This window comes from Ambystoma mexicanum, chromosome 4p, assembly GCF_040938575.1.
Source record: "Ambystoma mexicanum isolate Mex_15411 chromosome 4p, UKY_AmexF1_1, whole genome shotgun sequence".
NCBI lineage: Eukaryota > Metazoa > Chordata > Amphibia > Caudata > Ambystomatidae > Ambystoma > Ambystoma mexicanum.
In genome coordinates, this window is record NC_090927.1 from 655,928,375 (window position 1) to 656,505,090 (window position 576,716).

Here is a 576,716-nt window from a genome sequence, read left to right on the forward strand (position 1 = left end):
ATTTTAATGTTCTTTAACCCTACAACCAGACTAAGCATGTACCACAGTAATGTACACTTTGTATATGTAGAACTATGCTCCTCAGTTTTTCACACAAACAAACACATAAGAGGTTAAGATGAGCTTCCCTAATAGCATAGGTCACAATAGGCTTCATTAGAACAATATTTACCCAAATATATTAGGAACTGAATTGGACTCATTAGAGCAAGTTTGAATAAATAGTGCACATTAACATGGCCAGTAGAGATACATGTTTCTATCACTAATATAACAGTATGGAATACAGTATTGTAAGGTCCTCACTCACAGAAGAAGTCACTATTGCCCTTACAATTAAGATATTCTATGAAGTGGAACAGAGCCCTGCAACCTGTATTGGTGTAGTGTAACTTTCCCTCTACTCACTTTCTGTAAGCATAAGCCACAGTTGTTGAATCATTGGTCCTAGCAGTTAAACCTGTACATATAAAGAACATAGGATTAGGCTCAGTAATGGAGTCTTCCTTTATGTAAAAGAGTCACCATATGGTTTTCCAAGTGTGAATTGCTGCATTATAAATAGGCACACTGCAGGCCTCAACAGTGCAATCTCAGTACACATTCAACAGATGCAGTACGGCCTTGGTTCTGCCTTCTCTCTTTATATAGAATATGCTAACTGCTTTAAGATCTTACCTCAAATAGAAAACAACTGTGTGGGGTACACTGGTGTAAGGTAACCTTATGTCAAGATACACTTTGTAAGGATTAGCCATTTAAATGGAAGTATTTATCATATACAAGAGATTGAATGAGCATGGTATGCTTATGTGAAATAGAAGGGTTGTAGGAAGGCTCTAAGCAGTTTTAAAGATGGCATTTTAGTTAGGGGTGAAAAAGGTGTTGCGGACTACATCCAACGTTCCCAACGTGCATGAAAATATAATCTTCAATAGTCCCTTTGAAGAAATGCACATCATAATGAAAGCAGCCCCATGCATGCAGAAGTCCCAGTATAGACCCAACATGTGCTAATAACTGTGCTTCAATAAGCAGTATCCCAGAGGGCCAAGTAAGCCATAAAGTGCAAACCTTATACTTGAGCATAGCCACATATCCTTATAAGTATAGTAGTATTTAACATTAGTCAGGAAACCATTAGGGGCACTCACAATGATAGCAAATAATAGTGAACTTTTACACAAATTGTATGAATAAATCAAGTAGGCCTCAAGACAGATTCAGCCATCCTAGAAGCATAAAAATCATGATCTCTTCAACAGAGAATATCAGCCAAGCCCTCACAAAGAAGCACACATACACAAAGCTGTAACTTTACACAGCAAGATTGAATGCCGTGCAGTGATTGGTCAAGGCACGTGGGCGAGCGCAATCTCAAGCCTGCATTTCGGTAGTGAGGTCATGCAAAAGCAACAAAGAAGTCACAAACCCCAAAAACGAAGTGACAAATATTGCAAAAGGATTGGCTGAGACACCACAGCTCACCCAAGTTCCCAAGCCTGTGTCTAAAAGATATATAGCAATTTATGTTCCTAGTCAGTACATCAAACTATATCACAATGAAGGTCACAATTGGGCAAGGATGAAACAATGAGCAGAGCAGAGTGTACATGTCCAGGAAGAATGACCAAGGAGCAACACTGCCCTCTGTAGGAACCACCTCACTGAAAGTGAGCCAATTGCTAAGATAGGAAGGAAACATACAAAATATCATTGAACATAGAGTGCAATTGATTAGGTACCAATGACTTTCCCGGAAACCTATGAACAACTCCAAAAGCACATACACAACATTAGTGAGGAGTATATTTATAATATTGGAAGCTGTATACATATATTCATATCATTGCAAGAGAATGAAGTTTGCACGCACCAAAGCCCCCAGATCATAAGGTCAATGACAGAGCACATGAAATCATACACAAACAATGAGAAAGGAAGGAGAAGTGAGAAATGTTTCCAATGACGAGTCACAATATTGAACTGGCTATAAACAGTGTACAATGATGTGAACGGTAAGATGGTAGCAACCGATGAGGTCTTTGGGAAGAAGATGTAAATTATGATGTTGTTGTCACCCCATCACATCTCACACAGGGTTTGATTGAATTGTATTAAGTCAATCACTCCAGAAATACTCCTGGAACAACCATTGAAATATTACGTCTAGAGGATACAGAGTATAAAACATAGCATCCAATCAGCATCATGGGAAGTAGGATGAGCTCAATGTCAATTACTTAATAAACTGTTCTCTTGCCATGGTCACAAGGCTAGAATCAGCCATTAAGGCTAGGTATTGTATAATAATAATAATAATTTGGCATTTATATAGCGCTACAAACCCTCAGGTATCTGAGCGCTGCTTATTATTACTCACGGTGTGTGGCGCTCATATATTGATCTCAGAAGGATGAAAGGCTGAGTTTGGCCCCACCGGGATTCGAACCTGCATTAGCAGGCTCTGCACGGATGTCAAAGCGAGCACTCTACTCGCTGTGCCACTTGATCGGTATAGATTCACCTATAGTACGAATTATGATGTTCAATCACAGGCTGGGGATTTGTGAATAACCTGTAACATTTGCTGTCATTTCTCTGGTTCAATGTCATTTTACTGACGTTCATATTTTCGATGGATTTTTTGCAGACATAAATCCATTGAAAAAACAAATTGAAATGCATTTTTTTTAATTTGGGGGGTCCCCAAAAACCCTCCACTTCTCTATGTTATTACCCCAACCACAACCCCACCCATTTTATACCATTGCCCACCCCATATACACTTAAATGAGTTTTTTTGCCAAAACAAATCCATCGTAACAACAAATGTCAGCAAAAGGACAGTATAAATAAAAAATATCATATCATATCATATAAGCATTTCTCTTCTGATACTTATTATAAATGCAACAATTTTCTGAAGCTATGTTTAATGCATTTATAATAATTCCCCAGTCTAAGCTGTGTGTGTGATAAACCTTTGTTTTTCTCACTTTTGGTGCATTATTTTTTGGCTCAGTGGATTGATTTTTATTATTCGATTTAGGGATTTGCCTTACAAAGGAGTTCAATACCTTTTATGTAGGAATCTTGTAAGTTTTGTGCAGGGTTAGAGCAACATTTTTCATCACTCAGACAACAGTAACATTTGGGGTAGCAGCACTAAAACTTACATTAAAGGAATAGTGCGCTCAAAAGTGTTATTGTCCCAAGTGTTCGAGCATGTGGTTTAAAGCAATCTGTGATCGATCGTAAAAACATTTCCTATGCACCTTACCATAGTTTTTCTCACTTTTACACATGCGAAATCAAGCAGTGGGTGCAGCCATCTTGTGCTAATCTCATCCATTGCCTCATCGCCCTAAATTGAACTGCCCTTGCAGCACCAAATCATATCCCCCACCCCTGAAGCTGACATCACTAGACGCGTACAGCCCATTTCACAATGCAAATCCACGTCTCGTATCAAGGTTCTCTGTGCGCCAGCTAATGACGTGTCTCCATGGAAATGGCAGGACGCCACTTTATTCAATAAGTATACACAGACCGCTTCTCATCAGACAACATCAGAGTTGCTTTTTCAATCGTTTCACTGTCTTTTATTGTATATCCTGTGACATGTTCTGCTCTGTTCAGCTATCTTCGTTGCTCGTAGCCTGCGAACAGATACTAGTACTAGCATTACTTTCAATTTTGTCATATAATGGCACCAATACAGCCCTACCAGTAGGAGCCAGAGTATTCCGAGGCAGAATTAGTTGAAAGAGAAAGATGTGGAAACTATGGGGCAGTTGGGAGGACGAATCACTGTATCCTGAGCCAGAGCCTTGTCACATGGAAGACGTCTCCACCTGGTGTACCTGCAATTGGTGCTAGGTTATGCCAACTGAGGAGGAGAACTGTTGCTGCAAATAAAACTGTATATGCTTGGCCTACATATTGGAAGACGAGGCACGGCTGCTATGCATTACCGAGCTGCATGACTTCAGGGCAGCTTGCCTCACAAGGTCTGTGTTGAGGATTATGATGGTGCTTATGCACGAACTTCGTGCAACAGTTCGCCCTCGCAATCCAAGTAACGAGTAAGTGTACTTTAGATGTGATGTCACTTAGGCCACTAACATTTCATGTTTGTCTCCTATATTGTCATACTTTGATCTATCACTGCCAAATGAATGTAGTCTGACAATTCAATACATCTCTCGCGATTTGGGGAATGCCTGCTTGTATGGTTTTCGGTTGCCGATCTAGGAGCCATGTCAAATGTATGGGCACTAACTATTATGCATAAATTCCTGATGAATATTGAATTAATAAAAGAATGGGTTTGACATTGTGGATTTCCAATGGACGAGCTTGAAAGTAGAGTCCAGGGTGTCTTGGGAGACTCGAGGGCCAATCGATTCTGTATCTGCAGCCTGCACTTTATCCCAGATATGTACGAACAATCGCAGTACACAAAAATGCATTGACTCAGAAAGTCTCATAAATTGCTTGGAAATGCAATTCTAAACTCATTAATGCGCACGCTGCCTCAGGTGAATCCCAGATGATGAATTGCATATTTATCAGATTGTATTACTTTTTAACTATCCCACTTTTACTACACATCTGTCCCTGATTTTTGGAGCATCATAAAAAGTAATTATGACCATAGCAAACAATGCTATAGTGCCCTTCAAAAGAAGCATAATATTTTCGTAATTGTGTGCTTGACATGTCCTTATTTTTTGGAGAGCATACTGGGGGGGCACAGACCCTTGCAAGTGACGACACCACTGACACGTCCAGTATACCTACGGTGAGCCCTACAGACTTGCAGAAGTTTATATTATCAAGAATTGGATCTTCCCAAACATCTAATGCAAATCTAATTTTCCCTTTTACCAATTCATGACAATGCACTGAAAATGACGGAGCAAGATTCTGCGTCCATTTCTCTTCCGGAGTCAACAACAACTTCTAGCGCCTATAAGGTAATTTTATTTCACTTTTCAATTACGAGAATGTATTATGCTTGGAATTCCAATTAATATGAAATTGTTTATGTATCCTGTCGGTTTTTTACCCTTTGTGTCATTTAAGAGTTTCTCTTTATATGTACCATTGTCATTGTTATAGGGGGTTTGCTGGTACTTCAACTACAATTACATCATCCTTTGGAGCTGGTCCAGAGTATGAGATATGCGTACTGAGAGTTCCCTTGAATGAAAGAAAGTAAATCCTACATAGGATACTATTAGACAGTGACATTCTTATAAATGCGCAGTGTTTCAAAATTTTATAATTTCAGTTCTAATGCTACAATTTCTCCGTAATGCAGAATACATTGCTAAATGTTTGAGGGCAACATTACAATCAGTATGTTTTGCACGGTGATCCCTGATCGAGTACTCTTGCCATCAATCAGGTGAAATTCAAAATGTAAAAATGTATATTTTGACTAAATGACGTACACTGTTTACGAGGGTATGTAACCGATGTGTGCGATGAAAGATTTAAATTTCAAAAACGTTTGACTTATTTTTAATCAATGTTCTATTCAAAGAAAGTATCCAAGGTCGGGAATTAGAAGAGGAGGTACATGGATCAGAGGTGGTGGACCAGCTTGCTGGTGCGGTCATTACAGAGAAGACCATGGTTTCACAGAAAATCAAGAAAACAAGGGTAAATACAAAATAAATACATTGTTTTCTAGAAGTGTTTTGGGCTGGTGTTTTCTTCATAACATGTTTTTTTATTTAAAGTGCTATCTTCTGTATGTGTGATTTACATTGAAAATGTTTTTACAACCCATCTCCTAGAGGCCCAGCAGGAAAAGTAGTATAAAGACACAGACAACAAAAAAACCCAAATATGCTGCTTGCCAAACAGATTTCACCATGGAGCAACTACTTTTTGAGGCGTAGCGTGGTGCAGTCAATAAGCCGACTTGATTTGCTAATGTCCAATGGCAAGAAAATTTACTGAATGTGACTGGGGAAGCCAGCAAAGTGTTGTTGGACCATTGCTACAATGTGAGAACTCGACAAGATGAAGATGAAACTGAATATAATGAAGATGATTTTGAATTCATCGCTGACCACATGACACAATCTACACCCGCAGAAAAAGGTCCACCCAATAAACAAACGAAGTGGATGGTTTCTCCAATTTGTGTGCAAATAACTCGACTTCAGTTTGTCTAGTTTGACCGATTTGATTTGTAACTGGCGATGGACAGTGACAGTATGACAGCCCAAGATTTTCAGCAAAGTACTGCAAATACCTCTTTCAGGACATGGAAACTAAACAAATTGTGAGCCTGGAGTTCGTGCAGGTGCCCAAATGTAAATCCTCAGTGGCCATGGAGAAACATGGTTTCATAAAATCCCTCGAACATCTTCAATCTAGGGGAATGCAAATAGACCTCATAGCCACTGACAAACATGTTTCAGTAGCCAAGACCATGTGAGAGCAGTTTCCAAACATTTGCCATCAATTTGATGTATGGCACGTTGCCAAATCAATCAATAAAAAAATCACAGCCGCAGGTAAAAAAGGCTTCTGTAAATATTATACAGTGGTCCCAGTCTTTCAGCAACCATATTTGGTGGAACTCCAAAACTTGTGATGGGTCTGTGGAAATTCTGCTTGAAAAATGACACTCATTGATGCACCACTGTTCCAACATTCACTCATGGACAGAAAACCAACATTTTCTGGACCATGGACCTTTATCGGAGGAACAGGAATGCAAGAAGAAGTGGTTGGTTCCATCTTCACCTCCACACAAAGCTCTTGAGAAGAATTCTGTCACACCAGAGATTTGGAGGTGTTCCACAATATGTGCCTATAGTACAGGCCCAAGAGGTTGCATTTCGGCATAGATGGTATGCAATATCGAACATTACTAGCCGTATTACCGCATAATGAGGATGTAGGCAGAGAACAATCGAGAACTGCAGGAAACTTTGGAATGCTTCGTTACACAATGGCCTTTGCAAAACAAAGCAAAAAATGGGTTGCCAAGCTGATATACCTGGAAATGGAATTAAATGGAATTTGATTTTGTGAAAGATCTCATTTTGATTGTGTTGGCCATGCATCCCGTTTGTCAGACGTGGGTTTGGGGGGCCAGGTGCTAAACTGGTTCACAGATTTTCTGACTGATCAGTCTCAATCCATTTTCCTGCCTCCCTAATGCTCACAATCAGTCACACTGTTCTGTGGAGTTCCACAAGGGTCTGCTCTGTCTCCCATTCTTTTTAATATCTACATCCGTCCACTTCTTCTTCTCATCCTATCTCACGGTTTTCGATTATATTCCTATGCAGATGACATGCAGATCCTTGTATGTCTGGATCTCACCTGGTCTGACACTGCAGCCGGTTTTAGGAACTGCCTTGAAGGCTTAGGTGCTTGGATGGCTAGCAATTCTCTCAAGCTTAATGGTAGTAAAACAGAAGTCCTGGTGGTAGGGACGAATACCCCCTTAACTACTGGATCCCGGACTTCTGGCCCACGTCTCTTGGCACGTTCCCCCTACCTTCTCTTAAGGTGAGAAATCTGGCAGTTAAGTTTTCATCCTCTCTGATGATGACTGAGCAAGTGGGCGCCATCTTCAAAGCCAGCCAATTCAAACTGTGCACTCTGAGAAAGGTTCTTCCCTTCACCCTGGGCCATCTTCATGCCCCAGTGGTTGGAGCACTGGTTCTTAGTACAGTGGATGATTGCAACTCTGTACTACGGCCAACCGCACTATTTGCTCAATCAGATCCAAATTCTTCAAAATGCTGTGGCGCATGCAATACTGTGCCTGCCTGGCATGCTCGCATATGGCCCCCCTCCTGTGACAACTACACTGGCTCCCTATTTAACAACGGATCTTATTTAAATCTATGTGCCTTGTTCACCGGGCCTTTTATAAGGCTGGAGCAGAGTATTTGTTGGAGAAATGTGTCCACTATGTGCCTACCCGCTCCCTGCGCTCCCAGACTGCGCTACTTCTTCTGGTTCCCCGCTTCAAATGCGCTCGAACTGGTGGCCGTTCTTTCTCGGTGGCCGCAGCCAAAGTATGCAACCATCTTCCTTTGGCTCTCTGTGCTACTGTTATCATCTGGCCTTCAGACGCACTCAGAAGACAGTTCTCCTCTAGTACTATTTTATCACCTGCTACCCCAGAGCGCCAAGATGCCTTTGGTGTATGCCATAACATACCATAACATAACATACTCACGGAATCGATCCTGATTTTGTTCCTAGGACACACATATTGCCACAATACATTGCAAACGAGCCCTATCAACCAAAATCGAACCTCGTTGAATAGTTGATTTCCCGGTATAAATGATTAGCAGCAGTGTGTATGTTCCACAATGTTTGTACATTGTACATGACAAATGGAAATCTATTTAACTTGAAAGTATTAAGAAGTATTAAGCGTCCAAATTATCTTTTCCAATGTATCCTCTTTTTAAATTATTTTTTTCAAGAAGTGCCTGCTGGAGGATGCCATACAGTGTAACTCTGTGTTTTCCCCTTCCACCTTTCGGCCAGCTCTTGTAGGTCCTTCACTGAGCAGGGCACGGGAGGGTCAGAAGGATATCAGCATGCAAGCAACTGGGGGGTCTGCAGTTGCCTTAGCATGCATGTGTCCAAATAGACAGAATAAACACGCGTGCCACTAAGGAATGAGCCCTAAGCTAAATAACAAACTTGGCATGCAAGAAATAATGAATGTAAGCAAAACACTGATTGAAAGGGGGCTGTTGGTGTGAAATAGGTGCATGCTGACCTATATTTTTATGGGGGCATGTGTTAGGGGTTGTTTCTTTCGGTTGCCTTATCAGAAGGACTGATCTTTGATTATCGGCCTTTGGAGTCTTACGATGTCAAACACAGTGGCGATAGGTGTTAGTGTTGCTGAAATATATGACCACTCTAGATTAGGAATATGGTAGGTGAATTGGAGGTGTTGCGGGGGTAGGGTCTGGGGACCAGATGTGTTCAAAGTGACTAGGGGGCATGAGTTCAGGGGACCGTGGCCTGGCAGGAAGGGGTTCGAGATGGCATGAGTCGGTCAGCAGAGATGGATGGGGCACTAAGGTTGGAACAGGCCTTGGTCTCGCATTCTAGGATGAGCACATTTTGTCTGGGCTCGATACTCGCTACTTGCAAAAATTAATAGCTGCATTTCTGTGAGAACAGGAGAGGCGCTGAACAGACAACGGACAGAGGTGGCAGGGGCTGGCTGTGTGAGTCGCTGGGAGAGGGAGAGTGAACATTTTGCCAGAGCGGCAGAGGGCCTAGAAAAAAATGGCGTTTGGAAGGACACACAATGGATTTCAAAGTATACACATTAGTACAGCATTAATACACTTATATGAAACATCGGTGATGCAAATAGGTACAGGAGGGGTGGAGATTAGCTTATACGTCATTTGCCCGGTACGAGAATGGTGTAGGGGGGCGGGATATACCGCCACTCCTCCAACATTTGTTAGTGCATGGGAAGTTCAGTGGAGATGGAAGGGCACTTGGATTAATGACTTGTCAGTGTCTCACGTTATCTGCAGATCACATTCCTCTGCAAAAACAGATTGCATGCAGACGTGACAATGGGGAGGACTCTAACCGGAACTGTTGTCCTAAAATAACTAAATCGCTATCAATATAGATGAGTAAAAAAGTATTCACAATAGAGCGTCATTGGTGGATGCCAGCAAACAATTTGTTTATTTTTGGGCTGTTCACACCGACGCATCCTGTACAGTATGTTTTTGATTTGTGGCTTTCCTTCACCAAAAGGAAACTTAACATATGCGCTCCTAAGAAGGTTCTATTATTGTTCGTCCTTGGAAGAAAGGGAGGATTTGCTATGGATTGAATGACAGAAGGTGTTTAATACCTGCAAAAATGATAAGGTTCACCATTTCAAAACTGGCCAAAGGAACATGTAATTTCATTTTATGAAGCAGACACTCTGCGTTACATCCCAGGCACATGGGCAGTCCAGCACGGAAATACATGGAGTCCACGTTCGAGTTCCCCCAGGTTCCACAAACGCCAAGTTTGTTGGTAATATTCTGTTATAATTCTGTGTATGTGTTGTTCTTCCATCAGCTTCCGCATCCACATCCCATTGCAAGCTAAACGTACTCCACAGCACTAACCTCTGAAGCACATCCTAGACTCCAACTCTCCACATTGTTTTCTCTGTGTTTCCATTGTTTCTGGTTTGTGTTCATTATTAGGTTTCACCCAGTGCAAAATTAAAGGGTAAATGGATACATTTGAATAAAGACGACTACTGAAATATATATATGTTATTTTTTCTACACAGCTACATCCTTCCTTTCTGGGAATGTCATTGATTCCAGATACCCAGTGCAGGCTTCTTCAACAGGCACTGGCAGATAAACCTAAATGGCTGGAACCCAATTAATCTTTTGTGGGACGATCGCCCGGGACCGATATGCCGTTTGGCGGTACCAGCCACTTGGAGCAACCTGACATCATTTACGGTGGTCTAGCAAGAAGCTGATGCCAAAGCCTTGCGATTCCAGGTGTGTCTAATGCGCTTCTTCTACCAAAAGAAACACCTTGTGCCTCATGATAAAGATGTGATGTCTGAACACAACGAAATAAAATATTTGGTTGAAAATGGAAATTGGCGGATGTCCTCACAGCATTTATTGTGTAATAAAAGCACATTATAAATTGCACAGTATTGGTGTTTCCTTTATAAATAGTGTATTCTATTCTGATTTGGGACCCGCTGTGCTGTGAGAGGATGTGTGTGTTGATATTCTGGGTTCTGCATCAAATAACGTTAAGACAAAGGTGATGATTGGGTGTGTTTGGCTATGCTGCACACTAACGTCATGAAAATAGGTGGACAATATCGCTAGGAATAGTGATGTCAGCCTGAGGGGCGGGGGATATGATTTAGTGCTGCGAGGGCAGTTCACCTTAGGGCAATGCGGCAACGGATAAGATTAGTACAAGATGGCCACGCCTGCTGCCTGATTTTGCATGTGTAAAAGTGAGAAAAACTAAGGTATGGTGCATAGGAAATGTTTTTACGATCGATCACAGTTGCCTTAAAACAAAATGCCCGAATGCTCAGGACAATAATATTTTTGAGCACACTATTCCTTTAACATAACTGTTAGGAAAGATTTCATATTTGAATGTAATTTTCCCTCCATGTGTCAAACCCCAAACTTTTTGCTGCTGTTTTACACCCTGATCTAAACTTTGCCAGAGAAGCACAGCCCTCAGCCGCACTCCTCTGGCCTTTCGCTCAATTCTTATGGGGAAACTGACATGCCTTTTAGACAGTCAGTACTGGGAGACTTTGTTTCCCTTAGTCCTTTCACTCGTGCTGCAGCTTTTGTGCAACAGGTAACAAAAGTGCAATGTAACTTACTTTACCGTACTCTTGGGCCCGAGAAACTCTCGCTGGACTTATTATGAACTGTGCAGGTGTGTCACGGACGGGACTGGTGGCAGCTATCGTTTATCTTATGTTTTGAACCCTTTTTTGCCATGTCATCCGCGCTTACCACGTTTGGCACGAATAGGTGGCCTGGCTCCAAAATGTCCATGCCACGCGGTTCTTTGTCCTGCCCTTTGGCCATTTTGCCCCTTCACCTTCCCCAGGTCGAGCCGACATGGGTCAGTCCTCATTTGGTCATGCATTTTCCTGCAAAACCCAAAGCTTTTGCTGGCTTCTGCATGCCTTGTGTGTGTGCCTCCAGGATGTGGGCTGGGATGTCTGTTCCCAATACACATCCTGGGTGCCAGAGAGTCTGGAGTGTCCTGAATGCCTGGGACCACCGTGTTCCGTGATTGGTCCACGTATGGAGTGAGTTTTGGTGAGCAGATCTCCCATTGGGTCCTCTCCGTTTTGGCGCGAAGGGAACTTTGGATAAGAGGAGGCCGAAACCACCACTACCATGTCGATCTACTGAGTTCACACCGAACAAGGGATAAGGAGCCAAGTATCCTGCAACAAGAAGCCGAGTCAAGGAACCGCTGGTGACCCACTGGAAAGTATGACACCCTGAGCCCGCTGTCGTCCTGCAAGACCCCTCTGCATCTGATCGTCCTAGAAGGTCTGCAAAGGCGCTTCAACCCATTGGAATAGTGGGACCAACTATTCACGGCACCTTCATCAAACCCTGCAAGTAAGCCTCTTCGGAAGTGTCCATGGGCCAACCAGTGGGCTTACTAGATTATACGGGACGTTTGCTCTGTCACCGCCACTGTTTTGGGGAAGCCCTCGAAACTTGGCTTACTGCTAGCTCTGTCTCCACGGCACCCTCACACCGAATTTCGTACACTTGGCATTCCCAGGTCTGAAGTGAGACGAGTGCACCCAGACCAGAGTAAAGGCGGTTGCCGGGTTGCCCTGCTGTGGTAACAACCTGTGCACGTTCACTGCATTTGTGACTCCCTCGACCCTGAATCCTGCTACCGCGGAATCTACACGGTGTCGAGACGTCCTGATTGTCGCATCCGAACCTGCCAGCAACGTGAACTGAACTGGCGAAGTCTGGGTCTGCCTGCGTCAGGGACCGGTGAGTAGTCCATACCCCAACCGGTGGCCCCTAGTGCAGGAACCCATTTCTTTTCTACCGCTGTTGCAAAATGGCTGATCCATCCCACAGTCTCACCCTGCCTCTTCCTGCAAACGGAGGTCTTGCTTGAGTAGTGGGGACTTGTTCTTCATCGCTTCATCCACCTTCCTGAACTGTCAGAGACCCTTGAAGAGACCCTATTTTGTCCATTGGCACAAGCACGTGCTTGTAGTATTGAGCATAAGGCTCCTCTCTTCGTAGGGCTTGGACTGCCTCTTAGTTAGGTGTATTTCTGATGTCGAACTGGGTCTAATGATTACTTGAACTGCCTGTTTTCCTCCCCATCTAGGTGGTTTACATATTTCGTGCTCCTAACTCCTTAGACCCCTCGGTCTTGTATATATATTGTATTGATTGTGATGTGTTGGTTTACTTTAGTATTATTGTGATTCTTTGCTATGTCGATGTTACAAAGGCCTTGTAATAAATGTGTCTATATTTTTTATATATCACCTGTCTGGAGTAATTTGTAAGTGTCCCTGCTTTGTGAGCTCATTGAGGTCTTTCAGTCATGCACACCCCTCTTGAGACTTAGTTTTTGACCACCGCCATCGCTACCCTGATTGGTCTGGCTTGTCCAGAGGTTACCCTGTTCCAAGAAACTAGGCTGGCCTTCTGAACCTCTGCCCCTCCAGGTCAGAGTTCAGAAATCCATCTTAACAACCAGATAAAGCATGTAGGAATTGTCTGTATACCCACCCAAAAACCCTACTTCCACTGTTATTATCCTCAGCATGTATTCTATCTGCATGTGCGTTCCTTTCTATGCACCCATGCTATCTTTTTTCCTTGTACTGTTATGTATTTACGGAATGTTAAACTTGTTTTTATGTTTTCTTTTTTATTTTAGAATATTAATTGTGTATGTAGGAATTATATTTGTTTATTTACAGCATTGCTGAACTATGCCTACTTAGAGGCTTGAAGATTGAAGATTGTGCCAGGAGAAAGGATTGTTTGCAGGCAAGTCATGTTTTAATATACAATTCTTAAAGGTCATGTTACAAATTCTGTACAAATTGATATCAGTGACAATACATCCATGCCTGTAAGTGATATTAGTTTTGAAAATGTCCAAATTCAGACGGGACATATGCCTACTAAACAAATCAATGGAACCCAGCATATTCCAAGTGAAAGTGATAACATGAAAAATGTATCAATAACGTTTACAGTTAATAAAAAACAAAAGGTTTTTACTAGAAAAGAAAGAAAAGCGAGGTATAAAGATATATGTAGAAAAATGTTGCACTCTCGAGTCTTTGCAAATCTTTGGAGAAGTCTGAAATCAAAATCTAGATATGATGTGAAGTAATTTTTGGAAAAGAAAAAAGTAGAAGGAACAATTAGAAAAGCTTTCCTTATGAAAAGAAAATTGTTCATTTTGTATTGAACAAACGTAACAAGTTAATTAATGTAACTACGACATTCTACAGAAAGATACAACCAGTTCATGTACTTACAAGTGACAACTTTTGTGAAGCGTATGGCAGAGAGGGGAAACACACTTCTCAAACAGAAAGAGTTTTAAATTAGGAGAGTTACATTCAACAAAGGAATGTAAACCTTGCCATTGGTGAGAGTGGACGTAGCTATGAAGTACAAAATGGTGTGATTTCTGACAAAGAAGAAATCCCCAAAGACAGTCAGTATAGAAGTAGAACGTTTAAGACAGTCTGCAATAAAACCTACAAAACAAAGTGAGGCATGGACATGTAATTATTAGTGCAATCGTGATAAGTTTTCTTGTAAAATCTTAAAGTCTTAAAGAGATTTTTGCAAGTTTTGCACACAAATTATAATATTCAAAGACAGATGAATATGTTGCTGAGAATAGATGACTGTACAGCTCATGAGAAAACATGTCTTCTGGGCATTCTCTAGCTTGTCTTGATAAAAGCAGATATAAGAGACAGTTTCATCATATACAGATGCAAGCTGCACATCATACTAAATTGAGATACCTTCTGGATGAATTGTATCAGTGCTAAACACCATATATGTCCCTTGCACTTTTAAATCAGACACTTGTGGCTGGAACTCTAGAAAGTGTACTTTCTAAACTTCAAATGATAAAAACAATGCATTTAAAAGATTATGGGCCTCATTACAAGTAGGGCGCAAAGGGATACCGGGCACCGGTAATGACACCGGTGCCGGTAATCCCTTTGCGCCCTACTACGAGTTCCCTTTGTGGGTCCTTCCTGAATGCCTGCTTTTAGCAGGCGTTAAGGACTGGACCCGCTAAGGGACACCGGGGTCAATAACGGTACCGCAATTTGCGGTACCGTTATTGCCGCCTTCCCATTGAGCCCTATGGGGGCTCAAATGGGGAATGGTTCCCGGAATGGGGACTTACCGGTCCTGCAAAGGTCGGAATGACCTGGTAAGTCCCCATTCCGGGAACACGGACCCGGAATGCGGTAAGGGGGTAGCCATGGCACTAGCTACCTCCAACCTCGTAATGACCCCCTATGTGTATGTAGATGAAACTCTGACAGGAAAGTGGAAATAATGATCCTATGCTTCATAACAGAGAAAGCATTCCTCCTAGAAGGGTTTTGAATTACATGTTAGGGCCCAATATGCCTTTTGTGCTTCAAAATGTGAGCATGTTTGAAGTGATTGCATTGCAAACTATTCATCCTTTGCATGTTATTCTTAGATTGCAAACAAAGATGCCTAAACTGCCTAAACAATAATTATTGCAAGGTGTGAGATGCAACCTTGTGTACCTGTCAATTTGCAAGAAAATATGAACACTCTACGACTGAAGCGTGATATTGCAGATTCTTTATTTGTTTTAGTAAATGGTGTTGCCACAAAAGATAAGAACGTTTGGCAACTGCTTATAGATATTGGAACGGTGAAAGACACTTAATTTATTTTTACTGGAGCACAATGATTTGTACAAAGCCAGTCTGACTGTACCAGACTAATGTATGCTTGATGTTGAGTCTACAAGCAAAAGCAATGAAGGTCAGTTCCAACATCTAACTGTTACAGAAGGGAATAGTTTCTATTTTTTTTTTTTTTCCAAACTTTATTTATATTTTACAATAACCGGTAGGCATGGCTCCAACAGGGAGCTGCTGAATGCAATATCCCACAACAATTCCCCCACCCCACCGCCCCCCATCCCCCGTATCCACAGTATCTTTGAGAGTTTCTACTCATTGCCTTAGTCGCATGGACGTTTTCTCTCCTTGTCTTCCCGCTCCTCCCTCTTACGGACCTGAGTTCTGGGTGTTTGGATTATCAGGGTCCGAAGTAACAGATTTGTTCATCAGGTAGGTGATATATGGTCCCCAGATATCAGGAGGGCGTGCGTGTAAAGGTAGTGTACGAATAAATTCAGTGTCCATATCTTGGCAATAAGTTATATCCTTTTCCCAGTCAGCTACCCTAGGGAGTGGGCCCCTGCCCCACGACATGGCTATTCTCCTTCGTGCTAGCACCATGAGGAGTGCCGCCAGCTTGCGTGACGATGGCTGCAGATGTCTTGTGAGGCCAAGAAGCGGGCCCAGCGGCAGGGGGGTCATCTGCTCTCCTATAATCTCGGATGTTGTTTGTATAACGGTGGACCAGAATTGCTGGATACCGGGGCAGACCCATGCCAGATGAAGAAAGTCGGCGTTGGGACAAACGCATCTCTCACACTGGGCCGACGCCTCTGGGTGGTGCCTGTGTTTTTTGGCGGGTGTGTAATATGTTTGGTGTACAAAATTGAAATGGATCAGTTTGTAGCGAGAATTTAGCGCCACTTTTTGAGTTTGTCGCAGAATGTAGGCCCAGTCTTCCTCACTGATTGGTTCCTGCAAAACCGATTCCCACCTGTGTTGCACTTTAGGTAGGAGCTTCCTCGTGTCACTCACCAGGGTTTTGTACAGAGTTGACACCAGTCTGCCCTCTCCCTGTGCTAATATTGTGTTATGTAGCAGCTCCCACGTGGGGGGTTGTTTAGGGAATGAGGGGAATAGCTCCTGCAGGGCGTGACGGAGTCTGAAATAGAGAAAGACGTCCAAGGATGTGTTCCCTCCCTTGTCCTTGGCCATTTGGGTGGTCAGAAAGGTGCCCTCTGGGAAGAGGTCTCCTAGCGTTTTTACTCCTATTTTGTCTACCCATAGCAGGAATACCTTTTCGTTCGTGAGAGGGATACCGGGGATAAATTTTATAGGTAGTATGGGGGAGAATCGTACAGCCACTCCACACGCACTGGCGATCTTCTTCCATATCGCATATGTAGACAGGACCGTGTTCAGTGTCTTATGCGGCACAGGGATGTGGCTGATTATGACTGCGGATAGTAAATCGGGGGAGGCCAGGGCTCTTTCCACTTGCACATGTGGTCTTACATAGTGGATTGAGTACCAGTGGCTCAGGAATTGAGCCTGAGCCTCCCAGTAATATTTCTCTATATCTGGGAGCGCCAGACCTCCCTTCGCTATAGGTAAAGTGAGTGTGTCGTAAGCCACCCGAGCAGGTTTCCCCGCCCATATTAACTCTAGGATCGTGCTCTTGATCTTTGACAGAAAGGACTTGGGGAGAAGTAGCGGGATATTTGTGAAGAGATATAAGAGTTTGGGGAGAATAACCATTTTCGTCAGTGAGGTCCTGCCCCACAGCGTCAATGGGAGTGATTTCCATCTCTGAATACGTTCAAGTAATAGCTGCAGTGCGGTTCCGTAATTATCTCTAAATATCTCGTGATGGTTACGTGACATCTTGATCCCCAAGTAGCGCACTTTCGAGGTTTCCCATTGGAACCCATGGTCGTCGGCGAACTCTGAGGTGCACGGAGTCAGGGGGAATACTATCGATTTGGAGTGGTTGGTTTTGAGCCCTGACATTAACCCGAATTTTATCACCTCTCGCATTACGGGGTTGAGGTTGACTTGGGGGTCGCTAATGAACAGCATGACATCGTCCGCGTATAGGGAGACGATTAGCCTGTGAGGACCCAGTTTTAACCCTCGCTCTAACTGCTCGGCCCGTAGCCTCGAGGCTAGGGGTTCCATCACCAGGGCGAAGATAAGGGCCGAAAGAGGGCAACCCTGTCTCGTCCCGCGTTCCAATGTGATCCCCGATGATTTAGTGTTCCCGAGTGTGATGTACGAGCGTGGATTATTGTAAAGCAGAGCTACTAGCTTCAGGAAGAAGTTGCCCAGACCCATCTGCTTCAGTGTCGCGAACATGAAAGGCCACTCTACAGAGTCAAACGCCTTCTCGGCGTCCAGCAGTACTGCTATCGCCTGCTGTGTCGAGTCTAGGGCCTCGATGACGCCAAACAGCCTCCTTATGCCGAACGTTGTGCTACGCCCCGGGATGAACCCGGCCTGGTCACCCAGCACTAGTGCTGGCATCAGAGGGAGCAGTCTGGCCGCCAGGATTTTGGCCAGGATTTTGTTGTCCAGGTTGATCAGAGAGATCGGTCTATACGAGGCGCAGCTCTCTGTAGGTTTTCCGGGTTTATGCAGCATCATCACGTTGGCTTCACGCGTCGTGGGGGGAAGTGCTCCTCGACCCACCGCCTCTTCGTAGACCTGCAAGAGGAGGGGGGCCACTATGTCCATGTGCGCCTTGTAGAACTCGCCGTTGAGCCCATCGGGGCCGGGTGCTTTGATATTAGGTAGGGATTTGATTGCCATCCGGATTTCTTCCAGTGAGATGGGCGCGTTCAGGGGTTCGCGCAAGTCTTGGCTTACCCAATACAGTTCTGTGTCATTCAGGTATTCTTGTATCGCTTCGGGGTCTGATGTTCCTTTTGAGCTGTACAGGTCTTGATAGAATTCCCGGAAGGTGTTGGAGATCCCCTCCTCCGTGTAGACTATCTGTCCTTGCGCATCTGTGACATATTCAATATGAGGTGGGACTCTGTCTATCGATAGTAGTCGGGCCAGCAGTGCACCTGGTTTTTGCCCCTCACCGTACTGCCTGATCTGCTGTCTACGACCCATGAACTTCAGTTCGCGGTCCGCTGTCTCCTTAAATTTCAAGAGTTCTTGCTTAAGCTTGGCTTGCGTGCATGGATCGGGGGTGTTGAGGAGATTCTGTTCCAATTCCTTTAAACGGTCCTCTATGTTGGACAGTTCCCTTCGGATCATTTTTAGTGTCCCGTTTTCTTTGGTCAGGCAGATTCCTCTGACAAAGCACTTGAATGTTTCCCAAATGGTGCCTGCGGAGTCAACCGAGTTTTGGTTGGTGTCTATGAAGGAGAGTATTTCTTGCCGCAGTTCTGCTGCAAACACTGCGTCTGTGAGTGAACCGGGTTTAAACCTCCAGTTGAGGCCTGGCACTGCTGTGCCCGCTAGGGTGGCCTCCAATACCACCATCGAATGGTCGGAATAGGACCTTGGTAGGATCTGGCACGCGTCCCACCTGAAAGGGCTGTGGGAGGACGCCAGGATATAATCGATTCTAGAACTGGTGTTGTGCACAGCTGATCGGAAGGTATAGTCTCTCCTGTCTCGGTTGTGTCTTCTCCACATGTCGGAAAGATTGAAGGCCTGACAAATCTCTCGAACCTGAGTACTTGCTTTGGACGGGTTTCCTGAAGTGTTGTGGGACCTGTCGAGCCTGGGGTCGAGCGCGGTGTTGAGGTCGCCCCCCCACACCACAGTCGACGCGTCGGTCGTGGCTAGATGGGACATTATCCAGTTAAAGTTATCGTGTCCATCTGTGTTTGGAGCGTAAGAGTTGACCACCACCACTTCCTTTCCAGCGATTATTCCTTTCACCAGTAGGGCCCTTCCTTCGGTGTCCTTCTTTGACTCGATGAGGCTGAAATTGGTCCTCTTATCGATCAGGATCGCCACGCCTCTGGCGAACGATGAGTAGGACGAGAAGTACCGGTGGCATCCCCATGATCTGGCCCAGCGCTGTTCCGACGAGGGTAGTAGATGAGTCTCCTGGAGTATCGCTATGTTGATTTTGTGTCTCCGCAGATATTGAAGGATTCTCCTCATTTTCGTAGGCTGGTTGCCGCCGCGTATATTCCAGGTGGCGATTCTCAACGTTGTCGCTGCCATCTGAACGGATCAGTGTAATCCTGTCGGGCCGGGGCCCGCGGAGTTAGCTGGAGTCGCTTTCGGAGAAGGAGCCAGGAAGACTTGGCGATTTGTAGGTACATAGTTCCTCGCGTGGCTGTCGTGGATCGGGGGTATGTGGGTTGAGGCGGTATTACTGAATTAACTTCCCTCCCATGCACGGGCAACCCCCAACAGGCCCGTGGTAAACAGTCCCATAGTAACGAAACAACTTGCATTGCTGTGCTCGGGGCGCAAGTGGCCCTCCAAGAGAGGGCTAGCTCCCTTCCCCGGATACAATAGTGGTCTGCGGTGGTCTCTCCTTGTCAGCCATGCAGACACTAGCCCTCCCATTAGGTACCTTGTAGGCAAAATTTATGGTGGATTTCTTCTCGGTCTCTCTCCCCTTTGAGGCCTTCCGTTGGAGGAGGCGGGTCTGCAGCCCGAGCGGTCCAGATAATCGCTCGTCTCTTCCGGAGAGTTGAAAAACTGGGTCGTCCCCTCATGTTGGATTCGGAGTTTGGCAGGGTAGAGCATGGCGTATTGTATCTGGTTCTCTTGAAGCCTGCGCTTTACTGCCGTGTACGATCTTCTTTGCGCTTGGACCGCCTGGGAGAAATCCGGGAAAAATTGGATTTTATCACCGTCGTACTGAAGATCGCCTTTCTCCCTGGCCGCCCGTAGGATGGCGTCCCGGTCTTTGTAGTTGAGCACTCTCGCTATGATTGGGCGAGGATTAGCCCCCGGGATCGGTCTGGTGTTGGGAATTCGGTGGGCTCTCTCCACAACAAACAGTTTGGACAGGATGTCTGTGCCGAAAAGGTCTACGCATAACTTCTCAATGTAGTCCTCCATCTTTGTGTTGAGTTGTTGTTCCCTAGCTCCAACGATCCTGATGTTGTTGCGTCGGGAGCGGCCCTCCAAGTCTTCATTCTTTGCGTTTACCGCTTTCATTTGCCCTTCTAGGGAGGCCACTCTGGAAGTCAGGGCCGCTGCTCCGTCGTCGAGGTCCGACACCCTCTGCTCGACTGTGTCAAGTCTATCGGCGTGTTTGTCTAACCGGTGCTGGAGCAGATCAACCTTAGAGGAGAGGGTGTCGAGTTTGCTCCCAAGACCGCCAATTCCGGCTTTCAGTTCTAGGAGAATTTCCCTGATGTCGAACCCGTGGGCCTCCTCCTCGTCTTGGATGGGAGATAGCGCTCTGCCATTTGAGGTGGTTGGTTTGGTCACGGAGCTGCCCTCAAAGTTTAGCTTCTTTTGAGCTCTGTCCATTTTCTTTGAGGCCGCCATTGGCGCTTGTGTAGCGGGGGTCCTACAGGGCACCGGAGGTAGGTCCGGGGTCCCGGTTGATCCGCGCCTCCGTTGCGCTATCTCGGATGGGGTTTCTCTCCTGATGTTTCCCTTTGTGATAGGGTATAGTGGAAGCGGGAGTGACGCCGGGTCCAAGCGCTATCTACTGCTGGTTCTCGGCTGGCCCGTACGTTGGGGGTTCACGCGGACCCCGGCTTGCGGTTTCCCGCGCCCCGCGCCTTCACACAGGCTGAAATTCACCCCGGGGAGTATGGACGGGGGCGCACGGGGGCGCGCGTACCTGATCTTCGGGGTTCGTTCAGGACGGCTCCTCCGAGATTCTGCCGGATGTCCCACCGCTTTCGGCCGCTCAGGCCGTCCCCCTCCGGGCCCGCTCTGTCTCCGACTGCCTCGCGTCTAGCCCGCGCCGGCGCTCCACTCGGACCGGGGAGGGGGAGGGTTTCTCGTCGCTGAGGAATCTGGACCCAGCATCCGAATTACGACGAAAGAAGTACTTCGTTTTGTTCAGAATCGCTTTGGCTACAAACTGGGGGTGGCTGCATACACAATGCCCAGCGCAGATGCCTCGATTCGTCAGGATTTCTGAGGGAGCTCCGTGGAGCTCACAGGGAGGCCGCCATCTTGGACGGCTCTCTAGCGCCCTCTGAGAAGGGAATAGTTTCTATGAACATTGCATTATTCATCCTGTACACTCATGTGAAGTCATTATTTCATTTATTACATTTTTATAGCGCACACAAACCGTCAGGCATCAGGGCACTTGTGGAAACCAGTTACATGTGGCCCATGGAAGGAGCATAGAGTATAAATAAGCTCAGTCATAGTCATCATAGACATTTACATTGCTGAGAGATAGGGTTCTGTTGCATTCTCTGGCTGCAGAGTTGTTACCTAGTTTCAGCGGTGGTGCACTATAGTAGGTCTAGGCAAACAACAGGTTTTGAGGGCTCTGTGGAAGGGCCACAGTTAAGAATTATACCAATTGAAAGCAACAAAAGATGCAACAGTGGCTGGCAAAAAACTTTAGACGCTTGTTGTTTCCCTATGCTTTTTCCTACTGGAGAAGGAGGCGGATTGGATAATTGGAAGGTTCCAGTTTCTTCTTCAGAATATAATTCTACACGAATGTATTCCGAAGATTCCCGATTCTGCGCTAATGTTGAATATATTTTTCACTTATTGTATGAAGGTGAATTTTCAACACGATGCTATGCTGTTGCTCATAAATTTCAGACCGGAACTAGATTTCAAAATGTCTATGCATGTGAGATGCTGCAACAGGTAAAAGAAAACAATGACATTTCAGTAGACACTATTACTAATATCCTTCTCACAATGAGAGAAACAAAGGAATATTGGTTTAGAAGATACTCAGTGGTTAGGTGCATGATCAGAAATGTGGGTACTCCAACTTGGTTTGTAATTTTAAGTTGTGCTGAGTACGGTGAATTCATGAAATTAATCCACAAAAAGAAAACATAGAACACATGACACCCGGGGAATTGTGTTCTATGGACCATGTAAGTGTATCAGGATTGCTTCATGGCCGATTTCTAAGCTACGTTACCCTTTACATGTAATAAAACCATGGTCCACTAGCCAATGTTGAACACTTATTTTGGAGGAAAGAATACCAGGCATGTGGGAGCTTCCCATATACATATGCTGCTGTGGATTAAAGATGCTCCCCTTTTTGGTAAGTAAGTGCAATAATTGTTAGTCAAGCAAGTGATGGCTGTGTGATGGATTTTAAAGAGAAATATGTTACCTGCTCCATTCTTGCTCAGCATGTGAATGCTGATCTACATAACAAGGTGAAAAGATGTCAAAGGCACTCATGTGGCAAGTACTTAGTAACATATGTTGTTGGTGTAAAATCAGTAATATGTAAAATGTTAAAATTAATAATTGACCTATTACAAGATTATGTTCAATTACTGCATATAGTAGTTTAATCAAACAGTTTTACAAGCTGTACGTTAATTAAGTTCTATGTACTGTTTAACATACACACAAGGCTGATTTACTAAGCTAAATAAGTAGTAAATTTAGTTTTACTCACACTATTTTTGGAGCATAGTAAATCATCCCCATACAAATATATATGTGGAATTTATTTACTAAGCTAAATAAGTAGCTTAAGTAAGAGCATAAGTATTTGTTTTCTTTTTACACTATATTTAGCTTAGTAATTTTACTCTTCTTTAAGCTACTTATTTAGCTTAGTAAATCCACCCTTCAAATGTTTAAATGGGTACTACAAAGGTTATGAATTTAACAAGATATTAAAGTAAAGTAGACACACAAGTGTAATGTTTTTTATGTTAGTTGAGGATGTTATATGTTATATGTACCATTTCCGAATGGTTGGTCCTGGTCCACAGCACTGGCCACTCCCGATGTTGCCTGGGAGTTGATAAGGGACATATCTTCCGTCTACCTTGGACAGCTTCTTTTTCACCTCAGTCTGAGGGCTCTAGGCAGTACAAACTGTCCCAAAAGAAGTCTAAATGAGAATCTTCAGAATGTCTCTTCGGCCTTAAAGGATCTTTGAGGAACTGAGGGAATCCACTGAACGGGTGTATGACTCCTTCTTTTAAAGGCACAAGTGCTGCTCCACCCACTAACTCCCTCACGGTCAGTCATTTTTCAAAAAAACAAGTTGGGGGTAGATCTCTTTCTTCGGCTGGGGCCTCCATCTGCAACAGCTTCCCTGCCACTCTGAAACTTGAGCAGAACCATCTCCAGTTCCGGAAGCACCTCAAGACCTTCCTCTTTGCTTCTGTCTTCGCTCGTCTTCTACCCTGCTGATCTGTTCTGTCTCGGCATCGTGCACCTTGTTACCCTTTGACTTTCGGGCCCAGGTACCTCCCCACCCTGCCACCCACCCACATTGCCTCCTGGCAATTCCCTTTCAATGGGGGCTGTATCTGTAACCCTACAGCTCCCCCCCATTTTTCTGCATTTATCAGACACACCTTGTTTGTTGCCTTAAACCCAGCATTCACCACTTGCTGGCTGCAATACCACTGTGTGTTGCCTTTATTATTATTTATGTATTATTTATTCATTTTTATTTCTTTGCTCAGCACATTCCACTTTCTCCCCACCTCCTTGCACTTTCCCCTTTCCCTCTCCCATGCAATTGCACATTCTCAATGTTACTGGGCCTAGTAAGATCATTGTTTTCTCCATTGTTCCCCTCACTTGCCTTGTTGTGCTTTGAAACAATTGTGCATGAGTGCAATACAAATAAAATATCAATATCAAAGTACTCAGGTGATTGGTCTGAAGCTAGCATGTTTTAGGGGACAAATCCCTGCTCCTGGCTGGAGTGGACTTTGCCCTGTTGATCTTGCCCCTAAAGTGCTATGCTCCAGAGGAAGTGGAGGATAAAGGAAAGGGAAAGGGAGACAGTGAGAAACAAGATGGTAGAAGGATTCTTTCATTGTGCAGAGAACTCCTGACTAAGCTACTCGCACCCCTTACCTCCTATTGACAACACAGACCTTTAGATATGCAGCACCTGAGTGCTCCTTTGATACTTGGTCCGAGGACAGCTGCATGCTATGCAGCTGTCTCTGGGGATGCGTTTTCCAGCCCTCAGAAAGAGGCTGTGTCCTCTGGGTTTCTATCCTTTCTTATGCGCAGTATCGGTCCATCTCACCTGAATACACATCCCCTTCCACAGAAGAGCTGACACACAGGCGTCAACACATGTGCAATATCATTTGGAATGTGGTGGCCATGATCATATGTATTGCCATGCATCATGCCTAAACTCAGGCATAGCTCATTCTTAGAGATGACCATCTCCTCATCGACACACCTGCTTCCTCCTTTCCTGTCACTCTCTGGGGACCTCTATTGGCCCTCTTCCTGCTCCCACCTGCGTCATCTTCGACTCCAAACTCTCCTTCTCTCCTCACATCTTTGACGTCTCTAAGAAGTCACGCTACCAACTCCACCTCCTCAGAGGTATTCTTCCTTTCCTCTCCTTCCTCCAGAAGCTCACTGTCTCCAGAGCTCTGGTTGTCTCTAGGCTGGACTACTGCAACAGCCTCTTTCTAAATCTGCTTGCCTCTACTCTCCGCCCTCTGCAACTCATCCAAAACAGGACTGCGAGACTTGTCCTTGGCCTCAAGCCCAGGGATCATATCTCTCAAGGACTGTAATCTCTGCACTGGCTCCCAGTGGCTGCGAGGATAAATTTCAAAACCCTTTGCTTTGTCCACAAGGCCTTCTGGGGCCTGGGGCCTCAATATCTTCAACTCTCTCTTCGGCAATATCTTCCTTCTCGATCTCTTGGTTCATCTGTCTCCTACTCTCTCAGGGTCAGTCGCTTCTCCAAGCAATGAGTTGGTGGTAGATCTCTTTCTTCGGCTGGGGCCTCCCTCTGGAACAGCCTCCCACCTCCCTGAAACTTGAGGAGAACCATCTCTGGTTCCGGAAGCACCTCAAAACCTTTCTCTTTGCTTCTGCTTTCTTACTTCCTCTCCCCTGCTGACCTCCTGGTTGAAACAGTAACTGCACTGGTTACCTGGCCACTCTCTGATCTCGGGCCCAGGTCCCTCCCTCACCAGTCGCACACCACAGCACTGCCTGCCTGGCAGCCCATGCACTCAGAGACTGTTTCTGTATCCCTACAGTCCCACTACCAGCACTTGACACCTGATGTTTGCACTTAACTTGCACTAGCCACCACTGGCCATTACTTTACTTATTGTTATTATTCTATTCCCATGTACTGCACTGCCCCCCACACCTTTTCCCCTTCCCGATCCCATGCACTTGCACAATCTGAATGACAACTGGCCTAGTAGGATCGTTGTCTGTCCTCCCTTTGTTCCCCCTCCCTTGCCTCGTCATGCCTTGATACACTTGTGTATAGGCACGTTATAAATGCCATATCATATAATATCATATCATACCATGCCACCAGCTTGGGGTACTCCTGATCATAGGGCATGTCTTAAATGTGCCCCTGTGTGGCAGTGACTTTGCTGCCACTGCGGCAGTTGAGTAGGCATTTTGTGACCTTTGAACCTGGTCTGTGCTTTGAGCAGAGCTGGTGCTGCGCAGCATGCTACTGATGCAGCAGGGCAGAAGTTCACTATGCTTTCACTATGCTTTCACTATGCTTTGGAATGGAGTTTCGATAAAGGGGGATCTTGTTAGCAGATTACACCTTCGGAAAAGGAATCACGCCAAATCATTTTGCGTAATAAAAATAAAACAAGCCAGGGCTTTGCACCCTTGCCAGATGGCAATGCCTCACAAAATCTACAATGATAAGCAGTGGCAAAGCCAATAGTTCTGGCTTGGCAAACGTAGTGGGTGGTGGTGCTTTCTTCCCTGGGGGGTTTTACAAAAACATTGCACCATCTACACTTTCCAGGCCACTCCTATTGACCCTGCAAGTGCTTGTTTGCATTATTGTTTATTTTTTGTGCTTCAGTTCATACAACTTTTTCACACATTTAGATTTTTACATATAAAACATAATTTAAAAAAGCTTCACCTGATGATACCAATGTGTTCTAAAATTAGTATATACCTCGTAATATAAAAATGTATCCTCCAATCTCAACACATTCAACCATAAAATCTAAGTTAAACTTTAGAAATCATTTATATGCAGCTTCTAATAACATATACACTTTAAAAATGATTGATGTCGTGTTACTCTAGTTGTTGCTAAAGCATTTCCTCAATGATTTATGCTGTGGTGCACGAACAATAGTGTGCTATATATACCGCAATGATTTCTCTATTAACTTCACTTCTCATTCAAGAGCTTCTCAATTCTATACCACAAAATGGTTATGGCTAGAGTCAATGAAACGTTCGTTAATACCAGACAGGCTCCAGGACCAAAAGGTCTCTGTGCTCATACCCTCCGGATTCTGTTCCAACTTGCATAATCTTTGAATATACCACGGTGTTAATACATAACAAGATGTTAACACATGCTTGTTGGTTTCAAGTGCTGATTCACTTTTACATGAACTACAAGCTATTTTTTCTTTCTTAATGCCCTTCCACGCTCCAGTAACCATTAGGGTAGGAAGTGTGCCCAGTCTTAATAAGAAAAATATTCTTCTGTGTTTAGGAGGAGGGGACTGAGTACGGTACTTCTGCATGTATAGGTACTTCTGTTCTAGTCTACCAAAGTTTCATAATATTTTAAATAAACCAATTATAATGTGAGGTCACAAATGGCCCTTTTCACTATTTGTGCATTCACGTAATTTGCCCCAGCCACAGTTTGTTCATTTTCCCTGCTGCAAATTCCCTTGCTATCTCAAAATGTTTGTTGAATCGGGCTGCCAAAACACGTGGAATGTGCATTCATTACGCAATAATCCCCAAGCCGCAGGGCCATTATCGAGTCAGGTAATGCCCCGGGGCCCATAGTTAATGAAGACCCCAGAGCCCATAGTTAACCAAGGCCCCGGGGCCTTACCTGACTCAGTAATGGCCTGCGACTCAGGGTTTATTGCTATTAGTACCCCGGCCCGCAAGACCGGGGTACTAATAGCATTCTTTTTCTGTTCCGAAATGCTGCAGCATTTCAGAACAGAAAAAGAAAAAGAAAATGTTTTAAAAAATGGCCACCGGGAAAGGGAAAACAGAGCCCATTTTCCCTTTCCATGGCGGCCAGAGGGAGCGGATTACCAGGTGACAGATATGTTCCCAGCATGTTTGCTCTTGAAAACCGAAGAAAAAGAAGATGAGTGGGGTTGTGAGGGCGGGGAGGGTATTGTTTGGGTGTTTGGGGGGACGGGCGTAAAAAACACTTACCTGAATCCCCGGCAGGGGAGGATGGCAGCCTCCAGCCCTGCGGAGGATCAAAACGGGGATTACACTGTTCCGAGCTTCCTCATTGGCTGAGGAGCTGCCACTCCCCCTGCTGGGGATGTGAAGAAGCTAAAGGTTTGAGGGATTCTGCGTGGGGTATGGACCGGGCGAGGGACAATCAGATTGTCTGTAACATTCTGATTGACCCTCGCCGGGTACTCATTTGTTTTACTCCCCAAGGCAAGATCTAATTCACTTTTACATATCTCTGTGGAAAGGTCAGGCATCTGTGTGTGGACGTTTTAAAGCTCAATTTTTAAAATGGGATGTAAATGGATTGAGCTGTACACTAAACTGCTGGTTCCCTCTGTTTTAAGCGGAAATGCAAAAGATCGGGGGCTTCCTCCTTATGGTAAGTTACAAAATTCTTTATTGTCCTTGGTCGAGTACTCATTCAGGGTTCATGAGACAGCAGGATAGGTAGATAGACAGAGACACAAGTACAAACGTAGGACACTCGATTCCCCAGAGCACTCCAGCCAGCCTCTCTCACTGAAGTCCCAACCATCCCTTCAGAACTTGGAAACCCCTACATTCCAGACACCAGAAGCTCTGACATCACCCCATCAACAGGCATGTGTCATTACAACACTTCTCCCTAAACTACAGCTTACACAAACCACAACACATGCAATGAAGCGAGGACCCACAGAGCTAAAATTACCTAAAGCACATACAACACACATCTCAACCTTTCCCACAAAGTGGCGAACTGTATGGGCAAAACAAAAGTACAATGGAAAACAAATGGGGCAACCTTTCACCAAGCCAAGTCCCAGACCCTATGAAAATGGCCGGATACTGCACAATGCTCAGCTATCACTCTGCTATCACGCCGCACACTACTCAGCTATCACTCTGCTATCAATCAGCTATAACTCCACTCTGTCCTCACACACATGCAAAATCTTGAAAACAAACACCCACCAACATAAAAAAAGGGCACAAAAGCTTCCCATCAAAACCAACTAAGAACCGACAAGAAAACCACAAAGAGCAACAAAAGAAAAATGCACAGCCACCTGCCCTGAGCTGCCCCTGAGGACTTCAGGACTGCCACACACAAGCATACCCTTGCCCGTAACGAGCAACAACTAACTAACCCACGTAAATTACAATATTGTTTATTGTCCTTGGTCCAGTATTAATTGAGGGTTCATGAGACAGCAGGATAGGAAGATAGACAGAGACACAAGTACAAAAGTAGGACACAGGATTCCACACACCCATCCAGCCAGCCTCTCACACTCAAGGCCCAACCGTCCCTTTAGAACTTGGAAACCCCAAAATTCCAGACACCAGAAGCTCTGACATCACCCCATCAACATGCACATGTTATTACAACAAAACGCTTGTGTGGACTGTGTTATTCTCACCTTTTATATAAACGAGTATTTGGTACATCCCACCTACATTTGCTATGTTCCACAAAAAGGCTGGATGGTATTACTGAGTCCCGGGACTCATTTTCTCTCACAAGTAACTGCCAAAATACCTTCCACCAGAGTGGTCAGCAGATTAAAAGTTTACCAGCTTCCCGCAGAGGCGCCACCAAGAGGGCAAGCCTCCCTTATAAAAACGCTGTCACCCCACCCCCCACTGGCCCGCCTGCCGGTTATGTGTTTGTTTTGATGTGGCACCCCAGTTACCTCATCAGGCCACGCCTATGAAAATTGTCTGGGGGCACCACTGGCTACCATCAGGATATCTCAGTAAACAGTGCAGGTCAAGCGTCTCTGATCTCTCTGCAGTGCATAATAATGAATGTATCGCTGTAACTTTCGTATCCAAGGGGATGTGCAGAGTTTTCAATCACTGAACATGTTAACAATAGGAGCCATTGAGCACTCTACAAAACAATGGCGTGGCAGCTACACATATATCCTAAATAGGAGGAAAATTCCTACAGAGGCCCAATCTGCTGTGAAAACTCAAATGAACTACAATTACAAAAGAAGCCGCGCGGGTTGGTAATTTCTGTGAGGCATCTACCCGTCTTATTTGACAGTGTACTGAGTTCGTGATCATGTCAGCAGCTTTATATTTCTCAATACTATTTTACTGAAAAGGTTTTAATGAAAGGACCGAGCTCCTTCTTTAGTCAAACGAGCAATACAAATGGTAAAGAGAAATGTGTCCACGCACGGAGACGAGGAACAATGGAAGTAAAAGCACCCTGGCAAACACTGAGATAATGAATACGCAATTGATCCACGTGGAATGGGCTGAGAGCCTCAGCGGATGTGAAGGATTCATTCAAAACTCATTAATCACATGTGATGTTCCCAGTTTCTTGAATGGATTAAGCTAAAACAAATATTGTCCTCTGTTGTGTGAGAATCGCACGCTGCCATCAGCTTATAACGTGTAAATGTATTACTTTTAAAGTTTGCAACTCTTTTTGTGAAAGCCATTTTTTAAACCATGTCAAAATAATAAAAGTGTGTTCTTCAATAAGTAGAAACAGGAATTAAAGATATCAATTTTATACCATACATTTGTGAATGAAAATGTCATGAAAATTGATAGACTTTTGATAGTAAGATTGTTAACAAATGTACATGTTTTCATGAATTAGGAGGGACAGTGGAAGCTATTAAGACCGCATGCTGTTTTGCTCTTTGTTAAAACATCTTACTCACACCAGGTGAATCCGCCGGGATAGTTTTATGTGTCAATCAGGTCTCCTGTGCAAACAAAATACCTTATGTTAAAATTTGGTGTCCAATAAACAGTGTCACAATTTAAAAAGAACTGGCACTGGAGTCTGTGAAACATACAATGCGTGAACAAATATAATATATCATGCTTAGCAAATCTGACTTCTTATTTCCTTTGAATGACCCCTCCCCCCACTATGCTAGTGCTACATCTCACGACATAAATACTGAACTAAAACAACAAATAATTCTTATAAGTACTTAACAAGCAAATGCAATGAGAGTGTTTCGAAGTGAATTCTGCCCTGCTGGAGAACAAGGATGATTAGAGGCTAAAGCGTCCACTCAGCCCTCACACTTCTACAAACCAAGCGCCAACACAATAATAAAGGTATAACAGGCACAGTTAAGAGATATAATGTCTTCAACCTTTGTGGAAACATGGGCCGAGGGACGGCTATACTCTCAGGAGGGGTGTGAAAGTGGTTCAGCAGCTCCACATAACAGCAAAGTATAACAGTCCCAAATGAAGGAATGTCCAATCGAGGTGCTATAAAAATATATACACTTTCATTAAACACACCATGTACATTAATAACTAAATGGAAAACACTACAAAAACCTGCCCCTGTAGAAATAACAGAATATGCACAATAACAAGATGAAGCCTGCTGGGTAATGAGACAGGGAGAGAAAAGGTGATAAAAACACGATGTTCAAAAAGGATATGTTCGTCATTTGCAAAAAGGGATTTGTGTGACCTAGACAATGGGCCAGGGTGGCAGTTAGCAGGCAATAATAACTCTTGCAATGTCTTGTCCGTTCAACTACGGTGAACAAGGCTTCTCAATTCTGTTCAGAGGTTGGATGCGGTTTGAAATGCAGCAATCGCTTTGCTCCAGACACAAGAAGTTGTCAAAGCGGGTCAAAACGAAGATGGCTGTGGGTTAAACATTATTCAAGCAATGTGGATCGTGGAGATCAGCAGTGTTGGTTCAGTGTGTGAGGTTCAAGGGCAGATGGGCTGGTGACAAGATGCACAGGCAAATTCGATGTTGGTGCTCAAAGGACGCAGGTCAGGAAGAACAGCAAGGTCAGTTTCATCAGTGACACGTTGTCGACAAAGAAGCTGGAGGTTTGAACAGCGGTTCGAGCAGTGCAGATGGATGCTTGAGCTGAGGAAACAACATGCTTTCAGATGGCACAGTGCAGCTGCAAATAGGATTGAACGTACAAGACAGCGGTTCGAAGATCAGTGAGTGCCAAAGGTAGCTCTGGAGAGGCCTGCTGGTTCGAACTGTCGAGCATGATTGAATCACAGCTTGCAGCAGCGCAACAGCAAAATTGCAATAATCATAACTGCCCTATCTCTCCAGAGCTGTGAGTCACATTCCAGGGTCTCAGGGACAAGATGGGTCCTATGTTTGGTCTCCAAAAGCCGGGGGAGTCTGTCACACACCTTCATTGGTTCTTCAACACAATGAGGCCCTGGGCAACTGTGTGGCTGGCAGAGATGTAGGTCTTGTTTTAGCAAGGGCAACCCCTTCTTTCCAAGTTAAAAGTAACCAGCTGATTGGAGCAAGTGGACTTTGCCTTCTAATATCACAACAGAATTAAAGGTCACACCCATTCAAAACAAGAGTGGCCTAACACCAGTGTGCTGCTTATCTATATCCTATGATTCTATAGAGAAGGCAAGGTGGCAGGGTTAGTGTACACATAATGAGCTCTTTACAGCTGGAGGAGGGTTCCACCATCTTGTTTCTTTCAGCGTCTATCTTTCCTACCTCCTCTTCCTATAGCAAAAAGCATTTTGGGTGTGATGTTAGATGGCAAAGTCCAGTTATTCTAAGAACAGGGAATGGACCCTTAATGTATGGTGGTTTTAGTGAAATCACCTGTTGGCTTTTGCTTTTAAAAGGCAGGGTCTCACACTCCTTCTTGGATTCACTTTTTGACAAATAAGGAATAATTCAGTGGACCTCTGTTGGACGAGCTGAACTTTCTGAAATCCTCCATCAGGGAGGTGATGACTGAGTGTCTAAGACAGAGGGAAGTTCTGTCCCATAAACATCCATCCCCAGTGACCTGTGGGGGGGAACTGCGGTTGGTTGAAGACCTGCCTCTCTGCCAGCCATAATGGTATCCAGGAACTAAACATGTTGAAGGAACCCTGCAGATGAGTGCCAGCCTCCCCATGTTTGTAGCCAAAGGACCAATCTGCTCCTGTAATCCCTGCATTGGTATTCCCAACACCTTTAGAGCCAAGGCAGCCAGGGTATCTGTTTTCATCGTATTGGATCAGTCAAACTGCTTTGAACAGAGTTTGCATCGCAAACCACAGGACACACCGGTGGTGTCTTTGGCACGCCCCAAACTCTTTGAAACAGTATGCTTGCATCTGGAATCAGTCTGATGCTGCATCATGCCTTGCAGACCACATCACCTGCTTGACTTGAATCAACTGATTATTGCTGGACCCAGACTCAAACGGCTGGAGTGTCATTCGCTGACTAGAACTAGTAGTTATACTAATGACACAACCTGGTTCAACCTCAAACTGCCACTTGGTCAAACTGCACACCAGAGCATCAGGATCACTGCTTTGAAATGTTGCTGACACTCGATTCAAACCATGGGCATGTAACTCAATCCCCTTACTCAGAATGTGCAACTAGGACTCGAACCAGCTTGACCCTGAACTGATCCTGATGTGCCTTTATTGCTATAATGTTGCTTTCAAAATGCTCTAAGCTCCCGGATTTGCCCCCAACTCAATGCTAGCTCACCACTTGGTTCAACATGATTAGCAGCACCCAGACCTGGCCGGAACAGTTCACGCAACAGCTCAAAGCCTAGTTTAATGCTGTAGAGCCACCAAGAACATGAAACAAGGTATTATTGACTGCTAACTGCCTCCTTGGTCCATTTGTGGGCTCTAGAGACTAGTAAGGTCATGTTGATCCTTTTAGCACCCTAGAAATATCCTTATAAAGTATATTGTGGCTTTCACTTGCATTTCACCCCTGATTCCTTACTCAGAGTGCTGAATACATCTTGCTATCTTTGCTGATTCTGTGTTCTTTCTACAGGGGTGTGTTTTTGTAGTATTTTCTATTTGGTTACTATTGTATATTTTGTAATTAAAGTATACATATTTTCATAGAACCTTGATTGGACAGTCCTTTATTTTAAATAGTTATATGTCACTGCTTGAGTCGCTACTAAATCACATTCACACCCCTCTTGGATTTATAGCCTTCCCTCCACCCTGGTTACCACAAAAGGGCAAAGGAGGTACATCTCTTAGGTTTGCCTGTTTTTCCTTCATGATTGTGTTGGCTTTTGGTTTGTAGAAGTGTGAGGGTGGAGTAGGTACTTTTGCATCCCTCTACTCATCCTTGTACTCCTGCTTAGCCAAAGTCAATTCATCACAGGGAAATTGTTACCTGCTGTGAGAAACCAGAAGATGTCTCACCCACCAGTCGCCGAGGATCTGTCATCCAGGTCGCCAGGACACGGAAATTGCTTTTGGATCCATTTCCTGGGGTTGGACCAGTGCGGGAGGAACACCTGGGTGAGGGGTCTTCGGGGAGTGGGATTGTGAGAGACGGTATCGCCTTCTTGTAACACCTTTACCCCATCCTACCTATTACGATATTTAGGAACATTCACAACACAAACACTTTCTCACGGACAGACTGCAATGAGAGAAGTATACCTGACGTGTCCCAATACAATGGTCAGGGGATGTCAGGCAATTACTGACCATCACACACACCTGACTTCCATTACCCTTCCCCACACGGATAAAACACGGAGCACGAGAGCACACTCTTAGCGAGGCAATGCACACGAGGAAACAGCAATTCCAAGATGGCAGTTTAACGAGGGGCGAAAAATGACAAAACAGAAGGGGGTCACAAAGGGGAATTTTCCCTTACCTTTTTTGACAACGAACTGTTACTTTCACAAGACCTCAAGAGCAGAAAGCGTAAAACCAGGAAACCAGGCTGAAGAATTATGTATTGTGTGTCGGAGGTACCCAGGGCCCTCCTGCATTAATAATCAAGGCGGGAAAAGGCACCAGCTGCTGTGGTACTGTGCTGTGGTACTGTTCTTGGCTCCAAGAACCAAACAGTGTCATCAAAATCAACACAGCCAGTGAGTTGGGGAGGCCAATACAAGACAGGTCTGTGTTGAAGCCAAGGTTGCAAGCAGCAACATTGTATGGTGAGCACTGGAACAAACATTGTTAACAATGCAGGTGATAAGAAGTGAAAGTGAAGTTGAACTGCTGATGAGTGATTGAACTTTAAAGCAAGCTACAATACCTTTGACAAAGTGGTCCAGCAACGCTTGGGTGCTCAATTGAAGGTCTCTGTAAGATACCCAGCTGAGAAGTGATAAAGGTAGTTAAAGTTGGTCTGAGCCCAGCAGAGGGAGCTCAATTGAAAGAGAATGAATGTGAATTGAAGTGGTCCTGTGACAAGTCAAGTCAAATCCTGCGCACAGTCAAAAGTCTTCAATGTCAATGAAGTAGCGAAAGTTTAGAAAAGTACATGGATTTGGTCCAAGCCCGACAGAGGGAGATCAATTGAAATATTTTTGTTAAAGTGGGTCTGAATCCAGCAGAGGCGGGACCGGGGTCAATCGAAAATCACCCAAGAAGTTGTACATGAGAATCCTGAGGAGAAAAGAACATTTGAATGTTTGTCGCATCAGGACCTCTGAAGTAAGAGACTTTGAATGGCAAAGAGTCTTTGATACAGAATGCCCTGATACTGAGATTTGAAGTGCATAATCATGCTAAAGAAGCCAGAGATTATACTAAGCTCCAGTGCGCCACCTTGTTCCATGCTGAAAACGTGGTGAAGGGTAGTCAACGTCTCAGAGATCCTGACATATCATTTCTTGAACACTTTTTCTTTTGCATAACATTATTTCCTGCACTATATGAATTTAGAGGTAAGGATTGGCAATAGGTTTATTAGTATAGGCTATTTTATTTTGACAAGACACTACTAGGAATGCATTATTATTATTTGATGGTCGTTGCTTGCTCTCATCTTTAGATTTAGGATTAGGTAAGCATTTTTCAAACCCAATTGGATTTCAATAAACACCCTTGAGCTGTGATCACTTGTGTCTGTCTTACTGTTTAATACCATGCCTTCCTTATATATGGTGTCAGGAGTGGATACGACTCAATTGAGAAAAATTGGGGAACCCTAAAATTCCAAAAGCTTAGTCATAGAGCCTCAGAGCCCTCTATCACCATGAAATAATCTATAGGATTTGGTATCTGTAACAGCAGAGAAGCTACTATCCCATCAGGGAAAAGAGGAATAATTCCCACAGACTTAGTCCTAATACTCCCTCCTGGGTGTTATATATGATTGGCTCCAAAATGTGGCCTGGAAGTTCAGTCTGGATGTCTTAGCTGGTGTCATAGATCCCAATTTGTGGGGAGACATACAGGTTCTCCGACACAGTACATCATGGGGACAACATTGCACATGGAATTCTCGAAAGGGCTCTATTTCCCTGTTTTATAGAGAATTAATTCGATAAAACTGAGCAAGGTATCATAGGCTTTGGGGAATCTGATGAACTATCTACCACTGAGGCGAAGAGGAGAAAAGAACCTACCATCCTTCCTGATCTAGCCTTCACTAAGCAAAATGATCCAGCAATCACAGAGTTTGTCCTGCAGGTAATTGCTGAAGGGGACGGATTAGAGAAGGGAAGTCCCTTTTTCTTCCTAAAGCAGAGATTACTGTACAGAAAGGAGACCTCCACAGAAGGTTTAGGTAAAACTCAGTAATCCCCAAAACTCATCGTAATATCGTGCTAGAGATTGCACGCTCTCATTTGACAGGGGGACACTTAGGACAATCTAAGACCTAGGCACATATCAGTCGGAGGTTTTTCTTCCCAGGTATCCCTGGTGCTATAAAGAACTTCATTCAGACATGTGATATATGTCAGAAAACCAATACGCATATTCCCTTGCCTGCCCCTCTGAACCCTTTACAGGTAAACACACAGTGGAGCAAATGATGAGATAGCTCTGAGCATCTCTGGTTTATACCAGGGCCACAAAGCCAAAACTGGAGAAAATATGGTGATTCATGAAGCATCTTTAAGATCATTTGAGCAAATCTTTGTGGACTGCATTTGCACAGGAGCAATTTGAAGTTACTCCAATGTTAGGCTTCTTTGTAAATCAGGTACCATGAATGTAACAGTTTATAATCTGGGATGCTCACAAACATCTCCTGAGAATCTTCATTGGAAACATGTGTGCATTTTTCATATTTGTAACGTGCACCACTGCAAACTAAATTGTCACTTTGCCTGAGGGGAAAAGGCCACCTAGCATTAGAGCAAAAGAGCAGAACCATGAAGATGAAACCATAAAGGTAAATAATAGAGCTACTTGAAAAAATAAAAAAGTCATTACTTCCTAAATAAGACAAAAACCTTGATTTACAAAAGTGTTTTACAATGGGTAAACCCAATTGAAAAAAGCTTTACAAATTAGGCCCAAAGAATCAATTTCCAAGGGAAAGGAACTCCAAAATAGGTGACCCTGTGCTACAAAACCTTTATCCCCTCCACTTAAATTTGGAACAGGGTATTTCTCAAATGTGGTTGTCAGCTGATCGGAAGACTGGGTCATTGTAAGTTTGCCGGATGGGGAAAAGTGCTGGTAATTTTGTGACCGGCACTTTTCACAGACCAGCAAACCACACGTTTGCTGGTGGGGGGTCACTAATTTACCTCCAACCAGGATCTGCAGGTAAATCAGGCCCCCACCGGCAAAATACCAGCAATCCCTTCCATGGGGTCCTATGGGACTCCATTGAATGGGGATTTACTGCCCTTTCCACTGACAGTAGGGAGTTTGCTGGTTTCCCCCCAGGAATCAAGGGCTGGATACCTACAACCTTATGATGACCCCAGGTTTGGACTGTAGAGTGACATTTTCTCTGCAACATAGGACAGAGCGAGCCCATTTCTGCATTTCAAGTCAAGGCAGAAGACCTTAAAATTCGCTCTGCAATCCACAGAATGTAAAGCACGGCAAAGCAAACGATCACCAGCTGGCACAGCGAGTAGTGCCATACTGCAAAGCAAAAGGAATCAGGGCTGCCACAATCACATTTTGGCAATCAGTTGGAGAGAAGGAAGGATAATTGGATGAATGAAGGGTGGGTGATGGATGATCTGAGTGCGTGTTTGAGACAGATGGGTGGAGATATGGATGGAAGGGTGCGTGGGTGGGGGATGCCTAGTATGGGTTGGAGGACAAAAGGGAGAAGGATGCATGCAAGGATTGAAGGGTGCTAGGCACGGGATGGCAGATGGCGGACATTTAAAGGAGGTGAGGGGTAGAGTGTATAGGATCGCAATATAGGTAGGTACAGTCTTCAACTTCAAATGTCACAGCTTTTTGAAGTACTGGATATTTTAGTAGCGAACAAAGCAAGGAACATACTTTTAGACATAAAATGTTATATATTTTGAAACCATACAGTACTTTTTAAAGTCATTAAATTAATAAAGGCATTGGTCTGAGGGAAATAATTGGTGAACGTTATGTAATCATTAAATGCACGCATTGTGCTTAGCTGAGCTTCAAAGCTTTCAATCACGTTTCTTCCACAGCAAGAAACAGAGAGACTGAGGGGCCAGTCGCCGAATACGCTGCCTATTAATATCCTGTTATTTGGCTGGTGTTACTCACTGGACCTGCCAGCTCGCTGGGTGATTTGTCTGATAAAGAAGAAGTTATTATTGACAGTCGGATGACGTTCACCGATCCACAGCCCTGAGTGATGAAAGAGAATGGTTCATTTCAAAGACCTGTGAAATGCACGCTTTATGAAAGAGGGATTTTAATTGCTGCGACGCTGAATGCGCTGCATTGCAGAAGTGCTTGCTCTCTGCATCCGAGCGCGCCACTCAGAAACACTTTCTGCAAACTGGGTCTATTCTAGGAAATCGTGGAAAGGAAACACATGGTGCAGAAAGCAGGCCTCAGAATCGTGCCACTCCAGTATTAAGAGCAATATGTACCATGTTGAATTGCACCTAAGAAATTTGAACTCATCAGCATGCTTTTTGTCTGGCGTGAAAAGCAAACATTGCATACTACTGATGTTTTGTCATTTAAAGAAAACAGTCCTTTTTTTTATTTACCGTTCTAAGACATGTAAGTCATTTCAGATTCGGTCAGCACATTAATATGTTATTGTCAATCTTGGCAACCTTAAGACACTTATCTTCCAATAACATTTGACCACGCTTGTGCCAGTGGAAGGAGATCAGGGGCGCAACTAAACTGACACTTTGTAGCGGAAGTCATGGGGGATAAGGCATTACGTTTTAGAGGAGGGGCTACCTTCAGAGACTTTGTTTATGGGGGAGGGTGAGGTTTAATTTTATGATGGCCCATTCCCGTTGTGAGAAAGGAATATTTATATTAACTAGTGTCAAATTAGCAACCAATGCTGCAATTTAATGACCATTGGGCAGTGTCATTGCCCAAAAACATATTAAGTTTTAATTATAGAATGCACATTTTGATGGAAATTGCCAACGTGATAATGCAATGGTCGTGCTGTGGTGAATGGTTGGGTTTTTTACTTGGTAGTATATGATGAATACCCAGCTGCATTTTACCATACTCCAATGTGAAGCTGAGGGGCAGTACAGTTGCAGTGTCTTTGTGGTGACAATGGGCAGTCAGAATGGAGGTCCTGGAAAACAGAAAACTGACTACATAATGTGGTCCCTGATTCTGTGTCTTGGCACAGTGTCACGTGATACAGTGCCACAATACATTATGCAGCACCTGCTCTCAACGTGGCGCACAATATAACAATTTTATTTATTACAACCACATTCTTTTTTTAAGGAGGCCTCCAACCTGTCTCGCACACAACCTCCACCAGCACCCCTTATCACAATAAACCAGGAACCAGGCCGGTGTGTTCTCAATGAATACTTTATTCATTTATTATTTTAATATTGAATCAGAACAAATAGATGACAGCAGCCACTAAAGTTCTGGCAACACAAATGCACACACTTCTAGAAAGTAACCAGGTTAAGGGATGCCACTCCTATTTTGTTTTATGAAAAGCAAGACAAAACAATTCTTCTCAAATGATTGCATGAAGGTTAAGCACTCCCCCCTGTGATACTCCACCCCTCAAACAACAATTGGATTGAATCACTTCGAATAGAAGGCGGTGGCAGGGGTAAGAAAATATTGAACACATTGATTTTGCAGTGGTGCCCACAGACACAAGATGGGGAACCAGTAAAGAGGGGGGACATTTTGTTTTGGAGTACAATGAAAAATGGGTTTTCAATGATTTAATACTACTGGTACGGGACAGCACACAAGGGCACTTCGGCTGCTTACACTAGAAGAAAAATAGGGCTTCAAAACAGACTAGCTAGCACACATAGGAAATTCAATTTGAATACATGCAAAACATGAAAAAATGAAAACAGTAAAAGGGACTGCAATTCAAAATCCGTGATCAGGGTGCAGTAGGGAAAGAGACATAAACTAGGAAAAATGGGTTTAAACAGGCAAAGTGAAATGTTTAGAAAAACGAAAATGGCAATCACACTAGTTTTGCTGGGGCTAGGCATGAAAGGTATTCACTGTTCAATGAAAAACGAAAGAAATGCAATTCAAAATCTGCATTGAGAATATGATAGGGGAAGGGGACTACTCTGGAAAAACGACTTTTCAAAGGTTAAAAGACATTTTTAGAAAAACGAAAATGGAAATCACCCTTGTTTTGCTGAGGCTGCAAAGCACACCCACGCTTAAGACAATGGGGAATTCACATAGTTAAATTGTTTTTTAGTTAAACTGACAGGGGCCAAAGGGATTACTCAAAATAGGAACAACGGGTTGAGTTTAATACTAAAGAGGCAAATTTTTTTGTAAACACCCTTTAACACATGGAAGAATTGGTTTTTCAGCTCTGAATGGAATGGCTTCTTGGGGAATATTTTATACTTGTAAAGACTTGCAAGACACAGGGAAGGGATAGCTAGTTTTGAATGCTAACTGTCCCTATCCCCTGAAATAATGTGGGAATTAATTGATTTATTAAGCAAAATACTAGGGATCTACACAGATACTGGAAATTCTTAAATGGGAAATGGCGAAATGCACAGACATACAAATGATTTTTCCACAGGAAAATGACTTCAATATGCAGGCAAACAAAGGGCTTTTCAAGTGGAAAAAGGACTACAATCAGCAGGCAAATGCGAGATGATTTTTGTTAAACAGGAAAAATGACTTAAATGCACTGGTGAATAAAAGATTTGTCAATGGGAGAGTTACCACAATGCACAGACAAAAAAAATACTTTTCAATAGGAAAATGACTGACTTTCACAAATAATGGGATAGGGGGTTTACCATGGGGAATCTCTATGTAAATGCTGAAATATATATGTTGTACTGAATCTATTGCTGAGGAAGTGTATACTTAATAGAAAAGGGCCTGATGGACTTCAAGGGGTGCCTGGGCTTCGCTGCAGGGACCATCAAGGGGTCAGTCAAGGCCTCTGTCTCTCCTCTAAAAAAGTCCTTCTGCAGGTCCTGGCTTTTACGCCCAAATTAGGCACAATTCTGCAAAGATGGTTCAAAATTTGGCAGCTGCAAAGCTCAAGATTTTCAGGGAGAGTCCTCATTTGATATGGAGTAGCCTATTTATAAGACAAGTTACATCACTGAAGTGTCATCCTTCTCACACAACTGATAGGTCAGTGGTCAAGGGTTCCCTACTCCTCTGCAAGCTGGTAGGTCCAGAGAATGGGGGATTGATTTGAGAAGCCAGGGGAGGATACCCCATCAATCATCTAATGGAGACAGTGGGCTAGGTCTGGGTTTTGCACATGGAAATTCTGCTGCATGACAAATGCCATTCCTCATCATCTTTTGACACACATGACAACCTTTTTAGATATTATATTGTTTTGTGAATCAAATGATCCTATCTAGAAGTTTGTAGGTTATTCAATGGCAAAGGTATGGGTTTTCGCTCATTTCTGCCCCAACTATATTTGTTAAAAAAAATTGGTGCTTGGTGGGCAGAAGATTGATTACCTTTTTAATGTTTTCTCAATTTTTCATATTTCTCAGTCACACCAAGAATGTCCTATAATATTTTCCTAAATAACTTGGGTTGTGTAGGTGTCACAAAAATCGTTTTTGTCTCACAAGATGTGACTTGCGGACAGCTTTTCCAAAAATCTGCACATGAATATTTTGGGATGATATTATGGATATTACATGATGAAAAGCATGTATCCCAATTTATACAAAGGCATATTAGCTCCGTCCTTAAACCTACCCCCCATGCCATGTGTTGGTGTGATGTCAAGAGGGACCTTGTTTGAGATTAGATCACATTCCACGAGCCTCAAAGTCTAGATGTTAGATCAGGCATGTTTTTTGTTATGGCTCTGAGTCATAAACTGCTGGAGAGCACCCATGCTTGAAGGGAACCAGACTTGCATTACCATGACAATGGTCATTGAAGCCTCAATTTCAATTTGTGAGAAATGCCACTAGAAACCATGATTTGGGCCTACCTCTGTTGAAAGCAGTTGTTAACCGACCTTGGCAAATGCACAAAATCTGAACATGGAAATCCTTGCAACAGTAATTTTCAAATTGCAGTGATCACAGAAGGTCAGCATAAATATATATATATTACATGGCCTACGGTAGTGGCCATCTAGTTATGGTTAAGTTGCTAAACCCATAGGAAGAGCACTTTTTGGGCTGCTTATAATTTCGATCCCTGTGGACGTATCCTCACCAAACTTTGCAAAAAAAGTATATGGCCCACTCTGCAAATTTTGGTGCAAAGTTTGCTGAGGTTTGGTCCAGGGGTCAAAGTTATAGGGGGGGTTTCAAACTGTCTTTTTTTGCATAGACTAAATGGAGAAAACATTTCTGTCGTGCCTACAGCCCAAACTGCTGAATGGATTTTCACCAAATTTGTAGCAGGAGCAGCGGCTTGGTCACAAAAGCGTGCTTTTGTAAATTTGGTGAAAATCCGTCCAGTAGTTTTTTTTTTAAATTACCAAAAACTAGGTCTCAAAAGATTGGTGATATCCATGTCCGCTCCACGGACATACTTCCCTGTTTTCTCCACGGACAGGACATCGATTGGTTGATCGGCTTGCATCATGTCTGCGAACACGCAACATGTTCTCTGATTGGTTGGGATGAGCTGTAAGGGGCGTCACATTGTTTCGATGCGTCCGCTATATTGGATCTGCGGACATCCGCAGACAGCATGGCGTGGAAGTGAGCATAAATCCAATTTTGGTGAGTTTGTTGGTGTGTATGAGTGCTTGGAGAGGGTGGGGGAGTAAGAGATCGGTCAAATGCTGTATTTGTTTAGGTGGGAGAAGGTTGTGATGTGCTTGCGGTGTCCGCGGTCACTGCGGATGTCCGGGGACATACTAAACACTGGGTGGACTACTGGCTATTTTACTTTAGTATGATGTTGGTTTCGGGTTGGTAGAAGAGCATTGGGTGAAGAGGGTATGTATTGAAGAGTTTGTGCGTTGGTTGTAATTATTTTTTAGAATGTTAATTGAAATGGATAGGTTTTAAGGTGGATGTATTATGTTTTTGGATTGTGGTCATTTGCTAGGTGTTTGCGTCTATGGGTGTGTTATGCTGCGGTCTTTACAGACCTTGTGATTTGTGAATGGTGACTGCGTATGCTACAGTTAGAGAAAATTGTTCTCTGTGTACATACATGTATTTGAAAAGAATTTGAAAAGAAGGAAGCGGGCTGTTGAGCATCCTATCCTTTTAACTTCGGATAGTTTGTCAAAGAGGATATTGACAAATTGAATGTTGTTGTCTAGTGGGTATGTTCGAAAGCCAACAACTGCACCAAGTGCTCCATTAACTAGTCCTTGGTCCATGTCAAGGTTACGTTTAAGATTTACTCTACAGTTTAAAGATAATTTTAATATTTTCTCCAAACCAGCTGTGTTAGAGATATACTTTTTCCAAGGTGTTTAGCCTTGTTGTAGCTTGTTGACACATCGGTAGTGTCATACCATGTACGTCCAGTTTATCTGTGGAGCCAATTCGAATTATTGGTTGCATTTCTTTTTTTAACATTGTTTTATTAAATTTTGAACAGCTTGTAAGAGTTGCCATCAAGAACATGCAATTGACATTTGTGTGTGCTAATTGTTCCATGACATCAGTAGCACATGAGTTATGGTCATAGAGTGCATGGATGTGCCTGGTTTTTAATATAGATTGTGCTTCTTGAGATAGTACACCAACTCTAATATTTTTTTTAAATGTTGGCGTATGTGAGGTCTGCAGACTGTTGCATATTTTCAGTTCATTCTCTGTATTGGAAATGTTGCCAAAGGTTGACATTTCATATGCTGCCAAGAGTTCTATGACACAGTTTGTGCCCTAAGGTTTTAAAAATAGGCTCACTTTTTACTGGTGTTAATTGAAGAAGATCTCTGAAAACAATAATGTGTTTTCCTCCAAAAAGCATTTCCTAGTTTGTTTTGAGGACCTCTTGTAATCTGAGGTGAATCAAAACCAACATTAGGTTGGAGACCATGCTCACCTCATCTATTAGCAGCATTTTCATTTGTTTGAAAACTCTGCATAGTTCCATTGGAGCTTCTGTAGAAAGTTGTAATAGTCTAATTTGTTTTGCTGTTCTACTGGAAGATGTAGTAATCGGTGTAAAGTGACACTGCCTATGTTGTAGGCAGATAAACCTGTGGGGGCAGTTACAACAGCTGAGAGTTTGTTGTTTGTCAATTGTTGGAGGAACTTGCTGATGATTTTGATTAAGAATGTTTTGCCTGAACCAGCTTGACCACTCACGTATAGCAATATAGGTTTGCAGTCTTGGCAGGTACAGTTTTTATTTTCATGTTGCACACCATGTTCAATTTGTTTTGTAACTTCTTGGAAAATGCTACGCTGCTCATTGTTTAGTTGTGATTTCAGTACAGCAAAGTCTTCTGTAGATTGCTCATACTGACACATGGTGTTTTCTACTTCTGTTATGGCTAATTCTGCCTCATTTGCTATTAGTGGCTGTCCAAGTGGTTCTTGGCTTCCTGTTACAGAAGGTTGACTACTGTCAGGAGTGTCCACATCTAGTTGGGCCAGGTGTTCTTCTTCGTGTTGCTGTTCATTGTTTAACATTTTTTGGTACTGTGAAAAGTTTACATCTGTTATAGTGCTTTCATTTGCTTTGAAAGTGTCTTCATACGAGTCATAGGTATCTAGTAATTCTTCTTACTTTCTCCATGGTTTAAAAAGTTGTAGCAGGGACATGTAATACAGTTCTTTAAGTTGAGGAGTTTTTAATGACAATTGATTATGATTAATTAAGCTTTGTTTAATAAGTTTCACTAACCTGCCTTCACAATTTGCTACTCTGTATCTACCTTTCTTTTCATCTGGTTTAATATTATTTTTGCATGTGAAGTTTTGGGCTACGTGGTATAGACACATAGTTTCCAAAGTGGTTCTCCTGTTTGGATAGTATGTGTTTAGTAAATTGTTTTTCAAAATGTCTTGGCTGTTGGGATCATGTTTGGCTATTGTTTCTATGTCCTCATATAATTTGAGAACTCTTTTTCTAGATTTAGCAGGACCAAGACTTAGCCATACTATATTTTCAGATTTTCCATTCAAGGCAGTATGACAATCGCATAGCAATGACATAGCAGCCACATTCTGTAATAGAGAGCATTTTTTATGTCTAAACTGTACAATTTCTGTGATAGTGTTTTGTCAGATGATATGTCATCCCAGAGGTCCCAAAGCTCTGTTTTCTCTGCTTTGGTTAAGTAGGCTGTGACATATTGTGCAACTGCAGTGGAATTGTCTGCAATGTACTGCACATCTTTGTTTACATTCCATAGGAGGGCAATGATTGCATTGTAATCATTTATGTATTTTGATTCTTCTGTTATTTTTATGTAATTTGTGTTCTTAGGTGATTTACCTTTGACACTGTGTTTAACTGAAGACATGAAGTTGTTTACTTGTTGTTGGAACTGGTCTAGGGAAACCAAAGAGGCATTTGGTGTAGTATTTCCCTTTGTTTTAATGGTTGCGGCGATAATATTTCCCTCATATGTGTCTTTGAAATTGTACAATTTGTGCATGAAGATCACCATGTGTTGTTTGTGAAGGGATTCCACAAGTGACATATTTTTGGATGAAATGCAAAATGTCCTGCAAGATGTCCTGACCAAATTTAGGAGCATCTTTAATCCACAAAAGCATGTGGATGTGTGGTGCTCCTCTGGCTTGGTATTCTTTTCTCCAAAAGAAGTGTTGCACTTCTCTGAGGGGAGTAACGGTTGTATTACAAATGAAGTGTAGCATAGCAATGAAGCGATGATGCAAACATCTTGATACATTTACAGGATCTACAGAGCAAAGTTTCCTGGTGTTTTTATATCTATGTTTGTTTTGCATTTTTGTTTGCTATGCGTAGGAAATCGTGCAAATCTTTCCATGCATATTCTGCACAACTTAATGTCACAAACCAAGTGGGTGGCCAAGGTTTTTTATCATAAGGGTACATCTCTGTGATGTCAGAACCAGTATTCTTTTGTACCACGCATGTTTGCTAAAAGATTTGTAATGCTTGACTGTAAAATCTCATCTTTTTCTTGCACTTTTTGTATTAATTCCGTAGCTGACATATTTTGAAAATGAGTACCTGATTTCAATGTGTGTGCAACTCCGTAGCATAGTGTTGCTAGTTTACTTTCAAAGAGAAGGTGGAATATGTATTCCATGTTTTGTCTGAATCTGGGGTCTTCAGAATACATTCGTATAGAGCGGTATTCTGATGCTGTTTTTTGTGTGGGTCTATCATCGTACCTTCCTCCTTTTCCAGTAGGAAAGAGTAGAGGAAAGTCATGTGCTTCTATACTTTTTTCCCATATGCTGATTGGAAATCCTTTCGCTTGTCGCATTTGGTACATTTCCAGTGCATCATCTATGGTATCTTTAGAGTGTAATGGATGAATTGCATCATGGTCTAAAATATTGGATTCTGTAGCAAGATCTAGAAGTTGAAATTGACCAGTTTCTGATGACTATTGAATTATTTCAGTGGTTTCCCGCAGGTTTTCTTCAATATTAATTTCTTTGTAGTATTCATTGTTGTCTTTTAGATATTGCAGGACTTGTCTAACTTTATGTAAGTCCTCGAGTTGTTGCCGAATTCTTTTGTCTTTTGTAGGTAAGCCATTTACTAAGATAATTAAAGATTGATCTATTGGACGTTGCACTCCCAGAGTGTGTACATTTTCTTTGAGATCTAATGGCAAATAAACTACTTTGCCACGAATGCCTTTCAGAGGGAGGTAGTGTTGCTGTTTTTGGTTGAAGGTGCATTCTTGCTTTAAATGGGTGCACTGTTTGAATTATGATGCTCTCATATAAGTTGAGTTGTTGCAGGGGTTTTGGGAATGGGAATAATTCCAAGTTATTTGTGATAGCACGTGAAGGTGTTTGGTTGTTGTCAAGGTTTTCAGTGCAGTAACTGCAAATTATTAAGGGGTCAGTAATTTCATATTTTTTTCTGCTATAAGATAGTGAGCTAATTGGAACCATTTTGATCTTCATTGTCTTCCATTTTGTACGTTATGTCTACAGTTTGTGTGTTTTTTAAAAAAAAAAAAAGTCCTGCGGCAACACACATACAAATGGTTTGGTACTTCAGCAGATGTACTTGTGAAGGTTAGTATTACTTTTTTGTATTTGCATAATAGAAGGTTGCCATCTGTACAGTTGTTGCTAGTCTGTTGTAAACCTTGCATTTTGTAAGTGGCTTTCAGTTCCAAAATATGGATATGCTCTATTCTTTGAGTAGTTGCTTGGCTGTACCATGTAGAAGATTGTTATTTAAATTGGCTAGTGCTAAAGCATGAATTTTGGCATAGTACAGTTTATGGACCAGCTTTATTATAGTTGAATGATGTGTTCATATCATTTTGATATGATGGAAAGTGCTTTTGCAAATAGGTCCAGAAATGCAGGCTAATGAATGTCCTTGTAGTCCTGTGTATTTGCGCACTGGACAGGAGTCCATATTTTGTAGTAGTTTCATTTTAAATTTGTCTTTGCCTTTCACATACTGATTGAGGAACTGGTGTAAAGATTTGAAAGATTTTTTGGCAATGTTACACATTGATGTGCACGGCCATTTGTAGACTGGACGTATTGGTTCAGTGGAATGTATAGTTGATACTGAGTTTTCTGGGGATATTTGTGTGAGCAGCGTTTCTTGTTCCATAATGGTACTATTATGTTTTTCATACCCTCATCCACTGCTATCTATGGCAATTGCATTTATTTGATTTTGTTTGTATGCTTCTTCATTGAAATATGGTTCTGTGCTCTGGTGGGACTCGATTCACCTCCACAAATGTTTGTGAAGCTATTTTTGTTGATATTCCGTTCATTGAGAAGTCTTTTTTGTAGTTTAGTACTTAGTTTTGTTAGTGGTTTCATTCTGTTTAAAACTAAAATAAATCATTTTCTTTTGAGAAGGATTACACTGTCTATGAGAGCTTGTAAGATTATTTTTCTAAGGTAGGTTTTAAGAGTTGTGTGTGATTTCTTTCCTGTTTTTATAAGGTTCTGAAGGACTCTGTGATTTAACATTATTTGTAAAATTATTTCTTTGGTATGCTTACTTGCCACTACATCAAGAATTATAGGTGCAGTGTTAGCACTAGTGGGAGCTGCAGTCTTGTTAATCACTTTCTGTTTTGTTTAACATTTTGAAAGCAGAGGCAAGGTTTCTGTACTGGAAGCTTGTTTTGTTTCCCTTAATGACTGTATTAGCTGTTCTGTTTGAACTTTTTGTACAATTCTACTACAGGTGGATGCTTATTTTGGAGAGCTTTAGTTTGATTTTGTTTACTTTTGCATTGCTTTCTACCAAGTTGCTTTTTGGTAGGCATTCTTTGGGGTCTGTTGGAGAAAAAAAGAAAGTGTTAGTTGGTGTCTTGTGCAGTGCATGTGTGGTTTGTGCATGAGTGTCTGAATATGATGGTAAAGATGTATGTAGAGGTGAGTGATTGTGCAATGGGCTGCTACATCAGGTTGGGAAGGTTATTCTTGTATTTGTGTGTTACTATACTGGTTTCAGATTACAATACAAAGTATGGAGCTGGTGCCTGGAAGCACTAATACTGAATCTAATGTTGCATGGTTAATACAATTGTTTGCTATAGAATTCAAGAATTCTACAGTGTTTGAGTAACAGTTAGAACATTATGGCAGTAATGCACTTACTTTTTTGGATGGAAAGATTAGGTTTCTTCTGCGTTCTCGTTCGTACTTCAGATGCTGCTGATTTTTCGGGCAGTGGTCTTCACTTCAATTGTGTGTTAATAGCACTGTTGTTAATGTAGGCATGGATTTCTTTGATTTTGCAGTAATACCATGTACATGCACTTTCCTTTACCTATGTGCATTATGTATATTTTATTTACAATCTGTTAGTTGAATGTGCTTTAGAAATGCTTTAGAAATTAGTACAATAGTAAGCGCACAGAGCACACTCGCTTCTTATGGCGGTGTTATTCAATGTTAGGAGATAGAAGAAGTAATTGTATGGTTTGTTTGCTATTTTTACAGGGTACATGGCAGGAACTATATGGAAAAGTATGCAATGTATGCATTTGTGAAGGTGTGGGAAATAAAGCGGAAGGATTTGATGGGGTCAGCAGCTTATTACTCAGTAAGTGATTACCAAAGTACTGGGCGCTTGGGGATGGGAGAGTCTGAAATAAAGTTAGAGTTGCAAGGAAGGATCTGGTGCTTGCGTTGCAGACTGAAGGGAAGGGGGAGATGTTGTATGTCTTGCTTTAAAACACTGTACATATTTGTAGATGATGTGATAGAGATGACTACATCTGTGCACAGTTGAATGTTGTTGTAAATTCTAGAATGGAATCGGCAACCAGCTGGAATGAGAGAGCTGTCTAGATTGGAAGAACAGTTGTAGAGTCATTTGTGTTGTTTCAGCTGGGAGCCTTTCAAATGATATTGGCTATCTGTGTGCATAAATAAAGATGCATGCACTCATCCTGGTTGTGCGTCATTTTATAACACACTAGAAAGCCTTTTTCCACAATTATACTGTTATTTCTCCCATCTATTAACATGAAATGACACTTTGTAAGATAGATGTGTGTGTTGTGTCTGATTACTATTAGAATTATTTGTAAAGGAGGTTGAAATGTTAGAATGTATGTCACATATGCAGACTGTATAGAAAGGAAATTGTATGCACAGCCTATGCACTATGCTACATTAAATGCTATTTTGGTTGAAATGTGCATAAATAGGTGGCTGTGGTTACACAAATGATAGAATGAATGAAGAAAATGACAGTTTGCATATTGCAGTTAATGATATGGGTAAATAAAAATTTGGTGAGCAGACAACTTTGCAAGTGACACTTGATCATAGCAGATGGGAGAAACAACAGTAAGCTTGTTTTACAGGTTACACAGCGTAAGCAGCAGTTACTCTGTTTATATGCATTTATACAAGAGTTGTACATGCACTGTGCAGAAAATATTCATACCTGTATTTTGTGTTCATGCACGTGGATGTACATGAATCTGCAAGTAGAAACATTGAAGAGTTTACTAGTACTTGTTGTAGGTGCTTTGCAGTCACAGCCCAATTGTACTCAGAGCGATCATACATCTAAAGTGCTGAATTGTGATGATGGAGTTAGATGTAGAGTTCTTGGATGTGATTGGTGGATGGTTGTGTGACTGCTTAACAGTAGCCAATAAGGGAATGGTGCAGAGAGAGAAGTGGAAATGGTAGAAGGGCTGTCCTAGTGTTAGGCGCTCCGCGAACACCGAAGCTGTCCGTGGACAGAGCATGCCACATCCGGGGCTTCCGAGCATGAAATAGGGGTGTAGGAATCTGTGAAACTATGTTGATGTAAAAGGAGTGGAGGTCGTGTGGAGCACTGTGCCTGGTTTCAATTTGCAGGCAATGGTAGAAGTTTGTCAAGATATGGCTAGGGTTAACAGTCCACATGTGGTTGTCCTGTACCCTGGTGCCTTGCATTTGGGTTATGTTAGTGTTCCTACTTTGGTGGAAGATCTGCAAAACTTGGTTCAAGCAGTAATGAAACTACTTCCAAATGGCAAGATAATTTTTTCTGGTTTGATAACAAGGGCAATATGGGACAATATTTCTGTTTTTTGTCTTCAGCAAAATGGTGCTAGGTGGTTAATCAACCGAGGCATGTTTGCTTTTATGACTAGAGCTGGCATGTTCTTTTGCAACAATGACAACATTGACTCTGGTAATGTTGATTACTTTAAAGAAGATGGCATGTCTGTTATCTTTTATGGGAAATACCATGCTGTTTTGGAACCTAAGGATTGCTTTGGAGAAGCTATGTGGAGATGTTTGCAGGAAAATAAGGAAAAAAAAATAAAAAAATAAAAATAAAAGGTGTTTCTGAAGCAGCTGCAAACCCCCCCCCCCCAAAAAAGTTTCTTTATAGAGCCAACCTCGAAGGGGAAATGGGGCACACTATTTAAATTTTAATTCCACATGCTCAGATTTTCCGATTTGTCCACGGACACTGTTGTTGTCCACAGACAGCGTATATTAGATTACATACGGGAATTTTCAGGTTGAGAGGCATGCAAATGAGATTTAGCAGTGCAAGGGATTGGTCAAGAAGGTTTACTGGGTGTGATGTGTGAGCAGAGATTTTGTCAGTTTTACATAGGAAATTAGTAGTTTTGAAGCAGAGCAATCATTTCTGTGCATGAAGATAATCAGTTAGGTTATGAAGATTGTCTCGTAATACTGCTGTTTGTTTGTTTACTTCATTTTCCCTGTATATGTTCATATTTGTATGTGTTGTTGTCTGTTTGTGTTTTGTTTGCAATAATGCAATTATCTAGTAAGTGAGTTTTATTAGCTACTTATTAAATGTTTCACTGTCCGCAAAACTGCAATAAGAAAGCATTTATCATTTTACTAATCAACATGGCAAGATTATTAATATTGCACCTCCATCATGTATGCTGCACACAATGCCTATGTTTCTACATGAATAGCTTAGTATACTGGAAAGAACTTCATAACAAAATGCTATTTGTATCAATGCATTGCTTAATGCACTACGTACCTCATAATAATAATTTAATTAATTTGGCAGTTATATAGCGCTACGAATCCTCAGGTATCTGAGCGCTGCTTATTATTACCCACGGTGTGTGGTGCTCATTTATCGACCTCAGAAGGATGAAAGGCTGAGTTTGGCCTTGCCGGGATTCGTACCTGCGTTAGCAGGCTCTGCATGGATGTCAAAGCGAGCGCTCTACTCGCTGTGCCACTTGACCGGCTTATGATATTTATTCCAATGATCCTTGACACTTTTTTATCAACATTACAATAAGAATCCCTGTTTCAATGCACAAAAATAAGTGAGGCAGACATGTGATGTCATGAGTGATGTCATCAATGATGTTTGTGATGTCATCTTTGATGTCCTGGGAGTTAGTCTTAGCAATGTGCGTAGATGGTGCAAGTTATGGTTGCTTAGCTTACCATAATGGGGGAATGAGCAGTGTTTTTTGGTTCCGCTGTGAAGTATAACATTCCTTTAACAAAGTTTTTTTACTGAATGTACCTATATATATACAGCAGGGAAAGAAAACAAAGGGACTAAACATGTGATGTTGTCAGTGATGTCATCAGTGACATTTGAGATGACATCTTTCATGGTCTGGGTGTTAGTGGTAGCAGTGCACAGGGGCAGTGGCAGGCTTGGGGGCTTAGGTTACCATAACTGTCGAATTTCAGGGGGTTTTAGGTTTTAATTTGAACCAGAAAGGGGAGGTTGACATTATTTTTTTGTGAACTGCACAGGTTTTTGGTAGGGCAACTTAACCATAACGTCCCCTCAACAAAGTTTTTTTTGTAGTGAATTTTACAGGTTTTTGGGAGGGAAACTTAACCATAACGTCCCCTCAACAAAGTTTTTTTTGTAGTGAATTTTACAGGTTTTTGGGAGGGCAACTTAACCATAACGTCCCCTCAACAAAGTTTTTTTTGTAGTGAATTGTACAGGATTGTGGAATGGAAACTTAATCATGACAGTGTGTCAAAGAAGGTGTTGTGTGGAATGTACACTGTGATGATGTGATTTTGGGAGATATGTAGTATAATGTACGTACTTGATATACATTTAACATCGAACATACAGAACCCTCTCCCTATTGATGATAGAAAGGGATGGACTGAGCAACTGTTTGTGGACGGGACGGACAGGATCAACATTACCCAAAGAGGCGGGGGGTATCTGAAAATGTACTAGTGTCTTACACAAAAAGTGTACAACATAGAAGAAGGACATACAGATATTGTAAGTAGTAATAAGTAAATATGGAAACCTGCAGATGTGAAAAGAAAAGGACACATTTAATAAGCATGTAGAATGAAATGGATGGTACCATAAAAATAAAAGGATGCCTCCATCCTAATCACTTCACAGAAAGTTGGCATCCTGGAACAACAGTGGACGGACGCAGTAGGAAGAAGGGACATTACATCAAAAGAGTGAGTGGAGGCCATTTTTTTTGTTTGGGTATGTGGTGCAGAAATAATAATTTATTTCTGTTCTTTTAACTCAGAAATGGCTAGTACTTTGGAGTGGCTGGAGGAGTATTTTCCGCATGGGGAAATGTCTGAAGACAGCGACATTAATGGTACGCATTGCTCTGCATATGCAAAATAATGACCAGTATTTTATAGGCATTTAACATATGTATATTTTTTTGTAACAGACCAGGAAAGAAAAGAAGAAAGGGCAACAAATGAAACAGAAGAAGATAGGATAAAAAGGATTGAGCAAAAATTGACATATTGAACGAGAATTTTAAAAAGTTTATGGGAGTTTGTGGAGGACTGTGTGAGAGGAAAAGTTTGTTACCATTGCCCCACCTGTACTTGCCCCGCCTCTCCATTCCCTAGTGAACCATCCCCAAACCTTGAAGATGAAAATAGACGTTTTGACGAAATATCAATCCCTTCTTGCTCTCACAAATCTTCTCCTCATAACTAGCCCGTGTTGAATCCTAATTCCCCCATATTTGTGTCAGTGTCCGCTTCCCCCGCTATTTCTCCGGAATGAAGTGTGTGTGTGTGTGTGTGTTTGGAATGTTTTTGTACAGTAGTTGTAGTGAAAGAGAGTGAGTAAAAACATTATTTTTTTTTAAAAGAGGTAAAATGTTCGCGAACAGCGCGCCTGTTCGACCTATCCATAAGGAATGGAATGTGGGTGCTGTAAAGGCAGTGCACCTACACTTACTAATGTGAAGTAAGATGGACTTGAAGTTTGACCGCACCATCTGTTGAAGTTGTGTGTACATAAACAGAAAGGGGCATCCTAAGGACATTATACCTCACTGTACCGCTTGTAAACAAGATGAAACATGTTCGTAGAACACACCAGATGTCCGGGATGGCTGTAAATAAGCAAAATGGGAGTGTGTGAAGGACAGTATACCTGTACTTATCGGGCGCAGCCAAAATGGTGCCGTCCGTAGAACAGGCGCGGTGGCCGGCAAGTTCGTAGGCAAACAAAATGGAGTTGTCCTAAGGACACTGGAACTGTCCGTACAGTGAACATATCATGTATGCACATGCGCAGTACAACCGTAAGTATAGCGGACATCGCGCATGTCCCTAACTGACCGTCTCACTTGTGTCGCACTTTGAAACTGTTTGAGAACCTAAACACTGTCCGTAGGACACTTGCACGCATGCGCACATTTGGTACTCTACATTTGCTATCCAGCGGACTCCCATTTCTGGAGCGGAGGTGTTCAGGACGTCATCATGTGTCCGCACCCACGCTGAGCGTGTGGACTAATTTGCGCAGTTTGTGTGCTTCCGCAACAGTCCAAAAGAAATTGTAGACACAAGGCAAAGTATTGTAGAGTGTAAAAATATAATTTCAATAGCTGACCAGAGGACTTGATGTGTAAAATTTTTGTACTGCTTTGCAGTGATGAAGATAGTCACGAGGCACACCCTTCCATCCCTACAAATGGCCACACCCCTGAGCGCATCTTAATTTTCCTTCTAGCTGAAGCAGATTGAGGTGTACTGCCTTTACTGCTGTAGTGACCAAAAGGAAACTAATCGGTATGGTTTCCATGGCTGCTGTTGGTTCATTAGCCTCTGCACCACGCCCAAACCCGCCACCACCACCACCACCTCCCCAAGAGCCTGCAGAGAGATATATGGGTGAGGATGTAGAGAGCGAGGAAGAAGAAGAGGAACAGAATGAAGTGGATGAACTCAGCAGTAGGAGCACTCGCCGGGAGTCGTGGGTGTGGCGGTTGTTTTCCATTTATGGGAACGTACCAAAAGCATGTGCGAACCTGGTGAAGTGTAACCAGTGAGAGGTGATGCTGAGTCGCGGGAGAGTTGGTTCGTATAGCTTTGGTACGGCAACCATGAAGCGACACCTCACTTCGTTCCACAATGCGGACATACGCAAGGTGGTGCCATGTGAAGAGCGTAGTCGTGAGTTCCTCCGCAGCATCCTCCTTGTCCGATCCTCCCACCACAAGAGACACTCCTGTGGGGGAGCGCCTCCCTCCAGCTGCCTCACAAGCCATTCGCAATGCTGTTGACTCTTAACTTTCAAAGGTGACAATAGTGTGTAATTATTGTGACGCAGTACTCTGCAGGGGGAAGAGTTTTCGAAGTGCTTTTGAGGCTACGGTCGCAGAGCACCAGAAGATCTGCTCCTTACCTAAATAAAGCTCACCCTATATCTTTCTCTGTTACCTTGCCCTTTCTTATTCCCGTGGCTGGTGTCCCTTCATTACCCCCCGTTGGCCTCTTCTCCTAGTGTGTCGTGTGCTGTGAAGCAATAAACGTGAAAACAACAAAAATGACTGCAAAGGCTCTCTTCAGAGCCGCCTTTCTCAGTTTAAAGATAGAACTATGAAGTGATGGTCATAGACCCCCGCGGAGTGGTGGAAAAGTTTGTGGACAGTCGTGGGAGAAAAAAGGGAGGGTGCAAGCGGAGCAAACACAATGAAGTGGACGCTGAGAGTAAGTGGTGGCTCTGAAAAGAGCCTTTCGGTGGTGTGTTGTGTGGGTCAAAAACTGTGGATTGGAAAAAACGGATTGTCAGATAGGTTAGTGTGAATTCAAAAGAGGTTGCAATGCATTTTGTACATTGTGAAGAAAAATCTGATTGCCAGCATATGTGAGGTGGACTCAATCTCTGCGCAAAATGAAAGAGCTGCGAAACAAAATATTTTCATTTTGGAAGGAGGACATGCCAACATCTCTTAGAAAGGCACAGACAGCCTTATTCACATTGTGTCTCGCTATCTCCATTTGTGGACCAAAAGCAGAAGAATGCAGCCATATTTGTCTTTGTGCAATACGGGAAAAAAGTAGATGACAATTTGGAAACATGTCCATGAGCTTCGCAAGTCCTTCCTTCATTGCAAATTGCAAAGAAATTCCAGAGACATGGCCCAAACTGTTTCCTCCGCAGTGAATGATAAATATATCTGGAGGACGCTCTGTCAGTAAAGTAACACAGAGAGGTACCAAGTCCAGCCACCTCATGCCACGCACGCCATGCCAGTGCACCTCCACATGAGGAAATCCGAGATTTGCAGATAAACTGCAGCTTTCTGCATGCACCTTCAACAAATGTATCCATGAGTCTCCCAAAATCCAGATAATCTGTTTTCAAGCATGGAAAGCCATGGCTGTGTGGTGCCCTGTCAGGGAGAAGACAGTCTTGCTAAAGTGCGCCGTTCAGAACACACCTACTGAACTTTATGGACCAATCCCTAGTTCCACTCATTCTCATTTGCATGCGTCTCCACCCCTGAATCCCCGTTGGTGATATGCGCTTGCTGCGAAGTACCGCCATGTTCGCGGACATGTATAGGATCAGAGCGTGACGACGGTACATTAAAGTGTCATTCCCCTTTTTCCCCTTTAAGATGGGCCCTGAAAAGAGCCATTTCTTTTATTTTTGGCCAGATACCGAACAGACATCTGTTATTGTATTTATTATTTTGTATTTTTTTGTCCTTGATTTACTCCTACAACCATTACAGAACCTTCTCTAAAGCAAGCCTTACGTTCCAAAAGAACATCGCATTTCCCAAAGAAGATAGCGCAACACCATCTGCTTTGAAAGAATCTGCATTGCTTGAATCAATGTTATTGTGGCACAATTAATGTGTGCAGTATCATCACTGCTGTAAAAACACTAAGTAATTGATTTTGTTTTTTTGCACCGCAGTGAAGACTCTCCTGAGAATCAACAGCATCAACACTGCAGACGACATACCCGAAGAAACCTGGTTATTTTGCGAAAAAAAGTAAGTACAGTACTACCTTTATATTGTAACTACTCCTCAAAGAGGATGTGTGGGTTATTTGTGTATTTTGGGCACCAAAGCAAACATTGATTTCTATAACATTCTACGTACAAATATGCATTTATTGAACAACGAATAACAGGCAGAATGGCTCACAAATCCCTGTGTGTTTGGAACTCAAATAACATACGTAATCCTTAGAAGGTTAGATTTAGAAAAGAAGTTGCTGTTGCAAGTTTATGGCATTTTGTTAATTAATAATGGTTTTCATCACAAGTAGGCCACATTGTACTCTCATCTGAAGCACATTGTAGTAGTATAGAAACAATAAAGTAGCCTTGCAAGAGTCCAATGCACATCGACACGTCATGACAAAGACCTTCCCCATCAGACTCATGCACACATGCACACAGCACACAGACATTGGACAACAGACCAAAGTATACCTTTTTTTCAACAGACACCAAAGAATGCCTACCAAAAAGCAACTCCGTAGAAAGGAACGCAAAAGTAGAGCAAATAAAAATAAAAGTGCCCATTGGAAGCATCCACCTGTTGTAGAGTTTGTAAAGAATGTTGGAACAAACCAGCAAAACAAAGGTAGTCTCAACTACTGAAACTTTACCTCCTCCATCAAAATGTGTCACAAAACACAAAAATGTTGTCAAAAAAATTACTACCAGTACAGATAACAATGCTCCGAATAATCTTGATAGTGTAACAGGAACGCATAGTAAAAAAAGTATTTTATCAAAAATGTTTTGTCACAGTGTCCTTCAGAATCTACTAAGAAGAGGACCGAAATCATCCTCACCCCGTAGAAAGTTAATACTAGAAGGTCTCATGGACAGTGCAATCCTTCTCAAAAGGAAGTTGTTTATATTCGTGTTAAATAGGATGACAGCACTAACAAAACTAAACTACAAAAGAAACTGAGCAATAAACGGAATGTGAACAAAAATAATTTCTTACATGTTTGTGGTGGTGAATGGAGTCACACAACAACCACAGAGCCATATTTTAATGAAGAAGCATACAAACAAAATCAAACAAACACAATTGCCATCCATAGCAGTGGACGAGGGTATGAGAAAATCAAAACTACCATCATAGAACAAGAAACACTGCTTACAAATGTATTCCCTGAAAACTCGGAATTACCTCTCGATTCAGCAGAACCACACCGTGCATTATACAAATGGCCGTGCACACCAATGTGTACCATTCCAAACAAAGCGTTCAAATCTTTACGTCAGTTCCTTGAACAATATGTAAAAGGTAAAGAGAAAAGTAAAATGAAAGTGCTGCAAAATATGGATATTTGTCCATTGCGGAAATACACAGGACTAAAAGGACATTCATTAGCCGGCATTTCTGGGCCTATTTGCAAAAGCACCTTCCATGATATCAAAAGGATATCAACATATCATTCCAGTGAACAGAATCTAGTGTATAAAATATACTATGCAAAAAGTCCAGCTTCAGAATTAGGCAACTTAAATACCACTCTTGTGCATGGTACACCCAAATACTTACACAAAGAAATTGACCGTATTCAGAGAAAGTATTTTGGGAGTTAGAGCCACTTAGTTTTAGAATATAGTAGCAACAATTCTGCACATAGCAACCTTCTATTACACACATACAGAAAAGAAATAGTAAAATTCAAAAGGTCATCGGCTGAAGTACCAAACCATGTAGGTGTGTGTTGCTGCAGAACGTTTTACAAAAGGAACAGAAAAAATGTGGACATAGCATACAAAATAGAAGAGAATGAAGATTCTAAATGGTTTGAATTAGCTCTCTACCTTTTAGCAGAAAACAAATATGAACTAACTGAATGCCTATTATGTTGGAGTTACTGTACTACAAAATTAGACAACAACCACACTCCTTCACGTGCTATTACAAATAACGTGGAATTGTTTCCATTACCAAAAATCCTGCAGCAGCTCAATTTGTATGAGAGGATAATAATTCAAACAGTTCACCCATTTCAGGCAATTATACGCCTTCATCCAAAAACAGCAAAATTACCTGAATTGGTGAAAGGCATTTGTGGCAAAGTAGTTTATTTTGCCATTTGATCTAACGGAAAATGTACACACTCTAGGAGTGGAACGTTCAATAGAGCATTCTTTAATAGTCTTGGTAAATGGAGTACCAACAAAGGACAAAATAAATTGGCAACAATTAGTGGATTTACACAAAGTTAGACAAGCATTGCAATATCTAAAAGACAATAATGAATACTACAAGGAAATAAATAGTGATGAAAGCTTAAGGGAAACAACTGAAATAATTCAAGAGCCATCAGAAACTGGACAATATGAACTTCTGGATCCTGCTACAGTATCCACTCTTTTGGACCATTACACAATTCATCCATTGCATTCCAATGAAAGCATAGATCATGCACTAGAAACTTACCAAATGCTCCAAACCAAAGGGTCACCAATGAGTATATGGGAAAAAAGTATAGAAGCACTTGCTTTTCCACTGCTATTTTCTACTGGCAAAGGTGGAAGATACGATGATAGACCCACTCAGATTGGGGCATCAGAATACCGTTCATTACAAATGTATTCGCAAGATCCCAGATTAAGACAAAATGTGGAATACATATTCCACCTACTCTATGAAAGTGAATTAGCAACACTATGTTACTGAGTTGCACACATTCTTAAATCTGATACCCACTTTCAAAATATGTCAGCTACGCAGTTAATACAAAAAGTACAGGAAAAAGATGAGGTTTTACAATCAAGTATAAAAAATGTGTTTGCAAACATGCGTGGTACAAAGGAATACTGGTTCCGATGGCACGGAGACGTGCGTTGTAGGATCAGAAACCTAGGACCACCAACTTGGTTTGTTACGCTAAGTTGTGCCGAATATGCATGGGAAGATTTACATGAGTTCTTATGCATAGCAAACAGCAACAAAAACAACATATATATATTAACACCTGGAGAACTTTGCTCTCTAGATCCAGTTAATGGATCAAGATATTTCCATCATCGTTTTATTGCCATGCTACACTTTATTTGCAATAAAATTGTTTCTCCCCTTGGAGAAGTGCAGCACTTCTTTTGAAGAAAAGAATATCAAGCGAGAGGAGCACCAGATATTCACATGCTGTTATGGATCAAAGGTGCACCGAAAGTTTATCCAAAAATATGTCACTTGTGAAATCCCTTCTCAACAGACACATAGTGAGCTGCATGGGCAGATTTTACAATTTCAAAGACACAAAGGTGGCAAATATTGTCACCGCAAATACAAAAACAAAGGTAAATACTACACTAAATGTTGCTTTGGTTTCCCTAGACCAGTTACAGAAACAGGTGAAGTAAACAACTTCATGTCTTCAGTTCGACATAGTGTTAAAGGTAAATCACCTAAGAACATGTATTACATAAAAAGAAGGGAAGAATCAAAATGTATCAATGATTACAATGCAATCATTGCCCACTTATGGAATGCAAACATAGATGTGTAGTACATTGCAGACAATTCCACTGCTGTTGCACGATATGTTACAGCCTACTTAACAAAAGCAGAAAAAACAGAGCTTCAAGACCTCTGGGATGACCTAGCATCAGACAAAACATTATCACAGAAATTGTACAGCCTAGACATAAAAATGATCTCTCATAGAGAATGTGGCACCTATGAAGCAGCAGATCGTTTAACCGGTACTGTTTTGTATGGAAAATCAGACAACATAGTATGGTTCAGTCTTGGTCCTGCAAAATCTAGAAAAAGAGTGCTAAAATCATATGAGGACAAAGGAACAATTGCCAGAAATGATCCCAACAGCCAAGACATTCTGAAAAACAATTTACTGGACACATACTATCCAAACAGGAGTAGCACTATGGAAAGCATGTGTCTATACCACATAGCTCAAAACTTTGCATACAAAAATAATGTAAAACCCGATGAAAGTAAACGTAGATATAGTGTGACCGATTGTGAAGGGAGATTAGTGAAACTAACCAAACGAAGCTTAATTAATCATGTAAAATTGTCATAAAAAAATTCTCAACAGAAAGAACTATATTACATGTCTCTGTTTCAACTTTTCAAACCATGGAGAAAAGAGGAAGACATACTAGATAACTATGACTGCTATGAAGATGCTTTCAAAGCAAATGAAAGCGCTATCACCAATGTGAACTTTACACAGTACAAAACAATGTTACACAATGAGCAGCAACAGGAAGAAGAACTTCAGGCCCAACTAGATAAGGACTCTTCCGACAGTAGTCAACCTTCTGTAACAGGAAGTCAAGAACCACTAGGACAACCACTAATAGCAAATGAGGCTGAAGTAGCTATGGCAGAAATAGAAAACACCATGTATCAGTATCAAGAAGATACAGAAGACTTAACTGTACAACAAGCAAAACTTAGCAACCATCAGCGCAACATTTTTGAAGATGTAACAAAACAAATTGTACATGGTGTACAACACGAAAATAAAGAATGTACCTGCCAAAATTACAAACCTATACTGCTGTACGTCAGTGGTGAAGCTGGATCAGGGAAAACATTCTTAATCAAAATCATCAGCATGTTCCTTCAACAATTGACAAACAACAAACTGCCAGCTGTTGTAACAGCCCCCACAGGTCTAGCTGCCTACAACATAGGCGGTGTCACTTTACACCGATTACTCCTGCTTCCAGTAGAGCATCAAAATAAATTAGATTACTACAAACTTTCTGCAGAAGCTGCAATGGAATTACACAGAGTATTGAAACAAATGAAAATATGACTAATAGATGAAGTGAGCATGGTCTCCAACCTAATGTTGGCTTTGATTCATCTCAGATTGCAAGAAGTACTTAAAAGTAACAATGAAGAACTCTTTGCAGGGAAACACATTATTGTTTTCGGAGATCTTCTACAATTGACACCAGTGAAAGGTGAACCGGTTTTTAAACCTTAGACCACAAACTCTGCCGGAAAACTGTTGGTAGCATAGGTAATGTTAACCTTTGGCAACATTTTGAATATAGAGAATTAACTGAGAACATGCGGCAATCTGCAAATCTGACTTATGCCAACATCTTTAAAAGAATTTGTGTTTGTGTATTATCGCAAGAAGCACAAGTTGTATTGAAAAACCGGCACATACATGCACTTTATGGTGACAATGCAGGTGCAACTGATGTTATGGAACAATTAGCCCACAAAAATGTCAATTGTATGGCCTTAATGCCAACTCTTGCAAGCTGTTTCAAATTCAATGAAATCATGCTAAGTAAAGAAATGCAACCAAACATTGGAAATTAGCGCCACAGACAAACTAGATGTACATGGTATGACACTACCCATGTGTGACCAAGCCACAACAAGACTAAATAGTTTAGAAAAATCAATCTCAAACACAGCAAGCTTAGAAAAGATATTAAAATTATCCTTAAATTGCAGAGTAATGCCTAAACGTAACCTTGACGTGGACCAAGGACTAGTTAATGGAGCACTGGGTACAGTTGTTGGCTTTCAAACATACCCACGTGACAACAAAATTCAGTTTGTCAATATACTCTTTGACAAACTTTCAGAAGTAAAAAGGATAGGACTCTCAACAGCTAGATTCCTTCTATTCAAAGATATGTATGTACGCAGAGAACAATTTTCTCTAACTCTTGCATACACAGTCACGATTCATAAATCACAAGGTCTTACCCTAGACAAAGCAATGATAGATATGGGTAACACAGTCTTTAAAGAAGGCATGAGCTACGTAGCACTATCACGCTTATGTACACTTGACAGTCTATTTCCAATCAACTTTGATGCAAATAAAATAAACGCTGATATTCCTTGCATTTTAGAATACAATAGACTTCGCTCACTATACACCCCCACCTAAACACATATTCTGTTCCACAAAAAGTAAAACGTTATAAAAGAAAAACAAATCAAACAGAAATGCAACAGGATGTCACTGCAAATCCTCCAAAGAGAGTAAAAGAAACTAATACTTCATCAAGTACCACAAGCAAAAAAGAATCAATTAGGGAAAGTAAACCAGGTACTTCTTTAAAGAAGGAAGACAAACTCCAAAAAAAGCAGTTAGATACAGAACTACCTGGACCATTTAAATTCTCAAATATAGTTGGTGTAAGTTGCTACACAAATGTAGCAATGAATATTCTATTTCAATTACCACCAATTGTTGACAACATTTACTTACACAGTACAGACCCATTGTGTTTTCAAATGTTAGTACTTCACAGAAATGCAGCAAACAAACCTGACAACACGTATAGTGTTTATGGAATAAGACAACAAATGGACTACTGTGCTGGAATGGTGAAATTCACTATAAACTCACAGGAAGATCCACAATAATTTCTAATGTACTTACTAAAAGTACTGGAAAACAAAAACATACCTATAAATGAAATCTTTCAGATTTCATACATATGGAAACATACATGCACTCTCTGCAACAATGTGACACAAGAAGAAATCCCCAATGAACGCTTCATATATATATCAATACCAAATTGTGAATGCATTCCATTTCAGCACTTGTACAAAATGCAAACCATGGTAGATTATGCTCTACCTGCAATTCAGATAATCGCTCCACGTTAATAATACAAACACATAGTAAATACATAATACTAATGCTTTTACGTTACAATGCAGATGGTACCAAAAACAACTGCAAGCTGACTGGATTCACACATGGTCAAATATCACTTGGTAAGAAAACCTTCACAACAATAAGTATAATCTACCACGCAGGAGCCACAACCAATTCAGGACACTACACTGCATATATAAAAAAGAAATGTGGATGGTTTGAATGTAATGATAGTACCATTACTCTAAAGCAGATATTACCAGGAATCTTACAAACGCTTATTTGATGTCTTAAAACCAAAATTCGATAACTAAACTGTATTTAAACCCTAAGTAAACTTGTGTTAGAAAAATATAAACTGTTAGAATACTCCAAAAGCTATCTAACTGCTCAAAGATTCTACAACAACTAATCAGATAAATTAATACCACTAAATTAGACCAGAAAATACACAGTTAGAATATGCCAATTGGTATCTAACTGCTCCAAAATTGTATAATATCCAAACAAATAAATAATATGTTACTGCTCCAAAAAAATGCAACAAGCCAAAGTATAAAGCATTAGCCAGAAACAACAAGTGAACTCTGAAAACAAACAAACAAATAAACTGTAGCATAACAGAAAAAGATTTTTTATTAATCCAACATGGATTTTTTTTTTCTCCCACAGACCCAATGATTTTAGCAACAAATACAGAAACTGAGCAAATTGCACAGTACTCTGATTTGTAATCTACTAAATATGAGGGTCCAAAAAAAAAAAGTATGTTGATACTACAATGTAATAAGTCATTACAAAATGCTAATACCAACATGCTATTATCTTTTATCACAGAAATTAACAAGAAATACATGTACTCCGGTTACTAGACCAAACAGTAAGTATACAATAATAAGGAGAACCATAGCAGCATATCACATCCAAAGTATCTAATACCTTTGTTCCTTATACATTTGATTTTCACCCAAAGTTATAAGCAAATATGAATGTGATATGCTGCGGTGGTTGTTGCCAGGGCATAGAGTCTTGGGTGCATCGCCAAATGGACACATCCATAGAGTCAAACATTTCAACTATGGTCTAAGGAAACATTTAATGTCTGTGGACATTATGAGTGTTCTTAGAACACTTTCAACTTGCCAGTGAACAATATGGCAGCGTTTTCAGGACACCCCCTACGAACATTTCAGAACAACGCGATAGTTCTTAGAACACTTTCAACTTGACAACAAACAATACGGACAGTGGCCTCAGAATACCCCCATTTCGTTTATTTGCGAACATTTCAGGACACCATGAGTGTTCTAAGAACACATTCAACTTGCCATCGAACAATACGAACGGCATCTTCAGGACACCCCCTACGAACATTTCAGAACAACGCGAGAGTTCTTAGAACACATTCAACTTGACAAAGAGCAATACGGACAGCGTCCTCAGGACACCCCCATTTTGTTTATTTGCGAACATTTCAGGACACTGCAAGTGTTCTTAGAACACATTCAGCTTGCCAGCGAACAATACGGACTACGCCTTCAGGACACCCCCTACGAACATTCCAGGACACCGCGAGTGTTCTTAGAAACGTCTTCAGAACACCCCCATTTGTTTATTTGCGAACATTTCAGGACACCGCGAGTGTTCTTAGAACACATTCAACTTGACAGAGAACAATACGGACAGCGTCCTCAGGACACCCCCATTTGTTTATTTGCGAACATTTCAGGACACCGCAAGTGTTCTTAGAAGCGTCTTCAGAACACCACCATATTGTTTATTTGCGAACATTTCAGGACACCGCCAGTGTTCTTAGAACACATTCAACTTGACAGAGAACAATACGGACAGCGTCCTCAGGACACCCCCATTTTGTTTATTTGCGAACATTTCAGAACACCGCAAGAGTTCTTAGAACATATTCAACTTGCCAGCCACAACCCTCATTCATATTTGCCAATATTTCAGGACACAGCGAGTGTTCGACAACGTCTTCAGAACACCCCCATTTTGTGTATTTGCGAACATTTCAGGACACGGCAAGTGTTCTTAGAACACATTCAACTTGACAGAGAACAATACGGACAGCGTCCTCAGGACACCCCCTACGAACATTCCCCGGACACGGCGAGTGTTCTTAGAAGCGTCTTCAGAACACCACCATCTTGTTTATTTGCGAACATTTCCGGACACCGCGAGTGTTCTTAGAACACATTCAACTTGACAGAGAACAATACGGACAGCGTCCTCAGGACACCCCCAACGAACATTCCCCGGACACCGCGAGTGTTCTTAGAAACGTCTTCAGAACACCCCCATTTTGTTTATTTGTGAACATTTCAGGACACCACAAGTGTTCTTAGAACACATTCAACTTGCCAGCCACAACCCCCATTCATATTTGCGAACATTTCAGGACACAGCGAGTGTTCGACCACGTCTTCAGAACACCCCTATTTTGTGTATTTGCGAACATTTCAGGACACGGCGAGTGTTCTTAGAACACATTCAACTTGACAGAGAACAATACGGACAGCGCCCTCAGGACACCCCCTATGAACATTCCCCGGACACCGCGAGTGTTCTTAGAAGCGTCTTCAGAACACCCCCATTTTGTTTATTTGTGAACATTTCAGGACACCGCAAGTGTTCTTAGAACACATTCAACTTGCCAGCCACAACCCCCATTCATATTTGCGAACATTTCAGGACACAGCAAGTGTTCGACCACGTCTTCAGAACACCCCTATTTTGTGTATTTGCGAACATTTCAGGACACGGCGAGTGTTCTTAGAACACATTCAACTTGACAGAGAACAATACGGACAGCGCCCTCAGGACACCCCCTACGAACATTCCCCGGACACCGCGAGTGTTCTTAGAAGCGTCTTCAGAACACCACCATCTTGTTTATTTGCGAACATTTCAGGACACCGCGAGTGTTCTTAGAACACATTCAACTTGACAGAGAACAATACGGACAGCGTCCTCAGGACACCCCCATTTTGTTTATTTGTGAACATTTCAGGACACCGCAAGTGTTCTTAGAACACATTCAACTTGCCAGCCACAACCCCCCATTCATATTTGCGAACATTTCAGGACACAGCGAGTGTTCCACAACGTCTTCAGAACACCCCCATTTTGTGTATTTGCGAACATTTCAGGACACAGCGAGTGTTCTTAAAACACATTCAACTTGACAACAAACAATACGGACAGCGTCCTCAGGGCACCCCCTACGAACATTCCCCGGACTGTTGGGGATGGGCGTGTCCTGAGGACGCTGTCCAAATTGTATCTAACTGTTTTTTTTGGAGTTTGTCTTCCTTCTTTAAAGAAGTACCTGGTTTACTTTCCCTAATTCATTATTTTTTGCTTGAGGTACTTGATGAAGTATTAGTTTCTTTTACTCTCTTTGGAGGATTTGCAGTGACATCCTGTTGCATTTCTGTTTGATTTATTTTTCTTTTATAACGTTTTACTTTTTGTGGAACAGAATATGTGTTTAGGTGGGGGGTGTATAGTGAGCGAAGTCTATTGTATTCTAAAATGCAAGGAATATCAGCGTTTATTTTACTTGCATCAAAGTTGATTAGAAATAGACCGTCAAGTGTACGTAAGCGTGATAGTGCTACATAGCTCATGCCTTCTTTAAAGACTGTGTTACCAATATCTATCATTGCTTGTCTAGAGTAAGACCTTGTGATTTATGAATCGTGACTGCGTATGCAAGAGTTAGAGAAAATTGTTCTCTGCCTACATACATATCTTTGAAGAGAAGGAATCTAGCTGTTGAGCGTCCTATCCTTTTTACTTCTGAAAGTTTGTCAAAGAGTATATTGACAAACTGAATTTTGTTGTTGCGTGGGTATGTTTGAAAGCCAACAACTGTACCCAGTGCTCCATTAACTAGTCCTTGGTCCACGTCAAGGTTGCGTTTAAGCATTACTCTGCAATTTAAGGATAATTTTAATATCTTTTCTAAGCCTGCTGTATTTGAGATTGATTTTTCTAAACTATTTAGTCTTGCTGTGGCTTGGTCACACATGGGTAGTGTCATACCATGTACATCTAGTTTGTTTGTGGTGCTAATTTCCATGATTGGTTGCATGATTTCATTGAATTTGAAACAGCTTGCAAGAGTTGGCATTAAGGCCATACAATTGACATTTTTGTGGGCTAATTGTTCCATAACATCTGTAGCACATGCATTATCACCATAAAGTGCATTAATGTGCCGGGTTTTCAATATTGCTTCTGCTTCTTTAGAAAGTATACCAACTCTGATACTTTTTTAAATGTTGGCATAAGTGAGATCTGCAGATTGCCGCATATTTTCTGTTAATTCTCTGCATTGGAAATGTTGCCAAAGATTGACATTTCCAATGCTGCCAACAGTTTTACGGCAGAGTTTGTGTCCTAATGTTTTAAAAATAGGCTCACCTTTTACTGGTGTTAATTGAAGCAGATCTCCAAAAACAATAATGTGTTTTCCTGCAAAGAGCTCTTCATAGTCTGTTTTTTGAGTACTTCTTGTAATCTGAGGTGAATGAAAGCTAACATCAGGTTGGAGACCAGGCTCACTTCATCTATTAGTAGCATTTTCATTTGTTTCAATACTCTGTGTAATTCCATTGCAGCTTCTGCAGAAAGTTTATAATAGTCCAATTTAAATAGTAGTAATCGGTGTAATGTAACACCACCTATGTTGTTGGCAGCTAAACCTGTGGGGGCAGTGACAACAGCTGACAGTTTGTTGTTTGTCAATTGTTGAAGGAACTTACTAATGATTTTGATTAGGAATGTTTTGCCAGAACCAGCTTCACCACTGACGTACAGTAGTATAGGTTTATAATTATGGCAGGAACATTCTATATTTTCATGTTTTACACCATGTGCAATTTGTTTTGTTACTTCTTGAAAAATGCTACTTGTTTAGTTTTGATTGTAGTATAGTTAAGTCTTCCTTATCTTCATACTGACACATGGTGTTTTCTACTTCTATCATAGCTAATTCTGCCTCATTTATTATTAGTGGTTCTCCCAGTGGTTCTTGGCTTCCTGTTACAGAAGGTTGACTACTGTCAGGAGTGTCCTTATCTAGTTGGGCTTGGAGTTCTTCTTCGTGTTGCTGTTCATTGTGCAACATTGTTTTGCACTGTGTAAAGTTTACATCAGTTATAGTGCTTTCATTTGCTTTGAAAGCATCCTCATATGAGTCATAGTTATCTAGTGATTGTTCTTCTTTTCTCCATGGTTTGAGGAGTTGTAGCAGGGACATGTAATATACTTCTTTATGTTGAGGATTCTTTAATGACAATTTGATATGATTAATTAAATTTGGTTTTGTGAGTTTAACTAAGCTGCCTTCACAGTTTGTCACTCTATATTTACCTTTTGTTTTCATCAGGTTTCATATTATTTTTGTATGTGTAGTTTTGGGCTATGTGGTATAGACACATGTTTTCCAAAGTATTACTTCTGTTTGGGTAGTATGTGTCCAATAAACAGTTTTTTAAAATGTCTTGTCTTTTGGGATCATGTTTGGCTATTGTTCTATATCTTCATATGATTTTAGAACTCTTTTTCTAGATTTAGCTGGACCAAGACTTAGCCATGCTATATTTTCAGATTTACCATACAATGCAGTACCAGTTAAACGATCAGCTGCTTCATATGATCCACATTCTCTATGGGTGAGCATTTTTATGCCCAAGCTGTATAATTTCTGAGATACTGTTTTATCTGATGACAGGTCATTCCAGAGGTCTTGGAGCTCTGTCTTTTCTGCTTTAGTTAAGTATGTTGTGACATATCGTGCAACTGCAGTAGAATTGTCTGCAATGTACTGCACATCTATGTTTGCATTCCATAAGTGGGCAATAATTGCATTATAATCATTGAAATATTTTTCTTCTTCTTTTGTTTTTATGTAATATGTATTTTTAGGTGACTTACCTTTAACACTATGTCTAACTGAAGATATGAGGTTGTTCGCTTGACCTGTATTTGTAACTGGGCTAGGGAAACCAAATCGGTATTTCCCTTTGTTTTTGTATTTGCGACGACAATATTTTCCACATTTGTGTCTTTGAAATTGTAAAATTTGTGCATGAAGATCACTATTTGTGGCTTCTGATGGAATTTCACAAGTGACATATTTTCAATAAACTGTAAAACAGTGGCATCACTGTGTTGACCAAATTTAGGAGCATCTTTAATCCATAAAAGCATGTGGATATGTGGTGCTCCTCTTGCTTGGTATTCTTTTCTCCAAAAGAAGTGTTGCACTTCTCCAAGGGGAGGAACAGTTTTATTACAAATAAAATGTAGCATAGCAATGAAGCGATGGTGAAAATATCTTGAAACATTAACAGGATCCAAAGAACAAAGTTCTCCAGGTGTTAGTATATCTATGTTTGTTTTGTTTTTATTTGATATGCGTAGGAAATCATGTAAATCTCCCCATGCATATTTTGCACAACTTAATGTTACAAACCAAGTGGGTGGGCCAAGGTTTCTGATCATACAACGTACATCTCCATGACGTCGAAACCAGTACCCTTTAGTACCACGCATATTTTCTAAGAGATTTGTAATATTTGATTGTAAAACCTCATCCTTGTGTTGCACTTTTTCTAATAATTGTGTAGCTGTCATATTTTGAAAGTGTGATCCTGATTTTAATATGTGTGCAACTCCGTAACATAAAGTTGCTAGTTCACTTTCAAAGAGTAGGTGGAATATGTATTCCACATTTTGTCTAAATCTGGGATCTTCAGAATACATCGTAATGAGCGGTATTCTGAAGCTGATATTTGAATAGGTCTATCATCATACCTTCCTCCTTTGCCAGTAGCAAAGAGTAGAGGAAAAGCACGTGCTTCTATACTTTTTTCCCATATGCTGATTGGCGATCCTTTTGTTTGACGCATTTGGTAAGTTTCCAGTACATCTTCTGCAGTGTCATTACAGTGCAAAGGATGAATTGTATAATGGTCTAAAGTATTTGATATTGTAGCAGGATCTAGTAGCTCAAATTGACCAGCTTCTTGTGTTTCTTGAATTATTTCAGTTGTATCTTTCAAGTTTTCTTCAATATTAATTTCTTTGTAATATTCATTATTCTCTTTAAGATATTGGAAGGCTTGTCTAACTTTATATAAATCTACCAGCTGTTGCCATATTGTCTTTTGTAGGTACTCCGTTTACTAAGATAATTAAAGATTGCTGCATTGGACGTTGCACTCCTAGAGTATGCACATTTTCTTGTAGATCTAATGGTAAATAAACTACTTTTCCACGAATGCCTTTTACCAATTCAGAGGGAGGTAATTTTGCTGTTTTTGGTTGAAGGCGTATTATTGCTTGAAATGGGTGTACTGTTTGAATTATGATGCTCTCATATAAATTAAGTTGTTGTAGGGTTTTTGGTACTGTGTATAATTTCAAATTATTTGTGATAGCACGTGAAGGAGTTTGGTTATTGTCAAGTTTTGTAGTGCAGTAACTGCAAAGTATTAAGGGCTCAGTTATTTCGTATTTGTTTTCTGCTACAAGGTATAGAGCTAATTCAAACCATTTAGAATCTTCATTGTCTTCTATTTTGTATGATAGGTCTACAGTTTTTGTGTTACTTTTATAAAAAGTTCTGCGGCAACATACAAACACATGGTTTGGTACTTCAGCTGATGTACTTTTAAATTTTAGTATTTCTTTTTTGTATGTGTTTAGCAAAAGGTTGCCATGTGTAGAATTGTTGCTTAATTGGTTTAAAGCTATTTCATTCTGTAAGTGGCTTTCACTTCCAAAATATTTTTTCTGGATATGGTGAATTTCTTCAAGTAGGTCTTTTGCTGTACCATGTAGAAGGATGTTATTTAACTTTGCTAGCGCTAAAGCAGGACTTTTAGCATAGTACAGTTTATAGACTAGATTTCTTATACTTGAATGATGTGTTGATATCCTTTTGATATCATGGAAAGTGGTTTTACACGTAGGTCCTGTAATGCAGGCCAATGAATGTTCTTGTAGTCCTGTGTACTTGAGCACTGGACAGGTATCCATATTTTGCAGTAATTTAATTTTGATTTTGTCTTTGCTTTTTACTTATTTATTGAGGAATTGGCATAAAGATTTGAAACATTGTTTGGGAATGTTACACATTGACGTGCATGGCCATTTGTACACTAGACGTTCTGATTCAGTTGAATGGAGGGGTAATTCTAAGTTTTCAGGGCATATTTTTGTAAGGATTACTTCTTGTTCCATTATGGTATTATTCACATTTTCATAACCTAGACCACTGCTACGTATGGCAATTGTATTTGTTTGCTTTTGTTTGTACGCTTCTTCATTAAAATATGGTTCTGTGCTCGTAGTGTGATTCCATTCACCTCCACAGATACTTAAGAAGTTCTTTCTGTTCACATTTCGCTTATTGAGAAGTCTTTTTTGTAATTTAGTTATTAGTTTTGTTAGTGGTTTCATTTTGCTTAACAGTAAAATATAAAACTTTCTTTTGAGAAGAATTGCACTGTCCATCAACGCTTCTAAGATTAATTTCCTACGATAGGTTTTAAGCATTGAGCCTGATTTCTCTCCTGTTTTTATAAGATTTTGAAGGACTTTGTGACGGTACATTTTGGCTAAAATACTTTTCTTGGTATGCTTACTTTGCACTATATTAAAATTTGAAGAAGTAGTTTTATCTTTAGTGATAGCTGATTTTCTGTTAATTGTTTTTTGGTTTGTTTTACATTTTGATAGAGGAGGTAAAGTTTTTGTAATTGTAACTTCTTGTGTTTCACTAAATGACTATATTAGCTGTTTTGTTTCAACTTTTTTTACAAATTCTGCTAGAGATGGATGCTTATGTTGGACACTTTTATTTTCATTTGCTCTACTTTTGCATTGCTTTCTATGGACTTGACTTTTGGTAGGCATTCTTTAGGGTCTGTTGAAAAAAATAAAGAAGATATGGGTTGGGGTGTTCTGGAATGTATGTGTGCTGTGTGCATGAGTGTTTGAGTAAGATGATAAAGATGTATGTAATGGTGTGTGATTGTGCATTGGGCACTACAACTAGTAGGGATAGGTATTCTTGAACTTATGTGTTACTAAACTGGGGTTTAGATGACAAAAAAAAGTAAGCTAGAGGTGTGGAAAAGTACAAATAGTAAATCTAATGTATACAATTAAAACAGTTGTTTGTTCTATAATATGAAAATTGTAGCGGTTCAGTTGGGTAATTTGTGTGTCCAAAAATAGGACTTTGTGGGCCCTTCTGGCTGTAAATCGCTGTTTAAGAAATGGAGATTTTTTGACAAAATGGTACACAATCTCTATTTTTAGGCACCGAAATAGCTTATATTAACGTTATAGTATGTTTGATTAATAATACAAATATTATGGTGATATTCTACTTACTTTTTTTCTTAAATTAACAGGTAACTTCTTAGTTCTTCTTTGTTCTTTGAATTCGGCTGCTTCCTTTCAGGAGACTGGTCTTCACTGCAATTGTTTTTAATTTAGATATTGTTTTTTTTAAATTGAAATCCTCAGTGCCTTCTTTAAAACCATTAAACTAATTTATTTACATAAGATACATTGCATCAGTTCAGTACATATGATATGTTCTTAATAAACAATTTGTATTGAATGACTAACTGTAGCAAAAAAAAAATAGCTTTACTATGTCTTGTGAAATTTATAATATACCAGTGAATACCACTATTTCTGTAAGTCAGCTGTTCTAGGTAATAGTGCCTCAATGTCATGTCTAAATTAAAGTAATTAAGTAAATAAATAAATTAAAAAAAAATATATGAAATTGTATAAGTATTTTTTTAAAGATTTAAACATAGATTGTGCTTGCATGCAATTTGGTTTGAATATATGTAGTCTATATATTTCATTTAAAAAATTTTAGTTTAAGATGATTTGAGTGTGTGTGTATAAAGAAAGTAAATAGTATAAAGGTTTATAAGTGATAGTTGATTTTAAGAAATTGAAAAAATACAGTAAATTAATTTTACAGATTACACAAGCTAAAAGTCTGTTTGAAAATGTGTTTATCTACTGTACAGAAAATATGCATACCTGAAGTTTGTGTTCATGCATATGGATATGCATGGAGCTGCAAGTAGAAATCTTGGAGACTTGTACAGTATTTCTGGTAGATGGTGCTTGCCAATGATATGACACTTGTACTCAGAGAGATTCACAGTACATTTGCAGTGCTGATCTATGATGGTGCAGTTAGATGTAGAGGTCTTGAATGTGATTGGTGCATGGTCATGTGATTTCTTAGCTACATCCAATGAGGGAATGGCAGAGAGAGTGAAGTGGAAATGGTAGAAGGGCTGTTCATGTTACGTTATGTCCACGGACATGGCGGTAGTTCGCGGACATCGGGAGTTACATCCGGGGATTTTTGGGTTCAGAAGTCATGTAAATGAGAATAAGCACTGAAAGGGATTGGTCAGGAAAGTTTAGTGGGTGTGTTGTGCCAGGAGAGAGTTTCTCAGATACTCTTTTTGCTGAGAGAACAAAAGATAGCTATGGCTGTGTGTTTCAGAAAACAGATTGTTTGGATTTTGGAAGATTCGTGGATACCTTGGTTGAAGGTGCATGCAGAAACCTGTGGAGTAGCTGTAGATCTTGGATTCCAACATGTGGAAGTACACTGGCATGGAGTATGTGGAATGAAGTGGTTGGACTTGCTACCTCTCTGTGCTACTTTGGAGACAGAGCAACATCCAGACATAATTGTAATTTATTGTGGAGGGAACAGTTTAGGACATGTGACTGGAATTCTTTTGCAATTTGCTATGAAAGAAGGACTTGGGAAAGTCATGGACATGTTGCCTAATTCTCAAATAATATTTTCACGGATTGCGCAGAGACAAATGTGGCTTTGTTCTTCTTCATTTGGTCCACAAATGGAAAAAGCAAGGCGCAATGTTAATAAGGCTGTTTTTGCCTTTCTAAGAGATTTTGGCATGTCCTCTTTTCACAATGAAAATATTATGTTTCGTAGTACATACATTTTTCGCAGAGATGGAGTCCATCTTACTTATGCTGGCAATCAGATTTTTCTGAGAAATGTACAAAATGCATTGCAACCTTTTTTGGAATTACAACAACCATTTTGAAGTAGGTGTTAAGCATTTATAATTTTTGACTTACAAACACCTCCCAAAGGCTCTTTTCAGAGCCACCACTTCCTCGCAGAGAAAATTGCAATGTTTGTGATGGGGTAGCAACCCAATTTTTTTAAATGTTCGCAAACTGTCCGCGAACTTCTAAAAAATACAAAGGTCCCTGCTTCATTTATTTTCACTTCTATTTTTTAACTGTGAAAGGCAGCTCTGAAAAGAGCCTTATTTTTTTTTGGGATTTGGTTTTTTATACATGACACACTAGGAGAGGAGGGGAAAGGAAGGTAAAGGGGGGGCCACCAACCACAGGGATAAGAAAGGGCGAGCTGAGAGAGGGAGATGTAGAGTGGGTTTTATTTGGGTAGTGAGCAGATTTTCTCGTGCTCTGAGACGATAGTCTCAAAAGCACTACGAAGTACTCCCCCCTGCAGAGTACTGTGTCACAGTACATACATACAACTGTGACCCTCGAAAGGTAAGGGTCATCAGCATTCTGGATGGCCTGTGAGGCAGATTTAGGAAGACGCTGTCCCACAGAGGTGGTCCTTGTGGTGATAGGATCAGAAACAGGATGAAGTAGAGGAAATCAACCTGCTACGTTCTTCACAAGTTACAACCCTGCGAATAGCCCCAGAGTGAAATGACCTCATGTGTTGCTTCATAGTAGTGGTCCCAAAGCTTTACTTACCGTGCTTTCCGTGACTGAGTATCATTTGCACTCATTGCAGGTAACACGGTTCGCACGAGCCTTAGGAACATTCCCATGAATGGTAAATAACCGCCACACCCAAGACTCACGCCTAATGCGGGTAGTAGGGTTTTCCTCTACCTCATTCTCATCATCCTCTTCTTCCTCCTCCGCATCCTCACTCCTGTTCCCTTCTTCGGGCCCTTGGGGAGGTGGTGGTGGTGGAGGGGGTGGGGGTGGTGCTGAAGCAGGTGCAGCACCAGGTGGCAGTTCAGCAGCCAGGGATGCCATCTCGATGATGGTGTAATCTGCAGGTGGCAGCAAAAATTGCTATGTTTCGAAGAATAGCCAGAAACACAATGAGAATAATCTCTAGGGCGTGGTCTTTTATAGGGGTGCTTGTGCGCGGTCCGCGGACATGCTCGCTGTCCGCGGACAGATCGAACACAAACAAAAGTTTGAAAAGTTTCAAAAGGTATGTACAAACTCAGGATTACTATGTGGGACTTGTGCCATGGTGAGATTTTATTGAAAAATATTATGGATTAATTGAAAATGTACTTTTGAATTGTTCGGGGACCCGAACAATGTCTGCATTCAGAACACGCGATCAGCGTGGGCGCGGTCATATGATCCGTTCGCGAACAAATTCGCAAAGGAAGCGCATGTCCGCAGGACACCAAATGCACGGAGATTGGCTAGCGCATGCGCGTTGATGTTCTTCGGACACTGTTCGGGTCCTGAACTAATTAAAATTGTGTCACACGTGAAACGAACATTTCAGGACACTGCGTGTGTTCTTAGAACAGTTTAAATTTTCTAGCGAACAGTAAGGACAGATATAGTGTTCTTCAGGACATGTTCAATTTTGTTTATGTACGAACATTTCAGGACACCAATTGTGTTCTTAGAACATTTTCAACTTGCTAGCGAACAGTACAGACAGGTATAGTGTTCTTTAAGACACCTGCATTTTTGTTTAATTACGAACAATTCAGGACACCGCGTGTGTTCTTACAACAGTTTGAACTTGCTAGCGAACACTATGGACAGATATAGTGTTCTTTAGGACACTTTAATTTATTTTTTTGTTTACGAACATTTCAGGACACCGCGTGTGTTCTTAGAATAGTTTCATCTTGCTAGCGAACAGTACGAACAGGTATAGTCTTCTTCAGGGCACCTCCATTTTCATTTATTTACGAACATTTCAGAACACCTGCACTGTCCGCGGACACCTACATTGTTTTAAAAAAAAAAAATGAACCTATTTACAACACAATATAAAAATTAAACTTTATTTAACATATATTAATAATTTATGACAGAGAAGGTGAGGCAGAAACAGAAACAAAAACAGGAGAATTAGGGGTTTCATCATGATTGTTATTAGGTGAAGAAGGGATGGAAGTCTCATCAAAACGTTTTGGGTTATGGAGAGGGTTTGGGGATAATTGACTGGGATATGGTGAGGAGGGACAAGTACATGTGGGGCAATGGTACGAGGTTTTTGGTTTAAAACGATCTTCCACAAAAGTTTTCAAATTATTAAAATTAGTCAACAATCGGTCCAGTGGTTTGGGCTGTAGGCACGAGCAACGTTTTTGCCCCATTCAGTCTATGGGAAAAAAAAATTTTTGAGACCCCCGGACGAATCCTCAACAAACTGAATGGGAAACAAATTTTGCTCATGCCTACAGCCCAAACCGCTGGACGGATTTTCTCCAAATATGGACCAGGAGCAGCGGCTTGGTCCCGAAAGCGTGCTTTTGCAAATTTGGTGAAAATCCGTCCAGTAGTTTTTTTTTAAATGACCAAAAAGTAGGTAAAAAATAATTAATGATATCTGTGATCGCTTCGCGGACACACTTCCCTGTTCGCTCCGCGGACAGTGTCCTGATTGGCCGATCGGCTTGCGTGATGTCTGCGGACATGCGACGTGTTCGCTGATCGGATGGTGCAGAGCATGGAGGGCGTCATATTTTTGGTAGCGCCCGCCATCTTGGATTCGCGGACGTCCGCGGACAGCGTGGTGAAACTTGGTTTAAAATTTGTATTTAGTAGAGTGTGTTTGAGTGTAAGAGTGTTTGGGGAGGGTGGGAGAGTATGAGATAGGTTAAATGTTGTGTTTTTTTATATGGTAGACGCTCTTGTTGTGTTCGATTTGTATGCGGACAAAACAGCTGTTCTGAAATGTTCTAAATAAACTAAATGGGGGTGTGTTCTGAGGATGCAATATGTGCCCGTTTTGTTCGCAAGCAAGCTGAAACTCTTGTAAGAACACCTTCGGTGTCCTGAAATGTTCGCAGGGGGTGTCCTGAAGACGCTGTCCGTATTGTTCTCTGGCAAGTTGAATGTTTTCTAAGAACACTGGTGGTGTTCTGAAATGTTCGTAAATAAACAAAATGGGGGTGTCCTGAGGACGCTGTCCATATTGTTCGATGGGAAGTTGAATGTGTTCTAAGAACACTCGTGGTGTCCTGAAATGTTTGTAAATAAACAAAATGGGGGTGTCCTTAGGACACTGTCCGTATTGTTCGATGGGAAGTTGAATATGTTCTAAGAACACTCGCGGTGCCCTGAAATGTTCGTAAATAAACAAAATTGGGGTGTCCTGAGGACGCTCTCTGTATTGTTCGTGGTCAAGTTTAAAGTGTTCTAAGAACACTTGCGGTGTCCTGAAATGTTCGTAGGAGGTGTCCTGAAGACGCTGTCTGTATTGTTCGTTGTCAAGTTTAAAGTGTTCTAAGAAGACTCGCGGTGTCCTGAAATGTTCGTAGGGGGTGTCCTGAAGACACTGTCCGTATTGTTCTGTGGCAAGTTGAATGTGTTCTAAGAACACTCGCAGTGTCCTGAAATGTTCGTAAATAAACAAAATGGGGGTTTCCTGAGGACACTGTCCGTATTGTTCGCTGGCAAGTTGAATGTGTTCTAAGAACACTGGCGGTGTCCTGAAATGTTTGAAAAAAAACAAAATGGGGGTGTCCTGAGGACGCTGTCCGTATTGTTCGTTGTCAAGTTTAAAGTGTTCTAAGAACACTTGCGGTGTCCTGAAATGTTCGTAGGGGGTGTCCTAAAGACGCTGTCCGTATTGTTCTCTGGCAAGTTGAATGTCCTCTAAGAACACTGGCGGTGTCCTGAAATGTTCGTAAATAAACAAAATGGGGGTGTCCTGAGGACGCTGTCCGTATTGTTCGCTGGCAAGTTGAATGTGTTCCAAGAAAACTGGCGGTGTCCTGAAATGTTCGCAAATAAGCAAAATGGGGGTGTTCTGAGGATGCTGTCCGTATTGTTCGTTGTCAAGTTGAAAGTGTTCTAAGAACTGTCGCGGTGTCTTGAAATGTTCGTAGGGGGTGTCCTGAAGACGCTGTCTGTATTGTTCGCTGGCAAGTTGAATATGTTCTAAGAACACTCGCGGGTCCTGAAATGTTCGCAAATAAAAAAATGGGGACGTTCGAGGACGTTGTCCATATTGTTCGCTGGCAAGTTGATAGTGTTCTAAGAACACTCATAATGTCCGCGGACATTAAAAGTTTCCATACGCCATAGTTGAAATGTTTGACTCTATGGGTGTGATATGCTGAGGTGGTTGTGGCCAGGGCATAGAGTCTTGGGTGCATGGCCATTTGGCCATGCACCCAAGACTCTATGCCCTGGCCACAACCACCGCAGCATATCACACTTATATTTGCTTATAACTTTGAGTCAAAAAGTAATTTATAAGGAACAAAGTTATAAGCCAACATGGGTCTGATATGCTGGGATGGTTGTACTTATTATAATATACTTACTGTTTGCTTTAGTAACTTGAGTACATGTATTTTTTGTTCATTTCTGTGATAAAAGAAAATAATATGTTAGTATTAGTATTTTGTAATGACTTATTACATTGTATAATCAACATGTTTTTTTTATGGACCCTCATATTTAGTAGATTACAAACCAGAGTACTGTGCAATTTGCTCAATTTCTGTGGTTTTTGATAAAATCATTGGGTCTGTGGGAGAAAATAAAATCCATGTTGGATTAAAAAAAAAACTTTTTCTGTTATGCTACAGTTTATTTGTTTGTTTGTTTTCAGTGTTCACTTGCTGTTTCTGGCTAATGCTTTATAGATTGGCTTGTTGCAGTTTTTTGGAGCAGTAACATATTATTTATTTGTTTGGATATTGTAAAATTTTGGGACAGTTAGATACCAATTGGTGTATTCTAACTGTATATTTTTTTTGCTCTAATTATGTGGTATTCATTTATCTGATTAGTTGTTGTGGAATCTTTGGGCAGTTAGATAGCTTTTGGAATAATTTAACAGTTTATATTTTTTTACTACAAATTTACTTAAGGTTTAAGTACAGTTTAGTTATCAATTTTTGGTTTTAAGAACATTAAATAAGCGTTTGTAAGATTTGCTGGTAATCTCTGCTTTAGAGTAATGGTACTATCATTACATTCAAACCATCCACATTTCTTTTTTATATATGCAGTGTAGTGCCCTAAATTGGTTGTGGCTCCTGCGTGGTAGATTATACCTATTGTTGTGAAGGTTTTCTTACCAAGTGATATTTGACCATGTGTGAATCCAGTCAGCTTGCAGTAGTTTTTGGTACCATCTGTATTGTAACGTAGAAGCATTAGTATTACGTATTTACTATGTGTTTGTATTACTAACGTGGAGCGATCATCCAAATTGCAGGTAGTACATAATCTACCATGGTTTGCATTTTGTACAAGTTGCTGAAATGGAATGGATTCACAATTAGGTATTGATATATATATGAAGCGTTTATTTGGGATTTCTTCTGGTGTCACATTGTTGCAGAGAGTGCATGTATGTTTCCAAATGTATAAAATCTGGAAGATTTCATTTATAGGTATGTTTTTATTTTCCAGTACTTGTAGTAAGTACATTAGAAATTCTTGTGGATCTTCCTGTGAGTTTATAGTGAATTTAACCATTCCAGCACAGTAGTCCAATTGCTGTCTTATTCCATAAACACTATACGTGTTATCATGATTGTTTGTTGCATTTCTGTGAAGTACTAACATTTGCAAACACAATTGGTCTGTACTGTGTAAGTAAATGCTGTCAACAATTGGTGGCAATTGAAATAGAATATTCATTGCTACGTTTGCGTAGCAACTTACTCCAACTATATTGTTTAAATGGACCAGATAGTTCTGTATCTGATTGATTTTTTTTTTAGTTTGTCTTCCTTCTTGATGAAGTACCTGGTTTACTTTCCCTAATGGGTTCTTTTATGTTTGTGGTACTTGATGAAGTTTTAGTTTCTTTTACTCTCTTTGGAGGATTTGCAGTGACATCCTGTTGCATTTCTATTTGATTTAGTTTTCTTTTAGAACGTTTTATTTTTTGTGGTACAGAATATGTGTTTAGATGGGGGGTGTATAGTGAGCGAAGTCTATTGTATTCTAAAATGCAAGGAATATCAGCGTTTACTTTACTTCCATCAAAGTTGATTAGAAATTGACTGTCAAGTGTACGTAAGCGTGATAATGCTACGTAGCTTATGCCTTCTTTAAAGACTGTGTTACCAATGTCTATCATTGCTTTGTCTAGGGTAAGACCTTGTGATTTATGAATGGTGACTCCATATGCAAGAGTTAGAGAAAATTGTTCTCTGCACACATACATGTCTTTGAAGAGAAGGAATCGAGCTGTTGAGCGTCCTATCCTTTTTACTTCTGAAAGTTTGTCAAAAGAATATTGACAAACTGAATTTTGTTGTCACGTGGGTATGTTTGAAAGCCAACAACTGTACCCAGTGCTCCATTAACTAGTCTTTGGTCTGCATCAAGGTTATTTTTAAGCATTACTCTGCAATTTAAGGATAATTTTTATATCTTTTCCAAGCCTGCTGTGTTTGAGATTGATTTTTCTAAACTATTTAGTCTTGTTGTGGCTTGCTCACACATGGGTAGTGTCATACCATGTACATCTAGTTTGTCTGTGGCGCTAATTTCCATTATTGGTTGCATTTCTTTACTTAACATTATTTCATTGAATTTTAAACAGCTTGCAAGAGTTGGCATTAAGGCCATACAATTGACATTTTTGTGGGCTAATTGTTCCATAACATCTGTAGCACATGAATTATCACCATAAAGTGCATGAATGTGTCGGGTTTTCAATATTGCTTCTGCTTCTTTAGAAAGTATACCAACTCTTAAGATGTTGGCATAAGTCAGATCTGTAGATTGCCGCATGTTTTCTGTTAATTCTCTGTATTGGAAATGTTGCCAAAGGTTGACATTTCCAATGCTGCCAACAGTTTTACGGCAGAGTTTGTGTCCTAATGTTTTAAAAATAGGCTCACCTTTTACTGGTGTCAATTGAAGAAGATCTCCAAAAACAATAATGTGTTTTCCTGCAAAGAGCTCTTCATAGTTTGTTTTGAATACTTCTTGTAATCTGAGGTGAATCAAAGCCAGCATTAGGTTGGACACCATGCTCACTTCAACTATTACTAGCATTTTCGTTTGTTTCAATACTCTGCATAGTTCCATTGCAGCTTCTGTAGAAAGTTTGTAATAGTCTCATTTGTTTTGGTGTTCTACTGGCAGGAGTAGTAATCGGTGTAAAGTGACACCACCTATGTTGTAGGCAGCTAAACCTGTGGGGGCAGTGACAACAGCTGACAGTTTGTTGTTTGTCAATTGTTGAAGGAACTTACTGATGATTTTGATTAGGAATGTTTTGCAAGAACCAGCTTCACCACTGACATACAATAGTATAGGTTTGTAATTTTGGCAGGTGCATTCTTTGTTTTCATGTTGTACACCATGTGCAATTTGTTTTGTTACTTCTTCAAAAATGCTACGTTGCTCATTGTTTAGTTTTGATTGTAGTATAGTTAAGTCTTCTTTATCTTCATATTGACACAAGGTGTTTTCTACTTCTGTCATAGCTAATTCTGCCTCATTTGCTATTAGTGGCTCTCCCAGTGGTTCTTGGCTTCCTGTTACAGAAGGTTGACTGCTGTCAGGAGTTTCCTTATCTAGTTGGGCTTGGAGTTTTTTTTCGTGTTGCTGTTCATTGTGCAGCATTGTTTTGTACTGTGTAAAGTTTACATCAGTTATAGTGCTTTAATTTGCTTTGAAAGCGTCTTCATATGAGTCATAGTTATCTAGTATCTCTTCTTCTTTTCTCCATGGTTTAAAGAGTTGTAGCAGGGACATGTAATATACTTCTTTATGTTGAGGGGTCTTTAATGAGAATTTGATATGATTAATTAAATTTGGTTTGGTGAGTTTTACTAAGCTGCCTTCACAGTTTGTCACTCTGTATTTACCGTTTTTTTCACCAGGTTTTATATTATTTTTGTATGTGTAGTTTTGGGCTATGTGTTATAGACACATGGTTTCCAAAGTGGTACTCATGTTTGGGTAGTATATGTCCAATATATTGTTTTTTAAAATGTCTTGGCTGTTGGGATCATCTTTGGCTATTGTTTCTATATCTTCGTATGATTTTAGAAATCTTTTTCTATATTTAGCTGGTCCAAGATTTAGCCATACTATATTTTCAGATTTACCATACAGTGCAGTACCAGTTAAACGATCAGCTGCTTCATAGGATCAACATTCTCTATGGGACAGCATTTTTATGACCAAGCTGTATCATTTTTGAGATACTGTTTTATCTGATGACAGTTCATTCCAGAGGTCTTTCAGCTCTGTGTTTTCTGCTTTGGTTGATTATGCTGTGACATATCGCGCAACTGCAGTAGAATTGTCTGCAATGTACTGCACATCTATGTTTGCATTCCAATAGTGGGCAATGATTGCATTGTAATCATTGATACATTTTTCTTCTTTTCTTTTTATGTAATATGTATTTTTAGGTGACTTACCTTTAACACTATGTCTAACTGAAGACATGAGGTTCTTCACTTGACCTGTATTCGTAACTGGTCTAGGGAAACCAAATCACCATTTGGTGTAGTATTTACCTCTGTTTTTGTATTTTCGACGACAATATTTGCCACATTTGTGTCTTTGAAATTGTTAAATTTGTGCATGAATATCACTATTTTGGATTCCGATGGAATTTCACAAGTGACATATTTTTCAATAAACTGTAAAACAGTGGCATCACTGTCTTGACCAAATTTAGGAGAATCTTTAATCCATAAAAGCATGTGGATATGTGGTGCTCCTCTGGCTTGGTATTCTTTTCTCCAATAGAATGTAGCATAGCAATGAAGAGATTGTGAAAATATCTTGAAACATTAACAGGATCCAGAGAACAAAGTTCTCCAGGTGTTAGTATATCTATGTTTGTTTTGTTTTTGTTTGATATGCGTAGGAAATCATGTAAATCTTCCCATGCATATTCTGCACAATTTAATGTAACAAACCAAGTGGGTGGCCTAAGGTTTCTGATCATACAACGTACATCTCCATGATTTCGAAACCAGTACTCTTTAGTACCATGCATATTTGCTAATAGATTTGTAATATTTGATTGTAAACCTCATCCTTTTGTTGCACTTTTTGTAATAATTGTGTAGCTGGCATATTTTGAAAGTGTGATCCTGATTTTAATATGTGTGCAACTCCGTAACATAAAGTTGCTAGTTCACTTTCAAAGAGTAGGTGGAACATGTATTCCACATTTTGTCTAAATCTGGGATCTTCAGAATGCATCCGTAATGAGTGGTATTCTGATGCTGATATTTGAATAGGTCTATCATTGTACCTTCCTCCTTTGCCAGTAGGAAAGAGTAGAGGAAAAGAACGTGCCTCTATACTTTTTTCCCATATGCTGATTGGTGATCCTTTTGTTTGGCGCATTTTGTATGTTGCCAGTGCATCATCTATGGTGTCTTTAGAGTGTAATGGATGAATTGTATAATGGTCTAAATTGTTTGATATTGTAGCAGGATCTAGTAGCTCAAATTGACCAGTTGTATCCTTCAAGTTTTCTTCAATATTAATTTCTTTGTAATATTCATTATTCTCTTTAAGATATTGCAAGGCTTCTCTAACTTTATGTAAATGTATCAACTGTTGCCAAATTATTTCGTCTTTTGTAGGTACTCCATTTACCAAGATAATTAAAGATTGTTGAATTGGACATTGCACTCCTAGAGTGTGCACATTTTATTTTAGATCTAATGGTAAATACACTATTTTTCCACGAATACCTTTCACTAATTCAGAGGGAGGTAATTTTGCAGTTTTTGATTGAAGGCATATTATTGCTTGAAATGGGTGTACTGTTTGAATTATGATGCTCTCATATAAATTAAGATGTTGAAGGGGTTTTGGCAGTTGATATAATTCCAAAATTATTTGAGATAGCACGTGAAGGAGTTTGGTTGTTGTCAAGTTTTGCAGTGTAGTAACTACAAAGTATTACGGGGTCAGTTATTTCGTGCTTGTTTTCTGCTATAAGGTAGAGAGCTATTTCAAACCATTTAGAATCTTCATTGTCTTCTATTTTGTATGATAGGTCTACAGTTTTTGTGTTACTTTTATAAAAAGTTCTGCGGCAACATACAAACACATGGTTTGGTACTTCAGCTGATGTACTTTTAAATTTTAGTATTTCTTTTTTGTATGTGTTTAGCAAAAGGTTGCCATGTGTAGAATTGTTACTGATTTGGTTTAAAGCTATTTCATTCTTTAAGTGGATTTCACTTCCAAAATATGTTTTCTGAATATAGTCGATTTCTTCTAGTAGGTCTTTTGTTGTACCATGTAGAAGAATGTTATTTAAATTGGCTAGTGCTAAAGCAGGACTTTTAGCATAGTACAGTTTATAAACTAGATTTCTTATAGTTGAATGATCTGTTGATATCCTTTTGATATCATGGAAGGTGGTTTTGCAGGTAGGTCCTGTAATGCAGGCCAATGAATCTCCTTGTAGTCCTGTGTACTTGCGTACTGGACAGGTATCCATATTTTGCAGTAGTTTAATTTTGATTTCGTGTTTGCTTTTCACATATTGATTAAGGAATTGGCGTAAAGACTTGAAAAAGTGTTTGGGAATGTTACACATTGACGTGCATGGCCATTTGTACACTAGACGTTTTGATTCAGTTGAATGGAGAGGTAATTCTAAGTTTTTAGGGCATATTTTTGTAAGGAGTACTTCTTGTTCCATTATGGTATTATTAACTTTTTCATAACCTCGACCACTGCTATGTATGGCAATTGTATTTGTTTGCTTTTGTTTTTACGCTTCTTCATTAAAGTATGGTTCTGTGCTCGTAGTGTGAAGTTTTGTAATTTAGTAATTAGTTTTGTTAGTGGTTTCATTTTGTTTAACCCTAAAATAAATAACTTTCTTTTGAGAAGAATTGCACTGTCTATCAACGCTTCTAAGATTAATTTCCTACGATAGATTTTAAATGTTGAACCTGGTTTCTCTCCTGTTTTTATAAGATTTTGAAGGACTTTGTGATGGAACATTTTGGCTAAAATACTTTTCTTGGTATGATTACTTTGAACTATATCAAGATTTAAAGAAGCAGTTTTATCTGTAGTGATAGCTGATTTTCTGTTAATTGTTTTTTGGTTTGGTTTACATTTGATAGAGGAGGCAAAGTTTTTGTACTTGAAACTTCTTTTGTTTCACTAATTGACTGTATTAGCTGTTTTATTTACAAATTGTGCTAGAGATGGATGCTTATGTTGGACACTTTTATTTTCATTTGCTCTACTTCTGTGTTGCTTTCTACAGACTTTATTTTTGGTAGGCATTCTTTAGGGTCTGTTGAAAAAAATAAAAAAGGTATTGGTTGGGTGTTCTGCAATGTATGTGTGCTGTGTGCATGAGTGTTTGAATAAGATGATAAAGATGTATGTAATGGTGTGTGATTGTGCATTGGGAACTACAACTAGTAGGGATGGGTATTATTGAATTAATGTGTTACTAAACTGGGGTTCGGAGGACAGAAAAAAGTAAGCTAGTGGTGTAGAGAATTATAAATAGTATATCTAATGCTATACAATTAAAACAGTTGTTTGTTCTATAACTTCTAAATTCTAGCGGTTGAGTTGGATAATTTGTGTGTCGAAAAATCGGAATTTGTGGGCCATTCTGACTGTAAATCACTGTTTAAGAGATGGGGATTTGTTGACAGAATGGTGCAGAATCTCTATTTCGAGGCACAGAAATAGCATGAATTAGCCTTACAGTGTGTTTGAGTAATAATACAAATATTATGGTGATATTCTACTTATATTTTTTCTAAAATGAGCAGGTTACTTCTTAGTTCTTCTTTGTACTTCAGATTCGGCTGCTTCTTTTCAGGAGAATGGTCTTCACTGCAATTGTAAAAGAAACAAATTAGTAATTGTGTTTGTATATAGCACTGTTTTTAATTTTTAATTGGCATCCTCAGCGCCTTTCTCAAAACCATTAAAACTATCTTATTTACCTAAGATACGTCGCACTTGTTGAATACATATGATATGTTCTTAATGAACAAATTGTATTGCAATTACTAACTGTAGCAAACAAAATATCTTTACTATGTCTTGTGAAATTTATAATGTAGCACTGAATACCATTATTCCTGTAACTAAGCTCTTCCAAGTAATAGTGCCTCAATGTAATGGGCTGCTTGTCCTATATAAATTTAAGTAATTAAATAAATAAAAAATATGTAATTGTACAAGTATTATTATTTGAGATTTGAATATAGAGTGTGCATGCAATTTTGTTTGACTATATAGTCTATATATTTCATTAAAAATGGTAGTTTAACATGATTTGAGTGTGTGTGTATAAAGAAATTAAATAGTATAAAGGTTTGTAAGTGACAGTTGATTCTAGGAGATTGAAAAAAAGACAGTAGATTCATTTTACAGATTATACAAGCTAAAAGTCAGTTAGAAAATGTGTTCATGTACTGTACAGAAAATATGCATACCTGTAGTTTGTGTTCATGCATATGGATATGCATGGGGCTGCAAGTAGAAATCTTGGAGACTTGTACAGTATTTCTTGTAGATGGTGCTTGTCAATGATATGACACTTGTACTCAAAGAGATTCACAGTACATTTGCAGTGCTGATCGAAGATGATGCAGTTAGATGAAGAGGTCTTGAATGTGATTGGTGGATGGTCATGTTACTTCTTAACTACATCCAATGAGGGAATGGCATAGAGAGTGAAGTGGAAATGGTAGAAGGGCTGTTCATGTTACGATATGTCAGTGGACATGGCGGTAGTTCGCGGACATCGGGTGTTACATCTGGGGATTTTTGGGTTCAGAGCTCATGCAAATGAGAATGAGCACTGAAAGGGATTGGTCAGGAAAGTTTAGTGGGTGTGTTGTGCCAGGAGAGAGTTTCTCAGATACTCTTTTTGCTGAGAGAAGAACAGATAGCTATGGCTGTGTGTTTCAGAAAACAGATTGTTTGGATTTTGGGAGACTCGTGGATACATTGGTTGAAGGTGCATGCAGAAACCTGTGGAGTAGCTGTAGATCTTGGATTCCCACATGTGGAAGTACACTGGCATGGAGTACGTGGGATGAAGTGGTTGGACTTGTTACCTCTGTGCTACTTTGGAGACAGAGCAACATCCAGATATAATTATAATTAATTGTGGAGGGAACAGTTTAGGACATGTGTCTGGAATTTCTTTGCAATTTGCAATGAAAGAAGGACTTGGGAAGGTCATTGACATGTTTCCAAATTCTCAAGTAATTTTTTCACGGATTGCGCAGAGACAAATGTGGCTTTGTTCTGCTTCATTTGATCCACAAATGGAGAAAGCAAGGCGCAATGTAGTACATACATTTTTCGCAGAGATGGAGTACATCTAATTTATGCTGGCAATTAGATTTTTCTAAGAAACATACAAAATGCATATTGCAACCTTTTTTAGAATTACAGCATCCGTTTTGAAGTAGGTGTTGAGTATTTATAATTTTTGAAACGCAAACACCTCCCACAGGCTCTTTTCAGAGCCACCACTTCCTCCAAGAGAAAATTGCAATGCTTATGATAGGGTAACACCCCAAATTTTTAGATGTCCGCGGACTTCTAAAAAATAGAAAGGGCTCTGCTTCATTTATTTTCACTTCTATTTTTCAACTGTGAAAGGCGGCTCTGAAAAGAGCATTATTTTTTTTTATTTTTGTTATTTTATATTTTTATGGTTTTTTATACACGACACACTAGGAGAGGAGGGGAAAGGAGGGTAAAGGGGGGACACCAACCACGGCGATAAGAAAGGGCGAGCTGAGAGAGGAAGATGTAGAGTGGGTTTTATTTGGGTAGCGAGCAGGTCTTCTCGTGCTCTGAGACGATAGTCTCAAAAGCACTACGAAGTCGCTCCCCCCTGCAGAGTACTGTGTTGCAGTACATACACACAACTGTGACCCTCGAAAGGTAAGGGTCATCAGCATCATGTATGGCCTGTGAGTCAGCTTGAGGAAGACGCTGTCCCAAAGAGGTGTTCCTTGTGGTGACAGGATCGGAAACGGAGGATGAAGTAGAGGAAATCAACCTACTACGCTCCTCGCAAGGTACAACCCTGCAAATGGCCCCAGAGTGAAATGACCTGAGGTGTCGCTTCATGGTTGTGGTCCCAAAGCTGTACGAACCATGCCTCCCGCGACTGAGTAGCATTTTGCACTCATTGCAGGTGACCCGGTTTGCACAAGCCTTAGGACCATTCCCATGAATGGTAAATAACCGCCACACCCAAGATTCACGCTTATAGCGGGAAGTAGGGATATCCACTATCTCATTCTCATCATCCTCTTCTTCCTCCTCTGCATCCTAACTCCTGTTCCCCTCTTCAGGCCCTTGGGAAGGTGGGGGTGGTGGAGGGGGTGGGGGTGGTGCTGAAGCAGGTGCAGCACCAGGTGGCAGTAGTTCAGCCATGGATGCCATCTCGATGATGGTGTAATCTGCAGGTGGCGGCAAAAATCGCTGTGTTCTGAAGAATAGCCAGAAACACAATGAGAATAAGCTCTAGGGCGTGGTCTTTTATAGGGGTGCTTGTACACGGTTCGCGGACATGCGCGCTGTCCATGGACAGATCGTTCACAATGAAAGGGTCAAAAGGTTTCAAAAAGTATGTAGAAACTCAGGATTAGTATGTGGGACTTGTGCTATGGTGAGTTTCTATTGAGAAATATTGTGGATTACTTGAAAATGTACTTTTAAAATGTTCGGGGACACAAACAGTGTCCGCATTCAGAACACGTGATCAACGTGGGTGCGGTCATATGATCGCTCCGCGAATATGCTCGCGAAGGAAGCGGCTGTCCGCAGGACACCAAATGCCCGGACATTGGTTTGCGCATGCGTGTTGATATTCTACGGACACGGTTAGGGTCCTGAAATAATTAAAAGTGCGTCACACGTCAAACGAACAGTTACGGGCAACTGTTTGTTCTTAGAACAGTTTAACTTCCTTGCGAACAATACGGATAGACAGAGCGTCCTCAGGACACCTCCATTTTCGTTTATTTACGAACATTTCAGGACAACGCTTGTGTTCTTAGAACACTTTCAACTTGTTAGCGAACACTACGGACAGGTATAGTGTTCTTCAGGACACCTCCATTTTCATTTATTTACCAACATTTCAGGACACCACATGTGTTCTAAGAACATCTTCAACTTGCTAGCGAACAATACGGACAGGCATAGTGTTCTTCAGGACGCCCTCATTTTGTTTATTTAAGAACATTTCAGGACATTGCGTGTGTTCTAGAACAGTTTCAACTTGCTAGCGAACACTACGGACAGGTATAGTGTTCTTTTGGACACTTCCATTCTCGTTTCTTGAAGAACCTTTCAGGATACTGCGTGTGTTCTAGAACAGTTTCAACTTGCTAGCGAACATTACGGACAGGTATAGTATTCTTCAGGACACCTCCATTTTCATTTATTTACGAACATTTCAGGACACCTTGTGTTCTTAGAACAGTTTTAACTTGCTAGCGAACACTACGGACAGGTATAGTGTTCTTCAGGACACCTCCATGTTCATTTATTTACGAACATTTCAGAACAACCGCGCTGTCCGCGGACACCTAAATTCAGTAAAACAAACTGAAACTAATTACAACACAATATACAAATTTAAGTTTATTTAACATATATTAACTATTTATGACAGAGAAGGTGAGGCAGAAACGGAAACAAAAACAGGAGAATTAGGGGTTTCAACATGATTGGTATCAGGTGAAGAAGGGATGGAAGTCTCATCAAAACGTTTTGGGTTATGGAGAGGGTTTGGGGATAATTGACTGCTGGGATATGGTGAGGGGGGACAAGTAGATGTGGGACAATGGTATGAGGTTTTTGTTTTAAAATGATCCTCAACAAAAGTTTTCAAATTATTAAAATCGGTCAACAATAAATCAATTTTTTCTTTTATGCTTACAAGAGTGTTATCCATAACAGTTTCTTCAGAGGTATTTTCTATTTTGGTATGTTCTGTACAAAAATATATACATATGTTAAATATATATAAAATTATAATAATTAAATGGTATATATTGTAAAGTGTGTACCATTAGCTTCACTCTAAGGGAATTACTGTAAGAACCGACTTGAAGTATATGTCTACAAATAAAATAAAATGTTTAGTTTCTGACAGTTATGAAGAAAACCATGTGGCCTAGATATGTCAGCAAAAGAAAAAAGAGTGAGCCAGACATGTGATGTCATCAGTGATGTCATCAATTACATTTGTGATGTCATCTTTGATGTCGTGGGTGTTAGTCTTAGCAGTGCACGGTGGTGGCGCGAGTTATGGTTGCTTAGCTTACCATAACTGGCGAATTTCAGGGGTTTTTCAGTTTTACTTGGAACCATAACGTCCCTTTAAAAAGTTTTTTTCACTGAATTTCATAGGTTTTTAGTAGCACAACTTGACCCTAACATCCCTTTAACAAAGTTTCTTTCACCGAATTTCATAGGTTTTCAGTAACGCAACTTAACCATAACCTCCCTTTAACAAAGTTTTTTCACTGAATATATATATATATATATATATATATATATATATATATATATATATATATATATATATATATATATATATGAAGACGTTAGCTGTGCATGTGTATACTTAAAGTGTTAATGTTAAAACCCCAAATTTCCAGTCGTACAAACCTTTCATTCTGAGGGCCATGATTTTGGTCAAAGTGAAAGCTCCTATTCTGCCGTACAAGCTTGCACACATTTTGATAATTTCTATTTGCATGCTGGATGCTGCCGTTTCTGACGACAGTACTTTAGCTAATTGAGACTTTTTGCAACTGTAGTTTTTTGTCTTTCCCTTCTGTGAGGCAATGCCTATTTTCATTCATCTCCTGGCTTTGATGCCTAAATCCGCTCTTTCTCATTTAGGCATTGCAGGGCCTTATTTCCAGGTGCATTCACAATAGGACTTTCATCATGGGGAGCTCTCACACTGACTCCAGCCTTTAGTTATGGTATTCAGGGCTATTTCAGCCCATAATGTCCCCCTCCTACCTCTTTGGTACATTATTTAGAGAGTAGAGCTAGGAGAGAGTGGGATGTTCATTTGATGAGGGTCTGGGTGCATCCCAGGGAACCACTTTAGAGCGTTTTGTTTGTTTGTTTTCTTTGTTTTATTATTTATAATGCACGAGCGTACCCAGAGGTATCAGGGCGCAGCCTTTACAAGAATTTTCAAAGCTTAATTACAATACACATAGAATATACATAATAACAATGCGGTACACCAATGTTATATACATAGCAACAGTGAAGCCAACAGGCCGTTATATACAAGTAAGCAAGAAGGCACACGTGGTTACAGTGTGTGCAGGTAGCGCAGGGCAATTAGTTGTCTTAGTGGGTCTCCAATTTCAGCCATGAGACTACCTTGGAACGGAAGTTCTGAAAGGGCAGGTCCACTCTAAGATTTGGAGGCAGGGAATTCCACAGTTTGGCTGCTTTCACCAGGAAGCTATTGCCCCCTATGGTGGCATGTTTGTAATGAGGAACGGATAAGCAGTCTTTGTATGCAGTTTTGACGGGTCTTAATGAGGACTGTCTGTGGAATCTATTAATCAGGTACGTTGGGGCAGCATTATTAAGAGACTTGTGGGTGAGTGATGCCGTTTTTAAGAGAATTTTATCTCTGATGGTGTGCCTGCTCCAGGGTTCATTCCAGGGCTCTCATTCAGAGCGCATCTGTCCTATTACTGGTCCTGATGGAGTGGTGCACTGGTATGCACCCACTCTCTTTAGACTTTGGTTTTCTGTTAGATTTTGGGTCCTGGGCCTCTCCACCTGTGGCGGCTCTCCTCCGGACTGTAGAGGCAAGGAGTTAATAAATGTGCCAAGAAGAATGGAGATCTACATACATATATTTCCCAAACAATGGTTCCTTAACTTTTTAATTTTCAGCATCTTTTCAAAATACAAATAATTGTTCTACTCCCTGTTAATGTTGATCTTCTTCATCCAGGTTCCAGTTCCTTACGTTTACTCCTCAGAGGATTCCTGGGCACTACCCTCACTTGGTTCTTCAATCAGTTGCAAGTTCTGCCTGGGATGGCAGCACCTCAGCTGATTGATTTGCACCCATTTCTCTTCCGTGTGTTCTCCTTTGGGGATGCAGATCTTATAAGCGACAAGTGAGATTTTGTCTACAATTTCAAAGGGGCCATGCCAGGAGGGAAGGAATGTCCGCTCCTTGGTCTGGCTCGTCTGAAAATTGTATAAGTAGACCCTGTCTCCTACTTGATATTCTTTTTTAGTGGTCTTTAAATCATAGTAGGTTTTCATCCCTTGGCCGATAAGCATGATGAAGGTGTTTTCTCAGATTCTCAATATATTCATGTGTCATTGACACGTTGATCAGGGTCTGCTCTTGCATTCTGTAGAGCAGATGCTGTGTTAGTACCATTTTCTGTCCAGTCATCAGCTTGAATGGAGACATTTTAGTCGCAGAAGAGGGTGTAGACCTGATGGCCACCAGTACAAGCGGTAGTCGGATATCCCAACTAGAGTCTGACACAAACATCTTTAGGATGCCCACAATCGTTTTGTTGTACCTCTCTATTCTACCACTAGAGGCTAGGAAGTAGGCAATATGGAGTTTTCTCTTTACCCCAAGTATCTCCCACATCTTCGTCATCACCTCGCTGGTGAAGTGACTTCCTCGGTGTTAGGCGGAAACCTGTGCAGTTCCCTCTGGGACCACTGCAAAAGATTTAGGACTACAGGTGTTTGGCAGTAAACCCACTTGGTAGCAGTCTGTACCACACAGATTCACTTGGTAGCTGTGGCTGAGCAGTCAGACTTCCCTCAAGAAGAGTTGGACAGTATGTGGTGTATACAACATAGGGCAATTCTTCACAGTAAGACAAGCAAACACGCAACAAGGCTTCAGTGTAAAGATATAAAGGTATTTATTTATAACGACACATCTATAGAAACCACTCTGGCACTATTACGGCAAACACTTCAATTACAATTACTCTACGAAGAAAAAGATCAATCCCCCTAACAATAGTTTGACAAGTCTAGGTTTTACCAGCATCACTTATTTGCAGACAGAGGTGTATGCCTCAACCTAGATGGCACTCTAGTATTCGTTAGGAAGGGAGAGAAAAATAAGCAGGTTACGAAATCAACACGGTTCCAATACTTAACGGACAAATGCAAGACAAGAAGACAAGAACCACGGTAGATCATAAAGTTCAGAGGCCAGGTCCACTCGGGGAGAGGCGAGGCGATATGTCCCAAAAAGTATCTTAGTGGAAATGCGTTCGAGTCTTTGTAGCAAATTGTTATCGGCAGATTGGACCAGTTCAGAACAACACGCTAGAGAAAGCTTGGAGGCGACCCTATGGAGAGACGAGGATTAAGACACCTCACTCTATCCGGCAACAAGGGAAGCCAGGCGGACACAGTACCTTGATTGTGGAGAGACAGCTCCGGCGGGGGCAGTTGTTCCTGGTGGTGGGTGCACGTCCGGTCTTTGCCAAGAGAAGAGAGGGTCTCGTCGTTGAAGGAAAGTTGAAGATCGTTGCACCACCAGGGAAGAGACCAGCCGCGGAGTGCTCCATCACAAGGCACCACCTTTTGGTCGCGGTACAGGGGTAGTGGCTATCCAGTTGCCGAGGTGCTCTGCATGGGCAATTCGACCACTGCGTCGTGAGGCGAAGAAAAAGCAAAAGGGACTGGTTGTTCCCACCAGTCAGGGGAAGAGACTCTCTGGCAGGGAGATCTCCTCTGTCATCGGGAAGTGGTGAGTCGGTTCAGCAGGGCTCCACCGGAGGTGTCGTCGTTGCAGGTCAGCTCAGCTTTACCCTCGTCGGATTCTTAGGTCCTGTGGCGACTTCTGAAGATCCAGTCCCAAAAGCCCTGCTTTTATGCAGAAAACCCCCATTCATTCAGCCTAGCTGTCAATCAACACACGCTAAGTGGTGAGCGGGGAGGCTCACCACTTGGGCCAATCACACCAGAGTGCGACCGGAGTTGGCAAGGCAACTCGGTCCAGGGTGCCTAAACCCCCTCCCACACCCCATTGGTAACCCAGACAGAATGGCACCACTTTGGAGGGTCTATGTACAGAAGCCCGCCAAAAGTGGAACAAAGGGCTCGACCTTTGGTTTAGGAGTCACAGAGACGAACACAGACGCCATTTTAAAAACCGAGTTCTGGCAGAAAATACCATCCGATAGACTTATTTAAGATAAGTAGACCGGTGGTATGTTAGAGACTAACGAGAAAAAGTATCAATCTCCAACAATGGGAAGAATCCCATAGGGTTATATTCGGGGTCGAACATAACAAGTAGTTTCCACTGCCACCAGCCAAAACTCGACGAGGGGGGACGGGACAGTGCCCCCTCGAATAACAGACCCAGGAGTAATCGAATTACCCCTACTAGTACGTCCACAATAGGATGGTTTGTACTAGTTCTGTTAGTCAATTTAGGTCTAGTAAAGCCAATGGTGACTTTACATGCCCGGGGAGACAGTAGTCAGTCCCCGGGTATGGAGTCTATGGTGGAGGTCCGCTAGGACGCCCCAGTGTTACGGCACGTAGGGTGCGGTGTAACACACATAGAAAAACATATGAGACCCTATGGAGTAAAGGACCCCATAGCCCATAGAACACATTGACATTCAAAGGAATTACACACATTCATGTCCAAGAGTGGGAGAAAAAGAGTCTCACTCTTGGCAGGATGGAAAAAACAAACTCCAGAAATCCAGCAAAGCTGCTGGGGGACTCACTAGGTTAGGAAATTCAGCCTAAACAGAGAATTCTCCCTAACACTCGGTCCAAGTCAATCTTTTGGGGCAGGCCAAACCGTGAGAAGATGTAGTTGATCATCATGGCAGCTACTATTTCTGCCTTGCAATTTGGTTCCGGGAGACATTCCACCCATTTGGTGAAAAAGCATGTTACTGTTAACATGTACTTGTTCCCCCTAGAGGAGTGAATCACGGGCCCGATGAAATCTACTTTAAAATCTGACCAAGGCAGTGTCATCCCCCTCTTCCGGAGGGGAGCTCGGTTTGTGAGTGAACTTGGTTAAAATTGCACACACACAAGACACCGCTCAAGTATTGGTCAAGGTCCTGGCCCATGTGTGGCCAGTATGCGACCTCTCGCAAGATTTCCAGTAGTAGTATGAAACCCCTGATGACCAGCTGTGGCCGCGTTATGGCTGGGACTTAGCATCAGACTTCGGAACAAGGTAGGTACCACCCACTGGTTGCATCCAGATATGGATCTCTGTACCAACAGACCGTCTTGGATTTCGGAACATTTTGGGAAACTTCATCAACAACCGGAGATCCTCTTTCCCAATGTAATTGGTTTCAGTCAGAGGAAAATTCACAAGGTCTTCAATGTGTTGATAACATTTCCCAATTATTGGATCCCCTCTTTGTGCTGTGATCAAATTAGTATCTGTATCTCCTTACTTCACTGGGAAGTTGAGACTTCCTTTTGGGCAAGTGTTTGGGACCTGGTGACAGCAGCTACCTGTATTTCACCCAACAGGAACTCAATCTCAATGAGATCCCCATGGATGGCTCTGGTTTTGGCCAACTGCTCAGTCAGGTCATTTCTGGTCTGGTCAGGTCCCTCTCTTCTGGAATGACACTTGATCTTCTTCCAGTAGATGGTCATCCCATTACAGGTGACCAGATCATCAATAGATTGTATTAGCTTGCCGTGCTTGAGTGGTTTATTATTTGCACACAGCATACCTCTGGATTTCCAATTTATCAGGTGCTCCACAAACTCGTTCCAGACATAATCTGAATCAGTGATTCTGACCAGTTCGTGCAGTCGGTGTTGCAAGGCAGTGAGGATGGCCTGATGATCCGCCATCAACTCCACCACCTGACTACTTCAGGGACCGATCTTGTACCCAGCGGACGGCTCCTGGGAATCATTCACCCAGGCATTCCCAACACCAGCCACCCGTTCCTTTTCCCCATTGTAATCAACATGGTAGGAGCAGCAGTCCACATAAACTGTGGGCATCCCCTGGCACGTGTCTTCCTCATAGACTTTGTGCGGGGAAGTCAGGTACGCCTCCATGTTGTCTTGTGTTTGCAGACTTTTTTCCTCGGGACAGTTTTCTCGAGCACAATCATGCAAGTTAGCCAAACCTTGCACAAGGGGACTCTTCTTCTTGATTTGGCCATATCTGACCTCCACAGGAAAGCCTTACATAGGATCCAGGAAGTAATTCGGGAATTACTCAGATTGCCTCCCCAGATTCTTTCACTTTGGAGGCATTGCAAAGGCTGATGAGGAGTCTCGATGATGATGTGCTCCTCCTGGATGAGCGGGCGGTAATCTTTCAATGCCCACACCGTTGCCAGGAGTGCCTTCTCACAATCGTTGAATTTTTCCTCCACAGAGGACAAAGTCTTGCTTGGATACGAGATGACCTTGTTGGCCTTGTCATGCTTCTGGTTTAATACTGCTGTCAAGCAAGTATTTGAGAACCCGTCTCAAAGAAGAACTCCTTGTTTTTGACAGGGTAAGCTAGACAAGGTGCTTGTGAAAGGATTCTCATAAGTTGTTTCACTGCCTTGACTTGCTGTGAACCCCACTCCCACTTGAGCCCGGCCTTTAATAAATGCACCAGGCATCTCGTGACCTCTGCGTAGTCCTCTATGAACTTTCTACTATAATTAGCCAATCCAAGAAGGCTTCTTGGTTCATGCAGAGTCATGAGGTCTTTCAGTTTTAGTAATGCTTCCACCTTTTTTGCCTGGTGACAGAGACCCTCAGGGGTGACTTCATGCCCTAGGAAGTACATGCGGGTCTTACACCACTGCTCCTTCTAGAAGGACAGTTTCTCTCTGGCTTCCTTCAACTGGGTCAGACTATAGCAGATTTCCGCTATATGTTCCTCCACGGTTGAGCTTTTAATTAGAACATCATCCACATAGGCCAGGTTTACCCTTTCACCAAAGTCGGGCATGGCCTTGTGCAGAAAAATGTTAAATTCATTGCCGGAGTTGATGTGGAGTAACCTACAAGTTCTCCACCTCTTACCATCCCCAGACCAATGGTCTGGTTGAGATATTTAATAAAACTATCAAAGGCATGCTCAGTTTTTTTGAGAGCCCGTAAGGAAGAAATGGGATCTCCTCCTGCCATGCCTGAGGTTCGCTTACAGAGAGGTACCTCAAGAGGGTGTTGCTTTCAGCCCCTTTGATTTACTCTTTGGACATCCTGTGAGGGGGCCCCTTGCCTTGATCATAGAACATTTGGAAGCCACCCCCCCAGGTCCTGCAAAGCAAGTGGGGGACTATGTGTTAGGCCTCAGACGGAGGATGGCACTGATGATGGGTCAGGCAACAGCAAATCTGAAGGCCAATTAGGATTTGAACAAGTACTGGCATGACCGTAAAGCCTTGCAAGTGGATTGGACTCCAGGACAGAAGATCCTTGTGATGGAGCCTACCAAGCCTCGAGCTTTGGCAAATAAGTGGACTGGACCCTTCAGGATAATCTCCAAGATTGGCAAAGTCAATTATATGGTTGATATGGGAGTCCCTGCGGTAGCCCCTCAGGTATTCCATGTTAAGAGGTTCAAGCCTTTCCATAGGTGTGCTGAAGTCTCATGTCTATTGCTGGCTTTAGAGCAAGAAGAGGATGAGAGTGAGCCCCTTCCTGATTTGCTGCATAGCTCTGCTGAGCCCTCAACATACAACTCAGGTATTTCGTCAAGCTCTGGACCTGGTGCTACAGTTGTGACACCCTCTCTGGCTTATACAGCGCTCTAGAGTCAAATATTTGCTGCTCTTGGGAAAGGTAACTGTCCCTTCTCCCACAGTAGCTTGGATTTCCCTGGTAGCCATCCATCCTTGGTCTCCCTTCTCCCTGATTTGGGGGTCTAGACACCTGAAAGCGGGGAGAGAGAGAAGAATTGTTCTGAATGTTGGGTTTTGGAGGGTACCTGGGGAAGAAACTTAAACTGGAGGCTGGAAGATTGCTGCCCTCCTGAGGGAAGTTTGGCGGCAGGTTTGGAGGGAAGTTTGGAGGAAAGTTTCTTGGGGCCATACTTACCTGATTGGATCCCCCTTGATCCAGGGGAGTCCATACGTACCCCAAGATTGGTCTGTTCCCCTTATACCTTTGCCTAATGTAGTTGGCAGAGTCAGGTTACAAATGTGTGGGGTACTCTGGTTGGGACTGGTTATGTTATGTTATGTTATTTTGCATTTATATAGCGCCTTATATACCATTGGTATGGTCTGAAGGTGCTGGTAGGTTGAACGCCCTTGGGAACCGAAGTTCAGATCAGTAGAGAGAGCCAAAAGTTGCATTTGACCACCGGGTGTGTGTGCAGCTTGTGCGATATCCGTGTAGTAGCTGCTTCTTAGCGGTAGGTGTGGTGATTGAGAGATCAGGAGAATGTGTTAGTTCAGGCAGGATTTATCCAGAACGGCTGCGGCTGCGTTAGGCCTGAGGAGAACGCCTGGCTGGGCGTGTGAGACCAGCAGTGTCAATTTAGAATGATGTGGAGTGAGCGGCGGATGTTGCTATGAGAACAGTTATACCGAATGGTGTCATAGTATCTCTGTGTTCTAGTTGAGTGGTGATGTAAGGGAGAGGGTAAGCGTGGTGGTGTGATATGATGAGTTATATGCTCTTTTGAGCGTTCTTTGCATTCTAAACCATAATATATACATCACGCAATTCTATGCGTTCCAGTCTGTACCGTGGATGGACACCTATCCATTCTATGTACTCCAGTCTGGTCTAATGCACTCTGGTTCGCCGTCTAGTCAACTCTATGCATTTGGTCTTGTCCGCCACACGACTGTCCGCTTTTCCACCCCATGCATGCACTCTTAATAGCGCCAGGCATGCACTCTTGACAGCACCAGGCATGCACTCTTGACAGCACCAGGCATGCACTCTTGACAGCGCCAGGCATGCACTCTTGACAGCGCCAGGCATGCACTCTTGACAGCGCCAGGCATGCACTCTTGACTGCGCCAGGCATGCACTCTTGGCATTCATCCACTCCGGGCACTCATCCGCTCCAGGCACTCATCCACTCCAGGCACTCATCCGCTCCACGCATTCATTCGCTCCATGAGCTTATCCGCTCCATACACCCATGTGCTCCACACATCCATCCACTCCATACACTCATCCACTCCCTACACTCATCCACTCCCTACACCCATCCACTCCCTACACCCATCCACTCCCTACACTCATCCACTCCCTACACTCGTCCACTCCCTACATTCATCCACTCCCTACATTCGTCCACTCCCTACATTCGTCCACTCCCTACACTCATCCACTTCCTACCCTCATCCCGTCCATACCCTCATCCGGACCATGCCCTCATCCGGTTCCTACACTCCTTTACACCATACATTCGCCGGGTCTATACAATCGTCCGCTCAGGCGATAAACACACTCTCTGCACTTCCGCATTCATCAGTTATCCAGACTTGTTGGCTCTACTTACTCATCTGCTCAACATACTCATCTGTTTTACACACTTATGTTTTCGCTTATCTGTTGTGCACATTCATCCGGTTTGCGCATTGTTTCATTCTTTTCGCTTCTCTGAAATGTACATGCTCATCCGCGTTACGCACTCATCCCTTCTACGCACTCACCTCTCTATGCACTCACCCACTCTGCGCACACCCCCATCTGCGCACATTCGCCAGGTCTGTAGAATCGTCCGTTCAGGCAATAAACACACTCTCTGTATTTCCGCATTCATCAGCTATCCAGACTTTTTGGCTCTACTTTACTCATCTGGGATTTACGCGCTCATCCGTGTTACGCACTCACCCCATCTACGCACTCAACCCTCTATGTACTCACCCCCCCTGCACACGCACCCTCTCTCTGCGCGCAACCCCCTCCGCGCACACACCCCCTCCGCGCACACACACCCTCTGCGCACACACCCCCTCCGCGCACACCCCCCCTCTGTGCACACCCCCCCCTCTGTGCACACACCCCCTCTGCGCACACACCCCATCTGCGCACACGCCCCCTCCAACGTACTCATCCGTTCTATGAACTCATCCCTTCTCCGCACTCATCCGCTTTCATTGGGCTGTTGTTAGTCTGTTTTGGGATAGTATGGTGCGTGGTGGTTTTATGGGAAGAGCCAGGTTTTCAGCAGTTTGTGGAAAGACGTAAAGTCCTCAGTTAGGCGGATGTGGGGTGGGAGTGAATTCCATAGCGTGGGGGCCAAGGCTGAGAATGATGCTCCGCCTGGCCTGAGTTTGTCTTTGGTATGATTAGGAGGCCTGCTGAACTCGATCTTAGGGTGCGTGGGGGGTGATAGGGTTTTAGTTTGTCTTGAAGATATTCAGGTCCGGTTTTATGCAGTGCTCGATGGGAGATGCATAAGGTTTAGAAAGTCACCCTTCGGGCTACTGGCTGCCGCGTTTTGTGTCCTTTGGAGTTTATTCAGTGATTCCGAGGTATAGGGGGTTTGCGTAGTCCAGTCTTGATATAACGATTGATTGGACGGCGGAGAGTCTGTTGGGAAAGGAGAGATATGGAAAGATGCGTCTAAGGGTTTTAAGGTGGTAGTGGCAGGACTTTGAGACATTGTTGACTTGGCGCGAGAGAGTTAGGTCAGAGTCAAGGGTGCACCCAAGATTTTTCACTGATTTGGAAATGGTCGGAGAGTTGCCCATGGCGGATGGTCATGGTAGTGGGTGCGGAAGAAGTTCGGAGTTGCCACATACCATGATTTCCGTTTTGGAGGGGTTTAATAGGAGGTGGCTTTGGGTCATCCAGAGTTCTATGTCGAGGAGGCAGGAAACAAGGTCAGGTCGGAGATTGAGATTTGAGTTCATGAGTTTTAGAATTAGCTGGGTGTCGTCGACGTAGTTGTAGCACAGGATGTTGTGCGAACGGATTATCAGGGGGAGGGTGGTCAGGTAGAGGATGAACAGGAGGGCGGATATGCATGATCCTTGTGGGACTCCTGTGTCGACTGGTCGGGCTTGGGACGTATAGGTGGAGAGTATCGTTATTTGGTACCTATCTTTGAGGAATGAAGCAATCCATTTAAGGGCGTTTCCACGAATTCCTAGGGAGTGGAGGCGGTCAAGGAGGATTGAGAGATTGATTGTGTCAAAGACGGCAGATAGGTCGAGAAGGATTAGCACGGCGCATCCCGCGGAGTCTGCCGTCATTTTAAGGACTTCCCAGATTGAGGTTAGGGTGGTTTGGGTTCCATGACGGGCTCTGAAACCTGATTGGGCGGGGTCTAGGAGATTGTTGGCTTCGACAAAGGCATTTACTTGGGAGTAGGCGGTTTGGTCAATCAGTTTGCCAAGAAACCTGGTGTTTCAGATGGGGCGATAGTTTTTGGGCTTGAGGGGGTCGAGCGAGGGCTTTTTAATTAGAGGTTTGACGTGAACCATTTTGAATGCGTCGGGAAAGATACCAGAGGAAAGGGAGGCTTTATGATGGATCTTGCGTGTTCCCCTGCGCAGGTGGATGCGAAAATTTCTTTGAGGGTTGTGGCTGGGCAAGGGTCGAGCGGCGATCCAGATGGTTTGCGGGCAGATAGAAATTTGAGAACTTGCTCTGGTGATATTGGGCTAAAGGATTCAAATGTTGGTTGTGTGGAGGTCGCAGCTGGTGGGCTGGCTGTTACAGGCAGGGAAATGCCTGGTGGATGTAAGAGAGCCAGTTTGGTGGTTAGGGTTTTTGTTCTTTCGAGAGCCGTGGTGTAAAAGTGGAGGAAGAGTGAGTTGCACAGTGATTGTGAGGTGGTCGGCACGGTCGTGGAGCAGGCAGGATTGGTGAATTCGGAGATGATTTTGTGGAGTTCTTTGCTTGGGTTTTTGCAGTTTAGGATTTGTGCATTGTAGTGGGCTTTTTTTGCTTTTTGGATTTCGGCCTTGTACAGATAGAGGTGGCGGGCCAAGGTGGCCCTGTTCTCCTGGGTTTTGTCTTTCTGCCATTTGCGTTCTAGGTATTTATATAGTTGTTTAGTGATCTTCAACTCAGGAGTGAACCATTTGGGGAAGAGGCCATGGCGGGCTGATGGTTTGCACGGAGGTATGAGGCACATTAGAGATGCGTTGAGCCATGAGTCAAAGACGTCAGGAGTTAGTTGTTTGATGAGATGGTTGGTAGGTGGTGGAGACTGGAGGAGTGCCTCGGCTAGGTCCGGGGTGATTATTAGTTTTTTCCAGCATTTGCCTAGAGTCGGAGGTTCAGATTTGAGTACAGGAAGGGGGTCGGGTGAGCGAAAGGTGAACGAGAGAATAAAGTGATCTGACCAGATGATAGGGGTGGGTGGTTTTAAATGAATCAGAGTGTTGGAGGTAAAGATGGCATCAAGAGTGTGTCCTTTATACTGAGTTGGGCCATTTATGCAGGGTTGGAGGTTAATTGCGTCTAAACCGTCAACCAGAGAATGTGTCATAGGGTTCGTGGGGATGCCAAGCCATATGTTGAAGTCTCCAAGAAGGGTGAGGTTGGGATGGTTTAGTTGAAGGTTTGCAATAGAGTCGCAGAGGTTGTTTGCGAATTGTCCATCGTAGCCAGGAGGCCTGTAGATTATTAGGAAGCTGTGTGAGAGCGATGGGGAGATGGATAGTTTAACAAGGAGAGATTTGCAGGCAGGAATGGAAGGTTGGTTGTCTATGATTGAGGTGTGGAAGAGAGACTTGAAGACGAATGCTATTCCCCCTCCTCTGGAGGGACGGTTCAGTTGGATGAGGGAGTAGTCAGGGGGAAAGGCTTAATTAGCGATTGGGGCGTAGTCGTCAGAGTACCAAGTTTCAGTGATGAAGACAAGGTCTGGTTTGACAGAGGTGAGGAGGTTGAAGATCAGTGTCTGTTTTTTGCAATGGATCGGGCATTAAATAGGATGCAGTTCACATCGGCAGGCGAGGTTGGTCTCGGTGCTGGGGTGGGAGGGGGTGGTGGTGGAGAGAGTGCAGGAGGGAGGGGGGTAGGGTGGGTGATGCTCGATGGGAATAGTGGGCAAGCAGGAAAATTCAGGTGGGGTTGTGTGGCTGCATGTGTTGGGATGATTGGGTTTCATTCGGGGGATTTGAACGTGCTGTGTGGGCGGTTAGAAGTTTCAGTTGCGGTTGATGAGAAATCGAGGGAGAGGAGTTTCAGGAAGGGTGAAGCTGCGGGTGAAGGATGTGATTGCGGGAATGAGGTGGTGGGTCGAGACAGGTGAGGCGAAGAGTGCTGAAGATTGAAAGGGACCAGGAACATTTCCTCTTTAGTTTTCTTGTTGCAATTGGGGTGTGAGAGAGAGTAGGGGGATCAGAGGGGGAGAGGGATGCAGCTTTGGTTCTAGCAAGGGCTAGGCGTGCAGTTTTTAGGGAGGGGAAAGGGTGCGGGCAGGAGGGAATGGTGACAGGGGTGTGAGGACAAGGCGGGGGGTGGGTGATTGCCGGGCGGGGTGTGCCTGGCATGATAGTGAGGGGAGCGGGCATGGTTAACGATGGTTGGTCGGTGGTGGTGTTCAGGGGAGGAGAGGTCTTAGGGTGGTTTGCTCACCATCGAGCCCCTCTGGCCTGGTGTTTGGAGAGGGGGATGACAGGGAGTGCAAAGGAGGGTGGGGTGGTTTGGGAAGGGGGGACGGGAGGGAAGGCAGATCGGGAAGTGGGGGCGGTCCACGGCGGTTGCTTCCGACAAGCTCTGGTGAAGTGGGTGCACTCATGCTTGGAACCGGATTTTCGGAGGGCTTTCGAATTGTGGCTCTTAGGTGCACTTCAAGGTTGAATTGTACACAGATGATATTATGCTATTAGGTTTTAATTAGGTGCACTTCTAAGTTCACCTGTACATATAGAGGATATTAAGTCTTCCTCTATATTCAATTTTGCATAGTGGGGATCTTAGATTTTTAGGGACAGTTCTAAATTTTAGCTTACACACTTCAAAATGCAGCTTTCACAGAGAAGCTATTGGGAACGGATTTAAATGAAGCCTTCACAGAGAGGCTATTGGGAACACTTCTATGTACCACTTTCAAAGGGAGGTTATTGGGCGGGCTTCTACCTTCACAGAAAGGCTAATGGGAACACTTCTAAAAGCAGCTTTCACAGGGAGGGTAGTGGGAGCACTTCTAAATCCACAGCGGTGTTATTGGGCACGCTTCTAAATGTAACTTTCAGAGAGGCTATTGGGAGCACTTTCTAAATGCAACTTGCAGGGAGGCTATTGGGAACACTTCTAAAACCACAGAGGTGCTATTGGGCATACTTCTAAAATGCAACTTTCACAGAGAGGCTATTGGGGATACTTCTAAATTCACAGAGAGGCTTCTGGGAACACTTCTAAATGCGACTTTCACAGAGAGGCTATTGGGGATACTTCTAAATTCACAGAGAGGCTTCTGGGAACACTTCTAAATGTAACTTTTACAGAGAGGCAATTGGGAACACTTCTAAAAGCAACTTGCACAGATCACTTTCCAGATGCAACTTTCACTTCTGAATTCAACTTTCAGAGTAGCATGTTGGGAACACTTCTGAAACCACAGAGGTGCTTTTGGGCACACATCTGAAATGCAACTTTCACTGAGAGGCTATTGGGAACACTTCTGAAATCACAGAGAGGCTACTGGGAACACTTCTAAAAGCAACTTGCACAGAACACTTTCTAAATGCAACTTTCACAGAGATTCTATTTGAACACTTCTAAATGCAACTTGCAGGGAGGCTATTGGGCACACTTCTCAATTCAACTTTCAGCGTGGCTAATTGGAACACTTCTAAATGCAACTTTCACTGAGGGCTATTGGGAACACTTCTAAATTTACAGAGAGGCTACTGGGAACACTTCTAAAAGCAACTTGCACAGAACATTTTCTAAATGCAACTTTCACAGAGAGGCTATTGGGAACAGTTCTAACTTTAATTTCAGAGTGGCTATTGGGAACACTTCTAAATGTAACTTTCACAGAGCGGCTATTGGGAACACTTCTAAATGCAACTTTCAGAGAGAGGTTGTTGGGAATACTTCTAGGTGCAACTTTCACAGAGAGGCTATTGGGAACACTTCTAAATGCAACTTGCAGGGAGGCTATTGGGCACACTTCTAAATTCAGCTTTTCAGAGAGGGTATTGGCAACTTTCACTGAGAGGTTATTGGGCACACTTCTGAAATCACAGAGGCTACTGGGAACACTTCTAAAAGTAATTACACAGAACACTTTCAAAATGCAACTTTCACTTCTGAATTCAACTTTCAGGGAGGCTATTGGGAACACTTCTAAATGCAACTTGCGGGGAGGCTATTGGGAACACTTCTAAATTTACAGAGAGGCTAATGGGAACACTTCTAAAAGCAACTTGTACAGAACACTTCTAAATGCAACTTTCACAGAGAGGCTATTGGGACCAGTTCTAACTTTAACTTTCAGAGTGGCTATTGGGAACACTTCTAAAACCACAGAGGTGCTATTGGGCACACTTCTAAAATGCAACTTTCACAGAGAGGCTATTGCGAACACTTCTAAATGTAACTTTCACAGAGAGGCAACTGGGAACACTTCTAAAAGCAACTTGCACAGATCACTTTCCAAATGCAACTTTCACTTCTAAATTCAACTTTCAGAAAAGCTTGTTGGGAACACTTCTAAAACCACAGAGGTGCTATTGGGCACACTTCTGAAATGCAACTTTCACTGAGAGGCTATTGGGAACACTTCTAAAAGCAACTTGCACAGATCACTTTCCAAATGCAACTTTGACTTCTGAATTCAACTTTCAGAGTAGCTTGTTGGGAACACTTCTAAAACCACAGAGGTGCTATTGGGCACACTTCTGAAATGCAACTTTCACTGAGAGGCTATTGGGAACACTTCTAAAAGCAACTTGCACAGAACACTTTCTAAATGCAACGTTCACAGAGAGGCTATTGGAACACTTCTAAATGCAACTTGCAGGGAGGCTATTGGGCACACTTCTCAATTCAACTTTCAGAGTGGCTAATTGGAACACTTCTAAATGCAACTTTCACTGAGGGGCTATTGGGAACACTTCTAAATGCAACTTGCAGGGAGGCTATTGGGCACACTTCTAAATTCAACTTTTAGAGTGGCTAATTGGAACACTTCTAAATGCAACCTTCACAAGAGGCTACTGGGAACACTTCTAATTGCAACTTTTATAGGGAGGCTATTGGGCACATTTCTAAATGCTAAATGCAACCTTCCATGTATGGAATACAGTTTCTGAATGTAAATATATTACAGATATAACGAGTTTACAGTGGCAATGTTTTGTCCCGCCTTTCCCACCCTTACTTATTGTTGGCTTCTTGCTTCTCCTGCGGATACCTGCAGATACTGTTTGGAGCGTCTCTGTAGGAGCAGTCCTTTGCATCAGGTCCTTAGCCGATGGGCTGCCGGGCAGAGGGCTGCCCTGGGAGCACTGGCAATGGAGTGGAGTCCTCTCGACTTGGACCAATCGGAGCAAGGGGTGGGCGGGATGGTTCGGCGGGAACAAGGGAGGGAAGGCCCGGTACAATCAGGAAGTGGGGAGCAGGTATCTGGCGCTTTCTAGCGTGTGCACGGGGAGGCCCTGAATGCTAAGTTGAAATTAAGTCAGACCTGGGTCTGCAGAGAATCAAAAGTGCAGCTGCGCCACTCACCTCGAGCAGGTTGAAAGAGCCGAGGGCGAGCGGTGCAGCTGACTAGGATGGGAGGGCCTGGGCGGATTAACCAATCGGAGCGGGGGGTGGGCGGGATGAGAGGCGGGAACAAGGGAGGGAAGGCCCGGTACAATCAGGAAGTGGGGAGCAGGTATCTGACGCTTTCTAGCGTGGGCATGGGGAGGCCCTGAACGCTAAGTTGAAATTAAGTCAACCCAGGGTCTGCAGAGAATCAAAAATGCAGCTGCGCCACTCACCTCGAGCAGGTTGAAAGAGCCGAGGGCGAGCGGTGCAGCTGACTAGGATGGGAGGGCCTGGGCGGATTAACCAATCGGAGTGGGGGTGGGCGGGATGGGAGGCGGGAACAAGGGAGGGAAGGCCCGGTACAATCAGGAAGTGGAGAGCAGGTATATGGCGCTTTCTAGCGTGGGCACGGGAAGACCCTGAACGCTCATTTGAAATTAAGTCAACCCTGGGTCTGCAGAGAATCAAAAGTGCAGCTGCACCACTCACCTCGAGCAGGTTGAAAGAGCCGAGGGCGAGCGGTGCAGCTGACTAGGATGGGAGGGCCTGGGCGGATTAACCAATCGGAGTGGGGGGTGGGCGGGATGGGAGGCGGGAACAAGGGAGGGAAGGCCCGGTACAATCAGGAAGTGGGGAGCAGGTATATGGCGCTTTCTAGCGTGGGCACGGGGAGGCCCTGAACGCTAGGTTGAAATTAAGTCAGCCCTGGGTCTGCAGAGAATCAAAAGTGCAGCTGCTCCACTCACCTCGAGCAGGTTGAAAGGGGGTCTCCTCTGCCTCTCTTTCGGTTTGTTAGCGGCAGGTGTATTTTTAGGGCCCTCCATTTCTAGGTCCAAAATGCGGGTATTCTTCACCTCCGCCATCTTGGCAGCAGCAGGGTTGCTGGTTGGTTTGAGATTTTTGGGGTCATTCTTATTTTCCACAGGCTTTTGGAGTTCATAGATATCCAGTCCAGGGTCCTTTCTTTGTGGAGGTCCCTAAACAGTTGTGGCATTATGTACTTAGTGAGGGCATGAAAATAGGTATTAATGAACTCCCTACTGTTTGTGCTCACTCATCTAGCAGTTTGGGCAAATGCCCGCTTCAATTCTTGTACAAATTCCCTCTGTGCCTGATCCTCTGCGCACTACCGGTTTTAGGCCACCTTGCGAGCCTCCTGGGGGTTCCGGTGCATGGAATAGTGCTTCAAGATGGTAGACCACCTTGAATGATCCTCCAACCCAGCAAAGAAACTGGAGTATTCTGGGGACAATGTCAACTTGGCAAACTCCATAGAATTATGGTCATTTTTGATGCCAAATTATGTCATCATCTGTCATCATCTGGTCATACAGCTCCAGATGCTTCCCGACTGAGTACTTGGCATTTTTGTGGTAAAGGGTCATGAAGTTTCTAATGGCTTTTATTTGTTGAATGCGGTCTTTTACCAGAGTTCTCTTTTGTTTGGCAGCCTTCTTTTTCCGTTGCACTCGAGTCCATTAGCCCTCAGACTCAGAGCTGCGACAATTGGTGGTCCCGTTTCTATCGTCTAGGCACTCCCTGATTCTTTGAGACTGGGAGACTCTCCCAGAATGACAGGGCATAGTCTCTTCTCCCCTGTTATATTGTGGGCTCTCTGGGTCACCTTCCTTGGACTCACTCTTTCGCACAGGGGAGTACTCATCTAACTTCTCCCTTCTTCCGGGGTTGGTGGAGAAATCCCCCCACCTCCCTGAACGGGTGGAGGCTGCTTTAGGTTGCCTCAAAATCATCTTGAAATGTATCATTCTGTCCTATTAATTCTTGTTTCTTTGCTGATGCTTGAATAGCTATAGCATGGCAATGTATTAGAATAGTTTCCAGTCTCAAATCAGATAGATTGCTATACAATATTCAATGTACTTTCTCAATGTAAAACTCTATGTCTGCCATCTGTTTCAATTGGAGAGGCATTTCTGTCTGTATAATGCTGTGCTATTTCATACAAACAGATGCTTCCATACTTCTCCTTGGACAGTATATGTGTATGAGAATATTGTTTATAATGTCTTGTCTGTTGAGATCTTTTTCAAATGAACTTCCAATTTCTGGAAGGATTTTAGAACTCTTTTTCAATATGAAGCTGGACGGTATCAGGTAATATTATCCCCATATATATGGTTGCCGTAAATAATATCACCGGGAAAAGGTTGTGGCGATATTATTTGGATGACCATGGGGACAGGGGCAAAAAAAATAAAAAAATTAAACAAAAAAAAAATAAGAAAAAAAAAAGTTTGGGGGTTGCGGGGGTGTCCATGCAATAATGTCGCCACAAAAAACGGCCATTTTTCGGCGATATTTTTGCATGGCGAGATTTTTGTGGTGACATTATTACATGGAACCAGCTGGACCATGGTTAAACCAGAGTATGTTTTCAGGTTTTCCATAAAAAGACGTGCTTGTTAAGTGGTCTGTTTTATATAAACTGCATAATCTTTGGGAGAGAGATTTTATGCAGAATCCCACTATTGTTTGAGAAAGTGTATTTTTGGGATGGAATGGCATCAAAGTGATCTTTTCACTTGGTCTTCTGAGCTTTGGTGCGACATATCTTGTGACCGCAGTTGAATTGTCTGCTCTGAATTGAACTTATACACCAGCATTAAACATGGATGAAGTGATGGGGCTGTAATCCTTAATGTACTTGAAGGCTTCATCTCTTTTGATACGATTTGCAATTTTGGGAGACTGTCCTTTGACACTGTGTCTAAGAGGAGACATGAAACTATTTTCCTGACCATTGGGAATAAAAAGCAACGTGTGGTGAAGTGTTTGCTTTTGTGTTTATATCAGTGTCTTCAGTGTTTTCCACACTAATCTATTTGGAAATGCAGGTTTGTAGGTCTTTATTTATGTCCTCCATTGGATTACATACGCAATGTATTTTTCAATAAACTGTAAGTAAGTCTGACCACTGTTTTTTTACACTAAAGCATTTTAATATGTGGTGGTCCTCTTGACTGGCATTCTTTTTGCCCAAAAAATACATGTAACCAGCCTTAAAGATAAGGGGTGTATTGGCCACTTTCACTCCCTAAAAATAGGCAAATACTCTCCAAAAATAAATATAAGGAGTAAAAATAATCCCAAGTAAAAATAGGGAACAGACACGTAGGACCTTGTGCTCCTACTTTCACCCACCCAGCTCCAAGGATATGTTTGGACCAGTAGCGCACATAGTACCACAGAAAGAAACTACTATTATTACTGTCTGATTAGAAGAAGTAAACATGCATCTTTATTAATGTATATGAATAACTAGGTTCAAGGGAATCATTATTAAAAAGCACTTCCATTTTCCAGTTAAAACATTTTTTCTCACTTATAAAATATTCCCATTGGGAATTGGACTTACATTTTTACTCCCTAAAAGTCCTTTTACTCCCAACCTTAAAAAATTCAGAGTATAATACTCCCACTTATCTGGAGCACTGCCTGTAACAGTGGAGGGTAGTCTTCGTTGCAGACGAAATGTAACATGGCAATGAAAAGGTTTTGAAAGCAGCTTGAAAAGTTTGCTCGATCTAGTGAAACACGTTCTTCTGTGCTTTCTAAATCTATCCATTTTATATTTTCATTTGCAATGTGAATGATGTCATTTAAATGATTAGTTATGTATTCTGCACAACTGAGGGCAAACAGACATGTGGGATGTCCTAGGTTCCTTATCAAACAATGAACCGCAGTGTGATGTTTGAAGTATTACTTTGTATCATGTTTTTTTTAAGTGGCTCAGCCTCGAGAACACACCAACTCTCAAAGATAGTTGAAGGGTATTTATTTTGAAAATGGTCAAAGGGCTCACTAAGGATCATCCCTCTCTTGTCTTGTGCAGGTATTCCCTCCCATAACTGGGTGTCTCTCAACCAAGGAATTGCCACTAGAGATCGGTAGCCCCTAATATCTAAGACGCTTTCTATCTAGTTGTGATGACCTTAAGACATACAACTTCTCTCTAAAAATCTTTCTGAAAATAATCTAGGTGGTCCCTCTGAGCTAAGTTCCACAATGCTGTATAATGTAAGTATTGGTGACTTCAGACACTAGGGCCATCACTTGATCTTTGACATCCACACCCTTTTATTATTCTGCCTGTGTCTCACTGTCACTCCCCCTTTTTTATTCTACTCTCCATACACTATTCCACCCATCTCTCTCCTCCCTCTACTATTTCTCCAGTGTTCCTCTCTCTACTACCTACCGTACACCTTCTGTTCTTATTCTGTTCTATGTGTCCTCCCTCTTCCACTCCAATACTACTTTCCCCTCTCTACACTACTACTACTCTCCCCTCCACTACTCTCCCCTCATCACACTACTGCTACTACTACTCTGCTCTCCACTACTCTCCCCACTATTAGTTCCACTCACACAACTTGCATGCATACTCAAACCACTTCCTCCCACCAACCAAATCCTCACCTTGCACACTACTTCAGCAGTCCTCCTCAACATCCATATTTCCTGATCTTCTTCTGCTTGATCTGTTGGTCCTCATTCTCCTCCATTGACCTCACCCAAATAACCCACACCTGATTCCTGTCCCCCATTTTATCCTCTGCCTTCCCCTTTCATTGACCCTCTCCCTCACCTGGTGCATCAGGCCAACCGCTCTGTCTTCTTTCCCCAAGGGAGGTATTACATGACACCAAAGCATAAAAGGGTTTTATGCCCCAAACCTTTCTTCTAACCGGACACACCAGCAGCAGTCAATGACCGCTCAATACTGTGAAGATCAGTTTCAATATCCCAGTTCATGTGAATGCATTCCAAATATGTGGGATCCTGGTTTGACAGCAAAACTGCTCTGCGGCCCTGCCACACGCAAGCAAGAATATTGCCCTTCTGGGTAATGGAATTGATATTGCTGGAAAATTGCATGGTGCTCGCCATGGTCTTGCGCTGGGTGACCTTATTCTGGGTTATGTGGGGTGCGGGTATTGCTCGATCTGTGAATGTATTTATTTATTCATTGTTTGCTTGTTAGGCACTTATACAGCAAGTAACATACTGTTTACCCCACTTGTTACACAATATGGAACTTTCTCACTCTCTCTCTCTTGGTTTCTGGCAGACAGGATTGGCAGCCCGCAATGCCCTCTGCCACCCCACCCCTCCCTGAGGCATAGAAAGTATTTTCTGACCTGAGCGCTGCCTCCATTTGTCCTTTTGTTCATCGCTTCTGAGGGACAGCGTCATTTGTAATGGGATGGTGATCTCTGCCTCAATGCTTGTACAATGGAGATCCTTCCCATTGGGACCCCTAACCCCTCCTTCTTCCTTCTCTCTGGCCTTCCTCCTTGGGCTCTCCCCCTGTGCCTTCAACTGAAGCTAGAGACCTTGAACTCATCTTTGACTTCTCTCTTTCCTTCCTCCCTCACACTCAGGACATTGCCAAGAAGTCCAACTATCAGCTCTTCCTTCTAAAAGGAATTGTACCTTTTCTCACTTTCCCTCAGAGGCTCAATATGACTCAAGCCCTGGTCCTCTCTGGGCTTGACTACTGTAACAACTTTCTCCTGAATCTTCCTTCTTCCACTCTGCGACCCCTCAAGCTTATCCAGAATAGGGCAGCTGGGCTTATCCTTGGCCTTAAGCCCAGCGACTGCATCTCTCCTGCACTAAAATGTCTTCACTGGCTCCCGGTTGCTGCACGGATTAGATTCAAATCCCTCTGCATCATCCACAAGGCTGTCTGGGCCCAGGCACCACAATATATTCAACTTTATCTCACTAAATACTCTCCCTCTAGAACACTTCGCTCCTCTGGCACCAACTCTTTGTGTGTGTAAAGCAGTTTGCTAAACAATGGGGAGGGCGCTCTTACTTTACTCTGTGGGCTCCCTCCTTTGGAATAGCCTTCCCCTCCCCTGCATCTTGAGCTGGATCTTCAAAAATGTTGGAAGTTCCTTAAGATGTTCCTCTTTTCCTCCTCCTTCTCTCCTCTCCTCTGCTAATCTCACAGTTGCTGAATCGGTGTCCTTGGCCCTTATGCATCTTTGGGGCCTTGACCCCAACACCAATTCTAACCAGCTCCTGTCTTTCCACAGCACTTTCCATCTGCACACCCTCCGGTCTGGAGACTCGCACTTACACAGAGACTTCTTCATCACATGGTGGTCACACAGAAATTGGACAACAGAGAAAATCATTCACAGATCTGGATATTGCTTTTACATAGAAACAAAAAAAAGAAAAGAGACAAGGAATGCTTCCACTTTGAACTCCATTGGCTGCATGAATAAGTATGGAAATCATTCAGTCTTACATGACCCTTTATCTAATTAGCCATACAGCTACAAAGAAACAGTTCCACAGAGAACTCACAGAGACTTCAGCGAAATTCAAAGGGTTTTTTATTTAAGTACATTGTAAGATCTATTACTGCTCAATGAATGTCCTTCCCATTAGGGACAGGCAGTTGGTTCAATCTCAGGCACTGGCTGGAGAAAGGGATTTAGAAGTGGCACTACGGCCGTCCTTTGCACTCTCATCTACCTTGGAATGCCCACCCTAGCCCAAATGTCGGCAACCCCTTTTTAGTACTACAAATAGGTATTAATCCTATGGTGTTTGTGGTGTAGCAGTATGGTGCAATTTTTATTTTGCTTATGATATGCCTCGGATGAGCTTGATGCAGTCACCTGACCAATGTCTTTATCACAGTGCGATCATGTTGTGTTGGTCTACACCATCTTGGAGTGTAGTCACTGATTATTTCTACTATTACCTAGCTATAATAAAGATCTGAAGTATAGATCCACAAAGCAAAATGAAAATTACGCTGATCGCTATGCCACAAATGCCATAGAATGATGGCAAAAGATTTGAAGTAGAACAAATAAAAATGTAAGAACCCAAAGTAATGTTCAGAGTTGTTTAGAGAATGTTATATTAGTATAGAATAAATAAATGTTTTCAGAATATGGAGAGTATTTTAAAATGATTATGTCCAGAACCACACAAAGGGCATTTCAGAGTGAAGGGCCAGTAATAATACAGTTCTTCCACTAATTACATGAATTTGGAATCAGATGTGGGTCTCCTTTTGGATTTCATGATTATAGGTATTATAGGTATTACAGGTAAACCCAAAACTTTATTATTAAAGGTAAACCCAATAAATCTCCTTTGCATACCACTAGACAAAGACTCTACAACATAAAAGTAGTCAAAATATAGCTAGTTCTGTTTACTTTATAAATACTCCTAACTGTGATTCACACAAATCACATGCGTTGTTCACAGCATCAACATTTCAACCTACAAATGGAATAGAAATAATTTGAAGTAATGGAAAAGATACTCTTATATGAAAGGTAAACAAGAAGCCAACATCCTCACACTTTATAATTTTATAATTGAAAATACACCACTGATCAGTGAGGGTGAGTACCTAATAAAGGAATAATGGATCTTGTCCTGTTAATTGAAGATCCAGGTGGCAACATTAACATGCATGGAGGGATAAGAAAATAACAGTTTTAAAATAAAAGATAAGAAATTAAACCTTCACAAATAAGAACTCAATTAAAATATGCTCCTGAGTTAAGTTCTACAATGAGAGAAGACAAATGGAAACATGTTGACCTTTATTTTTGTACATTATGTAGTGGAAAACAATGATAAACATGTGAATTGACTGACAATATGATATACGTATACATAAGATTCAGTGACAAAAACTTTGTTAAAGGGACATTATGGTTCCAAGTAAAAGCAAAAAACCCCTGAAATTTGCCAGTTATGGTAAGCTAAGCAACCAAATCTCACGCCACCACCGTGCACTGCTAAGACTAACACCCAGGACATCAAAGATGACATCACATGTCTTGCTCCCTCTTTTTTCCATTACTGACATATCTAGGCCAGTAACAGTCAGGAACAAAAAATTCAGTAGTATATTTGTAGACTTATACTTTAATATGTTCTTACAGTAATTCACTTCGGGTTCACGCACAGCACATGAAACATATACAGAGGGGAAAACACAGACTTGGAAAACAACAATGCTTTCTATGTATGAATATGATCAGTAAGGTTATCAACACTTTATTATAGATCTGTTGTTTTTTTATTACTGTACTTTCCCTGGATATGCTCATATTTGTATACATTGTACTCACACTACTTTCCTTAGGGTCCAGTCACATAATGTGATAGTTATACATAGGGAAGTAGTAGCTTTGAAGCAGAGCAATCATTTCTGTGCATGAAGATAATCAGTTAGATTATGAAGATTGTCTGGTAATACTGCTGTTTTTTTGTTTATTTCATTTTCCCTGTATATGCTCATATTTGTATGTGTTATTGTCTGTTTGTGTTTTGTTTACAATAATGCAATTATGTAGTAAGTGGGTTTTATTAGCTACTTATTAAATGTTTCACAATATGCAAAACTGTAATAAGAAAGCATTTATCATTGTACTATTCAACATGGCAAGATTATTAATATTGCACCTCCATCATGTATGCTGCACACAATGTCTATGTTTCTACATGAGTAGCTTAGTATACTGGAAAGAACTTCATAATAGAATGCTATTTGTATTAATACATTGCTTAATGCACTACGTACCTCATGATATTTATTCCAATGATCCTTGACACTTTTTTTATCACCATTACAATAATAATCCCTTGTACAGACTTTTCATGAAAAGTAAATGCACATGTGATGTCATCAGTGATGTCATCAATGACATTTGTGATGTCAACTTTGATGTCCTGGGTGTTAGTCTTAGCAGTGCACAGTGGTGGTACAAGTTTTGGTTGCTTAGCTTACCATAACTGACAAATTTCAGGGGGGTTTCGGTTTTACTTGGAACCATAACATTCCTTTAACAAAGTTTTTTTCACTGAATTTCATAGGTTTTTAGTAGCGCAACTTAATCATAATGTCCCTTTAACCAAGTTTTTTTTTACTGAATTTAGATATAGACAATATGAATTGGATAAATGTTTCCTAGGATTCCCTTAGTTTATATACATATAACATAGAACATACTGAACCCCCTACCAGCGCTAGTGGGTCTGATTTTTGCAGACCATGCATATGTTCGCAGACGGACTCGGTCAACATCAACACTGTCCAAAAACTCAGGGTGTATTTCACATTGTTGTATCATGCAATAAAAACACTGAACATGCCAAAAAAGCAGCACATAAATACATTACATTCAATAGTAAATAAGAAGTGGAAACTGTATGTGTAAGACACCAACCCTCCAGTTACATAACATATGCAGCATAATGCAATATACCAAAACAAAATAAATATGCCTCCAACAGAATTACCTCACGCAAACTCCATTGCAAAAATCAGCAGCACACCTACGCAGCAGTAACAGCAAAACTTAGCAAGAAACTAGTGAGTACACTTTTTACACATAAATGTCTAGTACTTTGGAATGCCTAGATGAAAATGTTCCTCAAGATGAAATGTGTGAAAACAGTGATTCTAATGGCAAACACTACACTGCTCTATATAAACCAATTATTACCCATTACTTTATGTGTACTTACCAATTTTATTTTTAAACACACCATACAGACATTAATAATAATACAGAAACAGAGACCTTAGAACATCATCTGCAGCGAATGGAGCAAAAATTGTATCTATTAAAGGAATAGTGCGCTCAGAAATATTATTGTCCCGAGGGTTCGGGCATGTGTTTCTAAGCATACGTTGATCGATCGTACACACATTTCCTATGCACCTTAACTTAGTTTTCCTCTTTTTTACACATGCAAAATCAGGCAGCAGGGCGCTGCCATCTTGTGATAATCTTATCTGTTGCCGCATCGGCCAAGTTGGACTGCCCTGGAGGCACTAATTCATATGCCGCTCCCCTGAGGCTGACATCACCAAACCTAGTGATATTCTCTGCCTATCTCCAGGACATTACTGGGCAGCATAGCCAAACGCACCCAGTCATCACCTATGTGATAACTTTAGTTGACGCATAACCCGGAATATCAACACACATCATCTCACAACACAGCACATCCCAATTTTGAATATACAACCATACTTTTAAAGGAAATAGCAAAACTGTACAATTTTTAAAGTACTTTTATTTCAGAATAAATACTCGAGAACATCCGGCGATTGCCATATTCAAGCAAATGGGTAATTTTTTTCTTCATCCTCGATCCATGCGGTGTTCCTTTTGGGTATAAAAAGGCATTGGATGCATTGTGAATTGCAAGGCTTTGGCATCAGCTTGGCGCTCGGCCACCGTAAACGATGTCAGGTTGCTCCTTATCACTGGTACCACGTAAGGGCATATCGGCCCGTGGGGATCGTCCCAAAAAAGAGACATTGTTATCCAACCATTCACGAGTATCTGCAGCTGCCGGTTAAAAAACCTGTCAGTTGGTATCTGGAATCGATGACAATTGCAGAAAGGCAGGATGTCGATGTTTAAAACGATAACAGAAATGTGTCTCAGTAGCCGATCTTTAGTATAGTTTATCATTTTATCCATTAATTCCGCCCATGTTAAAACTAATGATGGACACGGACACGAAACAATGGGAACACAGAGAAAACAAAGTGGAGAGTAGTCTTCAATTTACTTCAAAGGTTAGTGCTATGCACTATGTTCAGCTCGAAATGGGATGCGGACGCTGATGCTACAATCAGGGAGCAAGCTAAGGGCAAGAAGAACACATAGACAGAATTTTAATTAAATATTTGCGTTGAATTACGCGCTTGTGGACCCTGGGGGAACCCACTAGTGGACTACACGCATCTCGATGCTGAACTGCCCACGTGCCCGGGACAAAGGCAAGTACACACACAGATTGTATTTGCGTGTCGTTGCAATATGACACAAACAACAACAGAGTACAATGTAAGCCAGCAATAGCAATAACAGTCGGCGACTGATAAGTTGGCTCGTTGGTCTATAAAATAGTCGAAATATTAATAGTAATAGTAAAAACATAATAGTTAGCATTTCCATTCCCTCGGCGTAACGCAGACACTCCGTTCAGGTCAACAAATTTTCATAAAATGAAATTACATGTTCCTTTGTCCAGTTTTGGAATGGTGAACCTTATCATATTTGACAGTGTTACATCCCTCCCTTCATGCATTCCTTTTGGAATCCTCCCTTTGTTTCAAGTCTGAAAAACAATTGAACCTTATACTTTGTACGATGTGTGGGTTTGCTTAGATCGGAAGAAAAATTCAACGGCGCTGACCTTCACTCACAATGGGAGCCAATAGCCCTTCAGAACACAGTGCCATTGGAAATAGTTCTTAAAAAGATATGAATTGTTTGCTACCATTCACTAATGCGGGCGACATTTCTATGGATTTACTTTGTTCCTCTGGAGAACTTCGCTCCCTCCCAGCGACTCCCACAGCCAGGCCGCACCACCTGTCAGCTCAGCCCATCTCCTCTTCACATGGCAAATCACAAAGACATTTTCTGCAAGGAGCAAGTCTCAAGCCCTGACAAAATGTGCTTGTACGAGAATGTTAGAGCAAGCCCTGCTGCAACCCCCTCCAGCCAGGCCGTGGTCCTCTGACCCCATGATCACAGTTATATATTAGAGGCCTATAATTTGCACACGTGTGTTTGTAATATCCCACTTTGGGTCACTAGTGAGGTGAACGTGCCACCTTACAAATACAGACAAATAGTAAATACGTAATAGTAATGCTTTTACGTTACAATGCAGATGGTACCAAAACAACTGCAAGCTAAGTGAATTCACACATGGTAAAGTATCACTTGGTAAGGAAATCTTCCCAACAATGGGTATAATCTAGCACGCAGGAGCCACAACCAATGCAGGTCACAACACTGCATATATAAAATAGAATTGTGGATGGGTCAAATATAATGATAGTAACATTACTGTAAAACAGAGATTACCAGCAAATCTTGTTAACACATACTTAATATTCTTAAAACCAAAATTTTATAACTAATCTGTGTATGAACTTAAACAAAACTTGAACTTCAAAACCATGACCAGTTAGAAAACGCCAACAGGTACCTAAATGCCCCAAGATTCTGCAACATGCAAACAAATAAATGAATACCATTAAAATGAAAAAAGAAATAAACAGTTACAATATGCCAACAGGTATCTAACTGCCCCAAAAATCTGCAACAAGCCAACAGATAGATGAATACCACTAAAATGAGAAAAGAAATAAACAAATAAAATACAGCAACTGCTATCTAATTGCAACAATACTACCACCATTTCCAAATAAAAAAACATACACATATTCAATTCCTCCTACTGAACACAATGAAAGAAATGTATTGTACCACAACGTAGAAAGTTTTTTTTTAATCCAGCATGGATTTTCTTCCCAGACACCCAAAGATTTCATCAACAAACACAGGAACTGAGAAAATTGCACAGTACACTGGTTTGAACTATAGTACTTCTAAAGTGCTAACTATGAGGGGCTACGAAATACAGAAATGGCTACTATGCAATGCAATACTCATTATAAACTACATACACTAACATGTGTTTTTTTCATTTATCACAGTGATTGAAAAAAAAATGTCTGCTCCAACTACCCATGTAATGAAAAAACTGCAAAAAACAAGGGGGGTCCTGGGAGTCTCTCTGCCAGACATTAGTCCTGGGTACGAGAGCCTTACCCAGATTCTTTAGCTCACTGTCTTTTACAGAGGAGAAATATCCCAATCATATCAGTCTTTGTCCTGCCCAGGGGCTGTCCAGCACCGAAATGCTAGGCAATTCTCCTCTAAACAAGAGTACCATGAGCAACCCCAGATACGTGTTTCAGTCTGGTTGGACCTCATTAGTAGCGTGGAGCTGTGCCTTTCTAAGAATAGTGAGCAAGGGGTCCACGTCTGGATTCCCCTAGTAATTTAGGGTAAGACCCAAAGTTACTTAAATATGCAAAAAACAAGGGGGGGTCCTGTAAGTCTCTCTGTCAGATATTAGTCCTGTGTGTGAGAGCTTAATCCAGAATCTTTAGCTCACTATCTTTCACAGAGAAGAAATATCCCAATCATATCAGTATTTGTCCTGCCCTGGGGCAGTCCAGCACCAAAATGTTAGTCAATTTTCCTCTGAACAAGAGTACCAACAGCAACCCCAGACACGTGTTTTGGTTTGGTTAGACGTCATCAGTAGGGTGGACCTGTGCCTCTCTAAGAATAGTGAGTAAGGGATCCATGTCTGGATTCCCCTAGTAACTTAGGGTAGGACCCAAAGTTACTTAAATATGCAAAAAACAAGGGGGTTCCTGGGAGTCTCTCTGCCAGATATTAGACCTGGGTGCAACAGCCTTACCCAGATTCTTTAGATCACTACCTTTCATACAGGAGAAATATCCCAATCATATCAGTCTTTGTCCTGCCCAGGGGCAGTCCAGCACCGAAAAGCTAGGCAATTGTACTCTGAACAAGAGTACCAAGAGCAACCCCAGACACATGTTTCGATCTGGTTGGACCTCATCAGTAGGGTGGAGCTGTGCCTCTCTAAGAATAGTGAGAAAGGGATCCACGTCTGGATTCCCCAAATAACTTAAGGTGAGACTCAAAGTTACTTAAATATGCAAAAAACAAGGGGTGTCCTGGGATTGCTATTGGTACTCTTCTTCAGAGGAGAATTGCCTAGCATTTTGTTGCTGGACTGCCCCAGGGAAGGATAAAGACTGATATGTTTGGGATACTTCTTCACTGTGGAAGAGAGGGAGATGAAGACTCTGGGTAAGTCTCTCATAACCAGGACTAATGTCTAGCAGAGGGACTCCCAGGACCCCTCTTGGTAATCTGCATGAAAAAACTGCATACAACCACAAAATGTCAAACAGTAAATACATAATGATTGGACTCACAAACCCCACAGCATAACACACCCATTCAAGCAAACACCTGACCATACTCAACAATCCAAAATGTTTTGTTTCCATGGGTATCTTATGCTGCAGCGCTTGTTACCGAACACTACAATATTGACCGCATGGCCTAGCCAAAACTCTTCATGCAGCCTCACCAAAAGAAACACTAAGTATATAATAATTAAACTCACAACCACCACATCATAACACAGCCATGCAAGCGAACACCTCAGCAATAAATACAACTCAAAATGCCTAGAGTCTTCAATAACAACATTCTGAACACAATCCAACAAACAAACTAAGACACATCATCTCACTGTCCTATAAAGACTATTACACAACTACCAATCAGTGCACACATTATTAAAAATATATCCCCTAAGCAGCCCACATACCACAGTCAAAATCTTTGATAACATGGGTGTGTTATGCTGCGGTGGTTGTAGCTAGGGCCTAGAGTCTAGACCACAACCACCACAGCATAACACACCCATAGAAACAAACAAAGTAACCACTACCCAAAAACATAATACATCCACATCAAAACCTACACACTTTAATTAACATTCTAAAAGATAATTACAACCAACGTAGAAATTCTTCAATACATACCCTCTTCACCCAATGCTCTTCTAACGACCCAAAATCAAAATCATCATACAAAACTAAAATAGCCAGTAGTGCGCCCAGTGTTTATTATGTCCGCGGACACCGCAAACACATCACAACCTTCAACCCATATACTAATACAGCATTTAACCCATCTCTTACTCCCGCACCCTGTCCAAGCACTCATACACACAACACACTCTCCAAAATTGGATTTATGCTCATTTGCACTGTCCGCGGACGTCCGTGGATCCAATATGGCAGACACATCAAAACAATGCACGCACCTCATGCCTCAACCCAGCCAATCAGAGAACACGTTGCGTGTCCGCGGACATTAAGGAAGCTGATTATCCAATCGGGGTCCTGCCCGCGGAGCGAACAGGGAAGTGTGTCCGCAGAGCGGACATAGATATCACTAATTTCTTTAGACCTACTTTTTGGTCATTTTAAAAAAACTACCGGATGTATTTTCACCAAATTTACAAAAGCACACTTTCGGGACCAAGCCGCTGCTCCTGCCACACATTGGGTGAAAATGTGTCCCGCGGTTTGGGCTGTAGGTGCGACAGGCATTTTTTCTCCATTCAATCTATGGGAAACATTTTGGGACCCCCCATAACTTTGCCTCCCCTGGACCAAACATCACCAACAAAGTTATAATCACAAGGCAAAAAATAATGTATTGCTGAATGTATTAAGAATATAAAGGAAGTCATATTAAACATGAATTATTGAGCATGTTGAGATTGTGTCTGGATGGTTTAAGACTAATTGGTGTTTTTTCAAGAATTGGTAATTTAGAGAAAAGTGTATAATCATAAGAAGATAAATAAAAAAGAGTTGTTTACTTTTGTACAACTATGAGTTATTCTACTTATATATTATCATTGCATTTATTGACTGCACATTTTTAAAGCAAACCAGACGTTATTGTAACATATAGATTTTTGAGTCCAAGGTGAGTGGTTGTTACATATGTCAGGGGTTCTCCCTTGATTTAATAGAAAACCCTTTGTTAAGTCCATTTGATTTTGGTGTTGGTGCCCTTTCAGTTTAGTTCGTGATGGTCTAAGGGCTGTACCTCCAATAAGACTAAAGGGATGCCATTGGAGCAATGTTCTGTACAGTGGTGGCTGCCAGACGAGCAATGAATGTTCTACCATACGTTTCTATTTCTCTGTCTCCTTTTACCGGTTGAGGACACCAGTGCCATAGTGCTCAGAGGGCTGCTGTAGCTTGTGCGGGTATGGGTCACACCAAGACTCACTGATGAAGATGGTGCTAGTGGACTTTGTAATTTATTCTCACTGGCTCTGCAAGAAAAGGAAAGAGTCTGGCAAGGACTTTGGAATTGAGGCATGGCATGAGACACATTTACTGCACCACATTACTCTGGGGAATGCATAATGATTGGGTCCCCAACAGTTGCCCCCTGCCTCAGAGCCAGAGGTTGGCTCTGGTTTATCTTGTGGCAGACCTCCCCTCCCTCTCTTGACAAAGCCAGAGTACTGGCCTTGTCACATACCTCCATCATTTTCTCGAAGTCCGTCTCTTCTTTTCTGTGTCCCTGATTTCTAGCTGACTCTGTAAGTGATTTGGTCTCTTTCCTTCTCCTGGATTTCTTGGTTCCTGATTGGGATGTGAAACCTGATCTGCATATTTTGGTTTGAAAGTTTTAGGAAAGATGTCCCTGAGCCCTACATGCATAGCACTTAGTTTCTACATTCACACGTTTTTTTTCGGGGAGTTGGTAGTTTGACAACTGGTCTCTGATGACATAAGGTTTCCCCCAACCATTAAATTAATAGGAATGTATGGCCCAGTATCTAGTCCTCCGGTAGGTTTGTGTTAATCAAACCCTTGGTTTTCGAGATCATTTCACCAACTTCAATGAAGTCTCTAGTTGGCAGCTAAGAAACGCAGTCCCTGTGGATGGTGTCCCTAAGGTTCCAGTATTGTTGGCTGTGCGGTGGTAGAAATTCCAGATGGATACTTATATAGGCACAACCAGAGTCTAGCAGGCCCAGATTGTCTTCCTGTGGACACTCACCTGAACCCTGAAGGTTTCTTCCAGGAGGTCACCCTCGATGGATAACTGTTGATGGGGAGAGTGAGGTCCAAGTACTGTGGTCTCAGAATGTGACGCAATTCTTCAACCGGCTCCCACCGTTCTCAGGTTAGATACCTCATCTCCTCTGTCTGTTCCTCACACCTCTCTAGATCCTCATTTACTTGCCATTGCTGTAATGTGCAGTTAGTCTATGTCCATGTGAGAGGGGCCTTCATCCATCACTGAAAAAATCTCCTGTAACAGAGAACAATGCCTGTGTTCTGTGTGGGGGGGTCTCTGGTTTTGAAGTCTCTGCCCCTCCACCTGTCCCTTGGTCCCTGGATTTGGACAGGTGTGGTTTCTGGCCCTTCCTCTTGGTTTTTACATGCTCCTTGCTCTCTCCCACCTGTGGTCTCAGCTGAGACAACAGGTGGGTTCTCTGTATCCCTTTCTCCCTCCTCCCAGGTTATTTGCAGCATTGGGTCCTTTGGGGAAACATTCAGGATCTGGCCTTCTTTGTCAATAACACCCTCATGCCTGGGACTGGGTTCCTCTCATGGTGGCCATCGGATTGCAAATGAGTCTCTTCTCTTTAGGTCTGATTTGGTGTCCCACAGTGCATCCCAGAAGAACTGGCTAAACGCCTCTCATTTATGGAGACAAATGGGTTTGGAGGATTGATTGACCAAGATGGCCCAGATATTGCTAAGGTGCTGGGTGTGACTGATCACAGTGAACAATGTGTATAGTGGGATTGCATGGGTTTGGTGTTAAGGAAAGAAATACCCAATGCAGTCCCTGGGCAGGTCCAATCAGAGACCTCCCCCCACCAACACTTTCTCGGTTGCTGGGATCCAGTAAGTATGTGTGCTCCATTTCCCATAAGCATTCTCCCAAGAGGGACGTTATGTATGCCTGCTCAGTAAGAGTCTGGAGGGCCTGTTCTGTAACTCGAGTTTTGCCATTGTCTTCTGCTCTCAGGCTCCCATGTCATTGGGGCTATGGGCAAGCTCTATATTTGGGTGTAGATGAATTCTACTTTCAGCACCACTTGTCACTGATGGCCTTATGAACTCACAGAGACTTCAGGGAAGTTGCAAGGGACTAGCTGGAGAAAGGATTTTGGAAGTGGCACTAGGGCTGTCCCTCTCTCTCATCTCCCTTGGGATGCCCACCCTATCATAGGTGTCTGTAAGCCCTGGTTAGTATTACGGATTGGCACACCCTACTATCTATTCTCTGGTCCTATGCTGAGGTAAATTCCCCAAAAGCAGTCTCATTGATTGCCTCAGGGATATCCTAGCTGTCCCTACTCTAGCCCCACTTAGTGCTCTACAAGCGGATGGGAATAGTGCCTGTTTGACCCAAATAAAACCAGTCATTCTCACTTGCACCTCACCTTTCTACTCTCCCTCTTTTCTCTTCTCTCATATCCGCACCAACAACAATCTGTTCCTAAGATCTTTCACTCTGCCTTCCTGCTGCCTCCACCCTTTGATGTTAACTGTTCTCCTTCTCCCACTCTACTACTACTCTCCTCTCTCTGCTATCACTACTCTCCTCTTGCTGCTACTACTGTTTTCCTCCCACTACTCTCCTCCTCCGCGTATGCCTGCCCTCCTTTCTCACCTACCCCTACTTTCCTCCTCATACTACTACTCTCCTTTTCCATTTAACATTTAATTCACATTCACTCCATACACTAACTTCTAAACATTTGGCATAAAAACATCCATACTCACATTGCATTACCCATGCCCTCACTTAGCCAATAACTCACTTTTTTCTAATAGATGCATGCACTGCTCCTGCCTTCCTTCTGCTGGTATCTTGATCCTTCTCTACCACTGATCTCACCTGGATAACCCACACTTTCTGTTTCTTGCTTAAATCTTCCTTTCCTTTAGTGGGAAGGGCCAGCTCTCACTGGCCAATCTGGTTTTTTATTCCCCCAGTTGGTTGTGCATGTGTAACAAAAATCCATGAGAAGTTGCTAAGCCCTGCCCACTCTCACCTCATGGGACTGTGAAGGGTTATACATTACCAAGAGACCAATCTTACTCAACTCAGTATATTTGCATATTGGAAAGAGAGGGAATGTTCCCAAGGGACCTATCATACTCGACCCAGTATATGTGAATATTGGAAAGAGAGTGAACATTGTCAAGGGACCCAACATACTCATCCCAGTACACAGTAATGTTGTAAAGAGGGTAAAGATTACCAAGGGACCAATCATACTCGTCCTGATGTGTGTCAATATTGGCAAGAGCATAGAGACTGCCAAGAGACCAGTCAGACACATTTCAGAAAAGAGGAATGCAACAAACCAAGTGAAGAAACCCCGAAAGCCATCCAGGGTACTTTCAAGAAAATATGGAGACACTGCAAGGATTTAAGAGGATCAAGAAACAAATCTTTTTTTGTGGAATCAAGTAACATTTTGTGCAGCAAACAAGGCTGAGCCCAGGAGGTGTAAAAGCCACCTTGAAGAATTAAAAGAACTTATAAATAATATTCTCAGAAACCATCATAAGACACAACTGTTAAGGCTACAGAAGCCTGTCCAGGAGAAGGGAGTTGCCTCTTTTCTTTGACGAAGGGCAGACTGTTGATTTGGACAACCTCACTGATGAGGAGCACCCGAGTTAGTTTTGTGTTAGGTAGGGCAAACACCTTATTGTTAGGTATAGCTAGGACTTTTATGTATTATTTGAATAAGTGCACCTGTATAAATGCCACCTATTGGTCCATCTCCTTCTTCTGGCCTACCACAGGAGTTAGTACAGCTGATTTGGTGCAGATGTGTTGGCAGGTTTGGCATCTCCAAACGTTGGGTGGGGATGTTCCTTTTCTTAGTTGTTCTTGTAGAAATGTGTTGTCGGTGAGGGACCATGCTAGATTATTTGACTGTATGCAACTAAAGGGGTTTCCACACTCAAAACAGAACCAACACTAAAAACCCAATGAGCGACCCTACCAACAATCAACTATCAGTTATCAAACTGTCTGGGCACAAGCATATACATGCTGCAGAATTTGTACTTTCCAATTGACTGACATTCTGTCCCAGCCAGGAACTTGACAGAATTCAGCCTTGTGGGAAAATCGAAGGCCAGAGATGTTTTGCCAAACTTCTTCTGTAAGTCTGTGTTGTTGATGCATATTGATGCTGTAATTGTTGTTACACAATCAGGTTTATTTAACAACAAAAAGAGTAATTGTATGCCATGTGCCACCAACATTAGCACTTTAAATGTTCACGAGTCGGAGTGGACAAGGAAAGAGTAAAAGGTAAGCAAACTCTCTCTTACACTTTCACTTTCCACCCCATCTCATGGAAATGGAAAGGCAGCCTGCAAATACACTTCAGAGTCAGCGTTTACTAATGGATTCCTATGGAATACAACTGGTCTTGACCAGGTGCAAAACTGAGATGGATTTCTTCATGAACATGGGCCTCATTACGACCTGGGCGGAAAGTACTGGTCATTACCGGCATGGCGCAATTACCGTGTCTGTGCTGGCAACAGACCGCTAAAAGCGGCCCATTACGAGTTTGCGGGCACAAGCTTTGCGCCATTCCGGTAATGACCTCACCGCCATAAAAGTCCGAAAAATCCCCCTTTCCGGCATCGTCTGTAGTGGAAATAGCTCCTCTGGCATCCAAGCCATCGGCATTAGCGGTAACCGCTATTAGCGGTGACCGTAAATACGCGGAACTGGAAGTAGCGTCATCGCACAGGAATGGGAAAGAGCACGGCGGCCATCTTTAAAAACACAATCAATTGCCATCCACCAGAACCAGGAGCCATTTGACCCCCAGAACTCCAACCCACCTCCACCATTACCTGTTGCAATTTAGGATGCCAAAAGCAGTGAAAAAAACGGGAGATCGCCTGTGCAAAGAGCGCTTCTCCAGAGAGGAGCTCACCATGTTAGCAGAGACACTGCAGGAACATGCAGATGTGGTGTTCTCAAACGACATGTCCTGTTCAGCACTGCAGCATAAAAAGCAGTTTGGGCAGAGGTCGCCCAGAAAGTCAGTGCCGTTGGCACCACACCCCACACACCCAAACAATGCTGTAAGCGCTGGGATGACCTACGTCTATGTGTGCGAAGTATACTCTCCGCCAACCGCAACCTTGGGATGGCAACAGGCAGAGTCGCCCATAAAACTACAACCATGGGAGGAGATATGCGCCACCACCATAGGCACTGAGGCAATAGAGGGAGTCGGGGACATGGAGCGAGGAGCCCCATCATCAGCCGATGCAGGTAGGTGTCTCAAATTAAAGAATGCTAATACCACCACGATTATGTCCACCTGAACTGACAGTGCAATGATGTAGAGCAGGGTTCACCAGACACATAAGTACAAGACTGCCTACAGGCAGTGCAGAGCATCACCTTGTACACATGCATAATGCACCCCATTTGTGTTGCAACCCAGACGCCTCCATGCATCATCCACCCAAGAGTGAGGCAACCCGTATGTCACTCCCCCCAATGTTAATCATCTACCATTCCATATCAATGCAGCCACCCCAATGCATGCCCAATGCCCGTAGACCCAAGACTAACCCTCTCCCTCCTTTGGTCCCCCACAGGCACACATTCTGGCAGCAGTGATGAGGACACCGGTGCCACACCACAGAAGAAGGCCAGGGCTGAGGAGGGTGAACACCGCCCCTCAACCTCAAGAGGCAGAGGCCAACCTGCACCACCTCGGAAGGCCAAGAAAACCACAGAGGCCACAGCATCAATGTGCACCACGGCCCCCACAACAGCACCCACACCAGCCACCATCACCCAGGAGGCAATGGCAGAGGGCACACCATCGGCTGGCAGCAGCACAGTCGGTGAGACAGCTGCCACAGTAGCCATATCGGACAACGAGGGCGACGTACAGCTGCATGGCCCAACACCCGCCACAGGCCCCCTCCACTCACCACACCTATCCGCATGCAGCGTGGTGGACGGCAGCATGCACGGGCTGTCACCTGGAGAATCATGTCCGGCAAGTTTCAGCCCTACGCCAACTGTGCCCGATGACCAAATCATGGTGGAAACGCCTCACACTTCCACCCCAGTGACAACCACCCAAGAGGGGATCATGGCTATATAGAGGCGCCAGGAGGAACTCACAGGGCTGTTGACCCAGCATATTACCGAATGTACCCGTGCAAGGGATGACATCAGGGATTGTGCTGCATCCATAAAAACAGCCATCGAGTCGACCTCAAAGGACATTTGCGCTGAACTTGCAGCAGTGCGCCATGTCCTCTAGGAAATGGTGGCAGCAATGTGGGACATGCATCCACCGCAGTTCCCAGGACAATCTGAACCATCATCAAATGCCAGCTCTACTCGGACCAGCCCTGTGCGTCGGTCTAGCAGGAACCTGCGCAGATTGGACAGGGGGGCACCTGGTGCTGGAGGAGGGGGGGGGCAGTAGGCACAGCCTTGCATACTGGTGCGCGCTACTGCACACCATGTGTTGGGAAGTCAAGGGGGGAGGGGGGAGAGGGTGTTTGGGGGAGTTGAGGGGGCAGGGGGAGAGGGTGTGTGGGAGAGTTGAGGGGGGAGGGGGGAGAGAGTGTGTGGGGGAGTTGAGGGGGGAGGGGGGAGAGGGTGTGTGGGGGAGTTGAGGGGGTGGGGGAGAGGGTGTGTGGGGGAGTTGAGGGGGAGGGGGGAAGGGGTGTGTGGGGTGGAGGGCTTGTTCACTTTGTTATGGTTCATTAATACACATTTTGGTGACTCATGATTCACATGTGTGGACATTGCTTATTGCGTACGTGTGCTTTATTGGTGAACAGTCTACAGTGTCCATGTCTCTGACACACCCAGTGCCCGGAGTGCCACATCCATGTCACACTCCACGTCCATGTGTGCTAGAAACATTGGTTGATCAGAGTCTGATGCATGCCACGCCCCTCCTGTGCATTGCTGCCTCCCTGAGGTGCTGCCCCATCCCCACCCTCCTCATCCTCATCGTCATCGTCAGGTGGTTGCAGTTCTGCATCACAGGGCAGGGGCACATTCCGTCTGATGCACATATTGTGTAGCATGACACATGCCATGACGCTCTTGGCCACCTTCTCATGGTGGTACAGGAGTGCCCCACCAGACCTGCTGGGGCAGCGAAACCGTGCCTTCAAGAGGCCAAATGTCTGCTCAATCACCACACGGGTACGTGTATGTGCACGATTGTAGTCCTCCTCGTGCCTGTTCTGTGGGTTCCGGACAGGGGTAAGGAGCCACCTCCTCAAGAGATAGCCTGCATCACCTGCATGTGGGCAACAATGTATAAGTGTAAGTCATCACATCATATGTGACCTTGATCAATGACACCATAGCATGCATTGATTTCCTGATTGCAACCACATTCCCATACATGAATGGGGACACACGATGTGACTGCTATGTGTGTATTCCTCTTATGGACTAGTGTGCGTGCCATTGACTAGTGGCCGCAGGGGGGTCCAGTTCCTTGTAAGTGCTCATGCACTGTGTTAGTCCATGCCGGTTGTTTCCATGATCTGGCTGATGTATAGTAATTTGTATGCTTTCATCCTGCCACCGTTGATGTCAGCCTCATGATGATGTCACTATGGAAAACAAATGGTGTAATGCACTTTTGTTGGACCTCTGTGTCAGTGTAGTGGTGCATTAATGTGTTTGGGCCTCACGTGACTCCTATGTACGCAGTAATGGGGGACTGTCCTTTCAGTTGATGGTATTTGGTGCTGTGTATTGGCCATAGTAGTTGCTTGTAGCTGCATTGTGTTGAGGGGGTTACGGTCTGATTAGGTACAGTGCACATGTTGATGGCTATGGAATGGTTGTGACACTGCATCATTTACATGTCAGGGCAGCTTTCATCTTTCATTATGTGGCCAGGTGTCAGGTCCAGTCTGGGCTGCTTTGGGGTATGAGCATGGTCCATTCTCTCAGGCACTCGCAGCCTGGTGAAGTATGCATCTCTACCCCCCATCTCAGCCAGGTGAAGTATGCATCTCTACCCCCCCATCTCAGCCAGGTGAAGTATGCATCTCTACCCCCCCCATCTCAGCCAGGTGAAGTATGCATCTCTACCCCCCATCTCAGCCAGGTGAAGTATGCATCTCTACCCCAACACCTACCCACATCACATTTCCATGGGCCTAACATGCGACTCACCGAGAAGCCAGGATCTCGGCCCTGCATGTCGCTCCATGTAGCGTGGTATCGTGGAGTTCCGCAGGACCATTGAATCATGGGTTGATCCGGGGTATCGGGCACAGCAATGTGTGATGATCTTGTCGGAGTCACATACCATTTGCACGTTGATTGAGTGGTATAGCTTACGGTTGCGGTACGCTACCTCCATGGCATGTGGGACCACCAATTCCACATGGGTGCAGTCGATGGCGCCAATGCAACCAGGGATGCCGGCCAGTGAATGGAAACCAACTTTGGTGTTTGAGATCTCCTGGGCAGACCATGGTAAGTAAATGTGGTTGCCTGTGTGCTTCAGGAGGGCATCAAGCACTTGGTTCAGCGTACGTGAGAATAATGGTTGTGATATGCCATGCATGTGCCCCACTGTGTGCTGGTAGGTGCCTGTGGCCAGGAAGTGGAGCACAGACACTACCTTCAGTAGGGGTGGGATGGCGGTGCGTGATTCAATCAGGCTGACAATGTCATCATGTATCATATCCACAATGGTGGTGATGGTGTCCCGGTCCAGACGGTACAGGGTGTGAATCTGCTCATGGGTTAGGTTGAATGGACTGGCTCAGATGCGAGGGATTGGGGGCTGCCTGCGTGGTGGCACTGGCTGCACTGGTGGGGCATGCTGGCCCTGCCTCACCCTCCTTCTCCTCCTGCATCTCCTATGTGCTGCCAGTTGTTGTTGTTGTTGTTGTTGTTGCAGCAGTTCCACAGCAATCATATCCTCCAGCCCCAGCATTGCTAGTAGTATTGGAATCATTGTGGAGTGTGACTGGGTGTGGGAAGGAGTGGGGTGTGCTCCTTTTGTGCTGGCCCAGTCTGTATTGCCTCCACCTGTGCTGATTGTGTGCACCTGTGGCAGTTGGGAACACTACACATGGCTGTTAACGGGTGGTCCGCGATGCCGGATGTTAGGAAAGATTTCTTAATTGTGGGTAATTTTCCTTCCATGTGGCAACCCCTAAACTTTTTGCTGTTGTTTTCACCATGATCTAGACTTTGCCAGAGAAGTGCAGCCTTCTGCCGCACTCCTCTGAGCTTTCGCTCCATTCTTACGGGGAAACTGACATGCCCTTAAGACAGTCAGTACCGGGAAACGTTGTTTTCCGTAGTTTCTTTAACATGTTGCAGCTTTCGCGCAACATGGCAAAAGAGGGCACTGTAAGCTAAGTTACTGCTCTCTTGGGTCTCTAGTCTTCTATAGGCCCTATATGCTTTCTTTGGATTGTAAATGAACGGTGCAAGTGAATCACGGATGGGATTGGTGGCAGCGATCGTTTCTTGTGTTTTTGAGCTCTTTTTGGCGTTTAAGCGCGTTTCTCGCGCTTGGCCCAAAATGGTGGCCTGGCTTCCAAAATGGCCAGACCACGAGGCTCTTTGTCCTGTCCGCTGTCTGTCTTGCCCCCTTCACCTCCCCCAGGTCGAGCCGACCCGGGGCCTTCCTTATTTGGGCATGTACTTTCCCGCGAAACACAGATGCTTTCGCGGGCTTCTACAGGCCTGGTGTGTGCCTCCAGGATGGGAGCTGGGATGTCTGGTCCCAATACACATCCTGGGCGCCAGAGAGTCTAGGGTGGTGTGAATGCCTGGGACCCCCGTGGTTCGTGATAGGTCCACATATGGTGTGAGTGTTTTATGAGCGGATCTCCCATTGGGTCCCCTCCGTTTTGGCACACCGTGGATAAGAGGGGGCTGGAAACACCACTACCAGGTCAATCTCCTGAGTTCTCACAAACAAAGGAATACAGGAGCCAAGTATCCTGCAACCACGAGGCTGAACCGAGGAATCGCTGGTGACCCGCTGAAGGACTGCTCCTCTGCACTGCTGTCACCTTGTGAAACCCTTTCTACCCCGGATCGAACGAGAAGGCCTGTACTGGTACTTCGACCCTTGATATAGTGGGAACAACTATTCTCGGCATCTTCACCATCTCCTGCACGTAAGCCTTCGGAAGTGTCTCTGGGCCATCCAGCAGACTGACCAGCCTACTCAGGAGTCTTGCTCTGTAACCGCCGTCAGGTTGTATTACAAGTCCTTGTTACTCTCACACGATTCGTACACTTGGCATTCCCAGGTCTGAAGTGAGTAGTGTACCTTGGGCTGAAATACACACGGCCGCTCCGTTGCCTTGCTGTGGTAACAAACTGTGCGGGTTCACTGCGTTTGGGACATCCTCAACTCAACTTCTGCTGCTGCGGAATCTACACGATGCCGAGACGTCCCTTGCTCGTATCTGTTAAATTACTCCAATCAAGCAATCCCACTAAGTCAGTGCCTGGTCTGGGATGCCCAAGGGAAGCCCTTATTTATATATTTTTATATCCAGTTCGTGTAACCTGGATGACAACCCTTATATAACACCCCTCTCTTAGAATCCCCCTGACCCCACTGAGCCAAGAAGTAAGTTTGTTTTGCAAATTTAAAAGGTTTATTTGAGAGTTAAACAATATACATATATATCACACTTTTATAATAAATTAATAATTTATATCACACTTATGAATATGAGCAGTAATCAGCAATAGGTAATCCTACAATAGCACAGTTCTGGTGACTTATGACTAAGAACAGGGGAATAAGATATCAGAGAATGCTTTATGGTTTCAAGGAGATGCAAAGATGAATAAAAGGCAGTACAGAAATAAACTTGATATGATTTCAGCAAAAGATAATGTGATCACTTTTTCTTTGACAATTCACTCCCCCCCTATGCAATGTAAGGAGATGTAAGTAACACACAATTCTCAGGAATACACACAAATGCAATACAAAGTTCCAGTTCCCCCCAGCGAGCTTAGAGGAAAACAGGTATGATTTTAAACACAGGCAAAATCCTTTTAAATGTGGTGGCAATGAAGTGAAAAATATACTCAGATTGCATTTAATTCCCTATAGGAGGTTCAGGGTGAGTGAGAGATACTTTAAATCAGTTCAGGCCAGCCCTATCAATGATTCAGGGATGGTTACCAGGTTGAAAACGGAATTCCGTAATGGAAGCAAAAAACAAATATTTTTACACGTGGCTGGAATGAAGCAAAATGTCAAATCGCAGCAATTTAGTCGGGTGCGTCGAGCGCAATTACGGAGGAAGTATAAGGAGTAGAAAGATGGTTTTAGGCTCGTTGGAAATCTTAGAATCTTAGCTGCAGAAAGTAAAATTTCGTTCCTAGGACAAACGGTTCCGGAGATACGGACGATTTTGTGACAGTAGATTCTCAAAATAAAAGTAAAGCTCAAAATGACAGATGACAATTTTTCAGCTTTGAATCAAAAGGACACACAATGCTATGGTGTAGTTCTAGATAGTTTAAAATAATCTCATTCAAACTATTTTAACCTAAGAGATTTGTTTTGCACAGTTCTGGCTGAGTACTCACACTATATTTTGGACATGAATGCGACTTCGTCATGGTTCGGGTCAGGATGGGCTGCGGTTCTCTCGCCACTGGGTACTAGTTCTCTGGTTCTGCTCACAGCGATCTGGGTCAGCTCTCAGCACTGCACAGGGATCTGGTCTGAGTCTGGTTTCTCTGGATCTCTGGTCTCTCTGGATAATTCTGCCTTCTGGGTCAGCTACCGGTTCTGCCAAAGGTTCTTGGCAAAAATTCAAACAGCTCGGCCGGCTGTTGAATAGTTTGCAAATGATTTGGAGGCCTGCTGAAAAAGGATTCAGCTTGTGGATTCAGGCCTTTCTGCTACAAGTTCTGGAGTTAAGTTCTGGTCTCTGGAGATTGATGGATTTGAAGTCTGGAGTCTCTTCGGCAAAGCGTCCCGCAAGAAAGTGGAAAGTGAATGTCCCTACCTGTCCTGCACAGTCTCCTTTCATGTGTTTAGAAAGTGGGTGGGTCGGCTCGTTCTGTATGCCCAACCCTCTCAACTTATCATTGGCCAGTTCCTCGGCTCTCCCTTGATTGGGGGAACTGAGTTGTGAGTCAGAGTGACGCTGCCCTTTACAATCTATTGAAGAAATGCCCCTTTGCTTTTGCTTTAGAAAATCATTCTCATAACTAAACACATTTCCCAGATACACAAGTGGTTGACATTACATGTACAGATTGCAGATGACTTAAGGTACATTCTTGTTCAACTCTGATATTCCTAAGAGCTTGCATTCAAAAATGACAACTTATTTTCGTTTTTAGTTGGTTTACCAATATCGGACGTTTACCAAAAATGGCACAAATGTACACCGCCTTTCTACACATATTCCAGTAAATTTTCATTTTTCTAGCGTGAACCCCATGTCTGCAATCTCCATAATTCATGGGGTTTCGCCTCAGAACATCGTACGGAATTGAGTTTAGAATCAAATTGTAGGACATATTCCATTTTAAGAAGGATCTCCAAATTGTGCATTCCTGTCATCTGGTTGCAATTAGTTATCAGTGTTTTTATAAAACATATATTTGCCTTCAATTCAATTCACAAAAAGTGTCTGGCCCGCCCCTAGGAACTGGGGGAGTCAGGGATCACATGTCTCTTCTGCCAGGCAGAGCTCTGTTTACAGTCCACACCCAAATCAGCATACTCCATTCAATTGAAAGAGTCTAATGTGTCGGCTGAGGTCAGCAGGCCAGGGGGCCACTCTGCATTTGGTTAGCATGTCCATGTGATCTCCTGGCTTCTTGTGTGGAGTTCTGAGGTGAGAAGGTTTCCCAGCCTCTTGGACTTAATTGAATCAGCCTGTCTTCTGTGAACAGCAGGTGTTTATGAATTTTAATTAACCAAAAGGCTTTGAAGTTTCCTGCTGGCTCAGGATCCTTTGGCAACTCCTGAAGTACAGTTCTACTGTCAGAGTTTAGACCGCTAGCGCCGGCTTGTGTCCAAAGCTGGTACTGCACCCATTGTTTAGGAGTTGTCTTGAATTTGACAGGAGGATTTTGCTTGATAGTATATGATCCTTGCTTAACATTGTTTTGATGGGAATCCTTATAGTAGAATAAAGTAGAACACTCAAGCAGGGTTGAATTTTTGTTTGGTGGTTTCGTGCCCATGATTTTAGCAAATTTTTGACATCAAGAAAATGAATTCCCAACTGTTCTGGGTTGCTTTTGGCAATCAACATAGCCATTCCCAATGGTTCAGGCTACTGTGTGTGTAGCCCAATGGTGGTTTTAGGCAGTGCCCTCCTGTGCTCATAAACATAGGCAAAAATGGGTGGCAGCCTTTTCTTCATGTTTTCCCTGTGCACTTTCTGGGGAGTTCTGGCCATAATGATGTTTTCAATGCCAGTACTGCACAGTTTTGTGGTAGGGCTTGGATGCATGGGTAAAAACATCCCACATATCTGAACCTGCCAGCACTGAACTGACGCGCAGAAGCCTGGGTCTGCCTGCATCCCGGACCGGTGAGTAGCATCGCTAGGAACAGGTCGCCCTCCTGCAGTAGCCCATCGCTTTTCCCGCTGGGTCTAACAGCATGCCTTTCTGTACTCGTGCTCTGCTTCTGCCCCCAGTGGAGGCTGCTCTTGAGTCGAGGAGCTCTGTTCATCTTCATTTGTTCATCGAACTAAACTGCCCGATTCCCTCAAAGAGACTCCCTTTTTGCCCGTTGGCACCAGCGTGTGCAGGTACTTTTGAGCACCAGGCTCCACTCTTCGTAGGGCTTGGACTTCCTTTTCGTTAGGTGCCTCTGAAGGCGGACTGGGTCTAATTATTATTCGCACTGCCTGTTTTCCTCCCCATCTAGGTGATCTACACATTTTGTGCGTCTAACTCGTTAGACTCGTTTGTATTTGTATATATATTGTATTGGTTTGGTATGTGTTGGTTTACTTGAATTTTATTGTGATTTCTCGCTATGGTCAATGTTACAAAGGCCTAAATGTGTATATATTTTTAATATAACACCTGCTTGGAGTAATTTGCAAGTGTCCTTGTTTTGTGTGCTCATTGCAGGCTTTCAGTCACCCTCACCCTTCTTGAGACCTAGTCTTGACCGCTGCGATCGCTACCCTGATTGGTCTGGCTTGTCCAGAGGTTACCCTGTTCCAAGAAACTATGCTGGCCTTCTGAACCTCTGCCCCTCCAGGACAGAGTTCAGAAATCCGTCTTAACAAATTGGTGTACAGCGGTGGGATACGAATGAAGGTATCCAGTGTTGCGCACGAGCGAAGGCATTTCAAGTGATTCCTACCAGGACACGTAGTGAATTGTCGTAGTATAACTTTTAAAAGGCCATAGTCCTATCTAACAGTATGGAAACAAATACCTTGTTAACTTTAAATGCTTCTAAATCCGAAACATTGAAAAAGATATGTGCGGAGAGAGGTGTCTCCTCTCAAGGCACCAAATTGGATATGATCCAAAGAATCGTGGCGTGGCAAGAAGCGCAGTTTGACGCTATAACTTCTGAGAACAGTGCAGAAGGAGGTGGGGCTGCTCTCACTGGTAGAACTGACGGTTCTGCCGCTGCACTGGCCCACCGCGACCACGAGGAAAGGGAGGATGAGATGTCTAATGTTTCCTCTGCCAGTGTTGATGGGGAGGCCATGCTTGAATTCAAGAAGCAAGAGCTGCTGTTTAGGCAGAAGGAGCTTGAGTTCAACATAACCAAACTAAGAATCGAACAGGCCGAAAAACAGAAAGACAGGGAACACCAGTTGGAACTGGCCAAGCTTCAGGTTGCAAATGGATCCACGGGTCCTGGACATGGGTCTGGGGCCTCCTCTCATCCACGGTTTCCAAAAGATCTGATCAGTGTGTATGAGGAAAAGAATGACATTATGGACTGGCTGAATACGTTTGAGTATGCATGTGAAGTTCAAGTTGACAATGCTGATAAGATTTCCTGGTTACTCAGCAGACTGCCCCATTCTGGCTGCAGTGCCATTATGGAAATGTCGAAGGCTGAGCGAGCGGATTTCACAATGTTAAAGCAAACTCTCATTTTAAAGTTTGGAAAGACTCCTGCCCAATATTTAAAACGATTCCGAGAGTATAAGAAAAAAGAAGGTGGTACTGAGGTATCTTATGTAACCGAATCCTTAAAAAACTTGACTGGCTGGGTCGAAGTTTATAAGGTTTCTACCTTTGAAGGCATGATAAGTCTTGTCATGCTGGAACATATTTTTGCATCTTCTTCCCCGGAGCTTAAGCAGCATTTGGCCGATTCGAAGGAGATAGATCCTAAGAAGCTTGCCATTGCCGCAGATTTATGGGTGTCACATCGAGTGTCCCATAAGGACAAAACTCATCCTGGTAAGCAGGAGGAAGGGAAAAAGTCCAAAGATAAGGAGGGTGGAGAATCTGATAAATCTTCTTCTCAAAAGGGCCACAAAAAGAAAAATAAGGGTAAGACACAAGAGAACTCACAGGGTAGTGGAGGTCAGCCTCCGAAACAGAACTCTGGTTACAATAAGCCTCCCTATGTAAACAGACCCAATGGATCTTGTTTTGCTTGTGGAGCAACTGACCACGTGAAGGGGGATCCCCGGTGTAAGGTTAAACCTTTGGGGGTCCACTCCGCTAATCTGGCCTTCTCCTCCTACGAGGAAGAAGAGATTATAGGAGCATCCTTCTCCTCAGACTCCTTCTCCAGCGGGATAGAAGCTGAGGTAGTTTTAGTTTTCCTGGGTTCCTGGGAGCCTAAAGTCGCAGAGGCTTATGCTAGGATTCCAGATAATACCAAGCACTACTTTAAAGACAGTGTGCTGATCAATGGAGTGGATACTCCAGCTCTTAGGGATAGTGGGTGCAGTCGAACTGTAGTGGATTCTACCTTGCTAGACTCAGAGGAAATTGCCAGAGCTACTCTGATGCCCACTAAGTTGGCTGACGGCCCACCTGGCATGTTTCCAGTAATACCTGTAAATCTTACTTTAAATGGTACAGCAGTCAGGATTCCAGTGAACATTCAGAGAAACGTCCCGGGAAAGGTCTTGTTAGGCAATGATCTCAGAGCTTTAGGGCTCGTAGGAGACACTGCCGACAGACCCTGCACATGGTCTCAAACACGGGCAGCATTGGCCAAGGCCAATACGCCGCCCCAGCTGAAGGGGAAACCCAAGGCGAAAGGAAAAAGCAAGTCAAGACGAGGGAAAGAGAACATTCCCCCAAACTTGCCTACCACCGCGGTGGAGGAAGTTGGTCAATCGCCCGGGCCTGACGAGGAGGTGGCGATGCCTGAAGTATTTGACCCCAGCGACTATCCGGAACTAAAAGACTTGTTAGTAGAAGGTGGTCCTGACTGGGAAGAATTCAGTAAAGGCCAACGTGAGTGCCCATCTCTGGAAGGCCTGAGGAGACAGGCCTTCTCCCAGCTTGAGGGTGAACCTCCTGGGAAGCATCGGATTTATTGGGAAGGTGGACTCCTGTATAGTGAGCCCACAGAGTCTACAGAAGGAGACCATAGGAGGTTGGTGGTTCCCCTTGCTGTAAGACCCTTCCTCCTGCAGCTGGCGCATGAAGTGCCCCTTGCTGGTCACCTTGGTATTAAGAGAACCAAGCAAAGGTTATCCATGCACTTCTACTGGCCCAAGATGGGGGTGCAAGTAGAAAGTCACTGCAGGAGTTGTGCCTCCTGACAGTTATCTGGTAAGAGTGGCTCAACAATCCGAGCTCCATTGGTACCACTCCCAGTTGTGGGAATACCAGGAATACCATTCAAAAGGGTAGGGATCGACATCGTTGGTCCCCTCGACCCGCAGACATACTCAGGCAATAGGTTAATCTTGGTGCTAGTCGACTATGATACCAGATATCCTGAGGCAATCCCAATGAAAACTGTAACTGCCAAGTCAGTTGCAAAAGCGTTACTTGGCATCTTTACTAGGGTTGGCTTCCCTAAAGAAGTTGTGTCTGACAGAGGCAGCAACTTTATGTCAAAGTATATGCAGGCTATGTGGAAAGAATGTGGGGTCACCTACAAGTTCTCTTCTGCATACCACCCCCAGAACAATGGTCTGGTGGAACGTGTTAACAGAACGTTAAAGAGCACGATTGGGCCTCTGGAAGAGCCTCAGAGAAGAAAATGGGATCTTCTTTTACCATGCTTTTTGTTTGCCTACCGAGAGGTACCACAGGAGGGAGTTGGCTTCAGCCCCTTCGAACTTCTGTTTGGTCATCTTGTATGGGCACCCTTAGCCATAGTCAAAGAGGGATGGGAGATGCCCACTCCCCCGGTTACTTCCAACGTAGTAGATTATGTGCTGGGGCTTAGAAAACGGTTGGTACTTCGGATGGGCTTGGCTAGTTATAAATTGAAGGCAGGACAAGCGCTGGTGAAACATTGGTACGACCAGAAAGCTTCCCTCATCAACTTTACACCTGGTCAGCAAGTCATGATCATGAATCCCATTAGGCCTCGAGCTTTACAGGACAAATGGTCAGGCCCTTACACAGTGGTGGAGCCCCTGGGTGAGGTTAACTATTTAGTGGACCTTGGAAGGCCTGGACAGGCTCCAAAAGTTTTCCACGTAAATAGGCTGAAGGCTTTCGTCCCAAGAGTCGAAATCGCAGCACTGCTACTGGCTTCAGATGTTGAGGAAGAGGAGTCTGAACCTTTCCCCAACCTGTTCCAAAGCGGTCCTTCAGATAGCTCCTTTGAGGGTGTCTGAGTGGCCCCTCACCTGACTTCTAATCAGCAGGCTGAGGTGAAAAGTTTGCTTAGGCAGTTTTCCCCCCTGTTTTCACAGTCGCCTGGTTTGACACCTTGGTGCAAACATAACATAGACACAGGAGACAGTGTACCTACCAAAAGTAGGGGATACAGGATGTCAGACAAAGTACGGTCTTACATTAAGGCCGAGGTCAACAAGATGTTAGACCTTGAGGTGATTGAACCCTCTAGTAGTCCTTGGTCCAGCCCTGTGGTTTTGGTTCCAAAGGCAGGCACTTCTGACTTGAGGTTCTGCATGGATTACAGGGCTCTGAATGCTGTCACCAAGACAGATGCACACCCCTTGCCTCGAACAGATGAGCTGGTGGATACTTAGGGTGCCTCCAAGTACCTCAGCACGTTTGACCTCACTGCTGGCTATTGGCAAATAGCTTTAGCAGAACATGCCAAGGAGAAGACAGCGTTTTCTACTCCAGACGGCCTTTCCCAATTCAGGGTAATGCCATTCGGGTTGAAAAATGCACCTGCCACTTTCCAGATGCTTGTGAATCATGTGTTGAATGGGTTGGACGAATTCTGTCTTGCAAATCTGGATGATGTAGCAGTTTTCAGTGCCACCTGGGAAGACCATGTGAAACACCTCGGGATTGTGCTGCAGGCTCTTCAGAAAGCACACTTGACCATAAAGGCTAGTAAATGCCAGATTGGACAAAGCTCAGTGGTTTACCTTGGACATGAAGTAGGTGGAGGGAGGATACAGCCTCTTCCCAGTAAATTACAAGCAGTACAAGACTGGCCTACCCCCACTACACAGACCCAAGTGAGAGCCTTCTTAGGACTCACGGGGTATTACCGCAATTTCATGGCAGACTATGGCACCATAGCTGCCCCTCTGATTGCCCTCACTACTCCGAAGAAACCCAAGAAGGTAACTTGGTCCGACGAGTGTGAGAAGGCCTTCAATGGCTTAAAAGACTACTTGTGCCAGGCCCCTGTCCTCGGGGCCCCTGATTATCAAAGACCTTTTATTGTGCAGAAGGACGCCTCTGACACTGGGATGGGAGCTGTACTATCGCAAGTAGACGAGAAGGGTAAGGAACACCCTATTGGTTTTATTAGTCGCCAGGTTAAGGACAGAGAGCTCAGATGGTCCACAGTGGAGAAAGAATGTTTCTCTGTTTTGTGGGCCCTACGGAAGCTGAGGCCCTTCCTCTATGGGACCCACTTCACTGTGCAAACTGACCATAAGCCCTTAAAGTGGCTAATGAACATGAAGGGAGAGAATCCAAAGTTGCTTAGGTGGTCCATAATTCTACAAGGCTTCGACTTCACTATTGAGCATAGGCCAGGTGTCCAACATAGCAATGCTGATGGGTTGTCCAGAATGTTTAACCGACCTGAACACGAGATTCATCCAGGGGTGGATTAGTTCCCCCTGTCCATAGTCTGGGAGGGGCGAGTGTTAGGAAAGATTTCTTAATTGTGGGTAATTTTCCTTCCATATGGCAACCCCTAAACTTTTTGCTGTTGTTTTCACCACGATCTAGACTTTGCCAGAGAAGTGCAGCCTTCTGCCGCACTCCTCTGGGCTTTCGCTCCATTCTTACGGGGAAACTGACATGCCCTTAAGACAGTCAGTACCGGGAAACGTTGTTTTCTGTAGTTTCTTTATCATGTTGCAGCTTTCGCGCAACATGGCACAAGAGGGCACTGTAAGATAAGTTACTGCTCTCTTGGGTCTCTAGTCTTCTACAGGCCCTAGATGCTCTCTTTGGATTGTAAATGAACGGTGCAAGTGAATCACGGACGGAATTGGTGGCAGCAATCGTTTCTTGTGTTTTTGAGCTCCTTTTGGCGTTTAAGCGCGTTTCCCGCTCTTAGCCCAAAATGGTGGCCTGGCTTCCAAAATGGGCAGACCACGAGGCTCTTTGTCCTGTCCGCTGACCGTCTTGCCCCCTTCACCTCCCCCAGGTCGAGCCGACCCGGGGCCTTCCTTATTTGGGCATGTACTTTCCCGCGAAACACAGATGCTTTCGCAGGCTTCTACAGGCCTGGTGTGTGCCTCCAGGATGGGGGCTGGGATGTCTGGTCCCAATACACATCCTGGGTGCCAGAGAGTCTAGGGTGGTGTGAATGCCTGGGACCCCCATGGTCCGTGATAGGTCCACATATGGTGTGAGTGTTTTATGAGCGGATCTCCCATTGGGTCCCCTCCGTTTTGGCGCGAAGGGAACCGTGGATAAGAGGGGGCTGGAAACACCACTACCAGGTCGATCTCCTGAGTTCTTACGAACAAAGGAATGCAGGAGCCAAGTATCCTGCAACCACGAGGCTGAACCGAGGAATCGCTGGTGACCCGCTGAAGGACTGCTCCTCTGCACTGCTGTCGCCTTGTGAAACCCTTTCTACCCCAAATCGAACGAGAAGGCCTGTACTGGTACTTCGGCCCTTGGAATAGTGGGAACAACTATTCTCGGCATCTTCACCATCTCCTGCACGTAAGCCTTCGGAAGTGTCTCTGGGCCATCCAGCAGACTGACCAGCCTACCCAGGAGTCTTGCTCTGTAACCGCCGTTAGGTTGTGTTGTATTACAGGTCCTTGTCACTCTCACACGATTCGTACACTTGGCATTCCCAGGTCTGAAGTGAGTAGTGTACCTTGGGCTGAAATACACACGGCCGCTCCGTTGCCTTGCTGTGGTAACAAACTGTGCGGGTTCACTGCGTTTGGGACATCCTCAACTCAACTTCTGCTGCTGCGGAATCTACACGACGCCGAGACGTCCCCTGCTAGTATCTGAACCTGCCAGCACTGAAACTGATGCGGAGAAGCCTGGGTCTGCCTGCATCGGGGACCGGTGAATAGCATCGCTAGGAACTGGTCATCCTCCTGCAGTAACCTATCGCTTTTCCCCGCTGTGTCTAACAGCACGCCATTCCGTACTCGCGCTCTGCTTCTGCCCCCAGTGGAGGCTGCGCTTGAGTTGCGGAGCTCTGTTCATCTTCATTTGTTCATCGAACTAAACTGCCCGATTCCCTTGAAGAGACTCCCCTTTTGTCTGTTTACACCAGCGTGTGCAGGTACTTTTGAGCACCAGGCTCCACTCTTTGTAGGGCTTGGACTTCCTTTTAGTTAGGTGCCTCTGAAGGTGGACTGGGTCTAATTATTATTCGCACTGCCTGTTTTCCTCCCCATCTAGGTGGTCTACACATTTTGTGCGTCTAACTCATTAGACTCGTTTGTATTTGTATATATATTGTATTGGTTTGGTATGTGTTGGTTTACTTGAGTTTTATTGTGATTTCTCGTTACGGTCAATGTTACAAAGGCCTTGTAATAATTGTGTATATATTTTTAATATAACACCTGCTTGGAGTAATTTGTAAGTGTCCTTGCTTTGTGTGCTCATTGCGGGCTTTCAGTAACCCTCACCAATCTTGAGACCTAGTCTTGACCGCCGCGATCGCTACCCTGATTGGTCTGGCTTGTCCAGAGGTTACCCTGTTCTAAGAAACTAGGCTGGCCTTCTGAACCTCTGCCCCTCCAGGACAGAGTTCAGAAATCCGTCTTAACACCGGAATTAGCTCCATGCCGGTAAGGTACTTTTCGGGCTTCAGTAGTGCGTTGTTTGACTTGTGATGTTCCCCTGTTTGCGCCATGCCGGTATTTGCGCCATGGTTGGTCGCGTGCCCGCGCTCCTGGCGCTATTAACGGCACTGTTAATTACGGTGCCGCTAATAGCAGATAATCGTGTTATAATCGGCCGAAGCGGTAAGCGATGCCGGTAATCCTTTACCGGCATCGTTGTTCACTTACCGCACGGGTCGTAATGAGGCCCCATCTCATGTAGACGTAAAATGAAACAGACTGGAGCTTATTTTCAAAGAACTTGTAATTTGGTGGCAGAGACCTGTTACGTCAACACTACAACTTAAACGGGTCCCCACCACCAGATATTTGTCATTTGCACAGTGGGGTTCAAATGGGAGGGCAAAAGGTGGCATACAAGAATGTACCCTGCCTTTTGTCCTCCCCTTTTGCACTCTGCCTGCCATAAACGCATGTCAGGCAGCCTTTAAAATGTCACCCTATGTGGTCCGTCAGCGTTTTGCTGGTGAAATAAACGTGTGTACCCCCAGAATATGCACCCGTAGGAAAGTGCAAGTGGACGCTGAAGGATTTTAATGGTGGAGAGGAAGGGAGCAGAGGGAAAGCAAGCTGCTTTCCACCCCTCCTCTCCGCGCTACAATTGAACAACAATGGTGCACTCCATTCATTGAAAGCGTAAAAGTCCTACGCACGAAGATTATACTTTGAATTGATGGTGCACTGGGCCAAAAATGAGCCCCACCAATAGGATAGAAGGTGAATACATGGCAGAGATCTTGTCTCCTTCCCATGCCCCTCCTCTGCTCCTCACCTCAAGGAAAGGAAGTGAGGGATGTGGCCCTTATTCACAGAGCGATTTCCAATGGGGTTTTGCCATTATACAAAGCTTCTGTGAATTAGGCCCTGAATGCCATGTTTTAAAACAAAAAGACAATCTTGCGTTCATACATATATTGTGCTGTCAAACGGCAATTGGATTGTTTTATACATCATCAGTTGATGAGCTTCTGATTGCACGCTCACTTCTCTGCCGTTGTGTGCATTTAATAAATGCTTAGATACGGTGTATCACATACTTCTGCATAAAGCATTAGAATTACACATTCATTTATGCGATCATCTCAAATGCCTACGGATTGAAACTATCTGATACAGTTAGTTATCTCCTTCAATGCATTATTCCGGCAATATGCACACAAAATAGGAACTCTCTTCTGTGTGGAGCAAACGTTTAATTTGATTATTTCCTTTCAATTTATAGTTCACAAAATTCCTTTCTCATCAATCTCAATGTACTCAATTCCGTTTTCGTTTCTTTCTTTCTTTCTTTCTACCTCAATTTATCAATACGCTGTAAAATATGCCATATTACTGCGCCTACCGGCCTTATGATTTGCATGGCAAGCTGTGTTATTAGGCACAAATCGCATTCTGAAAGACACGTGTTAGTACTATATTTTTTTGTAGCGAGGTGAGACTCTCTGAGACATATTGCACAGAAAAATACTGCGACCATTTTTCAAGCAGATCGCTGTGGTTGTCCCGTATTCTACTGATAGCCACAATCTGCTAGATGCCATGTCACTTATTCTAATGATAGGATCAGATATCTTGCAGCTCTTAAATGTTCTCCTTTGTCATCCAGAAATGTTGTTTTACCCCTGGCAGTACACGTTTGACCTCTCAGGGGTGATCAAACAAGCAGTTAGAGCTGTTTATCTTCTGTGTAGCACACTGCTAGGCTACAGCTGAAGCAGGCAGTTTCTTTGATAATCACTCATACTATTTCAAAGACAATATCACTGAATAAATTGCACCATAAGGAATACATGTTTTGAAATATTTTGCCCACAGTATAGATTTTGCATTACAATAAGGACTGTCTCTCACACCTCCTGCGGGCTCAGTTAGAGATAAATGAATTTCTAATATTGTTTACCTAAAGAATATACCATTGTAAACCATGTGATATATACTCGACTTCTCCCCTGGATGAGAGACAAGTATTATAGCACACAAGCGCAAATAAAAATATGGTAAGTTGCAAATGTATCATTAAAGCAAGAAAAACATGTTGCTTTGTTATATTTTGTTGGCATGGATGCGAGAGACTAAGCAAATATTCAAAGATTTTAGGCGACAGGGTCAGGGTCTGATTTACAAAAGCGTTTTTTAATGGTGACATCACATTGAAAGATGCTTTGTAAAACAACAGCACCATAGGATCATAGCATATAGTTGTGTTTCCAAGTTATATCTCTATGTGCGTTTATTTTCATTTGATATTTAACATAAGTAGTGGCAGGATTATATTTTTTTTTAATCAATCGTAAGTTTGACATGTGCCTGGAAAACGTAGACTTTGGGCCTCATTACACGGATGGCGGAGAACCATGGCGCTATAAGCGCCATGGTTCATGCCGGTAAAATACCGGCACCGCCTTGGTGGAAAGGGGAATTACGGCCCCATTCCAAGGTTGGCGGGGCGGTAATTCCCCCTTCCACCATTGCCCTTCCCCATTCCCATTTTTGGCCCATAGGGCTCTATGGGAATGGGGAAGGCGCTAATTACGGTACCGCAAATTGCGGTACCGTAATTAGCTCCCTGGGTCCCTTTGCATGTTGGTTTTTAACATCTGCAAAAAGCAGGTGTTAAATCCCCCAACCCGCAAAGGGACCTCGTAGTAAGGCGGTAAGGATTTACCGGTACCGGTATTTTACCGGCACCGGTAAATCCTTACCGCCATCCGTGTAATGAGGCCCATTTACTCATAGTGTTCACAAAGGGGGGATTTGTAATGCATATGTGCAACTTTCAAGTGCATTCTGTGTGTACAAAAGAGTACACTGCAAACATGGTGGTGATCGTCAGGTTCTAAATGGGGATTCTCATAGCCCTGGGTCAGGATAAGGTCAGGATGAAGTGACCTTATCAAACATACACAAACTAGATTTCCTTAAGCTTTCTTTGAATCACATATTCATATCTTTGGTCCAGAAGTCATGATCAGCTCCCAGGAGGGGGTATTCTTGGTGAAACAAACAGGATAACAGACTATTACATTGTATGAGGAATAATGCCCACACACAGAAAATAAAAACTTTATATATTGTTAAAGTAAGCAACACAGTGGGTGAAAATTGCGAGTATAGTCAGAACGACGTTGGACTCTTCATTCATCGCCAACCACAAAGTTATTTCTCTTTCTCGAGGCAGGGCAGGCAACTTGCTTTTGACCCAAAAGATGTCCATGGAGACAAAGCTGTGTGTGAGGAATTCGACACTCTACAGGGTGGGTGTGCACTCGCCTGGGCTTTTCTGATATTTTGTAAGGAATTGAATGATGGGAGATGAACCTCGGAAAATGTGTGGGCCTAAACCTCGTGCATTTTCCTATGCTCCCCACACAGACACAGCCTGCAGGCGCAGTCACCCTGTCATGTTCAGCTGGAATGTGACTGCCACAGTTACATCAAAGCATCTCAGGAAGGGGGAAGGCAACTACTGGTACCATCCCAAGCAACTTAAAGGAGTTCTGCGTCCTCCCACTCCTCACGAAACAATCGCTAGACCCTTCCAAACTCACCAATTATAGGCCCATCACAACTGTGCCATTCCTTCTAAAGATCTTAGACAGGGTGGCTTACCTCCTAATTCAGAAATTCCTTGAACAGAATCAACTCCTCAGTGTCAGGCAATCATTATTCAGGCCTCTACATGGCACGGAAACTGCCCTCATCGACCTTAAGGCTCAGGTCGACGAGTTGAGAGACAAAGGTAAATCAGCCCTACTACTCCTCCTAGATCTCTCAGCAGTGTTCGGCCTGGTGGACCACAAAGTCCTCTGCAACCATCTAGATTCAGCAGCTCACTTTTCTAAACAAGCTATAGCCTGGATCCAATCATTTTTGAGTAGTAGAACAATGAGACTCCTCTCTTCCACAGCAGCAGCAGACCCTACTCCCATTACCTGTGGAGTTCCCCAGGGGTTATGCATTTCCCCACTATGTATAGCATATTTACTCAGCCCCTTTTCGATGATCTGGACTGTCTTGGTGTCACCTACACTAACTATGCAGATGACACTCAGATTCTCTTACCACTTACAGGGGATTATGATAAGGATTTGGCCTTGGTAAATAGGGTATACCTCATCATTCAGGCATGGATGGCCCTCCATGGTCTATGCCTGAATGATGACAAAACAGAACTCATCATTTTGGGCACCACAACTCACATAAGTAAACTTGGCCACAAATACAACTCCTTCGACATAGATGGCCAGACGATAAAGGTTGTCAAGGAGGTAAAAACCCTAGGCTTCTACCTAGACTCTAGCCTTACCGTGGCAAAAAAGGTGAGCGCAATGGCATCCTCCACAGCCTACACATGTAAGCTGATTAGATCGGCCAGACCCTTTCTCTCAACAAGTAAGATATGATATGATTGATATGATATGATATGGCATTTATAACATGCCTGTACACAAGTGTTTCAAGGCACGATGAGGCAAGGGAGGGGGAACAGAGGGAAGACAGACAATGATCTTACTAGGCCAGGTGTCATTCTGATCGTGCAAGTGCAAGGGAAGGGGGGAAAAGGAAAAGTGCAGGGGGGAAGGGTGAGGGGAAAGTGCAGTACATGGGATAATAAATAACACGATAAATAAAAGAACGAACAGCTGGTGGCAAGTGCAGAGTGATTGCAGGCATAAGTGTTCGTGGGGGACTGTAGCTGCACCACATTAGCCAGAGCACTTGTGTTGTCCAAATTGCACTATTTCAATGCCCTATACCTTGGCTCAAATAAATACATTATCAGAACATTTCAAATTCTGCAAAATAACACATTGAGAGCAGCTCTATGTATTCCAAAAAAAGACCATATCTCTGAGGTAAGTAGGCAGACCAACTGGCTCACTACCATTGACATAATTAGACTAAAAACTGCCATATTAACCTTCAAGTGTCTAAACGACACAGCACCTCAATACTTAATAGACAGGATCAATAGAAAGCCTACCCTCTGACCTACCAGAACTGCCTACACCAACTGCCTGAAAGTCCCTACCTTTAAAATGACCAAAGTTGGTGGCAACAGCTTTCCAGTTAAAGCTGCCCAACTTTGGAACTCCCTTCTCCCCTCTCTAAGAGCAGACCAAACCTATTCCAATTTTAGACTGAACATTATCAACTGGTTCAAAGAAAATTATCACTAACACCTAGATGGACCTTCCCCTACTTTACTGCCTTGTTATTGACGCACTGTATATATCTACGCCACTGCTGTAATATACTGTCTCTATAACTATGCATTTGTTAACTTATATCCTGTATCATATACACTGTATACTTTACTTCTCTGCCTGCCAATACTATCTAACTGTACTTCTCATTGTATCTTTGTCACTACTATATAACTGCACTTCTCATTGTACTTGTACTGCATTTTTGTAACCTTGTAAACTGAAAATATTCTTGTTCCTGTGCCCTGATACCTTCGGGTCTGGTGTGCATTATAAATAAACAATCAAACAAACAAACCTTCCTCCTGACATGGCCAGCCTAATAAAATATCAAAAGCTCCATGGATCCACCCTGTCATTTGTCAAAGTTCTGTTGGTGGCAGTGCATACTGATGACAGTAAATTCAAACATGCCTGCGAGACGCCTGATCACACAACTGACAAAGGAACAGGAAACCAACACCTCTTTGATATGCAAAGTGTTATCTTGAAACTAATTCCCACTCCTCTGTATGAAGGGCAGTGAACGACATGTCATGGGACAACTGTTTACAGTCGGCAACCCCTGCAGGGGGGCCAATTTCAGAGGGAAGTAGTATGTTATTTGATGGAGACAGAATGTCTGTTCTCACCACAAACTTCAAGGGCGACCTGTGCTTTGATCAGGAGCCACAGAGAGCTCAAATAAACAGGGGCACTTTGATCCACATCAGACAGGAAGATGGGTGGGACTTAAGTAGAACATGTTGTCATGCCTTTCCTGTTGCAAAGCACTCAGGTTATGACCTCACACATAACAGAAGATTGCTGCTGGGGACCTAGGATTGGTTCATTAAGGTAGGCTTAGCCTGCACCAATCACTGGGGCTCATTTGGCTTTAAAAGAGGGTTGAGCACCTCTTCTGGCAGATCATCCAATGACTTTGAAAGGAGTAAAAAAGAAGGACTCATTTGGACACTGGCTGAAGGTACAGACTGCCTTACAGCTTCCACCAGTGAAGGAAGGACAAGATTTCCAAGAGGGAAGCAAGATTCCTCCCCTAAAGATCTCCCAGGGAACAGAGGGAGATACCAAACTCAGAGGGCCCATAGAGCAGCTCCAAAACCGGTACCCAGCCAGCACACAGCATGCCCTGCTAGGTTCTGCCAGCAAGCTTCCTAGGTGGGAAGTGCCAGAGAGTATCTGACTAAAGGACAAGGCCGTTGCCTGAAAGCACTCTCCTCAGCTTTGGACCATGCACCTTAAAGGACGGCATGTGCTCAACGAAGTAGCTATGAGGAGTGCGACAACAAGCATCAATGAGCGTCAATCTTTTAAGGACATTTTCGAGGCAGTCGAGCACTCGAACCGTGACCGGCTGCATCACTGACTGTTGTCATGCTGCAGACACTAAAGCCGTCTGAGACGCCTCGACCAGCATTCCAGATGCGCCAACCAGCACAGAGAGACCGATTCTTGACCCTGAGCTGCCGTGTAGGCCAGCCTGCAGCCGTCTGTCCCGCCTTGTTTGCCGATACCCACAGCTGTCTCCCACCTTGAATTCTGTTGCAGGAGCTGCAAAGTGTCCTGGGATAGACTCGACGCTGTCGAGCATCAAGATCATCTCAAGCACCAAGTACATTATGGTTCCGTCCCCCTGGTCCTTCTCCAAAGGCCCCTACTGACATTTATTAACTCTTGCTCCCTTGGTGCTGAAACCGAAATAACCTTGAACAGTTAAGACTGATTGCTTTACCGACTACCCTCCTGTCACTGTCAGTATCCAGAGTGCATCCCTTTCCTTTGTGAAACTGTCTGTCCTCTGTGTTCCTTTACAGTGTAGGTTGTATTTATTTTATAGTGCGCTAGAACTGTCTGTTATAATAATAATAATAAAAGTAGATATGTTTACACAATCTTGACTGGAAAGTCCCTTTTATCATTGGGTAATAATTGTATTTTTGCTGCGCTGCAACTAACCAACGATCCACAACCTTGCGAAGATAAGCCTGCCGATCCGTCCAGTTTACCAAAATTGAACAAGGAAATGTATAATGTACTTGTGTTTCCAATCTGTTCGGATCCCTTCTGGTGTACTAGAGGTGTGGGGCAGATTGATGGTTTAGAAACTGATATTCATCCCTGGACCACTGCTGCCCAGGAAGTTGATTCGTCACACTGTGATGGTATGTTTCCTTCCTAGCGGTAACATGGGTGCAAGGAGTTGTGGTGATGAAAAAGTCACATGAGAGTGTTGCCCAATGATTTATTTTATAAAGCGCCAAGCGGCCCAAAGGCATTGTGGCGCTGTTACAGAATGTTTACTTACAGGTGGGTTAGGCATGTTACGGAATAGGCAACTTTAAGCAGTGTACAACAGAACGCTGTTCCGCGGTTACATTGGAACAGTGTCCAAGCTAAGCACAATGAAGTCTGTCTAGTTGAATAGTTTGGTTTTTAGTGCGTTTCTGAATACCGTAAAGGATTCTTCTTTTCTGAGATTCAGGGGGAGTTTGTTCCAGGCTTTAGGAGCTGGTACTTCAAAACTGGTGCCACCTGCTTTCGCTCTGATGAAGGCTGGGACTGCAAGAACATGAGTGTATTGGGCACATTTTGGTCTGTGGGCTGGGGCTTAGTGTATTCTTTCTGATAGGTATGCTGGTGCGGTCTGGGCAAGGAATTTATGGGTGATGGCAAGTGCTTTGAATGTTATGCGTTCTTTGATGGAGAGCCAGTGGGCATCTTTTCGTGCCTGAGAGATGTGTTCTTTCTTAGGGATGCTAAGGGCAGCTCTAAGAACATTGTTTTGTGCTGTTTGGAGTCTGTTGATGTTGGTGGTGGAGGTGTCTAAGAGTAGGATGTTGCAATAGTCGAGCTTAGCTCCAATGGTGGCTCTGGCAATATTGAGGCAGTTACTTGGTGATATGTAGGGTTTCACAGCATTTATGATTTTAGTGTTCAGAGCCGCCGATGAGGATATGGCACTGACTTATCTGTCCATAGATAGTGTGGCATCAAAGTAGGCATCCAGGGTTTTCACTGCAGAGGAGGCTGTGATAACAGTGTCCTCGATGGTGAATGAGTTGTATTTGTTGTCCAGTTTTTGTAGAGATTCCTTGGGGCCTACGAGTGGGATCTCGTTTTTTTCCCCATTTAGACATAAGCCGTTGGCTGCCATCCAAGCTTGGATGCATGCATATATCTTCTGGAGATTGCCAAGGTCCTGCTCATAGTCACCTGTTAGACGGATGAGAATTTGTGTGTCGTCAGCATAGTTTGTGAAGGCTATGTTGAAGTCTACTAAGTCACTGAAAAGGGGGACGGTAAATAGGTTGTACAAGGTGGGGATGTACAGGACCCTTGTGGGACACCATAGTCAATGGGAGATGGGGAGGCTGCGGGTTGGTCTGAGAAGTCCGTCATTTCTCGGCCTTCTAGAAAGGAGGTGATCCAAGTGGTGGCTTCTTGGGAGAAGTGAGCGGTGTCTGTAAGATGTTGGCACAAGGTCTTGTGGTTGACCAGGTCAAAGGCTGCTGAGAGATCAAGGAATAGGAGGAGTGAACATTGCCTTTGTTCATGGCTTCAAGTAGTTGTTTTTAAGGTCAAGTAGGGTAGTCTCGGTACCGTGGCGGAGGCAGAAGCCAGATTGTCTTTTACCAAGGATGTTGTGGGCTTCCAGATATGAATGAATCTGGAGATATGCGGCTTTGTCCAGGATTTTTAGCAGGAATGGCATGGTGGTGTTTGGGCAGTAGTTGTTGGGGGAGTCTGAGTCGAGGGTAGGTTTCTTCAGTAGGAGTCACACCCAAGCTTCTTTGAGTGATGGTGGGACAGTGCAGTTGGCGAAGGAAGCATTTATAAAGGTGGTGATGAATGGAGCCAGGGCTGTTGCACAATCTTCGACTAGATTGGCTGGGCACGTGTCTCCTTTACATAGTGATGGTTTGATACTTTTCATAATAAGTAGAACTTCTGGAGTGGTTACTTCCCTGAATGCAAAGGGCTTGGGAGTGTTGATCGAGTGTGCATTGTTTGCAGTAGGAATGGTCCTGTGCGCTTGTGGTGGCAGTGCAGTGGTCATGGGCATTTTGTCACATTGGGATTTTATTTTGATTTGGAGAGTTTTGATTTTATCTAAAATGGCATGTTGGATGTTATCACACCATATTTTGTCTTTTTCGGAAGATTGGGTAGAGGTGGGAGGTATAGTTAGCTCCTTGTAGATAGCGAATAGCTCTTTGGATTGGGGGTTGGGTTTCTCAATTCTGTTGTTAGAGGTAGCGGCTTTAGCTTTCGCAATGGCCTTTTTGTAGTGTTTGGCTGCTATGAGAGTAGTATCAGAAGTGTTGGTTTGCCATTTCGTCAGTGCTGCTCGCTTGGTAGTCCCGGCATTCAGGAGTTTGTGTGGAGGTTTTTCTTAGCTTGTTTCTTTTCTAGTGGGGCTATGGTGTCTAGTACCTCTTGAGAGTGGTGTTGTAGAACTCCACTAGTTCATTGGGATCATTAGATGTGGGGTGGGCTGTAAATCATTTCTTTGATCTTGCCATGGTGGCTGGTGCTGGTTTGTTTGGGTTACCGGCTATTTTGGAGGGTATGAAGAAATGTAGTAAGTGGTGGTCAGTCCATGGGCGTGGGGTGTTGGAGCTGATGTCGGCTGCACAATTATGTTCAGCAATCCAGTTGAGTATCCGCCCTTTGGCATGGGTTGGGTCATTGACTCGTTGAATGAAGCTTAAATCCTGGCGAGCTTTGGTGAGGGCTTTGCCTTTTCTGTCTTTAGGGTCCTTGAAATCTAGATTGAGGTCACCTAGGATGATCACTCTTGAGTTGGTTTTGAGATTTTCACCTAGAGTGTGAATGATCTTAGATTGGAAGTCCAGCGTTGGGCCGGGTGGACGGTAAACAATGTGTAGGGTTAGTGTGTCATTGGGTGAGGGAGATATTTTCACTGATAGAATGATGGCCTCAGAGGTCTTTAATTGTCTGGTGTTGAGATTTTCTCTAATGATTAGGGTGACCCCTCCACCTTTACCAGTGGCTCTGTCTTGGTGGAGAATAGAGTACCCGGATTGTAGGGTTTGGCAGATTGCTGGGCCCGAGGCTTCAAGGAGCCATGTTTCAGTGATTGCTAATATGTCCAGGTCAGTGTCTGTAATAAGGTTATGGATTTCTGTGGCATGGGCCGGTAGGGAGCTTGAATTGATAAGTGCACATTGGAGTTGTGTGATATGATTGTTTCCAGAAAGAGACTGTGAGGAGGTGACATGCAGACCTTTTCGGTCTGATGGATCCTTTTAGAGATTCTTAGCAGTGACAAACACAGGTGTGGGTGCACTAAGCAGAGGGGTAGCACCAAAGCAGGGTCAGAAAATGTCAGGTACATTTTATGTTGCAGACGAGGTGAGAGCACAAGTCTTGATGTCTTTGCTGGTTCTTGTCTGTCAGTTGCTGGGTGTCTTGGTATGTGTCCTTTCACTTTTTCATTTCCAGCTTCGGTGAAAGGTCAAGCAATGTTTGGGATACCCCACTTAGCTGTAGCTGTAGCTTATATCTATGTCTTAGATGTCAGCCTTTGGTTCAATCAGTATCCAGTGTGTCTGCCTCTTCATGTCATGTCCACTAAGGAACTGGGCTGGGGAAAGCCGCTTTCCTCGGAGCAGCGCATCTTTGAAAGCTGAAGACACAGCTGGTCCCATTAAAATATGAGAAACAGAACACCCTGCCTTGGTCTCTCTCACAGATACAGGGCAGACCTGTATAAAGTCATTAATTGAATATTCACCACAACGAGCGTAGAGACATACATGTTTTATGAATTGAAGCTTTCGCAACAAAGACCTTGTTCTGCATTCTAGTATGATGGTGACATTGTTATTATAAGTTTTTTCACCATCAAATGACCTATTTTGTTGTTTACTGTATGTTATTTTCACGTTCATGCCATGTCGCTCCATACATGTCACAATGTTTTCATTGATCACATATGCACTATTTTATTTATTTATTTTTTGGTCTAAATACAGACCCTCTCTCTTTTTGTAACATGACACTCATTAAAATACATGTTGTTCATCTGTTTCGCCTCAATATTATCTTGATTGCTTTTAAAGTTTGATCTAGCCAATCAAATTATCTTTTTGAGTATTGGTATACTCAGTATCTAAATCATTATTTTCTTTAGCATTCAAAAATGTTTTATCAGAAGATTGGACATTATTGTGTTTGAGACCAGGCCAAGTATCACCATCACAACTCATGCATGAAGGAGTGCAGGCACCACAAGCATCACCTCAAAATGTATCTAGTGATTGGTGTTTTTTTTTGTTCTGTGATTCAAGACTGCCCACCTATTTTTTTTAGGTTACATTGGAAATTGGGGGTGAGTATTGAAACACAGATCCTAATCACAGGCTTTTATTACTTTAAAGAATTAATGGTCACCCAATCATTGGGGTCTGCTACACTAAACTCTGCATTGGTATTTTTGGGGTTTCCTCTCACAAGCAGATTCGGACCTTCAATCACATCATTCACAACTGGGAGCAAATTAAACATCTGATAAGCAGGAGCTAAAAGAAGCTTCTGGGTATCAGACACCACCCAGTAAGAAGAAGCTGTTGCGGAGGAATTCAATCTATAACATTGATTCCTTCTGAGAGACTCCATCTGCATTACATGTCTGCTGAATGTGTTAGGAAGGATATATCTTTAAGGCAACTTTTCCTCCATATACTATGGACCCCCACAATGTTTGCTTTTGTTTGTTTAACCTGTCCTGACTTTGCACATAGACATGAAGCCTTCAGCTTCAATTCCCTGTTCTTTTGCTCATGCTGTCATTAGGATACGGATCAGTCCTTCAGACTCTCAGTACTGGAAACGTATGCTTGCTTTTGGTCTTTTACCTTTGACCTGTTTTGGTAACATTTCTAACAGTGCATACAGCATCTTACAATGCAGTGCATGGGGATGTGTTTGTATCACCCTACACTTTTAAAGTGGGGATTTCTGGTTACTTTTATATGTGTCTAAAGAATAGCTGGTGGCAGCAGTTACATTTCTATCATTTTAGTAGTATTTTTAGTGTGCACTTTTGCATTTACCACGTATGGCTACTAAACGTGGCTAGTGCACTAAAAATGTCCATTTCACAAGTTTTTTCACTTGTTATTTGGCTATATTGTTTCTAGGCCTTTTTACGGCCTTCTCAAGTCAGGAAATCCATAACATCATCATGCATTTGCCCGGGAAAGCTGCTGTTTTCAGGGGCTAGTGCATGCCAGTTGTGTGTGGACACAGGACGTGAATGGGAATGTCTGGCTCTAATCCACAACCATGGTGCCTGAAAGTCTGGTGTGCATGCATAAGTGAAACCCACAGTGGTCCCTGATTGGACCACTGTTGGCTGAGTGAGTGGCACACATACTTACCATTGGTGGGCTGGTTCTTGGCCTGAGCCAGGATTTGGGATAAGAAAAGGACTCTTGCAGCAATTCCAGTAGATCAGTTGTGGGGCCAAGTATATTGTGTAGCTGTGCAGCTAACGGAAGACCTGTGGGTGACTCCTGAAGAGGCTTGGCTACATTTCCTGCAATTTCCCGAGTGAAGCCTTGCTGGACTACCTGATCTAAGAAGACCCTCTGAGGTACTTCAACCCTTGGACTGGTGGAACCAAATAGTCTCAACGTCTTTCATGCTCCTGAAGTCCTGAGACCTCGGAATCATCAGTGGACCCCCCGATGGACCAGCCAGCTCTGAATTGGTCTACCACGCCAGAAGCATCGCTTTTCTGCGTTTCCATCTGGAGCTCTGGTGATCGCCAGCTGGTGCAACAAGTTACTTTCCGGCAAGTTTGAGCATTCCAGCATCAAAGGGTCCTGCATGGGAAGGACTTCTTCAAGCGTAGCTGGTCAGATACCTGCTGTCACCCATGTGCAGTGACTGTCACTGGAACCAGCTTTCTTTTACCTGGTAGAGTGTCTTCAAGAGGCCTGCATCAGTGCTGGTTGCATTTCTTCTTCAGAAAGATTTGCACTCAGCTCCTGGACCTGACCAGAATCTTCATTGTACCTGCAGCTCCCAGGCATTCTCTACTGGATCCAATGGTTTAAATACCTACCTTCAGTGACTCCCAGTCTACCTGCCAAGTCACTTGGGGAAATCAGAGTAAGGGTGGTGATAAATTGCCATACTTCCAGCTATCCAGCTCTCCCCTATAATAAACTTAGTTTTGCTTTTTAAATGCTTGTTTTAAAAGCTGTTTAAGAGATAGAACAAGCATCTTGCTTTCCTGTAAAATCCTTGAGAAGTCTTTTGGAACATTTTTCACACAACACATCAGCTCTTCCCACCCTTGTCTGCTTTCCTGGAAGGAACTTTGTGACTTCTGGGCACAAGACCACATTCAACACAGGAAGTGGACTTAAAAAGTTAGAGTCTTCATTCTTGTGAACTGGTTTTCCTTACTGTATCATTACTTACTTTCCTTTAAGTGAATTGTATGTATTCCTACAAACCTATGGTGACTGTATATATGTTTGATAACTGAGTGTTGTGTGATAATATTAGCTTCTTGATTCATTTTTCTAGTGTGTTTTGGGCCTATAATATATAGAGTATTATTGTACGTACCCGTCTAAGCAGAATTGTGTATTTCACTGTATTTCACTGTGTGGATTCATTGTGGGCCCCTGACCACACTCATTCACTCCTGAGACAAAGCCTTGACCACTCACCATACTTACCTTGATACCAAGAAACCCCTTATATACATTCAGATTTGATCTACACATTTCACTCTATTGAATCATTCAATCCCTTTGTATGGCTTTTGTATTATGAATATAAGGTTTTTTTCCATCTTATTCATGAGTTGTTCTGCTCTTTTCCTGTCACTGTGATGAATGTTCTTTATCATGGTCCACCTAATGCCACCCTCAGTGTTCACTTCTAGCATTTATTTTTGGAGTAAGGGGGCGTGATGATGTGGCCCCATAAGCAGCTATGATTTTCATTGATCTTAATCTTTCTCTTGAAGGCAAGTCCCTGTTACTCTTACGCCACAAAGAATACAACCCTCTAGGGACAAAGGCCAAGAGATTGCTTGCAAGGATAACAAGGTTTAATTGTACACATGTTAAATGGGTCAGCAGAGGCCTCTGCTGCTCGAGAATGTTCGGGTCCAGTCATCAGTGTGTTATAAAAGTGCACAGTATCACTAATGACTTCATCCAAAGGTCTAATCCCACACAGCTGATTTGTAAGATAGTATACATGGTCCTGCTCCATAGGGAATGTCAGGCTATGATTGGTTCTCATCTCCACCATCTGTCTTTCCCCCTGTGGGTCAGCTGGGCTCATCTCTTCAGGGACTGAAGGTCAGACGCTTCACATGTTGCTGTTCTAAGGCTACTCTTGTGAGCTAATGGGACTAATACATCATTACAGCATGCACCTAGGAGGCTTATGAACTGGCACCAGCGGGGAGGGAAGAAATACAATCATGCTGACCCACACATTCTGTGCTCTGGCTATATCGCAATCCTTGCACCCAAGGTTTCTACCCTCGTTTTGATCTATAATTTATCCCTCTCTGTACCTCATACTACAAAGGGTGTTTTTATGGGACAAGGCGAAATGGTTGCATATGTTCAGTTCTTTTATGACCATTGGTTGTATGGCTGATGAGCTTGGGTCACTCACTATCGTGGAATGCAGGGGCTCTGGTGGGTGCCATTACTCATGGTGGGCTAGGTGGGAGTTAAAGGACTGTTGTTGGCCTGGCTGTGATAAATGGGCTCTGTGAGGAGCCTGTTGCAGTCTCATGGCCCCGCAGGGTGCATTCCTTTCTGCTATACTAAGTAATTGTAACAGTTAAAGGACAAGGGGAAGTTTCTGTGAGAACTAGTCGCGCGGGCAAGTCTCTCCTCAGTGTTTTGGGCCTGTTCAGGTTTCTCCATCAAGCTTATGATTTACTGTGTGGCCATGCAGGTTTGCTGCCATAACTACAAAATGGTGTCTCTTTACATGTGCACAGTAAAGCTATGCATCTATAATTCCTGTAATATTGTATCCGTGTCAGGGTTCTTAACACAGTCCTTTCCTACTAGCACTTTCCACAGCTAGCTTTGGGATTCACCTTACTCTAAAGCGGCTAGGAGGGTGTGACAAATTAATTTATATCCCAACATTCCCCCCTTTCATTACTTCTACATAAACACATTCTTCCCCATGTTTGCGCTTAGTTTCCCTTCTCATTGCAGCTTCATAAGGGGTGTTCCATTTACTGGCACCCATGACCTACACACATGTCGGAAGATTTCCCCTGCTCACACATACTCTTCAAGTTTACATGTCATGTAAATGCAGCCCCCATACCTTGCCAAATCTACCCATACTTCCTTATAGTGTTCGGGGGCTGGGGAAGGGACAATGGTCGTGTGGTACAATAGGTCAACTTCATCTACATAGGGGATAGGGACCATGTGGGGAATGTGGTGGTAGCTTTGTACTTCTATGTCACTTGTACTATGAGGTACTTTTAGAACACCAATCGAGACATTATCATTGTGCTATTAGGCTCTACTTTGGCACAACGCCAGACACGCAATTGGCACATGCAAAATATGACCAAAACAAACACGATGATGGGCACCAGCATCTTCACTAATGTTCTGAGCCAAGATGGCGCCCAACTAAAAGCTAGTGCAAACCAGTCTTCTTCCTGGACCCCAGCTTCCTTTTTCATCTTGGCCACTAGATCATGTACTGCAGAAATGACATGCGACAAATTCCCATTCTTAGCATCTTCGGAAGGTACGAATGTGTATAAAGAACTCCCTATCTTTTTTCACACACTTTCTATCGCCGTCAGCATATCTAGAAAGTATCTGTTCTGCATCATCATCAGCCTTAAGGTGCATAGTTTGACCCTTATGACGTTGAACCCCTGCTCGGTGTCGTTTGCCAACTGGACCAGTTCCCAGCATACAATATGGAGCCATTTGGCATTAGCTCATGCTTGTACACCGGGTAGAAATAGGTATGAGACAAATGTATATGCTGATTTACACAACTTATATTCTTCAGGTATTTGTTCAAGCAATTCTGATGAGTCTTTGGACAGATAGCTTGATGCTCTCTTTTTCCTCTGCAGCTGCCAATATGGTTCTTTCTCAGGGAAAATGTGAAGGTCTGGCGGTGGCAGCATTGTTCTGCTGCAATCGTTGTGGGCACTGTGGGTGCTTCGTCAGGCAGTGCCCCCCTTTCAGGTGTTCTTCTGGGACTACTAACAGGGCTGAATGTAGCATAGCTATTGAACAATAGCCCCTCCATGAGGGCAGGATGTGCAAATACACTTGTTGGCCACACACCCATTAGTAGTGCATCAGTGCTTCTGTGCCCTTCTTCAGATATGGAATCAACACTGTTCTATTGCATTGTTCATTTGAGCTAACAAAGCCAGTTCCTTCACTGAAAAAGCTCAGTTCATAAGGCTTTTCTTGGTGCACTTTCACTGGCTTCTCCATGGCTGCAATCCATGTCAGTTTCCCAACGTGCTCTGTCCATGTTTGTGCACATGTTCGTTCCATGAGGGCCAAAGGTTTTTTCTGGAAACCCTAGAAGTTCTTCGGCTCTGCAAGTGAGGCACATTTCTTGCCACTTGTTGAAATGTTTTGCTCATTCGATCACCAAATAGGGTTGTTTATACAGTTGGTGTTGATCAGACGGGTTTTGCATTTCTGGGAATCTGAATCAACAAGTTGTAGATGTAAATTGCATCCCTTGAAAGTGCCTTTGAGCCTACATAGTGCAAGATGAATCAGGCATTGTGCCTCTATAATGGTACTTCTTGTGGTACATGACCCTTGGGTTCCCCGGATGCATGTGGTATTAACTAGCAAACATAGCAACAGCTATTGGCTGTTCGTCTACCCACTGCACTCAAGTCGGAGCACCAACTCTTCGAGTGCTCAGGATGACAGATATCTTCAACTGCACCCAGGCCTAGGCCATGGTATGCATCATATTTGAGCCTGCACGCTTGTCTTTTCATTCTGTTATGGTGCAATATATATTGGGCCTCATTACGAGCATGGAGGTAGCCATGCTGCTTTTAGCGGCATGGCTACCCCCATACCGGGTACCGCGTCCGGGTTCCATGAATAGTTAATTACCGGGCCATTCTGACCTTGGAGGGCCCGGTAATTCCCTTTCATGAGACCCGGACCTGGAACATCCCCATTCCCATTTGAGCTCTCATAGGGCTCAATGGGAATGGGGAGGATGCTAACAATGGGTCTGTTAATGACGTGCCCGTTGTAAGCATCCTGGTCTGCTAGTGGGTCCCGCTAAGGACACCTGGTCTGACCAGGCGTTCCAGAGCGGGACCCACTGCAGACCTCATAATAGGGCGGCCCAGAATGAATGGTGCCGGTCCGTTACCGGCACAGTTCATTCTGTGGCCACCTTAGTTGTAATGAGGCCCATTGTCTTGGTACTCTATTCCTGCTAATCGTGGTATTACCACTAGTATTTGTGCTGCAAAATAGGTTTTTGGAAGTAATATCTCAAACATTCTACTTGTGTATACGGTCATACGGCACTGTGGCTATTTTCTTGGGATGTACTATGCATACATACAGTTGTATTTACAGGTTCAATTAAATTAAAGGGTATGCTTTCATTCAGGCTTTCATTCAGGCTCGGGGTCGGGTACCCCCTCCCGCCCTCTTATAGATGGCTCGAGAAGATAAAAGATGACCCACAAAATATTCCTAACAAAAACATAAGAAAGGTAAAGAAAATCGCTGTAAAATGTAGGCCACACTGATATGAATACATCTTAGTAGAACTAATAACATGTCTATCACTATTCAGTGAACAATTAGACGTTGAACTCTTCATTTTTTTTAACCTGTAAAAGGAACAATAATGGGTTGGGCAAGGGAAGGGAGGAGGAGAGGGGGACGAGGGATGGAATGAAAGAGAGAGATACAGAGACAGAGAGAGAGGGTTATGCTTAGTTCACAGAGCTTATGCTTCTTCCAGAAGTGCATGTTTAACTCTCTCTTTTACATGCACTTATATTGTCAGCATTAACCTAACTGGCATGAGGTACACTGGATGTGTCCGTTTTTAAGGTGGTGGTGTTGAATTCGGTTGGTTCCTGTGAATGTCTGAGAGATGTATATAATATCAGAGCCCTTTCACCTTTACTGTGTGAGGGGTGGAAAACACAACTTCGTAGGGCTCATTTTCACACAAAACTCCTGACATATCGCAACAATGGTTTGGTGGGAGCTGTGTCAGCCAGTGGAACCATAGTATTTTGGGTGTCATCTGGGTGAGTTGGTGCGATTTGTCATGACAAGCATTTGATTGCATTTGTTAGGTTCGTTAAGTATGCATTGAATCCCCCAGAATTGCTGCGCCCTATGGGCATCTGATGACTGCTTCACAGTGGAGATGGGCATCTGCATGCATCTGCCAGTCAATATCTCCTTTGGTGAGAACTGAGAGGTGATGGCCTTTGCTGGGCTGAGTGCACAAATGGTACAGGGCCAGTTGCAGGCAGTGTACGCAGTTCTTTTTCAGGATGTTACACAACTTAGAGAGCCTACTCTTGAGGAGGCTGTTTATTTGTTCCACAACACCATTCACTTGAGGGTGATAAATGGATTAGATGCAGTGTTTAATGCCCAATAGTGCTGTGATTTCCTTAAAGAGTTCATTGAAAATGTCAGTGCCACAGTCTGATCTCAGAACGTCACATAACCCCCATCAGGGGAATAAGTCACGTATGAGGAATTTTGCTGCAGACTTGGCAATTGGGTGGGCACATGGACCGGCCTCAACCCATCACGAGAATGGACACACAACCACAATGAGGTATCAAGCACCATTGCATCTCTCACCCATGTCTGCATAGTCAATATGGAGCTCCTGGAATGAACCGATGGAGCGGGGCAGGGTGTCTCACAATGTACGGAGTGTCATCCCTGTACTGAGCACTTGACAGGTGGTGCATTGCATGACCATCGTTGAGAGATGTTCCTGGAGATTAGGTATAAGCCAATCTTCCTGTATGTTCCTGTATGTCTGCTGCAATATGCTAGCTGTGAGAGGGGCAGTGCAACTGCTCATAAGCCATTGCAGCACTAGCTTCCCAGTGCATTGTTGCCTCCATGAGATGTAATTTTAGACTGCAGCCACATTTCTCATTCTTCCTGTGGTGCCCTACACTGAAGCTCTATTATCTGTGCTATGGGCAAGGCTGTGTATAGGTCTGTGTCTGGCCTTGTCGTGATGGCTGTGATGAAATTCTCAGCAGGTGTGGGCACTGGGAGTTATGCTGCTTCCTTTGTCGCCACGTCAGAAACTGCATTTCCCAATGAGATTTTGTCTGTGTTATTTGTGTAGGGCTGCGCATTTGATGACTGCCATTACAGATGGCTCTGCAAGGGCGGAAATCAGGGTATTAAGTAGCATGGCATGTTGCACTGGTGATCTGTCTGCCCGCTTGAAACCCCTCCTTCTCTGGTGTGAAAGTCCTGCATGCACCGTTGTGGTGACATAGACAGAGTCTGAATAAATGGTGGTATAACATCCCTTTGACACCCGAAGTGCTTCGGTAAGTGCAATGAGCTCTGCCACTTGTGGTGAGTGATACATGGGCAATTTTTCATTGATAGTGTCTCATAGTCACCTGTTTCTAGGCACACTACTGCTGCTTAAACATGTTTCTGCCCTGTGTCCTGGTCAATTGTTGCAGACCCATCAAGCTGTCTTTGGGGATATCATCTTCCTCGCCCTCATAAGTGGCAGAGTCAAGCTGCTTCAAGTCTTCGTCAGTGCACAGTTCTGTCAGGAACGTGGCAGGGTTCACTGTTTTACACCTTACAACATGGATATGTGGGCATGAGAGGATAATCTCATACGCTGATGCCTGCTTGATGGTAAGGGTGGACATGGATCGTTCTATGATGGCAAATATGTAGTGTTCCACATACAAATTACTCAGCACCCCATCACAATTGTGGAACTCTTCTCAATTGCAAAGGCAGCTGCAGCAAGAGCTTTCTCACATGCAAACTGTCACAGTTACACTGAGTCTAGTGTACCGCTGAAGTAGGCCAATGGATTGTGGCTCATTGTGCTCTTCTGCATTAGTACCGCTGTCATGAGTGTCCCGTCTGAGTGTGAGAATATGTAAAACTCCTGCATGTATTCTGGGATGGCAAGAACAGCAGCTGTTGAAATCACTTCCTTTAGATCATTGAAACTCTGAATCATGTTTGCAGTCCACTCTATTTTACTGTTTTCTTTGTGTGCTTCCTTGAGGCCCTGTAAGCGTGGCCTTGTGTCTGCTGCATTATCCAGGATCCAAGCCATGCAATAGTTACACAACCCCAAGAATGGTTGCATGTCTTTTAATGTGACTGGTCTGGGTGTGGCAGTCACTGTTGCTGCCCTGTCAGGGATAATTCTTTTGCCATCTGCAATAATGAGCTGCTCTAGATGACGCACTTCATGCTGGCAATACTGGTGTTTGGCCTTGTGAACTTTATAGCCCTTCCAGGCTAACAGTTGTAATAGGTCAATGGAGTCTCTGCGACAGTTCTGTTCACTGTTGCTGTACCAATAAATTGTCTACATACTGAATTACTGTGCTGGATACCTGAATGTTGCTTAAGTCTTCTTGCAGTATCCTGTTAAAAATGCTAGCCATGGAGAAGCCAGTGAACTATAAAGTTCACAAGGCCAAACACCAGTATTGCCAGCATGAAGTGCGTCATCTAGAGCAGCTCATTATTGCGGATGGCAAAAGAATTATCCCTGACAGGGCAGCAACAGTGCCTGCCACACCCAGACCAGTCACATTAAAAGACATGCAACCATTCTTGGGGTTGTGTAACTATTGCATGGCTTGGATCCTGGATAATGCAGCAGACACAAGGCCACGCTTACAGGGCCTCAAGGAAGCACACAAAGAAAACAGTAAAATAGAGTGGACTGCAAACATGATTCAGAGTTTCAATGATCTAAAGGAAGTGATTTCAACAGCTGCTGTTCTTGCCATCCCAGAATACATGCAGGAGTTTTACATATTCTCACACTCAGACGGGACACTCATGACAGCGGTACTAATGCAGAAGAGCACAATGAGCCACAATCCATTGGCCTACTTCAGCGGTACACTAGACTCAGTGTAACTGGGACAGTTTGCATGTGAGAAAGCTCTTGCTGCAGCTGCCTTTGCAATTGAGAAGAGTTCCACAATTGTGATGGGGTGCTGAGTAATTTGTATGTGGAACACTACATATTTGCCATCATAGAACGATCCATGTCCACCCTTACAATCAAGCAGGCATCAGCGTATGAGATTATCCTCTCATGCCCACATATCCATGTTGTAAGGTGTAAAACAGTGAACCCTGCCACGTTCCTGACAGAACTGTGCACTGACGAAGACTTGAAGCAGCTTGACTCTGCCACTTATGAGGGCGAGGAAGATGATATCCCCAAAGACAGCTTGATGGGTCTGCAAAAATTGACCAGGACACAGGGCAGAAACATGTTTAAGCAGCAGTAGTGTGCCTAGAAACAGGTGACTATGAGACACTATCAATGAAAAATTGCCCATATATCACTCACCACAAGTGGCAGAGCTCATTGCACTTACCGAAGCACTTCGGGTGTCAAAGGGATGTTATACCACCATTTATTCAGTTCAGACTCTGTCTATGTCACCACAACGGTGCATGCAGGACTTTCACACCAGAGAAGGAGGGGTTTCAAGCGGGCAGACAGATCACCAGTGCAACATGCCATGCTACTTAATACACTGATTTCCGCCCTTGCAGAGCCATCTGTAATGGCAGTCATCAAATGCGCAGCCCTACACAAATAACACAGACAAAATCTCATTGGGAAATGCAGCTTCTGACGTGGCGACAAAGGAAGCAGCATAACTCCCAGTGCCCACACCTGCTGAGAATGTCATCACAGCCATCACGACAAGGCCAGACACAGACCTATACACAGCCTTGCCCATAGCACAGATAATAGAGCTTCAGTGTAGGGCACCACAGGAAGAATGAGAAATGTGGCTGCAGTCTAAAATTACATCTCATGGAGGCAACAATGCACTGGGAAGCTAGTGCTGCAATGGCTTATGAGCAGTTGCACTGCCCCTCTCACAGCTAGCATATTGCAGCAGACATACAGGAACATGCAGGAAGATTGGCTTATACCTAATCTCCAGGAACAGGAACATCTCTCAACGATGGTCATGCAATGCACCACCTGTCAAGTGCTCAGTACAGGGATGACACTCCGTACATTGTGAGGCACCCTGCCCCGCTCCATCGGTTCATTCCAGGAGCTCCATATTGACTATGCAGACATGGGTGAGAGATGCAATGGTGCTTGATATCTCATTGTGGTTGTGTGTCCATTCTCGTGATGGGTTGAGGCCGGTCCATGTGCCCACCCAATTGCCAAGACTGCAGCAAAATTCCTCATACGTGATTTATTCCCCTGATGGCGGTTATGTGACGTTCTGAGATCAGACAGTGGCACTGACATTTTCAATGAACTCTTTAAGGAAATCACAGCACTATTGGGCATTAAACACTGCATCTAATCCATTTATCACCCTCAAGTGAATGGTGTTGTGGAACAAATAAACAGCCTCCTCAAGAGTAGGCTCTCTAAGTTGTGTAACATCCTGAAAAAGAACTGCGTACACTGCCTGCAACTGGCCCTGTACCATTTGTGCACTCAGCCCAGCAAAGGCCATCACCTCTCAGTTCTCACCAAAGGAGATATTGACTGGCAGATGCATGTAGATGCCCATCTCCACTGTGAAGCAGTCATCAGATGCCCATAGGGCGCAGCAATTCTGGGGGATTCAATGCATACTTAACGAACCTAACAAATGCAATCAAATGCTTGTCATGACAAATCGCACCAACTCACCCAGATGACACCCAATATACTATGGTTCCACTGGCTGACACAGCTCCCACCAAACCATTGTTGCGATATGTCAGGAGTTTTGTGTGAAAATGAGCCCTACGAAGTTGTGTTTTCCACCCCTCACACAGTAAAGGTGAAAGGGCTCTGATATTATATACATCTCTCAGACATTCACAGGAACCAACCGAATTCAACACCACCACCTTAAAAACGGACACATCCAGTGTACCTCATGCCAGTTAGGTTAATGCTGACAATATAAGTGCATGTAAAAGAGAGAGTTAAACATGCACTTCTGGAAGAAGCATAAGCTCTGTGAACTAAGCATAACCCTCTCTCTCTGTCTCTGTATCTCTCTCTTTCATTCCATCCCTCGTCCCCCTCTCCTCCTCCCTTCCCTTGCCCAACCCATTATTGTTCCTTTTACAGGTTAAAAAAAATGAAGAGTTCAACGTCTAATTGTTCACTGAATAGTGATAGACATGTTATTAGTTCTACTAAGATGTATTCATATCAGTGTGGCCTACATTTTACAGCGATTTTCTTTACCTTTCTTATGTTTTTGTTAGGAATATTTTGTGGGTCATCTTTTATCTTCTCGAGCCATCTATAAGAGGGCGGGAGGGGGTACCCGACCCCGAGCCTGAATGAAAGCCTGAATGAAAGCACACCCTTTAATTTAATTGAACCTGTAAATACAACTGTATGTATGCATAGTACATCCCAAGAAAATAGCCACAGTGCCCGTATGACCGTATACACAAGTAGAATGTTTGAGATATTACTTCCAAAAACCTATTTTGCAGCACAAATACTAGTGGTAATACCACGATTAGCAGGAATAGAGTACCAAGACAATGGGCCTCATTACAACGAAGGTGGCCACAGAATGAACTGTGCCGGTAACGGACCGGCACCATTCATTCTGGGCCGCCCTATTATGAGGTCTGCAGTGGGTCCCGCTCTGGAACGCCTGGTCTGACCAGGTGTCCTTAGCGGGACCCACTAGCAGACCAGGATGCTTACAACGGGCACGTCATTAACAGGCCCATTGTTAGCATCCTCCCCATTCCCATTGAGCCCTATGAGAGCTCAAATGGGAATGGGGATGTTCCAGGTCCGGGTCTCATGAAAGGGAATTACCGGGCCCTCCAAGGTCAGAATGGCCCGGTAATTAACTATTCCTGGAACCCGGACGCGGTACCCGGTATGGGGGTAGCCATGCCGCTAAAAGCAGCATGGCTACCACCATGCTCGTAATGAGGCCCAATATATATTGCACCATAACAGAATGAAAAGACAAGCGTGCAGGCTCAAATATGACGCATACCATGGCCTAGGCCTGGGTGCAGTTGAAGATATCTGTCATCCTGAGCACTCGAAGAGTTGGTGCTCCGACTTGAGTGCAGTGGGTAGACGAACAGCCAATAGCTGTTGCTATGTTTGCTAGTTAATACCACATGCATCCGGGGAACCCAAGGGTCATGTACGAAAAGAAGTACCATTATAGAGGCACAATGCCTGATTCATCTTGCACTATGTAGGCTCAAAGGCACTTTCAAGGGATGCAATTTACATCTACAACTTGTTGATTCAGATTCCCAGAAATGCAAAACCCGTCTGATCAACACCAACTGTATAAACAACCCTATTTGGTGATCGAATGAGCAAAACATTTCAACAAGTGGCAAGAAATGTGCCTCACTTGCAGAGCCGAAGAACTTCTAGGGTTTCCAGAAAAAACCTTTGGCCCTCATGGAACGAACATGTGCACAAACATGGACAGAGCACGTTGGGAAACTGACATGGATTGCAGCCATGGAGAAGCCAGTGAACACTGCGAGCACTGTGATCCCATAATTGAACATGTCGGGGTTGACAGGGATGCCTTGTACCACCACCTCATATGCCATGGCATGTATCACAAACATTGAGCTCATTGAGCACATGCCGGGAGTTGCACAGATGAAACTGTTGTCTGTTAATGAGATTGTCATGTTCAGTTTGCTAAGCGGATCCCTGCCAAGCAAGTTGACAGGTGAACTCTCAGAATACAAGAGGGGAGCACTCTTGACCTTCCCCCCTACCTCTACATCTAAATAATTTGTTTATGGAACTGCTAAAACAGCCCCAGCCCTGCGTGTCGAGAGTTTGCCTGACAATGGGAAGTCAACTTCACTAATGCATGACTTCTCGGCTCCTGAGACCACCATTAAGAGGAATTATTTGTTTGCTCTCTCTGCCCCCACCAACGGTTCCTCTTCTGGGTTTAGGGTCATTGACAGGACTGGACATGCAAGTGTTCTCTGTGGGCTGTCCTAGTCAGGTTATATGTTGGTTCCAGTGAATAAGAAAGAGTTTCCCCCTACCACTGTAGCGCCTTGACACTGGGCCACTGTGCCATTAGGCATGCTACCGAAGGAGTTGGGGCTGATGATGTACTGCCCGGTCAACCGGATATCCATAGGGGTAGCTGCATGTAGACATGATGGAATTCATACAGTGTTGAGGATATCCTGGGGGGCTGACCCTCAGGGGTCCCTTTTGGCAGGGGGCATAATTTTATGGCTGTAGTTATATCCCACACCTTGCCTGTTCCTGCACTCTCTTGAAAAATGTCCCCACTTCCTGCATGTCAAACACTGCCCCATACCTCCACCTCTCAGCCCCATTCCCACCAACCCACCTCCTCTCAGTCCTTGAAAACCACCATGGCCTCATTGTTGTCCTCATTGCCATTGTGGACCATAGGATTGCGGGTTTCTGCCCCACTGTCCTTGCCCTCCCTCAGCCCGCATTGCGGCTATTCTGGCATTGGTAATATTAGAGGCGTACCCTCCCTCTTCCGTCTGTGTCGGTGTTGGTCCTTACACCACTACAGCTACTTCAACTAATTTGTTTTGCACTCATTTTGCTTTTACTGCCTTTCGCCTCTGACTGTTTTCTTCTTGCGCTCCTTTATCCTGCTACAATGGTGAACTATAATGCTTTGAATCTCAGGCCACACCTTTGCTTTGATCCCTTCTATTTTATCGAGCACTTTCTGCACTTCATTGGGTAGGCCCTGTTTCACTATAAAATAGAAAATGGGGATTGATTGGTACCAGGCGTTGCCTGTTTCTGCTCTCCACATCACTTGGATCCTGAGGATAAACTGTGTTTGGCGTCTTCATCATCCCCCATTGTACATTGCATAATGGACTGTAAATCTGGAGTGTCTGCGAACGGTTTGTGCAGCGCATCTCATACCCTAGGTCTGATCTTGCTGAACGAGGCTCCATCATGAGCGTAATTACTCACTGTTACTCCCAGGTACCCTGCCTTCACCCACACATCTTCAGCTTGGTCCACAACTGCGGCCACCAATAAGCTTTTAATGTCTCCAATTGCCAAGGTCACCTCTGCGGTTTTCTTTTCAAAAGCATATATCCACTTCCCTGCATCGGCTGTAAGTGGCGGGAGTGCCTTAAGGAGATTATTGTTGTCCATCTGTGCCCATGGTACATATTTCTGTCTCCCTTCTCCTGTGTGTATCAGTGGTATTTGCATTCTCATCTTGCTTTTTCTCTGCCTTAGTCACACTTCCCCTTTTCCTTGCTAAAGATACGCTGCTGAACCTCTCCCTCAATCTTCTGTCCCAAATACTTTCCACCGTTGGGGTGCGTTTAGGCACTTGCTCAGCTTATCTTTCCTCATCGTCTTCAACCTCATCAAATTCACTCCACTCTTCATCATCCCCTCTCCGTGACCCTACATTTTCATAACCCAAGGTGCCTGTTTCTCCGTCACGTTCTATGTGGACGGTTCTTATCTGTGTGTTGTCTATTCTAAATAAGAAGTCTCCTGACTTCCATTCATCCCCTGCTGGTTGCAATGGTGTGTCTGTTTTTGTTAAATCACATGCCGGCCGTAGTCTTGCTAATTCTATGTGTTTTGATGCCAGTGCGTCTTCTAGGTCCCTTGCGCTCACCCCAGTCTGTATGGTTACCTCTGGAGGAGAGATATAAGGTGGAAGTGGGGCTGTGGCTGGTGTCGCTACAGTTGTGCTAACCAATATATATGTTGGGTTTGTCTAACCCTCTGCAGGGTGTGTTGCTATTGGATATATTCCCGTTCTCCCCATCAAGTTCTTCCTGTCTTCTGTCAGGCCTGTATCTTTACTACCATCATGTTTCACTCATTGTGATCCTTTGTATCCTCAAACATTTCCAGGTGTTCAATCCTTCTATTCTATTCTGCAATGGTCTCCCCATATATTTTGCTGTCAAGAAGTAGACATGTGTTCTAATTAGGGGTGTACCAAACTTCAGGATCGAGTAAGTATTCGGCTGAATTCTGACTGAAAAAAAGCTATTCGGCTAAAGCCGAATAGTTTCTTGATATTCAGCTCTTGCCGAAGACGTCATTCTCATTTGAATGTAATGCAACAAGAACTCAGAAAGGCAAATATAGACTTCAGTTTACAAAACTGAATAGAATTAGATCAGACACAGCCACAAGACCAGACAAAATTGCTATCACACAGCTGTAAATTATCTTATATTACAATCTGCTCTTTAGGGAATGTTTTGTTACAGATTCTTAGACATAAAAGGTGCTCACCTTTTATACTTAGCCAGCAACAACCCACGAAAATCTTTTGGAGAATGTTTATATGAAATGTGCAATTTCTTCAGTTTGAAAAGACAAACTGAAAGAAATGTGCATATTTCACTTTCGGATACATTCAGTTGCCATAGTCCCCCATTTTCTTTTTTTAAGGACTGTAGTCCTGAGTTAAACATTATCTGATATTTTATCAGGAATGATAGGGTGCATAGTCTGCATATTGGCGAGAAGGAGTGACAAGGATAAGTGAAAAATGAGCAGCATTTGTTCCTATGGGCTATGCCCATGGAGAAACATTAAGACTTCACAATAGGTAGTGGATACTAGCAGAGTTTGGTTATGTCAGGCAAAGTAATATGCCCCCACCTAACAGGCCTCTCAGAAGAATTTATGTTGGGCAATCTCTCCAGTTCTAAAGTGGGTTAGTGTGTGACAGCGGGTAAAGATAGGTTTGAGGACTCTGTATGAGAAATTTAGAGAGCTGTGCTCTGTTGGTGGAATGTGTAGGATGTAGAGTCCGGAGAGCCAGAGATGGGCCAATTCAGGGCTGAGCCCTAGAGTTCGCCTTGGCTCCAAGCCGAAAACGTGGTCTGAACTGGCAAAATGAGCATGTAAGTCTTGAAAACAAAGACACCATTGCTGACACTCTGCCGACATACAGTGCAACCCCCCATTGCAGGCATCCTGCCACCCCAACAACCCCACAAACTTCCCACTTGGGACCTGCCACCCCCTAATACAAATACCATACATGGCATTCCACCTCCCATCCCAGCAACACAAATCCCCTACCTGGAATTCTACTTGCCCATTCCTACTAAACATAAATCCCTGCATGGCCTGCCACCTGCCCAGACCATGCCGAGAGACAAACCTCTAGAACTACTTGATGCAATCAGACAATGGAGGAAACCAGAGCCAGAGCATGATTCGGCTTTAACAAGGAATACAAAGATAAACTATCAGGTAGTAGTGATTAAATTGTCTTTTTGCTCTGCAAAACATAGGACTGTTCCTCTGAAATGTTTCCTTTAAAGTGTTTTTAATTTGGTTTGGCTAGTGGCAGTGGGTTCAACTCTGACATGAAGCAATTATCTAATGGGAATGTGCATTTAGGGCCTTTCTGTCTAGTTAAAATATGAAAGGGATTTTGATATGTACTGTGGCTCCCCTAAATGTTAAACCCCTTCACACTGTTTTTTTCTCAAAATGAGCATTTTGCTCTTTTGAGAAACATAGTAACAGCTGGTCTAGGTACTGCCAAGGTGACAAAGGAACAGACCAGGCTGAGACACAACACCTTTCCATCAGCACAAGTGATTGCGGACCATAGTTTACTCAGAAATGGGTGAACGTCATAATTGCTGTTTAATCACTTCTATCAACATTTTAATAAAAGGGTAAGAAGGGTACCAGCAACAGTCGGCAGACGGGGGCAGGTCAGACTAGCCTTTTCAAAGAAATTGGTGTAAACTCTACAAGAGAGCTTTCAGCATGAAGACAACTGGACGAGGCAGTGGAGACAAGACGATCTTGCAAAGCTCACTCTCAAAGCCACCAGAGGGCTGCAGTTCATAATATGTGGCAGATGTCCTTGTACGTTTGCATTTTGCACACCTGTCTATGTTTATATATATTGCTTTGTAGTAAAAATGTGATGCTTGTGAAATTACCCTTTGAAGAATGAAAGGCTGAATCGTGTGAGACCTGCAAGCCACTCAGATTAATTCAGCGTTGCCACTGCTTTAACACACCAGACTATCCAAGCAGTTTTCTTTATTGCCCGAAGAAATCAAATGACAACAAATAAACCTACACAGCAACAAGACGAAATTGACAAAAGCAACAGCAAATTTGGTGGCAAACTGCATCAACATTGCATAATATTGAATATATTGGTTAGAATAGGACTATATTTGTTAAAGTATATTTTATTTCTGCTATAATTTGTTTAATTGTTTTGGTGGCCATCAGAGTTACATTAACAAACATCCCCTATGTATGATCCAGAATTGTTATATATATATTTTTTTAATACAATGAATAGTTAGACCTGATGTGCAAAATCAATTGTAATAAATGAACGGGTGCTTACCCATTCACCAAACACCAAAAGCCTCTCTGGGAGAGTCCTCTCTTTTGTTTGGCCTATGAGGGTATGGGGTGAATAGTTGTGAAATGGAGTTCACACATTTCAGATTTCCTCTTGACTTGTGTCCTGCATGACCCAACATGAACCATTTTATATATTTCTATGTGAGCTGCAAAGAAATTTCAAAACTCCACCACAATGACTTCGCAACTGGATAGAGAATGCAATGCGTCTGATTCACAAAGGCAGTTGCATATTGCAATAATCATTTTGTTCATTGAAACCTAGTCCTTTTGCATTTGTGAAGCCTACTTTGACTGGCACCAGTTTTGAATACGCAATAACCTTCTGTACATGTGGTCCCTTCTTTTTGGTTAAATCTGTTTTTTATTCTGACTTTTATACTTTAAATAAAGATACTGCATTGATTATAATGAAGGGAAATAAAAGTACAGAATGCATTTAAAATGGTCCTTCATTTTCTTTTTTTATAAGTGTGTTTTTTCAAGTTCGGAACATGATTTATAATACTTTGGCCAAATTGGAAAACTATTTGGTAGTCAGCCAAATACTAAATATGCTATTTGGCACAACCATAGTTCTAACATGGTTCTGTCAAAGGAGCCCTCGTCTGGCCAGGAGCGGGGCATACCACGTCCTCTAGTCTTGGTAACCCACTGGTTGTGATACTTCTTAATATTCTCACAATACAAAGGCAGGAACTTGTACCTGTGCTCTATTGGCATTTCTACTCCGTTCCACGCCGCACCCTCTGTCCTCATTTTTCTTGAACTCTCCTCTGCCCTCAACACGGTAAACCACAACATCCTGATCACACATCTCCGTGACACCCTGGGAATCACTGGTCAGGCTCTGGCATGGTTAACCTCCTTGCTGTCCGACCGCCCATCAAAAAAGTGGAACTTGGGCCCTTTCTCTCTACTATCACTTTTTCAACATGCGGCGTCCCCCAGGGCTTTAACCTTTCCATCTAGTTCTTCAATGTCTACATGCCTTCCCTGGCATGCGAGAGTGCCAGTTTCACCTCTAATTTCCAGTGTTATGCGGATGATACACAACTCTTCTTCAGGCTACACTCAGCCACCTCCTCTACCTCACTCATATTGGACTGTCTGTCCGCAATTCAGTCAGGGTGTGCTGCAAACAACCTCTACCTCAATGTCAATAAGACTGAGATCATTCGCATTGGGATTCCTGCTCCAGCTTTCCCACTCTCACTCTGGCCATACTCCCTTGGCCCTGCGCACAAACCCACATGCAAAGCAAAAAAACATTGGGGTCATCTTCGACTCCACTCTCTCCTTCTCCACTCACATTTCGGACATCTCTAATACTCTTCCTTTTCTCACCTTCCCCCAGAGGCTCACTGTCTCCAGAGCCCTGGTACTCTCAAGGCTTGACCACTGCAAAATCCTCGTTCTCAACCTCCCTGCCTCTGCTCTGCACCCTCTGCAACTCATCCAGAACAGAACCGCAAGACTTATCCTTGGCCTCATACCCAGGGACCGCATCTCTCCAGCACTGAAATCCCTTCACTGGTTCCCTGTGGCTGCAAGGATCAATTTCAAGACCCTTTGGATTGTCCACAAGGCTTTCTGGGGCCCGAGCCCCATCTATATTCACTGATGCCTTCCTAAATACTGTCCCTCTTGAGCCCTCTGCTCATCTACCACCAACCTTCTGTGAGTGAGCCGGTTCTCTAAGCAGAGATTTGGAGGGAGATATTTATCTTCACCAGGGCCTCCCTCTGGAATAGACTCCCTAACGCTCTCTGTCTTGAGCCTGATCTCCTTAGGTTCTGGAAACTCCTTAAGACATTCCACTTCTCTTCTTCCTTCTCTCTCTCCCTCTACCCTCCTAACCCCTGTCTCCCCTCTATCCCTCTCTCCCTCCCTTTCCACACAGTATGCTGACTGGCTGCCGGGAGTACCTCAGAGTCTCACAAGTCCCTGGTACCCTCACCAGTCCTCTAGCACTTGCCTCAGGGCCTGCACTTGCCTCATTGCTACTTCACTCGCTCAATTACACATTGAGAACAGCATCTCTTAGCACTTACCCAGTATCTAACCAACCGGGTTATCAGGAGTCCCCCCCTTGTACTTGTCCTCCCCCCTCTCCTCTCCTCTCATGTACTGTCTGTGCACTTGCATGTTCTGAACGTACCATGCCTGAAGATCGTCTATCTTTTCCTCCCTGTCTCCCCTCCTTCATGGTGGCACCTCCATGCTCTTGGAAAAACTTGCGAATCATCATCATACCTATTTTTGTTATCTACACTGTTAATTGTATTACATGCACTTAATCTGCCTGGGTAGACTGGTTATCGTTCAGAAACTCAACGGCTCTGAATGACTGTTGTTTTTCTCCTCTGTTCCCTCCCTCTGTGAGCACCTTGAAACACTTGCCTTGTGTATAGGCACTTTATTTATTTATTTATTTACTTATTTATGTATTTATTTATTTATTCATTCATTTATTTACAAGTGTTGTAACACACTTTTTGCCCAAAGGCCTTATGGCGCAATAAAGAATTTCCATGCAAAAATAATACAAAGAAACATAGAAACAAAAAAAATAAGAACAAAGTGAGCACCAAATAAAGCCAGGAAATCAAAGAATTCGACAGTTCGAGCCACATGTGTGGCTCAGACTATGAGTCCAAGGTTCAAAGAACCCCTAGGTAGACATTTACATTGTCTCAGGTAAAGGGGCAAGGTAGTGACACCACACCCCACGAGTATACCGTTCCTGTCCCCTTGGGTACACCAGTCATTCAGTTCTCTCCTGCGCAGAAACTTCAGGTCAGAACAACGAACAGCCCAGGGCCCGGATCTTGCACGAACCCAGGGAAAAACTTTGTTTCTGAGGACATCTCTAGGTTCACTCTGGGAGGGTTTCCTGACATTCGTGATGATACAATTTCTGTGGTCCAAAACCAGGGATTTAATGGAGTCATCTTTTGGTATTGGCATATTGGCCTTCCTTAAACAAAAACTTCTCAGGTTGGCCCGACTAGGATTCATCGATTCGCCAGTACCATCCAAACGTGCTTTCCCTGACACCACCAAGGGCTCAAGGGGGACAGGATGAAATTTCTGTGGTTGTTTGTTACCTGAGAGAGACTGAGGTGGACAGGTGTTTTTTGCCGTTGCCATGTTCTTAGGGGAAGGGACAGCACCAGCAGCCCCATGCAATGTGTGACTGATTATCAGCTTCCTTAAAGGGCAGATCTGTTTAAGAAGAAAAGTCTACTTTATTGGTGAGCAAATGACTCGCAGATGAAGCGTGAATGGGTTGAAGGCTTTTATCAAAAGTAAGATAGTGATATTTCTCAGCAGAGATGTCTAAAGATACTAGCCAGGCATCAAAATTCGGAGAGGTAACACAGTTATTCAGCTCATTAATGAGAGTGACCTTCCTATCCCACCAAGGCTCAGTGGTCATAGTACTCTCAGTACCTACCGAGGAGTCTGACAGGGGTTTAGGGTCAGATATTACAGCCCCACTCAACCAAGGGGGAGTGCAAAAGAGGTAGAGGTTGACAAATCCCTGCTACTATATGGAATGAATAGGGAAACATGGTTGGATTGAGCAGCTCCCCTCCCCCTGAAAAGAACAAGACAGAGATGTGGGAGTCGACATTTCCATGCTGTTTTCAGTCAAAAGGGAAGTAGAAGGCTTTTTAAATACAGAGCTCGTTGAATGTTGGTCCGGCTCTGACATTTTGAAGGGAGTTAAATGGGACTTGGCAAAAGAACTCTTAAGATCAAAAGGTGCTTCATTGCGTTTAGCACCAATGCGCTGCCTCCTACGGGCACTTAGTGCCAGAACTTCTGCCAGCTTATCCCCTGTATCGGGCACAGGGTTAAGCAACAAGAGTGACATTGCAGGAGCAAGTGCAAGGGCAAGGGAGTAATTAAATAGAGGAACAGGACTGCTGTGACAAAAACACACTGTACAGAAATGGAGAGAAGGAAAGAGCATGCAGGGTCGGAGCCTAGCGAGAGCGTACCTGCTACTCCATGTGCTCCGTAACACTGTGCTCAAGCCAAATCAGTGCCTGCCCGCTGAGGTCCACACGACCAAGTAAACAGGAGAAGGATGGTCAGAAACTATGGTAGAGCGAAGTTTCAACCGCCGCTCTGCAACACCATTCTGAGGTTGTGGACAATTACTGCCTTTACTGTAGCTCCAGCCTCCGATGGTCTGAGCAGCAAAGCGAACGCAGCCGCATGCCGGCAGTATTAGAGGAAGGCACCTTATGGAATAGCAGGAAGGCAAGAAGGACAGAAGCCCAGCAGTATAAACATTATTGTAACATAACATAGTGTGTGTCCCGTGTTTGTGGTAGTGGAGCTACGCATATGCTGCTGCACCCCAGTTATACAGGAGTCTGTTGAAAAAATATCCTGTTCAGTTTCGTCAACAATGCAACTTAATATCATCAAAAAAAGAAAAACGTCAGTTCAATTCCCCCACCCCTCTATTCCCAGTTAGAGCTTTTTGTATACACACACAAAAACAACCACTATTCCTGAGCTCTCTACTTATATGGCTCTCTTATGTATTTTCCTCTTTCCCCTTATTGTTTAAACAATTATTGTGGCACCACCTTTTCCCACACTCTGGGAGGTTCCCTCTCTTCTGGTTTCCTTTTCCTTAATATCCTTTAAAAAGTTATTAAAAAAACAAAAAATCAACACACTCCACAGACATGCCACACTCCCAATTATAAACCCTGTGTGGTCACACTGTTCACACTGCTCTATACATTGAACCCTACTTTGTTATCCCTTACAGGCTGTACTCATGTGCGTGTGTTCACCCAAACTCCTCCGTTCACGGAGGTTCCAACACCAGCCTGCTGGAGAGTATGCATTTTGGGGCTGGTCAATGTAGGTGGGTGCGGCCCTTCCAGAAGGATCGCCTGAATACCTCTGCAGGTACAGGGGGTGCTGGGAACATGGTGGCAGGGTCACCAAATGAAGGCAAGTCCCTATTACGCTCACACCAGAAATAATACAACCCTGTAGTGAAAAAGACCAAGAGATTGCTTGCAAGGATAAACAGGTTTAATTATACAAATAGTAAAAGGGTCAGCAGAGGACTCCACTGCTCGAGAACGTTCTGGTCCAGTCATCATGTACAGTGTATTATAAAAGTTCACAGCATCACTAATGATGTCATCCATAGGGTCTAAACATGCACAGCTGATTAGTAAGACAATATATATGGTCCTGCTCCATAGGGGATGTCAGGCTATGATTGGTTCTCATCTCCGCCGTCTGCCTTTCCCCACTAGGGCCAGCTGGCCTCTCTTCAGGGACTGAATCTCAGGCACTTCACATGTTGCTGTTCCAAGGCTACTCTTGTGTGCTAATGCTACTACTACATCATTGTTGGACTGCACCTGGGGAGCTTATGAACTGGCACCAGGGGGAGGGGAGAAATACAATCATGCTGACCCACACATTCTGTGCTCTGGCTATATTGCACTCCTTGCACCCAAGGCTTCCACCCTCGTTTTGATCTATAATTTATCCCTATTTGTACCTCGTACTACAAAGGGTATTTTAATGGCACAAGGTGAAATGGACGCACATGTTCACTTCTTTTATGACCATTGCTTCTGCATATACAATGGACAAAAGCCTACACAATTCCTGTCACAAAGCCAAGTCTGGCCCTTAGCATCTACGGACATGAGAGATACAAGAATGCATTAATTGCTAAGACTAATAGTGGTCCATATTGTACGATGAGAGCCTTGCGCATGCATACACTTGAGTAAATCATGGCCTATCTTGGTGTGAGAACTTTTCGCACGTACCTATTAATGAAAAATGTAATGTCTCAGAAGCGCTTGAGACAAAGGGTGCATGGATGGGCCTTAGTCCCGATCAACGCTGTTGTCGCCTGTGTGGTATCATGTGATGGAATCACTTGAACACCTGATTATAACTTGTGAACGCCTGAAGTCTCTTCATTTTAAATATATTAAGTCTTATTGTAATAGAGTAGATGTGAACAATCTAGCTGGTTTATGGGAGACCTTTTTTTTTATAGGCGATGATATCAATTTGATATATTTTATAGTCTCATTTTATTTGAAAATTGTTGAGATTTTTAAATGTCTCGCATAGTGTATTATTAATCCTTTTAATGTATGGTACATTTGTTAATTGATATGAATTATTAACTTGTATGATGTTATCAGATGTAATTTGTACTATGTTATACAAAGCCAATGTGGCTATAAGTATATCAATAAAAACTTACTTTATGATCATTGCTTTTATGGTTGATGGGCTGGGGCCACTCACTATCGTGGAATGCAGGGGCTCATGGGCACGTGGACTCGGTCAATGATGTGTGCCATTATTCCTAGTGGGCTGGATGGGGGTTAGAGGCCAGTTATTCGCCTGGCTGTGATGAATGGGCGCCGCATGGTGCACATTAGTTTCTGCAATACTAAGTAATTACAACATTCAAGGGACAAGCGGAAGATTCTGTAAGAACTAGTCAGGCAGGCTTGTCTCTCATCAGCGTTTTGAGCCTGTCCAGGTTTCTCCATCAAGCTTATGTTTTACAGCACGGCCATGCAGGGTTGCTGCCATACTAAAAAATTGCATTGCATCTCTGTACATGCGCACACTAAATCTATGCATCTATAATTCCTGAAATATTGCATCCGTGTCGGGGTTCTTAACACAGTCCTTTCCCCCTTAGCACCTTGCACGGCTACCTATGGGATTAGCCTTACTCTAAAGCACCTGGGGGGTGGGACGGACTCATTTCCATCCCAACACTCTTTATCTTGCTGATATGTACTCTGTCAAATGGGCACTAAATACCATGGGACTGATTCACAAAAGTGCTTTATAATGGCGCAACCTCACTGGAAAACGCTCTGTGAATCAGGCCCCAGATATCACCACCCTGCTGTTGCAATTGGTAATGTCTTTCTGCACGCAGGATCCAGACAGACAAATTCGCTTTTCCTGAGGGGTTTTTGGTCTACCTACAGGCTAAACATGTCATATGAATGGTGGCTAATTATTCTAGATACTTTCCACATCTATACTATGGTGTTTAGGGATTTGCTAGACTCATTAACCCTGATGTGGCGGTGAGTGGTTTTATTACTGTTCTTACTAGCTATCTTTTAAAATGTAAAAACACTTTTGACCTCATGAGTTACAGACTGCAAACCATTTCTCAAACATCACAATACATTACATAAAAAAATTATGAATGAGGTTATGCAGTAAATTAGCATTGTTTGATGAAAGCACTCTGGAGGTAATATTGAAACGTGTCTCCTTTCATATGCATAAGCAGAAATATGTGATTCAGATTCCTTTTGGAGAAATTTGGCGGGCATTTAGGTTATTTCTTGCTAGAGGTTTGCAATGTTTAGAAGGGTTGTGCCAAACATACGGTTTAAGTATCAAAAATGGTACGTCTATTTTGTGAAAGGGTATAGGCTCCCTTAAAACATTAAGGCAAGTATTTATTGAGTGCAATAACACAAAGGATACTAAAAGGGTTGTCTAGATGCTTTGAACGTGGTCCTGAAATATTTTCTTCCGAATCATTTTGGTTCGGCCTGATGAATGGAAATCTGATTTCTTTATTAATAAAACTGGCGCATGTTTTGGGAGACGGCATTGTCCCCTTCTAATGTAGTCAGCCTCAAATGAGCAACAATTTGCAGTTTTGTATTTCCCTTTGGATTGTTGCATTGACTACTTTTTTATGTTTTTGTATTCTATATAAAATGAGTATATCCTCTTTTGTCAGATGGATAAAATGTACATTAGGAATTAATTGGGAAAAGTTTATTTTAAAACGAATTAAAAAAAATGGTTTCGACCTATGTAGTCACCTCTTGTTTTTGTCTCAATACTTTCCTCCTTCCACCATGATGCTCCCCGCACCCAGCTTGATCGCCTTCACTGGAGACATGTACACTACTAATCCCTGGGCCACAAATCAATGATTTCTAGTGCTGATAGAATTTGAAAATCGATAGTCATTTTGTGCCACTGCATTACTCACATCATAACTTGTTTGCAGTTTTTTTTATTTTTTATTGTATCTCCTTTCATTAACTCAACGATGTCTACTATAAATTCTCTGCCAGATTCCATCCAAATCAGATTTAATATGATTCTGGCAGGAAGAGTATTGCCTGTTATTAAAACAAAAGGGCACTTAAGGCTTGGTACCAAGGCACATATCTGGGTATCCACAAACCGGTTTACCCTCTGACCACAGTCCATTCTATGTTCAAGTTTGAGGGGTTAATTCTGGGTACAACTTCTTATGTCTATGACCTCATGTCACTTCCGTAAGGACGTGTCGCATTGGTGTGGGAGGTTGTGGGGGAACCAAAACCCCTACCTCAGTGGTTAGTTGCATAAAGAATGTTTTCCCACACAATAACTGCGCCACACTTGGGATTTCTTTTTCAGAGATATTGTATTTGACAGAAAATTGTGGCAAAAGAAGAAATGTTGTAGTGCCCTGAAATTTACACGTGTTTCAGCTTCACAAAAGCCTTTTTCAAAACAAATAGGGCATGCATTCAAGTCGCATATTCTGGTCACATATCCTAAACGTGGTAATTATTCTCTTGTGTAAAAAATTCCACCATGCCTTGATGAAAAATCACAGGTTATAATCCCACCTAACGAGAGCTTGTTGCAATCTCTGTGTGTCGGCTGTGCAATTTTTGAACGCAAGAGCGCGGTTGGTACAGCGGTGAACAGAGTCAAAGAGGCAAACAACTGTTCGAAGAATAATGAACACCAAAGGTAGCATCGAAAGTTCCCGGTGTTTCGCTCGGCACTGAACATGCTCAAATCCCAGCCCGTAGTGCGCTGCTGTAGAAAACACAGAGATCTTGGCTGTTCTGGTTTTCAGGAGCTGTGAGTCCCACTCCAGGGTCTCAAAGGCCAATGCCAGTCCTTTGGCACACACCCTCAGGGGTCCTGCAACATGGTGAGGCCCTGGGCAACAATGTGGCTGTCAGAGATGCAGGTGTTGATCTAGCAGCGGAGTTCACCACCAATAGTCCATGGGAATGGTTAGGGGACAGTGCTCACATCTGCCTTGGAACACCTGCCTTCAACTCACAACTGGAGGACGTTCAACAGGACTGCTCTCCCAGAAGGGTCCAACAAAATATTCTTCAAGGGTTTAAGTCCAATAGATGATTTAAAGAATCTTTTAACGGTAAATGTCCACAGATGATTGTACTAAAGTTAGACTGCTCAAAGTGCTTTGCTCCAGAAGAAGTAGAGGGTAGAGGAATGGGAGAGAGACAGAAAGAAACAAGATAGTGGATGTCTTCCTCCACTGTAAGAGATTTCTTCTCTACACTAACCCTGCCCCCTCCCAACTCACTAGGATCAAAGGCCTTTAGAAATGCAGTACCCTGGTGTAGAGGAGCATCCGAATGCCTCTGCAGGAAGTCCTGCACCACTACTACCTGTATGCTGGCAGCCTGAAATTGTGCCATGATTGACACCAGTGGTTATGACTATTCCATGGCTGTATTCCCGAAGAGATGACAATCTTATGGAGGAAGTACCTGAAGAAATATGAAAAGAGCAAGAAAAGGAGTTGGTTACATCATAAGACACAAGCATGATGCACAGAGAAGACTGGCTGAAGAAAAGAGTTTATGGACCTTATAGAAACTGATGACGAAGTAAAGAATTGAGTAAACTTTCACTAGCTGGGAGGCTCTTCTAAAACTTCGAGAAATCAAACACAATTGATGTGTTTCTGTGATGAAAAGATGAAAAGAAAACAAATTATGAAATGCCCAGGATGCTGCAACTGCGCTGCCTCTATTAACGCTGATCAAAACAGAGGAAAATGAAGCAGAAATGCAGCGGTAGTTTAAGACAATTTTCATTTTACACAATACTACATGTGTCCTAAAGCAATGTGAAAAGCATGATCATGATTCAACATGCTTAAATAACACTTCAACCTACAAATTGCAGGCAGTTGAACAAAGTGAACAAAGTGAACAAAACACAAATTCCTTTGTAAATTACTCAGAAAGTATTATCTTGTTAGAATTATTAACAGAGAGTGTTAAGAAAAAATAGACCAGGACTCATCCCAGTTGCTTCTTTAAAGGAACTGTGTGGATTGCTAAAGTAAAGAGTGGTTTTGCAAGCTGCTGCTGGCCAGCCTGTCAATAGTGACCTCCAAGGTGCTGCTATAAATAGCATGTGTAAGCTGTATGCAAGGAAGAATTAAAAGGGCCACATTGACAAGATTTCTGTGTGTCAAAAAGCCTAAAACGCACCGTATGTGGAGGGCTGCAATGAACCTACAAAACGGGTTTCTATAATCCAATTTCAACTGGACCTCACTCCACCAGCACATGCTCAAGCTCTTCATGGCACATTGAAATATGCTCTTTCTAAATATATTCACTGTTCCTTGAATGAAAGTTTGTGATAGACTAAAAATATAAAAATACCAATATGCAGTCAAGGTTTTTTTACTAAAAGTGGGAAATGCATGGAAGCGAATGCCAACGTTAACAGTTATGTGCTGTTGTTTCTGCTCCATGCTATTTTCATTATTTGCAAAACGAAATGTAAATCCAAATCATAACAACAGGAAAAAACAGTAAAGTCTTGTTTTTATACTTGGTTTTGCCTGCCTTTTACACTTAGCTGTCACCATTTACAATGGACTCCGTTGGAATCAGTCCTTTTTGGTTTTGTTGCATGTTGGTGGTTCAGCCAAACAAATATCACCAACAAAACTACTACAGAAAACAAACATAGACTAAAAGGGAGCCAGAAATCCGACTTTGTGGTTGGCCTGGGAATTCAGTGGTATAATCCGCCAACACACTACATGTTTCCTTACACCACTGCAATCCAATAATGGCTTGTTTAACTCTTCTCCCAATCAGGAGTACTGTAACATGTCATGTGTTATGTGTCAGTTTCAAAGTTGGGGCTCCATAGTGATCTTTCTTCTCGGGGAAGCCAGAGGGAGTTGGGCTACATTGTGTCTACTCTCCTGGCCCTGTTGGGTTATAGGTAGGTTTCCCTAACTGGATACTGTTACAATCCAAGCATTATTTTTTTGCAGAGGTGCAGTACCAATGACCACAGAATTTCTTATGAGGACCTCTATATGTTGTCAGTGGTACTGCACCTCTCCAGAAAATGCGTGTAATTCAATGTAATGCTCAGATACCAGGTTTTTTTTATAGCTGCCTTATGCCTTAATCTTTGTAAAAACATGTGCGCTCTGAGTGTGTTGTGTACATTGTTCAAGCATCCCTAGCCCCGTTGGAGGGATAACATTCAAAAGTAGCACCACAGAGTCCTGAATCACCTGCATAGGCACTGTGCATTCCTCTGCTCCTGATTGAAACATCATTTATGTGCATTTCAAAGCACATCCCATTTCTGAATTCGGGATACCCCTTGAAATGTCAATTTCAAAGTGGTGCCCCATAGTGATGTTTCTTTTCTGAGGAGCCGTAGGGAGTTGGGATATATTTGGACTACTTTCCTGGCCCCTTTTGGCTACAGGTAGATTTCCTTTTTGTATACTGTTACAATACAATAGCATCACAGCGTCATGAATTACCTGCATGTGCATTGTGTATTCCCCTGCTCTGGAGCAAAACATGGCTTAATCAAATTTCAAAGCATATCCTGTTCCTGAATTTGGGATGCACCTGAAATGGGTAGAAATGCCCTTTGTCCTAATGTTTTGTGCAATTGCATAAAGCGTGGTGTGGGGTGAAATAATCCTGAATACCATAACGAAAGGCCGTAGTCAGTATGAGGGCTCCCCACAATGAAATGCCCAATGTGCATTCACATGGAAACAAGGCCCTGCAATGCCTAAATGAAAATGAGCAAATTTAGGCATCTAAGCCTGGGGATGCCTGAAAATGTTCCTTGTCACACATGAGGGAGATCTGGAAAAGCTGAGAACATATTGGCAAAAACAGTGGCATCCAGCGTGTAAATCTGTGTGCAAACCTGCACAGCAGAATGGAGTTTTTTCACTTTGACCAAAATCATTGCCTTCAAAAGCTGTTTTTCCTTTTCAGTTAAAGACATGCTCCTCAAAACTTTCAACATAAGAGTTAGTTTCTGTCATGTTGGGAGCCTGAACTGGGTTAAAAAGCTGCCAGTCAAAGGAAAGCCTTTTCCACGGCTGGGACTACAAAAGACATTTTGAATTTGCTTTAAGTAACACTTTGCAAAACCAGATGTGTATCAAAGTCTTGAAAAGTGTAATCATGCTGCTCGCATGTAACCACTGTATGCAGGGAACAACGTTGCAGTGATATTTCAATATACTAATGGGTTGCATTTCAGAGTTCATGTCAAATTAAAATTCAAGCTAAAAAGGCAATTTCAGCTGAAGGAAAGGTTAAGGGGAATTCATTTCCAGTTAGTTTCAATTCCTGGCCGTGAATCCCCCAAGAGTGTAACTGGATTTCAAAGCTGTGTTGCCAACGAATGCGTTGAGAAATTCTCTGGATCACCAAGTGTTATGACCAAAAGCACTTAGGCCACTAAAAACATGGTAATTTAGGGCCTGATTCATGGAACGTTTTCCTATGGGATTTCGCCATTATAAAACACTTCCATGAATCAGGTCCCTTAGCCTTTGAAGCTTTGGGGTGTTCTAAACAAATGTCTCCCTCTTCACGTCAGAGCACAGAAACCAGATCCCCAAAAGGAAGGGGCAGGATAATGAGTGGTTTCACAAACACAGAATGGGAGATATGCCGTTTAGGCTATAACTTGGGAAATATTAATTGTACACTATCCATGTTCGGATTTATGAAAAGCTGTTAGTGAGCCGCTTCTGGGGGTGAGAGGGGTGTTTTTTTGTGGCACCTACACAACCCAAGTTATTTAGGAAAATATTATGGGGCATTCCTGGTGTAACTGAGAAATATGAAGAAACAAAATCATGAATATAGTTGGGGGGTAAAGGAGGAAAAACCATAACTCGGCCATAGAATAACCTACACACTTCTAGGTCGGATCATTTGATTCACAAAAAAATATAGGGCCTCATTACGACCCTGGGGGTATGGGGTTAACAGCGCCGGTAGAGCTGCCGGCACGTTAACCCTATACCGCCTCATTACGAGTTCCGCTCGCTGGAACCGCTCAGGATGCCTGGTTTTACCAGACATCCTTAGCGGGTCCCGCGAGTCGCGCAGCATGCTAACAACAGGCCCGTCATTGACCGGCCCTTTGTTAGCATGCTCCCCATTCCCATTGAGCCCTATTGGGGCTAAAATGGGAATGGGGATGTACCGGGTCCGGGTTCCTTGAATGGGGAAATACCGGGCCCTCCTAGGTCGGAATGGCCCTCGATTTCCCCATTCAGGGAACCCGGACTCGGACCCGAGTTTGGGGGTAGCCATGCCCTTCTTAAGGGCATGGCTATCTCCAAACTCGTAACGAGGCCCATAGTGTCTGAAAATGCCGGTATATGTGGCGGAATATGTTGAAAAAGGGCATTTGTCAAAATGTGAGATTTCCATGTACCAAATCCATATCCAACCCCCTGTCTCAGTCAGATGATGAATGGGGTATCCTCCCCAGGCTTCTCACTTCCACATTCTCTGGACCTACCGGCTCGCAGAGGGGGAGGGAACCCTTGACCACTGCCCTATGTAATGTATCATTATTGTATGTCATATTGGTATTTTTTGTCTCTGTAACTTGTACGAATAGCGCCCAGATGCCTCAGGGATTGGTTGTGCTCTACAACTAAACTAAGCTAAACTAAACTAAATTATGAGATGTGCGAGAAGGATGACATATCATAGAGGTCATGTATTTTATAACTAGGTTAATCCACCTTAAATGAGGATTCTCTCTACAAAATCTGAGGTGTGCAGCTGACCGAAATCTAGAGCTATTTTTGCAGAAGTGGGTCTAGTCTTGGAGTAAAGCAGCGAGCTGGAGTAGCTGATTTGGAAGACAGAGAGAGGCCTTGACTGATCCCCTGATGGTCCCTGCAGCGAAGCCCTGGCGCCCCTTGATGACCATAAACCCCTTTTTCTCTTGTAAGTATAGACCTCCCCAGCTAAAGATTAAACAAGTCCTATCTTCTTAAGCACTACCCTAGAGATTGCCCATGGAAAAAAAAATCCCCTATTTTATCTGTTTGTGAAATTCAGTCATATTTTCTATTGAAAAGTATTTTATTTGTCTATGCATTGTGATAAATCGGAACCAAACCATTCCTTGTTTGCCTGTTGATTATAGCCCTTTTACCCCTGAAAAGTTCTATGTGTGTATGTATACTTAATGTTTTTTTCGTGTGGAAGAATCTGTTATATGACGTGCATTTTCGCCATAATAATTTCCTGTGTGTGTGTAGATTCTTAGTATATTTGGCTTATTAAATCAATTGATTCCCACATTACTTCATGGGATAGGGAAAGGTAGCATATGAAACTACCTTTCCCTTCTCTGTGTCTTGTGAGTCATTATAAATATAAAGTATTCCCCGATCAGCCCTTTCATTAAGAGCTGAAAACCCAATTTTTTTTATGTGTTAAAGGGTGTTTCAAAACTAATTCCCATTTGCATCTGGCATTTTGAACCCAAACTGATTTTGTTATTGTGAGTAATCCCTTTGCCCAAGGTCTCCCTGTTATGTGCCTCTGTCATTTTAACTAAAATCCAAGCTCCTATGTGAGTTTCCCATTGTTTGGAGCGTGTGTGACATTTGCAGCCTCAGAAAGAATTAGGGTGATTTCCATATTCGTCTTTCTAAAAATGTCTTTTATCCTTGGAAAACTTGTTTTTCCTACTTAATCCTTCTTCCCCTATCATATTCGGAACGCGGATTTTGAATTGCATTTCCTTTGTTTTAGATTGTTGGGAACTTGTCTGACCTTCCCAGCTAGAAATAGTGTGACTTCCATTTTCGTTTTTCTAAAAATGTCACTGCACCTGTATAAACACGTTTTTACGTTCCCTTTCATTTTTTTGATTTGTTCCATATTTTGCCTGTATTAAAACCGAATTTCCTATGTGTGATAGCTAGTCTGTTTTGAAGCCCGATTTGCCTCCTAGTGTAAGCAGTATGAAGTACCCTTGTGTGCTGTCTTGTAGCAGTGGTACTAAATCATTGAAAACCCATGTTTCCATTGGTGCAGGGGGGAATGCTTAACCTTCCTGCAATCTGAGTGAAATTGTTTTGCATTACTTTTCACGAAACAAAATAGGAGTGACCTCACAGTATCTCTTATCCTGGTTACTTTCTAGACGTCTATGAATTTGTGTTGCGACAATCATAGTGGCTGCTGTCATCTATTTCTGATTTGATATCACAATGATAAATTAATAAAGTATTCATTGACAACACACTGTCCTGGTTCCTGGTCTATTGGGACAAAGGGTGCTGGTGGACGTTGGGTGCGAGATGGGTTGGAGGCCTCCTTAAAAACCATTTGGGGATTGTAAAAATAAAAAGCAGTGTCATTGTGCGCACACCCATCACAGGGGAATAATTGTACTTGACTTGCTTGTGCTGCATAATATATCATGATAGTTGGAAATAGGGTATCAGAATGTGTTCATCTATGACTATGGAGAAATGTCAGATTTCTTTTGAGGGCATCTGCAGCGTGCCAGAAATGAGCTCCATTGAGAGCAAAACTACAATATAGTACAACTATGACCAGGTTACAATTATGCATACAAGAGACAAATGCACTCCCCATTTGCACTCTTGCTCTCCCCCTTGTGTTGTCCCACCCCTCTTTGTTCTTCCCTTCTACCCATTTACGCTGTCCCCTTCCCCCTTTATGCTATCCCTCCCCCCTTTGCGCTGTCCCTCATCCCCTATAGTACTGTCCCTTCTTACCCCTTTTGTGCTGTTAGTCTGTCCCTTTTACGCTGGCACTCTTTCCCCCTGTTTGCTGTCACTCCTTCCACGTGCATTGTTGCTCCTTCCCCATGCACTGTCGCTATTTCCCCCAATTGACCTGGTGCTCCAACCTCCCTTTGCACGGTTGTTCCTTCACACAATTGTGCTATTGCTTTTCTCCCTTACACTGTCACCCCTTCCCCTTTGCTCTGTTCTTCCTTCTCCCCTTGCTCTGTCACTCTTTCCCTCATTGCACTGTTGTTTCTTTCCCCCTTGTGCTGTTGATTCTTCACCCTTGTGCAGTAACACCTCACCCTCTATTTGTGCTGTGACTACTTTCCCCTCATTTTCACTGCCACTACTGCCTTCAAGTGTTGTACAATGCTCGTGTGTACTGTTGTGGGCAGAGCTGTCTTTGATTGGACTTATTTATTCTTTCTCGTGTTGCCATTTCTTTCCTATTCCTACCCTCAAATTGCTTCCATCACAGGCTGGCACTGCCCTTCATTCCCTCCCATGCTGTAATTTCTTCTTGTGCTGTCGCTCATTCCCCTCTTGTGCTCCTTCACCCCCTATTTGCGCTGTCACTCTTTCCCGCTCATTTGCACTCCCACTACTTCATTAAAATGGTGTACAATGCTCCTGTGTACTATTGTTGGCCTAGCTTTCATTGATTGCATTTATTCTCCCTCGTGTTACCATTTCTTTCCTATTCCTCCCCTCACATTACCTCCAACACCACCCAGCACTACCCTGAATTCCCTCCCATGTAGTCATTTCTTCTCCCCTTTGCTGTCATTCCTCATTCCGTCCCTTCATGCTAAATGTAAAATGCGATAAACAGCTACAAACGCCCAAACTATTGACATTGCCAATGCTTGTTTAAGCAGCTTCTAAAAGCAGCTTGACTTCATAGGAAGCCATCCATTGTAAGCAAGCATGAAATCAGATTTTGCAGGTGAATTGGGAAGGTGGGAAAGTATATTACCTTCCCACTCCCACTGCAAAGTCAATTAAAAATCACCTGGAAGGTAGAACAAGTGCAAACACTGGCATAACCCTTTTTAGGCCACATTTTATATACTACTCAAACAAGCATAAATTAACCCTCATTGAAAGCGCCAGGAACATCTGCCTGTTGCCCTATAGGATATGTTTAGTATAGAGCAGTGAATTCGGGGCTGAATAGCAGTAATCTCCAATGAAAAAAGGACGGATTATAAAAAAGTAATTTGAGGAAAATAATGGGACAAAACCATTCTTTAATAGTCCCCAATTTGGCACACAGCTCAAAATTAGATCTAGAGTTTGTGTTTTCTGTCTTGTCTGCCTGTATCTAATTATTATGTAACTGTGGATAAAGAAACCCAGCCATGCAAACAGTTAGCCTTAGGCAAAAGGCAATGCAATTATTTTTTTAATCCCTTTACAGAATCGTGTAAGGGTTGTTTGGCTGGAAATAAGGCATTATACCTTGTTTAAGGTCGTAACATGCAATATAGAATATTTACTTGTTAATCTGCTTTATCAGTTACACAAACAGGCAAGTACAATGCCAATACAATGAGAAATATGTATTAAACCGTGACATATTTTGCAGATTACAGAATGCATTTCTGTGAACAGCTGCTGCTGGTGCATTCGCATTAGTTTTCGCATCTGCATGCTCTCGGAATGGCATTGTTTTTGATATGGAAGCACTAAATGAATGAATATCAAATTAAAAACGAATGTTCACTAGTTTTCCACGCAAGATTTTAAAATACTGCTGTATCAAGTGTCTTGGCCACTTTGGAAAATAATCTCATTCGGCTCATTAATCAAGGCTTGGCGCCCATTGCGAGGCACTCAATCTGGCAGCAATTTGAATGATAACAATGAGATTACTTCGTATTTCAAATTCTGCCAATCCTCACCTCACAGAAGGACACGCATACTATTAACTGTTATGAAAGGAAGACGACAGCCTCGTGTGTGCCATTAAATAGAGGTGTAACAGCGAGGTGCAATGCATTTATGCCCCATTTTAACGGGCTGCCTAATTTTGCAGCACTGAGGAGATGGACGAGGAGAGTGGAGGCATTATCTCTGGCTTGCAGTGCTCCATCAGCAAAATTAACATCAATAGGAGCACACCAGGTAAAAGGTAAATTACACGTGACATATATTAGTTAAACACTTGGGGTGCTGGGGAGGAATACAGACCCTGACACGGAGTCTGGGAAATACATATAGAGAGAAAAGTGTCTGACTCTAGAGACATTCCCATCCCAAGTACACCATTAAAGCTGAATACATCAGTCAAAGAAATGTGTATGAGTGCAACAACATATATTTATATTTCTGAATCCAAAAAGATTCACAAACAAGTATTGATCATACATATCATGCTTAAAACAAAGAAAATATCATCAACAATGGCTGTCTTGAAGATAACAAGTTGAAATTAGATCGAGCAAAATTCTAAGCTCGATGCGTTTCGGGTTAACAACCCCTTCTCAGGAGCAAGAAAATCTGAAAGAACATATAAAAAAAACTATTAGCATTCTATACAGTACAAAGATTTTACAGTATAATTCTAGTTTTCAGAAGGACATACACATTCAATATATCATCAGTACAGTCTCCAAACAGAGACAAAAAGATTGACCGAGAGACAACATAAAGTGGTGTTACAACTACATAATTCAAAAGGAAGACCTACTTAGCTGCGGGTATTGAGAAAATCACAATCCCTCTATACCATCACATTGCCTACAATATCAATGTAATAATGTGGGTAGATTCTCGAGGCGAGGCTCCAAAATAAAACTGCAAGTGTTCAAGTGATGTAAACTGTTTAAATAACAGTAAATACAAATTTTACCTGAACTCTAATGTAATGTACGAAAGGCATTCATCTACTTGGGATGTCCGGAATCCATTCATTAGGGGGAGAAAGGAATTCATGCAAGAAGTGCATACAGCGAATACCAACAAGCTATTGTTCAGGGTAATCCCCTAGCCTTTAAATTAAAGCCATGTTGAATCTACAGATAGGTATGGATAGGTTAGACCAAATATCTCTCCCGTTTGGTGTTATAGCCAAAGCAAGGTTCAGTAAGGTAATAGAGCTTACCTAATGTTTTAAGTAACAGGCGAGACCACCATACGAATAGATTTCACCTTAGGAGTAGATTAGAGAGAAGATTCCACGTCCACAAGGAGGAGGGATCTGGAAGCAACATGCATCTGTATGCTGTATGAGAAGTAAATATTGATAGATAGTAGGGACTGACCCCAATGAAAACAAGAAAGTGATACCACAACACTCACAATGGTAATACTGTCTAGCTGGTCTCTGATGGAGAACCAGTGTCAGGACAGTAAAAACAGTGTATATATGGGTAGAGTCAAAGGTGAGGAAGAATAATCAGAAAGCCTTCCAATCGTGCTCAAGGTGTGGCTGGATAAAGATGCCCTGACACTATATGATAAATAATGGTACTTGAGAAATAGGCATAACATCCTCTCAACACATGGAGTAATTACAATACTCAGTACAGCTCACGATGTACTGCAAGGTAAGAGAAAATAACATGAATGAGATCAGAGTAAGTCTGTATCTCGAGAGTAATGCAACAAAAAAAGTAACAGTCCAAAGGCGTAGACGAGTAAAAACTAAAGTCCATAAGTGGACATAGACCCGTAGTTAGTAATTTACCTGATCTAAATGTGTGAGCCACGATGAGGAGAAGACTTCTGGTGGAAAGTATTCAAACTTGGCGTGAAGTACGAGTAACAAACCAGCGTTGTGAACGGCGATTCAGCCAGGGCTTTCTTAATCTAGTGACGAGTGACGTGGGACGCTATGTGATCTCCGAGATTTAAATAATACATGAAATACGCATAGCGCGCTACTAGAAAGATACTGTAGACTTCTATGAGTAGGATGCTACAAGTAAATACTTTGTGTGAAACAAATATTAAAACTAAAATATGTGATAAGTATAAAAAAAACCATCCAAATTGCTGAACCAAGCAGCGATAGGTCTTATGAAACAAGCAAACTCCGAGCACTTGGACGGAAAACATCACACGGTGGAGCGTCCCGTTAGCATGGAAACCGTAAATGTATGCAGCAAGAGGATGTGGATGCCGTTACTCAATGTGAACAAGTAAAAACATATCTAAACCAGTTGAAAGGAAAAGAGAGAAAAGTCTGAAGACTACACATGGATGAACATCACGCTAGGAAACATATTCCCGAACATGAACTATCAAACCAAAGCATTCAATGTGACAAACTATAGTAAATGAAAGAGTGCCTCTCAAGAACATTACAAATAGTGCAAAGCCTATTAGATTGTTGAAGGGTAAAACTTACAAGAATGGATGTACCCAACCTTCAAATAAGTGTTCTATGAAATTTGATTATATAATAAAACCAGGAAAAATTGGAAACAGAATATCTAACAGTAGAAAAGACCACTAAAATGTTGATCTGTGGCAATCGTGAGGGATATCAAGGACTGTGTGATGGGAGTATAGGGTATACCTCCCTGCCCCATAGGTGGGTAAGCCTGACTCAAAGTGTAGATTAACTCAATTCTTAGGCCATAATGTTAGAATAAAGTCTTCTGACTAAAGGTCTAAATAAAGCAGTTAAGGGAAACATCTTCATTGAGACCCTTTGGATGGATGTTGTCTAGACAATCATTCCAAGACATCTTTCTTTGTGAGAGTAACCCATTAAAATCCACCCCTCCTCTGGGGCATCTCTTTACAACTTCCAAGATCTTAAACCGTATTGGAGCTTTGGTATGTCGTGATGAAACAAAATATCTAGCAACTGGAGATTTGTCATTTTTACAACGAATGTTAGATTTATGCTCAGTCCATCTTTCACGTGCAGATCGTCCTGTTGACCTACAAGTGGCAAAGTCTTTCAATTGGATTTTCTTACCCGTATGCGGATGAACAATATGGTCACCTTTGACTATATTATTACAATGGCTGCATGTCAAACAAGGGAATGTTCCCTTTCTCTTAGAGGTCGATACTGCTTGATCCTGTCTAGGAACCCTTTCTGCTTTAGCAAGTTTATCTCTGAGATTAGTACTGCGCTTATAGACCATCATTGGTGGTTGTGGGAAAAGCTTCAAAAGAATAGGATCATGGTGCAAAATAGAGCATTGTTTTTGATAAATTCTTTTGATATGGAAACTTTCCCTGGAGTATTTCGAAATGTGTAGAATTGAACAAGACTCTTGTGTAGGTAATCTTTTTGAATCATGTAGTTGTAACACCACTTTATGTTGTCTATGGGTCAATATTTTTGTCTCTGTTTAGAGACTGTACTGATGATATATTGAATTTGTATGTCCTTCTGAAAACTAGAATTGTACTGTGAAATCTTTGCACTGTATAGAATGCTGATAGGTTTTCTTTTTATATGTTCTTTCAGATTATGTTTCTCCTGAAGAAGGGGTTGTTACCCCGAAACACATTGAGCTTAGAATTTTGCTCCATCTAATTTCAACTTGTTATTTTCAAGACAGCCATTGTTGATAATATTTTGTTTGCTTTAAGCATGATATGTATGATCAATACTTAAACTTGTTTGCAAATCTTTTTGGATTCAGAAAAATAAATATATGTTTTTGCACTCCTACAAATTTCTTTTACTGATTTAATCAGCTTTAACGGTGTGCCGGGGATGGAAGTGTCTCTAGAGTCGGACACTTTTCTCTCTATTTGCAGGGCTTCATCTGCAGAGTGTCTCTCTTTGCATGCAGGCATGAGATTTCCATGCATGCACACAATGAACGAACGCCAATACAATTGGCCTCGGATTTGTACCAGGTCAAAACTGGTCAATTGTCATAGGAATTCATAAGTAAACCCAGTAAACCATTTTTAATTCCTAAATCTACAAAGAAATATGACACGCTCGTTCAAACACTAAACTCTAGCCTTAGAACTGTTATAATCTGTATTCTAATCAAGCTAAACTAGCCAGCTTGCAGAGGCCATAGATTAGGGAAAGGACAGGAAAATAGGCATGTGACAGGGGTTCAGGGGACGCTGAAAGGTTCCAGCATAATGGGCAGGAGGAAGGCCCTACGGAGGAAATGGTGCAGGGAATATGACTGAGAGAAACCGGCAATAGCACAGACCGGAGCCAGTGGCATCTCCAGGAATCAAATTTAGGGTTGGGCACAGAGGGGGCCAGAGACAAAGTAGGGGGACCGCCTATAAAAGGGCAATGTGTATTTTTTTCCCAAATTGATAGGTGCAAAGTAGTTCAAAGTGGCTCGGGGAGGTAAAAATCATGCATTTATACAGCAAGCAATTCTGTTGTATATGATATGATATGTGATGTGGCATTTATAACACACCTGTACAAAAGTGTTTCTAGGCATGATAAGACAAAGAGGAGTAAACAAAAGGAGGACAAAAATAATGATCATACTAGGCCTTGTGTCATTCAAATTGTGCAAGTGCGATAAGAGGGAAGGGGAGAAGTGCCAGACGGGAGGGGAAGGGGGAAGTGCAGTTAACTCACAAGTGCAGCCAGTGGGTGGCTCATAAGTGCAGAGAGAAGGGACTGTAGGGTTGCAGATACAGACCCTTAAGCGCAGGGGATCCCGGAGGCAGTGCGAGGGCAACTGTACATGCAGGAGCCTGGGCCCCGAGTTCAGAGGGTGACCAGTGTAGCAGGGAAGAGGAAGAGAGAAATCAGTAGCAAAAAGGAAGGTCTTGAGTTGCTTCCGGAACTGGAGATGGTTCTGCTGAAGTTTGAGAGAGGCAGGGAGTCTGTTCCAGATGGAGACCCCAGCCAAGGAGATAGATCTGCCCCGCAACTCTACTTGGTGAAGCATCTGACCGTCAGAGAGTTGAAGGTTAATGAGCAGAGAGCTCAAGAAGGAAGATGTTTTGGAATAGAAAGTTAGAGTGAGAGTGGTCCCAGAAAGCCTTGTAGATGGTGCTAAGTGTAGAAGAATAATGGCACATCTATACAGGAGACCACACCCCCTTCCTCCCATATGTTGGAGACATGAGACTGTTCAGTTTTTGACACCAGTCGTTGTGGCAATACTGCAGTGTGTGTTTGAAAAATGATACCCGTTGAGACAACCATGCCGAATGTATCGCCGAAGTGATGACAACCTAAGGGAGGAACTCCCTGAATGATTATGAGAAAGAACAAAGAAAAGAAGTTAGTGATGTCATGAAAAGTATGTACGACGTCTGAAATACTGACTGAAGAGAATGTATGCATTTTGAAGAAACTAATGACGAAGAATCAAGTGAGCTTTTAAATACAAAGAAGATTACTTGTGCACAAAGTGCTGCAGAAAATTAACCGTTCAATAAATGTACAGACACTAAAACGCAAGGTAGAATAAGTCATCATAGAAGCTGGATATACGTATTAAATAGAACGCAGACAAAGCCACCATTAAATAGAATCTGGACATCAGTATCATGAATATAGTAAGCCAGGAACCATGAAGCGGGAAGGGAAAATTGTTTTGCAGCAAGAATACGCAGAATCATGGAGCTGCAAGATGAAGTTGTCTGGCCTGGAGTCAAGACTGAAGCAGCCAAGGTCAGCTATCTATTCCGGAAATGTGCGAATGTGCGGACGATGAATCATCCCTTGTTAAGGTGCAAAGAAAGAACAACAAGAGTGCCAAGTTTAATTCATTTAGAGAATTTAAAACCTGTAAAATAGACCAAATCGTGGTCTACTGTCATGTGAGCCAAAGCTGAAAATAGAGTTCAAACTTGTAGTCTTAGACACAATAGTGAGTGCCCTCACTCCAGTGCATTCTCAAAGACAAGGATACTTTGCAAGGCCAAGTACAAAGACAATCTTCATGGCAGGAGGCATGGCCGATGAGAGTTGCTGGGCTAATTTGGTGTGGAGGTAGTGTCATCCCCCATCTCCTTGCACCCGTGTATGGGCTTACCTGATGCTAAATGACCAGAATGTTCCAGACAAGATACAAGTGTGCCAACCAATAATATTAGTCCAAATAACGAAGGACCTTATAGTTTGAAGACCAATGAGAAACTGTGTATCTAGTGTTTCTGAAGATGACATGTTTAGAGGTAGGCATATGCTGTCCACCTGATAGTGGGCAGCCAATCACAATCCTAGTTCCTATAGAAAGTATACTAAGATGTTCCCCTTAGCCAATCCCGGCCCTTTGTAGGTTTTTCATTATTGCCACGTAGTATGATGTCACTTGTGGCGTATTTATATATAAAAACCATGTTTTGTGTAAAGATCACTGAGAGACTGAGCCTACATCCGTTGATGTTTGTTGTAAACTCCCTGTTTTAGATAATTTTTAATAAAACAGTGCTTTGCCATCTTCCTGAGTTGGTTTGGTTATTTGGACTCAGAATTAATCTGTGTGATCCCATCCATTACATATGCACATTCCTAAAGGGCCCTAACCTCATGTGGTAGTGGTGCAGATGGTTTAAAGATCCAAACTAGTTCTGCTCCAGAGTTTCAGGCGATTGGGCATCCTTCACCATTAGCTGGAAGATTGTGGATTTTCATGTGGAGAGCGGGCAAATAGAAAAAAACTTGCAAGAAGAACCGAGACGGTTTCCACAGGTGCCCTGTGGATGGAAGGTGAAGTGGTCGTGTAGAAGGGGAGCCAAGTACTCCCCCTCCAACTGCCCCACCCATATTGCCTATAGAATTGGAACCAAAGTATGTGACGTATGCAGAACAGGTGAACCAGCAAAGAGCAGAGCGTGGACTCTGTGCAGTATCCATAAGAGTGCCAATACCTAAGAGAGTTTGGGAAGTAAAATGCCCATTGATGAAACCGTACCTGCAGGCAAGACAACATGATGGTCATCTGAATGAAATTCCTGAGGAAGCAGAGAAACTGAAAGACAAGGATGAATGGTGACATCACACGGAAAGAGATGCCGCACACAGAAGAGATACAGAGACCTGACAATGCAGATATTCCATAAGGCATCAAGAAAGCAACAAGGATAAGTGACATCTTGGGCTAAAGGTGAAGAAGCTTATACCTCAGAAACAGATGAAGATATAAAGTAATTTTACACGTGTACAGATGCTGAAGAAACACAAGCAGCAAAATGGTTGTGAAGCTAGCTCTAAGCTTATAATAGATAGACTGTCGCAAGCGCCAAAATACAAATATATATATATATATATATCTCTATAGATGCATATGGACAAAGAACAAATGGATGTTTCTAGTATACGTTATAAAGCAGTACTGAATATAACCTTGGGCAAAAAAGGCCTCCCTCCAGTGTGTTGCAGTCATAAGCAATTTTAATTATAAATGAATCCCAGCAGAAGGAGGTAGATGAGCCATGATGCCAAAAGACGTTTCAGCAAAACAAAATGCATCAGAGGACTATTAAAAAGAATGTTAAATACACAAAAAGCTCAATTTCATGGTGTCCAGTCACATGATAAGAAGAAATTGGATGATCAAGGTGGTCACACCTACGCACGAAGGCCGGCTGTGCCCACACTCCCTTAAAATTCTCAGAGCAAAAGAACAAACCCGAGGCCAAACTTCAAAGCACTAATTGACACTGGACTGTTGAGGTGATGATGGATTGATATAATAATCGGTGGGAAGCTAGTTTCGAAATTAGCCCATTAGCACCTGGATGTTCAGTCTGCGTGCTGTTAAACGTGGATGGAAAAGTACTGAGGAAGGTTAGAAGCCAACCAATTGTAGAGGGCCATGGAAACCAGGGTCCTATAGTTTATGTAACCAATGGAACGTCGTGTATTTAGTGACGTTCATAGTGGCCATGTTTAGAGAGGGCTTAGTTGCCCCACCTGATGTTAAGCACCCTATCACTTTCTTCCACGGTTCTGGTTTAGACATTCACTTAGAATCAATCACTCCCGCCGATAGGTTTGTGTAGTTTGCCACGTAGATAGTGACACAGGTCAATGCCAATGATGACATTTTTAGGCAATATAACCTCAGTTTCTACTAAGATGTTTAGAGTAAGAGGATCGTACGACTGCTGATGTTTGTTCTACTCTCCGTGTTATGTACTTGTAATAAAACAGACTTTCCTTTTGCCAAACTACCTGAGTCGTCTTGATTATTGATGTATGAATAAAATCTGCAATCACATCCATCTCTGGGGTATTGCTACTCATCTTAAAGATCTGGAAAAACCCAGTGCAGTCGGATTGAAGGAGGAGTCAATACGAAGGCCTCGAGTCGATTAACAAATGGTAATGTCACGCTTACCTGAGTCTCTGCAGGAGCAATGGAGTCTTCCAGTTCCTTCTCTGGTTCTACACCACCCCTCCATTAGTAGGAAGTCTGACCTGCCAAAAGAGGGAATGTTTAGGGTTGAATTAAAGGGATAGCCTACCCTCCTTCTCCCTCCCAACCCACCTAGATACCTAATTCACTACAGTGCGTGTCTCACATGTGTGTTTAATTTGGTGCGCACTCCATCCTGCTCATGCATGGGTGCTATTTCTTGGCAGCGGCTCTGGAGTTGCTGTCCTTGAGAACTGCCTCCATCAGTTCACTGCTTTAGTTCCACAAGTTTGTGTAACCCAGTTAATGCACTGGGATTTCAGTTCAGGTAAGTTCTCAGGTAAGTTCAGGTAAGTAGAGTCACCAAACCCGTGACTGCCCAGTTACCTCACTGGGGTTATTCAAATATGATGTTTCTGATCTGTCTTGGCGCTTGCTGATTTGCATGCCAGTTCACAGCACTGGACTGCAGCAATAATGGTGAGCCGAGATGGCGGAAGAGATCTAATTACTTTTCTCTTTCCTAGCAGGGTACCCGAGTCGGGTGAAAGGTGCACGAGATATGTTTGACAGCGGGTTCCTGCTGCAAGGGGTGTGCTAAGTTTTATAGTTCTGCCTTAAAGCATGCTTCACGGAGAGTTGCAGGCACGTGAAACTCACTGTCCACTAACTGCTTTTTCTCTCTTCTTCCTCTCGTTGGGGAGATTACAGCCTCTATGATGAATGGACTCAGGTATTTAGGGTGAAAAGTTCTAGGGCCCTTTAACGAGATGTATTTTGACGCCAACCATACTGAATCCCCTGATTGGTAACTTGGGGCCTGTTTTCGATGGCAATCGGCATACTTCTTCTGTGTGTCCTTGGCTGCTTGTAAATGTACTGCTGCATCCTTAGCGGCTTGCGTAATACGTTCATGCATGGTTTTAACCGCTGGCATTTCAATTGTTTATGGTGGGTCATAAAAAGATGTCAGAGGGTTTCATCCAAATAATGTGTAGAAGGGAGTTTGTTGTGTGGAAGAGTGCGTTGCATTATTATATGCAAATTCTGCCATCCATAAGACCTCCACCCAGTTGTGGTCCATTTGGTGTAGCAGACAACAAAGGTACTGTTCCATGGTTTGGTTTGTGCGTTCTGTTTGTCGATCTGTTTGTGGATGGTGACTAGTGGACAGACAAACTTCTACTCCAGCCAGACAGCAACATTTTTTCCAGAACTGCGATACAAATTAACTGCCTCTATCTGAGATAATCACAATGGAAATCCATGTAGTTTCACGATGCGATCAGGAAGACCTGGGCTAGTTTTTGAGCAGAAGGAAGTCCTTTTAAAGCGATGAAATGAGCCATTTTAGAGAAAAGGTACACCACTACTAAAATTGTAGTATAGCCTGAACTGAATGGTAAATCTGTGACAAAGTCTATTGATATGGTGTGCCACAGAACGGGTGGTATTTTTAAGGGTTGAAGTAAACCAGCTGGTTTCTGTCGCAATGTTTTATTTTGAGCGCAAGTACCACATGCATTAACAAACTCTGCAGTGTCTTTTCGCCAAGTTGGCCACCAATAGAATCTGTAGATTTTCTTGAGTGTCTTAACTATGCCAGGATGGACTTCTACAGGTAAATTGTGATTACTGATGAGCATTCTTTCTTGTAGAGCATGTGTCGGAAGGTATAGGCGTTTTCGATAGAATGGAAGGTCGTCTTGAATGGAATGTGATCCTTTCATGTCCCAGGTTCTTAACTCTTTCGCAAGTAATTCTTGTCTAATTTCTTCTTTGAGTGTGTCCATTTGTGAAGGGTTATTCCCGCAGAGGCCTAACATTTTGTCTCCTGGGATGATGTCTACTGGATCGGGTTGCTTAAAAGCTTCTTCACCCTTGCCTATATGGGAAAGAGCATCGGCTTTACCGCTTTTATCTCCGGGTCGATAGGTCACTACAAAGTAATATTCCATCACGAACAGAGCCCAACTGAGCTGTCGGGATGACTGGGCCTTAGCTGACCTTAGGTATTGTAGATTTTGATGGTCTGTTATGACCGTAATGGTATGCTTGGCTCCCAGCAAGTAATGCCTCCACTCTTGGAGTTCATTTTTTATTGCCAGCAGCTCCTTTTCTGTTATTGCGTAGTTTAGTTGTGCTGGAGAACATTTTCTTGACCAAAATGCCACCGGATGTAAATGACCTGTGTTTAGATTTTTCTGGGACAAGACAGCTCCCATGGCCACACTTGAGTTATCTGTTTCTACGATATAAGGGAGATCTGTTTGTGGATGTTGGAGTACCGGAGCTGCATTGAAACTGTCCTTCAGGGCCCGGAATACTTCTTCTGCTGCGGATGTCCATTCAAACCTTCGTTTTTTGCATAAAAAAGATGTAATTGGGTGCACCAGATGCGAAAAGCCAGGTATAAAATGCTGGAAAAAGTTTGTAAACCGAGACAGCTTTGTACTCCCTTGAGTGATGTGGGAGATGGCCAGTTGAGAAGAGCATCTACTTTTCAATTGTCCATTCTTAGACCTTGCGACTACAATATGTACCCTAAAAATTCCACTTCGGTAATATGGAAAAAAAAATGTTTGTAGCTTAGCATATAGGTGGTTCTCATGCAGCTTGTGGAGCACTGTCTGCACGTGTGACACATGTTCTTGGATATTTGCAGAGTAAATAAGGATATCGTCAATGTAAACGATCGCACATACGTCAAGTAATTCCATTAGTACGTCATTCATGAAGTGTTGAAATGCCGTCGGAGCATTGCAAAGCCCGAACGGCATTATTTGATATTCGTACAGGCCGTATCTGGTGCGGAAGGCCGTCTTTTATTTGTCACCCTCTTTGACACTCACTAGGTGATAGGCCCCTCGTAGGTCTAACTTCGTGAAAACTTGTGCTTGTCGTACCTGATCCAGCAGTACCGGGATTAATGGTAGTGGATATTTGTTTTTCACAGTAATCTTGTTTAAGGCTCTTTGATTGATACATGTTCTGAGATCCCCCTCTTTCTTGGGTACGGAGAAGAGGGGAGAGGCGGCGGACAATTTTGAGGGACGGATAAAACCGTTTGCAATATATAGTTCCAGGTATTTTTTTAGATGAGCGTTTTCCCCGTCCGTTAAAGCGTATATATGATTACAAGGTACTTGCACCCCAGGTATTAGATCAATTTGGCAGTCATATGAGCGATGCGAGGGAAGTGTGTTGGCTTGCTTTTTAGCAAATACATCAAGAAACTCTTGATATTCAGCGGGCAAAACTCCTATTACGTTTGACATTGGTACTGACTGTTAGGGAGAATTCTCTTCTAAGGCTAATTTCCCTTACCTATAGAGTCCCCCTGCAGCTTTGCTGGATTTGAGAGGTTTATTTTCTTTTCTCCTGCTAAGAGTGAGACTCTTTTTCCCACTCTTAGACATATTGCTGAAGTGTGTTCTAGGCTATTTTTGTGCTTATGGCCTATGGGGTTTTTCTCACCCTCATAGGTATCATCTTTTTACATGTGAGTTACACAGCACCCTCAGTGCAGTTACACAGGGGTGTCACAGTGACCCCCAACCATAGACTCCATACCCTGGGACTGACTACTGTCTCCCAGGGCATGTAAAGTCCCCATTGACTTTACTAGTCAATAATTATGAACAAAACCAGTACAACCCATCTTACTATGGAAGTACTGGAAGGGTTAATAGTTTTTCCCTAGTGTTCATTTTTTCGAGAGGGTACTGTCCAGTCCCTCTCTCCAAAGTTTCTGGCTGGCTGGTGGCAAATATTTCCCTATGGGATTTTCCCATTGTTCGAGGCTACCACTTTTACTGGCAGCCTCTACCAAACAGCTGGTTAATTTTATTATTAACTTTACTCTGGTAGGTTTTTATTGCCAGATCTTTGATATTATTTCCTTCTCTTGTCTTTCTCTGAAATCCTAACCCGGATCAGGGATCCTTTGTTCGTCCTTTTGGCAGGCTTCCGCACAGAAGCCCTCCTCTCGGTGCCACTGAGTCTGGGGTAGACAGGATGTGTGGGAGGGGGAATAGGCACCCTGGACAGGGTTACCTAGGCAACCCAAGTCGATCTCTGCCCTGATAGGCTGAGGGGTTATCCCGCCAGCATAGCCACCCCACTGTGTGAGTGACAGCTAGGCTGTATGAATGGGGGTCTTTCTGCATAAAAGCAGGGCTCTTAGGACTGTAGAGCAAGACGTTGCCACTGCAACTAAGAAACCCAAAGAGGAGAGAAGCTGAAGACATCTGCAACGACTGAACCACCGGTGAAGCCCTGCTGCAGATTCTCACCATTTTTCTCCGACTCGAGAAGATCTTCACCTGCAAGAGTCTTCTTCCCTTGAGATGGTGGGGCCAACCAGTTCACCAATTGCCTTCCAGGACCTGCCTTGGTCGAATCGCCAGTCTCCTGCACTAGGAGGCCGGATAGCCAGGCACCCGTCCACCACGACCGCAATTTAAAGGAGCATACCTTTTATTTCATTTTGGCAGCACTGCAGCATGCTTCATCCCTGGGCTGTGCAGTGACTCGAACCTTCCTCCACAATGAGAGCCTCTCTTCCTCTGCTGGATCTCCCGAACTGCAGGAACTGCCAGGAACCACCACCACCGCAGGAGCCCCTTCCACCTTAAAGGTACATTGTTCCGCCAGACCTCCCGTTTCGTTGGATACTGCTAAAGGTGTTTTAAATCCTTTATTTACCTTCTGGGTTGGCCACCCCTATCATCTAACATTGTCTTTTACCTTCTGCAACCGCCTTTTCAAATCGTTAAACAAAGACTTGACTGCAGCTACTAGAACCATTTGATCCTGGCCACTTTGCCTTGTACCACTGACTCTGGCACAGGCCTATTGACTACATATGTTACAACTGCATTCTCTAGATTGCTTTTCATCAGGAAATGTGTTGGTGCACCTAAAACTCTTATAACCACCTTTTCTTCCATTTTTAAATATTGTCCAGTGCCATTTTGCTCGGTTTTCACCAAGTATTTTGTATGCTAAAAGTACTGCCTTGTCTAACTTGTTCACAATCCACTTGGGAAGTGTTGCTGGTGTGTTTTAGAGTCTGAATCTCTATAACTGTCCTTTACTTCCCTTTTGAGAAATTGTTAGAGTGCCATTTCTGCTTGGTTTACACTGTGCCGTTTTGTTCAGTTTTCACCCTTGCTCAAACTTGTCTACAATTTAAACAGGGAGTTGTGTATAACTTTCTTGACTGTTTTAACTTCCTTTAAGGATAGTGATTTGTGTGTTGACCTTAAGAGTGTGTAAAAAAAATATATATTCTTTTTGATACAAATCTTTGGTCAGTGTTTCCTTGTTCCATAGTACTGTAGTCCTATTGTGTAAACCCTGAATACTGCTCATCTCCCTCTTGAGATAAGTCTGACTGCTCAGCCACAGCTACCAACTAAATCTGTGTGGTACAGGCTGATACTAAAGGGGATTTATTGCATATACCTGTAGTCCTAATCTTCTGTGGTGCTCCCTAATGGAACTGCATAGGATTCTGCCTAACACTGGTGTACAGCGGTGAGGATAAAATTATTGGATTTACATTTTAGAGTGCTGCTAGTACCTTGGTTCAATTAACCATAAGGCTTAACAATCACTAAAAGTTAATTTTAAAAAGTCAAAGATGGAAAGCTATAGCCAGGAGACCCTCCTTAAAAATACTGCTGATCATTTAAGGGATCTGTCTAGACAGAAAGGTCTTCTTGTCAAAGGCAAGAAATCAGAAATGATTGAAAGATTGTTAGAAAAACAAAGTCTGGAGAATGGGGTGTAAAGATACTGGTGGGGGGTGCCTGTACTTCCGCTCTCTATATGGTAGAGGAGAGGCACAGAGGACCCCAGACAAGATTCTCTATAAGGTAGCAATGGACGAGCAATCAAGGCCTAGCTTCTCAGGAGGTGATGCGGGCTGGTTCTTAAGTACAGTGTAGTCCCCGAACCCCCCACAAAGGAATGTCCACACACTGTATTACTGAAAACACAGTCTTTATATAATTAATATTCAAAGGTATGTACACGATCACCATAACGCACTTTGTACTCGGAAATCAGCAATGATAAATATATACAATTCTAAAGTGGTACCACCAATGTTATCAAATCTCATTAAAGTGCATCAACTGTACGGTTAAAGATGTCACACAGATCAATAACGAGGAAACCAGCAATAGAGATAGGAGGGAAAGCAAGAGGGTTGAAACAATAGGCAGAATACTGGCCACTACCGATAGACACCGTTCTGTGTGGAGATCCCCCCACCTGGGAAACCTGTAAAATAAAGATATATAGCACAAGCCCAGTCCATATATTGTTCACTAGTCTTATTTCCTCCTATTAAGGTTTTACCCCCCCAATGTACCTGGTGGAGTAGAGTTCTTCGAAGATGCGTCGAAGGATCCTTCTTGAGTGATTCCCTTTAAAGCAGAAGCCACGGATCGTCGAGAGGCGTCGAAGATGGTGAACTTGTCATCGACGGCGGTGATGAGAAGTTCGAGGGTGCCGAGACCATGGCGTCGATCCAGGCGGTGCTCGTCAGCGACGTCCTGCGAGGATGAGGTGTGCGGGGCACCTCGGCGATTGATTGTTCAGGACCGCAAAGAGTTTCAGAAGAACTGTGGCCCAACAAGGGCTTGAGTCGTCAAAGTCTTTGTGGACTTCAGGTGGCGGGAAACCCACCGGCGGATTCTCCTCAGCGCGTTGGTCGTCCTCGACTTTCTCCAGGGGGACAAAGAGGTCAACGTTGTGGACAAGGGAGTCCTTGGATTCAAGTGTTCTTAGGCAAAGGAGCGGGCGGCTCCGGTCGTCGGCAGCACGGCGTCAAGTGGTTCCCACGGCTGTGCAACACAACTTCGACGGGCCTCCAGCGGTTACACAAACCTGCGAACCCTGGTTGACGGCAATAGACTTCAACAGCAGCGAAGTCCGGGTGCTTTGCTTCGTTCTCCTCGGCAGTCCCGTCTCGGGTCGGCAGCCTTTCGAGGGTCTGACTTCCAAGGAGCTTCGGCGAAGGTTAGCGGTGCTCGATGGTCCCTCGGAGCACGGGAAGAGGGCGCCTTACCAGGTCCTCTCTTGGATCAGTCCTTGACGCATTCGGCAGCTTTCAGATCAGGTCAAAGCAAATGCAACAGCAAGTCTTCTTCTTCCAGCTGGGTGTCGAGGATCAGCAGTTCCAGTTACTCTTCAAGTGTAGACACAGCTTCTGAACAATTTCCAGTGGTGAGAGGTCCCCAGATATACTATTCTGTCTCTTATCCACACTGCTGGGTCACTCTCAGCAGCCAATCATACAGAAGGGCATTCATGCAGTCAATCAGCCAATCAGGCACACAGTGCATTCAGGCCATCCTCCTCCCTCTCAGACACTCACAACAAGGAATGTGGATTGGGACAAATACCCAGCCATTCAACACTACACACTGCATTCAGGCCCGTTTCGGGCAGGGCTGTCTCAGTCTCTGTCTCTCATGCCAGAAACCAGACAGCCACAACAAGAAGTGCATATTGGTCACACACTCCATTCACCCAGGTCCCACCCACAGGGTGTACCCACAACATACAGTCACTGGGAAGGCTCCAGCCAGTCTGGACTGGACTTCACAACAACACCTTATATGGAACTTCCACCCAAAAGCCAGTCAGGGGGAAGGGACAGAGTCAGGGCTTCCCAGGACTTTGGGAAAACAAGGTAACAGGCAATAGAAAGCAAGAGGCCACAGGGGCCATCTTGTTTTCTATCAGGAATCAACTGATTCCAATGGCAGGGCCTGGGTATCCCAAAAGGGAGGATACTTAGAGCGCATGTCAAATTCAGCATGGGGCTGCCACCAGTCCATACCCTGCTCTGCGGGCCACCCACAGGTGCCCAAAAACATACACTAGGGGCACAGGGTTGTACCCCCACCCATGGATGCCATAAGGGTATCCCATGGTTTTGTACACCAACCCAAAAACAGGAAGAGCTGCACTGCCAGGATTCCCACATGGACTCCTGGGCAGAAAACAACACAGAACACAATGAAAAAGGACTACAGGACAAGGACAGGGAGGCCCTGTCCCTCCAATGCATTTCCAGCATCACATTGGGCTGTAGTGCCTACTCCTCCAGCAACTGTAGCAAATCTTGAGGATGATAATGTTGAAAATGTTATTGTTGAAGGAGATGAGGAAGAGGAGGCTGACAATGTAGCCCCCTCTGGCCCTCTGCCTGCTCAAAAGCCTCAAGCCATGTCTACTGGGCCTATGTCAGGTCCCACATTAAGTCCTGAATGTATCTCACTAGAAAAAATTAGGCTTGATCTTGAATTGAAACAATTAAGGCCCAATCTGAACGGAAATACCAAGAACTAAGGCTCAGAGAAATGGAGCTTAATCATGAGCTAGAGATGAAGAAATTGTCTTTGGAAAATGTTTCTCTCTCCGGATCCTCTAGATCTTCCGGTCCAAAGAGACCCCGGATGCCTAAAGAGATTGTGGGTATGTATGAACCTAAGTTGGATGTGTTAGATTGGTTAGCTATGTTTGAATACAATCATGGGCTCCAGGAAATCACAGGGAATCAGTTGCTTCCCTGGTTATTCACTAGGCTCCCCCCTGTTGCATCTGATGTGGTAATGGAGTTGGGGGAGGTGGATAGGATGGATTATGAATGTGTGAAGCTAGCTTTAATTGCTAGATTTGGGAAGACCCCTTCCCAGAACCTTAAGAGGTTTAGAACCCTCAAAAAGCATGATGGTACCCCTTGGGCTACCTGGGCGAGTGAGTGTTTGAAAAACTTAGAGGGATGGATTAAGGATTACAGAGTGAACACATATTAAGGAATGAAAAATCTTGTCATGTTGGAGTCTATCTATGATGCCTGCTCTCCTGAGCTCAGAGAGCACTTGGCTGATTCAAAGGAAATACATTCCAAGAAACTAGCTAAGGCTGCTGACTTGTTGGTTGCCAACAGGGCCACTCACAGATTCTGGGGCCACTCAGAAAAAGGATGAGGGAAAACAGCCTAAGAAAGACAACAAAGAGAATTCAAATAATTCCAATGCCAAAGATGGCCAAAAACAAAACTCTAAGGGTAAGCCACCAGGGAAACCTAATCAGGCTAGTGTACCTTCTGGTCCCAGACCAGAAGGAGGTCAGAACAAGCCACCATTCATAAAGACATTTGGAAAATGTAATGTTTGTGGTTCTACTGACCAAGTAAAAGGGGATCCCAGATGTAAGGGTCAACATTCAGGAGTCCACACTGTCTCCTTAGCCTTCACTCCAGATGAGGAAATACCAATGACCAGTGGAAACTTTCAACTACTAGCTGAAAACTCCATCCGAGTCTCAGCTATTGTATCTTTAGTATCCTTGGGGTTGTGGGAACAACAGAATTTAGATGTATATAATTCTATCCCAAATAATACTAAAGAGTATTATAAGGACAGTGTCCTAGTGAAGGACAGGAGAGCCCTGCCATTAGGGACACTGGATCCAGCATAACTGTGGTGGATGAATCTTATTTCAAGGTGGAGGATGTTGCTAAGGCGCCCAAACGCCTCACCAGGTTAGCTGGAGGGCCTGTGCATATGCTTCCCCAGTTACCAGCTCTCATCCAGTGCAATGACATGACTGTCAGGATACCTGTTAGTGTGCAATCTGAAGTACCTGGAAGGGTGCTGTTGGGCAATGATCTTAAATATCTTGTAGTAGTGTCAAGTACTCACAGACCTCCTAGTAAGAGATTACAGGAGCTCACCACTCCTGCAAGGGAGAGGACCTTGAGAGGCTCTCCTGAAGAGATGATTGAAAAAGAAATCACCTCTACTCCACTGGAGTTACTAACTGCAATTTCTAAGCAACCAGAAGCAAAGGGGAAACCCAAGACTTCTAAGAAGAAACCAGGAGCGAGCACTCCTGTGCTTCCAACAAGGACATCCCCTAGGTTGTCCAAAATCACATCTGTGATTCCTCCTCCAGCTCAGGCTGAGAGTGAGGTACAACCCTGTGTGGAAGAACAAGAGCCTGAGGATTCAGATCTAGTAGAAGGCCAGGATCATATTGTAGATCTGGACCCTTTGGACCATCCTGAACTGCAGTCTTTACTGGCAGAAGGTGGACCCAACAGGGCAGACTTCAGTAGGGGGCAAAGAGAATGTCCAACTCTGGAAGGTCTTCACCACCAGGCAGTTCTCAGCTTGAAGGGCAAGAGCCTGGGAAGTATAGGTTGCACTGGGAAGATGGCCTCTTCTACAGTGAACCAGCTGAGTGAGCCTCTGGAGACTACAAAAGACTTGTAGTGCCCCAAGAGAACAGACTCCAATTCTTGCAACTAGCCCATGAAATACCTTTGGCTGGTCACTTGAGTTTCAAGAAGACCAAGGAAAGGCTCTCTCTCTACCTTTATTGGCCTAAAATGGGGGCGCAGGTAGATAAGTATTGCAGGAGTTGCCACACCTGCAAAACTTCTGGTAAAAGTGGCTCCAAGAACGTGGCACCCTTAGTGCCTCTCCCTGTGGTGGGAGTACCATTTGAGAGGGTGGGAATTGACATTGTCGGCCCTCTTGACCATCCAACCTCTTCAGGCAACAGGTTTATACTTGATGTAGTAGACCATGCTACTAGGTACCCTGAAGCAATTCCTATGAGGACTGTTACAGCTCAGGCTGTGGCTAAGGCCCTCCTTGGTATTTTTACCAGGGTTGGGTTTCCTAAAGAGATAATATCCGACAGGAGGTCAAATTTTATGTCCCACTACATGAAGGTCATGTGGAAAAACTGTGCAGTTACCTACAAGTTCTCTACCGCATACCACCCTCAAACAAATGGGTTGGTAGAAAGGTTTAACAGAACCACGAGGAGCATGGTAGGAGCTTTAGAAGACCCCCTTAAAAGAAAGTGGGATCTTCTACTGCCATGCCTTCTCTTTGCATATAGAGAAGTCCCCCAGGAGGGAGTGGATTAGAGTCCCTTTACACTTCCCTGTGGCCATCCAGTCAGAGGTCCATTGGCCCTGATTATGGACGGGTTGGAGAGTGCTTCTTCCCCCAAGCCAGTCAGAGTGACTGACTATGTGATAGGGCTCCAGAGGAGAATGTCACACATGACGGCTGAGGCAAGTGATAACTTGAAAGCAGGTCAGGCTGTGGTTAAGCATTGGCATGACCAGAAGACCAACATGGTTGAGTTCGCTCAAGACCAGCTAGTTCTTGTTATGGTGCCAACAAGGCAGAGGGCCTTGCAAGACAAGTGGATAGGACCCTTCAAGATTGTGGGAAAACTTGGAGAGGTGAACTATCTGGTGGATTTAGGCAATCCTAAGTAGGCTCCCAGAGTCTTTCAAGCCAACCGTCTAAAAGCTTATGTCTCGAGACCAGAAATGGGAGCTTTGCTTCTAGCTTCAGCTCAAGAAGAGGAGGAGAGTGAACCTCTGGCTGACCTTCTCAGAGGCAAACCTTTAGATGAATGAGAAAATAGAAGGAGTTAATCTCTCTTCTAATGTGACTTCTGAACAACAGGAGGAGTGCAAAGTTGTGTTGAATCAATTTGCCCCCTTGTTTTCACTTTCACCAGGCTTAACCCCTTGGGGCCAGCATGACATCAACACTGGTGACTGTTTACCTGTCAAAAGCAGGGGTTACAGAATGTCAGAGAATGTAAGAACCCACATCAAAGGAGAGGTCAACACGATGCTTGATCTCGAGGTAATAGAACCCTCTGCTAGTCCATGGTCTAGCCCAGTTGTGTTAGTACCAAAGGCAGGATCCAAGGAGTTGGGATTCTGCATAGATTATAGAGCTCTAAATGCAGTCACTAAGACTGATGCCCATCCTTTGCCAAGGACAGATGAGCTGGTGGATAGACTTGGTTCAGCCAAGTTCCTTAGCAAATTTGATTGCATGTCATGCTATTGGCAAATAGCACTGACAGACCATGCCAAGGAGAAAACTGCATTTTCCACCCCAGTTGGCTTATACCAATTTAAGGTTATCCTTTTTGGATTAAAGAATGCACCTGCTACATTCTAAAAGATGGTTAATCAGGTTCTGAATGGGATGGAGGACTTCTGTATGGCATACTTGGATGACATTGCAGTGTTCAGCAATACTTGGAAAGAACATGTTGACCACCTAGGATATGTTTTGCAGGCTCTTGAAGAGGCCCAACTGACCATAAAGGCAAGCAAATGTCAAATTGGTCAGAGTAAAGTGGTCTACCTTGGTCATGAGGGAGGAGGTGTTGAAATAAGGCCATTGCCCAGCAAGATAGAAGCTGTGCAAAATTGGACAACACCTACTACTCAAACCCAGGTGAGAGCCTTCTGGGTATTACAGGAATTTCATTGAGAACTATGGGACCATAGCTTCTCCATTGAATGTAATTTCCTCTCCAAAATTCCCTAAAAAGCTTAAATGGAATGAGGAGTGCAATCAGGCATTTGAAAGCCTGAAAAGAACCCTTTGTCAAGCTCCAGTTCTAAGAGCTCCTGACTACCACCAACCCTTCATTGTGCAAACAGATGCTTCCAATACAGGTAAAGGTGCAGTCCTTAGTCAACTGGATGAGAAAGGTAGGGAACACCCCATTTGCTTCATCAGTAGGAAACTGAAGGAACCTGAGACAGGTGGGCAACTGTTGAGATGTTTTGCCACTGTGTGGTCTCTGAAGAAGGTTAGGCCATACTTGTATGGTTCTACTTTAGTTATTCAGACTGACCACCAACCCTTGAGATGGTTGATACAAATGAAAGGGGACAACCCAAAACTGTTAAGATGGTCAATCTGCCTCCAAGGGTTTGATTTTACCATTGAGCACAGGTCAGGATGTCACCACCAAAATTCTGATGGTCTCTCTAGGATGATTTTAACTGACTAGAGGTAAGAGACTCATCCAGGAGTGGATTAGATCCTCCTGTCCCTTAGTCTGGGGCTGGGGGGTGAGTGTTAGGGAGAATTCTCTTCTAAAGCTAATTTCCCTTACCTATAGGGTCCCCCAGCAGCTTTGCTGGATTTGAGAGGTTTATTTTTTTTTCTCCTGCTAAGAGTGAGACTCTTTTTCCCACTCTTAGACATATTGCTGATGTGTGTTCTAGGCTATTTTTGTGCTTATGGTCCATGGGGTGTTTCTCACCCTTATAGGTATCGTCTTTTTACATGTGTATTACACAGCACCCTCAGTGCAGTAACACAGGGTTGTCAATGTGACCCCCAACCATAGACTGCATACCTTGGGACTGACTACTGTCTCACAGGGCATGTAAAGTCCCCATTGACTTTACTAGTCAATAATTATGAATAAAACCAGTACAACTCATCTTACTATGGAAGTACTGGAAAGGGTTAATAGTGTTCATTTTCAAGAGGATACTGTCCAGTCCCTCTCTCCAAAGTTTCTGGCTGGTGGCAGTGGTTACTACCATAAATATTCAACTGCGAATATTTCCCTATGGGATTTTCACATTGTTCGAGGCTACCACTTTTACTGGCAGCCTCTACCAAACCGCCGGTTTATTTTATTATTAACTTCACTCTGGTAGGTTTTTATTGCCAGATCTTTGATAATATTTCTTTCTCGTGGCTTTCTCTGAAATCCTAACCCGGGTCGGGATCCTTTGTTCGTCCTTTTGGCAGGCATCTGCACAGAAGCCTTCCTCTCAGCGCCACTGAGTCTGGGGTAGACAGGATGTGTGGGAGGGGGAATAGGCACCCTGGACAGGGTTACCTTGGCAACCCAAGTAACACTCTGCCCTGATAGGCTGAGGGTTATCCCGCCAGGATAGCCACCCCACTGCATGAGTGACAGCTAGGCTGTATGAATGGGGGTCTTTCTGCATAAAAGCAGGGCTCTGAGGACTGGAGAGCAAGACTTCACCACTGAAACTAAGCAACCCGAAGAGCAATGACTGAACCACCAGTGAAGCCCTGCTAAAGATCCTTACCACTTTTCTCCAACGACTCGAGAAGAGCTTCACCTGCAAGAGACTTCTTCCCTTGAGCTGGTGGGGCCAACCAGTTCACCAATCGCCTTCCAGGACCTGCCTTGGTCGAATCGCCAGTGCCCCACACTAGGATACCAGATAGCCAGGCACCCGTCCACCACGACCGCGATTTAAGGGAGCGTACCTTTTATTTCATTTTGGCAGCACCACAGCTGGCTTCTTCCCTGGGCAGTGCAGTGACTCGAACCTTCCTCCATGACGAGAGCCTCTCTTCCTCTGCTGGATCACCCGGACTGCAAGAACTGCCAGGAACCACTGCCAACACAGGAGCCTCTTCCACTTTAAAGGTACATTGTTCCACCAGGCCTCTACTTACCTTTATTTACCTTCTGGGTTGGCCGCCCCTATCATCTAACATTGTCTTTTACCTTCTGCAACCGTCTTTTCAAATCGTTAACCAAAGACTTGACTGCAGCCACTAGAACCATTTGATCCTGGGCACTTTTGCCTTGTACCACTGTCTCTGGTACAGGCCTATTGACTCTGGCTAAATATGTTAAAACTGCCTTCTCTAGATTGCTTTTCATCAAGAAATGTGTTGGTGCACCTAAAACTCTTATAACCACCTTTCCTTCCCTTTTTAAATATTATGAAGTTCCACTTTGCTCGGTTTTCTCCAAGTATTTTGTATGCTAAAAGTACTGCCTTGCCTAACTTGTTCACATTCCATTTGGGAAGTGTTGCTGGTGTGTTTTAAAGTCTGAATCTGTATAACTTGTCCTTTCCCTCCCTTTTGAGAAATAGTTAGAGTGCCATTTCTGCTTGGTTTACACTGTGCCGTTTTGTTCAGTTTTGACTCTTGCTCAAACTTGTCTACAAATTAAACAGGGAGTTGTGTATACTTCTCTTGACTGTTTTAGCTTGCTTTAAGGATAGTGATTTGTGTGTTGAACTTAAGAGTGTGTAAAATAAATATATATTCTTTTTGATACAAAGCTTTGGTCAGTGGTTCCTTGTTCCATAGTACTGTAGTCCTATTGTGTAAACCCTGAATACCGTTCATCTCCCTCTTGAGATAAGTCTGACTGCTCAGCCACAGCTACCAACTACATCTGTGTGGTACAGGCTGATACCAAAGGGTATTTATGCATATACCTGTAGTCCTAATCTTCTGTTGTGCTCCCTAAGGGAACTGCATAGGATTCTGCCTAACGCTGACTTCAAGTAGCTGGTGTACTGGAACTTGGTCTTTGGCATAACAGCGATTGCATCGCTCGAGAAGGTCAATGGGCCTCATTACACGGATGGCGGTAAGGGTTTACCGGTACCGGTATTTTACTGGTACCGGTAAATCCTTACTGCCTTACTACGAGGTCCTTTGCGGGGTGGGGACCCGACCTGCAAAGGGACCAGTGGAGCTAATTATGGTACCGCAATTTGCGGTACCGTAATTAGCGCCTTCCCCATTCCCATAGAGCCCTATGGGGCAAAAATGGGAATGGGGAAGGGCAATGGTAGAAGGGGGAATTGCCGCCCCGCCAACCTTGGAATAGGGTGGTAATTCCCCTTTCCACCAAGGCGGTGCCAGTATTTTACTGGTATGAACCATGGCGCTAATAGCGCCATGGTTCACCGCCATTCGTGTAATGAGGCCCAATGTCTGGTACGCCAGTCTATCAGTGGGTTATGTGTCTCCAACCAAGGCATGCTGAGTATCAACTGGAACTGTGGAGCGGTGATGAGATCAAAAGTGATTTCCTCCCTATGACCATCTCGGCATATCAACATAACCTCTGCTGTGCGTTGAGTAACTGGACCAGAGAGTAGCTGCGTGCCATCCACTCTGGTTACGTTATCCGCAGTGGTCTTGGAGCATACTGGTAACCCCATCCTGCCAGCAATTCCCAAGTCCATGTAGTTACCTACGGCCCCACTATCAATGAAGGCTTTAACTGCATGCATCCTGGAAGGATCTTCTGGACCGCTGATGACTACTGGGGTAGCAAAATGTGAAGTCAAATGAGGTTTTTCCACGCTCAACAGGTCGACCTCTAGATCTACCGGCCGTTGGAGTTTTCCGATTTGGCTGCCTCTTTACCCCCATCCATTGCTCCAACTGTCTTCCGCGAGGGTTTGGCAGAGCAACTACAAAGGTAGTGACCAGATTGCCCACAGTATAGACATAGCTGTTTTTGACGCCTTCTGTCTCACTCTGCCTTTGTCAGTGGAACCCGAACTACGCCCAATTGGATGGGCTCGGTATGTGTTTCAGTGGATTGACGTGCAGACATTTCCGTAGGTCGCACATAAAATGCTCTATTTTCAGGATGGGCGCAATCAGTTTTTTGGTTTTGTAGTTGATGAAAAGCTGGATGGTTAAATCTATGTAATCTGCACAGTTGTTTGGAGGATTTACTACCTGTGTTAACATGTCCTTAAGCTCCCCTCGCAGGCCTCCATAAAACAACGTGGTTTGTTTTTCTTCTGGCCAATTCGCCTCTGCCACTAGGAGATTGAACGTAGCTACATAAGCCAGGAGATCTTGACTTCCTTGTCTGAGAGATAAGAGTTTGTCGTCTAAAGCCTGTCCCTGTGTGCAACGAGCTAAGAGTTTTTCTAATTCATGTTGGAAGCCTGCAAAATTATGCAGTAATGGGTCATCCCTATTCACCAAAGGAACCGGCCAGTCTGCTGCATGTCCCCCTAGGTACGATAATACAAAGCACAGCAAGTGCTGATCCCAGAGTATCTGGTTGAGAAGCCAGATAACAATGGCGAAAAATTAAAAAAGATTTTTTTGTGTTCAAAAATTGTGTGGAAAGTGAAGATATTAATTCTTCATAACTCCCAAGGGTTCCGATTGAACCATAAATAATATGGATAACGAATTAAGTTTCCTTGCAACAATCCCTTTGTTTTTCTTTTGAAAAGGGAGTGTGGGTCTGGGTTATCTTCCAGGCCTTTTCTATGGTCAACCGGTTTCAGCGGGATTCTTGAGTTGCCGCTTTCTTCAGGACGAATACTTCAAGTTGAGGTATCCTCAACAGTGTCTTCAACACTGTTTAGATGATAGAGGGTGTCCAGGGTTTGGTAGGGTAATTACTTCCTAGTCCTGTATGGACAACAAAAACAAGAAAAAATGGGGACTATGATCAGTCTCTTGTACCAACAGTTTCTACTTAAAAAAGATTTTTCTCGAAAAGGAGATTTCTAAGGTACTTCTATCAGTACCACCTCTATAGTGGAATCATACCTCTGTGTTGTAATTCCAGGGTAGCTGTTTGGTTTTTCAGCGGTATCCACGTTGCAGCCAAAATACTCGCAGGGTAGGTCTTATTTCGTCCTTACTTCTGGATATTGTCCCTCTGGGTACCGAGTTGTTCCTTCCCGAATCGAGTCGTATCCAATACTAAGTTTCCCTGTGTCTGTTGTGCTTTTGTAGCAGTGTGCGTGGTCACGTGACCGTAATGTCAGATCACGTGATCATGCACACGCAATCGCGTCTAAAGCGCGAGATCAGGCAAACATGCCCGATGTGGAACCGTGACTCTTAAAGGGGACTCCGTCAAAAGCAGATTGTACGGAGTAAGGGCTTGAATGCAAGGTGGAAATTGCAAAAATCTGTGCCCTAAAATGGGTCTTAGTTAGCTAAGCTCTGTTCATCCAAGGGTCGCCAGAGCCTGCCAGCAGATCTCATCATTAAGGCCAATCACGTGACTGCGTGTTCTGTATATCCACTGTTGTTCCCTCTTTAATAGGAGTGCTGTGATGTTTCCACCTCTTGCTGGTGCTTTCACTTTTTCTATTACGGTCCACATAATATCATCTGCAGTGGTTCTCGATAAAATGTTCTACTAGAGGAGCCGTCCTTTTGCATGTCCTAATGTTGGAACGGTGCTCTCCTATCCGTAGTTTTATTGTTCGAGTCGTCATCCCAATATATTTTTTGTTGCAGGGGCATTGTATGAGGTACACAACATTGGTGGAATTGCAGTTGGTCAGAGTTCTTTGTTCCCAGGGATATTTCCAGCCTATATCTATTACTGTAGTACGTTTTGTATATTTGCAAATGGTGCAGTTTCCACAAGGTGTATGACCCTGAGCTTTAGGTGTATCCCATAGTGTGTTCGTGTCCATAGCGGGCAGTGATTCTTTGTAAGTGTGCACTAAAGAATCTCTTAAGTTTTTTCTCCTCCTTATGGCGAACAGTGGTTCCGGCAGTTGTTTCTCATTCACATTGAGTATGTGCCATGCTTGTCGAATTTCCTTCTTAAGGCGGTTAATGATCGGGGAATGGCTGAATACTGCAGTGATGGTCGTATCATCCCTTGGTCTTTTCTCATGTTGGTTAAGAGTAGTTTCTCTTTGTATGTTCCTTGCCCGTTTTCTTGCCTGTTTGACAATCCTGTACGGATAATTCCTCTCTAGTAAGTTGTTCGAGAGCCTGGTTGCTTGAATGTCATATTCGGCTCCAGAGGTACAATTCCTCCTGAATCGGAGGAACTGCCCAAAGGGTAGATTTTCTTTCAAGGACCTTTGGTGGAAACTATTATAGTCCAGCAAGGAATTCCTATCTGTGGATTTTTGAAAGACCGTTGTTTCTAATGTATTACCTCTCCTGGTGATCGACAAATCGAGAAACGTTGCAGTCGTTTTACTGGCCTCATGGGTGAACTTGAGAAAGGGATTCAATCCGTTAATCCATTCCATGAAGTTATTCAAAGTTGATTCATCCCCACTGAACAGTAGAAAAATATCGTCAATGTATCGTCGCCAGCTGATTATATTGGCGGAAAAAGGATTTGTTTCCGTGTAGATATGGGTTTCTTCAAAGTTGGCCACATACAGGTTGGCCAAAGTTGGTGCGAATGTTGCACCCATGGCAGTTCCTGCAATCTGTTCATAGAAGGTGTCTCCAATAATGAAATAATTTTTTGTTAGCGCTATTTTCGCCAGTTGCATGATTAGCGTAACAGGCATATCCAGAGATTTTGCTCGTAGTATGCTTTCGATGACCCTTAGTGTTTCTTCTTGTGGGATTTTCGAATATAATGACTCTATGTCCATGGTTATAATGTAGATCTCATCGTTATTTAGGACCAACTCGCTTAAATACACTAGAATGGCAGTGGTATCTTTCACATAAGACTGCATTTTGCTGACCTCTTCTTTTAGAAAAAAGTCAGCAAATTGTGAGAGGGGTTCCAAGATTGAGCCAATCCCTGACACAATAGGGCGACCAGGAGTTGGAAGGACGCCTTTATGTATTTTAGGTAATGCGTAAAAGGCCGGGCATCTCGGAAATTTAGGCGCTAGGAAAGCTGCTTCCTTGCTGCTTATGTATCCCTCTGCTTCGGCCTCTTCAATGATCGGATTAATGAGGCTCCTGAGTCTGGTGGTCGGATCACTGCCAAGTCTTTTATATGTAGTCCGGTCATTTATTAATGTGTTCACCATCCTGTCATAATCAGTTCTGTCCATGATAACAATCGCACCCCCCTTATCAGCCGGTTTGATGATAATGTCTTCGTTCTTCTTCAATTCTTTTAGGGCTATATCTTCCTGTCTGGTCATGTTATGGTAAGTACCCAAGTTGTCTTCTGTTTCTATTTTTTCAAGTTTCTTGAGAATAAGTTTCTCGAAGGTCTGGGACTCTACACTTATGCTGTGTGGAGGTGGATAGTATGTAGATTTGTTATGTAGTCCAGTCACATCTCGGGGTCCATTGTTTTTATCCTCCGCAAAAAACTGTTTGAGTCTGATCTTCCTCATCAGTTGTGTAATTTCTATTCTGGTCTGGAACGGATCATGAGGAGAAGTAGGGACGAATGAGAGCCCCTTCTGTAATACATCTAGTTGAATTCGTGTGGGAATGAAAGTGGAGAGATTGACTACCAGGGATTGGTTAGTAGGTATTAAGGGTTGTACTGTGGGGTGCTGTTCTGCTGGTACCATCCTTTCCCTCTGTTCCTGGTGACCCTGGGTGATTGATTCGGCCACCATCCTCTGGCTCTGCCTCGTCCTCTCGGGGCCTGAAAACCCCGGGTGCTGCCACCTCTATTTTGTTGGTTACCAAAGGTGACATTGCCTCCTGTTTTGCTGGCATCTTCGTCTGAGCTTCCACTTGAAAAATTCCAGTTACCCGGTCTTGGTCTATTCCTCTGTTGCCTACCTCTCGTAGGCCCCATATTTGGGACATTAGTATTTTTTTCTTGCTCTTCATAATATACATCTGTCGTGTATGGATATTTCTTCTCATGCGAAAAGGCTGCAATATCTTTCTTGAGTTTAATAACCTTTTTGTTGAGATTGAGGTCCTTGAACTCCTTAATTGTGGCGTCCAGAGTTGCCATGCTTTTTAAATAGTCACCTACAATCATTTTAGTTGTTATTGCATCTTGCTTGGTGATGATTTCATTCATCAATCTTACAGACACCGTTTTGGCTGTATTGATTATTAATATAATCCAGTCTCTGGTGCATTTATTAGAGATGAAACTCCAGTCTTTCCTGAATTGAAGTTCTTCAAGGAAAATTCTGGGTTCTATCCTAATAATGAGGCCGTTGGGCGCTATATGTGCCCGAAGATATTCCGTCATTATGGCCCCATGCAGCTCTGTTCTAATCAGCTTTTTCCGTAGTGCTTCCAATTCATTCCAGTCATCTCCTTTGGAGGCTATTGCGGCCTGTTGTTCTACACCTAATATTGAGGAGTTCGCTAGGATCCCTTCTATTAGTTCCTCCGCGAAAGCCAAATATGTTGCTTCTGCCATTTTTGTCAATGTCTTGTCGGATTTTTTTAAAAATTAGTACTTGAAACTGTATGCCGCATCTTTTCTTGTCCACAATTTATATTTTAGAGTGACCTACTGGTGCACTAACTCGCGGTTTGTGACGCCGCCAGAAGAATAAGTAACCACAAAAAGGAGTTATAGGGCGGTTCCCTCCTGTTTATGCCAATCGTTTATAACACTCAAAACAACAGAAGGTAAAGTTATTGTAAGTTATTCCTGTAGCTAGATCCCTAGCCAACAAATAAATCTCCCTATCTGTGAATGATCTCAAACCAATAAGAGGGGTCCCTAGTTAGTGCTGTTGGGCCGACTACAAATGGTGTTGAGATCTTCTCCCTGGTCTCTCTAAAACACTTTCCTGGTGTCTAGTATGTGCACACAGGTTGGGGGTCGATTCCTAAATTTTAATGTGTCGCCCCCAATTTGTGTGTCTTATCGTTAAAAAACACAGCAAGTGCTGATCCCAGAGTATCTGGTTGAGAAGCCAGATAACAATGGCGAAAAATTAAAAAAGATTTTTTTGTGTTCAAAAATTGTGTGGAAAGTGAAGATATTAATTCTTCATAACTCCCAAGGGTTCAGATTGAACCATAAATAATATGGATAACGAATTAAGTTTCCTTGCAACAATCCCTTTGTTTTTCTTTTGAAAAGGGAGTGTGGGTCTGGGTTATCTTCCAGGCCTTTTCTATGGTCAACCGGTTTCAGCGGGATTCTTGAGTTGCCGCTTTCTTCAGGACGAATACTTCAAGTTGAGGTATCCTCAACAGTGTCTTCAACACTGTTTAGATGATAGAGGGTGTCCAGGGTTTGGTAGGGTAATTACTTCCTAGTCCTGTATGGACAACAAAAACAAGAAAAAATGGGGACTATGATCAGTCTCTTGTACCAACAGTTTCTACTTAAAAAAGATTTTTCTCGAAAAGGAGATTTCTAAGGTACTTCTATCAGTACCACCTCTATAGTGGAATCATACCTCTGTGTTGTAATTCCAGGGTAGCTGTTTGGTTTTTCAGCGGTATCCACTTTGCAGCCAAAATACTCGCAGGGTAGGTCTTATTTCGTCCTTACTTCTGGATATTGTCCCTCTGGGTACCGAGTTGTTCCTTCCCGAATCGAGTCGTATCCAATACTAAGTTTCCCTGTGTCTGTTGTGCTTTTGTAGCAGTGTGCGTGGTCACGTGACCGTAATGTCAGATCACGTGATCATGCACACGCAATCGCGTCTAAAGCGCGAGATCAGGCAAATTACCCTACCAAACCCTGGACACCCTCTATCATCTAAACAGTGTTGAAGACACTGTTGAGGATACCTCAACTTACCTCAACTTGAAGTATTCGTCCTGAAGAAAGCGGCAACTCAAGAATCCCGCTGAAACCGGTTGACCATAGAAAAGGCCTGGAAGATAACCCAGACCAGAATTAATATCTTCACTTTCCACACAATTTTTGAACACAAAAAAATCTTTTTTAATTTTTCGCCATTGTTATCTGGCTTCTCAACCAGATACTCTGGGATCAGCACTTGCTGTGTTTTTTAACGATAAGACACACAAATTGGGGGCGACACATTAAAATTTAGGAATCGACCCCCAACCTGTGTGCACATACTAGACACCAGGAAAGTGTTTTAGAGAGACCAGGGAGAAGATCTCAACACCATTTGTAGTCGGCCCAGCAGCACTAACTAGGGACCCCTCTTATTGGTTTGAGATCATTCACAGATAGGGAGATTTATTTGTTGGCTAGGGATCTAGCTACAGGAATAACTTACAATAACTTTACCTTCTGTTGTTTTGAGTGTTATAAACGATTGGCATAAACAGGAGGGAACCGCCCTATAACTCCTTTTTGTGGTTACTTATTCTTCTGGCGGCGTCACAAACCGCGAGTTAGTGCACCAGTAGGTCACTCTAAAATATAAATTGTGGACAAGAAAAGATGCGGCATACAGTTTCAAGTACTAATTTTTAAAAAAATCCGACAAGACATTGACAAAAATGGCAGAAGCAACATATTTGGCTTTCGCGGAGGAACTAATAGAAGGGATCCTAGCGAACCCCTCAATATTAGGTGTAGAACAACAGGCCGCAATAGCCTCCAAAGGAGATGACTGGAACGAATTGGAAGCACTACGGAAAAAGCTGATTAGAACAGAGCTGCATGGGGCCATAATGACGGAATATCTTCGGGCACATATAGCGCCCAACGGCCTCATTATTAGGATAGAACCCAGAATTTTCCTTGAAGAACTTCAATTCAGGAAAGACTGGAGTTTCATCTCTAATAAATGCACCAGAGACTGGATTATATTAATAATCAATACAGCCAAAACGGTGTCTGTAAGATTGATGAATGAAATCATCACCAAGCAAGATGCAATAACAACTAAAATGATTGTAGGTGACTATTTAAAAAGCATGGCAACTCTGGACGCCACAATTAAGGAGTTCAAGGACCTCAATCTCAACAAAAAGGTTATTAAACTCAAGAAAGATATTGCAGCCTTTTCGCATGAGAAGAAATATCCATACACGACAGATGTATATTATGAAGAGCAAGAAAAAAATACTAATGTCCCAAATATGGGGCCTACGAGAGGTAGGCAACAGAGGAATAGACCAAGACCGGGTAACTGGAATTTTTCAAGTGGAAGCTCAGACGAAGATGCCAGCAAAACAGGAGGCAATTCACCTTTGGTAACCAACAAAATAGAGGTGGCAGCACCCGGGGTTTTCAGGCCCCGAGAGGACGAGGCAGAGCCAGAGGATGGTGGCCGAATCAATCACCCAGGGTCACCAGGAACAGAGGGAAAGGATGGTACCAGCAGAACAGCACCCCACAGTACAACCCTTAATACCTACTAACCAATCCCTGGTAGTCAATCTCTCCACTTTCATTCCCACACGAATTCAACTAGATGTATTACAGAAGGGGCTCTCATTCGTCCCTACTTCTCCTCATGATCCGTTCCAGACCAGAATAGAAATTACACAACTGATGAGGAAGATCAGACTCAAACAGTTTTTTGCGGAGGATAAAAACAATGGACCCCGAGATGTGACTGGACTACATAACAAATCTACATACTATCCACCTCCACACAGCATAAGTGTAGAGTCCCAGACCTTCGAGAAACTTATTCTCAAGAAACTTGAAAAAATAGAAACAGAAGACAACTTGGGTACTTACCATAACATGACCAGACAGGAAGATATAGCCCTAAAAGAATTGAAGAAGAACGAAGACATTATCATCAAACCGGCTGATAAGGGGGGTGCGATTGTTATCATGGACAGAACTGATTATGACAGGATGGTGAACACATTAATAAATGACCGGACTACATATAAAAGACTTGGCAGTGATCCGACCACCAGACTCAGGAGCCTCATTAATCCGATCATTGAAGAGGCCGAAGCAGAGGGATACATAAGCAGCAAGGAAGCAGCTTTCCTAGCGCCTAAATTTCCGAGATGCCCGGCCTTTTACGCATTACCTAAAATACATAAAGGCGTCCTTCCAACTCCTGGTCGCCCTATTGTGTCAGGGATTGGCTCAATCTTGGAACCCCTCTCACAATTTGCTGACTTTTTTCTAAAAGAAGAGGTCAGCAAAATGCGGTCTTATGTGAAAGATACCACTGCCATTCTAGTGTATTTAAGCGAGTTGGTCCTAAATAACGATGAGATCTACATTATAACCATGGACATAGAGTCATTATATTCGAAAATCCCACAAGAAGAAACACTAAGGGTCATCGAAAGCATACTACGAGCAAAATCTCTGGATATGCCTGTTACGCTAATCATGCAACTGGCGGAAATAGCGCTAACAAAAAATTATTTCATTATTGGAGACACCTTCTATGAACAGATTGCAGGAACTGCCATGGGTGCAACATTCGCACCAACTTTGGCCAACCTGTATGTGGCCAACTTTGAAGAAACCCATATCTACACGGAAACAAATCCTTTTTCCGCCAATATAATCAGCTGGCGACGATACATTGACGATATTTTTCTACTGTTCAGTGGGGATGAATCAACTTTGAATAACTTCATGGAATGGATTAACGGATTGAATCCCTTTCTCAAGTTCACCCATGAGGCCAGTAAAACGACTGCAACGTTTCTCGATTTGTCGATCACCAGGAGAGGTAATACATTAGAAACAACGGTCTTTCAAAAATCCACAGATAGGAATTCCTTGCTGGACTATAATAGTTTCCACCAAAGGTCCTTGAAAGAAAATCTACCCTTTGGGCAGTTCCTCCGATTCAGGAGGAATTGTACCTCTGGAGCCGAATATGACATTCAAGCAACCAGGCTCTCGAACAACTTACTAGAGAGGAATTATCCGTACAGGATTGTCAAACAGGCAAGAAAACGGGCAAGGAACATACAAAGAGAAACTACTCTTAACCAACATGAGAAAAGACCAAGGGATGATACGACCATCACTGCAGTATTCAGCCATTCCCCGATCATTAACCGCCTTAAGAAGGAAATTCGACAAGCATGGCACATACTCAATGTGAATGAGAAACAACTGCCGGAACCACTGTTCGCCATAAGGAGGAGAAAAAACTTAAGAGATTCTTTAGTGCACACTTACAAAGAATCACTGCCCGCTATGGACACGAACACACTATGGGATACACCTAAAGCTCAGGGTCATACACCTTGTGGAAACTGCACCATTTGCAAATATACAAAACGTACTACAGTAATAGATATAGGCTGGAAATATCCCTGGGAACAAAGAACTCTGACCAACTGCAATTCCACCAATGTTGTGTACCTCATACAATGCCCCTGCAACAAAAAATATATTGGGATGACGACTCAAACAATAAAACTACGGATAGGAGAGCACCGTTCCAACATTAGGACATGCAAAAGGACGGCTCCTCTAGTAGTACATTTTATCGAGAACCATCACACTGCAGATGATATTATGTGGACCGTAATGGAAAAAGTGAAAGCACCAGCAAGAGGTGGAAACATCACAGCACTCCTATTAAAGAGGGAACAACAGTGGATATACAGAACACGCAGTCACGTGATTGGCCTTAATGATGAGATCTGCTGGCAGGCTCTGGCGACCCTTGGATGAACAGAGCTTAGCTAACTAAGACCCATTTTAGGGCACAGATTTTTGCAATTTCCACCTTGCATTCAAGCCCTTACTCCGTACAATCTGCTTTTGACGGAGTCCCCTTTAAGAGTCACGGTTCCACATCGGGCATGTTTGCCTGATCTCGCGCTTTAGACGCGATTGCGTGTGCATGATCACGTGATCTGACATTACGGTCACGTGACCACGCACACTGCTACAAAAGCACAACAGACACAGGGAAACTTAGTATTGGATACGACTCGATTCGGGAAGGAACAACTCGGTACCCAGAGGGACAATATCCAGAAGTAAGGACGAAATAAGACCTACCCTGCGAGTATTTTGGCTGCAAAGTGGATACCGCTGAAAAACCAAACAGCTACCCTGGAATTACAACACAGAGGTATGATTCCACTATAGAGGTGGTACTGATAGAAGTACCTTAGAAATCTCCTTTTCGAGAAAAATCTTTTTTAAGTAGAAACTGTTGGTACAAGAGACTGATCATAGTCCCCATTTTTTCTTGTTTTTGTTGTCCATACAGGACTAGGAAGTAATTACCCTACCAAACCCTGGACACCCTCTATCATCTAAACAGTGTTGAAGACACTGTTGAGGATACCTCAACTTGAAGTATTCGTCCTGAAGAAAGCGGCAACTCAAGAATCCCGCTGAAACCGGTTGACCATAGAAAAGGCCTGGAAGATAACCCAGACCCACACTCCCTTTTCAAAAGAAAAACAAAGGGATTGTTGCAAGGAAACTTAATTCGTTATCCATATTATTTATGGTTCAATCTGAACCCTTGGGAGTTATGAAGAATTAATATCTTCACTTTCCACACAATTTTTGAACACAAAAAAATCTTTTTTTATTTTTCGCCATTGTTATCTGGCTTCTCAACCAGATACTCTGGGATCAGCACTTGCTGTGTTTTTTAACGATAAGACACACAAATTGGGGGCGACACATTAAAATTTAGGAATCGACCCCCAACCTGTGTGCACATACTAGACACCAGGAAAGTGTTTTAGAGAGACCAGGGAGAAGATCTCAACACCATTTGTAGTCGGCCCAGCAGCACTAACTAGGGACCCCTCTTATTGGTTTGAGATCATTCACAGATAGGGAGATTTATTTGTTGGCTAGGGATCTAGCTACAGGAATAACTTACAATAACTTTAACTTCTGTTGTTTTGAGTGTTATAAACGATTGGCATAAACAGGAGGGAACCGCCCTATAACTCCTTTTTGTGGTTACTTATTCTTCTGGCGGCGTCACAAACCGCGAGTTAGTGCACCAGTAGGTCACTCTAAAATATAAATTGTGGACAAGAAAAGATGCGGCATACAGTTTCAAGTACTAATTTTTAAAAAAATCCGACAAGACATTGACAAAAATGGCAGAAGCAACATATTTGGCTTTCGCGGAGGAACTAATAGAAGGGATCCTAGCGAACCCCTCAATATTAGGTGTAGAACAACAGGCCGCAATAGCCTCCAAAGGAGATGACTGGAACGAATTGGAAGCACTACGGAAAAAGCTGATTAGAACAGAGCTGCATGGGGCCATAATGACGGAATATCTTCGGGCACATATAGCGCCCAACGGCCTCATTATTAGGATAGAACCCAGAATTTTCCTTGAAGAACTTCAATTCAGGAAAGACTGGAGTTTCATCTCTAATAAATGCACCAGAGACTGGATTATATTAATAATCAATACAGCCAAAACGGTGTCTGTAAGATTGATGAATGAAATCATCACCAAGCAAGATGCAATAACAACTAAAATGATTGTAGGTGACTATTTAAAAAGCATGGCAACTCTGGACGCCACAATTAAGGAGTTCAAGGACCTCAATCTCAACAAAAAGGTTATTAAACTCAAGAAAGATATTGCAGCCTTTTCGCATGAGAAGAAATATCCATACACGACAGATGTATATTATGAAGAGCAAGAAAAAAATACTAATGTCCCAAATATGGGGCCTACGAGAGGTAGGCAACAGAGGAATAGACCAAGACCGGGTAACTGGAATTTTTCAAGTGGAAGCTCAGACGAAGATGCCAGCAAAACAGGAGGCAATGTCACCTTTGGTAACCAACAAAATAGAGGTGGCAGCACCCGGGGTTTTCAGGCCCCGAGAGGACGAGGCAGAGCCAGAGGATGGTGGCCGAATCAATCACCCAGGGTCACCAGGAACAGAGGGAAAGGATGGTACCAGCAGAACAGCACCCCACAGTACAACCCTTAATACCTACTAACCAATCCCTGGTAGTCAATCTCTCCACTTTCATTCCCACACGAATTCAACTAGATGTATTACAGAAGGGGCTCTCATTCGTCCCTACTTCTCCTCATGATCCGTTCCAGACCAGAATAGAAATTACACAACTGATGAGGAAGATCAGACTCAAACAGTTTTTTGCGGAGGATAAAAACAATGGACCCCGAGATGTGACTGGACTACATAACAAATCTACATACTATCCACCTCCACACAGCATAAGTGTAGAGTCCCAGACCTTCGAGAAACTTATTCTCAAGAAACTTGAAAAAATAGAAACAGAAGACAACTTGGGTACTTACCATAACATGACCAGACAGGAAGATATAGCCCTAAAAGAATTGAAGAAGAACGAAGACATTATCATCAAACCGGCTGATAAGGGGGGTGCGATTGTTATCATGGACAGAACTGATTATGACAGGATGGTGAACACATTAATAAATGACCGGACTACATATAAAAGACTTGGCAGTGATCCGACCACCAGACTCAGGAGCCTCATTAATCCGATCATTGAAGAGGCCGAAGCAGAGGGATACATAAGCAGCAAGGAAGCAGCTTTCCTAGCGCCTAAATTTCCGAGATGCCCGGCCTTTTACGCATTACCTAAAATACATAAAGGCGTCCTTCCAACTCCTGGTCGCCCTATTGTGTCAGGGATTGGCTCAATCTTGGAACCCCTCTCACAATTTGCTGACTTTTTTCTAAAAGAAGAGGTCAGCAAAATGCGGTCTTATGTGAAAGATACCACTGCCATTCTAGTGTATTTAAGCGAGTTGGTCCTAAATAACGATGAGATCTACATTATAACCATGGACATAGAGTCATTATATTCGAAAATCCCACAAGAAGAAACACTAAGGGTCATCGAAAGCATACTACGAGCAAAATCTCTGGATATGCCTGTTACGCTAATCATGCAACTGGCGGAAATAGCGCTAACAAAAAATTATTTCATTATTGGAGACACCTTCTATGAACAGATTGCAGGAACTGCCATGGGTGCAACATTCGCACCAACTTTGGCCAACCTGTATGTGGCCAACTTTGAAGAAACCCATATCTACACGGAAACAAATCCTTTTTCCGCCAATATAATCAGCTGGCGACGATACATTGACGATATTTTTCTACTGTTCAGTGGGGATGAATCAACTTTGAATAACTTCATGGAATGGATTAACGGATTGAATCCCTTTCTCAAGTTCACCCATGAGGCCAGTAAAACGACTGCAACGTTTCTCGATTTGTCGATCACCAGGAGAGGTAATACATTAGAAACAACGGTCTTTCAAAAATCCACAGATAGGAATTCCTTGCTGGACTATAATAGTTTCCACCAAAGGCCCTTGAAAGAAAATCTACCCTTTGGGCAGTTCCTCCGATTCAGGAGGAATTGTACCTCTGGAGCCGAATATGACATTCAAGCAACCAGGCTCTCGAACAACTTACTAGAGAGGAATTATCCGTACAGGATTGTCAAACAGGCAAGAAAACGGGCAAGGAACATACAAAGAGAAACTACTCTTAACCAACATGAGAAAAGACCAAGGGATGATACGACCATCACTGCAGTATTCAGCCATTCCCCGATCATTAACCGCCTTAAGAAGGAAATTCGACAAGCATGGCACATACTCAATGTGAATGAGAAACAACTGCCGGAACCACTGTTCGCCATAAGGAGGAGAAAAAACTTAAGAGATTCTTTAGTGCACACTTACAAAGAATCACTGCCCGCTATGGACACGAACACACTATGGGATACACCTAAAGCTCAGGGTCATACACCTTGTGGAAACTGCACCATTTGCAAATATACAAAACGTACTACAGTAATAGATATAGGCTGGAAATATCCCTGGGAACAAAGAACTCTGACCAACTGCAATTCCACCAATGTTGTGTACCTCATACAATGCCCCTGCAACAAAAAATATATTGGGATGACGACTCGAACAATAAAACTACGGATAGGAGAGCACCGTTCCAACATTAGGACATGCAAAAGGACGGCTCCTCTAGTAGAACATTTTATCGAGAACCATCACACTGCAGATGATATTATGTGGACCGTAATAGAAAAAGTGAAAGCACCAGCAAGAGGTGGAAACATCACAGCACTCCTATTAAAGAGGGAACAACAGTGGATATACAGAACACGCAGTCACGTGATTGGCCTTAATGATGAGATCTGCTGGCAGGCTATGGCGACCCTTGGATGAACAGAGCTTAGCTAACTAAGACCCATTTTAGGGCACAGATTTTTGCAATTTCCACCTTGCATTCAAGCCCTTACTCCGTACAATCTGCTTTTGACGGAGTCCCCTTTAAGAGTCACGGTTCCACATCGGGCATGTTTGCCTGATCTCGCGCTTTAGACGCGATTGCGTGTGCATGATCACGTGATCTGACATTACGGTCACGTGACCACGCACACTGCTACAAAAGCACAACAGACACAGGGAAACTTAGTATTGGATACGACTCGATTCGGGAAGGAACAACTCGGTACCCAGAGGGACAATATCCAGAAGTAAGGACGAAATAAGACCTACCCTGCGAGTATTTTGGCTGCAAAGTGGATACCGCTGAAAAACCAAACAGCTACCCTGGAATTACAACACAGAGGTATGATTCCACTATAGAGGTGGTACTGATAGAAGTACCTTAGAAATCTCCTTTTTGAGAAAAATCTTTTTTAAGTAGAAACTGTTGGTACAAGAGACTGATCATAGTCCCCATTTTTTCTTGTTTTTGTTGTCCATACAGGACTAGGAAGTAATTACCCTACCAAACCCTGGACACCCTCTATCATCTAAACAGTGTTGAAGACACTGTTGAGGATACCTCAACTTGAAGTATTCGTCCTGAAGAAAGCGGCAACTCAAGAATCCCGCTGAAACCGGTTGACCATAGAAAAGGCCTGGAAGATAACCCAGACCCACACTCCCTTTTCAAAAGAAAAACAAAGGGATTGTTGCAAGGAAACTTAATTCGTTATCCATATTATTTATGGTTCAATCTGAACCCTTGGGAGTTATGAAGAATTAATATCTTCACTTTCCACACAATTTTTGAACACAAAAAAATCTTTTTTAATTTTTCGCCATTGTTATCTGGCTTCTCAACCAGATACTCTGGGATCAGCACTTGCTGTGTTTTTTAACGATAAGACACACAAATTGGGGGCGACACATTAAAATTTAGGAATCGACCCCCAACCTGTGTGCACATACTAGACACCAGGAAAGTGTTTTAGAGAGACCAGGGAGAAGATCTCAACACCATTTGTAGTCGGCCCAGCAGCACTAACTAGGGACCCCTCTTATTGGTTTGAGATCATTCACAGATAGGGAGATTTATTTGTTGGCTAGGGATCTAGCTACAGGAATAACTTACAATAACTTTACCTTCTGTTGTTTTGAGTGTTATAAACGATTGGCATAAACAGGAGGGAACCGCCCTATAACTCCTTTTTGTGGTTACGATAATACAAAGGCCACTTTTGACTGATCAGTAGGAAACAAACTAGGTTTGCACAAGAAGTGCAAACAACACTGATTCATAAATGTCCCAAACCTTTTAGGGTCTCCTAAGAATCTCTCTGGTGACGCTAATGGGATATTCCCCAGGATCACCACCTGTACAGGGGTAACGGGTGGAGACTGTGGTGTCGGTGCTGAAGTAGCTCCACTAGGTAAGGGGGCTAGCCCTGCTTGTGTTTGCAGTAGCTGTCAGGCTATTTCGTAAGTTTTGTCCCTGTTAACTATCAGCTCACACCACAACACATTAGTCTCAGCGCGGGCTACATGGGCCTCTGCTCTCAAATCCCCCAGTAACTGGGATAACTGATCCACCTCCGAAGTCTCCATTGCTCAGGCAGAGTAGTTTAACAACAGCTTTGTGTTCTATCACGCTTACCTGAGTCTCTGCAGGAGCAATGCAGTCTTCCAGTTCCTTCTCTGGTTCTACACCACCCCTCTGTTAGAGGGAAGTCTGACCTGGCAAAAAAGTGAATGGTTAGGGTTGAATTAAAGGGATAGCCTACCCTCCTTCTCCCTCCCAACCCACCTAGATACCTAATTCACTGCAGTGCGTGTCTCACCTGTATATTTAATTTGGTGCGCACTCCATCTTGCTCATGCAGGGGCGCTATTTCTTGGGAGCTGCTCCGGAGTTGCTGTCCTTGAGAACTACCTCCAGCAGTTTGCTGCTTTAGTTCCACGAGATCAAGTAACCCAGTTACTGCACTGGGGTTTCAGCTCAGGTAAGTAGAGTCACCAAGTCTGTGACTGCCCAGTTACCTCACTGGGGTTATTCAAATGTGATTTTTCTGATCTACTATAGCGCTTGCTGATTTGCGTGCCAGTGCACAGCACTGGACTGCAGCAATAACAGTGAGAGGAGATGGCGGAAGAGTTCTAATGACCTTTCTCTTTCCTTGCAGGGTACCCGAGTTGGGTGAAAGGTACGTGAGAAATGATGGACAGCGGGTTCCTGCTGCAAGCGGTGCGTGAGGTAAGTTTTACAGTTCTGCCTTAAAGCATGCTGCACAGAGATTTGCAGGCGCTTGACACTCACTGTCCACTAAATGCTTTCTCTCTCTTCTTCTTCTTGTTGCAGGACCAATGAAGCAAGCGCTGCCTCCGGCTTTCGGAAGAAGCCGGATTGGGAAAAAACTGGAGACTGAAGACCAGGCGGTGGTAAGCATGTGCACTCGAGCTTACAGGAAGCACACGAAGCACGGACTGATCTCTGGGCGTGGCTTTTAAAGGCAGCCACGCCCAAACACTAGAATTCACTGTAGCTTTCAGGATTCCAGGATGTTCCACAATGTCCATATTGGATTATCAGGAAGTGATGTAAAACCAGGAAACAAGTGTGCTACTTCCTACGTAATGGGAGTGTTTGTTCTGAGTGACTGCTGTGAGTGTTTTGAATGCCAGGCTTTTACCCACTTGGCCCCTACCTGATTTCCCCACCTGCATCCACTTGCCAGAGCTAAAGGGGGTAAAGGTTATATGAGAGCCCGAGTTTAGTAATCATGACAGGTAAGTAGACTAAGAGGAATGGCAATATGAAGAGACAATTTTGTGGAACAGGAAATATTGTGAAGATAAGAAAGACCACCTAGGAGTCCTAATTCAGGGGAATTAGAAGGAGACATTTCAAACTCCAACAGGAGTAGAAATAGAGAAAAACGCACAAGTGAGGACCGTGTAAGATTATGTCTCAAATGCTGTATAGGGTAAAATAAAAGCGAGAGAATAGTGCCCCTTATAATAGATGAGAAATATTAGAGGGAAGTGATTATGGTGTTTTATAATGTATAATGTGTGACTAGTTTAAATGTTGCTTGTTGAATAAAATATCGAGAAGCAATACAATTGTGAAAAGTTGAAAAGTAACAGTGACTAAAGATAAAGAGTAGCAAAATGATTGGTGCCAATCAAAAGCATAGATAGGTCATTGAAATAAGAGGATTGAGCAGCAATTGATGGTGCTTGCTCATATGTATTGTTTTAAAAGGTTAATAGTGGTCATTTAAGTTAAAAGAAAAGGTTTATTTAATGATCTGGTAAGTACTGACAATCAATTGAGACTTGTCATTATGGCGGACACTCCTCTCATGCACCTATACAAGACACTGCCAAAACACATGTCCAAGCTCAAACAAAACAGAGCAGAATGGCTTATCGACAGAGCAGATAATATGTTTATGCCAGTACCACAAGGGGGATCATTGTCCAAAGCAGTACTGCAACACTTGACCACATACTTGCACCCAGCGTACACAGGGAAGAAATTAGACAAAAGTTTAGCAATTTTAGAACTTTAGAAGATGTACAAAGAGGAAAAAGAAGATATGCCACCTGATGAATGGATGCTTAATCAGCATAAGGGGGGTGGCATTGAGCCGTCAGCCCCCCTTATCTTGTCTGAAATAAAGAGTGTTATTACAGAAGAGACAGCAGTATTGACTTTGAAGGAATTGAAAGCAGCGACGTGGTAAAGTAATCCGATGTATGAACCCCTCCGCTTACATTAGTCATGATAGTTCTGAAGAGAATAAAAATAAGGAAAATATTTATAAGTACATACAAGACAAGGAAGAAAGAATCGAACAGTCAAATTTGTTGACAGATATAGACAGAGAAATCATGAGATGGAAAGCAGATAGAGATAAGGCTGATAAGGCAGCACTTGTACAAAACAAATGGATGGGAGGACAGATATTACTCTGGATAGATGGGAAACGTATTGAGGACGTTAGGCAAAGAGAAGGTAAGGATGAACAAGAAAGGAAGAATAAGGAATGGGAGAGGACATTAAAGGAGGATGAGCAAAGAAGGAAAAGTAGGGAGCGGCGAGAACAGATATATCAGGAGGAGCAAGAGAAAGATGAAAAACAGACAGAAGAACAAAGAAAGTATGACAATAGACAAAGAGAAAGGAAAGAAAGAGAAGAGTAAGAAGCACAAAGGGTGAGGGACAAAAGATTACAGAGGCAAAAGAAAGAAGAAGAAAAAGGGAAGGAGTAAGGAGGGAAGAACAAGGTAAGAGGAAGAAAGAGTTAGAAGGGATGCGAGAAAGAGAAGGCAAGTAGATGAAGAAATATAACAAAACAGAAGGCAGCAAGGTTTAATTCATAAACAACAAATGAGGCCGAGCCCAGAAATACGATGGGTGAGAGAAATATTCTCCCAATAAAGGAGATGACACTAGAAGCACCTAGAGCAATGGTAGACGAAGGAAGGTATGATAAGGAAAGCATTGGAGAAAAGATTGATAACGTCTATCAGCAATTAAGACAAAATAGCAAGTCTGGAATTCGAGGGAATGATGATCGATCCCCAGTACCTCAATCAAGAAGTTAGGAGGGAAATCTGTTTAGTGATCAACGCAGATCATTGTCCTTAAGTATATTAGATATAGAGAGAGAAAGGGAAAATAGTCTCACTAGCTGGGGTTTAGCAATGTCGGACGAGGAAAGAGAGTACTGCCATGGATAGACTAATAGTGGGATCCGACTATGGGATGGGGTTCACGCAGTTCCCCTCATTAGAGAAGGGGGAGCAAGAATGCAATATATCCCATGGCCACAGATGGATAAGGACAAGCTCCCTAGTTTGACTTCGGGGGCTGAGAAATGGATATATGAATTAGAGAAAATTACAGGAGGAAAGACGCTAGCCATAGGGGACATAAAAGGTCTCCTGGCAGCCATTCCTGGAGAGAGGGCTGATGGCATATGGATAAGAATAGGGTATTGAAGTGTGATTGCACAAAACACAGTGCAAGATGGAGCGCCATTTTATATGGTTGGAGGGCTCCCAGGGTACAGTATCCTGATACATTGGATATGGGTGCAATTATGACACAAAAAATTAACGGAGATGAAGACCCTATTGCTTACATTTACGATATTCAGGAGAAATGGCATCTTGAAACTCGCAAGCCGTGGGAAAAGACAGTGGCATTATTTTATCATATTTTATGTCAGGGGTTGTCTGTACCAGTACCGAATCAGATGAAAAAACAAGTGGAAGCGAAGCCATGGGCTGCGATACAGGAGACAATAGTACACCATTGTCAGTTATTGCAAGAGAAAAACAGATGAAAATAGAAAAATTAAGGAAGCCAAGTTAGTTCAGAAAAAGTTGTCAAAAATTGCCATTGAAGGGGCAATGTTGACAAGTGGAGAAGGATTGGTAATGCAGGAAGCAATAGGTACATCACAGGCAAATAATCTATGCCCGATGGACCAAGGTGCGTATGGGTTTATGCCACGAGGCAGAGTTATGGGTTATAGGGGAAGAGGAGGTGGATTTCAGAATAACCAAGGTGGGTTTCAAAACACAAAGAACATGAGCCAGAGTGCTCAGGGAGGATATAACCAAGGAGGGTTTACCATAAGGTCTCCTCCAGTATGTTGAAATTGTGGAATGAAAGGACATATTGCACGCATATGCGAGAACCGAGAAAGTGTACAAAACGGCCAGTTTTCCAGAGAGGTGACAGCGTATCAACCTCCACCAAAGAGACTAGAGAGGGCTTTGCCCAAGATCACACATCCTGTTAGGTACAAGCACTGCAAGTACAGCAGGTGCCACAACAGGGACAAGCACAAATGAATCCACCCCAGGGGCAGTCGCAACAGGCCCCTATGCAGACACAGCAGTATGCAAATACAGGACAAGTACTAACACCTAGAATGGGAGGTGTCACTGTGGTAGGAGGAAATCTTTTCACAGGGACTGGGTGAGCTTGTACACACAATAGGACAGCTCACAGGGTGACTTGATGTGTTCAGTTCTATCTGTGACACCAGGGGTAGGTGTGACGATAGGAGGCAAATCTTTTTATTTTCTTGTAGACACTGGGGCAACTCATTTGTGTATAAGGGAGCAAAAGTATCCAATGTCAGGTATTGCCATGAATGCTCAAGGGTTCTCTGGAACTACGAGTGTAGTTTCATTTACTGATAAATTACCGGTCTCCATAGGAGAATGTGACATGTCCGCCCCCTTGTTATATTTCCAACAGACACCAGTCAACATTTTAGGAAGCAATCTAACGCCAAAACTTAAATGTGACGATTTCATCTATTGATCAAGGAATAGTGTGCTCCATTCTAGGAATACACTATTTAAATGTGAGAGAGTTCAAACTGGCATTCACAGGGCAAGTGGCTCTATGAGACGTTCCAGCAGATCCCGATATTTTTCTATATGGAGTAAGCATTTTGCTGACATGGCTACCTGATCTGGTAAGGTGATTGTGAGGATACCTGATGTGTTTATATTTAGACCACAAATACCTATGGATGAGGAAGGTGGACAAACTAGTCCTATTAAGTTGGAAGCAGCTATAGTACCAAGAAAGATGCCAAAGACTGAAGGGACAGACAATGAGGGTAGACCATGGGGAACAGTGATAGCTCTTAAGGAGGGGTACAGACTGACTGACAAAGCCGATGATGATATGTTTAGGGAAGACCAAAGCGATGATTAAGTGGTGTACTTCATGAGCATTACATATTGGATAAGTATGGAAAAAAGAGAAGTCCCACAGAGAATGGCGATAGTGCGACAATGACCAGCATTTTCTCAGGAGGATCCTGAAAAGGTGGTGAGTGCCCTATGGACCACAGGCCCTTATGAGGTAGGTTTATAGAAAGTGATAGGGGGGTTAAAATAAGTGTAAAGCCAGGGGCAATTTTACTCTGAGCAAAACTGTACCCCATGCCTTGAGAAGCTGATTCTGGTGTATTTCAGACTATTTCAGCACTGATGCATCAGGGGTTTCTGATGCCATCAGAGTCATTGTGCAATACCACAATGTATCCGATTAAAAAATATAAATGAGGGTCGTGGAGATTTATCCAGGATTTGAGACCTCTTAACCAGATTGTAGATGCTGAGTTTCCTTTAGTTCCTAATCCTGCAGCAATAGTGTCCAGTATCTCAGTAGAAGCTCAATACTTCACAGTGATCGATTTGAAAAATGCATTTTTCTCAAACCCGCTGCACAAAGCCTCACAAGACCTGCCTTGCAGTGAGACAAATGCAGCTGTTGCTGGGTTTGTGCAATTATATTAGAGCTTTGATTACAGCATGTATACAAAGCCACTTCTACAAGCATTAAAGAAATCACAAGTTGGTAAGACAAAAATAGAATAGACCGAAGAAATGGTCGAAGGATTTGAGGAGTTGAAAAAAGCAATTTGCACGGCTCCAGTTTTAGGGATTCCCAATTATGGTGAGACATTTTATTTGTTCTCACACTCAAAGGGACAGTCATGACAGCAGTACTTGCACAAAGAACCACATATGAGTATGAACCTTTGGCATATTACAGTGCGATTTTAGACCAGGTTATAGGAGGACACTTCCCTTGGAAACAATCTTTGCCAGCTGCTGCGTTTCCAATTGAGAAGTCCACAAGTATTGTCATGGGCTGTTCTATGACCATTTACATGGAACATGCCTTGTTTGCCATTTTTAGAGAAACCTGAGGGCATGTTTACATCCCAAAGAGCTTCAGCTTACAAGATAATGTATTGTACTCCATTGATTGAAATTTTAAGATGTTAAATAGTGAACACTGCCACGTTTATGGCTGAACCCGTAGAAGAAGGTGATCATGTGCATGCCTGTGCCAATTATGTTGAATTCTATGATCATGTACCCCGTTTGAAAGAGAATGCTTTGGCAGGATGGGATATTATTTTTATTGATGGTTCTTTGAAAATTGACCAAACTAATGGAGAAAGGCATTCAGGCGCTGCAGTAGTAAGACACAGATTAAATGGAGAATTTGAAGTGGTGGCGAGCGCAGGCTACCGTCTCATTTTTCAGCGCAAGCAGCAGAATTTGTAGCGCTTATTGTTGCACTTGAGAAACATGAATGGCAGGAAGTGACGGTGTACAGTGACTCTGCCTATTTGGCGTCAACCGTACATGCAGGATTATCATGTTGGAAGAGGAGGGGCTAGCTTCGTGCAGACAGCTCTTCAGTGCAACATGCATACTTATTGGATAGACTCATTAAGGTACTACAACTCCCATTGGCCATAGCGGTCGTAAAATGCACAGCACTTACTAAACGAACAGACTTTATCTCTTGCGGGAATGAAGCTGCAGACATAGATGCCAAAAGGGTTGCATAGTCTCCAGAAATTATGAATTTTGACACTGTGAATATTAGAGAAAATCTGATTACAACCACGTTAGTGCAGGAGGGGTTTAATATGCTGTTAATAACCCAATTAATAGAGATTCAGGGAAGTGCACCACGGGAAGAGCAAGAACTATGGAAGCAAAGGGAGTGTTCTTTATTCCCCATGGAAGCTTTATGGTGAGAGGAAAGCACTGGAAAGCCAGTGATGCCAGTAACTTTATTAAAGATCGCTCTTGAACAGCTGCATTACCCCACGAATATAACTAAAGAAAGTCTTGCTGCCAATATTGCAGAAGACTGGTTCATTCCTAATTTGTTGGGACATGTTGCACTGTTTATGGTGAATTGCATTGTGTGTCAAAAGTTTACTGTTGAGCATCCACTGAGAAAGATTAGAGGAGTAATTCCTCGACCGAATGGTCTGTTTCAGCATTTACATATCGACTATGTCGATATGCTGCAGACATGTAATGGATATAGGTATATATTAGTGGTGGTGTGCCCCTTCTCTAGGTGGATCGAAGCAGGTCCATTTGCACACCCTGATGCCACTTGCATAGCAAAGTTTTTAATACGCAAAGTTTTCCCGAGGTGTAGTATGTGCGAAGTTGTGGGATCCGATCACGGGCCACATTTTGTCAATGAGCTATTCAAAGAAATAGGGCTTTTATTAAGTATAAAGCACAAGTTCTCTTCTGCGTATCACCCACAAGCGAATGGGAAATGTGAGAGATTCAACGGCCTCATCCTGTATGAGCTAGTAACAGGGTGTCGAATGAGAACACCCCTTACACCTCCATCTAGGATCAGGAGTGATGCCCATAGTGTAGCCAAAACTCAAGGTGATGAAATGCATAATTATTTGACATGTATGACTGCCAGTATTTCTTCCATTCCAGATCAAGTCAAGCATCATGGGGGAATGTCTAGGGACACAGAGGAAAATAATTTGGTGACCAACCTGAGTGAACTATTACCACCACCTAAATTATATATTGGGGTCCTGATTCTGATTAATAACTTCACCCAGAAATGGCAGGAGCCTCGATTTAATGGCCCATTCCTTTTTGAGGAAGTTTCTCCTTCTGCTGTTAAGGTTTCAGGAAGATGAGCTTGGTTGCATCTGAACAACGTGAAGATTTATAAAGGTGAGACCCGCCCTGCCACCGTTGCTGATCAAAAAAGCAAGACAAGAAGACTTTCCATGTGTTCAGAACCGATCGATGACTAAGAAGAAGGACGATAAAGCAACAAGTAACTACCACATACTTTATTTAGACTGGAATTCAATAGACACTCCTTATATATATTAGCAGGGAGTGCAAGGAATTGCAGAGAAATTCCAGAGTTTGAAATTAACTTTTAGAAATATATTGAAACAGTGAATGATGCATCAGAATCATGTCTAACGGTTATTTATTGATCCAGATTCATTTTGTGGAGAATATCTGTTTTAAGTGATAAAAATACATGATACATGCCAATAGTGACATTCATCAGTTTATGGTTGATGTCTTTGTGTTCATACTTCAATCTTACCCTGCTCTTGTTAGAAGAGACATTAATAGTCACACTTTTTTACAGGATTCTAAAAACGGCCCAGTGATAAGAAGATTCCTTCTTGCTATAATATATAACAACAAATGGAATAAATAAAATAAATAAATATAATTGAACTAATTGTACAGTTACAAATGTAAGCGAAACTCAATGATTGTATTGAAAATTATTATTGAAGAAGACAACACGATTTTAGAGACATCACAAGTTCAGCAAGCAGTGAGATGGCACAAGAAATGGTTGTCCAGATTTCTATGCTTAATATATATTTGCAGGATTGCTCCCATTATCTTTTTGTTCCTTATTTTCCACAGTCTCTATTTTCTTAATGGTTCTACTGAAGAAAGAGTTCCTATGATTTTCCCCACTATGAGTACGAATGATGACAATTTCTTTGATCTCTATAAGTACGTTAGGAGACATGAAAGAGACGAAGAGGAAGATAATGAAGGGATAAATGCCTATCTAGATAATTCACCTGGGGAATAACATGTGGTATCAACACATGAGAAAGGTGGGGACAGAGCATCCAATGAGAGTTGCTATTTCTGCTCTCTCTTCCCTATGCCATGAATACAGTAAGGACTTTCATTTCTAAAAAAGGTACCAGAATACGATGCGAAATGCATCAGCCATCTTAAAGCATGTACTACTTGAGGACAGTTCCAAAGAAGCTGGGCGATCTTGCAATGGAGATCAAGATGGTCGTTTCCATACCAGGATTACTATATTAAGAGCAACAAATGGAGAAGGAGCATGGATGGACATATACACAATGCTTGTGTATCCTGCTGCATGACAAGAAGAGGTGATCGTTGAAGAAATTAAGAGAATTAACTGTTCTGATGTGACGGAACTAGCATGATTGCCTGCATGTTGGGAACAAACACAACTATTGGTCTATGGATGAGTGCACACTAAGAAGGGATGGGAAGAAGGAATTATGTCCTGTGCAGCTCATCTGCTGAAAACGGACTACGTACAAGAAGTGCAGAGAGTGAATGATGGATGCTTAAAATCATTGCCCAAGCACTCCAAGTTACTGACATGGGTAGAAGCCAAATCAGGCACAGTCGTTGTAATCCCATTGGTTAATGTGACATTTACAAAGCCATGAAAAGAAACATGTGGGACATAACAAAAGATGCAAAACCACAATTTACATTCCCAGAATGAGAAAAGGGACATCTGTCCTTAAGGACCGATATTGGGCTCGTGGATCTAGAGCCTACATGAAGTTGCCCAGGAATTGGGGCAGAGTTATTTTAACTGGTGCTCATCCATGTTAAAGCATTAGTTATTCCTCAAAGCGATCTAAACAATGGTGAATTTCCAAAAGTGGATGACCATTTGAGAAAAAGAAGGTCACTTGAACTCCGACGGATGAAAAGAGAAAATTATTTCTCCACCAAATCAATAACAGCGTATGAAACAATTCCACAGGAGCACAAGTTGTTTAGCAAGACTGCTTGTTAATGACAGCTATATTTATGCCTGAAATTCAAACAGTGGCAAACACCAAATGGTTGTAAATTACCAGATAAGAGCTTCTGCAGACAATCAATGCTACCTTAAAGGGATTCGACACCATTAAAGAAGAGCTGAGGGCCATTCGATTAATGACTCTCCAGAATAGATATGTCCTTGATATGATCACAGCGATGGAAGGAGAAGTTTGCGCCCTAATCAGGCCATCATGTTTCACATTTATACCTTCTCACAATGGCCAGAATCGGACCTTAGCAGAGGCCATATCGATGTTGAGACACTTGTATACCAAGATGGAAGAAGAAACAGAGGACATTGAAGATGACGGTTGGTTTACCTCCTTATTTTTATGGATTCCTCATTGGTTGGCAAATCTATTCAAGGTTCTTGGAGTAATACTGGTGCTAGTAATGTTTGGATTCTGTATAGTCAGGATGGTGATTGCCCAATGCAATAAAGCAGCAAAGAAGGTAGTAGGAATGAATATCATGATTGATGACAAAGATTAACCATACGCCAAGGAGCTGACTGATGTCGCTATCAGAAAATATATAAAGTCTAGCATTGTAGCACCTGAGGGAACAAAGTTTCTGTATCCAAAGAATCATAAGACATACGTGGGACAATGGGTCTATTGTACCTCGAATGGACAATGTAACTACATGACATGGAATGTGGATGAACATGTCAAATCAGCAGGCACCCTGAGGGGGTGATGAAAATATGGACACCTAAAAAACACTTCTTCAAGAGAAAGCACCAAGATGAAGAAACACTCGAGAAGGTGGTTGAGGACTCGACCAGAGGGGGGAATGAAGAGGCGCAGTGGTACACTTCTATAGGAGACCCCGTCCCCTTCCTTCCCTATGCTGGAGACATGAGACTGTTCGTGATTGACACCAGCCGTTGTGCCAATGCTGCAGTGTGTTTTTGTAAAATTATACCCTTTGAGACACCTTACCGAATATATCCCAAAGTGATGACAACCTAAGGGATGAACTCCCTGAAGGAATATGAGAAAGAACAAAGAAAAGAAGTTAGCAACATCATAAAAAGTTTGTATTACATCCCGAGATACTGACTGAAGAGAATGTATAGATCCTAAAGAAACTAATGATGAAGTAAAGAATCAATTGAGCTTTTAAATACAAAGAAGAAGATTACTCATGCACTAAGTGCTGCAGAAAATCAACCGTTCCATAAATGTACAGGCGCTGAAATGCAAGGTAGATTATGTCATCGTAGAAGCTGGCTATACGTAGTGAATAGAGCGCAGGCGAAGCCGCCATTATATAGAAGCTGGACATCAGTATCATGAATTTAGTAAGCCAGGACCCATGAACCAAAAAGGGAAAACTGTGTAGCAGCAAGAATAAGCAGAATCGTGACGCTGCAAAATGAGGTTGTCTGGCCTGAAGCCAAGACTGAAACAGCCAAGGTCAGCTATCTATTCTGGAAATGAGTCAACATGCAGAGGATGAATCATCCTTTGTTAAGGTGCAAAGAAAGAAGACCAAGAGTGCCAAGTTTAAATCATTTAGAGAATTTAAAACCTGTAAAATGGACCAAATTGTGGTCTCCTGTCACGTGAGCCAAGGATGTAAATATAGTTCGAACTTGGAGTCATAGACACAATAGCGAGTGCCCTCACTCCTGTGCATTCTCAAAGACAAGGATACTTTGCAGGGCCAAGTACAAAGACAATCTTCATGGCAGAATGCATGGGCAATGGGAGCTGCTGGGCTAATTGGGTGGGGAGGTACTATCATGCCCCATCTCCTTGCACCTGGGTCTGGGATTACATGCTGCAAAATGAATCAAATGTTCCAGACATGGTACTAGCGTGCCAACATATTATATCAGTCCATATAATGTAGGACCTTATAGTTTGAAGACCAATGGGAAACTGTGTATCTAATGTTTGTGAAGATGACATGTTTTAGATGTAGGCATATGCTGTCCACCTGATAGTGGGCAGCCAATCACAATCCTAGTTCCTATAGAAAGTATACTTAGAAGTTCCCCTTGGCCAATCCCGACCCTTGATAGGTTTTTCATTATTGCCACGTAGTATGACGTCACTTCTGATGTATTTTTGATATAAAAACCTTGTTTTGTGTAAAGATCACTGAGCATACATCCGTTGATGTTCATTGTAAACTCCCTGTTTTAGATAATTGCTAATGAAACAGTACTTGCCATCTTCCGGAGATGGATCGGTTATTTGGACTCAGAATTAATCTGTGTGATCCCATCCATTACATATGCACGTTCCTAAAGTGTCCTAAGCTCAAGAGGGTCTTGAACGTGCAGCCACGGAAGCCAGTGAAGAGATTTCTGAGCTGGAGTGATAAGATCCCTGGGCTTGAGGCCAAGGACAAGTCTCGAAGTCCTATTCTGGATACGTTGTAAAGGTCGAAGAGTAGAGGCAGGAAGATTTAGAAAGAGACTGTTGCAATCGTACAGCCTAGAAAGTGTCAGTGCTCTGGAGACAGTGAGCTTCTGGGGGAAAGTGAGTAAATGAAGGATACCTCTGAGGAGGTTCAGCTGATAGTTTGACTTTTTAGGGCAGTCAAAGATGTGAGATGAGAAGGAGAGGGTGGAGTGGAAGATGACACCAATGTTTTTAGCCTCCAGGAAATAGCCGGAATAGGGCCAAGAGTGGGTGGTCAGAGAGAGAGAGGAAAGGAGGGAGTGGGTGTCCCAATGAGGAGGATCTCAGTCTTACTGGCATTAAGGCAGAGACCATTTGTGGCACACCATTCCTGAATTGTGGCTAGACAGTCTGGGATGAGAGAAGAAGCAGAGGTGGCTGAAGGGAGCCTGAAAGAGACCTGAGTGTCATCTGCATGACATTGAAAATTGGAGCAGAAAGTAGCGATGCAGTGGGCAAGAGGTGCCAGGTAGTGGTTGAAGAGTCAGGGAGAGAGGTTAGACCCCTGGGGAACACCGTAAGTACAGAGAGATAGAAGAGAGGAAAGACCCCATTTGCACCTGAGAGGGTCGGTTGGTGAGAAAAGAGGTCAACCAGGCCAGGGCCTGATCCGATTAAGCAGGATGGCATGGTTGACTGTGTCAAAAGTAGAGGATAGATTGAGGAGAATGAGGACAGAAGGGAGATTATAGTCAAGATTGGAGAGCAAGTCTTCACAGGTGTTCAGGAGAGCAGTTCCGTGCTTCTGGCAGCTCTGAAACCAGACTAGTGGCCATGGAGGCAACCAATAGATTCAGTATGTAGAATAAACTGGGAGATGGGCAGCTTTTCTGAGAGTTGGCCCAAAAAAAGAGAGGAAGGATCGGCCCAGGGTTCTTTGAAAGAGGGCGCACAAGAGAGTGCTTAAGGGGGAGGGGAATGTTCCAGTGGTAAAGCAGTGATTGCAGAAATAGGCCAAGGCTGGAGCAAGGGTGTCGATGTGGGCATTGATGTTTCTGGATGAGCAGGGGAGAACCTGCTTTGACAAGACTTTCATATATCAGACTTTTCTAGAAACATTGTCAGGGGTGTACAGGAGAAAGGAGGAGGTGAGACGGCCTCAGACAGGCCAGGAGGGGTAGAGGATGAGGAAGAGGTGGTAGAGGAAGAGAGGGTGGACAGGATGTCCTGAGTTTTAGCAGTGAAAGGAGAGGCCAAGGTCATGCAGAGGGCCTCAGAGGGAACAGGAGAGGTAGAGACTGCAGCAGGATTGGCCAGCTGCTTGCAGATACTGAAAAGTTCGGCCGAGTTGTTGAATGCTGCAGAGATGTTGTATATGTGTATATATCTTGATATCTTGATGTTACAGATATTGTCTCATCCTATATCGATATTGAACATGTATATCAGTATATCTCCATAATTCGGAATATCATCCAGCACTGGTTAAGTTCACTCCTGGTTTCGGGCCTTCATGGGCAATTTGTTCAGATGTTGCATTTGGTCATTGGCTGGTAATGGACACCTGCCATTTTATGCACTTTGAAATGATACAGTGTCCATATTGTGTTCCAATCGCATCTAGTGTAGGGGCCTTATGCAAGTTTGCCATTAATACCCACAGTTCACAATGCCTTTTTGGGCATCTCGCATGCGGCTACGGGTGCTTTACTGGAAGTTCTGCGCAGACTGCAATTGGGGCTGTGGCTCTTCTGCAGAGATGTAGCCACTCTGATGTCTCGAGGGCAGTGTGCCCCATTCAGGCTAGAAGAAAGAAACAGGCTAAGCAAAATACTGGCAAATGTGCAAGTAATGGCTGGGGAAAGGAGGACAGCAGATACGATCACGAGGTGCCTGCTTCCCTCATCGAAGCTATGGGCTTGGCCGGGAAACCCCTGTCAGGTGCTAGCTACCCACCAAGACCCCAATTTGAATGTCTACAATCGCTGGCCTGGCCGGCCCGATTGTTGAAATTCAAATTGGGGTATTTTTTCACTGTGCCCTCACTCCCTCAAGCAGGGCAGGGCATGCCTTTTCACCTAGCTGCGCAAGCATGCACACGCATGGAGTAGCAATGGCAATCCATGGACTCCAACTGCTGACCATCACCCCTGTGCCGCTGTTCTGTGTGCACCTTTATGGTACATTCTTCACTGCATTTGCCGTGCCCGTGGCCAGCCCCAGTGGCATTAAGTGCTTAAATAATACTTCATTTATAGCAATGTCTTGGAAGCAAACCACATTACATAATAAACTATCCTTTCATAGTACACTAACTATAAACTATATACATTGTCATACAATAATGTTGAGTAATAAGAGCATGGCTTTAGTTTTATTCTCCCCATCTGCATGCAAAGTCACACTAGCATTGTAAGTGATTTCAATCCGGCACACACACAAGTCAACGCCTAGCATGTAGTGTACAACTGAAATTCTTATTTATTTTTGTCTAAAAGTTCTTTATTCTGAACGATATAACACTCATATCACACCCCTCTCCTGGAACCCCCCCCCCCCCCCGGTCACACTGAACCAGGAATCAGGCTGGTTTGCGAAGATAAAATATTTATTTATGTATTTACAATTTAATCACACTATATTTTAATGGGTACACAATAATCACAAATGGGGTGATGTAACACAGAATAATCTCTTTAATACACAAGGCGTAGAATTGAGCAAAGCAATTCAGGACAGAAATAATACTATTGTGTGTGTGCGTTCAGATCAGATAGCACTGCACACCCCTCAACCGCCAATAGGCAATGTAACTAGATAAGAGGAGAGAGCAGGTATTCAGGAAAGGCAAAAATCAACAGAAGATCAATCCCACTTTCCCCCAGCAAGCACAAGAGAAACACGGAATTGACTGTCAAGCTGTCAGAATGGCTTTTAAAGTTGTCTTAGAATGGACTGGGCAAAAACACCAAATATGGTCAACATTGCTGAAATTGTTATACATTCTTGTGGGAGCTGCTTTGGCTAGTTGCACACAAACACAAGCAATGATTTAATACCAAGAAACAATTTGAAATCTTAAAATTCGAGTTGGAAGCAATCAAAAGCTATTTTACCCGTGTAAGAATTTCCCTTAACGAAAATGTGCGGCAAACTTTTCACTGCGTGATAATCCCGATAACGGGAGAACCGTATCAAATTGGATGCAATTTAAAGCTGTGGGAGTTGGCTACAAGCAGAAGTTGAAATTGTGTTTCTAGCACAAAAACTGAGGAAGCTATAGGCGTTTTAGTGGAGGTCATTTTTTCGAGATAGGCGTGAGAATGGAATACAGGAATGAACTTTTAAAAAGACAAAAAGATTTCTTACACTAGAGGCTGACTATGAACAAAACGAATGCCTCACAGGAACACAGCCCCTTGATCAGAATGACTGCCTGCTAAGGACTCGCCTTCTTCAGATGGGAAAAGATCAGTGCAAAGATAGTTTTAGCAATGCTATTACAGGAGGAAGATAAGATGGATTGGAATAGCGAGTTCAGACAATTCAAAAATACTCCTAACAATACGGTTCTGAATACAAGATAGGATGGGTTAACGATAGGGATTAACTAAGCAAGGTACATATGCTTGTGACACAGTTCTTTCTATAGATACTCACTAGATATGTTTTTAAATGGAACCGTCAGGATTCTGGTCCGTCAAGATTCTGGTCAGGGAATGGGATCTAGTTCTAGGATAGACAGCTGGGCACATCGGATTGGATCTGCAATCAGCAAGGCGCTCTGGTCACAGAACGGCACAGGCAGGACTGGATCTGCAATGCATTCTGGTCACATCACGGCACAGGACTGAATTGGATCAACCCTTCTTGGTTCTGATGATAATTCCTTCAGCTGGCAAGCAGTACAATGCAACCTGGCTGTATTTTGATGCTTCCCCTTAGGTTTGGGGGGTTCTGGATCTGGAATTGGAGGCCTAGCTGAAAATAGTTCAGCTATGCAATGGGTTTCTGCTTTGCCAACTTTCTGGAGTCTGGAGCAAGGAAGATATAGAGTTCAGCAGCAGGGTGCTCCGCCAGCATCGGGATGGTGAGTGAATATGTCTGTCTTTTTTTAGTGGTAAGCTGTCTCTATTTATGCTATGATAAAGGGGTGTGTGTGCTGGTTTATCCTAGGCTCGCCCCTTTGACAGGTGATTGGGTCAGAGTCTCCTCTCTGCCTTGATAGGAGGAGAGCAACAGGGTGTCACCTTTATGGTGTAATTTTATGAGGCAGATAATCCACCCCTAGCCCCTTGAACACAAAATCTACTTTTGGCACCATACATATTTACACATGTGCAACCTCTATAACAATCACATATACAGAGAACATATTTTACATGGCATCTATCCCTCAAAACCCCATAGCTGTGGGATCTTGTCTCGGCTTTTCACAGAACTTTGCCCTTTTCATCAGGAACATAATGTCCAATTTATAAGCACATTTCTACAAGTGTGCGCGTTTAAGATGGGCATAAGTGTATAAAGTTTCAGACTTCTAGCGAAAATACATTTTGTGTAAAATCACATTTTCTGCCATTTCTTTCCAGAACATGTCACACGATTGTGCCGCCTCTTGAAACGTGCAGCCAAAATGTAGATTCAAAAATCTGTTATTTTTATATTTTGTACAATTTTCACTGGCAAATTATAACTCTTTGAAGAAAATGTTCTTTGTGAAGGTTCAGCCACAGATGGTTGTTCGGATCCACCTCTTTCTGTCTCCCTGCAGTCCAGAAGCAGTCTCCTCCCTGTTTGCTCTTGGCAGAGGCCATTTGTGACTGTCCTCACACCCCGTATTTCCTTAGTAGCAGCTGTTCATTGTTCCCTTTTGCCTCTGTCGACCAAGTCCTTTCCAAAACCTATAATTACCGCTTGGTTGTGATTTCCTGGTGGGGGGAAAGGCCATCCTTCTGTAGAGAAACCTGATATTCCAGTTTGGTAGCTTTTAGCGAGGCTTGATTTAATTGTTCTGTTGCATTTTTCCTTAGCTTAAAACAAACTGTGATTTCAAAATAGCAGCTAGAATACTTATTCAAAATTTTAAACCATGGGATCAAAACAATTACAACATAGGTTAGATTGCAAACATTTGATTTCAGTTTATCTATGTTTAAAGTTTAATCAGGCAGGCTCCTGACAGCTGACATTCCAGCAGCCCTCTGCTGCACAGAGATTTTTTTTTGACATCCACAGACAGGCCACTTTTGCTGTGGAAATCCCTTTATGCTTTCAGCTTTTCAGGACCTTGCAAGTTCACAATGATTTTTTAGACTAAATAAATTGTAGAACCCAGCAAGAATTGTGGATGTTTGAGGGTGTTTTGTCCCGGCATTCTGCAGTTTCAGCATCAAAGAAAAAAGGAATTTAAAGCAAGATTTTGGGTTTTCATTTAGCAACACTGCTTTATCCTTCTGTATTCCATTTTCACATGTTGTGGAGCCCAGTGACATATTCCAGGAGTGAGATCTCTGTTCCACCACTGACAACATGCGTGGCAGATTGGGCAGCCATCTTTTTGTGCATTGCAAAGCGCGATTTTCAGGGGTTTTGGTGCGCACAAGGGTTTCACAGCCATTTTGCTATTTCTGGCACCCTCATAACACAGTGCTGCAGCATAGCAGAGCAGAAGTGGGTTAAAACATCCCACAGCATCATGTAAATTAATGTACCCTAACCAATCCCCTTTGGGTTTTAAAGCCATAGTAATTTCATAAAGCATGCAGCATTATGCACCCTTCTAATTTTTGATCACTTCATCCCATTCACATTCTAAAGGAACAAAAGTCCCTGCTAACAACCCCCCTCTCATCAGTGCCTAATGACTCACATTGAAATGCTATGTTGACGCAGTGCAAGTGACAGCCCCTCTTCTGCTCAGCGTTCTTTGGGACACTGTCCTGGCAGCGGGACACCTCTCCTGTTGGGCACCTAACAATAGCCTATCCAAAACCCTTACATCAACACCTGTTTTTTCCTATTACAAACTGCTCTCATTTCATTATTTTCTCACCCTCCACAAACTATTTGCAATGCCCAATAGTCTGCTTTATTCAATACTCCACATCACAGGTTTCTTAATCTACTCCTTTATTCATTTATCAGACTAACCTTCAGATGAAAAAGTGCACTTACATCTGAGTATCTCGTCCTAGTGTGCAATTTTTGCTTGCTATTCTCTTTATGACTAAACAGCAAAAATTGGATTTTGATAAAAAAATTGCTTCTCCATCTAGAGTATTGTATAAATATTGTGTTTTACACTAATGCCTCACAACCTTGTTGTTTGCGCATAGTATTCATCATATTAACAAACTTAATGCAAATGCAACTTTTTATCATATTTACACTTTTTTTTAATACTATCTGCATGACACCCCTATGGTTCTGGGCTCAGTTTCTACCATTATAAATCCAAATACAAATTCTATGAATCTGCCCATTCATACCGTTCATCACTGATGGACTAAAAGGCACAATGTGAACCATGAACATTAGCATTACCTCAAGCCAAACTGCCTTCAACAATTATTTGTCATTTAACAGGTTAAACATTCCTTCATGTTACCCCCCTTGATTCTTGCAGATGTCGTGTAAACTTTAACACAATAGCTTTAGTAATAAATTAAACACCACTTAGCTGTGGGTTGTTTTCTCTGCTGCTTGCAACCGTCTGGGAGTCCGTTTCCAGCGTGAAAGGCTTTGCTAGAAAAATAAGCCAGATAACTGTGAGAGTGCGCAGCAGAGTTGTACTAACATCTTATAAGCGGCAAAGCCATTTGCCACTTCAATCATTCATACAACACAGCCGCTAAACTCTGCGACCGTATGAGTTCACAGTATAAAGCAGCCGATAGGTTTTCACAGTACTATCGTATGGCCGTAATTTCTCCTGGGTTCATACTCATGCGGCCAATAAGTTTCCCAGTCTAATGTGTGACCATAACATTTCCCTGGTTCACATTGCGGCCGCTATGCCTTTCCCTTTCCCAAGGGCCGAGTTGTTGCACGCATACTCACCTTCTGTAACTAAAACAAACACTGGAGCGCTTAATCAAGGCAGCGTTCATTTATCCGAATCATGGATCGGGGCCTGCAGCTGGTACAGGCGGGGGTCGGCCCAGCGTTGGTTTGCCTGCAGGAGTTCACAAAGGTACGCCCGTTCAGCTTGAAAGGCTGTAGCGCGAGCGAGATCTCGTGGTCGTGCCGTGTGAATGCGCACGTTCCTAGGTGTGTCTCTGGCTGTGCTGGAAAGCCCGTGCTCACATGGGCCTTCTGGGAAATGCAGTCCAGAAGTGATTTTCTTGTTACCCAGCCCTCGCTGCCAATAAAACAAATTAGCCTCCTAGTGTATCTGAATCTAGTCCCCCACCTACTAGCCCCCTCCGACTATCACACAGAGTCTTTCCTTTGCTTATGCCACCCTCCACATGTCTTTTCCTGACAGTACTCCCCCTCCCTCCAGCAGGCCCATGTTTAGCAGGAAGATCATGATGAAAAATGTGGAGGAGTTGAGGTGCATGGACATGTTGTGCGGTTTCCCAGGAGCAAACTTTGGGCCCATACCATACCCAGTCTATTAGGTACCAAAATTGTCACTTCTACAATCATGAATGTAGGACTGCTTTGACTTCAGAGTCCAGAATCCCTTCAACCAAGACTGGTGGAGCCTTCTTCTGATGAATGGAAGCCAAGGCTGGTTTAAGTAATGCCACATTGGTATTTGTATTTTATTGGGATTTATATAGCACTTTTAGCCAAAGCTCTTCACATAGAGACACTCATCGGTACATTAAAATCAGCATAATCAATAGTGTTCTTGATCAACCAGTAGCAAACAGACAGGAGACTGAAGTAAGTGTATTTTAGGGAGGATTCCAGTGAAGAGGGGCCAGCAGTTGAAAAGATCGAAAGCAAGATTGTCCACAGGAGGCACGTGGCACAGTAAGTAAAAAGAGTCCGGCAGAGCGAATAGAGCGAGAAGGAGAGTATAATGACAGAAGAGAGGCGAGGTAATGAGGGGCAAGACCATGTAAAGATTTGAATACTAGACAGAGGATATAGAATTTCAGAGGGGAGTGAAAGGAGAGCCAGCCAAGAGAATCAAGAGAAGAGGAGATGGAGTCCTGATAGGATAATGAGCAAAGAGAATGGATGGAGAAATAATACATTGATTTCAGTGGGGCTAGCCGAGAACGAGACCAAACAGTAGAACAGAGCAGTAGAAGAGTCGAGAAAAGATTAGAGAGGAGACCAAGAGCTTAGTAGCATGAGAAGTGAGAAAGGTACGTATTTTACAAATATTAAAGAGGTGATAACGACTGGCGTGTGAAGTAAGTGAGATATGATGACTGAAAGAGAAACTAGAGTCAAGATAGAGAATGAGATTATGAGCAGTAGGAGAAGTCAGCAGGGTCGAGGGGGGAAAGAGAATGGAAGGAGGAGGAGAAGGAGGTGGATGAGTAGTGGCAGGAAAGAAAACAACTTCCATCTTCCGGCGTTTAGACTAGAAAATGAGAGGTCACCCATGACTTAATGGCAGTAAGACAGGAAGAAAGAGTGGCGTGAATGTCTGGTGTGAAGGATGAGAAAGAGAGAAAGAGTTGAGTGTCATCATCATAGAAGTGATGTGACACTCCAAAAGAAGAGATGATAGGAGCAAGAAAAGAAGGGTATAGAGAAAATAGAAAAGGACCGAGAACAGAGCCTCGTGGACCTCTGTGATCAAGAGGAAAAGGAGGAGAAATGTTGCCACCCCAGGATACGGCAAATGTGCAGTTGGCTCGATAAGAAGAGAACCAAGAAATGATGGAACCATGGAACCCAAAAGTGTAAAGGGTGTCAAGAAGCAAGGAATGGTCCACCGTGTCAAAACCTGCAGCGAAATCAAGAAGAACACATGTATTCGAATCTGTGGAGGATGTGTCAAGCGTACTGCCACTGGATTGACAACTGCTTCTACGAGGAAGGGTCCTATGAAGCGGGGCTGGACTTTCCATGGCCATAACAGGTGGAGGTTACGTGTTGCTAGCCATACCTTATCCCCAATGAAATGGTCCACCGTGTCAAAACCTGCAGCGAGATCAAGAAGAACACATGGAACACTGGGGGTATTCGAATCTGTGGAGGATGTGTCAAGCATACTGCCACTGGATTGACAACTGCTTCTACGAGGAAGGGTCCTATGAAGCGGGGCTGGACTTTCTATGGCCATAACAGGTGGAGGTTACGTGTTGCTAGCCATACCTTATCCCCAATGAAATGGTCCACCGTGTCAAAACCTGCAGCGAGATCAAGAAGAACACATGGAACACTGGGGGTATTCGAATCTGTGGAGGATGTGTCAAGCATACTGCCACTGGATTGACAACTGCTTCTACGAGGAAGGGTCCTATGAAGCGGGGCTGGAATTTCCATGGCCATAACAGGTGGAGGTTACGTGTTGCTAGCCATACCTTATCCCCAACATTATATTCAGAACACTGTCTAATTTTCCTGTCTGCGTACTGTTTATACTTGCTCTTGGCCTCCACTAGATTAGTGCGAATGCCTTGCCATACTTCCATGAATTGTTCTTTGCATGCTAATGCAGCTGGGACAGTAGTTATTTTGGGGTGTGGAACTGGTTGAATATGGGGTTGATAGCCGTAAGTGCTGAAGAAAGGGGTCAGTTTAGTGGAGGAGTGTACAGCGTTGTTGTAGTCCAGTTTGGCCAACCAAATAGTGTATGCCCAAGAGGTCTCATTGTCATTTGTCATGAAGCTTAACTATTGTTCCAAATTTTGGTTCACATGTTTGGTTTGCACTTCAGCTTTGGGGTAGTAACTGGTGGGCAATCATATGTTTGTTTCTACTCTTTTACAGAAGGCTTGCCAAAAACGCGATGTGAATTGTGAACCCCTGTCTGATACGATATGTTGAGGTATTCCATGGAGACCTAACACATTCTGTAAGAAAAAATTCACTAAGGTGTTTGCTGATGGTGTTCCCTTACAAGGAATCAAGTGTGCCAGCTTAGGTAAAGTAATCTACCACCACTAGGATTGTGGTGAAGCCTTGATTTTCGGGAAGCTCCACTGTCAGATCTAGCGAAGTGGTGTGCCGGGGCATGGGTGGGGTAGGCAGTGGTTGCAACTTTCCTGCGGGTTTCTGGTGATCAGATTTATTTCATAAACAATTTTCAAAGGTAGACACATATTGTTCTATGTCTTGTTTCATGTGGGGCCACCAGATCTGACAACTTACTAACTCTTGGGTCTTAGTTATTCCGAGATGCCCTACAAAGGGTGAGTCATGGCACCATTTGATGGCCTGTTGTCGGACAGGTTTAATTGGGAGAAACAGAGCCGATCTATGAAATGGCAATCCATTCTTGATTGTTTGCTGTTTGCTTGGGACATTCCATTGGGCAAGTTCTTGTGCCGTCATGGCCTTTCGAATGTTTTCAAACATGTCATCCACCAGAATGCTGTTGCTGATGCATGTGGGAGGCACTGTAGGTTTGGGTTCATCTATTTCCTTTATTGGCTTTGTAAGGGGCTCTGTATAACGAGACAGGAAAATTAAAACACGCATTATCGAACACCGCAGCAGTCTACGCAACAAGGTAGAAAAAGCGCCACTGGTGAAATATTTCAGCATGAAAAATCATGGCCACGAAGAATTTACATAGACGGTACTCCAAGCCCTGAAGGGCCACAACTCAACCCAAATAGAAGACAGGCTATTGAGATGGGAGCAAGAAATTATACATACTATGAAAAGCGATACCAGGGGGCTCAATTAATGTATTGAAGGGCACAAAATCAAACGGTAAACCCTACATAGCCTATACAATGAAGATAGTGGACACAAACATCATCTCACAGCAGTAGCATCTATGCCTCGGTTTGCCCATACTGGAGGTTCCCACCTTACTCAATACTTAAGACACTGATGTCGCAGGATTTTCAACCATAATGAGTCTCACCAACAAATCACCCACAGCTCAGAGTCCGGAATTGATAATCCGGAATTGATAATCCATATTCTATAGACGACCCACATTTTTCTATCCTCTGATTGGACACAAGGTTAAGACCTCCATTAATTATACTCCTTGGTTGACATGCTTAACTGTCACTAGCTGGGACTTTTGAACACCTGGGATCCGGGTCTGCGACTTTTACAGCAATTTTTTACAGTGGGTTGTCGGCTTACTAAACTCGATTCCAAGATGGCGCCCACCGTTCTCTTGAACGTGCTGTCAGTGACAACGGACTGTGAAACAGAGCGTGTTAGCATTACCTAGGTGACAAGGTTACTAGTGTCTAGTTCAGCATGAGACCACGACCCAAAATGAACAGACTTTGATCAAGACACGCCACACACAGGACTGCTGATCAAGACTGCTGCCTGAACTGCGATACCCACACGTCTGAGACATCCAAGGTAACAAATCAGCTATCAACATGATAACACTATCACTAGCTCGGAACCTATCCTTACCGGCCAGACTGACCAGCCTCCCTCACTATTGTTACAGCGCGTCTACTGAAATGTCTTCATAATACTTGACTTAGTGTTATCTCCACACGGACCTACCTTCCCACCTAACTTTATCTAATGTGTTACAACAGGGGACACATGCATTGAACGAGGTGATGCAAGTCCAGCAGACCATTATAGCAACACAAGACGCTATACCACAGAACTTTGGGGCAAGAGACTGATACTTCTGAAGTCCACATCCACAGGACAGGTGGGTGTTTTTGCTCCACAATGATGGCTTACCTATGCAAGTTACTCTCCGGCAAAGCACGGCAAAGGACAGTAGCACTATATTATCAATTGAAAGGCATCTGTTTATGCTTTTCTTGCAGCAGGCAAACACAGGACCACGACGCAGTCCTACCATGACAAATCTTTGAGTCGTACGCCCACAAGAGCCAGCCAAGGTATATTAACCATGGTCATTGGTTCTATGTTCAGTAATAGAGCTAGAAGAAAATGCAAGCGTTTTTAGCTTACCGTTTGTTTCTTTTCACTTTGACAGGCCAAGCACAATTTAATAAGCATGCCATGTTGGCTCATACAATAGGAAACCAACTTGGTGATCTCTCCTGAAGAATGTTCAATATTTGATATTACAGAAAATAAACAGGTTGGGACTGTAACCTATGTATTAACACACAGGTGTCACTACTTACAGAGTACATCCTATTTACCTGACGATTGTGTTCACAGATATTGTGTTCATCAAATGCACTTTGTTTTTTAATGAAGCAACAACCGAGTGTCTGTATTTTCCTATTTCCATCAAAGCATTTAGTTGCACATTACAAGTTTACAGGAATGGGTGACAAATTTAATTGTTTATTTCATAGTGTTTTTTGAAACTTAATAAAATAGTTTTTACACATTTCACTAAGTTTAGCTAATCCTGTCACAACCCTCCCTCTCTCGCATTGTTTCTATGATTGTTACCCCCACGGAAAAAGATAGAAACTGACTGCACCTTAGATTTGATTTTACGAGTGCAGATCTAGATTCCTACTTTAACTTTAATAACCGTGCATCCCCTACCTGGAACCCATCATATGGAGATCGACCCCGCCTTCAACTGATGTCAGCGGCCTTCCCACCTTTTCCCATTGATTGCAGAGGTAGGCTGTCTATTTTAAATGAAGAATTCACCATATTTGGAAAAAAAAAGAAAAGTGTGTTTTTCGCATTGGCGTACGCCAGAATGCGCCCTTCCCTTTCTGCAGCTACACTGCTGCCCTTCCTACACCCTGGGGCGGCTGGCGCAAAGGTTAGTCTGCGGCTGCTTACTAGGGCCATTCTGCTGTGTTGTTAGTGTGGATTTTCAAGATGGCCAATATTTTTGCCTAGTATTGTGGAATAGACCCAGGAGCCCTCCTCCTCCTCCTGCCTGCACTGGGATTGGGCTGGCTGTCCTACAAGCTGGCCTATGGACAACAGCAGGCTTTAGCCAGCCCCCTCTCCAAAGGCCCATTCCTAAGGCCCATGTCTGCTCCCTGTCCGTTACCAGGCCAGGGTGTCAGCTCTTACCCCCCCTTGTTCTCATTAATGCTGCTCCCCTACGTTAGTTCCCTCGACTGACACCTCCTTTCCTCTTCCACTCCAACATGTCTCTCACTATTTTGTATTTAGCTGTCCCCCCTTGCTGTATGAATGTGTCTGCATGCCTGAATTTTGTATTTAGCTGTCTCCCCCCTGCTGCATGGATGTGACTGCATGCCTGAATTTTGTAATTTAGTCATCCCCCTTTGATGTATGGATGTGCCTGCATGCCTGAATTTCGTATTTAACTGTCCCCCTTGCTGTATGGATGTGCCTGCATGCCTGAGTTTCGTATTTAGCATCCCCCCGTTTGCTGTATGAATGTGCCTGCATGCCTGACCTTTGTATTTTTCTGTCCCCCCTTGCTGTATGAATGTGTCTGCATGCCTGAATTTTGTATTTAGCTGTCCCCCCTTGCTGTATGGATGTGTCTACATGCCTGATTTTCGTATTAGGCTTCCCCCCTTGCTGTATGGATGTGCCTGCATGCCTGAATTCCATATTTAGCTGTCCCCCTTGCTGTATGGATGTGTCTGTCTGCCTGAATTTTGTATTTGGCTGCCCCCCCTTGCTGTATGGATGTGCCTGCATGCATTGAAAAACCTTAAATTGCTGCCCCCTACCCGGCATGGACGGTGTCCCATGGAACACCCTCCCAGGCCTCTCCCTCTTCCCATTTCACTACCTACACTTCCTCCTCCCCCTGCCCACCCTTTGGCACTGCCGTCCTGTCTCCTTAGCAACACTGCCATCACTTGATTAATTCCCCTTCCTCAGCATACCGCAGTTGCAATGCCTCCTCTGCTTCTACAAACCCGCCTTGGCCTAATGTTTGAATCTGATGGCCACATTATGGAGGTTCCATCACCACCAGGTTGCCGATGCTTTGATTGGACATTTTGATTCATGGTACTTCATCCATTTGAATCTTGACATTCTCATGCTGGACCTTTTTAATATCCATTTAATCATAGTGGTCCTGAATCATGTTGTGCCTATTAATGACTTTGCATCATGTAATGCACATGCTGGGCTCTTGCATCATAATGTGTTCAGTTTTTGACTCTTGTATCATGGTGATGTTCATTCCATCTGTTTGTTTTTGCTCCTTACTGAATTTTGTCGGCTTGCATCTGTTCTCCTTACTCACTGTTTCTCTGTTTTCTTCTTCCTCTTCCTTGACTTACCTTCTCTCCTCTCCCCCCTTCCCTCAACTTAATATATGTACTTGCACTATCACAATTGCTGTCAGGCCTAGTATGATAGTCACTGTTCCTTCCTTTCCTTGCTCTCCCTCCTTTCCCTTCCTATTGTCAATATTCTTGTATTATCAGAAATGTCGTCAGGTCACTGCCCCCCCTCCTTCCCTCAATCATTATTCAATGTTCTTGCATTATCAGAAATGTCATCAGGCCTACTACGATAGTCACTGTCTGTTCCTCTCCCTTCGCCCCACTCCCTCCCTTCCCTCAATTATTGTCAAATATCCTTTGTACTATTAGAAATGTCATCAGGCATAGTACGATAGTCACTGTTTGTCCCTCGCCTCCTCCCCCCCTTCCCTCAATCATTGTTCAATGCTCTTGCACTATCAGAAATGTCATCAGGCCTAGTACGATAGTAAATTACCCATTCTTAATGTCTCAAGGTCTGGTAAAAATGTTACTGTATTTTTCTTTGCTCCCTCCCCTGCCTTGAAGCGCTTTGAAACACATGTGTATAGGCGCTATACAAATAAACTATCACATCATGTCATATCATGAATTGCCAGTAAAAATGTGTGAATCCCAACACAGTTTGCACATCTTTCATTAAAGTGGGCGACAGCCAGTCCACAATTGCTTGTACCTTTTTATTATCCATGGTTTCCCCTTCGGGAAATTCCACAGTGGACTGGTAGAACTCACATTTCTCGAGCTTGGCATACAGTTGCTGTTCCTGCAAACACCAGAGAACCGCTTTTACTTGGCCTCGATGTTCCTCCATGTTCCGAGAGTAGAAGAGTACATCATCTATGTAGACTACCGCAAAGACGTCTAGGTAACCTCGCAAGACTTTATCCAAAAAGGGCTGGAAGATGGCAGGTGCGTTGCAGAGTCTTAACGGCATGACCTGATATTCAAACAGTCCAACCTTGGTACTGAAAGCTGTCTTCCATTTTTCCCACTCCTGCACCCGCACCAGATGGTATGCACCACATAAGTCGAGTATGGTGTAGACTGTAGAACCCTGTACCTGATCTAATAAGATGGGAATCAGTGGTAAAGGGTAATGGTTCTTTACCATAATGCAATTGACCGCTCTATAGTCAAATAACAAATAACAAGGGGGGTCCTGGGAGACTCTCAGCCAGACATGAGTCCTGGTTACAAGAGCCTTACCCAGAGTCTTTAGCTCACTATCTTTCACAGGAAAATATTTACACCAACTTTGTGGATGATATGCAAATTCTCATCCCCATCACTAGTAATCACGTCCAGGATACCGTTACTATCAATTCTGTGTATAATACAATTAAAAACTGGATGGCCACCCACAACTTGTGTTTAAATGACAATAAAATGGAGCTCTTCATTGTTAGCTCCCCGTAACACCTTACACACCTGAATGCTATGTTCTCGTCCTTCTGCATAGATGACACGACCATCCCCATCTTGAATCACATCAACATGTCGGGGGTCCACCTGGAAGCAGACTTATCCATGGATAGGGACATCAAGGCCCTTGCTTCTTTCACTGCATATACTGCAAGACTCATCTCGCTAAGTAGGCAATTCCTATTCCCAGATAATTGCCTCACACTTGCTCAAGCATTGATCAACTAAAAACTAGACTGCTACAACGTCCTGTTAACGGGCACTACTGCTGCTAAAATGCCCAAACATTGATATGGAGAGAAGGGAGTCTGACTTTCAGGGATTGACTGGCATAAAAGAAGAATGCAAAAAAATAATGGGACATAGGAGACGAATGGAACTTGAGTTAGAGCAAGCCGTAGAGGCTCAAAATATGCAGAGAAAGGAGGTTCACCTCCTGCAACAGAAAATGTCTTTGTGTTCCCAGGCAATACAGGCAGCACAAAAAGACAATGAGGCCCTCTGTGAGGAGAACAATGGACTTCATAAGCAGGTGGCATCTCAAGAGCAGGTAATAGAGGCCAGTCAAGCCTTGATAACAGAGCAAAAGGCTCAGACCTTTGCCTACTATAAAGAGGTAGGGGCTGAGAAGGAGAAACTAGGGAAGTTAGAAAAAGAGTGTGCTAGATTAAATCAAAACTTGAGGGACCCCGAACAAGTAGAGAAGGACAGGGCTACCCCTGATCACAGTGTGATGCTCTCTGTACTAAGGGCCAAAAACCCATTGACCCCCATGTATACTCAAGACTCTTCTCACTTCACGTTTAAAAGTTCACTTGAGTCCGAAACCGCGAGGCAGTCAGATTTTAATAGGCCTAGCATGATTGAACAGGCAGGCCACCGCCCATCAGAGATTGATGTACAGGCATCCCTGTACCGATTCAAAAATATTATGGCTTATGTCTCTGACCAGGAAGCCTCCTATGAGGAGAAACTCGGGGAGTTAGACCTGTAGAAGCATCATCTCCAAAGGGACCATTTGGTTCACTTTGCAGAACAAAAAGAGCGTGAATTGAGGTCCCAAAAGAGCATTTTAAATAACCTCCACCCAATCAGGTCAGTGGGGGGGGGCGGGGGAACCGCCACTAATCCTAGAAGCAGAGAGGAGTCAGAAGACTACTCCCCTCTGCACCACAGGGGAGAAGAAACTAGGCCCCACCATTTTGAGGGCTACTTACCAGCTCAAAGAATAAGGGAGCATCTAGAAGATAACAAGGGAACCTCAACCAGTAGCAGCTGTAAGTCTGAGGGCAAATGGACTCAGGTGAAGCGGCAAAGGAAGGCCAATAAACAAATGAGAGCTCCAGTGAAAGACCCCATTAGGCAGATTAAGGCTATTAGGAATTTCATGACCCTATATCGTAAAAATGCAAAATGTTCTGTCTGTGAGCATCTGGAGCTATATGAACAAATGATGGACTCTTTTAACATAAAAAATAGCCAGAATTGCATAGACTATGACAAATGGTACGTTCTCTACGGAGTACTCCAGCTTCTGTTCTGGACTGAAAGACCAAAACCATTCAAGGTAGTCCACCTATGAGGCAGCCATCTTGAAGCTCTCTTCTGCCCACAGAAACCCCCTGGAGGCTCGCAAAGCAGCCTACAATCTGCAGTGCGGAGAGGAGCAGGCCCCAAGAGAATTTGTGCAGGAACTAAAATGCGCCTTTGCGCAAACTACCAGGCGGGTGTGCACGAGTAGTATAGAATTTATAACCACCTATTTTCATGCACTCCCAAAATACATAATGCACCAGCTGGTGAGAGAATTTCACAACAACAGAACCCTGGACTGGGTTGTAGAGCAAGCTACCCAGATCTATGAGGTCCAAAAACCTGCAGAAAGTAAACATCAAACAAAAAACCCAGAACCAACCAACACTCCCACTGCTGCTAAGGTGGCGGAGGTGACAGTTGCCCCCATTTTGGACCTAGAAATGGGGGGCCTAAAAATACACCTTCTAAAAACCAGCCAAATCAGAGGCATAGAAGGCCATCTGATCAATCAGCAGAAGGTGGTAGTCAGGTAGGTAACCCCACCAATATGACCTCTAAATCTGCAAATGATATCAGTCCTAGATACAAGGGCAATAGACCTATCTTGAGGTACGTGTGGACTCCCCCAGCACAAGGGGGCATCCAACCAGGTGAGTACTGCCCCAGGATACTTCCCTCGCAACGTACCTCCCGAGGGCGGTAATCCTCCAAATTCTGGGTTAAGTTTCTTCCCAAGTACCTTCCAAACCCCAACCTGCAGGACAACCTTCCTTTCTCTCCCTGTTTTTAGGAGTCCACAGCACCCAATCCGGGAGAGGGGAGCCCAAGGGGGAGGGTTATAAAGGAAATCCCCAGTACCCAGGGTACTCTGGGAGAAGGGATAGTTACCCCTCCTGAGAACAACCTAGGTATGAGCAAAGACCCCCGTACCAGCCGGAGCGGATGTCGCAACTGGAGCGCCAGGTGCAGAACCTCACTCAGGATCTGAGTCGCATGTTGAGGGCTCAGCAGAACCCTCAGATGAACATGGTGGCTCAGAATCCCTAAAACCAAGGGACTGGCACCCCACAATAATGACAGGGAGAGAACCCAGACAACCCACCAGTTCCAAAGGAGGAGGCACGGGAGGAAGGGGGTGGCAAAGCCCTGGCAGAATCTTCCTTCCTCACCTGTGAAAGCCCCTGGACACCCCAGAACAAAACTAAAATCTCTTGCCCCCGGAAATCTGCAACCCAGGGAACAGAGGGTGGGTAGGAGAAACCCAGAAATCAAAAAGACCCATTTTGTGGAGGAAGTCAGTGTCCTCCAGTTTGAAGGGGAAGAATTCTTGGAGGATTCTGGGAAGGTGTGGGGACTGATTCAGAATCTCCCATCCCTGAACCCCAGAATTGTCATCCAGAAAACAAAATATTGATTGAGGAATCCTCCCCACCAACTGGTTCTAGTGACTGCTACCAGGTAAGAGGGGGCAGCACAGAGCTAAGGGAAAAAGGGGATTATGAAATCCCACATATTTCAGGATGGCATTTTTTTTCTTCCAGATTCCCAAACTGCGGACCAGAAAGCTGTCCAAAATTCCAGTGTCAGAGTCCAAAATCAAGAAATTAACCACCCAGCTTGCCAGCTTGCCCAAAATGCCCATTACCTTTGCCCATGGGAGGAGAAAGAAGGTAGATTTTATGCCCTGTCCGAGTGCAAGGGCAATGTGCATTTTCAGCACTGGTGGACACTGGATCCCAAGCCACTCTTCTGTCAAAAAGGGCCTTTGAGCAGCTAAATTCAGGAAGGGGGAGAGATACCAAATCCCTCTCACCCCTCTTCCTAGACAACTGCAGAACTTCAACAGGAATGAAATTCCCGTCGAGGGGACTGCGGATCTGAAAATTAAAATTGGGCGACATAAGGTGAAGCACCCGGTCATAGTCGTGTCTCCAGAGGGAACTCCATATCTATTAGGGAATAGCCTACTCCGGAGGTTGTATCCTCTGATAGACTGTGTAAATAAGGTCTTCTGGACTCAGACTAACCAACCAATAAAATTAAAACAAAGTGTCAAGCATGTTAGTTTAAATGGCACATGCCACATGGTTGAACAAAAATCTGATCAAATTGAGTTTCATTTCAAAAATAATCAAATACCTGGCATTACAGTAATTGCTGTAGGACAACAAACTGGTGATGGGAACTCCTCTACATTCCTGAAAATCAACCTTCCTTCCAGTTTCAAGTGGCATTCCTCACTGGAAGGAAATACTTTGCAATTGTATACCAATTCCCAATCTTAAAATCCAAATTCTATAGTCAAAAGTGATGAAAAACTAGCTCACAATTTTGCTGACATTCAGAAAATAAGAGAACAGTTGTTCCTCCCTATTTGGTTAAATGAGGAGAAAGAGTCTGTTCTCGCCAGAGTGTGCTTGAACAATGGAAAGAGCTTCATCAGCGAAGCCATGTTCAGGAAACTCCCAAAAGATCCAACCATTCCTACATTTAAATTGATTGATAAGTGGGAAATGGACCTGGAAACTCCCAATTCCAAACCATTTCTATAGGCAACAAAAGCATAGAGCATAATTGATGGGTTGTGCGCAATGTCCCTGCTGCATTCTATTTAGGCAATGATATTCTCAATCAGTGTGCAATTGATTTGGACCTTATAAATGACAAGGCATGGTCTCGACTGGGGGGAAATCCAATGGGCTTTGATGATTTTGAAAATGCATTTTGGTCAGCTCAATTGCTGCCGTATGCGGTTGAAGTTCAAATTGGAGAGGAGGTCACCATCCCAAGATGGATATGATAATTCCCACTTGACTTAAAAATTAAAAGAGGACAGAAACTATAAAATCCAGACGCATATGCACACCTCAATGCCCATCTTCAACAGCAAGGTTTGGCGTTAAACCCAACATCATTAGTCAATGTAGAACATAACACCATTCCAATAGTGGTGGATAACAGCGACCTCTGGAGTATCACTCTGGGCGCAGGCACCATTATTGGAATGGCGAAGACCAACATTTTTCCATGGATCTAGGAAATGAACTGATAGGACCAATCCCCTGTGACTACTATGAAAATGACAATGACATGCCACCGGACAGAATCTTCACCTGGCAATGGGGGAATTGCCTGGTGCACTCTTCTTGCCCTTACGGGGGAAGAGGTGACCTGTGAAATCAGGAAGGATGAGGTGAACTTCTAGGTCCACAATGACACCCTCTCCTACCTGAAGCCCTCTGTCCAGGTCAACACCCTAACCAGAGACCTCCCCACCGAGCTGGAGGAGGCTGCTGAGATAGCGAAACCTGAAGTCTTTCCAGGCTTCAGGCAGAAGGTTGAAGAGCGGGTCCACCTCGCTGATGCCTGTGAGACTGAGGAGCAAAAGCAAAAGTTGAAACAGGTATTCTTAGACTTCCAAGATATATTTGCTGTGGACTTGTACGACTGTGGTCATACTGAGATACATACTTCCTCAATTTCCACGGACCCTGGAATGACACCTGTGTTTGTGAAGCAATATTGCATGCCTCTCGCATCTATGGAGTCCCTGATGGAAATAATCAAAAACCTAGAATCCGTGGGATAATTTGTCCAATCCACAGCACCTTTAATAATCCAGTGCTGGGGATTTTAAAACCAAATTGCAAATGGATATTCTGCACAGACTTTAAAAGCTGAACAAACGAGTCCACTTGTCCCGATGGCCTCTTTCCTATATTGACCAAGGGCTGGCCCAGATCCAGGGGTCAAAGGTGTACACCGCCATTGACCTGACAAATGGATACTGGACCATGCCCTTCAGTAGGGAGGACCAGTACAAGCCGGCCTTTACCTTCGGAGGGCAGCAGTACACATGGACCCGGACTACGTTCAGGTACATAAACTCTGGCAAAGAATTCAACATCTTCCTACACAAGCCCATGCCCGACTTGGGTGAAAGGGGTAACCTGGCCTATGTGGATGATGTCCTGATTAAAAGCTCAACTGTGGAGAAACCCAGTTGAGGGTTGTCGGAGCAAAACTGTCCTTCCAGAAGGCACAGTGGTGCAGGACCTATGTCAACTTCTTGGGACATGAAATAACCCCTCATGGTCTCTGTCCCCAGGCAAAGAAAGTGGAAGCACTACTAAAATTGAAAGACCCCACAACTCTGCGTGAGCTAAGAAGCCTCCTTGGACTGACTAACTACAGTAGGTCACAAGACCCCTGGTCCGTATGTTGAAGGGGGGGTCAAGTGGGAGTGGGGTCCAGAACAAGTCGAGGCAGTAAAACAACTCAAAAGAAGTCCCTCACAAGCGCCTTGTCTAGCTTGCCCTGTCAAAAACAAGGAGTTCTTCTTGGAGACGGGGTTCTCGAATACATGATTGACAGTAGTGTTATACCAAAAGCATAACAAGGTCAATAAAGTCGTCTCCTATGCAAGTAAGACTTTATCCTCTGTGGAGGAAAAATTCATCGATTGTGAGAAGTCACTCCTGGCAATGGTGTGGGCATTGAAAAATGACCACCTGTTCATCCAGGGGGAGCAGATCATAGTAGAGTCTCCACACCAGCTTTTGCAACACCTCCAAAGTGACAGAATCAGGGCCAGAAATGTAAGTAATTCGATAATTACCTCATGGATTCTGTCCATACAAGGCTTTCCTGTGGAGGTCAGATATGGCCAAAACAATAAGATTCCCCTCGTGCAAGGTCTGGCTGGCTTGCATGATTGTGCCAGAGAAAATCTCGAGGACGAAAGTCTCAAAATCCAGGACAACATGGAGGCGTACCTGAATTCCCTGCACAAAGTCTATGAAGAAGACAAGTGCGAGGGGATGCCCACAGTTTATGTGGATGTGTGCTCCTACCATGCTGACAACAATGGCAAAAAGGGACTGGTGGCCGGCGTTGGGAATGCCTGGGTGAATGATGCCCCGGAACCCTCCACTGGGTACAAAATTGGTCCCCGCAGTAGTCAGGTGGCAGAGTTGATGGCAGTTCACCAGGCCATCCTCACTGCCATCCTCACTGCCATGCAATACTGACTCCATGAACTGGTCATAATCACTGATTCAGATTATGTCCAGAACGAGTTTGTGGAGCACCTGATCAATTGGAGAACCAGAGGCCTGCTGTGTGCAAATAACAAACCACACAAGCTCATACAAAATATTGATGATCTGGTCATCTCTAATGGGATCACCATTTATTAGAAAAATATTAAGGTACATTCCAGATTAGAGGGGCCAGACAATCCTGGAAATGACCTGGCTGATCAGTTGGCCAAAGCCGGGGCCATCCAGGGGGATCTCCTTGAGATCGAGTCCCTGTTGGGGGAAATCCAGGTCACTACTGTCACCAGCTTCCAGACAAATGCTCACAATTAACTCTCGGGGTAACTGAAGGGACTGCTCGGTTAAGTGGGAGGACTTTCAGAGCTAATAACTTTGGAAACAAAAAGGTGGCGTCCTGCCACTAACATTTATATCTTTACACAAGCATTCTCAATAAAGACTTTCCATTTTTCATGCTACCATGGACGCCACCTTTTTGTTTCCACAATGAACTCTCAACTGCCCGGTGGAGTAAGGAGACCCCAGATGCTGATTTAATCACGGCACACAAAGGAGATCCGATTATTGGGAAATGTTACCAACACATTGAGGACCCTGAGAACTTTCCTCTGATGGAAACCAATTACATTGGGAAAGAGGACCTCACGGTGTTTATGAAGTGTCCCAAAATGTTCCGAATCCAAGACAATTTGTTGGTAAGGAGATCTATCTCTGGATGCCACCAGTGGGTGGTTCCTAACTCATTCCAAAAGCCTGATGCTAAGTCACACCCATGACGCAGCCACAGTCGGTCATCAGGGGTTTCATATTACTCTGGAAATCTTGCGGGAGGTTGCATACTAGCCACATATGGGGTGGGACCTCGACCAATATTTGAAGGGGTGTCTTGTCTGTGCACAATTTCAACCATGTTCACTCACACACCGCGCTCCCCGCCAGAAGAGGGGGATGACACTGCCTTGGTCAGATTTAAAAGTAGATTTCATCGGGCCCGTGATTCGCTCCTCTAGGGGGAACAAGTACATGTTAACAGTAACATACTTTTTCACCAAATGGGTGGAATGTCTCCCAGCCCCAAATTGCAAGGTAGAAACAACAGCAGCTGCCCTGATGATCAACCACATCTTCTCGTGTTTTGGCCTACCCCAAAGGATTGAGTCAGGCCGAGGAAGTTACTACACCAGCAAAGTGATGACAAAGATGTGGGAGATACTTGGGTTAAAAAGGAAACTTTATATTGCATACCACCAACCTCTAGTGGGGGAGTTAAGAGGTACAATAAACCATTGTGAACATTCTAAAAAAGTTTTGTGGCAGATTCTGGGCCAAGCTGGGACATCCGATTACCGCTTGTCCTGATGACCATCAGATCTATACTCTTCTGCGCTCAAAATGTCTCCATTCAAGCTAATGACTGGACAACAATTGGTGCTACCTCAGCATCTGTTCTATAGAGCACAAGAGAAGACACTGATGAACGCCTCAACAACTCATGAATATGTTGAGAATCTAAGGAAACACCTTCAGGATGCTTTGCGTATGCTCAGCGGAATCTGGAGAAATCGGCAGAGGGGATGAAAACTCAATATGGTTTAAAAACAACCAAAAAGGAATACCAAGTAGGAGACAGGGTCTACTTGTACAATTTTCAAAGGAACCAGACTAAGGAGAGAGAAATTATCCCCTCCTGACGCAGTCCCTTTGAAATTGTAGACAAAATATCACCTGTCGCCTACCGAATCCGCATCCCCAAAGGAGAGTTGTCAGAAGACAAATGGGTCCACATTAACCAGTTACAAAGTTGTCACCCCAGACACACTTTGCAGCTGATTGAGGAGCCCAAGGAAAGTCAAATAGAGGAGACATCTGGAGAATAAGAAGCAAGAAAAAGAGAAAGAATAAGGGAATAGGTAGGTCCACATGTATATCTATGTAACAGGGAGTCATTTTCGTTATTGTTATTGATCACAAAATCATGGTGTAAAAGTTCAATCATGTCCTTGCATTGTTAAGTAATTGTTTGCTGATATGGTTCAAGTACTTTAATAAATGTAATGTATGCTTGCCCACTGATGTCAACCTTCCAGGAAGACTGTCAGTTAAAGATTCTAAAACTTGTCTTTATCGATCTCCTATTAGAGTACTAATTCCATTCCCTCTCAGACCGATGATGACCTCCCCGGGGACCTGGAAAGGGAAGGAAGGAAAGGGGGTGTCGATCCACACTCGCCAACGAAAGACGAAGGGAGGATCGTGGCGTACTGCTCTCTGATGAATGAAAAACTCCATTATATGAACCCCACTTTGCCCAACTCTCCCTCAACAAGAAGTCTCAGGAAAGCAGGGGGGATCTGTGGGGTACATTTACCAGCCAAGCAGGACTTCCCCTACATCACCAAACTGTATTTCCAGCAGTTACAAGTAGAATGGCTGTGCTGGTTCTGCAGAGCACATATGTGGCGAGATGGAACTCGGAACACCCCGAGAATGACTGCAAGTGTTTTCTTCATGTGCACCAAAGAAAATAATTCAAAGACAGCACTGCTATGCTGCCAGCTCAAAACTTCCCACTGAAAAAGAAAATATTCTGTGTTTAAAATGACTGCGCACTGATGCCATTTCCATTTTTCAACATTACACAGTTTGGTTCCAGTAAGACACATCTATGTTCATCCATATTCAGGTTGTACACCAGCAAAAGTGGGCAGTCTTCCCTGAAAGGGATTATGTGTCAAGTAAAATCTTTGAAATAGCAGAGAAATTCACTCCAGGCCGTATGACGAGCGTTTTACATTTGCAGCAAAGTGACACTGGCAAAATTCCTCACAAGAAGCTCTCTCTCTCCCATTGCTTATGTCTTTTTTTATTATTGATATAGCTGATAAAATCAACTTCACAATATAATGCATTCATTAAAACAAAATATTTAAGATTCATATATCATATCACACAATACATTTAACAAATTGTTAATTTTCCAAAAATACTGTAAAAACAAGAGACAAAAATCAATAATAAATTCCATTTTAGCAAATAAATAAGAGATAAAGAAGGAAAACAATAATATTCTGGAATAGCCATATATGATTATCTACAATTATTCTGAGGCATTTTGGAATTTGACTCCTGAAATTTTAAAAGTATAAAAGAGCCAGGGCCCTGAGTCGTACAGTTGTGGAGTGTCCAGAATAAATCATTTCCCACAGTGTATCTGAAGTGAGGACTCCATACAACTCCACTATTGATTCGAAGTGGGTACTACGTTGCTTGACCAGTGCCACACATTCTGTTTGAAGATGTTTTACATTTTCTACAGCATCTTTTTGCTGACAAAAACAACAATACTTCACTGCATCTTTCTGAATGTTACGCCATGCCAAAATCTGTCTGGTAGGCCAAAGATTCAGCCTCAAACGCATAAAGTCATGTATATGAATTACTGACGGTGCTTTGATCAAGTATGTTTCTGGAATACTATGTTTTTTTTTCCTGGGAAATAGTTGTGCATCAAAATCACAATATTTGGAACAATCAGCACTATTGCTTTCCCAATCAAACGCAAACAGTCTAGTTTCAACCTGTGTCAGGTTTTGAAGAAGAGTGGTTAATGAAACATCTACCCATGTCAGTGCCTGAACCACCTGTGATCACCATTTGGTGATGAAGGCATTGTTTGATGAAAAAATATGGTCCGCCAGAAAGCCCAAAAAGGATGTTGTGTGATAAACTAGAAGGCATTTCCTGAACAATGCCACCATTTGCCAAATGTATCTCATATAGAGAGATAAAAGCCCAAGCTCATTTCGTATGAGAGGGAGGGGTGTGAAAGAAGGAAGCCTAAGTACCCCATCCCAACATTTTCCCTCCAGAATTGACCAAAATATTTTAGGCAGTACAGGTCTAGTTTCTGCTGCATAAAGCAATATTGGAGTTGTCTTTTGATGATAGTATGTCAAGGCAGGTGTAACTGAAAACTTGCCATATTTGCGTAGCAGAATCTTAGTCTGCTGTATGGCAGTGATGACTTTGTGAGTTAACAGTTGACCATAGAGAGAAATACCACCATGACTTACTATAAGTACTCCCAAATACGTGTAGGTTTGTACTACCTGTAATTTGTTCCCCTTGAGAGTCCAAGCACATGACTTATAATCACGTGTTCTGGATGAATTAAACAACATAACCTTAGTCTTGTCAAGATTGATGGACAGGTAATTTGACTGGCTATAGTCTGCAAGTGCATTCAAGGCTCTCTGGTGCCCCTTTGGAGTCTTAGACATTATCACCAAATCATCAGCGTACATTAGAAAGGGTATTGGTTTGTTGGTCAGCTTAGGAGGGTCAGTCAAGATGTTATCAAATGCACTCCCCACATCAGAAATAAATAAATTAAATATAGCCAAGGCCAAAGTGCACCTTTGTCTAACCCCTCTATGTGTTGGTATCGCAGATGATAATTTACCGTCTAGCGAGAGTCTTAGTTGTATTGAGTTGTTTGTATGAAGATCTTTAATTAAAGAAATGAAATAAAGTGGACAACTCTGATCAATTAGCTTATGAATCAGTAATTTTCTTGAAATGGAGTCGAAAGCATCAAGTAGATCTATAAAGGTACTATATAGGGCTTGTTTTCTGGATTGGTGAAATGAGATTATGGCTGCCAATGTCATAAAATTCACACCAGTGCCCATACCGGCCATAAACCCTGTTTGCAGAGGATCGCTTTGTCCCGCTTCCAAGGTCCACCTGTTAAAGTCCCAAAGTATAAATTTAGAGAACAATTTACCAGGGGCGTCCAGTAAGGAGATTGGCCTGTCAGTTTCAATGAACCCTTGTGTTGAACAGATTCCTGTGTATTAGATATTGACTAGGGCTATGGAAATGTTCAGAATAAAGATGCGAGGAAAAACAGCATTTGTAAAGTGACATCCAAGAAAAATGAACGCACGTGTAAAATGGTGCTTTTGCCAGGGAAATGCCTTTTGAAAGTGAAATGTTAAAATTATGCCCTGTGCTTTCACAGAAATGTGATGGGAGATGGGGGTCTGCTCTAAAATATGCATGATATGTAGTCCCAAAAAGACTTGGTTTCTGTTTAAAGAAAGGAAAAACAAAGATTAATTTAAGACCAGCATAACAGGTTTGGCTGGCACTGGCTTAAAAGGGCCCTGCCTCCCCTGGGAACATAATTACCTTCCCCAAATGGACCAGCCCCTGGGCACATGAAGGGGGCCAAGGTGTGGGATGTGGCGACCTTGTCAGACTTCCTGGCATTTCTCCAGCCAGGAACAATGGATCAGGGGAACGGGTCTTGTCATGGGCAAGTGTGAATTCCTGGTGACACCTCTCTTCAGCTGCATCTGCCAGAATGAAAAGTTGCTATGGTAGCCCTGCTGCCTAGAGCTGACAAAGTGGGGGTAGGATGACTAAGGACTGCCCTCCAGTGACAGATGCCATCCATTTGATTTACAGGACTTTTTATACCAAAGTATTTAAAGAAACAGTAATGTGAAATTATGACATGTTGTGGGTGCAAAAACCAGTAGAATGTCATTTCTGTGGAAAGCGTACATGGTGCAGTTTTGAAAATTAAGGATAATATGCCTAGTGATAATATGTATATATGTAGACAATTGTAGAATTTTAGGTGAGATGCTTTCCATGTAAATAACGAAAGATTGCCAGAATGACTAAACAACATCGACCAAACTTGGCATTTGGACAGAAATGTCCCTTGTGAAATATGGAATCTGCCTATCTAATTTTCCTGAAGAGTTTTGCTCCATAACTGATTTTGGCAAAAGTAACTTTGGTGGAACAAGGCACATTGTAAAAACACACACAATAAAACTGAGTCACGTCTTTCAGTCCAATCTGCTGACAGGGAGGCAGCAACATCCCCAGGCTGACATATCCAATTCTTAGAGGTAGGTCTAGCTTAGTTCTGCCCACATCGTAAAAGTCCTCTGATGTCATCCGGCCTTTATAAGGAGGAAGCTTAGGGGGAATATGGACATTCCAAAATCCACGATTCAAAAATCCAACTCAATATCCAGAGATCCAGACATCCAATAGCCACCCTGCAAGATTTCAGATTCCAGTGCCAGGCCAGGGGTAGCTGATAGCCGATCCAGGCACAACCTCTAATCCAGAATTAAACCCTACAAAAATCCCAATAATTCAGGGAAAAAGGGCAGAAGGCTGCTGAACCCTTTTGGGATTATCCTGCTTTGCCCAGCTACCGGCTTTGCCCAGCTGATGCACCCTGCTGTCTACAGAGACTCGACTCCGGTCGCCCTGCTGTGTCCCTAGAGGAGAGCCCAGCTGTTGCCCAAGTGGCCAGATCTTTTTCCCGTGTCCCGAGGCCTGGCTGGCTGTCTAAACTATTCCATTCAAGTGCTTGTCGTAAGTATTTCCCTTCCCCAGTAACCAAAAACTGCATCTCTTGCTTTGTTACCTGGTATTATGCCCAATCACGTAGAAATCATATAAATACCATAGTAAATTCTTAAATTGTAGAAATCTTTGTGTGTTTATCTCCATGTGTTAGTGCCATTCTTTCCAGATCATTTCAGTCAGTTGTATAAGTCCTTAGTATTATTTTGAATACATTAATGAATTCTCATATGGAGCTGAACGCGGCGTGGATAGGTTAACCTTGCAAGTAACCTCCTAGCGTACCGTGTCTTTCTTTAACAATCTAGCCATTAAAAATATAGTTGCAGTAGAATAAATCCCTTTGCTAACAAAACCGAGTTGCCTGTGAAAGTGTTTCCCTTTTTAAAACCCGATTTCCTTTCCTTTAAATAATCCCATCCTGTAACCCATCAAAAGTCATCCTTTCACTGTCATATAATACCTGCTATGTGCCTTTGTAATTTAGCATTAAAACCACATTCCAATTTTGTCTGTTTAGCTCATTTTACAAGCCAATTTGCTATTTTAAACCTGTGAAATGTAGCAATTGCAATTTTGTCACATGTGATTCTTGCTGCACTGTCTTTCATTCCAAAGTCAATTTTCTATACTGTTTGCCCAATGTTTAGTACATTGCCTTGTGGCTTGCAAGTATTCTTGCTTCTTTGATACAGCCTCACACATTCTTGCCTTATACATTTAACCGCATATGTAAAACAACTGTTTAGTAATTCCGAGTGACATTTTGCTCATTTTTCAAGGGAGCTCAATCTGATTTTTGCCTCCCATTCAGGGGTGGTAGGTTGAATTTTCAATCCGATTTTTGCAGAGTATACCTGACTCCTTGCTACTCCTGTTCATCCACACAAAATGTGGTTAACAGAGGTTTGCTGGAGTGTTGAGGGGGAATGCTTAACTATGGTGTGATATGATATGATATGATATGATATGGCATTTGTAACACGCCTATACACAAGTGTGTCATTTTAAAACACTACTCTAAAAAGTAATTTTGCTTTCTTTCAAATGTGCATTGTATATCTTATGCTAGAAGGTTAAACTAAGTGCATTCTATCATTTTCCTGTGTAATTATCACCACACTGGTGATTGCTGCCCTATTTTGAATGTGTTTGATTTTTATTCATAATTAAAAATAAATACATATTTCATTATTACACACTGGCCTGGTTCATGGTCCATTGTGACACGGGGTGTACATTAAGGGGGGCGTGAGACGAGTTGGCTGCCTTCTCAAAGCTGAATCCAGATTCATAAATTTAAAGCGTTTTGATAGTGCGCTGCATCCCTGGCCAGTATAAAGAGTACTGGTCTGGAGTGTGATGCCTCTTTAAAGTCCTTGACAGTAAGACCCACTCGAAAGCTGAGATCAGGCACTGTTCCTTGTCACCCCCCACCTTCAAATCAAACAGAATAGGGGGGCCCTCCTTTTCTGTACAGGCTCCCACAATATGGAACATGATTCTCTTCAGCATCTGCCGCTTAGAGGATCACCTGGCCTTCCGGAATGTCCTCAAGACCTGGCACTGCCCCCAGCATCCTGATAAATCCTTACAGCCTCCCATGCTAATTATTGTTATCTAAGCTGAAGCAGCAAAGAGAACCTCAAACAAAGTACTGAGCAACTCGGAGATAGGACTCCAGCAGAACGCAGGCAGGAACAAACGAAACAAGAATCCTTCCAAGAAAACTCAGGTGAGTATCACACTCCATGTCAATGGAAAATAGCCATAAACATGGACACCCACCAGCACTCATTGGCAATCACATGCTACTTGAAGACACATCACACAACATCTCTGCCATTTGAATGCAGCTAAGTCCCACAACACAAATTCGGTCTAGCTAGACACATAACCTTTCTCCTGGGCTCACATACGCTACCCTATAACCTAAGAGCATCCATCCACAAGCGTGCTTCATATGGGTCAAAAACAGGGACTTGACCACCACTCCCGTCCTTCCTATTGGCTAAAATGCACACACGCATTGTATACTCCTCTGATGAATTATCCCATTCCACAGACTTCGGTCAGCCGAGGACATTCAGCTACAGCACTTTGACGCCATGCCAATGGAATAGGCACAATACAAATGCCATATTACAGGATATTACCTACTTCATGAGGCAGGACTTGAAGATTGTGCCCCGATCAGTTAGGATTCCTTTTGAGAATTCCACTCAGGAGAGGAAAGGAATGATATGCTTGAGAATGTGCTAGCTGGCATCGTTTCTCATGGGGAAAGAATTTGGTTAGCAGGTGGCATAATCGAAAATTACAACAATATGCTTGTTACCAAGTTAGAGTTCAAGTGGCCCCACAATATCCACGGCAATCCTGCAAAAGGGTATTTCAATAATGGGTAAGAGTTTTCAAAGGAGCCCCTGTGACCAGGGTGGCTGGGGTTTTCTGGCAAATTTCAAAATTAGAAACATAGGTCTTAATATCGCTGTAAACATCAGGCCAATCTGAAAAGAAAGTTGAATAACTGGTGCTCTTCAGTAAGTGTAACAAACCTAACACAGTCCTCTGTCCCCAAAGTCAACCCTAAAATAAGTACTTTTACTACCACTAATACAACGGACTAAAAACAAGTTGGCCAGAACAGGTAGTCAAAATGGTGGCTGGCTTCTGACCCCGACCCAAATATCTCACTGTAAATTTCCAGGCCATTTCCCTGACAAAACAGTTCAGAATTTCAATACAAATGTCTTTCAAGTTTTTTTTTCTTTTTCTTGTAGAGACGTCTTTGACTTTTCTAATTAAATATGGATTTTTCCAATCTGGAGTATGGTGGGTTTCCATCAGCCCAGAGGTCACCTGTCACTCTTGACACCTTCTTGTTGCACTTATTCAACCCCTTTTTGGGGTTGTTTGGCTTTAATCCTACTGAGGGTCTTCCGGCTTCTCACCCTTCCATAGATTATTCAGACTCTTACCCCTGCTTGGGGTGGTTTGGCTTTCTCCCTGCCAAGGATTTTCCTGTTTCCCATTCCACAGTGGGGATTTGTATTGTTTACCCTTCCTGGTGTTGTGTGGCGTTCACCCTGCTAAGAGTATCTTGTTCCTCAACCAATTTGGGGGAGCAATCTCTTAAACCTTCTTGGGGTTGAGGGCCTTCCTGTTTCTCACCTTGCCATAAATCTTTGTTTCTCTTACCCCTGCTTGGAATGGTTTGGCTTTCTCTCTGCCAGGGTTTGTCACCCTGTCATGGGGTACTTATTATTATACCCCTTCATGGGGTTGTGTGGAAGATTTGCATCTCTTACCTCTTCTTGTAGATGTGGAGCTTTCATCGCGCTAAAGGACACTTGTTTCCTTGCCTTACTCTGGGGTTTTGCTGCTCTTTCCACACTCCTTCATGCTCCCAGGAACTGCTGCGTACCTTCTGTGATGTGGTGGTGTTTGACGGGGGAGGCTGTCTATTCTGTTGGTGCAGAACTGCGGTTCATTGTGTTCCTTGTAGCCGAAGGATCATCTGTTAATTAGAACAGTGGACTGCAGGTGTTGGTTAACACCTTTTGGTCCACATGGCATTCCTTTGTTCCCTCAGTCGAGTCCGACTGTTACAGGCTGCTCTTCTGTGGACAGTGTTCAGTAGGCTCCTTGGTTCTTTGTTAAGCCCTCACGTGTCTCTGCCCTCCAGGAGGAGGACAACTCTTGTGGCACACTCTGTGGGACTTACATTGCCTTGTGCTTCTTCTTTGGTGTTGTTCCTGGGGCATATTAAACTCCCATTCTGAATAGAAATGGGTTGATCTATTGATTCTGTGTTTCTCATAACGGTCATCTGATAAGAAGGTGAGAAGCCACACCAGCCATTTGTAAAGGGTCATAAGTACAAGTGTATGTGTCAATCCCTATATGACCAACAAACACTTGAGACCTTTCACATGAGGGAGGATGAACAAAATCCCTTTCTCAGGATTCCTTGTCCACCAGGAGGGAGTAATTCCCAGTGGGATCCCGCTTGTTCTTTCCCCATAGGGGGTGCTAAGCGGGCTCAACTCCCTAGTCCCAACAGGAGTGGCTCCCCCTTGGGGAGAAATTACATATTCCCTGGATTTGTCACACAACCCTGTATTTCACCCATTCCTAGGTATTGTCACAATCGAAAACCTTTCCACCCGAACCCACACACTTCGCTCTATCAACAATCTTATTTATTCCCAAATCTCTCAAACGTAGCACAGATCACAGGCTAGAAATATTCCCAATAAAGCACTTGCATCCATTGCAATATTCCCAATATAGCACTGTGTTTGCAACTCTGCCACAGAAATCCCACTATGGCCAGGGCAGGACCTTCGACCCTGACCCACCTACTTCACACATAAATACTCAAATTGCTAATGTCTGGCTGGCACCTCCTGTTTCAAAGTGTTCTACTGCTCTTGAGAAAGCAATACAAAAATATCAAACCTGGGTTTCATCTTTCCACACAGTATATATCATAACTTTGATACCTTAACATATTACCCAAAAACTTCCCTGTAGATGGGTCAACACCAAAGTATGACTGTTATTTGGCTCTGCAGTGATTGTTTTCCCAGTTGTCATTCAGCTCTAGGTGTTGTGGCGATTCACAGGATTTCATCATTTCTCCCCAGGGGGGAGCCTTTTCTTGTGAGGCTAGGGAGGTGAGCCTGCAGAGGTGAGCCTGCTATGCGATACCCTTGCTAGGGGTAGAGGCAAACTGGAACTCACCAGGTGAGACACCCCACAGGTGGACAATGACTCCCATTCTGGTGAGGAACTCGCTGCCCACCTCACTCAACAACCCAACTTGATAAATGCTGTTGTGAGAAGACAGGAAGAATTATTATACATCTGCTACTGTGATGTGCCATATGAAGAAAAGTAGCTCTCTAATACTGCGAGGAAAAACATCAAGGGAAAAATAATGAGCACCAGTCCAACACAGAAGAAGGACTGCAACGTTACGCAGGGAAAGCCCCAGTGTAACGTCATAAGCGTTGAAGGAGGAGACTCAGAGGAGTAATAATTCTGGGAAGTTCAAAGCTGTGCTGACAGAAGCAGAGAAGGTGACCCAGCTTCTTATGAGCAGAGGATTAGGCCTAATGCTGCCTGAGCTGTAGCAAAAGGGAGAACGGTCCTGGAAAGCCAAGCAAGCGAGTCCAGGCCATGAGGAAGAGATGCCCAGACCGGACAAGCCGAGAGAAGGCATTGGTGAAAACTCCCCAGGCAGGGAAGCCAAACACAAAGTCACACCACAGAGGGTATCAAGGAGAAAGGAAGAGAATATTGAAGTTGCCATCTTGACCCAGGGAGAAGACTCTGGGAAACGGACTTACGACACAGTGATGCAGTCACAAGACCACAAAGGTAAAGCGAAAAGCGGTGACCGGGGGAGTGTAGTGAGTATAATGAATGAGATACTCATCTCAGTAAGATGAAGAATAACAAGAAGAGTCGGAATCACTAATGGGCACACAATATTCATCCCCATGGGATGAAAAGTAATCAAGAGAGTGAGAATCAATACTGGGCCCATCATACTCGGCCCCGTGGGAAACAAAGTAAAGAGAAGAGTGAGAAACATTATTGGGACAATCATACAAGTTGCAGTGGGAGGCCAAATAACCAAGAGAGTTAGAAGCAATACTGGCCCATCATACTGATCCCAGTGAGAGCAAAATAATGAGAAGACTGAGAAGCATTCTGTGAATGCTCATACTCTCCCCAGTGGGAGGCCAAGTAACCAAGAGAGTGAGAATCAGGCCCATCATGTTTGTCCCAGTGAGAGACAAAATAACGAGAAGAGTGAGAAGCACTATTGGTTCAATCATACTCGTCCCAGTGAGAGACAAAGCAACTAGAGGAGTGACATTAATTACTGGTTACTTCATACTCATCCCAGTGGGTGACCAACCCCTGAGAAGAATGGGAATCAGCACAGGGATCATCATACTGATCGCAGTGAAAAGCAAAGTGATAACAGGATTGAATAGAGTGACCATAAGAAGATTGTTTATAATTCTCAAGGAATAAATTGGGTATCAGAGCAAGACATACTTTCAAGTATACGTGAGAAAGACAGATTGAAAGAACCTCCAGGAAAAGGAGCCCCTGCAAAGAGAATATTACAAAGTCACAGGAAGGGGAAGCCAGGGAAGTGGAAAAGTCCCCCAAGTGAACTGAACAAACAGTTGCAGTTGATCACTAAGTTCTATTTAAAAATCTTATAATGAGCAAAACTTGCTTACAAAGCAGCACACTGGAGAAGGGAGTCATTCTTCTGGTTTTTAGTTGTTTTGCAATAGTGGTAGGGTCAGAATAACTTAGTTTTGGACTGAGGACAGAATACTATTCAGACTTCACAACTAACAACTAGCACCCCAGTTAGTTGTGTTAGCTATGGAAACCCATAGCTTAGGGAAAGTGTGCCATTTTTCTTATGATTTGAATATATCATTGTTGAAGATGGAAAAACATAGTCTGTCTCCTTCTTCTGACCCTCCACAGTGTCCTTATGGAGATTTTCCCCCTTGACTCCACTGTTGATTGTGTACTTTGAGGAAGTCACCTGCCTAACTCTTTGGGTAGGGTGTGGGGAACGCGTAGGACCCAGGTGCTGCTACTGTCTCTATTATGCTGGACCAAGTTGCATTGTAGAAAGGATTCCTTCATCTACCCCTACTTTCCTCAGTCTGTTAGAAGGAGATTGTCAGTTTAGCCAGAACAGTTCTCAGTCCCTTCAAGGGGTGTTCCAACCTCAAATCCTCATGGGGTATACACAATTACAGAAGTTGTACCCTATAGCAGATGTAGAACCCCTATCTCCAGTGGCAGGGAGGTGGTAGATTGCACACTTTCTACCACCCCCTGTTAATAGAGCACTATGATAAGGGGGAGGAAAGGTTTGCCAAGTGTTGAGCATCAGTATAAGGCCACATATACTGCCTACAAGGATGAAACATGTTTGGGGATGCTTGCAGTCTTGTGCAGAAGGGATATGACCGAACAGTTTGGACTGGATTGCCCCTTTTGGGGTTGGAACAAGCCTGATTTGCATACAGTCATTCCCCTTTTGTAATGGCTTGCCAAACAAAGAACAATGGCCTGGAGGGTTATCCAGAGCAATGCCAGAGGTTTAGATTCATTCTAAACCTTGCAGCCATCACCTCTTTTGTTTTACTTAGTTACCCTGAGTGGTGCGGGTATGCCTAGAGGTGGGTCCCATGCCTGCTGGGCCTAGAGACCCAAGCTACTCCTCAATGAACAAGCCCAACAAGGCTGAAACATGTTTGGGGATGCTTGTGGTCTCGTGCAGAAGGAATGCTACCAAGCATCTCAGGCTGGTCTGCCCCTTTTGGGTGGGACAAAGCCTGATTTGCATACAGTCTTTCCCCTTTTGCAATAGCTTGGCAGGCAAAGAACGATGGCCTGAAGGGGTTGCCCATAGCACTGCCAGAGGTTAAGAATAATTCTAAACCTTCCAGCCATCACATCTTTTGTTTTGCTCACATATAATGCTTACCACTGACAAATAGTATGTGTGGGTACTCACACTTTAAGTGACCGTTGTTGTGTTTATCCGTGCATGTGGCTGATCAATACAGCTTTGTGACATGCTCGCCTGTTGGTACCCAACTCCAGGAGTTCAAAAATTGGGATTTTAAAATGGCAGCAGTGTTTCTTCAAGGGTGGGTACACATTCCTACACCAAGAGCAGCAAAACAACTAACAAGATGTGAACAAGTATCACTTAGCCAATCCAATTACTAGCCTGGAAAAGGGAGACAGCCAAACATGATTAAGCTTGGGTGGCCACCATAGGTTGAGCCAGCCTACTGTATAAGCTCACTCTTATACATGCAGTTATTTGAAGTTGGAAGAATAGATCTGGAGAAAGCTGTTTATGAAAGAATATTGAAGAGTAACAGGCGGAGCAGTGGCGGCTGGTGAGTTTGAAAGCTGGTGGGGCGTCATTTTCCTAGGGCGAATTTGAGAGCATTCATGCGCAGCGCTTGAGCCCACACCACACAAAAGGGTGTGGGGGGGTTCTCCCCCACAAACAATTTGAAAAATGGCCTCCAAAATGTGCAATTTACTGCCCAAACCCACCGAAATATCACATAAAAAGCATTAGGTTTTACAAACTAATGGTGGTACATAAGTGTACAAGTGTGGTGTATTTTACAGCAGCTTGTATTAAAGATGGCTGGTGCTATGATGTATGCATAACATTTAGAGTACAATTAATAAACCATCAGCAGTGCACAAATGCTTTGGCCCAGTGCTTTATTGACCGCACATAACACTAACACCACTGTCACTTTCCCAAATCTGGAGTTGCTCAGACTGCCCCCATGCCTGTCACTAAGGGGCTCTGTGGGGTCCCATGCCACACCACCACCTCTTTCTGTTGAAAGGATATGTGCCTACTGTTAAGGGAGCAACTTGGGTATGAGCAGGGGGCGGGGATGGCACCAGGGCCTTTCAAAATTTTTCAATTGAAAGAGGCCTCAAGGCCCAGCACCATGTGCCAGTCATTAGTCGTATAACATGGCAATAGATCATTTTCTATAATGTTTTCATTCTGGGGCATTAAATGTGCACTTTGCAGAGCTCGCATTACAGCATTCATTTGCTGCAGCCCTTCAGGCTGTCACTTGGCCTGGCCTATAGGGCATTAGGCCCATGGCTCAAACATAAACACAAAATGCTGGTGTGGGTCAGTTTTTTGGATCAAAGTGGGTCACTTTGTTGGCCAATGTGAGCTAGGTTGATGTTATTTCACCACACAGCTATTAGTTTTGCCCAGAGTTGCTGAATAAATATTCTTTGAAATGCACAATTTGCACCACATTTTATCAAACAAACGCCACCTTGGGTAATATTCAAACAGTGTCATAAAAAGAATGAATTTCCATTTGCAACTGTGGTGGGCAACTTTTTCAATGGTGTGCGAGACAACTGTATGGCCCAGTTGTGTGCAGAAGCCTCTCAAAGTAAAAGGGCCTCTGGGAATACAGCACAGACAACGCTGCATTCAAGACCAAATGCCTTTTCTTGCGTTTATATTTTCGCTGAACATTTGTATTGTTTCTAACTTAGAAACAACATGAATGTTCACTGAAAAGATAAACGCAAGACTCGAGAAGGCATTTGTCACATCACACAAGCGCTAGTCTCGCACTTGGGTGAGAGCGCAGCCCTCCACCACCACCACACAGCCTCAATACAGTCACAGGGGCCTAACCGGCCTGTCGACCAGTGCAGTCCAACAACGTTTCCCCAGTGTTGCATGGCACCCCTGCAAGGGGCCATGGTAGATTCCACGGTGTTGTTGTGTGGTCACATGGGCAACCATGTGACCAACCTAATAAAAGGTCCGAGCCGCTTCCGGCACGGCAGTCGAGACCAGCGAGACTCCGTGGTGTGTGTGTTCTTTGTGTCAGCGCCATGGCGGCGCCCCACCACGTGTGCTGGGCCCAAGGAAGGGGCCCAGCTCCAGGACGGTGCCCCTGCCGGGCAACGCCGTCCGGACGGTGCCCCTGCTGGGCAACGCCGTCCATGTGTGTCTCCCTGGCCCTGTGAGTCGGGCCAGGGTGGCGACCCCGGCCTGGATGCCCCCAGAGCCGGGGCCGCGGTAAGCCGGTTGCCAGCCGGCCATGCGTGGAGCTCCGGTGTCCCGGAGCGGGTGGGATGAGCCCCCACCCCAACCGAGGCGGCGTGACCGCCGCACCTGTGTGTCCCTCGTCGGGTGCCACCCGACCCGAGCATGGGGCTGCCCGGTGGTCCGGGGCAGCCCCCAACAATGGCGACGAGGCGAGGGGCCCCGCGTGCCCCCAAGAAGTTTTGGTGCGGGCCCATTTCCAACGGGGCCCGCGCAGGAGAAATAGCGTGGCGGGCCCAACACCAGCTGGGCCCGCAAAAAAGGAGGATGGCGTGCTGCCTGCCCGTCCCCTGAGGTTGTCGGGTGAAGCCCGCGGCATCGCCGCGTGGAGGAAGCGGCTGCAGGGAGGAGGCGATCCCCCGCCCCCCCCGAGGAAGGATGGCGAACTACCCGCCCGTCCCCCGCGGGAGACGGAACAAGTCGGCAGCTGCGCCGCAAAAGAAAGAAGGAAATGTGGCCCCGGGAGAGATGTGGCGGCTGCGGCAGGAGTAAGGAGGTGAGTCGCCGCCCCCCCCCGCCGGGAAAGAGCGGCGAGGTTCGCTGTAAGGAAACAACGGAGGCCCGTGGTGGGTTTCCCATTGCGGAGGAGGGGGGGCGGTGCCTGAACGACCCGGGCCCGCAGCGGTGAAAAATGGAACAAAAAATGTGATGAGGCGGGCCCACCACAACTGGGCCCGCAAGGACATGCTCCAGAATGTTCCTGGAGCCAGTGGCGTTGCTAGGGGGGGTGGGCTGAAGGGGCTATAGCCCCGGATCTTTTGGCTGTAGCCCCAGATAGAAGCTCAGGAGCTACAGCCAAAAGGCTAGCTAGCCCCAAGTCCTTACAGCCTGGACATTAGCGTGTAGGCATGTAGGCACGCACCCACTGTTGATGAAATAGATGATTTTTATTCAGTTAAGTAACTTAATTTAAAGGTTGAAAGTTAAGTTACTTAACTGAACCAAATCATCCATTTCATCAACAGTAGACGTCACACGCCGACTTGTTCATTTTACATCCAGTCAACGTTAGTTTAAGAACTGGCCTCGTTATATAGAAAACATCCTATTTTGGCATGCTGCACTATTCATAAGACTCCTTAACATCCCAATGTGCTGGTGGCTCGTGCTGACCCGCTGCATGAGTTACTCACAAGGTTGCTGTGTGACTGTAACTGTTATGGTATTAGGAACCTCACTGCAGTGCTTAGTGTGAGGAATCGAAGCATGCCGCTTACCAACCTTGTATGGATTATCAGACAGCATACTGTAAATATATAGACAGTGCCAGAAAGACCCTCATCCTGAGTAACCCTTACTATTAACTCTGTTTTGGTGGAGGCTGAGCGATTCATTCTGCAGAATTCGAGATGAAGCCACGCACGTCAAGTACACGGCTATTTCAAGTAAGTGACATATATAATAAGAAGTAATGCTTGAATGCGCATCCACACCGTGCTGATATTCCTTCTTTCTGGCACTGTCTAGATATTTACAGTATGCTGTCTGATAATCCATACAAGGTTGGTAAGCGGCATGCTTTGATTCCTCACATTAAGCACCACAGTGAGGTTCCTAATACCATTACAGTTACACAGTAACGCCACGTTGGAACAAACCATTGAGTACAACCCCAACCATGTTGGCTTATCGGACTGTCTCGGAGGGAGATGGAGAGAGTAGAAATCGAGGTCACCTCAGAGACAAACAAAAAGCAGGCAAGAAGAAACAAGAAGCCTCTGGTAAAGACAACCACGTTGAATCCTCTAAAGCTACAGTTGAGACTAACTCCCCACTACAGCACGGGAAAGGAGCACTTTGCATTACAATAGGGCGCTGATGCTAAAGCAGCATGGGGCAGCCTTTGAAAGACTGCCCCATGCTGCTTTAGCATCTGCGCCCTAATGAAGTGATTAACTCCAGCATGGGAGCAGGGAGTTAATCACTTAAAGAGCCGTTGCCAGGCGACCTCGCCACCACCCACTAAACCCCCGATTGGCCTTGACATGGGAGGGTGCCACCTTTCTTTTTCCTCACCCCACAGCTTCTGACAGAGCCATGGCCGGCCCTGGTAGCAACATGGTGTTATTGCTTTGTAAAGAAAAGGACAAGCCCAGTAACCTGGCATTTAGTTTATCAGCATCATTTGTAACATGTAGAGGTTGCAAAGGTAAACATAGATGAATGGGGAAACATGTCTGAGTATTAAAAAAAAGTGTGGCTTTGCCAATGTGTGTTAGGGTATTGGGCCATTTCATCCAACGTCCTCTTTTCTCCCACTCTCTGCTTTCGCTACCCGTCCTCCTTCGCCGTGCTCCCCCTCTGTCTCGTGTAGGTCTGCCTACGCAGTTATTTATTTGCATTTTTAACATGCTCACACAGCCCGGGGTCATGGAGGCGCTGTTAAAGGAGAGGTTTCTAAGCGATGGAACCTGTGTTGTTTCGTGATGTCGCTTGCAATGTGAGCACGTTGACGCTGAGCTACCCTCCCGGGACGTTTTATGTCATGCTCTCATATCACTCAGCAGGCAGAGCATTTTTCTGTGTGCACGTGGATTCCCTCTTGCAACCAGCGCCCATCTGTGAATGCAAACAGCACTTGCATTTCCTCAAAGCCTTCGCAGGGTCCTGCTAATGGGGGCACTCGATGACCAGACGATTGGAGAACACAGATCAAACATTGATTGATGGCTGGGCAGCTGTGCCCCCTCGGGAGTTAAAGTTGTCAGACCCAATAATATAAGCTGTCGCCCTTGGCCATCACAGACCCCTGTCATCATGACTCCTGCATTCCCCAGTGCAGGGCTCCAGGACCGCCTACCCTGGGGAATGAAGGCTGTACTGCAGCCAGCACACTTGACCGTGTTCCTTACATCAAACTTCAAACTTACTGGAGTTGGCAAGGCCAGGCCGTGCATGTGGGCCCTCTGCTTTCAGCTTCTCTTGGTGCTGACCTCGCACTGGCTCTTCCACACGGCAAACTCCAACACGAAGTGAGAAGGTTGCACGTGATGGCAGTTGACACATGCGCCCATCACCCAACCCCACCCACACTCATGAAAGTCATTGGCTGGCACACAGCCAATGAACATTCAGTTACATTTTGTTGCTATGCTAGTGAGATCAGAGCCTACAGTAACACTGCGCTGTTTGCGCACAGATTAATGCTGGCGTGGCCACCCTCCAGCGCCCTGCCAGCCTCCCAGATTATCTACTAGATAATCTGTTCCACAAAGTGCGTGGAGCTAGTAGCTCCATGCAGCATACACTATAAAAAACTACGTAAAATGGGACGCGCCCCTCTGCAGGCCCAGCCACGAGTTGAAGCAAAGCAGATTATTTATTTTGCTGCTGTGCTGCTCCTAATAAAACAAACAATGTAGAACAGAAAAGAACACACAGTTTTCTCTGCACACTCCCTGGGCCCTGGGTTGGAGGGGTGGCGCCCCCCCACCCTAAGTAAGCATCCGCCTCTGAGGAGGAGGGAGGGTGGCTTGAGATGGCCAGAGGGCAGTGGAGCAGAAGAGAGGTGGTGAAGAGTGAGGAAAAGGTGATGGAGAGGCAGTGATAGGAAGAATATCAGAAGGTATGAGCTGGCCACAGGGCAGGAGTGGTGAAGACAGGAGACAATAGATGTGGTGAAGAGGTGGCTTTGAAGAGGAAAATCAGGGGGAGAGCAGTGACCAGAGGGTAGAAGAATTGTAGCTAGGTAGTGAACAGTAAGGAGGATGTAGTGAGGAGGACACCAGAGGAAGTGGGTCAACCCAGAGCAGGAAATGATGAGCGAGGTGGTGAAAAGCAAGGAGGTGAAGACTGGGGAGTGGGTGGGGAGGAACATAAGAAGTAACATGACAGATCAAGCACAAGACCATACAATCTGGCTTAGAGATGAATGTTGAAAACCATTTAAGGGAGGGATATAGGTCCCCCATGCAGGATATGAGAGCCATTCTATTGTCTATGCACTAACACTGGAAAAGGGGAACATTGAAGGAAAAGCAAGTTAACTAAATGTATCCACTGGATTAGACAGACAAATACTGTCTACCCATTGTAGGAGAGGATAGAGTTGATGTCCATCGATACCAGACTCCCCCAACAATATTAAGATTCTCCTTGGCAAAGGCCATTTAAAATCCGGCCTATTGTCAATTGAAGTTTCGTACATTCCCCGCCCGCCCCAGCCCTCCACTCCAGATTGAATTAAGAAGTAGTCCTCCGGACTCCTCTACGATCAGAGACTAATCAGACAATACAAAAGCACACAGTCCTGCGATGGGACTCCTGCAGTAGAACTCCCCTCAGGAGCACAACCAGGTTGACAAATGTTCCCGCACTTATCTAGCCCAGCAAAGCCTGAAACACAATGTGTACAGGACCCATTAAAATGAGATCTTAAAATAGCTTGTTTGAATAAAGCCAGCTTAAAAAAACAGCTAAATAATGAACACTGGCTAAATTTAATTAAAACTTTCAAAATTGTTTCCAAGAAACATGGGCATAGAAACCCTGCATTTTTTTATTGGGATATGCAAACTTCATAGTATCAGCATCCTGTCCAAAAAGGAAAATGTGGCGACCCTCAGGGATTTATGCATTTGAATAAAATAACACCTCTTTCTAGTAACATAGCCGACCTCCAAGGGTTGACCTACCTGGGGTTGAAATCTGGTTGCAATGCAATATTTATAATATGACTTACGGTGCCAATGCAATGGATATCTTAAACAGTCTGGACTGATTGGCAGACTGGTAGCAAAAAGAAAACTGGTAGTAATAATTAAAGGGATAAACACTTACAACTTGTACCCAGGCTGGATTGATGGATTTAATGGAGGAAGAGGATATTATATGGATCATTCCCAAGTTTAAAATGCCACACCATAAACACACTATTAATATGCCTTATAGTCAGCACAGCTGTACTCTAGAATGGGGTTACGCGCCTGCAAGGGCAGCATACAACTGGACATTCCACCAATAATGCAGATCGATGCCACCACCAATAACACCGTCACGCCGGTATTACCATTTCCGGCAAGGGGGTGTGTGTGCACGCCAGAGGACCTGTAATGCCCCGGTATTTCCAGCCAGAGACGGTAATACTGGCGTGATGGTGTTACCAGCATTTTGCCTGCAAACATGTAATGAGGCCCAAAGGATGATGGAAGGCCATTAACCTCTATGTGGTGGTCAGCAGATGACTGGTGTTGTACCAACTAAAAGCTATTTTTGTAGTATACCACTGAAGTTGGATATTGTGTCTGAATTTGTTGCAAATTAAATGATGAGCATGTGATTTATAATGTAGTGTGCTATTTCTGCATTAGATGAGAAAACAATAAATGTAAAAAGCCACAGAAAATCATTGTTTTATTTTTGGTGTTAACCTAAAATGACAGCATTTGTACTTACTGTTGCACTAAGAAGCAACAGACTGAAAATAATGTCTTTCCCTGCTCCCTGTGTGAAGCCCCTGCTGGGAGAGCTGCCTCGATACTTTATATTGGCGTTGGTTCTAGCAACTGAAAGGTAATGGGAAGCTATTTTGTAACTAATAGACTATCGGAGAGACAGAAGTGGGAGGCAACAGGAGGTGAAGCGTCTCTATTTTAGTCATCAAACTGGGATTGGCAGATTTCTATTTCAAAGCCAAACACCCAACACACTCCCTAGTTAACCGCAAGATGCATACCTTGTCAAACAATACCGTTAAGAAGGTGGCTTCTCAATTAATATTATTGAATAACTTCATGTCTGTAAATTACTTTGCCAATACTCTCAGAATATTTTACTGTGGTTTCCACTTGCTCTGAATCAAGAGCCAGATAATTATGCAGCCCGGGCATTTTGGAACGCACTTGAAGTCATGAATTTGTGATAGGAAACGAGACTAAAGAAAGTGCATAGGAACACAAAATACATGATATTAAAAAAGGAGAGGCTTGCAAAATGTGACTTGCCTATTTTTTAGGAATGCGCGAGTGTTAGTTGAAATAAATAGCCAATTGGTGTTCACATTACTAGATGTAAGGGTCTTCAGGATGTACCTATCCAACACTCCCAGTTCATCCCAAGTACTATGTTCTGAGATAAGAGAAGAATATACTATTGGCATTTAAATTCATCCCAATGAGGCCAAGTATTACGTGTACCTGTCCAACAATCTGGACAACACGCGCAAATACATGTAGTAAGTGTGCTATGGTCAACGTAGCTCATCACTCTTTTAAGGTGAATATAATTAGTACCACTGACGAGTAATAACTGTTATTTACAGCAACGTCTGGGTACCTTTCAGCCATACTTGTTCATTTATTTCACTTGTACAGTGATAGGCAGTGCATTGCTCTGCATCTATTGGGTTCCCTTTTCTAGTCACATTTTTCAGCTGCATGCATCTGCTCCGAATTCCCTCCATGCATCAAAGTTGACAGTCTCAGGCGGCAAAGTGCAGGGTTGGATTGGCCCCTCGGCCTTTCGGCCCGTTGCCGGTCCGAAATCGTCCCTGGGGAGTGGGGGCCGGTTTCTGGCCATGCCTGGGCCGGTTTGAAAGAAAAAAAAATGAAAAAAATAATGTTTTTTTTCAAAAAATGTTTTTCTTTTTCAAAAATCCTTTCATCCTTCTTAGGTCGACAAATGAGTACCAACACAGGTTGGGTGATATTATATGCATATTTGTTCTATAAAAAAGAGCTTAAGCATAAGTGCTATACAATCAAATATTACTATTTGGCCTTGGACGTCTGCTTGGATTCACAGTGATTTAGTGTACTTAGGAACAATGCTATTTGATGCCACTTCCTGTTTTGTCAAGGGGTAAAAGGTCGTTTTTCTTCGGTTCCCGGGATGTCACTTTGGGGTGGGGTCAAATTACATCACTTCCGGCGATGTCATCAGAGGTCAAGGGTCGTGAGGCCAGGGGTGGGCCACTTTTTTGAGGTGAGGGGTGGGCCACTTTTTTTTGGGTGACCGGGCCTATTTCTTGTCCCAGTCCGACCCTGGCAAAGTTTGTTGCACTTTCAATCAGAAATGTTGCTTTTTGTTCCTGCACAGGATTACCATGACTGTCAATCTTCTACCAGGCTTACCTTTCCTCTAAACAAGGAGCGCATTCTCGTAGTTGTGGTTTTGGTTCTCGTTTTCAGAAGCAATGCAACTATCCTAAGGTGTATTGGTGATTTGAAGAAGGAAAAGCAAGATTGGATGTTGTGTTTGTTGGACATACAGACTTTCCCCAGTATCATTGTCTGGATCTTTTGGTGGTCATCACGCCATTGTTACTTAACCCAAGTGATTTAAGCCTGTTTTGTCAAGGGGTAAAAGGTCGTTTTTCATCGGTTCCTGGGATGTCACTTTGGGGTGGGGTCAAATGACATCACTTCCGGCGATGTCATCAGAGGTCAAGGGTCGTGAGGCCAGGGGAGGGCCACTTTTTTGAGGTGAGGGGTGGGCCACTTTTTCTTGGGTGACCGGGCCTATTTCTTGTCCCAGTCCGACCCTGGCAAAGTTTGTTGCACTTTCAATCAGAAATGTTGCTTTTTGTTCCTGCACAGGATTACCATGACTGTCAATCTTCTACCAGGCTTACCTTTCCTCTAAACAAGGAGCGCATTCTCGTAGTTGTAGTTTTGGTTCTCGTTTTCAGAAGCGATGCAACTATCATAAGGTGTATTGGTGATTTGAAGAAGGAAAAGCAAGATTGGATGTTGTGTTTGTTGGACATACAGACTTTCCCCAGTATCATTGTCTGGATCTTTTGGTGGTCAACACGCCGTTGTTACTTAACCCAAATGATTTAAGCATGTAAAAAAGTTGTTTTGGATCTTCATGTATATCCCATCCCGGTGTGACATCCATGTTGGTCAGAACGTGTTGCCAGATTTCTGATAGCTCAAGAAAACCCAAAGGAAAGTGATATGTTAGTATCTGGCCTTATACATCGGAAAACATGTGCATCTTTTAAAGGCCACCTGCCTATAATTTAACTGGTCCAGTGGCAACATCCTTAAGCACTTTTATTTACTCTGAAAAGGTGCACATAATTCACTCACCTGCTGATCCCGTTTGACCCAACGATGAGTTTATGAGAAACATATTTGAACCCTGGTGTGTTTTAAGGCTTTCTGGTGCTTTATTTTGGATTTCCTCCTGCTTCGAGCCTCTGTGAACCGGCACTGGTAGGCTTCCCTTTGCCCCACCGCTCCCCATCCCACCACCGGCTCAGTCTGGTCAGGATTTAGCAGAGCCTCTCCCAAATGACCCAAAAGATGAAGGAGGCGGCAGAGCCTATACTGGTGTTTCTGTGGCCTCCTGTCTCATTTGCCTGCAGCATCCGATGTTGCTAAGAACCCTGGTGAGATGTAACGCTTTCTGGTGCCTTATTTTGAATGTCCTCCTGCTTCAAGCCTCGATGCAACGGCACTCGTAGGCTACCCTTTGTCCCACCTCTCCCCCTCCCACTGCCCGTCCAGACTGGTCAGGATTAGCCAGGGTCTTTCTCACGTGACCGGGAAGACGAAGGAGGCAGCAGAGCCTTTACCCGTACTTCCACAGCTCCTGACTCATTTGCCAGCACCCTCACTAGTTTAATGTCTCTATGATATTGAGCGACCTGTGGAAACTATGACTGAAGCACTTGGCTCTCTCAATTTGTTAATCTTTCTTCTACATGTCACCCTGTTCTCAGTCTGTTGCCCGTAGAATTATGCATGTCAGATATGTGGTTTAGGAAAATAAAAGTAACAGATAGGCCTGTAATATGATCCGAGAGATTTCCTAATAATCAAGTTTGACTAGGAGGTCAATATGGTTTCTGAAACGTTGGCAACATCTTGCAAATAGTGGCATGTAACTGACTTGACGCCAGCCCTGTTGACCTAAAAGAGGGAGGCCATCTGTTGGGAAGTCTTCTTATTTCTAAACATCCTCCACTCCTACCAATTTCACCTACAGAAAATAGCCCCAGACTATGCCCCATAAAAAAAGACAGAGTCCTTGCTCCTATCTCTCCATACTCTGTCTCACAGAATGGCCAACAGTGGAACTGGGTCAATTTACCATCTTGATGTTCCCCTGAGAGTCCTCTAATGCGGTGGCATACCACTCTGCCTTGACACAAAGGGCACCTTGCTTTTTGCTGTTCGCTTCAGGAATCGATATGTTATAACACATAATTGAACAGGGGGAATCCCGATATATGCAAAACCTTACGGCTCCTCTTTATATAACTTGTATTACATTTATTTTACATAATACATGTGTCAGAAAGTCGACAATTATAAATGATCCGTTCCAAACACAAAACTAAAAATTGTGACACAGGTGTAAAAGTGCAGTACATTGCATGTGTGATCAACTCTGATTACTTGTTGTCAGTGTACTCAAAGCTTCTTCTCGCAAATATTCTATTAGGTTCTGGTGTCGGCAGGAAGTTGTGACACACTAACTCACACAATGCTTCATTTCTGGAGGTTTCTCATGGGATAACATTGAACTAAGTAGTGTGCACGTCAGCCACTAGATAGAGATGACCATCACTACTGTACATACAAAATACATAGTTTGTACTGGATTTATTTACAAACTGTCGGCTGCCAGAAGATGAGCTTTAAAGAGACAAACTATTATGTGAAGCTGATGTCTCTGGTTTATGTAGTGAAGGCACACCCCTAAACGCTCACCCAGAGAGAATACAACCTGCTAGGAAGAAAGGCCCAAGTCGATCTTGTAAGGATAACAAGTTTTAATCTCACATGCAGTTGAGAGCAACAGCAAAGAACCCTGCTGCTTAGAACGTTCTGCCGGAAAGTTGTACAAGCAGAATCTTATAAAAGAAAACATTGTCATAGATGACTCAATAGATACAGTAAAAACATGCACAGCTGGTTGCTGTGCGCCTATACATGATCCGCCTGCTCCGTAAAAGATGCCAGGTCATTGGTTCCAGCCCAGTCCGTCCGTATTCCATCACACGGTTGCTGCAGTGATCATCTTCTTCTCACATCCAAGGTCAAAGAACAAATTAACTACACTTCTGCCAGTATACTTTTTTATCACTATACTGTGCACCTAGCAGGCCTTAAGATGGACACAAAGGAGGTTCTGGACACTCTAACCATCACACACACATTTCACCACTCCCTTCCACGCCATCCGGCTTCAAGGTCTCCACCCTATCCCTACCAGCACTTTGCAATACAAATCATATGATTGTTGCTCAACAATGGGCCCTGTCGGTCCTCTTTGAACAATTCAGGACGTGTTGCTTTGGGGTTGATGGTCAAAGGGCACCTGGAGCCATGGAATTCTGGAATCTCAAGGTTTAGTCAGTTATATGGGCTATAACTCGTGGTCTCCTGGGGATGGGCTGGGTCATGCTTTGGCCAGTGTGAGATAACAGGTTAATGTTTAATGTTAATGTTAAAGGATATTTGTACCGTGCACTATCACCAACAGAGTGGTCCCCATGCGCTCTGGCTGATCTGAAAAGGAAAGGGTGTGGGGGTGAGTTAGTGGGAACGAGCGGGATAAGTGCAAGAGAGCAGTGATGTGCAGTTGGCAGCTTCAGTTCAGTTAACACAATTCGCTGAGCTATGGGGTGCTTTCCGGTCGGTAGCCATTGTGTGCTGTTGTGCGAAGCTATGTGTGGTTTGTTTTGTTGTTGCTGTGTAGTGAGGTTTGTGCGGTTTGTTGTGCTTTAGGGTTGTGGTTGTGTTTTGTTAGAGTTTGAGAGGTGTATGCAGAGGACTGGAACTATTAGTGAGCTGTTTTTTGGCCTCGCTATCTAGAAATGATATGTGCTAAATATCCACATTCTTTCTAATTGTGCCACGTGAATATCTCTGCATTTCTTTCTAGATCTGGCACTGGCTAATATTCACAATCCTGTCTATACATGAAACACGCCAATATTCCCAATTGTATCCAAATGTGGCACTGGCCCACCTTCAAAATCCTGTCTAGATGTGAAGCAAGCTAGCATTCACAATTATATCTAAATGTGGCATTGCTAATATTCACAATGCAGTCTGGATGTGGCAATGGCTAATATTCGCTATTCTATCTAGATGTGGCACTGGCCAACATTCACAATCCTGTCTAGATGTGATGCAGGCTAATGTTCACAATTCTATCCAAGTGTGACACTTGCTAACATTCACAATTCTATTCAAGTGTGGCACTTGCTAACATTTGCAATTCTATCCAAGTGTGGCACTTGCTAAGATTCACAATCCTATCCAGATACGACGCAGGTTAATGTTCACAATTCTAACTAAATGTGGTACTTGCTATCTTTCACAATTCTGTCTGTGTCCGGCGCAGACTAATGTTCACAATTCTATCTAAGTGTGGCACTTGCTAACATTCACAATTCTATCTAAGTGTGGCGCTTGCTAACCTTCACAATCCTATCCAGATGCGATGCAGTCTAATGTTCACAATTTTATATAAATGTGGCACATACTAATATTCACAGTTCTAAGTGTGGCACTTGATAAACTTCACAATCCTATCTAGATGTGGTGCAGGCTAATGTTCACAATTTTATCTAAGTGTGGCAGTTGCTAACATTCACAGTTCTAAGTGTGGCATTTGCTACCATTCACAGTTATAAGTGTGGCACTTGCGCTAACATTCACAGTTCTAAGTGTGGCACTTGCTAACATTTACAGTTCTAAGTGTGGCACTTGCTAACATTCACAGTTCTGTGTGGCACTTGCTAACATTTACAATCCTATCTAGATGTGATGCAGGCTAGTGTTCACAATTTTATCTAGTTGTTAAGCAGGTTAGTGTTAATATCCTGGTCTGCTATGGTCTGAGGGCAGGTAGAATGGCAGGGTTTCTGGAGTAGAGTGTTTGCTCTACACCTCACCCAGATCAGACCTACCTTGATGGTTGATGCTGGTTGACAGCTGGCCACTGGCCTCCCTTGCTGACACCTGCAGACCCAATCTGGGGCCACCTCTGTGGGAGCTGCCCTTTGCCTTGGAGCCCTTAACCGCAGGGGCTGCATGGGCAGAGGGCTGCCCTGGGAAGGTCAATTATGACCAGGTGGACATACCAATCAGCGGAGGTGGATGGGACTGGGAGAAAGCCAAGCACAAACAAAGGACTACACCCCAGGGACTGCACACTCTAGATGCAGGCCAGCACACAAAATAGAAAAACAAGGTCAGAAGCATAAAAACATGAGAGAAACCCACCAGAATAGCACAAACTGGTCAACAAAAATGATTGGAAAAAAACACTCAAACCCCTCCATTAGAGTACATGAAACAGCCCAAAAATGGATTAGAATAAATGTATGACTACTCACTGAGCATCAACCAGCCCCTAAAGCTGCTTCCCAAGTTGTTTCTCTACTATATCGTTCGAGATTGCAGTCCAGAAGGCAAGTGGAAATGGCTGCAGGACACAAGGCAGAGACACACTTGACTATTCCAACCAATTACAAGAGGGGAGGGCGAGACTGGGGGAAATCCAGCCACAAACAAAGGAATACATCCCAGGGGCTGCATACTCTAGATGCAGGCCAACACAGAAAAACAGCACCAGCAGCCACAAAAACATAAGAGAAACCCACCAGAAAAGCACAAACTGGACAACAAAAATGATTGGAAAAAACGCTCATACCCCTCCACTAGAGTACATGAAACAGGACAAAAACAGATTAGAATCAATGTACAACTACTCACTGATCATCAACCTTCCCCTAAAGCTGCTTCCCAAGTTGTTTCTTTACCAGATCCTTCGAGATTTTAGTCCACAAGGCAAATGGAAATGGCTGCAGGGCGCAAGGCAGAGACACAACTAACTATTCCAACCAATTTCAAGAGGGAGGGCGGTACTGGGGGAAAGCCAGACATAAACAAAGGACTACACCCCAGGGACAGCACACTCTAGATGCAGGCCAGCATAGAAATACAGGGTCAGAAGCCACTAAAACATAAGAGAAATCCACCAGAGTGGCACAAACTGGTCAACAAAACGAGTGAAAAAAACACTCAAACCCCTCCACTAGAGTGCATGAAACAAGCCAAAAACAGATTATAATCAATGCACAACTACCCACTAAACATCAACTTGCCCATAAAGCTGCTTCCCAAGTGGTTTCCCTACCATATCCTTTGAGATTGCAGTCCTGAAGGCAAGTAGAAATGGCTGCAGGCAGCAAGACAGAGACACACCTGACAATTCCAACTAATTGCAAGAGGGGAAGACGGGACTGGGGGAAAGCCAGACACAAACAAAGCACTACACCCCAGGGACTGCACACACCAGCTGCAGGCCAGCAAAGTAAAACAGGGTCAGAAGCCACTATTGGGAGGTGGTCTTTTCACCATGCCCCCTGGCCCATCATAGTGCTTCAAATGCATATAGTCTTACTGTAAAGTGCTAAGGGGATGAGACGGGGCTGCCCCCTTCTCAACATTCCTCATTTTCATTAATTCTACAGTAATTAACTCTGTTATACCTCTGCACTCCCTTCCCCTCCTCTCTGCTTCCACATATGGCTGATTTACCTTTATTGGCACCCAGGACCTACACACTGACCACAAACTCTCCCCCTATGCTCATACTCTTCGGGTGAGCAAGTCATATAGAAGCATCCCTCTCCCCTGCCAGGTCCACCCAAATCTCTGTGTAATTTTCTAGATCAGGGGGTGGAGAAATCATAGTGTGGCATAGATGATCAACTTCATCTCCATACGGGATTGGGGGTATTTCCTACATAGGGCCAATTTGTGGGATATTATTTAGCACTTCAATATCTTTTGTCTCGCAAGCTGCTTTTGAAATCCCAATTGATACCATCATTCTTGTGTTATTGGGTGCTGCAGTCGCACAACATTGAAGGCCCAGTTGACAGGTACACAAAATAACAAGGATGAACACGATGATGGGCAGCAACATCTTCACGATCGCTCTGAGCCACGACGGGGACCATTTGAATGCCAAGGTAAACCAGTCACTGTCCTGTACTCCTCCCTCCTTCTTCATGCAAAAACCCAAACCATGAACAGCTGCAATGCTGTGGGATAATGATGCATTTTCTGCATCCTCTGGATGTACAAATGTGCAGCAGGAATCACCACATTTTTTGCAAACCCCTCCTTCCATTGCTGTTAACATGTCCACCACATATCAGTTTTGAATTATCAAAAGTCTCAATGCACGCAACTCAAACTTGGTCACATTTAACAAGCTCCCATTTCACGATCTGCAACCAGTTGGCACTTGCTATGCCCTGCATGCCCTGCAAAAGTAAAGATGCAAAACAGGATTCTGCTGAGCTGAAGAGCCTGTATTCTTCTAGCATTTCAGCAAGCAATGCAGAAGAGTCTTTGTATATGTAATTCGATCTTTTCATCCTCTTTGATTGTTTGAACTGTCCTTTTCCTGGCAGGATGTGGAGCTCTTCTGTGGACCACGGGCCATTATCTTCCTTTTTGACTCTGAGGACACTAGTTGACTCCTTGACAGGCAGTGCTCCCCTTTAGATGTTCTTCTGGGATCACTAATAGCGCTGAGTGCAATTTGGCCACCGAACATCAGCCACTCCATGATGGTGGGAGGTAGAAGTAAGTTTGTTGGCCACAGAACTAGTAGTAATCCATCATCGCTGCTGTTCTCTTCTTCATTTCTGAGATCAGGAGAGTCTTCTTGCAACGGTCACTCGAGCCGACAAAGACTGTACCCTTGCTGCAGAAACAGGTCTATATTCTTCTTCCTTGTGCACCCGCACCAATCCACGTCAGCTTTGTGATATGCTCTGTCAAGATTTGTGCAGAGGGTGACTGAACGTAGTATAAACACTACAAATAAATTCGTAATTCATATGACATATGACATTCTCTAAGGTTGGGAAAATTAATTTAGTTTTTTGCCAAATGCTTTAATGCATACATAAGATTTGAAACAGATTTGTAACAGGACATACATTAATGAAAAAAACAGTATCTTAACATGATGCAATTATATTTTTCCCAGCATTTTGGTCTGGGCCTACATTTAAAAAAAAAAAACATGAACTGTCCCTTATAGCATGCCGGGATCATGGTGATCAGTTTTGAGCATAACAAATGTACATCACATTACAACCAATGTATGTCCTATTATAAATCTGTTTTGAAACGTATGTTTGCATCAAAGCATTTGCCGAACACCAAAATTCATTTTACCCAACCTTAGAGAATGTCATATGTCATATGAATGAAGAAATTATTTGGAGTGTGTATACTAGGTTCGGGCACCCTGATCACTTGCTATTGCTAACCCACCTGGTTAGATCAGGGTTTAGCTAGGAGCCCTATTTATCAAAGGATTTGTGCACAGAAATTGTCCATCTGTGTTATTTTTTCCTTGCTGTAAGTTACCAGTCCTTCTGCCAAGCAAGGTAATGTCTTGTCCTGCCATTTGTTATTAACATGTTTATGCCCTGTCACCATCAGATAGGGAGCTCCACCTACTTGATATTTTTTTAATCAAAGCTGCACTGTACAAGATCTGGACCCATCATTTGCAGTTGCACATTATGTGCCTGGAACGTTCCTTAGACCCTACATAGCACACAACAAACTAGGCACTGTGCCTCTATAATTAGGACTGCTTGTAGCACTAACACCCTGGGAGCCCCTGACATGTGCGGAATGAGTGAACACACATAAGAGCTTCCATTCACAACCTTTTTTCATACACCACTCATGTCAGACTACCATGAGTTGGTTAACTTGGGATGACGGATATCCTTAATCACATTCAAACCCAGCCCTGATATGTATCATACTTTCTTTGTGCTTCTCTTTTCATTATTCTATACATGCTCTCAGGGATGGCAGCTTTAACAGTGTTATTGAAATAACATCATCACTAACACTTGTATCGGCACTATTGCCACTCCTATATTCATTTAGATTATTATTATTGGTATTCATACTATTACTAATATATGTAACTCAGCCAATATTATTAACATGTAAATATACTGTCCCATTTGAATAATATACAATCCCATTCCTCCCCTTTATAGGACCTGCCCCTATGACAGCCTCCCCCCAATACAGTCCAAATAGTACCTTCCATATCACACAGAGAACTGTGATAATGGTCAACCCACAATAATAAACATAGGTCCTTATTTTCTCATTTGTGCATCTTGGGGTCCTACTTAAAAAAATTATTTACATCGGTCAAGTCCATCACCTTCTCTCCTGAAATGAGAACACAAACACACAAGATAATGCTAATTGCCCTAGTTAGTGTGGTCAAATAATCTTTGAACTCATCGCCTAGCACCACTGCTGCCCTATGTGTTTCTGAAGCCCTTCTTATAGGGGATATAGGAGTGTGTATACGCCGACCAGTGACCACTTCATGAGATGACAAATGGTGGTCTTTACTGTGCTCTGTACATAAACTGAAGAGGGCCTTGATATGGTACACAGTTTGGATAATTTACTTCGATGAGCCCATTGATCCTATCCACAACACTGTTGGCCTGTGGGTGGTAAATTGAACACATTCAGTGATTAATGCTGGGTAGTGCTGTGGCATTCTGGAATAGTGCATTGAAAAAATGGATGCTATTGTCTGACCTTAAAACCTTGCACACACCCCACCAAGGGAAAACCTCATGTACCAAAAGTTTAGCAGCTCATTTGGCATCCGGATGTGTGCACAGCCCTGCCTCCAACCACCTTGAAAAAGGGCAAACCACTACCATGAGAAACATAGAGCCATTACACTGCTCACCCATATTAGTGTAATCAATGTGTAATTCACAGGCCGGCCCAGTAGGAAAGGGTAAGGTGCCCTGTAATTTTCGTAGTGTCATCCCTGTACTGAAACACCGAAACTCTGACATGTGGTGCAATGTATACACATTTCTGTAATGCTCTCCTGGATGTTTAGTATAAACCAATCCTCCTGTATATCTGCTGCTATGTGTTGCTTTGAAATGTGGGATGGGTAATGTAACTGTTCAAAGGCCACTGCTAGCAGCTCCTGGGGCATTACTATCTTCCCAGTGCTCTCTTGCCTACATAACAGATCTGTTGGGGATTGCTTGCAACCTCTCCGCAACCACAACTCTTTCACTCTTTCACGTGCCCTTCCTTATAACTCAATAATCTGGTAGATGGCAATGCTGTGTAAGGTGCTGAATGTTCGCCTGCTGGTGAGGCAGTCACAACATACTCAGTGGGTGTTTTGTTTGGCAGATACGCTGTCACTTTTGCTGCCACATCGGCGGCTGCTTTCCCCATTGATATTTCGTCTGTCCCGTTAGTGTGGGCAGTGCACTTGAAAACCGCACCAACAGATGGCTAGGATCATGCTTCTATTAGTATTTCTGGGAGTGCTGCATGCTGCACTGGAGATCCATCCGCCTGGCGAAATCCCCTTCTCTTCAAGTGGGATACATCGGTGTGCACAGTTGTTGTGACTTACACTGAGTCTGAATATATTGTGGCATGGCACACTTTAGATGCTCTCAATGCTTCAATGAGTTCTATGAGTTCTGGCGCATGTGCAGAATAGTGCATGGGCAATCTTTTCAAGGCCACTGTCTCATACTTCCCTTCCTCAAGTCGTACCACTGCTGCCCCTGTATGTCTTTGCCCATCCTCCTGATCAATTGTGGACGGCCCATCAATGAAGAGTACCTCACCATTCATCAATGCACAATCTTTTGCTTTGGGGATATCATCCTCCTCTCTTTGTATTGGGTACAGCCATGCATTGTTGGATCTTCAGCAATGGGCATAACTGTTAAAAAGGTAGCTGGATTCACTGTTTTACATCTAACCATATGAATATGGGGCTTTGAAATAATAATCTCGTACACCGAAGATCTCTGTGTAGTCAGAGTAGATTTTGACCTTTCTAGAATGGCAAACATAGAGTGCTCCACATACAATGTAACTGAGCACCCCATCACAATTGTAGAATCTTTCTCTATTGCAAAAGCAGCAGTTGCTAAAGCTTGTTCTCACATGAACTATCCTTACATTACTGCATCCAGAGTGTCACTATAATAGGGCAATGGCTTACGGCCGAGTAATATACGATCCATTCCCTACAGTAGTTACAAAGCCCCAGAACCATCTGCTTTTCTTTAACTGAGGCAGGTCTGTGGGTGGTGCATACTGACACTGCCCTATGTGGTAATATCCTTTATTCCATTCACTGATATGAACTGCCATAGAGAAAGCACCTTTGGTTGGCAATATTGTAACTTGGCATTATCAACTTTGTACCCCTTGTAGGCCAGCAATCAGAAGAGCGTAATGGAATCCTTGCAGCAGTGTTGCTCACTGTCGCTACACACTAACAAATTGTCCATGTACTGTATAATCATACTGGGCACCTGAATGTTCCCTAAATCAGCATGCAATATCCTGTTTAAAATACACAGGCTCTCACAGTACCCCTGAGGTAACCTAGTATGTTCAATCCGCATCTATTCCTATGTAAATATTGTGAGGTACTATGACTCATTATGGAGTGGAATTGAGAAGAATACATTATAAATCCACTTCCACGAAGTATGTGGCTTCTTTGGGGATACTGCATAATATTGTCACAGGATTCGGTACGACTGGAAATTCTTTCTGTACCACGTCATTGAGGGGATGTAAGTCCTGAATCATTCTCCAATTGCCCCCTGTTGAATTCTTGGCACGGTATATCGCTGTGTTACATGGAGACGTCGATGGCACAATGATCCCTTGGTCCAGTAAGGCCTGCATTGTCTTTCTAATGCCCTCCTCCGCCTCCTTCGATAATGGATATTTTGTTACCTTGGGCAGCACTGCAAAGTGTTATAGGCACAGGGGTCACATCTTTCAGTAATCCTACATCACGTGGATTTGTAGTCCACAACTATGAAGGCATGTGTTGTAAATCTTCATCAAGAAATGGGGGTGGTGTTAATACTTCCTTCAGGGGGCATCTCACCCTTCGGTACTGTATCATTATGTCACATGGGATACAAATCTCTAACATTATCTCCCCATCTTTACCATTATTCTCAAACAACTCGTCATCCGTCACTTCCTTTAGCTGTACTGTTGGATCAATACAGAGCACTGTGCGCCACTCACACCCGTCCCTGTCGATTCCTAACTCACAACCCTCTTGCCAGAGACAAACAATCCCTGTAAATCCAGCAACAATATCATTCCCGCCACCACCTCAGGTGACACTGCTGGACGAAAGATGAAATCTGTGGGCACTTGCCAACACTGTTTAGCAATCTGAGGATCGGCTCCACGAGTACAATGATAACATAAATGAACATGTCATGGTTCACTGGGGCCCTGCGGACCACCACCTCCCTTGGCATTGTATCTATTATCAACATCACTCTTATAGCGCACATCCCAGACTTGGAGCAAACTAGAACATGATCTGTAAATTATATTGTCATGTTTAATTTGTTGAGCAGGTCCGTGGCCAGAAAATTAAAAGGGGAACTTCCAGAATATAGTATGAGCACCTGCACTGCCCTCCCTCCAACCTTTACATCAAGCTCCTCAGTGTATGGAACCTTGGAATATCCCCAGAGAATAACCTGCACGTCAAGATATTTTCCTGATAAGGGAAACTTTCCCTCCATGATACTTGATTTAGTTGCACCCGAGTCCACCATACATATGAACTATTTGTTTCCTATCTCCACCCCACCAAAGGATCCTCTATGACAAAAACAGAAACACAAGTGTTCTCTGTGAGCTGTACTAATCAGGATATGTGCTTTCTCTAAGGAACGAGAAGGGGTTACCCCCATCACTGCTGTTCCTCCACAAGGAGTGGTAGCCCCATTTGGTAGCCTGCTCACAAGAGCAGCACCAACCTAATGCTGCTGTGGTGTATGCTGCACATGCATGTCAGCTACTTAAGGCTGCTGATTATATGTTTGGTGTTGCCCCTGTGGATACCCTTGGTTTTGATACCCTAGACCTTGTTGCAGATAAAATAGCCCTTGGGGCCCATGGCCCTTCTGCTGTGACCCATAAATATATCTCATTGCAGGCCTGCTCCTGCATTCCATTAGAAAATGCCCCACCTTAAACAATGCCAACATTGTGATGGTCCAAACCCACCCCCTCTGGGTCCATATCCTCCCCCTCTTGCTCCTCAGAATCCCCCTCTTCCTCGCTGTGGTCCTTATTGTTGCCTCTGTGGGCCAGGATTCTGTTGCCCCCACCCTACTGTTGTTGTCCTCCTTCGGCCCAAAGCATAACAATAGTGGTACTCACGGCCTGCTGGGTGCTCTCTATCCCCTCCACCTGTACTAGCATCGACACAGGTGCCTGCAGGAGAACTTTTGTCAATTTCTTTTTTACCAGTTTGGCTTCCTTCGATTGGCACCTTTGGGCTGCTTCCCTATCACGCTCCTTTATTCTTTTGTAATGGTGCACTATTATACTCTGTATCTCCGGCCACCCCTTTGACTCAAAACCCACAATCTTATCTAAAGCCTTCTGCACTTCCTTTGGCAAGCCTCTCTTTACAATAAAACAGAAGAACAATATTGAACGATCTCACCGTCATCCCGTTTCAGGTCTCCACATATCTTGTAATTTGAGAATGAATTTAGCTGGATCCTCATCATCACCCATTGTACACTGCATCAGGAAATGTATATCGGGGTATGCCGGAAAGCCCCCTGTAATGCATCCTCCACTTGTGCTCTGATTCTGTTAAATAATGCTCCATCATGTTCATCACCCCCAGGGTTATCCCTGGATACCCAGCTTTAACCCACACATCCCCAGCTGGTCCCCAATTATAGCAACCATCAAGTGCTTGATAATCTCTATTACCAGGGGCACCCCTGCTGTTTGCTTTTCAAATTTGTATATCCATTTGCTTGCTCTTGCTGTGAGCTGTGGGAGGGCCTCAAATTATTCTTATCCATCTGGGGCCAGGGCACATACTGTGTACTCCACGTCCCTTATGAATCAGGGGCATCTGCATCTTTGCCCCACTTCCCATACCCTTCTTTGCACTTCCCTTTTTCATGCTAACACCATCTAGCCGGTCTGACCCCTCAATCTGCCCCTCCCCCACGTGCCTACTTCTTGGGGGGAACTCTCAGTCGCCTCTTAACCCTATCACAGTTTTATTACACGGCACACTCCAGTCAGGCACTCCTTCCCCGACACTGAATGTGATGTTCAATAAAGCGCTTTTTATTTTTAATAAACCACAGGTTATTTTATTTGAGTAGGCCAACCCATCTCGCCCCAACCTTCACAAACACCCCTTGTCACAATGGACTAGGAACCAGGCTGGTGTGTATCAATAAGATATTTATTAATTTATTATTTAATGAAAAAGGAAAAAATATTCAAAATACAACAGTCAGTAATATGTGAAAACACAAATTCAATGCTTCCTACAGAGTTGGTTCAGATATCCTAGCACAGTTTACATGGATATTTAATGGCACAACAGGAAAAAGAGTGCTTTTTAATCAAGTGATAGCATCAAGGTTTAGCACCCCCCCTGCAACACTCACCCACAAACCTCAGCTAACTTAATTCCTTTGAATGGAAGGTAGTGGCATGGAGTAAGGATAGAGAGAAAAAAATAGTTTTGGAATAAAGCCAACCACCCCAAGATGGGAAGTGAGAAAAAGAAATGAAAACCTGTTTTTGGAGCAAAACGGCCGAATCAGATTTTGCTTATTACTCGCACAGCTACTCACAACTGCTAGGGGCCAGAATAAAGGGACATTTGTGTTGCTACACTTGAGGAGATATGGAAGCTTAGAGACTGCTAATCAGTAGACAGAACAACTTGGAAATGAGGTAGGAAAATCGATTTTGGGGAGAAAGCAAATGCAAACGGAAAAAATACAAACGGCAAATAGAAATTCGTTTTACACAGGTTTTACAATGACAGGTAGGTAAGGAAAGGGTTTAGCTTTCAAAATCGGAAACTGGGTTTCAAAGACAAAGACAGACGCACATGGCAGATGGATTCTAGGCAAAAGGGATTGCTCTCAATGGGATTACGGTTTGGGGTTTTCAATAGTATCGATGCAGATAGGAATTCATGGGGATTTCACACAATACACAGAAAAAATCGGTTTTCAGTGACAAGGAGACTAATCCTATTGAAGCAATACTTTAATGACTATAATTAATAAAAACATTCCACAAGATTGTTGATTTCGAATGGCAACAATTCTGAACGCAAATTTCAATGGGGGAATTAAACGAGTTATTTCAAACATGATTCTTAGGACTTAAACAGACAACCTGAAGATTTATCAAAGGAATACACTAACATACACAGGCTAATACAGATTCTCCTATGGGAAGGTAAATGAATTATACTGGCAATTTGGGACTTTCAATGGGATTTTCAATTTAGGGCTGGGGTTAATTGCTTTGCTACTTACAGAGTTAGCCTTGGTTTAGGATTCTGGAAAGCCAGCTGGATCTCAGGACACTCTGGAGAGATAGGACAGGGGATATGGTCTCTGCACTCTCCTGGATCGGATTCTGGGCGGCCAGCTGAATCTCAGGTCACTCTGGACTGCTAGGCTAGGGGTCTGGTCTCTGCACTCTCCTTTGGATGGTTCATCTGCCTCCTCTCATCCTCCTTCTCCTGTCTCCCCAAATTCTTGTGTGTGTTTGTCCCTCTGTCTAGTACAGTCGCCCCTTATCTAGCCCAAATGACATAATTCACTTTGCAATCTAGGGGGAGTATTAGGAACGATTTCATAATTGTAGGTAATTTTCCTTCCATGTGGCAACCCCAAACGTTTTGCTGTTGTTTTACACCCTGATCTAGACTTTGCCAGAGAAGCGCAGCCTTCCGCCGCACTCATCTGGGCTTTCACTCTATTCTTACGGGGAAACTGACATGCCCTTAAGACAGTCGGTACCGGGAGATTTTGTTTCCCTTAGTCCTTTCCTCATGTTGCAGCTTTTGAGCAACATGAAACAAGAGTGCACCGTAACTTACATTATCGCGCTCTTGGGTCTCTAGTCATTCCAATGGCCCTAGAAACTCTCGCTGGACTTATCATGAAATGTGCAAGTGTGTCACGGACGGGACTGATGGCAGCTATCGTTTCTTTGTGTTTTGAACCCCTTTTTGCCATGTTAACCGCGCTTCCCGTGTTTGGCCCAAATGGGTGGGCCACGAGGTTTTTTGTCCTGTCCACTGACTGTCTTGCCCCTTCACCTTCCCCCAGGTCGAGCCGACATGGGGCAGTCCTTAGTTGGTCATGCACTTTCCCGCGAAACACAATGCTTTCTAGGACTTCTGCATGCCTTGCGTGTGCCTCCAGGATGTGGGCTGGGATGTCTGTTCCCTATGCACATCCTGGGTGCCAGAGAGTCTAGAGTGTCTTGAATGCCTAGGACCATTGTGGTCCATGATAGGTCCACGTATGGTGTGAGTGTTTTGTGAGCAGATCTCCCATTGGGTCCTCTCCGTTTTGGCACGAAGGGAACTCTGGATAAGAGGAGGCTGGAAACACCACTACCATGGCGATCTCCTGAGTTCTCACGAACAAAGGATAAGGAGGCAAGTATCCTGCAACAAAGAAGCTGAGTCAAGGAATCGCTGGTGACCTGCTGAAGGTTTGGCACCCTGCACTGCTGCCGTCCTGTGAGACCCCTCTGCCTCTGATCGAACGAGAAGGCCTGTACTGGCGCTTCGACCCTTTACAATAGTGGGAACAACTATTCTTGGCATCTTCACCAAATCCTGTACGTAAGCCTTCAGAAGCGTCCCTGGGCCATCCAGTGGACTGACCAGCCTACACAGGAACCTTGCTCTGTCACTGCCATCTGCTTACTGCTAATCCCGAGTCCTCGGCACTCTCACACGATTTGTACACTTGGCATTCCCAGGTCTGAAGTGAGACGTGTGCTTTGGGACCGGAATACATGCGGTTGCCGAGTTGCCCTGCTGTGGTAACAAACCTGTGCGTGTTTGCTGCATTTTTGGACACCCTCGACCCTGACTCCCGCTGTCGCGGAATCTACACGGCGTTGAGACATCCTGCTGATCGCATCTGAACCTGCCAGTACCGAAATGGAACTGGAGAAGCCTGGGTCTGCCTGCATCGGGGAACGGTGAGTAGTCAATACCCTAAACGGTCGCCCTCCCGCAGGAGCCTGTGGCGCTCCACCACTGTCGTAAACAGCAACCCTTTTCCGCACTCGCGCCCTGCTTCTGCCCATAAGTGGAGGCCGCGCTTGAGTAGCGGGGAACTGTTTTTCATCGTTTTGTTCACCTCTCTGAATTGCCTGATCTCCCTGAAGAGACTCTCCTTTGCCTGTTTGCACCCGCGTGTACAGGTACTTTTGAGCACAAGGCTCCACTCTTCGTAGGGCTCAGACTTCCTTCTAGTTAGGTGGCCTCTGATGTCGAACTGGGTGTAACGATTACTTGCACTGCCTGTTTTCCTCCCCATCTAGGTGGTCTGCATATTTCATGCTTCTGACTGTTTAGACCCCTTGGTCTTGTATATATATTGTATTGCTTGTGATGTGTTGGTTTATTGGAGTTTTACTGTGATTCTTTACTATGGTCGATGTTACAAAGGCCTTGTAATAAATGTGTCTATATTTTTAATATAATACCTGTCTGGAGTAATTTGTAAGTGTCCTTGCTTTGTGTGCTCCTTGCGGGCTTTCAGTCACCCTCACCCCTCTTGAGACCTAGTCTTAACCACCGTCATCACTACCCTGATTGGTCTGGCTTGTCCATAGGTTCCATAGGCTTACCCTGTTCCAAGAAACTAGGCTGGCCTTCTGAACCTATGCCCCTCCAGGACAGAGTTCAGAAATCCATCTTAACAAATTGGTGTACAGCGGTGGGATACGAATGAAGTTATCAGTGTTGCGCAAGAGTAAGGGAATTTCAAGTTATTCCTAACAGGACACGTAGTGAATTGTCATAGTACAACTCTTTAAAGGCCATAGTCCTATCAAACAGTATGGAAACAGGTACCTTGTTAACTTTAAATGCTTCTAAATCTGAAACATTGAAAAAGATGTGTGCTGAAAGAGGTGTCTCCTCGCAAGGCACAAAAATGGAAATGATCCAAAGAATCATGGCGTGGCAAGAAGCTCAGCTTACCGCTATAGCTTCCGAGGACAGTGCAGAAGGAGGTGGGGCTGCTCTCGATGGTAGAACTGACAGTTCTGCCGCTGCACTAGTTTACTGCGACCATGAGGACAGGGAGGATGAAATGTCCAATGTTTCCTCTGCCAGTGCTGATGGGGAGGCCATCCTTGAATTCAAGAAGCAAGAACTGCTGTTTAGGCAGAAGGAGCTTGAGTTCAATATGGCCAAACTAAAAATCGAACAGACAGAAAAACAGAAAGACAGGGATCACCAATTGGAACTGGCCAAGCTTCAAGTTGCCAATGGATCCAAGGGTCCTGGACATGGGTCTGGGGCCTCCTCTCATCCACGGTTTCCAAAAGATCTGCTCAGTGCGTATGAGGAAAAGAATGACATTATGGACTGGCTGAATACATTTGAGTATGCATGTGAAGTTCAACAAGTTGACAGTGCTGATAAAATTGCCTGGTTACTCAGCAAACTGCCCCATTGTGGCTGCAGTGCCATTATGGAAATGGCGAAGGCTGAGCGAGCCGATCTTGCTATGTTGAAGCAAACTCTCATTTTAAAGTTTGGAAAGGCTCCTGCCCAATATTTAAAATGATTCTGAGAGTATAAGAAAAAATAAGGTGGTACTTGAGTATCTTATGTAACCGAATCCTTAAAAGCTTGACTGGCTGGGTCGAAGGTTATAAGGTTTCTACCCTTTTAGGTGTGATAAGTCTTGTCATGCTGGAACATATTTTTGCGTCTTCTTCCCCTGAGCTTAAGCAGCATTTGGCAGATTCTAAGGAGATAGATCCAAAGAAGCTTGCCATTGCAGCAGATTTGTGGGTGTCACATCGAGTGTCCCATAAGGACAAGACTCAGCCTGGTAAGCAGGAGGAAGGGAAAAAGCCCAAAGATAAGGAGGGTGGGGAAACTGATAAATCTTCTTCCCAAAAGGTCCACAAAAAGAAAAATAAGGGTAAGCCACAAGAGAACTCACAGGGTAGTGGAGGTCAGCCTCCAAAACAGAACTCTAGTTATAATAAGCCTCCCTATGTAAACCGACCCTATGGATCTTGTTTTGCTTGTGGAGCAACTTACCATGTGAAGGGGGATCCCCGGTGTAAGGTTAAACCTTTGGGGGTCCACTCCGCTAATCTGGCCTTCTCCTCCTACGAGGAAGAAGAGATTACAGGAGCATCCTTCTCCTCAGAGTCCTTCCCCAGTGGCATAGAAGCTGAGGTAGTTTTAGTTTACCTGGGTTCTTGGTAGCCTAAAGTCGCAGAGGCTTATGCTAGGATTCCAGATAATACCAAGCACTACTTTAAAGACAGTGTGCTGATCAATGGAGTAGATACTTCAGCTCTTAGGGATAGTGGGTGCAGTCGAACTGTAGTGGATTCTACCTTGGCAGACTCAGAGGAAGTTGCCAGAGCTACTCTGATGCCCACTAAGTTGGCTGACGGCCCACCTCGCATGTTTCCAGTAATACCTGTAAATCTTACTATCAATGGTACAGCAGTCAGGATTCCAGTGAGCATTCAGAGGAACGTCCCAGGAAAGGTCTTGTTGGGCAACGATCTCTGAGCGTTAGGGCTCGTGGGAGACACTGCCGACAGACCCTGCACAAGGTATCAAACCAGGGCAGCACTGACCAAGCTCAGTGAGCTGCCCCAGCCAAAGGGGAAACCCAAGGCTAAACGAGTCAGAAAACCAAAACGAGGGAAAGAAAATATTCCCCCGAACTCACCTACCACTGCGGTGGAGGAAGTTGGTCAATCGCCCGGAACTGACGATGAGGCGGCGATACCTGAAGTATTTGACCCTAATGACCATCCTGAACTAAATGACTTGTTAGTAGAAGATGGTCCTGACCGGGAAGAACTCAGTAAAGGCCAATGTGAGTGCCCATCTCTGGAAGGCCTAAGGAGGCAGGCCTGCTCCCAGCTTGAGGGTGAACCTCCTGGGAAGCATCGGATTTATTGGGAAGGTGGACTCCTGTATAGTGAGCCCACAGAGTCTACAGAAGGAGACCATAGGAGGATGGTGGTTTCCCTTGCTGTAAGACCCTTCCTCCTGACGTTGGCGCATGAAGTGCCCCTTGCTGGTCACCTTGGTATTAAGAGGACCAAGCAAAGGTTATCTATGCACTTCTACTGGCCCAAGATGGGGGTGCAAGTAGAAAGTCACTGCAGGAGTTGTGCCTCCTTCCAGTTATCTGGTAAGAGTGGCTCAACAATCCAAGCTCCATTGTTACCACTCCCAGTTGTGGGAATACCATTCGAAAGGGTAGGCATCGACATTGTTGGTCCCCTTGACCCGCAAACATCCTCAGGCAATAGGTTTATCCTGGTGATGGTCGACCATGCTACCAGGTATCCTGAGGACATCCCATTATAAACTGTAACTGCCAAGTCAGTTGCAAAAGCGTTACATCTTTACTAGGGTTGGCTTCCCTAAAGAAGTTGTGTCTGACCGAGGCAGCAACTTTATGACGAAGTACATGCAGGCTATGTGGAAAGAATGTGGGGTCACCTACAAGTTCTCTTCCGCATACCACCCCCAGACCAATGGTCTGGTGGAACAGTTCAACAGAACGTTAAATAGTATGATTGGGGCTCTGGAAGAACCCCAAAGAAGAAAATGGGATCTTCTTTTAACATGCTTACTGTTTGCCTACCGAGAGGTACCACAGGAGGGTGTTGGCTTCAGCCCCTTTGAACTGCTGTTCGGTCACCCTGTGCAGGGACCCTTAGCCATAGTCAAGGAGGGATGGGAGATGCCCACTCCCCCTATCACTACCAACGTAGTAGACTATGTGTTAGGGCTCAGAAAACGGATGGTACTTCTGATGGGTCTGGCTAGTGACAAGTTGAAGGCAGGGCAAGCCCTGGTGAAACATTGGTATGACCAGAAAGCTTCCCTCATCAAGGACCTTGGAAGGCCTGGACAGGCTCCAAAAGTGTTCCATGTAAATAGGCTGAAGGCTTTCGTCCCAAGAGTCGAAATCGCAGCACTGCTACTGGCTTCAGATGTTGAGGAAGAGGAGTCTGAACCTCTCTCCGACCTGTTCCAAAGCGGTCCTTCAGATAGCTCCTTTGAGGGTGTCCGAGTGGCCCCTCACCTGACTTCTGATCAGCAGGCTGAGGTGAAAAGTTTGCTTAGGCAATTTTCGCCCCTGTTTTCGCAGTCCCCTGGTTTGACACCTTCGTGCAAACATAACATAGACACAGGAGACAGCGTACCTACCAAATGTAGAGGATACAGAATTTTGGACAAAGTACGGTCTTACATTAAGACAGAGGTCAACAAAATGTCAGATCTTGGGGTGATTGAACCCTCTAGTAGACCTTGGTCCAGCCCTGTGGGTTTGGTTCCAAAGGCAGGTACTTCTGAATTGAGGATCTGCGTGGATTACAGGGCTCTGAATGCTGTCACCAAGACAGATGCACACCCCTTGCCTCGAACAGATGAGCTGGTAGATACCTTGGGTGCCTCCAAGTATCTCAGCACATTTGACCTCACTGCAGACTATTGGCAAATAGCCCTAACATAACATGCCAAGGAGAAGACAGCGTTCTCAACTCCAGACGGTCTTTACCAGTTCAGGGTAATGCCGTTTGGGTTGAAGAATGCACCTGTCACTTTTCAGAGGCTAGTGAATCATGTGTTAAACGGGTTGGATGAATTCTGTCTTGCATATCTGGATGATATTGCAGTTTTCAGCGCCACCTGGGAAGACCATGTGAAACACCTCGGAATTGTACTACAGGCCCTTCAGAAAGCACACTTGACCATAAAGGCTAGTAAATGCCAGATTGGACAAGTCTCCGTGGTTTACCTTGGACATGACATAGGTGGAGGGAGGATACAGCCTCTACCCAGTAAAGTACTTGCAGTACAAGACTGGCCTACCCCCACTACACAGACCCAAGTGAGAGCCTTCTTAGGACACACAGGGTATTACCGCAACTTCATGGCAGACTATGGTACCATAGCTACCCCTCTGACTGCTCTCACCACTCCGAAGAAACCCAAGAAGGTAACTTGAACCGACGAGTGTGAGAAGGCCTTCAACGGCTTAAAAGACTCCTTGTGCCAGGCCCCTGTTCTCAGGGCCCCTGATTACCAAAGACCTTTTATTGTGCAGACAGATGCCTCTGACACTGGGATAGGAGCTGTACTATCGTAAGTAGATGAGAATGGTAAGGAACACCCTATTGGTTTCATTAGACGCCAGCTTAAGGACAGAGAGCTTAGATGGTCCACAGTAGAGAAAGAATGTTTCTCTGTCGTATGGGCCCTACGGAAGCTGAGGACCTACCTCTATGGGACCCACTTCACTGTGCAAACTGACCATAAGCCCTTAAAGTGGCTAATGAACATGAAGGGAGAGAATCCAAAGTTGCTTAGGTGGTCCATAAGTCTGCAAGGCTTTGACTTCACTATTGAGCATAGGCCAGGTGTCCAACATAGCAATGCTGATGGGTTGTCCAGAATGTTTAACTGACCTGAACAAGAAACTCATCCAGGGGTGGATTAGTTCCCCCTATCCTTAGTCTGGGAGGGGCGAGTGTTAGGAAAGATTTCATAATTGTAGGTAATTTTCCTTCCATGTGGCAACACCCAAACTTTTTGCTGTTGTTTTACACCCTGATCTAGACTTTGCCAGAGAAGCGCAGCCTTCCGCCGCACTCCTCTGGGCTTTGGCTCCATTCTTACAGGGAAACTGACATGCCCTTAAGACAGTCAGTACCGGGAGACTTTGTTTCCCTTAGTCCTTTCCTCATGTTGCAGCTTTTGAGCAACATGAAACAAGAGTGCACCGTAACTTACATTACCGCACTCTTGGGTCTCTAGTCATTCCAATGGCCCTAGAAACTCTCGCTGGACTTATCATGAAATGTGCAAGTGTGTCACGGACGAGACTGGTGGCAGCTATCGTTTCTTTGTGTTTTGAACCCCCTTTTACCATGTTAACCGTGCTTCCCGCGTTTGGCGCAAATGGGTGGCCTGGCCTCCAAAATGGCCATGCCACGAGGTTCTTTGTCCTGTCCACTGACCGTCTTGCCCCTTCACCTTCCCCCAGGTCGAGCCGACCCGGGGCAGTCCTTATTTGGTCATTCACTTTCCCGCGAAACACAATGCTTTCGCGGGCTTCTGCATGCCTTGTGTGTGCCTCCAGGATGTGGGCTGGGATGTCTGTTCCCAATACACATCCTGGGTGCCAGAGAGTCTAGAGTGTCTTGAATGCCTGGGACCACCGTGGTCCGTGATAGGTCCACGTATGGTGTGAGTGTTTTGTGAGCAGATCTCCCATTGGGTCCTCTCCGTTTCGTCACGAAGGGAACTCTGGATAAGAGGAGGCTGGAAACACCACTACCATGTCGATCTCCTGAGTTCTCACGAACAAAGGATAAGGAGCCAAGTATCCTGCAACTAAGAAGCTGAGTCGAGGAATCTCTGGTGACCCGCTGAAGGTTTGGCACCCTGCACTGCTGTCGTCCTGTGCGACCCCTCTGCCTCTGATCGAACGAGAAGGCCTGTACTGGCGCTTCAACCCTTTAGAATAGTGGGAACAGCTATTCTCGGCATCTTCACCAAATCCTGTACGTAAGCCTTCGGAAGCGTCACTGGGCCATCCAGTGGACTGACCAGCCTACACAGGAACCTTGCTCTGTCACCGCCGTCTGGCTTAGTGCTAATCCCGAGTCCTCGGCACTCTCACACGATTTGTACACTTGGCATTCCCAGGCCTGAAGTGAGATGTGTGCTTTGGGACAGGAATACATGCGGTTGCTGAGTTGTCCTGCTGTGGTAACAAACCTGTACGTGTTCGCTGCATTTTGGGACACCCTCGACCGTGACTCCTGCTGTCGCGGAATCTACACAGCGTTGAGACATCCTGCTGATCGCATCTGAACCTGCCAGTACCGAAACGGAACTGGAGAAGCCTGGGTCTACCTGCATCGAGGACCGGTGAGTAGTCAATACCCTAACCGGTCGCTCTCCCACAGGAGCCTGTGGCGCTCCACCGCTGTCGTAAACAGCAACCCTTTTCCGCACTCGCACCCTGCTTCTGCCCACAAGTGGAGGCCGCGCTTGAGTAGCGGGGAACTGTTCTTCATCGTTTTGTTCACCTCTCTGAACTGCCTGATCTCCCTGAAGAGACTCTCCTTTGCCCGTTGGCACCCGCGTGTGCAGGTACTTTTGAGCACAAGGCTCCACTCTTCGTAGGGCTCAGACTTCCTTCTAGTTAGGTGGCCTCTGATGTCGAACTGGGTGTAACGATTACTTGCACTGCCTGATTTTCTCCCCATCTAGGTGGTCTGCATATTTTGTGCTTCTAACTCTTTAGACCCCTTGGTCTTGTATATATATTGTATTGCTTGTGATGTATTGGTTTATTGGAGTTTTACCGTGATTCTTTACTATGGTCGATGTTACAAAGGCCTTGTAATAAATGTGCCTATATTTTTAATATAACACCTGTATGGAGTAATTTGTAAGCGTCCTTGCTTTGTGTGCTCATTGCGGGCTTTCAGTCACCCTCACCCCTCTTGAGACCTAGTCTTGACTGCCGCCATCGCTACTCCGATTGGTCTGGCTTGTCCAGAGGTTACCCTGTTCCAAGAAACTAGGCTGGCCTTCTGAACCTCTGCCCCTCCAGGACAGAGTTCAGAAATCCATCTTAACAGGAGTACACTAGAATTACTCCTACCCTGGGATAGGCCAGCCTACCATTCCTCTCTCCACCCTCCTGGCATCATTGGTTCAAGGGGATGGAGCACCATGTGTCTGTTTGGCATTTATTACAGTTCTTTGTTTCCCTGGTCAACTTTTTAGCAAAACTGAGTTACGTTTCCTAACTTCATATTTATACTAGCCGCTGCCATAAGAAATAGATATGTGGTTTTAGTTAGCCATAGGGAATTAGGTAAGCTGATCACCTACTCCGTGCGAGGTAGCATGGCCCTTTGGCACATTTTTGTCCTTTTTCGTAAAATATATACTAGTTATAACTCGGCAAATGATTAATCATGTTTATAATCTAGTTTTCCATCTTTCCATCAAATCTCATGCTTATCACATTTTTAAATCAGCCAGAAAACAAGTCCTTACTGGCCACTTCAGTCCACAAAGTCCTAAGAACATGCACTTAGTCTCTAATCAACCGCCTGGAAATCAAATGAAAAAATAGCAGAAAACAAAATTACTTACTGCGAAAAATGCTAACAATGAATCAATCCTTTAATGTCAATTTGGAGGATCTGTTACATATGGGAGTACAGTGCTTCATCCCCCACAGCCAACAGTCTTCCCTTGGCTCATCCGGTGACCAAAGATTTTTATTAAACCCTTTAAAGTTTGTCAGTTTGTCCTTGGTGCAGGAGAAACTCACACTTCGTGCTCAAGCTCTAGCCACACCTGCTTTCTTTGTCCTCCTGAGCCCCCAACCTTAAAGTCTGGGGCTGAGCAGAGAATTATAAAGCCCTCAATCACCTCACATGTCATTGTGGAATAGTTCACTTATAGGTGTGACTTCCAGTGGGAGGCAAGGCTTTCAATTAAGTTTTGTGTCTGAGCTCAAAACAGTTTTTTCTGGTATTCTGAGCCTCCTCCAAGTTAATTAAAGTCTTGTGGGGGAAAACATAATGTACATGGCTTTAGTCAACACCCCACATGCACCATATTTCACTGACATTTTCTCTGCGATCAAAGCTATCCTTTCACAGTGGCATTTACATGTTTACATGTGCAAGCCATTTTTCATCTAACATTTGAAATGCTGTTCTGTAGGTCATGGGATTCTTTAATTTGCCCTTTTTGAGTGAGTTTGCATTTTCTGTCGGTCCATTGACATGGAGGGGCAGGCACCCTGCACATGGTTCTTTCACATGGAATAAAAGCAAAAGCCAAGCCGTCTTTTTCAATTGCAGTATTTTAGACTGTTGCTGTTCACAAGGAAGGGGAAACAAAAGCTGTGTCGAGTTGCAATGTTGAAATCCTTGCCCCTCATGTGAATTAACCGTAAGACAAGGCTGTTTTTGGATGTAGTGCATAACATTTTGCTATTCAGATGAAAGAAAACCAAATGCAGGGCCGTTTTGAATGCAGTGCATAACTTCTTGTTATTCAGATGAAAGAAAAACAAACGCAGAGCCGTTCTTGGTGAAATGTTCAAATGCTTGCCAAACATGTGCCAGGGAAAAAGCAAAGCAGGGCCGTTTTTGGTGGCAATGTTTAATACAGCTTTTCAGTTGATAGGGATTAATGTTTAGGGCCTGTAAATGCAACCCACAACTCCTTCCCTCTTCTTCACCCTGGTCCTCAACAAATGAGTCACTATCGTCCTCCCTCTCGACATTTCCCACCACCATATCTGATCCAAAGTATGCCCACTTACCCTGCCTCCTTCCTTTTTGACACATACATTTTTTATTCCTCCCTGATATAGTCTCAGCAAAATATCTCCTGTTCTCCATTCTCCTGATCTGTTTTCCAGTGCCCCTATGTCCCTCACCTCTCTTGAGAATACCTGGTCAGTTCTGCTAACAACTCTGACAACCTGTCTTTGAACTTGACCTGACACAACTGGATGGGATACTTCAGGAGGGTTTGCATATGGGGATGGGGGAGCGATAGCCTGTGGTGTTACTGGTGCTAAAGGGGTAGCTAACACAGCAGAAGGGGTCCCTGTCATTATGGGTATATAAGCTTGATTTGTGTATCCTTCTGCGGGACACACTGTCAATGGATATACTCCCCCGCACTCTGCTGGCTCCCCGACCTCTCCTTCTACCATCATGCACTTTCCATATTTCTGTCTCTGTGTCCCTTATCTCTCCCCTTGGTCTTCTGTATCTTCAAAAAAGCGCCAGAGGTCCAACATTCCTTTTCTGTTTTGTAGCCGATTCCCCTTATACTTAGCTACTAAAAATGTGGATATGTGTGCCAAGATGCTCTTATTGTGGGAGCGCTGCTCTGGCCATGGGAAAAGCATTCCCCCTCCTCCTGTCTCTGTGATCCACTGCTTATGGTATTTCTCCACCCTTGGTGTGCCTCACCGATCATAGTGATGTCTATCTCTTACTGACCCGACAAATTCCTGCTAATACGCCGCCCACGCATCCACTTGCTTGTGACCAGAAAAGAAAATCAAACCTCACCCTTTTCTGTCTGCCTTCCTTACGCACAAACACTACTCCACAAAACCATCCAATGCCACACTGTATCATGACACACACAATTACCGCCCCTCCTAGCGCCTGTTCTTTATCCAATAGAACACAAATACAATACACTGAAATAAAAAGCTAAAATAACAACAACTACTTATTCCAGGCCTGTTATGAGACCATTACTTTTATGTCTGTATTCTTCCTTTAAATAATATACTTTATTCTGGTACCACCTTCACTCCCCTTCCGAAGAGGGGCTCCCTGCCTTACCTTTGCCTTACCGTATAATGTCTTACCAAAATAATCTATTCACAATACAAACACCAATAAGAAATTACACAAACCTCACCCATGTCAGATCAACAACCTTGGTCTCCACAAGCTCACACCTCTCACACTTCTCCATGCATCTGTCCCCTACTTTTTATCACTTACAAAAATCTACTCACATGTGCGTGCTTAGCCGATCTCCTCCGTCACGGGGTTCGAACACCGGCACGCACCCTCATCGGCGCTGTACCCTGCTTCAAAGAGCAGAGAGGACTTCTCTTAAAATGGCTCCTACTAGACCACTAGGAACACATGTGTTTTTGGGACTGGTTACTGTAGGTGGCCGTGGCTCCTTCTGGAGAAGCGGCCTGGAAGCCTCCACGAAGTTGGGGAGCTGGGATCACATCGGGGGCACCAATTGAAGGCACGCCCCTAAACGCTCACACCAGAGAGAATACAACCTGCAAGGGAAGAAAGGCCCAAGTGGATCTTGTAAGGATAACAAGTTTTAATCTCACACACAGATGAGAGCAACAGCAAAGAACTCTAGTGCTAACAATGTTCTGCTGAAAAGTAGTACAAGCAGAATCTTATATAGATAAAATATTGTCACAGATGATGCAATATATACAGTAAAAACGTGCGGGTCTGGTTGGTGTGCACCTATACATGATCCATCTGCTCGATAAGAGTTTCCAGGCCATTGTTTATAGCCTAGTCCGTCCGTCTTCCATCCCCTGACATGATACTGTTTTATCACTATATTGTGCACCAGCAGGCCCTAAGAAGGGCACAAAGGAGATTCTGGGACACTCTAACCATCACACACACATTTCACTCACTGCCTTGCGTGTCATCCAGCTCCAAGGTCTCCACCCTCGTTTTGAACTATAATTTATCCCTACCAGCACCTCGCAATACAAATCATACAATTGTCGCTCAACGATGTACCCTGCCCATCCTCTTTGAACATTTCAGGACGTGTTACTTTGGGGTTGGTGGTCAATGGGCACCTGGTGCCATGGAATTCAAGGATCCCAAGTTTTAGTCATTTATATGGGCTATAACTTGTGGTCGCCTGGGGATGGGCCAGGTCATGTTTTGGCAAGTGTGAGATAACTTGCACACAAGGCGCTGGTCTGTGATCACAGCCTTGTAGGGCACATTCCTCTTGAGTAAAAATCACATCTTTTAACACTGTTAGAACAATGAATAAACATTGTGGGTGTTGGGGATGTGGGCTATCCTCATGGGAGCTCGAGCATGGCTGGAGTTTTCCTCACCATTAGGGCCAAGTGCATTCAATGCCACATTTGCCACGCAAGCCTTGCCTTCTACCTATGATTACTAATATCTATGCAAAATATTAATGTTGCTTGTGCCCTGCACTACACTATGTGAGTTGATTATATTTGATTATTTTGAAGTGGGGGCCTTTATATGGGGTGATGGTCCTTTCACCATCCCCCATCCGACGCTGGCCCATCATAGTGCTTTGAATGCATCTCGCCTTATGCTAAAGAGCTTAGGGGGGTGGGACATGGCTTCCCTCTTCCCAACAGTACTTTAAGTTATTAATGGGTACATTACATTAATACTGTATTTTCTCTATACCCTACAGAGTCTTTAATGTAAAGTTTTCATTCGTTTCTTTGAGTTGATGAATTTTTCTTCCTATCTTTTGGAAACAATTTAAAAAAGCTTGATTGTAATTTTCTTTCAGGATCAAATCAATATTATTTTGATTATTTTGTCACGGGGCCCCTAAAAGGGGAGGGACCCATAGGCCAGTGCCTACTTTGCCTATTTCTCAATCCAGCACTGACATCAGCACACGTTTCATGCTGCATGTCCTCGGGACTTTGAGTCATACATAATGCCTGCTGTGTCGGCAGAGGTCTTGGCCATAGCATGCCTGTATCATGTCTAGCACTTGTGAAGGGAATCCACTATCTGGTATTTAGTGCTTGGTTTCTTGTTTTTTCACCAGCTATGGCAAATCATTTCCTTTGCTTCCACCAACCGACAGATACCATTAAAGGGAAAGTCGGGTTAAAGTTATAAAGTAAAAATATAGCTCAAGAAAGTCTAAATACAATTATAGAGAACGACAGTTAATTGATAAAACTATGAATGACAAACTGCACCCAGAGCTTTGAATAAGTCAGTAAAGGTTTAGTCGATGCCAGACTTTACCTCCAAACAAGTTCAGGGCCCCAATGTCAGGCAGGTTCATGGGAGTGATGCTGGAAAACCTCATGTTACTTTTCAAAATATGATTGGCTGAAGACTGGGCAACTTTGGCTCAATCCACTACAGGAGTACAGGGGCATAAAAATGCTATTTCACATTGGGCAGGAAAAATCCTTGCATTGGCCAAAACTTGAGGATCAGCAAAATAGAGTGTAGAATCAGACACAGGGCAAGGGACAGCCGGGATGGAATACTGTAGCCATTATGCCCACCCTTTCCACTGCTGGCAAAACCCTGATTGAAGTCAACAGTTTTATGGATGATGGAGAGATGAAGGTAGCTAGGAAAGGTGGGGAGACATTGGCCATTCCAGGCATTAAGCAAATAGATATGAGAGAGCACTGTCTATCGGAGAGCATATGGTGCTCTGAAGATTGCGACAAGAGGTTATGTTGGCCAACTTTACAAACTGGAGCTGCATCTGAAGCGGTTTGCAGTGCACACGGTTCCATACAGCATCATTCATGCCCCCTTTTCTTTCCATGTCCACTTATTTGATAACATTTGTGTCCCTAGTGCTGGGAGGATAGGTCAGGGGCAATGCACCTGTCTTGAAAGCAAGGGTTCTAATCCCAGGCTCACGCTTAGAAACTGGTCCCCGGTACTAGGCACGTTATAAAAGAACAATTATAATTCTCTTTTCCATTTTGACCACTTATAGAAAAGTTAACCAACTTTAGCAAAAACAGCAACAGGCCATCACACTCCTCGTGCAATGGAATTGCAGCAAAAAGTAACATACAACCTAAGCCTTTCAGAAGAGTTACTCCCCAGCAAATACATTCATTGGATACAAAGGGAAACAACACAGGTAAAAAGAGTAGAACATACTTGCCTCTGTGCACTTGATAGTGTCAGTTTAAGGAAAGGCGTGTAGGACTTAAATATTAATTAATATTCATATGTTTCCCTTTTGTCATCAAACCTTATATCTTTTCTCTCTCGTACATCTAATATACTAAAGCACACAGTAAAATCAGCATACTCCTCCAAATTCACATATAAAGAAATGGAATGGCAGAGAAAGTTAATGGATCCTCTGATCTGGCATACATTTGATGTAGACCTAACTCCCCTCCTCTTATAATGCACAACGAATTGTATGCAATTACACACCATGCACCGACATTGGACAAACTGACATTTGTCATAAGGTACTAGGAGCCATTAACATTGTATGGCAAGGTGCTGATGCTTTTTACAGTGGAAATGTAAAGTTTTGAGTTCACAACATAGGATCATGACACATAGGTCATAATAGAATCAGTGAAATCATACTCATATGACAAGTTCACAAATGTTAGTGTCTCTTCTAGCCTGGCTCCAGACCAGAATATCTTGGATGCCAAGCACCTCTAGCTGGGCCCCAAATGTAGACACATCAACACTTGCCAAGAACAGGACCGCCCTAACCCACTAACCCACTAACCCAAAGTGGAAAATAGGAATGATCTATGAGGTCTCCTAAAGAACATCACATATGCTAACATGTTTAAACGCATCATGCAGTCCTTCAGATGCCTAAAGAAACAGAGCCACACAAAGATTTGGAACACCTCAAAAGTTATTAAACTTAATAGAGGAAGATCCTGTAATGTCCGAGTCCTGCGAGTAATCATAAATCTCACCCCAGCTTGTGAGAAACACCTCGACAGATTAAAAGCGCAGACACAGAGCAATGTATTACTCCTCTCAGCATGGGACGGATCATAAAATGCATCCTTTATTATGAGGTAGGCATTGGTTTGCACTGTACAAAACACTTCCCAGAAAATTTTCATGTTTTAAGACAAATAATGATGATCTGATATATGCAAGTCATGTGATTTCATTAGCTCTATGGCCGGTCATCAAATCCATTAGAGCTTCTCTATAGTTCACCAATTCTCTGTCAAGATGCTGGCCCAATAAAGTAGGGGTCGCAGAACTACATTATTTTCAAATTGTACTGTGCCCATTTCAAAGTATACATGCACATTTGGTGCACTATTTGAAAGAGTTAATAGGTTTTTTAAGATATATTTTTATGATCCCCAATTTCTTTATGTTCCTTTGGCCCCATAGCTCAGCACCATGTACCAAAAGGTACAGTAAAGGTATTTATTGTGTTGGGAACATCTGGGACTGTCAAATAGGTGTCCTTTAGGATTTACCAAACCATTCAATCTCCTGGTCTTAACATGTCTTTAAACAATTCAGTTGTCTCCAACTTGAACTGATGGTAAACGATGTATTTGGAGAGATTCCTATACTTGGCCACTATTCCAAAACTTTTGTATTTTTTGTGCACCAGAATGATCCCAAGTGGGTGTGATGGGATTTTCTCTGCCGCCTTATTTTCTAACAAACTTCAGACTTCCTGACCTATGTGATAACAATTCTCATGGAAGAAATGTGATTTCCTGTAGTCGTACCCACTGCCAGGTGAGAAATACAAAGTCGATTAAAAAATAAAAATCCTGGTTAGTTTCAAGCACCCAGGGGGCTTGAGCAGCAAACTGCCAATTCAACATTAACACCCTGTACTTTCTATTCAACCAATCACAGAGAACAGAACACAAGCTGAATCAGACAATGAAAGACTGTGCTCTATGCTTCAAGAGTGCAAACAAACCCGGTGATTGTGCAGTTATCAGTTCACAGAAAGAAAAACATAATAAGCTAAGAACACCAAGGTTTACCTCACCTGTTCATTTAAAATGTGATGTTTGACTGCACACTTGGATTGCGACACACACTCCAGTGAATTGTCTTTCAGAGACATAGTCCCATTGATACGTTGCTCCACTATTCCTGAGAAGACCGCAGGCTTTTCTGTACCCATCACGAACCATAGAATGGAAAACGTAACACTACCACAAAAAAAGGAAAATACACAAATAAACCATCAAGCTACTGTGCTCTTACCTCTAGAGGAATGGCTCAAAGATGCCGGCTACACAGTTCAACCACCGTTAGATATCCCACCACCTAAAAAAGATACATTGCACTTACAGTGAATAAACTTTAGAACTGATTGCTGAAGGGAAAACCGAAATGTTTACAAAATGTGCAACTAATTGGGCAACTGAGGCATTTAAAAAAGGGTTATCAGAAAAAAGTTGAGTCTAACTTTTAAATACTCACTCGCCTGACCTTTCTAACATGCTTCAGTAATTTTATGCTGAAGTGAGGAATATAGATGGAGAACAATACCATCTACAATCTATGATCTCTCTTCCTTCTGGACTAAACAGATATCTCATCTCTTCTCCTTAAAACTCAACATTAAATGTAATGCACAATGATGTCTTCAGACTGGCTTATGATGTCATTCTGGAATTATAAAAAAAAGCATGCTGTACAGGCCAAGACACTTCCATTCACTTTACGATTTGTACTCCTGGCCCATCGCCTAAAAAACTAAACCCTCACAAAACCCTTATAAACTGGAACTTTAAGAAGATTACGTAGCTGGACCTGAAAGACTGTCTTGATAGCATTATGTCGGCCACATTTGATCTGGACCCTCCTTCTATCCTTACTGACACCTTCAATAACTTGATGCTCCCCATGCTGAATCATGTGGCGCCGGTTAGGAGTAAGCTGGTTAGAGATAATCCTTCTCACCAGAAATGTTTCACACAGGATCTGTGCCAAATGAAAATTCAGAAAGGTCAGGCAGAGACTAAATGGCTTAAATGCTCTTCAGTAGATAATACAGCCTATTGGAAAATCTTAGCGAAAGACTACAGGATAACTATTAAAGAAGCTAAAAAAATGTCTATAACAAACAAATAGAGGAAGCAAACAGCAGTTCTAAAAAACTTTTAGAGTTTTTAAAGTGCTTAGAGAAACCCAGCACTCTTTCCATTGCTATAGCTCCCATGGACTAAGTCTGCGCTGATATACAGACTGCCTTTGAAGCCAAGGTGGACCAGGCATGGGATAAAATCATAGCTAAACTTTTGGCTGATGAACATCTACCTCTCTGTCCTCCTCCTGTTACTCTGGTCCATAAATCAGAGCAGATGTTTAGCTTTGCTACTGTCTCTCTTTCTGGCATGATGGCTATCCTCTCTACCATGCACCCCTCTCAGTGCCCAGAGAACACCATTACCCCTAAACATTTCTTGGACTACAAGGATATCTTTGCCCCCTTGTTGATAAGATTTGTCAACTCCTCTTTTGTCACTAATCAAGTTATTGATTCCATAAAGAAAACCACTATCACCTCTCTGGTTAAAAAAACAGGACTGGACCCAATCGACCCTGGTAACCTGCGTCCCATCTCCAACTGTCATTTTCTCCTCAAGGCACTTGATAAATGTGCTATTAACTATACGCCTTTGTTGAGAAGGCTAACATCCTGCATCCAAGACGGTCTGGTTTTAGACCCCTCCATGGTACCATGTCCGCTCTTTTAGATCTACAGACACATATGTTGAGAATCTCAGATGGAGGTTGCTTTGGCATGCTGGTTCTGCTCGATTTGTCAGCGGCTTTTGATCCTCCTGAACATGACCAACCCCTGCTTGCCTTAGAGAAATATGGTTGCTGCACTCCTGACTCAATTCTATAGGTGAGATCATTTCCCAGAATCATATTTCTCGAGTTTGTTGGGGTGAGGCTACTTCTCCCTCTTCCCCCATTGTCTCTGCAGTCCCTCAGGGAGCATGCATGTCCCCCCTATTTTTCAAACTTTATATTCAACCTTTCTGTTACCAGTTGTATGAGCTTGGAGTGTACTTCTCGAACTATGCTAATGACATCCATCTAGTTCTTCAGTTATCAGGGGACTATGCCAAAGATGCAGTCTTTCTTCAGACCATCTATTTTCGTGTTGAGACCTGGATGAGCAACAACTGGATGTGTCTGAATGGAGATAAGACTGAGCTACTGGTTTTTGGCACCAAGCATGCTCGAACGAAATTAGACCGCAGCTACCAATTATTTTCCATCCACGGCGGTCCAATCCTGGTCTCACAGTGTGTAAAAACTCTGGGCTTCCATCTCGACCCTTTGCTTAGTGCAGATGCTCATATCAGCCAGACAGTAAAACATTGTTCTTATTACATTAGGCTGCTGATAAACCTGCATCTCATTCTGACTACATCTAGCTGCTCCTCAGTGGCCCGTGTGGTTGTGATGTCCAGATTAGACTATGGCAAGGCATTGTCAATTGGAGCTAACAATAAAGAAAAACATCCATGCCCTCCAGACTCTTCAAAATGATGCAGTTTGCATTATCACGAAGAAAGCTAGAAGAAATCATATCTCTGATAGCCAGCAAGCTCTCCATTGACTCCCTGTGCCCTCCCTGCTGGAATTTAAGGCTGCCTCTCTAGTCCATTGAGCTTTATATGGTACTCTCCCAGTCTATATTAAAGAACGGTTGCCCTTTTATGAGCCACTGAGGAAGCTGTGCACCTCTGCTTTGGCGCTGGTCAACATCCCTAAATTCTCTCTCTCCAGTTGTCTAGGCAGATCCTTCCCCATCAAGGCCGCAACAATCTGGAATGCCTTGCCTTTGGAGCTCAGGCTGGTAAAGCAATACAATCCCTTTCACCAAAGATTTAAAACTGTTCTCTTCAGCTAATGCTCTTCAACTAAATAGAACCCTCTCTGCTTCTGTTCCTCTTGCCCATGCTGGTCACTTGTCCCGTCTGTTTTTTTTGCTGTTTCCTGTGTCAGTGACTTGTGCACCCTGATGCCTGTGGGCTTCAGTGCCCTACAAATAAATAAATAAAATAAAAATAAATAAAATTCACAAGCAACATGTAACTTCTACAGATTTAACTATCCAGTGCATTTCACCAGTCTTGTGAAGATCCAGCAACACTATAGCATAACGTGTGGTTTGAACCACAACTACATTGTGCATGTGGAAGTCCAGAAGGTCTATGACAACTTCCCTGAAATGCTTTTACACATTTCTATGAATTGAAATGGAGGACAATTTGCCACTATCAGTTTTAATGAATAAACCAAAAAATCACCCCTCCCTATGCGTTCGTTGTCATGCTGCACATAGGGAAGCAATATATGTTACACCAGGAAATCCATCTCTCCCAGTGTATGGTACATGTCTAAGTTACCAGCTTCTGAACCCTGCTTCCTTGTGTATCTCCTAAATCCTACACAAAAAACACTCACCACTTTTTCAAACTGGAAAACATGTAAACCTCTAGGTACAAATATTTTAGCTGCCTTAATGAAAAGAATTTCAATAAAAGAAAATCTTAGAAACATTAAAACTACTGATTGTATCCGTGCAAATGCAATACACTTACTTGCAAACAATGCTCTTGTAGCACCTCAAATATGGACATCAACCTGAATAGTCCATTAACACTGAACTCATCCTGACACACCCTCTCCACTGCAACCCATACTGAAAAATTATACTTCCATGTAATCAACATAAAGTTTCACAAAATCTACCCAATTTCTTTATCATTCCAGTACTCTATTTACATTCCTAATGTTTCACATTTTTCAAATTGTTCTCTCTCTTTTCATTGCAACGTGTAATTTAATTGCCAATAATAAGTTCATACACACAATATAACCCCTCTTTTATGCAGTCTGTTAAAGATGTTTGCAACAATAGTGTGTGTAAAATTGTATCCAATTTATGAGCAATATTTGTGTTATCTCAGTTTTATTGATTACAAATGTAGTGTTCTTAAGGGGTGTAAGTACTTCCCAATGAATAAAACATACACGTCCTTACATTTCCTTTTCTATTGTATGCTGACAAAATGATCATGACTTGCATTGAACACTTAATTTTCTCTTTTTACAACTTGAAATATTGCCTGTCTATAACTGCCATCCTCACCCAAAATGACTGACCACCATCTCTTTCAGATTTTAAAGCTGCAGTCTAGACTGTCAGCAGACGCCATTTCAGAAATACACTCTGCAGCACTTAACCTCCCCGTTTGCAACAACACTGTGTTCCCATACCATGATGTAACATGCTGTGAACAATGGACTACAAATTTCAAAGATACATACATTATAACAAAGCGGGCGCTAATAGGCATAATGACGAGAGACCCAGGCAGTATGGGATGTTAATGTCCCAGGGTCCTTCTTAAAGGAGCATGCTTTATTTAGGCCCATTAATTTGGGCTGCAGGTGGTTACCACCTGGTACAGACCGGGACCACTTTATTATGGATAAAATAAATATTTCCTACGGCCAACCCGAGGTTCCTTAGTAAAAATGTCCTCTTGTCCTGCTTCCCCATAATCCTTGATTTCTATAAAATGGTGCTCTTTGTGGTAAGAATGATGGATTGGGTCTTTTGAATTCCAGAGAACGAGCACATGGTATGTTACCTGAGTCTGCTGTTCCAATAGAATAGACAGATGAGTGGCCTGTGCTTATTTTGGTTTCTTTTGGCTGTATCCAATTTGTAACACAGATTCGTTATCATGCATTCATGCATTCATGCATTCAGGTATTCATTCATTCATTCATTCATTCATTCATTCATTCATTCATTCATTCATTCATTCATTCATTCATTCATTTTGTCATTTCGTATAGCACCTTTCAGCATAACTATGGTCCCAACATGCTTTTGGTTGAATGCCTTTGGAGGGACTGGAGTCCAAAAATGGTTGAAAATGTGGGTGGCGCTAGTATGCATGTGTGCATTTCAGCCATTAAAGTTATGCAATTGTGTCCAAGACACTGCTCGTCACCCATGTCTAAATGTGTACAAGTGCAGCAGAGGTATACTATGGACTAAAGGGGGGGTTGAGTTATGTGGGAAGCAACTATTTGAATTTGTGTCATTAAAAGTAGCTTCATTCTTATGGCAGAGTTGATGTGCAATAGTGTTTGTGTTATATGTGAGTGCAGCATGTGTGCAAGGGAGCCTGTGCCTTCCGCTAAGTTGTGAAGGTGCAGTATGTGAGAGGAAAAAAGGGTTAGATGTACAAACAACCTCTACTTCCTGGATTCATCTATGTAGATGGAGCAGTGCTACTTTTCACAATCAATCTAATTGCTAGATGAATTCATTATACCTTATACAATTAGGCTAAATGTGAGACATGGCTACCTTAAAAACAAGGGTTAAAAGCAAGGTGATGTGAAATGGCATCCATTTTGTGTTAGTCTAAGCTATCACATGGTAGCTCACTTTCAGTCTCCCTTTTGTGCATTCGCCCATTTTGTGGTTTTCCATTTGCAAGCTTAAAATGATTGCATCCTGAAAAGCTGCTGAACTCTTCAGAAAAACATGTCTTTGCAAGGAATGATTAGCTCAGTGTTCGTGCTGGCCTCAAACCTTGAACATCCAGGCACGAGTACTGATACGCGATAATGTCTCCCCAGCTTCTGACTCCCAAAACTAATTGCACAAACCAATTATTAACCAAAGCATAACATACTCTGTACATTCCAAGAAGGATGATTGTAAAACAAACTGCTGAACCACAGATGCACAGCAACCTTTGGTCAAGGTAAACATACATTTGGTACGCAAGAGTGTCTCCTTGCACTGGAAACAGTCTGAACATTGTAACTTTGTGAGGTAAATTTGTGCAAACATGACATGGATGATAGATATATGTCTTTCAAGAAAAATGTATACTTTGCAGGAAATCATAAACTGCCTGGCAATTGACAATCTAAGCAAACCAGAACTGTATATAAGGATTTGCACACCACAATGAAATTGGCCAATTTCTCTATGGCTGTTTGCAGACATGGATGAACCTGGGTCTGCTTGAAGCGAATAAACTGTGTTACTATTTAACTCAGGACTGATGGCCTTCATTTGATTTGCAGTACTAGATTTGTGAATTACAGTAAGGCTACCTTACACAATTAGGCTAAATATGGGATAGGGCTGACTAACACAAATGGGCAGAAAGCAGGGTAAAACTACCTTACACAGTTAGACTAAATGTGAGAAAAGGCAACCTTAAACAAAAGGGCCAAAAGGAGTATAAGACTAGCTTACACAGCCAAAATGCAAGAAATGGCTACCTTTAAACATAAGGGCTAAAAGCAAGGTAAGGTTACGTTACACAATTAGGCTAAATACAGGATAGGGCTGACTAGGAAGCTAAGGCTACCTTACACGATTAGGCAAAATGCAAAATGTGGCTTCCTTACACAATAAAACAGCCCCCCTCTGGTGTTCTGCTGCCCCAATCTCATCAACTTTATCACCAATGAAAATACATCAGGAGTCATAATTATCCCTATTAGGTCATTGTTTGAGAACATAGACAGGGAATCAATGTATTTATTAACAAGTTGTATGAGCTAGCCTATCTTGTTTAGCCAGCTGCTGGTTATCTCCATGGCCCAAGGGCTTTCAATACAAAGGGTCTAATAAATGGACATATACTATCAAATACTGATGTCCCTAACTCTGGTGTGGCCCTGGTTGTAGTGATACAGGAAATGCATTGGGTGTTGCATAATCATGCACAGGATCATTTCTAGTACTGGGGAGGTCTGCTGTACTGTGGTCTCTGTGTCACCTGATTCAGCTGCCCTCCTTGGTACATAACAGGGATACAATTCTTTGAGACTTTCTATGGAATCTTATTTACAGACACTTAAAGTCCTTGGTCATCGTGTTCATTGTGCCATTCCAAGGACTGTTGGCAGCATTATCCACAATAATTTGAGATTGAGATTAGCTTCAAGAGTGGGCCGCAGTAAGGTCGTCTGGCTGGCTTACACAGATGACATTCTGTTGTTTGATTGTACTAAGGTGGGCCTTCAGCGCTTCCTGGACACCTTTGCCAACTATGCCAAGATGAATGGTCTGATTATTAACCCCAGTAAGACTCATTCGTGGAACTTGGAGGGGTCGAAGGTGGGCATTTCTAGCAGCCTTACCTATCTAGGCTATTATGTTAGTGCCTATAGGGGCTCAAGTGGGCACCTTGATGTGCTTCCTAATAAAGCAAAATTATTGGAAAATCAGATCCTAAAAATCGACCGCAAATATGGGAGATTCTCATAAAAAAACAGCTCTCCTTTTCTTTGAAGGGAAACTTGCTTCCAAATTGACTAATCGCCTGGAATTATGCACGGAGCAAGTTGTGTCTAAACTGAATGTAATTGAAGGTGGAATCTGTAGACGGATCCTCGGCCTACCGAATGCAATTCCCCTCACTGCAATTCAATATGAACTAGGATATGCCTCTCTAAAGTCACGTGTGCATTGGAGAATGCTTACATTACAGGCAAAAATTAAGGCTTCATCACCAAATACCTTGTATGAGTTAGAAGGAAGCAACATTGAATGTTCAGGTTTTCTAATAAAATTTTGCAATTTGTGCAAAAAGATTCTTGAAATTATTGACTCTGATGAGGGGCAACTAAACACTAATCCAATGAAAACTAACAAGAAGTTGCTGGACTATGATTGCTTTCTCACTTTAGATACCTTTCACTCATCGATGAGCCATTTATCACACAAACACAAGAAAAGAGGCTCCCTCTCCAAGATTCTTACTATGTTCCCAAATAGAATATATTGGCCTGCTCTCTTTGGATTAAGTTGGAATATACACCCCACTTTGGATACGAAGCTTAGAAAAAATTTAATTAAGGTGGAGGACAGCCTATGTAGATTTAGCTGCCTAGTATTGGAAACGGCTAAACATCTTATCCTTCATTGTACTCAAATTAACACCCTAAGAGATTCTTGTTTAGGCCTACTGAAGGACCTGTACTCTGGCCAGTCCACTGACCTTGTCTGGCAATGCTGTCTATGTGTACAAAATATGCGAGAAGGATTGGCCCTTTCTGGATTTATTCGGAATCTTCATTTAGATTGTCCGAGATAACTTGGGGGAAACTGTTTGACATTGCCTCCATTGATTTGACTGTGTGGACTTTCTGCTTGTTTGATTTTAAGGATGCTATTTCCCTGGTTATCACTTAGGAATTATTTTACTCTGAGAATGTTACGTTGATATCCCTTTGTTTTGCTGCTTATTGTAATATGAATTACTACTGTGAATTTTCTTTCTTGTATAGATCTTTTCTTCCTTTCTGTAAATTCTTTTTGTAAAGGTTTAATAAAACCGTATACAATAAATAAAATAATAATAATAACTTGAAAAATACTGCTTGCCAAAATTCCACAGCCTGGGTTCCACATTTTTATTTTATTGCTTATTTTGCAAACTCAGATCAAGAGCAGCAGAGCGCTATACAGCAGGATTGTGCTGGGGGCATGGAGTTAAACTACCAAGTATGTTGTTGCTCCATTTGAGAATGCTTTGTAGGTGATACATGCAGTTTTAAACATGATCCTGGTCAGGACAGGAAGCCAGTAAAGCGTGCAGAGGGTTGGAGAGATATGATCGAATTTCTGAGCACCTGTAATGAGGCAGGCTGCAGCATTTGTAATAGGTTATTTTTAACGTGCTTAACACCCAGAGGTTTTTAAGCGCGGACCCGGGGATCAAACCTGTGCTGCCCAGCATCATCTTGTTTTCAAGGCGAGCACGTTGCCCCTGAGCTATCCTCCCGTGATCCCCCTCAAAGCATGGTGTGGTGCTTTGAGAGGGGCATTCACCTTACCCCTACACATGTGAGGATTTGCTACACGTTAGGAAGCCTGCTCAGACTCCTCCAAACCCACTCTCAAATGACAAAAGGCCTTTAAAGTCCCCACATCACTGTCTCAGTTCCATTTAACTGCTACACGAAGGAGCCTTTACATATTTTACTGCACATGTGCTGTACATATATCAAAACTCCTCACTTCAGGAATGCCTAAACCAAACTCAATATATGATAATCAGCTTTCCAATTGCCTCATCTCATAACGCTAGACATAGCATAACCCATTTCAGAAAGGCAATACACATTATGGACCTCATTTACAAAGCATTTATGCATGGGATTGTGCCATTGTGAAAGGCGTTTTGTAAATCAGACCCTATGTCACTTCCAAAAGCAGTGACTTGGACATGGACTTTAGAAATTAAGGGATAGGTATGGAGCACTGGGGAAATGACTTCTGCAAGTGGTAGTTTTATATTATATTTTATAGTAGGATGCCTACATTCCAAGTCATAGAATTCCACTAACGTTTCCAACTTTTATAAACATACTTAATAACTTTTCTATGTCCTGTTGTGCAATTGCATGCCCTACTAGTCAAATTTGTTTAAGCAATCGAAAGAAAACATCTGAGAAATAACTTCTAATCCGGCAGCTTTTTACATTTTATATCCCATATTTTAGATTAGTAATCTATTGCCAAATGACCTTTCACTAATTTCAGAGAAATGTGGTATTAGCATACAAGGGAGAGCGTCTGGCCAATGAGGTGTCTGATTTTATGGGCAGAATCTGCCAGGAATGACTCTCGTTCTCATTGTCCTGTTTTACTCCTCTACCTCAGGTTACTGCATTACTGCATGTCCTTGTTTAAATGTTCATCCAGCGCCCAGGGTCCCTTTCACCTTCCTGTACTCTTCCACCTGTCCTGTTTACAGCTCACTTCTATTGCTGTGAACTGACTCCTCCTTACCTAGCCCTCTGTGCCCACCGCTAGCCTTTATGACACTGCAGCACCATGGAAATAGTAAAGAGACCCCCTCACTTTACTATTTCTTGTGGCAGAGATTTCAGATAGTTTTATTTTTTTAAGGAAACTTGAACATGCACGTTTATTGTGACCCTAGTTTCCTTTCAGAAAAAATCTATGAGCAAAAGTCAATAAAACTAATAAACCCCGTGTTTCGCCTGCACAGGAAGGTACCTAGCTAAGGCCGGTAGACCCTTAATAGTCATGTGTCTCTCTGTACACTAGCGTGGTGCTATATTTTCCCCTTTTTTAACATAATGCATTTTCCTGACACTATTCTAAAGAGAGGTAAAGACAATCTGTCCAACCAGGATGCAAGTTTAGGATGCTTTCTACATCTTTTAAAAGACTGTCATGATAGTAACGTAAATTGCCTTAGTGCAAAAACAAGGGCCTCATTACGACATCAGCAATGTGGGCAAAAACGGTGGTAATGCAATGGTAAATCTGCCACCTTATCACCAAAATCTGTGGAATTACCGCCAGCAGTAATTTTGCTGAATTGCCTAGCAAAAACTTGGGATCTGCCCTGCCTACCACCAAATCCCACAGTAAAATCACAATTCCTTTGGACAATCATGGCCCAGAAGCAACAAATCTGCTAATTCCGTTTGTTGATGTAAGTGAAGGTTTGGTTGTGCTTATCTGAGTCAGTGACTGTCATAGAACTATGTGATTGTGTTAACACTGGTTAGTAAAGTATGAAAAATATAGCCGAGGACCTATGAAAATTGACAAATGTTTTGAGATGTATCAATGCTAAGAATATTACACTAAAGAAGAAGAAGAAGCTAACACATACGAATCTACCACTTTATGTAATTGTTGTTTTTTTACATTTTTAGAATCTGAAAAATAGTTATGGGGTACAAGACAGTATTACTACCGAATTGAAGAAATCAGTCCGTCATGAAGAAGGCCCTAGAATTGATGTTGGAAGCAACACAAGAGATAGTGTCTAATGTAATTGTAATGGCCGAAACATGTCGACAATCTGAAAAGACTGTAAATTATCACAAGTCTATGTTCATTTATTAAAACCGAGCCCTGTATGAATGATCTTTTTAATGATTGTATGGAATTTATCCCCCCTTTTATCCTTTTTCTTTTCTATTTTTCCTTTTTGATTTTTTCTTGTGGTTTTAGTGAGTTATTAATAAATTGAAAACTTAATAAGATCTGTGCCTGGTTCTAAGATATGTGTATGTACATTGTAAATAAGTGTATCCACTATGGTAATTGGTTAACCTGCTATGTAAAAGCACCATCAACCCTACCTTCAACCGGTATAGAGAGGGGTCATCTTTTTCTCACCTTTCTATGCAGAAAATCCCACAGTAAATTCACAGGACCAAGCGGCCTTAACCGTGATTCCATATGGTGGTATTTTGGTGGATTTACCACAGAAATACCACCAAAGTGTAATGAGGTCCATATTCTTTCAGTGCATTTTTTGCAGCAGGGCAAATGACCAGGACTAAGACAACCATTGCACTGGTGATACATTGAATTAATACAATACTCTTTGTGTAGTACATCATTGTTTTCCCCAGAGCTAACTGGCCCTGCACGTTTTTCAATGGGATTGTGCCATTGTAAAATGCTTTTGTAAATCAGCCCCCTTTTGTGCTCAGGAATTAGAGGTACAGAATTTTGAGGTCATATTTCATTCTCAAGAAGGCAAAGTGGATTCAGGCCCATCTGGAAGGTTTGGTCCTCGAGTAGACACAGTTTCAACACAAAAGTGTGGGGTTTAAGGTAAACATTGATTAAGTTAACCTCTACTTATTGACGGGAGTGAAGTGTGGTTCACTTTTTCTCCCAATGCACTTGATGTACTTCAGGTAATTTCAAAAGACATGACACAATCTCAGACTTTGTATAATATGCAGATGTGGCATCTATACCTTGAAGCAAGTAAACAGGTGACAGACAGTCTATTGTAAAGAATTGTGTGGACAATGCTTACTTCAACGTTTACAACTCATGTGAGTGCATTCTTCAGTTTGTTGGAGCTTTATACCATTTTTGCATTTCTATCAGTTATGTGCATTGTTAAAATAAATACATAAATATATGTATATATATATATATATATATCAATGAAAAAACGTTGTTAAAGGGGCGTTATGTTTAAGTTGCACTAATAAAACCTACGAAAGTCAATGAAAAAACGTTGTTAAAGGCAAGATATGGTTACATGTAAAACCAAAAAACCAAAGAAATGTGGCATTATAGTAAGCTAAGCAACCATAACTGGTGCCACCAGCTTGCACTGCTAAGACATGGAGGGGGGGTGTTGCCCACAAGAGAAAATGGCCGCTCCTGTGTGAGCTCCGGAGTGAACCAGGGCCGTAATGCAGATATAACTGTTCAACGGGTCCGGTTCTACTTCTATGAAACATGGATTGAATGACATTCACTACTGAATGGGACGGCGAAACCTGGAAGCCAACGGTGAACAACTCTCTGAGATAAAGCATTATACAAACTCCACGGAGAGCGGGAAGAGAGCCTGAAGTCAAGCCAGAACTCGAGGGCAGGAGCCCGGCGGAAGAAGGCGCGTGCGGCCGCCAGGACAGCGGAGGCCCATCGATATTGGAGCTTTCTGCGGGTGCTCCGCTCCTTGTAGAGCGCCTGCGGGGACCCCCACGGCTTCCGCCATCCCCCTCCTTCAAGCACCGCTGAATGACCGGTGCTCAGCTCGTGTCCGGTGACGAGAATCCACCGACGAATCGCAGGAGCGGTACCCCAGGGCCCTTGGCGGGCACAACGCAGATAAGTGGGGCGGCGAGGGGGAGGTGGCAGCACTGCACGAGGCACGAACACCCCGGCCCCCGCAATATAATTGGGGCGAATTACAAACATACGTGGCAGACAGAGACGATTTGAAAGAATTTCGGTCTGTACGCCGCGGACAGTATGTACGAAGGCGGGAAGTGAGGCCTTTCAGGGGCACTCCAGAACTGCATCTTCACAATGAGCGACTAGGGGGCTACGCGACAGACCGTATCGAGCTCCTACCACAGCACTGGTGCCACGACACCGAATTCGCACTACCTGCAACAAGGATACTGACGCCGACCCCCCACCTCTGATAAGACTTACCTTGAAACGACCCGTGAACCAGAATATGGGGCTCACGAATGGAGTGTTAACCCGATCAGGCCTGCTGTGTGCTATACATACCGGGGGCCACAACCACACCTTGCATTTGCTGCCATACTTCGATCAGAGAAAGCAGAGCTCGTTAATCCTACTGAACAATTAACCACAAAAGGGGGATAATGTCCAAGGGTTTTGGCCACAAGAAGGGCAAGGGGGCTATCAACAAATACACCACAACTATCCAGAAAGATTCAACACCCGAGATGGAGGAGGTAACGATCCCGCTTGACCAGCAGCCCCCGCCGACTATGTTGATGGACCCTCAAGCGGTTTTCCTCGCAATGCAACAGGGGTTTTCAGCACTCAACGACAAACTTGTCGGGATCACCGCAAATGTGGCGTCCATTAAAACGAAATTGGACAAAACAACAACACGTATAACGGAGGCAGAAACAAGAATATCGGGCACCGAAGATGCCCTTGAAGCCCTGAAAAGTACGGTATCCATGATGGTGATCGAATTAGGAACAGTGAAGACTAAATGCGAGGATTTAGAAGCGAGGTCAAGACGCAACAATATTCGCATAGTGGGGGTGCCGGAGGAAGCGATGAAGGGCTCCATGGAAAAGGGAGTTGAGGCCCTCCTGCGCACACTGCTGGGGGACCCTGGGTGGTCTCCAATGTTCATTATTGAGCGGGCTCATAGGTCTTTGGCACTGAAACCGAAGCCGGGAGCATACCCTAGACCAATCATAGCCCGTGTGATGAACTACACCTGATACTGAGGGCGGTGAGGGAAAAGCAGGAGCTGAGATGGGAAGATCTTTCCAGACTTCACACTGGGGGTACAACAAGAGAGGAAACCTTTCAACGGGGTTAAGAAACTGCTCCGGGAATGGCAGGTTCAGTACTCCATGCTTTACCCGGCAAGACTTAAAATTCAATATCAAAACAAGATCCACTTCTTCACCTTTCCCGAGGAAGCCGCCAGCTTCATAGAGACACATATCCCCACTCTGTCGAGGAGCACTGAAGTGAATGAACAGGAGTAGTCTTTACGGTAGCGCATTAGCAGAATGTTCAACTAATGATGCATAAGTCCTGAAATGTCGGCTCCCCCTTTTGTGGGTAGCTCTATGTGGGGGCGGGAATGTTTCAATAAGTGTGGTATGCTGCATTGCAATGTCCCCCGCAGACAACAACATGTGCGAGAGCAACGTATGGAACCGGTTACCCTTACTCAAGGTTTAGAAAGGCATAGGCCCTGGGAATCACCGCAGGCCCCCCCCTAGCAGTTACACATGCATTTGGAGGGAGGAAGGGTTGGGATCCTAAAAGCACATTTGAACTTAGGGGAACTGTGAGGGTGGGGGGAGGGGGAGAGTTTCACACGTTGATCGGGAGTTTTGTTATGGAGGGGAAGAAAATAAAAAACATACAGGTAATGTACACTGGAAATTCTGAAAGTATTGTAAAAAAATGTTCGCAAACACACTTCATGTGGAATGGCTGAATCAGGCATTGATGATATTAAAGTAATGAGCTGGAATGTTCGAGGTCTAGGCTCCCGAGTTAAGAAACGGAAAATTATAGCATACATTAACAGACAGATCCCCAAGATTCTCTTCTTACAAGAGCCACAACAGAAGAAAATTATAGCATACATTAACAGACAGATCCCCAAGATTCTCTTCTTACAGACAACAGAAGGGGCAGCTGGTTCCGAATTGGGGAACACACCAATATTTCACAACTTATTCGTAAAGGGCTAGAGGTATAGCAATCTTGATACACAAGAACTTGCGGTTCACGTGCAAAGAAGTGGAATGTGATTCTGAGGGGAGATATGTGTTAGTACATGGTATTCTATGAAACAGTCCTCCTTAACATATACGGGCCGAACATAGACGACCCGGAATTCTACTCCACAATTTTCGGGAAACTGGCAAACTTCCCCACGTTCCATTTGATATGCGGGGGGGGGGGACTTCAATACCATTCTTGATGTGAATATCGACTGTACTTCGACACAAGTGAGAGCTTTAACCAAAGCAGCACAGACAATTATCACACACAGCAGATTTGAAATTGAAGAACGCATGGAGGACGCTACACCCCTCTGAGAGAGAATACACATATTACTCGACAGTACATGATATGCATTCCAGGATAGATATTTGGTTGGTGGATAACACAGCATTATCATGGGTCACAGACACCCCCATACTCCCCAGGACATACTCAGATCACTCACCCATACTGATGGCATTGCGAATACCCGGCGCTGCAGTGGGCAGGCCCCCATGGAGCTTCAAACCGGCTGCGCTACGAGATCTGGCCTATAGAAACGCAATGCACCAGCACATACAAGAATACTTTGATCTCAATGAGAACTCAGAGTCCTCTCTCGCGATATTGTGGCAAGCATTTAAGGTGTATATAAGGGGCACATCCATATCAACAGAAAGTGGCATCCTTAAAGACATTAGGTATAGATTGCAACGACTAGAAGTGCAAATAGCATCAATACAAGCCCAATACGTGCTTACTCCAACACCACAACTCATTCTAGATATAAAGAATAAGCTAGACGAATATACGGAGACAGCGGACCAAGAGATCCGCTACTTTGACAAACCGGCGGCTGAACGCCGCTACGGAGAAAGCGAACACCCGGGGAGGTTGTTAGCCAGAGCAGTGAGGGGAGAAAGGGGATCAACAGATATCCCATGTATACAAACAGCGGATGGCTTGGTCACCACTGATCAGGGTAAGATTTGCGACACATTCCATGCATTTTATGAAGAACTCTACTCGCCTCAATCCGACGCTACAGATGCAGAGATTGAACATTATCTCTCCCAAATCCCCACGACACTACTTGCAGAGGATACCAGGGAGTTGTTGGAGACTCCAATAACTGAGGTGGAAGTTGTGGAGACAATTGAGGCACTCCCCAACGGGAAGGCCCCTGGCACCGATGGCCTTAGTGCAGAGTTCTACAAGGAGTTTAAACATCTGTTAGTACCCAGACTACTGGCAGTGTGGACCAAAGCCCTAGATAAGGGAGAGCTCCCTGAGACAACAAGAGAAGCAGTAATAACGCTACTGCTCAAATCAGGGAAGCCCCCGGATGACTGCGGGTCTTATAGACCACTATCATTAATAAATACAGATGCAAAGGTCTTGGCAAAGATACTCGCAACTAGGTTAACACCTTTGATGCCATATATGGTCCACGAGGATCAGGCAGGGTTCATTCTTGGTAGATCCAAGGCCACTAACATCAGAAGATGCCATGAGATCCTGATTACAACACCCTCAGATCAGCAGGCTATAGCCGTTTCACTAGATATGCGTAAAGCATTTGATACGGTATCCTGGCCCTTTCTATTTGGGGTTTTGCAAAATTATGGGTTCGGTCCAAACTTCCTGAAATGTATACAATTACTATACACAGGCCCCCAGGCCAGAATTGGAGTCAATGGAACCCTAACAAAAAAGCTCGAACTACGTGGGGGCACTAGACAGGGTTGCCCATTGTCACCACTACTGTTCGCCCTAATAATAGAACCACTGGCGGACATATTGAGGATGCATTAAAGCACATACGGGCTGAGGAGAGGGAGTAAACTGCACATTATAAATCAATACGCAGATGACATTTTGCTATACCTAAAAGATCCAGACAGAACATTGGGGAGGGTCCTGGCAGAAGTAGAGCGGTTTGGTAGATTCTCGGGCCAATGACTGAACCCCAACAAATCAGAAGTATTCCCCATTACTGAAAACATGAGTAAATCCCATGACATGCATGGCCTACTGTGGTGCCCGACGCAAATTCTGTATCTGGGAGCGAGTATTGCTAGGACGGCTCAATTATCGCGAGCACTAAACTACAACCTGCTGGCAGATGCTCTATGTATTAAGTTGAAGCGTTGGAGTGCTCTCCCCATTTCAATGATGGGTAGGATCGCATTAGTAAAAATTATAATTCTCCCAAAGCTCTTTTATCTATTTAGTACTGTGCCAGTCTGGCCGGGGCGAGCCTTGTTCACCAAGATGTCTAGCGCCTGTGTCTCATTTGTATGGGGTGGTCACCTTAGGGTGGGCTGGGAGGTACTAACTGATGCCTATCCATGGGGTGGTTTGATGGCACCGGACCTGGAACTATACTACTTGATGGCACAGGCACAATATGCCGCCCAGTGGCCTACAATATTTCTGAACCCAGCGGGCCCTGTAGCGAGCCAGACCAAAAAAGAGGCCGTGTTGGCGCTCCACCAAATTACGAGGCCAACTCCCAAGCATTATAACGCCATAAAACCATCAAAGGTGGTGACTACGGCATGAGCTAAAATAGTTGAGATATTTGACACAGATAAGATATACCACCCGAGTATGCCGCTCTGGGGCGACCCCCAAACACCCTTCAGTATAGATGGGGAAGTGGCCAGCCACTGGTCCTCCAGGGGCATAACACAATGGGGTCAACTATTCACTGATGGGCACTTTATTCAGTGGGAGGATATCAAGGACGTAGTGGGGAATACGCACGGGACCAGACAACATTATAACCGTATATAAGCAGTCATACAAAGTATATGCCTGACTTTTCCTTATGAACCACCGCTGAATATGGGAATGTTCATGGGGGGATCCCAAAAGATAACGGCGTCAGCACTGTATAAGATTATACTCCAGACACAACGCACAACTAAGACCAAGTGGGAACAAGACCTGGGAGAGCAAATTGAAGACGATGAATGGTCTCGACTCTGTGCACTTACCAAGCAGATTTCATGTAATTCTAGATACAGGCTAATTCACTATAAGATAATACAAAGACCACACTACACTCCTATGAAGCTCAAACGTATATATCCGACCATGTCCGGGAACTGCCCGAGATGCAATGCTGAAGATGCAAACATTTACCATATGTTATGGGCATGTGTAAAACTGAGTGGATATTGGGAGTAGATGTGTTTGGCCCTAGATGGGATGGGATGGCAGACCAACCAGTGGAATGGACCCCCCGGATGTGCCTGTTGGGGGTAGTCGAGAAAATGAACCCGATATGGCGTAAACCTTTGAACTTAAGTATGCTCTTAGCCAAAAGGGCAATCCTGATCAAATGGAAAAGTGCAAATCCCCCAACCAAGGCGGACTGGGATAGAGACATGGTATGGGCAAACGATATTGAGGAACTATACATAGACTCGGTATTGCCTGTATCCCGGCCAAAGAATATATGGGAAAGATACAAACTGTACCTGCTTGGAAAGGCCGAGCAAGAACACTCTGACTCTGAAAAGTAATTGAAATTGTATAATGCATGAACATATCAGTACTACAGCTAAGTGTTTGTATTAACTGTGGGCAACAAAAATAAAGATAAAAAAAACAAAACAATCAGGACAAAGAAAAATGACATCACAAATGTCATTGATGCCATCACTGACGACATCACATATGTGGGCCACAAATTTTTGTTCAACAACGTGTCTAGGCAAATTTTTTTCTTCACAATGAGAATTTCAAAAATTCAAAAGGGACTATGCATCTAGACATTAACCTTCTTGTATGTTTTTAAAGTACTTTCCTTAGAGTTTGATCTGAGTGCATGGCGCACATACATGGGGCAATAAGCAGGCCTCAAACACGCAATACATGATGATCAGCTGTAATGCTATTGTCATTTTTTGGTTCTGTTGTTTCTTTCTTCCTTACTTTATTTTCCCTGTATGTGCCTCTACTTTGTATGTATGCTGGGTTTGTATATGTATTTTTTCTACTAACTCAAGTGTGTGATAAGTTTTGAATTGTTATTTGTTTATTCCATGTTTAACATTACTCAAAACTCTGATAAGATAGTATTTACTATTTTACTATCCGAAATTACCAGATTAAAAAATATTGTGCTTCTATGCTGCATGCTGCAGCCATTTCCTACATGTATGTATGATTAGGTTCCTGTATTAACAACAACACTAGAACTTAATGTTTTGTTTAGATGAGTATTGTATTGTTTGTATAGCACACCAAACCCTTAGCTAACTCAGTACATTCTTTAAAACAGTAGGCAGTTCATGATAGGTCTCCCAATCACCCCTGACATTTCACTACCAACAGTATAAACACAACCCCTTGTAGGGACTGTTCATCAAAATTAATGTAATATGTGATGTCATCAGTGATGTCAATTTGTTGTCATCTTTCATGTCCTGGTTGTTAATCTTAGCAGTGCACGGTGGTGGCGCGAACCTTGGCTGCTTAGCTTACCATAGCTGGCAAATTTCTGGGGGGTTTCAGGTTTTACTTGTAACCATAACGTCTCTTTAACATTTTTTCATTTAATTTCATTGGTTTTTGTTAGTGCAACTTAACTATAACGTCCCTTTAAAAATGTTTTTTTTCACTGAATTTCATTGGTTTTTACCAGTGCACCCTAATTTTCTACAACTTCCAATTATTATACTTACCCCCAATATAGCAGCATGTTCGGCCAATGTAGAAAGTTTGAACTTAAAACTGTGCCATTACTACCTCCTAGCAACATTTGTAACACTTCTATACACGTTTTGTAACTTTTCCCAGTTTTTTTGTGTTTGCCGACATTCATGAACATCTGATGTCATCACGGACAGTGTCACGTGACCGTGCATGGCATGATGACGACCTCACAAACGGGTTGACGCTTCGCGGGTGCATCTGTGCTTCATGAACAGGTTCGAAACTGCATTTTCAGCTGATCTTGGAAGTTTGAAGCTGAAAATGTACACTTGCACAGCTCCTACACCTATGTTTACTCATTATCCATTAACAATCCAGGACACAGCACATGGTCAGAAGAACAGTAGCAAAACTGATATTTATCTTAAAGAATGGCATCAGCTATTACCATCCCACCTCCCCAGGAGCCACCACCACCACTAGTTGGAGGGCCTAGACAACGGAAGCGCAATAATTCAGAAGACAATGAAAAGGATCAGGAAGATGAGGTAGAGGAAATGCTTACCTCTAGCACCCAGAGAGAACCATGGGTGTGGCAGTTCCTTACCACTGTGGGGAATGTCCCAAAGGTTTTGGCTACCAAAGTGAAATACACTGAGTACTCTGTCACGGACAACCTTGGGCAGTACTCCTATGGGACCACCTCTATGCACATTCACACCAAATCCAACCACCAGGATGCTTTCAGAAAGGCTGTTCCTTTCTTAGGAAGTAGTAGGCTGCCATCCTCTACCTCATCTTCCTCAAACAAAATGGTGACCACATATGCTACTCCTGTGGGGCACAACATTCTACCAGCTACCTTACAAGCCATACAAGAGACTGTTGATCCATATCTTTCGAAGACAACAGTACTCTCTATATACTACAACACACCACTGTGCAGGGGGGAGCATTTCCGAAGTGCTTTCGAGGCTATAATCAAGGAGCATGAGAAACACTGCCCCCTATCTTACATGTAATACACGTCCAATATCTTCCCCAGTTTACCTGTCCCTCCATAGCTGTGCTTGCTGCCCCTTCCCTTACTTCCCTCCCCACCTTAGTTCCTGGACTGTCCTGCAAAATAAAATACAATAAAATAACCACTAAAAAGAAGGTTCCTTTAGGAACCAACTTTCACAGTTGTAAAATAGAAGTAAAAAAAAAAAGCTTATTTGCATTCTTTACATTTTTTCAGTAAAGTAGTTAGACTCAATAAGATTCTCCAATGTTCCCATGAGCATTTCCTACTATGCCAATGGAAATAATGAACAATTATATACTAGAGAAAAAGAAAAAAAACACAGAAACAATTTCTGTCCCAAATACTTTTCTCTAGCGTACAATAAGGATCATAATCCATGGCCCTTCATGACTATCCACAATCTCTGAAGTCCCCTCTCTAGGCCATGCATTATTAAAAAACCCAGAATGCATGTGCAGAACATTGCACAACATAACCCGTCTACCCTTTTTACTGTTATGTTTGTAGCACTTCCTCATTGCCTGCTTTGAAACAGTCACACATGTGTCTACCAATCAGTTGAAAAAACTGTACATATAACCCTATCATCATATTAAACTTCCACACACTAACTGCCACTTAAAAATGTTCAACAGATCTTTTCCATATGCATTTCGTTTGCCTATCCAAATAAATTGCAGGGAAGGGATTCATTAAAACAGGAACACATGCGCAGAGTTTTCAGAAGTTTCCAGAACTTTAGGAAGTCCAGCACAAGTTTAAGAGGAGCAGGAAGGCTGTTCAAAAGACAAGCATCAGCCAAAGAAAGAGATATGCCTCCCACTCTCTCTTTCAAAAAGCGTTTGACAATCACAGTATAGGAGTTACATCAGCAGAGGGCTCTAGCAGGGCAGGATTTAGGGAAACAAAGTCTGCACAGATGGCGGCTCGGTATCGTAAGGAGGGGGGGAAGAAAAAGACAGGATCGGGATCTCTGATTATTCAGGTAAGTACTACCCACGTATAGTCCTTGCAGTGCCTACAAGAATACAACGTAAAGTAGGGCGGGCAACTTTTTGTCCCCCCCCCTTACAATACCAAGCCGCCATCTGTGCGGACCACATTGCCCACAATTCCTATAGGCACGTGACATCGCCGAGCAACCTACCCGATGCGTGCATGGCCACTGCTATAGCAATGGCCACAACCGCAATAGAGATGGCAGATGCGGACGCAATGCCCAGGACCCTTTAGCAGGACAGGCTCTCTGATTTATTAGGTAAGAATTACCCCCATATAGTTATCGCAGCGCTTTACGTATTGCGCAGCAGTCCATTGATGGGTTTTTTCCTGTTTCCAATACAGAGTGAGGCTCTCATTACGTACGGCATTGTAGCCAGTAACCGGCAGCAGCACACAGATCTATACCTGCAGCCATCCTTCGACTTATATCAGGCGCTCATCTCAAGTAAGCCTTCTCTCGGTTAGAGATATGTAACCAGCCTCACTTTGAGTGTATACAACAGGTGACGCTATGCTCCCGGTTATTTGTCTCCTCTATCTGTAGGCGCTTCTGCACCGCACTTCATTTTTATGGTCATTTCGGCCGAACCATTTAGGCCCGTCTACAACTCCTCAGAATAATGAGTAAATACCCACACAGACTGTTATAGTCACAATGATAAACCTAGACAGGTCTTTAAAACACTGTCCCTTATCTTACAGGACATTCAAATTTACGTGAAGCTCTCACGGTAGGATTTACTCCAGTACACTGGTCCACGGTCCCTTTAATAACAGAGGAGGTGAGCGCAGTACATATAGCTAAGCTTCAGAGCTATTGTTTACCTAGCAATAGGTTTTTAAACCACAAAGATGACACCACTAGACTAATTGAGTCTTTTATCAATTTTTAGCACCAAGGCTTTGTAGCCACACAACCCCTATTGTATATGTTCTGAAGAGGCAACGCAGGACCAGCGGCTGCTCTCTGTCTTGAAGAAGGTTGATCACAAATGAATGGACAAGGGGACCATCATCCTGGCTAAGAGAACTCAACCGAAACATGTCAACAACAGTTTTCTAAACCCCTGAATACAAACAGCGGGTCACATTGTGAAATGATAACAGTGGCAAATAGACATTTATGTTGAAATTGTGGTATGAATATTTTGACACCGATGTTTGTGAAGGTATGATGAATGCATGTGGTAACTTTGTGAATGCAAAAGATATGGAAGGATGTGTGTTTTTTGGCGTATAAAGCCTATTTCGTTGATGCACATGATATATGTCTCTATGTAATTGTATATGTACAATAAATTTAACGTTACCTTGATTTAAACAAGAGTTAGGTGTCATCTCTAACTTCAAGTTGTCCAGCCTATACAGAACCAGGACTATACATACTTTGAGCTTCTAGGTGAAGGTGAGGAACGGTACAATGACTGTAAGGCGGTGAAGCTGAAAGCATGGGCTTTCTTTACAAACTCCAAAATGTAAGGAGTAAAGGAGAGAGAGGACTTAAAGAGAACCCCAAAGTTTGTTGCCTCATGATGGTGAGAGTAGAGGGCCCAAAGACAGTGACCAGAGGATAGAGCAGGGTAAAAAATATCTCCATCTTACTGGCATTGAGACAAAGTTTGTTAGCTGCACACAGCGCCTCGATGGTGGTCAGACAATTGGAGATAAAAAACAAGGACAATAATTTAGTTCAGGGAATATTAAGGAAACCTATCTGTCATTAACATAACAATGGAAATAAGAAAGGAAGAAGGACATCAGTTTAGCCAAAGGGATGAAATAGATATGGAAGATCCACAATTATAGGATAAAACCCCAAGGTATTCTGCATGTGCACAATGAGCTGGTGGGGCAGACCATTTGCGGCTGGTAAGGGTAGTTACTGAGGAAAACAAATCAGCAAGTCCAGCGCCTGCTCAATAATGCTAATGGTATAATGTAACTGTTTAATGAGGATACAATTGTTGACCGTGCGAAAGATGGAGGACTCATCAAGAAGTATTGTCCTCAATTTTACTACAACAATCATAAAAACCATATACACTTTAATTATATAATTCCCCCATATTACAAATACTGTGTACTCCCACTAAATTACTTATAATTGCTATACACACATTACTCTTGTGGCCATGCCCCCAAGAATCTGGCCACTGCCCACAGCCACCACCATCAAATTAAACCATATAACAAGTACATACAATACACCTTCAAATAACAAAACCCGCCCTGACCCCCCTGCAATTGAAATTATTTCCACAGAGACACATTTTAACTGCGGAACTCAGCGGGATCTGCAAACCCTTTTGTAACCTATAAAAAAAGCTCCAAATCATCTTTATTCCACTTCCCTACCCTTTCTATTCCCTCTTTTAGCCATCAAATAACCCCAAATGTGTTTCCCAAGCTGTTCGCTCATGGCGGTGTCTGTGGATTGCTGCAGTGTCTGAGGGCTGGGCGGCATCCGTGCCAACTTTTTTCACTTATAAAAACACCTCTATATCATCAGGGGAGTTGGTGCAGAGTCTTGGGAGAAGCTAGAGCTGCTGATCTGCTCGTGTGCATACAGCGTTTTGGAGTCTGTTTATTGTGGCCACTAACTGAGGCAGAGCAAAGCGAAATAATACCCTGCATCCCTGTGGAGCAGCACAGGGACAGTGCAGAGTCTTGGGAGTCTTGGAGGCTCTCAAGGCTCCGCACCGCTGCCGACGTGCTCCCCCTCCACTTATTTATCAAAGCTTTCCCGTGACAAGATGGAGACCGTCAATAAATACGATAACCAGCAGCCCCTTACTCGCCTGCAACTACGGATTGGGGGCTTGGGGCAAGCGGGGGTAGTCTGGTGACTGCTGCAGTGAAACCGGACCGGAGATTGGATGTCGGGCAAATAAGATCTAAACAAGTAAGAGATTTATCCAATACAATTGTCCGTTCTGACACAGCCCGGAGTGCTAACGCTCACCTAAATGTAAACACCTTGCTACGTGACTTAGCACCCAGCGTTTTTAACCTTTTAGACCCTGTTGATCTGTGGTGCAATTGTCTGGCCGCCCGTTGTCAAGCACACTTTCCCAGTGTCAACAGCCACGCTCCACTGCTTTTGAGACTCCTGCAATGAACTGTAAAACAAGCACTTGAAAGGGTCTGAGTCGCTGTGGCTATAACCTTACTGAGTGCTGCCATTTGCCTAACAACCAATGTGTTTGGTATGGCTGTGAGGGTGTCAGAGTACCCTCGTTACGCGTGCTGGCATGGCGAGCCAGTGCAAATGGCAAAGGCAGGTCTTTGTCAGCAAGTTGTGAGATTGACACTGTCAAAACCCGTTTCATCTTGGCCAATGATTGGAAAGCCTGGGATGATTGCTTCACTACTATAAGCTCACTGGGGACTATTGGAGCGACATCAGATGCAGAGTGGACCTTGAAGAATGCTGCCGGGTCTAGTATCCCAGTTTCTGCCGCTCTTTTTCTGGACAATGACAAATTGAGTCTTGATAGAACTGAGCAGGCGTGTCTCCAATTTTCTAATGAAGTTGACTTGAATGACGGTTTTCACATGGTCTCCATTGCAAATTATGATGAAGTTTCTCCTGAATCTTCAAATCTGACTGCAAACCTCTCAGGAAATGTACAAATAGATGATACCTCTGGTGAAAATATTGAAGTAAATAACAGACGAGACGCATTAGCGGTGGTCAATAAACTATTGCAAGACCTTATTCAGATAAACACTAGTAGGTGCTCCAATGTAATCAATCATGCAACGTTAAACAGCACTGTAGAAGACGCCATAATTGAAATGAGTAAAGAAACAGCCGAAAGGACATCAGAGGCAGCAAACGACCATGAGTCACCTGGACGCAAATGGTTTGCAGGCACCCTTAAAAGGAGACAAGTGGACTCCAGTCAATCACCCCCATTAATTTGCTCACAACAAAGAAGCGTTCAATTAGAGCAACTGACAAGCTCTTGTCCAAATTCTGCCAGTCGTGATGTTAGGTGCAATAATGTCCCAAAAAAGGGTGAACATGCTAACTATCAAAGCACTCAAAATGTTCAAAGCCAGTCAGGGGGGTCTTCCTCTGAAGAGTCCATGTCTGATTCCTCGTTCATAGAACGAGAATTCCCAAAAATTAGGTGGGCCTCTGCAAAAGGCAATTGCCGCCCTTGGTTTCAGGAACTAAAGACTGCCGAGATTGTTAAAGGAGTTTTCCAAGAGGTCCAGCCAAGCTTGATGTCCTCAATTACTATATCAATTGCTCCTCTTTTGAAAATGTATGAACACATCAATGACAATATAAAGGATCTTGCAACGCTTTCTGCTGTAAAGAATTCTAAACTACTTAAGATCAAATTTGAAAGTGATACATTCAAAATAAAAAAAACGTGAGGGAAATAGACGTCTTGAACCAATCCTCAAAGAACAAGTGGATCATAAAAAAAATCACAGTGAGGACAAGAAGCTTTTATCAGAGGTAGCAAGAGAAGCATTAAGCTTACTCAAACGTAATCAGCTGCCACCTCTTCAAGCAATGGCCAAAGATCGGAGATCTCACAATCCAAATGCTATAACCTTTGAATCCATAAGCTGCAAAGCAGAACCCAGAAAAAAAGATACTGCTACCGCACCAACTAATGAGAAGCCTGTGTCAAGTCCAAAAACTTCAGATATTCAACCTAAATATGTTGTCATCAATGTGGATGACATTGATGAACCTGATGAGAAACAATCAAGGGAACTGTAGGTGATAGAGATTGGTACTCCCACTGTACGACCTGAGCCAGAGGAGAGGTCTTTTGGGGAGGTATTATCTCCCAAGCCTTCAACATCAGTGAATGCCAAATGCCTCCTAGATAATAGGCTGTTGGACGAGTCAATTGATTCTGCGGTTGTAAAGGCTAACTTCTCTACCTTTCAGGCAAAAAAGAATGCACGTGTCAAGACAAGTCAAATTAAAAAAACAAAAATCAAACTAAAAAAGAAAAATGGACCCATGAACAACTCGAGAAAGTTCTTGAGAAGCAGTGAACATTTTTGTAAACACTGATAGACCTTTAGATGCAAAAATGAAAAAGAATTCCCAGGAAATTGGAAACATGGACGTACTGACTCAGGAAGAAGTTGATGTAATGAACGAACTGCTGGACATGTCCACACATGAGGAAGAAGCATCTGATGAATCTGATGTCAAGCAGTATGTTCACCTTGCTTTGAAAATCCACTGCTCACCAATGAAAAACAAACAAATGATGTGGATGCGAAGGCCAGGACTAAGGCAATGCAGTCTAGAATATGGCACTTAATTCCACCACCAACTAATTCTATGCCTATGGCGAGGGATCCATCGTCACCTCTGTTTCTTACTCTTGATGAAAAATGAAAGAAAATAATAGCAAACTGCGCACAAGACGAAGGCAGGAAAGAGAAAATAGCTCCTCAGGAGGCTTTGAAGAGCGGTAATGTGCTAAAAAAGTCATTTCAAAAGCTCCTAGACGGACATGAGGAGAGCTGCCAATGAACACCTATGAGACACCGATCAAAGAGATCAAAGACAGAATCAAAATAAAATCAGCAAACAAAAAAAGAGTGAAGTCGAGAAGTTGAAACCTTCTAGGTATCAAATAATTTTGGAGTGCATCTTCTGGGTAAAAGATGGTCTAATTTTAAACCGGTACAATGTTCTTCGGTTATTTCACCATGTGCCGTCCTTGAGAACAATTGAGTCGACTGATATTAAATCTGTTGAATTCCTAAAGGAATCTCAAAATGATTGTGTACGATTGCACTTCGACTCAAGAATCATGTGTAACTTGATTATGAATGCTGCTCCTGTGTTCCTTGATCTCACAGCAATCTCGGAAGCAGCTACAGGCACTTACACTAAACATCCTAGCCCCTTAAAGGACCCCCACACAGCCCAAAAACATATTCAGAAAGCAATACATTTTGAAAATAGAAGTGGAGGGGTGACGGAGTAGCTGTGCATGATCACAAGAGGTAACCTTGTTAAGGATATGAATAACAAAACTCATACAAGACATGCATGCAGGGGGAAATATTAAGATCACCCTCAACTGAGAATTTACTGCACAAAAATTCTGAAACTCAAGGCTGTGAGCTTAATTCAACAACTAAAACAGAGAATTGGAATTGGATTGCTAGTGCACTGAACGGACAGCATTCAAGCTAACATTCGAGACTTTGAAGTAAGACTGAGTACAATATCCCTTCATGGAACACAAGAGGTTTTACGCATCTTTTTAGTGAATCAGGATTGTGGTTACAGTCGTTCGATATCTTATGAATACAGGAAACGTGGCTTGAGGCTTGCCCAAATACAGATGAATTTGAGATATCTTTTAATCCTGCAATTAAAGCACCGATAGGGCACATTTCCACCTGCCTACTAACTTTAGTTTTAAAAAAAGCTTCAGGTCTGCAGATTATCGACTCTAAGAACCAAAGCCACTTCATACAAATCACCAAACTTAAATTCGAGGAGGCATTCAAAGAAAAATCTTTCAAAATCTATGTAATTAACGTATATTGGCAACACAAGGTGGCCGGTACGATCAAATTCATGGATGAATTCACTGAGATCATTGATGACATCAACACTAATGATCTCTGCCCAATAATAATTCTGTGTGGTGACTTGAATTTAAATTGCGAAAAAACAGATGCAGATTGGTTGCGCACACAGAAAAAAACACAAAACTTGGGGACGACATGGAACGAAGAAATGGGAGAAGAAGTTTACAGATGAAAAATGGAAAAAACTAAAGGTGATATGCCAGAAAATTCCACATGGAGGCGTAATGCGCAAGAGTCTACCCTGGACTATTTTTTTTGTCTGAAGAACTGGATTGTTGTGTAAAAACACTACAAGTGCTTGCAAACTCGTTAAGTGATCATAGCATATTCAAACTGTGTCTTGCCCTTCAGGCTTCTGACATAAGCCATACTTGGGAACACAGTGTTGAAGTGGAACCAAATAGAAAGCGTCTGAGATTGAAAAAACAGGACATATGTACAATCACAGAATCTTTTTACAAGGAATCAGCATCTATTTCAACTAATGAACTCGATTATACTCATTTATTAAGGTGCTATTCAGAAAAAAACAATGGGCTTAAACATCACAGCTGTCAGACAAAGCATACCTATGACCTAGAGATATTTAAAAGAAAACCACAATTGTGAAAATAAATGAGACAGTGCCAAACCTTGAACAAAGAACAGCAATTTGTAGAAAAAAAAATCCAAACAAAAATATAAGAACTGGCTAATACCACATATGGCAATAATGGAACAGCAAGATGCAGAAAAGATGATGGCATGCCTCAATGATAAAACAACCCAGACTTTTTGGAAAATAATGAATGAAACATGCAGCTCACAACAAGCAATACAAGAAAGTATTGTGACCGAATCACAATGGTCTTACACTTTCAAAAGCTTTATGAAAAAAAGTCAAATTTAAAGATCCGGAACTTGAACTCCTAAAGAAATGGGATCTCCATTTTGAAAGAGACTAAATATTCGAGAACATCCAGTGTATTAGTTCATCACGGGCCCCTAGCCTTGATGGGCTTACAAACTTCATTCTGAAACAAAACCCAAATCAATGGGCAGACTTTTGTGTGATTCAGTTTACCAAGATAGCTTCCAAGGGCAAAACACCAGCGACATGGAAAAGCGCAATAACAGTTCCCATTTTCAAGAAGGGCAATAGAGTGAATCCTAACGATTACAGGCCTATTGCCCTTCTTAATGTGTTGGGCAAAATCTACGCAACACAGCTCCAAAAACAACTAACTGGATGGATTAAAAACGCCAACCACTGGGACATAAGACAGTCAGGATTTGTTGGAGGAGTAGGTTGCAGTTTGAACCTTAGGATATTGAATATTCTGAAAATGGAAGCAATAAAACTGGATGCCCAATTTGTCTGGTGTTCATAGACCTTTCCCAGGTGCTTGACAGCACTGACCAGGAACTTCAGTGGTCCATAATGAAAAAATGGAAAGTCTACTGAGAGCCATTAAAGATCTCATACAGATACTGAGATCAAAGTCAGATTAGATTCAAGGGGTACATCATCCAGTTCAATGAGAACTTTTCTTGGTGTCAAGCATGGCTGCTCCCTAGCCACTATTATCTTTAATCTTTTTATTTCAGATGTTGGAGACTATTTGTAAGCCATCTATTTGTTTCCACAGAAGATGAATGGACATCCCGTGAATTGGATACTTTACACAGACGACCTAGTCCTTGTGGACATGACACCTATAGGTCTACAGCGTAAATTACACGCCATGGAGAAGTACATTGAAGCAAATGGCCTTTGTATTAACCCGCATAAATCTGAAATATGAATACTGCAAGACCTCAGGAGAAATGGAGGCCTGTGGAGAAGAACTCCAAATGGTGGCTGGAGAAAGAACCTATTAGGCTGGTTACTAACACATGCTGTCTTGTCATGTGGATAAACTCCAGTGTAAGTTATGCCCCACGCAGGCAATTAGCCATACAAGCTTCTGTAGTGAACAAAACATTTAGAAAGATCTCACTGCGTCCCGCATTGAACTTTTACAAACAAAAAGCGGTCCCCGCCATGATAGATGGAGCTGAATGTGCGCTGGGTTGCAATGTGGCTCTTTGGACTACTTTGGAGAACAACTTTTAGACAAAGGTCTTATGGTTGCCTAAAGAAGTCCCTACGGCCTGCATCAGATACTAGCTGGGGTTGGTATCCATAAATGCAAGAATAATCTGGAACATCCTAAACTTGTATCGGAAAATGATCTCAGAACCTGTGCCTGTTCAATTCGGAATCTTTAAAGATTTTGGTGCTTGTCCTAAGGATGCAATCTTAGCTGCATGGGTTTTCCGCTGTGAAGAAATCTTGGCTGAGCTTGCGACCTTTAGTCATGCTTTACACACTAATCCAGACAGTGTCAAATAAAACTATGGAGACTTCACTGGATTGACACTTGCACCAAGTGAAGGAGACACAGGGCCATGCAATCGGTCCCATTTGAAGCCAAAAACATGAACACAATTCCAAAGTATCTTGCTAAGTTCCCGGATAGACACGGAAGGATGCTCTTTATGAAATGCCACTAAAACCTATTCAAAACTAAAGAGGTCATGCATTTTTGGTCTAGTGATGAACACACAGATCTAAAGTGTTGGTTGTGTAAAAAACACGACGAAAGCCTGAAGCACTTAATTCTGTTTTGTCCAGCCCTCCAAGGCGAAAGAACTAAACAATTGGGCAACTTTATAAATGTAAGAGAGTCACTGGATGCTGAGGAATGGTGGTCAATATGCTTTAATGAATCTGACAAAAAATTGACAATTGCATTGACTTTCTTTCTAGAGGACATCATGAGAATGCTCCAAGTTCTGAATACATAATGTTATGTAGTCCTTACTAAAGAACTAGTTGTGTATTCAGTGAAAAATTGAAAAAATTATTGACATAGAACTGAAAGTAAATCGAACATTGTGCTGTTAAATTGTGATCAAAGTAATTTAATCTAACCAATGAGATGATCAAGGTTGTACACATTTTAAAGGTTTGTAACAAACCAAAGAAAAAAGAATATATATATATATATACATATATATATATATATCCAAATAACCCCAAATGTGTTTTCCAGACATGTTCCCAACAGCGCTATCTGCAGACACTGATGACTGTCCACGGATCCAAGATGGCGACCGTTTCAGTAAATAGGACACACCTCACGCTTTTCACCATCCAATCAGCAGGCATGTACTGATTGGTCCAGGGGTGTCTGTGGACCGCATAGGGAAGTGAGTCCGCACACCGGACCCAGATATCGCTAATTTGTTTTTACCTACTTTTTAGCCATTTAAAAAAAAAATACCAGATGGATTTACAGATTTACAAAAGCACGTTTTCGGGACGAGGTCGCCGCTCCTGCTGCAAATTTGGTGAAAATCCATCCAGCAGTTTGGGTTGTAGGCGTGAGCAACATTTTTTTTTCCATTGCGTCTATGAGGATTTTCTCAAATTTTGGGACCCCGCCTTATAAGTTTGCCCTCCCTGGATGAAACTGCACCAGCCTTTGCAGAATCATTCCAAGGGGGGGCATATACTTTTTTTTTTTTAACGTTTGGTGAGGATTCGTCCAGGGGGGTGAAGCTATAAGTTGCCCAAAAAGTGTTCTTTCTATGAGTTGAGCAACCTAACCATAACTGCACAGCTGCTACTGCAGCCCATGTAATATAGATATATTCCCTCAACACCCAGAGGAAACTCTAGTTCTGGTTCATATGTCTTTATTCTCTGTCCTGGTGGATGTTTTCATTATGGAGCTGCAGCATGTCCTTTACTGTGATTCTGTTTGAGTGGGTAATGTGGTATTACCTGAGTACTCTGATTTTCTCATTTTCTCGGCAACTTTTTGTACTTTGTTGCAGGCTCCTCTTTCTTTCTGTGGCACTACTCTGCTGTCTTCTACTTAAAAAATGCAAATGAAACAAAAGCAAACACATAATTTTCTCATAATGATTAAACTGCTTTAACCAGACATCAATCTTAGAGGACTGTGAAGCAGAAAAGCCTGTCAAAGGGTGTGAACGCCGTTAAAAAAAAGGAAATAGAACACACAGATTGTGCGCTTGCAAATTTATAAAATAAGGTGACTTCAAATTGTGGAATGAAATTATAGATTATTTTCGATTCTATGCTGACTGTTGACTGTGCTGTAGGCACACAGAATTCTGACATATTCCTTTGCGTAATGGTTTTCTTTCTTCTTTTTTCCACTTGTGCCTATGGGAGTCCAGCTAAGAACGGTAGCACCATTCGGCCCATTGAAGTTATAGCTCCAAGCACTTTCTTGTTGCACACTGGGAGCAATGTTCCCTGCTGTTATGCAACCTCAGTTTTCCCTTGAAGAAAGGGAGAAACAGGTTTTAGGATTCACAATGTGAGCTGCTGAACAAAGGTGATTAGCATATTTCTCACTGTTGACAGACCAGTGAGTTTAAACAGCATGACCCAACGTGTTCCCTAGTACAAGGTCAATGTTTTTAATATAGTTACATTATAGAAACGTGAATTATCTATCCCTATGCTTTTCTGTTAAATGGCTAAATAGTACAATTGGAAAATGTCTTATTAAAAAAGTCTTCATCTTTCCCACACAGTTTTCTATTAGTTTACCTATATTTTAAATGCAAATTCTGACCAGCTTTATTGTATATTTATTTTCTATCAAAAGAGAGTTGCAGTTAAATTCAGAAAAATAACGTTTCTATATTAAATGACCATGGATCTCCCATGAACAAAGAACGAAACGGGTTGGTGGCAGAATAGCGGATCTTATTTTTGATGTTTCCCGGTAAGTCACTAAATTATTTCATAACCTTTTTCTTCTTCTTTGGGGGTAGGAAATGAGCTGCACCTAGATGGATTTTGTGGGTAGGAAATTAGTTGCACTTAGAGGGATTATGGGGGTAGGAAACGAGTTGTACTTGGGTGGATTTTGGGGGTAGGAAATGAGTTGCACTTAGATGGATTTTCAGAGGGAGCGGGAATGGTGTTGCACTCTTTTGTTAGCCTGTCCATACAATATAATACATTCATGTAGACATTTAGGATGATGTCCTGTCCCCAGCACTATGAAGATCATAGTGAGAACCAGCCCAATGTGCCTAAAGCACTTTATTGATTTACTGTTTGCTTGTTAGGCGCTTATGCAGCAAGTAAAAAAGCGCCCTATTATTGAGGACACCTGTTAATTGCTCCAAGAAGATGTATTAGGACTGCCCCTTCTGTGCTTAAAGATCCACCAGGATAGATTGCCACTGCCACGGGGCATTGGAACTGGACCTGACAGTTTGATAGTAGCCTGCTTACAATGCCTGTAAGGACAGCCATGGGGTTGTACCTAGCTATGTTGGTAGCCTGGAATTGCAACTAGAAGAAAGCACATGCAGGATAACACATGTGGAATACTTAGAGCATTTATGCCTACAATGTTTAGCCCACCCATGAGGCTCGGCGATATATGTTGGTAACCCTGCATTGCACTTATAGCTGCTTAAGTTAGCCATTGAAACGCAGAGTGGTTACATGCAGGTATCCTTGATGTTGCGCTTATTCAACTGCATGGGTGTTGCTAGGGGGGGCTTAGTGAGATATAGCCCGAGTCTTTTGGTTGTAAACCCGGATAGCGTCTCAGGGTCTACAACCAAAAGGCTAGCTAGCCCCAAGTCCCAACAATCCAGACATTAGTGTAGCCCCGGATTTTTCCCAGACCTAGCAACACCCCTGTTCGGCTGCTTTGGTTAGCGTTTGTAGAATGTGGAAGATATGTAGTAAGACTATAAAGGTAACCTGTCTATTGTGCTCAGAGAATCACATTAGCTTAGTTTCTATGGTAGCCTGTCTGTCCCTCTTAGAAGAAGTTCTAGGACAAGCAGTCTATTGCACTTGGTAGAATTAAGGGTAGCTTGTTCATTGTGCCCAGAAACTCTACAACTACAAAGGTAGATGGCTTTTCCTTCTGCACAGAAGATCGGATGACACAGCGATATCACTTAGCTTAAGGTATGTATAAATGCACCACTTTGGTGGACATCTGCCTCAGGCATGGCTATCCATCCACAGACTCTAGAATGCAGCTACGACTATGACAAATTTGGTCTAGCTGGTCACATAACCACTTTGCACTGAAACACCAGACTTGCCTCGACTCCTCTGCCATTAGAATACAGCATCAACCTACAACAAATTTCGGTCTAGCTGCGTAAATATCGAGTCTCCTGCACTAGCGATCGGACGTGACTTCCCCTGCTTACATGCCTGACATCTTGGGTTGATCACTGGAGCCCAGCCAGCCCTCGTAAATCCTACTCTTGGCCAAATGCACACACACACACACATCTTAAGTCTCCTCTTAGAACTTTCCCAAACCTGAACTTCAGCCCCCTAGGGCATTGCTACTGCAAAGCGTTTTGAGTCCAGACAAATGGGAAAAGGTGCTATATAAATGACTACTGCAATACATTACTACAACCAATATTTGACAAAAGCAACATCATTAAGGGGATAAACTCCTCCAATACTATGCCTCCTCTGATTTGTATTTGTTATAGTTATGTTTATTATACCCTGTGCATTGATTACGGCTTGATAAAGGAAGGCTAGAGGCAGATTAAGGGTTTGGATGAGAAACAGTTGTAAAGTAGCAAAATGTGTCATGTGCTTTCACTGTTGGAAAACAGCACTTAAACAGTAGCAGACATCCTACTATTATAGTCAGCATTACTAAATACCAGCAATTCAGTGTCTGAAGTGCAGCACTGCAAGAAGACACCATCCGAGTGACAGTAATATAGGTGCTCAAATGGGCTAAATCGAGTGGCTCCTATTTGAGATGTCTCCATCTAGTCCCTTGTGCACACAGCTTCCTAAACATTTCCACCCATACTGAAACATGTGTGCAGTCCCCTTTAAAAACGCTATATGTAGACAACATCATGCAGACTGTGTGGTATAAGACGTTTGCTAAAAAGTGATGCGATCAATGTATCTTAAATTAATTTGAATATGTTTTGAATTGTAGTCTAGGTCCCCGATACTTTTTTCTCAAGTTGAACTCTACTTTGAGCAGCAGCGTGGATTCTGCCATGTGCTTTTTCCAGAATGTCAGTCTGTTTCAGGCTGATAGAGCATAACTCTATTCAAATATTGTGATTAATGTGTGTGCTCTACATCAAAACACAATATGCTTGCAGCCTACGTCATTTTAGGACGCCCTGCTCCCAAACATATACTTATTTTTTTGTCCATCACAAATACACCGTAATGAAATTTAACACTATAGTCCTCGACAAAAACCAAACAGCCCACCTGCAAGGCTTTTGCCACACTCAAAAAGGAACCCTATCTATTGTTGCTGGCTGTCCAGCAGCGAGCATTGCAGAACTTCGGGTTGCTCCATTATAATACACATCATCAAAGAAGAGAATTGGTTGACAAGAGCCACTAAATATTGGTCACACAGGTGGAATTGAACTAGGCACTGGATACATGTATGAATCTGTGCTATCATGTTTTATGTACCTACATTGCAGGGTTTATTTTTTTAAACATAGCCTTAACATATACTGTGTCACTGTAATAAAGCATTGTTGCATATCTACTTAAATGCCTGAACTAGATGCTTTTGGCATTTGCCAGATATGCACTGACATTCTGAATGTGATGTGGCATTTACATGTTAGACCGCTACACGTTGGACAGGAAAGGAATAATCTGCCCACGTACAGTATAATAAGCAATGCTCTTGTTATGCCACTGTGAAAGAGAGTTAGATGCCTGAAATAAAAAAAGTTCAATCACGTGAATGCGTTTCCTTTTCCAGCAATGGCTTGCTGTGAGCGGTGCAGCTTGAAGGCATGGATTACAACCATCAGGACAGCAATTGAAGTGTATTCGGCTGCAGTTACGTCTTTATGAGAGGGAAACAAGGGAACTTGACCCAGGCCCAACCTTGACCCACAAGGCGGATGATACAAAGAAGTAAATGCCCATTTTTTACCAAACGTAAATGGAAAATGCTAGTATATTTTATGGCATGCTGCTGAGACTCTACACCTTTTACCTGTCTGTTATTAAGTGCATTCTGCTCCGAACAATTCATCCTGTAATGCTTTCTGTGTTTACTGTGAAATAGTTTGTGAGTTCACTACATGCATAACTTGTCGAGCATGCTCACCTTTCTATTTATATTGAACATGTGCAATAGCCAAAGTTGAAATGCCTATTGATACATTTTAGTGCAGCAATGGTTCAGAAGATAGTTTCTTGCGTAAAGCACTCACTGCAGAGATCTGTGTTTATATGCATGCTGCAAATATCAATTTCCCACATGACCAATTCAGTCTTTCCTGTGACTGAAGTTGATAAATATAGGTGTCTATGTACTTAGCTTGTATAACTACCACTCTCTGGTGGTGCAGTTACTTTGCTGAAACAAGCACTGATTGTGCTACAAAACAAGTAAATTCATTATAGGGAAACTGTAGAAATTGGTTTGTTCAGATGGGGAGTTGTAAAATCTAGGCAGCCATCATCAACAATAAGGATAACGTGTTAGTCTGAAAGGTGATTAAGTATTGAAATTCAAGACTTTTGAACCATGGGGTTCATACTTACATCATGGCTTTGACAGCAGACTATACAGTGATCCTAGACGATTCATCCTATGACACTGACATTCCTGGGCTGCTTTCTGTGAAAAGGTTTCCCTTATCACATCCTTGTGGCACTGTGTAGTCTATACTGATTTATGTTTATGTATGCAGTTTGAGTGGAAGAGGTTCTAGATAGAAGTGAGCAGTCCAGATGTCAGAAGCCTCTGACAAGTGTTAGCAACTTTCTCTCCATATTCTATGGACCCCAAAAATGTTGCTTTTTTTCTTCACCATTCCTTGACTTGTACAGTGAAGTGAAGACTTCAGCTTCTCCACACTGGGCTTTTCTTCACATATTATGATATGATATGGCATTTATAACGCACCTCTATACAAGTGTTTCTAGGAGCAAAACTAGTCAGTTTATTCAGTTGTAAACTCACTAGTCCTCCAGGCTATCAGTACTGGGAAATCATGTTTCCCTTAGTCTTTTGACTTTGTTACTTTTTTTGGTAACGTTTTATCATTACACTGTGCGTCTTGCAATGCATTTATTTTGGATGACCCTAATGTGTTGCTAAAAGCCCTCCGAAAGCTGGGAACTGTTGTATTCACTAGAATACAGCCTTTTCTGACCTTGGCTAAAATTGTGTAACTTAACATAACATAAGATAACAATTTCACAAGCCTGTCTTTTGGGCATATTTAAAACTTTAAAATCCAAATGAGAAAACCAGATGGATTTTTTTTAAGATCACACCAATTAGTAGGTTGGTACTTATATACTTCCCTATATGATGGAGAACATGATGCTAGAATCATTCCCATTTAGCATAATATGCTTTTGGAACACTTTGTTTTTCAAAATCACCTTGTTGGGTTATATGACTTGTGTTCTGTAAAATTGGATTATTTAGATCATGGCAAGAACAGGAAAAGAAAATGGTAAAGTACATACATTTCACAGTAGGTGTGAATCCCAGCTTCACCTCTTTATCAATGTGTGATCCAGATTTAATCTCGGATTGCCTAATTTGCCAAAATGTGCAGTCCCTAAACCTTTCAAAATGTTCACTCTTCAGAATGATTTCCAAAAAAGGCTTATTCATGGTTGCAGTGGCTATAGTGTTGGATATATTGCACGCCACAACCACTTGTTTTTTTGCTCTCTAATGACAACACTATGTGAAAACCATGTTGCTATTCTAATCTCAGTCCGTCTGGATACAGACAACTTCCTGGTAGCTTCAAATTTTCATCCACTATCTAAGCTATGACATGTAAAGCATTCTCCTTGCTTTCAACTGGTGTACTGTATCCATGCCTGAGCACTTTTGCATTATGTAAGGCAACTAATCTGAATTGTCACTCTATTCTTGATTATGTGCTCCTTTTTCATAGGATCTGTGTCCCTCACTTATACTATGACCGGTAAACCTTCCCCGTGTCTGCAATTGATGAAGAGTGTCATGTACCTATGCTAGAACACAAGTACCCTCATCGTGGACTGCTTATATTGTCTTTGAAATGCTATTTGTTTATCATTCTCTTTACAGCTATAATGAAGAGGGTAATGAGACTGAAAGGGAGTATCCATGCTTACTTTGATTGCTATGAGGTAGCTATGGGTTGCGATCATGATGAGGGGGGTTCAACCAGATATTCTGGATCTCCTAACTTATTTGGTTCAGTGGAGGGGGGCCGCAAAGGTGTCCGTGCCCCAAGGCCCCAAAAGTGCTTGAGATAGGCGTGAACATTTGATCATTACCAAATTAGGATCAAGAGCAAAATGGCAGTGTAGCTACCACCATATCACAGCATGAAGAGTAGTTTACAGTATATGTTTTAAGAACAGCAACGATATTATAACACAACCAGGATTTGTTACTCCTCAGGTACAGGCATGTTACTTTCAATAATCCTGCTAGCCTCCTCTGGTAGCATAAAAGAAAATGTTTCTCCTTAAACTGTAAGTGCAACCTTGCCGGATGTAGCATGGAATAATCCAGTGCTTGCGCATACATTTCTTTACTCCTAATAATGTCCTGTGCTCAATTTGTACCAGGAGAGAACAATCTGGAAATAAGAGCTCTCCTTTCTCACTTGGAGACTTCAATACTAGCTTTCTTTGCCTATGGTTCAGGATGTGGGCAATGATGGGGTGGGGTGGAGCACCAGATTTAGGCTTGGGGTGTAACGGTATATTTAGAGGCTACCCTTAACATGGGGACTTCATTTCCCAAATTAAAGTGACACACAATTTATCATTTGTCTGATTCAGTCTAGCCCTGTCTCTGACTCCCATAGAGCCACATAGATCCATCCTCCTGTGTCATCAATAAGGCAAGAACCAGGCTGGGGTACAGAAAGACTATTCATTTATTAAATAATATATCCAATGAATACCTTCACCAAATGATCACCCAGGCCACTTTCTCTGTGGCACAAAACAAATATTCAAAACAAAACTCACTTTTTGGGACTTCATTTTTGGGTCTCATGTACATGGAACACAGGACAAATAAACAGCCCTCCTGTTCCACACAAATCCCTTAATGTCAACAGTAGACAGTACCTTGGAACATTACAAGTTCATGAACATTAAAACCACATATGTGTTCACCATGCACTTCTCTTTAAAATATGTGTAAATTTGAGTAGATCTTAAATAGCACAATGATGCTTTTAGAACATTTACGGTGCAGGGGAGATAACAGTCAACCCTGGCATATGTGTTGTGAAATATACATATATTCATATATTCTCTGATAGAATTCCATCAGTGTATCGAGTACTTTGATACATTTTATCAACAAAGAAAATATTCACTCAGTTATTCAACATCATAGTTGTTCGGTCTATTTTTCAACGGATAATCAAGTGTGTCTAAAACAAGGTCAACTAATTAAGATTTCAAGTGGTCAGTGTTGCATATAAGTTGATGAAATGTATCTAAGTACTCTATACACTGATGGAATTCTATCAGAGAATATATGTGAATAGTATATATTTAACCATGAATGCCTTGGAGAACAAGTTACCATATGGGTAATTATATGTTTTTTTTAAATTTCCCTTTAGATGTGATACATTTTGTTGAATATGCCCCTGAAGAAGAGAGGAATTTCTCGAAACGTGTATTATTAAAAATTAAAGAAACTGAAAATATCTTCAATTGATGTGTTGAGGTTCTTCATTGAATACAAAACAAATTTCTTGTGTTTTATACAAATGAATAAGTACTGTAAAATTTTCTAAACTCTCTCTGGGTGTATTCAAGGTATATTAACAGTTTGGCTCATCCTGAGCTTGTGAAAGTGTGCAGGGGACGGGTGTTCCTCCATTAGGAACTTACTTTAAGATCATGAACATTCACACATATAGCGCTTTATATATTTAATTTCCCTGCGCACTTGAAAAATCCAGTAGTTTTGAAAGCACAGCAGACTTTTGATAACACTTTGCATTGATATAATCCTTCCTCCTTCGCCCCTGTGCAATGCAGAATCTCTTCTACTAGGAGCCACATTCTCACTATGTGAAGAGAGTGTACAATTCCATTTGGGACTTCACATTATCTTTTTCAGCAAGACACCTTTCTGCCGCATCACCAACATTCCTGACATTCGGTGTGCATTTATCACCTCTCTGCTTTAAGGCTAGGTCTGAGGAATGGTGAACAATTGGGAATTTCTTTTTTAGACAAGAACACCCCTTCCCTTGATGGAGTTTTGGGTTTGGAAATGAAATTAGGAATAACAACTCAATTTAAATGACCATATTTGTTATTCACACTGGGAGCAGTTTTGTAAATTTCAAATGATAACACAAATACCGAGTGTTACTTAGCTATAGTGGAATGAATTGAATTATTATTTTGTAAAATGCTAAGGGTCTACTTACATACCCCATCCCATTAATTCAGGGGAAGGTATTAAATCAAACAAAACCCCAAACTTGTTTCAGTTAGAGACATCACTTAAATAGAATGTCTATGTGGCTGGTGCACAGGGAAGACGTCAGCATTTCTGGACCCTCCCTTGGGGAAAATAAGGATCTGGACAGGCACCTCTATCATGTATAGCTACTAGTGTCCATCCCTCTATTGGACTCTCCTTACAAATATCCTAGAATCTGCCTCTGTCTCCCTGATTTCCTTCAGCAATTCCACCCCGGGTTGTGTCAGGCACCTTCCAGACAATGTTAAATTCTGCAATCCTCTTTCAGTATTCACCCACATGATTTTTGGCAGCTCTCCTCCTCTCTGGCTAGTGCATCCACTTTTTAACCTTTTAACCTTTTAACCTCAAAACCACACCTCAGAAACATTTAAAGTAGGAGGTGCTAGCTTATTTGCCCAGAATGTTTATTGAACCCCTGCAGACTCTCCACCCCCAAAGCCCAGCCCCTCTCTGTCAATAGGCTCCCAGAGTTATGTAGTTGACATTATGGGAGGGAAATCCAACCACTGGATCTTTCATTATGCACTTTTCAATTGTTCACCTCAAATGTCACTACATGGCAAAAGTTTGTGTTTTACAAATAAACATAACAATACATACAGATTTAGATTCCCCTAATCATGCCGAACTTGATGAAATGATTCCAATATTTGCACGAGGTTGCACGTTCAAACAGCGTTTTTTCATGGTTTATACAAAAATTGTAATAGTTCTGAACGTGACATTTTCTACCTGGACATCTAATTTATTAAGTTATCACATCCCTGAATCTCAGCTTTCTGACATTTTCTGGGGAGTTAAAAACACATTTTAGGTTGTAACTCTTGTCGCCAAGGTTGAATTCTGATACAAGTTACTTCAATACATATGCATATTCAGCATCTTTTTAGTGATACTTGAACCATAATGGTGTGAACTATGATTCTTGAGAAAATGAACAAACTATGATCATCTATTTAAACTAATGTGAATGATATGATATAAGTTATTTATAATGCGCTTAATACCCAGAGGTTTCCGAGGGCTGAACCGGGGATCGAACCTGTGGTGCTCCGTGACATCTTGCTTCCCCGGCAAGCACATTGCCCCTGAGCTATCCTCCCGTCTTCAAACATATATGCAGATCTCGTCAGACCATCTGCTACAGTCTCTGCTACTCTGTTGTTGAGTTGGGTCTACAATTATTTCAGCCTTTCTTCTCTCAGGTCTAATGGTCATCCTGTTGCTTTTCTCAGAGAACAGGCCCCAATAAAATTCCTTCTTCCCACTGCTTGACTGTTCTGAATAGAAAATGAGCCCTTCTCAGGAACTAGAAACTTAGTCATGTCTCTAGAAACAGCCACTTATGGTTGTGAAGGTTACATTTCCTTGTGCATATGAAGCCTTCTGTTTATATTTTAATATCATTATGTCTTGCCACCACTGTTAATTGTCCCATCTGTTTGATGTTTTTAAGCTGCAACAGCATTCCTTCCATGATCCCAATTTCTGTTTGCAAATGTTATGTTATGTTGATTTATACCATGCACTGCTACCACCCAGGAGCAGTCTACAGGTGCTCATGTGGCTCTGTAAGAGAAGAGGGTGGGGTGTGTTACTGAGGATAGGGTCATGGGATAGGTTCAGAACCAGGTGGAATAGGCGTTTGTGAGCATTGTCTTGCGAGTGGGAACTGGTTCGAGAGGCTCCCCATTTTGTAACTGTATGATTAGGACTCAGTGCCTCAGAAGTGTACTAGAGTTTGTGTTTGGTGTGTGTGTGTTTTGCATGTATTTAGGAAGGGTTTTGTGGTCATACGTACTGGTAAGTTGGATCTGTATGGGATCCAGGGTTACAGATGACTGTTAGGTGTTTATTGTGTTGTGTTAGTGTGCAGTTGTGTAGTGTGGATGGATTTATGAACTATGTGTGGAGGTGTTGGGTTTGGATATTAGATTTGTTCTCATTGTGTTTATGTGTAGTGTAGCTAGCCCCTTGTCATGTAAGGTGACTTTGGTTATCTTGGAGGAACAGGAAAGAGGGAGATTGGTTAGTCTGACAACGTCTCTGATGTGCATCTCCAGTTGCAGCTTGATAGTACATCCAACATTGTAGGTTGTGGTCTGTCGGACAATCCTGCCTCCTCTCCAAGAATGGAGGCCAACTTCCCCCATGGGTTTGAGGGCCGAGGGTTGGTAGTACTTATTGTGTTCCTGGTTACTCTGAGGGATTTTAATCACCGCATTTGGGATAGGCCTGTTGTGCGGTTGGCTGTGATGGTCTACAGCTGGTATTATAATAGGTTGAGGAAGTGGTGCTCAACTGATCAACCCTAGTTTAGTGGGTTAGCAGATGTTGATGTAATGCTTTATTTGTCTAGGCTTTCCTTGGTGCAAAAATTATATTTTCTCACTTCAGGCATCAATCACCTTGAATGAAAAGTAAGCCCTGTTTTTTTTTTAATTAATTTTTTTAGCCTTGACAATTGCCTGCAAGGCCCACTTAGTAAAGGTATTTCTCTTTCTTTAAAAACAACATATTTGATGGGCAGCTGAAAATGAAATGCTCATAATGTGCCTTTCCAATTCCCTTCTGTAGCCTGTTTTCATTGTTCACATATTTTTTATTTTTATTTTTATATTCCTTGCTTCAACTGCAGAATTGCCTACATTTGAATTCACTAGGCACATTAATAGTGTTGACATTTTTCATGCTGGTGTTTTAGTCTGCCAGGGTGCCTTCCCATTACAAGAAGGTATTTCTGCACTTTTTGGGCCTAACATGGTCTTTCAGCTCATTTTATCCTAGGACTGCCATTAAACCCAACAGATCACCAATGCCTGGTGTGCCCACTTAACTGTGAAGTATGGTAAAAGTGACAGCAAGCCCGGGATCTCTTTTTAAGGAGTTCCGCCAATAAGCACTCCATGTTACATTGCTATTCAGTCTCAAGCACACTACCAATATGCAAACTATTATGCCTTGAGTGCAATTTCAGATCCTCTCACTTAGTCTGGATGACATTCAAGTTCTTACTTAAATATGAAATAGTAGAGTGCATTACTGTGAAGTTATCCTCAGTCTGTGCAATCCTTGCTTCAGTTTCAGATATGTCGGTGCTCTCCTTATGCAGTTTCAATTTCAGGGCACTTATGCCAATATCGATGTCATCTAGTTTGGTATTGACAGAGGAGAAACCTTCCCACATTCTGAGGTAGGGATGCCTCCTGTGAGTGGATGTGACCACCTCAGGAGACGATTCCTCATCTGAGTCTTGGGCAATTTTGCAAATGTAACTTCCAGGGAACCTCGTTCACCAAGCCCAAGTGCTCATGGCAGGATAACCACTCTCTACAGTTCTCAATGTTGCAACAAGAGTGACTAGTCCCACAGTGAAATGTAGGCTACACGTATGTAAATGTAGTTTTTCCAATATTTAAGACACTTTCTCCCACAAGGAGTTATCAGGAGCATCACTTGTACCCTAAGGTCAGCGGTGGACCTCCAGACGACACAGCAGCTCTTCGCATTCAGGCAGATGTCCCTGCAGTGCCTCTGAATCTGTTACCCACCAGCACTGGCAAAAAGATATACTCTCCAGCCTCAAGGCCAATCTCCCAAGCTGTGCCACGTATCACTTGTTGCTACCACCTGGGCGGACAACAAAAAAATGGAGGTCCCGCTCACAGACCCAGGGCCTACCCTCTAGTCCATGCTGCAGATCACAGCCCACTGCCATCCAGACACACACCAAATCCCAACAAAATGTGTATGGTAGGGGTTCGGTACCAGGGCTCAGGCACCAGAGACTGCTATCTTGCTGCCAGGATAATACAAGATAAGAAGGTACCATGCTCATCTCTTCACTTACACAACAGCTGTGTTTGGTCATTCAAGCGTAAAGCCCACTTTTTAATGCCTTAAACATTGCTTCATGAATCTAGGGCACAGAAAGTTTCTTGACAGCTTGAACAGAGTGACACGTTTTCAGTGCCCTGCTCCATTCTTGACACCTTAAAAGATCTTCATCTTATAGCTCCCACCATACTTATTGACAGGCATTATTCTCAGTCTCAGGGTAATAGCACCTAGCAAGATTTTTGTAACTGACAGGGGCATAGTGCCAATCTTACTCCCAATGACATAGTACCCTTTGACGTAGACACCAGCAGGTACAGCCAGCTTGGCTGACTTTTAGCCACTTACCGCAAATAATCATTTTGTTTCCCTTCAGCATGCTGTTGCGTGCGGGCGGGTAACTGGACGCTGCATACTTTTAGCAATACATTGCTTTCACATTGTACTTTTTTCTTTCCTTATATATACCGTACTGACACGACAGGAAGTGGCCTGGCTTCCCCTGCAGACACACGTTGCGGTCTGTCTTCGCTGCTCATTCCCCTGAGTGGGAGGGACAGAGCATTTCCTGCTCTCATTAATAGCTCCCTGCCTCCACTGGGCTACACCAGCAGGTAAAGCCAGCTTGGCTGATTTTTTAATCACTTAACCTCATTTAATCATTGTATTTCCTTTCAGCATGCCACCGCGTGCGGACCGGTGACTGGAAGCCACATACTCTTAGGATTACATTGCTTTTAAATTGTATTGTTTCTTTTCCTTGTATATGCTGTACAGACACGGCAGAAAGTCGTCTGGGTTCCCTTGCAGACACGTGTTGTGGTCTGTCTTCGCTGCTCATTCCCCTGAGTGGGAGGGACAGAGCTAATGCGAAATGTGCCTGCATAATTGCAGAGTATTCCAGAAGCACAGCAGATAAGAGCAGAGGGCAAGAGCCTCACGTGCCGAAGTCATGCTAAATTTAAGCTCATCTGTACTCGTCTGTGCACAGTCCGGGCCATGGACTTGCCACCTATTTTCGCTACCAATGCCTCCTCTGCTGGGTACCTATCATGTGATGTGTTAATGTCTCCTGCCCCTCCTAATGCCATCCTCACACATTGTTTTATTAAGGCTAGCCAAACTAATGCTGAGCAGTCCAATACCAGGGCCTCCCTCCTGCATTGTTTCTTATTAAATGCTCACTCTCTAGTTGCACATTCCCACGATTGCTATGACTTGATGGATTACTTTGGTGCGCACCTGTGAAGTACCCAGAAGTACTGCTTTGCCACTGGGACCCTTTCATCTCAGGATTACAGTCTTTGGTGGTATACAGTTTCCACATGTGTTCTTACAATCAACACTTGAAGGACTTTATTTTGACAAGAATCAACGTGGTGACTAATATTTTACTTACACTTGTCTCATTCGTGTAGATTCTTTAATATTGCCTTTTGAAGATAAGAGCTAAAAGCCTTGCCCACTACTTCCACAACTCCCGTAAATCCAGCATGCGTGCGCACCAGCACGCACGCACCCGTGAAGTACCCAGAAGTACTGCTTTTCCACCCAGCTGCGCAGCAAGCGGCAAGAGGCAGCAACTCGTAACTGCCGTTAAGCTACATCATGTTAGCCAGGCAAGTTTTCATTCCGTGATTCTAAACATTTTATTGCTCATCTCAATAATTAAAAATACAGTTTTGTATGTCAAATCCTTTATATACATTAATATCGAAAAGGCCACAAGCTGTTGAGACGACGAGAGCTACCAAGCAACTCAGACGAACACCGCAAAGAAAAATGCACTCGCCCACACATTAATATCCCAGTGCTATGGAGAAAAGCAATTACTGCGGATATCCGACAATATTGTCATTTGGAAGGTCGTAGCGACAAGCAGTTTGAGTCGTCTGATACCTCCGTCCCTTATTTGCTCCCAAACAAACCTGAGACTGCCATGGAAGTTACATTGCCTATTGTGATTCCAGATTCCATTGTTTCAGCAGGATTTACAGTTATGCTCAAGCAAATCAGGTCTGCTGGTGCAACTGAAAACACAGTATTCAACAGTGAAACGGTTGCAGCTTTTCACTCACCTATGAGGACTGATGTCCCACTCTTTTTCATTTCCGTGGCTGCCTGCGCAGAACAAGAACATCCAAGAGTAGCAGAAACTAAAGGCCAAAGACAGCAGACTCCAAACTTTCTTTTGTCTGACAACACTTTCAAAGCACTGGATGATTCACCTTTCAAAGTGTTGTCTAATGAGCGAAAGCTGCCACCCATTACAAGAAAAAACAGTTTATCTCAATCCCTCATCATGTTTGATCATTCGATAAAGAACTCATCGGTTCTGTCTATTTTGTTTACTCAGCCAACACCTTGTAAACCATACGCCTTCTCCTGTACCGCTGTTAGACATAACGCTTTCAGCGATGAACACAGCCTCGTTGTCCTTAACACGTTTATATGAAACTCTTGAAGCAAAAATCAACCATCAGACAATGGTCATTAACCAATTAACTTCTTGTAAACAATCATAGTGTTTGTCTTGTCAGAATAAAACTAATGTAACAGTGCTCCAACAGACACCCTCAATAGAGAACCTCGAGCCCTTTACAGCACCAAAAAGCAATATTTTACCCTCAGCTTGTAGTGTAATGTTAAAACCCGGAGAGAGTGTCTTGCCAACCATCGTCAAAATCATAAAACCTGTAGAAACGGATGATTTTGACCAGCACATAAAGTCTCCTTACTAGTCAATCCTCGTATAAGACTTGTAAATAGACAAAAATGTCCTAGACTATCTTTTCACTGAACAAAAATGGTAAAAGTAAAACAACTATTAAACAGAGTTGTCAGGCAAAAAAAACCTAAAACTATTGATTCAAGTCTCCAATCTCTGAAATTAAGTTCGAAGCAATTTATCAAAGCAATCACCTTACCTCATAAATCGATCAACAGAGCCTCTGCTGCAGTGATACAAAAAATACGTAAGGATTGCAACATCTAAAAAAGGTAATGTTCCATTACTGAACAAAACAATAATACCTTGTACCCCCCTGGACGAATTGATCAAGGTTGTGCAAAAACAACAAACAAATTTAAAGGAGATGTTGGCTGCAGCTCCCATGATTCCACCTCCTTCCTTGGGTGGAACGATCTTTCTAGAGCAGTCTAGCCCAGTGCGTGAGTGCTCAAACATAGAACAAAATAGTTTAGACATCCAAAAAATAGTCACATCTTATTTATTATCTGAACACAAACACCAGCCTCTGCCTGTAGAAAAACAACAATCCTGCCTACAAAGACATCTAGAAGAGAAACTGATGAGTAATATGCCCAAGGATGTACACTCTAACAAGAAAGAGTGGTACTATCCGGAGAAGTAACTGACAGATGCCTTAACTCCACTGAGAGAACACCCAAATAGCCAGATGAAGAAACAGGGATCATGAGAATCTCGTTCCTTCCCCTTCCATCTCACTATGTCATGTCAACCACCGTTCCCTTATTCTAAGTATGACCTGAATAGAACTAGTGTCCTTACCATCTTGGGCAATGTGCCAAGTCTAGAAGACATCACATTGTCAGACATCCAGCAGGAAGAAATTATAAATGAAACACATTTGAACACATCTAGATTATGGATTAAATCAGGGGTGGTCCAATTTGGAAGCCAAGAACAGACATTTGGGATCTGGGTTTTGTAATTCACCAAGACTCTAAATTTCCCTGGTCAGTGATGAATAAAAAAAATTAAGACCCTCCAGCTAAAATGGCTACTTACTCTAAGATGCTAGTGGCAGAATCTCAGAAACCTTCTGGGTTGCAAAAAAATAAGATCCCCGAAAATCGAAATAATGCATGTTGTTGTTGTGCCATGAGAACATAATTACCCACTAAAAATCATGAGCAGCACATTAGCTAGTTGGAACACATGTGGTTTTACTCATTTGAGCGATAAATCCAATAACCATCTAATTACGGCAGACACAGTGGCTCTCCAAAAGACGTGGGTCTTAGAATCCCCCACGTGGGATGACCATCAGATTGCCACAAACCCCACAAAACTAGCCACAAAAGGATGGCCGACTTTGGGCTTATTGGTCGCTTTAAAGATGAGCTCTGGCTTAACACTGGAACCATCGCTAATTCCTAACAATTATACTCAAGTGATGAAAATACATTTGTTGTCCAGAACCATTGCTTTAATTAATGTTTACCGAAATCCTGTGGGTATAACCAATGATAGATTTTTTCAAGACCTTGAGAAGACCTTCAGTCTTATTGCTAAAACTCAATATATTACACACTACTTCTTGGTAGGTGATTTAAATGTACATTCCCTTATGGAGCAGCCCAAAAAATTCTATCTATTAACGATGGTTGGTAGCAATGAAACAGAGAAATATAATAATGACGAAAGGATATTTACCAGGTGACATTCCTCCTAAAACCACATGGTGGAGAGGTCTTTAGGAATCAGTAATTATACGGCCGATGGTAGTGGCCGTGTAGTTATGGTTAAGTTGTTAATCCCATAGGAAGAGCACTTTTTGGGCGGCTTATAACTTCGCTCCCCCTGGAAAGAATCCTCACCAAACTTTGCAAAAAAGTATATGGCCCACTCTGAGGCAAAGTTATAGGGGGGGTTCCCAAAATTTCTTTTTTTCCCCATAGAGTGAATGGGGAAAGAAATTTGCTCACGCCTACAGCCCAAACCGCTGGATGGATTTTCACCAAGTTTGCGGCAGAGGCAGCAGCTTGATCCTGAAAGCGTGCTTTTGTAAATTTGGTGGAAATCTGTCCAGTAGTTTTTTTAAAAAAAAATAGTGATATCTATTTCAGCTCCGCAGACACACTTCCCTGTTCGCTCTGCGAACAGGGCACCGATTGGCTAATTGGCTTGCTTCATGTCCGCGACATGCAACATGTCCGCTGATTGGCTGGTATGAAGCTTGAGGTTCGTCATATTGTTTTGATGCATCTGCCATCTTGGATCCGCGGACAGCGCGGCAATGAACGGGGGAAAAATACAAGTTTGGGGAGTGTGTTAGTGTGTAAGAGTGCTTGGGGAGAGTGGGGGAGTAAGAGATGTGTCAAATGCTGTATTTGTTTAGGTGGCAGGTGCCCCTGATGTGTTTGTCATGTCTGCGGTCACCGCGGCTGTCCGCAGACATAAAAAAATGCCCATATAGCATAGTTAAAATGTTTGATTCTATGGGTGTGTTATGCTGAAGTGGTTGTGGCCAGGGCCTAGAGTCTTGGGTGCATGGCAGAAGGCTGTAGGCCATAGGCCATGCACCCAAGACTCTAGGCCTTGGCCACAACCACTGCAGCATAACACACCCATAGAAACAAACATCCATCAAATATCCACAAATCTACAGTTGTGTACTGTTTGATTTGTATAGTTTATATGTTAAGTTTTGGCTATGTCATGTAATTAAGATTGTAGAGTTTGGTAACACGCACTGCAATATAACATATCCATGGAAGTACACATTTTGAATTGTGATGTATGGTTAGATGTTTGTTTCAATGGTTGTGTTATGGAGCAGTATTTGTGAGTTGAATTGTAATATACTTACTGTTATTTTTTTGTGATTGGATATATTTTTTCATGACTTGGGTAACTGGAGCAGATATTATTTTTCAATTTCTGTGATAAAAGAAAAGATCATGTTAGTGTAGGCAGTTTATAATGAGATACTGCATTGCATAATAGGCTTGTTTGCATTATTTTGACCCTCATATTTAGTAGTTTACAAACCATTGTATTGTGCAATTTGCTCAGTTTCTGTGTTTGTTTCTTATATCATTGGGTCTGTGGGGAAAAAAAATCCATGATGGATTAAAAAAAATCCCTTTTTTGTTATGGTACAATACATTTCTTTCTTTCTTTTCAGGCTAATGTTCTATCTGTTGGCTAATGTTCTATCTGTTGGCTTGTTGCAGGTTGTTAGATACCTGTTGGCGTCTTCTAACTGTTTATTCCTTCTTGATTTATCTGTTTGGTTGTTGCAGATTCGTAGGGCAGTTAGATATGTGTTGGTGTATTGTAACTGGTTACAGTTTTTTATTTATATTTTCAAGTTAGTCATCTATCTGTTGGGTTGTTGTAGATTTTTGGGGCAGTTAGATACCTGTTGGCGTATTCTAACTGTTTCTAATTTTCTAATTGAAGTTTCATTATTGTTTATGTACAGATTAGCTATTACATTTTGTTTTTAAGAAGATTAAATAAGTGTTTTTAAGATTTGCTGGTAATCTCTGCTTTAGAGTAATGGTATTATCATTACATTCGAACCATCCACAATTCGTTTTTATATATGCACTCTAGTGACCTGCTTTCGTTGTGGCTCCTGTGTGGTAGCTTATACCTATTGTTGTGAAGGTTTTCTTATCAAGTGAAATTTGACCATGTGTGAATCCAGTCAGCTTGCAGTTGTTTTTGGTACCATCTGCATTGAAATGTAGAAGCATTAGTATTACCTATTTAATATGGGTTTGTAAGGTGGAGCGATTATCTGATTTGCAGGTAGTACATAATCTGCCATGGTTTGCATTTTGTACAATTTGCTGAAATGGAACGGATTCACAGTTAGGTATGGATACATACACAAAGCGTTCATTAGGGATTTGTTCCTGTGCTATATTGTTGCAGAGAGTGCATGTATGTTTCCACGTGTATGAAATCTGGAAGATTTCATTTATGGGTATGTTTTTGTTTTCCACATTAGAAACATTGTGGATCTTCTTGATTATTGTGGATCTTCTTGTGAGTTTATAGTGAATTTCACCATTCCAGCTCAGTAGTCCAATTCTTGTCTTATTCCCTGAACACTGTATGTGTTGTGAGGATTGTTGCTTGCATTTCTATGAAGGACTAACATTTTCAAACACAATTGGTCTGTATTGTGTAAGTACATGTTGTCAACAATTGGTGGCAATTGGAATAGAATATTTATTTCTACATTTGCGTAGCAATTTACACCAGTAATATTTGAAAATTTGAATGGACCAGATAGTTTTGTGTCCAAGTCATTTCTTCGGAGTGTGTGTTGCTTCTTTGAAGAAGTACCTGAGTTACTTTGAGTAGTAGTTTCTTCTTTGGTTGTGGTAATTGATGAAGTATTAGCTTCTTTTACTCTCTTTGGAGGATTTGCAGTGAGATCCTGTTGCATTTCTGTTTGAAGTAGTTTTCTTTTACAATGTTTTGCTTTTTGTGGAACAGGATGGGTTTTCAGATGGGGGGGTGTATAGTGAACGTAGTCTATTGTATTCTAAAATGCAAGGAATATCAACGTTTACTTTACTTGCATCGAAGTTGATTAGAAATAGACTGTCAAGTGTATTTTAGTGTGATAGTGTGATAGTGCTACATAGTTAATGCCTTCTTTGAATTCTGTGTTCCCAATATCTATGAATGCTTTATCTGGGGTAATACCTTGTGATTTGTGAATGGTGACTGCGTATGCTAGAGTTAGAGAAAATTGTTCCCTGCGTACATACATGTCTTTGAAAAGAAGAAATCGATCTGTTGAGCATCCTATCCTTTTTACTTCTGATAGTTTGTCAAAGCAAATATTGGCACACTGAATGTTGTTGTCACATGGGTATGTTTGAAAGCCAACAACTGTACCAAGTGCTCCATTAATTAGTCCTTGCTCCACGTCAAAGTTACGTTTAAGCATTACTCTACAGTTTAAAGATAATTTTCATATTTTCTCCAAACCAGCTGTGTTGAAGATAGAGTTTTCTAGGGTATTTAATCTTGTTGTGGCTTGTTGACACATGGGTAGTGTCATACCATGTACGTCCAGTTTGTCTGTGGAGCAAATTTCAATTATTGGTTGCATTTCTTTTTTCAACATTGTTTCATTGACTTTGGAACAGCTTGCAAGACTTGGCATCAAGGACATAAAATTGACATTTGTGTGTGCTAATTGTTCCATGACATCAGTAGCACATGAGTTATGGCCATAGAGTACATGGATGTGCCGGGATTTTAATATTGCTTGTGCTTCTTGAGATAGTACGCCAACTCTAATACTTTTTAAAATGTTGGCGCATATGAGGTCTGCAGACTGGCGCATGTTTTCTGTTAATTCTCTGTATTGAAAATGTTGCCAAAGGTTGACATTTCCTATGCTGCCAACAGTTTTACGGCAGAGTTTGAGCCCTAAGGTTTTAAAAATAGGTTCACCTTTCACTGGTGTCAATTGAAGAAGATCTCTGAAAACAATAATGTGTTATCCTCCAAAGAGCTCTTTGTAGTTTGTTCACAGTATTTCTTGTAATCTGAGGTGAATCAAAGCCAAAATGAGGGTGGAGACCATGCTCACTTCATCTATTATTAGCATTTTCATTTGTTTTAACACTCTGCGTAGTTCCATTGCAGCTTTTGTAGAAAGTGTGTAATGTTCTAAATTATTTTGAAGTTCTACTGAAAGGAGTAGTAATCGGTGCAAAGTGACACCGCCTATGTTGTAGGCAGCTAAACCTGTGGGGGCAGTTACAACAGCCGACAGTTTGTTGTTTGTCAATTGTTAAAGGAACTTGCTGATGATTTTGATTAAGAATGTTTTGCCTGAACCAGCTTGACCACTGGCATACAATAGTATAGGTTTGTAATTTTGGCAGGTACATTCTTTATTTTCATGTTGTACACCAAGTGCAATTTCTTTTGTTACTTCTTGAAAAATGCTACACTGCTCATTGTTCAGTTTTGATTGCAGTACAGTTAAGTCTTCTGTACAGTTAAGTCTTCTGTATCTTCTTCATAGTGACACACGGTGTTTTCTACTTCTGTTTTAGCTAATTCTGCCTCATTTGCTATTGGTGGCTGTCCCAGTGGTTCTTGGCTTCCTGTTACAGAAGATTGACTACTTCCGGAGTGTCCTTATTTAGTTGGGTTTGGAGTTCTTCTTCATGTTGGTGTTCATTGTGCAACATTGTTTTGTACTGTGTAAAGTTTACATCAGTTATAGTGCTTGCATTTGCTTTGAAAGCGTATTCATAGGAGTCATAGATATCTAGTAACTCGTCTTCTTTTCTCCATGGTTTAAAAAGTTGTAGCAGGGACATGTAATATAGCTATTTATGTTAAGGAGTTTTTAATGACAATTTGACACGATTAATTAAGCTTCGTTTGGTAAGTTTCACTAAGCTGCCTTCACAATTTGTCACTCTGTATCTACCTTTGTTTTCATCTGGTTTTATATTATTTTTGTATGTGTAGTTTTGGGCTATGTGGAATAGACACATGGTTTCCAAAGTGGTACTCCTGTTTGGGTTGTATGTGTCTAGTAAATTGTTTCTTAAAATGTCTTGGCTGTTGGGATAATTTTTGGCTATTGTTTCTATGTTGTCGTATGATTTTAGAACTATTTTTCTAAATTTAGCAGGACTAAGACTTAGCCGTACTATATTTTCAGATTTTCCATACAAAGCAGTACCAGTTAAACAGTCTGCAGCTTCATAGGAGCCACATTCTCTATGAGAGAGCTTTTTATGCCTAAGCTGTACAGTTTCTGAGATAATGTTTTGTCTGATGAAAGGTCATCCCAGAGGTCTTGAAGCTCTGTTTTTTCTGCTTTGGTTAAGTAGACTGTAACATATCGTGCAACTGCAGTGGAATTGTCTGCAATGTACTGCACATCTATGTTTGCATTCCATAAGAAGGCAATGATTTCATTGTAATCGTTGATATATTTTGCTTCTTCTGTTCTTTTTATGTAATATGTGTTCATAGGTGATTTACTTTTAACACTATGTCTAACTGAAGACATTAAGTTGTTTACTTGACCTGTTGCTGTAACTGGTCTCGGGAAACCAAAACAGCATTTGGTTAGTATTTCCCTATGTTTTTGTATTTGCGACGAGAATATTTGCCACATTTGTGTCTTTGAAATTGTAAAACTTGTGCATAAAGATCACTATTTGTTGCTTCTGAAGGAATTTCACAAGTGACATATTTTTCGATAAACTGTAAAACAGTGGCATCACTGTCGTGACCAAATTTAGGAGCATCTTTAATCCATGAAAGCATTTGGATATGTGGTGCTCCTCTGGCTTGATATTCTTTTCTCCAAAAGAAGTGTTGCACTTCTCCGAGGGGAGGAACAGTTTTATTACAAATAAAGTGTAGCATAGCAATGAAGCGATGATGGAAATATCTTGAAACATTAATAGGATCTAGAGAGCAAAGTTCTCCAGGTGTTAGTATATCTCTATTTGCTTTGTTTTTGTTTGATATTGGTAGGAAATCATGTAAATCTTGCCATGCAAATTCTGCACAACTTAATGTAACAAACCAAGTGGGTGGGCCAAGGTTTCTTATCATACAACGTACATCTCCGTGACGTCTGAACCAGTACTCCTTAGTACAACGCATGTTTGCTAACAGATTTGTAATGCTTGATTGTAAAACCTCACCTTTTTCTTGCACTTTTTGTAGTAATTTGTTAGCTGACATAGTTTGAAAATGGGTACCTGATTTCAATGTGTGTGCAACTCCGTAGCATAGAGTTGCTAGGTCACTTTCAAAGAGTAGATGGAATATGAATTCCACATTTTGTCCAAATCTGGGATCTTCAGAATACATTCGTAATGAGCGGTATTCTGATGCTTATATCTGAGTGGGTTTATCATTGTACCTTCCTCCTTTCCCAGTAGCAAAGAGTAGAGGAAAATCATGTGCTTCTATACTTTTTTTTCCCATATGCTGATTGGTGATCCTTTGGTTTGACGCATTTGGTATGTTTCTAGTGCATCATCTATGTTGTTTTCAGAGTGTAATAGATGAATTGTGTAATGGTCTAAAATATTGGATACTGTAGCAGGATCTAGAATTTCAAATTGACCAGTTTCTGGTGACTCTTGAATTATTTCAGTGGTTTCAATCAGGTTTTCTTCATTATTATTTTCTTTGTAGTATTCATTATTGTCTTTTAGATATTGTAAGGCTTGTCTAACTTTATGTAAGTCTACGAGTTATAGCCAATCTTTTTTGTCTTTTGTAGGCACACCATTTACTAAGACAATTAAAGATTGCTCTATTGGACGTTGCACTCCTAGAGTGTGTACATTTTCTTTTAGATATAATGATAAATAAACTACTTTGCCACAAATGCCTTTCACTAATTCTGAGGGAGGTAATTTGCTGTTTTTGGTTGAAGGTGTACTATTGCTTGAAATGGATGCACTGTTTAAATTATGATGCTCTCATATAAATTGAGTTTTAAATGGTCATTTATTTCGTATTTGTTTTCTGCTATAAGGTAGAGAGCTTTTTCCATTTGGAATCTTCATTGTCTTCTATTTTGTATGTTCTGTCTCCAGTTTGTGTGCTACTTTTATATAAAAGTTCTGCGGCAACACACACACACACATGGTTTGGTACTTCAGCGGATGTACTTTTAAATTTTAGTATTTCTTTTGTGTATGTGTGAAGTAGAAGGTTGCCATGTGTGGAATTGTTGCTAGTCTGTTGTAAAGCTATTGCATTTTATAAGTGGCTTTCACTTCCAAAATATTTTCTCTCGATATGCTCTATTTCTTTGAGTAGGTCTTTGGCTGTAGCATGTAGAAGATTGTTATTTAAATTGTCTATTGCTAAAGCTGGACTTTTAGCATAGTACAGTTTATGGACTAGATTTCTTATAGTTGAATGATGTGTTGATATCAATTTGACATGATGGAAGGTGCTTTTGCAATAAGGTCCTGAAATGCAGGCTAATGAATGTCCTTGTCGTCCAGTGTGTTTAAGCACTGGACAGGTATCCATATTTTGTAGAAGTTTCATTTTGAATTTGTCGTTGCCTTTTACATATTGATTGAGGAACTGGCGTGCATTTGTACACTGGGCATTTTGGTTCAGTCTGAATGAGAGGAGATACTGAATTTTTGGAGGATATTTTTGTGAGCAGCGTTTCTTGTTCCATAATGGTATTATTAAATGTTTCATACCCTCGTCCGCTGCTATGTATGGCAATTGTGTTTGTTTGCTTTGTTTGTATGCTTCTTCATTGAAATATGGTTCTTTGCTTGTGGTGTGACTCCATTCACCCCCACATATATTTAAGAAGTTATTTTTGTTGACATTCCTTTTATTGAGAAGTCTATTTTGTAATTTAGTAGTTCGTTTTGTTAGTGGTTTCATTCTGTTTAACACTAAAATAAATAACTTCCTTTTGATATGGATTGCACTCTCTATGAGAGTATCTAAGATTAATTTTCTATGGTAGGTTTTAAGGGTTGTGCATGATTTCTCTCCTGTTCTTATAAGACTCTGAAGGACTCTGGCAGTATGTTTTTGCTAAAATACCATTTTTGGTATGGTTATTTGCCACTACATCAAGATTTATAGAAGCACTGTTAGCAGTAGTGGTAACTGAATTCTTGTTAATCACTTTCTGTTTTGTTTTACATTTTGAAAGAGGAGGCAAAGTTTTTGTACTGGAAGCTTGTTTTGTTTCGCTTAATGACTCGATTAGATCTTTTGTTTGAACTTTTTGTACAAATTCTGCTAGAGATGGATGCTTATTTTGGACACTTTTATTTTCATTTGCTCTACTTCTGCGTTGCTTTCTACAGACTTGCTTTTTGGTAGGCATTCTTTGAGGTCTGTTGAAAAAAAAAGAAGGTATGTGTTGGGCTATTCTGCAATGTATGTGTGCTGTGTGCATGAGTGTCTGAGTGTGATGGTAAGGATGTATGTGGTGGTGTGTGAAAGTGCATTGGGCAGCTACAACTAGTTGGGAAGGCTATTCTTGTATGTGTGTGTTACTATACTGGGGTTCAGATGACGGTACAAAGTAAGCTAGTGGTGAGGAGAAGCACTCATATTAAATCTAATGGTATAGAATTAAAACAGTTCTTTGTTCTGCAATACTAACATTCTAGAGGCTGATTTATGGAATGTGTGCCTGAAAAATTGGGATTTGTGTGCCAATCTGCCTGCAAATCCCTGTTTAGGAAATGGGGATTTGTGGGCAGAATGGTGTTCAAATCCCCGTTTTTTGGTGCACAAATTTCATGAATCAACCCCACAGTGTGTTTCAGTAACAGTAAGAATATTATGGTAGTATTGTACTTACATTTTTTGTTTGGAATGAGCAGGTTTCTTCTGAGTTGTTGTTTGTACTTCAGATGCTGTTGCTTTTCAGGAGAGTTGTCTTCACTGCAATTGTAACAGAAAGAAGTTAGTAATTTTGTGTGTTTATAGCACTGATGTTAATTTAGACGTCGATTTTTATGTTTTTGTAGTAGTACTGTTGTTTGATAATTGAACATAGTGTGTGCATGCAGTTTCCTTATACTATGTGCAGCCTTTATATTTTACTTACAATATGTTAGTTCAACATGATTTGCAAATGAGTACAATACTAAGTATATGAAACTCACTTCGTTTCTTAAGGCTGTGTTATTGCATGTCAGGAGATAGAAGAAATAATGATATACGTGTTTTGCAATTCTTTTAAGGTAAATGGCAGAAACTGTATAGAAAAGCATAGAATGTATGCGTTTGTGAAGGTGTGGGTAATAAAGCAGAAGGATGTGATGTACAGGCACTAGTGTTATTTCAGCTGGGAGCTTTTCAATGATAGTATCTATCTTTGTGAGTGTATCAAGATGCCTGAACTTATCCTGGCTGTGTGTAATTTTATAATACACTACTAAGTGAGTTTCTACAATTATACTGTTATTTCTGCCATCTTTTAATATTATAATTTTTTAGATAGTTGTGTGTGTAAAAAAAGAATTTAGATAGCTGACAGGATTGGAAGTGACAGTTGATTATAGCAGATGGGAAATATAATAGTAAGTTAATTTTATAGGTTATACAGGTTACGTTGTAGTTACTCTGTTTATATGTATTTATAAGAGTTATACATGTACTGTGTATAATATATGCATACCTGTGGTTTGTATTCATGCATGTGGATATGCATGCAGCTGCAAGTATAAATCTTGGAGACGTGTACAGTAATTTTTGTAGTAGGTGCTTTGCAATGATATGAGACTTGTACTCAGAGTGGTCAACAGTACATTTATTTATTTATTTATTTATTCGTATTTGTTAAGCGCACAGAATCAGCCCTGAGGCATTGTGGCGCTGGTTACAGAGGTAGCGCTGGTTACAGGAATAGCGTGACTTAGTTACAGCATAGAGGCATACAAGCATACAGGTTTAGACAATAACAATATTTAGCAATGTGTGCCTGTTTGGCTGTAGGTAGAGGAAATTTAGTTAAAGAGAGAGGTTTTGAGTTTTTTCCTAAACTCTGTGAGGGAGCCTTCTGCTCTTAGTGCGTGGGGGAGATTGTTCCAGAGTTTTGGTGCTATGTAGGGGAAACCCCGCCCTCCTGCTGTAGTCTTATTGATGTGTGGTACAGTGAGTTGGTTAGTGTAGCACAGTCTGGTAGGTCTGGATGAGGTCGGTCTGAGAATAGTGTCTGAGAGATATGATGGTGCAGTGTGGTGGATACATTTGTGGGTAGTAGTCAGTACCTTGAAGGTGATGCGTTCTTTGACAGGGAGCCAGTGAACTGATTGTCTTGCCAGTGAGATGTGGTCCCTTTTGGAGATGCTTAAGGCTGCTCTTAGAGTGTTATTTTGAGTGACCTGAAGTTTGTTTAGGTTTTTTTCAGAGATGCCGGCTAGGAGTGCATTGCAATAGTCAAGTTTAGCGCCTATGGTAGCTCTTGCTATTGATAGGCAGTTTTCTTTGGAGAGGAATGGTTTGATGGCGTTGATGAATTTAGTGCTTAGTGCAGATGCGGAGACAATGGCACTAACTTGTTTGTCCATAGACAAGGTTGCATCAATGTAGACCCCTAGCGTTTTCACAGAAGATAGGACTGGGATAGTGCAGTTGTCGATGTTGAAATTGGCATAGCGACTATCTAGCCTGGCCAGTGTGGATTTTTGGCCGAGGATAAGGATTTCAGTCTTATCCCCGTTAAGACATAGGCCGTTAGTGGCCATCCAAGCTTGAATGATGGCGTATATGTGTTTTAGAGCCAGAGAGTCTTTGTGGTATGAGCCTGTTAGTGGGAGGAGCAATTGGGTGTCGTCTGCGTAGTTGGTGTAGGCAATCCCAAGTGCATCCAGTTTATCGAAAAGGGGCTTAGTGAATAAGTTGTATAGCGTAGGTGCTGTACAAGAGCCTTGAGGGACACCGCAGTGTATTATGGATGGTGTTGCGTTAGAAGTGTTAGAAAAGACTTTCATGCCCCTCCCTTCAAGAAATGATGTTATCCAGGAGGTGGCTTGGTCAGAGAAGTGTGCAGAGTGGGAGAGGTGTGAGGTGAGGGTCTTGTGGTCTACTAGGTCGAATGCCGCTGAGAGGTCGAGGAGAAGTAAAAGGGCGGGTTTACCTGTGTCCAGTATCTTGGCTATTTGTTTTTTAAGGTCCAGCAGAGCAGTCTCTGTTCCATGACCTTTGCGGAAGCCTGACTGTGTGGTACCTAGGATGGAGTTAGTTTCAAGGTATAGTTGGATTTGGCTGTGTGCCACTTTATCTAAAATCTTGAGAAGGAAGGGGACTGTTGTTATAGGTCTGTAGTTGTTAGGCACCGTGGGGTCGAGAGTGGGCTTTTTTAGAAGTGGGCGCACCCAAGCTTCTTGGAGACTGTCTGGGACAGAGCAGGTCTTGAATGAGGCATTAATGAATGCAGTAATGATTGGGGCAAGTGGTTCAGCGCAGTCCTTGATTAACTTTGGAGGGCATGTATCGGCTTTGCAATTCGATGGTTTCAAATGTTTCAGAATGTCCAGGACTTCTAGTTCTGAAACTTCGTTAAAGGCAAATTTGGGGATGTTAATGGTTTTGCTAGACGATTGAGAATCTGAGTGCCGACTCTGTTTCGGCAGGTTATTGTAGTGGTCACGGATTTTGTTTTGTAGGAGGTTTATTTTGTTGAGCATGGCGGCTTGGATACTGTTGCACCAGCCTTCATCCTTAATGATCTCGTCAGTGGAAGTGGGAGGCACTGTGAGCTCTTTAAAGATGGAGAAGAGTTCTCTTGAGTGGCACTTCGAGTCTGATATTCGACGGTTGTATGATTCAGATTTGGCATTGAAGATGGCGGTTTTGTATTTTTTTGCAATGTCTTTGAATAAGTCTTTGGTGATGTCGCATGGGTTGGCCTGCCAATTTTTAAGTGCTTGGCACTTTTTGTTACGCAGAGCTTGGAGGTCCTCTGTGAACCATGCGTTTGAATGGAAAGACTTTTTTTCTTTTTTCTCTTCTAGAGGAGCAATGGAATTTATAGCATTGGTGAGCGTATCCTTGAGTATGTCTGCTAGGATGTTAGAATCTTGTGGGAAAGGTGGGGCGAGGCATGGGGTGTTGAGAAGGGGGCGTAAATTGTCTGCAGTTAATTTTTTGGAGCTTCTGGCTAAGGTGGCTGATTTATGTACTGGTGTTTTTTTGGTAGGTATCGTGGGGATAGAGAATTGTATGCAGCTGTGATCTGTCCAAGGGAGGAATGTATTGGATGTGATAGAGGAGCTGCAGTTATGGTCGGCCAGCCAATCTAGAGTTCTGCCTTTGGTGTGGGTGGGTGACATGATTTTTTGTGTGAAGTCTAGGTTGGAGAGGTCCTTGAGGAAGGAGGTTGCTGTTTTGTCCTTGGGATCGTTATAGCCTAGATTAAGATCATCTAGGAGTAAGGTTTTGGTGGATTTTTTTAAGTTTTCGCTGAGAATGTGCGTGATTTGCCCTTGAAAATCGGCTGGGAGTCCTGGGGGCCGGTAGATGACATGAATGTTAATGGTGTTGTTGTGAGAGAGGGGTAGTTTGGCCGATAGTATGTCTGCATTCCCTTCCCATGTGCGGGGCGTAGGTCTGATATGATGGATGTCTTTATAGATTAGGGCAACCCCCCCTGATTTTGTAGGTCTGTCTTGCCTAAGGATGGAGTAGCCTACTGGCACAGATAAAGTAATGGCGGGGCCTGAAGCTTCATGTAGCCAGGTCTCTGTGATGGCTAGCAGGTCTAAGTCGAGACTGGAGATGAGCTCATTGATTTCTAAGGCATGGGCAGTGAGCGATCGAGTGTTAAGTAATGCGCATTTGAGTATTGGCGCTACCTGACTTCTATTGGGAGGCTGCTGTTTTGTTTGTTTTTTCTGCTTGAGGTTGGATGGGATGGATGGTTTAGGAGTGGGTGTGAGGCTAGTACACGGTGTGAGGATGTGAGGAATCCTGGCCATAAGGTTGTGGGAGACGGATGTGCGGGAACCTAGTCTATAGTTTCTGTGTGATGTTGGGATGTGTTGCGAAGAGAAGGACCTAGGTAGTGTGCGCGTCCTCAGTCTGCACAGTCTGGTGCAGCTATTAGGTATAGAGGTGTGAGGATGCGTGGTGTCGGGACTAGAGTGATAAGGTGTTGAGTTTGTGTTGGACGGCGTCATGATGCTGGAGCTAGGTAAGCAAGAATGTAGATAATGTCGCCCATATATTGTGGTGGCGAGGAGTGTGCCTATGAGTAGTAGAGTGTTAATCTGGTGGTGCAGCCCTGGTAACATGCTGGAGTACTCTGTTGTGCACGTGCAGGGAGGCGAGACTGAGCAGCGGTGGTTCTGGTAGTGCGAGGCGCTAGCTGCCTAGAGGATGTCAGATGGCAGAAATGTGCAAAAAGCATTCACTGTCTACAAATACGTAATGAGGCATTTTGAATCATGAGTATAAGATTTTAGCATTGCAATGCGACATGTGCTGACGTAGGCAAAGTTACTGGTACAAGGAGTGACTTACAAGATAGAATCATATCGTGATTTACGCAATTCAGAGTCTGGGGGCAATGCAGAGCAGTCTTGGTGTGAAGTGTTCTACTCACATAGCCTTCGAGTCCAGGGAGGGCCGGCTCCGTGACTCCAGAGGCGAACAGGGGCAAACAGGAAGGGCCTTGCTCTCTGGGCCTTCCTCGATTGGGCCGGCTTCCGCCTGCCGGCGGGCTGGCACGCAGAAGAACGAGACGCGTTGCTAGGCAACGCAGTAAACAATGGCGGCGGCCATTTTGGGAGGCTATTTCGGCGGCGTGGTGCAGGCAGTGGGCTTAAGGTGCCTGAGGAGATTCACTGCGCACTCGTGACTCGTGATTGAGGCTCACCTAAAGAAGCACAGGAGTGCTTCACAGCGACTGCTCCAGCAGCGCTGTACATATGGGCACGGCTGCTCCTGCAGACCGTGTGGAAGGTAGGCGGTCGATCGGGGCTGGGGGAGGCATCAAAGGCTGGATCCTCCCGGTGCGAGGAGAGCTCCTGCCCTGTAGAGATGCTGCCAGAAGTGAGGGGCAGGGGCAAACAGGAAGGGCCTTGCTCTCTGGGCCTTCCTCGATTGGGCCGGCTTCCGCCTGCCGGCAGGCTGGCACGCAGAAGAATGAGACGCGTTGCTAGGCAATGCAGTAAACAATGGCAGTGGCCATTTTGGGAGGCTCTTTCGGCGGCGTGTTGCAGGCAGTGGGCTTCGGGTGCCTGAGGAGATTCACTGCGCACTGGTGACTCGTGAGTGAGGCTCACCTAAAGAAGCACAGGGAGTGCTTCACAGCGACTGCTCCAGCAGCGCTGTACATATGGGCACGGCTGCTCCTGCAGACCGTGTTGAAGGTAGGCGGTCGATCGGGGCAGGCGGAGGCATCAAAGGCTGGATCCTCCCGGTGCGAGGAGAGCTCCTGCCCTGTAGAGATGCTGCCAGAAGTGAGGGGCAGGGGCAAACAGGAAGGGCCTTGCTCTCTGGGCCTTCCTCGATTGGGCCGGCTTCCGCCTGCCGGTGGGCTGGCACGCAGAAGAACGAGACGCGTTGCTAGGCAATGCAGTAAACAATGGCGGCGGCCATTTTGGGAGGCTCTTTCGGCGGCGTGGTGCAGGCAGTGGGCTTCGGGTGCCTGAGGAGATTCACTGCGCACTCGTGACACGTGAGTGAGGCTCACCTAAAGAAGCACAGGGAGTGCTTCACAGCGACTGCTCCAGCAGCGCTGTACATATGGGCACGGCTGCTCCTGCAGACCGTGTGGAAGGTAGGCGGTCGATCAGGGCTGGGGGAGGCATCAAAGGCTGGATCCTCCCGGTGCGAGGAGAGCTCCTGCCCTGTAGAGATGCTGCCAGAAGTGAGGGGCAGGGGCAAACAGGAAGGGCCTTGCTCTCTGGGCCTTCCTCGATTGGGCCGGCTTCCGCCTGCCGGCGGGCTGGCACGCAGAAGAACGAGACGCTTTGCTAGGCAACACAGTAAACAATGGCGGCGGCCATTTTGGGAGGCTCTTTCGGCGGCGTGGTGCAGGCAGTGGGCTTCGGGTGCCTGAGGAGATTCACTGCGCACTGGTGACTCGTGAGTGAGGCTCACCTAAAGAAGCACAGGGAGTGCTTCACAGCGACTGCTCCAGCAGCGCTGTACATATGGGCACGGCTGCTCCTGCAGACCGGGTGGAAGGTAGGTGGTCGATCGGGGTTGGGGGAGGCATCAAAGGCTGGATCCTCCCGGTGCGAGGAGAGCTCCTGCCCTGTAGAGATGCTGCCAGAAGTGCTGAACTCTGATGGATGATGGAGTTAGATGTAGAGGTCTTGGATGTGATTGGTGGATGGTTGTGTGACTGCTTAGCTGTATCCAATGAGGGAATGGCACAGAGAGAGAAGTGGAAAGGGTAGAAGGGCAGTCTAAGAGTTACGCGGACAAGGCGTGCCACATCTGTGGTTTTCCAGCAAATCCATCATGGAAAGGGTACTGTAGCGATTACCCAATTAGGTGTTGAGGTTGTGGATTTGTGTTGAAAGAGGCTGTGTGTAGTGAAGATGGCAGAGGTGGAGAAAGTCAGGGTGTTGGTGCTTGGAGATATGTTTGTGCATGGTTTACAGCAGTATGCTCAATGCAGGCATGTAGCAAACAGATTTGATGTTAAAGGAGTGGAGGTCTTGTGGGCACTGTGCGTGATTGCAATGCACAGGGAATTGTACAATTTTGTGAAGATATGGCCATGATGAACCGTCCCCATGTGGTAGTTTTGCACTGTGGTGCTTTTTATTTGGGCTATGTCAGTGCCCCTACTTTGTTGGCACATTTGGAACACTTGGTTCAAGCAGTAATGAACATCCAAATGCCAGAATTATTTTTTCTGGATTAGTACCTAGGGCAATAGGGACAATAGTTTTGTTTTTGTCCTCAGAAAAACATTACTAGGTGTGCAATCAACCAAGGCATGTGTGCTTTCATGCTTAGGGCTGGTCTATAATAATGAGAATATTGATTGCAGTAATGCTGTTCATTTTAAAGACAATGGCATTTCTTTATCTTTTATGGGAAATACCATGCTATTCTGGAATGTAAAGGTTGCTCTGGAGAAGGTTATGTGAAGATTTTAGGAGTAAAGTAAGAAAATAAAGAAAAAAAAATACAAAACACCAGGTTCTGTCAAGCATCTGCAAAAAAAAAACCCAAAAAACTGCTTGCTCTTTTCAGAGCCAACCTCAAAGGGGAAATGGGGCACACTATTTAAATTTAAATTCACCACGCTCAGATTTTCGATATGTCCGCGGACATGGCATTAGTCCGTGGACACTGCGTATTAAATAGAGGGATTTTGGCGTGGAGAGGCATGCAAATGAGAAAGAGTAGAGCAAGGGATTGGTCAATAAAGTTTACTGGGTGTGTTGTGTAAGGAGAGAGTTTGTCAGAAAGTATCTTTTCTGAGAGAAGAACAGATAGCTATGGCTGTGTGTTTCAGAAAACAGATTATCTGGATTTTGAAAGACTCATGGATACATTGGTTGGAGGTGCATGCAGAACGCTGTGGAGTAGCTGCAGATCTTGGATTCCCTCATGTGGAAGTGCATTGGCATGGAATGCGTGGAATGAAGTGGCTGGACTTGGTACCTCTCTGTTCTACTTTGGAGACACAGTATCATCCAGACATAATTATAATTCATTGTGGAGGGAACAGTTTAGGGCATGTGTCTGGAATTTCTTTGCAATTTGAAATGAAAGAAGGACTTGGGAAGGTCATGGACATGTTTCCAAATTCTCAAGTAATTTTTTCTCTTGTTGCGCAGAGACAAATGTGGCTGCGTTCTTCTTCATTTGGACCACAAATGGAGAAAGTGAGGCGCAATGTCAATAAGGCTGTTTGTGCCTTTTTAAGAGATGTTGGCATGACCTCTTTTCACAATGAAAATATTATGTTTTGTAGCATATACATTTTTCGCAGAGATGGAGTCCATCTTACTTTTGCTGGCAATCAGATTTTTCTGAGAAATGTACAAAATGCATTGCAACCTTTTTTGGAATTACAGCAATCCATTTTGCAGTAGGTGCTCACCATTTTAAGTTTTTAAACACAAAAAAACACCACCAAAAAACTCTTTTCAGCGCCACCACTTCCTTTCAGAGAAAAGTGCAATATTTCTAACAGGGCAGCCCCTCAAAAATGTTAATGTCTGTGGACTGTCTGCGGACTTCTAAAAAAAATGCCAGGGTCCTGCACTATTTATTTGTCACTTCTATTTTTAAACTATGAAAGGCGGCTCTGAAAAGAGCCTTTTTTTTCTTTTTTGTTTTATACTTTTTTGGGTTTTTTCACACGACACACAAGGAAAGGAGGGGAAAAGAGGGTTAGGAAGGGACACCAACCACAGGGATAAGAAAGGGCAGGTGGAGAGAGGAAGATGTAGGGTGGGATTTATTTAGGTAGGTAGCAGACCTTCTCATGCTCTGTGACTGCAGTCTTGAAAGCACTCTGAAGACTCACCCTCCTGCAGAGTACTGCGTTGCAGTACATACGCAATATTGTGACCCTTGAAAGTTAAGGGTTAACAGCATCGTGGATGGCCTGTGAGGCAGTTGGAGGGATGCTCTGTCCCACAGGAGTGTCTTGTGTGGTGACAGGAGAGGAAACAGAGGAAGTTGTAGAGGAACTCAACCTACTACGTTTATCACAAGGTACAACCTTGCAAATAGCCCCACCGTGGAACGACCTTAGGTGTCACTCATGGATGTCGTACCAAAGCTGTACGAACCAGGCCTCCCACGACTCAGCACCATTTTGCACTGGTTGCAGTTGACTTTGTTTGCACGCGCTTTTGGTACTCCACCCTGAATGGTAAACAACCGCCACACCCAAGACTCACGGCGAGTGCTGGTAGTCGGGACTTCCACTACCTCATCCTCTTCATCCTCTTCATCCTCCTCCTCTACATTCTCACACCTGTTCCCCTCTGCAGGACCTTGGGGAGGTGGTGGTGGAGGGGTCGGGGTGGTGCTGAGGCTGAAGTAGCACCAGCTGAAGCAGAAGCAACCATAGATGCCATCAGGTTTGATGATGGGAAGCAGCAAGAGTAGCAAGATCAGCAAAAGCCAAAATAGACAATGCTCTGTCAAGTAGCCAGAAGCACAATGAGGATGAGCTCTGGGCTGTGGCGGACAGATCAAACACCCCAAAAAGGGGATGTTTGTAGGACTTATAGGTGTGGTGCGCATGTGCGTAGATGTTCTACGGAGAGTACAGACAGGTATAGTGTCCTTAGGACACCGCGATTTTGGTTAATTGCGGGCATTCCGGACACTGAGTGTGTTCTAAGAACAGTTCCATCTTGCTTGTGGACAGTACGGACAGGTATAGTGTCTTTGGGACACCACCATTTTGGTTAATTGCGGACATTCCGGACACCGAGTTTTATCTTGCTTCTGGACAGTACGGACAGGTACGGACAGGTATAGTGTTCTTAGGACACTGCCATTTTGGTTAATTGTGGTGTCATCTTTGATGTCCTGGGTGTTAGTCTTAGCAATGCACGGTGGTGGCGCAAGTTATGGTTCCTTAGCTTACCATAACTTGCAAATTTCATGGGTTTTTCGGTTTTACTTGGAACCATAACGTCCCTTTAACAAAGTTTTATTACTGAATTTCATAGGTTTTTAGGAGAGCAACTTAACCATAACGTCCCTTTAACAAAGTTTGTTTTACTGAATTGATTATATATATGTAGATCATGACCTCTTTGCAGAAGCAGGGAGTCTCAAAATAGTTAGTCATAAAAATAGCAACCATGATATGCTAATCTTAAAATGTGCTTGGCCCCATAAACCTGTGTGTGTATCTAGAAAGCAGTGTCAAGGTCAGCTAACTTTCAAAAACTATCAAAATAAACATGTATATGACTCTGATTTAAGAGACAGAACAGCAAAGTTTCAAGATCCTTATCAAACAGGGTTTGTCCCAGAGATGGGAACGGTAATAAATCTAATTACAATATCTGCTCTTAAATCCTAATGTCAAGAACAGAAACAACCATTGTATTAAACCTGTGTGGACTTTCAAGCAGCTTTCGATTCCATATCACGAGAAAAACTATTGCATTAATTTAAAAAAGCACATTATAACACGGATTAACCTTTTACATTCCAGTAAGTCAATTCAAGTAAGACTTAACTCAGACCGGTTGTTATCTAGTCCAATCACAAGCCAAAGAGGCTTAAAGCAGGGGAGCATTTTGTCATCTGCCCTCTTTAATTTTTTTATACTTGATTTATAAAGAGAAATTAACAAATATTGTAGCTGATGCTCCCAAACTAGGTCAACAGATGATCACTCGACTACTCTATGCAGGTGACCTAGTGCTTATATCTAAAACACCTAAATGTCTACAGAGACTATTAGATGCCTTAGCTGCATATACTGAACAAAATGCTTTATGAGTCAATCATAATAAAACTAAGATCATGTGTTGTGGTCACCTACTGAGGTGAAAAAAAGGTTATAAATGGATGCTCCAAGAAAAATCACTTCAAGTAGTTCATCAGTACATTTATTTGGGGATTAATGTTAATGAGCAATTAAGCGATGAACCTTACCTTCCAGCCATTGACACAAAACTAACAACAGTGATTTCGCAAGCTAAAAATATACTCGCAAAATACTGCAAATTGTCGTGCTTAACAGCACTCACATTTTACAATCAAAAGGTAACTCTGGTTTTGTTATATGGATCTGAAACCAAACAAATCTTCCAAGAATCATTTTGGTTAAAGATTGAGGGCAGGCTTTGGTGCAGAGTGTTAAACGTACCTCAGTGTGTACCTACATCCTTGATCCGTTTTGAAATAGGATTGATTTTGTTACATTGCATATATGCATGGAAGCTATATGCCTTGCTAAGAAAATGCATCCTACAATCGAATCTGAAAACCTTGTTGCACGTTTAGCCCTGTATTTGAGTATTTTAAGATACAAATTTGCAAATCTGTGGATGAACACAACGTTAAATATTTTAGTGGCAGCAAAGTTATCCCTAGATCTTTTGCAGAGTAATCCTACACATGCAAAATTGAAACTTTATCAAATGGATTGGATCAAAACACAACAAACCTGCAGGAATTATTCCGACTTTAAAGACAATCCCCTTCAGAATAAAAAATATTGTGTAATGGTGGGTTACCTAGTAGAAAGCCCTTTGCCAGTTCACAGAAATTGGGATCTACGATTTAGATTTAATCTGTGGCTAACAAACAAGGTTTTGGCTAGAAGGAGGTTGATTACAAACCATGAAAATTTCCGCCGCTTCTGTAAAAAGTTGGATCAAAAAAAATCAATAAGACACTTATCCATAGAATATCCAATGTTATCTAATGAACACAATTGCTATTTGAAAAAATGTTTTAAAGATTTTAGACTTATTTGCCCTGAGACATTGTAGTCGTACATTTTTAGCACTCCATATACATCTGTCAGACTTGCCACGATAAGATTTTTGGATGCATTACAACTAAATAATTACAAAAAATGACGTACGTTCATAAGCTGCAGAATTTAGACAATAAGCATGATACGGGTCTCCAGTCCTTTGTTGATATGTTATATCTGACCAAAGATCATGTATAATTGTGAGAAGTGTTGATTTTATCATGCTTATGTATTTTTACATGGCTGAATATTTATATATTGTTTTCATTGTAATTACATGTTTTTAATTTTTGAAAGGTTGATTGTATCAGCCATACTAATAAAAATAAATTAAAGATGACTTTCACCCGGATCTTGTTTTCATCACACAAACATGGCTATGCGAGCACTCTGACCTCTCTGTTTTTTAGCATTACCTCCCAATTAAGGCATCCTCCGTCTGGACCGAGTGTCAACTCACCCTGGTGGAGGGATTGCAGTAATTGATGCATCTATATTTAATATGTCCTCCATACAAACTGACCACAGCCTTAAAATTGAATCTTTACTTCTGTGTCTCCCAGTTTCAGCCTCCATGTCTCTAAATGTGCTGCTGGTTTATCAGCCCCCTGGCCATGACTGTTCTTTTCTGACTGATTTCCCCGCCTTTGTTTCTGAACTCATATTAAAACACTCTAACTTACTCATTGTTGGTGATTTTAACCTTCCGTTCATTTCAATATAAATGCTGTGGTTGCCAAACCTCCTGAAGCTACCGCAGTCCTGCCTGGAGCAGATGGCACATTTAAAGACTCTATGGTTCCTGTAGAGCCTTTAGATGAACTAGATCACATATGGAAGAGTACACACCAACCTGAGAGAAATAGGGAGAAAAGAAGGGGGAAATGAGATGAAAGTGGTGGCAGAGGAGGGCATTCAGTGATGACAGGGCAGAAGAGAAATTCAGTCTTGGAGGGATTTACATGAGTAAGTGGGCCGACATCCAAGACTGAATAGTAAGAAGACAAGAGGTGAGAGTAAAATGAATAGACAAAGAAGAAAGAAAGAGCTGAATATTTTCAGGGTAAAGATGATGGGAAATGCCAAGGGAGGAGATGAGAGAGGTGAGAGGAATAGAATAAAGGAAGAAAAGTGGCAGACCCAGGAACGAGCCCTAGGGTACACCATACCTACGAGGAAACTGGGAGAGTTAAGTCCAGCCCACTATACTGAGTAAGTGCGATTATAGAGATGAGTGAAAGCAATTTAGAACAGAACCACTGAGACCAAGAGTGGAAAGAGATTAAAGAAGCAGGGCGTGGTCAACGGTGACATAAGTGGCAGACATATCAAGTAGAAGTAGTAGAAATGAGGTGAAGCCTTGGCAAACAGAGCTCTGGCTCTGCACCACTGAAACTTGACAATTGTAATTGTATTATGCCAACATTATCCCAACTCTGATTCGAGTTTCTCTACATGAGGGTACCAGGGAGTTAGAACTGGCATTATATAGAAGTGGCTACCTAGAATAGAGGAAGGGGCATTAGAAACCTTATTTTGCCCTTGTATTGCTTTACTGCATGATTACATATTATATCTTAATTATTTTGTAACAGCTGTTGTTTTTCTCAAAGCATTTTGTCTCATCTCCTTTGCATAATGTATGAAGGCCTTCTAATGGATGATTAATGTACACAACAGCATTATCTCTTAGAATAGAGAGTCCCCTTTCATTTTAGAAAATCTAATAGAAGGTAATTAATATATCCTTATAGACAGAGAGATCACACACCATAATGTTATGGCCAGAGGCAAAGTTGAGAGACATAAGTTGGCTAAGGATGATTATCCCAAGTAAAACTGACCCATGCCGAGGCCTAAAAGGCTTTTAGCACATAGTGGTCGTAACAATACATGATTTGGAGTTTTAGTGGTGAAGTCAAAATGTTACATTAATAGTGAGTAAAGTAAATAGATAAACGTAGTAAATGAAATGTGGTTTAATTATGTAGTTCAAATAAAGATGTTGGGCCTCATTACGACCCGGACGGTAAGGGATTACCGGTACCGGTAAGGGCACCGGTACCAGTAATCCCTTACCGCCCTATTACGAGGTCCCTTTGCGGGTCCTCCCTTAACACCTGGTTTTACCAGGCGTTAAGGACGGGACCCGCAAAGGGACTTTGGAGGTAATAACGGTACCACAATTTGCGGTACCATTATTACTGCCTTCCCCATTCCCATTGAGCCCTATGGGGGCTCAAATGGGAATGGGCCCTGGTGTATGGGGAATTACCGCCCCCGCCAACCTTGGAATGGGGCGGTAATACCTCCATTTACCAGGGCAGAGTCGGTATGGGTATGGAGGCAGCCATGGCACTAATAGCGCCATGGTTACCTCCAAACTCGTAATGACCCCCGTTGTCTTTACAAGTTAAGTATTTTTATTCAACGTGGATAGGTTTAACATGAGCATGCATTAGGCATCATGCAAAAGTAAATGGTTTATCTGAAAGAAATTGAAAACATAGTCCCATATCCTTCCTCAGTGGTCAGTTGAATAGGATGTTGCAGCAAAAAAAGGTTCTCCGAGAAAGGAATTGTCTTGTGTCACAAATTGAGAGAATGTGTCCCCTCTCACTAAGGGAAAGCCCCCCTCTGTGATGCTAGGGAGGTGAGTCTGCTCTGCAATAACCTCCCTAGGGGAAGAGGCAAGTGGGACCTCACCGAGAGAGACTCCCCCTTTTGGTACAAGGACACATATTCCGGTGAGGAACTCCCTACACCTGTACACATTATCAACATAAGGCACCTCCATGAAGCAGAAACCTGCTTGCATCAATACTGGGATGAAAGAACTCTGCAGAGATGCCATGATCTTATTGAAAAAAGGAATATGTTCCTTCAAATAAGAAGAACCAATCTACTGATACGTGAACCTTGATGAAGGTAGGCTCAATGAGGCATAGAGAGAGAGAGAAGAGATAGGAACGTGATCCTCGGAGCGGTCCAGAGCTGTGTGATACCTACAGAAAGCATGAATCAGAGAGCCCATGATTTTCACACTTGCCCAAGCGCACAGAGCGGAACACAAAAACTATGGCGTATCTGTCACTTGAGAATATCGACAAGGAGAAACCAAGGAGTTTGTGGTGGCGAGACCATGGAACGAGACCCATTGTGAACTGCAGGTCCAACAAACTTCACCAAGACCATTGTGGCTGTGTAGCCTCAGGGTGCCCATTACCAAAGCAAAGTACTGGAGTACCCGAAAGAGATGAGAGACAAGATGGAGAGGAGAGACTGTGAGAAAGCAGACACAGGCAAAGGAAAGGCATTGGCGGTAGAGACCCAGATAGAAGGATTCAGAGGAACCCGACTCCTGAAGACATACCCTACCAAAACTGAAGGTAACTGCGAGTATGGGAGTCACAGGTGGCCTCAAAGAGGGAATCAGTATACCACTCAGCCAACTAGTCTCTGTGTTAACAATGAAACAAAGGTAAGACTGAAAGAAAGTGATTTAAAGAGTGATAACACGATATAGCAAACTGTGAGAAATCTAAATATAGAAAGAGAAGACCCAGTAGTCACACTACCGTGGGAAAACCGGTAAGAATATAAAGTAACTTTAAAATGTGATAATACGAAAGCACACACTGTTGAAAATCTGAACAAAGGAGTGAAAAGTCAATGATAATAACACCCTGGAAAAGAAGACAAGTATTATCACAGGAACAGGGTCAGCAAGACGAAATTGAATTGACATATAACAAACCAAGAAGCATAGCCTATCCAGTGCTCGAGATATGATTTTGGAGTGAGAGTATTTTACTCCCAATGTTTAGAATTAGAGAGTAAATCCAATTTCAAGAGAGTAAAAATGAGTTTCCTCCTTCACAAGAGAGTAAAATGTATCTGAAAACTATCTAATTTGTGCATAACATTAAAGCTTTGTTCAAAAACTTTAGTAACAAAATAGCTGTATTTCAAAGTGTTTTTATATAATTTATTGCACCTGTGGAAAACATTTTCCCCAAAGAAGAACCTTGTAGATGCATACTACCCCGCTTCATCCTCATGATATGTGGGCACAAACTCTGTTAAGAGCTACTACAGATGCCAACTAGTTACATTGGGTGATTCATAAATCAAGTCCCTCACTCTACTAGCATCACTCTCTCCCATGGCTGCATTGTATTGTTGCTTTGTCCCTTCTATATCCCGCTGTATCTGTTGATATAACTCCTCTTCCTCTATCATATCATTACTCTGGCTATATCTGTTATTTCATTTTATCTGCTGTGGTTGCTACACCTTTTCATTATATTTCTTGCACTGTCTCTTATGTTATTGACCTGCCGTTCTCTAGTCTTGCTTTTCTATTTCCATCTCTCCCCACCTGCTGTTGATACATGTTTTATTTTACTGTCTCGAAATGTCACTTTTGCTTCACTTTCACAGTTGGCCACAAACCTTGCAGTAATAAATGGAGTTAAGGTCTGACTTACCAGGAGAAAGGATGAGTCCTTCATTGACAAGTGAAATACCTGTTGGTTCCCGATATAGAATTTGCCTGGGTTCAGGTACTATGAGTACTTTAATACTTAAGAAAAGACCTTCCCAATGATGCACCTCACTAGCTACTAACTATAGAAAAGCTAGAGAAGTTAATCACTTGAAAGGGCGAGGATCCACAAAAACAGGAAAACACCAGGCTGGAACAAAGAGCAATATTTCAGTACGTATCCTTCATGAGATCAATTCATTCTGGAAGAATTTAGACTAACTTGGTATATAGAGCTCCAAACCTTCTTTGGTGTTAGTGAAGGAATTCTTCCTCGACTACTCCTAAGAAGGCAAGTTAAATAGGAGTAAGTGGTAAAGCATCTAGAAGAACACACCCTATCTCCTCTCTTGCCCTTGAATAACCCGACTTTTATGGTCTCTTACCATAGGATAGGCCAGTTGACAGTCTAATGTACTTGTCCAGATGGTAGAAGTGAAGAGGAAAAGGAGGCAAATGAGGAAGGGAAGGTTAGTAAGGGAAAGTAACCAGTACGGCACAAGGGATGCACAAGAGCCAGGGTGGTGCACTGTATAGTCGAGAAGCAGATCGTCCAAACAGTCTGGTGCACTAATTACATTCCGTGGAAACATAGCTGGATAAGGAGGAGATTAGTTGCGTGCATCCTCAGGATGTTAACTGTAATCATGGGTCAGTGTTTTCAATGGTGAGCAACGCACAGCGCATAATGTCCCAAGGCAGAGTTCCGTGTGCTGAGTTTATTCAGTGAAGCCCCGTTATGGAAAACGTTGCTGGTGTAGATGTCTGTGCAAGTAGCGAAATACAGAAAAAAACAGGTTGGAGAGTGAGGTGAACTTTGAGCTCAGGACTAAGTTGACAGTTAAACAGGAAACCTCGCGAATGAAGACGAGGCAAGAACAGCCGCTGAGGGAAATGGGACCGCAGTATGCGAGAAGCAACATACCAAGAACAGATGGGATTTAGAAATCCATTCCTCTGGCTGAGCCGTAAGGAGAAATGTTCACTTAAACGCTAGGAATTGAGTACAAGGTGAATTGAGCTTTAGTAGAAACAATCAGAAGCACCTGATTGATGCAGAAACAGAGTTTAAATACAGTTTTGATCTTGTTAGGACACCGAACCAACATGAGATGCTGAGTTGCATGACACGTGACTGTGGAGAGACGTGGACTGCGTAGTTGCTGAGCGTTGTCCCGTAACAGCACAACATCACCATGGCAACATACCTGACAGTCTCCATTTAGCAAAAAACAGTCTGGCAGCCATTCTATAAGCTAACTACATTCGTTCAGCACGTTTACCAGCAGGACGCCCAACACCAGTGAGGACATGGGAGTGAGGGTCAGCAGGCATGACATCCACTTCTATCACTCACTCCTATTGTGTGTTTGTACTATTTTTTTATATGATTTAATTAGACAGCAATTTTTACAAAGAAAGAAAAAAAAAGCTCAAATCAGAACAGTTAATTTCCTAAACATCATCCAAACTTCAATTTGATCAAATGCACAGTGTTAAAACTTTCCATATAAAAGATTGCACTGCAATTTTCCAGGATGTCTTATCACAGTTGATCAAGGATGACCAATGATTTGCATCATTCATTGTAGAATAGTTGTTCAGCAGTGGTTTCAACAGAAGATCACGCTGCGTTGTCAGACCAATACAGTCCATGATGAATGTTTAATTGACTCCACTTGATCTTCTCCTGAGTTTCGATAGAATCAGCACATCTTAGACAAACTAATGTTTTGAATTTCTGGAAATGCCCTCAACTGCCGTTCAAACCCCTGGATGTCAGAAATGAAAAAGTTATAAATCGCAGGGGCCAGAGGGCAGCCCTTCTTAACTCCTTGAGCAGTAGGAATCAAAGTCGACAAAAGCCCCGCTCGATTTAAACAGACCTTGATGTTAGTGTCTGAGTGGAGGGCTGTCAAAGGCTCTAATATTTCTCCTGGGCAGTTCCTTTTCCTTAATTTTTACCATAATAGGGTTCAATCTACACTGTCGAAAGCTTGTACACGATCTACAAATGCAAGTAAGATCTTTCCATTAACATGGTGTGCCTTGTCTTTCAAGATAGTAGGGACGAAGATGTTTGGGATCGTGCCTACTGTTTTAACAAAACCTGTCTGTAAAGGATCAATAGTTAGACAACTTAGCCCACTCAAGGAACTTCTCCAGCAGAAATTAATCAAAAATCTTGCCCACCACATCCAACAATGTGATCGGCCTATAATTTCATGGATCATCGTTCAGCCCCCTTTTAAAAATGGGGACAATTATTGCCGATTTCCATGAATCTGGAATTGTGCGTTGTTTTGACACGTTCTTCAAAACAGCCTATATGAAAACCACCCATTCTTCAGGATTCTCTCTCAATATACAGTTAGTAAGGCCATCAGGCCCAGGAGCTCTTCATGGATTGAGCTTAGCGTTTTTTTTCCAAAATTTCGTCCACTTCATAATAGAATGGCCAAACCTGCAACTGTTGTACTGACTCTGAAGATTATGTTGGAAGGGGAGTCCTTGGTACCACTCTGAGAAGTGCGAAGACCATGCTGACTCACTCACATGATTTGATTGAGTGTCATTTATAGTAGCTGGTATTTGTTTGATCAATTACCAGAGGTCGGTAGTGCTTTCATGGCCAAAGGCCCCAGAACACAATAACCACACCATCTACTGATGGGGGCAATGGGTCACTTGAATCACTTATGTCCCTTTGAGACCTAATATCACAGAGGCCCTGTCTGGATTCAGTCCTGGCGCGGCGCCAGGCTCATATAGAGACGTGAGCAGGAACACTTTATTTCAGTGCAGGAGTGCTTTTATTTTACAAGAACTTTCCAGGAGCTGAAAGCCTTTATTCCAGAGAACATCCTCATGTGCTTACTCATCGGGTGTGGCTCCCTAGGCCTGTTCTTCATGTGCTGACTCATCAGGTGTGGCAGGGTGTCACAGGCAGGCTGAACCTGGTAGGCTCGGCTTCATAAGCTCAGCTATATTAGCTTCTCCATTCTTAAGGTCGGTGCTTTGCGTTACTGTGCATTTGCGTGCAACGTGACGCTCACCGCCACTTGGACCAGTTTACTTACCTTTGAAACCAGCCGTTCTCCTGCATACTCACCTCCATAAAACCGGTGCTTCATCTGCAGACTCATCTCCTGACATCCAGTGATCTTGATCCCGACGCCACAGCACTGCACTCCACATCCACGTACTCAAACCCTGTGAAGAAGAAGAAAGACAAGGTTAGAACATCCGTCCTAGGGCTGCGCTGCATTTGAACCCTGTGTGCTCCCTAGTTAACAACTTACCAGCTACTGTACCACTGCAGCTTCGTTCCTCATTCCCTCCAGCTGTCGCCACAAGCTCTGCAGCTTCTGCCGGGCTGGCAACATCACCTGCAAGGGAAGAAAGCAAAAGCGCAAACATCAAAAGTGGAACGGACAGCAATACAAGACAACACATTTTACAATACACTTACCTGAAGTATAGTGGCTTAGTCTCAGCAGGACTGGGCTACCACGTGCAAGGGACCAGTGAAGGAACGCCCCTGCCAGAAGCAGCAGGACAGAGTGCTTGCCAAAACTAATCAACAGGTGAGCTTTCCAGGGAAAGCGCATCCCACGGGTACCACCGTTTGGGAGAAGGGGTCTGGAAGGGGATCAGGCGCACAAGCTGGCACACTCACACCCCCTATTCTCCATGCAGGAGCAGTCCCGAGCAGCATCACCTATTACCACCAGTCACCACATAAGCGCAGTGGGAGAAGTCAGACCCGAGCGACCTCACACACGGGAGGGCTGCAACCTGCCCCAATGCCTCTGCAGAGACCAGGTGAGCGTATACATTCAGCATGGACTCTGAGTCATGTTGGATAATAATGTGTAGTCTTGCAATGATCCATGATTTATATTCTTTAGCCGCTCTCTCTTCTTGCTCTTTTACACTCTTCATTTGACAGAGACGCTTTTCTTTTTATTCTTTTCATTTGTTGTCTTTTCTTCAACAATATTTCATCATATTCATGATTATATGTTTTTTTAGGTTGTGATTTGAGATAATTCTGTCTCTTATACTGAACAAGCAGTGGACTATACCCCACTCGGTCAGATGGTTCATCATCTCCTTTCTTATCGTCCTTGTATGTCAATGTAACTGCGATGATATAGTTAGATTTGATCTTTAGTCGGTAACACACACTGTTCACCTCCAGTTCTTTGTTTCAGAGTTCTGCCGTTGTTTTTAGCTCACCAGACCATGTTGTATATAAGAGATTGTGGTCACTATTCGGCGTTCTTAGTATGTTAAAATTTGTGGTAATCAGTAGCAGTTCCCTCGAAACAAAGATGTAATCTAAATCTGCCGACTGGACGCCTCTTTCCCACATCGGGGTCACATTACAGGATAACTGGTCTTTAGCTGTTAACTGGTGCATGTCACAAGACTTCATGGTTTTTTCCCACAATTTTCCTCTCTTACGCACCACAGAGTTATGACCTTTCATTGTCTCCTTCATAATTGGCGGTGAGCATAGAGCGTTCAAATCTCCACATATCACTATATATTTAACTTCAGGGTTTTCCAAGATGGTTTCCATAATAAGGTTGATTTTCTCTAGGAAACTCTCATTTGAGATACTCAGAGGGTTCTAGCAACAAGTTATGATAGCCATGTTCCCAGAGCTATCACCCCACGGTTGTCCGGGGCATATGACTAGTTCTCTTTTACTACAAAAGAATGTAAATCCGACTTAAAAGTCTTAACCATTTTTAGCCCTGATCCTGCTTTTAAGGCTATTAACACGCCCCAAAAAGGCTGGTGTTTAGTTCTTCTTGCGGCCGAGGCCGTAACTATCTCATAGCCATCAAGAAGGGGCGTATTTACCATCCAGGTTTCTTGAAAGCATAAGATATCGTATGGATCTTGTTAAATGATTGAACCCTCTGGTGTTCCATGAGGCTAATGTCAGATCTTGATAAGTGGTTTCATTTTTAGCTGAATAATGGTCCAAGGTCAGTGGACAGTGATTTATCCTTTTCCTTTGTGGCTATTCTTTCTGCTTAACCAAGGATTTGCCTACCCAAGACCAGTCCTCCACCCTTTGGGACATACATGTATTTTCTTCATTTGTTTTTTCTAATGTGATGTTTTGGGTCCTGAGGGTAACCGCCCCACACCCAGTGGATCGAGCAAAGTTTTGGTCCTATGAGCGATGATTGAGGTGTCTTCTGTTAATACAGGTAGACTTTGAACTTTAACAGACGTTGCCTCCTCCTTCCCTCTGGTGTTGGTTTCATTAAAGGGCTACCCTTTCCTTGGTTCTAAATCAGTAACTAAAGTAAGATCAAATCCGAGGATACACAGATTTTCTATGGAATCATACAGAATTTTTTTCACAATTGACGAGGAAATGTGTAGAAAAACAGTATCTGTACAGTGCTTAATTCCCAATTCCACTTCTTTTATGTCATCCGAAGTAAGTAAACGTAGGTTTGGTATACAGTGGAGTGATTACATTACTGTTCTTCTATTTAAGATCAATTTCTCCTTTTTCCCCAACATGCTTTTAAGCTTGAAAGTATGCTCACTCCATTTGGATGTTGATTCCAGGGTCTTTATATTTATGCTCAGAATGAGGGGGTCATCCCTGTGGGGACTGAGGATTACGATCCCGTTTCCCTTTAACTTTGTCTCGATGTTCGTCATAATTATCATTCTTTTGAGATCTCCCTGTTTCCGGTCTTTCTTTTGCAGATACTTCGTTACTTTCATCTTTTGTTTGAGGGTAGATATTCCTTATATTTTTAGGAGAATTGGTCGTTTGTCATGAACTGGCTGTGGAGGATAAGGGGTTCATTGTTGCGGCGGGATCTCAAGAGTATCTTTCAATTTTCTTTCTTTTTTCTGATAAGGTTAGGAATTTTTCACTGAATGAACTCTCTCTATTTTGAGTTAGCTCGAGTTTCTCCACATTCCTCTACAGTTGCTCCTGTTTCTCCCACCTTCTTCTGATGGGAGAGTTCTGATTCCCAATTTTCTACTGAATATACTAACATGTCCATCAGGTTTATTGAGTCTTCTTCAACTGAGAGAGCGACACAAGCCTTGCTTGTGGCCAAGTCAATCCTTTCTGTACGGACACTTATGGTTTCATTAGATTCACCTCTAATGTTACCTTTTACTGTTTGATCTAAGTTTCTTATAGCTGTTCATTCTTTAACTGACAGAGTCTCTCTTTCAAGGTCTTTTTCTTATTAGGTTTTCCTTGTATTTGACTTAGATTTACTTTATCAAAAATCAAATAATCTTTACTAGGTCTTAGTAAGGTATGTTTGCGAATTTGGCTCTCTTGATATAATTGTCAGAGATAGGTCTGTTATTGCCTCCGTTGTTTTTAGCAAAACACATCTGTTGACTTCTCTTAGTGGGCCCATTTCTTGTGATTTCTTCTGATCTTGTTCCAACTTTAAAGTTTCCTTTTGTGATAAGTCTTCCGGCTTCATTTTTTCTTCAATTGTCTGTGTCATTGAGGTCTTAAAAGGTAGAGAAGCTCCAGGCATTGTCTGTTGTACTTTCTCTGTCAACGTTTTTTTCTGATGTCATATGTTTACCGATGGCAGTCACAAAGCCCTCCAAAAGAATAAGTTTTGTATGAATCATTGCTATTAAGGTCGTATTGTCTTTCATGGAGTCATCTAGTGATTCATATAGTTTAGAAAAAGGAGCTAGAGCTATTGTGACCGTGGACACAAGGACCGTTTCTACCTTTTGTTTTTGGGCTATTTGATGATGCATCTAATGTTTCCCCATTTCTACCCGTATGGGATTTGTGACTTGTGTCCCCATCTGACCTCCTTGGTGTAAGGGGTTCCATTAGTCGCAAAGGGGAAAGGTCATCTTCTAATAACAAGTCAATACATCGAGGAGGAAGAAAAGCTGGGTACCCCAAGCACTTTTTATTGCAGAAGCTATCTGTATTGCGTTCTTTGTTGGATTACCTTATATACATTTTCCAAACACTGTGGGATCGCCCCTCTCTTTTTCGTTGGCAGCTGTTGTGTTGGTAAGTGCAGGGGGGGTTGTAAACCCTCCCAGTTGAAGATCTTGCACTGACTCTGCGTTCAACCTTACTCTGCTGTTTTTTTGGGCGCCCCGTACTTGCAGTCCAACAGTGAAGTTCTGCAGTGTCCTCTTTGGCATCGAGCTACCCTCTGCCCTTTTGTCCGGGTCAGCTCCACACTTGTCCTCAGATTCCCCCTCGAGACCCAACTCACAATGATGGGCGGGAGTGTCTGGCAAGAGGAGCTTTTGTTGCTCCAAGATGTTAATTACTGAGGTAAGCTTTACTTGCCCACCTTTTGGAGCTGTAGGGACTATGTCCCCAGTTTTTTCCTTCTATTCCGTTGCTTCTCTCAATATGGTAATTGTATGGGGACCATTATTATTCAGTATTCCCATGGACTCTGTTATAGGAGTCGATTCCCCCTCCAGAGCATTGTTAACTCCCTCCAAAAGGTCAGCATCTGAGATTTCGTGAGTGGACTCTTTCGTTGACTCCGCTGATCTTGACTTTTTATTTAAAAAGAAGTTTCTTAGGCTTTCTGAGAACAACTGACACTTTGGTTTAATTTTCCTAAAAACTCTGTTCAGTTGTAGGTCGGGGTTTGGTTTTGCCAACACAGGGGAGGGGGATTTTTCTGTTTTATCCTGTTTCACCACTCTACGGCCTTTTGTTTTTCTTAATCCGTTTAGCCCCCCGCCTTTGTGCTTACTTTGTAGTGGGTTTTTGTTCTCTGAGTTTTCATAGAGTTAGCCGTTAGTGATAAGTGGCCTCCGGTAGAGTAGGTGACAATTTTCTCAAAGAATACAAGCAACTTAATCTTCATTTGGCAGTTCAACGTTGCCCTTTCCACACAGATCCTTAGTCAACTTCAATGAACCTGTGAATAGGCTTGTGAGCCCCTCCTTCAAATTCCTTGCTTCTTTTTCCTTGAAGTTGTTTAGCGATATGCTCAACTCAACTTCCATTGATCCAATCTCCTCGATTTCTATGTCTTTCTGCCTTTGAAAAGGTTGAGGTTTAGGTAACAACACCTTAGCCCATACAGGTGGTGAGGCGTGAATCAGAGCCATCACTTTCACTCTGGAGGCTGTGACCGGAACTTGGTTAGTCATGGGAGTTGGAATAGAAGTAAGTGTAGAAGTGGAATATTCATTACACGAAGAAGATCTAATTTCTTCTAACCGAGGAGTGGACCTATCGAATGTTGCATGAACCGCTATGATGGGTGTAGCATGATTAAAGTTTTCAGATGCAGATCATCTTTTGGACTTTACTGCACTGACGGCACACCTACCGTTCTTTTAATGCCTTTCGTTGTAGAGGATGATTCCTCTCCCCTGCTTGTCATTGTTTACGTCCCCAAGCGCGTTTATGGTTTCTGACTCGGCTAAATCGGGGGACTCGCTTGCTAGTAACCCGCATTCCTCGACGCCACCCTGAAGCAGCTCTGGATGCACCGGACAATCTGGAAATGCAGTAAGTACAATTCATTGCAAATTAGTGGCCAGGTTAGCGGGCATGATAGTAGGCGGGTTGCCCAGCACATGCGTATTAGGCAAGGCTAAATGCACCTTACCTTCTTCCGCCGTCAACCCAGGTGTTATAGGTGTAGGTAGTTGTAGTTTGTTAGCTGGACTCTGTTCCACCGGTTCCTTCCTTCAATTTGGGCGGTCCTTCACCGCTCCTTGGAATTCTGCAGAGTCGTCTCCATAGATCACAGGCGTTGTACTTGGTCTGGCTTTCTCTAGCTCCCGCGTTGTCTTGCTCCATTGCGCACGTCCTGCCTCCGTTCCTTCTTCAAAGAAATGCAGGTGCGGGCCAATATCTTGTGCAAGGACCTGGGTCAATGGCAGACCAAAAGAGTGTTAAAGTGACTGCAGCCACCTCAGGACTGCAGGACTGTGACTCTCCATCAGTCCGTGGCTGCTCAGCAGCGGAGACCAGGGTTTATGCAGTGGGTCCACCCACAGCAGTAGACTTAGAAAAAAGAATTCCATTCACAGGATACGAGCAGGATACCAACAGTCTGCCTGTCAGGACTGTCACACTCCGTTACTCTGCTGCCACTCTGCGGTGGAGACCATGTTTTAAGCAGTAGGTCCACCCACAGCAGTAGACTTGGAAAAAAGACTTCCGGTCACAGGATACAAGCAGGATACCAACAGTTTGCCTGTCAGGAGTGTCACTCTCCGTCACTCTGCATCACTGTACTATTATTAACTCTGTTTGACCACTCACTTTCTTTGTTGCCTTATCATGTAGCTCATTGCTCTCTCTTCCTGTTGCTTGAATTCTTGTTTTGGATTGTCTAGTATGTTCAGTCTCTTTGCCCACCACACCTTTGTTCTCCTGTAATACTTAGGTTCAGAGCTTCCTCTCCTGTTTTTCTATGGTCTTTTAACATAGCACCAATACATATCTAAAAAGCTGAAAGTGCCTTTTCTATTTAAAAATCTAGTGCAGCTCTAACATTGGGTGCTCTTTTTAGATATGTGTGAACCTTCTTTTAGCCATTAGGCTGGGAATTGTAGAGTTAGAGGTTTGTCTGATCAGATGCAGCACTTGCTTGAATGCAAATGCTTTACCAACACTGTGTGCCATTACAAGTACACAAGCCCATATGATCTATATGTTCTGAGCCATTACAAGTATACCAGGCTCGATAAGGTGTGTATTCTGAGCCATTACAAGTATAGCAGCCCTGCAGATTTGTGTGTTCTAAGCCATCACATGTTTAGCAGCCTGATGAAGTGTGTATTCTGAGCTGTTACAAGTATATCAGCCCTGATAAGATGTGTGTTCTGTGCCATTACAAGCACAGCAGCCCTGAAGCGTTGTGTTCTGAGAAATCATGGGTATAGCAGCCCTGATGATGTGTGTGTTCTGATCCATTGCAAGCATAGCAGCCCTGAATAGCTGTATGCTCTGAACCATCACAAGTACAGCAGCCCTGATGAAGTATGTGTTCTGAGCCATTCCAAGCATAGAAGCCCTGAGGAATTGTGTTCTGAGCAATCACTGTTATAGCAGCCCTTGATGAGTTCTGTGTTGTGACCCATTACAAGTAAAGCATCCCAGAATAAATGTGTGTGTTCTGAATCACTGTACATTTAGTAGTCCTTTTGATAAGTCAAAAGTTAAGTCAACTCTGTTACAATTGAATGTTACCTGCACCTTAAATGCATATCTCTGATACAGACTCATTAACTCACCTATCAACAGGATTTGAACTAACAGGTTACACAATAATCTCTGCAGCAGGGTTATTGACCCAATGATATGCCTTTCCCAACAGGCTTTTGACACTGAAAGGCGCAGGGTAAGGGCACTGGCAGTTCCATGTGAGGCGTGCCTGACATAAATGGTCTGACGAACACTCTAAGCCTGTTTGGACTATCCTACATTAGTCAGGAGATCCATAGCAAGGTTTTGAAATGTGCTAGATTGCAGGCAGTGGGATTCAGTAATCACACTTGGGAGAAGCAGAAGTTTTGAAAAGCGCAAGATTGAGCAGAAGGGATTTAAGTATATGACTTGGTGGGAAGAGCTCAGACACTGTTCTTGCTCAGTACTTTAGCTCGCTGCAGAAAATGCCAACACATGTTTGTGCTTTCTTAACACTAGGTCTGTTAAGAAATGCAGGTACTGTCCCAAAGCATAGCAGTCCTGATAAGAAATGTGGGCATGATGCAATCATCCCTGCTGTGAATATTTGACATTGTGCCATGACATGCGTATAGCAAGTCCGTTGAAAAATGAGGCTACTTTGCCTGAATGTATAGCAGTCCTGTTGAGAGGTAAGGGTACAAACTGTGCCACTGAAAATAGATACAGCACTGCTTTTACATGCATCTATTATACCTGCTTGCGGTGGGTGGTCAGAAAGTGAGCTAAAGTTCAGACAACATGCCTAGCTATGCATTTGGTGTGTTTCTGTGATGATGAAGAAAACAAAGTATGAAATGCCCATGCTGCTGCAACTGCCCTGCCTCTACGAAAGCAGATTAAGACAGAGGAAAATGAAGCAGAAATGTAGCCCTTGTTTAAGACAATTTTAAGTTCACACAATACTACTTGTGTCCTAAAGCAAAGCGAAAAGCATGTTGATGATTCAAGATGATTTAATAACAGTGAAACCTACCAAATGCAGGCAGTTGAACAAAGTGAAGAAAATACAAATGCCCTTTTACATTACTCAGAAAGTATTATCTTGATAAAATCATTAACAGGGGAGATTGTTAGAAAAATTAAACAGACCAGGACTCATCCCAGTTGCTTCTTTCAAGGAACTGTTGAATTACTAAATTAAAGGGTGGATTTCCAAGCTGCTGCTTGCCAAGCTGTCACCAGTGTGTTCATGATTAATGGGGTTATTGCCATAAATAGCCTGTGTAAGTGGTACGCAAGGAAGAATTAAAAGGGACGTATTGACAAGATTTATGAGCGTAAAAAATGCCTAATACACACCTTATCTGGATGGCTGAGCAAACATGAGCCTGAATATATCCAAATGGATATTGCAAAACCCAAAGTAGAGGAGTCACATTGTAAAGAACCCTTGTAGGGAGATCGTAAAGAAAGAGGAATACTCACAAGCTAATTTGAAGAATTACAGAGACTGATCAAAGAAGTAACAAGAGGATGCTTAAGGATCACATACTAATCTATAGACTGTGTAAGGGAGGATAGGTCTGTATGCGCCCTCCTGTACATTACACATGAAATAAGTTTATTTGCTCATCCCATCGTGGGGAGACATCCGCTCGTCTTTCACTGATGACAGTAGAAGCAAGCCATTGGATGACACACTCAGACTCCATTTTGTACCATTACAGGCTCCCTCTTTTTTACTAGGCCACACAATGATCTCTAAGAAGCCTTCTCTCTCCTTGCCCAGCGCCGTGCACAGCCAGCTCCGACAGCCCCCACCACCTCCTCCCCTGTCTGTGCCACACCAGCCCAGTTCTCACGGAAGCCCAGGCATGAATTGCTGCAAACTGAAAACTGTATTCTTTCTCTTCCTCTGCTCACTGCCCTGTGTGTGACCGGGGTGAACCTTGACTAGTGTATTCATCCGTCTCCACAAACCTGCTCCTGCTCCTTCGCCCCCCACCTTTAGAAATTATTGCCTGCATAACCTTTTGCCCCTATATTTTCCTTTCATGTAGCAGTTGGTGAGACCCTTCCTCACTGGCCACCCTAGATTGCCCCCATATAATCTCAAGTGATCTCAAGTAATAATGATCTCATAGTAACTAATCTCAAGTGATCATATAATCTCCATGCGGTAACACCTATCAATCCATTCGTCTGAACCATTAGGTACCAGGGTGAATAAATCTCAGATCGAAAACCTTTAGATAAGCCACCTGGCAAACAGGACCACCACTCACCTGCCACACAAAGGCCTAGGTTAAGAATGTGTATATGTTTACTCATGGTTTACAGGCAACCCTGCATTCTGGTATAAGTTTTATGTTTTGCATTACTTATAGCGTGACAATGATTACTGTGTAGTTTAGATTAGTTAGGACAATTGCATCTTGTGGAAACAGCCTGACCTTCACCCCTTCCAGATGAGCCCAGCTGACCCACATGCTGCGAGAAGCAACAGCTCCACACCAACAATACAGCTCCACCATCCCAGCATGGCCTATACTGCAACATTGTAATGCACCAATGAGCTCGTACTATTCATCCCCCATACTGTTTGTCACCGATGACGAAATGTATGTATAAAGATGTTTGTTTCTGTATTATGACCAGAGCGATCTCAGAGCAGCAGAGTCCTCTGCATGCATAATTTACTTTATAAAACTTTATTCAACTTGCAATCTTTCTCCTGGTCTCATTCCCTACTGGGGTGTGTCCATTTATTCTGAGTTTGGGATTTGTATTTTGGGGAATGACCACCTTCAACTGATACTAGAAGTATCCTAAGGAGAAGGAAGCCATTCTCTGAACCTAAGTTTGTTTTTATAGTGTTAGGGTCAGTTAGGGCAGTTTGGACAGCGGACTTCATTATTTGGACTTCCACAGCAGACTGATGAGCACCTTTATTAGTTAGTTAGGTAGGGACCACCCAGAATGATGGTGAAAGTTAGGCCTTATCATTCTTATTTCAATAAACCACCCTGAAACATATCATTTGATAGTCTGTGTCCTTCTTAAAACCCATCACAAATGGTGTCAGAAATGGGATTGGTACCAGCTGATAGAAGTTGGGGACCCACAACATTAACTAACAAGGGCAGACCCCAATGTGGCCACAGCCGAATCTAAAGTGTTCGACATATAAAGTACCGAAGACATTGAAATCCCACTGGGTTAGGGAAGGCTAATCCCACAGGTTTAACCCGAATCCCTCCCAAAGCAACCTATTTTAGGCTCACCTCAAAGTCTGGTTTGTCCTGAAGACATAGGCTAGATGTTATGGCAGGAGTAATTTACCCTGATTTCCAGGGAGATGTCAAAGTGCTTTTACATAATGGGAAATATCCCTATCCGGAAAGAAAAGGTGAACAGATTGCTTAGGGCATTCAATATCAGCTATTTCTCCCATTGCCCCAAAAAGTTGTAGAATAGGAAGAGACAGAATGAAGTTCTAAAGGTTTTGTGGAAAAAGACCTACCCATGGGGGAGAAAAATAGCAAAGAACTAGAAGAACATATTCCCTTACCCATTTTGGTTTTCACGCAGCTAAATTATCTCATGCAAGCATTTAACAAGGTAACCTTAGAAGAGGTGGAACATATCCAAGCTAGCCGTTTCATCTTCTTAAAGAAAGGGTTATTGTATAGAGGTGATATAACACCTGAGGGAGTACGCCAAACCCATGTTGTAGTACCATGGTACCATAGACGAACAGTGTTAGAATTAGCCCATTCACATCTAACTGCAGCTCACCAGGAAATAGGGAAAAAATAGAAACAAATAACACCTAGGTTCTCTTTCCTGGGTGTTTTTGCTGATGTAAAACATTTTATATCCACCTGTGAGATATATCAAAAGGCTGTCAGTACCATCCGCACCATTCAAACCTTTACTAATACTTTTAATACTTTTACTAACACCTTTACTAACACCTTTTAAAACACCTGTTTTGATTCATCTCCTGGGTAGGGTCCCCAAAACAGATCCTTACAGATCAAGGTACATATTTGATGTCTCATTTGATGCAAGAGGTGAAAGATATACTAAATATCAAGACTCTACCACCTCAGTATATTATGCTCAGACTGATGGTCTCATAGAACGTTTCAACCAAACCTTGAAACAAATATTAAGAAAATTGTTAGAGACCGACGGGAAGAATTGGGATGTAATGATACTATGGGCCTTCTTCACAGTTAGGAAACCCCCTCTGTCCCCCAAGGCCTCTCTAGGGTATTCTCCCTTTGAACTGATATATGCCATATATCTTGGATGTGTATAATGAAACTTGGGGGAGAGGGAAGAAGCCCTATTACGAATTGATCAAACAGCACAAAAATGAAAATTGCACAGGCAAGCTGTAGGAGGAATTGAAAAGAAACATCTAGGCCAGGCACAGGAAAAACAACAGGCTGTTTATAATATAATGGAAGTCACCTGCAACTTCTCTGTCGGACAGTCAGCATTGGCCCTCTTAGCTACCTCCAAAAATAAAATGATTTCATGATGGTATGGTCCCTATAAGGTCCTAGGATAGAAGGTCCTTTAAACTTCTCATAACCCAACCCAACCCAACCAACACCAGATGAAAAAAGGTGTATCACGTAAACTTGCTTAAAGAGTGGAAAGTAGATCTGAGTAAGAAAACCACTGTCATGATGGCTGCCCTCCTTATCTATTCCCCTAAAGAAAATATCTTGATATTCACAGAAATATTACCCTGCCAACAGGCCGATATTCAAGATTTGTTAGATAAGTTTCCAGAGGTATTCTCAGACCAACCAGGAAGAGTTACCAAATTCTTCCATTTTATTAGAACACCGGCAGGGAAAACCATTAATCATAAACCATACAAAATCCCTGAGGTCTGAAAAGGCTGCTAGAACAGGTAGTAAACTACAAGCTTCAGGCTGACATAGTAGAGCCTTCAGAGAGTCCTTGATGTTCCCCCATAGTCATTGTTGCTAAACCGGATCAGTTTTGGTGTTTTTGTATAGACTTCATGAAACTGGACTCAATATCCTTATTCAATAACTATCCAATGCCAAAGATTGATGAACTCATAGACAAATTGGGTTCAGTAAAGTATATATCCACTATAGATCTGACTTGGGGGAATAGCAATTACCTCTGAATACTGACGACAGAGAGAAAACAGCCTTTTTGACCCCACAAGACCTGTTTCAATTCAAGGTCTTGCTTTTGCTCTATACAGAGCAGCAGCCACATTCCATCAACTAATGGACAGAGTATTAAGACCATAATCTTCTTTTTGTGGGGCTTACCTAGATGATCTTGTGGTCCATAGTGGTAGGTGTCCAGAATATCTTAGTCAGCTCCGTGAGATCATCTGGGCCAGTCCACAGTAAATACCTAGGCTTCTTCGTGGGGAATGGACTCATCAATATCCCAAAAAGTAGGAACAGACTGCTTCCATTCCTGAATGAGCTCGCTCACAAGACCCTATCCGGGGTTTCAACCAATGCTTAATCAATTGGCTCACTATCTTTCAGTGTATATGATTTTTAATCATGAATTCACAATTCTTTGTATGATCCTTTGAATATCATCATTTATTCCTGACTCATATGTGTCACATTATTTTAGCCAAAGCATTTCAGACTTCCGTCCATCGTCAGGGCTATTAACACTGCTACTTATTTATCAGTAAAGATCCCATCATCACAACATTGTTCATTAGTGCAATTCATTCCCAATTAAGTCATCATTTTCTAAAATCCAAAAGAAAGTCAACAAAAACTAAATTACACATACCAGATAATTGTTGTAGTCCAAGGTGAAGTTTAGAAAAAAAAAAAATGAAGATTCATTGTAATACATTATTTTGTTATTTTGTAAACTCTCCACTGTTAAAACACCATATACTTGTGACTTAACTTCGCTACCTGTTCGACTTCTATCACCCAGAGTATTTATATTGTTTCACTCTGCATGTGTTTCCTGAGCAGCATGCATTCCATGTGGGGTCAGAAACGTACAATTACTTACAATTAGGTCCCTGTATGGTTCTCTTTCTCTTGTCCCTTTTAGCATCTCCCTCATTCACTATTTCAATCTATTCCTTACCTTTTACACTCCGTGCAGTATAATCACACTGGCTGCCCAAAAGGAGCTGCCGCCGTCACTGATTGCATTTATAAAGGCTAATCTTTCTGCGCATGCACATAGCGTTCTGTCCCACTATCTATGTCACCATTCCTTCGCGGTATACATATGTTTGTACACTTCTATTATGGGCACTCGCGTTCGCTCTAATTGAAAATGAATGTCTCTAAAGCAGAAAGATTTAGAATGTTAATACGTGGTATGCGGAGCGTGCCTTTCCGCGCATGCGTGTCTGTTGTACACTACATTTTCGGATCCCGCGCGTGCGCATGGATCCTAAAGGTAGTGTTTCTCTACGTTTTTGTAATTCCTGATAAGCAAGTATTTACAATGAAATTGAAAGTGTTTTTCGATGAACTTGAAACTGAACAAACAAAAGAGCAAGATCCGGAAGAATTGCAGGAATTCAGAAAGAAAAGCAACTTTATGCCACCGATAAGTGTTCCATCTATAGAAATTTTCCACAGACAAGTACTTAAAGATTTGAAAAAAGTCTCATTTAAAAGACCTAGGTATGGAAATCTGAAACCAAATGAATTTAATTTACTAAAGGGTCTTTTTGGAGATGATGACATAACCATACGCCGGGCGGACAAAGGGGAAATTCATGAATTTCAACAGCCTCAAGAACATCAACTGCAGCGAGTCCATCTTTAAAATGCTGTACTTTAACAAAGAATTTTTACTGAAAACAGATGCTTCGAAGGTCGGGCTAGGAACTGTAAACTTTCAGCAATACGAGGGAATCGAACACCCAGTATTAAAAGCAAGCCGGAAAATGCTTCCATGGGAACAGTCGTAGGCTGCTGTGTAATAGGAAGCCATGGTCATAAAAAGTGCTGTCACCCAAATGTAATATTTTCGGACTGTGGAAATTTCCGATTGATCACACACCACTCTCCCCTGACATGGACGAGTAATGAGGTGGCTCTTGTTCTTATAACCTTAATGTTGTGCAGTGGAAATATCAAAAAGGGCAAGAACTGGGGAATGTCGATTTCCCGAGCAATTTTCCCATCAGTCCGGAAGGGGTATTCAAAGAGATACAGGGAAGAGTATGTGACGTATCGAGGGTAATCGTCCCTCTATGTGAGGCTAGAAAGGTAAGCCCACTGGGCAATATCCTCCCTAAGTGTGACCTGTGAGAAACCAAAATGTGTCTTGCACACTTGTCCTTAGGACACGGCCATCACTGTTGGATCCAGTTCCTGGGGTGGACCAGTGTGGGAGGATCACCTGGGTGAGGAGTCTTCAGGGAGTGGGGGTGAGGCAACCGATACTGAGACACAGGATTTTTCCCATTTTTGTACATCCAAGAAAGCGTTACAAAGCTGGTCGAGTTACAAGGAAGACCCCTGTTACCTCAAGGGATATTATAACCGTAACAGGAAGGAGAATACCTAGGGAATTCTTGGGGGAATTTCAAGCGATTAGTTGAACAACTGGGATGGGGTGAAAACTTAAAGAAATGCAACTTGGTACCCCTTTTAAAAGGTGATCTACAAACCTCCTATCAGTTACTTAATCTAGCCTTGGTAGCTACCTTCATATCCATCAAAGAAGGACTCCTTAAACGAGTAGGCCAGACCAGTAATTTTTATTGACAAAAACTAAGATCCATTAAATTAAACCCTGGTGAGAGGGATTAAACCATCACCACCCATCTGTCTATCATGTAGGGAGACAGGTCATTTAGCAAGGGATTGTCCCAAAATAGTAGTTAGAAGGAGCCTATGGAAATAAAAAGGAGAAGAATGGGAAGAACGAGAGGAAGCTTTAGAAACTGTTAGCATATGTTTATGCCGATCATCAGCTGAATTTACATACGAAAGAACTCTGGTCAATGGGAGAATAGTGAAGCCATTGATTGATTCTGGCAGTAACCAAACAGCCATCAGAGCCGCATTGGTCACACCAGCAGATCTAGAACATGTAACTATGGTCAGAGTCACCTGTGTACACAGAGATAATGAAATCTATCCCTGAGTACCAGTGTACATTAATATCAGAGGGGAATCCTGGCTATCGTCATCAACCATTATCCCAAGACATCTGGAAGAGGTTATTATACGAAGAGATTTTTCAAAATGTTCCACCTTTCTACAAGAACCTTCTTTACCACCGAGAGAATTTACACCATAAGATTGGTTTCATTTGTATTCCCAGATTTCCCCGGGATGGGAATGGACGGAAAAAGACTCTCAGAGAGATATTATTTGTGAATAAAACCTCCATCCCAGTTCATGGGCCACTCACAGGCATCTAATGTCAAAATCCAGCCCCAGTCAGCACAGCTGAAAGGAAATTACTTTTATATGCTAGAGTCCCTGGATAACACTATCACTTGTCCTCTCCGGAGCACTCAAATGAGCGGACTTTGGAGAAGAACAAACTCATCCACCCGCATAGGGGAAGTGTATGTGAAAAACCAAAAGGTGTCTCACCCGCTGGTCCTCAGGGACTTGTCATCCAGGTGGGCCAGACATGGCCATCACTTTTGGAAACAGTTTCTGGGGGTGCACCAGTTGAGGAGGATCACCTGGGTGAGGGGTCTTCGAGGAGTGGGGGTGAGGCAACCGATGCTGAGATGCGGTATTCCTCACTTTTTGTACATCCAACCCCTTCTATTGTTTAGGATCCGATGTCCAAACCCCACCCCCCTTTCTGCACAAACACTAGGCAGAGGAAGAGGGCGACTGAGAGTAACAAGACTAACTCTTATACATTGGACTGGACATATCCTGCTAATGGGGTTGGGCAACATCAGGCACTTGCCTTTAAGCCTATACACTTGATTATAATTAGCTCTTCTCACACAGATAAAAGGCAAAACCTATAGACACACCCTGAGCAAGGAAGAGCACGAGTCCGAGCAGAACTTCCCGGGGTGAAGGCAAACCTACAGGAGCAGAGCTACGGACTAAGGGATGAAAGCAGTGGTTGAAAACCCCAAGAGTTCCCTACACGAGGTTGTTGCCTCCACAGGGATGCAAAATACTCCAAGAGAAGGCCAGATACCAATATAGAAGACTGCATTGTGTTTCAAGGACGCCAGCGACCCTACCAGTGAATGGCATAGTTGGTTTGGCGATACCAAGCCTGTGGTACTAACCTTGACTTGTGAATTGGAAATCAAAATAGCAAGAAAGAACCACACACAGCCCGTGAGTTGACAAGTGTCCTGAGAGACCAGGGTTTGCTAAGAAAGATTGAAGTTTGCAACAATATATCACAAGTGAAGGCTGCATGTGTGTCATGCACCGACCTTGGAAGTATTGGCAGAGATGGAAAAACTCCTAAGATGGATCCTCCCTGTCCCATCTTGACAGTCTAGTCTTCCTCCAAGATGGCCACCAGTATCATAATACTGCTGTCAGAACACTGCCTCTTTGTGTTGTATCCGTCTCTTGGTGAAACGCTGCTAGTTCCTGTCTTTACAGCATACTAGTGATTCTTCGTATCCCCTGTAGATCTTTTCATTCTATTTGGTATCCTCTGGTTTACAGCACGTTTGCGTGCCTCCTCCTTTTCCAACGTAACTATTCACGGTGTGTGGTCTTTCTTAATTGCACCTTTCCGTCTATTCTGCTGTTGCGGACCTCCCCGCTTACTTTTCTTTCTTTCTTTCTTTCTTTCTTTCTTTCTTTCTTTCTTTCTTTCTTTCTTTCTTTCTTTCTTTCTTTCTTTCTTTCTTTCTTTCTTTCTTTCTTTCTTTCTTTCTTTCTTTCTTCAGCAATTAGCCTTTGCTGTTATCTTTGTTATCCTTACTTTGATCTAGCCATTTGGCCGCCTTCGTTTCTGTTCCTTAACTGTTTACAATACTGCCCGTATTCTTTACCTTATCCTTTACTCTACTTACCAGCACCAAGAGCTTTTTCTTTTCTTTCGACTTTCCTTAGTTCCGATTAAGTTCTATTTCCTTTCTTGGTATGCCTTTTATGTCTGGATTCTGCTTTCCTTACTGTGTCCTGTATTAACAGCGGTAGCTCTCTTTTACCGCAATTCACTCTGTTCTTACTCGGTTAGGCTTTCCTGCAGTAGGTTCTGTTTCTCCCATTCTGACACGTATACTAGCTACACCTTTTGGAAGTTGAACACCCTGGAAGCTCATTTCCGGCTACCAACTTTCAAGTGGTTCACAATTACATTTTCTATCCTGCTGGTGCAATACAGACCCTTGAATTTGAAGTCATAGTACTGGATCAACTTTTCAACGTCTTCTACCGAGGCTATTACTTACTGCTCAAGAAAGACAGATAATACCAACTCCGCTTCCATCTGGGTTTTTTTTACGCCAGTCGGCTTTTTCCCTAATTTAGGGGCATTCTCCTCGGGGGTCCCCTGGACCTGAATTCCACTCCAGTCAAGGTGGCCACCGAGGGAGCTCGCCCCTACCGCTACCAAAAGAAGGAGAAGAAGATTAAAGAGCAGAAGAAACAGCGACGGAAGAAGGATTCCGAGACTCAAGAAAGCTCTATTGAAGATCCAGGTGAGGAGGAGTTTTGGGAGGTATCCCCAGGGCTTGACAACGTGTGTAGTTGAGGTAAGGTAGACCTGTGAATGAACTTTAAAGTAAAGACAGCTGTGGAATCAGCGATACTGAGTAACAGAGTGGTCCGGCGAAAGGGAGTAGCCCAATCTAATGTCTCTGTGAAAGGTGCATTGTTTGTAGTGATACAAGTGAATGAACTGGAAAAGCCAAAGTGAACATAGTTATCCCAGAGAGAAGGGGAGTGGAAAGACTGAATGTTGAATTTTGAGTTTAAGTGGCACATTTGGTGGTCTGTAAAGAAAACCATGCAGATTCGATAGTCTTCAACATACGAAAAGCGGTCTGAGCCCGATTGAGGGAGACCCGAAGTGTGAAAAGCTTGCGGAAGGGAGCTCCAGCAAGTGTTGTTGAACTGTTAAAGGCCTGAGTCCGGCAGATGGGGACCAATGTTGAACTGTGAAAGGTCTGAGCCTGGCAGAGGGGGACCAATGTTGAACATTTATTTATGATGAAGTCTGAGCCCGACAGAGGGGGACCAGTGAGAACTTTTTGTTTCACGGTTCGGGAAAGACTAAAACAAGAGCCTTTAATGTGGAAGACCTGGCGGGCCTAGATCCACGTTCTGAACTGTTTCAGTGTTAAAGTCCGAGCCGTAGTGTGTGATCCTGCCTACAGAGACTGCCTTATTCCGTGCTGCCTAAACATTTTTGTACTAGAGATAGGGCAGGCATTAGGTTTTGTTTGTTAGCATAGGCCATTTTTGATTTGACAGACATGACTAAGACGGTTTTCTTTATTATTTGGTGGTCGACACAACTCCCATCTTGGTTATAGGGCAAAATAGGAGGTTTTCCAAACCCCACAAAGTTAATAAAGGTTTTACAAATTGTATCTTGCGTGTCAGTGTCATACTTGTGATACCATGCCTCCAGTACAAACCTCACTGGGAGAGACTCTCCCTTTAGGGACAACGACTCCCATTCCTATGAGGAACTCCCTACACCTGTAAACATTATGACCTACATAGGAAACCCTCATGAATCAGAAACCTGCCTATATCAAGACTAAAATGAAGAAACGCAGAGATGCCATGATCTTATTTAAAAGGAATATGTCCCTTTAAACAAGAAGAACCAATCTAATGAGATGAGTATCTTGATGTAGGTAGCCTTGAAGTGGCATACAGAGAGAGAAGAGAGAGAGGAATGTAATCCTTGGATTGGGGAGGCTTCGAGCAGAGTGACACCTGCAATAAGCAGGAATCAGAGAGCCTGCAAGTATTGCACTCGTTCAAGTGCACAGAGAGGAATGCCAGAGCTGTGGTGTTTCTGCACTTTACAAATCCCAATGGGGAGAAACCAAGGAGTCGTGGTGGTGAGACCATGGAAGGAGACCCGTGGTGGAACGCAGGTACAACAAACTTTGCTGAGACTATTGTGACTGTGAGGCCACAGGGTGCCTATTCCCAAACCAAAGCACCAGAGTCTGGGAAAGAGATGACACAGAGAGTAGAGGCTTCGAGCAAGCAGACACAGATGGAGAAAAGGCATTAGCTGTTTAAACCCAGAGAGAAGGATTCTGAGGAACCCAACTCTGGAAGACATACCCCACCACAACTGAAGGTAACAGGGAGTATGGGAGTCGTGGGTGGCCACAAAAGAGGGAATCATTATACTGCTCAGCCAACTCATCTCAGTGTTGACCATGAAATGAAGTTAAGACTGAAAGAAAGTGATTTAAAGAGGGATAACACGAAAGAGCAAAGTGTGGGAAATCTGAATGTAGAAAGAGAAGACCAACTATATGCAATACCCTGGGAAAAGGGGAAATAATATAAAGTAACTCTAAAATCTGATTACACAAAAGAACAAACAGTTGAAAAGATGAACAAAAAGAGTAAAAAGTCAATCATAATAACATCATGGAAATCACAGAGACAGGGTCGGAGCGATCAAAGTGAATTGAAATATAACAAACCAAGAGGGGTAGCCACCCTGAGATCTACACATATCCAAAAGTATACCACAAAACCCAATCAAGAGGATAAACAATATCAAGAACCCTTAAAGGGAGCTCCTAAAGAAAGGGGTATACTCACAAGCAAATTTGAAGAATTACAGCGACTGATCAAAGAAATAACAAGCAGATAATTAAGGATCATATATTAATTTATAGACTGATTCTAGAAGTATCCTAAGGAGAAGGAAGCCATTCTCCGATCCTATGTTAGTGTATACAGTGTTAGGGCAGTTTGGACAGTGGACCTCATTATTTGGACTTCCACAGTAGACTAACAAGCACCTTAGTTGGTAAGTTAGGTAGGGACCACCCATAGTGATAGGGAACGTTAGGCCTTATAATTCTTATTTTAATAAACCATCCTGAAACATGTCATTTGATAGTCTGTCCCCTTCTTCTGACCCGCCACACTTGTTTGTTTGTTTGTTATTTGTTTGTTTGTTTATTTGATATGGCGCAGCTGAGACCCGGAGGTAGTTGGGCGCAAGCATTACAAAAATACTTATCAGATTAGTTACACATTGTTAAAATATACAGGATTTACATGCACAGTATTTATATACAAAACATGCTTCTACGTACAGGCATAGACATCAGTTCGATTGACTGTAGTAGGTGATCAGGTTACTGAGAGAAGAAGTAAGAGTATCTGCTGGTGGTGGGATGGCAAATATGCAGTTGGTGGGAGGTATGGTGCACTGTCTGGGTAAGGGAGGTACCTCTGGCGCTGGGTTTAGGCATCATTGGACCACAGCCATGCTAGGCGTTTTCGTCTGAAGGCGGGGTAGGGTTGGTCAGTTCTGAGATCAAGTGGGAGTTTGTTCCAGGATTGGGCAGCCGTTTGTACCTGGGAGTCTCAAGGGTGAAGGCGTTGGCTGATCTCATGGGTCGGTTAGAGGTTTTCCTATTGATTCTCTCTGTAAGATATGGGGGCGCAATGTTGTTCAGACATTTGGAGGTCAGGGATAGTGTTTTGATGAGGACTCTGTCTTTTATTTTGAGCCAATGAGCATTTCTTCTGAATGCAGAAATGTGCTCTCTGTTAGGAATATTGAGAGCTGCTCTATGGGCATTGTTTTGGAGTCTTTGTAGTTTGTCTAAGATGTATTTTATTGTTAAAAGAAACCTTACTAGAAGATTGAATTGTGTTTTCACTGTCTGCTTTTGAAGTCACAAAGCAGTTTGTACTCTAAAAATTCTGATTGGTTTAGAGGACGTCAATTACAATCTCCATGTGTTCATTTTATTTGGTTATGTTGCTGATGTTGACCATTGAACATGTCTCACACTGGGCCTGTATTAACTCTGACCTTTATGCTGCACTGTCCATGGGGAAGACCATTCCACATTTTAACAGCACTTATTTCTAATGATAAGAAACAAAATAAATAACCACATGGGGAGGGAACATCTCTTTGGAACTGAGATGCTAAACATAGAGAAAATTATCCTGGTCATGGAACGAGAGAAGAGGCGAAAGATAACAAGGAGAAGCCTATGCAAATGCTAAAGGATTAACAATCTGACCACATGCATTGGACCAGTGGGAGATATATTTTCACTTCTGCTCGGCAACTAAAATAGTTTTAGTAATTTTGCACCAACGTTTGCACTGACCAACCAATGCAAAATTGACATTAGCACTGTCTGGCTACTGCAAAATAAAATATTTCACCAATGAGCATGTGTACATTTCAATGTAAAGTTGTCAGATTTCGGGGCAAAATAATGCCTAGGCTCAAATACTCTCCTGTACAACTATGATTTGTTATGGCATAAGCTCTGTGCCTACTGCTGCCCCCACCCACTGCTGAACCCCTCGGTGTCAACATATCTGGGGTTGCAGTTGCAACTCCCTCGGGATCATTGGGGTGATGAGTGCACTACCCATGGCAAATATGCATTTTAGAAATAACATCACTTAACACACTAGTTGTATCTTGAAATATGACACCAAATGTTTAGATCCTTTTAAAAACACATCATCATCATTATGGCTTTCGACTGATTTTATATGCGTCAAGTGGAACATTTTGACTTTGTGTCCACACAAAGCAGAGTAAAGGTGTTTTCTCATATAACAAAGTGAAGCACAAATGCAGACACCATTACCTGTTTGCCAAACACTGCATCTTCTATAGGTCAGCACATGCACTCTTCTTCGCCAGTGAAATTGTCCCTGGCCTTGTCCCTTTGGTATTGGTGCTGGCTGATGAATGACCTGTTCTCCTCTGTGTAACTAATAGCAAAGGTGACCATGCAGTGCCAATTGCCATCATGTGTCTAGAATATTTAACGCTCAATGAGTTGGTGGCCTGGTATACGACTTGGCATACGACTTGTCTATTGGCACACCACATGTTGGCTGTATTTGCAGCGCTACTGAATACTGTAGAACAGTGGCACACAGAGGCGTTGCTAGGGGGGCTGAGGCGGTTATAGCCCCAGGTATATTGGTTGTAGCCGTGGATAGAAGCTCAAAGACCACAACCAAAAAGGCTATAGCTAGCCCTGAATCCCACCAGTCCTGACATTAGCTTAGCCCCTGATCTTTTCCAGACCTAGCAACACCCCTGGTGGCACATGTGCTCTGTATGCTGACTGGAGCACTGTGTGGGCAGGACCAGCATGAGACCCATGCATTGTCAATTTCGCTCTCCTTTTCATTCATTAAGAGAGATAACACGCACAGCAGGATTGCCAATCAGCCAGCCCGGGATCCAGTGATATGTTGCCTATCCACCCTGTTGTTGCTTGTTGTGTGACTATGACTGACAGTTACATTAATTAAGTTGTCAAATCACAACATCAGAATCAGTGACAATTGATGCTGGAGCTCAGAAACGAGGACTGGTAGTCTGCTTTAGAAAACACCATCAGAAATTGAGCACTGCTTGAGGGGCGTTTATGAATAGCGTGAGAGGCATGAATGGGTAGACAGGGAACATATGGACTGGTCAGAAAGGCAGTAAGGAATCCAAGAGAGAACCAAAATGCAGACAGCTAATTCGAATTCATAGGTTTGAAGTCCTGCAGGTGTTACTCAAAATTGAACTATGAAATACCCCCTTCTCCTAATGTTGCAATAATCCAGAGACAACAATTTATGTTGTTCAAGTTCAATAATCAGAGACACGTATAGTGTCTATTGCCATTAACTCGCGATCCATAACAAAATAATTGTTTCTGAAACGTTCATATATTGAAATATAAAAATGTCATTAAATATACATTGAAAATGAGACAAGAATATTAGTCAAACTGTTTTCTGAGACACGTTCGTACGTATGCTTTAATTTTAATAATGATGTTAGTTTAAAAGTGTCTATCTAGGGTAGCATTTGTATTAGCCGGGAAAAATTGCCTTATTGCCTTTGGAAAAAAAATACAGCTTCGGTTCAGTGCTCAATTCCATCTTCCCATACCCCTGAGGAAAATACTAAAAGCAGCAAACAGACAGTTGGGCAACTTGTAGATCAAGTTAATATTGCAAAAGAATACTTCTCCTCAGAGAACCGTCCTAACATTGCCTTTTCTAATCCTGTTGACATTTAAAATGGGAGCTCAAGAAAAAAGGCATTCGCACGATTCTCCAATCCGCCACCGATCAACATGCCGATGGAAATGAAACCCAGATAATGGTATTGATTCCAGAAAGGTTGATGTAAGGTTCTCTTTTCATGATCTCATAGGGTTTGATTGCTTGCAAGAAATATATTCCTAATAATACGTGGGTCATCAAAAGTAGCTGCAAGCTATTTCACTATTTTATCCAAGGTAAAGTTTAAACGATTCACATGCGTAAACCAAAATGCTGGCGCATGAATAGCTACAGACATGTTTTCGCTACTGCGTGTGTGCGTTGGGCGATTGTGCTCCATCTGAGAGGTAGACAGTGTGCAGAAATCTGTATGTGGATATAGTTGCCCCAACCAGTCCCATCAGAGACACAACTGTGGGATACTCCCTGGATGTCTCCCTCAGAATATTCAGCGGGTATTAATGGCAAAGGCCAATTTAGTTTCTATGCACGCCTTCTCTATTTTACTGACGTGTACAGTAAGGTGGCACAGGTGAGGGGAATGCAGCGGTTGGTGATCTGTCCGAAAGACTTAATGATAGTTCCCAATGAGCGAGTGGTTTTGACTGTAGTTTTGCCCCCATTCCATAACGATACCAGGTTCTTAATAATTTTAAACAATAGTAGACATGCGTGTTCAATAAACATTCCCAGGTACCTTAAATGGTACAGTTCTTGTGAATGCTTATTTGTAAGTTCTGTTAACACCATCTAACGTGTGTTATGTTACGTTATGATATGTTACTGGGATTTATACCATGCACTGCTGCTGTTTACTTGATCTCTGAGTGCACTGTTGGATTTCAAAGAGGGAGTTGAGCTAGATTTGTGGGAAGAGAAGGCAAATGCATGATAGTTTTGCTTTTGTCATGAAATGACTTCTGCCCCAAAGGAGTACAAGGACGAGTAGAAACTAAACCATCTACTCAGCCATCACACTTCGACAAAGCAATAATATTCCAAATCATAAAGGTAAAACATTCACAGTTAAGATATCCTTCTTCTCCTTTTGTGGTAACGTGTGCTGGTGGAGGGCATACGGCAGTCTAAAACAAAGAAAATATCCAATCAAGGCTCCATGACCATGATGGAATAAAGACGAGATTGTAATTGGTGGTATTACAATTTCGTTATTACTTTTGCAGTAATGTTGGTGGTTCCTGGAGTTTGATTCGTGGTACTGTGTTACCATGTTTGTGTTTGGGTGCAGGTTCAATGTTGTATACCACAACTTGTCCATGCTCAATGTAGACGAGGAGCGCATGGACATTCATATACCAGAAAACTTTGGTTCTGCGTCATCCCCGGACTCGGAAGACAGGAAGTTATGAAGGATATCTTCAAAACTTAACAGAGAAGGGGGAGTGGAGGATCTGACACCTCTGAAGCGGGCAAACGCCTCCTAACATCAGAGGATGTGATGGGACGGGTCCACACTGGTAAGTGATTCCCTTCCTTTGTTTCCCCTCCTTTTGGATACATTATCTCCGGGTCCAACTCTGTCAAAGTTTGATTTGTGTTTTTGTACATGATATTTGAGAACCTCCAAGACCGCATATAGTTTACTGGAAAAACCCTTGATGTTTAAAGAATCAACATGAGCACATAGGAGGATAAAGAAGCAGCTCATCGAGATCATGCTCAATCATTGTTTTGTGAGAAACAACAACTGGGAAGAAAGGAAAACCCTCTTATAATACCAATTATAGACACTAATGAAATCTCTCTTCTGAAGGAAATTGAGAAATGCCAAAAGAAAGAAATCACCAAATGGCGGAGGAGCACTCCTTACAGAACTATATTGAGGTGGGCAGAATCCCAAGCGGTCTTCGTATTTTAATAACTCCCTCCTTTGAGGAACAGGATCCAGAGATGTTAAGGTAGTGGGGTTATGCCACAAATGGATGTTTGGTGTCATTTCGTAATATCCTCAATAAATACACTCATATAGGTCGAGGTAAAATATTACAAAGGATTAATGAGATGGAACATCGAATCAAAGATATACCTCAAAGTGAAGAGGGGAATAAACTCTGGTTGAATATTGAAGTGAATATTAAAGCACACAAGGAACAAATTAAACAGAGAAAGCAACATACACTTCGAAGAGATAAATATGACAATGGGTGGGTTTATACATATGCCTACAGATTTGCTCACTCAGAAAAACAACTCTCACTTATTTCCTAAGAGGTGAAGAACCACAATCTTAATCTAATGAAACTGTTAGAACCCAGAATCCAAAGAAACACGTACCGAAAGAGCCAGTTGTGAGGGTGATTTTTTTAGAGGAGATAAGACTACTTTGTCAAGATGGTAGAGCCAACAAAAATGTGAAAGGGTGAGACTGAGTCAGGGTGGCAAACATTGGAGAAAGAAAAAAACAAGGCAAGGACAAAGGAGCCTAAAACACAACCATCAAAGTGATCAACTTACTATGGGAAACGGACAAGGAAGAAATAAAAAAAATATGAATAATTCGAGTATAATCAATTTATCTACCCATGTCCTGAGCCCAGAACAACAAAACATTCTAAGCTTTGCTTTGAATTTTTGTTTGACTGCACATTATGACTGTCTCCAGACATGTAATGACTGTTATCAGTAGATGCTTAAAGTCAGTTGAAAATGTTTTGCAATGTGAATCCACGGAAGAGAGCGCATATGACATGTTTGGGAGGCAAAGCCAGTATTACCATTCAAGATTTAGAAACTCTTTCTGATTTACAGATTTACATCTAAATTTAACCCACCATCTTAGCCAGGAGGTCATATTGAGTCCTTCTATTCAGGAAGGAAAGAAATATTTTATTGGCATTTCAGAACATTCCTGATTGTATTATCAAGCCATCTGATAAACATAGCAATCTAGTTATTGTGAATAAGAAGGATTGCATACCGGGGGCAAATCGTCAATTTAAGGATCAAGTTTGTTATGAAAAATTATAATCTAATCTCGAAGAATCAATGGCCCAAAAATTGGGTATTGTAGAGAGAGAGTCATGTACATTTCTACAACCCAAGAGTTGTTATGCCTATTATTTATTTCCTACCAAAGGTTCATAAGAATCATAAGAAACCCCCCAGAAGACCTATTGCAACACTTGTGAGGGCACTTCTTGAAAGGATGTCCACATATGTGGATGAGACCCTGCTGTCATTTGTGTCCACCCTTCCATCATATTTGAGAGACACTAAAGACTTCCTATGGAAGATTAATGGTATTCTGCGGGAAGAAAACCTCATGTTGGCAACATTAGACCTGGTTTCTCTCTATAGCTCTATCAGACATGAAATGGGGAAAGAAGCCTAAAAGTAATTTTTGAGTACTTGTTCCCTCATCTACCTTAGACATACAGAAATTATTATTGACATTATTGATTTTTGTTTAACAAACAATGTTTTTTGTTTAATAGAATATATTTCAGACAAGTACAGGGTACCACATTGGGGAAAACCTTCACCCAGCCCTCGTCTAATTTTATGATGCGACAGTGGGAAAAGTTTATTGCGTGGTCCAATGATAATGTTTTCTTTACAGCCAAAATCTTTCTTTGGTTATGTTTTATTGATGATTTATTTGTTCTTTGTAAAGGCAGGGAAGCTGAATGGAAGCAGTTTGTGGGTATTGTAAATAATAATCAGTTGAATCTCAATTTACCGAATCCCGTAACGGAGATTCTATTGTTTTATTTGATGTTGTAGTTAAATAAGGGGAAGAAGGGATCATTACTGAACTTTATAGAGAACCAACAGTTTGAATGAACCCCTACATGCTACAACCAATCACCCCAGCAGTCTTAAGTGCAGCATCCCCTATGAGGAATGCATCAGATTACATCAGAATTGTTCCACATTAGAAGCTTTTGATCTTGTGAACGAAGTCACTGCATTGGGATTCAGACAACATTACCCTTAGAGGGTCATAGAACAAGCATATTTAAATACCCGCTGTCACATAGGGTCATCTTTTGACACCATCCACCACTGAAAGCATGAGGTAGATGATTAAATCAAACTGATTTTAACATTTGGCGCACATTTTAAAGCAACAAGACAGATTATACATTGCCATTGGCACATTCTAAAATTGGGTAAGACTCTTGCACCATCATTGAGAGATTGGATTAATAATGCATTTTGTAAGTCTGTTTCAATGAGGGACACACTTGTATCTAGTTATATGAAAAATGACAGGAGCAACCAAGGTCATAGTTGGCTGGTGGAGTCCGGTTTGGGCTGCTTTAAATGCTCCAAATGTATGCCATGTGAAAACTGATCCAATTATATACATCCAATTCTTGGTCATGCAAAACATCTTAGTTCTAAGATCATCTACAATTCGGAGTTTGTAGTGTATGTGCTCTCATGTACATGTAACAAGTGGTATGTGGGGAGCACAATTGGAAAGACGAAGTTGCATAGTTTGCAAGACATTAGAGCCATACAAAAATCAGATTTTTTTTACCCCATGGCCAAACATTTACATGAGGTCCACGGGGGTGCAATGTTAGGCTTCAGCTTTTTTGGCATTCACACTATTGAAATGCCACCCAAACAAGGCGATCAGGAACTATTGCTTCGACAGTCAGAAACTAAATACATTTTGGATTTTCGAACCCTAAGTCCTGTGGGACACAATGTAGACGAGAAACTATACACTGTTCTTGGTACTTAATAACGTGTTGTCCTTATTTCTATGACTTTAAGTTAAAGATGGTAGTCTACAGAATTGGTGTCCATTGATCATATCAAATGGTTTGTTTGGCCTGGTCAGCTTAGAATTATATCTATAAATGAAAGTGTTTGTCTTAGCATAATTTTTATCTTTTTCGTTTATTTTATTGATGCATTTGTTTCATTCACCCACTTATGACTTTGTGAATATATATTTCTAATTAGTAAGTAGATTGTGCGTTTTCTATGAAGGATTTTTTATAATTACATTGAGAATGTTAAATATGAGGTTTTGCATCATTATTTTAGACATGTGATGATTAAAATGTGGGGCCTTGCCTGCTGGTAGCAAGTTCAAAAGAAATCTTCATCAACTATGTTTAATGGGTCACATTATATAATCTTGTATGAGATGATTAGATTTACATAATGGCTAATTTTATTGAGAGATCGGACACTTGTCATCTTAAAGCTTTCAAGATATGGTTGTGTGTGTTCCAATATGGGCCAGACTTCTCTAAGTTTAGAGAATCTTTAATGCTTTTAGTGCATATCAGTTCCATGCATAGTATGGACCAGATCATTTAATGACAAAGCATTAGCACTCTGAATATGATGCCTTTTTTGCAAACTTTCTGCATTAGCACTTTAACATATGTTCTATATGTGTTTGCAATTAAAGCTAAGCATCAGCACTTTGTTGATTGGGAATGTTACCAACATGGGCCAGCTTTCACAAATATCACAGAGCTTTCAATGTGTTTAGTAAATATTGGTTCCATCCACAGCATGGACCAAATCATTGAATGTTGAAGCATTGGCACTTTAAATGTGGCATCTTTGCTGCACACTTTCTGCATTAGCACTGCCCTTATGTGTTAGCAATGAATGTCATTTCAAATGTTACCCAAATTAGCATTTTAAAGGTTGACGATGTTTGTACTATAAAGCAGTGGCACCGTAATATTGGCATTATAGCAAGGTTCAATTTTGAGCTGACATGGCAATTTACCAACTGTGAAGCCATCATGAAGAAAGACAAGGACAACAGATTCAAAGTTCAAAATAAAATAATGTATTAACTCAAATGTCAGGATGGTTGAAAGCCTAACATGCCCTTTGCTAAGGTGTGATTTCCCTACCAGAAGAAAAGGAAAGTCTGAGTCACAAAGTTCAACTTAAAAGTCTGTCTTTGTCCAAAACCTATCCTTGCCCTCACAACCAAAGCTAAACTATATGCAGGGATGTCAAAAAGAAATGGTGATCAAAACAAAGTTCTGCGCTCTGTCCAGCTTCTAGCTTCCTTTTCAGCTCCACTTCCCCAAAATAAAGAAAGTTCCACAAAAGTCTCGTGATGACCTTACTGAAGTTCAAAACAGTTTCATCAATCCTTGGGGTTCACTTCTCCTGGTTCAAGGCAACACAGTTGCACAAATCCTTGGGGTTCCCTTCTCCAAGTTCAGGACAACACAGTTCCAAAGAAAAGGGTATGGAGGCTTCCATCCTCAATACAGTATTGCAGTTCATCAAGTCTCGGGGTTCCCTTCCCCAAGATTCCAACTTGCCAATTTATACATGGTTTCAGTCTTTCAATGATCAACACAACTCCAGATCAACTTGACACTCCTTCTGGATTGTATTATCAGTTCACTTAAATTACTTCTTCTTGGTTTATTTGGTTTTCACAATAAGGGTTCTCTGGTCTAGGTGCAGTTATCAGAGCACACGGTCCACCCATTACAGGTTGTGCAACCAGAAACACTAGGCTCTTCAGCCACACAGGTTCCTCTTTAGTTTCCCTGTGTACAGACTCACACTCACTCAACCTCTCATGGTTAACCTCCTGGCTTTTTGACAATTTGTTCCATATCCTTTGCCAGTCGTTGAGCTTGCCATACTGTATTCATGCATAAAGTTCACTTTGTGGTGGTTTTATTTCTTCCCCACCTTTCTGTCTTGCTTGTACGCAAACCTCCACAATTGCTCTATCCTTTTGTGCGTTGTTTTTCAAGTCGGCACTTTCATATTTAACTTTTTGCCCAAATAGTTATCATTCAATCCGGTATTCAAAAGTTTTCATTCAGTTTGGTATTCAAAATTAATAAAGATTCACTTCCCTGCTTAGTTCATTCCACCCGGGGTTTGGGTTTATTTCAATTTGTAGATATAATTTGCTTTATTTGGCAGTCACCTCACTTCCATGCAGCCCCTAATAGTGCCCTGGCTTTGAGTGGCGTTCCCTTTCACTCATCAGTCTTCACAGTTCCTCTCTGCAGCTGCATCACTTCACTTCTGCTCTGCTTGCTGGTTTGCTTGTAGATACAAACCCTGCTCACACTTCATATGCTACTTTGCCCTTGTTAACAGCTATGCTTCCCTTCCGTGGATGCTGGCAGAAACTTTGTTTCTCTTCCTTAGCCTGCAGCTCCAGCTGCGCCTTTCCAACCTCAGAGGCTCCCAAACTTGCGGCATTCTAATTGCCCAACTTGTCCTGTGCGCAACAGGTCTTCAGGATCTTCTGCCGTCATCCTGGCTTTCCTGCAGGTCCCACCATGGATGCCTCCTCTCGAAAAGGATCCTCTGCTGGTCTCTCCCACACAGGCCTCCCTGCTGCTTGATTTTGCTGTTCTTTCCCTCACCTCATATACACCTGCATCCACTTGACATGTTGCAGGTGTGAGATCACAATTGGACTTGCCTGACTGCAATTAGAGGGACAAGCCTGACCTTCACAGAACTCTGCAGGCGTCTTCCTCGTCTCAGTGCTAGACTGGTGAAATGGGTTACTAGTGTTCACTGCTCCTAGTCATCTCTTCCTCGTCACAGTGTAAGAGTGGTGAAATAGATTACTAGTGTTCACTACTCCTCATTGCCTCCTCCTCATCCCAGTTCTGTCATAGGTGGAATGTGGGAAAATGAGGGGAGATGTTTTACAATAGCCCATAAATCGGTTGGTTCTCAATGGGAAAAGGAGATAGAATCTCTCACCTGTCGGTACCCTTTCCTCAAACCCTAAGGACCCTCCACCCAGGCGATCCTCCCTCGCTTCTCCACCCCCATGGTCAGGATGCAAAAGTGATGGCCTTTCCCTGGCCACCTGAGAAGAGGATCCAGGGGGAGCAAAAGTGAGGATACCCTCAGGTTTCTCACATTAGTTGAAACATTTTCATGTTAACTAAATATTATATTAAATGTGTTTAAATGTATGAATCTTGGTATCTGAAAAGATTCACTGTTAGAGGGCCTAGATTGCAGTTGTGTATCTTTATGAGCACAATGCCCCAAATCCAAACTCATGCATATAAACCTGAGGTCATTTACATTTATATCCACTATAAAATGGCCGACATGCAAGTATGCATAGCATAGAGTTCCTTACTAACATGATAGAAATTAAAGAAGGACTGTTTGGGACTAGCAGCCATAGAATCGTTTTTAAATCAGTTTGTGGGTGAAAACACTTTTATATTTGAACAAGCAACAAGACAGTTGTGAAAGCCATCATCAGGGCATTTATTTTTAATTTGCCTGTTGGATGACGGAATAAAGATGAAATTGTAATTAGTGATTTTTGCCGTTTAGTTATTACTGTTGCTGTAATTTTGGAGGTTCCTGGAGTGCCGATAGTGGGACCTGGGATATTACACATCCTGTGGTAATGGCCGTGTAGTTACGGTTAAAGAGCACAATTCATAGAAAGAACACTTTTTGGTTGGCTCATAACTTCGGCGCCGTTCAACAAATCCTCACCAAACTTTGTGAAAACTTTGCAAAATAAAAAGTATATAGCCACCCTGGAATGATTTTGTGAAGTTTGGGACAGTTTCGTCTAGGGGGCAAAGTTAAACGGGGTATCCCAAAACATTTGAAATCCTCACAGACTTAACGGGAAAAAAGATTTTCTCACGCCTTCATCCCAAACCAGTGGATGGATTCTCACCAAACATGCGTGAGGAGAGGAAGCTTTGTACCAAAGTGAGCTTTTCCAAATTTGGAAAAACCATCCAGTCATTTTTTTAAAAATATCCAAAAAGTAGGTAAATAGAATTAGTGATATCTGCATCCGGTTGACAGACTTATTTCCTGGTTCGGTGTTGTGGATGCCCTCTGCGCCAATGAGGGAGTGGCTTGGTGTTTGCGAACATCTGGATGTTGAAAAACGTGAGGTGCGTCATCAGTTTTGAAATGGTCAACATATTGGATCCACAGACCATTGCCTTTGTTCACGGAAATGTATTTGCATACACTTTAACATATAGATTTACTTGTTTGACCATAATAATAGTACACTGTATGTTCTATGTTTGGTACAACATTACTGTGTGGCACTGTTATTTATAACATGAAGTAATCATTGGGAAAAAAAATCAATGGTGGATTAAAAAACTCTACTGTATTTACATACAGTTTTTGGCATGGGCATGGTTTAAAAAAACATACATGTGTGTGGTAGCATGGAAATATTATGTGAGTGTGTGATAGGATGTTTGGAGTCTATTGTAATGAAGGGTATAGTTGAAGTAGTTAGATACCCATAGGCACAGTCTAACTGTGTTGGATCTTAAAAGTCCTATTGCTGTATTATGGATGTATTTTGAAACCATGTTTGAAGTGAGTTGAAATTAATCGTATGTTTAAAGTAGTTAGATACCCGGTGGCATATTCTGACTAAATTGGATTTTACAAGTAGTATGGTAGTAGTATAGATGTATAGTGCAAGAATAACAGTGGGCCTCATTAGAAGTCTGCAGTTCCGGAAATAAAGGTGCCAGTAGCAATCTGCTGGCACTTTTTCCGGACCGGCAGACTACAACTCTGCTTTTCTGCGCCTGTGCTCCTGGCAGGTCTGACCTGCTGGGCACAACAGCCCCAGAAAGCACAGTTGTCAAGGAGACACGGCACTGGTAGCAATGGTGCCTGTGCTTCTGAGTCCCCTATCGGACTCCACAGGAATGGGGACTAACATTTTCCGGTGCCTGATATCCCAGGCCACTGGGACTTCAAGGTCCTGCTGGCACCGGGATATCAGGCTGAGAAAACAGTGTTTCAGTCTGGCGGCAACCCGCCGGTGGCACCGACGGGTTACCGCCAGACTTATAATGAGGCCCACTAGTGATGGCATATTTGAAGTGTATTATAATGAATGGTAAGTTTAAAGTAGTTAGATACCTGTTGGTGTACTCTAACTATGTATTGTACTATACTTTAGTGGGTACATTTGCGTTGAAGAAAAATTAAGAAAGAATGTGTTAGATTTGCTGGTAAACTATGTTTTGGAATAACAGAATTGTTGTTACATTCAAACCAACCACTTCTTTGACATATGCACTATATTGGCCTGAAGTGGGTGTGGCACCAGTGTGGTAGATGATGCTTACTGTTGTGAGTGTTTTCTTGCCAAGCGACACTTGGCCAAGTGTAAAGCTAGTGAGCTTGCAGTTATTTTTGGTACCATCTGCATTGTAAATTAGAAGCATTAGTATGACTTTTTGGCCATGTGAGTTTATTTGTATGCTGGACAATTGTCTGAATTGCAAAAAGGGCATAATATGGCATGATTTGCATTCTGCAGAAGCTGGTGAAATTGGATATATAGACCAATCTTTTATTAGGGATGTGCTCTTGCGAAATGGTTGTGGAGACTGCATGTATGCTTTCATTTATATGAAATCTGGAAATTTCATTCATTTGGATGTTTCTGGTTTCTAGTACTTGTATTAAGTACATTGGGAACTTTTGTGGACCTTCCTGTGAGTTAATGGTGAATTTTACCATTCCCACACAGTAGTCCAATGCTTGTCTTCTTGCCTGAGACATTAGAGGTGCTGTCAGGATAATTTGTGGCATTTTTATGAAGGACGAGCATATGAAAACACAACTGATCTGTGTCTTTTAAGTAAATATTGTGAACAATTGGTGGCAATTGGAAGAGAAAATTGATTGCTACATTTGCATAGCAATTTACTCCAGTTGTGTTGCTGGATTTAAATGGATCTGAGAGTTGTGTCTCTGTAACCTTTGATGGGCCTGCAGAGTCATTTTTCTTTTTGTCTTTTGATGGATGTGCAGTTTTGGACTACAGCATTTTGTGGTTGTACTGTTTAATGGAGCAGCATTTGTTCTCTATTTCTTTAGTGGTATTGCAGTGAGATCTGGTACAGTGTCTGTGTTTTATTAATTATCTTTTTAAAGGCTTTGTTTCTTGAGGTACAGGGTACATACCTAGATAGGGTGAACAGTGCTATTAGCCTGTTGTGTTCCAGGATGCAAGGAATGTCAGCATCAACTTTGTTTGCATCAAAGTCAACTAAGAATAGACCATTGAGTGTACAGAGATGTGAAAGTGCTACGTAACTCACACCATTTTTGAAGACTGTGCTGCCAATGTCAATTTATGCGTGATCTAGAGTTAGACCTTTTGATTTGTGAATAGTGACAGCATATGCAAGCGATAGAGAGAATTGTTCTCTGTGTACCTAAATATCTTTGAAAAGAAGGAAACATGCCATTGTGCGGCCTATTCTTTTAACTTCTGCAAGTTTATCAAAGTGGATGTTGGCAAACTGAATGTTGTTGTCATGTGGCTATTTTTGGAATCCAACAACTGTACCAATTTTCCATTGAATAAACCTTGTTTTACGTCCAGGATAAGTTCCAGAATTGCTCTGCAGTTTAGTCACAGAGTTAATTGTTTTTCTAAATCAGCTGTGTTGGATATGTTTCTAAGCTACTTAGTCATGTTGGTGCTTATTGACACATAGGGAGTATCATGCCATGCACTTCTAGTTTGTCTGTTGATCTGATAGGCAGTATGGGTTGCATTTCTTGTTTTAACATTGTATAATTGAATTGACTAGAACTTCAAGGGTTGGCATTAAGTATGTGCATTTTATATTGTGTTGAGTTAATTGTTCCATGACATCAGGGGCAAATGTCTTTTGTCCACATAGCTCTGGGTTGCTTTAGTTGTTAAGATTAATGTTGCATCTTTAGTAAGAAGACCTGTTCTAATGCTTTTAAAAATGTTAGCATAAGTAAGATCTGCAGACTGAATCCTATTTTGAGTTAGTTTTCTGTAGCAAAAAAGTTGCCAGAGATTTGCATTCCCAATATTATCGAGTGTATTATGGCTTTGTTTGTGTCCTGTTTTGAAAATAAGTGGACCTTTTACTGGTGTTAACTGTAGGTGGACTCTGAAAACAATAGTAATAACAATTTCCTCCAAACAGTTCTTTGTAGTCAGTTTTGAGCACTTCTTGCATTGTGAGATGAATTAAAAACCAACATGAGGTTGGAAACCATGCTTACTTCATCAATCAGGAGGACTTTAATTTGTGTCAGAATTCTACATACTTCAGTAGCAGCCTCTGCTGATAATTTGTAGTACTCTCATTTATTTTAGTGTTCTACTGGGGGGATAAGTAGTCGCTGTAAAGTTACACCCCCTATGTTGTAGGCAGCTAGACCTGTTGGGGCTGTGCAAGAGCTGAAAGGTTGCTGTTTGTTAAGTCTTGTAGAAATGTGCTGAATATTTTAATCAAGAATGTTTTGCCAGAACAAGGTTCACCGCTTAAATACAGGAGCAGAGATTTATTTTTGTCTGCTACAAGATTTAGTTTCATGTTTAATACCATGTTCAATTTCTTCAGTGATGTCTAGATAAATGGTGAGTTGTTCATAATTTACCTGTGACAAGTCTTCTTCAGATTGTTTAGATTGATACATGGTATTTTCTACCTCTGTCATTGCTATTTCTGCTTCATTTAGAATGAGTGGTTCTCCAAGTGGTTCTTGGCTTCCTGTACAAGAAGGTTGACTGCCTTCACGATTGGCTTTATCTAGTAGAAGGTCCAATTCTTCCTCTTGTTGGTGTTCATTGTCCAACAGTTGATTGTACTGTTTAATATTGTGATTTGTTGTACTGCTTTCTTTTGCATTGAATACAGCTTCAAATAAGTCATGGGGCCTCATTCCAAGTATGGCTGTCCAGAAATAAGTGTGCTGGTAGCGACATACCGGCACCCTTTCTGGACCGCCATACTACAATGATGCTGGTAGGGGCCACGGATCCCCTGGCACGCCTGACCTGCTGGGATTTCAGGCCTCTACCGACATGGTGGACACGGAAGCACCAGCACCATTAGCAACAGTGCTGGCACTTTAGTTTTCCCATTTCTATGGAGTCCTTTGGCACTCAATGCAAATGGGGAGGTACTGTTACTGCTGCCCTTGTGATATCTTGGCAGTGGTACGGCTGTTACGGGGTTGCTGGAAACCTGCCACCTACTGGCGGGTTTTCCGACAATCCTGTAATGAGGGCCATGGTCACCCAATAATTCTTCTTTTCTCCAAGGTTTTTAAATTTGTAGTAGGGCTGTGTAATAAAGTTCCCTATGTTGCGGAGATTCACATGATAAATGTATATGATTAATTAGGCTGGGTTTGGTAAGTTTTATCAGGCTTCCTTCACAAGTTGAGACTGAATATTTGCCAGTTGTCTCATCTGGAGTGATATTGTTTTTGTAGTAATAGTTTTGGTCTATGCTGTACGCTCACATGTTTTCCAAAGCAGTACTTCTGTTTGGGTAGTATATGTCAATGAAGTCGTTTTGTTAACTGTCCTGTATGTCGGGATAATTTGTGGCTATTGTTTCTATCTCTTAGTAGGAATTTAGTACTCTTTTTCATGATGAGTCTGGACAAAGGCTTAGCCATACAATGTTTTCAGATTTCCCATATAGAGGTGTACCAGTTAAAAGGTCTGCGGCTTTGTAGCACCCACATTCTCTATGGGAGAGAATCTTTATACCAAAGCTGTACAATGTTTGTGACAGAGTTTTGTCAGATGATATGTCATCCCAGAGGTCTTTTAGCTCTGTTTTCTCAGCTTTGGTAAGATACACTGTGACATATATTTGACCTCCAGTGGAATTGTCTGCAATGTATGTCTATATTTGCATTCCACAGAGGGGGAAAATGCATTTTAATTGTTGGTGTACTTGGATGCCTTGTCCGTTTTAATGTTGTATGTGTTTTCTGGGGATATCTCGTTTACACTGTGTCTAACAGAAGACATCAAACTGTTTACTTGTCCTTTTGTGCAAACTGGTCTAGGGAAGCCAAAGCGACATTTGGTATAGTATTTACCTTTGTTTTTATATCAACATCGGCAGAATTTGCCACCCTTATGTTTTTGGAAGTGTAAGATTTGTGTATATAGGTCACTGTGTGTGGTTTCTGAAGGAATGTCACAGGTACTACCTTGTTGAATAAATTGTAAAACAGTAGCATCACTGTTGTGGACAATTTCTGGAGCATCTTTTATCCATCAAGCATGTGGATGTGTGGTGCTCCTCTGGATTGCTATTATTTTCTTCAAAATAAGTGTTCTACTTCTCTGAGTCTCGTGGTGGTTTCATTGCAGATGAAGTGCAAAATGGCAATAAAGTGATGGTGAAAATACTTGGATACATTGACAGGGTGAAGAGCACAGAGTTCTCCTGGTGTTTTTACATCTATTCCCTCTTTATTTTGGTTTGCAGTGTGTGAAGGCATCATGAAACAGACAAACACAACAGGTTCAAGTTTGGTCCAAATAAGTGCATTAACTGTAAAAATGCAGGAGTGGAATACATCCTAACTAGCCCTATGCTAAGGTGGGATTTAAGAAAACTAAGGATAGTCTGTGTCAGGAAGTCTAAAGCAGATGTCTGTCTGTATCCAAAACCTATACTTGTCCTTACGGTTAACTGTATACAATGTGTAGAGATGTCAGCATCAGAAAATGAGCAGTGTTAAAAATAAAAATCCAGAGCTTCTTCCAACTCATGGATTTAATTCAGCTTTCTCCTCCAAAAGTTCAAAATAGTTCATAAAGCACAGGGGTTCCCTTCCCAAAGAGTACAAATAGTTCATAAGGCACAGGGGTTCTCTTCCCCAAGAGTTCAAAATCTTACAGCTTTTCAAAACAACACAATTCCTTGGGACACTTCCCAGCTTGTCTGATGTTGCCACTTTTCATTAGTTCACATATGGAGTTCAGTGTCTTGACTTCAGAGGCACATAAACTACTTGGCAGTTCAAACACATGCTCCTTTGTGGCTTTTCCATATAGGGGTGCACTCGTTCTTGGGGGCAGTTGTCAGACCACACGGTACACCCATTACAGGTCACACAACCAATACCACTTTCTTCTTGCTTTTCCATCAATACTGAGCCTCTTATTCATTCATTCATATATGATATACCCTCCTGTCATTGTACCCTGCCTTGGTTTGTCACTATCCACTTGTTACGCTTTCTTGTATTCTCCTGGCTCTTGCAAATGCTTTATTTTTCTCATAACATACAGTTCTTTGTATTATCTTGGCTTTGGCCAATGATTCTTTGTTCATATAATTCAGTTCTTTGTATCAGGCAGATTCCCATCTTGGATATGTTGTTGGGTAGTAAGGAATTGTTTGTGTAATGAATAAAGAGCAATGTTCAGATAGGCATAGAAAGAGTGTGAATGCTGCAAAAGAATGAGTGAAATACAATATTGTTGAGTAGAAAAGAATAATCTAGTCTAATATATAGTGAAACTACATTTTTACAATTAGAGAGATATACATGCTATATTAATGTACTTACTTTTTAGGATGTGAAGAGTTTTCTTTATTTGGTAGTCATCTTCGTGAATCTTCTTTTTTCCTGTAATTGTAAAAGACATTAAAATGCTATATGTGGTAATGTTGAAGTAGTTTTACTAAGAGAAGTTGTTATTTTTTATGGTAGGAGGTGTTAGAAAAAAGAGTTAATAAAGGTGTATTATGGGTGTAGTAGTAAAGAATGTTAACTATGCTGTTAAAACAATTGTACTATGACTGGTGCTTTGTGGGACATTATACGGAACACAGTAAACATTGGCATGTAAAAATATGCATATCTAGGTTATTTTTGCAGCACAGGAAAGTTTCTTCTAGGGCCAATATGGAATGGTATTAGCTGTACAGCAAAGTTTGCTTTGATGTAAAAATGCAAGGAACATGTACATTTCTGTAGTAGGACAATTGTGTTTTTAATAAGTAAAGTGCAGTGTGTGTGGTGCAATATTTTTGTAATATGTTGCAGAGTTTGTAAAGAATAGGGAAACTGTGGTATGGTGGTAATGCAATGGCACTTTGTAGTTGGAGCAGTGTATGTTGTTAGCTCATGGTGCCTTATAGTAGTGGTTGGAAAGACAAGTTTTTTATGTAAGGACAAGTGCTGCATATAAATACATTGGCAGTATACACATACGTGTGAGCAGGTGGCGAAAGGTGGCACTATAATGGATATGATGAGAAAGGTTAGAACGTATGACATCGAAACCAAAGGAAATATGATGTTCTTTTAAAAACGTTTCTTTTTAAGAGCATTTTGTGGAAAGTTAAAAAGGACATATTTTCATTTACAGCAGGAGTGATGTAACCATTTTCTACAAGTAAGGGAAATGCAGTTGCAAATGATTTGTAGAACACTGTTAAGTGGTAGTTGGTGTCCGGAAGTCCAATATGTTGGCATTACATGTAACTAGCTGTCACCCCTGATGTGAGCTGGTGAAGAATGTTGCAATACATGGCATTTGGTAGGCATTGTTCAAAAAGAGAATATGCTTATTGAGATGTCAGTAATCCTGTATACATATTTATGCATGTGTTGAAAAAATACTTAAAAAAATGTAATCATATGTCTTGTTAGATATAGATATTGTTGAATCTGCTAATACAAATCTTGGAGAATTTCATGGTAGTTTTTGATGCAGGAGGCTGTGAATGACAGGAGGCATGTACTTTGCGACTTGAAATGTATGTCTGAAGTGTTGAACTCAGGTGACAGGGTTAAATGTAGAGTTGTTGAATGTGATTGGTGGACGGATGTGTGACTGTTTGAAAGTAGCCAATGATGGAGTATTAGAAACATAAAAGTAAAAAGGGTAGACAGGCTGCCCTGTGTTTCGTCATACAGGGACATGGGCAAAAGTCCTCATACCAGCTGATGCCATTTGGGTTTTTTAAGGTTGCCTGACATGGAAATGGGACTGCAGAGACTGGGGACAGTCGCAAACTTCCATGGACATCATGGATTAGACAATCAGGTTTCGTGGTTGTGGAGGAGGAGTTGAAGTGTGCAGGAACACAGGGTAACACGTGTTTTCTTTCTTGTTTGAAGTGAAGATGGCTATGGCTATGAAGAAGCAGAGTGTGTGGATGGTGGGAGATTCTAAGATCCATTGGATAAAGGTTTACTTAGAGCAGTGTGGAATGTCTTTGATTCTTGGATTAGAATAATTTGAGGTTTCTTGGTATGGAGTTCGAGGATTGAAGTAGGCAGAATGGTTACCATTTTCGGAGAATATGGTTCATTTGAAATATCCAGACTTCATTATAGTACACTGTGGAGGTGACATTTCGGGCTATGTCACTGGAATATCATTACAGTTTGCCATTAAGGGTATGTTTATAAAGTTAATGGAACTGTTTCTAGGTTCAAAGATATTTTTTTCTCGAATAGCTCAAAGGTAAATGTAGAAATGTTCTAACTTGTTTTGTCCACAAATTGAAATAGCCATGCATAATGTAAATAAAGCTTAATGTGCTTCTTTTTTTTTACAGGATGTAGGAATGACATCTTTCCACAATGAAAATATAAAGTTTGATGTAGTTCAAAGAGATGGAGTTCATTTGACAGAAGTTGGAAAAGAGATGTTTCTTTCCAGTGTTCAGAATACATTGAAATAGTTTCTGTGAATAATGTAAAATATGTAGTGAAGTATTTGTTGGTCGCTGTAGTAGATAAAAAGCAAAACAGAACCAAAACCTGAAGCAGTTTTTGTAAAAGTGATAAAAAAACAATAGGTACAGTAGAACATTTGTTAGCATAATATTTAGAAACCCCACAATTTGAAAAACACTTTTAAAAGTTTATTTTAATAGCCACCATTGTGGAAAGAAAACAAATTAATTGACTATGAACCACCCCCTGTAATTCTCTGGGGTGTCTCCAGACTATTATACTGTCTATGAACTAAATAGGGTATAAAAGGTGCTTAGGATGTTATGGCCCGTATTGAATGCTAGATAATGTATTTGGGCCATACATTTTTTTTTGTCCTTTTTTTCTTTATCTCTAGTAGGTATCAAAAAAGGTGGGCAAAGTCCCAATTTTTTGTTTACGGAGAAGCAATCTGGGACAATATCATGAGACAAAATTGGTGCAGAAGCACTGTGAATTGGTTACCCCTCACTCCTACAACTCTAGGAATAGCAGAGATTAAACGATTATAGTCACACAAACTTTAACATAACCATAACATTTTTCAGAAATTCAACAACACATGATACCAACTGGCAAAGAAAGGCATATTCAACAAACGTAGCAAACAAAATGTAGTTTTAATAATATAAATATTAAAAGAAAGGCAAATTCATACATCAGTTACTACTCGCGGAAGACGTGTTTCCATGCACCATTCCTGCAAGGGAATCCTCCACCCCACAAGAGTAGACTGTGTGGTGGCAGGAGCAGTTGAGGAAGGTGGGGGTAGAGGAGGAACACCTATCTGAGAAAGGAACAGCCTTTCCCAGAGCACCCAGGTGGAATGTGCAGGTGTAGTGGTGCATAAATGTGGTACCGAAGCAGAACTGCCCGTGTTGTCGACTCCATTTAACACAGGCAGCCCAAGCCTTTGGAACCCCTCCTACAGTTGTAAAAAACCACCACACCCATGATTCTTTCTGGGTGCTGGATGTAGGTACCTCCTCTACCTCATCTTCATCTTCCTCTTGTTCCTACTCTGCATCAATGCACCTGTTCTGCTGTCCAGGCCCACCAGGTGGTGGTAGTGGTTTTGCTGCCAGCCCCTGAGGAGGAGGGATGGCTGTGACAGATGTCATTCTCAGTCTCCTGCAGGTTTCCTGAAAGTATCTCCCAAAGGATGCTTCTCCTGGTCTGCCAGATTGAGAATAACTAAAAGAAATGGGTTGGTTCTTTCACAGGAACAGTCCCCGGACTTTTCTCATGTCCACGGACTCATGAGTTTAAGATAGGCCTTGGAAAGTTGTGAAAAGATGAGAAATCAACTGGGAATGGCAGTTGAAGGTCTGGGAGCATAAACTTTCAAACATCCTAGACTGGAACAAAATGCAGTTTCAAAATGTTCACAAAGCACAGACACCGTTCAAAGACACATCATCATGCTGCATGCGCGTGGGCACATGATGATGTCCGGGGACGTCCGCGATGCTGTCAGATTTCCGCATACGTCATCGATGAAAAAATGACATAAAAAGTGTTAAGAATGTTGGTCGGAGGTGGGGAATGGCAACGTTATCAATTGAAACTGCCTAGATCGGCCTAAAATGGACACAGTTTGTGGACAGATAATTACGACACACGGGTGTGGTCACATGATGATGTCCAGAAAAGTCTGAGATGCTGCAGTGGCATCCGCAGGCCACGGTGCCGAAAGCCGACTGGTGCACGTGCAGTGACATTTGCGATCGGGCGCGTCCATTCACAAACTATTTAAAAGTGCGTCATACAAGACTGAACATGCCCCGACCAGGCATTGAGTAAAAGACAGTGACTTTCACATAGTCTGTGGATTATTAACTGGAGTTTTGAAAATCATGATACAATAATGTACAACATATTTATAGTATAAACATTAGCTTAATTTATGATCCCTCTCACCTCTTGCAGAAAAGATGATTTATTTTCCTTATTGTTCTAAAATTAAGGTAAGCGTCCTTATCCTTTCTCCTAACTGTGTTTCTATTTAAACCAGAAACTATACCTTTCCTTCTTGATCTAACTTACAGAGAATAGCTCTTTTTGGTGAATCCTATGAGAAATCAAATAGATGATTTCCCCATCTCCCCTTTTTTTCATGTCAATGCTTATTTGAAACTGGATCTTGAAGTGCCTCCCTTATCTCTAATAAGGAAAGAACACCACCTGACTAACAGTAATATGCAGTCCTGATTTAGAAAAATGGTTATCAATAGTGTGAAAATCATTATTTCTGGCGCTCACCAACTCTATTTCACTTACAAGTTTACTGGATTGGTGCAATAGAGATTGTACACATCATTGTATCTTTCAAGTATCAATCTCTGGTAATCAAGATAATTGAACATTCTCAACTGCTGACTTTCAAACCTCAATCTCAAAAATGTTGATGTACTGACATTGAATTACCCTTAAGAATGAAGTCCTTACCATTTGATTACCATTTACAAATACAAATATGTTCTATGGAAATCTTAGGCTGAATCCTCAGAACCAAAACTAAGCAAGTTAATACAGCTCTTCAAATGAACACAAACTCAGACCTTCAATCAATCACCACAATCAATCATGGAAGACGCTTACCAAAATCCAGAAGCTGAAGAATTATTTTTAAGACACAGACAATAACTCAATACAGGCCCTCATCTAAATACTAATACCTCAATTAGAAATCTCTTTGAACAGTTTGAGAAAACTAGCAAACAAGATCCAGCAAAATGGTGGGAAATTAAGACCCTAAAAATGTATATTGAAGTTGGGAGAATACCTAGAGGTTTAAGAATATGCATATTTCCTTCATTTGAGGAAGAAGACAAACAAGCACTTAATGATTGGGAAGAGCTCCTTGCAAACACATCAAGAAAGATGATGATCCGTATCATCAACCAATCAGTACTGTCACATGAAAAAATCACCAAGGAAATGCAAACTTTAAAAGCGCAAATTGAAAAACTAAATTTACCAGAACTCACATTTAAGAACTATCAAATTATGGATGAATTCCTAGCAAACTATACAAAAGAACTAAAATTGGAAAAACAAAAGAAATGTATATGAGATGAAAATGATTACCTTGAAAAAATAGTCTACGCTTTCCAAAGGAAATACGACCTTAAATTTACTTCACATATCAAAACATCCAAGGTTATTTCATCGCCAAGTCCTCTAGCATCACCCTTATCTTCGGATATTGACTCTTCAACTGACGTTGATTCCAGAGCTGGTACATCTGCCACCCCAGAAAATGATGCAGCAGACACAGAATTTCAAACAGAGGCAACTTTAGATTGTCCTTATTGGAGGAACTTGACGCCACAAAAGAACTATACATATGAACTCACCAACTTCCAATACAAATCCAAGACCACATCCAAATATTTTGACAACCGCATCAAGCGGAGGAAAGGCAAGAGAGGAGGGCAAATACATCCCAGGAAAAAACCCTCAAGGAATGCAGACAAGATCTCAACAAAGAGGGAACACATGACAGATCTAATTTTCAATCTTTCAGACCTGGAAATTGATAAAAACTTAAATTCAGCACTCAATAAAGGACTATCATTTAGTCCCACCTGCAATATGGACTATTTCCAAACCCAGCTCGACCTTTAAAAATTTTACAGAACTTTGAAATTGCAGAAATTCTTTGAAGGAACCCCCAGATGAAAATTCAAACACCAGCAACAGAACCTCCATTTGCTCTTTCGGAGGAACTAACAGAACAAACTGCTGAATTACTTAACTTGGCCGGGGAAGAAACCTACACAGTTGCACAATTCATTGAAGAGCAACAAATTGTCACCTTTCTCTCGGAAGATACAACGTTAAGACCAAAATCTAAATTCACTCCTGTATTCAATTCATATAATGTGCTTGATTTGTTCCATAAAGCAACTAAAAAGGAAATCAGAACCAACTACCTTTCGAATCGCAAAAACAAAATTGTATATAACCTCACATTTCAAGAATGTAAAGCAATACAGAACATAGCCAAAAATGATCAAATCATCACCAAAATGGGGAACACGGGTGGAAAGGTGGTCTTAATGAACATCTCAAATTATATCAAAGTGGGTTTAAGACAACTTAATCATCACGAATGCTACTCAAAATTGAATCACAAACCCCTACCGGACATGATAAACAGCTGGAGAGAAATGAGCAAACACTGGCTAAATATAGGATTGCTTAGACAAGATGAGTTCGACTACATGAACATACAATATCCAATAATGTCTACAATATATTTTCTTCTGAAAATCCATAAACATTATCAGAATTTCCCTCCTTGCCGCCTCATCATAAACTGAATCGGTTCAATTACAGAAAGGATCTCACAGTTTGTCGATATACACTTGCAACCACTTACCATGCAACTGCCTCATTTATTTGAGATACAAAACATATAATTCAACAACTTGACTCAATACCATGGCAGGGTAGTTACAGATTTGTGACACTTGATGTTGTTTCTCTCTACACCAGTATTAACCACGACCAAGGCATCATGTCAACTAAATTTTTCCTAAAAACCTGGTCCATCTCTTTCAAGGAACAGAATAACATGATATTGGCAATGTTACATTTTGCGCTTCACAATAACATCATTTGCTTTGACAGAACTATCTATAGGCAACTACAAGGGACCGCAATGGGCTACAAATTTATCCCATAGTATGTTAACCTTTTCATGGGTTTCTTCAAAATTAACTATGCATGGAAACACAAGGCCTTTAACGACTCCAGAAATATTGTTTTCTGGGGTCGTTACATAGATGAGATTATTATGATATGGGAAGGTGAAACTCTGGAACTCAACTCATATGTGGAATTCCTCAATGACAATGATTACAACCTCAAGTTCACCATTAACCACAGCAAAGAGAACATTTAGATTCAGGATCTGGAACTCTAAACAGACAACAAAACATTCTAACCAACCTCTACACCACACCTACAGTAGGCAATAGTGTTTTACACGCTACGAGCAACCACCCAAAACATATCATTGTCAACATCACGTACTGAGAAATCCTTAGGGTAAAAAGGAATTGCAGCCCCCAATCAACATTTGAAACTAACATTGAGCAAACAATAAATAAGTTTAAACAAAGAGTATATTAGACCCACAAATTGAAAGAATCAATTACTAAAGCCAAGGAAACATCAAGAGATTTTCTTTTACAAGATAAACCTAAGAACACAAAACCTCTGTCAACCACCAAGTTTATCACCACTTTTTGTTCCGATGCTTCAACTCTAAGGAAAATACTGGCCAGACACTGGAAAATTCTGACACTAGATAATAAACTATCCTAACATATTGATGAAACACCTTGAATTTGCTTCAGGAAAGTACCTACCTTAAAAAATATGGTCAGCCCAAGTCACCTTAAATCTATCCCAAGAAAAGTTCCAATGAGCTCACTACAAATCAAACCCATTTATGACACCTACAAATGTGGACACTGCAAACTCTGTCCACTAGTAGCCAATGGGATGAAAAGAATAAGTCTACCAAATGGAAGAGAAAAATTCACCAACATCTAATTAATTGCAACAGCTTGTTTGTTATTTACTCAATCATCTGTATATGCAAAAAACATACACTAGGCGCACTATAGATGCTCCGCAAAATAGGATTTTTGAACATCTACGGGCGATTAAAAACAAAGACCTTAAATATCTGTTGGCAATGCATTGCATTATGGAACATCCAAACTTACAGGTTGACCAACTTAAGATTTATGGACTCGAACAAATAAACGATCCACCCAGAGGTGGAAACAGGGAACTAATATTGCGACAAACAGAATCAAAATGGATTTGCCTTATGGGCACTTGTGACACAGGTCTGAATTGTGACAATTAGTTTTTCAATTAGCTATAAAATGCACCTTACAAGTTGTACTGTAAATATTGGATAATGTAACTCAGACCTGTCAAACTCCCGATTAATGACCATGCTTAACTTTCACTACTTTATATTCTATTCACTTTCTATCTTTTTATGTTTTTTGTTCTTCTTGAGAAAGTTTACCTAATTATCAAAACAAAAAAAACTGTCCCCAAAAGATGCATTGACCAAAGCAGGTTTAAATTTTCATTAAAATACATGCCTACCTATTTGCCAAAGTAAAACTAACATGTTCCCTTTGGCTGACTTTTGAAACAACAGGCACTTTTAACTTTTTGAAACTCCATTGTATATTGACCTGCTTAAATTTCGTTTGGCCCGAAATAATTGCATGCAAAGTGGCCGCTACGATGCTCAGCACAATGACGTCATCGCACACGTGAACGTGGGCGTGATGACGTCACCGCTCTGGCCAGAAATAGTTCAAAAGCCTGCAAATTCGGTGTGCTTAGTGCAACGATTCTGATGCTCCAGAGAAGGGACAATTGGATCACTCTCACCTCTTGCAGAAAAGATCATTTATTTTCCTTATTCTTCTAAAATTAAGGTAAGCATCCTTATCCTTTCTCATAACTGTGTTTCCATTTAAACTGGAAACTATACCTTTCCTTCTTGACTTAACCTACAGAGAACAGCTCTTTTTGGTGAATCCTATGAGAAACCAAATAGATGATTTCCCCTACTCCCCTTTTTTTCAGGCCAATGCTTATTTGAAACTGGATCTTAAAATGTCTCCCTTATCTCTATTAAGGAAAGAACAGCCGCCTGACTAACAATAATATGCAGCCCTGATTTAGAAAAATGGTGAGTAGCCACAAGACTCTAGTATTTAAAGTCTCTTTTCTAAAGGAATACCCAATAAATAGGTTTCCAAATAATTATTTCTTTAGATAACAATAATTAACTCTTTTTTGTTTTTCTATTTTTGTTTAGAATTGTCTTTGATTGTCATCCGCTGCTTTATTTACAAACATGATTTAAATGTAAAGAATTTGGTCAATGGAAAAACAATGTTGATTTATTTACCTTGTCCACAGAAACCCTTCTGAGGGTCCCTTTAGATCTCAAAAAGGGTGAAACATGTGTAGAGAGTACTGATCACTCGTGAATAAAACAACTTTCTTCATGGTTATCAACAGTGTGAAAATCATTATTTCTGGTGCTCACCAACTCTATTTCACTTACAAGTTTACTGGATTGGTGCAATAGAGATTGTACACATCATTGTATCTTTCAAGTATCTATCTCTGGTAATGAAGATAATTGTACATTATCAACTGCTGACTTCCAAACCTCAATCTCAAAAACTTTGATATACTGACATTGAATTTGCCTTAAGAAAGAAGTCCTTACCATGTGATTACCATTTACAAATAGAAATTTATTTATGAAAGGGAATGGGTATCAAAATGGGAAACATACATGGGAGTATTTGGGGTTTCTATGAAGTCATCATCAGGGGAGGGAGTGAGAGAAGTTTCATAAAATTGTCTGTCATTTATGTTTTTTGGATTTGATTGGGGTGATTGCTGGGGGCAAGTGGGACAGGTACAAGTAGGGAAGTGATAATCAAGATTTCTAATTACATGATTTTTAACACCAATTACATGTTCTTTGAAGTCATTGCTAAATTCATTTAATTTTGAAGACAAGTTCATGATTTCATTCTGTACAACTGGGGATTGAGATTGTCTGTCTGCTTGTTGGGATGCTCCATAATTAATCTGCAGTGTAGTTTCTTACTGTAAAGTATGTACTATAAGAAAATAATAAAAACATTATTTCAATAAGCTCTGTATAAGTTACATTATTTGTTTGCATTGATAAATGTATATTGTTTAGCTTTTGAGATTTCGTCATCGCTCATTTGTTCTTTGGGAACGTTTTCTTAGTCACTCAAGTGTGTTTGCTCTTTCTGTCACAATAAAAAATTATGATATTTGCTTAAGAGAACTATTTATATAATGAATGGCATTAATGGAGAAATAGAGTGTACTTACAATTTGGTTACAGATTATTTTCCAATGTGATGTTGCTCTATCTCAGTGAGTATGAAGAGTTCTACTAAACTGTTAACATGAGGTGTGCAGTTATGCTTTGTGTTTGGAACATTACATAGTATTGTGTGCTAAATGAAAAATAAATTATTACATTTGAAATGTTGAACTGTACAAAGATATATATTTGGGTGTAGTAAATATTATTAGTACCCGCCAAGGCGAATCCACAGGATACACTTGTGGATTGGCTTGTTTCCCAGTCTTACCACAGTATAATCCTGTGGACGCACTTGCGTGTATCGCACACCGGGTACAATCTTTTTTTTTTTCAGGCGACCATGGAAATGGAGATGGGGCTACACGTACTTCCTTCACCCCTTCCATGGTGTCCATTTTCTTTGTTTATTATGGCCGCCATGGAAACAGAAAATGGACTACATTTTGTGTCCGCGGCTGCCATTATTTTGTAACTTGTTTTTACATTTTTTTTCCTGGCTGCGAAATGCAACGTGTCTCACAGCTGGGAGAAAAAACATGAGTACCCTGGTCTAACAGGCCGTGGTACTAATGGCAATAGGCCGCAAGATGGTGGGCCATTACCACCTATGGTAATGCCCCTGGGGCATTTGTTAAGGCCCTTGCGTGACTATGGTCCCTGGGGACATTACCTTGGGCGGTAATGGCCTTCTGTCTCTGAGCGTATTGCCTCAACAATACAAGACTTACTACACACATGTGTTAGTACAAACAATACTTATACAGAGCCACAGTATATAGATATCTGAGGCACACACAGGGAAACTCCAGTAAGGAGGAAAGAAACACCATCAGGGAGACAATAACATTACAGTTCATCATTATGTATACACATTAATTGTATGTTTGAGGCCTGCCTATTTCCCCATGTATTTGCATCATGAACTCAGGCCAAACCCTAAGGAAAGTACCTTAGCAACATACAACAAGGTCTAGATATATAGCACTGTTTGGATTTTAAAATTCTCACTGTCAGTGAACAAAAACAACTGACCCAGATATGTCAGTGAACAAAAACAACAGGCCCGATATGTGATGTCATCTTTGATGTCCTAGGTGTTAGTGTTAGCCGTGCACGGTGGTGGCGTAAGTTATGGTTGCTTAGCTTACCATAACTGCGAATTATTGGGTTTTTTTTATTTTACTTGTAACCATAGGTTTTTTCACTGAATTTCATAGGTAATAATTAGTGCAACTTAACAATAATGCCCCTTTAACACATTATTTCACTGAATAAATATGTATAGTACAGGGCCTGCTCTAGCAGCCCTGTAGTTATGGTTAAGTTGCTCCATTCATAGAAAGAGCACTTTCTGGGCGTCTTATAACTTTGCCCCTCCCCTGGATGAATCCTCACCAAACCTTGCAATTAAAGTATATGACCCCCTCAGAACTATTCTGCAAAGTTTGGCGTGATTTTGTATAGGAAGGGAAAAGTTATATATGGGCTCCCAACATGTGTAGAAATCCTCATGGATGCAACTGAAACACAATTTTTGTGTCTGCGGGCATCATTTGGATTGCAGGGGTTCAAGGTGAATGTTGTTATTTGAAGGTGTATTGTACGTACTGGTCATATGGTTTAATTCAGTTGTGGTGCTTGCGGCCAGGGAGCCAGATTCCTAGGCCATGCACCCGAGAATCTGGCCATTGGCCACACACACTATAGTAATATCTGTATCGTAGTTTTTGGTAGTGTACGGGAGTAGAGAGTATTTGTAATATGGTGGAATGATATCATTGAAGTGTATATGGTATTTAGGTTAGTAGGACAATTGAGGACAGTGCTCCTTGATGTCTCCTCCACCTTTCACACGGTTAACCATTCTATCCTCATTGAACAATTAAATGATACCTTTAGCATCATGGACCATGCACAGGACTGGCTGACATGTTTTTCTCACTAACCACCCTTCCCAACTGCAACTGGGCCATTTGTACTCCACCACCTCACTGTCTACCTGCAGGGTTCTATCCTATCATTGTCCCTTTTCAATATCTATTTCGACCCTCTGGCTCACCTGGTATCTCTCTTTTCTCATTTCCAGTGTTATGTTAATGACACACAGCTTTCCTTAAACTTACCTCAACTAATTTCTTCTCCTCGTTTTTTATTTGGGTAGTATAGCTTAGTGGCAACACATCTGTCGTGGAAGCAAGATGACGCACAGCAACACATGTTCAAAATAACCAATTATAATATTTATCCCTGACTGTGTGTGTTAGGCGGAAACCTGTGCAGTTCCCTCTGGGACCACTGCAAAATATTTAGGACTACAGGCGTTGGCGGTGAACCCACTTGGTAGCAGTCTGCACCACACAGATTCACTTGGTAGCTGTGGCTGAGCAGTCAGACTTCTCTCAAGAAAAGTTGAGCAGTATGTGGAGTATACAAAATATGGCAATTCTTCACAGCAAGACAAGCAAATATGCAACGAGGCTTAGTGTAAAGATATCAAGGTATTTATTTAAAACACATCATCTAGGGAAAACACTAAAGCAAATCACGGCAAACAAATCAAACACAATTACTCTACGAAGTAGAAAACGATCAATCCCCCTGCAAAATATCGACAACTCTAGGTTCTACTGGTACCACTTATTTTCAGACAGCGGTGTATACCTCAACCTAGATGACACTCGAATATTAGTTAGGAAGGGAGAGAAAAAGATAGGCAGGTTATGAAATCAACACAGTTCAATCCTAGGCGGATAAAATGCAAGGCAGGAAGGCAAGAATCACAATAGATCATAAAGTTCAGAGGCCAGGCCCACTCGGAGAGAGGCAAGGCGCGATGTCCCAAAAAGTCTCTAGTGGAGATGCATTCAAGTCTTTATAGCAAATTGTTATCGGCAGATTGAACCAGTTCAGAACAAAGAATGAGCAAAGCTTGGAGGCGACCCAGCGGAACGGAGAGGATTAAGACACCTCACTCGAACCGAACGAAAGGGAAGCCAGGCAGACACGATACCTTGTTGTGGAGGGCAGCTCCGGCGGGGGCAGTTGTTCCTGGTGGTGGATGCACGTCGGGTCTTTGCCAAGAGTAGAGATGATCTTGTCGTCGAAGGAAAGTGAAGTCCGGTGCACCACCAGGGAAGAGACCAGCCGCGGAGTGCTCCGTCACAAGGCACCACCTTTTGGTTGCGGTACAGGGGTAGTGGCTATCCGGTTGCTGAGGTGCTCTGCACGGGCAATTCGACCACTGCGTCCTGAGGAGAATAAAAAGCAAAGGGGACTGGTTGTTCCCACCAGTCAGGGGAAGAGACTCTCCAGCAGGGAGATCTCCTCTGTCGTCGGGAAGTGGTGAGTCGGCTCAGCAGGGCTCCACCGGAGATGTCGTCGTTGCAGGTCGGCTCAGCGTTACCCTCGTCGGATTCTTAGGTCCTGTGGTGACTTCTGAAGATCCAGTCCCAAAAGCCCTGCTTTTATGCAGCATACCCCCATTCATTCAGCCTAGCTGTCAATCAACACATGCTAAGTGGTGAGCGGGAAGGCTCACCACCTGGGCCAATCACTCCAGAGTGCGACCGGAGTTGGCAAGGCAACTCGGTCCAGGGTGCCTAAACCCCCTCCCACACCCCTGTGGTAACCCAGACAGAATGGCACCACTTTGGAGGGTCTCTGTACAGAGCCCGCCAAAAGTGGAAAAAAGGGCTCGACCTTTGGTTTAGGAGTCACAGAGACGAACACAGATGCCATTTTATAAGCCGAGTTCTGGCAGAAAATACCACTCGATAAACTTATTTAAGACAAGTAGATCGGTGGTACGTCAGAGATTAATGAGAAAAATTATCAATCTCCAACAATGGGACGAATCCCATAGGGTTATGCTCGGGGTCAAACATAACAAGTAGTTTCCACTGCCACCAGCCAAAACTCGACGAGGGGGGACGGGACAGTGCCCCCTCAAGTAACAGATCCAGGAGTAATCGAATTACCCCTACCAGTACGTCCACAATAAGATGGTTGGTACTAGTTCTGTTAGTAAATTTAGGTCTAGTAAAGCCAATGGTGACTTTACATGCCCGGGGAGACAGTAGTCAATCCCTGGGTATGGAGTCTATGGTGGGGGGCCTGCTAGGGCGCCCCCGTGTTACGGCACGTAGGGTGCGGTGTAACACATATAGAAAAACATATGAGACCCTATGGAGTAAAAGACCCCATAGCCTATCGAACACATTGACATTTCAAAAGGAATTACCCACATACATGTCCAAGAGTGGGAGAAAAGAGTCTCACTCTTGGCAGGATGGAAAAAAACAAACTCCAGAATTCCAGCAAAGCTGCTGGGGGACTCACTAGGTTAGGAAATTCAGCCTAAACAGAGAATTCTCCCTAACAGTGTGACCGCAATCGAGGCATTGTGTGCGGCTAACAATCTCTGTCTCATTGCCAGTAAGAAGGAGATCTTTCTTATTTTGACACCTGTGCCCTCCAAAACCATGTTCTTCAACACACAAAAAGATGGATGCACAACCTGCCACCCATGGTGCATGTGCGGTGGAATAGAGCACTCAATGCAGAAAATGTGCCAGTGGACTCCATGACAAGCAAACATAGAGTGCAGAGGGAAAAGCAGCACTTTGCAAGTGAAACTCCAAAATTCGCCTGTAAATGATATTTACGTTGTTGCTAAAAACTCCAAAATGCCTGGACACAACACTTCTCAACATTCAAAATCTTGCTTGGCGCTAAAATTCAGTTACTCTAATGAAGTATTGTGAATGTACAAGGTCCTAAAATTTGAAGAGGAAAACATTTTCTCAGAAAAACTGGATGGCCTGCGGATGACAGCTCCTGTCAAAATCTGTGTACAGCACATCGGGCTACCTGTGAATGACAGCCCTGTCAGATGAGCTCTCCTGATGAAACCTCAATGTGATCTAAACTAAAAGTCTGCTGAATGAGCAAACATAAAAGGATTTGTTGATGAAAAGAATACAGATCTCAGTTGTTTTTGATCCCACAGGTTTAAAGCTAAGAAAGTAACTTATCCATGTCATTTGATGCAACTCATTTGGTTTCTGCTGGATTTTAAGAAATTAAGAATAAATTAGCCAGGCTGGGCCTGCAAGAAGTGGAAAAACATGTTTTTCCCAAGGGGAGGGAAATCCTCTCAGCAGAAACTCACTGATAGAAGATAATTGTGGGTTAGGCCAGACTTTCGTCTACAGCCAGGGAATGAACAATGGCAGATCCCCAGGCCAGGAAACAGATGTGTGAAGGGGTCGTAAACTGCTCCTTGAAGGAATTTCCCAAATGAGGGGGCTAGTCCTTGAGCTCCAAGGAGAGACAAAAGGGCAGACCATTTGCTACTAAGAATGAATAATGAACATTTTTTAGAGACTCATAACTTGTAATCCAAAGTGGTGAAAAATATAAAAAGGACAGATTTGTTAGTCTAATTTTTGGCTTTACGTTTCAAGAGGCTGTGGAACTGTGGAACATATTCTGGACAGGAATGGCAATATATGCGGTTTTATGTGAACTGTATTAATGCTAGAATTGTGAAACTTTACACACACATCCCTATGGTAAACACACATATTTGTGGAAATTTGCAGACAGTTTGAAAAATCTGTTCATGCAAAATGGACAAAATTCTCCAGAAAGGTGAAACAAGGTCTCTCAGCTGCGGGATTTTGATGAACAGATACTACATAAAATATGGAATCTTTGTGTGTGATTTTTGTAGAGGTTACCAATGTGTAAATCGGTATTTAGGAAAACAATTCGATTTTGATACTAGTGGCTAGGGGAGGTTTCTGAGAACTGTAAAAGCTAAACCATAAATGTGACATCAATCATCCTTGATCCAATCACTTAGATGCAAGACAGAGATGAGGTCCTGATCCAATCCCAGTTCATAGGGGTAAGCTTAGTTAAGCCGGCCCATACACCCATGTTTGTGATGTCATTTGAAAGGATAGAGACAGCTGACAACACATAGAGACTCACTCACTCACTAACTCACTCACTCACTCACTCACTCACAGACTCAGTTTCCTGATTCCAGTGAAGCACTTTGTTCCAGTATTCAGCATCCAGCCTTTAACATCCTTCCAGATCCAGATGCCAAGAATCTTGCCAAGCAGTAGCTGAACCATTTTCAGCAAGGCCTCAATCCTCAAACCTATTCTTCCAACCCAGTGAAGCACTCTGGTGTGGGAAATCATTCTGAACTAGCATCCTGAAACTATCCGGCTTGCTACCATAAGGTTTGCCTGATGAACTTGCTATCCCGCTGATTTAAATACCCAGAAACAAGAAGGGCAGATCCTGTGCAAATTCAGTACCTGGCCTAGCTGATCCAGTCCTGTTCATGATGTGCTGTCCTTCCTTGATAGAACCAATCCATTGACCAGAACCGTGACTGTCCAAAAATCTTAATCTTAAATCCCAGTGGATTGTGAGCATTAATAGGACGCTAGAGAACAATTGTATACCGTGCTTATCTTGTTCCACTCTAATCTCTGAACTATCCCTACTTTCATAACCTGTAACAGTTTCAAAAATCTGTAGTGCTATTTTATTCATTCTAGTTGCTAAAGCGCCAATTTCATAGTCATCTTTATTGTGTAACTCTGATCCATAAATCTCACTTTGAGCCTTTGGTCTGGTGCCGCCGGGAAAGTGATGGGGATCTGTTACTGAAGTCATGAATCAGTCTCAGAACTTACTGTGTCCCGACTTGCTTGCCTAGCCAAACGCTCTAGCCTTGAGTAAAAGCATAAGCCATATTTTCCGATTCTAAACTGAATTCAAATTTTGTGTCTTTATTTTCGAAAAACACCTCTTACTAAAACCTCCATAACTCTGTCAATATTTAAGATAGTAGCGAAATTTCAACTTCCACATGTACCTAACATCCTTAGATATCTCTTCAAACGACGTTATTGACCTGTTATATCAAAAATCGCACAAGGAAAAGCTTGCCACAAATTGACTTTTTGAAAAGTTTACATGTGTGAATTAGCTTTAAATTATTTCCCATTTTGACTTTGAGATTTCAATTGTTTTCCTTTGATTAAATCATTGCTGTTGTTTGCTTGCATCTGTTCAAAGTGGCTCCCATAGAAATGTATAATATTTGAAGCATTTTTGACCACATATGGTGTTTTTGCACAGCCAAATTCAAAGCCATCCTGACAGTTGAAAAGTCAATTCCGTTTTTCTCTTGTGTTTAAAGGGGGAAGGTGGGAGTGATATTCGGTTCGATCTGTGTTATTCCTGAGTACCTGCTCTCTCCTCACATCTATTTAAATTGCCCATTGTGGGGTTGAGGGTTGTTGCAGGGGGAACCCTTTACCATAGTGCTATCTGTTCTAAACCAATCCAAAAGTATTATTTGCTGTGCTGCATTTGTTTTTGTGCTCATTACTTGATTCCTAGGGCATTAAAGATATTATTCAGTGTTCTGTCACCCCACTGGTGATTGTTGTTACCTATTAAAATATATAATGATTTAACTTCGAAATACATAACTGAATATTTACCTTTGCAAACTAGCCTGATTCCTGGTTCAGTGTGAGTGGGGGGGTGGTCTCAGGAGAAGGGTGTGATATGAGAGGTATATCATTCGTAATATTGAATTTATAGATAAAAATAAATAAGGGTTTCATTTGCGCACTACATGCTGGGCGAGACTTGGGTGTGTGCCAGATTGAAATCACTTACATGTTGCTTCAGCCTTAAAATGTGTACATTGACTCCTGGTGGTTGCAAGGATGAGATTAAAAAATCATTGACAAGGCTTTCTGGGGCCTGGGACTACAATATCTCTAACTTTGTCTCCCTAAACACTGTCCTGTTAGAGCCCTCTGCTCCTCTAACTACAATTATCTGCTTGTCAAAAGCTTTTTGAAACAGAGAGCAGAAGGCATGCATCTCTCTCTGCCTCTCTTTGGACCAGCCTTCCTACTAGTCTTATACTTCAGCTGGACTTCCTTAAGTTCCAGAAAGCTCTGAAAACTTTTCTCTTCCTATTTTACTTAATCCCTTCCCTGCTAACTCATACCACTGCCAGTGAGACTGGTGGCCTGGTCCCTCATGAACTTCACCCCTTTTCCATTAATGCCATGAATGCACTTATCTTACTGTACAATGCATATGTGCATTTGCAGCAGCAGTGTGTACAATTATTTTGGATAAACAAGGGAAATGCAGATGTAAAAGATTTCTGGAACATTCTTAAGTGGCTGCTGGTTTGTGGAAGTTGAATATGTTGATAGGTTTATATGTAGACATGGACTCCCTGCTCACTGTGCTCAGAGAGGCACAGCTCCACCCCACTGATGAGGCCCAACAAGGCAGAAACACGTGTATGGGGTTGCTGTTGGTACTCTTGTTCAGAAGGGAATTGCCATAGCATTTCGGTGCTGGACTGGCCACATGGGCGGGACAAAGACTGATATGCAAATGGATTTTTCCCATCTGTGAAAGGTACAGTGAGCAAAAAGCAGATGTCTGCGAACTCTCAAAGTGTTTAATAACCACTGAACAGGTTATCATGCTGTGTTCTTTCAAGAGAGGGGCGCCAGCTACCTTTTTTGTATGTTTGGAAGGAACTTCGGGTTGGTCACCCTAAGTTACCTGGAGGCAACTGGACGTGGACTTGCTTCTCACTCTGCTCAGAGAGGCACAGCTCCACCTCACTAATGAGGCCCATCAAGGCGGAAAAACGTGTATGGGGTTGCTGTCGCTACTCTTGTTCATAAGGGAATTGCCATAGCATTTCGGTGCTGGACTGCCCATGTGGCCGGGAAAAAGACTGATATTTCAAATGAGTATTTCCCATCTGTGAAAGGTACAGTGAGCAAAAATCAGATGGCTGCCAACTCTCAAAGTGGTTAATAACCACTGAACAGGTTATCATGCCGTGTTCTTTCGAGAGAGGGTCATCTGCTACCTTTTTTGTATTTTTGGAAGGAACTTGGGGTTGGTCACCCTAAGTTACCTATGGGCAACCACACGTGGACTCTCTGCTCACTGTGCTCAGAGAGGCACAGCTCCACCTCACTGATGAGGCCCAACAAGGCTGATACACGTGTATGGGGTTGCTGTTGGTACTCTTGTTCAGAAGGGAACTGCCACAGCATTTCGGTGCTGGACTGCCCATATTGGCGGGACAAATACTGATATGCAAATGGATATTTCCCATTTGTGAATGGTACAGTGAGCAAAGATCAGATGGCTGTGAACTCTCAAAGTTGTTAATAACCACTGAACAGGTTATCATGCCATGTTCTTTCGAGAGAGGGGCACTTGCTACCTTTTTTGTATTATATGTAGAGATGTTGCAACTAATTGGTGGATAGATGTGCTCACTGTTTGAAAGCAGGTAATGAGGGAGTGTTACAAACATAACAGTAAATAAGTTAGAAGGGCTGTGTTGAGCGATGCTGTGCATGTGTAATTCGGGTTTTGCAATTATGCAGGGCCAGCAGAGGGGATTGCAGAGACCACGTTTAGTCATGAAGGTCCATTGATTATGGTCCTTATTCTATGCTAGAGAAAATTATTTGGGACAGAAAATGGTTTCTCTGCTTATTTTCTTTTTCCCAAGTGTACAATTGTCCATTATTTCCATTACAATTGTAGAACATGATAATGGGAATGTTGGAGAATCTTATTGAGTCTAACCACTTTACTGAAAAATGTAAAGTAGATGGAATCTATAAGCTTATTTTTTTTTTTACTTCTATTTTTTAACCGCCGCACCTATGATTATCTCTGGGTGCTGGAGGTAGGCATTTACTCAGCCTCATCTTCCTGGTCCTCTTGATTCTTTTCTGCATCATTACATTTTTTCTGTTGTCCTGGCACTCCAGTTGGTGGTGGTGGCTCCTGGGAGGAGGAATGGCCATGGAAGATGCCATTTCTGAAGTTAAATAGAAGTTGTGCTAATATTCTTCCAAGCATGTGTTCGCTCCTGGATTGCAGATGGACAATCAGTAAGAATAGTTCTAGGAGCTGTGCTAGGGTACATTTTCAGCTTGAAACTTCCTAGATCAGCTGAAAAGGCGGTTTCAAACTGTTTGCAAAGCATGAACCCATTTGTGAAACGTGCACCCATCCGCGAACATGTCATCATGACGTGAGCGTGGCCACATGGCACTGTACGGAAAGTCTGCGATGATGTCAGATGTTTGCGAATGTCGGCGAACATGGAACTGCGTACAAATATGCATAAAGTTCATAGAAGTGTTTAAAATGTTGCTAGGAGGTGGGGAATGGCAACGTTCTAAGTTAAAACTGTTTACATTGGCTCAAAAATGCTGCTATATTGGGGTTAAGTATGATATTAGGAAGTTGCAGAAATGTGCATGTTATGGTAACTTAAGCAATCATAACTCGCACCAGCACCATGCACTGCCAGCACTAACACTGAGGATATCAAAGAACACATCACAAAATATATGGCCACCTAAGAATGATTTTGCAAAGTTTAGTGTGGTTTTGTCCAGAGGGGGCAAAGTTATAGGGGGTCCCAACATTTTTGAAATCCTCATAGGGACAAAGAAAACATGTTTTGCTTGCATCTGCCGCCAGATCCGCTGTGCAGATTTGAACAAAACATGTAAAAGGCACAGTGGCTTGGTCCCAAAAGTGTACTTTTCAATATTTGGTGTAAAACCTACCAGTAGTTTTTCAAATAATTCCCAAAAAGTAGGTAAAACAAAATCAGTGATATCTGGGTCTGGTCTGTCGACTCATTTTGTGATTCGGAGTCCCCGACACTTCTCCACCAAGCAGAAGATGGGTTGGTGTCCGTGGAAATATGTACGCTTATTGGATGTTCAAAAATGTGAGGTGCTTAATCATTTTTCAAACGGTCACCATTCTGTATCCACGGACAGCCAGCATTGTTCGCGGACAGCGCAGTGCAAAAAAGGTCTGGAAATTACATTTGGGGGTGTTTTGTGGCCGAAGGAAGGCCTCCAAATTGTGGGGGAGTGGAAATAATTGATAGGGAGCTGTTTTTATAAGTGAAAATAAGCTGGCAGGTGCCGCCAAGTCTGTGGTCACTTTTAATGTCTGCATACGTCATTAGGAATGGGGAGGTTCAGGGTGAGTCTAGTTATTTGAAGGTATACTGTAGATACTTGTTATATGGTTTAATTCTATTGTGGTGCTTGTGACCAGTTGCCAGATACTTGGAGGCATGGGCGTAGTAATATGTGTATATAGTAATTATAGGTACTGTAGGGTGAGTATACAGTGTTTGTAATATGATGCAATGATATCATTGAAGTGTATGTGGTATTTATGATTATAATAGAATTGAGGATAGTGCTTATCGAATTTGTATGTGTTTCTTTGTGACGACAAAAATAGGATAATACTGGGTATGGATACTGCATATTGGGAGACCAACAAACTGCAAAGAAATTACGTCTTGCGAACTACTATCTGGCTGTGAGGGTACTAATGTGTCTGTTTCTACTATCCACAGGGGAACGGTATGGCGGGGGCATCTGCAGCCTAACACTGCTTCAGGTGTGGGTAGCAAGTGCCTACCGGGTGGTATTCATGTGACTAAAACTGGTTCATTAGACTCGGGGTGGGTCGTGGCTGCCACAGTGTACAGTGTCAAGTTTTGTTGACCAAAACCATGGGTTTGGGTTGCTATACTCAAGCCAATGATGACTAATATGTTGGTTATAATATGGCACCTAAGTTTATGGGATCATCAACTGAGGGTTTAACTCAGGCTAGGGCGCCATACCCGAGAGGACTTCTTAATCCCTGACGGGGGATTTTTGGACTAAACCTGCACCTGGTGACTGTTTTATGCCCAGAGAAAAATCACTTCATGGGGTAAATTCTCCTCCAACCTGAATAAAGAGCCTATGGCATTGTATGAATAGCAATAGTTAGTTCCACTGCAGTGAGGGCAAATACTGCTACATTAGTGTCTATATATGAGCAATTGTCCTTTGTTGAGTGCTATCTGTGGGGGCTGACAGATAGATAGTCCGGTGTAGTGGATCCTCATTCCCTGAGGCCATGCACCTGGTGGTAGCAGACAAAAGGGCTGAGTGCTGCAGACCAAAGTCTTTGGCGGTTATCTGTGATGGTGCAGTTTCCCTGGAGTTAAACTCCCTGTAGTATATGGACGCCCCTTCTCATTTGGTAGAGTGCATAGAAGTCCATAGAAGCAAAAGGGTCTACTTCTGGTACAGTGATGGATAGGGCATTGGCTGTGGATGATGACGGTGAGAAGGGGGATTGTCTGACCGCTGTTGAGGTTTATTCCTCTCTATTTGTCCCCTATCAATCAAAAAGTAAAAAGAAAAAGGCGAAGGCAAATAAGGGCAAGAAGACAAAAAATCAATCAACCTATTGACAAACACAGATCTGCTGATGCTGTAAAGAAACATGTGGAGCAGATCTCTCCAGTGGATATTTTAATTAATCGTAATGTTGTAGAAAATGGCTGAATATCTATATCTGAATAAATATCTACTCTAGGGGACTCCAATATGGGTGGTGTGATGACTTATCAAAACAAGGGCAAGGAAAAACATGGGAAATTCGCACCCATTTTGGTGGACCAACCTACAAGTTGCATTCCAGAGAATAATGGGATGGTTCAAGTTAATGGCTGCCAAGCACTTCAAGATAATGGTGTTCAAATTGTACTTGCCTAACTATTATGACCGACTACCAATCTTACTAACCTCGATCCTGGTTGGATTGAAGTTTTGGTTAAAGTTGTCTAGTTCAAGTTGACATTGTTCTGGAACATATACGCTGCTGTCATGGCCACTTGCCCAGTATCACAGGAGCTGCACCATCAGGTGGAAGGAGCAAGGAGCACCATGGTTCTTGCACGTCCCTTTGGGACGTTTATACACTGGCGGCCCAGTTGGATTCAGTCCTGGGCCTTTGGCGCCAGGCTCATGGAGAAACATAAGCAAGACTCTTTTATTATGGGCAGGAGTGCTTGAAACATAAGCAAGACTCTTTTATTATGGGCAGGAGTGCTTTCAAGAACTTTCCACTTGTGTCCAATCAGTCCGGGTGTGGCTTTATATCCTCAGCTGCACATGCAACTTCAAGGAGTGGCAGGGTGTGGCAAGCAGAACAGAGCTAGTGGGGGTGGCCTTAAGAGCTCACCTATAAAAGCCAGCCCAACCCCAAGGTGTACGCTTTGCATTAATCTGCATTCGCATGCAGCGTAATGCTCACTGCCGCCTGGATTAAGTAGCACTTACCTTGGGAATCCAATCTCCTGTCCATACGCTTACCTCCTGGAGTCAGTTTACACGAGCATTCTGCACCGCTGAGCCTGGCGTCCATTCTTCATCTTCCAGCTCGCAGGACTACAGCTCTGGGAACGACATCTTCTTCATCTCTGGCACGCAGAACTTCATCTCTCAGCACTGCAGCACGACATCTTCTTCATCTTCCGACACACGGGACTTCGGCTCTGGGCTCCGCAGCAGGACATCTTCTTCCTCAAAGGCGGATCCTGTAAAAGGACAAAAGGCAAGGTTAGACATACAAATCTGCAGTTTAAGGTCATGCTTGCAAAATTCTTTGTGCTTGTCCTTAAAAGCTCACTTACCTGTGGCCGGACCGCCGCAGGATCCTCTGCTCCTCATCTGGAGCCACCGCGGGGTCTGTTGCTCTGCTGGACCGCAATCACACCTATTTGGGGAGAAAGATAAACATTGTTACAGAGCTGACAACAGGCTGTGAACAAGAAAATACCAATATTTCAAGACAAACAGAAAATAGAAAGACACTTACCAGAAAGGCGTGGGATCGATGCAGCTGGACTGGACACCACGTATAAAGGACCAGTGAAGGAACTCGGTCCTCATTCTACATGTGCCCCTGCCAGAAGTAGCAGGATGGAGAGTCCATCATTAATAATCTACAGATGAGCCTTAATGGGATGATGCATGCTCACTACGCTATGGGAGGAAGGGTTTGAGAGGGAAGTAGATGAGGGGGGTCCTACTTCCTGGGAGGGCTGCAACCGTGCACCAAAGTCCCTGCAGAGACCAGGTGAGCGTAATAGCCAATGACATTGGGGGTAATAATCCACCTCTGCCAAAAATACATGTAGGGGAGTCTGTTCCAGTGGCATTGACAGGTACATATTTCACTGGGGGAGCTAAGCATTCTGAGGAGGGGTTTGGGTCGGGGTTGATTGTGCAGCCTCCACGAGTGTGTTCTATGACTGGCCCACATGAGGTATCATCTCAGGCAATTTCTCTATCGGGGCAGGGCATGTAGCCTCTAACCACAACGAGCCAATCACTAACCAGGTGGAGTCTGTATCTTACAGGCTTATTGGGTGGGAGGTCGACCAACATAAACATGGTTCATAGAAGTTAGGTGTCCTAGATCTATTTACACAAATTCCCTCACTGATATAATTTCACTCTGCAGACATTTAATTAATGTCCCTATTGGGTAATGGAGACAACCGGACGGTATCCAAATTCTTTTTCGAACATAGTGGGAACAGAGAGCCATACTTCACACGCTTGGCTATGAATTAGGTCAACTTGCTAATGATGAAATGGTTAAACTATTCTTGTCCCCACTGGAATCTGTCCGGTTGTCTACATCTGTTCCTGATGGTTTTGCTTCACCTGTGTTGGCCACGATGCAGGCAGAATTAGCTACATCAATGAAATCCCAGGATAATCAAGATTGGACTTGGATTGAGGCTGCTATTAAGACCTTTGTAGCATGGGTGCAAGACCAATACAATCCTAGCATAGGTAATCACAGGTTACTGTCTTGGAATGTATGTGGGATGGCTAACTTAAAGCGTGCCTGGTTTACGGTACCTGAACTGTGTACAGTCAGTGTTCCCTTCATTCAAGAACCCATGTGTTTGGGGAACATCGACCTGGGTGGCTCCTCCACTTTTTCCTGTCTGGCCACCTCCAGCGGGATGGGGCGTCCCTGTGTGGGTATGGTTACTGCCATCAATGTTAATATTCCAGCCTCTTCTTCATTGTGGAATGTGTCTGAAGGCATCCTGGCAGTACATGCATACTTCCTGCGTGGCACAGGAGATGTGCTTCTTCTCATTGTCAATTGGAATCTGATTAAACATCCCATTCAGGAGTTTCTGCAGTTACTTACTGTACTGGCTTATTTGATGGTTGGCTGGCTGATGGATATCAGCATTCTATGATTGTCAGAGGTGACTTTAATGTCTATGGTGCAGAATGACAGATTCATAATGGTAACTTCACTATTCCTCTGAATGATCCCATAATCTTAGGTGGGGTATGGTTTAGGATTAATTCATGACCTCCTGGGATCTTTTGCAAATTGAAGCCTCCTCTACATGTATTGCTGAGGGCATTAGTATGGCCTCGAGTGGTAGGATTTCCCTCTCTTAGGCCCCTCACACTCATCAATTTGACCCTAGAATTAAGGATGGATTCCAAGAGGCTTAAAAAGCAGGCTATTAAGCATTTGAGGGGCTTGGGACTCTCTGATTGTAAATTTCATAGATGTAGGACTGGAAAAATCAGTTTATGATGAAGATTCTTCTTCATTCCGGTAATAGACAATGTTGGTCTTGTTAAAATAATATACAGGATTCTGTTTATGATTCTAGGTTGGAATCTATACAAGAAAGCATATGGGCTTGTTACTATGCCAAGAAATGTGGTACTCTTCCCCTTGTGGCTGCCCGTTTTCCTAGTGTCTTTGAAAAACCAATTCTGGATGAGCCTTGCCCAGGGGATTTGGAGGACATAGTATGGGCTATCAATAGACCCAAACCATATAGGGCTCTGGTTCCTGATGGTTTGCCACCATTTCTTTTAAAACGGGACCTGGAACTTTGGGTGCGTTTCCTTAAACCCTATTTTGAAGAAATATATGTTACTAATAGGTTTCCTCTATCTTGGAATGAGTCTATTGTTATTTCTATATTTAAAAGGGGCAAAGTCATGGACCCTGGGAATTATAGGCCAATTGCTTTGACTTACACCACAAATAAAGTGTTTTCTATACTGCTCTTAAGGGATCTTAACTCCCTGAACCAAAATAACACTCTCACGTTTTCAGGTGGGTTTTCATAAGAAATTCGTACATCTCTAAATTCTATGCTGTTCAAACCTTTACTGTAGAAGTAAACGCTACCCAGGGGATGGAAATGTATATGGCCTCCCTGGATGTGGCTTTTGATTGAGTAGTACTTGAATGTCTGTGGGATGAACTACTTAGATGTAATGTTCCCATGAAAACCTTTCCGCTTATTGCTTTGCTCCATCATGATTCAAAGCTTTGACTTAACCTTAGTAGGAATGGAGCTGCCAGAAGACATATATTGGTTAAGGTTGGGCTTTAGCAGGGTTGTACCTCCAACCCTCTTCAATGCATACCTATGTGATATTGAGGAGATTTGGCGTGCTGATGGTTTGATTCATGTGAGGTTGGGCCATCTTGACATTCATTGGTTGGCTTTTGCTGACGATAAATTGTCAATTTTGACAGAATGGTGGGAGGCTTCCAACGTAAGTTCAATATCTTTCATGAGTATGCCATGTCTAAAAATTTGGTGGTAAATGGTGATAAGTTCAAGGTGGTTGTATTCTCTAGTGGCAAGAGGTCTGTGGTTAAGCATTGGTCACTGGGCTCTGGTCTAGTGGAGAGGGTGGCCTCCATTCGCTATCTGGGGTATACTTTCCCCTGTGCATCTTCAGTTAACATGTGGAAAGACTTGTTGAAGATCAAACTAATCCCTTTGAGGTCCCACATGAAGCGCATTGTTGGAAGAGTGTGTGTTTTCTCACTTTTACCAACACTCAAATATTACCTGGGGAAGGTAGCGCCTGTCTTGTTGTATGGGCTTGATATGGCATCTGTTGATGTGGGGCCTGTTCTTGATACCCTGCAAGGGATTTTGTGGAAGAATGTACTGGGCTTGGCAACATCAATCCCTAATGTGGTATTTCGCCATGAACTTAATCTTGTATCACTTCATGCTCATCAGCAATGGCAACCACTTTTGGTTTATTCCAAGATCTTGAGGCCTCCAGCTAACTCCTTATTTGTAGATTTTCAACTTATGGGAGAATGTGGTACAGTTCCCTCTGTGAATATGTTTAGGGTTTGCATGAGGGAACTAAAAGCAGTTAATCAGATATGGAACTTAAGTTAAATCCAGATAATGTGAAATGTAAACTATTCCAGGAGGACTGGGGGCTGACTATTCAGACTCTGTCTAAATATTAATTGTATAGAGAATATGCCAAGGTGTTATGCTTCATTGACAACACGAATGCCAGCAGTTAGGGAAACACATTTACTTTATTCCTTAAGTAAGATAGACAACGACCCCCGGGAGGGCTTCAACCAGCGTCTACAGACTTCTCCTTCACCCTTCTCCTTATGCTTGGAACCTGGAACCCCAGGTTGAAAGATCCACGTTCCAAGCACATGCAAAGCATTACTCTGACACATTGTAATTGCTTAAGTGATGTTGACATCCTAACACCTCCCTCCTTTCTAACATTTGACAAACACAACAAAAGAAAGAACAAAAAATATTGGCACATATCATTTAAAATCGCTGGACAGAGACCGGTAACTCGGTTGAGTCACTCCAACTTCTTTTTCTTTTTTTCTTCTATTTTTTTTTTCCTTTTTTTAAATTTGTCCTAAAAAATTTTGCTAACAGTAATATAGACAGTGGTGCTAATGGCAGCAACCTTATAAATAGATCTGTTACTCTCTTGCTTTGGAACACTTGATAATTGCTACTCTCTCCTTGTTCCAAATACTTCCACCTCTGACCAATACCGATGAGCCTAAATCCTTTACTACTTGTTTGGGCTCAGAATACAAGGATGCTCCCTTGCGTACTTTGATGGGCAGCTTAATTTTTATCCAATCACCTTCATTAATCTTAAACTCTTTACAACAATTTTTTATATCATACCTTACTTTGGATTTAACTCCTGCTTTAAACATTCTACTCCTCACTCTTCCCACATCCACATCAACCATCCTGGATTTTCCCATCCATCCAGGACACAGGTGAGAATTAGGTTTCCTACCTCTCAACATCTCAAATGGCGTTAATCCTGTGACACTATGAGGTGTTATTCTGTACTGGAATGTTCTTTCCATTGCCGTCCTGAACCAATCCCCACCAGTTGCTACTGCAATTCTTATAGCTTCCATCAACGTCCTATTGAAGCGTTCAGCACATCCATTGCTTTGGGGGTGATAGAGAGAAGTGTTTATCTGTTCAATACTATTCTTATCTAAAAATTCTCTAAATTCCTTGGATATTAATTGAGATCCATTATCTGACAAACATCTCCTAGGAAAACCTTCTCTCCAAAACAATTGTTCTAGGAATCTAATGATACTGCTGCTAGAAATATCTCTAAGTAAACAGATCTCTGGCCATTTTGACAATAGATCTATGACCACCAATAGGTAACTGTCACGGGTCCCTCCTATATTAAATGGTCCTAATAAATCTATTGCAATCTCATCCCATGGTACCTTCGGTGTTTCTCTGATAACCATAGGTACTTTTTGTATTGTTAAACCCTTGTTGCCTTCCAGACACTCGGTACACTCCTTGACCTGTTCTTCAATCTCTTTATCAATACCAGGCCACCAGAATTCAGCCCTTATTATACCTTTGGTCCTAGCTATACCCAGATGTCCTTCATGGGCCAGTTCTACTACTTGTCTCCTCATCCCCTGAGGAACTATCATCTGATGCCCTCTATATAGATACTTGTCATTGATCAGTAAGTCTCCTTTAACTCTAGCAAATCCACCCATCTCACCTTTGTAGTTCATTACTCCACTTTCTCTCACTAATGTTAGTATTTTCTGGTATATTGGATCTTCACTACACGCTTTATCCCACTCAATTTTTTTTTAAGGACTCATGCACCTGAAAAATCTCAAATGATTCTTCCTCATCTGATTGTTCTAATCTGTTATTGCTGTCTCTATGGACAGATCTTGACAAAGCATCTGCCACGACATTAATTTCACCGCTAATGTGAACCATTGTAAATTGCAAACCTTGAAGGGCTGTTACCCATTTCATTATGCGTCTCGATACTCCTTCCAACCCACCTTTGGTAAAAATACTAACCAATGGTTTATGATCAGTGCAAATCTCAAATTTCCTACCCCAAAGAAACCTTTTGAATTTCTCTACACCCCAAACACAAGCAAGAGCTTCTTTCTCCACTACTGAATATCTGACTTCAGGATCTTTAAGTGACCTTGAGGCAAACGCTATCGTATGGATCCCCTCTGAGTCTTCTTGCATAAGAACTGCACCTATGCCATAGTCACTGGCATCTACAAAAAGTAGTGTGCGTTTCCCTTCTTCAAATGTCTTTAAAATGGGGGCATTAATTATGGCCTTTTTTATCGCTTCAAACTCAAACTTACAGTCTTCGCTCCATTTAAATATCACACCTTTGCGCGTGAGCCTCCTCATGTGTCTTGACATGTCTGACAAATTCTTAATGAATTTGCCATAGAATTCGACTAACCCTAAAAACGACAACACTTCAGCTTTGGATTTGGGGTCTTCCATTTTTCTTATCGCTTCAATGGCCTCCTCTTTCGGTTTGACTCCCTCAGCCGTGATTTCATGGCCTAAATAAACCACTTTACTTGCCTTGAATGTACATTTTTCTGATGCTATTGTTAAACCAGCCTCTCCTAATATGTCTAACACCCTTTTTAGACGTCTGTCATGTTCCACCTCATCATTGCCACAAACCAGAACATCATCTTGGTAGTACATTACTCCTTTCTCCCCACCTAGTAGTTTGTACATAATACTCTGAAATACACTCGCCGCCGACACCAAACCGAACGGCATTCGCACACACCTAAATAGGCCATTGGGAGTGATAAATGCTGTTAAGTCTCTGGAATCTGGATGCAATTCAATTTGGTGATAGGCTGACTTGAGATCTAAAATTGAAAATATTTTCGATCCAGAGACACCCACCAGTAGGTCATCTATCCTAGGTAGTGGAAACCTATCTGCCACCACCATACTGTTGAGATGCCTTAAGTCAATGCATATTCTCAAGGACCCAGAAGATTTACGAACTACTACTATGGGACTCACCCATTCTGACGATTCAATTCTTTCAATAACCCCTTCTTTCTCCATTTTTTTTAATTCACATTCTACACCCTCTTTAAGTGCTAAGGGAATAGTTCGCAATTTCGCGATCTTGGGCACTGCTCCCTTTTTTAATCGTATCTTGTGAACAAATCCTTTCATACATCCCAGCTTGTTTCCTTTTTCATTCAAACTCTCACCATTCACTGTTAAGACCTGTTCAGGATGACCTGCTTCTAGTCTGATTTTTAATTCTGCTTGATCACTCCACGATAATAACTCTCCCCCTTTGTTGGCAACATGAATTGTGGTGGTGGCTTCTCTATCTTTAAACTGCAATTTAGCATCAAAGTATCCTATAATCTCTATTGGTTTGTCACCATATGCATTCACCTTAATCTTGTTTTCTCTCAATGTACAACACTTAAATCTCTCTTTCCATACCTGTACTCCTATTAATGTATAGTCCACCCCACTATCCATTAGCATCAATATTTGTATCCCATTAACTAACACCATGGCATATGGTTTTTTCTTCTTCACTTGCCCGTCAATGGCATTCACCATGAACACCACCTCTCTACCATTCTCAACATACTCATCCACCTCATTATTTTCACTGACATCAAAAACTTGACCTGAATTGGAATTCACATTTCTACAACATCTAGCGATGTGTCCCCTTATACCACAGTTGTTGCATATGACATGTATTGCAAAACACTCCTTGTCTGATGCTACATGTGAGAAACTCCCACACCGAAAACATCTTCTTGTTGGTGTAACTCTGTTTGTCGCCGCTTCCTTGGGATACCTAGTAAAATTAGTCTCTCTGGAGAAATTCCTATTGTCTTTGACCAACCCTTGTCGATTCCAACTTCTCCCCGCTGGTGGTCTACTCTCCTGTCGATCCTCATCTTTTCTCCCATTCTGTAACTGTCTTTTTGGAAAATTTGAACCCATCCTTGCTTTAGCTTTTGATACTTTCTGAACAGCCCCTTCTGTTTCTTCTAACTTGGGTTTCTCTATGTTCACTTGATTGTCTGCTTGAAGTAACTTTATGCATTTATCAGTGTGCTCCACCATCTTTGCAATCTCTATCGCTCTGTCCAACGTGGGATCCTTCTCCTTCCAAAGTTCTTTTCTAATATTGTCATTGTTGCATTTAATCATTAATTGATCCCGTATGTGTTCTTCTTGACAGTGGGTAAATCTACACTTCACTGCTAGACCCCTCAGAGCTGTGATGAAATCTTCTATGCTTTCTCCATTCCTCTGTTCTCTGGTGGCAAATTTGTATCTCTCTAAGATGATGTTCTCTTCTACTTTGTAATGTTTGTCTAGTTTGGCTAGTGCTTTCTCATATGGGCCTGTGTCTGGTGTGTCTGTAGACTCTGGTAACTTCCTTAACACTTCCTGCCCTGCTGTCCCTAAACAATGAAATAATAAGGCCTCTTTCCTTTCATTAGAATAATTGGGGCCAAATACTGCTAACGCGTATTTATGGAAACCTTCTTTCCAATCTGTCCATCGTACCCTAGGTTCTCCAGGTGAAGTCAAGAAAAATACAGGAGCTGGAACATTTGCCATTGTGTGCTGTTGTGCTTGTACTTGTTATGCTGTGACGTGGTTACCAATTTCCCTCAAGCAAACACATACCTATTTGCTTTATATAACTCACCAGCCAACTTGTGTAGTGTGGTGTGATCTGTTTGTTCCTTCGAATCTGTTGAATCGTACCCTCGTGTAGTGTACTTCCGGGCTGCTCTGCTTTAATCACCTCGCCAGCTTTCGGTTCGCGCCGCCTGTGTTTGTTTATTTAAACGCTGGCCTCAGGACGCTGCTCCGCTTTAATCACCTTGCCAGGTTTCGGTTCGCGCTGCCTGTGTTTATTTGTTTAAACACTGGTCCACTTATCAGGCTTCCTTCCTTTGCGTGGATACGTCAGATGTGGCGTGCCTTACGCTGTAAGGTCCTTTCCTCAGTTGGTTTCGTTGCGGCGTCGCTTGAACATGCAATTCGAACGTTGTCTAAGCGTGTGGCAGAGTGGCGTTGGCTTGCGCATGCCGGTCTTTCAAAAGTAAGCAATTTTTCACGATGTCCTTTGCGTGCTTGAGAAAAAATTATCAACAGTACCTGTGTTCAGCTAAATTATTTCCTTTTCTGGTACACCTGGAAATCGTCTCACGACACAATCGATTGTTTCCTCTGTTTCTCGGTTCGTGCTCATAATATTTTCTTGTGCCGGGGGTCGTCTCTGAAAATCCCTTATCCTCGTCGCCAATTGTTATGCTTCATTGACAACACGAATGCCAGCAGTTAGGGAAACACATTTACTTTATTCCTTAAGTAAGATAGACAACGACCCCCGGGAGGGCTTCAACCAGCGTCTACAGACTTCTCCTTCACCCTTCTCCTTATGCTTGGACCCTGGAACCCCAGGTTGAAAGATCCACGTTCCAAGCACATGCAAAGCATTACTCTGACACATTGTAATTGCTTAAGTGATGTTGACATCCTAACGATCTTGAGGCCTCCAGCTAACTCCTTATTTGTAGATTTTCAACTTATGGGAGAATGTGGTACAGTTCCCTCTGTGAATATGTTTAGGGTTTGCATGAGGGAACTAAAAGCAGTTAATCAGATATGGAACTTAAGTTAAATCCAGATAATGTGAAATGTAAACTATTCCAGGAGGACTGGGGGCTGACTATTCAGACTCTGTCTAAATATTAATTGTATAGAGAATATGCCAAGGTCCCTAGAGTGACCTATCTATATATCTTAAGTGTTTTCTATGTCATAGGACCCAACAGGTTTTCCTATGGTTCAAGAATAACCAATTCCACACTAGAGAGAGAACTAGGTACTGGACTTTGCCCGCTCATGGAGTGGGGCCCCTACTAAATTGTCGTATCATGATGTCACTGAAAGTGTCAAACACTGGATATTGGACAGCAAAGCTCTCAGCACAACTAGAATGACTGCCTTAATTAAGGAAAAGAAGAGTTTTTACTCTGAATATTCCACTGATGTGGGGGATGAACATATCATTGATTAGTGTGCTTGTACGGTTTCTGAATTATATAGATTTCAATTGTTCATTTTTCAGTTTTTATGTATCTACTGTGGAATTGAAGACTGTTTATTCCTTTTTATCTATTATGAACTTGAAGGAATGATAACTAGTATTTATACTTGTTTCCTGTTTTTACTGTATTTATTATGGCTAAACCAAGATTAGTTTTTTGTTCTATTTCTTCTTCTTTTTATTATACATTTGTGGAAGGTTTTCTGTAAATCAAAACAAAATTAAAACATTTTTTTAAAAAGAATGGTTATGGATAACTCTTGATAACTCTAGAGTCAAGAATTATCCCTAACCATACTAATTTGAGCAAAAGAGAGCAGTACACACTGCGAGCATTGGGCTCCAATAAATATCTGGTAATTGGACAGGCAGATAAAGGGGGTGCCATAGTAGAAATGCACAGACAGGATTGCATCGAAGATTGTCAGAGGCTGTTGTCTGATGGTGAAAGCTACCAAAAAAGTGAACAAGGCTCAAGCACAGATTATTGAAGATGATTAAAACTAAGGTAGAAAAGGCAGTAGAGATACATTTAATCAGTAAACAAGAAGGTGAATATTTAGTGAAAGAGAACGCAAGAGTGCCCACATTCTATATCTTGCCAAAAATGTGCAAAGTCAAACAAAACCACCATGCAGGCCAATAGTCTCAGGGGGTCAAATCACTGCTGGAACGATTGCCTAAATATGCAGACTACTACCTGAGACCCTTCATATCTGAAATGAAAAGCTTTGTTCAGGACACAAAGAATTCTATCATCAAAATAGAAGACCTAGACTTTGCTCCTGCACACAGCCTACTTACTTGTCTCGACATAACGTCCCTGTATACTAACATTTGTCAATTGGTCACTCTGAAAGTGGTCGAAGAAACTTTACTCAAGTGACACGACAATCATCCAGTGAGAAATTCTTTCATTTTTTAGTGCACAGAATTGGCCCTTACAAATAGTTTTTTTTCCAATTCAGGGGATAATTCTATGTCCAAGTTGAAGGCATGGCAATGGGAGCAGCAAAGGCCCCTAACCTTGCTAACTTGTACGTTGACATGTTCAAACAAACTAGTATTATTTGATATCAAGCCTTTCAATTAAAAACTCACCAAATGGCTTAGATATATAGACAATTAATTTATTTTATGGACGGGTAGTCTAGAAGAGGCCAATCATTTTCTACATTGGCTTAATGTTCAGAATAGATATTTCGCAGCATCCATGAATAACAGTGAAGACAATTATTTAGAAGTAACTTTTTATCATGAAAAGGGACATATACCAGTGGAACCATAAGCCAAGACAATTGACAAAAAAGCACTACTTGAGTATGGAAGTCACCATGCCCGCCATGCCAGAGATAACTCACCATATGGTCAGTTTCTGTGCCTGAAGCGTAACAGTAGCACTAGGGAATCCTATGAAGTGGGAGCCAACACAATAATTAACAAATCACTGAATCGCGGCCACCACCGAAAACTGGTAAAACATTTAGCCAAATGTGCTTCTAATAAAAGAGAAACTCCAATAGAACTCACGAGTATGGACAATACGATCATGTAAGAAATGTAATCAGCACAGATAGCAGGATTGAACCCAAACAATGGAACTTGTGGGGTCTTCCACCGGTTGAGGTACATCAACCCTGGGGTAAATGTGTGATGTGCCCTCAGACTAAGAAAAAAAGTAACTGTAGACCTGGGACTAACACGTGAATGGCTACTTAGAGAGCATACCAATTGCAACACAGAGAATGTTGTATGTATGATCACCTGTCCATGCCGTTCCATCTACATTTGTAAAACCAATCGTAAATGCTAAATGAGTCTGATAGAACATAGGATTTGCATAAAAAACAAAATTGAATTGGCTATGCTAGTTAAACATTTTATGGAACAAGGGCAAACTTTTATGGACTTTGAATGGACTATCCTTACGAAAGTCAAGGGCAACTCCCAGGAGTTTAATAAAACATGGTTGAATTTGGAACAAAAATGTATTTTCATTACCAAAAGGCATATCAGTGGCCTCAATGAGAACATCAAGTGGCACAACGTGACGCAAATATGCACCTCCTATGAGAATCATCTTGGTTGGGCAACACAATGATGCTTGATGTGTATACCATGTTAGTTTCTCCAATATTGGGCCTGGCTCCAAGGGATCAGGCAATCATAACAAGATCTATTGGGAGATTATGAACTTAGTATCGTATCGTACTAATGTGAGACCTTAACAGTCTAGGTCCAGATGTTTATACTGCTTACATATCTTTAAATCGACAACTCAACTAGTGACAAACTTTTTCAGTGACACTTAAATAACAACACAAAATTTCAATTTTTTTATTTTTTTTATTGTGAGGTTCCCCCTCCTAACCTCCTGTTTTTCCAGCTTTTGTACCCCCTCCCCAAGCTGCCCCACCCTCTTTTGTCCCTTACCCGGCCATCATATATATATATATATGTATATATATATATTCAGTGAAAAAACTTTGTTAAAGGGACGTTATGGTTAAGTTGCGCTACTAAAAACCTATGAAATTCAGTGAAAAAACTTTGTCAAAGGGACGTTATGGTTCCAAGTAAAACCGAAAAACCCTTGAAATTCGCGAGTTATGGTAAGCTAAGCAACAATAACTCGCGCCACCACCGTGCACTGCTAAGACTAACACCCAGGACATCAAAGATGACATCACAAATGTCATTGATGACATCACTGATGACATCACGGGGCCGATTCATGGAACAAACGTGCGCCGAAAATCCATGCGCAAGCAGGCGCAAGGGAGCGCAAGCGTGAGAAACGCAGCGCATGCGCACGCGTGCGATTCAAGGAAGACACTGCGCGTGTTTCCCGCTGTCCGTGCGCCCAATCCAGCCATGGCGCACGCAGGCATACACGGCGTGCGCTAGGCGCACATAGCGCGGCGCACACAACCAAAGTGGGCGGAACAGTGGGCATAACACGCGGAATGGGGAACAACGCGTGAAAAAGAAGGAGTAACTGGGGAAGTACTGCAGGGAACTACACGAAACGCCCACACGCACGCGAACAACCCGTATTCATGGATCCGAATACGGGAAACCCGCGCACGGCAAAAGACGCACACAGGCGTCAACGCGTCCACCACACAAAGGCAGGCGGAAGCGTCCCCGCGCACTGTACAAAAGTGCGCGCAAACAACAAACACGTATATACAGCTACGATGAATGCCCCATTTGTCGCAGCACTGATCGTGGGACACCGCAGGATGAGGAGAATAGCCAGGGCACGCATTTTCGCATCACAGACAAGCCTTTTTGGGATGCCTGACGACCAGGTCTATGGCAGGTATAGGTTTCCACCCCACATCATCCTAGACCTGGTCAGGGAGTGGGAAGATGACCTTACATCCCCCACCCTTTTCTCCCAAGCATTGAGCCCCTTGTAGAAGGTGCTCAATGTCCTGCATTTTCTGGCCACTGGGTCATTTCAGCGGACTACTGCCATAGTGGGGGGGGTCTCACAGGCCACGCAGTCACGCTGCCTACACCAGGTACTGGCAATCATGACAGCGCGCCCCTCAGTCCGCAGGCACATATACATGCCCAGAACACCCGCCATAGATTGCACCCATGTGGCCCTACGTCCACCTAGGGCCACTGAACACATCTACCGAAACCGCAAGCACTGGCATTCCATCAATGTACAGGTGGTATGCGATGCAAAGGGAATCATCACCTCTGTCTCTGCAAACTACCCTGGCTCCACCCATGACAGTTTCATATACAGAATGTCCACCCTGAGCCGGGCCCTGGAAGCTGGGCAGCATGGCGACACATGGCTCCTAGGTGAGTACAAATGCCCTTGCACATGCATGCAAGTCACACACAGACAAATACCCAAACCCTAATAATCTCAACTATTATCACCTCTCCAGGGGACAGTGCCTACCCTCTGAGCAACCACATGATGACGCCAATCCGGAACCCCACCACACCACCCCAGGTAAGATACAACGCCGCCCATATTGCAACCAGGGCCATAGTGGAGCGCACATTCGGAGTGCTCAAGTCACGTTTCCGCTCCCTTGACCGCTCTGACGGGCAACTACTCTATGCACCACCAGTAGTGTGCAGGATCATTGTGGCAGCATGTGTCCTGCACAATGTTGCAACACGGCAGGGCGTACCGGTGGACATGGTGGTGCCCCCACATCCCAAACCACAGGCACAGGCGCTGCCCATGGGAGGTCTAGGGCACGTGGCAAGGAAGCCCGGACCCAGCTTGTGGCCACATTTGTCACCTAAACTCCCACCCTTGCGGAGTGCACACAGGCCTGGCACATACCAGGTGACAATCGATGATGACAAAGAGACAGTCAATTGTCACAACCCTACCACCCTGAGATAGTTGCCATGGAAGTGCCACATCGTCTGCATCCCTAGCTACTTAAACACAAGCTATCCTGTGTGACCAAAAGGCACACATATGACATATTACATGATATGGCCTATACACAAGTATTTCAAGGTGCGATGAGGCAGGGAGGGGGGAACAAGGGAAGACAGACAACGGTACTACTAGGCCAGGTGTCATTTAAATTGTGCAAGTGCAGGGGTAGGGGGAAGGGAAAAGTGCAAGGGGAAGGGGAGGGGGGGAGTGAAGTACAGGGGAATTAGACCAAAAAACAAATACATAGGTCAGCTGGTAGCAACTGCAAAGGTAAGTGCAGACAAGTGCTGGGAAGGGGGGGCTGTAGGGATAGAGAGACAGTACCGCAGTGCAGGGGTTGCCAGGGAGGCAGTGCAAGTGGAGAGTGGCTGGGCCAGGGACCGAGGTCAGTGAGAGTGGCCCAGTTGCAGATCCAGTGCAGTTCCAGTGAAGAATTCCGCAAGGGAGAGGCAGAGAGAAAGCAGAAGCAAAGAGGAAGGTCTTGAGGTGCTTCCCGAACCGGAGATGGTTCCCCTCAAGTTCAAGTGAGGCAGGAAGGCTGTTCCAGAGGGAGGGCCCTGCCACGGAGAGAGATCTACCCCCAGCTAGTTGCTCTGAGAAGTGGTTGACCCTGACATGCAAGGTGTGCATCACACACACCTGCAAAACAGGCCATGGCCATCACTGTTATGTCACTCAAACCCTCCCAAACCACAACATGACATGGCAAGCAATACCCATACACCAACACAGTAACAATAAAGTACACATTGCCATGTCCAAAATGTACAGTGGCATCAGACAATGATGCCTAACCTGGAATCAGATGAAATGACAGACCAAAAACCTCCCACCCAAAATAAGTCATTTCTAAATGCATTACAAGAGTTGTAGACGTAACATAACAATGAATGCCTGTCTACATGCACATTGTGCATTGCAAAATCAACAATGCAGCTTCTGTGTGCTGTGTCCTACTCCTGCAACACACTGCTCAGCGCACAGCACAGTGAACAGCCATTGTGTGTGATGCACACCCTGAGCATCACATCTAAGCGACAGACCACATCAAAAAGCAAATTAGTCATGTACAGGATCCATAATTGGTCACAGAACATGTGCTGCAGGGACACAGTGGCCACCAGAAGGCAAACAGTGTAAACGTGGATATGCAAGGGTGGGAGTACATGTAGTGCATCAGAGTGCAAGTGTGTGGGTCTGCAAGGACATGCACTCAACATATGCATGTGCACTCAAGTGACCATCAGTGTTCTCTACACATCACATGTGAACATTCACCATGTGTACACCCCAGCATGTCAAACCACAACTATCCCCTCGCACCTGAAAGGTGAACACAACACATGAACAGGCATTGATCAGCAGAACACAACATGTACATAGGATACCACCATTATAATGTCAGAGTTCCCATCACACTGCAGGGCAAGGCAACTATCAACAACAACCCCCCCTCCCTCACAAATGACCATGACCCACTGAACAACTGCACCTGGGTCATGGAGCCTTCAACCCTCAATTCCATCTGGCCACAGGATCACCTTCGTCACCATCACCCACCGTGTGTGTAAAAAGGTGCCTGCACCCTCAGAATCCACACTCATTTCCAAAATCACAAAATACAAGGCATAAAGACGAACCAGAACACCCTCCAGTAGATGACTTGACGTAGCAGTACCTCACAAAGGCCAAGTACTACCACAATGATGCAACAACCAAGGTAGCACAGTAAAACAATGTCACAACAGGATGTGAACCATGTGTGGTACATAACATAGGATGATGCACCATGAACGGATGTGTACTGTCACAAGTCCCGTGTACAGGTGCAGGAGTGTCACGAAACAACCACCCCCACCGTGTCCCGGGTGCCTGCAAGGTCAAACTCACACAGGCCCCTGAGACCCTGGTGGGGAAGGAGGTTCAGGGATATGCAGTCGGGACAGGTGTTGGCACACTGGATAACTGGAATGAGTGGCAGGAGAGGGGAGGAGGAATGACACATGAAAGTAGGGAATGCACGAAAATGTACTACCTGCATTTACACATACACAATCCAAACAAACGTGGACATCATTGTCATGGCCTTCTGTAGTCCAGGTTTAGGAGTGGTACGAACCAACCACCCCCTCTAGGGTTTTGGCGCCTGCAAGTTCGGGGCTTACACAGGCATCCGCAACCCCAGCAGGGAAAGAGGGTTAGGGAACGTTGCTTGGATAGGTACGGGAAGCAGGAACACCGGGTTTAGGGTACAGGGTTCAAAATTGCATAGGATTCCGGGTGATTAGGGGGAAAAAAACATACTAAATTGAATCACACATACATCCATGCATTAGTGCACCCCCCAGCAAGCCTATGCAGAGCAGTTTGAAAGAAAAACAACAAGACACTTAGCTCTGGTTTTGAGTGCTGGCCTCCTGCCTGCGCACTCTCAGGTCCGGTTACAGGAGCACTGCAATGCTGCAAAGAGAGCCACAGTCAACAACCTGTACGTGCCAATTACATAAAAACACACCACCAAACATGCCCCATAGCAACAAACTACTCTACAAACAGACAATCTGGTGTAGATGCTTTGTACCCATATATAACATTACCCCTGTGACGGGTCATACACAGTCAATGCAGTAAGTCAGCCGCCGGTGGGTACGTGGCAAATGGAACACCAATGTGTCACAATTCACAGAACATGCAATGTTCCCTGGGTCAGCAGACAGACCCATATAGCAAGCCATGACTTCAGAGCAAGTTGCGTACCACCATGACCGAAACAAAGTTGGCAGTGCATTCATCATAAAGTACATGGAAATGAAATGCACTGCACCCGAGTATGTCCCTTGCTGTATGTCCCTGTGAGCTGCCCCTTTTCATGTCTCGGAAGGCTACATGGTTGATACAAGTGCCTCAATGGACCTTGGTGTACCGGAGGGTATGTGCCACTGCCCCTGCAGGTGTCCCAGACAACCTTACAATCAACAGCCATCAGTCCACCAACACTTCTGAGCTGCATTGTGTGCTTCAACACCAATATTCGTCCAAGCTCACCCTCAGTGCTGTGACTAAGCCTGCATGTGCAACTCACCTGGTGCAAGCTTTGCTGTGTTGTGGCCCCCCTGTGCTGCTCACCTTGCCTGGAGTTCCTTGGAACACGTCAGCAGTTCTAGGATGTAGGTCTGCAATGCCTGTGCCTCTGCTTGTGCACACATGTGCATGTGGGCACCAACAAACGTGTCCAGAATTCCGTCGTCCAATGGGCCATGTCTGCTGGCAAAGGTGCTCTGGAGGCTCATCCCCCTGCAGAAAGGGCATGAAACACATGATTAATGCTTCAAAGTCATCTGTGTGTGTCTCTTCAGGCATCTCATTACTTGACCATGTCAGAGAGTCACATCATAAATCACACCATCAGTCCGTCTTTCACATCCAAAGTGTGGAACACTGTCTACAGCATGAATTGCAACAAGCACGTGTACAGTAAAGATAAGAAACATACTACACAATGCATAGCAATTAATGTACACATTAATCATGAAACACCCCATCTAGCAAAAGCTGAACAGTGGACAATAACACCAAAATCATCCCCACTAGGGGTGTAAACACAAGTCACACAGCACCAGACATGCCACAGATATGACAGTCCAAAGCCCTTGTGTAAAAGTTTGTGACACCGAACCATCCTTGCGAGCCCATGGATAAGGGAGGCAGGAGTGGCATATGTGAGTCAAGGACCCCAAGCAGCAAACACATACACAAGACAAGCCTGAAGGGCCCAGCTGGAACAGCCAGTGGATGCCTTCAAAAGCCACAAAGCACCGCACCGTCACATGAAAGCACAATAGACAAGCAATTTTAAACTATATTAACTATTAACTAATTACACTAACTATGGAAAACCTACATTGCCTAATTAAACTAACTATCAAACAGAAACTTAACTAACTAAACTAAAATAAAAATCAAAAATGGCCACATATGACCAGGGGGGAGGGGAGGTACAGGGTGCTGCTCAACATCCACATGCGATGATGCTGAGCCAAAAAAAAAAACCTCCATGGGCTTAACGCCTGCACAGCCCGACCTATGTGAGAGATAGATGGTCGTCCGAGCCTGGCTCATCCTGTAAAGGAGGACGTGGCACAATAGCCTGGCCACACCTAGCCGCAGCTTGCACCTCGTCGGCAGCAAGTCTGCCGGACGGGTGAGCCTGGTTCTGTGTGGCAATGTGACGTAGGTCTGCATGCAGAACCTCACGTGATACACGTGCTTCCTCTTGCAAGGTAGCACGTGTAACATGGAGTTCCTCCTGCAAGGCCTGGCTGGACAACCGCTGCACCTCCCGGCAAGCCTGTAGCTCAGCCGAGATGGTACGCTCAAGCTGTGCAAACCTCTCCTCTGCCTGCTGCCTCTGGGACATCATAAGGACACCCAGAGTGGATCTGAGGGAAGCATAATCCTCCCTCAGGGCATCCATGTGCACCTCTGCGTGAGCAGCAATTGCTTGACGCAGAGACGACATTTCAGCCTGGCGTGCCCTGTCTGAGGCCGCCATGCCCAGCCTGAGCGACCGGGCCGTGGACCGTGCCGCCTGCTGCTGGAGAAGCACCTGCCTAGCAGGGGGGAGCACAGATCGGGCCACACGCTCCATGCTCTCAGCGATGTTCTCCATTGCTGCCCCCTGCCGTTCTGAATTGGCAGTCATGTCTTGCTCCCACTCAGTATACTGCGGTTGCGCGCGGCGACCGCGTTGCCGGGCTTGATCCGTGCGGGACCCAAGGACCGGGGGTCCTCGCTGTGTTGGCACCGCCCACGGCTGCACGACTACATGCCCCCGTCGACGTGATGTCCCAGGCACATCAGTGACTGGTGTGGAGGGTGACCCTGCGTCCCGATCCACCACGGGCGGAGGAACCAAGACTGACTGATCCCTCAGTGCAGGTGTCGCAGACAGAGGAGTGTCCACATCAGAATCACTCACCCCTGACACATGGACTTGATGCTCATCCAACTCAACATGGACGTAGGAGTCGTCATCAAGGCTGGACTCATAGGCAGCCAGAGACAAGATGGACTGTAGCACTTGGGGGTTTTCGTGGCCTACCACCCCACGACCCCCACTAGTGCCGGGTTGATGTAGTGGTAACAACCCTGTGTCTGGCATGACAACACCATCCTCCGCCTCCATTGCGTCATCACCTGAAAAATAGAGAGAAAAAAGGTCACTACACATGTCAGAAGCACACAACACACACACACACCGACAGCAAATGCATCAGGCAGACATGTGACACACAACATATAACCTGGCATGCATGCTGGGTCAACTTTGAATTGCTTCTGTGATCAGACCTGTTGAAAGGTGGCAGTTTCCATGGAAGTGGGTCTATGCAGTGCAGAAAATGTGTACGCCACTCACTACCTACATGTACAAGGACTCCATGGTGTGTGCCAGGAAATGTGAAGGCAGTGCAATGTCAAATTCAAACATCACGTGCATTGTGCATTCAATGTGTAGCATATCTAGAAGCCAAGCAGCCCTCCACCCCAGTACCAAAGCAGGGATGCCTAGCATGGTATCAAAAGGCTGACCATATACCTGTGTATTGACAGGCAGTGTTGACTGGCATCAACAGCTTAATGTGATTCAAGTGACAACACTGCAAATGATGCTGGGACAGTAAGCAGGACACATGATGAAAACTCTGGATTCCGCCCATGTGTGAAGAAGACACAACAACAGTTGGACAGAGTCATTGGCCATTGAACAGGCTGAGGCCTGTGAGCCACACAGATTGTCAGACCCTAAACATGTGTGCAAAACAGGACTGAGCCACAGTTGACATGGGAAGGCTGATGAGATGGCAGGCAATGTATGTAACCAAGGACTTGTATTACAGTGATCATCCAGTCAAGGACACATAGGGGCATGCGTGCAATGCACATTGAGCATGAATGGGCACCCATGTCCCTGCGGGACATCTGACCTATGCACAGTACAAGTGAGATACCCTGTATCAAGTACTAAGGCTGTACCACAAGGCATATGTTTGGCAGATTCTATGCTGGAAGTTAGCATCTACACAGGACGCATGAACAAGAAAGTACACATTGGCAAGATTGAAGAACACCAGTGCAAAGGTGGAACTGGGGTGCAGAGTGGCGGAGGAGAGGCAAGGGAACATGCCTACATGGAGTCCCCGCATGCAGGCAGAGGAGACATGCATGACGGAAGCATTGCATTACTTACACATCAGAACCATGTACACGTCACATGTAGCGGCAATCATGCACAACACATCCCACAAGTGAAACACACACGTCCTCAACAAACACGCATCAACACTCACTGGACTGGGCATCAAAGTCCAGCATCTCTCCCACTCCTTCGACCAATTCAGGTGGTATGAACTCTGCAACGAGTGCCTCATGCGGAGTGAGCTCTTCCTCCTCTGGTGCTGGCCCACCGCCAGTCACCAGAGTCAAGTTGTAATTAGAGGCACGCTTAGCCTTAGTGCTGCGTTTGATGTTATTCCAACGCTTTTTGCACTCTTGCACCGTGCGCACCTCATGGCCGAATGAACTGACATTTTCCGCAACATGCTTCCAGTGGGTGTCACGTTGGGCAGCCGTAGTCTGACTATTGGCACCCACTAGCATGTCACGGCTGTGGCCCCGCACATAGTCCACGAGGAAGTCCAGTTCCTGCTTACAGAAAGTCTTCTTCCTCGACGTGCAGGAGGTCATGGCTGTGTGTGGGGTCCCAGCCTGTGCTGCAGGTGCAACCTTCCTCCTCTTGGACTGTGGCGCAGACCCTGGCTGGCTAATGCCGCCCTGACCAGTATGGCCAGTGGGTTCAGTGGATTGAGCCAAGGGAGTGGCAGGTGGAGGGATGACCAAAGGCCTGACTTGTGTCAGTGGCAGCTGGGTGCCCACTAATGGACCCTGCGCAGCAACATCAGCTGTGGCAGGGTCATTGACCGCAACAGTCCTGGTTGGCAGACTCACAACCGGGGTGCTGTTGGGTGCATCTGCCCCTGCACTTGCCAACACCCGGCTGTTCGGGGCAGCAGATGACATGACTGCCCCAGGGACACGTGTCTTGGTCTGAGCAGCCCGGCCTTCCCCTATGGTTTCCCCCCTGGCCTGTTGGAGATCTACCAAGGGCTCTTCAAGTGCCAACGCAGCCTGCGCTGGCAGACCCCGAGCCTGGGTGGCGGTGTCCACAGCTGCACCTGCAGCTACCACTACCCTTCGGCCCGTGGCAGTCGATGGAACGGACTGCCGGGTCACACGGGCGCCAGTGCCAGATGCAGAAGCTGCATCCCCCGGAACCACAGGGGGTGGTGGCATGACTGCACCAACACATGGCACAACATTGTGCTCAAGTGGCGAACCCCTGCCTCTTCCCCCTCTGTGGCCGCCCTGGACACCCTGGAGTCCCCCTACTCCCTGGTCACCACGGTCACGTCCCCGACCACGCCCGCCACGAGGAGGACGCCCAGCTGAGGCGACTCTCACCTTTGGTGGCCTCCCAACCATGGCACAGATGTAGTAGTGCCGGCACAGATGGAGTGGTGCCAATGGGAGGTGTACACCACAATTGACCTGGGCAATTGGGGTGAAGGGGGTGGGAAGCAAGATGTTAACAGCCCCCCTGCACCTGCAAGGCTGTATGTGACCCCGGTGATGTAGTGACGGGTCACGCAACGCTCAGGCACCCCAAAACTGCAGTAAAACCGTGCACGCAACCCTGCAGCCTACGTGCGTGGATTCAACCTCCCGCAGTACGCGGTGGCACCCAGTAACACGAATAACGCGTACGCGTGGGACACGCAGGCTATTATGACATCGAAAATGGGTGCGATACACAGGGGCACCCGCAGTGGGAAAAAGAGCGTGTGTGACTCACCGTCTGACTAGCGCGATGCAGAAAAACACACGTAGCCAATACCCCCGCCAAAAGAAGAGATACGTCCTTGATAGCTGTGAAGTTGTGATGGCGCGCGAAACAACAGGAAGCAGCAACACACGTCGGTCTCCACGAAAGGCACGTACAGCAAACTGCTGGGCCCGCTCACCTTTAATCCGTGCTGAGGGAAACGCACGCTCGCGTCACGTCACTTACACGCATGGGCCCTTTCCTCGTATTACACGCGGATGTGCAGTTTTTCACGCGCGCTGAAATGCCCATGCACGCCTGTGCGCGTCACGTCACAGGGGCGCTTGCGCTTGAGGGGCCTTCTGTCCAATGAAATTGCGTATGCGTGCAGACGCGCTTACGCGCTAAGGGCCTTTCCTCGAATTACACGCTGACGTGCCAAATTTTCACGTGCCAAATAACACCGTATCAAGCTGGCCACGCGTAAGCACACGGAAGACCACGCTCCTGCCCAGAAGGCCGAACTACTGCCCCCCAGAGCCCCGAGCACGCTCCCACCTGCCATCTGCTGCTGCCTGACTGCCTGCTGCCCACGTGCCCTGCCATTTGCTGCCTGCACATCAGTCAGGGGTGCTGTTGCTGTGACCACCCCTGCTGGAACCGAAGACTCCCGACTGGGATTCCATCGCTCCACAGCCCAGCCCCAGGACCCAGTTGCCCACCCACTCCTGCCTCTAGGGTTGTCATGTCGGGCACTGCAACATCTGGCACCACTGACAACCCCCAGCCGGAGAGGCAGAGGGGCACCAGCTTCAGTGCCAGGAAAGTTGGTGTCCTGGTGGAGTAAGTCCTGGGGCAATATGATGCCCTCTTCGGAAGTTCCCGCGCCGACAAGGAAGGACGGACTCGGATCTGGACTGACATCATGACTGCCATCAACGCGGAGGGGGTGGCAGTCCGCGACTTCCAACATGTCAAGAAGCGCTGGGAGGACTTCAGGTCCAGGACCCTGAACAAGGCCCGGCGCCTCTTGAAGGCAGCGGATGCCAAGGGGCGCCGGGGCCACTTGTCGGAAGATCAGATGAGGGTCCTGGAACGCATATCCCCAGCGCTCCACGTCCAGGTCCTTGAGAGGCAGACCCGTCTGGAGTCGAGCGGTAAGTGTACATGCATCCTGATTGTGAGCTGTGCGTGTGGTGATGTTTCAGTAGTGTGCAGGTTGCACATCTGTTTGTATGGGGTCGAGTATGGGTGGGGGTGTACAGGGCCGTGGGGCTAACACCTGCGAGGGCTGTAATGTGTGAGACATGGATGGTGCTTGTGTGTGTAGGCTTGCATGCCAAATGCAGTTGTGTGGGCACACATGTTTGGATGAATGTGTATGTAAGTAGACATGTCCGTGATGTCACGCATGTATGTTGTTTTCAGCTGCATGTATCAGCACTGTGTACATGTGCATTTGTGTGTATTTGACAAGGTTGCAACAGTGATGCAACATGGATGCATGTGACAGCGGGATGTCGAAGCCTGATTGGCAGATGTGACATGGATGCCCATCTGAACAGTGCGACACTTGGCAGAGGTGTACACATGCATGCAAGTGTGGTGGTGTGTGTACATGTGTGGTGCACTTCCTGTGTTGCATGTGATGTCTGGCTCAGCTTTGCCTGCTCATGCTGTTGTATGTGTATAGATGGTGCTGGCAGTTGCGATATGGCTGTGGTATGGCTCATGTGTGCGAGTTGAAATGACATGTGTGTTGGGGATTGTGATGGCATGTCTGAGGTTTGCCAATGCCACTCATGTCGAACTGTCATGTGTGTATGTGTCCATTGTACAGTGCCCTGATGCCTGTGTTTTGTTTCTCCCTGTCTGCAGCGTCAACTGATGAAGAGGGCGGAGAAGGTGCTGTGGAGCACAGCGGCGGGGATCCGACCGCCAGCCGGAGACGCAAGGCCCGGCTCCCCTCCCAGATTGTCATCTCGTCGGGGAGTGAGGAGTCCGGTGCCGCGTCCCAGGCCGCAGCTGCTGGGGGGAGGTCCTAGAGGCAGAGGTTGGAGTTGGACTCCTCGGCAGCAGAAGGGGCAGCTGGGACCCCACAGGGCCCAACGGGGGAAGATGGCACGGAGTCATCCATGTTGGTGGGGGGTTTGGTGGAGGAGGAGGCCGTGCAAGCAACAGAGACGGGGTCTGGAGGTGGGGATCCCACTGGTGCTAGTGGTGCAGTTCAGGACCAGGGACAGGAGGCAGCACAGGCCGCCGCGGAGGTGCCTGTGTGCAATCATGTCCCTGATCCTGTCCCTGCATCATCTTGCACCAGCAGGGGTGCCTACGTCCAGACCCGTTTTCAGGCAGGGGATGAGCTCACGTCAACTGGCCTTCCTATGCCTGCGGACGTGGCTATCCAGGTCCGGGTTGAGCCTGTCCTGGCTGGTGTGGCTTTGCGTCAACGGGCCATGCGAGGTGACCTGCAGTCTTTTCATGCAGAGACTGCACGTCATCTCGAATGGCTTGTTGACCACGTCAGCCTGCTGGGACAGGTCACCCAGGCCAGATTCCTCCGTCTGATGGGGCTTGCTCCGACCCCCTCCTCAACTGGACCCCCTACGCGCCAGTCGTCCTCTGTGCCATCTTCCCACCCATCAGTCACCTGGGTGCCCTGTGGTGCTGCCTCTGACGGTGCGGCCAGGCTGGTGGAAGAGGCATCCCTGCCACAGTCGGGAGTCGGACGTCCAGCAGGGGTGGCCACATCTACGACTGCACCCCAGCCGGCGGAGGATGTGCAGGCAGCAGGAGGCAGTGCACGGGCAGAGGCAGAGCAGCAGCAGCAACGTGGTGGGAGCCATGAAGGCTCGGGGCCTTCAACATCGGAGGGGCAGGCATCGGCCGGAGGGCAGGAGGACCCAGGACAGAGAGTGTCTTCCGTGTGGCAGCAGTTGGGCCACGCCATAGATGCGGAGCGGCAGCGGGCGGATGAGGCACGGCTCACAATGGTCAGGGCGGAGAACTCCATGCGGAGGGCCCTGAGGCGGGCCGAGTGCCTCGAGGCAATCCGCAGGGGTTTGGAGGTGGACACGGCGACGGCCCTGCGGACCCTCGGGGCCATGGAGGAGGACCGCCTCCGGGACATTGAGGAGGAGTTCGATGATGCCCTGGCCCGTAACATCCACAAGTGAGCCGTGAAACTAGCCCGCTGCCCTTGTACATAGTTTCTAGGTAGTGTTAGGTTTCATTTTTGTTTTTATTTTATTTGGACCTTTCGGACATTGGCCACATTTTTGTATATAGTTTTTTTTATTAGTTAGTGTAGTTAGATAGGTTTCCTTTATTTTGTTGGGATAATGGACCCTGGATTGTTCCCATGTACATAGTTGACAGTTGGATTGTATTTTATTTTTCTATTTTTGACCATGGAGCAATGGCTTTCTTTTTCATTTCCCATTGGATTTTGTTTTGTGGACATCGACTTTGGACATTACTTTGGATTTTTATTTTTGGTTTTGCTTTTTTTGACGGACATGTTTCTTTTCATTTTTGTACATTCACGTTTCTGTTTCTTCTTTTTTTATTCTATTGATGTTTCCTTTAATACATATTATTTTTGGTGAACTTCAATGTGTGGTATCTCATTGGTTTCATGCATTTCATGATATGTGTTTTGAGATTCACTGACACCCATTGGGTGTATGTGAGGGAAATGTGTTTGTTTCGGAACTTGCAATTGGTGTTCTGTGATGTAATTGCAAATTATGAGTGGGTGGATGCAATACTCGGGTGGGTGTTTTGCATTTGGAGGCTGACCATAGGGACCAGGGATCTAGATTGTGATGACATGTTGGCTGGGGAACATGAGTTGCACATGGGTGGGGGCCTGCTGGCAGGTGCCCCACAGTGCTGAGGGGTGGGGGTGGTGGGGAACATGAGTTGGACATGGGTGGGGGCCTGCTGGCAGGTGCCCCTGGTGACTGTGGGTGGGGGTGGTGGGAGACATGGGTGGGGGCCTGGTGGAGGCTGCCCCTGGTGGCTGGGGGGTGGGGGTGGTGTGAGACATGGGTGGGGGCCTGGTGGAGGCTGCCCATGGTGGCTGGGGGGTGGGGGTGGTGGGAGACATGGGTGGGGGCCTGGTGGTGGGTGCCCCTGCACTGCTGGGGGGGTGGTGTGAGACATGGGTGGGGGCCTGCTGGCAGGTGCCCCACAGTGCTGGGGGGTGGGGGTGGTGGGGAACATGAGTTGGACATGGGTGGGGGCCTGCTGGCAGGTGCCCCTGGTGACTGGGGTGTGGGGGTGGTGGGAGACATGGGTGGGGGCCTGGTGGTGGGTGCCCCTGCACTGCTGGGGGGTGGGGGTGGTGTGAGACATGGGTGGGGGCCTGGTGGAGGCTGCCCCTTGTGGCTGGGGGGTGGGGTGGTGGGAGACATGGGTGGGGGCCTGGTGGTGGGTGCCCCTGCACTGCTGGGGGGGTGGGGGTGGTGTGAGACATGGGTGGGGGCCTGGTGGAGGCTGCCCCTGGTGGCTGGGGGGTGGGGGTGGTGGGGAACATGAGTTGGACATGGGTGGGGGCCTGCTGGCAGGTGCCCCTGGTGACTGGGGTGTGGGGGTGGTGTGAGACATGGGTGGGGGCCTGGTGGAGGCTGCCCCTGGTGGCTGGGGGGTGGGGGTGGTGGGGAACATGAGTTGGACATGGGTGGGGGCCTGCTGGCAGGTGCCCCTGGTGACTGGGGTGTGGGGGTGGTGTGAGACATGGGTGGGGGCCTGGTGGAGGCTGCCCCTGGTGGCTGGGGGGTGGGGTGGTGGGGAACATGAGTTGGACATGGGTGGGGGCCTGCTGGCAGGTGCCCCACAGTGCTGGGGGGTGGGGGTGGTGGGGAACATGAGTTGGACATGGGTGGGGGCCTGCTGGCAGGTGCCCCTGGTGACTGGGTTGTGGGGGTGGTGGGAGACATGGGTGGGGGCCTGGCAGAGGCTGCCCCTGGTGGCTGGGGGGTGGGGGTGGTGGGAGTCATGGGTGGGGGCCTGGTGATGGGTGCCCCTGCACTGCTGGGGGGTGGTGTGAGACATGGGTGGGGGCCTGGTGGAGGCTGCCCCTGCACTGCTGGGGGGGGGGTGTGAGACATGGGTGGGGGCCTGGTGGAGGCTGCCCCTGCACTGCTGGGGGGGTGGTGGGAGACATGGGTGGGGGCCTGGTGGAGGCTGCCCCTGGTGGCTGGGGGGTGGGGGTGGTGTGAGACATGGGTGGGGGCCTGGTGGAGGCTGCCCATGGTGGCTGGGGGGTGGGGGTGGTGGGAGACATGGGTGGGGGCCTGGTGGTGGGTGCCCCTGCACTGCTGGGGGGGTGGTGTGAGACATGGGTGTGGGCCTGCTGGCAGGTGCCCCACAGTGCTGGGGGGTGGGGGTGGTGGGGAACATGAGTTGGACATGGGTGGGGGCCTGCTGGCAGGTGCCCCTGGTGACTGGGGTGTGGGGGTGGTGGGAGACATGGGTGGGGGCCTGGTGGTGGGTGCCCCTGCACTGCTGGGGGGTGGGGGTGGTGTGAGACATGGGTGGGGGCCTGGTGGAGGCTGCCCCTTGTGGCTGGGGGGTGGGGTGGTGGGAGACATGGGTGGGGGCCTGGTGGTGGGTGCCCCTGCACTGCTGGGGGGGTGGGGGTGGTGTGAGACATGGGTGGGGGCCTGGTGGAGGCTGCCCCTGGTGGCTGGGGGGTGGGGGTGGTGGGGAACATGAGTTGGACATGGGTGGGGGCCTGCTGGCAGGTGCCCCTGGTGACTGGGGTGTGGGGGTGGTGTGAGACATGGGTGGGGGCCTGGTGGAGGCTGCCCCTGGTGGCTGGGGGGTGGGGGTGGTGGGGAACATGAGTTGGACATGGGTGGGGGCCTGCTGGCAGGTGCCCCTGGTGACTGGGGTGTGGGGGTGGTGTGAGACATGGGTGGGGGCCTGGTGGAGGCTGCCCCTGGTGGCTGGGGGGTGGGGTGGTGGGGAACATGAGTTGGACATGGGTGGGGGCCTGCTGGCAGGTGCCCCACAGTGCTGGGGGATGGGGTTGGTGGGGAACATGAGTTGGACATGGGTGGGGGCCTGCTGGCAGGTGCCCCTGGTGACTGGGTTGTGGGGGTGGTGGGAGACATGGGTGGGGGCCTGGCGGAGGCTGCCCCTGGTGGCTGGGGGGTGGGGGTGGTGGGAGACATGGGTGGGGGCCTGGTGGTGGGTGCCCCTGCACTGCTGGGGGGTGGTGTGAGACATGGGTGGGGGCCTGGTGGAGGCTGCCCCTGCACTGCTGGGGGGGTGGTGTGAGACATGGGTGGGGGCCTGGTGGAGGCTGCCCCTGCACTGCTGGGGGGGTGGTGTGAGACATGGGTGGGGGCCTGGTGGAGGTTGCCCCTCGTGGCTGGGGGGTGGGGGTGGTGTGAGACATGGGTGGGGGCCTGGTGGAGGCTGCCCCTGCACTGCTGGGGGGTGGGGGTGGTGGGAGACATGGGGGGCCTGGTGGAGGCTGCCCCTGCACTGCTGGGGGGTGGGGGTGGTGTGAGACATGGGTGGGGGCCTGGTGAAGGCTGCCCCTGGTGGCTGGGGGTTGGGGGTGGTGTGAGACATGGGTGGGGGCCTGGTGGAGGCTGCCCCTGCACTGCTGGGGGGTGGGGGTGGTGGGAGACATGGGGGGGCCTGGTGGAGGCTGCCCCTGGTGGCTGGGGGGTGGGGGTGGTGTGAGACATGGGGGGGGCCTGGTGGAGGCTGCCCCTGCACTGCTGGGGGGTGGGGGTGGTGTGAGACATGGGTGGGGGCCTGGTGGATGCTGCCCCTGGTGGCTGGGGGGTGGGGGTGGTGGGAGACATGGGTGGGGGCCTGGTGGTGGGTGCCCCTGCACTGCTGGGGGGGTGGGGGTGGTGTGAGACATGGGTGGGGGCCTGGTGGAGGCTGCCCCTGGTGGCTGGGGGGTGGGGGTGGTGGGGAACATGAGTTGGACATGGGTGGGGCCTGCTGGCAGGTGCCCCTGGTGACTGGGGTGTGGGGGTGGTGGGAGACATGGGTGGGGGCCTGGTGGAGGCTGCCCCTGGTGGCTGGGGGGTGGGAGTGGTGGGGAACATGAGTTGGACATGGGTGGGGGCCTGCTGGCAGGTGCACCTGGTGACTGGGGTGTGGGGGTGGTGGGGAACATGAGTTGGACATGGGTGGGGGCCTGCTGGCAGGTGCCCCTGGTGACTGGCGTGTGGGGGTGGTGTGAGACATGGGTGGGGGCCTGGTGGAGGCTGCCCCTGGTGGCTGGGGGGTGGGGGTGGTGGGAGACATGGGTGGGGGCCTGGTGGTGGGTGCCCCTGCACTGCTGGGGGGGTGGTGTGAGACATGGGTGGGGGCCTGTTGGAGGCTGCCCCTGGTGGCTGGGGGATGGGGGTGGTGTGAGACATGGGTGGGGGCCTGGTGGAGGCTGTCCCTGCACTGCTGGGGGGTGGGGGTGGTGGGAGACATGGGGGGGGCCTGGTGGAGGCTGCCCCTGCACTGCTGGGGGGTGGGGGTGGTGTGAGACATGGGTGGGGGCCTGGTGGAGGCTGCCCCAGCACTGCTGGGGGGGTGGTGTGAGACATGGGTGGGGGCCTGGTGGAGGCTGCCCCTGGTGGCTGGGGGGTGGGGGTGGTGTGAGACATGGGTGGGGGCCTGGTGGAGGCTGCCCCTGCACTGCTGGGGGTGGGGGTGGTGGGAGACATCGGGGGGCCTGGTGGAGGCTGCCCCTGCCCTGCTGGGGGGTGGGGGTGGTGTGAGACATGGGTGGGGGCCTGCTGGCAGGTGCCCCTGGTGACTGGGAGGTGGGGGTGGTGTGAGACATGAGTGGGGGCCTGGTGGAGGCTGCCCCTGGTGGCTGGGGGGTGGGGGTGGTGGGGAACACGAGTTGGACATGGGTGGGGGCCTGCTGGCAGGTGCCCCACAGTGCTGGGGGGTGGGGGTGGTGGGGAACATGAGTTGGACATGGGTGGGGGCCTGCTGGCAGGTGCCCCACAGTGCTGGGTGGTGGGGGTGGTGTGAGACATGGGTGGGGGCCTGGTGGAGGCTGCCCCTGGTGGCTGGGGGTGCAGGGGGACATGCGTTGGGGGGGAGTAGTGCAAGTTGACATGTGGGTTGGCTGGTGGGCATGGCCATGGTGGGTGGGGTGCCTGCACGACATGTGCTGGGTAGGCCCCTGTGGTGTGAGCCACCTGCAGGGGCCGTGGAGGGTGTAGAGGGAACACCTGGGAGAACCCACATGTGCAATTCACGTGTGCTGCTCCCCGCACACCCCTGTAATACACGTACCCTGTTGATATCGCGCACACCTGTAATACACGTACCCTGATGGAATTGCGTGTGGAACTTTCCACGCACCCCTGGAATACACGTACCCCGCTCAATCGCGTGTGTAACTACCCGCGCACCCCCGATATACACGTACCCCGCTCAATCGCGTGTGTAACTTCCCGCGCACCCCCGAAATACACGTACCCCGCTCAATCGCGTGTGTAACTTCCCGTGCACCCCCGAAATACACGTACCCCGCTCAATCGTGTGTGTCACTTCCCGCGCGCCCCCGAAATACACGTACCCCGCTCCCCCAGGCCCGATCGCGTGTAAATGTTCACGCGAACCCCTGAAATACACGTAGCCCGCTCCCCCAGGCCCGATCGCGTGAAGATGTTCACGCGAACCCCTGAAATACACGTAGCCCGCTCCCCCAGGCCCGATCGCGTGTAAATGTTCACGCGAACCCCTGAAATACACGTAGCCCGCTCCCCCAGGCCCGATCGCGTGAAAATGTTCACGCGAACCCCTGAAATACACGTAGCCCGCTCCCCCAGGCCCGATCGCATGAAGAAGTTCACGCGAACCCCTGAAATACACATAGCCCGCTCCCCCAGGCCCGATCGCGTGAAAATGTTCACGCGAACCCCTGAAATGCACGTAGCCCGCTCCCCCAGGCCCGATCGCGTGAAGAAGTTCACGCGAACCCCTGAAATACACGTAGCCCGCTCCCCCAAGCCCGATCGCGTGAAGAAGTTCACGCGAACCCCTGAAATACACGTAGCCCGCTCCCCCAGGCCCGATCGCGTGAAGAAGTTCACGCGAACCCCTGAAATACACGTGGCCCGCTCCCCCAGGCCCGATCGCGTGAAGAAGTTCACACGAACCCCTGAAATACACGTAGCCCGCTCCCCCAGGCCCGATCGCGTGAAAATGTTCACGCGAACCCCTGAAATACACGTAGCCCGCTCCCCCAGGCAAGATCGCGTGTGTGACTTCCCGCGAACCCCCGGAATACACGTACCCCGCTCAATCGCGTGTGTGACTTCCCGCGCAACCCCGAAATACACGTGCCCCGCTCGCACAATTGCTGTATGTTGCCACTTTTGTAATGCGCAGGGACGCTACCGCCTGCCTTCGTGTGGCGGACGTGTATCGGCTTGTGCGTGTCTTTCGCTGTGCGTGGCTTTTCCCTATTCGATTCCATGAATACGTGTGGTTCGGGTGCGTGTGGGCGTTCCGTCTGCTTCCCTGCAGTACATCCCCAGTTACGCCCTTGTTTTCGCGAGTTGTTCCCCATTCCGCGCGTTACGCCCCGTGTTCCGCCCACTTTCTAGTGTATGCGCCGAGGTTGTGCGCTTTCACTGTGCGCGTCGCGCACGTCTTTCGGGATGTTGCAGTGATGTGTGCGCCATGCACAGGTTTGGCGCACATCCCGAGGTAAACACGCGCAGGGACTTCGATGAATCGCACGCTGTTTTTTTGTGCTTGCGCCTGCTTGCGCCTGCTTGCGCGAAGATTTTCGGCGCACGTTTGTTCCATGAATCGGCCCCATAGTGTTTTTGGAATAAGACGACAATTGGACTACTGTGCTGGAATGGTGAAATTCACTATAAACTCACAGGAAGATCCACAAGAATTTCTAATGTACTTACTACAAGTACTGGAAAACAAAAACATACCTATAAATGAAATCTTTCAGATTTCATACATGTGGAAACATACATCCACTCTCTGCAACAATGTGACACAACAAGAAATCCCCAATGAACGCTTCATATATATATCAATACCAAATTGTGAATCCATTCCATTTCAGCAACTTGTACAAAATGCAAACCATGGTAGATTATGCTCTACCTGCAATTCAGATAATCGCTCCACGTTAGTAATACAAACACATAGGGCCTCATTAGGACCCAGGCGGATTTCGCGGTGCTAAATGCACCGCGAAGCATGGCGGAAAGCCGCCGATAGCGCCATGGGGGTTGGCGGATTTACCGCCCCATTCCGACCTTGGCGGGGCGGTAAATCCCCAATCCCCATTCTGCCCTTCCCCATTCCCATTTTTGCCCCATAGGGTATAATGGGAGTGGGGAAGGAGTTAATTACGCCACCGTAAAATACGGTGGCGTAATTAACAACGAGGTCCCGTAGCGCCATGGTTTTCTCCGCCTGGTAAAACCAGGCGGAAAAGGCCGCCATGGCGCTACGGGAACTCGTAGTATGGCCGAGAGGTACGCCATGCACTACGCTGGCGTAAAACCCTCTCCGCCAGGGTCCTAATGAGGCCCATAGTAAATACGTAATACTAATGCTGCTACGTTACAATGCAGATGGTACCAAAAACAACTGCAAGCTGACTGGATTCACACATGGTCAAATATCACTTGGTAAGAAAACCTTCACAACAATAGGTATAATCTACCACGCAGGAGCCACAACCAATTCAGGGCACTACACTGCATACATAAAAAAGAAATGTGGATGGTTTGAATGTAATGATAGTACCATTACTCTAAAGCAGAGATTACCAGCAAATCTTACAAACGCTTATTTGATGTTCTTAAAACCAAAATTTGATAAATAAACTGTATTTAAACCTTTAAGTAAATTTGTGTTACAAAAATATAAACTGTTAGAATACTCCAAAAGCTATCTAACTGCTCAAAGATTCTACAACAACTAATCAGATAAATGAATACCACTAAATAAGGCCAAAAAATACACAGTTAGAATACGCCAATTGGTATCTGATTGCTCCAAAATTTTATAATATCAAAACAAATGAAGAATCTGTTACTGTTCCAAAAAAAATACAACAAAGCAAAGTATAAAGCATTAGCCAGAAACAACAAGTGAACACTGAAAACAAACAAACAAATAAACTGTAGCATAACAGAAAAAGGGTTTTTTTTTAAATCCAACATGGATTTTTTTTCTCCCACAGACCCAATGATTTTAGCAACAAATACAGAAACTGAGCAAATTGCACAGTACTCTGATTTGTACTCTACTAAATATGAGGGTCGAAAAAAAATAAAAGTATATTGCTTATACAATGTAATAAGTCATTACAAAATACTAATACTAACATGCTATTTTCTTTTATCACAGAAATGAAGAAGAAAAACACGGACTCGCATTACTAGACCAAACAGTAAGTATACAATAATAAGGACAACCATAGCAGCACATCACATCCATAGTGTCTAATACCTTTGTTCCTTATACATTTGTTTTTCACCCAAAGTTATAAACAAATATGAATGTGATATGCTGCAGTGGTTGTTGCCAGGGCATAGAGTCTTGGGTGCATGGCCAAATGGCCATGCACCAAGACTCTATGCCCTGGCAACAACCACCGCAGCATATCACATCCATAGAGTCAAACATTTCAACTATGATCTATTGGAAACTTTTAATGTCCGCGAACAATGTGAGTGTTCTTAGAACACTTTGAACTTGCCAGCGAACAATACGGACACCGTTTTCAGGACACCCCCTACGAACATTTCAGAACAACGCAATAGTTCTTAGAACACTTTCAACTTAACAACGAACAATACGGACAGCGTCCTAAGGACACCCCCTACGAACATTCCAGGACACCGGGAGTGTTCTCAAAAACGTCTTCAGAACACCCCCATCTTGTTTATTTGCGAACATTTCAGGACACCACGAGTGTTCTTAGGACACATTCAACTTGACAGACAACAATACGGACAGCGTCCTCAGGACACCCCCTACGAACATTCCAGGACACCGGGAGTGTTCTCAGAAACGTCTTCAGAACACCCCCATCTTGTTTATTTGCGAACATTTCAGGACACCGCGAGTGTTCTTAGGACACATTCAACTTGACAAAGAACAATACGGACAGCGTCCTCAGGACACCCCCTACGAACACTCGCCGGACACCGGGAGTGTTCTTAGAAGCGTCTTCAGAACACCACCATCTTGTTTATTTGCGAACATTTCAGGACACCGCGAGTGTTCTTAGGACACATTCAACTTGACAAAGAACAATACGGACAGCGTCCTCAGGACACCCCCTACGAACACTCCGCGGACACCGCGAGTGTTCTTAGAAGGGTCTTCAGAACACCCCCATTTTGTTTATTTGCGAACATTTCAGGACACCGCGAGTGTTCTTAGGACAGACTCAACTTGACAGAGAACAATACGGACAGCGTCCTCAGGACACCCCCTACGAACACTCCCCGGACACCGTGAGTGTTCTTAGAAGCGTCTTCAGAACACCCCCATTTTGTTTATTTGCGAACATTTCAGGACACCGCGCGTGTTCTTAGAACACATTCAACTTGACAGAGAACAATACGGACAGCGTCCTCAGGACACCCCCTACGAACACTCCCCGGACACCGCGAGTGTTCTTAGAACAGTTTCACTTTGCTTGCGAACAAAATGGACACATATTGACTCCTTAGAACACCCCCTAGTCAGTTTATTTAGAAAATTTCAGAACACCCGTGATGTCCGCAAACAAATCGAACACAGAAAGAACGTCTAACACATAAAAAACACAACTTTCATCCTATCTCACACACTCCCACCCTCCCCAAACACTCCTACACACCAACACACTCTACAAAATACACATTTTGAACAAAGTTTCACCACGCTGTCCGGGGACGTCCGCGAATCCAATATGGCGGGCGCTACCGAAAAATCTGACGCGATTCACGCTCCACGCCGTCCAATCAGCGAACACTTTGCATGTCCGCGAACATCACGCAGGACGATTGGCCAATCAGGACACTTTCCACGGAGCAAACAGGGAAGTGTATCCGCAAACCGAACACAGATATCACTAATTTTTTTTACCTACTTTTTGGTCATTTTAAAAAAAAACTACTGGACGAATTTTCACCAAATTTGCAAAAGCACGCTTTTGGGACCAAGCCGCTGCTCCTGGTCCAAATTTGGTGGAAATCCGTCCAGTGGTTTGGGCTGTAGACGCGAGCAAATTTTTTTTCCCATTCACTCTATGGAGAGCGAGTATAATGTATACAAATATGAGCATATAGAGGGAACGTAGAGTAATAAAAATAAAACTATGACAAAGTGCTGATAACCATAATGATTATCTTCATGCACAGAAAGGATTGCTCTCTTTCAAGCCTGTATCTTCCACTATGTACATGTTTCATATGATGTGACAGGACCCCAAATCTACAAATATAGTACCTTTTCAATTTTTACTTCCTGACTGTTACTGTAGAAAACTATGTGGCTGCGATATGTCAGTAAAGGATAAAAAGGGAGAGCCAGCCATGTGATGTCATCAGTTATGTCATCAATGACATTTGTGATGTCATCTTTGATGTCCTGGGTGTTAGTGTTAGCAGTGCACGGTGGCGCGAGTTATGGTTGCTTATGTTACCATAACTGGCGAATTTCAAGGGTTTTTCGGTTTTACTTGGAACCATAACGTCCCTTTAACAAAGTTTTTTCACTGAATTTCATAGGTTTTTAGTAGCACAACTTAACCATAATATCCCTGACATGTAACATAGAACATACTAACCCCCTCGTAGTGATTTTCATGTCCGCGGACTACCGCCATGTCCGCGGACACATCGAAAATCTGAGCGTGGTGAATGTAAATTTAAATAGTGTGCCCCATTTCCCCTTTGAAGTTGGCTCTGAAAAGAGCCGTTTTTTTTTTTTTAAAGATGCTTGACAGACACCTGTTATTTTATATTGTTTTACTCCTAAAATCTTCACATAACCTTCTCCAAAGCAACCCTTACATTCCAAAATAGAAAGGCATTTCCGGTAAAAGATAAACAAATGCCATCTTCTTTAAAATTAACAGCATTACTGGCATCAATATTCTCATTGTTACAGAAGAACATACCAGCTCTAAGCATGAAGGCACACATGCCTTGGTTGATGACACACCTAGCAATGTTTTGCTGAGGACAAAAAACTGAACTATTGTCCCATATTGCCCTAGGTAGTAATCCAGAAAAAATTACTTTCGCATTTGGAAGGATCTTCACTACGGCTTGAACCAAGCGTTCCAAATCAGCCAACAAAGTAGGGGCACTGACGTTGCCCAAATGGAAAGCACCATAGTGCAAAACTACCACATGCGGACTGTTCATCGTGGCCATATCCGCACAAACTTGTACAATTCCCTGTACATTGCAATCAGGCACAGTGCTCCACACCACCTCCACTCCTTTCACATCAAAGTTCTTTGCAACATGCCTGCATTCAGCGTACTGCTGTAAACCATGCACAAACATATCTCCGAGCACCAACACCCTGACTTTCTCCACTTCTGCCATCTTCACCACACACAGTCTCTTTCAACACAAATCCACAACCTCGACATCTGATTGGCTGATCCGTACAGTCTTCTTTCCATGTTGGATTTCCTGGAAAAACCCGGATTTACCACGCCCTGTCCACGAACAGCCGCGGTGTCCGCGGACGGCGTCCACTTTACTCTCTGTACCATTCCCTCATTGCATACAGCTAAGCAATCACACAATACGAATAACGTCCTCAGAACACCCCCATTTTGTGAATTTTCGAACATTTCAAGACAATTATCATTTCATTATTCTACATATTAACATTACAAATATTATACTTTTATCTTTTTCAGGGGTCTTTCGGCAGTACTTAGAACCATAACGTCCTTTAAACAAACTTTTTTTAATATCACGCAAACAATATACAAACATGGTGTGCAAAAACCAACTTCTACAGATGGCTTTACACAGAATGTTGCAAAGTAAGAATTTATGCTCGTTCACAGTGAAGGTCAGCTGCTTCCATTTTTTTCTCGGGCCCCGGAGAGGCTCACGAAGCAGACTATAAGGTTGTATTGTGTTTTGACCTTGACAGACAGAGATTGTGATGAAAGACTTCTCTTGAAGGAGTGTTGCTAAAACGTAAGAGAAGATAAAGATGACATTTCTGAAACGAAACCACTTTTACATATTATATCACTATGCGAAAGATCGTTGGCACACGCGGAGTCGTATTTTGGGACTGCACCACTCGTAGACAATGGAAATTGCAATTGTACTGTAAGTAACCCTTTAGATTACTTTATACCAAATATAATTACAATAGCGTAGCATTAAAGACCGCTGAAGTTAAAAGTGGCATAATGTTTTCTACCGCGCACTATCACCGCCGAATTGATCCCCTGTCTTTTGGAGGGCTCTGAAAAAGGCAGACGACACAGAGTGGGTTAATATAAATAATTTAACCCGTCTATAGGCGGTCAAGCGCTCTACTCGCTGTGCCACTTCACTGTAGCCTGTCAAGTGGCACAGCGAGTACAGCGCTCGCTTTGACATCCGTGCACAGCTTGCTAACGCAAGTTTGAATCCCGGCAAGGCGAAACTCAGCCTTTCATCCTTCCGTGGTCGATAAATGAGCACCACACACTGTGGCTAATAATAAGCACCGCTTACATACCTCACAGTTCTTAGCGCTATATGAATGGGAAAATATTATTCTTTTATTATTAACATACTCTGTTGCACTATCTTCGATAGCAAATAGTTTCACGCCCTAATAAATAAAATGATGATTTTTAATGAAGATCGGCTGGTGAGACTAATTTATGTTTTTTAAAACAGGTACGTGGCCCCATTTTGTCTATGTCAAGATTTACAGACTCCAGCGGATGGGGTCTTCAACTGCCAGGTGCAAGTCCAAATATGCAACTTCATGACCCTCACCATTTTATGGGACAATCGCCAAGGACCGATATGCCCTTACGCAGTTCTAGCGGCTACAAACAACATACCAACCAATACGGTGGTCTAATGGCTCGTTGTTGGAGCAACCTTCCGATTATCAGAGAGACCATTTACTGCTTTTATCATAAACCAACAGCCTATCTACCACAAAGGAACAACGCGTGGCTCCAAATAAACTTTTGCTGATCGACAACAGAGACAATAGCAAATCGCTGAATATTCACTAAACATTTCATGTGAAATAAATGTACTTTACCAAATGTACAATCCTGCTGTTTACTTTTAAACCACAGTTTCATATTCAGAATTGTGGCGCACTGAGTTGTAACCTGATCTAACATCCTCTGTACCGCAAAGGAACATCGCGTGTCTCAACATGAACTTTTGCGGATCGACAACAAAGACAAATGCAAATTGCTGAATATTCTCTAAACATTTGATGTCAAATAAATGTACTTTACAACATTTACAATCTTGCTCTTTGCTTTTAAATCACAGTTTCATATTCTGAATTGTGGCGCGCTGTGTTGTGACATAATGTGTGTTGTCTTCCGGGTTCTGTGTAAAGTCGCGTAGTACTGGAGACGACTGGGCGCGTTTCATTATGCACCCTGTAACGTCACGGAGAAAGGCGGGGAATATGAATGCTTTGATAATATCAGGCTTAGGGGCGGGAGATATGATTTAGTGTTGCAAAAGCAAGTCAGCCAGGTCAATTGCGCCAGTCATAGGATTATCACATAATGTCGACGCACACCAGCCGGATTTATCGTTTCTTTAGTGGACAAAAAGTCGGTTGACGACCCTAGGAAATTGTACTATTAGCGAACAAAAGGAGTGCTCTTAAAACACTTTCACCCTGACAACAAACAATACAAACAACATTCTCAGAACACCCCCATTTTGTGTAATTGCAACCATTTCGGGACACTGCGAGTGTTCTTAGAACACATTCAACTAGACAGATTACAATACGGACAGCGTCCTGAGGACACCCCCAGTTTGTGTATTTACGAACAATTAAGTACACCGCGAGTGTTCATAGCTCATTTTTACCTTCCTTGCGAACAAAAATGACACATACTCCGTTAGTTTATTTACAAAATGTCAGAACAGCCGTGTTCTCCGCGCATAAATCGAACGCAACAAAAAGGTCTAGCACATAAAAAAACAAAGCATTGAACCTATCTCATACTCCCCAACCCTCCCCAAACACTCTTACACACCAACACACGGCACTAAATACAATTTTTTATCCACGTTTCACTGCGCTGTACGCGGTCGACTGCGAATACAAGATGGCGGGCGCCACAGAAAATCTGACGTGCTCCACGCCCCTCGCCGTTCAATCAGCGAACACGTCGCATGTCCGCGGACATGACGCAAGCCCATGGGCCAATCGGGGTGCTGTCCGCGGAGCGAACAGGGAAGTCCGTCCGCGAAGCGAACGCAGATATCACTAATTTTTTTTGCCTTACATTTTGGTCATTTTTAAAAAAACTACTGGACAGATTTACACCAAATTTACAAAAGCACGCTTTTGGGACCAGGCCGCCGCTCCTGCCACAAATTTGGTGTAAATCCATCCAGCGGTTCGGGCTGTAGCCGTGCGCAAAGTTTTTTCCCATTCAGTCTATTTGAAAAAAAAAGTTTTGGGACCCCCCTTATAACTTTTCCCCCCCTGGACGAATCCTCACCAAACTTTGCAAAAAAATTCAGAGTGACCCAACTACTTTTTTTGCAAAGTTTGGTGAGGATCCGTCCAGGGAGAACAAAGTTATAAGCCACCCAAAAAGTGCTCTTCCTATGGAAACAGCCACTTAACCATAACTACATGGCCACTACCGTGGCCATGTAATATATTCAGTGAAAAAAACTTTGTTAAAGGTACGTTATGGTTAAGTTGCGCTACTTAAAACCTATGAAATTCAGTGAACAAACGTTGTCAATGACATTTGTGATGTCATCTTTGATATCCTGGGTGTTAGTCTTAGCAGTGCACGGTGGTGGCGCGAGTTATGGTTGCTTAGCTTACCATAACTGGCGAATTTCAAGGGTTTTTCGGTTTTTCTTGGAACCATAACGTCCCTTTAACAAAGTTTTTTCACTGAATTTCATAGGTTTTTAGTAGCGCAACTTTACCATAACGTCCCTTTAACAAAGTTTTTTTCACTGAATTTCATAGGTTTTTAGTAGCGCAACTTAACCATAACGTCCCTTTAACAAAGTTTTTTTCACTGAATTTCATAGTTTTTTAGTAGCAGAACTTAACAATAATGACTTTGACATGTCATATGGAACTGACTAGTTCTATTCTTAGGAACTTGATGTCCGCGAACTTATTTGATGTTCGCGGACATGTTCGGAGAACAGTACCACTACCTAAAAACTGTGGGGGGGGTGGTGGGGTATGTTTGATTGTTACATCATAATATAGGAACATTTAACAAATTCAAAAAGCAGCACACAAACACATTATATATAGTAATACATAAGAAATGTAACCCATATATGTAACACACTAACCATTCATTTAAATACAATATGTTCTGAAATGGAATATACCACAAGAAGATAAATTGGCTTCCAACATAATTACCTCACAGACACAACAGAACTGAGAACAAGACCAGACCCAATGAATACATAGGACTTATCTTACCAGAAATAGTAAGTGTACTTCATTTTACTCATATATTTATAAACTTTCTGTATTAGATTAAAAAATATATTATCTTTTTTTTTTCTCACAGAAATGTCTAGTACTCTGGAATGGCTAGAGGACAATTTCCCACATGAAGAAATGTCACAAGATAGTGAAACTAATGGTAAACACTTTATAATATAAACCATTTATTTATTATTTTTTTATATACATTTAACATATATATTATTTTTTTGTACAGAGCATAACAAAATAGAAAAAACTTCAGAAAACCCTGTTATGGATAACAGTCTTCACAATATAGAAGAAAAAATGGATGTATTGTTGGATAATTTTAATAATTTAAAAACTTTTGTAGAAAATCATTTCAAACCAAAAACCTCGTACCATTGCCCCACATGTACTTGTCCCTCCTCACCATATCCCAGTCAATTATCCCCAAACCCTCTCCATAATCCAAAACGTTTTGATGAGACTTCCATCCCTTCTTCACCTAATACCAATCATGTTGAAACCCCAAATTCTCCTGTTTTTGTTTCTGTTTCTGCCTCACCTTCTCTTTCATAAATTATTAATATATGTTAAATAAAGTTTAATTTTTATATTGTATTGTGAATAGTTTCCGTTTTAAAAAAAAAATAGAATAAAAGTGTCCGCGGACAGTGCGAGTGTTCTGAAATGTTCGTACATAAACGAAAATGGAGGTGTCCTGAAGAACACCACACCTGTTCGTTCTGTTCGCTAGCAAGTTGAAACTGTTCTAAGAACACATGTGGTGTCCTGAAATGTTCGTAAATAAACGAAAATGATGTGTTCTGAACAACAGTACAACTGTTCGTAGTGTTCGCTAGCAACATGAAACTGTACTAAGAACACACGCGGTGTCCTGAATTGTTCGTAAACAAACAAAAATTAAAGTGTCCTAAAGAACACTATACCTGTCCGGTACTGTTCGCTAGCAAGTTTAAACTGTTCTAAGAACACTATTGGTGTCCTGAAATGTTCGTACGTAAACGAAAATGGAGGTGTCCTGAAGAACACTATATCTGTTCGTAGTGTTCGCTAGCCAATTGAAACTGTTCTAAGAACACAATTGGTGTCCTGAAATGTTCGTACATAAACGAAATTACACGTGTCCTGAAGAACACTATATCTGTCCTTACTGTTCGCTACCAAGTTTAAACTGTTCTAAGAACACACGCGGTGTCCTGAAATGTTCGTTTCACGTGTGACGCACTTTTAATTACTTCAGAACCCGAACAGTGTCCGTAGGACATCAATGCGCATGCGCTAACCAATCTCCGTGCACTTGGTGTCCTGCGGACAGGCGCTTCCTTCGCGGACTAGTTCGCGAACGGATCATATGACCGCGCCCACGCTCACCGTGTGTCCTGAAATGCGGACACTGTTCGTGTCCCCGAACAATTTAAAAGTACATTTTCAGTTAATCCATAATATTTTTCAATAAAATCTCACCATGGCACAAGTCCCACATAGCAATCTTGAGTTTCTATATACCTTTTGAAACATTCTGATCCTTTTTTTGTGTTCGATCTGTCCGTGGACAGTGCGCATGTCCGCGAACCGCGCACAAGCACCCCTATAAAAGACTACGCCCAAGAGCTTATTCCCATTGTGTTTCTGGCTATTCTTCAGAACACAGTGATTTTTGCTGCCACCTGCAGACTACACCATCATCGAGATGGCATCCTTGGCTGCTGAACTGCCACTTGGTGCTGCACCTGCTTCAGCACCACCCCCACCCCCTCCACCACCACCACCTCCCCAAGGGCCTGAAGAGGGGAACAGGAGTGAGGATGCAGAGGAGGAAGAAGAGGATGATGAGAATGAGGTAGAGGAAAACCCTACTACCCGCACTAGGCGTGAGTCTTGGGTGTGGCGGTTATTTACCATTCATGGTAATGTTCCTAAGGCTCGTGCGAACCGTGTTACCTGCAATGAGTGCAAAATGATACTCAGTCGCGGGAAACACGGTAAGTACAGCTTTGGGACCACTACTATGAAGCGACACATGAGGTCATTTCACTCTGGGGCTATTCGCAGGGTTGAAAAACATGGACTCCCATTACTAGAGCAAACAGTAAGTATACAATAATAAGGACAACCATAGCAGCATATCACATCCATAGTATCTAATACCTTTGTTCCTTATACATTTGTTTTTCACCCAAAGTTATAAGCAAATATAAATGTGATATGCTGCGGTGGTTGTTGCCAGGGCATACAGTCTTGGGTGCATGGCCAAATGGCCATGCACCCAAGACTCTATGCCCTGGCAACAACCACCGCAGCATATCACATCCATAGAGTCAAACATTTCAACTATGATCTATGGGAAACTTTTAATGTCTGCGAAAAATGTGAGTGTTCTTCGAACACTTTGAACTTGCCAGCGAACAATACGGACACCGTTTTCAGGACACCCCCTACGAACATTTCAGAACAACGCAATAGTTCTTAGAACACTTTCAACTTAACAACGAACAATACTGACAGCGTCCTAAGGACACCCCCTACGAACATTCCAGGACACCGGGAGTGTTCTCAAAAACGTCTTCATAACACCCCCATTTTGTTTATTTGCGAACATTTCAGGACACCGCGGGTGTTCTTAGAACACATTCAACTTGACAGAGAACAATACGGACAGCGTCCTCAGGACACCCCCTACGAACACTCCCCGGACACCGCGAGTGTTCTTAGAAGCGTCTTCAGAACACCACCATCTTGTTTATTTGCGAACATTTCAGGACACCGCGAGTGTTCTTAGGACACATTCAACTTGACAGAGAACAATACGGACAGCGTCCTCAGGACACCACCTACGAACATTCCAGGACACCGGGAGTGTTCTTAGAAGCTTCTTCAGAACACCACCATCTTGTTTATTTGCGAACATTTCAGGACACCGCGAGTGTTCTTAGGACACATTCAACTTGACAGAGAACAATACGGACAGCGTCCTCAGGACACCCCCTACGAACACACCCCGGACACCGCGAGTGTTCTTAGAAGTGTCTTCAGAACACCCCCATTTTGTTTATTTGTGAACATTTCAGGACACCGCGGGTGTTCTTAGAACACATTCAACTTGACAGAGAACAATACGGACAGCGTCCTCAGTACACCCCCTACGAACACTCCCCGGACACCGCGAGTGTTCTTAGAAGCGTCTTCAGAACACCCCCATTTTGTTTATTTGCGAACATTTCAGGACACCGCAGGTGTTCTTAGAACACATTCAACTTGACAGAGAACAATACGGACAGCGTCCTCAGGACACCCCCTACGAACATTTCAGGACACCGGGAGTGTTCTTAGACGCGTCTTCAGAAGACCACCATCTTGTTTATTTGCGAACATTTCAGGACACCGCGAGTGTTCTTAGGACACATTCAACTTGACAGAGAACAATACGGAGAGCGTCCTCAGGACACCCCCTACGAACACTCCCCGGACACCGCGAGTGTTCTTAGAAGCGTCTTCAGAACACCCCCATTTTGTTTATTTGCGAACATTTCAGGACACCGTGAGTGTTCTTAGGACACATTCAACGTGACAGAGAACAATACGGACAGCGTCCTCAGGACACCCCCTACGAACACTCCCCGGACACCGCGAGTGTTCTTAGAAGCGTCTTCAGAACACCCCCATTTTGTTTATTTGCGAACATTTCAGGACACCGCGGGTGTTCTTAGAACACATTCAACTTGACAGAGAACAATACGAACAGCGTCCTCAGGACACCCCCTATGAACATTTCAGGACACCGGGAGTGTTCTCAAAAACGTCTTCAGAACACCCGCATTTTGTTTATTTGCGAACATTTCAGGACACCGCAGGTGTTCTTAGAACACATTCAACTTGACAGAGAACAATACAGACAGCGTCCTCAGGACACCCCCTACGAACACTCCCCGGACACCGCAAGTGTTCTTAGAACAGTTTCACTTTGCTTGCGAACAAAACGGACACATATTGAGTCCTTAGAACACCCCCCAGTCAGTTTATTTAGAACATTTCAGAACACCCGTGATGTCCGCAAACAAATCGAACACAAAAGGAACGTCTAACACATAAAAAACACAACTTTCATCCTATCTCATACACTCCCACCCTCCCCAAACACTCCTACACACCAACACACTCTACTAAATACACATTTTGAACAAAGTTTCACTGCGCTGTCCGCGGACGTCCGCGAATCCAAGATGTCGGGCGCTACCGAAAAATCTGACGCGCTTCACGCTCCACGCCATCCAATCAGCGAACACGTTGCATGTCCGCGAACATCACGCAAGACGATTGGCCAATCAGGACACTGTCCACGGAGCGAACAGGGAAGTGTGTCCGCGAACCGAACACAGATAGCACTAATTTTTTTTATCTACTTTTTGGTCATTTTAAAAAAAACAACTGGACGGATTTTCACCAAATTTACAAAAGCACGCTTTAGGGACCAAGCCGCTGCTCCTGGTGATGTCATCAATGACATTTGTGATGTTATCTTTGATGTCCTGGGTGTTAGTCTTAGCAGTGCACGGTGGTGGCGCGAGTTATGGTTGCTTAGCTTACCATAACTGGCGAATTTCAAGGGTTTTTCGGTTTTACTTGGAACCATAACGTCCCTTTAACAAAGTTTTTTCACTGAATTTCATAGGTTTTTAGTAGCACAACTTAACCATAACGTCCCTTTAACCAAGTTTTTTTCACTGAATTTCATAGGTTTTTAGTAGCGCAACTTAACCATAACGTCCCTTCAACAAAGTTTTTTCACTGAATTTCATAGTTTTTTAGTAGCACAACTTAACAATAATGACTTTGACTTTATATACATATCATATGGAACTGACTAGATCTCTTCTTATGAACTTGATGTCCGTGAACTTATTTAATGTTCGCGGACATGTTCGGAGAACAGTACCACTACCTAAAAACTGTGGGGGGGGTGGTGAGGTATGTTTGATTGTTATATCATAATATAGGAACATTTAACAAATTCAAAAAGCAGCACACAAACACATTATATATAGTAATACATAAGAAATGTAACCCATATATGTAACACACTAACCATTCATTTAAATACAATATGTTCTGAAATGGAATATACCACAAGAAGATAAATTGGCTTCCAACATAATTACCTCACAGACACAACAGAACTGAGAACAAGACCAGACCCACTGAATACATAGGACTTATCTTACCAGAAATAGTAAGTGTACTTCATTTTACTCATATATTTATAAACTTTCTGTATTAGATTAAAAAATATATTATCTTTTTTTTTCTCACAGAAATGTCTAGTACTCTGGAATGTTCTTTGGATCCTGTTAATGTTTCAAGATATTTTCACCATCGCTCCATTGCTATGCTACATTTTATTTGTAATAAAACTGTTCCTCCCCTTGGAGAAGTGCAACACTTCTTTTGGAGAAAAGAATACCAAGCCAGAGGAGCAACACATATCCACATGCTTTTATGGATTAAAGATGCTCCTAAATTTGGTCAAGACAGTGATACCACTGTTTTACAGTTTATTGAAAAATATGTCACTTGTGAAATTCCATCAGAAGCCGCAAATAGTGATCTTCATGCACAAATTTTACAATTTCATAGACACAAATGTGGAAAATATTGTCGTCGCAAATACAAAAACAAAGACAAATACTACACCAAATGCCGATTTGGTTTCCCTAGACCAGAGGTCTGCAACCTTTGGCTCTCCAGATGTTTTGGACTACAACTCCCATGATACCTCACCATTGAGTTTGCTCTCTAGGGCTGATGGAACATGCAGTCCAAAACATCTGGAGAGCCAAAGGTTGCAGACCCCTGCCCTAGACCAGTTACAAATACAGGTCAAGTAAACAACCTCATGTGTTCAGTTAGACATAGTGTTAAAGGTAAGTCACCTAAAAATACATATTACATAAAAAGAAAAGAAGAAGAAAAATATATCAATGATTATAATGCAATCATTGCCCACTTATGGATGCAAACATAGATGTGCAGTACATTGCAGACAATTCTACTGCAGTTGCACGATATGTCACAGCATACTTAACTAAAGCAGAAAAGACAGAGCTCCAAGACCTCTGAAATGACCTGTCATCAGATAAAACAGTATCTCAGAAATTATACAGCTTGGGCATAAAAATGCTCACCCATAGAGAATGTGGATCTTATGAAGCAGCTGATTGTTTAACTGGTACTTCATTGTTTGGTAAATCAGAAAATATAGTATGGCTAAGTCTTGGTCCAGCTAAATCTAGAAAAAGAGTTCTAAAATCATATGAAGATATAGAAACAATAGCCAAACATGATCCTAACAGCCAAGACATTTTAAAAAACAATTTATTGGACACATACTACCCAAACAGAAGTAATACTTTGGTCAACATGTGCCTATACCAAATAGCCCAAAACTACACAGACAAAAATAATATGAAACCTGATGGAAAAAAAGGTAAATATAGAGTGACATACTGTGAAGGCAGCTTAGTTAAACTCACTAAACCAAATTTAATGAATCATATCAAATTGTCATTGAAGACTTCTCAACATAAAGAAGTATATTACATGTCCCTGCTACAACTCTTCAAACCATGGAGAAAAGAAGAAAAATTACTAGATAACTATGACTCATATGAGGATGCTTTCAAAGCAAATGAAAGCACTATAACTGATGTAAACTTTACACAGTACAAAACAATGTTGCACAATGAACAGAAACATGAAGAAGAACTCCAAGCCCAACTAGATAAGGATACTCCTGACAGTAGTCAACCTTCTGTAACAGGAAGCCAAGAACCACTGGGAGAACTACTAATAACAAATGAGGCAGTATTAGCTATGATAGAAGTAGAAAACACCATGTGTCAGTATGAAGATAAGGAAGACTTAACTATACTACAATCAAAACTAAACAATGAGCAAAGTAGCATTTTTCAAGAAGTAACAAAACAAATTGCACATGGTGTAAAACATGAAAATAAAGAATGTTCCTGCCATAATTATAAACCTATACTACTGTACGTCAGTGGTGAAGCTGGTTCTGGCAAAACATTCCTAATCAAAATCATTAGTAAGTTCCTTCAACAATTGACAAACAACAAACTGTCAGCTGTTGTCACTGCCCCCACAGGTTTAGCTGCCTACAACATAGGTGGTGTTACATTACACCGATTACTACTATTACCAGTAGAACACCAGAACAAATTAGACTATTACAAACATTCTGCAGAAGCTGCAATGGAATTACGCAGAGTATTGAAACAAATGAAAATGCTACTAATAGATGAAGTGAGCATGGTCTCCAACCTAATGTTAGCTTTGATTCACCTCAGATTACAAGAAATACTCAAAACAGACTATGAAGAGCTCTTTGCAGGAAAACACATTATTGTTTTTGGAGATCTGCTTCAATTAACACCAGTAAAAGGTGAACCTATTTTTAAAACATTAGGGCACAAACTCTGCCGTAAAACTGTTGGCAGCATTGGAAATGTCAACCTTTGGCAACATTTCCAATACAGAGAATTAACAGAAAACATGCGCCAATCTGCAGATCTAACTTATGCCAACATTTTAAAAAGTTTGAGAGTTGGTATACTTTCTAAAGAAGCAGAAGCAACATTGAAAACCCGGCACATTAATGCACTTTATGGCGATAATGCATGTGCTACAGATGTTATGGAACAATTAGCCCACAAAAATGTCAATTGTATGGCCTTAATGCCAACTCTTGCAAGCTGTCTCAAATTCAATGAAATAATGTTAAGTAAAGAAATGCAACCAATAATGGAAATTAGCACCACAGACAAACTAGATGTACATGGTATGACACTACCCATGTGTGACCAAGCCACAACAAGACTAAATAATTTAGAAAAATCAATCTCAAACACAGCAGGCTTAGAAAAGATGTTAAAATTATCCTTAAATTGCAGAGTAATGCTTAAACGTAACCTTGACGTGGACCAAGGACTAGTTAATGGAGCACTGGGTACAGTTGTTGGCTTTCAAACATACCCAGGTGACAACAAAATTCAGTTTGTCAATATACTCTTTGACAAACTTTCAGAAGTAAAACAGATAGGACGCTCAACAGCTAGATTCATTCTCTTCAAAGATTTGTATGTACGCAGAGAACAATTTTCTCTAACTCTTGCATACGCAGTCACGATTCATAAATCACAAGGTCTTACCCTAGACAAAGCAATGATATATATTGGTAACACAGTCTTTAAAGAAGGCATGAGCTACGTAGCACTATCACGCTTACGTACACTTGACGGTCTATTTCTAATCAACTTTGATGCAAGTAAAGTAAACGCTGATATTCCTTGCATTTTAGAATATAATAGACTTCACTCACTATACACTCACCATCTAAACACATACAGGGTCATTCATAGAATTTCGCAGAAAAGTGTCGCAAGCGGCTGGCGCAGAGTGTCCGCATGCGATTGTCTGCGCCAGGCACGTGCGCCAAAACCGATTTCCGCGCACAGCGTATTCATGGATTTTAGGCTCCCAAACCAGCCGTGGCGCAAAGTATCGCAGCGACCCTGCAGCAGCGCCAGTAACCCCCCCAAGAACGCCCTCGCGCAAGGAAAAGCCATCAAAATCGCTAAATCATCGCAAAGGACTGCGCTAACCCTGGACCAGTTGATAGGGCTGCCAAACAAGGAACACAAAGTGGGTAACGTGCATATCAGGGGTATGCGGGAATTTTTACATGCGATTAGCCAGGGTACGTGTATGACAGGGGTACGCGTGAAGTTAAACACGCGATTAGCCAGGGTACGTGTATTACAGGGGTACGCGGAAATTTTTACACGCGATTTGGCTGGGTACGTGTATGACAGGGGTACGCGTGAAGTTCTACACGCGATTAGCCAGGGTATGTGTATTACAGAGGTGCGCGGGAATAATCACACGCGATTTGGCTGGGTACGTGTATTACAGGGGTGCGGGGGAATTATCACACGCGATTTGGCTGGGTACGTGTATTACAGGGGTGCGCGGGAATAAACACACACGATTAGGCTGGGTGGGTCCTCACAGGTGTACCCTGTACACCCTCCACAGCCCCTGCAGGCAGCCCACAAAACAGGGGACTACCCTGCACACCTGCTCATGTCTCCCACCACCCCCATCCCCCCAGCAGTGTGGGGCACCCTCCACCAGGCCCCCACTCATGTCCAACTCATGTGTCCCACCACTCCTACGCCCCCAGCCACCATGGGCATCCCCCACCAGGCCCCACTCAAGTCGAACACCACCCCCACCGCCCAGCCACCATGGGCATCCCCCACCAGGCCCCCACTCATATCTCCCACCACCCCCACCCCCCAGCAGTGCAGGGGCAGCCTCCACCAGGCCCCCACCCATGTCTCCCACCACCCCCACCCCCCAGCCACCATGGGCAGCCTCCACCATGTCTCCCACCACCCCCTCCCCCCAGCAGTGCAGGGGCAGCACCACCAGGCCCCCACTCATGTCCAACTCATGTCTCCCACCACTCCCACCCCCCCAGCCACCATGTGCATCCCCCACCAGGCCCCCACTCATGTCTCCCACCACCCCCACCCCCCAGCCACCATGGGCATCCCCCACCAGGCCCCCACCCATGTCTCCCACCACCCCCACCCCCCAGCAGTGCAGGGGCAGCCTCCACCAGGCCCCCACCCATGTCTCCCACCACCCCCACCCCCCAGCAGTGTGGGGCATCCCCCACCAGGCCCCCACCCATGTCCCCCTGCCCACATGCCCTGACAATCCTCAAGCATGGGCCTCATGGCCAGCCACCACAGCCCAAAGACACAACCAAGTATTACATGCACCCATGATACTACTCCAATGGAAACAATGTAAATCAACACGTGTCTCACACACACACAATGGTTGCAAGTGAACCTGAAAACCCATATCATGACATGCATGAAAACAATGAGATGAAACCACACATTGAAGAATGAAAAAATCCAAATAATGTATTAATAACAACAGTAATGGCAATCAAAATGAAACCAAATACACAAGTAAAAAAAATAACAAAATCAAGCTGGCTGTCCCTTTTCAAATTAAAATCAATAAATGATAATCCTAAAAAATTTCTTCCAAAGCTCAAGTCCATAAAAAGGAAATGAAGGGAAAAAAGAAAATGAAAACCATTGCTCCATGGAAAAAAATATCCATAGTAAAAAAAATATCCAAATCCAAAGTCCAACTATGTACAAAGTATTCAGGGTCCATCATCCCAACAGAAGAAATGAAACCTACCAAAAAACCTATCTAAAATGGAAATATATACAAAAGGTGGAGCAGTGTCCGTCGACTCCAAATAAAAATAAACTATAAAGGAAACCTATCACTAAATAACTATATACAATGGCGACGGGCCAGTCCAGCGGCTCACTTAGTGGTGTTCTGGGCCAGGGCATCATCGAACTCCTCGTCTATGTCCCGGAGGTGGTCCTGTTCCATGGCCCCGAGGGTCCGCAGGGAGGCTGACATGTTCACCTCCAACTCCCTGCGGATTGCCTCGAGGCACTCGGCCCGCCTCAGGGCCCTCCGCATGGAGTTCTCTGCCCTGACCATCGTGAGCCGCGCCTCTTCCGCCCGCTGCCGCTCCGCATCTATGGCGTGGCCCAACCGCTGCCACACGGAAGACACTTCCCATCCAGGGTCCTCCTGCCCTCCTGCCGAAGCCTGCCCCTCCGATGTTGAAGGCCCCGAGCTATCGTGGCTCCCACCTACAGCCTCCTGCTGCTGCTGCTGTCCATGTGCCCTGTCCAATGGTGCCTGCACATCCTCCTCCAGTTGGGCTGCAGTCGTTGATGTGGCCACCCCTGCTGGACGTCCGACTCCCGACTGTGGCAGGGATCTGTTGTCCACCAGCCTGGCCGCACGGTCGGAGGCAGCTCCACAGGGCACCCAGGTGACACATGGGTGGGAAGATGGCATGGAGGACGACTGGGGCATAGGGGGTTCCGTGGAGGAGGGGGTCGGAACAAGGTCCAGGAAACGGAGGAATCCAGCCCTGGTGAGCTGTCCCAGTGGGTCAACGCAGTCAACGAGCCATGCAAGAAGACGTGCAGACTCATCATGAAAAGACTGCAGGTCAGCTCGCATGGCCCGTTGACGCAACACCACACCACCCTGGACAGGCTCAACCTGGTGCAGGATAGCCACAACCGCAGGTAGAGGAAGGCCAGGTGTTGTAAGCCAATCCCCTCCCTGAGAACGGGTCTGGAGGTAGGCATCCCCGCTGGTGCAAGATGATGCAGTGACAGGAGCAGGGACAGGATTGCACACAGGCACCTCCGCGGTGGCCTGTGCTGCCTCCTGTCCCAGATCCTGCACTGCACCACTAACACCAGTGGAATCCCCACCTCCAGACCCCGCCTCTGTCGCTTGCACGGCCTCCTCCTCCTCCAAACCCCCCACCAACCTGGATGACTCCGTGCCATCTTCCTCCGTTGGGCCCTGTGGGGTCCCAGCTGCTCCTTCTGCTGCCGAGGAGTCCAACTCCAACCTCCACCTCTTGGACCTCCCCTCGGCAGCTGCGGCCTGGGACACGGCACCGGACTCCTCACTCCCCGACGAGATCAGAACCTGGGAGGGGATCCGGGTCTTGCGTCTCCGGCTGGTGGTGCGACCCCTGCCGCTGTGCTCCACAGCACCTTCTCCGCCCTCTTCATCAGTTGACGCTGCAGACAGGGAGAAAGAAAACACAGGCATCAGGGCACTGTCCAATGGACTCATACACACATGACAGTCATACATGAGTGGCATTGGTAAACCTCAGACATGGCATCACAATCCCCAACACACATGTCATTTCAACGTGCACACATGAGCCATACCACAGGCATATTGCAACAGCCAGCACCATCCATTCACATACAACAGCATGAGCAGCCAAAGGTCATGCACACATCACATGCAACATAGGGAGTCCACTACACATGCACACACACCACCACGCTTGCATGCATGTGTACACCTCCGCCAACTCTCGCAGTGTTCCGATCGACATCCATGTCACACCTGACAATCATTCCTCCACATCCTGTGCCATGCAAGCCCACACACACAAGCACCATCCATGTGTCACACATGAGACCCCTCGCATGTGTCACCCTCACGGCCCTGTACACCCCCCCTACTTGCCCACATAAATATACATGTTCAACCTGCACACTCCTGGCACACCACACGCACAGCTTACAATCAGTATGCATGTACACTTACCGCTCGACTCCAGACGGGTCTGCCTCTCAAGGACCTGGACGTGGAGCGCTGGGGATATGCGTTCCAGGACCCTCATCTGATCTTCCGACAAGTGGCCCCGGCGCCCCTTAGCATCCGCTGCCCTCAGGAGGCGCCGGGCCTTGTTGAGGGTCCTGGACCTGAAGTCCTCCCAGCGCTTCCTGACACGTTCGTAGTCGCGGACTGCCACCTCCTCCGCGTTGATGGTAGTCACAATGTCCATCCAGATCCGAGTAAGTCCTTCCTTGTCGGTGCGCAACCTTCCAAAGAGGGCTTCATAGTGCCCCAGGACATGCTCCACCAGGACACCAACTTCGGTGGCAGTGAAGCTGGTGCCCCTCTGCCTCCTTGGCCGGGGGTTGCCACTGGTGCCAGATGTTGCAGTGCCCGACATGGCAACCCCACAGGCAGGAGTGGGTGGGCAACTGGGTCCTGGGGCTGGGCTGTGGGGCGATGGAAAAGCAGTCGGGAGTCTTCGGTTCCAGCAGGGGTGGTCACAGCAACAGCATCCCTGGCTGATGTGCAGGCAGCAAATGGCAGTGCACGTGGGCAGCAGGCAGTCAGGCAGCAGCAGATGGCAGGTGGGAGCGTGCTCAGGGCTCTGGGGGGCAGTAATTCGGCCTTCTGGGCAGGAGCGTGGTCTTCCGTGTGTAAACGCGTGGCCAGCGTGATACGGAGTGATTTTGCACGTGAAAATCCTGCACGTCTGCGTGTAATTCGAGGAAAGGCCCTTAGCGCGTAAGCGCGTCAGCACATGTCTGTACATTCACTGGCCCAAAGGCCACCAGCGTATGCGGGTCTATGAAGTCACGTGCACCTTGAATATGGCACACGTTTGAAATGTTGCGTGTTAAAAAAATGAAAGACACGTCCCAGTGTCAAAGCGTGAAATTGGTGGAAATAGCGCGTACACGCGGAAGTGACAAAGCGTGTAAATGATGGAAAAAGCGCGTACACGCGGAAGTGACAAAGCGTGTAAATGGTGGAAAAAGCACGTACACGCGGAAGTGACAAAGCGTGTAATTGGTGGAAACAGCGCGTACCCGCGGAAGTGACAAAGCGTGTAATTGGTGGAAATAGCGCATACCTGCGGAAGTGACAAAGCGTGTAATTGGTGGATACAGCGGGTACACCGGAAGTGACAAAGCTGTAATTGGTGGAAATGGCCCTAGCGCGTACACGCGGAAGTGACGCTGGACGTGTGGGCCTGCATAAAAGGTACGTGTAGAACACCATTTCCTTGTATGTGCTTTTCGTGGAGAGCGAGTGGGTGAATTCTGTACTTCTTGTCGTTTCACATGCGATTTACTTCACTGCGTTTCAAGTTCGTACTCCCTGTTACCTCTGACAGCTTTTTCTCTTTTTCTGGTTTTCCTGGGCCTGTTCCCTCAAACAGTGTTCCCTTCTACTGTTGTCCTGTCTCCTCAGACAGCGTACAAATCTTCTTTTGGCGGGGGTGTTGCCAACCAAACGCGCTTCTTTCTCACGCTCTTTTTCCTGGCAGACGGTGAGTCATGCACGTATCTAACATCTGTGCTTGCCCCGTGTGTAGCCTACCCCTTCAGAGGTAATTCTAGGCTGCGTGTGACACGCATACGTTCATTCTTGTGTTACTGGGTGCCACAGCGTAGTGCAGGGTTTTTTTTCCGCATACGTGGTCTAGGAGGGGTTGCGTGCACGTCATCTCCCTTTTTTGGGCTTCCTGTGCGTTGCGTGACCCGTCATCTTTCCCCAGGGGTCACATTCAGCCTTGCTAGAGCACTAGGGTACAATTACCATCTGGTACCCAACCCCTTTGACCCCCAATTGCCCAGGACAATAGTTTACAGCCACTCCCATTCGCACATTAACATCAGTGCCATGGTTGGGAGGCGAGGATTCCGTAAGGGTGGCAAAGGTGGACGAGCCACAAGTGGTGGCCGTGGTGGATCGGGTAGGGGACGTGGTCGTTACTTGCAGGGTGACCCTGTCCCCCATGTGTGGAGGACCAGTCAAGGGCACCCATAATCCCCCCCCTGGTTGAGGCTGATGTGGCTGACACCATCCATGCTCAGCCCTTGTTGGACCAGCCCATTGTGGCACCAGACCTGGCTGACTCCATGGCTGACTTCCAGGTCAGCAGGCCTATGACACGTGCGCTGGTGCACGTTGATGTCATCAGGCCACGTGGATCAGGGGCAGCAAGGTCATCTGCTGCCCCAAGTAGGCAGGGTGGAGAGGCTGCAGGGGCAGCTGCGGCTCCATCCACCCCAGCTCTCACACAACCATCCAGGACAGTGTCGGTCCTAGTCCATCCTGCTTACATTCCCCCTGACACCATTACACTTGAGCCAATGCCTGCACCAACTCCCATTCTGAGTGTGCAATCCCACACTCCTGAAACAGAGTCCACCAGGGCTCCTGCCCCTAGTGTCCAGAGCGGCGCAGGACACTCAGGATCACCACCACCTTCCAAGCGGAAGAGGAAGAGTGCTCGTCCGGCACAGGCTGATGCCCCAGACACGGCTACACAGTCCGGCCCGTCGAGGAAGCCCAGCTTCACGGATGCCGAACTGAATGCACTTGTCGAGTATGTGTCCGCACATGATAACAAGATGGTCATTGTTGCAGGATCCAAGACCACACCTGCACAACGCCAGGCACACTGGCAGACCGTTGCGGACATCGTAAGTGCCCTTGGAATCGTGAGGCGCACAGCCAATGATTGCTATAAGCGCTGGAATGACCTAAAGCGCAGAGCAAAGAATAAGCTGGCCTCAAGTCATGCCGCAACTCTAGTGACTGGAGGTGGGTCTCCAGTAGAAGACATGGAACTCACTCCACATGAGTCAGTCGCTGGGACCTACGTCACGGAGGAACAGATCCAAGGCGTGGGAGATCTGCCTCATTATGAGGCATTGTCCGGTGAGTGCGCATGCATGTGTGTGTCATCCATGTGCATGGTGTGTGTGTGAGAGTTTCTGTTTGTGTGCCAGGTGAGGGTGTGTGCGCCTGAGTCGTTTGGGTCACCCATGTGCTTCATGCAATACATTCTGCGGAGCAGCATTTCGCCATAGCAGTATCCCTTCTGCCAACAGTAGACATCTAGCCCAACAGCACGCCAGTTGCCCTTGAAGTGTCACCTTGCCACAACATTGTTGCTTATTTTTCTCTGTTCATTCAGGCAGATTGTTTGCATTCCACCACTTTTACTAGGCATTTCTCAGTCCTCTAGTCACATGTCTGACATGGCTATGGTAAAGTGGAGTGACTTTGTTACCTGGATATCATTTGTTCACACATGTCCCTGTGCAATCGGACCATTTTGGACTGGCAGCTCCAGGTGAAAAATCAGACCTGTTTCAATTGGAAAAGCTATTACATGAGGGAACTGGACTGAATGAATAAGTGCTGCCATCCTCTCCATCTTCACTCAATAGCAATGGTACATGCAATCTGTGTGATGGCATGTGTATTTCACCTGGCAATCACAGGCCAATGTGTGATGCCACTGCCAGGCAGCATGCAGAAAATGTGTTCATCTCCCATCTTGGTGTCATCAGTGTGTGCCATTTGCCTGCCCTTCATACGCAGTGAGGGTGCATGCATGGGAGGGTTTTAGTCATGTGGGACATGTGTCAATCAAGTACTGGTTCTGTTGCTTCTCAGCCCTCATTGTGTGCCATGGTGCTAATGCCTGTTTCCATTTGTTTGCTTTTATGTCTTTGCAGGGGAAGACGCACTGATACTGCTGGGGTTGTGGAGATGGTGCAGACCCAGGAGGGGTCCGAGGGCCGACCGACCACCAGTGAGGGACGTGGTGTGGTGGTGGGTGAGAACCCACAAGTGCTGCAGGTCGTGCTCTCAAGGGGTGTCTCTGGCTGCACCTCCCCCGAGCTGTACTCAGGTGTTGATTCGGATGATGAGACCTACGTGCCGTCGCAGGTGAGTGTTCATGGGAGGGATTCCCACCTGCACCAGGGTCAGAACCCTCAATGGGGATGTCAGTGTTGGCAGCTACGCCTTTGGTGGTTACGGATGCAGGGTCACACTCCGCGACATCTGATCCTGTTCCTGGGCCAGCAGATCAGAGGGGGAATGCAGTCCTGCAGCCTCAGGCAGTGCCGGCACAGCAAGGCGCAGTTCGCCTTGCCCAAGACAGGTGTGGTGCCCGCCGACATGGTACCGTACGCCACCTGGCAATACCGCATGGGAGCAATCCATTTACGGTATGGCAACCCAACAGGCAGCATCATCAGAGATGATGGCTCAGGCCATGGATAGGGTGGTCACTTCCATTGTCCCCCCCGAAAGGCTGATGGAGCGACTACAGCAGGCAACCGACTCCATCTGCCAGTCACAAAGGGAGGACATGTTGGTGTCCAACAGGGACAGGCGGGCGGCACTGGCGACTCTGCAGGAAGCCATCTCCATAGAGTCCCAGGGCCACAGGGAAGCCCTGAGGCTGGAGCTCCTTCACCTCAGGACGACTCTTGTTGAGCTTGAGGCTTCAACAAACTGAAGGACAGAACAGCAGCTGGAGCGTCTCACCCGTACGCTCTCAGCTGAGATGCAGGCAACTAGGGCGGAGGTCCGGGCATCCCGTGAGTTGTTGCATGGGGACCTCCGCACACTCATCCTCCAGAACGAGACCTACCACACCCGCATGCTTGCAGCCATGGAGGAACAGACTAGGGCCTTGCGTGGGCTGCCTCCCATAGTGCAACCACCTCCGGATGCAGCTGCACAGGGTGATAATAGCGACAGCAGTGATACTCCCACAATAGGGTAGCCGTGTGGGCCATGAGCCCATGGAGGTGTTTTTTTTTCGCAATATCCACACAGGTGGGTTTTGGTGTGCACCCTGTCCACGGACCTCCTGGGTGGCCTCCCCAACCCCCCCCCCCCAGGCCCATTAATGGCCATTTTTGATTTTTTTTTTTTTTGGGACAATGTGTTGCCTTCTGTGGCTCCTGTGGGCATACGCTGCATTGTGGCTGGGCACATGCAGGCTTGTCATGTATTTGGTTCAGATGCTTGGGTTTTTGTCACACACACCCCTCCTGCTTCCCGTTTTCATGGGCTTGCAAAGGGTGTGCCCAAGTGACATTGACGTACATGGTGACATTGGACTCCCACTACATGTGCGGGTAGTCTAGTCAATACTGTGTATACATTCCTAGTGCATATTGCTATTGTGTTGTACACTGCATGTTGCATTGATGTGTAACTCATCATCCGTGTCTACCTCCTAATTTGCAGGTCCTTTCCTCATGTCTACACAAGGCCCTGTACTTTGGAGATGGGGTCCATGTTGGCAGCAGTGCACCTACAACTCTACATGGCGGCAACACTGTACAGTTGGAAGTGGTGGGAGTGCAGGCATTTCGTGGTGGTGAGACTACTAATTCCTTACATTCGTAATGTCATGTTAATGGTAGTTTAGAGGGTCAGTGGCTGATAAGTGTTATTGCTAAATACCTGCTCAAGTGTGTTGTTGGTCCTGCATTACTGTGAGCATTTCAGGTGTCGCGAGTTTCAATTAGGGACACTGTACATTGTGACACTTGTGTCATGTTGTGGGGATTACTTTGTTTACCTGCACATAGCATGACATGGCACGGTGTGTCGTGTGGCGGTGCTGGGGATGGGTTGGGTGACATGGCACTGTCCTCATGTTGCATTTTGCAAGTGGGTATTCATTTTAGCTGCATGAATGTGTTTTTTCACGAAACTGCATTGGTGGTGTCTGTGTAGGTAGGGATGCACACATTGTAACACTTCCAGGTGAACAATCTCAGGCTGATATGGTTTTGACGGTTGATTCTCCAGACATTCAGGATCAGTGTCAGGTTGAGTCATCATTGATTGTCAGATGGTATGTGCCAGGGCAGTGTGCACTCCACAGGGGTGTGATTTCTATGTGAAGTAATTAGCCACTAGCTGTGTACGGACTGCCTCCCCCCGTGCCCTTTCCCCTCCCATGCGCAGCAGCCGTGCATGTGGTTGGGGATGTGGGGCCACCACCATGTCCACGGCCAGGCCCCGGCGTGTTGCAACGTTGTGCAGGACACATGCTGCCACTATGATCCTGCACACTACTGGGGGAGCGTATAACAGCTGCCCGCCAGAACGGTCAAGGGAGCGAAAGCGTGACTTAAGCACTCCGAATGTGCGCTCCACTATGCCCCGGGTTGCAATGTGGGCTGTGTTATATCTTACCTCGGGTGACGTGGTGGGGTTCCGAATTGGCGTCATCATGTGGGGGCTGAGAGGGTAGGCACTGTCCCCTGTGGAGGTGGTGATTGGTATCATTGGTGGGGTTGTGACTTTGCTCAGTATCTGACACGCATGCATGTGCAGTGGCATTCATACTCACCAAGCAGCCATGTATCGCCATGCCGGCCAGCTTCTAGGTCCCGGCTTAGGGTGGACATTCGGTAAATGAAGCTGTCGTGGGTTGACCCGGGATAGTTGGCATATACTGAGGTGATGATTCCCTTGGCATTACATACTACCTGCACGTTGATGGAATGCCAGTGCTTGCGGTTCCTATAGATGTGCTCAGATGCCCTGGGGGGACGTAGAGCCACATGGGTGCAGTCGATGGCACCTAGCACTTTGGGGAATCGTGCCACACCGTAAAAATCCAGGGCGGCAGCATGCCTTTCTGCAGGTGTTCTGGGCAGGTATATGTGCCTGCGGACTGATGGGCGTGCAGTGATGATGTTCAAGACCTGGTGTAGGCAGCGTGACTGCGTGGCCTGTGACACCCCACCCACGATGGCACTTGTCCGCTGAAATGATCCAGTGGCCAAGAAGTGCAGTACATTGAGGACCTTCTCCAGGGGGCTGAGTGCTTGGGAGCACAGGGTGGGTGATGTGAGGTCATCCTCCCACTCACTCACCAGGTCCAGTATTATGTGTGGTGGAAACCTGTACCTCCCATACACCTGGTCATCAGGTATCCCGAAAAGGCTGGTTCTGGGTGTGAATATTCTGGCCCTGACTATCCTCCTCCTCCTCCTTTGGTAGCCCACGGCCACTGCTGCTAGGAACGGTATATTCATCCTGGTGTCTGAGCTTGTTATTTTATTTGCGCGCAAATTTATGCGTCGCGGGTTGACGTATGCCTGCTTCCTACTGGCGTACGTGTTTCTTTGCGCGTGTTGTAGGCGAGCGTGTGAAACTTCCCACGCACTCCTGAAATCCAGTACCCAGGCCAATAGCGTGTGGAAATTCCTGCGCACCCCGGTATACACGTGCGCTGATGTACTCGCGTGTGTAAGTGCCCGCGCACCCCTGAAATACACGTACATAGGCCAATCGCGTGTACACGCACTTTTGTCCAATTACACGCGATGACACTCTGACGTGCAGTCTTTCCACGTGTGCTCCGTCATCACGTGCTATGAGGGAAACACCCGTGCGGGTCACGTCACAGACGCGCTTACGCGTTGAGGGCCTTTGGTCCAATAGAATCGCGTATGCGTGTTGACGCGCTTACGCGCTTACGCGCTAAGGGCCTTTCCTCGAATTTCACACTGACGTGCAGGATTTTTACGTGCCAAATCACTCTGCATCAAGCTGGCCACGCGAAAACACACGGAAGACCACGCTCCTGCCCAGAAGGCCGAATTACTGCCCCCCAGTGCCCCGAGCAGCCTCCCACGTGCCATCTGCTGCTGCTGCCTGCCTACCTGCCTGCCTGCATGCCTGCTGCCACCGTGCCCTGCCATTTGGTGCCTGCACATCTGCCATCTGCAGGGGTCCAGTTGCTGTGTCCACCCCTGCTGGAACAGAAGACTCCCGACTGGGATTACATCGCTCCACAGCCCAGCCCCAGGACCCAGTTGCCCACCCACTCCTGCCTCTGGGGTTGCCATGTCGGGCACTTCCACATCTGGCACCAGTGGCAACCCCAGGCCAGATGGGCAGAGGGGCACCAGCTTCACTGCCACCGAAGTTGGTGTCCTGGTGGAGCAGGTCCTGGGGCAGTATGATGCCCTCTTTGGATCGTCCCGCGCCAGCAAGGAAGGACGGGAGAGGATCTGGGCCGACTGTGTGGTTGCCATCAACGTGGAGGGGGTGGCAACCCACGACGTCCAGAAGATCAAGAAGCACTGGGAGGACTTGAGGTCCAGGACCCTCGTGAAGGCCCGGCGCCTCGTGGAGGGGGGCCGGGGCCGCATGAGTTCCATCCAGATGAGGGTCCTGGAACGCGTACGCCCAACGCTCCACGCCCAGATCCTTGAGAGGGAGACCCGTCTGGAGTTGAGCTGTAATTGTCCAAGCATTGCTGTGTGAGACAGGGCATGTTGCGGTGTGCTGGTTGTCTGATACTTGCCTGTATGTGTGACATAGGCCATGTATGCATGTATGTGTGCAGGGACATCATGGTAATGCATGTGCGAACAGTGATGTGTGAACCACATGGTTGTTGCATGTGTTTAAATGCGAAATGGGGAGCCCTATGCAGATTTTACACATGAGAGCATGCCAGTCTCTGTTCCTGGACATGGGTGGGGGTGAGGGATGTGTGCTGATGCCGGGTACATATATGGTAGCCATGTCTGTGTGCCTGACCTGCGTGTCTGTGACTTGTGGATGCCATGGATGCATGACACATGTGTGTGACAATGCACAGATTCACTGATGCAGCCTAGTTACCCTTGTATCCGCAGTGTTTGGGGTGTATGAGGCCAGATGGTTGTGACTGAGGTGAAGTGTGTGCATGTGATAGGCATGACCCATGATGCATGTGAGTTCCATATCATTGTATGTTTCAAGAGTCCATTGGACATGTATGGAAATGTCCATGGCATGCACCATGCCTGTTACTGTGTGTGTTTTGCCTGGACTGACCCATGTGTTGTGGAGGGACATGATGGAAGTGTACTTTGACAGTGGTACTCATCTGCTATTGCTTCCTGTCTAGGGGACAATTGAACAGTACCCTGATGCTTGTGTTCTATGTCTCCCTCTACGCAGCTGCTAGTGAAGAAGAGGGCGGAGACGGCGCTGTGGAGCAAGGCGGCGGGGATGCCCCCACGGCTGCAGCGGAAGGGGTGGGTGAGCCCCCACAGGGGCCTGCTACGGGGGAAGACGGTGAGGAGCCATCCAGGTTGGTTGTTTCCACAGAGGAGGAGGAGGCCGCCACTGAGGCACACATGGGGCCTGGTGGGGGCATCCCTGCTGGTGCAAGTGGTGCAGTCGAGGGGCAGGGGCAGGAGGCAGCACAGGTCACCGTGGAGGGGCCTGTGCATGTCACTGTCCCTGACCCTGTGAGTGCACCACCATGCACCAGCAGGGATGCCCCGTCCCAGGCCCGTCCGCAGGTAGAGGGGATGTCCATGTCACCTGACTCCCCTCCACCTGCGGACGAGGGGACCCGTGTCCGTATGGAGAAGGTCCTGATTGGGGTTGCGATGCGCGCGGGTGCAATTCGTGATGACGTGCGTGCTTCCCGGGAGGAGCACGCACATCATCACGAAGAGCACCGTGCCGACGTGGCCCAATTGGGATCTTCCATGTTCGGGGGTTTCCTGCATGTGTCTGCCAATCTGGCGGCCCTCTCCTCCTCTGTGGAGGCTATACGCCGGTCGTTCTCCTTGCCGTCTTCCGGCCCAGATGCCACCAGGGTCCGCTGTGGACCTGCCCTGACCAATGCAGCCAGCTCAGTGGGGATCCCATCCCTGCCACAGTCGGGAGTCGGAGGTCCAGCAGGGGTGGACACCACAGCAACTGTACCCCAGCAGATGGAGGATGTGCCGGCATCATCAGGCAGGGCACGTGCACGACGGCGTCGGTGGATTCCATCAGCCTGGATGCCGTCGTGCTGGCAGAGGCAGTTGCGTCGGAGGCAGCAGCAGAGTCAACGTGGGAGGCATCATGGCTCGGGGCCATCAACATCGGAGGGGCAGGCATCGGCCGGAGGGCAGGAGGACCCAGGACAGGAAGTGTCTTCCGTGTGGCTGCGGTTGGGCCAGCAGATAGGTGCAGAGCGGCGGCGGGCGGAAGAGGCGCGGCTCACGATGGTCAGGGCGGAGAACTCCATGCGGAGGGCCCTGAGGCGGGCCGAGTGCCTCGAGGCAATCCGCAGGGGGTTGGAGGAGCAGATGGCGTCGTCCCTGCGGACCCTCGGGCCATGGAACAGGACCGCCTCCGGGACATAGACGAGGAGTTTGATGATGCCCTGGCCCGGAACACCACGGAGTGAGCCGCTGGACTTGCCCGCCGCCTTTGTATATAGTTCTTTAGTTTTAGGTTTCCTTTGTTTCTTCTTATGATTTGGAGTCGACGGACACTGCTCCACTTTTTGTATATAGTTGGATTTTAGTTAGGGTTTTTTGTAGGTTTCCTTTGTTCAGTTGTGCTCATGGACCCTTGGATGTTTTGTACATAGTTCTTCATTGGATTGTTTTATTTTTTTATTTTTAATTTATTCTCCATGGAGCAATGGTCTTCGCATTTATTTTTCTCTCTCGGATTGATTTTATTTTTACTGTGACTTTGAACAACATTTTTTTGGATTTGGATTTGTAGTTTTGATTTTTTTGGACGGACATGCAGCTTATCTTTTTTTCATTGCCATTGTAGTTTGTTTCATTTCATTTGCATTCAATTTTTTTTAATACAATTTTGTTTTCATACTTCACTGTGTGGTATCATCTCATTGGTTTCATGCATGTCATGTTGGATGTTTTCCCATTCAATTGCAACCATTGTGTGTGACGGACATGGGTTCATTTGCTTTATGAACATTGGGGGTGTAATATGTAATTTCGATTTCCATGTGGGTGAATGGGTTACTTGGTAGGGCCTTTTGGCTGTGGAGGCTGACCATAACGCACATGATTGGGGATTGTGAGGACCCGGGTGCAGGGGGACATGAGTGGGGGCCTGGTGGGGGATGCCCATGGTGGCTGGGGGGTGGGGGTGGTGGTAGACATGGGTGGGGGCCTGGTGGAGGCTGCCCCTGCACTGCTGGGGGGTGGGGGTGATAGGGGCCATGAGTGGGGGCCTGGTGGAGGGTGCCCCTGCACTGCTGGGGGGTGGGGGTGATAGGGGCCATGAGTGGGGGCCTGGTGGAGGGTGCCCCTGGATGCTGGGGGGTGGAGGGGTGGGGGTGCAGGGGGACATGAGTGGGGGCCTGGTGGGGGATGCCCATGGTGGCTGGGGGGTGGGGGTGGTGGGAGACATGGGTGGGGGCCTGGTGGAGGCTGCCCCTGCACTGCTGGGGGGTGGGGGTGATAGGGGCCATGAGGGGGGGCCTGGTGGAGGCTGCCCCTGCACTGCTGGGGGGTGGGGGTGATAGGGGCCATGAGTGGGGGCCTGGTGGAGGGTGCCCCTGGATGCTGGGGGGTGGGGGTGCAGGGGGACATGAGTGGGGGCCTGGTGGAGGGTGCCCCTGAATGCTGGGGGGTGGGGGTGCAGGGGGACATGAGTGGGGGCCTGGTGGAGGGTGCCCCTGAATGCCGGGGGGTGCGGGTGCAAGGGGACATGAGCAGGTGTGCAGGGTAGTCCCCTGTGGTGTCGGCTGCCTGCAGGGGCCGTGGAGGGTGTACAGGGAATACCTGGGAGCACACAGCCAAATCGCGTGTAGAATTTCCCGCGTACCCCTGAAATACACGTACCCAGCCAAATCGCGTGTGAGACTTCCCGCGCACCCCTGTGATCCACGTACCCAGCCAAATCGCGTGTGTAAATTCCCGCGCACGTACCTGGCCAAATCGCGTGTGTAACTTCCCGCGCATCCCTGAAATCCATGTACCCTGCCAAATCGCGTGTGGGACTTCCCGCGCACCCCTGAGATCCACGTACCCAGCCAAGTCGCGTGTGTGAATTCCCGCGCACGTACCCTGCCAAATCGCGTGTGAGACTTCCCGCGCACCCCTGAGATCCACGTACCCAGCCAAATCACGTGTGTAAATTCGTGCGCACGTACCCGGCCAAATCGCGTGTGGAACTTCCCGCGTACCCCTGAAATCCACGTACCCTGCCAAATTGCGTGTGAGACTTCCTGCGCACCCCTGAGATCCACGTACCCAGCCAAATCGCATGTGGGACTTCCCGCGCACCCCTGAAATCCACGTACCCTGCCAAATCGCGTGTGAGACTTCCCGCGCACCCCTGTGATCCACATACCCAGCCAAATCGCGTGTGTAAATTCCCGCGCACGTACCTGGCCAAATCGCGTGTGTAACTTCCCGCGCACCCCTGAAATCCATGTACCCTGCCAAATCGCGTGTGGGACTTCCCGCGCACCCCTGAGATCCACGTACCCAGCCAAGTCGCGTGTGTGAATTCCCGCGCACGTACCCTGCCAAATCGCGTGTGAGACTTCCCGCGCACCCCTGAGATCCACGTACCAAGCCAAATCGCGTGTGTAAATTCGCGCGCACGTACCCGGCCAAATCGCGTGTGGAACTTCCCGTGCACCCCTGAAATCCACGTACCCACGCCAAATTGCGTGTGAGACTTCCTGCGCACCCCTGAGATCCACGTACCCAGCCAAATCGCATGTGGGACTTCCCGCGCACCCCTGAGATCCACGTATCCAGCCAAATCGCGTGTGAAAGTTCCCGCGCACCCCGGAATACACGCACACATTATTTTTCAGTCAGCGGGTGTCCGTGTTTGTGGGTACCCCTTTGCACGTCATTTGTCCTGGAGGGCCACAGTATAGGACATTCATCATGGCTGTATATAGGTGCTATTTGTTGGCGCACCTTTTGGCGCACATTTATTACAGGCGCTGAGACGCTACCGCCTGCTTTCTTGTGGCGGTCGTGTTTGTGCCTGTGCACTGGTTTGACCGTGCGCTTTTTTGCCCTATTTGATTCCATGAATACGTGTTGTAGGCGAGCGTATGGGCGTTCCGCGCACTTGCACCCTGTACTTCCCCCGTGACGCCCACATTTTGGCAAGTTGTTACGCCCCGTGGTCCGCCTACTTTTGTTGTGTGCGCCGCGCTATGTGCGATTTTCGCTGTGGCCTGTGCGATTTTCGCTGTGACCTGGCGCACGCCGTTAGATGGCCTGTGCGACAACGTGCGCCGCGCACTTTTTTAGCGCACATCCGATGGTTTTCTCGCGCACGGCCTTCCATGAATCAATGTGCGCTGCTTTTCGTGCAATTTTCGCACTTGCACTGCGATTTTCGCTATTCCACTGCGAATCGCACGTTTTTGGCCACTTGCGCCGCGCTAATTATTCCATGAATCGGCCTGTCATTCTGTTCCACAAAAACTAAAACGTTGTAAAAGAAAACTAAATCAAACAGAAATGCAACAGGATGTCACTGCAAATCCTCCAAAGAGAGTAAAAGAAACTAAAACTTCATCAAGTACCACAAACAAAAAAGAATCAATTAGAGAAAGTAAACCAGGTACTTCTTTAAAGAAGGAAGACAAACTCCAAAAAAAGCAGTTAGATACAGAACTACCTGGACCATTTAAATTCTCAAATATAGTTGGTGTAAATTGCTATGCAAATGTAGCAATGAATATTCTATATCAATTACCACCAATTGTTGACAACATTTACTTACACTTTAGAGACCCATTGTGTATGCAAATGTTAGTACTTCATAGAAACGCAAAAAACAATCCTGACAACACGTATAGTGTTTATGGAATAAGACAAGAATTGGACTACTGTGCTGGAATGGTGAAATTCACTATAAACTCACAGGAAGATCCACAAGAATTTTTAATGTACTTACTACAAGTACTGGAAAACAAAAACATACCTATAAAGGAAATCTTCGAGATTTCACACATTTGGAAAAATACATGCACTCTGTGCAACAATGTGACACAAGAAGAAATTCCCAATGAACGCTTCATATATATATATCAATACCAAATTGTGAATCCATTCCATTTCAGCAACTTGTACAAAATGCAAACCATGGTAGATTATGCTCTACCTGCAATTCAGATAATCGCTCCACGTTAGTAATACAAACACATAGTAAATACGTAATACTAATGCTTCTATGTTACAATGCAGATGGTACCAAAAACAACTGCAAGCTGACTGGAATCACACATGGTAAAATATCACTTGGTAAGAAAACCTTCACAAAAAAAGGTATAATCTACCACGCAGGAGCCACAACCAATTCAGGGCACTACACGGCATATATAAAAAAGAAATGTGGATGGTTTGAATGTAATGATAGTACCATTACTCTAAAGCAGAGATTACCAGCAAATCTTACAAACGCTTATTTGATGTTCTTAAAACCAAAATTTGATAAATAAACTGTATTTAAACCTTTAAGTAAATTTGTGTTAAAAAAATATAAACTGTTAGAATACTCCAAAAGCTATCTAACTGCTCAAAGATTCTACAACAACTAATCAGATAAATGAATACCACTAAATTAGACCAAAAAATACACAGTTAGAATACGTCAATTGGTATCTAACTGTCCCAAAATTTAACAATATCCAAATAGATAAATCAAAACCACTAAAATATATTAAAAAAATAGACAGTTAGTATACGCCAATTGATATCTAACTGCTCCAAAATTTTATAATATCAGAACAAATGAAGAATCTGTTACTGCTCCAAAAAAAATACAACAAAGCAAAGTATAAAGCATTAGCCAGAAACAACAAGTGAACACTGAAAACAAACAAACAAATAAACTGTAGCATAACAGAAAAAGGTTTTTTTTTTAATCCAACATGGATTTCTTTTTCTCCCACAGACCCAATGATTTTAGCAACAAATACAGAAACTGAGCAAATTGCACAGTACTCTGATTTGTACTCTACTAAATATGAGGGTCGAAAAAAAATAAAAGTATATTGCTTATACAATGTAATAAGTCATTACAAAATACTAATACTAACATGCTATTTTCTTTTATCACAGAAATGAAGAAGAAAAACATGGACTCCCATTACTAGACCAAACAGTAAGTATACAATAATAAGGACAACCATAGCAGAATATCACATCCATAGTATCTAATACCTTTGTTCCTTATACATTTGTTTTTCACCCAAAGTTATAAGCAAATATGAATGTGATATGCTGCGGTGGTTGTTGCCAGGGCATACAGTCTTGGGTGTTGCCAGTCTATGCCCTGGCAACAACCACCGCAGCATATCACATCCATAGAGTCAAACATTTCAACTATGATCTATGGGAAACTTTTAATGTCCGGGAACAATGTGAGTGTTCTTAGAACACTTTTAACTTGCCAGCGAACAATATGGACACCGTTTTCAGGACACCCCCTACGGACATTTCAGAACAACGCGATAGTTCTTAGAACACTTTCAACTTAACAACGAACAATACGGACAGCGTCCTAAGGACACCCTCTACGAACATTCCAGGACACCGGGAGTGTTCTCAAAAACGTCTTCAGAACACCCCCATTTTGTTTATTTGCGAACATTTCAGGACACCGCGGGTGTTCTTAGAACACATTCAACTTGACAGAGAACAATATGGACAGCGTCCTCAGGACACCCCCTACGAACACTCCCCGGACACCGCGAGTGTTCTTAGAAGCGTCTTCAGAACACCACCATCTTGTTTATTTGCAAACATTTCAGGACACCGCGAGTGTTCTTAGGACACATTCAACTTGACAGAGAACAATACGGACAGCGTCCTCAGGACACCCCCTACGAACATTTCAGGACACCGGGAGTGTTCTCAAAAAAGTCTTCAGAACACCCCCATTTTGTTTATTTGTGAACATTTCAGGACACCGCGGGTGTTCTTAGAATACATTCAACTTGACAGAGAACAATACGGACAGCGTCCTCAGGACACCCCCTACGAACACTCCCCGGACACCGCGAGTGTTCTTAGAACAGTTTCACTTTGCTTGCGAACAAAACGGACACATATTGAGTCCTTAGAACACCCCCCAGTCAGTTTATTTAGAACATTTCAGAACACCCGTGATGTCCGCAAACAAATCGAACACAAAAAGAACTTCTAACACATAAAAAACACAACTTTCATCCTATCTCATACACTCCCACCCTCCCCAAACACTCCTACATACCAACACACTCTACTAAATACACATTTTGAACAAAGTTTCACCGCGCTGTCCGCGGACGTCCGCGAATCCAAGATGGCAGGCGCTACCGAAAAATCTGACGCGCTTCACGCTCCACGCCGTCCAATCAGCGAACACATTGCATGTCCGCGAACATCACGCAAGACGATTGGCCAATCAGGACACTGTCCGCGGAGCAAACAGGGAAGTGTGTCCGCGAACCGAACACAGATATCACAAATTTTTTTTGACCTACTTTTTGGTCATTTTAAAAAAAAAATACTGGACGGATTTTCACCAAATTTGCAAAAGCACGCTTTCGGGACCAAGCCGCTGCTCCTGGACCAAATTTGGTGGAAATCCATCCAGCGGTTTGGGCTGTAGGCGCGAGCAAAACATTTTTCCCATTCAGTCTATGGGAAAAAAAAAAGTTTTGGGACCTCCCCTATAACTTTGCCCCCCCTGGACGAATCCTCACCAATCTTTGCAAAAAAATTCAGAATGACCCAAATACTTTTTTTGCAAAGTTTGGTGAGGATCCGTCCAGGGAGAGCGAAGTTATAAGCCACCCAAAAAGTGTTCTTCCTATGGAAACAGCAACTAAACCATAACTACATGGCCACTACCGTGGCCATGTAATATATATATATATATATACATATATATATATCTGTAAAAGTGTTGAAACATACCTTCAAAAAATATAAGCAGACCTGTACTGTGTCTTGTTATATGCAGATGTTGTTGAATCTGCAAACAGAAATCTTGGAGAGTTTCACAGTAGCTTGCAGTTGGCTGTGAGTAACAGGAGATGTGCACTGTGAGAGTTCAAGAGTACACCTGAGGTATTGAATTGAGATGACAGGGTTACATGTAGAGATATGGGATGTGATTGTTGGATGGATGTGTGACTGTATAAAAGCAGCCAATGAGGTAGTATTATAAACATAAAAGTAAAAAAGGGTAGAAGGGCTGCCTTGTGCTACAATGTTCGCAGACACCACGATAGTCTGTGGACCCGCACGTGTCATCTGGGTCTTTTAAGGAAGCCTGGAATGGAAAGGAGACTGCAGAGACGACTCCCAGTTTCAAATATCCACGGACATCAGGGATTGGCCAATCAGGTTTTGTGAGTGTGGTGTGTTGGAGGACAGTGGAACTAGAGTGTTGGGATATAAATTAGTATACCGCACCCCTCTAAGCACTTTCAGGTGAGGCAAATCCCCTACAAGATAGTGTTGTGTGACTGTGCTGCACCAGCTGCGCTCCATGGAAAGATTTCACTAGGCCCAACACCCTCACAGCAGAGTGAATGCACATCACAGGTTTCCACGGAAGACTACTTCCCCCATGTCCATTTACTGTTGCAATCATTTTGTATCGGTCAGAGGAATGGGCCCTGCAAGACGATGAGGCTGCGCCAGGCTCCGCTCAGCGTCTATTTATCACCACTAAGCTCCCAGCAGGCCTCTGACCACCTCCCAACCAGTCCAGAGTCAGCCCCACACCAGTGACCTGACCCCCACACTTCTGCATTCCATGATAAGCAAGTGACCCTCCTGTCCCAACACAAATCAAGTATCCATAGAAGATCTAAGGATGCACAACTGTTTTTCTTCCAGCATAAAATGCATCCTTTGTAACACGAGGTACAGGGAGGCATACATTAAAAGATCAAACCCAGGGTGGAGACCTTGAGTGCAGGAGGTGCGGTATCAACAAAGCCCTGAATGTGGAGGTCAGCATGACTGTATTTTATCCTCCCTTCCCCCAACACCAATTCCCCAAGTCGGCCAGGTGCATGCCACAGTGATATAGTGTGTTGGCTTACCATGCTAGCTTAGATGCAACTTTGTACTCTGCGAGTGTCCTGACTTTCAACCAGCCACCCAGATGAGCCCAGCAAACCACATGGAGCCTGACAGGGATGTACTAACAAATGATAGGCTTGCATCCCCTCTGGAGCAGTCCCATGTATAGGGTACTGCCAATGAGTGGCACAGATTTGTACTGTATGTGATGATGCAACTTGGCCTTTTAAGCTCTTGTTTATACCAGGACTAACCAGAATGTTCTCTAGCAGCGGAGTCATTTTCTGATATTCTGTATTCTGTAATATTAAACATTATTATCTTTGCAAAGCTAGCTGAAAATATGAAATTTGTGGTGGTGTATTTTTTAGTATTTGTATTAAATAAAAAGCAAAAAAAGTAAAAACATTTGAAGCAGTTTTTGTGAAAGTTAGAAAAAAGAATTAAGTTCAGTAGAGCATTTGTTAGTTCGGTATATGAAACCCACAACAAACTTAAAAAAGAGTTTGTTAAGAGCCACCATTTTTTAACAAAAAATAAGTTAATAGATTTTAAACCCCCGACCCCTGTGAAATTTCCAGGTGCAGACTATTATATATTGTAGTGTCCGTGGACTATACATGCTGCAAAAGGTGCTTTGATTGGTGTTTTGGGTTTTTTTTGTTCTATTTTTAACTATGAAAGGTGGCTCCAAACTGAACCATTTCTTTGGTATTTCTGGACTTTATATTTTTTATTCATTTTTTTGTAGGAGTGGTAAGATGGGGCGGCAAGGGTTGGAAGGTGCGGCAAAAACAGATACGGAGGGGCAGGTGGAAAGGGGAAGATGTTGGGCATGCCTTAAATCTAAGGTAGGGTGCAGTGTTTCTCGTGCTCCTTGACCAAAGACTCGAAAACTCTCCAAAACTGCTCCCGCCTGCTGTATTCGGCAGTACATACAGACGACTGTGACCCTCGAAAGGTAAGTATCACTAGCCTCCTGTATGGCCTGCAAGGCAGCCAGTGGGATCCTCTGCCCCACAGGTGTAGTTTGTGTGATGGCAGGAGTGGCTGAGGAAGATGGAATAGAGGAGGATAGCCTTCTTCTCCCTGAGAAAGGAACAGCCTTTCTCAGAGCACCCGGGTGGTTAGATCAAGTGTGGCGGCACATAGAAGTGGTCCCGAAGTAGTGCTGCCCAAGCTGTCTGTGACTGAGTATGACCCCACACTCAATGCATTCAACACAAGCAGCCCAAGCCTTTGGGACCCCCATCCAGCCTTAAAGAATCACCACACCCATGACTCTCTGTGGGTGCTGGAGGTAGGAACTTCCTCTACTTCATCTTCCTGATCCTCTTCATCCTCCTCCCCATCATCGTGCCTGTTTCCCTGTCCAGGCCCTCCAGCTGGTGGTGGTGATGGTGGCCCCTGGGAAGGAGGATGGCCATGACAGATGCCATTGATAGAAATGAAGGTGCTCTCCAAAGCAGGTGTCTCTCCGGGTGCCCTCTACTGGATAACCAGAGAATGACTAAAAGTAATGGATGCGTCCCTTTAGAGGAACCATCCGTAGCCCCGCCCCTGCCCGATCAACTAATAATGGCTCTAGTAGCTCTGGATCAGTAAACGTTCAACTTGAAACATCCTAGATTGGCCGAAAATGCAGTTTCAAACTGCCTGCACTGCACAGACACCGTCCACGGACACGTCCCTACCCTGCATTGGTGCGGTCACATTATGACTTCTGGGGGCATCCGCGATGCCAAAGGGTGTCTGTGAACCCCTGCGAGCGGGAGACACAGGGCGTAGGTGCAGGGATGTCCACAATTGACTGTCTGTGGACCAATTAAATGTGCGTAATGCGAGATCGGACATGCTGGGACAAAGTGCGAAGTTCGCAGATGCCCTATTTCGTAAATGGACCCCCAAACAGTTGTATGGTCTGGGGATTAGTAATCGGGTTTAAAAAAAAAAAGGAATATATCACAGAATGATATACAATATATTTATAATATAAACTATAAATGTATTCATGAAAGGGTGGGGTATCGGAATGGGAAACATAAATGGGAGAATTTGGAATGTGTATTAAATTATCATTGCGTAGAGCGGGGGAGAAGTTTAATCAAACTGTCTTTTATTTATATTTTGTGAATTTGATTGGGGTGATTGATGGGGTAATAGGGGGGCAGGTACAAGTAGGACAGTGATAATGATAATTTCTTACATCATGATTTTTAACATAATTTAGAAGTTCTTTAAAGTCATTGCTAAATTCATCCACTTTTGAAGAAAAGATCATGATTTAATTGTGTACGGTTAGGGGTTGGGATTGTCTTTCTGATTGTTGGGATCATCCATAATTCATATGTGGTGTTGTTTCTTCATGTAAAGTATTTACTATGAGAAAAGAAGAAATTATTATTTCAATGAGCTCTGTATAAATTACATTATTTGTTTATATTAAAAGGTGTATTGTTTACCATTATAGATTTCATCATCACTCATGTGTTCTTTGGGAACGTTTACTTCTAGCCATGCAAGCGTGTTTACCATTTCTGTCAAAATAAAAAATGGTGATATTTGCTTATGCAAAATGTTTATATAATGAATGCTAATAATAGAGAAATAAATACAGTGTACTTACTATTTTGTAAAAGTGTCTTTGCAATGATCTCCTGGTGTATCTCAGTCTGTATGAAGAGTTGTACTAAACTGATGATATGAGGTGTACAGTTGTGGTTTGTGTTTGGTGCATTCCATAATATTGTGTGCTAAATGAAAAATAATGTTTACATTTTGAAATGTTGATTTGTACAAAAAGGTATATTTGTGTGTAGTAAATATAAGTAATGTTGCTTTAGGTAAATGTTTTTGTTGGTTGAAGGGTACAAAATGTTCTGTTGGCCCCTGTGCTTCTGGGTTTTGTTGATGCTCCTGCTGTCCACAGACTTTCGTACGTCTATGGACACTACACCTGCTACATTGGGGGTGAGTATGATGTAAGGAACTTGAAGCAAATTAAGGGGTATGTAGTAAAAACCTATGAAATTCAGTGGCAAATCTTTGGTAAAGGAACATTATGGTTATGTTGCACTAATAAAAACCTATGAAATTCAGTGAAAAAACTTTGTTGAAGGAAGCTTATGGTTACAAAAAACAAAACAACCCAGATATTAGCCAGTTATTGTAAACTACGCAACAATAACCCACGCCACCACCGTGCACTGCTAAGACTAACGCCAAGGACATCAAAGACGACTTCACAAATGTCATTGATGACATTAATTTTTCTGAAAAGTCCCTACAAGAGGTTGTGTTAACCATGCTAGTAACAAGATGTCAGGGGTGATCGGGAGACTTCTAATTAACTAGTTAATGTATAAAGAAAATTACTCATCTAAGCAAAACATTATGGGCCTGATACAGAGTGTTTTCCAATGGGATTGGACCATTATAAAACACTTCTGTGAATCAGGCCCTTAATTGGACCGTTATTGTTAATACAGGAACCTAATTATAAATACACATAGGCAATGGTGCAGCATGCCCAATAGAAGTACAGCATTTTTTATCTGGTAATTGTGGTCAGTAAAACAATATATGCTAAGCTATGAGAGTTTTGACTAATGTTAAACATGGAATAAATAGCTAACAATTCAAGACATACTACACACTTGTGTTAGTACAAACAATACCTATGAAGGTCCACAATGCATACAAACCAGAGGCACACACAGGGAAACTAAAGTAAGGAAGAAAGAAACAACATCACCAGAAATATCAATAACATTAAAGGGTACAAAATGTTCTGTTGTCCCCTGTGCTTTTGGGTTTTGTTAATGCTACCTCCTGTCCACAGACTTTCGTACTGTCAGCGAACTCTACAGCTGCTATATTGGGGGTGAGTATGATATAAGCATAAGGAACATGTTGCAAATGAAGGGGATGTGGTTAAAACCTATGAAATTCACTGAAAAATATTTGTTAAAGGGATGTTATGGTTAAGTTGCACTAATAAAAACCTGCAAAATGCAGTGAAAAAACATTGTTGAAGAGACGTTATGGTTACAAAAAAAAAAGAAATTCTCCAGATATGGTAAGCTAAGCAGCCATAACTCGCGCCACCACCATGCACAGCTAAGACTAAAGTCAAGGACATCAAAGATGACATCACAAATGGCATTGATGACATAACAAATTAAATGTCCCTACACGAGGTTGTGGTAACAATGTTGGTAACAAGATGTCAGGGGTGATTGGGAACCTCTCATGAATTACTTAATGTATTAAAAACTGTACTCATGTAAAGAAATATTATATTGGCATATTAGTGTTAATACAGGAACCTAATTATACATACACATAGACAATGGTGCAGCATGCACCCTAGAAGTACAGCATTTTTTATCTGGTAATTGTGGACAGTAAAATAATAAATACTAAGAAGATTCCTGTTTCATGGAGTTCTTCAATAGCTGTACCCATATTCAAGAAGGGTGATAGGGCAGATCCATCAAATTACAAACCTATCGCCCTTCTTGATGTTATGGGAAAGATCTTTGGTGCTTTAACCTTGAAAGCCCTTAACTCTTGGAGGATGAGCTCTGGTTATTTTGACAAGTGGCACGCAGGTTTCGAACCGGGAATGGGAACTGCACTTAACCTTTTTCTGATAAACCACATCAAGACATGTGTAAAAGTGCAACCAGAGATGAAGGTTCATATGGCATCAGTAGGCCTTGCGCAAGTGTTTGACATGATTGAGAGACTGAAACTATGGGCTAAGTTAAAAAGTTGGAACTGCCAGAGGACTTGAGAGAAGCGTTATTGGTTCTACACACAAATACCAACATGTGGGTTAAATTAGATAAAAAAGGCAACCATACCGATCCAATAGTAACGACAAAGGGATTGAAGCAGGATTGCCGTCTGGCCCCTACACTGTTCATTCTTTAATCTCTGATGTACCCCTAGCCTTTGAAAAAACCAGACTGTTTCCTCCTAGAATCACAGGAATTGCTGTAGGTCGTCTGCTACATGAAGACGTCCTGATTCTGCTTGATCAAACCAAGATAGGTTTACAAAGGCAGACAGATTCTCTGGTGAATTACTTAGACAAAAACAGCTTAAAAGTAAATGTTGCAAAAACAAAAATTCTGACATTCTCCAGGAAAACTGCCCATAAACCTTCTGGGAAACAAACATGGTTCTTCAAAGGAGAAAAAATTGCCAAAGTAACAAGTCTTGTGTACCTGGGAATCTGTCGAAGCACCACAGGAGACCAAAGTAAGATCAAATATGAGAAACCTTACCCCGCAGGGAAAATCATTTTGAAGAAATATTGCAGGTTTACATTACAACCAGTCATTGATTTTTGCATCATGAAGGTTATACCGATCAAGATTTATGGCTCCGAAACTATGATATTACTCCTGAAAGACCTCTGGTCAAAACTGGAAGGCATTTACTGGAGACAGGTGTTGGTTCTTCCTTCGTGTACCCCTATTGACCTAGTGCGAGAAGAACTGGGAATTAACTTACTCAATTGTGCAATGAAAAACACTGGCTTTCTTCCACAAATGCCTCCTGAACAATCGAGAAGAAGGCTTTAAGGTTTTGAATAAGGCACTACTACAAGAACTTGACCCAAGGCTAAACACTTGGAAAAACAGTCGCCTGTCTATCCTGAAAGAACTGAACACTTCGGAAGAGACTCTAATGACGAACCCTGCAAAGTTAAGAAAAAAACCTTTGGATCTGGATTGGATCTAAAGCTGTATGGACAGAAAGACCTGAATCATACGGCAAGAAGAAATCCTCAGGAGTATTTGAAAAGATTCCCATGTAGCAAGTGTAGAAGCGAGTTCATGAGACTACGAATGAAATTAATGCCCACAAAAGAAGTATTAGAAGCAAGAAAACCTAGAGGTCAGAGAGATTACGTATGTAGGTGGTGTGGAGGGCAACGGGAAACACTGCCGCACCTAATTATGTTTTGCTCTACCTTGAACAACCAGAGGAACAGATGGATGGGTAAAGCTGTTCCGAAATTCACTACCAGTACACTAGCAGATTGGAGGGCACCAATCCTTCTTGGAGAAAGCCACTCTTTGATTTTAGCTCTCCTTGGATTCTTGAAATAACTTTTTATGCGGTCAGACGAAGAAATTGTAATCAATGGAGGAGATAAGAACACACCTCCAAAATAATGCATAATCTTTCCACCTTGGCACTTTAATTGCTTTCATGCTCTCTTAAATTCTATATTTTGTTTTCTTTTATTCTTAGGTCTTGCTTTTTTGTTTTAACTGGCTTGTTTTTTACTAAAAAGGTTAAGGTTTTCTATTGTAAAACTAAATTCTAATTAAAAAATAAATAAATAAATAAATAAATACTACTCCATCAGAGATTTGACTAATCGTAAACATGGAATACATAGCTAACAATTAAAGACACTTGTGTTTGTACAAACAAGACATATGCAGGTCCACAATGCATACAAACCAGAGGCACATACAGGTAATCTAAAGTAAGGAAGAAAGAAAGAACATCACCAGAAAATGTCAATAACATTAAAAGTTTATCATCATGCATTCAAATGAATTGTGTGTTTGAGGTCTGCTTATTGCCCCAGGTATGTGCACCATGATCTGAGAGCAAACCCTAAGGAACGTTCTTTAAAATCATACAAGAAGGTTAATGTGAAGATATATAGCACTTTTTGAATTGTTATATTCTGACTGTCAGTGAACAAAAACGAATCTAAGTGATTTGCCCGCGGCTGAAACTACTGAAGGCAAAACGATTGCATGAGAAAGGTGCGAACTACCAAAAGTTTGCACCTTTCTCATGCAAACACACATACATTCTCACACCCACACACACAACACACCCATAACACCCCCACTCCCCCACCCACACCCTCAGCACACCTCTACCCACACCCCCAACATAAACAAACCCCACTTACCTTCATCTTCATGCTGGGTTCCTGCAGCGCCGGTTCCCTTTATGCGCTGCAGGGTCCTTTCCTTTTCTTTTTTTTAAGGGACGGCTGCCGGGGTGTCCCTGGCAGCCCCTGGTCACTATACCATAAAGTATACTGAGCGGGGCGATGTGGAGGACACCCCCGCAGCCCCTGTTTTCTTTTTTACAATGCTACCACCAAAGGTTCGAACTTTTAGAACTTTTGGTCGTTGCAACCATTTTATTTTGGTACAATTGTCCAAAACCAACAAAAACAAGTGGCCTAGATATATGATGTCATCTGTGATATCATCAATGATATTTGTGATGGCATCTTTGATGTCCTGGGTGTTAGTCTTAGCAGTGCACGGTGGTGACACGAGATATGGTTGCTTAGATTACCATAACTGGGGAATTTATATACAAAAATAGGAAGGAAAAATGTTCTTTTGATCACAAAAGAATGTACATAGATAAAATAATCAGATTTGACAGGAAGCAGTGAGGTCCTTACAATGGGGGAGTTTGAGTGATATTCTGACCAGGTTGTGGAGGGCAGTAAATGAAATCGTCACTTAGGACAATGCATGGGAGCACTTACATACAATAAGGAAAATCAACATTAGACATGCTTTACGTACAGGTATGCGCTATGACCAGATGTTTTAGGGATGTCAGCATGATGAGTGAAGCACTAGAGCGGAGGCACAGTGGCAAGGTAATATTTTCTAGCTAAAAGGCAGATGAGTGGTTGGTTAAGAGGGTAACTCAAAAGCGAGTAAGTAGGCTTATAGTTTGCTTTTGAGCAAATCAGTGTGAACTCTTTTTAGGATGTCCAGAGGAAGAGAATGTCATGCAACTGGAGACATAACAGAGAAAGAGCGGAAGCAAGATGAAACACATGGAGGGTTACATGCCATAAGGGATTGCAAGAAGGCTTGTAGAGTTAGATAGAGGAGATATAGATCAAAGGGGCCTTGCCATGAATACATTTGTGCACCAGGAGAAGAAATTTAAATCGGGTCCTGTTTTGCATCGTTAGCCATCCATCCTGGTGATGGGACAAGGAAGTAGCTCTGAACTGAGGGAGTTCAAAGAGAGTCCTGTAGTGAAGTTAATGATCTTGTTTAGCGGACAGAACACATAGTTGGGGAGACCAAAGAAGATGCTGGCACAGTAGTCCAGTTTAGAGAAGACACGAGTAGTTGAGTTGCTTGACAGTTTTGAAAAGAAGAAGGTGCTTGATTTTCCTAACATTAGGAGTTTGAGGTGAGCTGCTGCAGCAGTTTTGAAGATGAAAATAGAGAAGGTGTGAGCAGGGTCATAGATGATGCAGAGGTTTACAGTTGAATAAGAGTAGGGGGGCATGTCAAGTGTGAACTGTGTAGGCAGGGGAAGAGAAGCACCTCCGGTTTAACATCGGAGAGTGCAAATCCATCCATTCTTTAATATCAGAGAGACAGTTAGACATTTTGATAGAGAGATCAGAGAAAGAAAAGATTAATTTGATCTTGTCTGTGAAGAGTTGGTATGAGAACACAAATAGGATATCAGTGCCCCCACAGCAGAGGAGTGGAGATGGAGAATTCTGGAATACTAGCAGTTAGAGGAGTGAGTTGATTGATATTGTTGTTCCAGGAGATGAGACAGAGAATCAGTGAAGTGCCAGATAGAATTCAATCCAGGAAAGGGCTTGATTGTAAATCCCAGGAAAAGATAGAGTACTAAGGAGATCAGTGTCAATGTCAGCAGACAGGTCAAGGAGAATAATGATAGAGGATAGGATTCAGTTCTTAGCAGATTCCATGATGTTGGTGACATTAATGAGATTAGTTTCTGTGGATGAGATTAGTTTCTGTGGAGTGACAGGAGTGGAAACTTGCATAAAGGCGGGTCTCGAAGGTTGTGGATGTCTAAGAAATTCATAAAACGGTTGAAAAACAGTGTTAAAAGTAACATCTTATTTTACCTGTACTTCAACAGCATTAAGACAACAACTGCAGCAGACTGAAATGCTGAAATGCTTTCTCAATATTGTTGAAAGCGATTGGGCTACTTTTAGGAAGATTTATCTTTTAGGCAACTTTCCCTCCATATTCTATGGTCCCCCAAACATGTTCCTTTTGTTTTACCCCTTATCCTGACTTCTTACAGAGAAGTGAAGCCTTCAGCTTCACTTCACTGGCCTATTATAATAAAATAAAATTAAAATAAATAAATACATTTTAGTCCATTTCTCATGGGGAAACTGACAATTCATTCAGACTATCAGTACTGGGAAATCATGTTTCCCTTTTGTCTTTTGACTTGTTATATGTTTGGGTGACCTTTTCATACTGCGCACATCATCTTTTAATGCAGTGCAATGGAGATAATTTTGTATCACCACAGACTTACTCTAAAGGGATTTTTGGTTACTTTTAAATGTGCCTAAAGACAAGCTGGTGGCAGCAGTTAGATTTGTACCCTTTTTGTTATATTTCTAGTTAGCTCATTTTTGTTTACTGTGTTTGGCTACTAACTGTAGTTAGTGTCCTAAAATGGCTGTGCCACAAGAGTTATCACTTGTTCTTTGGCCATTTTGTTCTTTGGCCTTTTTCCTGCATTCTCAGGTCAGGAATTCCCTTTTATGGTCATGCATGTGCCCGGGAAAGCTGCTGTTCTCTCTGGCTAATACATGCCATGTCATATGGGCTCAGGAAGTGGGCTGGGACTGTCTGATTCCAATCCACTTACTTGTGCCAGTATGTCTTGCGTACATGCATGAGTCAGCCCCACTGCTGTCCCTGATTGGACCACTGCTGGTGTGCATGAGTGGTGTATGTTCTTCCTATTGGGGGCATCGTTTGATCACTCACCTAAATTAAGAATATGAAGAGGAACCCTGAAGCAAAATAGCAGCTCAGAAGAGGAGCCCAGTTTCCTGTGTAGCTTGGTAGACGTTGGAAAACCTGCAGACGAATCCTGAAGAGACTTGGCATCCATTCTGGCTGATGTCCCAGTAAAGCCTTAAATTGCAGAAGACCCTTGCTGTTGCTTCAACTCTTTGGACTGGTGGGGCAAGCCAGCCTCAACGGTTAATCACAATCCTGCAGTCCTTGGAAGTGTCCCTGGACCACCCGGTGGACTGACAAGTTTTGGTGGTGTTCAGCTAGTCCTACAAGTCGCATTCCTGCCATTTTTCAGCACGCCAGCATTGATGGGTTCTGTTATGGAAAACTTCTTTGTTCAACACTGGTGAGACACCTGCTGTCGCCCATGTGTGTTGACTATTGCTAGAACCCTCCTTCCCCCATCTGGTAGAGGGTCCTGAAGAATCTGGCATTAGTGCATGCTGCATTTCTTTCGTGGAAAGGGTTGCACTCAGCTCCTTGACCCGACTAGAAATGTCCTTGCACCCACAGCTCCTGGGCATCTTTTACTGAATCATCAGCAGGAAAACCTACCTCCGGCAGCCCCCATTCGGCCTACCAAGTGTTTCGGGAAATCGGAGTAAGGGTGGTGAGTTGTCACAATACTTACGGGTGCCCATATCTCCTCCATTACAAAGTTTGTGAAGGACTTATATTTCATTCCATTGCTTTTTAAAAATTTGTTGAAAAAGCTGCTCTAGAAGCTTGGAAAAGTATTTTATGTAACTGCCAAACCCTTTGAAAGACTTCTGGAACAATCCTCACTCAAACAGGAACATGTACTAACTGTGTCCCATCTTCTAAAGGTACATATATTTTATATTTCTACATATATTTTATATTTGAAATGTTGTGTGATAATATTACCTGCTTGATTCATTTAATAGTGTGTGTTTTTGGGCCTACAAAAAATACAGTATTGGTGTACTTACTTTCGAAGTAGAATCATTGCGTGTTTCACTGTGTGCACCCATTGTGGACTCTTGTCCCCACTCTCCTCTCCTGGGACTTAGCCTTGACCACTCTCCATGCTTACCTTGATAGGGTTTGGTTCGACTGCCAGAGTCCCCTTTTCAATATGACTAGTGCAGCCTCAAAAATCAATGTTAACAGCTAACTGCTAATCTGGACAAGACGTTGTTGTTCAGAAAGTCCAAGGTAAGTGTCTGTGAGTATCTCATCACCAATAAATGAAAATCAGAGCTTACATTGCATACAACCCAACAAATATGATTTATCCTTTTCTTTTCTGTGGTAATTGTTAGCATAACACAGATAAGGACCATGTGTTTAGAGAAATGTGCATCTGCTCCCAACTCCCTACTGTCTACAATACTGAAGGAAATGACAGACTCGTCATTAAGTACATTTCAGAATGATTGTTCTTTAATAAAGCTATGTTTGTCAGTCAGGAATTCTTTGGAGAGAACAGAAGCCTTACCTCCTTTGGTCTGAATGTGAAAATATATCTACACTTGCTGTGAATACAAAGATGAATGTGTTTCCATCCAGAGTGGAGACCCACTAATTGTTGGGGGGAAGTTTAATATTCAACACTTTTGTTGAAGTGCACTCACCATCCTTCTATTCCTTGACAGATATTCTACTGATGTCAGGTTTCTGATTGTTTTGAAGCTGCTCAAAGAATTGAAAAGCAGCATTTAGTCATATATAATGAGCTATTTGCTTTTGGTTGATTATGCGGCAAGTTTGGCTCTAGCTGACTTGGATCAAGCAATCAATCAAAGCAGAGTGCCTTCGAAGTAAATCGCTCTGCAGTTGAAATGGTCTTCCCTTTGTAGCCGCAATGATCACTGGATGTGTACGTTGGTGTCATACTTTCTCAATTTCCAATTCTGTTATTCTGTCTACTGAAACTTCGTTGCCCTTAAAAGTAAATAATTGGCCATGAAGCGGCTTAAGAGGCAAAGTTTGACTCTCGCCCTCAGGCCTATGTGCGCACAGAAAAGAAGACAAGACAAACAACATGAGATGCAGTCAATAGCAAAACAAGATTACTATTGACTTAATGAGTCCTATTTATCTCATGAATTCAAGGTCACTTTAGATTCTGTTCCCATGACGTCCAATTAGCAATAGTGTCCCTGAACAAGAATCAGATTTAAAAAAGTCATCTTTAACCACGAATTTACAGAGAAAGTGTGAATTTTTAGATCATTCAAAGTGTATTATTCATATATATATATATATATATATCACAGGGCACCAGTCGCCACCCTATAGTTTACGTGAGATGGAGTTCCAAAGGAAATCCAAAAAATGAATTGCCAACAACTTTTGACTCATGTGATGGATTTCCCAACCCCCCCCCCCCCCCCGTGCAGATTGGAAAGTTTGGGAAAGATCTGTTAAACAATAAATAATAAAAATGTTATTAAAAAAACAAGTAAACACTTTTGGTAAACTCGCCATTACATTTTTCAGAGAAAGGTACATTTTTGCTCTTCCTCACAGCCAAAACTGCTGACAGATTTGGACCAGGTTTGAAGCATCACGGGCATGAAGCATTGACTCACGATACTTTTGTGGTATGGGATTATTCTGTTCAGTACTTTTTAAAATATCTATATCTGCCCGGATACATTGAGTATATGGGTGTTTAAGGTGTTTATACATTAAACAGCCACCATCTTTTTTTGCTCAATGGGAGCAGTAGCCCCGGTTATACCCCAGGTTATAGCAGGGGGTATCAGAAAAGTAAAATGTTGCGAATTGAAAGAAACATGAAAATGCCATCAGGCTAGAGGTGGGGGTGGCAAGAGGACACCAAGTGAAATTTGGGAGTTAAATGGGGACTAGGGAGCAAGTTTGCAACACAAGGCTCAAACATTTTTCACATACCCTCGGAGATGACCTGGGATATACCTGCGGCGACCCAACATTTCCACTGAAACTGCATCACAGAAATGTTCTGTGGGGCAATGGGTGAGGGCATGGGATGTAAGGAGGCCATCAAGGGAGTGGAGGAATCAGGCAGACATGAGGCGGGCACTTGGTGAGGGTCTGGGAGGGCAGGGAAGCATTATTGTTTGTAGTTTTTCCCAAATACTACATGGGCAGGGCCAAAAGCACAGAAAATAATAACAGTGTACCGTCTGGTAGTGTTCTAAAATATACAGTGGTCACAGACAAAGGGTGTGCTCACTGGCCATGGGCAGTGGTCTGGTAGTGTTCTAAAATATACAGTGGGTACGGCCAAAGGCTGAGGCCAAAGGCCGTTGTCAGTGGTGCAGAAAAAAACTATGGTATAACATAACCTTGGAAATTCAGGGAATAAAACCTTAGTTGCAGGGACATTAAGGTGAGAACTTGATGCAACAAAACCCCTGATATTCAGCTAACTTTGCGCCCCCTGTTGCACAGCCGATGACCACAATGATGCCATCAGTGGCGACATCGGACTATAGTGACCTTCAGTTGAGCACCAATTTATTCAGGGAAATGTAGCATTCCTTCTTAACAGGATTTGCACAATTAATTAGTTTGAATCCTTGTCATGGATGTGGGTTGGACATGGGCAAACCCAGTATAATGACTTTGCACACAGAAATACCACTCACACCCTCTGGGACAGCAAACACACTGTCGTATAACAATAATAATGTATTTCATTTAAACATAGCATGAGGTACTTCATAGTGTTTCACCACTCACAGTATAAGATAAATACTCCTAAAACGCTGCTATTCAATCAAGACAAATGATGGTCTGTGCACAAAATCTTACATTCTGTATGGATTAAGCTGTCTAACTAAGACAAATAATGAGTTGCTATCTCTTATTCAAAACACACACACAACTTTCTATAACATGTATGAATGGTTAATCATAATAATTGATTCGTTATGAAGCTCACTAGTTTTTAAATGAAAACAATTAATAATCACAATAGTACTTAAACATCTTTTTTTCTACAAAATGCGATGCGTTTGAAAAGGGTAGTTAAATGACCCTTTATTTCGCTCGGAAAAAATGAAAGGGAGAATCTGGATCACTCACGAATATCTATGGCCAATTTTCCTCTACTGCCATCTCCTTTTCAGATATTCTATGGACTATGAAAAGTATGTTATTCAATTACTTATTTGAATATGCTTTTACAGAGCTACAGACCTTATAATTCAACTTTTAAAAAAGAGAATTGGTTTCTTATGTCGTGCCTCATGCCTGACTCCAACCTCTAAGTGCTGGACCAGGACTGAGTGTCGAACCTGTGCTGCTCAGTGTAGTCTTGTTTCCGAGACTTGTACATTGCTTTTGAGGTATCCTTTACTTATACTGTATTATTTATACTGTATACCTATTAATTATACGTTAAATCTGCGACATCCAAATCTTACCAACATCGAAGATCTAGACCTGACAACTCTTTGTACAGAAATCGCCAGGGTAGTCAATTAATTTGTTTCTGGGTATACACGCTACACAATGTTAGATTCCATTGGAATGTAGCTTTTAAATATTATTTAAGAAGCTCATTTCACTTTCTTTCTTGCTTGGGCAAAGTATGACGGATGCCTACGCTGGCAGTCTTGGTATCTTTTCAGGCCACTTTCTCCCATCTATTAACACTTCAGCGGGAATGCCAGCTTTTCCCAGGAACCACATTGCCTGCAGGTGCTTTGGTTCTGCTTCTAAGCACTGGATTTCCTATGCTTTTACTCATATCTGGTGTGGCCTTCCCAAGTTGCTTCTTAGTCCATCCTCCAGGCCCACTGCTGCTATTTAATTATGAAATCAAATCTCCTTTTCAGAAACCCTCTCTGGCCTCATGGTTAACCCCCTTAGTCTATTGATGCAAACCTTACATAGACGGACTGTTAACCACACACCTTTTAGTGTATTGTGATATGGCCCACTTTGTATTTCTTCATTAATTGTATTGTATCCTCTGACTCAATGGCATCTTGAGGAATCCATTCTACCACCTGATTTGATAAGAGAGTGTGAGTTGTTTTTAGTGGGGTATTTCTCTTAGAATTAGATCACTCCTTCCCATGGGAATAATCCCATGTTCAGCTCATACTGTAGCTCTCTGGCCGGCCTCTCTTGGCCCTCTTCCTGCTCCCACCTGCAAGGCTAAAAACCTCGGGGTCATCTTCGAATCCACCCTCTCTGTTCTCACATTGTTGACGTCTCTAAGAAGTCACACTACCAGCTGCACCTACTCAGAGGTGTTCTTCCTTTCCACTCCTTTCCCCAGAAGCTCACTGTCTCCAGAGCTCTGGTTCTCTCTAGGCTGGACTATTGCAACAGCCTCTGTCTAAATCTGCCTGCTTCTACTCTCCGCCCTCTGCAACTCATCCATAACAGGACTGCAAGACTTGTCCTTGGACTGAAGCCCAGGGATCGTATCTCTCCAGGACTGAAATCTCTGCACTGGCTCCCAGTGGCTGTGAGGATTAAGTTAAAAACTCTCTGCATCGTCCACAAGGCCGTCTGGAGCCTGGGGCCTCAATACCTTCAACTCTCTCTTGCTAAATATCTTCCTTCTCAAGCTCTTCGCTCATCCGCCTCCAACTCCCTCAGGGTAATTCGCTTCTCAAGCCAACGAGTTGGTGGTAGCTCTCTCTCTTCGGCTGGGGCCTCCCTCTGGAACAGCCTCCCTGCCTCCCTGAAACTTGAGGAGAACCATGTTCGGTTCCGGAAGCACCTTAAACCTTCCTCTATGCTTCTGCTTTCTCTCGCCCTCTCCCCTGCTGAAGTCCTGGCTGATACTGAGACTGCACTGGTTACCTGGCCACCCATCTGATCTCGGGCACAAGCCCTGCCATTTGCACGCCTGCACTGCCTCCCTGGTAACCCCTGCACCTGGGGACTGGTTTCTCGATCCCTACAGTCCCCTCACAAGCACTTCTGTTTACACTCACCCTGCACTTGCCACCAGTTGGCCTTTCTTTTATTTATCTTGTTATTTATAATCTCATGTACTGCACTTTCCCCTCCCCCCGCACCTTTCTTTCCCCCTTCCCTTGTACTTGCGCGATCTGAATGACACCTGGCCTAGTAAGATCGTTGTCTGTCTTCCCTCTGTTCCCCCTCCCTTGCCTCGTCGCACCTTGAAACACTTGTGTATAGGTGTGTTATAAATGCCATATCATATCATACCCCCTACTTAAATAGGCCCTGAAGAAAGTGCAATCATCAAGAGGACAGCTTCAATAAATAATGATGATGCTTAATAAACCTGATTTGAACTTTTGAAAATGGAAGAATAGTACCATTGGATTTAAAGGATGAGCTTTTTTGAAATTTACAACGTAGCTTCCTCTTGAATGTGTATGGACGAAGTTATCAAATTATTCATAAAATGCTTACACTTGCTTCAGTGCGTACAAGTTGATAATTTCTGATATTTCACATTTTATCACTCACAAAATATGGGCATTATCAATATTACCGTAGCACCAGGCTTCAACGGTTTTTCATATTTCATATTCACAGCAAATGCCAGCTAACATGTTGTATGTTTTTTTGGTGATAACATCTACATTTACATTGTAAAATAAAGGAGTTCAATCGTTTTCTTTAAGTTCTTGTTAATTGCAATTAATCAATAGTTCACAGAATTCCAAAATCATCTGCATGTAAAACTGTTCATTTTACTTGAAATGCTCTCCCCATACAAGTAGATATGTTGTTTAAGCTGGCATCTGGCCTTTTAAAATATTAAATGGCCAACCTATGTGAGGGCTTGACTCTGGAGAGGGCGTAGAAGCCCTAGCTTTTTTGGTTGTTATTGAATTAATAAAATTATACAGGTAATTCTATCTCTGAAAGGGAAATGTGCTATTCAGATTCCCATTTAATAAGCTCCATGCTAAAATCATAGCGTACAACTGTGCCCTGCTGATTCATGTTAGCTGGCATTTGCTGTGAATATGAAATATGAAAAACCGTTGAAGCCTGATTGCAGTGCCTGCTCTCTAGTAGTACAGAGCATGTTCAGGGGTCATAGATGCCCATTTGACAGCTTTAGTCACAGCCACGTCAATGCAGTGCACAGCTGCCTTTAAGATATGCACCTCTGATCCAAAAATGATATAATTGTGAAAATGCTATCCTGATGGCATGTTAAACTTTAAATATAAGATGTATCTAAGTTTGAGGTTTGGTGGCTAGCATTTCTTATAGAGATCTAAGTCACAACAATTTAATATCACCATGTGTAAGGCTTGTGAGCCCAGCTCAGCTGTGAAAGGATTATGTGGATTCCCCCAGAAAGGCTTTTTTTGCTGCTGCTGGCAAATTTGTATCCTTGGGGTTTGCCTCGCTTTGTTCCTTTTTGAGTAATGGTAACACCCTCCCCAAGAGACAGCCACTCTAAAGGAAGATGTCCTGGGAACAGGAATCACAGGGCATGTCAGGTTTGCCCTCTTATTTCTCTATGTGTTTATCCTTCCTTCCTGCCCCATTGACTTCATGTAGCTAAAAGCACTTTGGGTGTTATGTCAGAAGGCAAAGTCAACTTCCTCCAAGGACAGGGATTCGACCCTGAAAGAAGGCTTGTTTTTGACCAATCGCCTGCAGACTTTGGATGATACCGCTCCCCATCTAGACAAATGCAGCCGCTGAGCTCAAATTGTGATGATACACATGAAAAACACCAAGAAGCCAAGTAGTTGCTGTAGTTGAAATGCCAAGAAGGTGCTACTGGCACATACCTGCCCCCTCGTCCATTGTTAAACATAGGGGCTTGTTTGGTCACTTGTGCAGTTTTTTTAAAGCAGAGATATATCCTTTTAAATGAACATTGTGGTTATTGAACTGCCTTCCACCCCTGTATTCTTGCACAGAGTACTGCATTCACTCTTTTCTTTCATATTGTCTGTTTATTCCATAGGGGTGGGTTTTGTACAGTTGTTCTATTTAGTTTTCTTGCAAATGTTGTGTCCCATTAAAGTATATATTTTTATAGCACCTTGATTGGAAATTCCATTAATTTTGGATTGTTATACTTTGTTTTTTGGGTTGCTACTAAATCATGAATTATAATCACACCTGTGATGAATCTCCAGATATCTTCACTTCTTCCCTACTGGGAGCCCCTTCCCACGGAGCCGGGGAGGTGAGATCGATACCCAATAGTTCCTCTGGGGTGGTAAACAGCAGGTGGATCACATGCAGAGGGAATTCCCCTATGGGACAATTAATGACCTGGGGAGAACATGGTATTCCCATAAGCCACCTTACCTTGACACACCTTCCTACCCCGATGACACCAACACTATCTTTAATATTCCTGTATGTTTTTCTATCAGTATAGGAAGTACTGGGATGAGGAAGAGTGTAGGCTCCACTGGGGAAGATCATCTATAAGTACTGTACTGAGAAGAAGGAGAAACCAATTGACCCACTGGAAGATCTCCAAATTGGTAGTAAGACAAATAAAAGGCGCACAGCCATGTTGAATGCCCCCAGAACGAAGCAAGCATGCTAACTGCATCAGAGCAGTGGAGGTATGAACCAACCTGTCAATAAAAGAGAAGAAGGACTACTAATGTTGTCCGACATGCCCTGGAGAATCGGGTAGAGTCAAATACAAACAGACTAGAGAAGCCAGGAGAGCAGAGACCCGGACACATACCCACAGGCAGAAGTGTCCCTGAAAGGTCTACCATGAACAGATCGGCAAAGGGGGAGAAGCAACAGGCAACAAGCTGATTGAGGAAGCTGGTACATGCGGTCAGCAGGAGACATGCTGCTCGAGAACAGGGGAATGCTGTGGTGCCACCACAGACCCTGGAGAAGGCAAGAAAGACCCAAACGTGAAGGCGAAGAAGCCCACAAACAACCGGAGGATGCTGGTAAGCACGCCGCGGAACTCTGGATGGGCAGGATGGTTGTTGGGCCCCTGAAGGGTGAAAGATTAAAGAAAGATGGGTCTGGGACCCAAAACCCATAACAAACAGCCTACTGAACCATCTTCCTGGTAGCAGCTGTCTCACCCACTAGTCCCCAGAGATATGACATCCAGGTGGCCAGGACATGGCCAACGCTTTTGGATCCATTTCCTGGGGGTGGACCAGTGTGGGAGGATCACCAGAGTGAGGGGTCTTTGGGGAGTGGGAGTGGGACACCGGATGGTGAGACGTGGAATCCCCTTCTTTATAACACCTTTTCCCCATCCTACCAAGTAGGATACATAGGAAATTTACCACCTCCCTCCCCCTTTTACAACATGAACACTTTCTCATGGACAGTCCGCTATGAGAGAAAATGGACCAACACCCGAACTGTGTACTTAACATGTCCCAATACTACGGTCTGTCAAAGTCAGACAATTATCGACAATCACTCACACCTGACTTCCATTATACTTCCCCACATGGATTAAAGGCAGAGCACGAGAGTACACTCTGAGCGAGGCAAAGCACAGGAGGAAAAAGCAGTTCCAAGATGACCGTTTAAGGAGAGGAGAAAGACTGGGAAACAGAAGGGGGTCACAAGGAGGGAAGTTCCCTTGACCTTTTTGACAAGGAACCGTTACTTTCATGAAACATCTAGAACAGAAAATGTAAGACCACGAAACCAGGCTGAAGAATCATGCGTTGTGTTTCAGAGGCCCCCCCATGCCCCCCCATGTCTGCAATCAAGGCTGGGAGAATTAGCAGCTGCAGTAGTACTTTTCTTGACTCCAAGAACAAAGTCGCTTCAGTGAAAGCAACACAGTCGGTGAGTTGGGGAGACCAATATAAGACCAGTCTGTGTTGAAGCCAAGGTTGCAAGCTGCAACATTGTATGACGAGCGCTGGAACAAACATTGTTAAAATGTGTGTGATAAGAGACACGAATGAAGTTAAACTGCTGTTGAGTGATTGAACTTTAAAGCAAGCTACAATGCCTTTGACAGAGTGGTCAGGCACCACGTGGGTGCTCAATCGAAGGTCTCTGTAAGGTACCCAGCTGAAAGTAGATAAAGTTGGTCCGAGCCCAGTGGAGGGAGTTCAATTGAAAGAGAGTGAATACATGTGAATTGAAGTGTTCCTGCCACGGGTCAAGTCAAATCCTGCTCACAGTGGGAAGTCTTTGATTTTGATAAAGTATTGAAAGTTTGGAAAAGTATATGGATTTGGTCTGAGCCCGACAGAGGGAGAGCAATTGAAAGCTTTGTGTTAAAGTGGGTCAGAGCCCGGCGGAGGGGGGCAGGAGTGAATTGAAAATCACCCGAGATGTACATGAGACTCCTGAGCAGAAAGGAACTTTTGAATGTTTAATTGTCACATCGGGCCCTGTGAAGTAAGAAACTTTAAATGGCAAAGAGACTTTGGCATATAAGGCCCTGATACTGAGGTTTGAACTGCATCCTCATGCTAGAGAAGCCAGAGACTGTGCTCGGCTCTAGTGTGCCGCCTTGTCCAGTGCTGAAAACATGGGGAAGGGAGGCCAATGGCTTGAATATCCTGACATATCATTTCTTGAACACTTTTCTGATGCATAACATTATTTCCCACACTTTTTTATTTGGAAGTAAGGATTGGCAATAGATGTATTAGGCCCTTTTATTTTGACAAGACACTACTAGGACTGTGTTATTATTATTTGATGGTATTAGCTCAATTCCATCTTTATATTAAAGTTTAGATAGTCCTTTTTCAAACCCAATTGAAGTTCAATAAACACCCTTGAACTGTGGTCATGTGTGTATGTCTTACTGTTTGGTGCCATGGCTTACTTACACATGGCAGTAAACCAGGTCTGCCAAAACCCACAGAAGAGGAAAGATGGGTCTGGGACCAGCACCCAAAGAAGAAGAATCTCTTAAATCATCTTCTTCCTCACAGTACCTGGCAGGGTAGTGAACCACCTCTGCCCACAGCAGAGAAAGAAAGACATTCAGGTCTGGGACCTGCACCCATAGAATTTAGAAACCAATGGGAGATTTTTAAGCTAAAGCAAAGGGCCAAGGGAAGCAAAACATTCCCCCTGCTATCGTGGACTACCTTGCAAAATATAAGAAATACCAGGGGAAGGTAGTCATACCCCATGTCTTTGTGAGCTGTGACAAAATGCCTGGGAAGGGAACAGGAAAGAGAGATATTCCCCCTACTACTGTGAAAAGAAAGTCAAGTGAGATTACAGGAAGGAAGCCATACTCACTGATGTTCCGTATCATGAAATCAAGCTAGAGAAGGTCAGGGGAAAGGGATCATTCTCATGCAACTGTGAAAGTGTCGAAAACAAGCTACCAGGAGAAGGGAGACATTCCCCAGGAACCCAATAGTGAGAGCAACTATGGGCAATACGAAATGATGTTTGAGTTGGAACATTTGAATTTGAACTGAGAACTTTACAGCATCTCAAGCTGGAACTTTGTATTGTAGCCTGGAAAGGAACTGAGAATTGGAGAAGAAAGTTATTCTCAAAGGCACAGTTCCCACCTGTCAACTGGAACTATAGCCCAGTGTCCAGAAGAAGGGAGTTATTCTCAAAGGCACAGTTCCCACGTGTCAACTGGAACTATAGCCAAGTGTCCAAAAGAAGGGAGTCATTCTCACAGGCACAGTTCCCACCTGCCAACTGGAACTATAGCCCAGTGTCCAGAAGAAGGGTGTCATTCTCACAGGCGCAGTTCCCACCTGCCAATCGGAACTATAGCCCAGTGTCCCGAAGAAGGGAGTCATTCTCACAGGTGCAGTTCCCACCTGCCAACTGGAACTATAGCCCAGTGTCCAGAAGAAGGGAGTCATTCTCACAGGCGCAGTTCCCACCTGCCAACTGGAACTATATCCCAGTGTCCAGAAGACGGGAGTCATTCTCACAGGTGCAGTTCCCACCTGCCAACTGGAACTATAGCCCAGTGTCCAGAAGAAGGGAGTCATTCTCACAGGCGCAGTTCCCACCTGCCAACTGGAACTATAGCCCAGTGTCCAGAAGAAGGGAGTCATTCTCACAGGCGCAGTTCCCACCTGCCAATCGGAACTATAGCCCAGTGTCCAGAAGAAGGGAGTCATTCTCACAGGTGCAGTTCCCACCTGCCAACTGGAACTATAGCCCAGTGTCCAGAAGAAGGGAGTCATTCTCACAGGCGCAGTTCCCACCTGCCAACTGGAACTATAGCCCAGTGTTCAGAAGAAGGGAGTCATTCTCACAGGCGCAGTTCCCACCTGCCAACTGGAACTATAGCCCAGTGTCCAGAAGAAGGGAGTCATTCTCACAGGTGCAGTTCCCACCTGCCAACTGGAACTATAGCCCAGTGTCCAGAAGAAGGGAGTCATTCTCACAGGCGCAGTTCCCACCTGCCAACTGGAACTATAGCCCAGTGTCCAGAAGACGGGAGTCATTCTCACAGGTGCAGTTCCCACCTGCCAACTGGAACTATAGCCCAGTGTCCAGAAGAAGGGAGTCATTCTCACAGGCGCAGTTCCCACCTGCCAACTGGAACTATAGCCCAGTGTCCAGAAGAAGGGAGTCATTCTCACAGGCGCAGTTCCCACCTGCCAATCGGAACTATAGCCCAGTGTCCAGAAGAAGGGAGTCATTCTCACAGGTGCAGTTCCCACCTGCCAACTGGAACTATAGCCCAGTGTCCAGAAGAAGGGAGTCATTCTCACAGGCGCAGTTCCCACCTGCCAACTGGAACTATAGCCCAGTGTTCAGAAGAAGGGAGTCATTCTCACAGGCACAGTTCCCATGTGCCAACTGGAACTATAGCCCAGTTTCCAGAAGAAGGTAGTCAACTCACAGGCTCAGTTCCCACTTGCCAACTGGAACTATAGCCCAGTGTCCAGAAGAAGGGAGTCATTCTCACAGGCGCAGTTCCCACCTGCCAACTGGAACTATAGCCCAGTGTCCAGAAGACGGGAGTCATTCTCACAGGTGCAGTTCCCACCTGCCAACTGGAACTATAGCCCAGTGTCCAGAAGAAGGGAGTCATTCTCACAGGCGCAGATCCCACCTGCCAACTGGAACTATAGCCCAGTGTCCAGAAGAAGGGAGTCATTCTCACAGGCGCAGTTCCCACCTGCCAATCGGAACTATAGCCTAGTGTCCAGAAGAAGGGAGTCATTCTCATATGTGCAGTTCCCACCTGCCAACTGGAACTATAGCCCAGTGTCCAGAAGAAGGGAGTAATTCTCACAGGCGCAGTTCCCACCTGCCAACTGGAACTATAGCCCAGTGTTCAGAAGAAGGGAGTCATTCTCACAGGCGCAGTTCCCACCTGCCAACTGGAACTATAGCCAGGTGTCCAGAAGAAGGGAGTCATTCTCACAGGCACAGTTCCCATGTGCCAACTGGAACTATAGCCCAGTTTCCAGAAGAAGGTAGTCAACTCACAGGCTCAGTTCCCACTTGCCAACTGGAACTATAGCCCAGTGTCCAGAAGAAGGGAGTCATTCTCACAGGTGCAGTTCCCACCTGCCAACTGGAACTATAGCCCAGTGTCCCGAAGAAGGGAGTCATTCTCACAGGTGCAGTTCCCACCTGCCAATCGGAACTATAGCCCAGTGTCCAGAAGAAGGGAGTCATTCTCACAGGCGCAGTTCCCACTTGCCAACTGGAACTAAAGCCCAGTGTCCAGAAGAAGGGAGTCATTCTCACAGGCGCAGTTCCCACCTGCCAATCGGAACTATAGCCCAGTGTCCAGAAGAAGGGAGTCATTCTCACAGGCGCAGTTCCAACTGCCAACTGGAACTATAGCCAAGTGTCCGGAAGAAGGGAGTCATTCTCACAGGCGCAGTTCCCACGTGCCAACTGGAACTATAGCCCAGTGTCCAGAAGAAGAGAGTCATTCTCACAGGTGCAGTTCCCACCTGCCAACTGGAACTATAGCCCAGTTTCCGGAAGAAGGGAGTCATTCTCACAGGCGCAGTTCCCACCTGCCAATCGGAACTATAGCCCAGTGTCCAGAAGAAGGGAGTCATTCTCACAGGCGCAGTTCCCACCTGCCAACTGGAACTATAGCCCAGTGTCCAGAAGAAGGGAGTCATTCTCACAGGCGCAGTTCCCACCTGCCAGTGTCCAGAAGAAGGGAGTCATTCTCAAAGGTGCAGTTCCCACCTGCCAACTGGAACTATAGCCCAGTGCCCAGAAGAAGGGAGTCATTCTCACAGGTGCAGTTCCCACCTGCCAACTGGAACTATAGCCCAGTGTCCAGAAGAAGGGAGTCATTCTCACAGGCGCAGTTCCCACCTGCCAACTGGAACTATAGCCCAGTGTCCAGAAGAAGGGAGTCATTCTCACAGGTGCAGTTCCCACCTGCCAACTGGAACTATAGCCCAGTGTCCAGAAGAAGGGAGTCATTCTCACAGGCGTAGTTCCCACCTGCCAACTGGAACTATAGCCAAGTGTCCAGAAGAAGGGAGTCATTTTCATATGTGCAGTTCCCACCTGCCAACTGGAACTATAGCCCAGTGTCCAGAAGAAGGGAGTCATTCTCACAGGCGCAGTTCCCATCTGCCAACTGGAACTATAGCCCAGTGTTCAGAAGAAGGGAGTCATTCTCACAGGCGCAGTTCCCACCTGCCAACTGGAACTATAGCCAGGTGTCCAGAAGAAGGGAGTCATTCTCACAGGCACGGTTCCCATGTGCCAACTGGAACTATAGCCCAGTTTCCAGAAGAAGGTAGTCAACTCACAGGCTCAGTTCCCACTTGCCAACTGGAACTATAGCCCAGTGTCCAGAAGAAGGGAGTCATTCTCACAGGTGCAGTTCCCACCTGCCAACTGGAACTATAGCCCAGTGTCCAGAAGAAGGGAGTCATTCTCACAGGTGCAGTTCCCACCTGCCAATCGGAACTATAGCCCAGTGTCCAGAAGAAGGGAGTCATTCTCACAGGCGCAGTTCCCACCTGCCAACTGGAACTAAAGCCCAGTGTCCAGAAGAAGGGAGTCATTCTCACAGGCGCAGTTCCCACCTGCCAATCGGAACTATAGCCCAGTGTCCAGAAGAAGGGAGTCATTCTCACAGGCGCAGTTCCAACTGCCAACTGGAACTATAGCCAAGTGTCCGGAAGAAGGGAGTCATTCTCACAGGCGCAGTTCCCACGTGCCAACTGGAACTATAGCCCAGTGTCCAGAAGAAGAGAGTCATTCTCACAGGTGCAGTTCCCACCTGTCAACTGGAACTATAGCCCAGTTTCCGGAAGAAGGGAGTCATTCTCACAGGCGCAGTTCCCACCTGCCAATCGGAACTATAGCCCAGTGTCCAGAAGAAGGGAGTCATTCTCACAGGCGCAGTTCCCACCTGCCAACTGGAACTATAGCCCAGTGTCCAGAAGAAGGGAGTCATTCTCACAGGCGCAGTTCCCACCTGCCAATCGGAACTATAGCCCAGTGTCCAGAAGAAGGGAGTCATTCTCACAGGTGCAGTTCCCACCTGCCAACTGGAACTATAGCCCAGTGTCCAGAAGAAGGGGGTCATTCTCACAGGCGCAGTTCCCACCTGCCAACTGGAACTATAGCCCAGTGTCCAGAAGAAGGGAGTCATTCTCAAAGGTGCAGTTCCCACCTGCCAACTGGAACTATAGCCCAGTGCCCAGAAGAAGGGAGTCATTCTCACAGGTGCAGTTCCCACCTGCCAACTGGAACTATAGCCCAGTGTCCAGAAGAAGGGAGTCATTCTCACAGGCGCAGTTCCCACCTGCCAACTGGAACTATAGCCCAGTGTCCAGAAGAAGGGAGTCATTCTCACAGGTGCAGTTCCCACCTGCCAACTGGAACTATAGCCCAGTGTTCAGAAGAAGGGAGTCATTCTCACAGGCGCAGTTCCCACCTGCCAATCGGAACTATAGCCCAGTGTCCAGAAGAAGGGAGTCATTCTCACAGGTGCAGTTCCCACCTGCCAACTGGAACTATAGCCCAGTGTCCAGAAGAAGGGAGTCATTCTCACAGGTGCAGTTCCCACCTGCCAACTGGAACTATAGCCCAGTGTCCAGAAGAAGGGAGTCATTCTCACAGGCACGGTTCCCATGTGCCAACTGGAACTATAGCCCAGTTTCCAGAAGAAGGTAGTCAACTCACAGGCTCAGTTCCCACTTGCCAACTGGAACTATAGCCCAGTGTCCAGAAGAAGGGAGTCATTCTCACAGGTGCAGTTCCCACCTGCCAACTGGAACTATAGCCCAGTGTCCAGAAGAAGGGAGTCATTCTCACAGGTGCAGTTCCCACCTGCCAATCGGAACTATAGCCCAGTGTCCAGAAGAAGGGAGTCATTCTCACAGGTGCAGTTCCCACCTGCCAACTGGAACTATAGCCCAGTGTCCAGAAGAAGGGAGTCATTCTCACAGGCGCAGTTCCCACCTGCCAACTGGAACTATAGCCCAGTGTCCAGAAGAAGGGAGTCATTCTCACAGGCACGGTTCCCATGTGCCAACTGGAACTATAGCCCAGTTTCCAGAAGAAGGTAGTCAACTCACAGGCTCAGTTCCCACTTGCCAACTGGAACTATAGCCCAGTGTCCAGAAGAAGGGAGTCATTCTCACAGGTGCAGTTCCCACCTGCCAACTGGAACTATAGCCCAGTGTCCAGAAGAAGGGAGTCATTCTCACAGGTGCAGTTCCCACCTGCCAATCGGAACTATAGCCCAGTGTCCAGAAGAAGGGAGTCATTCTCACAGGCGCAGTTCCCACCTGCCAACTGGAACAAAAGCCCAGTGTCCAGAAGAAGGGAGTCATTCTCACAGGCGCAGTTCCCACCTGCCAATCGGAACTATAGCCCAGTGTCCAGAAGAAGGGAGTCATTCTCACAGGCGCAGTTCCAACTGCCAACTGGAACTATAGCCAAGTGTCCGGAAGAAGGGAGTCATTCTCACAGGCGCAGTTCCCACGTGCCAACTGGAACTATAGCCCAGTGTCCAGAAGAAGAGAGTCATTCTCACAGGTGCAGTTCCCACCTGTCAACTGGAACTATAGCCCAGTTTCCGGAAGAAGGGAGTCATTCTCACAGGCGCAGTTCCCACCTGCCAATCGGAACTATAGCCCAGTGTCCAGAAGAAGGGAGTCATTCTCACAGGCGCAGTTCCCACCTGCCAACTGGAACTATAGCCCAGTGTCCAGAAGAAGGGAGTCATTCTCACAGGCGCAGTTCCCACCTGCCAATCGGAACTATAGCCCAGTGTCCAGAAGAAGGGAGTCATTCTCACAGGTGCAGTTCCCACCTGCCAACTGGAACTATAGCCCAGTGTCCAGAAGAAGGGGGTCATTCTCACAGGCGCAGTTCCCACCTGCCAACTGGAACTATAGCCCAGTGTCCAGAAGAAGGGAGTCATTCTCAAAGGTGCAGTTCCCACCTGCCAACTGGAACTATAGCCCAGTGCCCAGAAGAAGGGAGTCATTCTCACAGGTGCAGTTCCCACCTGCCAACTGGAACTATAGCCCAGTGTCCAGAAGAAGGGAGTCATTCTCACAGGCGCAGTTCCCACCTGCCAACTGGAACTATAGCCCAGTGTCCAGAAGAAGGGAGTCATTCTCACAGGTGCAGTTCCCACCTGCCAACTGGAACTATAGCCCAGTGTTCAGAAGAAGGGAGTCATTCTCACAGGCGTAGTTCCCACCTGCCAACTGGAACTATAGCCAAGTGTCCAGAAGAAGGGAGTCATTCTCACAGGCACAGTTCCCACGTGCCAACTGGAACTATAGCCCAGTGTCCAGAAGAAGAGAGTCATTCTCACAGGTGCAGTTCCCACCTGTCAACTGGAACTATAGCCCAGTTTCCGGAAGAAGGGAGTCATTCTCACAGGCGCAGTTCCCACCTGCCAATCGGAACTATAGCCCAGTGTCCAGAAGAAGGGAGTCATTCTCACAGGCGCAGTTCCCACCTGCCAACTGGAACTATAGCCCAGTGTCCAGAAGAAGGGAGTCATTCTCACAGGCGCAGTTCCCACCTGCCAATCGGAACTATAGCCCAGTGTCCAGAAGAAGGGAGTCATTCTCACAGGCGCAGTTCCCACCTGCCAACTGGAACTATAGCCCAGTGTCCAGAAGAAGGGAGTCATTCTCACAGGCGCAGTTCCCACCTGCCAATCGGAACTATAGCCCAGTGTCCAGAAGAAGGGAGTCATTCTCACAGGTGCAGTTCCCACCTGCCAACTGGAACTATAGCCCAGTGTCCAGAAGAAGGGGGTCATTCTCACAGGCGCAGTTCCCACCTGCCAACTGGAACTATAGCCCAGTGTCCAGAAGAAGGGAGTCATTCTCAAAGGTGCAGTTCCCACATGCCAACTGGAACTATAGCCCAGTGCCCAGAAGAAGGGAGTCATTCTCACAGGTGCAGTTCCCACCTGCCAACTGGAACTATAGCCCAGTGTCCAGAAGAAGGGAGTCATTCTCACAGGCGCAGTTCCCACCTGCCAACTGGAACTATAGCCCAGTGTCCAGAAGAAGGGAGTCATTCTCACAGGTGCAGTTCCCACCTGCCAACTGGAACTATAGCCCAGTGTTCAGAAGAAGGGAGTCATTCTCACAGGCGTAGTTCCCACCTGCCAACTGGAACTATAGCCAAGTGTCCAGAAGAAGGGAGTCATTCTCACAGGCACAGTTCCCACTTGCCAACTGGAACTATAGCCCAGTTTCCAGAAGAAGGGAGTCATTCTCACAGGCGCAGTTCCCACCTGCCAACTGAAACTATAGCCCAGTGTCCAGAAGAAGGGAGTCATTCTCACAGGCGCAGTTCCCACCTGCCAATCGGAACTATAGCCCAGTGTCCAGAAGAAGGGAGTCATTCTCACAGGTGCAGTTCCCACCTGCCAACTGGAACTATAGCCCAGTGTCCAGAAGAAGGGAGTCATTCTCACAGGCGCAGTTCCCACCTGCCAACTGGAACTATAGCCCAGTGTCCAGAAGAAGGGAGTCATTCTCACAGGCACGGTTCCCATGTGCCAACTGGAACTATAGCCCAGTTTCCAGAAGAAGGTAGTCAACTCACAGGCTCAGTTCCCACTTGCCAACTGGAACTATAGCCCAGTGTCCAGAAGAAGGGAGTCATTCTCACAGGTGCAGTTCCCACCTGCCAACTGGAACTATAGCCCAGTGTCCAGAAGAAGGGAGTCATTCTCACAGGTGCAGTTCCCACCTGCCAATCGGAACTATAGCCCAGTGTCCAGAAGAAGGGAGTCATTCTCACAGGCGCAGTTCCCACCTGCCAACTGGAACTAAAGCCCAGTGTCCAGAAGAAGGGAGTCATTCTCACAGGCGCAGTTCCCACCTGCCAATCGGAACTATAGCCCAGTGTCCAGAAGAAGGGAGTCATTCTCACAGGCGCAGTTCCAACTGCCAACTGGAACTATAGCCAAGTGTCCGGAAGAAGGGAGTCATTCTCACAGGCGCAGTTCCCACGTGCCAACTGGAACTATAGCCCAGTGTCCAGAAGAAGAGAGTCATTCTCACAGGTGCAGTTCCCACCTGTCAACTGGAACTATAGCCCAGTTTCCGGAAGAAGGGAGTCATTCTCACAGGCGCAGTTCCCACCTGCCAATCGGAACTATAGCCCAGTGTCCAGAAGAAGGGAGTCATTCTCACAGGCGCAGTTCCCACCTGCCAACTGGAACTATAGCCCAGTGTCCAGAAGAAGGGAGTCATTAAGGGAGTCATTCTCACAGGTGCAGTTCCCACCTGCCAACTGGAACTATAGCCCAGTGTCCAGAAGAAGGGGGTCATTCTCACAGGCGCAGTTCCCACCTGCCAACTGGAACTATAGCCCAGTGTCCAGAAGAAGGGAGTTATTCTCAAAGGTGCAGTTCCCACCTGCCAACTGGAACTATAGCCCAGTGCCCAGAAGAAGGGAGTCATTCTCACAGGTGCAGTTCCCACCTGCCAACTGGAACTATAGCCCAGTGTCCAGAAGAAGGGAGTCATTCTCACAGGCGCAGTTCCCACCTGCCAACTGGAACTATAGCCCAGTGTCCAGAAGAAGGGAGTCATTCTCACAGGTGCAGTTCCCACCTGCCAACTGGAACTATAGCCCAGTGTTCAGAAGAAGGGAGTCATTCTCACAGGCGTAGTTCCCACCTGCCAACTGGAACTATAGCCAAGTGTCCAGAAGAAGGGAGTCATTCTCACAGGCACAGTTCCCACTTGCCAACTGGAACTATAGCCCAGTTTCCAGAAGAAGGGAGTCATTCTCACAGGCGCAGTTCCCACCTGCCAACTGAAACTATAGCCCAGTGTCCAGAAGAAGGGAGTCATTCTCACAGGCGCAGTTCCCACCTGCCAATCGGAACTATAGCCCAGTGTCCAGAAGAAGGGAGTCATTCTCACAGGTGCAGTTCCCACCTGCCAACTGGAACTATAGCCCAGTGTCCAGAAGAAGGGAGTCATTCTCACAGGCGCAGTTCCCACCTGCCAACTGGAACTATAGCCCAGTGTCCAGAAGAAGGGAGTCATTCTCACAGGTGCAGTTCCCACCTGCCAACTGGAACTATAGCCCAGTGTCCAGAAGAAGGGAGTCATTCTCACAGGCGCAGTTCCCACCTGCCAACTGGAACTATAGCCCAGTGTCCAGAAGAAGGGAGTCATTCTCACAGGCGCAGTTCCCACCTGCCAATCGGAACTATAGCCCAGTGTCCAGAAGAAGGGAGTCATTCTCACAGGCGCAGTTCCCACTTGCCAACTGGAACTATAGCCCAGTTTCCAGAAGAAGGGAGTCAACTCACAGGCTCAGTTCCCACTTGCCAACTGGAACTATAGCCCAGTGTCCAGAAGAAGGGAGTCATTCTCACAGGTGCAGTTCCCACCTGCCAACTGGAACTATAGCCCAGTCTCCAGAAGAAGGGAGTCATTCTTCTGGATGAAGGAGATCCAGTATCTCTTAGTTTAGTTTCTCGTGTAAGGGAAAGAGGTATGCATTTTGACACATGAGGTACTATCAACTTCAAATTGCTAGTAACAACTTTGCCTTCAGCTAGTGATGGAAATCTTCCTTAGTTTTAGCCTTTGCAGAGTTTTTTAAGTCATAAAAAGGCCCAAAATGCAAAATAAAACATAAGCCAGGAAGTACAAAATGTAAATGTTTTAATTTTCCTTGAAGGTTTCTCGTAGTCCCTCCCTCTACTCCCTGTGGTCAAATTGAGACATTTCAAATCTAATGGTTCCTTTGTCTCACATGGTGTGCTCAGATGGTAAAAAGAGAAGCCAAGGCAATTAAGACACTCCTTTTACCCAAATATTGGCTCCTATGTTTTTTGCCGGGAATGGAAGCAGGGCATTATTTTTTGACTTCCACAAAAATGAATGACTTCCACATTTTGAGGCATGGCATTGTATGGCTCTGTCTCCTAGTCCTACCTCTAGTTCTTAATCTTTTTTATGGAAACAGAGATTGGCTAGGAGTGCTGTTGGCCGGGGACATTTATCTGTTTCGTCAGCATGGATCATGTGGCGCTGCCACCCCCAGAGTTGTCTCTTCCCATCCCAAAGGGGCAGGCATCCCACCTTCCAGGACCCAGATCCCAGGTGCATTTGTTGATTCTGATGCCCTGTCCCTGACGCTTAAAAACATCAACAGCTCCACCACTTCCTCCCTGGCCACCTGCCCGCGGCTCATTTTATGATGATGTAACTAGCACTTTCAAGCCAGGGTGACAACAAGTGCTTTCGAAAATGGCTATCTGCACCTTTGCGGGACAGATGACAGTCAAAATGCATCAGGCACTGTAGGGAATGCTTCAGGAAATGGCAGCTTTAACACCCTGAGGGATACTTTGTTGGCGGAGTGGTGAGAGGCAAGAAAAGGGACTGCAGGGAAGAAGGCAGCTGCTACTCAAGCAGAGGCTTCCCATACTCAGTCCATGACTGATTACAAAGCTCTCTCTGCGTCTTGAGGGGACAGGAGGATGCCAAGCTACCAAAACACAGGAGTAACAAGGGATACCAGGAATATCTATATACTGTGACTTGGCCTGGATAGAACACAGAAATGCTTCACATTGAAGGTCAGAGTACTGTTGTGTTTATGTGGTGAGTCCCAGTGTAGTCTACCTGTCTACATATTCACAATAGCTTCACAATTCAAGAAACATCTATAAGAAAACGTGTCTTACAAAAACCATGTGCTGAGATGAAACAAACTGAATTCAACCCAGTAGACACTAAATCACAATTCAATATTTTTTACCAACACGTATAGAACAAATCATTGTAAAAAACGAATCTCATAATTTATAAAAACATTCATCAATGTAAGTATCAATAAATTCGTTAATCAATCCACCAAGTTCATAATTGGACTGCTAAGATACACCATTCCTATCTCAAACTACAACACACCACACATCAACCGTACTACATTCATACTCAAACAAGTCATCAAATCACTCATTTATAACAAATATTTCATCAATAAAAACAATCATGCTAAAATACATTACAATTTCTAGTCCATTGTTATTATGAACCATGAATTAATCACAACTGCGCCAGTTTATTGTTTGTACAATCTATTCAGACTCAAGCTGGTATTACTTAAAACTGTTTACAAATAACAGTACAATCCCCGACCCAAGCTAGCCTAGCGGAAAGCCTCGAGATGTAATTGTGGGCTCGCCTCTGGACATCACAACAGTGCATAAATAAGGCAAAAATTGCTTGTTAGTACTTACCCAAGAGTGCCGGGTACGGCGGGGCACTGCCGGCAGCACACAGCTCTGAGCATCCTGGTTCAGGATTTCCCGTCAGGGCCAGAGGACAGGTACACGGCCCAGTGGGGGGGGGTCTGGGGTCAGCCATCAGCGTGGCCGGTTAGGTGAGGGCATGCTGCCCGGGTAGAAAAAACCTTGATAGTGTGAGGTGTCAGAAGAGCAGCACATGGGGCCTTGTGCTCGTGCAGAGCTTGACTGTGCATGCTAGAAGGAAAGAGCCTTGAAGAAGACATGCCCACAAATACACATCAACCAAATACCATTTGCTCACAGAAGCTGCTGCATGCATGGCAACAGACTTTAACCAATGAGGAATCAAAGGTTTTGATTCCTCATTGGTTGATGTGTGGTGGGGCAGAGGCAGAAACAATTGTGATTGATGGGACTCCTGTTGTCCTGGACCCATCAATCAAAATTGTTCTTTTCCTGTCATCAAAGAAATGTGTTCAGTTGAAGCCAGACACACTGGCACTAGAGCGACCACGTGGTCCACGGAATGGTGTACACATCTGTTAATGAAATGCTGGGGTGGTGGTGGGGTTATTGGCAGAGCAAGAGCAGCAGAATCGGTTCCGAATGGCTCAATTAAGCATTAAAATCACGGAGGAGCTCAGCTTCTGCATGCACATGTACAGTGTAACACGTGTTGTGTCCACACACACTCGCACATCGTGCCCAGCGCAAACCAGCCAACCAATAAATTAACATGTAGCCCGGCCCTCCGTGGGGGCCCCCTCCAACCTGGGGACCTGGGGCAGGTGCACCGTTTGCCCTCTCATAGAGACGTCCATGCTACTTAGGGCGGTGGGAAGCAGCAAATTGACCAAGTTATTAAATGAATTTACTATCAAACACTCCAACATTTAGCACTCCATGCTGCTACTGCTGCACGTTTTCTTCTTACTTTCAGTCGGAGCTGGTAGGGAGTTGCTCGGCAGTTGAGGACATAGAATAATAACGGTAAAGAGCCTAGTGCTGGGAAGAAAAATGTGCGGTTAAGCATCGTGCAAGTTGGATCTTTTAGAAGCTTTGCACAATAGTGCATGAAGTGTCCGTCACGCAGTGTGGCAGTGTTCTTAACAATTGTTACATGTTGTGGGGGCTGAGTGAGGCAAGGTGTCTTGCGTCGAGAGGGGCGAGGGTGAGAGGCCATCAGGTTTTCACTGCCAGGAAAGCCCCCCTTACTGTTAAAAAAGTACTGACATGAAACGCTCAACGCAGTGCAGCGGCCTTTGCAGGGAAAAGACCCAGGAGCCCAGCCACTAATCACACATCCAGGGAATATGTCTCCTGCACCAAAAAGGACAGGCTCAAGAGTTGCAACAAAACGCAGCCGGTTATCACAGGTTTTTTTAATGCCATTTCATCATTAATAGTGACTGCTCCACCACTCGACTCTTTGCCTTCTAATTGCAATATCGAATATATGATCCAAAGTCTCTCTCCTATTATCGACAATAACAATTCAGTTTTAAACATGCATTTAGGCTTGCAGAGAGCATCATCAGATGGGGGTCACCCTTCCTCATATGAATGCCAATGACAACATCAATGGGACATATCTTTGGGCTACCCCAACCGAACAACTTTGATATTCTCATCTGATTCATAAGACTATTCGGGTTCAGAGAGTGATAGTGAGACTGAATTTGCCTATCACTCTGAACCTGTCTTGCTTCTACTGCTGTGTTATGTACAATTATTCCTAAAGTTGATGCTCTTTTCGCCCTTACCGCAACTATTGCGAAAGAAAAATTCACTTTTAAATCTTTTGTGGCAAAAATTGTCGATGTGGTCTTGGTTAACTCTATTGATCCGGGTCTAGATCGCCACACGCCTCCTGCAATTCAGCCACCTTCGTTGTCCCTTCTCTTAGGCCAACCTTCGACAACAAACACAACGTTAGCTACTCTTATTGACAGTTTATATCATGCAAAGTTGAGGAATTAATCTCACTGTCCCACAGTAAATAAAACTGCATTAGTGCACCTACAGTCTCCTACTCCTTCTGACTGGGACTATGAAGAGATTCTCATTGCTCATTCTCCTGAAGCAGTTACAAGAATGTATGCAAGTTCGAAGCCAGCCAAAATGGCACCTGCCACAAAGACTAAGAAGACCAACAGGGCGAAAAAACGTGTAAAAACTCAGCTTGAGGCAAATGAGCCTGCAACAGGACTTACAAAGTGTGAACGCATTTGTAAAATTCACAATCCACACTCCGAAACTTTGGTAACTAACACATTGCTGGATGGAACAATTAGGCAAGTCCGTCTAAAAGGCCGTATGGCCCAATGGTTACATCTTCCATTTATTGCCCCTCTGGACGCTCATTATCAGACACAAACCCATGTTCACTTTAATCCATGCATTGTACCAGCACAAGTTCCAACACAGCTCATTGTTCCATCTACCGCAGGCCTTTTACAAGAACTTAGTAACTTATAATTAAACAAAGCCACTGCTACCAACAACTTTGTCGATTTGCAGCCGTCAATGACAATACCATCTTAAATGTGACCTGCAACATTCAGTTTAGGAAATAATTGCATGAGTGACCATGACACGTGCTGGTTGGGAAATAAGTAAATTTGGAGGAGTGCAATCCAACTAATTATAGCCCCTATTTAAATTGCGCTCATATACTGGATTTATTAATTAAAATTAGCCATCTAAGTATGATATGTTTCGAGGATTTTGTCCAGATTGAAATGCCACTGATGGGTAGTGCTTCTAACTGGGCGCTCATTGAATTCACTTCTCCGCTGATGATGGCACTGTTAACTGTTCATGTTCTGGAACAGATGAGTTTTTCATTAACCATTTGTCACAAAATTAATAAATAATTGTCATCCGTGGAAAACTCTCCTTAAGTCATAGTAAATAATCAGGCTACAAATTGTCAAGTGTCTGAGCGAACCATCCTGCGAGCTGCTCAACATTGTTATGGACAAACAGTGGAGAACAGCAGAGAAATTGAACAGTGGATCACAGAATGAGTTAGTGAAGGGACAAATTGACAATTTTCTATTCAATCGTCTTGGAATTGCCTATAATGGAATAGGCTGGTCTATAGGTCTTTCTTGAATCATCCAATCGGTTATTCCATTGTTGTTAAAATGTAAAGCGCTTTGGCATAAAGGGCTATATAAACACAATAAACATAACATAAAATAACAGCCTCTATGTATTTATCTTACAGTAAACGTGGATCATGAAATGTTTTTAAGTTGATGGCTATGCTGTATTGCATAATCCAGCCATACCATCTACTCGGGGATGAGTTAGTGGGGGGTTGTTGAAAGGGACAAAATCTAAATTCCAGTTAGAGCTGTTCCTGGGTACCACAGGTTCTCCCTACATCTTGTCAGCTATGTTCTCTCCTTCCCAAACCTCAGAAACTAGAATCTTGATTATCGATATTTACGATCCACCCAATGGTCTGGATTCAAAAAAGCATTCAAAATTTAATAGGTGACATGATAGCACTTTGGTATGAGACTTATCCTAAAAACCCTATTTTGATTGCAGGCGACAAAAATGTACAAGATCTTCATCTAACAGAAAGCTTATTTGGAAACTCTGACCGTCAATGGAGACCATTTTTAACCATGTACGATTTAGAGCCATTTGCCATTTGCCCTCTGAATGCCAGTATACATGTGCCCACATTTAAGTAGTGTATTCCAGGAGTGGAGCACACTACTCCTTTGTCAGTGAATGAAATCGTCATGTTAAGTTTTGTCATCAAGTCTCTTCCCAAAATGTTAACTGGTATCTGTTGTGAATACAACAATGGAACAGACATGTCATATGCTCCTATAGAGACTGGCAGTTTGTCGGTAAAAGGAACTCAACTCGTAGCTCCAGAGAACCCTTGAGCATTTATGGCAATTTCCCCATTGCATATTTTCCCTGTCGTATACATTAACTAGTAGCACCAGTGTCTACTAGAAAAGAAAAGGATGTGCTCCTACCGTCACATCAACCCCTGGTTCCACTTGGGGGTCTGGTGTCACTGATAGTACTGAACACATCAAGTCACCCTGTCTGCTGTCCTATTGAGGGTACATGCATTCTCCCGTACCTGTGAAAGATTCCCTCTTACCACAGTGTAACCTCCCATTCTAGGTGTCAGTAATTGTCCCGTGTTTGCATACTGCTGTGTCTGCATGGAGGTGTGTTGCGACTGCCTTTGCAGTGGATTCATTTGCACTTGCTCTGGTTGCTGTGTCTCTTGCATTTGTGGTGCGTGTGTCTGATACATTGTCTGATCTTGTGCAAACCCTTCCCTAGTTTGTTTGCTATATGGTGGAGGATATGCTGCCCCCCCTATTGAGAATTGGCCATTTTGTACATTCCCTTAGCTCCCACATGTGCATGCAATGTGTCCTGTCGTACCACAAGTCCAACATTCAGGGGGAGGCCACCTGACTAATCCCCCATGGTTGAATCCTGCTTGCACTTTCTGATTCTGAATCTGCACATTTTGAAACCCACGTTGATTGTTTTGGAATCCACTCTTTCCATATTGCATACCTCTGTGTCATGTCATGAACCATTCCCTCCTTGGTCCATCTGGTGCTGACTATTCACCTGTGATGCACCCACTGCCTGGTGCATTCCCAATCATTCTCTGCTAGTCAATACCACCCCTTCCATGGCAATTTTTGACAGCTTCCTCTGAACTGATTTAGCTTCCTCTATTTTCCTAGTATCATCTTTCTTCTTGTTTTTCTCCTGCAACAGCCAACAGTGATGCACTATTATCAATTGTATTTAAGCCCATGGCTTCGCTTGCATTCCCACTTGTTTCTTCAATTGCCTCTGTATTGGCTCAGGCAATCCCTGACATAAAATGTGGTAAAATACTGCCACCGTTTTTCCTCATGTTTCCTGCATTTCAATTTGCCAACGCTCTTGAATATCCTGAATGTAAGCAAGAGGGTCTTCATCTTCCTTCATCTTACGTGTCATAATTTCACCCATATCTGATGTGCGGGATGCTGTACCATGAGAGCCCTCCAAACATCTGCTCTACAATTATTAAATGGTGCTCCATCGTGCTCTGTGTTTTGTGCTGTCACACTTGAATAGCCTGCTCTCCTCCATATGTCATCAGCTCTTTCCCCAAGAATAGCTGCCAAGATACCTTTAATGTCTGCTATAGCCAGCGTATTTCCTCCTGTCATTTGTTCTAACTCATATATCCATTTCCCAGCACCCGACGTCAAACTCGGGAATTTGCACCTTAAATTGTCCTTATCCATTTGCGTCCATGGACTATACTGTGGTCTTGTTTCCCTTTTTCCAAAAAGGGAAACTGCGTAAACCCTAACCCACAGCTGGCTCCCATTGTCTGCCTATTCAGGGCAGTGACAATTGTCCCTGTCTGTCTCCTCACTGGTAGTGATCTAACCTGCTCACATATGGTGGTGATTCTCCCTTCTCGCTATACGATCATGATCTGGGATCCTCTGGATATGCTATGGGATCTGGTGTCCTATCCTTAAGTTGCACTAGATCAGACCATATTACTTTCTTGTCCATCTGCAGACTTCCCTGGGGGCACACATGCTCCCTCCCTATTCCCCAAGGAAGGATTCCTCATCTGATATGTCTAATCCCAACTAGTGTGACTCTCATCCCCTTCACCCTTATCTAAGTCAAGTTTGCTTAAGGATAAGGCTCTGTGCTCGAGGCTGAATGGATTTTCTTCTTTGCTTCATGATTGGAATACTAGGGATTGATCTCCCTTCCCTCGGGTTCCAGATTTGCTACCTTCCTTTAATTCTTGAAAGGCCTTATTGACCTTGTCTCCAATACTTCCTATATTAAAATTCTCTTCTTCTAATGCTACTCTAGATGCCCCTGACGTTGCTCCTTTTAATGGAAGAAACTCTTCTATTCTGTCCCATCATGTTGTTTGGCTTGGCTCTAATGGTTCCTTACGAACAAGGCTTATAGCAAAGCCCCGCTGTCTCCTTCTTCATTCTAACTCTTGATCTTATTCTCTTTGTTTTCTCATCTCCCTTCTAATTATTTCCTCTTCTTCTCTTCTCTCCTTAATTCTGTTCTCCTTTCCTCCTCCTCTCTTCGTCTCTGTATCATTTTATCCCTTAATTTCTGTGCTTCCTCCTCCTCTCACTTCCTTTTTTTTCTATCCCTATCTTCTATTACTCTCTGCCTACTGTCATACTTTCTTTGCTCCTCTGCCAGCTCCTGATCTGTTCTCGTTGTCCCTTGGTCTTTCTTTTGTGCTCATATTCCTTCAATCTTTGCTCTCGTTGTCTGTCTTTTCTATCTTGTTCGTCCTTATCTTCCCTTTTCCTTAGTTCCTCGATTCTTTTCCCATCTAGCTTGAGTAATATCTGTCCTCCCATCCATTCGTTCTGCACGAGTGTTACCTCGTCAGATTTGTCCTTTTCCCCTTTCCATCTCTTAATCTCTCTTTCTATTTCTGTTGATATGTTTGACTGCTCACCATTCTCTTCTTTGCTTTGTATGATATTAAAGACCTCTTCTTTCCTCATACTCTCCTCTGGACTATCGTCACTGCTATAAGCAGGCGGTTCGTATATCGGATTACTATACCCTGTTGCTGCTTTCAGTCCCTTTAGACGATACAACCTTACTTCTTCAGTAATGGCGCCTTTTACTTCAGGCGGGAAAGGGGAGCTGAGGGCTCAACACTTTCCTCCTTACACTGATTAAGCATCCACTCCTCAGGTGGTGGATCTTCCTATTATTCCTGGTACATTTTCCAGATGTCTAAAATAGCTCTAATTGTTTCCCTTGTACGCAGTATGCAAGTATGTGGTCATGTGTTGCAATACAGCTTTTGACAATGATCGCCCTTGTGGCCATGGCATGAACATCTTATCTGCCATGCCTTTCACCCATTCCGCACTATACTGTTTGAGCTTGGGCATGTGTTTTGGCAATGTCTTACATAAGTGCATCAGGAGAGTGTCTCCCATTTTGTTGAGTCCCCATTGACTGTCAATACTTACCAGGTTTTATACAATGCCTTCACCAATTTCAATATTCTTAAAACAATAAATATGAGCACCCAACAACAATCGCCACTCAACATCTATATTTTTCAATTGTCTCTATCTCTGGATTGGTACCAACCACTTCCCTAGAGAGTCCAATTAGCTCCTTAACTTTGTTTCAATTCCTTTACAACATACATCTCTTTTCAACACCTAAACTCAACACAAATACAGACAGACAGCCTATTCAACTTTACACATTTACTAAGTACTCTGTGATCATCTTTTTTCACCTCACCTCTAATCAATATCCTGTTACAGGATTCAAATCATCTCCTTATGTAAACCTGTTTACACGTAGCCTAGGGACTCAGAGTCCCTGTGAGGCAATCTCTTCTAGACCCCCTTGGTCAGGCTCCTGGGCGCTTCTATCTCTATCTCCACACAATATTTCCTGTTACTCCCATTACTTTTAAATTACCACTATCCCGTTCCCTTAATTTGCCATTTCCCTCACCATTCGGTCATTTCACTCAAGGCCCTCGGTATCGTCTCCTCCTCCAACCAACCACTTTCAACTTCTGTTTGCAAAGCGCCTGTGGAATCCAGGTAGGAATTTCGTCAAAGAGGGACCCTGGCCACCGTCTTGGTTTTCTTGCAAGTTTTCTATTTGGCCGCTCTCCACAGGAAACCTTGCGATCTTCCAGCTAGTTGGCGGAGGATGTCTGATCATCTAAAAATCTAGAACTAACAGGTCGATGGGTCTTAAACCATCCTACCTCTGCTACCACATGGCCAGATGGGCCTTAATTTAGGTAGTGTGTCATGCAGGTGGATGGGAAACAGAATAACTCTGTACTCTAATAATCAGACCGGCTCAGGAAGACAGCAAATTTTGTTTACTGTTTTAAGATACATTATCTAAAACAGGGAGTTTCAACTGACGTCACACAGCGTTTTCTCGCAAAGCATTTTATAAAAAAAAAAAACTTATATAGCAAAAACTCATCATATATGACGTCATACTATGTGGAAAATAAGAAAAACCTAAGGGGAATTGTGGTTGGCTCAAGGGGTACATCTAAGTATACTTTCTATAAGGGGTTGGGTTGTGGTTGGGTCTCTACAGTTAGGCAGACAATGCATGCCCACCCCTGGTGCAAGTCATCTTCATCAGCTACTAGAAGCACAGTACTGCATTGGCTGTCAAACTATAAGGCCATTCGTTATACTGCCCTCTACAATTGGTTGACACGCTCATCCCATTCTGGAATATTCGATTCACTTAGCAGCATGTGAGCTCAGACCCAGGTGCCAAGAAGTGGACTGGACTGTACCTCCCGACCCAATTAGCCTAACATCTCTCATCACCCATGCCATCTGCCATGGCAGATCCAAGTACTTGGGTTTTCAATTAGCTTTTCTATGTTGGTGCGGTTTTCACTCATATTTCAAACTTAATCACAATATAAGATGCAACGCTTGTTGCAAGTACGTGATATTGATTCTTTATTTTTTTGTTTTCTCCTAATTTTAGCCTTACCGCAATTGCGAGGCAATTTGAAGCATGCATTCAATTATTTTCTACGTTGATTAATCCAATTTGATTCTTCGGAATTGGCAACTATATTTTGGTGTTCTATCTCTGCAGAATTAATTCCTGGCACTGTCCAATTTTCTGCATTTAGAAGTCCCTTAATTGAAGCAAAGGTGATTTTCTTTGGCAAATGTGGTTTCTTCCAATATAAGTCTTTTATTTCAAACACTTAGCAGGCTTTTTGGGTTTTGATTGCGCTGCTGTAGTCACTCACAATTCTTAACTTTGCATTATTGTTCTTTCTTTTTGTTTCCCTTAGTCACACAACACTCATCAATTTATGAACTCTGACACTATGCAGTATTGATTTTGTTAATTTTATATGGCCCTTTACGATATGTATTTCAATTTATTTAATTGTTTGTGCTTAATGTTCTCGCACCAACTTGTGTACAACATGTTTTAATGTACCTTGTCAAACTACCCCTTGTACTGTCCCTGTGTAACATGCCACTCTCCTTTCAAATCGTGATTTTCCTTTATTATGATTGATTTAATTTCTGTTTGTGGCTAATCAACAAATCTTTTACATTTTTATGTTACCTTAGCCTCAGATGAAGAGCTGTTTAAGGCTCGAAACACGTGTCAGGCTTTTTCCGTGCTTAAATAAATCCTTTGGATTCCAATCTTCAATTTGTACACTTCCTTGACGCAGTGAGACTGGGACCCGTTCGTGTGTGATTTTAACTTTCTCAGTGGCCTTATACTGGCAGTATAACCACACCTCCCAGATACCTGCAGCCTTGGCGTACTTCCCTACAACTTTCTGATATACAAGCGCTGAGGATTAGTGGCTTTGTCTGCCAACTGTGTTCTAGATTCTCAGGTTGATGAAAAGTATGTTATGTTCGGCCGGTCGGAAGGTCCTTGAATCTCAGACTCTGTTTAAGGTGTCAGAGGGCCCATTTTCCATGTCCCTGGTTATGGTTTAGGATGGGTAGCTGGGAAAGTCCTGACATGTTGGTTGTTATAGTTAAGGAATTATATTGCAACAGCATAGTCCCATTGAAGCAGAGGTGTTAGAGGACAGATGGGACGGAGGCCGTAGAGCCTAGTTGCTATAGCGCCTCACGTGAGGCCATTCATAGCCTTATTCCTTGCCTGACTAGAGCATTTACCACCTTGTGTACCAGGTAGGTGACATGACAAAGCCTGGTCGTAATGTATGTAGCATAGTCCTAAGAGGCTCTACAGTAGTGGCTCTGAGGGTTGATTTGCGATAGCTAGAGCATGACATGGGTTGACAGAAAAACAGGGCAAAAGTAGTCGGTTGGCAAGGGAGGGCAGCGATGGTGGTTTTGCTTATTAATTTCCGAATGAGAAAAGTTTGGCAAGAGCAGGCCCAGTTGCATTTAGCTGTCAGTGCGACAATTGCTCTGAGATTGTGGCGGGGCAGAGTCTGCGGATTTGGATGTAAGACAGTGGTCTGCCTCTCCAGGAGGGATAGAGCTGTGATTTCTTTCTGGGAGATTAAGCTCAGTTATGGGTGCTGCTGAGCTCTGGTTTCCTGGTTGATGAATACAGACAGACATCTTCTGGTCCTCGCGTGTGGAGCATGGCTGGTTAGGTGACAGTGAACTTACCTGGTCAAATCATAAGATTATAGTGATGTCCGGGCTTAGATTTTCAGTCCTCGGTAAGGGATTGGGAGTGATTGAGGTTATGGCCAGCTTGTAGACACAAGAGGCTACTAGGCCTTAGAAGTCGAGCCATGGTGCCGAGAGTCAACAGTTGTATATCCGAGAGCCTGCTGGCCACTAAAGCAGGCTTCCGTGCCTCGACTGTTCCTATTTCTGTGATGGTGCCTTATTGGCCGGCTTCTGTGGCCTAGCTATTATTACTTTCTGAGGTAAAGCGATACTTGCTGAGTTCTGACCATTGGTGGAGGGTTCAGCAGCCCTAGGCGGACCCTTTCATGGTTAAGGGAAAAAGCCATGTTTTCAATGCTTTATGGAATGCCAATAGGGAGCCAGTGAAGGATGTGCAGAGCAGGCGAGATAAGATTCATTCATCCCAGTGCAAGAAGGAGTCTGGCCGCAGCGTTTTGGACTCTTTGGAGTTTGTTAAGTTGGTATGCCGGTGCACCCACGTAGATGGAGTTTGCATAATCCAGTCTGGACATCACAAAGGACATAATAGCAGCACGTCGAATGCGGTAGGTGAGTTAAGGGAAGATGCGTCTCTGGAGCATGAGGTGATAGTGACAGGATTTGGTTACATTATTGATCTGGTGGGATAGGGTTAGGCCCGAGTCCATTGTGCAGTCAAGGTTTTTGACTATGTTGAAGATAGCCGGTGAGTGCTGAGCGAGGTGGGCCATGGTAGTGGTTGTGGGAGTAGAACTGTGTTGCCACACACCATGATCTCTGTTTTTCCTGGGTTCAGGAGAAGGTGGTTTCTTATCATCCGTAGGTCTATATCTCTGAGGCAAGCTGCTAGGTTGGGCTATGGATTGGAGCTTGTTTTGTGGATTCTGAGGATAATTTGGGTATCGTCAGCATAGTTATAGAAGATGAGGTTGTGTGCGTGGATGATCCCTGGCAGATGGGTCAAACAGATGTTGATAAGGAGACTAGACAGGCAAGTGCCTTGGGTTACTCCAGTGTTCACGCGGTGAGTGGTCATGAAAAAAGTTGGGAGGAAAGTGATTTGTTTTCTTTTGTTGAGGAAAGAGCTGAACCAATTGAGTGCCGAGTCTCGGATTCCTAGGGAGTGGAGTCGGTCAAGGATGATTTAGTGGTTAATGGTTCCAAAAGCTGCTGAGAGGTCAAGGAGAACAAGTGCTGCACAACCCTCATAGTCTGCCGAGACTTTCAGGTCATCCCCGATCGAGATCAGAGTGGTGTCTGTTCCGTGATGTGGCCGGAAGTCTGATTGAGTGGGGTCAAGTAGGTTGTTGGACTCTGTGAAATGGTTGAGCTGAGAGTATGCAGAGTGGTCGATGAGTTTCGGCAAGAATAAGGTGTTGGAGATGTGCCTGTAAATCATTGGCTGGAGAGGGTCAAGAGTTTTTTCAGAAGTGGTTTGACATGTGCTACTTTGAAAGATTCGGGAAAGATGCCAGA